At 41.5% G+C, this 540,829-nt stretch overlaps 2 protein-coding genes across 6 annotated transcripts; one reads left to right on the top strand and one right to left on the bottom strand.

The window, feature by feature from the left end:
* The first annotated feature begins 83,373 nt into the window (after nucleotides 1-83,373).
* Nucleotides 83,374-98,251, top strand: ssr3 (signal sequence receptor, gamma). Its single transcript, XM_072255369.1, has 5 exons — nucleotides 83,374-83,553; nucleotides 87,909-88,035; nucleotides 88,117-88,215; nucleotides 94,201-94,332; nucleotides 97,981-98,251. Exons 1-5 carry the CDS (start codon nucleotides 83,421-83,423, stop codon nucleotides 98,045-98,047), a joined length of 558 nt encoding a protein of 185 aa, XP_072111470.1. The 5' UTR covers nucleotides 83,374-83,420; the 3' UTR covers nucleotides 98,048-98,251.
* A 6,381-nt stretch (nucleotides 98,252-104,632) lies between these two features.
* On the bottom strand, nucleotides 104,633-531,249 carry kcnab1a (potassium voltage-gated channel subfamily A regulatory beta subunit 1a). 5 transcript variants are annotated; one of them, XM_072255366.1, is made up of 15 exons: nucleotides 531,138-531,249; nucleotides 518,520-518,624; nucleotides 218,746-218,789; nucleotides 199,712-199,749; nucleotides 169,746-169,825; nucleotides 159,348-159,392; nucleotides 143,615-143,659; nucleotides 134,354-134,397; nucleotides 133,186-133,272; nucleotides 118,815-118,900; nucleotides 117,818-117,938; nucleotides 113,295-113,389; nucleotides 110,163-110,283; nucleotides 108,081-108,169; nucleotides 104,633-106,676 (listed from the first exon to the last, which is right to left on the bottom strand). In XM_072255366.1, the coding sequence occupies exons 2-15, from the start codon at nucleotides 518,594-518,596 to the stop codon at nucleotides 106,587-106,589; spliced, it is 1,062 nt and encodes a 353-aa protein (XP_072111467.1). In that variant the 5' UTR covers nucleotides 518,597-518,624; nucleotides 531,138-531,249; the 3' UTR covers nucleotides 104,633-106,586. The 5 variants fall into 5 exon arrangements, with proteins under 5 accessions (XP_072111467.1, XP_072111468.1, XP_072111469.1 ...); XM_072255367.1 differs by lacking the exons at nucleotides 518,520-518,624; nucleotides 531,138-531,249 and adding exons at nucleotides 311,041-311,143; nucleotides 371,268-371,324; XM_072255368.1 differs by lacking the exon at nucleotides 518,520-518,624.
* Nucleotides 531,250-540,829: the final 9,580 nt, after the last annotated feature.

The raw sequence follows: 540,829 nt of genomic DNA, 5'->3' as shown, positions 1-540,829 counted from the left end.
AAAGGCATCACCTGTGAAGGACTAGTCTATATTCTTTTCTGTTCCTGGATATTGATGCATCCACTTAGGATGCTCTCCAAGGTGTGTGTAAAGAGTTTACCAAAGTTTTTGGTGATGCGCTGAATCTACACAAACTTCTATGAAAGTAGAGGCACTTTCATACCTTCTTTGTGATAACACTATGTGCTGGTCCCAGGACAAATCCTCTGATATGTTGATGCCAAGGATGCTGTGACTATAAGACATTGGTCTGACCTCATTAAGACTATTGTGAGCAGTTTTGGGCTCCATATCTAACAAAAAATGTATTGTCATTGGAGAAGGTCCAGAGATGGTTCACAAGAATGATCCTGGCAATGGAAAGGTTAACACATGAGAAGTTTTTGATGACTCTGGGTATGTACTCACTGGAGTTTTGAAGAATAAGTGGGGAGCTCTTCGATACCTACTGAATATTGTGAGGCCTAGGTAGAATGGACATGGAAGGGATGTTTCCAATATTAGAAGAGTCTAGGATTAAAGGACAAGCCTCAGAATAGAAGGACATACCTTTAGAACAGAGATGAAGATGAATTTCTTTAGCCAGTGGCTGGTGAATTGGTGGAATTCTTCACCATAGATGGCTGTGGAGGCCAAGTCACTGGGTATATTTAAAGTGGATGTTGATAGGTTCCTAATTAGTAAGGATTAGTAAATTATGGGGAGGAGACAGCTAAATGGGGTTGAGAGGGAAAGCAAATCAGCCATTATCAAATGGCAGTGTAGAATCAATGGGCTGAATGGCCTAATTCTGCTCCAATGAATTATGGTCTTATGGAATTTAATGCTACTCACCCTGCCCACCTCTGTTCCCCTAATGAGGTTTCTTTTTCCTGCAGCTGATAATCAGCTCCTTGGTTTTGCTGATGTTGAGTGAGAAGTTTTAGTATTCAACCTGATTTTCTTTTTTTTACTATTTAAATTTTATTGAATTCTTTTACAAGTTTTTCCCCGAACCCTTGAGTCAATGTTGAAATTATATAAATCATAGCTTATAAAACATAAAATTATCCATAAAATAAAAAACAAACATGACAGAAATAAATATCAATATAATAACCATGTGTCTATTTAGGCCTCTAATAACATAAAAGACTGACATTCGGCAATATGCTTCACCATACATTCACCACTACTCCCCCCCCCCCCAGGAAACCTAAATATTTGCCCCATTTTTGTGTATAGATGTCCAATCTATCAAACTGTTTGTAAGACATGTGCTCAAAAGCTGCCACTTTGGCTATTTCTGTGGCCCACTCCTGAAATGATGGTTCCTTCCCCCCCCCAAGTTCCTCCAACCTCTAAGTATAATTTGTCTTCCTACCACTATACTTGTCTGGGTCCAATTTTGAGAGTGTTTATCCCCAAGTAACCCAAGTGTATCTCCCGAGACAAAAAGTCTGGTTCCGAAAGGGAATTGAATACCTGAAACTTCACCAATATACTTAAGTATCATAATCCAAAATTCTTGAATTCTGGGACAGGACTAAAGCGTGCGTACTGAGTCCCCTTTATCTGTCTCATAGCGCCAGATTTCAGGGGTGTTTTTCAACCCTAATCTATGTGTGGGCACATGGCCAAGTGGTTAAGGCATTCAAGTAGCGACTTGAAGGTTGTGAGTTGGAGCCCCAGCTGAGGCTGCGTGTTGTATCCTTGAGCAAGGTACTTAATCACACAGTGCTCTGCGACAATACTGGTGCCAAGCTGTCGGCCCTTGCCCTTCTCTTGGACAATATCGGTGTCGTGGAGAGGGCAGACTTGCAGCATGGGCAACTACAGGTCTTTCATACTTTCCAGGTGCAGATCCATGGTCTTGCAGGACTAACGGATGCCTAAAAAATATATATATGTAACCTTGCTCGAGTCCAATGCAAATGGTGTAGAATCTTAAACTGAATGAGGCACACCTTTCACATTTGCATAACGTCACAGGTCTCTTGACATTGTTTTGACATTTTTGTCATTTTGTTCCACTCCTTTGTCTCATAAGTCAAACTCAGGTCTTTTTCCCATGCTCTTTTAAGACCCAACAGAATTTTGTCCCCGGAGATTTGTGTTAAAGCTGAATAATAAGTTGAGGCTTTGTGACCTTTAGCATATGCAGCCAGTATAGTAGACAGTATGGTAGCAACTTGTGGGGGTTGCTGTGTAGAACCAAAATCTGTATGTAGCAAATGATGCAGTTGAAGATATCTCCAAAATTGTGACCTAGAGATATCGTACTGTTGGGTTAATTGATTAAAAGATTTTAAACTGTCACCATTATAAAGGTCTCCCAATTTAATTATACCTTTCCCTTGCCATTCCCTCCAGAAGAAAGGGGACTTATCAATACACAACTTTGGATTCATCCTGATACTCGAGGCTTCATTCATTTATGGATTAAATTTAAATAATCTGGCTAGTTTATTCCAAAACAAATGCATATGCGATATAATTGGGTGAGACCTTGCCTCAGGAGGTAACTTGATAGACAAACATTGTAATGGACGGATGGGAGGAAGAGCAGAACAACTCTAGTGAGGCAGAAATTGATAGCTTTCTGAGGCCATTGGGGTTACCTAAATTGACGAAAGAACAACAACAATACCTTGATTCCGCTGTAACGTTGGAAGAAATTATATCAGTGATTAAGACCTTACCTACTGGGAAAGCTCCTGGCCCAGATGGATTTACAGCGGAATTTTTTAAATGCTATGCAGAGGTGCTAGCTCCTCTACTGCTGAATATGTACAATGAGTCTATAGAGCGGGATAATTTACCCCCTACTTTATCACAAGTGCTAATTACATTGATTCTGAAAGAGGGTAAACACCCATGTGAATGTAGGAATGATAGACCAATTTCCCTAATCCCAATAAATATGAAAATGTTATCAAAGATGGTTGCAAACCGTTTAGACACAGTAATAACATGGTTGATACATAGTGATCAGGTGGGATTTATCAGGGGCCGTAGCTCATCCGATAACATAAGGCGTCTTGTGAATATTATGTGGTCGGTGGCTGATAATCAGTCACCTATAGCAGCTATCTCACTCGATGCTGAAAAAGCATTTGATTAGGTGGAATGGGGCTATCTGTTTAAGATTCTTCAATTTTTTCGATTTGGACCCATCTTTTTAAAATGGATTATACTGTTATATAATAATCCTGAAGCAGCGGTTCAAACTGGTGGTTACATTTCACCTTACTTCTCTCTCAGAAGGGGTACCCAACAGGGTTCCCCACTTTCTCCAATGTTCTGTCTAGCTTTGGAGCCCCTGGCAGCAGCTATCAGAGAGAATGAGAACTTTATAGGGATATCTATGGCAGGACAGGTTCATAAACTGATGCTTTATCTGGATGATATTTTATTATTTGTGTCAGACCCTAGTCGATCGGTGCCATGTCTTTTTCACATTATAAAGTCTTACTCTAGATTCTCAGGTTATAAGGGGTTAATTGAACAAAATCGGAAGCACCACCGTTGACGGCATATTGCCCTGCGTCTGCTTTTTACCCAGGCCAACTTCGCTGGCTAAAGAAGGGTATATGATATTTAGGTATTAATTTTCCCCCTCAACTGAAGGATTTAGTAAAGGTAAATTTTGATCCATTATTGCGGAGAATTTTATGTGATGTGGACAGATGGTCATCATTTTATTTTTCAATGTCGGGAAAAGTAAATGCCTTGAAGATGAATAGCATTCCAAAGGTTAATTATCTGTTCTAATCGTTCAAATAATCAAACTAGTGGTTACATTTCACCTTACTTCTCTCTCAGAAGGGGTACCCAACAGGGTTCCCCACTAATTCATATAATCAGTTCAAATCCCATTAACATATTTTAAGCAATTTGATAAAATAATTAAGGCTTTTATTTGGAATGGTAAACGCCCATGCTTAAACTTTAACAAATTACAATTGCCATTTGAAAGCTGGGGCTTAGGTTTGCCAAAGTTAATATACTATTACCATGCCTTTACTCTTAATCATTTAGCACATTGGTCTGTCCCTCCGGAGAGAGCACCTCCTTGGTATCGTATTGAGTGTTCAACCTGATTTTCAATCTCCCTCCTAAGTGCCGATTCGTCACTACCTTTCATTCAGTCAACAACAGTGATGTCGTCAGCATTGGATCTATACTTAGCCACACAATCATAAATATAATGTGAATAGAGCAGGGGACGAAGCCCACATCCCTGTGGTACACCTGTGCTGATGGTGAGTGTGAAGGAATGTTATTGCCTATCTGTACTCCCTGTGGTCTGCTGGAGAGGAAATTGAGTATCCAGTTGTAGAGGGAGATACTGAAGCCAGGCTTAGTGATGTGTTTCCAGGGGATGATAGTGTTACGTGCTGAGCCGTAATCAATAAAGAGCATCCTGACATATGCATTTTCATTGTCCAGGTGTTCCAGAGCTGAGTGAAGAGAAAATGAAAAGCCATCTGCTGTTAACCTGTTGTAGCAGTAGACAAATTGGAGTGAATCCAGGTCACTTCTCAGGCAGGGGTTGGTAGGCTTCATCACCAGCCTCTCAAACACTTCATCACTGTGGATGCAAGTGCTACTGGACTGTAGTCATTGAGGCAGGTTACCACGTTCTTCTTACACACCAGTATTAATGAAGTCTTCTTGAAGCATTTGGGCACCTCAGACTACTGAAGCAAAGGGTTAAAGGTCTCAGTGAACACTCCAGCCAATTGATCAACACAAATCTTTAGTACTTGGCTAGGTAGCCTGCCTGGGCCAGATGCTTTTCATGGGCTCACCCTCCCGAAGTCTAGCTGCACATCAGCACCAGAGACTGAAATCACAGGATCACTGGGGGCTGTGGGAGTCTGTGATGGTTCCTCCATGTTTTGATGGCCAAAGCGAAAATAGAAGACATTGAGCTCACCTGGAAGTGAGGCCCTGTTGTTGTCTATGTCGCTTGATTTTATTTTATGAGAGGTGATAGCATTCAAGCCCTGCCACAACTGTTGAGATTCCTTCTTTGATTCAGCTTTAATCTGGAGTTGTCACTTTGCCTGTGAGATTGCTGTCTGGAGGGATGTCATTCCCTCATGTAAGGTATTAACTTTTAATTGTCCCTGCAAAGGACATTTTCAGATTTAGATGGATAATTGATGAGTTTAGTTTTATGCAGTTTCTATCTAAATTAGTAGTTTGGGAAAAAAAATCCACTGTGGACTTCCTCTGTTCTGTCCAGATGTTTAATAGAATGTGCAATCCATTAGTGCATCCTACATTGTTCAGTTGGAACTAATTGAGGAGTCTCCTTGGCAGAAAGTGCATCCTTCCGCTCAGATGGAATGGTGCACTCGGATACAATGGCCTCTCTGGGGCCAATAAAAGCTACTCTGTGTCTTTTCACAATTGCAAGACTCTGCTGGTGATTAAGAACTTCGAATACTGCAGGTCCACTCCATCAGAGAGATGCTTGTTTTACGGAGGAGCTGGTTTTGGTGCACGCTGTGTTGCCGCCCAACTGAATGGCCTTGGAGTCAATGTGCAAAGGCATTATGCAGTCTGCCAACGAGTGATTGTCTTGGACATTTTTCTTGTGATTGCAAGATCCTGTTGGATATTGGTAACGTAGAATACTGCGAGTCTGGTTCAGTGGTTTCTTGGTGAGACGGACGGTGAGAGGACTGCGTAGCCACTGTTGTAGCACGGACTAAGCCTCGTGCCGCAGCGTTGCCTGATGCTGGAGGTGGTGTGGTATAGTGTCTGTGGTGAATGGGGGGGCAGTCTCCTCCAGTGCTGCTCTCCTATATTCATTCGGTGGGAGACTTGCTGGATTGTATTCATCTGCAGACTGCCAACAACATCCATGCACCATCTACCTACAGGACATTCACTCAGGAACTTGGACTATATTATTTTTTTGTATGGCTGTATATTTACTGTTAACTTATATGTGCTTTATGTGCCTTGTTCTGTGTATGACTGTTGGTGCAGTGTTTTGCACCATGGCCTGGGAGGAACACTGTTTCGTTTGGCTGTATTCATGGGTATTCATGTATGGTTGAATGGAAATGAACTTGAAATAATTTGCCTGGACCTCTAGAACACAGTGGTGTCTGACATTTGCTCCAGGCCATTTAGAAACAAAGCAGAAATCTCACAATCAACACCCTGCTTCTGTACCCAAACGTGAGAAAATCTGCAGATGCTAGAAATCCGAGCAACATCCACAAAATGCTGGAGGAACTCAGCAGGCCAGGCAGCACCCTTTTCCCTTTTCCCTCTCTCATCTTATCTCCTTGCACGCCTCTCGGCTCTGTCCGGTGCTCTTCCCCACTTTTCTTTCTTCCACGGCCTTCTGTCTCTTTTACCAGTCAACCTCCCAGCTCTTTACTTCATCCTTCTCCCTCCCGGTTTCACCTATCACCTTGTGTTTCTCTCTCCACTCCCCCACCTTTAAAATCTACTCCTCAGCTTTTTTCTCCTCCAGTCCTGCCAAAGGGTTTCAGCCCGAAATGTCGACAGTACCCTTTTCCTAGATGTTGCCTGGCCTGCTGAGTTCCTCCAGCATTTCGTGTATGTTGCTGCTTCTGTTCCACCTGCTTTCCCTATTCTTCCACCTACTTGGTACAGAGTAGCGTGCATTTTCCAGCTCCCTGTAGAACAGACTGCAGAGAAGTTACAAACACTGCTTGTCATATTGGTGCTTGTCATATCCGCCCATGCCATTCACAGAGAACATAACCTATAAATTACTATTCTGGATGCCAAAATGCACATCACAACATGTCATCCCCAGGTTGCGGCAGGGTTCCGTTCCTGTGAACTATTCATAAGGCAAACAATTTGTACGTAAGATATGAAGCCACAGACTGAGTCCCCGGAAGCAGAATATGCCTGCAGCTCTGAAACGGCCAGCAAATGCATACTGCTGGGCTCCCAAACACTTATGCCTGTGTGTGGGTTGTATACATCAGGTACAGTATTTGTAAGCTCAGGAGTGCCTGTGTGACCAATATAAGTCCAATTAAGTGTACTAAACCCTAGCACTGTAAGAATCTTGCACCATTATCTTTAAACAAGAAGATCTTCAAGAGACATTTATTTGACCTGGCCTTTTTAAGATTCTTGCTGTCTTTAATGTGGGGACTTCCTCTCAAAATGTTCACAGCAGTCAACACAGAACTTGTAACAACATATGAAATCTGCTTTCTCTGTGATAATGAGGTGAAACTGAAAATCAATAAGCTGAGAAATTTCTGTGAGAACAATCACTTCAGGTGCCCTACAGTTGAACTTTACCAAACATCATCCTATCAGGAACTTGAACCCTACTAAATTATGAAACAGATTTTTTTAATGCAAGAATATTTAATCCAGAATGTTATAATATGCTCATTATTAGTTAGACAATTTAATTTCTATGTTTGTCAATGAAATCTATAGAAGCTGCAGCACAAAATTGGACACTAGGGGTCATTTCTAAGACATTGGTTTACCAAAATACCTTAAGTGGGCAGTCTTATTCTAAGACTCAGCTGTGCATGTTGTAATTGGTCAGTTGCCCACCTGACTGTAAAGGGTTGAAGGCAGTAGGTGGCCAACAGGAAGGATCAGAAGTCAAGGCAGAAGTGGGACTTGTCATTGGCTAATAGATAAAGATGACTCACCGTCAAGCATATGAGAGACAACAAAGGGTTGTCTAGACACAAAGTAAAGATTCTCATTTAACCTGGAAGGTTTTCTTGCCCTCTACATAGCAGCTGACTTGTGGTCACCTCATGGAAAAGCTGCAGTGGCTTTCCCTTTCAGGCCAAGGTTAGAGATCAATTAGGAGCCCAGTGATGTAATAAACTTCTAATATTCATAAACTTATGAGGTGCCCAATTTCTTAAGACCAATATTTAAGTTATCAAAATGTTATAAGTAGTTATAACAACGTTCAGAGCGAGAACCAAGCAGTAAGGCAGAACACTTTATTCAAACCTCTTGCGAGATGGAGTGGGTTTTATTGTGGAACGTTTTCCTTACTGAACAAGCACTGCATGCATTATTTTCCAACATTGGAAGTTTTTTTATAAGCATACCATATGATTGTTGTTTGTCACACAAAAAGAAAGCATAAGTAGAAATGTAGCTGTTTCTGCTGCTGCAATTGATGATTGAAACTCTAAACAGCAAGAAAAAGAACTTCTGTTATTTCCTTTATATGAGCAGGTCCGTTGTTGCTCCATGAAAGGGCCATATCATATTCTTGGTTTTTACAGATTAAGACTGTAAATACTGGAAATAGCCTCTCTAGTCCCAGTCACAGTGTCCTTGATGGATGTGAACATTATTATATACCTGTCTCCCACTATCAGATGTGGTCATGAAAATGTGTGTTCCACTCCAACTGCACCACATTCTCTCACTGCTGCTGCAAAAAAAGTGTTTGACAATTGACAACAGCACCAGTACTGTCACAAAGTAAATCCCTATATGCTGCCACTACATAATTAGTACAATGACAATTTCTTCATATTTTCATTTGAACACCTTCCTTTACTTAAAATATTCTTTAAAATAAAAGGATATTTTGTGTTTACAAAAATAGATTAATAGTTAGTGACATTAAATTTTCCAAAAGATCTTGCAAGCAAAGTGGAGCAGGAAATATGACCTGAGGCCAAGCTCAACTAGGATACTGAGCAGTGGAGCCCGCTGAATTTGCCATATGGTTAACTGTATTTTATACACTTTTATGACTTATGGTATAACTTGAGCAAACATCCTGTGAAATCATCAGGAAAAAGGCAGGAATTCAGCGATGTCTCCTGGATTTCTTCAGTTTTGCAGAGACAAAATTTGTAATAGTATTGTCAGAGGGTGGAACTAGAGAGTGCATCATCTGGCTAGACATTATCCATTTCCCACATCATATTAATGCAGGTTCCTGTGCAAGTTCTGGACATTGGCTCAAGGATGACCTATGGTTCCCTGCCACTGACCACACAACATTCCAAGCAGGGCAAGAGTACAAAAGCTCAGAGTTCAAAGTATGTAAACATTATACAACCTTGAGATTTGTCTCCTTACAGGCAGCCACAAAACACAGAAACCCGAAAGGACCCATAAGAAATAGACTGACAAACCCAATGTATAGAGAGAGAAAAAAATTGTGCAAGCCATAAAAGTAAGCAACTAGCATTTGGAACAAAGGTCAGAATTCAGACCTGAAGCCCAGAGCAGGCCATCGCCTCAGCCTCAGTGCAGCAGAGAGCAGAGTAAACAGCAGGAAGCAGCAAGCAGAATCAACCCGACCCTTGCCTTTGGTCCCGACACCCTGCCTTTTCAATCCATCTGGCCTGGCATTTAAATTGTCCACATGTCGGGTTGTTTCTCACTTCAGGGCCCGGGCCCTGACACATTAACATGCTCTGGGCCTGGACCTTGTCGCCATGTTTTGGCCTGTGACCGACTTTTCCAAATCGGCTAGGTGCTTAGATTGATCAAACCTCGCTCTCTGCTTAGGTGGAGAGGCCTCAAATCTGCCTCTTCACTGATCTGACTTTGCTCCGTTCCGCTCGTCCTGACTTTGTCTCGAATGTACCTTGACAGTGCCCCGACTTCGCCTTGAACATGCCTCGACCTTGCCCCGACTTTGCTTCGCATCCATACACTTCAATACTCGACTCAGCCTCGCCATCACTTGCCTGTTCATTTTTGTAGTGATAGTTTGTCATAATTTTTTTTTCCAAAAAAACTACTTTTAATACAGTATTTAGTTGTATTTCTTGTTTTGGTACCGCCAAGATTTTGTTGCTCGCCTTCAGCAGCCATTATCCGTTATCCATTATAATTGTGAATATTCATAAGACCATAACATATAGGAGCAGAATGAGGTCATTTGGCTCATCGAGTCTGCTCCACCATTTCATCATGGCTAATCCAATTTTCCTCTCAGCCCCAGTCTCCTGCCTTCTCGCGGTATCCCTTCATGCCATGACCAAGCAAGAATCTATCTACCTCTGCCTTAAATATACATAAGGACATAGCCTCCACAGCTGCCTATGAATTCCACAGATTCACCACCCTCTGTCTAAAGAAATTCCTCCTCATCTCAATTCTGAAAGGACACCACTCTATTCTGAGGCAGTGTCCTTTGGTCTTAGACACGTCCACCATAGGAAACATCCTCTCCACATCCACTCTATCAAGTCCTTTCACCATTTGATAGGTTTCAATAAGGTCACCCCTCATTCTTCAGAATTCCAGTAAAAACAGGCCCAGAGCCATCAAACGATCTTCATATGACAAGCCATTTAATCCTGGAATAATTTTCATGTACCTCCTTTGAACCCTCTCCAGTTTCAGCACGTCCTTTCTGTGATAAAAGGTCCACAACTGCCTCACCAGTGCCTTATAAAGCCTCAACATTAAATCCTTGCTTTTATATTCTATTCCTCTTGAAATGAATGTTAACATTACATTTGCCTTCCTCACCACAGGCTCAATCTGCAAATTAACATTTGGGGAATCATGCACAAGAACTCCCAAATCCCTTTGCACTTCAGATTGTTGTACTTTTTCTCCATGAAGAAAATAGTCTACCCTTTAATTTCTTCTACCAAAGTGCATGACCATACACTTCCTGACACTGTATTCCTTCTGCCATTACTTTGCCCATTCTTCTAATCTATCTGTCCTTTTGTAGCCTCTCTATTTCCTCAGAACTACCTGCCCTTCCACTTATTTTCATATTGTTTGCAAATTTTGCAACAAAGCCATCAATTCCTTCACTTAAATCATTGACATATTATGTGAAAAGCATCGTTGGCAACACAAACCCCTGAGGAACACCACTAGTCACTAGCAACCAACCAGAAAAGTTTCCCTTTATTCCCATTCTTTGCCTCTTGCCTATCAGCACTGCTTTATTTATGTGAGAATCTTTCCTGTAATACCATGGACTTGTAGCTTGTTAAGCAGCCTCATGTGTGGCACCTTGTCAAAGGACTTCTGAAAATCCAAGTACACATCAACCCAACCTCCCTTTTCTAACCTGCTTGTTATTTCTTCAAAGACTTCCAACAGATTTGTCAGGCAAGATTTTCCCTTGAGGAAACCAGACTGACTACAGCCTATTTTATCATGTGCCTCCAAGTACCCTGAAACCACAACCTAAACAATAAAACAATCTTTCCAACCACTGACGTCAGACTAACTGGCCTATAGTTTTCTTTCTTCTGCCTCTCTCCCTTCTTGAAGAGTGAAGTGACATTTGCAATTTTCCAGTCTTCTGGAACCACTCTAGAATCTAGTGGTTCTTGAAAGATCATTACTGATGCCTCCACAATCTCTTCAGCCATCTCTTTCAGAGCCCTGAGATTTACACCATCTGGTGGCTTATCTACCTTCAGACCTTTCAGTTTCTCAAGAATCTTCTCCCTAATATTAGTAACTTCACATGCTTCATGACCTCTGACACCTGGAAAATCCACCATACTGCTTGTGTCTTCCACAGTGAAGACTGATGCAAAATACTTATTCAGTTCATCGACCATTTCCTTGTCCCCCATTACTACCTCTCCAGCATCATTTTCTAGTTGGTCAATATCCACTCTCACCTCTCTTTTATACCTTACGTTTCTGAAGAAACTTTTGGTATCTTCTTTAATATTATTGGCTAGCTTACTTTCATATTCCATCTTTATCTTCTTTTGTGACTTTCTTGATGCCTTCTATTAGTATTTAAAAGCTTCCCAATCTTCTAACTTCCCACAAATTTTTGCTCTATTATATGCCCTCTCTTTAGCTTTTATTTTGGCTCTGACTTCCCTTGTTAGCCACGGTTGTGTCACCTTGACTTTAGAATAATTCTTCCTCTTTGGGATGTATATATCCTATGCCTTTGGATTTGCTGCTGGATATTGCGATCGTTGCTGCTCTTTTTGAGGAGGCTGAAGAGAGCTGGACTTTGCACACCTATACTTACATTATTCCGTAGATGCACAGTAGAATGAAAAGCTACATCACTGCTTGGTATGGAAACTGCGCTACAGTGGACAGGAAGGCTCTACAGTGGGTAATCAAAATGGCCCAACACATCTACCTGCCATCAAAGACATATATACAGAAAGGTGCCAGAAAAGGACTGGTAACATCAAGAAGGATTCAACTCATCCTGCTCATATACTGTCTATTCCACTCCCATCAGGGAGAAAGCTACATAGAGTCCATGCCAGGACCACCAGACTCAACGACAGTTACTTTCCCCGAGCAGTAAGGCTAACTAACGCCTCCACCATTACTTCATTATTTTCTGTCAGTCACCTTATATACTGCATAGCATCACTTTATGGACATACAATCAATATATTTATATAAGCTATCTTATATATTTATATTTATTGTGTATTTTTATTATTGTTGTGTTCTTTATCTTTTGTGCATTTTTTTTTGTGCTGCATCAGATCCAGAGTAACAATTACTTTGTTCTTTTTGTACTTGTGTACAGGAAATGACATTAAACAATCTTAAATCTTGAATTGAAAAATATTGGCTGAGGACATAAATTTCAGACGGACGCATGTATTGTTATTGTCCAGGTGGACCAAGGTCCAGTGGAGAACTAGTGAGATTGCATCTGCTGCTAACCTATTGTGGTGATAGACAAATTGCAGTGGGTCCAGAGTTGTTTCAGGCCATGATCAACCTTTCAAAGCACTTCATCATAGTAGACATGAGAGTAAAGGCCAGTTCATTGGCTATATTTAAGAGGGAGTTAGATATGGCCCTTGTGGCTATGGGGGTCAGGGGGTATGGAGGGAAGGCTGGGGCGGGGTTCTGAGTTGGATGATCAGCCATGATCATAATAAATGGTGGTGCAGGCTCGAAGGGCCGAATGGCCTACTCCTGCACCTATTTTCTATGTTTCTATGTTTAAGTGAGTAATAGTCACCCTGCTCTTCTCAGGCACTGGTATGATTGTTGCCCTTTTGAAGCAGGTAGGAACCTCTGGCTACAGAAGTGAGACATTGAAGATGTCCTTAACATTCCCACCAGTTACTGGCACACGTTTTGAGTGCCCTACCAGGTACACCATCAGGGCTGAAGCCTTGCGAGGGTTCACCCTCTTGAAAGATCTCTGAGACAGAGATCACAGGGTCACCAGATACTGCAGAGATTCACACAGGTATGGTTTTATTCTCTCTTTCAAAGTGTGCATAAAAAGTGTTGAGTTCACCTGGGAGTGAAGCATCACAGCCATTCATGTTGGTAGTTTTGCTTTGTAGGAAGTAATTGCCTGCAAACCCTGCCAGAGCTGAGTGACTTGCATCTGATTCTGTCTCTAATTTCAATCAGACTTATCTTTTCTCTTAAAACAGTCTTCCATAGGACTTCTTGTATTGTTCTGGATCATCAGTCTCGAGTACCACAAAGTTAGCCCTTAGCAGACCGCAATTCTCCTAGTTCATTCATGGCTTTTGGTTTGGGCACGTCCAGTATGTTCTTGAAGGAACGCCTTCATCCACACAGGTCTTGATGAAGTCAGTGACAACTGTGGCATATTCATTCAGATTCAAAGATAAATCCCTGAATGTTGTCCAGTCCACCGATTCAAAGCAGACTTGTAAGTGCTCCTCCGCTTCCCATGACCATACCTTTGTGGCCCTCACCATTGATACTGCAGTCTTCACTCTCTGCCTGTGCACCGGAAGTAGAAGTACTGCCAGGTATTGGACTTTCTAAAGTGTGGGTGTGGGATGGCACGACAAGCATTCCAGATGGTGGTATAACAGTGGTCAAGCGTGTTAGCTCCTCTGGTTCCACAGGTGACAGGTTGGTGTAGTTCTTCAGAGATTTCCTCAAACTGGCCTCATTGAAATCCACTGCAATAATAGGGAAGGCATCAGATGTACTGCTTTGTGACTACTGATCATGGCACTCAGCTCCTCCAGTGTCTGTCTGAAGTTGGTCAGGGTTGGAACATACACTGCTACCAAGGATGACGGTGAAGAACTTCCTCAGCAGATAAAATGGAAGACACTGGGCTGCTAGATATTCCAGGTCAGGTGAGCAGAACTGAGACAACTGCCATGTCAATGAACCATGATGAATTAATCCTGTACCATACTCCACCTCCTCTACCTTTATAAGACTCAGCCATTATGCATTTGCGGTGGATGGTGAAATCCTTGGGTTGCAGTGCTGCTCTGAAAGGTTGAAGATTAGCCATGTTTCCGTGAAGCAAATTACATAACAATCCCTGACGTCCCTCTGACCACTTGCTCTGAGGTCTTCAACTTTATTTTCCAGAGACTGTACATTCGCCAGCAGAATAATAGGGAGTGGGTGCCGGGGCTCTGCACTTCAATCTTACCTGCAGACCAGCACCCTTTCTGCTCTTCGTGTTTCTTAAGGGAAACTGCACTCATGGCCCAAGTCTGCAGTCTTGTTTGATAGATATTTTAAACGTCTTGAAACAATGTTGCTTACTGAAGTACCCATGGCTGTAGATTTCAGCTGTTGAGGTCCTAAATGGGAATACTTAAATGATTCCCTTTCGAGCTGCATGCAAAACATCGACACTTTCTGGCACCAACTTGTCTTGTCAAATCTCTTAGCAATGAATTTATTGGCATAATCCATACTGTTAGCATTTCAATATGAAAATATCACTTTGATTTTTACTTATATAATATGCTTAGAATACAATTGAAGGTAATGGCATGTAACTCACTGACAGCCAGCCATTATCTCTTAGAAGTATGTGAACACACACGATTTTCTTCCTATGCTTTTTAATGGCACATCAATAATGATTTAACTAATTTCATTTCCCCCCTAGGCTGGTGACAGCAGTAATATTCTGCATAATGTTATCTATTTTTCAAGTTTCAGTCATAGCTCTGAATGACAGTGGTAATGAGTGTTGAAGAGTATGTAATAAATTTCTTTTCCTTTCCTTTTATTTTCATCTTCTTACAGCATGGAATGAAACGGTTTGATCCATTAAACATATGCCGACCTCAGAGCAATCACATCACCCTCATTGCCCCATCACAGATCCCCACCAACTGCACCAACCCACATGGGGGGCAAATTCCAGTCTCCACTTAACTGACCAAGCAGCATGTTTTTGAAAGTGGGGCATTTTGGAGAAACCCACATGTTTACAGGAAGAACATGCATGCTCCCTCCACACACAGATAACAGCCAAAATCAGGTAATGCCCCCCACCCACCTCCTTTACCATTTCCCATCCCCTTTTCCCTCTTTCACCTTATCTCCTTGCCAGCCCATTGCCTCCCCCACTGGTGCTCTTTCCCCCTCCCCTTTTCTTTCTTCCATGACCTTCTGTCTCCTTTACCAATTTACTTCCCAGCTCTTTACTTCATCCCCTCCCCTTTCAGGTATCACCTATCACAAGGGTGGCCAACCTTTTACATTCCATGCGTCAATTTTTTCACGCACGAATTCACATGCACCATGCAACTCTTGTACCCCCATTCAATTCTTGTAAAAATATGTTAATATAGACATATTTAGCATTTTTACATGATATATTGATTTAATATGAAAACAAGATAAACATTACTTACCTTAATGAGAATTTTAACAAATATATTTTGTCTCTTTTTGATGCCTTCTTTTTTCTTAATCATATATTCTTTCCGTGACTAGACCCAAGCACTAGCTTCAGTTTTCCTTCTTGTTTCAGTCTGATGTTGTGTTTTATAGTGTCTATTAAGATTATGTTTTCTATTATGTGAGAAAGTGTGTTCACGAACAATGCACAACAGTTTTCCTGACAGACCCGCTCTGAGTAAGAACTAATTTTCCCACTGTTCATTGAATTCACGCTTACTATCATTTTCTGCTTTTCTTTTGCTCATTTCCTTTTGCACTGTGATGGGTAACTGAATGTAAAAACAGGGCTTAATTTTCGAAAAAGTACAAAATTACAAATGTTCACAAAGGACGATTAAAGCACAACTCTGTAGCACACGAGTATCAGTTGTAAACTGACTGGCAAAAACCTGTGACACACCGCTGGTGCAGATGCCTGGCACCTCAGGATCAAACAAGTATCAAACGTGTATTGAACAGTTATGGAACGACTGCAGAACAAAAGTCCTTCTTTCCTAGTTTGACTCATTGAACATCTTCTTTTAATTGAAAACAGATTAATGTGAAAGGAGATAACATTTGCCAAAAGATGTGCATGAAATAATAAAATCGCTAAAATAATTGGTAAGTTTTAGATTTATTCTCAGTAAAATCCATTTCTAGCTCTCAGCTACTTGAATTCCTGTTATAGATTTTTTTTCTACAAATAGGTATTTGGTTAATACTTTTTGCATGAGTAGGCTTACTTTTTTATTATTATCACTGGGGTGCAATGCGCCACTTCTAATCATCCAATGCACCACTTGTGGCACGTGCGCCATAGGTTGGCCATCCCTGACCTATCACCTTTTGTTTCTCTCTCCCCTCCCCCCCCCCCCCCCCCCACCTTTTAACTCTGCTCCTCAGTATTTTTCTCCAGTCCTGCCAAAGGGTTTTGGCCCGAAATGTTGACTGTACTCTTTTCCATAGATGCTGCCTGGGTTTACTGAGTTCCTCCAGCTTTTTGTGTTTGTTGCTTAGATTTCCAGCATTTGCAGATTTCCTCTTGAAAATCAGGATCAAGCCTATTTTGCTAGAGATAGCTGAACTACCTGCTGTATTAGGTGGCCCCAACCTGTTCACCTTCCCCCTTTGTGTTTATGGGACAATGAGCTGCTAAGACCACTGAAGCAGTAAGCAGCAAGAACTTTCACACTAGATGCTTTGTGGTTTGGTTAAACAGTGTTGCAATAGTACTGCCAAGTTAAATCATTACTGAACTGGGAGAGTATCTATGCTGACTTGCTGAATAAGTGTGTGCTGGACTAGTGGTTCATGCAGTGCATTTGTACTGAAGCAGAACAGGGAGAACTTAATGAGAAACTGCTTGAACAGAACTAAATCAGTCTCATGAAAGAACAAAAAGGGAGACAGACACAGAACAAAGAGATATAGAACAAAGGAACTGGAATTATAATTTTGAAGACACTACTTTAATAAGATCAAGTAGAAAGACATATGAGAAGAGTGAAAAGAATATATGTCGTGGTATAAACCTATTTTAAATGTAGAGATTGATTCCATAGATTTTAAATAGTTCCTTATATGTTGATATATTTTGTTTGACTTGATGCCAGAGTTGAAGCCCACTTGTGCTTAGTGACTCCTATACATTACACACAATGCCAATATCTGAGATGGTGTGTCAAGTTGAGTGATGGCTCTATTTTCTCTGTCTCTTGAAGCTCTCAGCAAGGTTTAACCAGGTGGAAGTTTTTGGCTATTTGAAAGAAGGAAGCCACAAAGATAAGACCATAATGGAGGGAGAGAAAGTAAGGAGAGCACATTTACACCATCTGCAGATCTAGAATCGAAAGATAGAATGCGGGGTAAATGAGATGTCAGATTGGATATAGAAATACCATTCTTATCTTCAATGGCATTTTACCATTGCTGTACTTATTTATCCATTAATTTATTTATTCATCTTTTTATTTATTGAGATACAGTTCAGAATAGGCCTTTCTGGCTCTTTGAGCTGCGCTGCCAAGCAACTCTCAATTTAACCCTAACCTAATCACGGGACAATTTACAATGACCAATTAGTGTACCAAGTGGGGATGGAGGGAGGCAAGGAAGGAGAGGGAGAGAGGTTGAGAGAGAAAGGGAGTGAGAAAGAGAGGAGGAGAGAGGGGGAGAGAGAAAGAGAAATGGGGAGAGAGAGAGAGAGAAGGAGAGTGAGAGAGAGGGAGGGGAGGGAGAGAAGTGAGAGAGAGAGAGAAAGAGAGAGAGTGAGGAGAAAGGGAGAGAGAGGGGGAGAGGGAGAGGGAGAGGAAAAGAGAGAGTGAGAGAAAGAAAATTAGTGACTTACAATGAATCTGAGTGTTGTGGCTGCACTGTTTGAAAACCTGGAAATATAATAATCTGTGAGCTGTAGGGATAAGATTTGGAGTAATAACAAGATTCTGGGGTGGCATATGAATGCTAACTGTGAGATGTTTTAAGTGTCCTGATTTTTGCATATTGATTGCTGTGTTGAGGCCAGTGATGCAGTTTTCTGGAGAAGGGATTTGTTGATATGTTTGCTATTCTTGATGACGAGAATCATTGCAGTGTTTTCTCCATGCCCAAGTTGCTTCATTCCTAGCTCTGATTTCAAGTTCAATTTCTTTCTATTGTTGTCCATCATTAAGTTGGATAGCTTCCTAGGCACCTGCATGTAAAGGAGCTCTTTCATCCAATAGCAAGGCATTCAAAGCCATAGTCTGCCCCCCATCCTGTTTCACCGTTGCTGCCAACATACTTCTGAAATTACTTCAGCAGTGGTTTTACTTCATCTGGTGCTAGATACTTACACAATTGGATCCAGTTGTAAATTGCCAAGAAGAAAAACAAAGTGTGTAGCACCAGCTGGGTGCCATATTATATCATGAACTGAAAGTATGATCATTGTAAGCAACCTGCACCAGGTCACAAAGGCAAGGTATGGTTTGTATTGTGCTTCAAATTCATGCTTTCAGAACCATAAAGAATGTCTCCATTATATGTTTCAACAATCCATTAACTACCATCCACTATGATTATTGACCTGAAGTCATTTCTGATTCAAGGTTGATTTAACTAGATGGAGGCAGATTAGCTGCTTGAAAGCATTCCCACCCAATTTTTTTAGCCTTGACTGGATACTTTGACTACGCAGCCAAAAGGAGCCCCATTAATAGACATCGCTCATGATTGGAAAGTGCTCAATAATGTTTTAATCTCTAACCGAGTACGTGCATAAACTAAAGTGATCTTCTTAGTCCTAATTAAAGCCCTTAGATTATTCTGTGTCACAAAAGAGTTTAACATTTATGCTTCTTAGGCTTTCAGGATTGAGTATGACTTGCATCTAATCTGGTTTTGATGTGGCTGACAAGGCCATGTGTGAACAACAGACTCCTCCGTAGATGGAGCATATCGTTGTTGATAGGACAGGCAGGGGGAAATTTGTGATACAGAGCTTTTCTACACACTTAAGCAGGGGCTTTTGAAAGCTCCTCACACATGTTCTTGAGATTCTTAATACCATTTAAAATTTTCCCTCTCTGTTCTGAGCGATCAAGGGATAAAGACTCTCAGGGTCAATGAACATGCTGCATTTTCTGAAGGAAGCATGTTATTGAATATTTTCCTCTGTCCATCTGGTAATCTCTTCCCACCACAGAACCTCTTGCTCAATGTCAGCAAGAGCAAAGAACTGATAATTGACTTCAGGTGAAAGAAACCAGAGGTCATTGGAGCATCAGAGGTGGAGAAGGTCAGCAACTTTAAATTCCTCCGTGTTATTATTGTGGAGGACCTTTCCTGGGTGCAAAACATAAATGCAATTATGAAGAAAGCACGGCAGCATCTCTACTTCCTTGGGAGTTTGCAGAGATTTGGCATGACATCTAAAACTTTGACAAACTTCTATAGATGTGTGGTGGAGAGTATATTGACTGGCTGCATCACAGCCTGGTATGGAAGCACCAATGTCCTTGAATGGAAAATCCTACAAAATGTAGTGGATATGGCCCAGTCCATCACGGGTAAAGCCCTCCCCAACATTCCCAACATTGAGCGCATTTACATGAAATACTGTCACAGGAAAGCCGCATCCATCATCAAGGACCCCCTCCCCCACCACCATCCAGGAAGAAGGTACAGAAGGTACAGTTCTCACACCACCAGGTTCAGGAACAGTTACTACCCCTCAACCATCAGATTTTTGAACCAGAGGAGATAACTTCACTCAACTTCGCTTGTGTCATTATTGAAACCAATGGACTCACTTTGAAGCCCTCTTCATCTCATGTTCTCGATATTTCTTTCTTTTTGTATTTGCACAGTTTGTTGTCTTTTGCACGTTGGTTGAATGCCCCAGTTGGTGCAGTCCTTTATTGATTCTGTTATGGTTATTTTTCTACAGATTTATTGTGTTTGCCCATAAGAAAATTAATCTCAGGATTGTATATATGTACTTTGATAATAAATTTACTTTGAACTTTGAACTTAGAACAGTCTGAGTTTCTTGAAGGTTTTTGTCAGAATGCTTGTATTTCCAGACATCTGAGGATCTCTGTTTGAAGAAAAACAACTCATTCTTTAATTTTCCTTTGTCTTCCTACATGCCTTCAGATCTGAAATTTGAACCAGAGCTGTTTCATGCTGTATGTATGGCCAGCTCTTTGACAGGTTTTCAGAATATTGAGGTAGCCACCTAACCACAGTATGCAACAGGGCTGAATATCCCTCCTTGACATTTTTCATCCCGTGCAGTTCCTACTCCTTCAAAGTACTGAAACTTCCCCTCACCACCAACTCAGGGGGTCAAGGCATTGGCATCACACAGAAAGGAATGCAATGACTTCTTCTTTTCCTCTACTTTCAATCTGGAGAACAATTATGAATATTCTGCAGGCGTGCAATATTTAGATGACATTGCTTAGTTGTATGAAAGTTGTTTCAATAGAAATTCCTTATAAATATTCTGACTAAGAGTCTTCAACCTGTAACATTTCTCTTTGCACAGCCGCCACCTGACCACTTGAATATTTTCAGGATTTTCTGTTTCTATCACTTAAAGAAGTTAAAGTATGTTAATTATAGGTTTGAAACATTGATAAACAATCAGTAAAGTAACTATTGGGTTACATGAGTAAAACAAACACATGCTGTTATTTTTCAATTCTCTTAAACTAAGTAAAAATTAGCAACAATGGAATATATACTTAGAATTAAAGGAATTTTTTTCTATAATGGCAGAGAGTATGATCTTTCAGTAACTGTGACTCTCATAAACGATTATTTTCCAGTTCGTGTCCCTGACAAGTGCACACAGGTCTGGAGTACTTGTTGTGCTGTTTAAAAAGTACAGGACTCAGAATGTCATTTAGTTCTGTACCAATCCATGTTCTTATGCAAAGGTGTTCTTTCTTGTCAGAATTGAACATTACCACCTTGGGTTGTTAAAACAGGACACAAACTAGAACATTACATGCATGCAAATGCCTTTCCTAATACTTTTTGAATTATCTTTAGAGTTGCACTTACAGTGACTTTTGGAGAAAGAACATCATTACATTAAAATCCACTGGGTTAAGGAACGAGTGATTTAAATTCAATGACCCTGGCAGAAGTTGCAGTGTTCACAATCATCACAGTTAACCCATGTTTGCTGATTTCAATATGGGTAGTATCCCAGTTTTGATGCCTGCTGATTTCAATAATCTCAGCATGCATCTGGCGCTAACCTTACTTTTGATTGAAAATCAATGGCTATTTTCATGATGCTAGCTCCAATGAAAGAAAACGTCACAATATTGGCCACTGTTTTCCCTAAAGAAAAGTTGCATTATGACTGAACCAAGTGCTGGGAGTTGATCAGGAGTGAGAATCTACCTGGGAATATTTGAAGAAAGACAAAAACCTGAGAGAGAGTAATAGGAAAATGATATGTACCTGCAGGTTAGGTGTGAGTGATTTGGGTGGTGAGGAGCAGGGAGAGTGACCTCCAATCTATGGTCAGAATGTTATAGGTGCAAACAATTATACATGTCATTGCAGGAGTCCAGCTCTGAAGACCTGGCTGCAGTGATACTGGAATTTCAATTACTTCACACAGTTGGTTGGTCAGGAATTTCATCTTTAACAAGGCATAGCTCATCAAACATTCAACCAGCTTCAGATACTGTACAAGCTCAGCTACCATCAATGTCTTTCAACCAGTACTTCAAATCTAACAGTGGCTAGCTTCACCTCATCCTCACAAACACAGGTGATTTGCAAACCTCTTTCCCAGAGCTTCAGAATTAGAATCAGAATCAGGTTTATTATCACCAACGTGTGACATGAAATTTGTTAACTCAGCAGCAGCAGCAGTTCAATGCAATACATAATCTAGCAGAGAGAGAGAGAGAGAGAGAGAGAAAAAGAGAAATAAATAAATAAATAAATAAATAAATAAATAAATTACGTATATTGAATAGACTTTTTTAAATGTGCAAAAACAGAAATACTGTATATTAAAAAAAGTGAGGTAGTGTCCAAAGCTTTAATGTCCATTTAGGAATCAGATGGCAGAGGGGAAGAAGCTGTTCCTGAATCGCTGAGTGTGTGTCTTCAGGTTTCTGTATCTCCTGCCTGATGGTAACAGTGAGAAAAGGGCATGCCCTGGGTGCTGGAGGTCCTTAATAGTGGAAGCTGCCTTTCTGAGACACTGCTCCCTAAAGATGTCCTGGGTACTTTGTAGGCTAGTGCCCAAGATGGAGCTGACTATATTTACAACCTTCTACAGCTTCTTTCGGTCCTGTGCAGTAGCCCCTCCATGCCAGACAGTGATGCAGCCTGTCAGAATGCTCTCCATGGTACAACTACGGAAGCTCTTCAATCACTGCAGTTATACAAACATGACAGCCTTATCTCAGAGATCGAATTATACTGTTTGATAATATGTTTGTTCCCAAAGGTCAAGGTGGTACACATGCAATTTCATCAAAAATCACCCATAGGCACCAGGGAGGAGATTGCGAAGCCCTTATTGGGATTATCATTGTTGAGAACAGGCTTGACCCTATCAAAGCATGTGTGCCTTCACACTTAATGATTATTCACCCTTCATCTTCTCCTTAGCCCCACTTGTTTCTGATTTACAAACTGCAGATGACGTGCAGATTTTCCTGTTACTTTTCACTTTCCCTGCATTAACAAATTTACCCCTATCCCTTTTGTGGTTTAGAAACCCGTGCACGTCAATCAGGTCTGACTGGAAGAAGATGATTCTGATCAAGACAGACTGTCACTCTGATAATGATGCTGCATGCAATGAAGAGGATAACATAGATGTAGGATCTGCATATGGTGAGGCATGAGTAACTTGCAAGATGACAGAAGGCAAGGATTTCATGAGTGCCAGCTTGCTGGTGGACAAGGTCAGAAAAAGTCAAGTGATTTCTTTTATGAGCCTTGCTAATGGATGTGTACAATTAAATGTTCAGTATACTATGAAGCTGTCAGAAAACATATGTTTTGTGTTAAGAAGCATTTAGAAGTACAGTGATAGCTTGATACAGAGCTCTGCAGAAACCTTGGAGCTCATCCTTTTCACTGTGGCTTCCAAGATCTTACAGCAGTTTAACAATCTGTCAACCAGTAAATTACAAGAATCGTTGATGCATTCCCTAGTGCTAGTCCCCCTGGCTGGCTGGAGCTGGAATTTTCTGTCCTCTCCAAGGAAAGGATTGATTTTCCTTCCAGACAAATATCTCTTGCAATGTCTTAGTGTTGTCTGTTAACCACCCAAGCAGGTTGTGCACATGCACAGAGGGTGTAGTCCATAGTTGGATTGGCTTGAGATCATCTTCCGAGAGACCCTTCAACTCTGGTAGTCAGCAACCAGACTACCTGCTGCGGAGTAACTCTGCATAGAAGCTCAGAGCGAGCTTAATCTAAACAGAAAACAGGCGCTCAGGGTGCAAGGGTGACTAACTGAGTTTTGTATCCAATTTTCCATAATATTGGTTAGTAACTTGGTTTGGGATGCTTATTTCATGGTGGTTTTTAACTCTCTCTCCTGGTTCAAAGTTCAAAGTTCAAAGTAAATTTATAATCAAAGTACAGACTGTTTATGTCACCATATACAACCCTGAGATTTGTTTTCTTGTGAGCATACTCAGGAAATCCAATAACAATAATAGGATCAATGAAAGACTGTACCCAACAAGGTAGACAGCCAGTGTGCAAAAGACAACAAACTGTGGAAATACAAAACAAAATTGAAAAAATTGATAATAATAATAATAATAATAAATAAACAATAAATATGAAGGACTTGAGATGAAGAATTGTTGAAAGTGAGTCCATTGGTTGTGGGAACATTTCAATGATGGGCAAGTGAAGTTGAGTGAAGTTCTCCCCTTTGATTCAAGGGCCTGATGGTTGAGGGGTGATAACTGTTCCTGAGCCTGCTGGTGTGACTCCTGATGCTCCTTCTTAATGGCAGCACCGAGAAGAGCATGACCTGGGTGGTAGTGGGGGGGGGGGGGGTCCCTATTGATGGATTCTGCTTTCCTGTGACAACACTCTGTGCAGATGTGATCAATAGTGGGGAGGGCTTTACCCGTGATAGACTGTGTTGTATCCACTACTTTTTAAAGAATTTTTTGTTTGGAGGAATTGGTGTTTCCATACCATGAGTTGATGCAGCCAGTCAATATACTCTCCACTAGAAGTTTGTCAGAACTTTAGATGTCATGCCAAATCACCGAAGGAAGTAGTAGTGCTGTCGTGCTTTCTTTCTAATCGCACTTACGTGCTGGACCCAGGACAGGTCCTCTGAAATGATAATACTGAGGAATTTAAAGATATCATTTCAGAGGACCTGTCATGGTCCCAAGAATGGTGTGGTAGCCAGTGAATGTAAGGTATGGAAGTCTTGGTGTATGTGAAATTGGTGTTGTGGTTATTTGCCTGAATTTCTCATAAACAGTGAGGGCATAAGGAGAAACTGTCCTTCTTTGTCCCTTGCACTTCGTCTCCTCATCAAAGTCCTGTTTCTCTGCTGCAGGCTCTACACCTGCTGGGGTTGCAGCTCCATGCTGACGAGTTTGAGGAATATATAAAAGACTATTAAGAATCCTAATAACATTTTTCCCAGCACTTTCCCAAAGTGATCCAGGAGCACTCTACTGCTTCAATCTGCTACCTCAGACTGATGTAGTTAAAAGGCTTCAATCCTATCCCTGGCATACGTATGAGCACAGATTGTACAATGATAAACAGTCAGCTAAAATGTCAATGTATAACTTCTGCTACCCAAAGCCACCCTTCGTTTTATTATGGAAACAGAGGGCAGAAGGACTTCCAGAAAATGAAGACGTCGGCCTGCCTCCTGAACACCAGGCCATGCCCAACCACATTGGACCTTGAGAGTTCAGAATCTCTTCTTGTTTTGATGTTAGACAGAATTGACACACAGTATCCATAAACAAAATGTTTGCTGTAAATGGCACCTTTTACCATGAGGAATGCTATTATCCATGTAAACCCAAATACTTCTTTCAGCTCAAACAACAGGAATTCTGCAGATGCTGGAATTGAAGCAACACACATCAAAGTTGCTGGTGAATGCAGCAACTTCCTTCAGCTCTTGCCTTATGAATACTGATACTTAAACAACAACAGAGAATTGGAAATTGTGATATTATACAGATAACGCCAGATCCAACCTGCAGAGAGCCAGGCCCATAGAAGCATAATGGCAGCATGATGTATCTGTATATAATTACATGAATGATTCATAAGGTCATAGGATACCAGCAGATATTATTCTAAGGAAGACTACCAACGCTGTCTGGTGTCCACCTCAGAATACATTATAATTGGTGACAAGGATTGGCAAGTTATAAATGATCAGAACAAAGTCAGGAGAAACATTAATTTGATGTATTTAACAGTACCATTGTTACCTTGTGGACTGTGAGAACTCTGTAGCTGCAAGCAAATGGTAGCATAGAGGTTAGCGTTATGCTATTACAGCTTTTCTGGATGGCTGCCAGTGACTAGTGGTGTTCCTCAGGGGTCTGTGTTTGGACCACTTCTTTTTATGTTATAAGTCAATCATTTTTGGATGATGGAATTAATGGCTCTGTGGCCAGGTTTGTGGGGGGGTCAGGTATTGTTGAGGAAGTACAGAGGCTGCAGAAGAAAATAGACATATTAGGAGAATGGACAAAGAAGTGGCACTTGGAATACAGTGTTGGGAAGTGTAATTTCATGCACCTTGGTAGAAGAAATAAAAATGCAGACTATTTTCTAAATCAGGAGCTCCCAGCCTGGGTTCTACAGACCACTCAGTTAATGGTAGGGGTCCATGGCAGAAAAAAGGTTGGAAACTCCTGTTCAAATTGGAGGGAAAACTCAAAAATCTGAGGTGCAAATGGACTTGGGAGTCGTCGTGCAGGATTCCCTAATGGTTAGTATTGAGGTTGAGTCAGTGGTAAGGAAGGTAAACGCAATGTAAGCATTCATTTCAAGAGGACTAGGATATAAATGCAAGGACGTACTGTTGAGGCTTAATAGGGCGCTGTTGAAGCCTCACTTGGAGTATTGTGAGCAGTTTTGGGCCCCTTATCTCAGAATGAGTGTTCAGAGATTGGAGAAGTTTCAAAAGAGGTTCATGAAAATGATTCCAGGATTGAAAGGCTTATCATAGAGGAGTGTTGGATAGTTATGGGCCTGTCATCATCATCACCAGGTGCCGTGCCCAGTCTGAGCTTTGACTGCCATGGCCCACACACTCCTGTTTCGGATCAAGTGGATCAATTCATCGGTATTCATTTCCAGTTCTCTGGCTGTTGTCTCCATCATCATTTGTCTTTGTCTTCCTCTTGCTTTCTCCCCTTTAATCTTTCCCATAATTACCATGCATTCTAACTCCTCTTTCCTAATCACATGTCCAATGAAGTTACGTTGCCTTTTCATGACCTCCTTGTCATGCCTAGTTTAGTATTGGTCAGTATACTCTTCATTCTCGTAAAGGTGTCTTTTGCCATCCCTATTCTTCTTTTGATGTCCATGTCGCACCTGCCATCTGATGTCACCCAACTTCCTAAGTAGCAAAAGTTTTGTACTTGTTTTATGTCTTCCCCGTTTATTCTCAGCCTGCAGATATGATTCTCCTTCTTTTTGGATATTACCATACATTCTGTCTTTTTGCAATTGATAGATAGACCCATTTTTGCACTTTCTTCAACAACAATCAATTAGGTTTTGTAGTTCTTCCTCCGTACTTGCAATTAACACAGTGTCATCTGTATATCTGAAATTATTGATGTTTTCACTGCCAACTTGATTCCCAAGATGTCTCTTATTTTTTGTAATATTGTTTCACTGTACACATTAAACAAATTGGGGGAGAAAACACACCCTTGTCTAATGCCTCTATTGATTTTCATAAACTTACTCACTTCTCCATCTATTCTTACAGCAGCAGTTTGTTCCCTGTACAGATTTCTGATTAGGTGGAGGTCTTTTGAATCTAGATCTAGAGTTTCCTATAATATTTCAAATAATTTATTGTGTTTCACTTTATAAAATGCTTTTGTGTAGTCGATAAAACAAACAGATCTTTTTGCACCTGAATAGCTCATTCTGATAGTATCCTTAACATCAATATTGCGTTTCTTATACCTTTGTCTTTCATAGAACCACATTGTTCTTTACCTATTTCAGCTTGTATCTTACTTTAAGCTCTTGTCATTAGAATTCTTAGAAGTATCTTGGTGATATGACTCATTAAACTTATAGTCCCATGTAATTCATATTCTATTGCTCCAGGTTTCTTAGGAAGAGTGATAAATACCGATTTTTTTCATCTCTTCTGGTATTATTCCAGTCTCATAAATGTCATTGATTAAATCAGTAAGTTTTTCAATTCCATGATCTTCAAGGGCGATAATTTGTTCTATTACTAATCCATCAGGACCTGCTTTCCTTTCTTCATCTCTTAAGTTCGCCCGGTGGAAGGCAAAAGCAAACCACCATTGCTAGATACCAGGTTTCCTAGAATCTATTTGCTAAGAAAACCATGGTCAAACTCACAAAATGTATCACACAACAACAGCGTCAAGAGGATCTTCAGGACAATTCAGAAGATGCTTCACTCGGTAGGGTTGATTCTGGGCAACGGGATCCCCGACCGTCATCAAGCTATTGCTCATAAAATTCAAGTAACACAAAAGAAAATTATGGGCCTGTACTCAATGGAATTCAAAAGAATGTGGAGGGGGCACTCATTGAAACCTATTAAATGTTGAAAGATCTCGGTAGAGTTGATGTGGAGAGGATGTTTCCTGTGGTTGAGGAGTCTAGGACCTGAAGGCATAAGTCTCAGCACAGAGGAAGATCCACTTAGAATGGAGGTGAGGAGGAATCTCTTTAATCAGACAGTGGGGAGTTTGTGGAATTCATTGCCACAGGCAGCTGTGGAGGTCAAGTCGTTGGTTCATTTAAGGTAGAGGTTGATAGATTTTTGATTAGTCAGGGAATGGAAGGTTATGGGGAGAAGGCAGGATATTGGGGCTGAGAGGGAAATAAATCAGCCATGATGAAATGGTGGGGCAGACTCGATGGGCCAAATGACCTCAGTCTGCTCCTTTATCTTATGGTCTTATGAGTTTGGAGTTCAGTTCCGGCACCATCTATAAGAAGTTTGTATATCATTCTCGTGAGCACACGGGTTTCCCCTGGGTGCTCTGCTTTTCTCCCGCATTCCAAAGTTGTATTGGTTAGTAGGTTAATTGCTCATGAATTTTCCTATGATTGGGCTAGAGTTAAATAGGTTGGTTGCAGGGTGGTGCAGCTTGTTTGGCTGGAGGAGCCTGTTCCATGCTGTCTCTCTAAATGAAAAATGAATAAAACATAAAGGTAGCAAAAATGAGAGAAAATGCTTCTCATCTTTAATTTCCTAAGAAGAAGTTCTGTAAAACCAGTTCTCCAGGTTAAGATCAAAAAGAGAAAGAAGTGAAGGACCTGGGGTGAGGATAAGAGTACGGGAGGTGGAGTACCGGTGGAAATTGAAGGTGGAGTTGTTTGCTAGCTCATTCTTTAAAGCTGCACCTACCAATATTAAAATTAACACATGGAAGGAAGAATAATGCATCACACCGTAGAAGCATCTCAGGATTAAAGTTACAAATGGCTTGAATACTGCGCCAAAATAAAATAGCAGCTCCAGCAGAATCAGGATTTGTAGGGAGCCTGTAGGTGTAAAACAAAATATGTAAATTGTTCACATTCTGCATGGGAGAGGACAAAAGTAGTAGTCATGCTCAATCAGTTTCTTGAAAAGCATAATGCTGACAGACTGAATGCTCTAGTAAGGGAATGTTAGAAAACAATATTACATGTGCTCCCTGGGTTAAGAACACATGACTTGCAGATGCCCATATATATGAAGGACCAGTTGGAAGACCAGTGGGGGTGGGGTTACTGGCTGCTGTTGGTCTGCAAGAGCCTTCTGTTGGGTAGGACAGTGTGCCTCCTCTCTCCATGGCACACAACCCCCTCCCTTGCACTATGACAGTCAGGGCTGGATTGCGTGGAGCAGAGCTGGGGACACTGAGCGGACTCACTCACTGAATCAATAAAGACAGCTGGCTGCCATTCTCTCCACGACTTCTCGGTCTCCTATCATAGCTGTTTTGTAAACCGCTCCCCCACACTGCTTTTGTTAAGATCTGACTTCCGAACATTTGGGGTTACTAACCGTTCTCAGAAATACAGCTTTATCGACCTGCTTGTACTTATCCAATCTTCTCTGAAGTGGTGGTTTTATGATCATAAGACCATTAGTGTATTGCATATTCACAACATGGTGGCTCCACAGGAAGATACAGGTTACAGATACAAGATACACTTTCTGAGGTAATTTGAAGGTTGAAAGAATACAACCTACAACTGTCCAAAGCAGGAGATAAAATCAAAAGCCACACAAATATGTGATTAATTATATTATTAGACTCATAGATCCATCAAGGTGACAAGGCAAAAAATGCTGGAAATCTGAAATAGGAACAGAAAATGCTGGAAATGTTAATTAGGTCAAACAGCATCTGTGGAGAGTGAAACAGAGTCAAATGATATCTGACCCACTGATTGTTTTGAACATTGTCTGCATTCCTATCAAAAGTTATTACTTTGGAGATTCTTTTGGATTGTGCACTGAAAGACAGGTTCCAGTGTGGTCCAACAGATGAAAGGATACTGTTGGACGCTGTGGTCTAAGAGATGAAAGGAACAAAGTTGCTTACATTTGGTTTGGCATTTACAATTGTGACTTCCATTGATATGGCAGCCAATAATAGTAGGGAGTTTTTCCTGTGCCAGTCACAAATGGAACAGCAAACTAAAGTCAAAGCCTACTTCGAAGCAAGAACTGTATCATGTGACCAGAATTGACATTAGACTCTTATGTCAATAAGCAGAAGAGTCATTCCTCAGAGTTCCTTCCTTGAAGTGTCCAACCCTGTCAGAACAAGGGACAGAGAATAGTTGTTTATAGAACAAAGCACAAGTGAAAGGAACATAGTCACCAGTGTAACATCAGCACGGAGTTTATTTCTCATTACAAATGGAGTTTGAGCAATATCATAATCATTGCAGATGGCACAGAATTTACTTTGTATTGCCTCTAAATTGCAAGCAACTGTACTGCAAGACAACAGGATTTTTAAGTCACAGTCCTAACTGATGGAAATTTAATGATGGTGCAGATCACCACTGTTATAGATTGTTTTGCGTTATGGGATAATACATATGAAAGGCAGTTGAGTCTCTCTGAATAAGCAACTAGGTCAATCATAAACCAAAAGCAAAGTACTGCAGATGTTAGAAATCAGAAATTAAAACAAAATATTTTGTAACTACCCAACAGATTAAGCAGCAACTACAGAGCGAGTTAATGTTTCAGGTCAATGAAATTTCAGACAATCGAGCATCCTAATATAGCCGCTCAAATTTCGAGCATTCAGTATGTTTTCTCTGCCTCTTTTGACATTTCAAATTGTATTCATTTCTATCTATTTACATATGCTCCAGGTCTACCTTTTGTTATTCCCTCCCCTTTATCACCCTCCAGCTCCACTTGTGTCACACAATCTCTCACGGTCTCCACCCTTTCACAGGCATTCCACTTTGTTCTAGCCCAACCTCTTTCTCAGGAGCTTTAAACTTCTTTCATTTATAATTTTTCTGAGTTCCTATAACAGGTAATTTACTTAAAAATGTAATAGGTGCAGGAGTAAGCCATTTGGTCACCCAAACCTCTACCATTCGACAAGGGTATGACTGGCCTTCTACCTTAAATGTTACTTTCCGACCCTATCCTTATAACCCTTGATTCCTCTAATAGCCAGCATGGTAACAATGGGAGGTTTTAAATGTGTATAAAGATATGGCAGAAACAAGTAGAAGTATCCAATAATTAACTTTTGCAAAATTGTTTGTACCTTTAAATTTTCAGCTGGTTAGTACGTTTCTGCATAAGTATGCTGGTTCTGCCAGACAAGGTTAAGAGAGGACGTTTGCTGAAATCTGAACTCTAGAATGTCAGCAGTTCAAATTTCAAAGTAAATTTATTGTTGAAGTACATATATGTCACCATATACAACCCTAAGATTCATTTTCTTGCAGGCATACTCAGTAAATCCATAAAGGAATAATAACCATAATAAAATCAATATAAGACTGCACCAACTTAAGCATTCAACCAGTGTGCAAAAGACAACAATCTGTACAAATACAGATAGAAACAAATAGTAGTAATAAATAAATAAGCAATAAATATCGAGAACATGAAATGAAGAAGCCTTGAAAGTGAGTCCATTGGTTGTGGGTACATGTCAATGATGGGGCAAGTGAAGTTGGATTGAAGTTATCCCATTTGGTTCAAGAGCCTGATGATTGAGGGGTAATAACTGTTTCTGAACCTGGTGGTGTGAGTCCAGAGGCTCATGTACCTTCTTCTGGATGGCAGGAGCAAGAAGAGAGCATGACCTGGGTGATGGGCGTCCCTGGTGATAGATGTTCCTTTCCTGTGACAAATCTTCATGTAGATAAGCTTAATGGTGGAGAGGGCTTTACCCATGATAGACTGGACCGTATGTACTACTTTTTGTAAGATTTTCCATTCAACAGCATTGGTGTTTCCATACCAGACCGTGATGCATCCGGCTGGTATACTCTCCACTACACATCTATAGATGTTTGTCAAAGTTTCAGATGTCATACTGAATCTTTGCAAACTCCTAAGGAAGTAGAGATGCTGCCAGGCTTCCTTCATAATTGCACTTAGATGCTGGGCCCAGGACAATTTATCCGGAGGATGATAGTATTGAATGCTGAGCTGTAGTCGATAAAGAGCATCCTGTTGTACACATCTTTGCTGTCCAGATGTTTCAGTGTTGAGTGAAGAGCCAATAAAATGCCATCTGCTGTGACCTTCTGGTTCCAGTAGGAAAACTGGAGCGGATCCAAGTCGTTTCTCAGGCAGGAGTTCATATGTTTCATCACCAACCTCTCAAAGCACTTCATCACTGTGGATATAAGTGCTACTGGACGATAGTCATTGAGGCAGCTTACAATGTTCTTTTTGGGCACCGGTATGAATGAAGCCTGCTTGAAGCAGGCGTGAACCACAGACTGCTGAAACAAGAACTTAAAGATCTCAGTGATTGCTCTAGCCAGTTGATTATAGGGTTACAGGATCATGTCAGCCTCAGAGACTGGAATCACAGAATCATCGGGGGCTATGGGAGTTTGTGATGATTCCTCTATGTTTTGATGGTGAAAATGAGTATAGAAGGCATTGAGCTCATCAGGAAATGAAGCCCTGTTGTCTCCTATGCTGTTTGATTTTACTAACATTATTTAAGCCCTGTCACAACTATCGAACATCCTTTATTGATTCAAGTTTAGTCTGGACTTGGCACTTCACCTGTGAGAGGCCTTTCAGGAGATCATAACTGGACCACTTGTACCTGTCTTGGTCACCAGACTTGAATGCCTCTGATTTGGCCTTCAGAAGATTATGGATCTCAGGTCTTCTGGTTGGGGAAGACTATGAGTGATTTTGTGGGGACACACTCATTTACAACTATTTTAATAACGTCCATGACAACCATTGTGTATTCATTCAGATCCACAAATGAATCGTTGAACATGATCCAGTCCACCAACTCAAAGCAATCCTGTAGCCACTCCTTTGCCTCGCTTGACCACCTCTTTGGTATCCTAATCCCTAGAGTTTTGCTTTTTAACCTCTGCTTGTATGCAGGTAGGAGAAAGACAGCTAAATAATCTGATTTACCGAAGTATGGTCTGGGCATGGAATTGTAGGCATTTCTTATTTTAGTATAGTAGAGGTTTACTGTGTTGGAACCTCTGATGCTGCAGGTTATATGCTGGGGAAGTCCCTGACTATGATTTGAAATGCATCAGGATGGACTGTTTCTTGTTTGGAGATGACATCAGGCAGAATCTCAAGCACTTGATTATTGTCAGCTGCTGGTGGTATGTAAACTGCGGTCAGGATTATGGAGGAGAACTCCCTAGGTTGATAAAACAGATGGCATTTGATCATTAGGTGTTCAAGGTTGGGGGGAACGCAAATTTGTCAAAGCTGCCACATCGGAGCACCACTGTGAGTTTACCAAGAAAGACACATCCTCCACCTTTTGCCTTTTCAGAACCAGCAGTTCAGTCCATCCTGTGAATCTAGAAGCCTTCAGGTCTGATTGCCGTATCTGGTGTGCTGGGAGTAAGCTATGTCTTGGTCAAACATGGAATATAATGATGTTCAAGGTAAAATTTATTATCAGAGTACATACATGTCACCACATACAAACCTGAGATTCTTTCTCTGCAGGGCTACCTAGCAAATCTATAGAAGAGTAACTAAACTGTAAACATCAGGAACTGTTAACTGTGAATAAACTGTACAAATGCTGATATAAATAAATGGTAATAAATAATACACATGAAGTAGCAACATAAGAGAGTCCTGAAATGAGTGCAGCCATCCCCTTTTGTTCAAGAGCCTGGTGGTTGAGGGGTAGTAACTGTTCTTGAACCTAGTGGTGTGAGTCCTGGGGCTCTTGTACCTTCTACCTGATGGCAGCAGTGAGAAGAGCATGGACTGCGTGGTGAGGATATTTGATGATGGATGCTGCTTTTCTATGGCAACGTTTCATGTAGTTGTGCTCAATGGTTGGAAGGGCTTTACCCATGATGTACTGAGCCAAATCCATTACCGCTTGTAGGATGTTCCACTCAAAGGCATTGGTGTTCCCACACCAGGCTGTAATGTAGCCGGTCAGCACACTTTCCACCACACATCTGTAGTAGATTGCCAAGGTTTTCGATGACATGCCAAACCTCCAAAACTCCTGAGGAAGTAGAGGTGCTGTCGTGCTTTCTTTGCAATTATATTTATATGATGGGTCCAGGACAGGTCCTCTGAGATTTTGACAAACTCTTTTTTCCCTCCAATACGGCAATCTTGCCCTCAGCTCCTCAATTTTGTTCTCCAGCAACTGCACATTTGCCAACAAGATTTGCTGGGTAGAGGAGGTCTCATTCCTCTGTGTTTCAGCCTAGCTTGGAATCTCCCTCTCTCCCCTCCCCCCCCCCCAGCTTAAACGTGCCATACCTGCTTGCTTGAGAATCCGCCAAGTCTTTCTTAAAATTGTAGATGATCATGAAAACAGTGATATTTGTCCAGGAAAAAATAAGTATATTATCAGAATGTGAGACACTGAAGAGCTATGAGATGCCAAGAAATCTGGGTGTCCTCATGAAAGGTTTGCAAAGTGCTAGTATTCTATATTGCAAATAGCTAGGAAAGCTAACAGAATATTACAGATTATTTTTAAGGGGCAAGATACTAAATAAAGGAGTTTATGCTTCAATTATATTGGGCAATTGGTGAAACATCATCTGGAGAAATCTTGTGCAGTACTGGCTTCCGTATTTAAAGAAAGATGTCTTTGCATTGGAAGTACTTCAGAGAATATACACTCAAAAAATACCTGGAAGGATGGCTTGTCCTGTGAGGCTTGGCCAGGCTAGGATTGTGTCCATAAGTTTATAAGTGTGAGAGGTTCTGACAAATCTTAAAGAGGCAGATGCGGATAGATGTTATTTCTAATGGGATAATTGAGAACTAGGGATTGCTGTTTTAAAATAGAGACCCAGCCATTAACGACAGAGATGAGGTGACTCTTTGTTCTCAAATAGTGCTGATTTCTTGGTCCTTTCTTCCTCAACTGGTGGAAGAAAAATCTTTGATTTTTCAGAAGCAGATGGATTCTTGATAAGCAAGAGAGTGAAGGGTTACTTCAGCAAAGTTGAAATCACAATCGTGTCAGTAACAATAAAAGCGTAAAACAGCATTGAGGGACTGAGCAATCCACCTCTGTTCCGAATTCCTATTCTCATATATATGCTCACGCTGGAGAAGCAGAAATAATTGAATGGAAACTGAGCAAACTAACTGTGTAAGGACTTCAATTTGTAATGAGGAGGATTTAAGCTGATGGAATGAGGACATCTTCTTTAAATCCTTTAATGGATTTACTGAGTATGCTTGCAAGAAAATGAGTCTCAGGTTTGTATGTGGTGACACTGCATGTACTTTGATAATAAATTTACTTTGAACTTTGAGCTTTTGGTCATCGGGTTTTTCTGGGAGAGACTATAGTTAAGAAAGCACAGCTAACATGGATAGAAGCAGTGTCCCAGTGAAGGCTGAGCTTTGCTGGAAACGGTGCTTTTGTTAAGTGTTTTCATTGTATAGATTAGAGGAACTTAATAAACCTCAGCGTCACGTAAAAAAGAATCTGTACCAATACAGTCTAAGTCAATAGCGTTCACAGCCTGTAATAACTTCCTCCCCATGTGGCATGCAATTGGATACACTTCACTAATGTGTATATGAGCCTTTGGAGTTACTTAAAAGTTTTCAGGGTACAGGTGGTATTCTTTTCCAATTTTTCATTGTGAGTGTCATCTTCAGTTTTTAGTGCTTTATTTAAAATGTAGCTTTTATTTCAAAAATAAACTTTATTCATAAAAATATTTGCAAGAAATACAAAAATACATGGCTTATATTCATCCTTTAATAATGTTGTCTGGTTTACATATCTGTTGTGCTATTACGTTAGTCAATCTACATACAAAGCTCATGTGACCTGCTTAAACAATATGCCTTTCAGGTATTTACACAGGACCCAGCCTCTTAGTGTCCAGTGGCAGCAGGACCTTGGGTTGAAGTTCTTCCCCACAAAGCCTCTGTGTTGCCTGCATCAAGTTTTAGCATACACTCCTGCAACCTGTGATGTGTCAGGCAGTAGCACTCCCTTATGGACATCACGTTTTACTGAAAGGCCAACAAACTTCAGGCGCCAAAATGTGTCTTACCAGATCGAATGATCCTCCAGCAGCACTTGACGCTTGTCTCACTATGCATCCCTGAGGACAGCCTGTAGATCAGAGAGTCGTGTTTTATGCAGTATTTTGGGGTGAGCCTCAACAAGGAACCTTGCATCCCTTCCAAGCCTTCTTTGGCAATGCACAGTCTGCAGAGGTGGGTGATCGACTCAGCATCTCAAGGGGAAGATGCACTGGGAATGAGACTCCAAATGTGCAGGAAAGAGCAGATGTGGAAGCTCCCTCTCACTGCTAGCCAAGAGCTTGAGGCTTGTTGCTGAGCTCCAACAATGAGGCATTCAATAATGATAATGATGAGGCATTCTGCCAAATAGTTTTGACAGTCTGCTTGGGGAACAATCCCACAGGATCCATCATGTCCTTCTCCCACAGTGCCTGCAGGGCATTCCATGCTGACTACTGGTTAATGGACGTGTAGTCAAAAGTGTTTCTTCCAGACAAACTTTTCTGCCAAGGACAGGCAATGCAGCAACTTTAACTGAATATGATCTTATGCTGCACCAAGGTTAGGCCCAACCTTCACAGATTGACATCAGCGTGCAGTGGCACCTGGTGCCTGCATACCTCTGTTCAATGTACAGTTTGATGCAGGCACACACAGAATCTTAAAACCATTAAAGAATTACTGAACAACACACATAAAAGTTGCTGGTGAACGCAGCAGGCCAGGCAGCATCTCTAGGAAGAGGTACAGTCGAAGGGTCCTGACGAAGGGTCTCGGCCCGAAATGTCGACCGTACCTCTTCCTAGAGATGCTGCCTGGCCTGCTGCGTTCACCAGCAACTTTGATGTGTGTTGCTTGAAATTCCAGCATCTGCAGATTTCCTCGTGTTAAAGAATTACTGAAGTAATCTTTAGTTGCTATATTTTTGTAAACTATAGGAATTAATGTTTCGGGCAGTGTAATAAATTTGTTCTGATTGCAGCTTGAGTTATCCAGTACTTGAGGGCTTGATTTTTGAGGAGAGTCTGGATAAACTGGGACTGTTTTCCTTAGAGTGAAGGAGGCTGAAGGGTGAACTTGTAGAAGTTTATAAAAACATGAGGAGTGTAGTTAAGGTGGATGGTCACAGTTTTTTTCCCCCAGGGTAGGAGAGTCTACAACTGGAAGATAAAAGTTTAAGGTGGAGAAGAAATATTCAAAGGGGACCTGAAAGGCAAAATTGCCACATAGATGATGGTGGGCATATATAATGAGCTGCCAGACGAAGTGGTAAGAGTGGATAAAAGACACTTGGACAGGTTCATGAATAGGAAAGGTGTAGAGGGATATGGGCCAAGTGCAGGCAAATGGGACTAGCTCAGAAAGGCACCTTGGTCAGCATGGATCAGTTGGGACAAAGGGCCTCTTTGCAAGCTGTATAATTCTATAACAACATGAAAAGTTTTGTTTCAATTATATCATTTGGTCATCATTTTTTTAATCATACAAAGCTGTGAATGATTAGTTCTCTCACCTTTCAAATATTTTCAACAGCGGTCATTAGTATACATTGAGCTACGCCCAATTTGCATAGCGATATCACATGATGCATTTGTGACTTGTTCCAGACATGCAGCATAATTAACTACCCATTACAAACTGACCACAAATGTAGTTGCCAGTACACAGTGTAGGGTGGGGCAGAAGATATTACTAATCTGTGAAAGATTTTCCAGCGGTGTGAACACTGCAGCAGAAAAACTTGCCAAGCATTTCCCATGCTTTTCAACACCATTCGTCATCTCAATTACGCAATTGTGAATGTTGGCTTTCCATCAGTTCCTGCAACACAGTTCAGTCTTTGCAACAAAGAGGATTACCTGTGGCAAAAATATCGTGATCGTTTCAACAAATTTCTGCCAACAGTTGATGAGCATTATGAACCTCTGAGTACAGTAATGATTTGAGCATAATATTTATGCTATCAACGTATCTGCAGGAGATTCAATGTTTGTTGTTTTGAAATAGTCCTAGAACTATGTGTGTCTTCAGTTTCAATGTACGGTCAAGTGAAAAGATCATTTAGTACCAGAGAAAACAAAAGATGTTTAATTTAGTGAAGTAATTCAAAAGTTGTAGGACCATTTTTACCTGAATCATCAGAACTTGTGAAGAACAACAAATTTGGAACTGCAAATTTGGCATCTTTTGAGACAGCATGTTATGTGCCAAGTTTCTACAAATTTAGCTGAAGTTATCAAGCATACTGAATCTTACATTTGATTTTGCAGTGAACATTGCAGCATCTCCAGAGTGATGTTGAAGAATGTGGTCCAGTGCAAGGTACAAATAAAGTGGCAATTTATATTCACAGAGCAGTAGCAAAGACCAAAGTCCCAAAGCAGAATCCGAGCCATATCGATGAGATATGTATCAACTGATGTGAATGATGCTATAGAAGGTAGTGTGTATCAATTCAATATACCAAAATATTTTAACTGCCGGAAAACTAGGCAGATATCCCCCAGAAAGCAAGTTAAAATCTAGGGAGTGAATCAAAACTACTTTAGTGGAGTCATTTTTTTCCTGAGCAGAAGATGCTGCAGCTTAGGGAAATTGTGGTTTGGGAAATTGTCAGTGAGGTGTGTTTGTGCAACAACAGTCCATAAAGACTAAACCACATCTGTAATCTCCCCGATTATCATAGGATAGATATTATCTAAACAGATGTTGAATGGCAGATAAGGTTTATATTACAAGTTTAATGTTCCTTGACCTCCTTGCTACACTGGACACAGTTGAACGTATCATCCTTAACTCCCCCAGTCTGCTCCAAACTGTCCAAATGCAACTGGCTTGTTATGAAGTTTTCTTTTCTTTTCTTTTTTTATCAATGAAGGCGAACCCCCCCCCCAAAAAAAAATCATGGCTCCATCCTTTCCATTAAGGATAGGTCGCCTAGCTGTGACATCATCTGTTGACCTGCAGTAAACATGCAGACTGCTGACATCTGGATTTACTTGCTATTCTTCTTGAGACTGCACCCATTGGTGCAGATTCACTGAGGGACCTCATATTTAACATGCAACCTTCTGCCTATGGGAAGACTCAAACAGGTCAGTTCTGCTTACACTACTCCCTCAGTCTGATTCCATATCGTTTCCAGGAATCTCGTTTAGTCCAAAATCAACAGATTGGAATCGGAATCAGGTTTATTATCACCGACCGGCATGTGATGTGAAATTTGTTAACTTAGCAGCAGCAGTTCAATGCAATACATAACCTAGCAGAGAAAAAATAATAAATAAAATAAACAATAATAATAATAATAAACAAGTAAATCAATTACGTATATTGAATAAATTTTAAAAACCTGCAAAAACAGAAATACTGTATATTTTTTAAAAAGTGAGGTAGTGTCCAAAGATTCAATGTCCATTTAGGAATTGGATGGCAGATGGGAAGAAGTTGTTCCTGAATTGCCGAGTGTGTGCCTTCAGGCTTCTGTATCTCCTACCTGATGGTAACAGTTGAAAAGGGCATGCCCTAGGTGCTATAGGTCCTTAATAATGGACACTGCCTTTCTGAGACACCGCTCCCTAAAGATGTCCTGGGTACTTTGTAGGCTAGTACCCAAGATGGAGCTGACTAGATTTACAACCTTCCGCAGCTTCTTTTGGTCCTGTGCAGTAGCCCTTCCATACCAGACAGTGATGCAGCCTGTCAGCATGACCTTAAAGCTCTATTCAACCTTGTTCCTCAAGTATCTGTGCAGGAAATCAGATTAACAAGAATCCTGATGGGTACCTGGATATAGAGTGAAAGGTAAATTGTTTGTTTAATTTTAACCTTTTCATTTTGGTTCACATTTGAAGAACTGGCATTTGGATAAATTATAAGTAGTTGGCTGAACAGACGCAACTGACCTCAGCAAGTATATTTGAGATGAGAAACAAAGGTGGGAAATTTGTTATAATTTATATTAAACTTATTAAATAAGTCACAAACTTGTCATTAGGCTTGGAAGTTTGCGCGCGTCAATGACCTTGAGAGCTATGTTGGCTGGAGTCAGGGCTTTATGCTTTGGCTCTTAGTAGGGTCACCCATGCCAGCTCAAAGGCTAGAGGCCAGACTAAGAGTGGTGCAATGGTCCTCCAGGTTCAGGGGTTTAACTCAGGGTGAACAACTTTGATTGTTAAAACAACATTGTTACGGAAACAGCAATGACGAATCCTTTTACATCAGAGTGCTAGAGTATTCCTGAGTCTACATCTGGGACTTGTGTGACTGACAGTAGTGAAAAACAAGAGGAAGCTGATTGACACAATAAAGGAAGCCCAGAGCGCTATCAGAGTAGAGGACCTTCATTGATACCCTAAACACAGTTTTTTTTAAAAAAACGCGTAATACCAGTAAGTAAGTTATTAAATAAATGGCGCAGCAAAATGCACAAAATGCTGGAGGAACTCTAAAGGCCAGACAGTATCTATGGAAAAGAGTAAACAGTCAACATTTTGGGCTGTGACCCTTCATTGGGACTGGAGAAAAGAGCTGAGAAGTTAGACTATGAAAATGGGGTGAGGAAAGGAAGAAGTACAAGGTAGTAGGTGAAACCAGGAGAGAAGGAGGGGTGAAGAAAAGAGCTGGGAAGTTGGTTGGTGAAAGAGGTAAAGGTCTGGAGAAGGGGGAGTCTGTAGGAGAGGACAGAAGGCCATGGAAGAAAGGGAAGGGGGAGAAGCACCAGAAGTGATGGGCAAGTAAGGAGATAAGGTGAGAGAGGGAAGTGGGAATGGAGAATGGTGAAGTTGTGGGGGGGATGCAATCACCAGAAGATTGAGAAATCAAAGTTCACGCCAGCAGGTTGGAAGCTACCCAGAGGGAATATATGGTGTTGATCCTCCGATCTGACCATGGCCGCATTGCGGTTGTAGAGAAGGCCATGGACTGACATGTCAGAATAGGAATGGAAAATGGAATTGGCATGGGTGGCCACTGGGCGATGCCGCTTTTTCTGGCGGAGCTTAGGTGCTTGGCTGCCACCAACATCATAGTTCCCTCATCCACTGCCACTATGAGAGTTCCCCAGAGTTAATAAGGTGAAGCCATGGGCACTCACATAGGTCCCAGCTGTGCCTGTCTTTTTGTAGACTACATAGAACAGTCTATATTCCAAGCCTACACCAACATCACTCCCCAACTTTTCCTACGCTACACTGATGACTGCATTGGTCCTGCTTCCTGCACTCCTGCTGAGCACATCGACTTCATCAACTTTGCCTCCAACTTCCACCCTGCCCTCAAATTTACCTGGTCCATTCCAACAACTCCCTCCCCTCTCAATCTCTCTGACTCTGTCTCTGGAGACAGTTTATTCACTGATACCTTTTATAAACCCTCTGATTCTTATAGCTACCTGGACTATACCTCTTCCCACCCTGTTACTTATAAAACTGCCATCCCCTTCTCTCAATTCCTCTGTCTCCACTGCATCTGCTCTCAGAATGCGGCTTTTCATTCCAGAGTTACTGAGATGTTCTCCTTCTTCTAAGAAAGGGGCTTTCCTTCCTCCACCACCAACACTGCCCTCACCAGCATCTCTTCCATTTCACACATGTCTGCACTCACACCATCCACCCAATTAGGAATTGGGTTCCTCTTGTCCTCATCTACCACGCCACCACCCTCCGCGCCTAGCACATAACTCTCCATAACTTCCACAATCTCCAATGGAATCCCACCACCAAACACATCATTCTCTCTCCTCCAGCTTTCACAGGGATCACTCCCTATATTGTCCATTCATCCCTCCCCACTGAGCTCCCTCCTGATATTCATCCTTGCAAGTGGAACAAATGCCATACCTGCTCCTATACCTCCTCCCCCGCTACCATTCAGGGCCCCAAACAGTCCTTCCAGGTGAGGCAACACTTCACCTGTGTGTCTATTGGGGTTATCTACTGTAGTGACGCTCTGGGTATGGCCTCCTGTATATCGGTGAGACCCAATGTAAATTGGGAGACTGTTTCACTCAGCACCTATCTGCCAAAAAAGCGAGAAATCCTGGTGGCAACCCATTTCAATTCTACTTCCCATTCCCATTCCGACACGTCAGTCCATGGCCTCCCCTACTGCCACCATGAGGCCATACTCAGTTTGGAGGATCAACACCTTATATTCCATCTGGGTAGCCTCCAACCGGATGGCATGAACATCAATTTCTTGAACTTCCAGTAATTGCCCCTCTGCTTCACCATTCCCATTTCTCTCACCATCACATGCTTCATGCTCCTTCCCCTTCCCTTTCTTCCATGGCCTTCTGTCCTCTTCTAGCAGACTCCCCCTTCTCCAGCCCTTTATCTCTTTCACAAATTGACTTGCTGCTGTTTCTTTCACCCCTACCCCTCTCCCAGTTTCACCAATCACCTACCACCTTGTATTTCTTCTTCTCCTCTCCCCACCACCTTACTCCAACATCTCATCTCTTTTTCCAGTCCTGATGAAGGGCCTTGGCCCAAAATGTCTACTGTTTACTCTTTTCCATAGATGCTGCCTAGCCTGCTGAGTTCCTCCAGCATTTTGTGTGTGTTGCTTTGACTTCCAGCATCTGCAGATTTTCTCTTGTTTGGAAATAAAAGGCACAGTTGGTTCATTACCTTTGGAATATTACTACAGATCTCAAACACAATACCTATTTGTTCTCATTACATGAATTCATGTCAAAGTCCCTTGTATGAAATGGGAATGATGTATTCTTGCTACTGGGAACCCTAAAAAAGAAACTCAGTTAAATGCTTTTATTGTGAACATCACAAGTGAACAGAGTTAACTTTCACAGTAATGTACCTATCAACCAAAAGGTTTCTACATTTTGATTACAGCTTCAGAATGGCTAATAGCTAAAGAAGTTCTGTAAAAGATGCCTTGTCACTTCACAGTTGGGTTGTATTATCTGAATCTGTTCAATTATTTGATACTGTTATTTAGGCTCACAATCAGAACAAACCCAGGTTCTGCCCCATATGGCTTCTAGGGATCACTGTATATTTATCTGAGTCCAATTCAGAAAAATTCTGTTATAAAATATAGTCTTTAGTACAGGGTCAGGATAGAGAGTAACACAACCACTGTTTATGTTATTTAATGCTAGAGTAAGCAGGTGAGCTTCAGAATTCATATCAGCAAAGAACTGATAGCACACCGAATCTGGCATGCAGTTCCTTTCTTTCCAAAAGCTTAGTGGACCTTTTTTTAAAAAAAAAGTTGTATGAAAGTTATTTTATTGATTACCTTCTGTTACAAAGTTTGGAGTTAGATGTCAAGGGCAAGAAGCCAGTGGTCGGAGTCCAAGTTGGAGTGCTCAGCAATTGAAGGCCAATTGAATGGATACCCTTGAGGATGAAGACCAGCAATCCCTATTGTTACTGGCCAAGGTTGGTGGGCCCATGGATGAGGGATGATGATCCTCCCCCTTGGTTGGTGAGTCCTCCCAGGTCAGTAAGTCCTGGGATTGGAGGTCCATGCAATCAGGAGGCATGAGGACTGGTGACCTTCACCACCCATCCCCAGGATCAGCGAGTCCTGCGATCCATGCATGTCAGAATCCTGAAGTTGAATCCTAGGATCCTAGGATCAAAACCCAGAGATTAGCCAGGTCTGGAGTTCAAAGTCCAGGGATTGGCTAGTCTGGAGGTTGAATCTTGAAGGTCAAAGACAGAAGTCAGAGAGTCTCGAGGTCGAGGCTTGAAGGTTGAAGCAGAGGTCTCTGTGTCCAGGCCTTGGATTGGAGATGGAGGCCCAATATTTATAAGTCTGGAGTCCGGAGCCAAGGACTGGTGGCCTGGAAGCAGCCTTTCCCGTGTGAGTGGGAGGGTGGGAGGGAGTTTTGGGAAAGGGGGTATTTTTGCTGTTGTTTTGTTTAGTTGTTTTTTTGCTGTTATGTTGTTGCTGTTGTTACTTGTGTTGTTCTGCTGAAGGTTGTGGGCATGTGATGTTGGTGCTGGAAGGTGTGGTGATGCTTGTGAGTTGTCCCAACACATCCTTCATTTTTTTTTGGTTACTAACACAAATAATTAATTTCTTTCTGAGGTACATGTGATAAATAAATGAATCAGATCTGGATCAGTTCTATTCAATCCAGTGAGGAGTGTATTAAGAGCCATATAGCAAGTTTCTTATTTTTACATGGCATGAACTCAGATCTGGATGTAAATCACATTAAAAACATTTTCATGCATTGCTGACTTTAAGAAAGACATTGAAAGTTTGAAGTGAAATAACCTGTCAAAGGAAAAATATTTTAAAGGAGGTTTGATTATATGCAAAATACCATCTGATTTTAGATCATAAGGCGTAGGAGCAGAATTAGGCCATCCAGCCCATCAAATCTGCTCCACCATTCCATCATGGCTGATCCCACTTCACACTTAACCCCATACACCTATCTTCTCGCCATATCCTTTGATGGCCCTATCAATCAGGAAATGATCAACTTCTGCCTTAAGTATACCCATGGACTTGGCCTTCACTGTAGTCTGTGGTAGAGCATTCCGCATATTGACCGCTCTCTGGCTACAAAGTTCCTCCTTACCTCTGTTCTAAAAGGTTGCCCCTCAGTTTTGAGGCTGTGCTCTCTAGTTCTGCATACCCCCACCATAGGAAACGTCCTCTCTACATCCACCCTATCTAGTCCTTTCAACATTCAGTAGGTTTCAATGAAATCCCCCCACAATCTTCTAAAATACAGTGAATACAGGCCCAAAGCTGCCAAATGCTCCTCATACGTTAGCCCCTTCATTCCCAGAATCATCCTCGTGAACCTCCTTCAGACTCTCTCCAATGACAACACGTCCATTCTGAGATACGGGGTCCAAAAGAATAATAGAGGGCTATGGGTAACCCTAGGTAATTTCTAAAGTAAGTACATGTTCGGCAAAGCATTGTGGGCTGAAGGGCTTGTATTGTGCTGTAGGTTTTCTATGTTTCTAAAACTGTTGACAATACTCCAAGTGCAGCCTGACCAGAGTCTTACTAAGGGTCAGCATTATCTCCTTGCTTTTATAGAAACATAGAAAACTTATGGCATAATACAGGCCCTTCGGCCCACAAAGCTATGCCAAACATGTCCTTACCTAAGAAGCTACCTAAGGTTACTCATAGCCCTCCATTTTTCTGACCACCATGTACCTGTGCAGGAGTCTCATAAAAGACCCTATCGTATCCACCTCCACCACCATCACTGGCAGCCCATTCCATGCACTCACCACTCTCTGTGTAAAAAACTTATCTCTGACATCTCATCTGTACCTACTTCCAAGCACCTTAAAACTGTGCCTTCTCATGCTGTCCATTTCAGCCCTGAGAAAAAGCCTCTGACTATCCACATGATCAATGCCTCTCATCATCTTATATACCTCTATCAGGTCACCTCTCATCCTCCGTCGCTCCAAGGGAAAAAGGTGGAGTTCACTCAACATATTCTCCTAAGGCATGCTCCCAAATCCAGGCAACATCCTTGTAAATCTTCTCTGCACCCTTTATATGGTTTCCACATCCTTCCTATAGTGAGGTGACCAGAACTGAGCACTGTACTCCAAGTGGGGTCTGACCAGGGTGCTATATAGCTGCAACATTACCTCTCGGCTCCTAAACTCAATCCCACGATTGATTAAGGCCAATGCACTGTATGCTTTCTTAGGAGGGTTTAAACTAATTTGCAAGGGGGATGGGACCCAGAGCGATAGAGCAGTGAAAGAAGTGCATGGAGTAAAGCCAGATCTAACATATAGAGAGGCTTTGAGGAAAGAGAAGCAGAATGAACAGTGTAAAGACAGTAAGGTAGAAGGGCTGAAATGTGTGTACCTCAATGCAAGAAGCATCAGGAACAAAGGTGATGAACTGAGGGCTTGGATACATACATGGAATTATGATGTAGTGGCCATTACAGAGACTTGGCTGGCACCAGGGCAGGAATGGATTCTCAATATTCCTGGATTTCAGTGCTTTAAAAGAGATAGAGAGGGCGGAAGAAGGGGAGGAGGGGTGGCATTACTGGTCAGGGATACTATTACAGCTACAGAAAGGATGGGTAATGTAGCAGGGTCCTCTTTTGAGTCAGTATGGGTGGAAGTCAGGAACAGGAAGGGAGCAGTTTCTCTATTGGGGGTATTCTATAGGCCCCCTGGTAGCAGCAGAGATACAGAGGAGCAGAATGGGAGGCAGATTTTGGAAAGGTGCAAAAATAACAGTGTTGTTATCATGGGTGACTTTAACTTCCCTAATATTGATTGGTTAGTACTGATTAGTTCCAAGGGTTTAGATGGGGCAGAGTTTGTTAAGTGTGTCCAGGACGGATTCCTGTCACAGTATGTGGACAGGCCGACCAGGGGGAATACCATACTAGATCTAGTACTAGGTAATGAACCGGGTCAGGTCACAGATCTCTCAGTGGGTGAGCATCTGGGGGACAGTGACCACCGCTCCCTGGCCTTTAGCATTATCATGGAAAAGGATAGAATCAGAGAGGACAGGAAAATTTTTAATTAGGGAAGGGCAAATTATGAGGCTATAAGGCTAGAACTTGCAGGTGTGAATTGGGATGATGTTTTTGCAGGGAAATGTACTATGGACATGTGGTCGATGTTTAGAGATCTTTTGCAGGATGTTAGGAATAAATTTGTCCCGGTGAGGAAGATAAAGAATGGTAGGGTGAAGGAACCATGGGTGACAAGTGAGGTGGAGAATTTAGTCAGGTGGAAGAAGGCAGCATACATGAGGTTTAGGAAGCAAGGATCAGATGGGTCTATTGAGAAATATAGGCAAGAAAGGAGCTTAAGAAGGGGCTGAGAAGAGCAAGAAGGGGGCATGAGAAGGCGTTGGCAAGTAGGGTAAAGGAAAATCCCAAGGCATTCTTCAATTATACGAAGAAAAAAAGGATGACAGGAGTGAAGGTAGGACCGATTAGAGATAAAGGTGGGAAGATGTGCCTGGAGGTTATGGAAGTGAGCAATGTCCTCAATGAATACTTCTGTTCGGTATTCACCAATGAGAGGGAACTTGTTGATGGTGAGGACAATATGAGTGAGGTTGATGTTCTGGAGCATGTTGATATTAAAGGAGAGGAGGTGTTGGAGTTGTTAAAATACATTAGGGCGGGTAAGTTCCCGGGGCCTGACGGAATATTCCCCAGGCTGCTCCACGAGGCGAGAGAAGAGATTGCTGAGCCTCTGGCTAGGATCTTTATGTCCTCATTGTCCACGGGAATGGTACCGGAGGATTGGAGGGAGGCGAATGTTGTTCCCTTGTTCAAAAAAGGTAGTAAGGATAGTCCAGGTAATTATAGACCAGTGAGCCTTCCGTCTGTGGTGGGAAAGCTGTTGGAAAAGATTCTTAGAGATAGGATCTCTGGGCATTTAGAGAATCATGGTCTGATCAGGGACAGTCAGCATGGCTTTGTGAAGGGCAGATCATGTCTAACAAGCCTGATAGAGTTCTTTGAGGAGGTGACCAGGCATATAGATGAGGGTAGTGCAGTGGATGTGATCTATATGGATTTTAGTAAGGCATTTGACAAGGTTCCACACGGTAGGCTTACACAGAAAGTCAGAAGGCATGGGATCCAGGGAAGTTTGGCCAGGTGGATTCAGAATTGGCTTGCCTGCAGAAGGCAGAGGGTCATGGTCGAGGCAGTACATTCAGACTGGAGGATTGTGATTAGTGGTGTCCCACAAGGATCTGTTCTGGCACCTCTACTTTTCGTGATTTTTATTAACGACCTGGATGTTGGGGTAGAAGGGTGGGTTGGCAAGTTTGCAGACGACACAAAGGTTGGTGGTGTTGTAGATAGTGTAGAGGATTTTCAAAGATTGCAGAGGGACATTGATAGGATGCAGAAGTGGGCTGAGAAGTGGCAGATGGAGTTCAACCTGGAGAAGTGTGAGGTGGTACACTTTGGAAGGACAAACTCCAAGGCAGAGTACAAAGTAAATGGCAGGATACTTGGTAGTGTGGAGGAGCAGAGGGATCTGGGGTACATGTCCACAGATCCCTGAAAGTTGCCTCACAGGTAAATAGGGTAGTTAAGAAAGCTTATGCGGTGTTAGCTTTCATAAGTCGAGGGATAGGGTTTAAGAGTCGCGATGTAATGATGCAGCTCTATAAAACTCTGGTTAGGCCACACTTGGAGTACTGTGACCAGTTCTGGTCGCCTCACTATAGGACGGATGTGGAAGCATTGGAAAGGGTACCGAGGAGATTTACCAGGATGCTGCCTGGTTTAGAGAGTATGCATTATGATCAGAGATTAAGGGAGCTAGGGCTTTACTCTTTGGAGAGAAGGAGGATGAGAGGAGACATGATAGAGGTGTACAAGATAATAAGAGGAATAGATAGAGTGGATAGCCAGCGCCTCTTCCCCAGGGCACCACTGCTAAATACAAGAGGACATGGCTTTAAGGTAAGGGGTGGGAAGTTCAAGGGGGATATTAGAGGAAGGTTTTTTACTCAGAGAGTAGTTGGTGTGTTGAATGCACTGCCTGAGTCAGTGGTGGAGGCAGATACACTAGTGAAGTTTAAGAGACTACTAGACAGGTATATGGATGAATTTAAGATGGGGGCTTATATGGGAGGCAGGGTTTGAGGGTTGACACAACATTATGTGCCGAAGGGCCTGTACTGTGCTGTACTATTCTATATTCTATGTTCTATGTTCTATGTAACCACAGAGTCAACCTGCGCAGCAGCTTTGAGTGTCTTATGGACTCGGACCCTAAGACTCCTCTGATCCTCCACACTGCCAAGAGTCTTACCATTAATACTATATTCTGTCATCATATTTGACCTACCAAAATGAACCACCTCACACTTATCTGGGTTGAACTCCATCTGCCTCTTCTCAGCCCAGTTTTGCATCCTATCAATGCCCGCTGTAACCCCTGACAGCCCTCCACACTATCCACAGCACCTCCAACCTTTGTGTCATCAGCAAATTTACTAACCCATCCCTCCACTTCCTCATCCAGGTCATTTATAAAAATCATGAAGAGTAAGGGTCCCAGAACAGATCCCTGAGGCATACCACTGGTGACCGACCTCCATTCAGAATATGACATGCCTACAACCACTCTTTGCCTTCTGTGGGCAAACCAGTTCTGGATCCATAAAGCAATATCTCCTTGGATCCCATGCCTCCTTACTTTCTCAATAAGCCTGGCATGGGGCACCTTATCAAATGCTTTGCTGAAATCCATATACACTACACCTACTGCTCTACCTTCATCAATGTGTTTAGTCACATCCTCAAAAAATTCAATCAGGCTCATAAGGCACGACCAGCCCTTGACAAAGCCATGCTGACTATTCCTAATCGTATTATATCTCTCCAATTGTTCATCAATCCTGCTTCTCAGGATCTTCTCCATCAATGTACCAACCACTGAGGTAAGACTCACTGGTCTATAATTTCCTGGGCTATCTCTACTCCCTTTCTTGAATAAAGGAACAACATCCACAACCCTCCAATCCTCTGAAACCTTTCCTGTCCCCATTGATGATGCAAAGATCATCACCAGAGGCTCAGCAATCTCCCCCCTCGCCTCGCACAGTGGCCTGGGGGACATACCGTCCGGTCCCGGTTACTTATCAAACTTGATGCTTTCCAAAAGCTCCAGCATATCCTCTTTCTTAATATCTACATGTGCAAGCTTTTCAGTCCACTGTAAGTCATCCCTACAATCACCAAGGTCCTTTTCCGTATTGAATACTGATGCAAAGTACTCATTAAGTACCTCTGCTATCTCCTCCGGTTCCATACACACTTTTCTATTCTCCTTGAAATAAATGCCAACATTGCTTTTGCCTTCTTTACCACAGACTCAACCTGTAAATTAACCTTCTGGGAGTCTTGCACAAGGACTCCTAAGTCCCTCTGCACCTCTGATGTTTGAACCTTCTCCATATTTAAATAATAATCTACACTATTGTTCCTTTTACCAAAATGCATTATCATACATTTCCTAACACTGTATTCCATCTGCCTCTTTTTAATCCTTTCTTCCAATTTGTCCAAGTCCTGCTGCAATCGCATTGCTTCCTCAGCACTACCTTCCCCTTCACTTATCTCCGTATCATCCGCAAGCTTTGTTACAAAGCTATCAATTCCATTATACAAATCATTGACAAGGAATGTGAAAAGTAGCGGTCCCAGAATTGACCCCTGAGAAACACCATTAGTCACTGGCAGTGACTTTTATTTCCACTCGCTGGCTTCTGCCTGTCAGCCATTCCTCTAACTATTTTGAATCAAAACTGGTTATTGATTGTACTTTTCAGGCATTGACAAATTCTTTGGTGATTTCCATGCAAGTCAAAGACCCTCACAGTTGTGTTTTGCATTTTACTTAGGGAGCAGTTAAGACCAGAAATAGCTGCACTGAAAAATGTTTTAATAACACTAATATTAAACTATGCAGGTTAAAGTACAATGTTATATAAAGTTCATGCACATTAAATCATCTGAAACAGCCTGGAGTCCACATAGAAGCAGCTCCATGTTGGATTCTTTGTTTTACATGATTAACTGCAGAATTGAATCATTTAAAAAAAGGGAATGTGGTTAAACCATCCTTACATATTATTAGATAAGGATAAAGTGTTCCGTTCAACCATCTGAGACCAATCTGACATGTTGTTAGATCATTAGAACAACAGCTTGTTATACATGCAAAGTGTCTTTAATGTAGCAAAATGTTCCTTTACAGAATTCGACACTGAGGAAAGAATAATGGCAGATGTGCAAACACATCCAAGTTGCAGATATACCACTGCTGTTGGTAAAATCTCAGATGACAATCAGGAGGCATACAGGAGTGAGATGAATTGCCTGGTTGAGAGTATTGCCACTACAGCCTCAAACTCAATATCAGCAAGACAAAGGATTTGATTGCAAACTTCAGGAAGGGGAAGTGGGGAGAATACACTCCAGGTGTGATTGAGTGCACAGGGTGAGAGCTTTAGTTTCAGGATGTAATCATCCCAGAGCATCTGTCCTGGCCCGGCATACCGATCTGATCACAACAAAGGCATGCCAGTGCCTCTTCTTTATTCGGAATTTGAAGAGATTTGCTATGTCTGCATATTTATCTGGGCTTCCCAGTTGCTTTTCCATATTTATCTGAACTCCCCTGTTATCCATTGCCTTAATAAATGCAGTTATAAAGCAAGTATGATCAATAACATTGTAACTTCCTCCCTTTCAGACAATGTTCATATCAATGACTTGTAGATTCAAGAATATGGAGCTGATAATCTTACAGTAATAGAGTACTAACTTTATAATATACTCACTGAATCACATTCTTACCGTGAAATGAATTTTAAATAACTCATAAAATAATATTGAGTCTCGACAATACATTTCTTTTCAATGTACTGACCATATCTGAGTTAAAGGCTGTTTCAGCAAATAAAGCATACACAAAATTGCCAAGAGTGAGCCTCACCTACTCTAAATATGGCTTCAGAAAATAATTAATGGCATTTCTACATGCTTACAATTGTTGATTGCTATTTCAGTAAACTTTACAAATTAATTGTAATATTCATCTGTATATAATACAGTAAATTGAAAATCACAATGGCATGAAATATACTGTGGATTGAGGACTTCAATGTCAACTAACTGTATAACTGGCCAATCTGCCAAATCCTGGGTCTACAACAGGTTGTGTTAAAACCAGAATGAAGAATAAGGCTGAAGCATTTGCAGTTACCGTCAATGGATAATCCATCTCAAATTTTTCTTGAGTTTCTCAGCATAATTTGGTATAAATAATATAAAGAAACAGGCGAAAGTGCTTGGTACAGTCAAACGCATGGAACCAAACAACTTCCCAAATATAGTTTTTAAGATGCCTGCTGCAGACTAGTAGTGCATCAAACTAAACTATAATCCTGGCACACCCGAGACAATGTGAAAACCTGTTCAAAATTTGTCCTGTGTTCAACAACCAGAACAGATCCAATCTAGCTCATTAGCACCCTGGTATTCTATACAATCATCAGCAAAATGATGGTAGAAGTCATTGACAGTGAAGGCCAGCTTCAACCAAGCCAGTATCATTACCTTGAAGCCTCTCAATCTTACTCACTGCAGTGTTGCACCACACTCCTCTTTTAGGAGTGGAAGTATTCTTCAGAATTAATGGAGAAACTTTTCGAAATATGGCAATTATACTTAAGAACCAAGGTCACCTAAATTGTGGTTGTCAGACTGGTGTATACAGCTCAGTTTGCATTCATGCATGCTCAGAGGCCTTACCTGGGCAACAGAAGAAACACACCAATTACAGACGACCCACTTTTCTGCTCTATCAGCCTCCTGTCCCATCTGTAGTTCTGACATTGTCTTCATTAGCCATCTCAAAACCCATGAAATCAAAATGAAACAAGTCAAGTTCAAGCTCAAGGGACTGCAGAAGAAGAGAAAGTCCAACTGTAGACAAAACAGCTCCACTCCTTGAGTGGGATGGAAATGAAAGGCCATAATGTAAAAAAGAAACAGCACAAATACTTTCCCACTAACTGCATTGGCACCTTAGGCCTTTGTTCCTCAGAGTACTGTTCCAGTATCAATCATCTTCTGCTCTTTTATCAATGACTTTTCTTTCATTATAGCTTCTGTGGTTTGCATCCACTGTACAATGTTCATATCCACTTACGATTCCTCAGAATGTAGCAAGGTCTAGACAGCATTCAGCCATGAACTAATGAGCAGGCAAGAACTTACTGGCACAAATGTTGGGCAATAGTCACCTTTGACAAGGAAGAGTTAAACTACCTTGAATTTACAATCACCAAATCCCCTTGCTTTAGCATCCTTTTCTGTAAGTCAAATGGGCAAGCCACAGAAATGGTGTGGTTACAAAAGCACATAGAAGATAAGTATCCGAAAGTGAATGTCTTATCTGCTCACTTCTCAAAGTCTCTCTACCATCAAGATTACACATCAGAGTGTAAAGAAATTCTTGACACTTGATTAGATTAGTACAACTCCAATAATGCACAAGGAGCTTTTCATCATCCAGAAGAAAGTAGCCCACTTGATTTTACTCTATCTGTATGAGTTCATAATAAACACAAAAACATACATATTCAGTTGTGCATTGAAGGCTTTAGATCAGATGAAATTCTTGGTGAGTTATATAGCCAGCAAAAAGAGCGTCATTTGTTTTCACTTTTTTTTTTACTAATCTCATGCACAAAACATTGGTGCAATGAGACAATAGTTAAGGTACTGGACTGCAAAAAATCTACTCCAATTACACACAGTAATAGCTGTGGCTCCTAAATTCAATTAATAATCTGTGTAAAAATTAGTTCAAGTTCAAGTTAATTGTAATTCAAACACACACACACACACACACACACACACACACACACACACACACACACACACACACACACACACACACGTACAGTTAAATGAAACATTGTTCCTCTGGGACCAAGATGCAAAACTCAGTACATATAGTTAACAATCCAGCACATACAGTCACAGAACAGTAGTACATGTCCCCAAGTAGCACGGTCTGAAGATTGACAGGTTGACATAATGTGTGAGGTACAGTACATTTTTATGTAAGACAGTATAATATTATTGGCACTATTACAATAAAAGCAGTCAGATAAGTATGTGAAACAGTAGCAATAAAAGATTAGAAGTGCCCAGTGCAGGATGAGCATTGGGGAATGGGGGTGGTTGGGGTGGGGGGGCAGAAGGGCATACTACAGGGTGTACATGTTTGCACATTGCACCAGGGTGTTATAAAGTCTAACAGCTTAGGGAAGAAGCTGTTGCCCAGCCTGACAGTTCCGATTCTTATCCTGCAGTACCTTCTACCTGCCAGCAGGGGATTAAAGAGATTGTGAGAAGCATTGAAGGGGTCTTTGACAACACTGGAGGTACTGCGTGTGCAACACCTGATATATGTCCATAATAGGCCATGGGGGTGGGGGGGAGGAATGGAGACACTCTCATGATGTTTTTTTTTATAAACAGGAATAATGGACCACAAAACTATCAGATTATCATAAAAGACATCTGTTTCTTCAGGGGAGGAAATTTGGCACCCTAATCCATTCAGCCAGAAACTCAAGATTCTCCAGCAATATTCCCTCTAATTTGAAATGACCAATCTGTGCAAAAATCTTGTGCTATGCAATTTTTTGCCCAATAACAACAACATGTGCGCACTGAATTTTATATATAGGTATTCATTTTAATAGCTAGCAGAACACTCAATAACAAGTTTAATCTCCTCTGGGTTTGATAGTTTTTGTTCTTGTTTACCTGCACTCTCACAAAACATACATCGTAGGACTGTAGCAGGTAATGAAGGATTTTCTCACCAGAGCACTTGCACACCATCCATATGTGATTTGCTTGCTAAATGATGCTTTGAAAAGTCAAGTTTCCAAATATTACTCCACTTCTTCCCACTTGCAAAGTCTCCAGCAACTTTTGCATTGTGACAATACACATAAGTAACACCAGTTTCAGTAATGTACTTAAATATTTCTTGTAGCTGCATGTTCCTGACCTCATGAGCTTTCAGTGTAGTAGTTTCTACTGTTTCATTAAGCCTTTCCGCTTTAAGTGCATTAGCAGTTCTTTTGTACTTTACACCTTTGCTTCTTTGGAAGTCAACACAGTGAATCAATAATTTCTTAAATAAAAATGGTATAAATAAGCCAGTTCTAAAATCTACAGACAAACCTACATGTTGTCAATGCCGGTCACATCAGAAACTGGAAAACGAAAGTGATTGTGTATGATTGTGAAATATACTCAACACGCCAATGTAGAGGGTGACAGCCTTTTGTGTGCTAGTAGCAAAAGGTGTGTGCACGCGCGCATGTGCACACCTCAGAAGGAACATTACTCTCCAGCAACGTTATTGACACTGAAATGGACTAGAAAGTCCCACTGTTTAAGAGTAATTAGGATTGAGCAAAAAAATTGCTGGCCTTGCCAATGATCCAGATCCTCAAAAGTGAAAGATAAAACAAGGAGGGAGGAGAAGATGGCGGCTGAACGCAGCGCGTGCAGCTGTTCCAAATTGATATCAATATGTGTTAACTACAGGGCCGTGCATGATCTGGATTTGATGGAGACAGCCGTGAGAAGCACGGAGGAACATCTGGAGAAACTTCTGAAATGCCTGCTTTGCTGCCACTGCTACTGTGCGATTGAGAACCTCCGGAGAGGAAGGCTCCAAGTCCTCGGCTTTGCCTATTGCCTGTGGCCGGGGCCGGGGTCGAAGCGTTTGGCAGAGATGGTGCTCGGTGCTCGGTATCGGAGAGCTGGTCGGAGGCTCGGAGTTTTCTGATGGACTCGGAGTCGGACTGTGGTCGGATGCTTCCAGGATGCTGCATTGGCAAGTTGGCGGCGCTGGAGGTTCACCGTCTGCGTGAGATGATAGGACTTTTGAGAGACCTTGAGACTTTTACCGTGCCATGGTCTGTTCTTATCAAATTATGGTATTGCTTTTCACTATTGCAACTATATGTTATAATTATGTGGTTTTCGTTAGTTTTTAAGTCGGTTTGTCATGTGTTTCTGTGATATCATTCTGGAAAAACATTGTATTATTTCTTAATGCATGCATTACTAAATGGCAATAAAAGAGGACTGCATGTCCTCAAACTAATCTAATCTAATCTAAATAATAAATAGATGAAAAAGGATCTATACGCTTTCCCAGCGTATACGATGAATAAGTTCTTCTTGGGCTTCCAACCAGGAGAAGATATCGATTTTAACCAACATTTTGATGACAAACTGCCACCTTCATCAGGAATGATGCCTGGTCATATGAAGTACGGTGGTGTTTATATCCCTGTCATCCATCCTTCCTGATTGGTTAGTACTCAATTTGATTGTAAACAAGGTGAGATGATGGAAACCTCATTGGATGAGGACTAACTAATCAGGAAGAACAGACATTGGGAATATAAATACCACCAACTAGATGTGCGCAGGCATCACCCCTGATGAAAATGGCAGAGATGTTGGAAAAATCAATATCTGTACCCAGCTGGAAGCCCAAGAAGAGTTTATTTGTAATAAATAGATGGCACAGAGAACTGAAACTAGATTGAATGATGTATTTATTGTTTCAGGGATATTGTAGGGATAGTGTGATAAATACTCCATTGAGTTGAATGTGAACCAGAGGAGTCAATGATATTTGACAATTAATCCATACAAGTGCTTGTATTTACACAAAAGACAGATTTATGATATGAAATCAGGGAATTTCTTTGAAGATATATTTCATGAACAAGATATGGTATAAAGAGATATCCCTTGAAAATAGGAAATCAAATTAGAAGTGTACATGCAAAGCACTTAATTCCTGTCAAAGATATGCATAAAAATATTGAAGAATTATATGATTATTCCAGAGGTTGATCCTATGGAGATTGTGAAAGAAAGGACACCAGATTTTACTGAATAGAGTGAGGAAATGGCATATTCCTGAGTCAAGAAATAACTACATTGTCGATGATCCAACACCCTTTTACAATATCAAAGAGATTCAGGAAATCTATGACTAAGTTCAAACTGTAACTAATGTGTATGGATGAAATCATTCTTTATTTTTGGAAGACAGAAGTAGCCTAACGTGTCATACGTGACACATACATGACGTGTAAAAACGTGCCACTGCTTAGTCAGAGAGTTGAATAAATAAGCTGCACATATGTTACTAGTTCTCCATATCTCTTAGTGATTCATTATATTCCTGGCAGTTCATGCAATTAGAATAGAAAACCACCCATATATTACAGTTGGCACTTAAAATTAGCAGCAAGCTCCTCTGCATATCCTTTTTCTGTTAGCTACTCAGTTGAATTAAATAGGCATGACATCTGAATAAATTTATGAGGAAATGGGTTTTGGGTACTTGCACAATCAATTCTACAGCTCACAATAGTCTGCATTTGCCCTGTTCACACCCAGCAAGGACGGTTTGAAATCTTGACCCTTTCTTAACAAAGAAGGAGCACAGGAATGCAAACACGAGGAAATCTGCAGATGTTGGAATTTCAAGCAGCACACATAAAAGTTGCTGGTGAACGCAGCAGGCCAGGCAGCATCTCTAGGAAGAGGTACAGTTTATGTTTCGGGCCAAGACCCTTCGTCAGGAGCACAAGAAGTTTTATTCTATTCAATTTCTTTTTAAGAGAAGTTTATTACAAAGAATTTGTGATTATTTTGGCTGCAAAAATAACGACATATATTTTGTTGATATGACATGAAAAATCAGGACCCCCTGTATAAATCTCAGGACTCTGGTATGTACTTGTTCTGGTAAAGTAGTTGATCTGTACAGCTGTTACATTTTTTTCCACAGTTCCACCCTCTTTTTGAAAGGGCTTGTGAGCGGACTGGTTTATGCCTGTCACTTTCTTGCAATTCACTCTTGAACACAGGGCACGAACTGGCTACAGGAGAGAACATTCTTGTTCCAAGGATCTGCAATCATTTTAAAAGTAATTGTCCATAAACACAAACAGAAACTACCAGTGCTCTCTACTTTGTATTATTCTTCCTTTTTGGGTCAGGCTGGTAAATGGAAACAGTGATTCCAGAAATTTGTTAGAATAGCAGCTTCCCTCAGTTTTTTTTAAGGATTGCATTTAACTACAGATTTTAATCTTTCACACCACCTAGTGGAAATTGGAAACAGATTATTCCTTTTTCAAAGAAGAGCCCATCACCTGGTAAATTTTATTGAACTTCGACTCAATTGGCATTCTGTATTTTCCTTCATGTTCTATTAGGGAATGTACTATATCATGAGGCAGATCATAATGACCTTCTCCCTCTCAGACTCTGCATAATCAGAAGGATATTATAAATGAGACTCCCAGCTTTATGTAGGTTTTGATGATTCGGTTCAGAGTTCACAGCGCTGTCCCCCCCCCCCCATGTATAGCATTGACATCACATTTCTGCAGTTACGTCTCAACATTCTTTACAAGTCAAAAAGTTGGTGCAGATTTCCAGCAGTGAAGTATCACGTATTGACTCTTCTTCTGAAACTCACTCTTATACTCAGTGTGCAGTTAGTTGTTAAATCAGTTTTCAAAACAAATCTTGAAGGATTCAAATCTTGAGTATAGTCTTCCATCATTGAATTGTCATTATCCCCATCTCAGTAATACTGGGGCCAATGTGAAAAATTAATGTTCCTCATTCTCAAAAATAAAATTTTGCTTTTATTTCAGAATTCCAGCATCTTCAATGTTTTAATTTTATATCTTTAATTGAAATTTGCAACTCATGCTTATGTAGACTTATTCAAGCATCACAAAAATTTCTTAAGCAACATAGAAAATACCATACCTGCAAACCCCAAAATAGTAGCTACTGGCATCTAAACCCCTGCCAGCAAAGACTAGACAGTCTTTGGCTTTTCAGCTAAGCATTGCAAAGTCTGCAAGAGGACTGCAAGTAACCTTGGGCAACAAAAGAGGCTACCTCCAGAATAATGTTTATGTTCTCGACTCAGGTGAGAGAAGCAGCAATGTGGCTTTAGTTCCCGATGAAATAGCAGTAGAAGTTTGAGAAGCCCAAGAAATGCTGTAACTGTTTGAGGGAGCATGGCTACTGCCATTCAACTATGCTGAATACTTTCCCTGGGTCCACGGTTATGCCTCGGAGTGAAAGGACATAACCCAGGAAGGAAATCGCTGGGGTGTGGAAGTGCATTTCCCCAATTTGCAGTGCAGTTGGTTTTTGAGAAAATGCTGAAGTTCTGAATGGATGTGACTGGGATCCTGGAGAAAATGAGGATGTCGTCAAGGTAAATAAGCACATATCTGTGTAGCATGTCTCAGATCTCATGAATGAAGGCTTGGAAAAATAGCTGGATTGTTGGAAAAACTGAAAGGCATCAACAAGTATTTGTAGTGGCCAGTGTGTGTTATGAACACCAATATCCACTCATTCCTCTGGCAGATGCAGATCGGGTCATACATGCTCCATTGATCCAGTCTGGTGAGAAGATCTGCAGAGTGTTTCAAATACAGGAGTTACAAGTTAGTTTGAGCTCAATGTAGGACTGCCTTAAGGATGCCAACTCCAGATTCTTCCATGGAGCTTACTCCCGAAGCCTTTCCCATGAGTGGGTAAAGCCACAAGGCAGCAGAGGCTTGAGGTCAGAGTTTTCCTGCTCCTGGATGAGCTGCCAACCACAGCTGACAAGCCCATAATGCCCGAAGCAACTGATTTCCAAAGTGCCAGTAACCCACCCGTCTGTAGAAATGGTTTCACTGGGATTAGTAGCTAAGCCACATGTGAAGGGCAGGAACTGGACTTGGCTGTCAGAGGCTATTTGGGACTCATGCCATTGGGGGCATTTAATAGGTAGTGGGAGCTTATTCCCACTACAGCCCAACTATAACAACCTTAAAGGAAATGGCAAGTGATACCCTTAATAATAAAATATGTAACCCTCAGGTTCTATGCAAGTCTAGGGAAGACAATCTCTGGCCCTGCCAAATGGGTGAGATTGAGATGCGAGTCCACCCCGAAACCCCCCTGTTTGGGTGGATGCTGTGTGATTTGTTACCCCGCTACAAATCAGTAGCACAAAATAACAGATAGTACACCAGATACAATTAAACAATTTAGCTTTATAATTCTTAATTTGACTGCAGGGTTAGTGAAGAGAAGCAAAAAAAAAAGAAAAGGGCCCATTTTAATGAAACAGTCTAGTGTGCACAAATTGGAGCTCACGGTTTCCCCTTTGCTGATCCTCCATCAAATTCCCCAGGCCTCGTCAACTCCTGGCCCCACTCCAAGTCCATCCTATGACCTCTCCTCTCCTGCATCTTCTCTCTCCATTTCCTGCTGAACAAAAGACCCAGATCACCTCAGCTAGTCAGGCACACAGCACAAAAACACACTCCCTTCATTGGACAGCTCACATCCCAAAGCACCCATTATCTCTAAACATAACCCAAACATTGCTTCTACAGAAAGACCATTACATTAGCAGTGAAACCTTTCCCAGGGTGTTACAAGTACAAAATAACAAGCCACAAAGAGCCACCGAACAAGAAATAACAGATACTAAACACTACTAGGCAACAAAGTACCTGAAGGCCATGAACAACTGAGGCTGGCTGGTCCAATGAGTGAACAAGGATCATGGATGAGAACTGGGTTTAAATAGGCTGCAGGTGATCAGTCGGAAACAAATGGCAGGTGATTCTTGTTAGCTGGGGTGGAGACTGGGAGGTTCCTGTCTGTGCAGGCCTAACAGTTATTCTTATGTTAACCTGCCATTTGAACAGCACCTGGAAAACTCGATGACTTAATTTAAAAATAAACCTAGTAGAAACTGCTTGTGAAATTGAAGCTCAAACATTGTTCATTTTAAGGTGTTGCAAACCACACACTCAGATGTCCAACCTGCTGATATCCTCCTGAGATACCAAGAAAAGTTACAGTTGCATGTGCATAGTTCTGGGCAAGAGCTTGCGTCAGATTTGACCAACACTTAGCCATGGCTGCAAATATGGGCAATCTTAAAAACACCTAAATCAACTACTCCAGAAGGGCTAATGGTGCTTGCAAATGCTATATCTTGCCACCATAATAAAATGTAATTCATAGTGAACATCCCAAGTCTGTTCATTTCCCCTATTAAAATAGTGTGCCTGCCAAGTATCTAGACAGTGAAAAGATGCTAGCCCCTTTGGTCCAGTCAGAAAATGCACAGAAATTGCTAGCCTAGTAGGCAAATGAAAGAGAGATTACAAAATAAAACTGATGATGGATTTAGTGATGGACCTGTGAGGTCTCCCTCTCCAGCAGAGTTACCTGTTTTCATCATCGTGAAGACACACCAAGTATGTTGTGCACCCTATGCATAAAATGATAGATGATGGACTGCCCTAAATGTGCATGCAGAGAAGAAGCTCAGACTGTCACTACATTGGGATGTTTGCCCTATCCATTCAAATGCATAGGACTCTGCAAAAGCCTGTAAGCTGTTTTTTAGGTATCAAAACAACACTTGCTACAACCATTTAAAACTAACCATAAGACTTTATGGCTCTTCATATGAACATAAAGTACTCTCAATGTGTTTGTGCAAAATATGATACTGTGATAAAGAAATAATTTGCATTACACACTTCTGTAGAATGCTTCATGCAAAACTTCTATACATAACTAAAATTCTCATTCTGTTTATCTGGTTGTGTCCTCAAATTAGCCCAAACGGTACATTAAAGCGGCAACACACATCAAAGTTGCTGGTGAATGCAGCAGGCCAGGCAGCATCTCTAGGAAGAGGTGCAGTCGACGTTTCAGGCCGAGACCCTTCGTCAGGAAGGATCTCGGCCTGAAACGTCAACTGCACCTCTTCCTAGAGATGCTGCCTGGCCTGCTGCGTTCACCAGCAACTTTGATGTGTGTTGCTTGAATTTCCAGCATCTGCAGAATTCCTGTTGTTTGCATTAAAGCGGCACTTTTTTTGACTAAGTGGACTTAAAATGCCCTAACTTACAGAATGCATGCAAAGGTCAGGGTTATATTTGTTTAAAATTGCTCATATTCGTTTAAAATTGCTCACTCGTCAACAGGCCCCACTTTCCACACCCGATTCCAGCTTTCATGGAAACTGCGATGCGACACCACGACGCATGTGCGCGGCCAGCCTCAGCAGTGCCTCACAATGCTCAGAGCAGCGACACCAACTGCAGAAAAAGGGCAGGGCAGCTCTATTTCGAGTGGTCACATTCTGCTAACCACCATCAGCATGTGCAGGATTGAGACAGATCAAACTGCGAACATCAGTAAGAGATATTTAAATCTTATTGTAATGAAGTACTTCGAAACACCCTATTCACAGATTCTACACTTGGACTAATAAGTAATGGGAAAGAAGAAGTATGGGGAAGAGAGTGGAGGACTGCTCTGGGATTTTTGAAGCAACTGTTCTAGGTTGAGTGTATACTGTTTCTCCAGGAAGTGGTGACCTCTACTATTTGAGATTTCTTCTTCATCACATAAAGCGGCCAGTATTTTTCGAATCATTGAAAACACATGATGGAGATATCCTTCCATCATTCAAAGACGTCTGCAGAGAGAGAGGATTGTTGCAAGCTGACGATCATTGGCAGCAAATATGGAAGAGGCAGAGAGAACACGAATGCCCAGAGCAATGAGAGATTTGCTTGTCATCTTGCTAACAATCACTGAAATCAACAATCCACAGCAATTATGGAACCGGTTCAAGAATGCAATGTCTGAAGATTTCTTACTAATGGAGAGGAGAACTATCAATGGTCCTAATATCATGATCGATGAGACGCATCATGGACAAGCTCTTCTGTATTTCCAAGGGAAACTTGAAAACTTGGCAAAACACTTAAAGAATATAACTTGCCAACACCAAGAAACGGTACAATTACTCAAAATGTTGGCAATCTGGAATTTTTGCGTGAACTGTAATACAACAGAGACATACAGCAGGAATTTATTTCACAGAAGGAGCCTCTATTGAATAATGAGCAAAGAGAAGTATATGAATATGTGTGCAACTGCTTGGAAAGGAATCTCTCTTCAATAATTTTCATTGATGCACCAGGAGGAACGGGCAAGACATTTATCATCAACTTGATCCTCGCTAAAGTTAGGGGAGATGGAGGTGTTGCTATTGCTGTAGCATCATCCGGTATTGCAGCAACATTGATGCCTGGTGGTAGGACAGCACATTCAAGATTCAAGATACCCCTCCAAGTCAATGAAGATGCCCTTTGTAACATTGATAAAAATACCAATACTGCAAATTTACTCCATAATGTGAGGCTTATTGTCTGGGATGAGTGCTCCATGATTAGGAGGGAGAGCTTCGAAGCCGTGGACTGGACTCTTTGTGATGTATGCGGCAAGAGTGAGGCCTTCAGGGGTATTTTAACCATTTGCTGTGGTGATTTCCATCAGCTTCTAGCAGTTGTGAAACGAGGAAATGATGTTGATGTGGAGAATTCATGCATAAAAAAATCCTACTTATGGAGAAGCTTCATCAAGTTTAAATTGAAGAGAACTATGCGATTGAGTGAGGGAGAAGGATGATATTCTGAGTTCTTATTGGATGTTGGAGAAGACAAGACTGAGAAAAATGAAAATGATGAAATCGATTTATTTGAAGATACGATTCTGCCAGCAAAAACTATGGAAGAATGTATTGATTTCATCTACCCAAGATTCGACAATCCTGCAGAACTGTTCTCGAGGAATTCTATCTTGGTTCCTCTCAATGAAATGATGCGAAAAATAAACTTCACATTCATTAGGTGCTTCCCTGGAATCATGAAAGAATACTGTTCCCTCAGTGCCGTAAGTGAAGGAGCTAACGCCACTCATTTTCCAACAGAATTCCTTGATTCGGTTGAGCTCTCTGGATTGCCACCACATAAACTGGAATTGAAGAGGGGACCTCCCATCATTTCAATGAGGAACTTGGATCCACCAAGGCTTTGCAATGGAACGCAAATGATGGTGGAAGAACTGCACGACAATCTCATCGTAGCAAAGATAAACATTGGTACGTTCAAAAATGACATTGTCATGATCCCAAGAATTACTCAGTTTATCAGAAGGGGAAGATGTCCCTCTTCAGCGGAGCCAGTTCCTGATACAGTCACGCTTTGCTATGACTATAGGTAAGGTGCAAGGCCAAACCGTGGAGAATGTGCTGATTTTTCTGGAGAAACCGGTATTCCAGCATGGTCAGATGTATGTGGCTTTAAGCCGGAGAAAAAGAAATGAAAACATTAGAGTATTCTTGAAAGGTGGCAGAATAACCAGAAATGTTGTCATCAAAAGTGTCCTTCATTATACAGGGAGGAGCTATATTTGTCTTGCTATGCGTCTTTCTTCTTTAATAAACTGAGTTTTTCTTCTTTAATTTCCAAAGCAAAGCTATACCAATAGCATTCAGGGAAATTTAATATTCATTCTGGTCACATCAGACTGCACTACCCTTTTCTCAAAGGGTGTCCGAACAGGTCACCCAGTTGTCTAGTATTAATTACAAATTAAACCTCCAGCAATGTATTCTTAGGTAAAACTTAACGACGACTGGATGAGAAGACTCAAACTGGCTCATATTATGAAGTAGAATTAGGCTTACAGAAGGCAGAAATTGCACTGTAATTAAAATGTCTGTGTGAAATGAAACCACTTGGCCACCATGCTAAGACTGCAAGTATAAAGATTCCCTTAAAACTTTTAAATGAAATGAAAGTAAAGTCATTCAGCTGTAGCAAAGCTGTTCAGCTGTGCTATTCAATACTTGGTTATGCATTTTTTTTGTTATATTTACATGGATTTCTTTTATAGGTTTCCAGTTACCATGCATGTTCATGCATGGTGAAGACATGAAAGGACATAAACACTCAGTTGTCTGCCAAGCTCGGGGCATTAGAGTTTGGAGTTCAATTCTGGTGGTCCTTTGTTATCAAGTTTGTACATTCCTTTCTGTTTGAACTTGAGTTTCCTTTAGGTTCTCTGGTTTCTTCCCACAGTCCATAGACCTATTGGTTTGTAGGTTAATTCATCATTGGAAACTGTCCCATGATTAGCTTATGGTGAAATTGGTGGGTTGCTGGGCGGCACAACCCAAAGGGCCTGAAGGGCCTGTTTTGTACTGTATCTCTAAGTAAAATAAAGTGAATAAATAGGTCTAATTAAGTGCCAGTTTTTTATATTTAGAATTCTGGAATAGTGGAGTTATAAATAGTGTTTCAGGTGTACGAAATCCTGGTTAAATCACAACCAGAACATTACTTTGCAACGTTGATAAATTGGAATGATATCAGAATACAAACAAAAAAAACAATTTAACCTGAGTTGGATTAAATAGCATTTATGCAAAATTTGATCAAAGTTTTCAGGATACTAAGATTGGTAGATGTCATCTCTGACAGGATCAAGCTAAAAAATGTGTCAGTCCTGAAGTTAGGAAGTATTTCTCCATGTAATACTTTGTAGAACCTTGGAACTCCTGCAATTTATGAAAGATCAGTTGCAATTTTTAGAACTGGGATAGATTTCAGTTAATCATAGGCAATACAGGAAGGATGTGGATACTATAGAGAGAATGCAGAGGAGATTTACAAGGATGTTGCCTGGATTAAAGGGTGTACCTTATGAGAATAGGTTGAGTGAACTTGGCCTTTTCTCCTTGGAGTGACGGAGGATGAGAGGTGACCCGATAGAGGTGTATAAGATGATGAGGGGCATTGATCATGTGGATAGTCAGAGGCTTTTTCCCAGGGCTGAAATGGCTAACATTGGGGGGGGGGGGGGGTTATAGTTTTAAGATGCTTAAAAATAGGTACCGAGAGGGTGTCAGGGGTAAGTTTTTCACACAGAGTGGTGGGTGTGTGGAATGCACTGCTGGTGGCAGTGATGGAAGCGGATACAATTGGGTCTTTTAAGAGCCTTTTAGATAGGTACATGGAGCTTAGAAAAGTAGAGGCCTATGCGCTAGGGAAATTCTAGGCAGTTTCTAGGGTAGATTACATGGTTGGCACAACATTGTGGGCTGAAGGGCCTGTAATGTCATGTAGGTTTCTATGTTCTATGTTCTATATAATGCATCGTGGCCATCCCTCGAAGTCGAGGATGATGGTCTTCGTGCTGAAAAAGTGGCCCACAGAGTGAAGACACCTGTGCGTGTATTTGTTTAACATGTACTTGATGTTGCACTTCAAGAAGCACACGATACTTCACAAATCAACCAACTGATTCCAATGGCATGGAAACCACGACGATTGGAGCTGATGGGTTTGTTGCAACCTTTATCTGCCTTCACAGCCATTGAGTTCGAAGTAACTTCGTCCGCCTGTTCCACCGTTGAGATCTTGGTTGGATTGTTCTTTGTCAGGGACCTCACCCTTGACCTTACCGCCATGGGTGACCCTACCAGGAGCATAGCTCCAGACAACATTGATCTCGGGATCACAGGACCACACAAGCTTCTCCACCACGACAAGGTGACAATCCACGGAGAAGGTTCTATATAATATGGAATGTGGCACAATAGTGGACTTGACTCATACATCAACCATGGTCCAATTGAATGGCAGAACAGACTTGAGCAAATAAATAATCTACTTCTATTCCCATGTTCCAGATCTTGCTGATTTCATGTATTAGGGTGGATATGCTGCAAACGCTCCATAGCACATTTAGATTTGAACAATATCTACAAAATCTAGCAATGCCAGGAATGCTTTTACAGCCTTGTCAGGATTTTTAATCAAGAAATTTTAAACAAAAGACACTTGCTTTATTTGCAGTTCTTAGAATTTCATTCTCAGGACGTGAAAAGGTGGGAATTTATTGCTTGGCTTGATTAATACTGAGTTCGATACAACTGAGTAAACCACATCAGAGTTAACCACACTGGTGTTAAACTGAAACCACAGAAAGATCAAAATAGTTAAAAGTGACTACCAGTGGAATTTTAAAATAAACCAACTTCTGCTGAAACCAGTATTTTATTTATTATTTCCAGATTTTTCTATGGTAAAATTTTGAACTCATATTCTCTGGCTAACTAGTGTTGTAACATAATCGTCTTACTGCTACAACCCATCATTTATTAACAAGATAGATCAGTTTTCAAATTGCTTATATTCCATCAAATGTGTAATAAAAGTAAGGAATCTCCTTGTTTTTTCTTCTTTTACGTGTTATGAAAGCATTGAAAAGTTAACATCTGGTTAACTATGGTCTGGCCACCATATGTGACAACACTTGAGATCAGGTATTTGTAGATGAACAGTAATAAAAGACATTCCTGGTAGTCCAGACAATACAATGCCGACCAATCTATAAACAGACATCCTCTTTTGTCTTTGCCAAATGCCCTACTGAAATGTTATTAAAATTTGTGATTTGCAGCAGTTTATACACCAAATATTTTAAACCCTATAAATGAGTAATCCTTAAAAAACTGTTACAAGAACATTAGTTAGGCTTCCTTCTTCTCTATGGTATTCTGATAGTACCAACAAGAGAAAATCTGCAGATGCTGGAAATCTGAGCGACACACTCAAAATGCAGGAGGATCTCAGCAGGCCAGGCAGAACCTATGGGAAAAAAGTACAGTCGACGTCTCGGGCGGAAACCCTTCAGCAGGGCTCTGATGGTTAACCTGGATAGCAGTAATACAAATGCAAAAAAAAGCCAACAAATTTCAAAATGGAGGCCTGTCAAACCTTCTTGATTTTGTTGAGAATTGTACAGAGAAGTGGAACCTCTCCCTCTTGATACAATGTATGTCCTCAGCAAATCTTTTTCAATGCAAGATTGTTTAATGTCATTTCCAGTACACAAGTAAAAAGGAGAACGAAATAATTACTCGAGATCTGTTACAGCACACAAAAAAAGACAAAGAACACAATAATAAAAAAAACCACAATAAATATAAATACATGAGATAGCTTATATACTGCACACAGATTGATTATATGTCAATAAAATGACTAAGCAGAGGATTATCTGTACATACCATGTATGACAGTGGTGGTGAAGGTGTGGAGAGGTGAGTTAGTGAGTGGAGTTGTTGATTAATCTTATTGCTTGGGGAAAGTAACTGTTTTTGAGTCTGGAGGTCCTGGCGTAGATGCTTTGTAGCCTCTTTCCTGATGGGAGTGGGACAAACCATTCACGAGTGGGATGATAGGATCTTTCAAAATGTTACTGGCACTTTTCCGGCCCCTTCTGTATGTCCTTGATGGTGCGTAGGCTGGTGCCAGTGATGTGTGAACAGTTTTGACTCCCCTTTGTGGAGCCTTCCTGTACTATGCAGACATGCGGCATGGCAGGATGCTCTCTACTGCGCAGCACGAGAATGATAGGCGTATAGATGTGCACAGTCCAGACCCCCTTAGCCACGTCAGAAAGTAAAGGCATTTGGTAAGCTTTCCTGATAGTGTGGAATGTGTTCTGGAACCACGAGAGGTTGTGTGAGATGTGCCCTCCCAGGAGTTTGAAACTGCTCGCAGTTTTCACTGCTGTGCTGCCGATGTAAAGAGGGGTGTGAGAGGTCTGAGTTCTCCTGAAGTCGATAACAAAATCCTTTGTCTTGTTGGCATTGAAGAAAAGGTTATTTGCCTGGCACCAAGCCTCATTTCCTTCCATCTCCTCTCCGTAGGCCATTTCATCATTTGGTGATGACACTGTTGTGTCATCGGCGAACGTGACAATGTGACTACTCAGGTGTTTGGCCGTGCAGACCTGTGTGAGCAGAGTGTACAGCGGTGGGCTCAGCATGCAGCCATTAAGACTTTGGGCATATTTCAGATATGAGAATCATGAAATAAATATTATTAATGTTAGCCAGCATATATCTAGTTATGTTGCTTACTTTACATTCCTTAGGTTTTCAGTTAACCGCTATAAATTATTAAGTTGGTAATTGGTTTATTATTGTCATGGATACCAAGGTACAGTGAAAAATACTGTTCCTACAGATTAATTCATTACAACAATGCATTGCGGTAGTACAAGGAAAACAATAACAGAGTACAGTTAAAAAGACAATATCATGCAGATAGGCAATAAGGTGCAGGGTCATAACGAGAAAAAACGTGAGGTCAAGGGTTCACCTCATCATACTAGGGAACCTTTCAGTAGATATATAACAGTGGTATAGTGATATATAGAAGCTGCCCTTGAGCCTAGTGATATGTGCTTTTAGTATTTTGCTCTGTTTGCCCGATGGGAGGGAGATGCCTGGGATGAGTGGAGTACTTGATTACGCTGCCTGCCTTACTCAGGCAATGGGAAATGTGGACAGAGCCCACTGAGGAGAGGCTGGTCTCGATGATGTACTGAGCTGTGTCCACAACTCTCTGCGGTTCCTTTCTATTGCTAAAATGCTTTCTAGGTGCATTGATAAAAACTTGTGAGGGTTAAAAGGGACATGCCAAATTTCTTCAGCTTCTTTAGAAAGTAGAGGCTTCGATTATCTACACTCAGTGGCGACTTTATAGGTACGCCGGCTTGTTAATGCAAATATCCAATCAGCCAATCACATGGCAGCAATTCAATATATAAAGCATGCAGACATGATCAAGAGGTTCAGTTGTTGTTCAGACTAAACATCAGAATGGGGGGAAAATGTGATTTAAGTGACTTTGACTGTGAAATGATTGTTGGTGTCAGACAGTGTGGTTTGAGTATCTATCTATTCCTCTAGCCCTCTTTCTAACTATCGTGGAAAAGGCCTTACTGTCACAACATTCCATGGGCCCAGTAACACACCTATTTAATCCTAGCCTAATGACAGGACAATTTACAATGACCAATTAACCTACTAACCAGTACATCTTTCGACTGCTGGAGGAAACCAGAGAACACGGAATAAACACATGCACTCACAAGAAGAATGTACAAACCAGAGTTGAACTCCAAACTCCAACACCCAAGCTGTAATCGCGTCTGACACTACTGTGTATCTCAGAAACTGCTGATCTCCTGTGATTTTCACACACAGCAGTCTCTAGAGTTTACAGAGAATAGTGTGAAAAGCAAAACTCCTCCAGTGAGCAGCAGCAGTTCTGTGGGTGAAAACACCTTGTTAGTGTGAGAGGTCCGAGGATAATGGCCAGTCTGCCTCAAGCTGGCAGGAAGGCGACTGTAACTGAAGTAACTAGGCATTGCAACAGTGGTGTGCAGAAGGGCATCTCAGAATGCACAATAAATCGAACCTTGAAGTGGATAGGCTAGAGAAGCAGCAGACCATGAACGTACACTGAGTGGCCACTTTACTGGGTATAGCAGATACCTAATAAAGTGGCCACTGAGTGTATGTGATTGGACCAGGACAGGCTATTTGTGATGGCTACTCCTTGCAACCATCATGACCTCAGCACCATTGATGTAAACAGGAGCATGTGCACTGTCTCCCTTCCTGAAGTCAATTATCAGCTCTTTTGCTGACATTGAATGAAATGTTGTTGTCACGGCACCACATTGCTAGGCCCTCTATCACCTTCCTATACCCTGATTCATCATTATTTGAGATATGGCCTACTACACTGGTATCATCTGCATATTTTCCACATGGTTGTGAGTGTAAAGGGAATAGAGAAGGGGGATGAGGATGCAGACTTGTGGAGCACCAATGCTGGGGATAATTATGGCCAAGCTGCTGCTGCCTATCCTTACTCTGTTGGTTGGAAGTTAAAGATGTTGTTACTAAGGGAGGTGTTGAGTTCTAGGTTCAGGAGTTTGGAGATGGGTTTGCTTGGAAGTATATTATTGAACACAAAGCTGTAGTGAATAAAGAGTCCAACATGCGGTAGGTGTCTTTACTGCCTAGATGTTCCAGAGTTGAGATTAGGGCTAGGAGGATGGCTGTCAGGATTGGTGGTGATACCCCAATCTCCTTTTGTTCAAAATGTACATAGAATGCATTAAGTTCATTGAGAAGGGAATGCTGTCTGACTTGGTTTCATAACCTACTGTTGCATGTAAGTCCTGCCAGAACTGACAGCTGGTCTGGGACTTGATCTTGGATCGATGTTGTCTCTTGGTATCCCTGATAGCTTTACTGAGGTTGTATCTCGATTTCTTGTACAGGTCAGGGTCACCTTATTTTAATATGGCAGTCCAAGACTTCACTAGGGAGTGGACCTCCTGGTTCATCCATGGGTTCCAATTTGAGAGCATCCAGATCATCCTCTTTGGTACACAGTCCTCAACAGACTTGTTAATCAAGTCCCTGGTGGTGGTGGTGGTGGTGGTGACACACTCATCTAGGCTGGCTGTTCTACATTGGAACCTTGTAAGTTTTTATGGGGAATACTGATGGTAGTGAGTCAAAGGGACAAGAAGGAACTTAGTTTGATTCATGATGTGTTTTCAGATGATCACAATCAGCACAGCAAAGGGAGTGCTAGATTGGCAGCAACATGCCAGACTTGTAGTCAGCCAGGATTGCTGCCTTAGAGTACTGTTAGTGCCTTATTCTGTAATACTTGCATAGCTAGCCAATTTTTTTTTTTCTGAACACAGTTGGGAGTTGACCGAACTGTGATTCCATCACCAGCTAAGCCATCAGCGAGCACTCAAATTTCAGGATCACACGAGAAGGAGTAGCACTTGGTCAAAGTAAGGGAAACTATGTGTAAAAGAATGCCTAAGTGAAAGTTGCACCCTGTGCACTAAGACAGTAAGTATCCTCCACTCTGCTACTGTAAGGATGACATAGCCCGGTGGGAGTCATCACTGTTTACACTTGCAAGCATAAGAATCATGCACTTAACCTTGGGAGTGCATACACCACACACCATGCACCCAATGAGAGTAAGCAATGTGTACCACAGTGGGAATAAGCACTCAGTATCAGTTAACCCTGCAAGTGCAGCATTGTGACCTTAGTGAGTAAAAACACGAGGTAACATAATGAGTGTGTCATATATCTCAAAGGGTGCATGTCAGCACCATGTCTGCCAATGAGCAACACCACTGACTATCCCAGCATCTTTAAGCACCTTGTACTCCATTGAGTACACGGGGTATTATTCATAGAGAGTAAGTCCTACATTCCCCACTGTGGTAGTTCTGTATATACCAAGGAGAATACGCACCATGTAACACAGCAAGCTCTGTGTATCCTAACGAATTAGTGAAAGTAAACACTCTTTGCATCACTCAGAGTGTCATATACAAAGGTAAGCACCATAAATTGCAACAAGCCTAAGCAAGGTTAGTTACCATATACACGGTGAAAAGAAGCACTGGTCCCCTTGCAAGAGTAAATGCCATGTACACAGCAAATGTAAGCTCCATGTTCTCCAGAGAGTATAAACTATACTTACATCTAGTATACCCCATCAAAGGGTCGTTATCACAGCAAGTGTATACCCATGAAAGTCCCATCCTATATATAGCACTTAATATCCCACCAAATGTACAACATCTGCTCTAGCAAGATTAAGCACTGTGCATCACAGACTTAATCACTGCACATCCTGACAATATATAACAAGCACTGTGTGTTATAACAAGATTAAGTCATGCACTGCAGCAAGTCTACAGTATATACTATCATCACCAGCAATAAAAAGCAGTATATACACCAGCTAAAGAAGCAAATGTGTAGCGCTATGTAATAACATGATATTAACAAACCATTATAATACCACACCTCTATATAAAACCACTTACTGTATATTCATTCTCTTTCCCTTAATCCCATCTTTCTTTCCCACTCTTCTTTTTTTCTGCACATAAGACCATAAGGCATAGGAGCAGAATTATTGCCTATTTTGAATTTACTGAATTGGATCCTAAATTTTCTAGTGGGGATTACTTAGGCTATTTGGTTGGAGTGCCATTGTTTTAATGCCCAGTAGAAAGAACTATCTTGGGTCAAAGGCCTCATTAAAGCAAATCTCTCCTCAAAGTTCTGTGAAAAGCTTCTGGGCTGCTGTCAGCAAGACGAATGGTGTAACAATCCGAACTGTGATATAGTTGTTGCTGCATTCTCCCTCCTTTAGAGTCAACTCAAAAGATTATCCAGGAGTTTCTTGGTAAAAAAAATGTATTTTGTCCCAAGGCCTGGGCAAGTGGAGCATCTTAAAGATAGACATGGCAGAGAAACTAGTACTTGGAAACTGTAGGTGAAGTGATTGGACTTGAGAGATCATCTGGCAAAGACTCACAAAATATGAGTCCCCAAACTATTGGTCCAGTACCATCATCAAAGTGTTGAGGATTACGTAACAAAGCAGCCTGCCTGATCAAATAAAATAGAATCATTCCCTGGGACGGACTTTTTATGGGTTTTTCTAATGTAAATATTTTGACACTATGTTCAGGCACTAAACCTTAGACATTTTCTGTTTGTAAGTAGTACTGGATGTGTTTGTCCCAAGTATTTGCAGGATGAGTCAGAATTCTCCCCAAGAAACACTTGCTTGCCATGCCTAAAAATCCTTAGGCATAATTATATTAAATTAGTTGATGTTCCACCATGCAGTTATCTGACATCAGTAAAATTTAGAAGAAATTGTCAACTCTGAGGCAACTTTAAAACTAAATAATGATAAGGCCCTAAATGTAAATTCCTCTAGTGTGCCAATATAATCACTGAAATTACTCTGTATAGGACAAATTCTATTGGTATGACAGCTGCCCTCATAAGATATTATGAAGAGATTAGTTGAACGGAACTTTACAGCACAGAGTTATCGCTGAAATATTCTTTTCTTGTCGGAGTATTTATTCAGCATTGTTTAATCAACTGATTTCTATGAGGCAGGTTGATGCTGTGATACTAGTGGTAGAGTTCAGCTGCATTTTTCTGACAGCTTGTGAGTTGTTTTCCATTTTATTGGTAAATTTGAAAACATGTTACCAATGCAGAAATGTGCTGTATTTAATTAGTCTAAACATGCAACCAACAGATGTGCATCCAGACATACACTGAAGGCTTGAAATACATCTTTTGTGGAAAGCTTATTTCAGAACTCAAAGGTTAAGAAGAATTTTCTGTTCACAAGTGATTTCCCTTCCACAAGAAGTTCCTGTCCCCAAATGATTGTTTCGTAAATGTCCATGGAATATTCCATACCCTCTGCTTGTGTGATTGGGATTAGGCTCATTCACGCTGGTTAGAAATGATCCTTTGCTTTCTCACACATTTAAAAGAAAGTGGAAATATGACGCCAGGTTAATGCCCAGGTGGAAACGTGCAAATTGGTCCCATATATCTTAGCCAGGGAAGGGAATAGTTTACTCCAAGAAGATTCATCATAGGTAGAATAATAAATACTGGGTGAAAGGTTTCTTCTGGTCTCAGTAAATTTAGCATTATCCTTCTGCAAGGTTATAATTCACAAAATACAACCAAGATTTTAAATATTGGAAAAATATTTAAGCCACTTAACCTTCCAGGGCCTGGTTTTTGAAAATTCAGAATGTATATGTACAACTACACTTTGCATATACTGTACTACACGTATTATATAAAACAGTAAATTGTTCCAATTAATGAGATTTTGGACCACTTAACTGTCTGTATTTCCAAGACAGATGCCGATAAATTGGCATCTTGAGCTGATTAATGCTCAAGGTAGAAAATGATAAGCGAAAAATGCTGAACTGGTGAGGAAACATATGTAGATCAGATTGGTCACTGACCTGAAATGCTTAGCCTAATTCCACAGATACTTTCCAGACCTGCTAAGTATTTCCAGCATTTTCTGTTATTTCAGATTTCCAGCATATGCAGTATTTTTCAGACAGATTGCATTTCTTCCTTGCCCTCCACCAAACTGTACTTCTGATTTCAGCTGTTCGTGGTTCTTCGAACAAAATTAATGGAAATATAGAGAAGTGATCCCAGCAAGCTCTCATGCACCACCTGCTGGCTTGTTTCCCAATGCTCATGCAATGCCATTCTGCCTGCTATCTCATTTGAAAACAATACATAAAATCAGCAAGGACAATTGAAGAAGTGTGCCAAATGAAAGAAGAAATAATTTGATTGATTCTCTCCCTAGGAAAGTAGTGAAAGTTTTTATTGTGTGCATATATTTTCTGTAGAGTATTTCATAAAATGGACATAAGCACAATTAAGGACTATAAGGAAATAATTTAGATTGATGGTGAAATAAAGGAAAAGCATGTGTGAATTATTGAAGTAAAATCTGATTGACAATTAGCACCAAATTCCAAAAGTTTTTCAGTGCTGGGATCTATTTAAATGTTTGTTATTAGTACATTCATTATTGGTCAACATAGAATACCAAAAGCATTAGAATTTCTCTTAATAAATGGGTAAGCAGTAGTAAGCATCAGGCTGACATCTTCACCCATCCCCAGACAACCATGTAAAGCAAATATAGAACAGTGAAGAGCAGTAATGGAGTCAGTGGTGGTTAAATGTCTTCATAAGTATAATTTATTTGCTTCCATTACTTTTATTTTCATGCGGCCTGCTATGAGTTACATTACATGAGTTCAGGCTGTACTCTTTTTGGTAGGATCATCAAAAGAATTAACTTGGGTTGTCTTGTTCCCATTCTTGCTCTGTTTCTGATAAAATTTAGATTCTAACCATTACTCTGCCAGCTAAAGGACCTTTCCAAATCAAACATCTGTACACTTCTTACAAACAGTTTCCACTATTTTATTTGCTACCATGTATTTATGTTTTTTTCCCCCAAAAACAAATCACTTCTCGGAAGGGTTGACTGAGAAAGCCATATGCAGATAGATTCACTCTTCAAATTTCCCACCTTCATTGTAGGGTAAACAGCCAGCCTCTGATCATACTTTCCTTAAAGTATCTTGTTTTTGCTTAGGATCTCTAATGCAGACCGGACTGTATACCATTAAACTAGACTTTCATTTTAAATCTCACAGTTAATCTGATGGTGTCAACCTCTGGCTGGAATCAGCAACCAGCTTCCTTGGCTGGTCCAGTTTGGAAGTCCTAGACAAGATTTGCTATAATGTAACAAATCGCCCATATTTCCATATGTGGATTTATGTAATGAAAATGTCTATGAAAGCCTGTTGTTAGTGCAACACTAGTTAATCACACATTGCTTCAGGAAGGTAACATTCACATAAAAATATCCTACAATTAAAATGTTACTGAAATAAGCTTGCTACATTGCTCATTCGTTCATGTTAACAGCACAGCTGCTCTTAACAATGTACTTTTTTACAGTTTGTAAATTGTCAATTATAACAATAGCTGTAATCAATTTGATAAGTTAACAAGAATCATTTATTTTAATTTTAAAGGCTACAAGTAATAAACTTCAATTTATTAGAAAAGCTGATGGTTACCAACAAACTTCAGACCTTGCAGTCTAATGTGTACCAGTGGGCACACCGTGCTTCCTTCCAAGCACAGCTCAGCTAGAATACCACTGTGGAAGAGAGGTACTTTGCTTTTGCATATTCACAGGGTGCCAAAGGCTATTCAATACCCCATAAAAACTCCCAAGTAAGTAACGGATTGCAACTACTAGTTCACTGTCTCTTAATTCCGTGGTTAAAGAAAATAAACAAAGTATATCCTGAAAATCTGATGAAAATGACCAGAAGACCAGATTTAACCACAAATATAAAGCATTCACAGATTGGAAACTCCATTGTTCCTCAAAGGAAATGAGTCACTTAAGCAGCACCCAAAGGTGGAAGTCTAATAGAAAACACATGACCTAAAGAAGAGATGGTGGGTGGAAAGAGTATAGGAAGATCAGCAGTTCTCCAACAGCCACAATACAGAGTATACGTGAATTTGCCAGTGTTCTCAAGACCATCTATGGCCCACTATCCAAGGCCCTGCTCCAATGACAGTCAAGAATGGCAATGAACTTATCAAAGGTTTGAGACAGTCAACAGCCTTTGGAAGGAAACTTCAAAGAACCCTTTATTCACATTCTATGCTAAAATTCAGTGTCATAGAATCCATTTCATACTCTTCTATCTGGCATAGGCCCACAGCCATTCCTGAATTCCATTTGCCAACTGAAATACAAGAAGACCTCATGAACACATGGTATTCTTCTTGAAGTTCCTCAACTTAATTAGGAAAGACAATCTCAGTTCTACAGCTTCTATGTCCACCTCCTATGTAAGAGGATTTGCCAGGTGATCGGAAATGATAATGGTGACTTTCTTCAAAAGAAAAAACAAATTTGACTGTGGTGACAAACAACAGCCTGCCTGGTGTCTGCCAGAGGATCAGGCAGTGCTGGGGGAACTTCTAGCACCTCCTCCTGCAGTCCAAATGAGGGGTCTTGACCATAAACGTTGACTGTCCATTTCCTTCCATAGATGCTGCCTGACTAGCTGAGTTCCTCCAGCTTATCATGTGTATCTCCCGCAATAGTTTAAAGCATCTCCCCATATCATGATGTGGAGTCAGTCAATATAGAGACACAGTGGACATGACCTTAACCACCAAAAGCACCTTGCACAAATCTAGCTGTCCACAGATACTATTTTGCTTTTTACGTTTGTTTCCAGGTGGCATGTAAGCCAGGATCCTAATCAGTAGGCCATCAACAGAATCCAATTTCAGTGCTGACTGGTGCCAAGCAAAGCTGCCTCAAAGCCTTTTTTTTTCAACGCATCACGTCCCCTTGAACAAGCCTTCTATTGAAGTGTAGATAGTCTGTAGGTCAAATCAGAAATTGTTCAATCTTCATTGCCTCTTCTCCAGACCTGAGGTCATTCCCAACCTGAGTAACCAAGCTGTGGCATGCAGATGGTAGTCGTGTATGAGAATATGAAGAGACCAAACTCCAAGTCATCATTGTCTCATTGTATATAATGAGTTGGCCCCTTTTCTCAATCTTCACAAAGCAATGTTCTCTTACAACTTGCCTACATTGTACAACTTTATTTCGAGACATGAAAGGTCCACAATGTGACCTGAGGATCCTGATGAGATCCCCTACTTTCTCCCATAACGTGGAAACAACCTCTCAACAAAAATAGACACAAATGATGAAATTCCCCATTGATTCCGTGCACCAGCACCACCTTTGCTCAGGTGAGGAAAAGGAGTATGAGATTCAAGGCTTCTGGTGTCACTTTTAGGACAAGGGTGACTTAATTTTCAAACCACTGGTGAGATGCCAGCAATGCTGTCTCCACAAAATCCTTTGAATCCATTTGCAGGATAAACAAACCAACATCAGCATCATCTCAAAGGAAAATATCCTAAGCTTCGAGGCACTAATTACAATAATTTGGTGTTATAAAACGGGCTAGATTGTTTGCATGCCTGACACCAGACTCCTGAAAAAGACACTCAATTCCAAGCTCTGTCCTGGGAAGAAATTTCAAGATTGTTCTCAAAGTCCCTTGGAAAAATGTAATGCCCACACTGACTATGATTACAACTGCTCAGCGTGGGAAGAAGTACGCAAAGTGACATTTAGAACACACAGAATTCTAACGTAAGTGATGGATAAAGAATCCCAAACTACCCACCTGCCAATCAAGTCAGCCACCAAACCATCTGAAGTTCCTACACCGGTGACATCAGAACCCACAACATGGAGTTAAAGCAAGTCATCCCCGATCTCAAGCATTACCTAAAGGATGTTAATTTCTATCTTGTGGGAGAGTATTAAATGGAGCAGGGCAAATTAAGAGAGTATTAAACAGAAAATGGAGAGGGTTAATTGGGAATAGCTGTCTTTGGGCAATTCCACATCTGAGATGTGGAGGGTGTTTCAAAGACTTAACTCGTCTTCACTTGCCCCATCACTGAAATGTTCCCACAACCTCTTGGACTCACTTTCAAGAACTCTTCATCTCATCCTCTTAATATACAGCATATTGCTTATTTACTTATTATTACCATTTCTTTCTTTTTGTATTTGCACAGTTTGTCTTTTGTACACTGGATGGTGCGGTCTTTCATTGATCCTATTATGGTTATTATTTTGTTATGGATTTGTTGAGCATGCCCGTAGGAACATTAATCCCGGGGTTGTATATGGTGACATATATGTATTTTGAATATAAATTTGCCTTGAACTTTGAACAAAGTACACATAGAACAGAACAGGTATATACCAGTAAGACGGAAGGACAGGATGACAAGGTAAGGGAAACTTGGATGTTGAGAGAGGTGCTAAGTTTAGTCAGAAAGGGAAAAGTGTATCAGGTTTAGGAAGTTAAAATCAAGTGGAATCCCTGATGATTATATAGAAGCTAGAAAGGAACTCAAGAAGGGAATGAAGTGAGCCAGGAGGGGCCATGAGAAATCCTTGGCAAGTAGGATTAAGGAGAATTCCAAAGCATTCTATACACATATCAAGGGCAAGAGGATAACTCGGGACAAGATAAGATCACTCAAAGACATTGTTGTAATATTCAAGAAAGAAGGGGATAATCATTAGAACTGTAGACCATATGGTAGGAACGGCTTTGCAGAGGGTTTTTTAGGGATAGCATGAGGATTAGGGTTGTCAATGTGGTTTTGTGCAGGGCAAGATCAGTTTTACTAGCTTGATTGAGTTTATTTCATATGTAATGAAGATGATTGATAAAGGTAGAGCTGTGGATGTCATCTACAGAAATTTTAGTAAGGTGTTTGACAAAATCTGCCATGATAGGCTCATCCAGAAGATTAAGAAGGATGGGATCCATGGCTGTTTGGATTTAGAATTGGCTTGGCCATAGAAGACACAGAGCAGTATAAGTGCAGAATAAGTCCCAGGTCAACGGGCTGGAGGTCTGTGACTAGTGGTGTTCCACAGGGATCTGTACCAGGACCCTGTTGTTTGTGATATATAATTGACCTGGATGAAAATGTGGATGTATGGGTTAGTAAGTTTGCAGATGACACAAAAATTGTAGTGGATTGCATAGAATATTGACAAAGGATACAGTGGGACATAGGTCAATTGCAGATACTCTCAGTGGATGCATTATAGAGTGTACACCTGCTCATTAATGCAAAAATCTAATCAGCCAATCATATGGTAGCAACTCAATGCATAAAAGTATGCAGATATGGTCAAGAGGTTTAGTTGTTGTTCAGACCAAACATCAGACTTGGGAAGAAATGTGATATGAGTGACTTTGATTGTGGAATGACTGAGTGTGCCAGATAGGGTAGCTTGAGTATCTCAGAAACTGCTGATCTCCTGGGATTTTCACACACAATAGTGTCCAGAGTTTACAGAGAATGATGCAAAAACAAAAGACATCCAGTGAGTGACTGATCTGTGGGCGAAAATGCCTTTTTAATGAGAGGTCATAGGTTCCAAGGTTGTCAAGCCGAGAAGTGGTAGTGGGGACAAGCTCCCACTACCCAAAAGTGCTCCTCACGTCATGCACCTCAAATACCCTCTGACAACCAAGTCCAACTCCTGGCCTCCTCGTGTAGCTTAGCCTCTAAGCCCGATGGAACTGTTTCTACTGACAGGAGAAGGGGCGAAGGTGGGTCCTGGCACCTTAAAACCAGTGCTTCAGGTAGATGAAGCTCGTCAGCCTGGGAAGGCAGTCCATCTAAGAAAGGAAAAACTCTGATTTCAAACCTCCGCTGCCTTGCGGACATACCCACCGATGGGAAAGGCTTCGGGAGTAAACCCTGAGGACAAATCTGGAGCTGGAGTCCCTAAGGCAGTCTGACGCTGCCTTCAACCTCATTCTGACAACTCCTGCGACGACACTGGTGCCAAGCTGTATCGGTCCTTGCCCTTCCCTTGGACAACATTGGTGTTGTGGAGAGGGGAGACTTGCAGCATGGGCAACTGCCGGTCTTCCATACAACCTTGCCCAGGCTTGTGCCCTGCAAAACTATTTCCAGGTGCAGATCCATGGTCTCGCGAGACTAACGGATGCCACCACCACCACCATAGGAGAATGGTCAAACTGACAGGAAGTTGACATTTATTCAAATAACCATGCGTTACAACAGTAGTGTGCAGAAGAGCATCCCTGAATGCACGTGTTGAACCTTGAAGTGATGGGCTACAGCAGCAGAAGACCAATAACATACACACTGTGGCCACTGAGTGTATGGGTAGAGAAACTGGAGGAGTTTCATGTGACCAAATGTATGGTGTTGCACTTAGGCAGATCAAATGTGAGAACTCAGTACAGTATAGTATTAATGACAAGACCCTCAACAGTGTTAATCTACAGAGGGATCTTGGATTCCTAGTCCATAGCTCCAAGTAGGTGGCTGCACAAGTAGATAGGGTGATAAACAAGGCACATGGCACGCTTGTCTTTATTAGCCAAGGCAGTGACTTCAATGCTGCAACAGTTGGAGGGGTTCAGAGTTCAATTGCAGCATTCTCTGTAAGAAGTTTATACATCTTTCCAGTGAGTGTGTGGGTTTCCTCCGAGTGCTCCAGTTTCCTCCTACGTTCCAAAGACATACTGGTTAGTAGGTTGATTGGTCATTGTAAATTGTCCTGTGCTTAGGCTAGGGTTACATAGGTGGGCTGCTGGACAGTGTGGCTTGTCGGGCTGTGGAGGCTTTTGAGAGGGTGCAGAGGAGGTTTACCAGGATGATTACCAGTCTTGGTTGTGTGTTTTTAAAATGGATTCCATTGTTTTCTTGTTTGTGGCTTCCTGCGAGATGAAATCTCGAAGTTGTATATGGTATACATATATTGATAATGAACTTACTTTGAACTTTGAACAAGATATGTATTAGCTGTTAATGCATGAATATGTAGAAGCTGGAGGGATATGGCCTGTATTGCAGGCAGAAGAGATTAATTTGTTAGGCACTTAATTACTAGTTAATTAGTTTTACACATCATGAGCCGAAGGGCCTGTTCCTGTACTGCTTTACTTTTTACGCACTTCTCTGATTGACAATAGATCTTGAATCCAACGTACTCAACTCAAATCACTAATTCTCATCTCCAAGCCCTTCCATGGCAGGCTGCCTTTTTGATTCTGAAATTCCTTTTATTGCCGTGGGCAAATGACCTTTTTGTTTCTTCTTTTCATTTCATCTGCTGTAAACAACAGCGGTATCAGCTGCCTCTGGCTTGCAATTTGGGATAATTTTCCAATCTTAATCCACCTTAATCTTCTCAAAACCCAAAACCAAATGATTTGAACAGGTTAACAAGTGTCAGACTAACATATACATAATGCTGGAAGAACTCAGCAGGTCAGGTGGCATTTATGGAAAAGAATAAGCCAAGACCCTTTATCAGGACTGAAAAAGAAAGAGAAAGAACCCAGAATAAGGCAACACACATCAAAGTTGCTGGTGAACGCAGCAGGCCAGGCAGCATCTCCAGGAAGAGGTACAGTCGACGTTTCAGGCCGAGACCCTTCGTCAGGACTAACTGAAAGAAGAGCTAGTAAGAGATTTGAAAGTGGGAGGGGGAGGGGGAGGGGGAGATCCAAAATGATAGGAGAAGACAGGAGGGGAGGGATGGAGCCAAGAGCTGGACAGGTGATTGGCAAAAGGGATACGAGAGGATCATGGGACAGGAGGTCCGGGAAGAAAGACAAGGAGGGGGGGTGGGGGGACCCAGAGGGTGGGCAAGGGGTATATTCAGAGGGACAGAGGGAGAAAAAGGAGAGTGAGAGAAAGAATGTGTGTATATAAATAAATAACGGATGGGGTACGAGGGGGAGGTGGGGCATTAGCGGAAGTTAGAGAAGTCAATGTTCATGCCATGAGGTTGGAGGCTACCCAGACGGAATATAAGGTGTTGTTCCTCCAACCTGAGTGTGGCTTCATTTTTACAGTAGAGGAGGCCGCGGATAGACATATCAGAATGGGAATGGGATGTGGATTTAAAATGTGTGGCCACTGGGAGATCCTGCTTTCTCTGGCGGACAGAGTGTAGGTGTTCAGTAAAGCGATCTCCCAGTCTGCGTCGGGTCTCGCCAAAACTCTTTACAGTAGAGGAGGCTGTGGATAGACATATCAGAATGGGAATGTTCTTTACAGTAGAGGAGGCCAGAATAAGACAGATGGAGTGGGGGGTTGGTGAACCAGATAGATGGGGAATGGGGGAAATGAAGTGAGAAGCTGGGAGGTGATAGGTGGGAAATGTAAGTGGTTGAAGAAGATGATGAGCAGCAAATCATAAACACAAGACACTCTGAAGATGCTGGAAATCCAGAGCACCACACACAAAATGCAGGAGGAATCCAGTCTTGAAACGTCGACTATTTAATCATTTCCATAAATGCTACCTGACCTGCTAAGCTTCTCCAGCATTATGTGCGTATTGCGTTGGTGAGGAGGGGGCCAAAGGAGGGAGGAGCGACACCAGCAGAGGTAGGGGGATCTAAGCAGGTGAGGAGAAGGGTTAAGGGGGAAGACAGAGCAGGGAATAGGGGGATAATTTACCGGAAGTTAAATTAATCGACGTTACATGTTGCTGTTGAATCGATGTTATTGGCGCACAACCTAACTTGTACCAGGTTTTAAGAGAGCTTTTTTTGCTTCAAAAATCTCATTTTTAAACCCACCCTCCGCCACCTCCAGTTTAAATTCCATGCGGAATATTTGGAGGATCAAGAACCAAGGAACCAGGTTGCGCCAATATCAAAGATGGCACCGATCCCGTAAGCTTCTCTGGCAGCCGTATCGAAAGCCGGAAACCGTGTGGTGCGTGTACATTTTTATATTTTATACATTGTTTGATGCTGATGCTCCTGTTTGTGTTTTATTAATATTCTCTCACATTGTTCTCCGGCAGGTATGACAGGCCTGAGGCCTGACGGGTGAGGGGTCACGGTGCTGTGGATTGTGGGACGGCTCTGAGCGCTGACTGGCCTTTGGAGGACTCCGCCCAAAGACGTGGAGCGATGGCGCCGAAAGGGAGCAACAAGCAGCAGTCGGAGGAGGATTTACTGCTGCAGGATTTCAGCAGAAATGTCTCGGCCAAATCATCGGCGCTGTTCTATGGGAATGCATTTATTGTGTCGGCCATTCCCATCTGTGAGTAGCCGGAGAGGAGGGGAGAGCGCTGGCTGGGTGAAGTCTCGGTGCCTGCACCGGCGGGGGACGCCTCACCTCCCTGGGGTGGTGATGTGGCAGCTGGGGCTCGTTATCGTGTCTAGTGGACATGGGAACGGGAGTAGACTCCCAACCCTCCTGCTGCCCCTGGCATTCGATATGACCATGTCTTTCTCAGGCCTCCTCCCTCCTGGTGCCAATTCCACATACTGTAATCCCCGATGTTACAAATTACCTCTTCCCCGTACCACGCTTGGCAAAGAGAATTCCAATGATTTATTCTGCACATGAGTAACATCCCTAGATTCTACCTGACCTCGTGAATTCCTCCAGCATATTTTGTTTTTCTTTAAATTCCAACACTTGCAATTTCTTGTCTCTTGTACCACAGAATTCCAGTGATCTATCTTCCACAATCCTCTGGCATAGATAATTCCGCTTAATTGAGACACATCGGAACCATTACGTTTTGGCCCAATTAAGCAGTTGTTCCAGTTAGCTGAAGTTTCATGGAAATGGTTAGAAAGGTATCAAAAAGGCAAACGAATGTTTAACTGAGTTACAAATCATGTATTTAAATTAAAAAAAAAAGCAAGTTAGAAAACTACCAATACTAGTACAGTACTATAAAACTATTAGTTCTTAAAAGTTATCGAAGGAGGAATTCATTCATATCATGCAGCTGTGTTCTTTTGATTGACTGCAAATAACAAAATCAGTGCAGGTATCTAGTATAGGTAATGAACTGCTTTGAGCAATTACATCCTCAATCTTCATTTTCATTGTTATATTCAAGATGATTGTTGATGCCTTCAAATTTTTTTGTAGTTCCTTGTTGAAGTAATGAAATCATTTCATTTTCATTCCAGGCATTTCTGGCATTTCCAGGCCTGAATGCTGGAAACTGCAGTGTTCTGAATTGTCTTACTGCTTATTTCTTGCAAACTTTTGGTGACAAAAATTTCACAAATGTCGACAATACTCTTTTCCATAGATACTGCCTGGCCTACTGAGTTCCTCCAGCATTTTGTGTGTGTTGCTTGGACTTCCAGCATTTGCTGATTTTCTCTTGTTTGTGACAAAAATTGCTGAGTTTTGAACGCAAACATGTGCAGCTGACACTATTTAAAGACTTCACTCTAAGCATGTTGTGCCTAACAACCACGGAAATGCACGCAATGGACACTAAGTAGAAATTGTTCACCCACAGCCTCCTGCCCCTATTAAGCGGCATAGTGTCCCAAATAAACAAAGGAGTCCAGGATATTTTCTCCATTAATGTTTGGTCTTTAAGAGTTGTCCCAAATATGTGGCTGCCCTGATTAACCAATGGCCCAGTGAACTGGAGTGCACTGTATATAGTGTACTGAGAATTCTAGTGATATACTTTGCACACCCTAAGGCACAGAGAATTCCTGTCATTTTCCCCTCTGCGTGAGGTTCCTTTGCACCTCAGATTTTAAATGACTACTTCTTAATGTTGTAAAGGTGTCCTCATCAAATTTACTATCCTATAGGGTCTTATCTTTTAAAAAGATCTCCCCTTCTCTGAACTCAAAGGATGTAGGTCTAATTTCCTAGGCCATTCATGACAGGACAATGATTTCATCTCAGGAATTGGCCTACTAAATCTTTTTCCAATGCTACCACATCCTTTCATATATAAAGGAGTTAGCACTGTTACCTACTCAGGTGTGGCCTTGCAAATGTAAAAATACTAATCTACTTCTAAACTCAAAACCTCTTGCAATAAAGGCCAACATCCTATTTACATGTCCAGCCACATGGTACATTTGCCTGCTTTTTTGAGTTTATCTGCACTTAAATCCCTCTGTTTACTCTTAATCTTTCTCCATTTCGATAAATCTACTTTTAGATTTGTTGAAGTGCATCTATCTTATCCTGTCCCACATTAAATTCTATTTGGCAAGTCCTTACTCATTCACTGAACCTTCAGTCACATAACATTTTTAATATCGTCCCACTTGATAGTGATATTTTTACAAGTTATCCCTCACTGGAATTAATCCTAACAGGTATCTTTAGGATGTTGTCAATGTGACTTGTGGGTAAAATATTGGACAATATGGATAAATAATAATGGGTGCGTGATGGAAGCAAATAAATGGTCTTGGAATATACATGGGCATGGAAGAAGATACTGTTAAAATATTCTTTCTGGTGGGGTAGAGTCGCAAGACTGCTGTTGAGATAGAACTGAAGTGTGAGTACAGTTGCAAAAACTTACAGAGGATAAGAGATCAGTTCTGTAATATGAATAACATCAGAACTGTGGCATTTTTATTTCTTTTTTAACCTCTACAAAACAAATACTTTATATTTGCTAATACTGGTTCTTTGTTTCCAATGTACTATCAGGAAACGTACCAATCCAGTTCTTTTTTTAGAAGCAAGGTGCTATGCTTTACAGTAATTGTACTCAAGTTTTATAGTTTTAAATCATTTTGGTTATAAATATTCTCATATTTCTTAAGATGCCACTTAAGGTTTTGCTAAGGTTACTTTTCTATAAGTGTCAAATTTTGGAGAGAATAAGACATAGGAGCAGAATTAGGCCATTTGAGCCATCGAATGTTTTACCATTCCATCATTGCTGATTTATTATCCCTCTCAAGCCCATTCTCCTGCCTCCTTGTAACTTTTGACACCATGACTAATCGAGAACCTTTCAACCTTTGCTTTAAATATACCAATAACTTGGCCTCTACGGCTGTCTGTGGCAATGAATTCTACAGATTCAACACCATCTGACTAAAGAAATTCCTCCAAATAGAAGTTGGTATCTCAAGATATACTATTGATCAAAGTTTGGAATTCATAATGGAGTATTTTGCTTTCAGATTCATATGAAACAATAACTTCTATTTGTGCATCTGATTAACTAAACTTAATAGCTAATGTATAGCTGAAATTCCCATGGTCAACATCTGGATAGACCATAAAGCCATATATTTCACTTCTTTTATGGCTTTTACGTTTGTTTTTCATCTTGAATGTGATCCTGGAACCGTTGGAGCCTGTGATTTGCAGTTTAGAGATTGATTAGGTGTTTCAGCGCTCTGCAGTCTCTGAGAGGATTCCGGAAGACAGGTGATGTGTCCTTGTGGGGAGAAGACTGCGGGATGGGGCATGAGCCGATGTTCGACTGCATTTCACCAATTGAAGCTTCCATTGTCCGCTGATTAAAGCGACAAGGGAGATTCAAACACTGAGGCCAATGCAGAAGGTGAACACCAGCTGCCTGCCCTTTGATAGCTGGTGGGATTGCGCTGCTGCCAGGGAAGGGAGACTGCCTTTTGTTCACTAGTGGGATCGCTTTGCTGCTGGAAGGGAGACTGCCTTTTGTTCACCAGTGGGATTGCTCTGCTGCTGGAAAGGGGAGACTGCGTTTGATTGCCAATGGGATCACTCTGCTGCAAGAGAGGCTGCCACTGTGCCTGGAGAATGTTACCAGGCTTTCTGCATTTTGGATATGGACTTGGACTATGGACTTTCTTTTGTAGTCTTATAATCTTTTATATTCTATATTTTTCGCAAGATCTAACTTGTTTTTTGTGTAAGGGGGATTTGTGGGTTGATGATTGTGCTGCCATTCTTTCTTAGTTTTGGCTATCTGGAGAAGAATTCCAGAGTTGTATACTTTGATAATAAATTAACCTTTGAAGAATAATGTTAAGAATAGTTCTCCTGCTCGGAGGAATATGAAATGGGGAAAATTTCTTTGCTCCAGCATCATCAAATTGCGAATAGAATTAAGTTATAATGCTTTTAGATTGCCAGCGCACAAAAAAAAGTTAACTTCCCTTTTCATTGTATCTTCAAAAGTCAAAGGATTTTGTTATTCATAGAAATATAGTAGAATTTGCAACACTTTCACCATACAATTAATTGTGCTTTTTCTGGTTTTCGTAGTTCTTGTGTGTGAATGAAGATCAGTAAAGCTTGTTTTTTTGAATAAAGCCTTAATAGGAAAATTTTAATGTCAAAATCATCATTTTTATTAATTTTTCACTTACACAATGGAGCAAAGTGGTTAAGCTAAAGTTGTCAGCTTTCCCAGCCTTAGTGCCAAAGGAATTGTGAATATTTTTTTCCCATCTCAGGTGGAATTAACAATGTTCATATTTTTTTGAAGCTTTCTACATGAAAATAGACTTCTGTGGCAAATTGTTTAAAAAATCTATTTTAAAGATAAAATTTAATTTACTGCAAGTAGAATTGAAAATTTAAATCTACATTACTGCTGTATATCAATTCTTGCTGCTAATTTGTGTTCTGGATTATGAAAGTAATTATTTGCAATTTTATTCTTGCAGGGCTCTATTGGAGGATCTGGCACATGGACCTTGTCCAATCTGCAGTTCTGTACTGTGTTATGACCCTTATTAGCACCTACCTTGTGGCATTTGCCTACAAAAATGTAAAGTTTGTCCTGAAACACAAGTAAGTATTTTCTGGATAGCCTTTATTTGTAGTTTTACCTCGGAAGTGCTGCATATTATTAACAGAAGTCTGTGTGTCTAGGGTGGCGCAGAAGAGAGAAGATGCAGTTTCCAAGGAGGTCACCCGGAAACTGTCAGAGGCTGACAACAGGAAGATGTCTCGCAAAGAGAAAGATGAAAGGTATTTTAAATTTTGTGGTTTTAGTATAGTAGATAATATTTTGAAAGTTGAGTGTTACTAAAGTTCCATGCTAAAGTTGATGCTGTAAGTTGAATGTAAAATAGAACTGGACTAAGTTAAGTTTTACATTATAATATTGTAAATTGCTTTTTGACGCAGAGTAACCCACTACCAATTGGACTCTAAAGAGGACTTATCAAACCACCATTTTAATGTATACTTCTGTAGTTAGCCAACAATCTGAAGACGTTCAAGGACACAGTCTTTCTTCAGTTGTTCATGATAATGCATTATAGCTCTTGCTATTGCATAGAAAGTACAGATTTATAATATTTTGATTAGTTTTAATTACCTATTCAGTGGTATGTTGGATTGTTTCTTTACCTTTTCTAAGGGTTGGTTTTGAATCTAGTTGGTTATGTAGATTTAATGTCACATGAATTTGATATTCTTAGCTTAGTTTCTAAAGTATATTTTGCTCCTAAAAGTGCCACCAAGTCACCTGGTTATGTATAAAAATGGTTAGTTGGAGAAGTGGCAAATACTGACTCCTTTAGTAGATGGAACTTCAGTTATAAGCAACAGCCGAATACACACAATCCTTGGGCAACTAATAATCTGCTGGAGTTTTTATATACTGTATTAAAAAAACTACTGAACATGGATCTAGGTGCTGCAGGAAGTAATACAGCACTACTGGTAGCTGATGCTAGCCACTGCTATTGTACTCCTCATTCCTCTACTCTCCATTAAGGATTTTAAGAAGTAACTCAATACTTAATGAAAACAAACTTACTGGAAGAGCTCAGTGGGTCAAGCAGCATTTGTGGGTGGAGAGAAATGGGTAACAGTTTGGCTTGAGACTCTGCATCAGAAAGGAGGGTGGAGATAGGTAGTTTAAAGAAGAAAAGGGGAAGAGATGCACTGAGCTTGGGTAAAGGATGATGGGCATAAGTAACCAGGTGGGGGGGAGAGAGGGATGGAGTTGGGGGACGGAGACAGGTGGGTGTTTGGCAGAAGCAAATGTGGGGGGTGGGTGGGAATAAAGGGAATGGAGCTGGTGGGGGATGGGAAGGGTAAAGGTGGAGCCAGGACACCAAGGTTACAACTGTTGGGATCTGGTAAATAAGGCAAGTGATTATGGCAACTGTTAGGGAAAAGTGCTGGGTGGATGGTATGAGAGAGGGGATACAGGGATGGAGGATACTGGTCACTGCATCTATCATTCTTTGTCACTTCTGCCAGCTGCGATGGATCCCACTACTACCCATGTTGACCCTTCCAACCCCCTTTATGTCTTCCATAGTACTGTTCTCTCCACTACTGCCTGGTCTGCTTATCCTTCCCTCATCCCTGGCAATTTCCCCTGCAACTATGGGTGGTGCAAGACTTTAGTCCTCCTATTCCTTCCTCACCACTATCCAAACTCCTGAACACCCCTCCCAGGTGAGACAAAGACTCGTGAGCACCTCCAACTTCTACTGCATTCAGTGCCCCAAATCTCTTAGTCGGCGAGGTTACATTTCGTAACTTCAGCACATGAATGTCTATCCTGGTAAGTGAGATCACTTTGTTTAGCATGTGAGACTTGTGGCTGTGAAAACATCCTCAGGTTCTGAGACCTCCTCTGTGATGGTTGTAGGAATTGATTCTGAGACTGCAGGAAGTGGTTCTGACACCTCTGGACACCTTCCTTTTCTCTCTCTGGATCTGCTTCAATCCCTTTCTTTTTCTTTCACGCTCCTCCTCTCCATCTCTTCCCTCCTTTTTCTTCAGGTTTGTGCATCTTGATGTTGGGAAGGTGCATTTAGTTCACTGGAGTATTCTCTTGTTAATCCGTCTATTGCTTCTATTCATTCTGGTCTGTGCTCTGATCTCTCCTCTTGGTTTTGTCATTTACAACGTCATCTAATTAATCCTCTGTTTTTGTATCTCCATTGACTCATTTCTTTTTGGCTTTCCATTCATCCAGCTGGACCTACACCTACTTTTATAAGCAGACTTTGGTCTCCCACTTGAAGTTCATGCAATAAATTTAATGCATGTAGAGTCAATTCTGGTTCTTTATACTCACACAAGCCAAATACTTACAAATTTCCTAAAGCTTGTTGAATTCTCCAGCTTAAAACCAAACCACATTTTGCAAGTAACTGCCTGATTAAAACATCAGAAGCTTTCTCAGATATGTTACCTACAAAAATTTGTGGTTGGACCACTGCTTTCGTCACTTTCACACTCCTGTGAGCTGCATGGCCCTACTTTGGTCCAATATACTTTCCAACCAGAGGCAGAGAGATTGGCACCAACACCTGTTTGTCTTTTGCTGGGCAATGGTTCACAGTGTTTGGCATGGAGAGAATTATGGCATCATCCAGCACCTTGTTTAATTCACTTTCAGTTGGCTCCATTGCGGGGAACGTGGCATGCAAATAGTGGATGGGCCTTTAATCAAATCATAGTTGCCTCAGCCACTCGTGTCCCCACAATGCTAGTCCTCTTGTTTTTACCATATACAAGATCAATGTGACCTTTTTAAAAACGCAAACAACAGGAATTCTGCAGATGCTGGAAATTCAAGCAACTGTATTTCGCAGTTATGAATATCCTTTCCATAGGAGTTACCTTTTTTCCAGTACAAGTTCTTCGTTGGAAATCTGCCAGCTTCTGTTTAGTATCTTTGAAATGCCCCTCAAGCTCATTTTGTGGAGTGACTGAACCAGTGTCCAATTCTGTTTTAATTAATTCGCGATTCACTTCTGCTGCAAGCCATATTGCTTGGCTATTGTTAATTTTCACACTTAAGATTCCACAAATGATCTAGTGCATCTTTAATCTCATGACCGAATTGACAATGCTCAGATAATCTCTTCAATTCAGCTATGTACACTAAAATGGACTTGCCATCTTTTTAATTCTACTTATGAAACCTAGAGTTTTCTGCAATTAACAATAGCTTTGGTTCTAAAGTTCCTGCATCACTTTTACAACAGTAGCAAAGCTGATTTCTGATGGTTTGTTTGGGACAGTCAAACTTTGAAGCAAACTGTATGCCTTTAACCTTAATGCATTTAGCAAAACTAGCATTCACTTCTCATTGGCTATTTCATTTGCTTCAAAATACTGTTCCAATAGCTCAGTATACCTGAGACAATTACCCATTGTGGAATCAAACTTATCAATCCTTCCAGTGTAACTGACCATTTTTGATTTTTACCTGATACTGAGTTTATGAACCCTGAATTTTTAGATTTACTGTGTTTTTTTAAAAAAAACTCAATTATGTCTTTCCTTCTGAAGAACATACAGTGCCTATAAAAATTATTCTCCCCCCCCCCTCCCCCGGGATGTTTCATGTATTATTGTTTTACAATCTTGAATCATAGTGGATTTAATTTGGCTTTTTGACACTAATCAATAGAAAAAGCTCTTTCATGTCAAAGTAAAAACAGATCTCTACAAAGTGATCTAAATTTATCACAAATATAAAACACAAAATTGATTGCATAAGTAGTCACCCCCCCCCTTAATATGACAGCAAATGATCATTGGAACAGCCAATTGGTTTTAAAAATCACGTGATTAGTTAAATTGAGATCTGTTTTTGGAGACCTGTGTGCAGTCAAGGTGTTTCAATTGATTGTAGTAAAAATACACCTGAATCTGGAAGATCCAACAGCTGGTGAGTCAGTATCCTGGAAGAAAAAAACTATGCTTGAAGACAAAAAAAACACTCCAAGCACCCCACAAAAATGTATTGAAAAGCACAAATTAGGAGATGGATACAAGGAAACTTCCAAGTCACTGAATATCCCTTAGAGTACAGTTAAGTCAATCATCAAGAAATAGATGGAATATGGCACAGCTGTAAATCTGCTTGGAGCAGGCTGTCGTCAAGAACTGAGTGACCGTGCTGCAAGAAGTGAGGGAGGCCACCAAGAGATATATGACAGCTCCGGAGGAGTTACAAGCTTCAGTAGCTGAGATGGATGAGACTGTGCCTACAACAACTGTTGCCTGGGTGCTTCACCAGTTGCAGCTTTATGGGAGAGTGGCAAAGAGAAAGCCACTATCTGGTGGGAAAAAAAAACTCACATGAAATCTCGGCTAGAGAAAGCGTGTGGGAGACTCTGAAATCAGCTGGAAAGCGGTTCTGGGGTCTGCTGAGATCAAAATTGAGCTTTTTGGCCATCAGATTAAATGTTACATTTGGCGTGCCAAGCACCACACAAATCAAAAACACCGCCCCTTCTGTGAAGCATGGTGGTGGCTGCATCATGCTGTGGGGATGCTTCACTGCAACAGGCCCTGGAAGGCTTGTTAAGGTAGAGGCTAAAATGAATGTAGCAAAATACAGGGAAATCCTAGAGGAAAACCTGATGCAGTCTGCAAGTGAACTGCAACTTGGGAGAAGATTTCTTTTCCAGCAAGACAACGACCCCAAGCATAAAGCCAAAGCTACGCAGAAAAGGCTTAAAAACAGCAAAGTTAATGTTCTGGAGTGGCCAAGTCAGAGTCTAGACCTCAATCCATTTGAGAATTTGTGGTTAGGGTTGAAAAGGGTGTTCACTCACGATCCCCATGCAATCTGACAGAGCTTGAACAGTAAAGAACGGGCCAATTTTATTTTAAACTCGACTGTCTCTTCACGTGCCTTTTTTGGCTTGCTAATGCTCCCGCTGCACGTTTTGAATATCTCGGTGCGTTTTAACAGGTCGGTAGCTGTCTTGGGCTTGTTTTAAAATATCTCGTTGCCAGTGTAAGGTTTTGTAACTTCAAAACATTAAACTAATTAAATGAAGACGTGGAGCCCAGGAATACGGTCTAGTTTGAGTTTACTTTAACGGAGGTGTGCCCGTATCACATGGTAACGTGATGACGTATGCAGTTAATGTATTTTTACACATAATCTGTAATTATTTAAACAACCAAGAATGCTTAAACAATATATAACTTTGTTACACATATTATTGAAATACTAAATACACAACAAGTGAGACTGAGTGTGGGTGAGACAGCTGGTTTGTGGAGCACCTGTACTTTGCCTGCAGTGGCCATCCTGAGCTCCCAGTTACATGCTATTTTAACTCCTTTTCTCTTTTCCACTCAACTTGTCCATCCCCTACTTGTTCCATTGTCAGATGTTTGCTAGTTCAACCCACTGGTATGAATGTTGAATTTTCCACTTTCAAAGAACCTTTACCACCTGTTTAAATGTTCTCGCTCTCCTTTCAATCTATCTCCTGTCCTGTTTTTGTTCCCTTTCCCATGTCCTGCAAATGTTGTTGCCCCCACCCCTGTGGTTCCTTCATTTATTACCCACATATTGCAACTGCCATATCCTTGCCCCCACCTGTCTTTTGATCCTCCCTTAATGTTTCCTGTTATCAACTTCCTTCTTTATCAGATTACGGCATTTGTAGCCTTTTTGATCATTGTCCATCACGCCTCTTTCACCTTCATGTCCTCATCACTTGGTAGCATCTGCTTTCTTTCCCATTGTCTGCTTTCACCTATCACTTGCTTGTCTCTGTAGCACAACTCCAAACTACCATTTTCCCCATCTGCCTCTTCCTGCCTATCGGTCTTTGCCGCTCATTGCTCCTGATAATACTGATTACCTTCTCTCTCCACTCTGTAGAATTCTGTTAGTCTCAACCTGAGATGTCGACTGTTCTTCTGTCCGTATAGATGCTGATGTGACCCATTGCGGTAGTTTTTTTTTCAGTCCAGATTCTAGCATCCATGAGTCTCTTGCAGCTTGGTCTTACTTTTCAATCTGGCTGAGAATGCCTTTAAATTGTATACAGTTTACAAATTCAGCTTTAATGGAACTTGAAATCCAAAACTCGGTGTGTAGTGGGTCTACTTAGTAATATGTTAAGATTCTTTTTAAAATCTTGGAAATCTATTTTCAAATGCAAAGAAACTTTTCTTCTCAATGTAAATATAAAACTAAAGTTTCTAAATTTCCTTTCCAAACAATAGAATTCTGTGGAAAAAGAACGAAGTGGCTGATTATGAAGCAACAACCTTTTCAATCTTCTACAACAATACCTTGTTTCTGGTTATGGTGATCATTGCTTCATTCTTCATACTGAAGAATTTCAATCCAACTGTGTATCCTTTTTAATGCTGGTTTTACGATAGATAATTTTGCATTTTCATGATAGTATCATGAACAAAACAGATGAGCTGAGAGTGTGGATCAGTACTTGGAGCTATGATGTTGTGGCCATTACAGAGACTTGGATGGCTCAGAGGCAGGAATGGCTACTTAGAGTGCCAGGCTTTAGATGTTTTAGAAAGGATTGGGAGGGAGGCAAAAGAGGTGGGGCAGTGGCACTGCTGATCAGAGATAGTGTCATAGCTGGAGAAAAGGAGTAAGTCATGGAGGGATTGTCTACTGAGTCTATGTGGGTGGAAGTTAGAAAGAGGAAGGGGTCAATAACTCTAATTGGTGTTTTTTATAGACCACCCAATAGTAACAGGGACATCAAGGAGCAGGTAGAGAGACAGATTATGGAACGGTGCAAATTTCCCCAGTATTGATTGACATCTCCCTAGAGCAAGGGGTTTACATGAGGTGGAGTTTGTTAGGTGTGTTCAGGAAGGTTTCCTGACACAGTATGTCAATACGCCTACAAGAGGAGAGGCTGTACTTGATGTATTTGGAAATGAACCTGGTCAGGTGTCAGGTCTCACAGTGGGAGAGCATTTTGGAGATGGTGATCACAATTCTATCTCCTTTACCATAGCATTGGAGAGGGATAGGATCAGACAAGTTTAATTGGAGTAAGGGCAAATATGAAGCTATCAGGCAGGAACTTGAAAGCATAAATTGGGAAGAGGTGTTCTCAGGGAAATATACAGCAGAAATGTGGCAAATGTTCAGGGGATATTTCCATGGCGTTCTGCATAGGTAAGTTCCCATGAGACAGGGAAGGGATGATAGGATACAGGAACCATCGTGTACAAAGCTGTTGAAAATCTAGTCAAGAAGAAGAGAAAAGCTTATGAAAGGTTCAAAAAAACTAGGTAATGATAGCGATCTAGAAAATTAGAAGGCTAGCAGGAAGGAGCTTAAGAATGAAATCAGGAGAGTCAGAAGAGGCCATGAGAAGACTTTGGCAAGCAGGATTAAGGAAAACCTCAAGGCATTCTACAAGTATGTGAAGAGGAAGAGGATAAGACGTGAAAGAATACGACCAATCAAGTGTGACAGTGGAAGAGTGTGTATGGAATTGGAGGAAATAGCGGAGGCAATTAATGAATACTTTGCTTCAGTATTCACGACAGAAGAGAACCTTGGCCATTACAGGGATGACTTACAGCAGACTGAAAAGCTTGAGCATATAGACATTAAGAAAGAGGGTGTGCTGGAGCTTTTGGAAAGCACCGTTGGATAAGTCACTGGGATCGGACGAGATGTACCCCAGGATACAGTGAGAGGCGAGGGAGGAGATTGCTGAGCCTCTGGCAATAATCGTTGCATCATCTCAAAGGGGACAGGAGCGGTTCTGGAGGATTGGAAGGTTGCAGATGTTGTTCCCTTACTCAAGAAAGGGAGTAGAGATAGCCCAGGAAATTATAGACCAGTGAGTCTTACGTCAGTGGTTGGTAAGTTGATGGAGGAGATCCTGAGAGGCAGGATTTATGAACATTTGAAGAGGCGTAATATGATTAGGAATAGTCAGCATGGCTTTGCAAAGGCAGGTTGTGCCTTATGAGCATGATTGAATTTTTTTGAGGATATGACTAAACACATTGAAGGTAGAGCAGTAGGTGTAGTGTATATGGATTTCAGCAAGGCATTTGATAAGGTACCCCATGCAAGGTTTATTGAGAAAGTAAGGAGGCATGGGATCCAAGGGGACCGTACTTTGTGAATCCAGAATTGACTTGCTCACAGAAGGCAAAGGGTGGTTGTAGATGGGTCATGTTCTGCATGGAGGTCGGTGACTAGTGGTGTGCCTCAGGGATCTGTTCTGGGACCCCCTCCTCTTCGTGATTATTATAAGTGACCTGGATGAAGAAGTGGAGGAATGGGTTAGTAAATTTGCTGATGACACAAAGGTTGGAGGTGCTGTGGATAGTGTGGAAGGCTACCAGAGGTTACAGCAGGACATTAATAGGATGCAAAATCTAGGCTGAGAAGTGGCAGATGATGTTCAACCCAGATAAGTGTGAGGTGGTTCATTCTGGTAGGTCAAATATGATGGCAGAATATAGTATTAATAGTAAGACTCTTGGCAGTGTGGAGGATCAAAGCTGCTGTTCAGGTTGACTGTGTGGTTAAGAAGGCATATGGTGCATTGGCCATTATCGACTGTGGGATTGAGTTCGAGAGCCGAGAGGTAATGTTACAGCTATATAGGACCCTGGTCAGACCCCACCACTTGGAATACTGTGCTCAGTTCTGGTCATCTCAGTGCAGGAAGGATGTGGAAACTAGAAAGGGTGCAGATGAGATTTACAAGGATGTTGCCTGGATTGGGGAGCATCCCTTATGAGAATAGGTTGAGTGAACTTGGCCTTTTCTCCTTGGAGTGATGGAGCATGAGAGGTGACCTGATAGAGATGTATAAGATGATGAGAGAGATTAATTGTGTGGATAGGCAGAGGCTTTTTCTCAGGGCTGAAATGGCTAACACAAGAGGGCACAGTTTTAAGGTGCCTAGAAGTAGGTACAGAGGAGATGTCAGGGGTAAGATTTTTACGCAGAGTGGTGAGTGCTTGGAATGGGCTGCTGGTGACGGTGGTGGAGGCGGGTACAATAGGGTCTTTTAAGAGACTACTGAATATAGGTACATGGAGTTTATGTACATGTTCGGCACAGCATTGTGGGCTGAAGGGCCTGTATTATGCTGTAGGTTTTTTGTTTCTATTTTCAGAAAAGAAACAGGCAGAGTCTAAGAAGTAATATCGAAATAAATGGTATTATTGTAATGCTGTCCAGTTGTGGCTAATTTACAAAAACATCAAATGAATAGGTGGAAGATGACAATTTCAGTAATTTGGCAACAAATTTATGAATAAGACCTTTAAGGAATGCTCTAGCTTGCCTGCTTAATGCTGACACCCAATTTATCCATGAACACTTTGTTGGCTCCCTCAGTTGTCTAAAATGCTGACCACCAAATTTCCCTTTTTATCTTCACTGATCTTGGATGCTACTACCTTATTTTCAAGTTTTCCATCATTAATCATTGACTCCTACCATCTTTTTGTAACCTATCACCCCCTCTCCTGTTGCCTCCTAAACACTTCCCAAAATTCTATTTATGAATTCTCCAATCACAGTAGCATCCTTGCTGCATTAACAAAGCAGCTGTAATGCCCATAAACCTTGTATGCATCTGTAGCACTGATTCTTCTCCAAAGTACCTCTTCCAGTTACTGGATTTTATAAAATTACGGGATGTAGAAGCAGAATTAACCCGAATAAGCAGAATTAATCAGCAGGGGTCAGAAGCCTTTGGAAACGAGACATGCTGTCTATAGTGCCCAACAACCCTCGTGGCTGCTATCTTCACTGATGTTGGTGGCAGTCTCCTGAGTGCTGTGAGCCTTTCCTTCAAGTGTGGCTTATTGATTTCATCACCTTCTGTTTGCTTAATCCATGCCACTGGGGCAGAAGATGTGAAGAGCCAGTAATTTGGTCTTTCTCTTCCACAGCAAGTCATTCAGGCATGGAAGCAATCAAGCATGCAAAATCTGAATCATTGTTGTTTTTATAAAATTTATTTTTCTTAATCATAATCACAGAAACTACATCCTGTCCATCTGTGCTTCATCGGGAATGATTGCATTACTTTCCACAGGCTCGAAGTGATTAACATTGGCATAGTTAGCTGATGTTAAGATTTGAATGATCTTACATTCTTGAGGATCAGGTCATTTAGATTTTCAGTCTGTAAAAATTGGCATCCATGATGACAGAATTGGCCACTTAACGACGGTTCTGTGAACTGCAATGTATTTTCACTTCATATGACCAGCTGTGGATGTTCTGTAATAAAACTGCATCTTGCAACTAGTTTTTATTTGCAAGCCTATTACTGTGAGTTTTCTCGTAAGCATTTAACCGTTATTTGGATTTGCATGCTAGGCGTCTGACATCATGTTGAAGCACTGGATTGGACCCTAGGCATACTTTTAACATTACAGATTATGGAACATGTTTATCATACACATTTCATTTCTTCATAAGTGCTAAGTATGGAATCCTATTCCAAAAATTTGTTTGTGATACTAGTTTTGTAAAACAGTTATGTCCCATTGATCGATTTGTAGTTTATAATCAGGTATAAAGAACTTCATGGGGCCATATTGTTATATGATTTTATGAATGAATATTGTACCTCAGTGCAATATTGGATTCTTCAGTGTTTTACATTTCTATATTTTTACAAGCAGCACGATAGAGGTAAAGGAAAATAGTGGCAAAATAGATGCTTGAGGAGGTCCAGCAAAAACTTCACAAAATATTGACAAGAATTACAGATTACCTTTATGGGTTTATAATTATGACAGGGATTTGTAAGCAGGTCGGGGAGAGAACTATGAGGAAGCAGTTGTATTGTTAAATGTAAAAAGCTTGAAATACTGGGATTAAAAATAACCATCCCTTAATTTACTGTATAGAATTAAGATTTAAGATCAAAACAGGAGGAACGTTAATCACATGACTGAATTGTACCACAACAGTTAATAAAACTTAATTGAAGAAAAGGTATACATGCCTGGAATAGATGTACAAGATTAGGACTATTGCACATTAAGAGAATGTACACCAATATAAGTACATTGACATAAATTATTTTTGCTAAATGCCATTTATTGTTGTCTGAATGAGTTTTCAGAATCAGTTTTATTATCACTGGCATGTGACATGAAATTTGTTAGCAGCAGCAGTTCAATGCAACACTATCTAGCAGAGAGAGAAAAAACATAATAAACAGGTAAATCAATTGTGTATATTGAATAGATTAAAACTGTGCAAAAACAAAGACTGTATTAAAAAAAAAATGTGAGGTAGTATCCAAAGCTTCAAAGTCCATTTAGAAATTGGATGGCAGAGGGGAAGAAGCTGTTCCTGAATTGCTGAGTGTGTGCCTTCAGACTGCTGTACCTCCTATCTGATAGTAACAGTGAGAAAAGGGCATGCCCTGGGTGTTGGAGGTCTTTACTAATGGATGCTGCCTTTCTGAGACACTGCTCCCTAAAAATGTCCTGGGTACTTTGTAAGCTAGTGCCCAAGATGGAGCTGACTAGATTTACAACCTTTTGCAGCTTCTTTTGGTCCTGTGCAGTAGCCCCTCCACCACGGGATAACTATAGAAGTTTTTGAGTGTATTTGTTGACATGCCAAATCTCTTCAAACTCCTAGTAAAGTATAGCTTCTGTCTTGCCTTCTTTATGTCTACATCAATATGTTGGGACTAGGTTAGATCCGCGGAGATCTTGACACCCAGGAACTTGAAGCTGCTCACTGTCTCCTTTTCTGATTCTTCTATGAGGATTAGTATGTGTTCCTTCATCTTGCCCTTCCTGAAGTCCACAATCAGCTCCTTTGTCTTACTGATGTGGAGTGCCAGGTTGCTGTGGCACCACTCCACTAGTTGGCATATCTCACTCCTGTACGGCCTTGTCACGGCCTGAGATTCTACCAACAATGGTTGTGTCGTCAGCAAGTTTGTAGAAGGTATTTGAGCTATGCCTAGCCACACAGTCATGTGCATACAGAGAGTAGAATGGTGGGCTAAGCACACACCCCCGAGGTGCACCAGTGTTGATTGTCAATGAGGAGGAGATGTTATCACCAATCCGCACAGACTGTGGCTTTCAGGTTAGGAAGCCGAGGATTCAATTGCATGCGGAGGTATAGAGGCCCAAGTTCTGCAACTTCTCAATCAGGATTGTGAGAATGATATTAAATGGTGAGCTGTAGTTGAACAACATCCTGACATAGGTGTTTGTGTGGTCTAGGTAGTCTAAAACCATGTGGAGAGCCATTGAGATTGTGTCTGCCGTTGACCTACTGTGGCGATAGGCAAATTGCAATGGGTCCAGGCCCTTGCTGAAGCAGGAATTCAGTATAGTCATAACCAACCCCTCAAAGCATTTCATCAGTGTATTTCGACAGAAGCAACTAATTAAAAGCATCTGTCTAGAAATTCAATTACGTGCAAGTTATTCTCCTCTCCCCGCTCCCCCAGACTATAGCACAGGTTGCATTGTATCAGTTGGAAAATTTAATTGGTCATATCTGGTTAAGGGTCATTCTGATGACCTTGATTTAATATCATTCCATATGCAATGTCTTTTTTGGTGCACATCAAGGAAATGCTGACCTCATTATATTGAGTGTGACCATCATTAGGCACTCCTAGAACATTCTTCCCTTGTTTTCAGTTCCTGATCCGATTTGCTGACACAAACACGAGCACGCTGCTCAACTGTACTTGGATTTCTGCCCCATCAGTTAACAGTTTTAAAGATTAGGTTACTTAATGGTCCAGAACATTCACTGGAAATGGTGAGTAACAATCGCTGGAAATGTTTGGCTTGTTAAGGAAACAACATGCCTTGGTAATTTTGTTCCTGTGCAGAGGGATAGTTTGTGCTTGATTTAATTCACTGTCTACACCCGGTGCCTGTGCAGTTGCAATAACTTGTTGTGGCAGCATGTGAAGGGTTACCTTGGCAACCTCAACTGTGGGATTTCTATGGGGCCGAACAGGCCACAGGTAGCAACTCGGGTCAGAGACCACCACCGCTGATTTTTGAAAACATTGAAAAATACTTTAAATGGATTAAAATAAATCCATTGCTTAATCTGCTTAAATGTTGATGGATCTGAAAGCTGTGTACAGAAATCAACCATTAAGTGCTGCTGTGCAGAGAGATCATGGGGACCAAGTTCATAGCATGGAAGTGGCTACACAGGTCGATAGGGTGGTAAAGAAGGCTTATGGAATGCTTGCTTTTTATTAGTTAAGGCATTAAGTTCAAAAGTCAAGAGGTTATGTTGCAACTTTCTAGAACTCTGGTTAGGCACATCTGGAGTATTGCATACAGTTTTGGTCACCCCACTATAGGAAGGATGTCGAGGCTATGGAGAGGATGCAGAAGAGCTTTACTAGGAGGGCCTGCTGGGTTCCTCCAGTATTTTGTGTGTGTTACCATGATGCTGCCTGGTTTAGAGGGCATGTGCGATCATGAGAGGCTGGGCAAACTTGGGTTGCTTGCTCTGGAATGGCGGAGGCTGAAGGAAGATCTGATAATAGATTTATAAAATTATGAGAGGCATAGATAGAGTAGACGGAGTATATTTTTCCAGGGTAGAAATGTTTAATACCAGAGGGCGTGTATTGAAGGTGAGAGGGGGTATGTTCAAAGGGGATGTGAGGGGTAAGTTTTTTTTACTCAGTGGTGGATGCCTGGAATGCACTGCCCAGTAAGTTGGTAGCGGCAAATACGTTAAATGCTTCTAAGAGACGTTTAGGGAGTGACATAAAGTTGGAGCGTTATGGACATTGTGTAAGTAAGAGGGACTAGTTTTTGGGGGATTTTTGACCTGCTTTTTGGATTGTTCAGCACAACATTGTGGGCCAAAGGGCCTGTTCCTGTGCTGTACTGTTCTATGTTCTGATTGTCTTCTGGGAAATAGTGGCATGTTGGTCATTTATTTAGCAGTCTGATGAACATGTATGATACCTGGTGACAGTAACCAACATAATTCATCAGTAGAAAAACATGCCAGGACTTAGGTTTGCATGCCATATTTCCTGCAGGAGTGTTCTGCAGTTGGAATGTGAGGAAATGGTAAGTGTAGTCTGTGGCTCAAGAAAGATATTGACATGTTCATTGATGAGACAGAGAAATGGCAGATAGAATTTAATCCTGAAGACTGAGAAATGGTGCATCTGAGAGAACTAAAGGCTGGGATATAGACAATGAATGATACTACCATAGGAATATATACTATGTTCTACATGAAAAGGAAATTGGCTTTTAAACTCACGGGGGCAAAGGCCATCAACTTTTTGCTGTTGATATTTCTGTAGCAGGCAATTTCTTCTTTGAGGTCGAGTTGCTAGCTTGACGCTCAACCCAGCACGGATGGAAAGTGTGCCATGGGAGCCGGCTGGGTTCGAACTCAGGAGCACTCGCTCCGAAGTCCGGCGCCGATGCCACTACGCCACCAGCCGGCATGTTGTATGTGTCTTAAGGAATAAAAAGGGGAAAACACTGGTAAGGTCATTAAGAAGTTGCCTTCTGAACTTTGGTAATGTTAGCAGCAGCTGCGTGTACAAGTCTACTCCAGTATTTCTCTCCAGCTACTTGCCTCATGTCATAGCGATATAATCAGTGTGACTTCTCTCCAAGGGTGCAATTAAACGTTAATCAAGCAGTTTCGTTTGGCCATTAAAAAATTGTTCCTCAAACCAGGTACTTGTGCTGCCACACACAAAATGCTAGAGGAACTTAGCAGGCCAGACAGCATCTATGCAAAAGAGTAAACTGAGACTTTTAATTAGGACTGTCCAGCCTGCACCAACAACACTTTCTCCCATCTTTAACCCTCCTCTTCCTGGACACCCTGCTCAAGCCTTCTGCTTGCTCTGGATCTTTTCTTTACTAAATGCCGACAAGATATCAACAGTCTCGACTTCACTGCTCCTCTCTCCAAGTCTAACCTCACTCCTCCCAAACGAATGTCTCCATAACACCATAAGACAAAGGAGCAGAAGTCAGCCATTCAGCCCATTGAGTCTGCTCCATTCTCTCATTTAGTCCCACTCCCCCGCCTTCTCACCATAACCTTTGATGCCCTGGCTACTCAGATACTTATCAATCTCTGCCTTAAATACACCCAATGACTTGGCCTCCACTGCTGCCCGTGGCAACAAATTCCATAGATTCACCACCCTCTGGCTAAAAAATTTTCTTCACATTTCTGTTCTGAATGGGCACCCTTCAATCTTTAAGTCATGCCCTCTCGTACTAGACTCCCCCATCATGGGAAACAACTTTGCCACATCCACTCTGTCCATGCCTTTTAACATTCGAAATGTTTCTATGAGGTCTCCCCTCATTCTTCGAAACTCCAAGGAATACAGTCCAAGAGCGGACAAACGTTCCTCATATATTAACCCTCTCATTCCCAGAATCATTCTAGTGAATCTTCTCTGTACCCTCTCCAACATCAGCACATCCTTTCTTAAATAAGGAGACCAAAACTGCCCACAGTACCCCAAGTGAGGTCTCACCAGCGCCTTATAGAGCCTCAATATCACATCCCTGTGCCTATACTCTATTCCTCTAGAAATGAATGCCAACATTGCATTTGCCTTCTTCACCACCAACTCAACCTGGAGGTTAACCTTAAGGGTATGCTGTACGAGGACTCCTAAGTCCCGTTGCATCTCAGAACTTTGAGCTCTTTCCCTATTTAAATGATAGTCTGCCCAGTTATTTTTTCTGCCAAAGTGCATAATCATACACTTTCCAAATTGCATTTCATTTGCCACTTTTTTTGCCCATTCTTCCAATCTATCCAAGTCTCTCTGCAGACTCTCTGTTTCCTCAGCACTACCGGCCCCTCCACCTATCTTTGCATCATCTGCAAACTTAGCCACAAAGCCATCTATTCCATAATCCATATCGTTGATGTACAATGTAAAAAGAAGTGGCCCCAACACGGTCCCATGTGGAACACCACTGGTAACCGGCAGCCAACCAGAATAGGATCCCTTTATTCCCATTCTCTGTTTCCTGCCAATCAGCCAATGCTCTATCCACGTATGTAACTTCCCCGTAATTCCATGGGCTCTTATCTTGTTAAGTAGCCTCATCTGTGGCACCTTGTCAAAGGCCTTCTGAAAATCCAAATATACAACATCCACTGCATCTCCCTTATCTAGCCTACTTGTAATTTCCTCAAAAAATTGTAATAGGTTTGTCAGGCAGGATTTTCCTTTAAGAGAGTCTCCACTCTCTCCACACTAATCCTAACCTCACCACCAAACCCACACATAAAAGGGGGTGCTGTAGTCTGGTGGACTGACCTCTACCCTGCTGAGGCCAGGCAACAACTCTCCTACACCTCCTCTTACTTACCCCTTGAACAGGAGCCCACTAAGGAGCTACAGGCCATTGTCACCTGGGGATTTCCCATCCACTGCCAGCAACCTCATAGTTCCCTTACCTCACACCTCTCGTTTCTACCTCCTACCTTTACCACGGATGTTGCCTGGCCTACAGAGTTCCTCCAGCATTTTGTGTGTTACTTGGATTTCCAGCATCTTCAGATTTTCTCTTGTTTGTGATTACAATGCTGGCATTTGTATTGCACTAAATCCCAAATCAGTGACTAAAAATAAGTTCAATATTTTTATTTATTTGGACCAGATTTTGTCATGCACAAATAATAATACATTCCATTAAAATTCACTTCTACATTGTCTGAAAACCATTGAACAAAAAAAAGCATTTATTCCTGAGATGTTGCACCCTAAAAGAACACAGGCATTAGCTACAGTTGTATAGTATAACCCAAATCAAAGTCCAAAGATATGCAATATCATCTAATAACTCCTGGCAATTCAATTAGATTGCTATTATAAATCTATTGGATTTATCAATTGTAATGCAACAAATCAACAAAAGAAACAAAGGCATTGTATGATGGAACCAATTATCCGATAGTACACCTGTATCTAATTAAGCTTTTTTGTATATACTGTACAAGTTTTAATCTACTGCAAGTCATTTTGTAAGCAAAGTAAAGATACATGAACATCAAATAAAATCTGTTAATCAATCTGAGTGCATAGTACTCTGGTATGTATTGTGTTGTTTCAAAACAATTAAGGATGAGCACACTAACAAACTACCTTAAACTACTTTATTTCACAGATTTTAATTGATTTGTATTAGATTTTTAAAATCTGTTAACAGGGGAGGGGGTTTTATTTTGCCTAATGATCTTGTCCTACCATTCAGTTTTATCATGGCTGATTTCCACCTCTGGATTTGCATGGCAAGTTACCTCGGCCAGACACTTTTGAATTGATTTTAAAGAAACATTGACTTTAAGTATCCACAGCCTTTAAGGGGACAAAAATCAATACTGGTGGCTTAAGCTTTAAAAAAAAATGATGTAAAAAGGATCTTTGCCAGCAAAGAAAATAGCATTGTACCTGCTCAGGGCCAAATCTACTTCCTGAGGTGCCTTGCCAAAACTGAACATAACAATCTGTTTTACGTTATGTACAACTGAAGTGTTGCTTCACCCTTTTCTACTTTACCCCTTCTCACTACAAAGGCCTTTCAAGTACATTTTCTACCTAATTTGAGTGTTTTTTTAAAAAAAATATAGTGTACTTATATCATTAATTAGTCTGCCTTGATTCCATTGTGTGTAACTTGGCTCTTTCAACTGGCCCACTCACCTTATCCATGTTGCTAACTTTCTGCCTCAAATACGTGATGTCTCTCAACAGTACCTTTTACAAATGTGGTAATACATAGCTCTCTTTGTTAAAATCCAACAGGCATGGTAAAGCTTAAGGTCCCAGTTCAACATTTCTGGGGTCACTAGGGTCACAGTCAGTCCATATATATATATATATTTATTTCCTTCTCACACTCCCCATTTCAATGAAAGGATTAAAAACTAGACATTTATACAACATAAGCTTTGTGGAGCTTTCTTAAATAAACTTCCATTCTGAACAAGGTATCCAACAGTTCCGGTGAGAAGTTCATACAGTATACTTCAAATGAATGCAATATAGTTACAATGCAGGTTAACCTTTGATTATTACAGATAGTACCCAATCAAGAACAAGTTAAAACAAGCATTGACTTTCAGCATATTTTACAATGCAAAATAAAGTGTGCAACGTCCATCACTGGATGTCAATTCATTGATGTAAGCACACTTAGCCTCCTGTTCTAAGAAAGTCACAAAAGTTCCAGCTCAGTGCAAGCAAGGAAATGTATATGACTGATCCTAACGCAGGATGAGGTTCAGAAGGGAGGAAAAAGAATACTTGTTTAAGCTTTACCGGAATTAATAAGTTCAGCGATACACAAGCTATGAACTTGCATGATCTAATTTTTTTCATAATGCAAAGAGACAAAAGTAGAGCTCAGTTTTGCTGAGTAATAAACTTCAGGAACCACCTTAATAACCCAGGAATGTGCTTCTCAGTAAGGGCACACTCTCTTGTGGCATCGGCATGCACCTGTGGGAATTCAGCAGGGAACAGCTTTAAATTCACATTAACCAGACAGTGGTTCAGCAAGTAAAGAGTACCACTTTCATCATGCATTCCCAGTCAATGTCATGCTTCTTTAAGTTAGGACCTGTAGTCCTTCTTGCTGTATGGTTTGTTGCCCAATATATTGTCAATCTCAGTCACAGTCTGTGTTGTCAACTTTGAGAGTACCTAGAAAAAAATTTCAAAACAGGTCAATTAAATACTGAGGATAGAATGCTTGAAAAGTGGTTAACATTTACTTTGAAATGGACTACAGTTAGGAAAGAATTGAATCCTCTTACAGCTTCTCACAGTACAAAAACAGTCCAGAGTACATAAATATTATTGCATTGCTGTGTGCAAATTAGCTTCCTAGTTTGCAAAGTCCCTAAATAATCTGTGATACAGAGGAAGTATTTTTATCATTGATTAAATCTCAGCCAGGACTCTAACAATATTGTTTACATCCACTTTACTGGACTGATAGGGCTTTGTTTAATGTCTCAATTCAGTGACAGATTGGTGTGACTGATTCAAGGTCCTGGACAAGGTATGTACTGATGAATGCAAATGGGTGCAGGAAGAATAATCAATGAAAAGTTTTTACACAAAATAACTCAGTATGAATCTAACTGCCATAACATGAATTTCACATAATATTTGTATTGATGTTCCGTATTCAGTACTGGGCATGCATCAGTTTAGCATAGACTGAACTGAAGCAGTTGGTTATGTAATTGACTCTACATTTGTTTTTTAAAATTCATATTAAATCATTTATACCCCTTTCCATTAAAGCAGGAACAGTGGTGAATTTTGATTTGGGCAAACAATAAATTGCAAGATGTGGCTTCCCTTTTACCTGCCAATATAGATAGTGAAATTGTGTGACTGGGACTCATTAGAGATGAGTTATTGTAGTAGGGTGGTAATCTCATGGCACCTGTGACAGTATGTTCAGAGGGGTAAAGCAGGAGTACTGGAAGTGAAAAGGAGGAATGGCTTACAGTAGGGAAAATACTGTGTGTTCAGAATCACAGCATGCTTGAATTGTAGAATAGTTACAGTGCAGGATGTGGCCAGTTCACCACTGTATTGACTCCTGATTTCTAGGGACTTCTTTAAAACTCACGCACAGACAATTTTTAAAAAAGAAATTTACAGCTTGCAATAGATTTATAGCAATTACAATATCTACCTCTCAATTGCTGCAGGCTCTATTTGCATACAGGTTGATAAATAGATAGTAGTTAAAAGTGGCACAGGGAATTTAGAGTGTCAAGTTACTCCAATTTGAATAATTTCTAATTAATAAAAATAACAATTGCAGCTTTACTGAACTAATCTTCAGCATGAGGTGGCAAAATGTAACAGAAGAGCATGCTATTTTATATAAGATTTTTAATAGAACAACTCATTCCCCTGTGGCCCGTGCAGAAACCTGTATTATTAATTGTAAGTTAGTATTTCTAGAGGGTGTATTGATGTGATTATCTTTCCTCCTGCAGTTTATTGTGAATATGATAAATTCCATTGATAGAAACATGATATCAGCAATGAATCAATTAGTTGATGTCTTTAATAATTACTTGCCTGTATGGCACCTAGGTTTTCAGTAAGCTGTTGTGCATTGGAGGCTCCTAAGAGGACTGAACTGACACCCTCTGTACGTAGACACCAAGCTGAAAGTAGAAGAGAAGTGCTAAATTAAGAATAGAATACAATTTTTCTGTGAACTTATGACAAAAATCCTGCAATGTGAAACGCTGATTCAAAATATCTGTGTATTCCTCAATGGAAAGCCTGATATTTGAATTTTCTGTTTCTCTTTATGCACTATTTCCTGACCAGTGGAATGTTTCTAGCACCTTGTTTTTTCCTATTGCTGACACTATATGTTTTAATTAAGGAATACAGTGCATTCTGGTTAACTGGGACACATCAGGACCAGTACATTTTGGCCCAATTGAGCAACTGCATCAATTAGTTGAAGTTTCATGGAAATAGTTAAAGGTATATAAAAAAAAGGCAAACTACCATTTAACTGAAATTTAAATTCTGTATTTAAATTAAATACAGAACAAATTAGAAATTACCAGTACCTCTGCAGTACTATAAAATTGTGCATTAGTTCCTAATATTTATTAACAGCAATTAATCCTTGTGTCTGCTGCTGTGTTTTGATTGACCGTAAATGAACAAAATCAGCGTAGACACCTAGTGCAGAAAATAGATTGCCTTCATGCAATGCATCCTATAAATCTTTGTTTTCATTGTAACATTCGAGATGAATGTCGATACCTTCAAACTCTTTGTAGTTCCTAACTTGTTGAAATATTGAAATCGTTTAATTTTCACTCCCAGCTATTTCTGGCACCTACAGGCCTGAATGCTTGAAACTGCAGTGAAAAAGAGTTCTGAACTGTCTTCCTGCTTATCTCTTGCCAACCATCAGTGTCAAAAATCACTGCTCTTTGAACATAAATACATGTAATTGTTGCTACTTAAAAATTGTTACGGTAATTTTATTTCCCTCCCCCTTCCCTCTCTTGTGTCTCCTACTTTGGCCTCTTACCTCTTCTCCTTACCCGTCCATCACCTCCCCTGGTGCCCCTACTTCCCTTTTACCCACAATCCATTCTCCTTTCCTATCAGATTTCTTCTTCAGCCTTTAACCTTTCCCATCCACCTGGCTTCATCTATTGCCTTCTAGTTAGTCCTCCTTCCCATCACCTGTTTTTTATTCTGGCATCTACTCCCTTCCTTTCCATTCTTAAAGAAGTGTCTTGGCATGAAACATCAACTGTTTATTCATTTCCATAGACGCTGCTTGACATGGTGAGTTCCTCCAGAATTTTGAGTGTGTTGCTTGAGATTTCCAGCATCTGAAGAATCTTTTGTGTTCATGACATTTGAATTTTTCCACATTCACTGTATACCACTTAGAATCAAGACTGCCTACACGTTTAGAGAGATGTTTTCCTGTAACCCTTGCACTTCTAATGCCCAACAATTAATTTCCAGGCCAATTTGGTATAAACTTCCTTCTCAATGCTAGTGAACTGGTCTCTTACCTAAAGGGCTTTTCTATTTCTGCCCAAATATTTGGCTTCATTCTTTTCTCACTCTTCCCATCCATTTTGCATCTATATTGTTATCCAATGCAATTCACTGCAATAAATTTGTTCCCTCTTCATTGTGAACTTTTACTCGAGACCAGCTGCTGGCTAATCAGGTACCACACCAGGGTAGCAATTCTGTTTGCTGCATGTGAACTCTTATGTGCCAGCCTTCACAAAGTACAGAGTCGATTCAATCCCATTCCTAGTTTCAGCACTAAATTTGAAGGGAGCTATTCAAACTGTTAGATTGGTAGCTAGGTTTGTTTGAAAGAGGCTTTAGGAGAAGAGAAATAATCTGTACCAATTTCTAATTAAAACTCCGACACAATCCCCAAAATGGTCAGAGTTTACTAATTAGACAGGCAGAAGGTCCACGCCAATGTGATCAATTAATAATGGCTACAACAAGACAGTTTTTCAAGTCAAATAAGTTAGTAGAGATTTACTTAAAGTAGGCTAGTTTAAATTTACTCTTTAAAAAAAATTAAAGTTGTATCGAAGAAATAAAATTTCAGAAGCACATTACTTCTGGATCTCTTAAAACTGTTCTCACCTATTGCTAACTGAGGCAGAGTGCAGCTCAGTCGTTCCACAATCGGAGTGAGATCCTTCAGCTTAGCCTGTTGTCTCCTTCCTTCCTCGCTGATAATTTTGTCCTTCAACCACTGGTAACACTAAAATCAGGAAAAACTGTTATAACTTGTTACATTCAGCATTCTTAAATACAGGTGTCCCCTGCTTTTCGAACGTTCACTTTATGAAACCTCACTGTTACGAAAGACCTACATTAGTACCCTGTTTTCACTTTCAGAAGGTGTTTTCACTGTTACTGAAAAAAATTCAGCACGTGATAAAAGGCAGCGCGCCCCGAGCAGCTGTTCTCCCCTGGATTCGGAACTGCTTTGCTTTAACATGTGCCTGTGAGCAGCCGTTTGCAAGATGAGTTCTATGGTATCGGAAAAGCCTGAAAGAGTTCGTAAGGGGGTTACACTTACAGTAAAACTAGACATAATTAAGCATTTTGATTGTGGTGAACGAAGTAAGGACAATGTGAGTTTGGCTTGTGGAAGCTGACGAACATGATGTTGAAGAGGTTTTGGCATCCCATCACCAAGAACAGACAGATGAAGAGCTGATGCAATTGGAAGAAAAAAGGATAACAATCGAAACCGAATGAGTAATGATAAAGTACAACTTTAATTTTGAAAGGGTACGTCGGTTTAGGGGATATTTGCAGGATGGTTTGAGTCCTTATTAAAGAACTGTGTGATAGAAAAATGCGCGAGGCTCAGCACTCAAGCAAGTCTTCCACATCAGCCACAGCAGACGGCGAACCTCGACCTTCGACATCGAGGCGGGCAGAGATAGAAGAAGATGAGCTGCCTGCTCTAATGGAAACAGGCGACAAGATGACACCCCAGTGTCCCACCACCCCAACCCCCAGGCCACGGACGGATACCGATTTGCGGAGAATGCAAAGGTAGCCGGGAGGCACACAGCACATCTTTAAGAAAAAAGCCGGAATAAACATGCTAATTAATTAGGTGCCGCCGACACATAATTGTCGGCCCAGATCAGAGACGACGCAATTCGAAATCGGCACTGATCTGGGCCGACAATTACGGGTGGCACCTAATTAATTAGCATGTTTGTTTCGGCTTTTTTCTTAAAGATGTGCTGTGTACCTCCTGGCTCCCGCTGGACCCCTGCGTTCTTCGCGGCAATGTATCGCTCAGCGGCCTGGAGAGTGGGGGCCACTGCACCACCCAACCTGCAACGACTCAGTCTAACACACCATCATCAGTGTGCTCGCTGTCTTCCCGATTCCCGTGATACTACACTGTACATACATTATTCCTACTTTATATAGGCTGTGTATTTTTACGTGTTATTTGGTATGATTTGGCGGCTTCATAGCTTAAAGGTTACTGGACAGAGTGTTTCTGCCAATAGCGCTTACATGAGATTTTTGCTACGGAGAACAGTTCAGTAATGATTGTGGAAAAGTATTTCTACTTTATATAGGCTGTGTATTTATCATATCATTCCTGCTTTTACTATATGTTACTGTTATTTTAGGTTTTATGTGTTATTTGGCATGATTTGGTAGGTTATTTTTGGGTCTGCGAACACTCACAAAATTTTCCCATATAAGTAAATTGTAATTGCTTCTTCGCTTTATGACATTTCGGCTTACGAACCGTTTCATAGGAATGCTCTACCTTCGGATGGTAGGGGAAACCTGTAGTTTATAATTTACTTCAACGCAAAAGTGGCTGCACTTGGGATAATCCATTGATTGTGAGTCACTTCTGTACTTCCTCAGAATGTGACAGAACAAATTGAAAGTACAGTAAATACCTTTTAAGTATCTACAAGGGGTGATTGATAAGTTTGTGGCCTAAGGTAGAAGGAGTCAGTTTTAGAAAACCTAGCTCATTTATTTTTCAACATAGTCCGCTCCTACATTTACACACTTAGTCCAGCAGTCATGGAGCATATGGATCTTGGACCTCCAGAAAGTGCCCACAGCAGGGGTGATTGATAAGTTTGTGGCCTAAGGTCGAAGGAGATAAGTTATAAACTTCAAACTTTCTGCATAATCACTCAAAGAGTTGAACTGCACATGCATGTAACAAGAGCTGTATAACTCATCTCCTTCTACCTTAGGCCACAAACTTAACAATCACCCCTGCTGTGGACACTTTCTGGAGGTCCAAGATCCGTATGCTCTACAACCGCTGAACTAAGTGTGTAAATGTAGGAGGGGACTATGTTGAAAAATAAATGTGCTAGGTTTTCTAAAATTAACTCCTTCTACCTTAGGCCACAAACTTATCAGTCACCCTTGTATACTTAATTGTATTTTGTTTTCTGTGAGATATCTTTGGATTGCAATGTCCTATGGAATTGATACTTAACAAAGAAAATAGTATTTTTAAGCTTTTGTAGATTCTTATAAAATACTGATTTTAAACTCTCACCTAATACTGAGCAATGCAATTTATACAGTCTATCATTTTCTCACTTCCAAGCAACAAGATTTCAATCTTGTTTAATTATGTCCTATTAGTGTATTTAGTATATCATGTCAACCTGGTATACGACATATACTGTACATCATGTATCATAGTGTAGAGTTTGTCATGGTGCACATTGTATACAGCAGTGGTTTTCAAAATGACCTCTGATTTTACAGTTCTACAGAAGCATATCTGATGTTTGCAGGAGTCTGTGTTTTTGGTCTCTAATTGCCCTCCAGCTTGGATTACATCATCGCTTTCTCAGGTGGTATAATATTGTTACCTAAGTATATAAATTTATGAAGTGGCAACAAAGCGTTGAAATGGAGTTAAAAAATAAGTCCATCAAAGGATTACTGCATCTGATTTTAGGAACCACACTTTAAGAAAAGTGTAATGATTTTTCAGAGAAGAAAGAATCAAAAAGAAAATCGGTGTGGAATGCACTTCCAGAAAGGGTATTAGAGGCAGATTCAATCATATGCTAAAGGAAACTGGAAATGGAAATGTTGCAGGGCTATGGGGACCAGATGGATTGCTCTTGCAGAGCTTGTACTGACTGTCTCAATAAGTATGTCATAACCTCATTTCTAGCAAAGCAAGACAAAGCCATAACATTCTGTTTCTCTAAAAAAAATACAAAAATTCATTATCTGTTTTACCTTTAAAGAAGCACGTGAACTATCGGGTACTCCAATATCATACTTCCCACTAATGATTCCACAGGCGAGTGGAGACCACGTCATTGCCCCAATTCCTACAGAAAGATAACAAGTGGAAATGAATAGATGCTGAGGTGATGGAATGAGTGCACTGAGACTGGTGAGTGTTATGGAGGAACCAAAATATTAATTAAAACTGGAATGATTCTTATGTGTACAGGAATTGTCAAAGCTCAAAGCCAATATCCACTAATAGTTTGTTCAGAATGAGAATTCCGATATTCCATTCTTAAAAAGTGCAAGGATTATTTTTAAATAAGATTAACAAATCTTGTACTATTCAAACTGCTAATATTGCATTTGGAATTAAGTACTTTGTAGCACCAGAGCAACCAGGGTACTGAATCCCTGTACTCATTTTTTTTAAAATGTTATTCTGTAGGTAGATGACTAGAACTGCACACAATACTCCAACTTCAGCATAACACACCCACTCCTGTACTCAATACTTTGATTTAGTGTAGTGGTTAGCACAACACTTTACAGTACAGGTGCCCTGGGTTCAATTCCCCAGTGCCTGTAAGGAGTGTGTACATTCTCTCCGTGACAGCGTGGGTTTCCTCCCACATTCCAAAGACGAACTGAGTGGTAGATTAGTTAGTGTAAAGCTGAGCCTACTGGGCCCGAACACCTCCCTCTGCAACTGGATCCGGGACTTCCTGACTAGGAGATGTCAGTCAGTCCGGATCAGAAGCAGCATCTCCAACACCATCACACTGAGCACGGGGGCCCCCCAGGGCTGTGTGCTCAGTCCACTGCTGACCTACGACTGTGCTGCAACACACAGCTCGAACCATTTCATCAAGTTCACCAATGACACAACTGTGGTGGGTCTCATCAGCAAGAACGATGAGTCAGCACACAGAGAGGAGGTGCAGCGGCTAACGGACTGGTGCAGAGCCAACAACCTGTCTCTGAATGTGAACAAAACAAAAAAGATGGTTGTTGACTTCAGGAGGACACAGAGCAACCACTCTCCACTGAACATCAACGACTCCTCTGTAGAGATCATTAAGAGCACCAGATTTCTTGGTGTTCACCTGGTCCCTCAACACCAGCTCCATAGCAAAGAAATCCCAGCAGCGTCTCTACTTTCTGCGGAAGCTGAGAAAAGTCCATCTCCCACCCCCCATCCTCACCACATTCTACATTGGTTGTATTGAGAGCATCCTGAGCAGCTGCATCACTGCCTGGTTCGGAAATTGCACCATTTCGGATCACAAGACCTTGCAGCGGATAGTGAGGTCAGCTGAGAAGATCATCGGGGTCCCTCTTCCTGCCATTAGAGACATTTACACCACACGCTGCATCCGTAAAGCAAACAGCATTATGAAGGACCCCACGCACCCCTCATACAAACTCTTCTCCCTCCTGCCATCTGGCAAAAGTCACCGAAGTATTCAGGCTCTCATGGCCAGACTATGTAACAGTTTCTTCCCCCAAGTCATCAGACTCTTCAATACCCAGAGCCTGGACTGACACCAACCTACTGCCCTCTACTGTGCCTATTGTCGTGTTTATTATTTATTGTAATGCCTGCACTGTTTTGTGCACTTTATGCAGTCCTGGGTAGGTCTGTAGCCTAGTGTAGTTTTTGTGTTGATTTACGTAGTTCAGTATAGTTTTTGTATTGTTTCATGTAGCACAATGGTCCTGAAAAACATTGTCTCGTTTTTACTGTGTACTGTTCCAGCAGTTATGGTCGAAATGACAATAAAAAGTGACTTGACTAAATTGTCCTGTGATTAGGCTAGGATTAAATCTGGGGATTGCTGAGCGGGAAGGGCCTATTCTGCACTGTATCTCAGTAAATAAATAAGTAAAGCATAGCCTCTGGATCAAGTCATAGTTCCAAGTTCATATCAAACTTCTAAGTGCCGCTAATTGTGAGCATAAAACTAATTATCAGCAATTCATTGGGTGACAACAGTATATTCCCTCCGTTGTGAACTTTGTTTAGTGCCTCAGTCAATGAACTATATCCTAATGAAAGTTCAATAGGTTATTCCAAATTGGACAAAAATAATCATTAACTCCTAGTTTTAGGCTATGTGCCATATTTCATTTCTTTAATGCTTCAATAGAATTAATTCTTTATGTCCTTAATAAATACTTTTGAAAATGTTTCATCCAAACCATTTATGCTCCAGTGATCTGCTTCCCTTCAATTTTAATATCATTTTTGTACTTTTCATCACAATGACTGAATTTAAAAAATGAAAATATAGGGTAGATAATCAGAATCTTCTTTCCAGAGTGGTAATGCCTGCTGTGCCTTGCATAGGCACATGAGATATTTATCAACCTCTGAAAGGCAGCAGAGATGTGGCCCTCATCCCCCTCAATCTGCTCACAGCTGTCAGTCTTTATCCGCACAACTGGGAGCATATTCAAGAGTTCCAAGTGAAGTCAGAAGAACTAAACTTCCAGTCAGCTAATTTCCACTGACTTGATAACTGCACTCTGCCTTTGAGTTACTTATGGAGTCCCTAAGGAGACATAACATATCTGCAAATTTCCCAATACTTAGGCTGGCGAATCTGCCAACTGAACCTCCCCAAATGCTCCACGAAGTACCATGGAGAAAATCAGATAGTGGAAGAAGGCAAATTCGAGGTAAGTCGCTACTTAATAAAATCATCAACTTTCTTTAAACGTATTTCAACATTTTCTGGTATTTTTGCCAATCTTTGATAAAAATGTTGTAATATTTGCAACAAAAAAAGAGCACTGAAACAACTCAGCATCTAAAGAGTCAAAAGGGTTTGCTGACATTTCAAGTGGACTGAACGTAGAACAGTACAGCAAACCTCTTAAATGTCAGTATTGTGTCTGCCTCCAGCAGTCCTCCCGGCAACTTGTTCCAAGCACTCTCAACTTTTCATGTAAGATAAATAAATAAATAGAAATTCCCCTCTCACATCCTCTTTAAACATCCCCTAATCACCTTATATTTGACACTTCCACCTTGCGGAAGAAGGTTCTATGCCTGTCTATGCCCCTTGATTTAAAATACTTCGATCTAGTTGGAAGGATGAAGATAGGGCAGATGGAACATGGTAGGGGATGGAAGGGGAGGGGAAAGGTGTACCAAGGGAGAAAGCCCTATGTGGACTGGTGAGTGAGTTTGGGGGAGAGCACTGGTGGGGGGGGGGGGGTCTGACATATATGAAAATGGAAAATTCAATGTTCATACAATTTGGTTTGTAAGTTATCCAAGCAGAATGCGACATATTGTTATGTGGCTTTATTATTTTGCATATGGCCCCAACATAGAAATGGAAATGGTAAAAACCGGACTGGGGAGTGGGGTGGGAAGGGGGGAAGGTGAAACTGAAACTGATGACAGGATCACATTGGCGAATCCCTGCAGAGCAGTGACATAAAGAGGGGAAGATGTGCCTGTTCAGGACCATGTTGGAGTTCCAGGTTTCAGAATCTACAACCTCTTTTGTTTTAATAGTACTTGGAAAGTTAATGCAAATCAGGGATACTTGATTGCCCGAGGGCAGGCTTAACCAGCTGGCAAGGGAATTCTGTGGCTGGGAGAATTAGTTCTGATCTTCAGAAAACACAGAATCGCACTCCTGACGTTTCAAAGGCAGGTAACTGGAGAGTTCGGGCAGCTTGAGGATTATTAGATTATTCAGGTCATTTACCATAAATTACTCTGTTTTATAATTTTTAAAATGAATCCCACAAGACCAGAATAGGTAATCTCTAAAATATTAGACCTGTGACTCAATATTCCTGAACTGAGCTTTGAACAAACACAGTTTAATTTTTTTTACCCTTCTGGCCTATTTGTTTGGGGGAAAAGACTCAGTCAAATGGATTGACTGTGCAAAATGCATTGCATGGCAGTACAACTTATATTAATCAAGTTTGGATGAGTTAATATCTTGTTTCTATAGAAAATGTGCAATGTGACTGACACTGATTTAACTAAAGATATAAATGAACTACCATTTCAGAATATTGGATTAGGTGAAAACGAATGGGAAATTAGTGCTCTCATGATCAGTTTAACAAGTTGGATAATGTGCCAGCTTGTCGTCTTTGGTGATTTGCCTGAGATTGGAGGTTGTTGATTCAAATGCTGTTGCAGAGTTTGAATATTTGACAGTGGTGAATGCTCCAGTGAAGCGGAGAGCATATAAGTTGCTGTGTCATTTTGAAGTTCATAAAAGATATTTTAGCACTGCTCAGGTCTATTCTAGCATTTCAGCTGATGTTAAAGATTGCAGTGTGCTAACTAGCATCATTAAAAACAGATGAAATTATCAATAATCCCACTGCTGTTAGTAGAATTTTACTTCTCATAGTGACAATGCAGTTCAATGGATCATGAATATTCTGATGTGCATTACAATATAATGTAAATATATCTTTATTTCAACCATTAAGGTACATCCTGGAACTGAGTGTTGGCTAGACCACTGCACTAACTTCAATGTACTCACCAATTTTGTGATAAAGCTCAGGGAGCTGGACTTCAATCTTTTCTCTTTGAAATATATGATATTCTGCTTGCTCACAGACTGGAGGGATCAAATTAAATTGCCTTGCCACCGAATAGGCCTCCTGGAGAATGGACAAAAATCAGTAAGAAACACTTTTTGAGGTGGGCTCTAACAATACCTGATGAAATGGATGAAGAGCTAGCCTTGTTAGTGCCCAACTTTCAAAAGCAGCAGTACAAGAGCTGGGAGGAAGAATGAAATACTAGAATCTTTATTTAACTTGCAAATATTTGCTTGAAATTATTTATTTATAAACTCATTTACTGGACTATATTTAATGAGCAAAACATATTGGAAATAAATCCATAGTCAGTCACCAATGAAAATAATAAGCCATCATTAAAGACACAATGGCAGGTCATAACAAAGTTGCCAAATCTATGTCTTACTTTCCCGGCATACTTTTGTTCTGCAGTTCAGGATCTCAATTAGAGTTTTATTCTAGAGATTATTGTTAATCAGGAAAGATCATTTGACAGACACCTACTTTTTGATTTTATTATATCAAATCCAAGTGAAGTGACAGAATATTAGCAACTTTTGGATGCTTTTTGATGCCTAATAATAAGCAATAGAGCTCATTTAAGTAGTTAATTATGGCAGACAGACTTTTGTCTGATGAAAAGACCAAGGCTTTGAAATAACATTGGTATGAACAGAAAATAAGTATTAACATGCTGTCTAAAATTCCTTTGGGTATTGGGAGAATTTCTGTCAAAAACTGCTCAGATCACAATATTCCAAAATACTGTAGTTTTCACACACTGTAAAAATTACAGAACTAAAAGTATACACTGTAATTTTGTTTCTAGGCTGAGCACTACTTATGCAGACTTGATTAAATGCAATTTTTCTGAAATTTCAAGTGATTATTTGCATCACCAGAAGTGTGTATTGTGTACTTGATTTCCATCTCCAAGCATTTAAAGATGCATACCATAATCTCCATGGCACTCCAACGGGATGTACCCCAGTACATGGCCATTCCCTGGTTTATCACATACGTCATCGCCCGGACAATTTCTAAGTATAGGGGAAGGCATAGGAAGCAAACAAACAGGTATTTTAAAAAGGCAAATGAAAGTACAGATATAATGAGGATAGGACTTGCATAAAAAATTGCATTTAGCAGAGTGCCACTGCAGTGCTATTGTCTAAATTTCTTCTAAGATTTCAATTCAAATAATGCAAAACCCAAAATAATCTGCAGAAATGTAATGCTTTTTTTAGATCATGCTCATCCTTTGCTCGAGGTATTTTAAGTACAGTAGATGTGACAGGATGCCCTGTTGCCCCACAGTTGATTTTGGAAGTTGATGAAGTTTCTCACATCACTGCTGTTCATGGCTTAATACTATCAAAAGGTACAAGCATAGTCACAGCAGTTTGGTATATTATATAATACAATGCATCAGTTCAGACCCCAGAGTAAATGAATTTCCTAGTAACTTGACATTAAAATAAATGCTTCACAGTTAAATGAGGCGTGACTAGAGTAGAATATAGAAATTACCTAACAGTTTCTGATTGTTCGGCTTAGACAGGGGAACCTTATCCTTATTTGAGTAATTAGTTTATTTTTGTCACATATACTGAGGAACTTTGAAAAATGTAGTTTTGCATGCTCTTCATACAGATCATTTCACAACATCAATATTTCAAGGTAGTACAACGGACTAGAAAATAATATTACAATTACAGAGAAATAAAACCACAGCTCTGGTTAAAGAACACATGAAGAAATGACATTAGTCCAGATCTTATCACTGAAATTAACAGAGTTTTTCAATTTTGTTACTTGATGGAAGACACCACCAAAGAAAAGCACATTAAATTCAGCAGGCAGACTTCACACATTCTTAAATTCTACTGATATGAACATATCTGGATGATACTCATCTCTACTTCAGACAAATCAATAATTTATGCATGTTGAATTAAGTAGTGATTTTTGCCATCCTTTGGAAAAGGGTGATGGAGCCTAAATTTAATATTCAAAGTTCTATGAGGTCATTAAATGTCTCAAAACACTCGTTAAGGAGCAGCAAATTCCTTCACTGTATTTGACAATATTCCTCCATCCAAATACAATAACCAGCATTAAATAAAACCTCAACATTGCACACAATAGACTAAGAAACTAGATTTCAAAATAACTAATTATAAAATACTTTGAACTAAGCCTGTTATTTCTAGAATATTGAATAATAAGTGAAAATCTCAATAAAACTTAAAAATTATTTTACAGGGCTCAACAGGATGGATGTGGGAAGGGAGTTTCCCCCAGCTGAGCAAGTGGGACGATCCACTATCTCAGAATAACAGCTTAGCCATTTAGGTGCAAGAGGAAGTTTCTTCAATAGGCAGCAAAGTTTTGAAATTCTCTGTCTTAGTGGACCGTTTGGGCTAAGTCACTGAGTATATTCACAACAGAGATTGATAAATAGAAGAGCAGGCTCAAAAGGACCAAGTTTAAAAGCATTGCATTAGAATTAGAAAAATACTACTCTAAAGCTCCTGATTTCAATTTGTTGCGTGAATTGTTTTAGGATATATGCTCTACAAAACTGAATGCCTGCTGAGTTCCTCCAGCATTTTGTGTGTGTTGCATTCATCGGTTAGAATTGGTTTTGACAGATCCTGCTTGATCACTACAGCCACTAGGAGGTGCTGTTCATCTATAAAAGAGACCTGACCCTGCATGGAGTAAGCTCACACATCCAAACCAAGATATGTTACTAGTCTAATACAGCTGTAACATGAAGAAATTTTATACTCCAGCAATGTAGCAGAAGGTAGATATGACAGCAGTTCAGTCAGCTGCAATCTACAGTGGGCTGCTTTATATTTGCATCCCACCACCACAGAACTTGTACATTAGTCAGCATCTGGGGAAGAAATGAAATAGTGGCAAGGTTTCAGGTTGAAGACCTTTTGTCAGTTTTGACCCATCAGCTTTTCTGTCCAAATCAAATGCTTCAAAACTATCGTGTTCAGCTTTTTACAGCTTAATTAAATATGATAATGATGTCTTTAGAAGGCATCTGTAAATTGTAGTGTTTTTATTGCAGTTTGTTATCTTCAATTGCTTCTGCAGAATTTTGATTCTCTCTGGACTGCTGTTGAGAGGCACTGCATCCTCAGTAGAAATCAGGGGTCTATTAATGACTGCTGTGGAATAGGAATTCAGGTTGAGGGAAAACAGCTTGGTGAATATATTGCAATCCAATTTTGCAACTTCTAGGACCCAAGCATTCAAACTTGGGAATGGCTTGAGAGACCTGCCTTCACAGCCTAATTACAAATGCGAGTAATTAAGGAAAAATAAAAGTGCAAACACTTTCAGAATGAATTTGCAACTGTTTAACTCACTTCACTTTTGCCTCCTCAATGTTAATTTAAGATCAGTTGCTTTATTAAGTAGATCAGTTACATTTGCTGTCTAATCTCTTTGATTTCCACAATTAACTATCTTTCCATTTTGGATTTTCCACTCTGCCACTGAGCCATTCTGGGAGGTCATGGTGTTAGAAGAAGTGAGACGTGGTAACGTACAAACTTAAGTCCACACTTCTATTTTGTGCGTGAATAAATCTCACACCAACAACAAAATCCATCCTGTTTTATCAATTTTGCCATTTCATTTAATCTCTACAATTTAGGCACTGCATCTATACCGTCCTTAGGGCCATTTGTACTTTTGATATGGAGCCTCCAATCCCATCACCAAGGTCATTGTAGATGTGATCAATAACTGTGATCCAGTACAGGATCACCACTATCAATGCAAGAACCTGTCTGATTACATCGCTACTCCTTGCTGTTCAACCAATTTCCCCTCAAATTCTTGGACGTGAAATTCTGAAGATTCTTTTGAGGGATTTCATAGAATGCTTCCTGGAATTTTATCTGAGTAACAAATATGCGTACTCCAAAGTTAGACAGTCACAGATAGAATGTAACAAAGAAGCAAAAATAAACTAAACATCTGGGGCTACCAATACAGCGAGCAGTACTTAATGTGAACACTAACTGAGGCTGTCATTTATTAATGCAACGAACGTACTCCCCACCCCTCACGTTATCAAGTAGAATGCTCAGGTGTTGATTATGCAAGGCTCTGAAAGACACACATGGGTGCTGGCCTCACCTGTCTAAGCCATTGGGAAGTTAGGGAAATGAATTAAGAGGAAAAAAGGGATAGTGGAAATAGATACCTCATTTTAAATTTCTGTATGGTCTTAAGGGCTGGGGTATGTACAATAAACCCCACAACTCAGGCATCCTTGTGGTCCTAAAATCCACTACTCTTGTTTTTTTTTATATAGGCATCCATTAGTCTTGTGAGACCATGGATTTGCGCCTTGGAAGGTTTCCAGGGTGCAGGCCTGGGCACGGTTGTGTGGAAGACCGGCAGTTGCCCATACTGCAAGTCTCCCCTCTCCACACCACCGATGTTGTCCAAGGGAAGGGCATTAGGACCCATACAGCTTGACACCGGTGTCATCGCAGAGCAATGTGTGGTTAAGTGCCTTGCTCAAGGACACAACACACTGCCTCAGCCAGGGCTCGAACTAGCAACCTTCAGATAACTAGTCGAATGCCTTAATCACTTGGCCATGTGCCAACACACTCTTTGTTTACTTGGCTGAAATAAAATGAACCAGCAATCAGTGTTTTGCTAGAGATGAAATCTACGAAATGCAAAATAAGTTCATTCAAAGATTAAATCAAAATCATGCAAGCATTGTTAAATTATAAATGTAATTGAACGTTTACTGAGCCCTCTTCTAATAGTCAGAATTTATTGTACAGCTATTTTGTTTATTTAGATTGGAGGGGTGGTCCCAGCTCTTCGGTTTTTGGTGAGAAACTACCAGTATGGTGATTGTTCCCTTGAGTGCTGTCCAGTGGTGGCCAGTGCGATCATGTTTGCTGTTGTGTGCTGGGGCAGCAGGCTGAGGGTGGCAGACACCAACGGAATCAACAAACTCATTCATAAGGCCAGTGATGTTGTGGGGATGGAACTGGACTCTCTCATGGTCATGTCTGAAAAGAAGATGCTGTCCAAGTTGCATGCCATCTTGGTCAATGTCTCCCATCCACTACATAATGTACTGGGTGGGCACAGGAGTACATTCAGCCAGAGACTCATTCCTCTGATATGCAACACTGAGCATCATAGGAAGTCATTCCTGCCTGTGGCCATCAAACTTTACAACTCCTCCCTTGGAGGGTCAGACATCCTGAGCCAATAGGCTGGTCCTGGATTTATTTCATAATTTACTGGCATAATTTACATATTACTATTTAACTATTTATGGTTCTACTACTAGTTATTATTTATGGAGCAACTGTAACCAAGACCAATTTCCCCTGGGATTAATAAAGTATGACTATGACTATGACTAAACTGGAAGGTTAGAAGGAATGAGGGAATGTGCACTACGAGGCTGGGAAGTTTGCAACCAAACTACTCTCTGAATTCCACTGGTTTCACGGATTTTGCAAAGTCCGTTTTCTTTAATTGTTGTCAAAGTATAAGATGCTGTTTGAAAATGGGCTTTACGGAGGGAAATAATGGAGCGACAAAATTAGGGGAACACAAAGCAATCCAAGTTTACGAAACACTGAGATCTGAGGAACGTAGGAATGGAGGATGCGAGCTATGCCAATGGAGATACTTAAGTACAGGAATGAGGTTTTTAAAGTTATATCATAGAGATCATATTCCATTGGAAAATATCCAGTGTTTGACTATTGTCACAAATCCCACAGCTGGGACTGAGATTCAATCTTCAAAACAAAAAGTAACAACTGCTTTTTCATGATTTAAGAACAGATATATACAGTATGTTGGGCAGAAAATTACATCCACTAAGCTAAGAGAAGTCCCAAGAAATTGTTTATAGGTAATTACTTTTTAATGTTTACTTAATTAAAAAGCATCTATATAGTAACTGGTGTTCAATGAATTTGTGAATCCTTAAAAAGATACATATATACTTTCCTGAGCTTACTTCCAGTTTTTCTGCCTGGTTAATTAATTGTGTGTACAATTAGCCAGTATTATATCATGTTTAGTTTTCTGATGTTATATTTGGTTCAGCAAATTATTTAGATGCTCTAGATATTCCAGTCATTTTCACTGATTGCCCTCCCCCTCCTGACTTTCATTTTTCCAAGTGTAATGAAGAAAGACTTCTAAGGATAACTCAGCAAGAGATACAGAATTAATATTGGTGAGAAGGGAACAGCAAAATCATGAAAAAACATGTGTTTGAAGAGTTTTTGCCCATGCCCTTGGAGACAGTAAAGCATAGCACATGCACATGATATTTCAGTACATTACTTGAAATTTAAAATGTTAGCTCAAGCATGCTCGTTTTACTAGGAAAACTGCATGATTACTGTTGTGGCAAGCAAGGTGATAATGTTTTTGTTTAACTGTATGGATACCCTGCTTGATCTTAAATGGCTCCCAACCGCTGTTTCTCAAACTAAGCCTCGGGGGATTTGCTTGCTTGATGATTTATGATAATTGCACTCTCTGGGGCCTGATAAACCTGTCTATTATCTCAGTTGAGCTGCTACTAAGCAGTTAAACATAAATGTTAAACCCTGGAAGCTGCTAATCATAGATATAGATAGTTATCAAATCATGGATACAGCAAAATACTTGTAAGTTAATCAGCCCTGCCTCTGTTTTATGAATAAAACTGCATTTCCTCCTCCTGTACCATACTTCAGGTTATTTATTCAAGGGAATTAATTACAGAGTATATGCACTCATGAAAAGTAACTAATAGATGTCCAAGGTCATTGTGCTAAGCTACTGAACATGAGTAATTCTAACCTGAATACAATAGAGTAATTAAGGAAGATGCTCATAAAAGGCTTTACACTATAGCCTCACAAATCATTTTGTGAGAGAATAGAGTTACCACCGATCATTTGGACTAAATTATTCAAAGGCCTATACTCAATGTCCACGATCAATTATGAAAAATGATGTGATTATGTTGAAGAGAGAAAGGACTCACATTGACATGACACCCCCAAGAACTTCAAGATAACACAAAGCCAATGGTGCACTGGAATGTAGCAAAAACGAGAACCATGGTAGCCAATGTATATAAGAACTATATGATAAGTCATGTTTATTTTGCTGTTAATTGAGGCAAGGCATGAATATTGTCCAAGTCAAGGAATAACTCTCCAGTCTTTCTTCAGTATCACATTATGGGATCTTTGACATTCACCTTTGAGAACAGATGAAGTGCCAATTTAATTGTTCATCCAAAACCATTCCACCTTTTTGTATTGTCTGGACAGCAAAGGTCCAGGAAGATTTTTTTTGCTCATCTGAAAAGAACGCTGATGTTCTATTTACAGTCACAGCTTTGCACTTCACTGGCAGAGAAAAAATTGTTTCTCCCCACACCCAGTTTAGTTGTGTTACCATCGTCCTCTGCTGCTGTATTTACTGATTAAGGTTTGGTAGAAGAGTTTCAAATCTTAGGCTTTGAAATGTAATTTCCAGAATGCAGAAAGGCAAATGGTCTCTCAGATGAAGCGGGAGATGGGGGGTGGGGGGGTGGCTTTTGACCTAGCTCAACTTACTAATAGCAGCAAAGCAGTATTTGTTATGCATTGTCTTGTATGTTCACTAAATGTCTGGGAATATTTAACTCATCCCCCTTAATATTTAAGTTTGTGAAGTAGGGGTATTTCGATGTTCTGTACCTCTGTGAAGTGCTGGCGTTTGCTTCTCAGCTTCCTGCTACTCTGATCATATTAAGAGATTTAGTCTTTGCTCTGTACGAGATTATAGATTAACTGACTCTTTAATCTCTCTCCTCAGTAGATCCATAGTTAACTTGTCTTTATGTTACTTGTTTCTTTATCATCTACTAATATACTGTTATTAGATACAAAGTACCTGCATCATAAGCCGGAGTGTTAGATCAGCAAAAGCGGAACCAATGATTTAAGTTGCAGAATTTCCCAGACAAAATTAGTTCCAAACTTAAAGACGCTTTTGCTTCTGAGTATGTTTTCCTGCTTGGTAATATTAAGGGAAAACAGAGTACAAAATTGCTGAAAATGTAATAGCAAGCTTTGTCTCCCTTTCCCCAATCAAAAATATGAATAAAGTATTTCTGGAATTTAGAAATTTAAAAAACCTGAAAAAAAATCGGAGAATGAGCAAGAAACCTAAAACAAATTTAAAAAAAAATTATCTCAAAAATTTAGAATTGTGAAATTTTATCGTAACTCCTTAAATTCCATCGAAATGAGTGGATTTCTGAGAAGTAGTGCTGGTTATTTATTGCAACCTTTCATTCCCCTCACTGGACTCCTAGTAAGCCCTGCAATGGAACAAGCCCATAAAAGTGCTCAGAAAGGAAAAAAATCTGAGTAAATTGAGTATTTTTGCATTCATACATGGAAATCTGCAACCTCCAGCAAACGTGAAATGTCCACATGAGGAGACGTTGAGAAGTAACTGATCAGGTGAGCCAATAACTTGTAGCTTCTTTATAACTCAGTAATTCAAAACAAGCGATAACAATTGTTCTAATTATTAGGAGTTTATGCCTATTTGTTAATCCCTGAGTTACTCCAGATATGTCTTCAACACAATGATAACGGAAATAAAGGTCAACTCCGCATTCTCAGATTTGTTTAGTTCTGGCTATTCAGTATTATTTCTACCAAGTGATATTCGAGAGTTATTTTTTCGAAAAGAGCCTGAATAAGCATGAGTAAAAGATATAAATGGAAATTCTAAATATGTGGGTATTTGAATAGCCTTCAAAAACCCTGCTGGAAATTTAAAGCTAAAACAGATGTTGGAATTATTCACACTGTTGATTAAATATTAGTTCTGTTTCACTTCTCACAGATGCATGCCGACTGGCTGAATATTTACAACATCTTCTGTTTTTATTTTAAAGTTGAAAAATAACTTGGCTATAAATGGGTCTGAAATATCACCTGTTTATTCCCCTCCACAGATACTGCCTGACTTGCTGAGTTCCTCCGACACTTTGTGTGTGTTGTTGCAGTAAATGGGTTTGCTATAATATGCTTACAAACATCAGGTGCAGAGAATTCCCTGGATGTATGTGTTTGAACCACAAGTGATATATCACTATATTTATTTTTGTGTAACACTTTAAAATCTACACAGAAACAGGAATATTTTGATGAATCTTTTTAGTTATTTTTCATATAATAAATCCAGACCATTTAATATACTTTGACAACAATGAAATATACAGCCAATTTTATTAAAGGTTTACATAGAACATAACAACACTGTACAGGCCCTTTGGACCACAATGTTGGTCTGACCCTTTAACCTACTCCATGATTAATCTAACCCTTGCCTCCCACACAGCCCTCTATTCTGCTTTCAGCCATCTGCTGAAGAGTGCCTTAAATGTCCCTAATGTATCTGCCTTTACCATCACCCCTGGCAGGGCGTTCCACACACCTACTACTCTCCGAATAAAAACCACGCCTTTGACATCCCCTCCTATATTTTATCCAGACAACTTAAAGATGAGACTGCTTGTATTAGCCATTTCCGCCCTGGGAAAAAGTCTTTGCCTGTCCACTCTATCATTTTGTACACCTCGCACAATTCGCCTCTCATCCTCCCTCTCTCCAAAGAGAAAGGCCATTAGCTTATCCTCTGAAGACATGCCTTCTAACCCGAGAGCATCCTGGTAAATCTGCTGTACGCATCCTTCCTATAATGAGGCAACCAGAACTGAAAATAATACTCCAGAGTTAGCCAGAGCTTTATAGAGCTGCAGCATTACCATGGATCTTGAATTCAACCCTCTAACTAATGAAGGCCAATCGAGCAAAGTCCATAATCAAAGTTCAAAAGTTATCAAAGTGCATAGATGTCACTATATACAACCCTGAGATTCATTTTCTTGTGAGAATACACAGTAAATACAAATAAACAAAATATAGTCAGTGGAAAACCACAAAGATGAACAAACAACCAATGTGAAAAAAGACTAAAAGAGAAAGAAAAACAGAATAATAATGATAAATAAGTAGGCAATAAATATTGAGAACAAGAACTGTACAGTCCTTGAAAGTGAGTCCATAGGTTGTGGAACCATCTCAGAGTTGGGTTGAGTGAAGTTACCCCTCTAGTTCAAAAGCTTGATGGTTGAAGGGAAATAACTGTTCCTAAACTTTAAACTTTGACTTTGAACTTTGCTCTGTTGGCCCTCACTGTTCCTAGTGGTGTGGGACCTGCAGCTCTTGTACCCCTTTCCCGATGGCAGCAACGAGAAAAGAGCATGGCCTGGGCGGTGGGGTCCTGATGGATGTTGCTGTCCTGCCACAAAGCTTCATGTTGATGTGCTCAATGATGGAGAGGGCTTCATCTGTGATGAACTGGGCCATATCCACCACTTTTTGCAGGCTTTTCCATTCAAGGGTGTTGGTGTTTCTACACTAGACCATGATACAACCACTCAGAATACTGTCCACCACGCATCTGTAGAAGTTCATCAAAGTTCTAGTTGACAAGCCAAATTTTCACAAACTTCTAAGAAAGTAGAGGCACTGACATGCCTTCTTGTACTGGCAGCTGTGTGTAGGACCCAGGACAAATTGTCAGAAGTTATAATGTTGAGGAATTTAAAGTTACTAACACTCTTCCCCCTCTGATGAGGACTGCCTCATGGACTCCAGTTTCCTCCTCAAAACACTTTGGTTTTGATGACTTTGAGTGAGAGGCAAAACCAGATTTTCAATCGCCCTGCTATATGCTGATTTGTTAAACCTTTGATCAGGCCAACGACAATGGTGCCATCAGCAAACTTAAATATAGCATTGGAGCTGTGTTAACTTCACACTCTTAAGTATAAAGCGAGTAGACCAGGGGTCTAAGCCCACAGCCTTGTGGTGCACCTATGCTGATGGAGATGTTGTTGCCGGTCTGAACTGACCAGTGTCTGCAAGTGAGGAAATTGAGGATCCAATGTACAAGGAAGTATTGAGACCTAGGTCTTGGAGCTAATGATTAGTTTGAGGGAATGATAGTATTGAATGCAGAGCTGTAGTCAACAAAGAGCACCTTAATGTATGTATCTTCACTGTCCAGATGTTCCAGGGTTGAGTGACAAGCCAATGAAACAGTTTCTGCTGTAGATCTGTTGTGTGGATAAGCAAACTGGAGCAGCCCCAAGTCACTCCACAGGCAAGAGTTGATATGTTTCATCACCAACCTCTCAAAGCTCTTTGTCACAGGAGATGTAAGTGCTACTGGACGATAGTCATTGAGGCAGGTTACCACGTTCTTCTTGGGCACTGGTATAACTGAAGCCTGCTTGAAGCAGATGGGTACCTCAGACTACAGATGTGAGAGTTCAAAAAGATCAGTGAACACACCAACCAGTTGATTAGCACAGGTCTTCAGTACTCCCTTTCTTAATCACTCTATCAACTTGTGCGGCTACTTTGAGTGATCTACAGACGTGAACTCCAAGATCCCTCTGTTTGTCCACACTGCTAAGAATCCTCCCATTAACCCGGCATTCTGCCTTCAGGTTTGACCTTCCAAAGTGAATCACTTCACACTTTTCCAATTGAACTCCACCTACCACTTACCTGTCCAGCTCTGCATCCTACCAATGTCCTGTTGCAACCTATGACAAACTTCCAAACTATCCACAACAGCACCAACCTTCGTATCGTCTGCTGTTTAGATCGACATTGCTCAGTGTACCTGATATTGGCAGCTCTTCTGCTACACTCTTATTTTGCCTCAGGATTTTTGCTACAGCATTACTTCAGTGCCCAGAATTACAAAATCCACTACTTTTTCATAGTCCTGATGGTATCGCAGATTATAGGTTATTACAACAAAGATGGTGCTCAAGGCAGCTGGATTACAAAACGGTGTCTATAGCAAAAGAATCCTACTTCTAGTGAGAGTCATTGCACAGTCAGACGATATATTGGAAAGGCTGCCAGAATCTATGGTCAACATTAAAATGTGGCAGGTCACATATCCCACAGCACTAAAGCATTTTAAGGCTTCTAGCGGAGTGTTTATGGCTTTCTGCAGTTAAATACTGTATATGGAAAGGCTTTGTGTGAATATCTGATAGGATTTTCAAAACATTACATGTATTCTCAAACTGACTGAGTGACAAACTTAAAGAGGCAAGTGAATCATTTAGCTGCTCAGAAAATAAGTATTAAATGGAGTAGAAACTGACCAGGAAAAAAGTGGCCGAACAGAAGAAATAACTAGAGCAAATCAGCACGAATCAGCTCCACTACAAACTTAACAACCGTTTCCTATGCAGCAACATTAGATTTTATCTCTTAGTCATGTTGTACAATCTGACTAACCCCCTCAGCTTCCTTGATGTTGTTGAGCTCTATATGTCTCACATCAGGGCTTCACACAGGCATGGATTTCATGATTCTGAAAGGTATGTTTTTTTAAGATACATCTCTCTTATTGGATTATTAATCAATACATTTTTGAAGAGTACCAATGAAAGAATCCCAAAACTCTTCTCCTCACTACATCGTGTGCTGAAGGGATTTTTTCCTGTGCCGCACTGTTCGATATTCCATGTTCTTCGTCTATTTAACACAATATGCATGCCTTTTCTGGGATAACACACCAATGATGTGATATTTCTATAACATCTACAGGTCGTTTTCAGTTCAAGTGCAGATGGGAAACTGGCAAATATTCTGTTTTCCTGCCCTTTATACACAACACAAGGACTACCAGGCTAATTGCAGAGCAGGTGGTTATTTCCATAAACCCTGAAACTACACTCATCACAGTCAAAAGTTGCTTCCAATTCTCCCGAGACTGGGCACCAACCACAGAATAAAAAGACAAGGTAAGCAGGGTTAAGGATAGAGAGTGAAGACCGGGTTATTTATTTATTTTTGAGATTTATTGAGATACAGTGTGGAATAGGCCATTCCAGCTCTTTCAGCCACACCGCCCAGCAATCCCTGATTTAACCTTAGCCTGGTCATGGGACAATTTACAATGCTCAGTTAACCTACTAACCGGTACTTCTTCGGATTGTGAGCACTCTCGTGCATTCCACAGGGAGGACGTACAGATTCCTTACAGACGATGTCGGGGATGAACTCCGACACTCCAACCTGTAATAGTGTTGCACTAACCACTACGCTATCTTGTCGACTGTACCTCTTCCTAGAGATGCTGCCTGGCCTGCTGCGTTCACCGGCAACTTTGATGTGTGTTGCTACGCTATCTTGGTGCCTCTTTTTGATGAGGAACATTACAGGAAGCTTTACAAACTGCAACAAAAGTAAGAGGCAGATTATTTTATGGAAGGTGCCCCAGAAGATTAATTGAACAATTGTAGAACTCTGACTAAAGATTCACAAGCATTCAACACACCTTACACATCAATGGGCAGTCCTTCCCCTCCCTGTACAGGCATCTCATATGCAAACATCAAGTGGAATGCTAAATCTGATCATTTTGCTGCAAAGACTGAAGTAACTTCCTTATTATTATAGTTTTGATTGTTCAACAATCTAATAGCATATGACAATAATAATTAATACTTTATTTGTATAACATAGCTGGGTAAAAAAAGCCAATTTATTCAGACATATTTTCAAATACAGTAGTTAACAGCCAGTGATCATAGAAACATAGAAAATAGGTGCAGGGGTAGGCTATTCGGCCCTTTGAGCCTGCACCGCCATTTATTATGATCATGGCTGATCATCCAACTCAGAACACCGCCCCAGCCTTCCCTCCATACCCCCTGATCCCCGTAGCCACAAGGGCCATATCTAACTCCCTCTTAAATATAGCCAATGAACTGGCCTCAACTGTTTCCTGTGGCAGAGAATTCCACAGATTCGCCACTCTCTGTGTGAAGAAGTTTTTCCTAATCTCGGTCCTAAAAGGCTTCCCCTCTATCCTCAAACTGTGACCCCTCGTTCTGGACTTCCCCAACATTGGGAACAATCTTCCTGCATCTAGCCTGTCCAATCCCTTTAGGATCTTATACGTTTCAATCAGATCCCCCTTCAATCTTCTAAATTCCAACGAGTACAAGCCCAGTTCATCCAGTCTTTCTTCATATGAAAGTCCTGCCATCCCAGGAATCAATCTGGTGAACCTTCTTTGTACTCCCTCTATGGCAAGGATGTCTTTCCTCAGATTAGGGGACTAAAACTGCACACAATACTCCAGGTGTGGTCTCACCAAGGCCTTGTACAACTGCAGTAGTACCTCCCTGCTCCTGTACTTGAATCCTCTCGCTATAAATGCCAGCATACCATTCGCCTTTTTCACCGCCTGCTGTACCTGCATGCCCACTTTCAATGACTGGTGTATAATGACACCCAGGTCTCATTGTACCTCCCCTTTTCCTAATCGGCCACCATTCAGATAATAATCTGTTTTCCTATTTTTGCCACCAAAGTGGATAACTTCACATTTATCCACATTAAATTGCATCTGCCATGAATTTGCCCACTCACCCAACCTATCCAAGTCACCCTGCATCCTCTTAGCATCCTCCTCACAGCTAACACTGCCACCCAGCTTTGTGTCATCCGCAAACTTGGAGATGCTGCATTTAATTCCCTCATCCAAGTCATTAATATATATTGTAAACAACTGGGGTCCCAGCACTGAGCCTTGCGGTACCCCACTAGTCATTGCCTGCCATTCTGAAAAGGTCCCGTTTATTCCCACTCTTTGCTTCCTGTCTACTAACCAATTCTCCACCCACACCAATACCTTACCCCCAATACCGTGTGCTTTAAGTTTGCACACTAATCTCCTGTGTGGGACCTTGTCAAAAGCCTTTTGAAAATCCAAATATACCACATCCACTGGTTCTCCCCTATCCACTCTACTAGTTACATCCTCAAAAAATTCTATGAGATTCGTCAGATATGATTTTTCTTTCACAAATCCATGCTGACTTTGTCCGATCATTTCACCGCTTTCCAAATGTGCTGTTATCACATCCTTGATAACTGACTCCAGCAGTTTCCCCACCACCGACGTTAGGCTAACCGGTCTATAATTCCCCGGTTTCTCTCTCCCTCCTTTTTTAAAAAGTGGAGTTACATTAGCCACCCTCCAATCGTGTGATACAATTTTTTAAAATGCAGGAATTGGCTATGTGGAACAATTTGCTTTTGGTCAAGACACCTATTTTGTAGGTTTATTTTTGCCATCCTTATTAAGAACTTGTACAACAAAAACACATTGAGCTTTAAAATAAAGCATAACTGACCTTCCATTGGAGTGTTGGTGTCTGGTCGATTAGCAAATACAACATCAACATACTCGAGTTGCATTCTCTGCAGAGAAGCCTTTAAACCTGAAAGTAGAGCAAAAATCTGGCAGTAGGAATGATCATTCAGCCAATAAATGCAGACTACTCTTTGTGATAATCTGCTCAGTCAATGGCAGGAGCCTGCCATTGTCAATATTCAACATGTTCCACCATCTTCAACACAATCCCCACCAAATGAGGAATAACATTAAGCATTTTGCTTGAATTTTTGTATTTCAAATGCCCCCAAAACACCTTATGAAATGAATTAACAGATTGCACATGATGCTATTAAGTTAGATTTGCGATGTAGAGGTTAAAAATATAATAAATCATCTGGAAGACACAAAGGAGGAGTTTACAACCAAGGTTGAATGCAGCTCTATTCATCTGCCTCCCAGGTTTCCCTGTAGCTATTAAACTGGCTCCTTCACATGGAGTAGGTTGAAATTAGCATCACCAATTCTTTCAATTAATACCTGGACTAATCATAGGGATCGCATCATAGGTATGTTGCCACTACAAGCCTGTAACTTGGCTTCGCAGCTACTAAATTAACTCTGTTTGTAGACAGATTCCTGAAAATACAGTAGTCAACCATCTCATTATGGTGGATGCTCCTTTTTAGAGGGGAAGAGAAAATGGGACGATTGCCTTATCCTGTTGCACATGTTATGTGTTCCCTGCATCCAAATTACAAAGCATCACTAATGAACATTCAGGCTGAAATAAGTTGCCTAGTAGAAGGAAATTAAAAATCTAAACATGTATGCTTCTGTATTAATACTTCTTTCTATGTATTGTGCAAAAGTCTGCACGTACAGTATCAACCAACAAAATCAGAAAGGAACTGTCACAACCACGCTTCGTCTAGCAGTACATGAGTGGGAGGATCAGTGATACAGATTCAAGACCATCACATAGCCAAGATTGATCATTATTCCTCAAAACTCCCTGTTACAATATTTATACCTACCCCTTCAATAAGCAGTATAATTCCAATCTGACAGTTAAGTAGAATTCCTGGCATTTGTATATAATACTTCACATTAACAGATTTACAGAATCAGAGTAAAATTGTCAAAGACGGCAAAGTTTGTAAATTATGCTCTATCAGACACTGTACCTTCAATAATATGTTTTCGAGAAAGACCTCTTTCAGTCTCAGCCCTGTGGATGAGATTTAAGACATGTTAATAGTCTTCATGTAATAAATAATAATTCCAACACTTCCAGTGGCTGAACAAGTAAATCAAGTTTTTCTCATTCATCAATTTTTTATGTCCAAAGATACATTCTTACAGCTTTTCAAACTATAAGTGCTATAGATATTTGTTAAACATAAGAAATACTGCAGATGCTGGATATCCAAAGCAACACACAAAAAAATCCTGGAGGAACTCAGCAGGTTAGGCAGCATCCAAGGAAATGAACAAAGAGTTGATGTTTCGGGCCAAGACCCTTCTTCAGCACTGGAAAGGAAGGGGAAAGATGCCCGAATAAAAAGGTGGTACTAGGGGAAGGAGGCTAGCTAGAAGGTGATAGGTGAAGCCAGGTAGGTGGGAAAGGTAAAGGGCTGGAGATGAAGGAATCTGAGAGAAGAAGGTGGACCATAGGAGAAAAGGAAGGAGGAAGTGCACCAGGGGGAGGTGATAGGCAGGTGAGAATAGATAGATAGATATACTTTATTAATCCCGAGGGAAATTTGGTTTCATTACAGCTGCACCAACCAAGAATAGAGCATAAATATAGCAATACAAAAACCCCCAACAATCAAACAACAAAATGCAAACTATGCCAGATGGAAAATAAGTCCAGGACCAGTCAATTGGCTCAGGGTGTCTGACCCTCCACGGGAGAGGGGAAAGGGAGGGATTTTTTTTTTACCAGAAGGAGAAATTGATATGCATGCTATCAAGCTGGAGGCTACTAGATGGAACATGAAGTGTTGCTCCTCCATCCTGGGAATAGAAATTAAAATGTTGGGCCACTGATGCAGCAGAGGTGCTCGATGAAGTGGTTCCCCCATTTACAACGGGTCTCACCAGTGTACAAGGGGCTGTGTGGGGAGCACTCGATATCTCCAGCCCTTAACCTTTCCCCCCCACCTGGCTTCACCTATCAGCTTCTAGCTATCCTCCTTCTCTCCGCCACCTCTTTATTCTGACACTTTTCTCCTTCCTTTCTGGTCCTGAAGAGGGGTCTTGGCCCTAAACATGGACATATTTTGATGGATACTGCCTGACCTGCTGAGTTCCTAAAGGTATTTGTTTTTGGCTGATTCTGAATACGGATCCACTGAATGTAAACATGTGCCCATGGAAGATGGGATGTATATTGCTGTTGTTAGTCAATAAAATACCATAGCATTATTTAATATTCAGTTTCTTCTTCACTTAAGATCAAATGAATACAAACCAAACATGCATATCAATACATATTAGCAAATCCTGAACTTAGAAACCAAAGCAGTTCAATACCTGATTCCTACACACAAAGTTAGAAATACAGTAAGTGCCTATTGTTAGAGCTACAGTAAGCCAGACCTGCAATATTCTACATTGATCAATGTCCAACAGGGACTTGTGATCACTAGAAAAGTGACCAAGGCCATCGGTTTTGCCGTTTGTTGGGCTGCGCCCCTCCCTCCACGCACTGCCTCTGAAGCCTTCCCGTAGCAGGCTGCATCAAGGTCTGCAACAAATCCAGCTCCATTGTTATCGAGCAACTTGCCAGTGGAGTAGACCTACAGGACTTGACGTTCTTCATATCCACCAGTGTCTTGTGTTTATAAAAACAGCTGAAGGACAGACATTTGCACCTTTGTTCGGACCGAGATAGGCAGCTATGACCAAGCGCGATGCCATCTTACTGGAAGCACCCTCACTCAACTCCTGCAGAGTTGAGTGAAGTTGAGGTAAACTCCTAGCCAAGAGAAGCTTATTTCACTAACCATGGAACCCATTGTGTTTATTTTTAAAGTCAATCAAGAATTTTAAACATGGAGGAATATGGACTGCTAAACTGTACTTAAAAAAAAATCCCCAGCACATAGACTTGCCTTTCCTTCTTAGTGGAACGTGTAATTTCCTGGCCTGTGATTGAACATGGAACATAGAACAGGACCTTCGGCCCACCATATGTGCTGATATAGATTAATTTATTAGATGTCTCTGCCTCTACATGGATCATATCCCTTCATTCTCTCCAGATTCACGTGTCTCTCCAATAGCCTCATTAACTCCTCTATTTCCCTCTACCACCAACCCCCTCATAGTGCATTCCAGGCACACACACACACACACTGCGTACCAAAAAAATGTTCTTCATACCAGAGGCTCTCTGGCAACCAATGACTAAGGATCCTTGGAAGATGTATTGTGTAGTGACTAATAGTCACGAGGGTTTAAATGGGTCAGTACAGAGACAACACGTGGCTACTGTTATCTGAGTACTTGGTCTCTTCTGAGAAATTCATATCTTTCAGATCCAAGTTTCCATTATTTCTCCAAATCACTTTGTGTTAGAAAGTCCCTTGGTGCCTCAGTGATTAGAAGGAAACACTACTTCTGGGGAGGCACGGTAGCACAGTGGTCAGTGTGGCGCTATTACAGTACCACTGACCCGGGTTCAATTCCCGCCACTGTTGGTAAGGAATTTATATGTTCTCCCCGTGACCGTGTTGGTTTCCACCGGGTACTCCAGTTTCCTCCCACAGTCCAAAGACCTACCAGTTGGTAGTTCAATTGGTCATTGTAAATTGTCCTGTGATTAGGCTAAGGTTAAATCGGGGGTTTCTGGGTGGTGCAGCTCAAAGGGCCATTCCGTGCTGCTTCACAACAAATAAATAAATAGAAAAATACAGTAGAATTTTTTACAAATCTTTAAGAAGATTACAGAAGTAAGGGTGATTCAGCTTGCGCATTTTTGACAATATCTCTGTATCTGTTCTAATACAGGCACCAACTCACTGTATCCCAGTACTGACAGCCATTACCCCTCCAATTCCAATCACTCCAATTTCATACAATCTGAAGATCAGTCAAAATTGCTGAATGGATGTTCCATCTCTATTTCAACCGTTACAGAAACAGCGCTTCTGCCAGTGACAAAGAAATGGCAGCAGCAATGAATACAGCAAAAGCAATATCCCAGTTGAAGAATTATCATTGGTTTATGCCCCTGAATTAGCTGTGCCTCTGGCCAAGTTTCTACAATGCAGAGACAACACTGGCATTACCTGACAAACCACCCCCAAAATCAGAGCAATACTTGCCATCCGCTCTCAACTATCAACAAAGTGATAGATGGCATTTTGAAAAGGGTTATTAAGTAAAACTTAACCTTTAATAAACTGTGCACCCATGCCCAGTTTGCATTGTCAAAAGCAGTGGTCCCCAACTACTGGGCCGCGGACCGGTACTGGGCCGCAAAGCATGCGCTACCGGGCTGCGAGGAAACGATATGATTTGGCGATAGGAGTCAGCTGCACCTTTCCTCATTCCCTGTCACTCCCACTGTTGAGCTTGAACGCACGCGAGGTCATTACACACGCGTCATCCATGTCAGCGCGGGAGGGAGATCAACTCCTCGAGCTTGTAAATGACGGTGGGCTGAAAAGCATGTTTGACATAACATCTCTGCCGGCAGTCTGGATCAAAGTCAAGGCTAAATATCCTGAGACAGCCACGAGAGCACTGAAAACGTTGCTTCCATTTCCAACATATCTCTACAATGAATGCAACGAAAACTAAATTGCGGAATAGACTGGACATAAGGAACCCCCTTCGAGTATCGCTGTCTCCCATCACCCCTCGATAGGACTGTCTTGTTGCAGGAAAACAAGCCCAGGGCTCCCACTGATTCAGCGATATTGGTATGTTGCAATGATTTTATATGTTCATACGGGGAAAATATGTGCTGTGTGTTCAATATCCAAACATTACTTAAAATGTTATGATGCTATTGACTTATATAACCATATAACAATTACAGCACAGAACAGGCGACCTCTGCCCTTCTAGTCCGTGCCAAATGCTATTCTCATCTAGTCCCACCGACCTGCACTCAGCCCATAACCCTCCATTCCTTTCCTGTCCATATACCTATCCAATTTTTCTTTAAATGATAATATTGAACCTGCCTCTACCACTTCTACTGGAAGTTCGTTCAACACTTACTTCAAGCTCCCCTGATAATTGACTTATCGCTATATTCATGCGAGGAAAATATGCGCTGTGTGTTTAATATTAAATTCGTTAGATAAACACTTTTAGAAACAAAATTGAGTGTATTAGCCACTTGTCACCTATATTGCGTTTGTGATTAGCATCCCCACCCCTGAAAGAATCGCCAAAACCGATTTGTAGAAAAAAATCGGCATGTACACACATGCGCAAATCACGCATGCATAGTGGTGCCCGCGCAAGGCTTCATGGTCAATGTAGTCTTTCTCGGGGTAAACCCAATGCATTTGACTGCTACTCTTGTCCGTTGGCAACCCTACCACCGCCCACCCCCCACCCCCGGTCGGCCGGTTCGCAAGATTATTGTCAATATGAAACCGGTCTGCAGTGCGAAAAAGGTTGGGGACCCCTGGTCAAAAGCACCTGGCTCCTGTCATGAAAATGGATTAAATTTCTGAATTCCTTGGTCGAGATGAGACGAACTGTCCACAACATCAAGGCAATGCTTGGCTGAATGCAACACTGGGAAGCCCTTTTAAAACTAATATCATGGGCATTAGTGGGCAAACATATATACTTTGCACTTTGCTCTTGTAGACAATGTGATTATTGGAGGTCAAACACCTTGCCCCACAATATCACTACTGGCATCCCTCAGGTGTAATATTTTACCATGGGCTACCTTGTTTTGTACAGTCTTGTATAACTTATGTATAATTACTTAGAGCAAGGAGATGGGAACACAGTCCCACAGAACAAATTAGAATAATATTGCAATAAAGATAGTGATGAGCTCAGGAGGACCAGCCAACCCAAGATGAATACATGACATGAAGGTCTGGCTTAACATCAGAAACATAGAAAATCTACAGTGCAATACAAGCTCTTCGGCCCACAATGCCGTGCCAAGCATGTCCTTACCTTAGAAATTAAAGAGATCGATGCTCTATAGAAGGATTCAGGAAGTTTACCAAGTTTTAATGAGGCCTCCAGAACCTTGAATAGCCAAGGGATTAGTGAAGATGCAAAACATTTATAAAATTCCACGGTAAACCCATCAGGTCCAGGAGCTTTCCCCGGGCTCATAGAGAAAATAACATTCTTAATCTCATCAGTAGTAAAGGAAGTGTCTAGCATAGAAGATATATCATGTGAAATCTTAGGGAAATCTAGGTTATCTGAAAAAGTCATACATATATCTAGAGTCTCGTGGAAACTCTGATTGATATAAGGCGGAATAAAAATCAAAAAAGGATTGATTAATCTCAGCTTGATCAAATATCAGTTGATCTTTTTGATTATAAATCTGATTAATTTGAAATTTAGAATAGTTAGTCTTCAACTGATTAGCCAACAGTTTACCAACTTTGTCACTATGTATATAAAATTCGCTTCTTGTTTTCATTAATTGATTTCCAATCGAGGACGAAAGTAACAAACTGTGTTCCATTTGAAGTTCAGTTCTTTGTTTATACAACTTCTCAGAGGGAGCTGTAGCATATATCTTATCAATTTCCTTAATCTTGTCTACAATAACCAGCTCCTCGTCCTTCAACCTCTTCCTCAAAGCAGCAGAGTACGAGATGATCTGACCACGAATATAAGCTTTAAAAGTGTCCCAAAGGATGTTCATAGAAATATCTTCTGTATAGTTGATTGTAAAAAAGAGATCAATCTGTTCATTCATAAAGTTAACAAAATCCAAGTCCTGAAGCAACAGCGAATTAAAATGCCATTGTCTATTATTTTGTGTGTTGGCCAGTATTTTAATAGAAAGTTTAATTGGAGCATGATCCGAAATGGTTATAGAGTCATATTCACATTTAACCACTGAAGAAATAAGACGAGAGTCAATAAAAAAAAAATCAATTCTTGAATAGGAACGATGAACATGTGAAAAAAAAGAAAAATCTTTTTCCTGGGGATGCAAAAAACGCCAAATGTCCGTCGACCCGGAATCTGAAAGGAATGAGTTAATCAAGGTTGCAGATTTATTGGGTAAGGTCCGTAAAGGAGCCGAACGATCCAAAGATGGAGATAAACAAGTATTAAAATGCCCGCCCCAAATTAGTGAAAACTCATTCAAATTCGGGAACAAATTAAATAATGATTTGTAAAATTCCGGACAGTCCATGTTAGGAGCATAAGCGTTAACCAAAGCTACTTTTTTATTAAAGAGTAGGCCACTAACCAATAGAAATCTGCCATTCGGATCAGAAATAATATCGTGTTGTACAAAAGTGATTGAGGGATCTATAAAAATAGAAACTCCTCGAATCTTAGCATTGGAATTCGAATGAAAGTGTTGATCCTTCCAGAATTTGAAAAAACGTAATCTGTCCCCCCTCTGCACGTGGGTCTCTTGTAAAAATAGAACATGTGCTTTAAGTCTCCGGAATACTTTAAAAACTTTTTTCCTTTTTATTGGATGATTAAGACCATTAGTATTCCAAGAGACAAAATTAATAGTAGACTCCATAAACCCTAAAGTCAACCTGCAAAAAAAGGAGGATTGACAATAGGTTCGACCCACGCACCCGGAAAGGGAACAGAACAAACGAAAGATAATGGGAAGGAGAACGCGACCAATACTTCGGTAATGTAAGTAGCCCAAGAAAAAAAAACTAAGAAGTGAAGCCCCTCCCACCACCCCCCCGAACCCCCAAAGCTAAATCTAAGATAGACCAGCCAGAAAGAAGCAAGCACTAGAACTACCCCCATGACTTCCGATAGACGCTCACTAAAAAAAAGTGTATCTATAAGAGGATCAGCTAAAGTTATAAAACAGTAGAGAAATTTTAAAAAAGTACACCGATTAAAGCAAACACGATATAATACAAAGAAAAAACAGGTAAATATAAAGAAAACCATTAACCAACAACAGACTGTATAGTTAAACAAGAAAATGAGACCATTAGCATAAACTAACAAGGAAAACTACAAAAAGTACGTTTGAAAACAACAAAGTTTAAGGCCTCAAAGGAAATACGTAAAATGATGCAGAGGAAATAACCACCCAGAAACCCAAGGGAAAAAGAAAGGAATGACGCAGTTAGAAAAAAATTGGCAACCATATTAATTAAACCAAAAAAAAACTTTTCTGCCCTCATATAAAGTGAAAAAAAATTTAAAAAAATTAAACCAAACAGATTGACTGCCTCCCAACAAACAGAGATGATTTAATAATTGCAATTAAGATGTTGAAGGCGAAAATTGATCCAGGTAACTCTGGGCTTCCGATGGAGAGTCGAAAAAACGGGAAGACCCATCAGGCGATCGAATCTTCAAACGTGCGGGATAAAGCAACACTGGTTTTAAATCCATCTTGTAAAGTTCCGACATCACAGATCTGTAACGGGCACGTTGATCCCGAACCTGCTTACTAAAATCTTCGACCAGGCAGAACTGAAGCTGCGAGTAATCAATGTAACCTTTAGGTTGAGCAAATCGAAGCAATTTCTCCTTTTCTTGAAAATAATGAAATCGTAAAATAACATGCCGAGGTTTATTTGACTTAGACGAATATAATGGGATTCTGTGAGCCCGATCCAATAGTGGTGGTTGGTCAGGAAATAAGGTAGGAAATGCATCCTTTAAAAGTTGAGAAAAAAACTTTATAGGGTCATCAGATTCAGCAGCTTCACGAATACCAATAATTCGAATATTCTGTCGTCGCATTCTGCATTCTAAGTCAGAGTTTTTAAAAGTCAGAAAGTCAAGTTTTTTCTTCATTACAGGAATTGTTTCTTCAATTTTCCCCATCTTGAGTTCATTTTGTTGCGTGGATTTTTGAAGATTAGATATAGCAGTCTGATGTTCCGTGATAGATGTTTCCATTTTATCGATTACATCAATAATTTTCTGCAGTTTAGTTGAAATTTCCGTTTGAATCAGATCCGATATAGCTTTCAAAGTTACCACTGGTTCAATCGGAGGAGGATCGGTAACTTACGGTCTAACCGGAGGTTTGCCGTCTTTCCCGTTCTTAGACATAACAGATCTTAAAAGCATCCAAATATCAAAAAACACAATTTGTTGCAAGGTATTATAAAAATTGGTGCCTTAATGGTTAGCTTAAATGTAGCTGATCATAGGAAAAAACTCAGAGGTAATGGAGCGAGTCAAGAACACGACTTCACTCCATGAGCTCTACCGGAAGTCTTCCTTAGAAATTACCTAGGGTTACCCATAGCCCTCTATTTTTCTAAGCTCCTTGTACCTATCCAGGAGTCTCTTAAAAGACCCTATCGTATCCACCGCCACCACTGTTGCTGGCAGCCCATTCCACGCCCTCACCACCCTTTGCATAAAAAGCTTGCCCCTGACATCTCCTCTGTATCTACTTCCAAGCACCGTAAACCCGTGCCCTCTTGTGTCAGCCATTTCAGCCTCTGACTATCCACACGATCAATGCCTCTCATCATCTTACACACCTCTTTCAGGTCACCTCTCATCCTCCATCACTCCAACGGAAAAAGCCAAGTTCACTCAACCTATCCTCCCCAATCCAGGCAACAGAATTTTATCGACTTTCAAGGTGACTGGGTTACTTGCATGTTCTCACATTGACAAAGATACAGAACATCCACATCAGAACAAGGGCACAAGGACTGTGACTCTTAATGTCTATCAGGAGTGAAAAGGGCTACTTATGTGATGTCCTCACATTCGAAGGCGATTCAGATCTGGACAGAGCTCCCTTTGATTTAGCATAAGGAAGTTGATCATAAGGCAGTTTGATGGTCAAGAGTGACCATATCTCAATGGCTCAGGGGAAAGGGCCCAAACTGTCCGCTTCACAACATTATACCAGCTCTGGAGCCATTCATACGGGGAAGAGAAAGGGAGGTGAAAGTGAATGTGAGGTCACAAGAGTTCAGGATAGATGCAATGTAAGATCCCATTGTTGATCAAATACAGGAGGTTGTTAGCTTCATTTAAAAATATCATAAAAAGCTAAAGTTTGTCAGTTATAAATAGAAAATTCCATGCAAATCATGGACTGAATGAGAAACCACATTTGTTCAGCATAGTTTCCTCAGACATTAAATATGCTTATTGAGCTAATAAGGGAATCCATTAGTTGGATAGCTAATAACTGCTGAATGCTTAGGTACAAATAATTAGCAGAACTAAATAAATTGCATTTAACTTACAAAGGGAAAAATAATGAGAGAATGGCAATGTTTATGAGCACTCACTTTCCTCCCCAGTAGAGCTTCGTTGTTATCACCAAGCTTGATCGTCTGAAAGAGAAACATGGTAGAACAATCATTAGGGCAACACATGGGGCCAGAAAATCTAGTTGGCATTTTTCAGCTTACTTGCATTGATTACCAATAAGTTTGCTATAATATGTGCCTGTCATCAATACTGTATCAGATTCAATGGCGCCTGAGGGATTGGCAGGGAAGGGATGGTGGATTGAGATGGATGGCTGATGATCAGGATTATGATGTCAGGGAAAGAACTTTTGACTCCACTGATGATATATTATTTTAATAAAGCTAAACTTCAGTTAGTGCCCAGAGAACCTTGAATGAGCAAGCCCTAGTCCTAAGCTAATAAATTTGGTCTCAATGCAGTGCTAGGTGGCAGTCCAACATGCCTAAATAACAGGTCTCATGAATGTAACAGTGTGGTCAGTACTTCAGTTGATCAGCCACGAAGTGTCTCTGTGCTAAATGGAATTTTTGCCTATTTTACATCTTTAAAACAAGGACAACAATTGGCTATTTTGTAACCATTGTGCAGTTAAAATTGATTTCTTCTGGGAAAACAAGGCCAAACAAAAAACAAAAGTATAAAGGTGTTAAGCAAACAATTTTCTTCATGCAGGTCATTTCTGGGAGTTTTGTTTTTGCTATGAAAACAGACTATTTTACAGCCAACACACACTAAAATGCGGGTGAACGCAGCAGGCCAGGCAGCATCTATAGGAAGAGGAACAGTTGTCGTTTCTGGCTAGGACCCTTCGTCAGGACCAACGTCGACTGTACCTCTTCCTATAGATGCTGCCTGGCCTGCTGCGTTCACTAGCATTTTTTGTGTGTGTTGCTTGAATTTCTAGCTTCTGCTGATTTCCTCGTGTCTGTGTTATTTTACAGCCTTTGATTTCCTTCTGTAATTAAAAAAGTTGTTGCTAATAAATGACAGGTCCCTGAAAGCCAAGAGAGATACGACTTATGAATAATCAATACCATAAACTGTGTTGCTGCTGCTTTGATAAAATAACATTAAAACACACGTAAATTTAATTAATGTTATTCTGGGATGCAAAACATTTTATAAAATCTGGTAAAAGCACAGAAATAAACACAGTTCCAGGGACAAATGCTGATTCAATTCCTTGTACACAATAGCATTCTCCTCACTTTTAAAAAGGATTCAGTTTCTAAGGTGTTTCTGTCAGCAATGCATAACCATGATCTGTTTAATTAACAGCTGCATCCATGTGCTGATACAATAGCCACACCCTTGAGTATGTGAATGTTTCAGCAAGAGAAGCCTAAATGACAAAACATAAATTAACCTGGGGCATACATTTCTGAAATTCAAGACAGGGAGGTGACCCTCAAAACTAAGGTGAGGAGGCTCTTGGGCCTAAACTGATGCCCAAAGCGTGCCTGATGAAATTTATGAGTATGAAGTTATGCAAATAGTCTTATGTGGTTGTAGTTTGAAAGCTTCAATAGTATGTAGAGTGGGGGTCTCCACTAATTTGCACCAGGTAAAGTTCAGAAAAAAAGTTCTGCGGAGCTGTTGTGCACTACTGTAAAGCACCCCTTTGCAGGCAAGTGGGAAAGATAATTGAAGGAGATGTGGTGGGCATGTGAGAGAGAATATTCATCAAAGCTACAGGGGAAAGAAGGAGAAAGGAATGGAACTGATAGGATCACTCTCCTGGGAGCAGGAACTGATTCAGTTAGCTTAATGACCTCCTGAAAGATCACTAACAGTAAAACAGGTGGACAAAATGTGGCTTTCCACAGCTCAGTCTGTACTTTTCCAGTCTGTTCATTTGACATTAATTATACTTTAGATTATCCATTTATTATCTTTCTACTGAATCTTAACATTCTGATTTTAATGTTTCTGAAAACCTGTGCATAACTGTGCTTTCTCATGGGAATACTGGTAAATGAAAGAATCTTATGCAAAAAGGTTATGAGCAGGAATCCAACCTTTTCATGATGTTGTGCACTAGAACACTGAGTGCTGTACTATCTACTTTGTTTACTGTGAATTATTTTTATTTGCAAAGACTTGCACATTTACACCTTATAAACTATGAATGAACCTCCATTACACAAGACTTATGAAAAAGTAATTGCAGTTAACATTCTGTTTCAAAGCTTGAGCTCTATTGTATCAAGAAACAAAACATGGCCCTAACACGACAAGCTACCATGTAGATGATAAGGTTGGTTTCAACTCCCCATGGGTTTTCAGTGGAAAAGGAGTCAATTACTTTCCTGTCCATATGTAGCAGAAAGATGCCTCAGCAATTTTATTGGCTGACACAAGAGACTGTATGAACTGGAAAATGGAGCAACAAACAATCTGCTGGAGGAAATCAGTGGGTGGGGAGATAACTGAGGGGTGGGAGGTTGGAATTGTCGATATTTTGGGTCGAAACCCTGCCCCGGACTGTCTTGATTCACACGCCTCAGGAAAACTCTTCATTAGAATGGGTGAGAAGAGTCATCTATCCCCAGCCACAACAAATGCGCAGGTCTTATTTGGGTATGTCCAGACACTGGGGTTTTGGCAGTATTTTGAGTCAGGGAAGGGTGATTCTGTTGTGGAAAATCGGGGGAGGGAGCTGACCTTTGTGAAGTCCAGTGATATTCTTTCCACAAAGTAATAGATTTAATTTAAGTAATTTCTAGTGTTTCCCATGTACTGCCACCTTTAACCTCAGCTGGCAAACTTCAACTGCTTCCCAGTTCAGTTTGTAACTGTAGTCAGTTCCGTAAGGCATCGTTCGATTGTGATCTGTATACTTAAAGAAGGATCCTGCTATTGCTGAACAGTCTTGTCACTGTGTTTGTAGAAATAGTAACAAGAATTAGTAATCCACACTGACTCACTTGCTGAGTTCCACATTATTTACTTCTCAATGATTCAGTTCCCTGGCCCTGGCCACTTTATTTTCACTATGGATGTCCAGACTCTATACATTTCTATCCCCCAACAGCGAGGCCTTAAAGCTTTCCTCTTCTTGCTCAACATCACTCCCCCTCCGTCATCATGCTCCTCCGTCTGGCAGAACTGGTCCTCATCCTCAACAATTTCTCTTTTGGCTCTTCTCTCTTTCTCCAAACTCAAGGGGTAGCCATGAGCACTCGCATAGGCCCAAACTATGCCTGCCTCTTTTTTGACTATGTGAAACAGTCCATGTTCCAAACCTTCCCTGGTATTGCTCCCCATCTCTTCCTGCACTACACTGATGACTGAATTGGTGCAACTTCATGCACCCATGCTGAGCTCCTCAATTTTATCAACTTTGCTTCCAACTTCCACCCTGCCCTTAAGTTCATTTGGTCCATTTCTGCCACCTCTCACCCCTTTCTTTATCCCAGTCTCCATCTCTGGAGACAAAATGTCTACCAACATCTTTTATAAACTTTATGATTCCAACGGCTATCTTGACTATACCACTTCTCCTGTAAAAATGTTATTCCCTTTTCTACATTCCTTCATCTCTGCCACACCTATTCCAAGGATGAGGTTTTCTTTTCCAGGATATCAGAGATGTCCTCCTTCTTCAAAGAACAGGGTTTCTATTCTTCCACCATTGAGCTACCCTCACCTGCATCTCCTCCAGTTCTCGGACATCTGCGCTCACCCCATCTTCCTGACACCTTAACAGGGATTGAGTTCCTTGTCCTCACCTACCACCTCATGAACCTCCACATCCAACACATCTGCAACTTCCACCATCTTCAACAAGATCCTACCACCAAACACATCTTTATTTACTCCCATTCTCCACTTTCTGCAGGGATCGCTCCCTAAGTGATTCCCTTGTTTATTCTTCCCTCTCCACTAATCTCCCTCCTGGCACATATCCCTGCAAACGAGAGAATGCTACACATGCCCATTCACTCCCTCTCTCTCCTCCGTTTAGGGCCCCAAATGGTCCCTCCAGGTGAGGCAACACTTCACCTGTGAATCCTTTGGGTTTGTCTGTTGTAACCAGTGCTCCCAATGTGGCCTCCTCTACGTTGGTAAGACCTGACATTCACCAATAACGGAATTTCCCAGTGGCCAATCACTTTAATTCCTATCCTGATTCTCCTTCTGACATGTTGGTCCATGACCTCCTCTTCTCCCAAGAAGAGACCGCCCTCAAAGTGGTGGAGCAACATCTCATATTCCGTCTAGGTAGCCGCCAACCTGCTGGCATAAACATCGATTTCTCATTCCAGTAATTTTTTTTTTCCATTTCTTTCTTTTCCTCTCCCCTTCCCTTCTCTTTCATTCCCCACTTGGCCTCTTACCTCTTCTCACCTTGGTGCCCCTCCTTATTCCCTTTCTCCCAAGGTCCACTCTCCTCTCCTATCAGATTTCTTCTTCTCCAGCCCTTTACCTTTCCTGGCCATCTGGCTTCACCTATCACCTTCAATTTGTCCTCCTTCCCCTCCCCCCCACAACTTTATTCTGGCATCTTCCCTCCTTCCTTTCCAGTCCTGATGAAGGGTCTTGGCCTGAAACGTCTACTGCTTACTCATTTCTATCGATGCTGCCTGACCTGCTGAGTTCCTCCAGAATTTTATGTGTGTTGCTCTGCATTTCCACCAATAAAGAATCTCTTGTGTTTATTACTTACCTGGTTTCTGACTGGTTTATATTTCCTATTCTTTTCCGATTTTTAAATTTATATAGTATTAGGTCAAATTTTTGATGTTTCTCATTCTCTATATTTAGTTGGATTAATAACTTAAATGTTAACTTTATGTCATATTTCAACAAAATGCTGTAAATTCCAGAAAAAAAGAAAAATAGTGCCCAGATTTTGCCTTTTACAATAATCAGGTCATTGATTATGACAATGAGTTGTTGCAAGTACATTGTAACACCTCCTTAAGAATTTGGACAGTGAGCATGCACTGCAGGCACTGGACAGCATTCACATAGGTATACTGGTTATAAACTTATGTCTTGGTATGAAAACAGAGGTACTTGATATTGCTTCTAAAGAAAAGAGGAAGATTATTGGAAAAGAGGGTGCCCTTTGAGAGATGATTGGGGGAAAAGGTTGTAGTATTTCTAGAATGGCTGTGAGATAGCTTTTTAGAGCAGCTCATGGTTGAGCCCACAAGGGGATCAGCTATTCTGGATTGGGTGTTGTGCAATGAAGCAGAATTGATTAGCGAGCTTAAGGTAAAAGAACCCTTAGGGGCAAGTGATAATAATATGGTCAAATTCACCCTGAAATTTGAGAAGGAGGAGCTAAAGTCAGATGTATCAGTATTACAGTGGAGTAAAGGGAATTACAGAGGCATGAAAGGGGAGTTGGCCAGAAATGACTGGAAAGAACACTGGCAGCAATGAATGGAATTTCTGGAAGCAATCTGGAAGACTCAGGATATATACATCCCAGAGAGGAAGTAGTATTCTACAGGCAAGATGACACAACTATGGCAAACAAGGAAAGTCAAAGACCAATATAAAAGCCAAAGAGAGGGCAAGTAATAGAGCAAAAATTGGTGGTAAGTTAGAGGATTGGAAAGCTTTTAAGCACCAACAGAAGGCAACCAGAAAAGATATTATGAGGGTAAAATGGAATATGAAAGTAAACTAGCCAATAATATTAGAGAGGATACCAAAAGTGTCTTCAGATACGGCACATAAAGTCTAAAAGAGTGGAGTGAATATTGACCACTGAAAAACAATGCTGGAGAGGTAGTAATGGAGGACAAGGAAATGGCAGATGAACTGAATAAGTATTTTGCATCAGTCTTCACTGTAGAAGACACTAGTAGCATGGTGGAAATTTCATGGGTTATTAAGTGTGTCAGGTTCCCATTACTAGAGAGAAAGCTCTTGGGAAACTGAAACGTCTGAAGATAGATAAATCACCAGGACCAGATGGTGTTCACTGAGGGTTCTGAAAGAGGTGGCTGAAGAGATCGTGGAGACATTAGTAATGATTTTTTAAGAATCACTAGATTCTGGAATAGTTCAGGAAGACTGGAAAATTGCAAATGTCACTCCACTCTTCAAGCAGGGAAAAAGCAGACAAAAGGAAACTATAGGCCAGTTAGTCTGACCTGAGTGCAGGAGGAGATTATTAAGGATGAGGTCTCAGGGTACTTGGAGGCACATGATGAAGTAGGTTGTAGTTAGCATGGTCTCCTCAAGGGAAAATATTGCCTGAAAAATCTGCTGGAATTCTTTGAAGAAATAACAAGCAGGATAGAAAAAGGAGATTCAGCTGATGTTGTGTACTCGGATTTTCAGAAGGCCTTTGACAAGATGCCACACATGAGGATGCTTAACAAGCTACAAGCCCCTAGTATTACAGGAAAGATTTCAGCATGGATAAAGCAGTGGCTAATTGGCAGGAGGCAAAGAGAGTGAATAAAGGAGGCCTTTTCTGGTTGGCTGCTTGTGATTATTGGTGTTACACAGGGGCCTGCGATGGGACCAATGCTTTTTACGTTATATGTCAATGATTTGGATGATGGAAAGTTTACAGACAATATGAAGATAGGTGGAGGGGTAGGTAGTTTTGAGGAAGTAGAGAGGCTACAGAAGGACTTACAGATTAGTAGAAAAGGCAAAGAAGTGGCAGATGGAATACAGTGTCAGGAAGTGTATGGTCATGAACTTTGCTATAATTGAAAGGGTTGAATATTTTCTAAGTGGAGAGAAAATACAAAAAAAACTGAGGTGCAACGGGACTTGGGAGGCCTTGTGCATGATTCCCTAAAGGTTAATTTGTAGGTCAAGTTTGTGGTGAGGAAGGCAAGTACAATGTTAACATTCATGTCAAGAGGACTGGAACATAAAAGCAAGGATGTAATTTTGAGACTTCAAAAAGTACTGGTGAAGCCTCACTTGGAGTACTGTGACCAGTTTGGGGCACCTTATCTTAGAAAGGATGTCCTGAAACTGGAGAGGGCTCAAAGGAGTTTCATGAAAATGATTCCAGGATTTAATGGCTTGTCATATGAAGAGTGTTTGATGGCTCTGGGCCTGTATTCCCTGGAATTCAGAAGAATGAGGGGTGACCTAATTGAAACCTATGGAATGATGAAAAGCCTTGATAGAGTGGATGTGAAGAGGATGTTTCTGATGGTGACAGAGTCTAAGTCCAGAAGACACAGCCTCAGAATAGAGGGGCATCTTCTTAGAACAGAGATGAAGAGGAATTTCTTTAGCCAGAGAGTGGTGAAACTGTGGAATTCTTTATCACAGGCAGCTGTAGACACCAAGTCTTTATTTATATTTAAGGCAGAGGTTGATAGATTCTTGATTGGTCAGGGCATGAAGGGATACAAAGAGAAGGCAAGATATTGAGGCTGAGAGGAAAATTGGATCAGTCATGATGAAAATGGTGGAGCAAACTTGATGGGCCAGATGGCCTAATTCTGTTCCTATATTTTATAGTCTTATGGTGCTTGAGAAAAGCTTGACACATGGGAATGAATGCAACTTAGTCGGGGAAGGGAGATGGCTTTAGCAAACACTAATGGTCATGAGTGTACTGGAGTGAAGATTCAGGAACAGGGAGGAACGCAGTGGCTAGGAACAGGTGACAAGGTTAGTGGACATTACAAGGAGGGTAAGTGGAAGATATTGGGTGAGTCAGAGAAATACATAGATTAGTGAGGGGTTAGACAAAAATTTGTCTGTAGAGGGCATTGCGAGTGGAGACTGACAGTTAAGTAGGGGAAAGTTAAGTGGGTTGAGGTGAATTCTATGCCTAAAGAAAAAAATACGAGTGATGGGAAATGATGCTCTAAATTTATCATTGGATGCCTGACACGGGTGAACCTTTTACCCAACAGGAGCAAGGCTCGAATCTCCTGTTAAAATTGCTTTGGTCAAGCCCACGTGTTCATTCACAGCACAGAATCTATTTTAAAAATTAGTCACAAAAGCATCTGATATCATGTAGCAATGCAACTAGAATCACAGTGCTCTCCCACTTTTTTATTAGAGAGTGAATGAGGAATTTAGTAATTTCTTAATTGAGGGGTGTGGGATAGTGACAATAGAAGATTTAAATGGATAAAATATTTTCTGCAGGCAGCATTCTTCTGAACCAGTTGGCATTAGACAGACAAAATACAATCGGTAACTGAATCACCACAGTGCAAATCAAAGCCTAAGAATTACACAGTCCATCTCTGCCACACAGCTCATTGTGTTGCTATTGAATTTGCATTTATCTATATGATGCCATTATAAACTAATATAAGACAATTTCATTAAGCAATATCTTGTTCCTATACATCCTTAATTTTATTGCAATCAGTCAGCAAATTAGCCATAAGATATTAGCCTCCTCAATCTTTGTCATAAAAATTATTGGCAACAAAAGAGGCAATGAACACACTGTGGACAGCAAAGAGAACTCTGGAGGAGAAATGTGGTTTCTATTCGAAAGATAGCTCAAAATGACATTAGAAAGGCAGGCTTATTTGATGCATATATTAAAACATTATAACACCTCAGCATTATATTAGAGTGAATGTGCTTCAAAAAATACCAGATAAATTGAACAATGTAAATTCAAATCATCATCCCACATATTCCAGAATTTAAACGTACAACATAACTGTCTCTGCACACACCTGCAAAGAGCTCCCCAAAACCTCTCCACTCTTTCCACTGAAGTGCTCTTTAAAACCTACCTCTGACCAGGTTTCCAACGCTTTGCCCTACTCATTTTGCAGCTTTTTGACCAAATTTGTTTGATAAAACTCCTATGAAATGCCTTAAAATATCTTACAAATTGAAGTTCAAAGTAAATGTATTATCAATGTATGTAAATGTCACCATATACAACCCTGAGATTCATTTCCTTGTGGGCATTGACAGTAAATCCAAGAAACATAATAGCACCAATGACAGATCGGTTCAAGGGCCTGATGGTTGAGGTGTAATAATGGTTCCTGAACCTGGTGTTGTGGGTCCTGAGGCTCCTGTACCTTCTCCTGGATGGCAGCAGAGAGACGAGAGTATGACCTGGGTGGTGAGGTCCTTGATGATGGATGCTGCATTCCCGCGACAGCGCTCCATGCAGATGTGCTCAATGTTGGTGAGGGCTTTACCTGTGATGGACTAGGGCACATCTTCTACTTTTTGTAGGATTTTCTGTTCAAGGGTATTGGTGTTTCCATTCCAGGCTGTGATGCAACCATTCGGTATATCCTCCAACACACATTTATAGAAGTTTGTCAAAGTTTTAGATGACATGCTGAATCTTCACAAGCTTCTAAGGAAGTAGAGGCGGTACTGTGCTGTCTCCTTGCTGGGGCCAGGACAGATCCTCTGAAGTGATAACACCAAGGAATTTAAAGTTGCTGACTCTCTCCACCTCTGATCCCCCGATGAGGACTGGCTCATGGACCTCTGGTTTCCTCATCCTGAAGCCAATAATTATCTCCTTGGTCTTGCTGACATTGAGCGATAGGTTGTTAATTTTTAAGGCAATAGGTACATCGTTGTTCATCGTTAGGAAAGTATCTAGATCTGTGCTGATCAATTTAGTGCTAAAAACTGTCCGAATCAGCAGTGTAGAGATTAAAGAAGCAGTGATAAAATGCTAAGACCTTGAGGATAACAGCTTGCTTCTTTTAATAGTTAATACTCATGATAAACCCAGCTCCTATTAAAGATAAATGGCAAATTCATCACCTAGAGTAAACAATCCATGGAAATAATTCAATTTCTTCAAATTCATATATTCATGCTGGATTCCCAGTTACTTTGGAGGTTCCATGACCAAAGGTGTTTAGTGGAGAAATCAGAAAGTCCAGTGTGCAAAACGCTCCAAAATTCTGAACAATTACAGTGTTCGCAGCAAAAATGCAACTGGTTCACAACCTATTATTGCATTGTTATTGAAATCTATTAACAGAATGCAAAGAATGACACATTGATCCCCATCGTAACGTACAGCTGGCACCAGTGTATGTTAAGTAGAAGCACTGCCAGATTTAACAGCAGCATGTGATTAGCAGAACGACTTTGGTTCCTGGATGGAGTTAGCAAAATGGTTGAATAATCCATGAATTCCACTGAGCTCAGGCACTGGGAGAAAGAAAGGTATTGACTTTAGCAAATTAGTACACTATGAACCAGAAGGCATAGATGGGTAAGGAGTGGGTTAGTGGAGAAGTACATGGGAGTGGTGGGTAAGGGGGTCAGTCTTTGATGACTGTGATCGGGAGGGAGGATTGGACAGGGATATGAAAGGAGCCCTCCTAGTTTACTTCATTCTCATATGTAAATAATAATTGTTACTTCAATATATTTCTCAGGGAGTTTTAAAGTGTCTACATTTTAAGAATGGACCCACTTTGCCTTTCTGTCACCCATCATCGACCAGCCTGCACTAAATTTAAAAAAAGAGATTGATGGGTTGGAGGCAAGTTAGCCGTCATTTCACTTTTAGCTTCTACTTGGCCAGGGTTGGTGGGGTAGGGAAGCGAAGGAGTTGACCAGAATCCCATCATTTCCTGTTTTACTTCCACCAAGTAATTATACAAACGAGCACACAGAAACACAGAAACATAGAAAAATAGGTGCAGGAGTAGGCCATTCGGCCCTTCAAGCCTGCACCGCCATTCAGTATGATCATGGCTGATCATCCAACTCAGAACCCTGTACCTGCCTTCTCTCCATACCCCCTGATCCCTTTAGCTACAAAGGCCATATCTAACTCCCTCTTAAATATAGCCAATGAACTGGCCTCGACTGTTTCCTGTGGCACAGAATTCCACAGATTCACCATTCTCTGTGTGAAGAAGTTTTTCCTAATCTCGATCCTAAAAGGCTTCCCCTTTATCCTCAAACTGTGACCCCTCATTCTGGACTTCCCCAACATCAGGAACAATTTTCCTGCATCCAGCCTGTCCAATCCCTTTAGAATTTTATATGTTTCAATAAGATACCCCCTCAATCTTCTAAATTCCAGTGAATATAAGCTTAGTCGATCCAGTCTTTCATGATATGAAAGTCCTGCCATCCCAGGAATCAATCTGGTGAACCTTCTTTGTACTCCCTCTATGGCAAGAATGTCTTTCCTCAGATTAGGGAACCAAAACTGCACACAATACTCCAGGTGTGGTCTCACCAAGACCTTGTACAACTGCAGTAGTACCTCCCTGCTCCTGTAACTCGAATCCCCTTGCTATGAATGCCAGCATACCATTCGCCTTTTTCACCGCCTGCTGTACCTGCATGCCCACTTTCAATGACGGGTGTACAATGACACCCAGGTTTCGTTGCACCTCTTCTTTTCCTAATCGGTCACGATTCAGATAATAATCTGTTTTCCTGTTCTTGCCACCAAAGTGGATAACTTCAGCTGTGTACATACATCTATTGGTGCTTCTGGACACATCTTCAGTGATGTTCCTGGAATCATCGGGTGTTTCGGGTCTTTCAACATCATACAACCTCCTCCAGGTGACCCAGCCGGGGCTGATCAGACCCCAGTTTGTGTCCAGATGGCTAGCTACTTATGACTCCATGGCTCCCCTCTTTTGAGCCACAGCCATTTTGAGGCCCTCTCTGCCGCATCGGTGGTACTGCGGATGGCTCTCCTCTTCCTCTGTCCCTCGATGCCCAAAATGCTGAAGGCTCTATCTAAATAACGGGCTATGAATCCCCTACAACCAACCTCCACTGGGAGACACCTCGCTCTCCATCCAGCCTGCTGACAGTTGCTGACCAGTCCTGCGTACTTGGAGAGCTTCCTTTCAAAGGCCTCTTCCAAGCTATCTTCCCATGGGACTGTCAGCTCCAGCATCACCATTTGCTTAGTGGACTCAGACACTAGGACAGTGTCTGGTCGCAGGGTGGTGGCTGCGATATGGTTGGGGAACTTTAGATGCCCTTCGAGGTCCACCAACAGCTGCCAGTCCCTTGCAGAGGTCAGAATGCCTGCAGATGTTCTTTTGGCAGGTATTGGCTGCTCCCCAGCTCTGACAAAGGCAATGGTCTGCTTGGAGGGTCGGGACCGCTTCGCCCACTCAACTCCTGCACTGACGGCTTCAGCGATGGTCTTCAGGACCTGATCATGCCTTCACCTGTACCGTCCCTCACCAAGTGCCCTTGCACAGCCACTGAGGATGTGCTCCAGGGTTCCTCGCTTGGAGCACAGTGGGCACGCAGATGACTCTGCCTTGCCCCATGTGTGCAGGTTTGATGGGCTTGGAAGCACATCGTACACCGCCTGGATGAGAAATTGGATGCGGTGTGGTTCGGCTTTCCAAAGATCAGCCCAGGTCACTTTCCTCTCAACTGCATTCTCCCATCTTGTCCAAGCTCCCTGTTGCTTCATTCCCACCACCTTGCAGGCTCTCGTCTCCTCCACTACTGCTCTCACCTCCTCCTGAACTAGACAACACCTTTCCTTCCCTCTGGTGTCCATTTGGGGAGTTGGAAAGGATCCTAGCCCAGCTCGGCCTTGTGTGACCACTCCCACCAGCCTCCTGTGACACAGCCTCGCCTCTGCCTCCTGAACAGCTTCCTCTGCCCTCCACTTCCTGCCAGCACTTACTTGGATCCCTGCTCTAGCCACCTTTGGGTCACTTGAGTCCCTATACTGTAGCACTTCTCTGGCTCTTGTTACCTCGAATTCTTCCTCCAAGGATTTGAAGGGCAGTTGCAGGTTGTTGTGGTGTCCATAGAGTGTGATGCTGCTCAGGCTCTTTGGCAGCCCCAGCCATCTCCTGAGGTGGTTGCTAACCCTCCTCTCTAAGGTTTCGACTGTCGAGATCGGAACTGCATAGGAGGAGGAGGGGCCAAGGATTCTGGGAAGAATGCCATGCTGATACACCCAGGCTTTAAACTTCCCAGGTAGGCCAGATTTGTCCACAGATTTCAGCCAGCCATCCAACTCAGTGCAGGATGCCTGAATGGATGTTGTGTCCCTTAAAGAGCTGTCAAAAACTTTGCCTAAGCTCTTGACCGGCTTTTCTGTGATGGTTGGGATGGCTGTGCCTGCGATGCTGAACCGGAACTTGTTCTCTACCTTCCCTTTCCTCAGCACCATCGATCTTGATTTTGCAGGTTTGAAACACATCCGGGCCCAATCCACCAGCCTTGCAGAATCCTCCGGCAGCCTGGGACTGATTCTGTGGTGACTGTGAGGTCATCCATGAATGCCCTGATAGGTGGTTGCCGTTGAGCGGAATTCATTCTGGGCCCTCTGCACTCTGGTTCAGCAGACCTAGTGAGCATGTTCATGGCTAGGGAGAACAGTGTCACTGAGATAGTGCACCCTGTGATGATGCCGATCTCTGCCTTGTGCCAGGTTGATGTAATTGCTTCTGAAGAGACCCTCATCCTGAAGTTGCTGTAATAATCAGCGATAAGGTCTCTGATTCTGCTGGGGACGTGATATTTGGTCAGTGTGAGTTGCACCAGCTTGTGTGGAATGGAGCCATATGCATTTGCCAGGTCGAGCCGCAACACTGACAGGTTGCCCTTGTTCTCTCTGGCCTCCCTGATGAGCTGTGTCACCACACCGATGTGCTCCAGACAGCCCGGCATCCCTGAAATGCCACCCTTCTGGACTGATGTATCAATATAGATGTTCTTTGCTAGGTAGGTGCACAGCCAGTTAGAAATTGCACTGAAGAAGATCTTTGCCTCGACACACAGCAGGGAGATGATGCGAAACTGATCTATCTGGGTGGCATTTTCCTCCTTCGGGATCCACACCCCTTCAGCCACTCTCCACTGTTCTGGGATCTTCCCCCTTCTCCAGAAGATTCTCAGGATCTTCCACAGACGCAGCAGGAGTTTGGGGCAGTTCTTGCACACTTTGTACGAGGTGTTGCTTGGTCCTGGAGCCAAGCTTGCCCTTGCTTTGTGGACGACCTCTCTGACTTCCTTTAGTTGCAGCTCTGACATGTCGAACTGCACATCCGGCTCAGGTGGGTCTATTAGGATGTCGCACTCTCCCAACTCCTGCTGTCTTTCAGGATCATTATATATCTTCTTCAGATGTTGGTCTATGTCTTCCTGCAAACAGGCCAGTTTTCCACTGCGCTTCTCCCCCAGCAACTCCTTGGTGAACTTGAAGGGGTTGGCGATAAAGGCAGCACGTTTTTGAGCCCTTTCACGACGCTGCCTCTGCTGCCACTCTGCCCTGCGGTGGACCCTAATCTTCTTTCGTAGTATGCACATCAGCTGGGCCAAGCCAATGCACTCCTCTTCTCCTGCCTCCTTGTATTGGACTTCAGCACTTTCATCTCCTGCCTGATGTTGTGGATCCTCAATGCTCTTCGGTTCTTCGAGTAAGATGTTTTGGAGCCTTCCTTCTCCTCTTCTCCGAACCATTCAGCTGCGATACTGACAATAATTGTTGTCATGGCTTGCAGCTTCCTATCGACCCCTCACTTCGCCGTTGCCTCCAGAATTTGGTTAACATCTTCATCAAACTGCTTCCACAGTGAAGTCATGTTAGCTGCAGGCCATTTGATCTGCCTCCTGTTAGACTTCATGTTCGAGGGATTAGTTTGCAACACTTGGAGGTTCCGGGCACTATGGGGTGACTTCGGGCCTGGCCCCTCCTTCGTCCCACCAGGTTGGACATCTGCGCGTTGTGCTGCTCCTGCTCCCGCGAAACACTTCATCCTCGCTTGGTGGATCTTCAAGCCGCGATCGTTCTTGAAGATTTTGCCACATGCACACTGCTTCCTCATCGTCGTTTGTTCATTCACATTTATCCACATTAAATTGCATCTGCCATGAATTTTCCCACTCACCTAACCTATCCAAGTCACCCTGCATCCTCTTAGCATCCTCCTCACAGCTAACACTGCCGTCCAGCTTCATATCATCCGCAAACTTGGAGATGTTGCATTTAATTCCCTCGTCTAAGTCATTAATATATATTGTAAACAACTGGGGTCCCAGCACTGAGCCTTGCGGTACCCCACTAGTCACCGCCTGCCATTCTGAGAAGGTCTCATTTATTCCCACTCTTTGCTTCCTGTCTGCCAACCAATTCTCTATCCACATCAATACCGTGTGCTTTAAGTTTGCACACTAATCTCCTGTGTGGGATCTTGTCAAAAGCCTTTTGAAAATCCAAATATACCACATCCACTGATTCTCCCCTATCCACTCTACTAGTTACATCCTCAAAAAATTTTATGAGATTCGTCAGACATGATTTTCCTTTCACAAATCCATGCTGACTTGTGTCTGTGAAGTAACTGTAGAAGGAAGGCACCATGGCTGTTAATATGACCTCAGCAAAATGATGGAATAGTGGTAAGTAAAAAAAAACTGCAGTTCATTGCCCATACTGTTGACTTGCATAGATTTTTAAAGTTCAAATATCAATTTTCAAATCCTTTAAAATTAATTCTAACTATAGACCAAATTATTCCAAATGTTAAGCCTTAGTGGCAATTGTGTATATCTACTGATGAATGATTTGTTTCATCAGTTTTGAAATTGGAGTGCAGCAAATACTCAATCACAAACTTAATTGATTGTACTTATCTCCAAATGTTTTCTTATTTCTTTTGAAAAAAGAAACAAGTTCACATTTAGCCGAATTCAAGTTCTGGGCACTGTTTCACATTTGTCTCAAATTTTGGTGAAGACAGAATTTATGAATTTGGAATAGTTTTCCAAAGAAGATATCTGTAGACAAAACAGGAGTATTGGGAAAACAGGAACATTCAAACTCTGCAAGAGTCTCAAATTCAACAACAAAAATATTACCTCCAGCCTTTTTTCTTGATGATGTTTCCAAGTATGATCTCTGCCCTGAAATAATATTGAATTGATTAATGTTGCAAGTTCTAGCATCTAACTATACTACGTGCATATGGACAAAAAGTAAATTTGACTTATTTGAATGTATTATACAACATTACAGATACTTCACTTTAACAGATCTTCAATTAGAAAATAAATCTAATGCATTCAGATGTGATCTTGGTGGGTAGGTTTCAACCATTTGCAGCACAGATGGTAATAATACCATCCCTAGTGTGGGTTGCAGTCATACAGTATCCAACATGCTGTAAATGAGCTACTTAAGTGAGCGAGTAAAGCAATTTCACAGTAAATTACCCCAGCCACCTGAAGGATTAGAAACTATGAAAGACTCTCTAAAGAAGAAATTGGCCAGGTAACCTTAGTCTTTTAATGTTACTCACATGTATAAAACCATTTACTGTATATAGCAGAATAGCATACACAACAAATGGATTTTGAAGCTACAATTCTCATCAATATTTTAAGCAGTTACCCAATCTTTATTTGACGGTGGCCATGCTGCATAAAAATAATAAGCACTGGGTACTGCCAACACTGTTGATTTACTTCAGTTGACTAGAAATTGCGATGAAGTGTCTCAACACAGCAACTGGACACAGTACACGTTGCCTTACTGGCAGTGAGGTCATTGCAGTTCTTTTTGTGTTGTTTTCCTGTAGTGAAGCAACACAGGAAAACTTCTGGAAACACACTCTTTTCACTGTTCAATATTCTCCAGAGAATAGTATTGCTGTTTCAAAGTACAATATTTCAGTTCAGTCAATCAAGTTTTATACACTTCAATTAAACAGAAATCTAGATGCCACCATGACACCGAGGAGAAAAAAAATCCTCTAATTATCCTCATCTTCAATGCTTCAAGCACTGCACAGTGACAGATACGTTTCATTTTAACGAAGACCACGCTACCTGTTTGGATTCTAACCTTTTCACACCAATTATTTCTGTTCATATCACTTAAAGAGGAACATCACTTTTGGGAATGAACTTTCAATGTTAAGATATCCTCTCTCTAAATATAATCCTATTAGGCAAGACAGTCTTATTAAAACAATCACTCTGAGGAAATATGCATCCCAGGCAAGGTTGACATTTACTACTGAATTTCTCACAAAGTGAAATTGAATGCACATTAAATAGAACCATAGAACACTACAGTACAGAAAACAGGCCATTCGCCCTTCTAGTCTGTGCCAAAACTTTATTCCGCTAGTCCCATTGACCTCCACCCAGTTCATAATCCTCCACACCTCTCTCATCCATGTATCTATCCAATTTGTTCTTAAAACTTAAGAGTGAGCCCGCATTTACCACGTCAGATGGCAGCTCGTTCCACATTCCCACCACTCTCTGAGTGAAGAAGTTCCCCCTAATGTTCCCCCTAAACCTTTCCCCTTTCACCCTAAAGCCATGTCCTCTCGTGTTTATCTCTCCTAATCTAAGTGGAAAGAGGCTACTTGTATTTACTCTGTCTATACCCCTCATTATTTTGTAAACCTCTATCAAATCTCTCCTCATTCTTCTATGCTCCAAGGAATAAAGTCCTAACCTGTTCAATCTTTCCCTGTATTCAACTCCTGAAGACCCGGCAACATCTTAGTAAATCTTCTCTGCACACTTTCAATCTTACTGATATCCTTCCTATAGTTAGGTGACCAGAACTGCACACAATATTCCAAATTTGGCCTCACCAATGTCTTATACAACCTCCCCATAACATCCCAACTCTTATACTCAATACTTTGATTAATGAATGCCAGGATGCCAAAAGCCTTCTTTATCACCCTGTCCACCTGTGACGCCACTTTCAGGGTTCACTTTCCTTTGTTCCTCCGCACTCCTCAGTGCCCTACCATTTACTGTGTATGTCCTACCTTGATTTGTCCTTCCAAAATGCAACACCTCACACTTGTCTACATTAAATTCCATCTGCCATTTTCTAGCCCATTTTTCCAGCTGGTCCGGATCCCTCTGCAAGCTTTGAAAGCCTTCCTCGCTGTCCACAACACCTCCAATCTTAGTGTCATCAGCAAACTTGCTGATCCAATTTTCCACATTTTCATCTAGATTATTGATATAGACAACAAACAACAATGGTCCCAGCACAGATCCCTGAGGCACACCACTAGTCACAGGCCTCCAGTCTGAGAAGCAATCATCCACTACCACTCTGTCTTCTCCCACACAGCCAATTTCGAAACCAGTTTACAACCTCTCCATGGATACCTAGTGTCTGAACCTTCTGAACTAACCTCCCATGTGGGACCTTGTCAAGGGCCTTACTAAAGTCCATGTAGGCAACATCCACAGCCTTTCCTTCATCTACTCTCTTTGTAACCTCCTCAAAAAACTCTACAAGGTTCGTTAAACACGATCTACCACACACAAAACCATGCTGACTATCCTTAATCAGCCCTTGGCTGTCCAAATACTTGTATATCTGATCTCTCAGAACACCTCCCAATAATTTACCTACTATTGATGTTAGGCTCATTGGTCTGTAATTGCCTGGTTTACTTTTAGAGCCTTTTTTAAACAATGGAACAACATGAGCCACCCTCCAGTCCTCTGGCATTGCACTGGTGGCTAAGGACATTTTAAATATTTCTGCCAGGGCCCCTGCAATTTCTACACTAGTCTCTCTCAATGTCCGAGGAAATATCCTGTAAGGCCCAGGGGATTTATCTACCTTTATTCGCTATAAGGCAGCAAGCACCTCCTCCTCTTTAATCTCTATTTGTTCCATGACACTACTGCTTGTTTCCCTTCCTTCCATATATACTCTGTCAATTTCTTGAGTAAATACTGATGAAAAAAAACTGTTTAAGATCTCCCCCATCTCCTGAGGCTCCACACATAGATGACCACTCTGATCTTCTAGGGGACCAATTTTGTCCCTTACTATCCTTTTACTCTTAACATACTTGTAGAAACCCTTCAGGTTTACCTTCACATTATCTGCCAAAGCAACCTCATGTCTTCTTTTTGCCTTCCTGATTTCCTCCTTTAGTATTTTCTTACATTTTCTATACTCTTCAAGTACCTCATTTGTTCCTAGTTGCCTATACCTGCTATAGATCTCTCTTTTTTACTTAACCAGATCACCAATATCCCTTGAAAACCAACATTCCCCATGCCTGTTAACTTTGCCTTTAATCCTGGCAGGAACATGCAAACTCTGCACTCTCAAAATTTTGCCTTTGGAGGCCTTCCACTTACTGAACACATCCTTGCCAGAAAACAACTTATCCTGATCCAGTCTTCCTAGATCCTTTCTCATCTCCACGAAATTGGCCTTTCTCCAATTTAGAACCTCAACTCGAGGACCAGATCTATCTTTATCCATAATTAACTTGAAACTTGAGAGAATATCGAGTATTAAGACCATGGCCAAGTAATGCAAACAGCTGTGGTCACCACATTACAGGAAGGATGTGACTGATTTTGGAGAGAGTTCTGCAGATATTGCCCAGACTGGAAAATGTTCTGAGGAAAGATTGATAGCCAGTTGTTTTTCATTTCAGAGACCAAGGGAGGATTAAATCGAGGTGTATGAAATTATGAGGAGTCTAAGCAGAAAAAATTGGAAGGACCCCATTTCTGTTTGTAGAGATGGCAAATGAAAAGGTACAAAGATTTATGGCAATTGGCAGAGGGAAGATCAGGGAACATAATTATCACTGAAAGGATGGCAGTGGTCTTTGCCTAAAAGAGCGGTAAAGGTAGAAACTCTAGTCACATTTAAACAATGCAGTGGATTCCGGTTAATTGGGACACATCGTGACCAGTACATTTTGGCTGAATTAAGCAGCTGCCCCAATTAGCCAAAGTTTCATGGAAATAGCTAAAAAGGTATAAACAAGACAAACTACAGTTTAACTGAGTAACAAATTACATATTTAAATGAAATACAGAACAAATTAGAACACTAAAAATACTACTAAAGTACTATAAAACTGGCATTATTTCCTAATAGTTATCAACAGAGGAATTCATCTGGTGTTTGCTGCCGTGTGTGGGGTGTCCAGGGAGGGTTAGCACCTCTGGTGAAGAGGCTTGTTGAGTCCATTCTGGGGCAGCTCTCTCACGTGTGGTCCCCACTAGACACTCAGCTCTCACCTGTGGTTCCAAATAACTGTTAGCATAAGACAGCAGCCATACCCTGGTACACCGCTTTGACAGGCAGGCTGGGCTCAACTAGGTGAGGGTAGCCAGCGGGCCTCATACCCCGGTGAGATAGGGACATGCCTGTCCTAGCATGTGAAGCCAGCTCTGACAGACTGGGTGGATGAAATCAACAATGAGATCCAATGGCCAAGAAGGTGGTTCAGGGAAACTCTGTGGAGAGCTAATGGCTTGATAAGGCACAGAAGTAGTCACGGTTATCCACTGCACCTAAGGAAGACTCGCCCAGTCTGTGGTGACTACTTGTACCACTGGACCTGGACCTCCAAGGTCAAGGGAGTGAACTGTCCTAGTCCACTATAAAAACACCCACACACAGGTTTCACTGTCAGCATTGGATACGATGGACAAACAACAAATTGTGTGTTCTCTTGATTGACTGCAAATGAAAAAAGTCAGCACAGACACCTGCTGCAGATAATGGACTGCCTTCATACAATGCTTTCAATGACTGTATCCTGCAAATCTTCATTTTCATTGTAGCATTCAAGTTGATTGTTGATGTCTTAAAAATTCTTTGTATTCCTACCTTATAGTAGTAAACTTGTTTCATTTTCACTCCTGGCTGTTTCTGGCATCTCCAAGCCTGTATGCTTGAAACCACAGTGAGCAAAACGGTTCTGAATTGTCTTACTGCTTACTACTCGCCAACTATCAGTGACAAAGATCATTGCTTTTTGAACACAAACACAAGCAACTGATGCTATTTCAAAAGTGTTTGCTCTAAGCATGGTGTAATGTCTAATGGCCATGCACATTCACTAGTTAAAGACTGTTTGGCAACAGTCTCCTGTCCCAATTAAGTTGCATAGTGTCACAAATAAGCAAAGGGAATCCAGCTATTTTCTCAATTAGTTTTTGTTCTTTTAGAGATGTTTCAAGTAAGTGGCTACCCCGATTAACCAATGTTCCAATTAACTGGAATCCACTGGGTACATGCATTAAGTGCTGTAACTGTAGGGCTAGAAGGGGGATTTACATTGGGAAAGAGACTTTGATAAACTAGGTATGGCACAGAAGTCACTCATAAGCCAGACTGGATAAGTCAGCAAATATCATTTTTCAAAAGACATTAAAGGATTTTATGATCATCTGAACCTATCAGGGCTGAAGGGAATGAAACTACCACCACAGTTCAAGATTTTGAAGAACAACTGATTTGTTAAACTGCTACAGGAGTTCTGGAAGGGAGTGGTAACAGAATTTGACTTTGGGATTAGTAAACTCATTCTCCAGATTACTCCAGTAAAATTATGATTATATTATACAGCGCTCTACACGTAATCACTCAATATTAACTGATCTCCCTGAATGTAAAATTGCTTTCTAGGAGTTAAGTTCCGATATCAAACACAGTATAATAAAAAGATTCCCTTTGGTGCCCACAGCTGTTTCTGCTCTAACATAGCAAAAGAAATTTCCCAGGATAAGTGCTCCATCCACCGGACATAAACTGGATGTAACCTAGCCCTCTGCATCACAGCTGCTGCTACATGCTCACAGAACTGACAATGGCCAAAGAAGATGACTTTAGCCCATGTCACACTATGGAAACTAGGTTTGCAGTCTCCAAATTACCCTTTTGAGGAAATCATTACCTGAAAAGATACCCACCAGAGCAAACAGCAAGGGCAAACCTTAGTGAGAAGCATCCCTCCCTACTAATCTCCCTCTTGGCACTTATCCCTACAAGCAGCCTAAGTGCTACACCTGTCCATTCACCTCCTCCCTTACCTCCATTCCAAGTGGGGCAACACTTCACCTGTGAATCTGCTGGGGTCGTCTGTTAATGTCCAATGCCGCCTCCTCTACATTGGTGAGACCTGCTGTAAACTGGGAGACCACTTCATCGAGCACCTCAGCTCCATATGCCAAAAGTGGAACTTCCCAGTGGCCAATCATTTTAATACCCATTCCCATTCTGGCAAGTCAGTCTATGGCCTCCTCGTATGACAAGATGAGGCTACCCTCCGGGTGGAGGAGCAACACCTTGTATTCTGCCTGGGTAGCCTCCAATCTGATGGCATGAATATTGTGCTGGTTAAAAAAACATTCCTGCCACCTCTCCACTTCTTCAGTTCCCCTCTATGGCCTTTCACCTCTTCTCACCTGTCCATCACTTCACACTGGGTCCACTCCTCCCTCCCTTTCTCCTATGGCCCACTCTCCTCTACTACTAGATTCCTTCTCCTCCAGCCTTTACTTTTCCCACCTCCCTGGCTTCACTATCACTTTCTAGCTAGCCTCCTTCACCTCCTCCCCACCACCTTTTTATTCTGGCATCTTCCCCCTTCCTTTTCAATACTGAAAAAGGGTCTTGGCCTGAAACGTTGACTGTTTATTCATTTCTATACATACTGCCTGACCTGCTAAGTTCCTCCAGCATTTTGTGCGTGCTGATTTACATTTGCATGTTCAGCTTGCACTGATGTCATCAAGACCCAAATACATTTTCAAGTCAGGACTGCACAAGAGAGCTGCTGTAGAGTCCCTACTAGGCCAAGCATCAGGACAGCAGGATCTGGTCACCACATTATAGGAACGATGTACCTTCTTTGAGACTGTGCTATCACAAAGAAGACACAACAGCATCTCTACTTTCGTAGGGGTTCACACAGATTCAGCATGCCATCAAACACTTTGTCAGACTTCTCTAGACGCACAGTGGAGATACGCTAACTGGTTGCATAAAGGTCTGGTGTGGAAACATCAGTGACTAGGAACGGAAAAGACTACAGAAAGCGGCGGATACAGCGCTGTCCGTCACAGGCAAAGCCCTCTCCAGTGAGTACATTTACATGGAACGCTGCCATAAGAATGCGCCAGCCATCATCAAGGAACCCTCACCATCCAGGCTATGCTCTCTTCTCACTACCAACGGACAAGAGGCATAGGAGTGCAACCCAACAGGTTCTGAAGCAGTTAGTACCTTACAGCCACCAGGCTCCTAAACTACAGTCACCACAACTCTGAACTGATTCCACATCCTGTAGACTCACTTTCAAGGACTCTTTACAACTCATGTGTTCAGTATTATTTTACTTACACAATTTGTCTTCTTTTGCACATTTGCTATTTGTCAGTCTTTGTTTATGTATAGTTCTTTTGTAAATCCTATTGTATTTCTTTACTGTAAATACCTGCAATAACATGAATCTCAAGGTGATTTATGATAACAGATATATACTTTGATTATAAATGTCAAAGTTCAAAGTGAATTTATTATCAAATTACATGTGTGTTACCATATACAACCCTGAGATTCAATTTTTGCAGGCATTCACAGTAATGCAATAGAATCAATGAAAAACTACACCCAAAGACTGACAAGCGACCAATGTTCAAAAGACAAACTGTGCAAATACAAAATAATCAAGTAAATAAATAAATAAATCTGAGAACATGAATTGTTGAGTCCTTGAAAGTGAGTCCATAGGGTGATTTGTTCAGAATTGAAGTGAGTGAAGTTATCCACGCTGGTTCAGGGGCCTGAAGGTTGAGGGGTAATACTGTTCCTGAGTGTAGTGGTGTGGGATCTAAGGCCCCTGTATCCCCTTCCTGATGGCAACAGTGAGAAGAGAACATGACCTGGATGGTGGGCTTCCTTGATGTTGAATGCTGCTTTCTTGGGGCAGTGCTCCGTCTAGATGTGCTCAATGGTGGGGAGGGCATTTCCTGTGATGGACTGGGCTGTATCCACCATCATGTGTAGGCTCTTCCATTCTTTGGCATTGGAGTTTCCATACCAGACAGTGCTGCAACCAGTCACGATAATCACTGTGCATCTAGAGAAGTTTGTCACAGTTTAAGTTGTCATGCCGAATCTGCACAAACTTCTAAGAAAGTAGAGGCGCTGCCGATTCATCATCACCCTTGATTTGGCCAACAACAGTCATGTTGTCAGCCCTCTTAAATATGGTGTTAGAGTGTTACTTAGCCTCACAGTCATAAGTGTGAAGCGAATAGAGCAGGGGACTAAGCATATAGCATTATGGTGCTCCTGTGCTGATGGAGATTGTGGCGGAGATGTTGTTGCCAATCCGAACTGACTGGTGTCTGCAAGTGAGGAAATCGAAGATCCAATTGCATAAGGAGGTATCCAGATCTAGGTCTTGGAGATTATCGATTAGTTTCGAGGGGAAGTTAATGTTGAATATAGAGTTGCAGTCAATGAAAAGCATCCTGATGTATGCATCTTCACTGTGCAGATGTTCTAGAGATGAATGAAGAGCCAATGAAAAAGCACCTGTTGTTGACCTGTTGTGGGAGTAGGGAAATTGGAGCAGATCCAAGTCACTTCTCAGGAAGGAGTTGTATGCTTCATGATCAATGTCTCAAACCTCCTCATCACTGTGAATGCAAGTGCTACTGGACAATAGTTATTGAGGGAGGTTACCACATTCTTCTTGGACACCGGCATGACTGAAGCCTGTTTGAAGCAGGTGGGTACCTCAAATTGTTGGGGGTTTGTGAAGGTGCCTCCATGTTTTGCTGGACAAAGTGAGCATAAAAGGTCATCTGGGAGTGAAACTTTGTTGCCACCCATATTACTTGGTTTTGCTCTGGTGGATGTGATAAAAACACCTGCTGGATATCCTTCTGTGTTTCATGTTTGCTCCACAATTGCAACCTGGCTTGTGAGATGGCTTTCCGGAGATTGTACTTCGACCTCTTGCACTTTCCTTGGTTGCCAGATCTAGATGTCAGCAATCTAACCCTCAGCAGACTGCAGATCTCTTGGTTTATCCAGGGCTTCTGGTTGGTGAAGACACAGAATAATTTTGTGGGGACACATTCATAAAGCCTGTGACAACTGTAGTATATTCATTCAAGTCCTCTGATGGGTCCTTGAACATGCTCCAGTCCACTTTCAACTTTGACTTGGATTGTGACTTAAATCTGGAAAGAGTTCAGAAGATATTGCCTAAGATGGGAAGTGTTAGCTTTGAGGAAAAATAGCTAAAAATAAATTTCCTTTATTTGACCAATAATACTCATTTGACAATGCCAGATTAGGCTCCTCCTACTCAGACTCCTCACCCCACTCCACACATTTAGCCTGCTTTGTGGACACACAATTTTATATTGCACTTGGCGGGAAGGTTTTAGCACGGCCTTGGCAATTCTGCTGTGAGCAACCGGGAAATTTACTTCCAATCTAACTTTTTTTTATGAAAACTCACTGACATAAAAATTTAGCAAACAGGCAAATATTGTTAATATATGTATATTAACATAATCATGTCCAAAGGCAGTATGACCTTTGAAAGGTGGAACAGCCTGGAAGGGTTGTAAGGCCTTCTCAAACACCTCCTAATCACAAGAATTTACAGAGTGAATGCACAAAGAAATGCCTGCAAAATAGATCTTGGGTATAGAGACAAACACTACATAGAGTGCTGCTCCATAAACTTGCAAATGCACAGGACTTTGCCAGATCTGGTCTCACCCAAGCTCCATATACACACAGTACCACTTCAGATGTGGTCTTACCAATGCTTCACTTTCACACAGTACCCGTCCCAGGTGTGGTCTCATCAAAGCTCCACATAATTTGTGAAACATTTCTTGGGTCTGTTATTCCGTTTCTCTTGCAAGAAAGACTATTGTACCAACAAGCCTCTATAATTCCTTCTGTACTTATACATTAGCTTTCTACATTTCTTGTATCAGTGTTTCCAAGCTTTTCTGTACTAAAACATACACTCACTGGAAAAATTCGGGTTTTCTATACTCCCTACCACAGCAAATAACCTTACAAATTCTCACATTGTATTCCACCTGCTAACTTCATTGTCCACTCATTCTCCGCTACATCCCTTTACAGACTCTTCTTTCCCTTACAACTTACTTTTACAGCTAGCTAGGTACTTTCAACGAACTTAGATTGCTGTGTATTTTGCAGTATACTTTATCTTTTGGAAATAATTATTCATAGACTATTTTAAAATATTAATGTATGTACATACAATAAGCATAAACTTCTGCATGAAAAAGGTTTTGTACAATAATGCAGTTTTAGAAATTACATACCAAATGTTAAGTTTCTATTTGATAATATAATCTCAAATACAAAATGGTGGTGTTATCTAAATACCTTGACTCCATTTCTTTTCCTTTAAGCACACTCAAAGAATAAATAAATTCACTTACTTGCCAGCTGCATACACCTCTGCTGTATCAAACAAATTTACTCCATGCTCATAAGCAATTGTCATAAGTTCCTCAGCCACCTATAAATACAGAATATTAAAAAAAAGTGAAGTTGAGCAGAATAAGTTGTCTGATTCCATGCCCAAGGGCTATTTTCCTCCTCCTACATTCAATAGTTATCATGAGTATTCAGTTCTATTGGGCCTAGGACAATATGCATTGGACAAAAAGAAAGCTCATCTTAGTCATAGAGTCATACAGCTCAGGAACTGGCCATTTGAGCTAATTGGTTCATGCCAACCAGGATTCCTATCTAAGCCTGTCCCATTTGTGTGTGTTTGCTCCATATCTGTGTCAACCTTTCCTATCATAAAGTCTGGATCATTGTCTCTTTAAAAAGCAAGAATTATTTTGCTTTTCCCAGTTCTCTAAAATCACATTTGACACTACATGTGCAAATATTTACAATACTTGGACTTCAGGTCAAACACTGCATGCTGTTCTGGACCCCACATTACAGGAAAGATGTTATTGCATGAAAGAAGGCCTATAAAGGTTCAGCGATGGGGACTGGTTGGGTATGCTAGGATTGTTTTCTTTGGATGAAAGGTCACTGAGAGAAGATACATGAAAACCGATAAAATTATGAGGGGACTATTTTACTAAACGGAGCAAAGACCAGTGTGAACTTATTTAAAGTTGAAGGGCAGAAAGATTACAGGGATAAGTGGCAGAGGGATTATAGAGATGAGAGTTAGAGGATAGCTAGGATGAGGAAAAATATTTTTAACCAGAAGGCAGATGGCATCTGGAATTCACTACTTGAAAGGGTTGGAAAGACAGGAACCCTCTTCAGATTTAATGTAAATGTTAAATAATTTGATTAGAAGCCGAGTTCTGAACTATTGATTCAGTATTGATTCAGGAACATCAATTCAAATCCTGGCATGGATCCTAGGGAACTGAGATGTATGACGCTTAAAAGCTATAATTCATTTTAAAAAGTCGGCAGTAACAGAAAACATAGACATAGAAAGCCAGAGCAAGTAACAATCTTTTGGAGAAACTCAACGGGTCAAGTATCATCTATGGGGTGGGGGGGGGGGGGAAATGAATTGTTGACTTTTTGTCAAAACTCTGCATAAGGTCAGAGAGTGGAGAGGGAAGGTACAGGAATAAGGAAGAGAGGGTGCTGTTGAGACAAGAGCCAAGAGGTGATTGGTGGATTGACGATAGGTGAGGGATGATAGGTAGATGGAACCAGGTAGCAGAGGGGGAGAGGTGGAGTTGGGAGAGAGGGACAGGTGTATTATAGATGGAGGCAGGCAGAAAAAAGGCATTTGGAGCCAGGCAGGGGGAGCAGAGAAATACAGGCTACTAATACTGAAATCATTAGGAAGGAAGGTGAACTGAAAACCATTCAGGGAGAAGGAGGCAGAGGAGAGGATCTGTGGGTAAAATGTAAGGGTAGAACCTGGACTGGAGGGAATATGTGAAAGGAGACATAAGCGTGAGGATTCGAGGTGGATCAAAATATTCTTTTCCTGCCTTCACCTATCATGCATCTGTCTACATCTCCCAGCTCCACAACCCCTTATCTCTCTTCATTTGCCCCTCATCCTCACCCATCCTCAGGCTACCAATCACCAATGCCTTTGTCTTACCGCGTCCCCTCTCCTCCTTGTACTACCTATCTTCCTTCTCCACACTCAGTTCTGATACACGATTTGACCCGAAGTACACATACTTCCTTTCCCACCAGTGATGCTGCCTGACCCACTGATGGATTGTTGCTCCAGTTCCAGCATCTGCACCCTTTTGTGTCTCCAGTCATAGAAATCTATCTGGTTCACTCACGCTCTGGAAGGAAATCTACTCTCTTTACCCGAGTTTGGCTTGGATGGAATACACTTCATGGCTGACAACTACCTCTTCAGTCCAGGATCAACTGGGAATAGACAATATATTTCAGCATTACAAGCAATGTCTGCATCCAGTGAACGAACACAGAGGATAAAATGCTTGAGCATGTATCTGAAGACGAAGTGCTGGGAGGTGGATCTACGCCTGGTGATTTTATTGACAAGCAAAGACACAATAGCCTGAACAGCATCCTGCAATATTATAAATGTTCTACAAATCATGCAGGTTACCTTAGATAATATAAGTGGCTAATTGGTTAGGCAAATGAATTTCATTCTTCAAATAACTTGTTCTATTCACAAAACAAGAAATTACGAACAGTAATTATTGAGTCATTTGGCAATAACCATGAATGGTCTTTGAAACTATTTTTCTGAAGAATTTTAATATCAATGCAGATACATTTACTCAAACAATGTACTTTATTCCAAAGATCCACCTTGCCAACTATTTGTTCAGAGTATTGTATTGACATCTGCAAATAATCCGATTCACTTGACTCAGTAAACAGAGTAACGTTGTCCATCTGCAGGTTTCTTCAAAGGCTTCCCACTCCCAGCTTTGTCTTTGATCTACAAAGTTCGGAAAATGTTTTTCATATTTCCTTCCAGCATCAGAGAAGCTCCACCATAGCAAGATACAATCCCAATCTCGAAGAGTAGGAATCCAAGTGTTGGGACAATGTTGTATATTTGCTTAATAATCTATGTGACACTGCTCTGTTCAGGTTTGCTGGACAAATCTGAGAGCAAGATTGATCCAAACATCAATCAGCAGTCCATTTTGCACTTTTGAACTGAGAATGGTTTCAGGAATGAGGGATTTCAGCTATAGCATTTGACTGGAGAACTAAAGCTTCTCTCCTTAGAGTAGAGGTTGAAAGGGGATTTGATGGACGTGTACTTATTGGGTCTGTTCTGCAATTCAATCGCGAATTGATTTATTTTCCCTCTTAACCCCAGTCCCCTGCCTTCTCCTGTAAGCTTTGATACCCTTGCTACCTTTCGGGAATCCTGCACGTGGATTCCCAGGTCCCTTTGCACATCTGATTTCTGAATTTGCTCCCCATTTAGAGAATAATCTATGCCTTTATACCTTCCACTAAAGTGCATGACCATTTAATTCCCTACACTGTTGTAAACCTGCCACTTCTTCGTCCATTCTCCTAATCTGTCCAAGTCCTTCTGCAGACTCCCTGCTTCCACAGGGCCTCCACCTATCTTTGCATCATTGGCAAATGTGGTCACAAAGCCATCAGTTCTGTCATCCAGATAATTGATACGTGATATGAAAAGAAGTGCTCCCAACACACACCCTGCGGAACATCAATAGTGACTGGCAAGGCTCCATTTATTCCCATTATTTGCCTTCTATTAGTAAGCCAATCTTCTATCCTTGCTCGTATCTTTCCTATAATACCATGGACTCTTTATCTTCTTAAGCAGTCTCACGTGTGGCACCTTGTCAAAGGCCTTCGGAAAATCCAAGTAAGCAACATACATTGTCTCTCCTTTGTCAATCCTGCTTATTATATCCTCAACGTATTCAAACAGATTTGTCAGGTAAGATTTCCCCTTAAGGAAGCCATGCTGACTTTGACCAATTTTATTTGTGTGCCTCCAAGTAACCTGAAGCCTCTTCCTTAATAATGGACTCCAACATCTTTCCAACCACTGAAGTCAGGCTAACTGGCCTTCAGTTTCCTTTCTTCTACTTCTCTCCCATCTTGAAGAGTGGAGTGACACTTGCAATTTTCCAGTCCTCCAGAAACATTCCAGAATCTTGTCATTCTTGAAAGATCATTACTAATGTACCTCTTTCAGAACCCTGGGGTGCAGTCATCTGGTCCAGGTGACTTATCAATCTTCAGACCTTCCAGCTTCCTAAGCACCTTCTCCATAGTAACAGTAACTACACTCACTCAGTGCCCCCTGAAACACTCAAATTTCTGGCATACTGCTAGTGTCTCCCTCAGTGAAGACTGATACAAAATACTTTTGAGTTCATCCACCATTTCTCTGTACCCCATTATTAACTCTCCAGTATAATTTTTCAGCAATCCGATATCCACCCTCGCCTACCTTTTACTCTTTATACCTGTATTTCTGAAAAAACATTTAATATATTTGGCATCCTCTTTTATATTATTGGCTAGCTTACATTTATATTTCATCTTTTCTCTCCTTATAGCTTTTTTAGTTGCCTTCCACAAGTTTTTAAAAGCTTCCCAAACCTCTATCTTCTCATTAATTATGCCCTCTCTTTTGCTTTTACGCTGTCTAGAATCCCAAGCAGAGTTATCTCTAAACCCTTAAACCTAGGACTCAACAACTTCCTTTGCAACTGGATCCTTGACTTCCTGACCAACAGACCACAAATAGTAAAGACAGGCAGCAACATCTCCACGATGATTACTCCCAGCGCTGGTGTAACACCTGTGTAGTGCTTACTTTATCTCATATGACTGGTTGCTGCACTCCTTATGAGAAAATCTAATGACTTAGTACCACACTAGGTGCTAGTGGGCCATCAGAAGCTCTAGGTATCGGAAGGGCGCAGTGAATAGGAAATACACACTTCTGGAGGTAACTTCATAAAAATAGCAATATATACAACATATTTACATGACTAGGAACAATTTGAAATTCCAACATCCTGCTTAGTTTCCAAATCTGAAACATCAAACAAAAACCAAATTCTTGTTTAGTTAGAATCAGTGAGATTGTTTAGAATAACCTTTATTAGTTTAATTTCTTTAAATAAGTAGATGTAGTGTTATTCTCTATTTAAAGGTTTACAGACTAACCTTTCATTTGTTATTTATCACTAGTAAGTTAGGAAACTAACTGAATTCTTTTCTTAATTATTATGGTTAACTTCAGTTTCAGTTCAAGTCAATACTTTTAAACAAAGTAAATCTCATTCAGTAACTTATCAAAGTCTTTGCAAATATAACTAGTTCTTCCAGAAATTCAAATCCCGATCCTTTGAATGAGAAATAAACTTAAACATCCAACAGTATTAGATCCCCTACGTGCTGGTTCTTCGATCTTGGGTGGCTTGCCATCTTGTTTCTTGGATTGCTGGATGAAATAGAGGGTCATCCATGGAAAGTCAATTTGCAAAACTTGATATAAAAAAAACTGACCAAATCTTGAACACACATCTCTGCTGATACAGTCTCGCTTAAGTTGCTGCTTGTTATAGCCATAGCTTCAAAAAACATAGAAACATAGAAAACATACAGCACAATACAGGCCCTTCGGCCCACAAAGCTGTGCCGAACATGTCCCTACCTTAGAACTACCTAGGCTTTACCCAGAGCCCTCTATTTTTCTAAGCTCCATGTAGCCATCCAGGAGTCTCTTAAAAGACCCCATCGTTTCCACATCCACCACCACTGCCGGCAGCCCATTCCACGCACTCACCACTCTCTGCGTAAAAAACTTACTCCTGACATCTCCTCTGTACCTACTTCCAAGCACCTTAAAACTACGCCCTCTCGTGCTAGCCATTTCAGTCCTGGGGAAAAGCCTCTGACTATCCACACAATCAATGTCTCTTATTATCTTATGTACCTCTATCAGGTCACTTCTCATCCAAGGAGAAAAGGCCGAGTTCACTCAACCTGCTCTCATAAGGCATGCTCCCCAATCCAGGCAACATCCTTGTAAATCTCCTCTGCACTCTTTCTATAGTTTCCACATCTTTCCTGTAGTGAGGCATCCAGAATTGAGCACAGTACTCCAAGCGGGGTCTGACCAGGGTCCTATATAGCTGCAACATTACCTCTTGGCTCTTAAACTCAATCCCACGATTGATGAAGGCCAATGCACCATATGCCTTCTTAACCATAGAGTCAACCTGTGTAGCAGCTTTGAGTGTCCTATGGACTCGGACTCCAAGATCCCTCTGATCCTCCACACTGCCAAGAGTCTTACCATTAATGCTATATTCTGCCATCATATTTGACCTACCAAAATGAACCACCTCACACTTATCTGGGTTGAACTCCATCTGCCACTTCTCAGCCCAGTTTTGCAACATATCATTGTCCCGTTGTAACCTCTGACAACCCTCTACACTATCCACAACACCCCCAACCTTTGTGTCATCAGCTAATTTACTAACCCATCGCTCCATTTCCTTATCCAAGTCATTTATAAAAATCACAAACAATACAGGTCCCAGAACAGATCCCTGAGGCACACCTGGTCACCGGCCTCCATGCAGAATATGACCCATCTACAACCACTCTTTGCCTTCTGTGGGCAAGCCAGTTCTGGATCCACAAAGCAATGTCCCCTTGGATCCCATGCCTCCTTACTTTCTCAATAAGCCTTGCATGGGGCACCTTATCAAATGCCTTGCTGAAATCCATATACACTACACCTACGGCTCTACCTTCATCAATGTGTTTAGTCACATCCTCAAAAAATTCAATCAGGCTCGTAAGGTACCACCTGCCTTTGAGAAAGGCATGCAGACTATTCCTAATCATATCATGCCTTTCCAAATGTTCATAAATCCTGCCTCTCAGGATCTTCTCCATCAACTTACCAACCACTGAAGTAAGACTCACTGGCCTATAATTTCCTGGGCTATCCCTACTCTCTTTCTTGAATAAGGGAACAACATCCACAACCCTCCAATCCTCCGAAACCTCTCCCATCCTCATTGATGATGCAAAGATCATTGCCACAGGCTCAGCAATCTCTTCCCTCGCTTCCCACAGTAGCCTGGAGTATATCCTGTCTGGTCCCAGTGACTTATCCGACTTGATGCTTTCCAAAAGCTCCAGCACATCCTCTTCCTTACTAGCTACATGCTCAAGCTTTTCAGTCTGCTGCAAGTCATCCCTACAATCGCAAAGATCCTTTTCCGTAGTGAATACTAAGCAAAGTATTCAAGTAAGTACCTCTGCTATTTCCTCTGGTTCCATACACACTTTTCCACTGTCACACTTGATTGGCCCTATTTTTTCACGTCTTATCCTCTTGCTCTTCACATACTTGTAGAATGCCTTGGGGTTTCCCTTAATCCTGTCCACCAAGGCCTTCTCATGGCCCCTTCTGGCTCTCCTAATTTTATTCTTAAGTTCCCTCCTGCTAGCCATATAATCTTTCAGATTCCTATCATTAGCTAGTTTTTTGAACCTTTCATAAGCTCTTCTTTTCTTCCTGACTGGATTTTCAACAGCCTTTGTACACCATGGAACTTGTATCCTACCATCCTTTCCATGTCTCATTGGAACATACCTACTCAGAGCCCCACGCAAATTTCCCCTGAACATTTGCCACGTTTTTTCCCTATGTTTCCCTGAGAACATCTGTTTCCAATTTATGCTTCCAAGTTCATGCCTGATGGCCTCATATTTCCCATTACTTCAATTAAATATTTCCCTAACTTGTCTGTTCCTATTCCTCTCCAATGTTATAGTAAAGGAGATACAATTGTGATCATCATCTCCAAAATGCTCTCCCACTGGGAGACCTGACACCTGACCAGGTTCATTTCCCAATACCAGATCAAGTACAGCCTCTCCTCTTGTAGGCTTATTTACATATTATGTTAAGAAACCTTCCTGAACACACATAACAAACTCTACCCCATCTAAACCCCTCACTCTAGGGAGATGCCAATCAATATTTGGGAAATTAAAATGTCCCACCACAACAACCCTGTTATTATTACTCCGTTCCAGAACCTCTCTTCCTATCTGCTCCTCGATGTCCCTGTTACTATTGGGTGGTCTATAAAAAACATCCAGTGAGTTATTGACCCCTTCCAATTCCTAACTTCCACCCACAGACACTCGGTAGACAACTCCTCCGTGACTTCCTCTTTTTCTGCATCCGTGACACTACCTCTGATCAACAGTGTCACGCCCCCACCTCTTTTGCCTCCCTCCCTATCCTTTGAAACATCTGAAACCTGGCACTTGAAGTAGCCATTCCTGCCCCTGCACCATCCAAGTCTCTGTAACGGCCACAACATCATAGCTCCAAGTGCTGATCCACGCTCTAAGCTCATCCGCTTTATTCATGATACTCCTTGCATTAAAATAGACACATCTCAAACCATCAGACTGAGCACGTCCCTTCTCTATCATCTGCCTATCCTCCATTTCACACTGTCTCCAAGCTTTCTCTATTTGTGAGCTAACCTCCCTTTCCTCCATCACTTCAGTTCGGTTCCCACCCCCCAGCAATTCTAGTTTAAACTCTCCCCAATAGCCCTAGCAAACCTTCCTGCCAGGATATTGTTCTCCCTCGGATTCAAGTGCAAACCGTCCTTTTTGTACAGGTCACACCTGCCCCAGAAACCCTTTATCAATATCGTCTCTCCTCTAGGGATTTCACTCTGAGGTTTTTAAGTAAGTAGGGCAGAGATACTCACTACGAATTCCACTTATAACAATTTATATATTTGGTTTCTAATAGTTTGCTGTGTTTCTCTCGCTTGTCCACGCCTGTGTCAGCCATGCCTCGTTCTTGCATAGCTTCTTTTCACCCAAGTTCTCTTTTAAAAAAACAAAATCGGTAAATCTCATTTTCATCCCTCCACAGGTGGAGCTTTCTAAAATTACATCTTTGGCTTTAATTAATCTAGGTTACACTGGCATCCCACAAGATTGCATCCTCTATCCCTTATTCTACTTCCTATATATTCATGACTGTGTAGCCAAATTCTGCTCTAACTCCATCAACAAGTTTGCAGGTGATGCCCACTACAGTGATATCTCAAATAGTGATGAGTTGGAATACAGGAAGGAGGGGGTGTGATCTTTCATTATGCAGGATGCTTTACCAAGTCAGTGAGAGTTGTAGGCAGAGTTCATGGAGAAGGTTTGCTGTGTCGACAGCTCTCTACAGTTTCCTCGTGACATGTATCATGACTCCAAACTTTCTCTCAGGAAGGGTCGGAGGCAGTGTACATGGTCTTTCTTACATCAATGCTGCTGAGGTCAAAAAGGTTGCGTTTCAGATTCCTAGGAGTGAACACCACCAATAGCCTATCGTAGTCCATGACCAAGAAAGCTCAAAGTTCCCTTTATGTCTTCAGGAAGCAAAAGAAGTTTGGCATATCCCCTTTGACCCTCATTGACTTTTATCATTGCGTCACCTATCGGGATGCATCACAGCCTTGTATAGCCAGCTGCTCTGCTCGGGACCACAAAAAACTGCAGGGAGCTCAGCACATCACGGAAGCCAGACCCATGGACTCCAAGAACACTTCTTGTTGACTCAGTAAGACAGCCAGCATAATCAAAGACCCCACCCACCACAGACATTCGCTCTTCTCCCCATTCACAAGATCACGAGAAAGGAGCAGAAGTAGGCCATTCAGCCCATCGAGTCTGCTCCGCCACTCAACCATGAGTTAAGCTATTCTCCCACCTAGTTCCAATTTCCGGCTTTTTCCCCATATCCCTTGATACCCTGACTAATTAGATACCTGTCAATCTCCTCTTTAACACCCTCAATGATCGGGCCTCCACAGCTGTATGTGGCAACGAATTCCATAAATCCACAACCCTCTGGCTAAAAAAATTTCTCCTCATCTCTGTTTTAAATGGGTATTCTCTAATTCTAAGACTGTGGCCTCTTGTCCTGGACTCACCCATCAAGGGAAATAACCTTTCCACATCTACTCTGTCCAACCCTTTCAACGTTCAAAATGTTTCTATGAGATCCCCTCTCATTCTTCTATACTCTAATGAATACAGTCCAAGAGCTGATAAATGCTCCTCATATCTTAGCCCTTACATTCCAGGAATCATCCTCACAAATCTTCTCTGAACTCTTTCTAACATCAGTACATCCCTTCTAAGACAGGGGGCCCAAAACTACACATAGTATTCCAGATGAGGTCTCACCAGTGCCCCCAGAGAGCCTCATCAACACCTCCTTACTCTTATACACTATTCCTCTTGAAATGAATGCCAACATAGCATTCGCTTTCCTTACTGCCAATCCAACCTGGTAGTTAACCTTTAGGGTATCCTACACGAGGACTCTCAAGTCCTTTTGCACTTCCGATTTTTGAATTTTCTCCCCATCTAAATAATAATCTGCCCGATTATTTCTTCTTCCAAAATGTACAACCGTACATTTGTCAACGTCGTATCTCATCTGCCATTTCTTTGCCCACTCTCCTAAACTGACCAAGTCTCTCTGCAACCTTTCCGTTTCTTCAACACTTCCTGCTCCTCCACCTATCTTGGTGCCATCCACAAACTTAGCCACATAATCTAAATCATCAATATAAGCTGTAAAAAGAAGCAGCCCCAACACCGACCCCTGAGGAACACCACTAGTAACCGGCAACCAATCAGAATAGGATCCCTTTATTCCCACCCTTTGCTTTCTGCCTATCAGTCATTCCAATATCTTTCCTGTAATTCCATGGGCTCTCAACTTATTAAGCAGCCTCTAATGCGGCACCCTATCGAAGGCCTTTTGAAAATCCAAATACAGAACATCCACAGCCTCTCCCTTGTCAATCTTATTTGAGATTACCTCAAAAAATTCCAATAGGTTAGTGAGGCAGGATCTTCCCTTCATGAAACCATGCTGGTTTGGGCCTATCTTGTCATACACCTCGAGGTATTTCAAAACCTCGTCCTTGAGGATCGACTCCAATAACTTTCCAACTACCGATGTCAGACTAATAGGTCTGTAATTTTCTTTTTGCTGCCTCCCTCCTTTCCTAAACAGGGCAACTACATTTGTCACCTTCCAGTCCTCTGGAACCATGCCAGAGTCTATTAATTCCTGGAAGATCATTTCCAATGCCTCCACAATCTCTAAAGCCACCTCCTTCAGAACCCGTGGGTGCACCTCATCCGGACCGGGAGACTTATCTATTCTTAGTCCATTTAGCTTCCCAAGCACTTACTCTCTAGTAATCTTGACTGTACCTAATTCTATTCCCTGAGACCTCTGGCTATCAGGTATGTTGCTAATGTCTTCCACTGTGAAGACTGATGCAAAATACTCATTTAGTTCCTCTGCCATCTCTTTGTTACCCATTATAATTTCTCCAGCATCATTTTCAATCTGTCCTATATCTACCTGTGTCACTCTTTTACTCTTCATATATTTAAAAAAACTCTTAGTATCCTTTTTTTTATATTAATTACCAACTTCCTTTTGTAATTCATCTTTTCTTTCCTAATGACTTTCTTGGTTTCCTTCTGTACGTTTTTAAAAGTCGTCCAGTCCTCAGTTTTCCCACTAATTTTTGCTTCCTTGTACGTTGTCTCTTTTGCTTTTATTTTAGCCCTAATGTCTCTCTTTGGCCATATTTGTGCCATTTTTCCATTCATGGTTTTCTTTTTTCTTGGAATATATTTTTCCTGCACTTTCCTTATTTCTTGTAGGAGTTTCATCCAATTCTGCTCTACCGTCCCTCCATCTAGCTTACTTTTCCAATCAACTAGGGCCAATTCCTCTCTCATACCACTGTAATTTCCTTTGTTCCACTGAAATGTCGATACACCTGATACCAGGTTCTCCTTTTCAAATTTGAAACTGAAATCAATCATATTATGATCACTACTTCCAAGGGGTTCCATTACCTCCAGCTCTCCAACCGCCTCAGGTTCATTACACAGCACCCAATCCAAAAACAGTCGGTCCCCTGGTGGGCTTCTGGACAAGCTGGTCCAAAAAGCCATCCCGTAGGCATTCTACAAACTCCCTCTCCTGAGATCCATTACCTTCCTGACTTTCCCGATCCACTTTCATATTAAAATCCCGCACAATTATCTTGACATTTTCCTTCTGACACGCTTTTTCTATTTCCAGCTGTAACTTGTAGTCCACATCCCGGCTGCTGTTTGAAAGCCTGTATATAACTGCTATTAGTGTCTTTTTACCCTTGCCATTTCTTAATTCTACCCATAAGGATTCTACCTCTTCTGATCCTATGTCCCTTCTTTCTAGTGATTTGATATTGTTACTTACCATCAGGACCACGCCATGCCCTTTACCTACCTTCCTATCTTTCCTATACACTGTGTATCCTGGGATATTCAGCTCCCAATCGCATCCATCATTTAGCCATGACTCGGTGATGGCCACAATGTCATATCTTTTAACCTCTACCTGTACAACAAGGTCATCCACTTTATTTCTAATGCTGCGTGCATTTAAGTACAGTACATTTAGATTAGTATCTGTTACCGATTTTGCTTTATTGGGCATTATCACACTGTTATAAGACTATTGAATGATTCCTAGCATGGTAAGATGGACTCTTGACCTACTTTGTTATAACCTTTTACCTTACTGTTTACCTGCACTGCACTTGCACTATATGGTAATACTTCATTCTGTACTCTAGTTATTTCTGTACCCTGTTCTACATCAAAGCACTGTCATAATGAATTGATCCGTATAGATGATATGCAAGACAAGCCTTTCACGACCTTCATATATGTGACAATAATAAACTAATTTGCCAATTTTTAATTTACAAAAAGAATGTAAACACAGAGCATTTTTGATTCTTAACTCAAGTAGGTTCTGCATTTATTTGCAGTGCAATTCTATTTCAGGCTGTTATAGCCAGGGGTAGTAGAGGGGACAAGCTCCTACTATCTAATAAACGATCCCAATGGCATGCACCTTAAATAGCCTCTGATAACCAAGACCAGCTCCCGGCCTTCAATTGTGGCTGAGCTACCAAGCCCGGCGGAACCGTTTCTACCGACAAGAGAAAGGACTAAGGCAGGTTACTTCGGGCAGATGGAGTTTGTCAGCCATAGTTGGCAGCTCATCTAGAAGGAGGAAAAGGCTTTGGGAGTAAACCCCGAAGAAAAATCTGAAGCTGAAGTCCCTAAGGCAGATCTACATTGAGCTGAACACTGACTGGCAACTCCTGTGACGCTGCTGGTGCCAAACTGTATCGGTTTCTGCCAATGGATTTATCAGCTCTGTGGAGAGGGGGAACCTGCTACACGGCAAGAGCTTGCTCTCCATCTCAGATTGCCCTGGCTTACATATCATGCAGACAGCTGCGACACACTATCTACGGTCGACCTTGACCAACAGGGGGGTCTCCTCTCTGAATCCTATTTCAGTTCTCTAAATAATAAATAAAACAAAATAAATTCAAGACAATCAAAGAAAATTACCATATTTGCTTTACTGTATTTGGTGGTGACAATTTTTTGGGTTTAATTTTGTTGGCACCATCAGCAATAGTCAAATAAAAATGGGTAGCATTTAGCTTCTTAAACACCACTATAGCCCACAGATACACAATTGAACGTAGATGTCTGGGACATGCTGAGAGAATCAGGTCGAATATTCAGTTTGCTCTGCTAAAGGACTCAACATGGAGTCTAACTTTGTTAGGATTGTCACGAATTTCACTGAGGTATCACCAATCAGATCCTTGCCTGGTCAGACTTTGACAAAATACAAAGCAGATGTGCATGTCAAGGGTTCAGAACAGCCAAGATCTACCCCAGCATAGTTTGCCACTCTTTCAGTGTGAAGTCCCATTTGAGCAGTAATACACATTTCAGAAATGCAGACAAATTGACTTCTTAGTAAATCAATGTTATGGTTCTCCAGCAAATTGACACAACCTATTTCAGGAAGCACCTGTACATTAAATTACCTTCAAAATCCATATGAATTTTGAATAAAGCTGAAGCCATTAGATTGAAGTATCCAAGACGTTGCAATGGTTTATTTTGTGGAAGGGGACATTGCAAATGGAATTGTTGCAGAATGAATAAAATCAATCAGGCCCTCAGGCCCTCTGTACAGAGAACTGGTATGTCATTTGTGACAAGAATACACACAGATAAGATGTTAGCTGTCCTGTGTGATCAGCAGTTGGTCTGCCACCTGTCTTCAAGAGAGAGATAAGGAACACAATGAAACAGCATCTGGAGATGTGTAATGAAGGGACGGGAGAGAGAGAGCTGTCTGGAGCGGCTCCCCCTTTGAACCCGGAACTGTTTGAAGTGATGGACAGGCGATACCCCAGCAGGGGGATAAAAAGGGACAGGTTCGCTAAGGCAGGACACGACACCCGAGGTAACAAGACCCTGGAAACGGTGCGCCTCTCACGAGTCGGTGGGAAGTACCGGACCATAAACGCACAGGGTGGAAAGATACGATCAGCGGGAACCCGGTGTGTGTCCACCCTCGCTTGGGTGCCGGGTTCACTGCAGAGGATCGACCGCATCTGGAGGAGGGGTGACAGTCGGTGACTGCAGGTGACATCACAAAGGACCCGCCCGAAAAGATGCTTTGTGAGCAATATCGCCGGTCTGTGAGTGGAAGCTGTTTCTGAATGATCAGTCGTTCTCTCTCTCTCCCCCCCCCCACGTTGTCCATCGCCATGGCAACGATTACTGCGAACTGAACTACTAAATTGGACTGAACTTTGTGTCACTTTGAAATTGGTCATTTATCCCTAGACAACGATAGAGCTTGATTGATGCTGTTATCTTAATTCTGTGCACGTGTGTTTATCATTGCTGAACTGTTGCATTTATTATCCTGTCAATTACTGTGTTGCTTGTTTCTTTAATAAAACTTTCTTAATTCTAGTAATCCAGACTCCAACTGAGTGATCCATTTTTGCTGGTTTGGCAACCCAGTTACGGGGTACATAACACATTTCATGTCTCGATTGTCAGGTTTTCGGAACTAATTCTAAAGCAGCTCCTCAATTTCACTTAAGCCACAAAATTGCAGTTGTACCATTTCATGCTGCCCTTTATAAATTTCAGTGGATGCCAGTGGAATGCTGCAATTCTACATTAATGAAACCCATCAATTCTATAAAGCAGGGGTCCCCAACCTTTTTCGCACTGCGAACCGGTTTCATATTGACAATATTCTTGCGGACCGGCCGACCCGGGGGTGGGGGGGGGAGACTACAATGACCATGAAGCCTTGCGCGGGCACCAGTGCGCATGCATGATTTGCACATGCGTGTACGTGCCGACTTTTTTCTACAAATCGTTTTTGGCGATTCTGTTTCGAGGGGGTATTCATCACGAACGCAATATAGATGATGTGGCTAATAAACTTAATTTCGTTTCTAAAAGGGTTTATCTAATGAATTTAATATTAAACACACAGCGCATATTTTCCTCGCATGAATATGGCGATAAGTCAATTATCAGGGGAGCTTGAAGTAAGTGTTGAACGAACTTCCAGTAGAAGTGGTAGAGGCAGGTTCAATACTATCATTTAAAGAAAAATTGGACAGCTATATGGGCAGGAAAGGAATGGAGGGTTATGGGCTGACTGCAGGTCGGTGGGACTAGGTGAGAGTAGCGTTCAGCACGGACTAGAAGGGCAGAGATCGCCTGTTTCTGTGCTGTAATTGTTATATGGTTATATGGCTGTAATTGTTATATGGTTATATGGCTATATAAGTCAATAGCATCATAACATTCTAAGTAACGTTTGGATATTAAACACACAGCACATATTTTCCCCATATGAACATATAAAATCATTGCAACACACCAATATCGCTGAATCAGTGGGAGCCCTGGGCTTGTTTCCCTGCAACAACACAGTCCTATCGAGGGGTGACGGGAGAGACAGCGATACTCGAAGGGGGTTCCTTATGTCCAGTCTATTCCGCAATTTAGTTTTCGTTGCATTCATTGCAGAGATATGTTGGAAATGGAAGCAACGTTTTCAGTGCTTTCGTGGCTATCTCAGGATATTTAGCCTTGACTTTGATCCAGAATGCCGGCAGAGATGTTATGTCAAACATACTTTTCAGCCCGCCGTCATTTTCAAGCTCGAGGAGTTGATCTCCTTCCTGCGCTGACATGGATGACGCGTGCGTAATGACCTCGCGTGTGTTCAAGTTCAACAGTGGGTGTGACAGGGATTGAGGAAAGGTGCAGCTGACTCCTATCGCTAAATCATATCGTTTCCTCGTGGCCCGGTAGCACATGCTTTGCGGCCCGGTACGCGGCCCGGTGGTTGGGGACCGCTGCTATAAAGCATGGTGATTCACCTGCCGTGCCTCTGGGACCTTACGGAAAACTATTAACAGAGCAGTGCACAGTTATATAAGTACAGTGGATTCCAGTTAATTGGGGCAGCCATTTATTTGGGAAACGTCTTAAAGTACAAAAACTAATTGAGAAAATAGCCAGGATTCCCTCCATTTATTTGGGACACCATGCCACTTAATTGACACAGGAGACTGTTACTGAACAGTTTCTACCAGGCATCAGTTGTGTGTACTTGTGTGGTTGTTTAGAGTGAATGCTCATAGCAAATAGTTTTTAAATAGCACAGTTGTGTGTATTTGTGTTAAAAAAAAGAGAGATTTTTGTCAGTGATAGTTGGCGAGAAATAAGCAGAAAGACGATTCAAAACTGTTTTGGTAACTGCAATTTAAAATATTCAGGCTTAGAGATGCTAAAAATGGCCGTAAGTGAAAATGAAATGATTTCACTACTTCAACAGGTTAGGAAGTACGAAGAATTTGAAGGTATCAATAATCACCTTGAAAGTTACAATAAAAATGAAGTTTTAGAAGAGACACTCATTAAAAACATTGTATGAAGGCAGTCCATTATCTGCACTAGATCTGCGCCGATTTTGTTCATTTACAGTCAATAAAAAGAACATGGCAGCGTGCAGTGGATGAATTCCTCCACTGATAACTATTAGGAACTAATACAGTTTTACAGTACTGTAGTAGTATTGGTAGTGTTCTAATTTGTTCTGTATTTCATTTAAATACATAATTTATTCCAAAGTCTTTTTTTAATGCCTTTTCAGCTATTTCCATGAAACTTTGGCTAATTGGGATAGCCGCTTAATTGGGCCAAAATGTACTGGTTCCGATGTGTCCCAATGAACTGGAACCCCCTGTAGTTGAATGTGTTGTATACAATTATTGTTCCAACTAAGTTTCTAGGATAGAATTAAGTCATTTCATCCATTCCATATATTTGCACCACCCTGTAACAGGTGACAGTTCATATTATCTGACAAGTATGAAGTAATTCCTACATAGAACTATGCTCCCAAAAATATAAGTATTCATTGATGAAACTCCATTGCAAAATCATTCTTCCCCTCATACAAGGAGAATGCTGAGAGAACAGAAGTAACCTAGCTCACTAAGGGTAAGCACACCTGCCTCCCCTCCCATTTATCTCAAAGGTACAGACAGCAGTTTCACTTCCATCCTGGGCTACTTACAAGTTGAAGTTAACAGCTAGTAAAAAATACTAGTTTACATTTATGAAAGACATAAAAAAAAGATACTTAAAGGAGTCACAGGTAAGTTCAGCAAGGGAGGAGACTACTTAGCCAGATGGTCTGTGCCAACACTCTGAAGAACAAACCAGCTAGTCCTCCTCCCCAAACCTCACACCCTGCATCTCCACACACTCTTTTAATTTTTCCCCATTTCAGTAATTTTCCAGCCCCATGATTGAATCTGCCTCCACTGCCTATTCTGACAATGCCCATTCTACTTACACAGTTACACAAAAGAAAAATAATTCTCATGTTGCTTTTAGTTCTTTTATCAATTACCTTCATTTTTATGCCCTCAAATCCTAGACACACCTGTCAAAAAGATTAGTTTTCCATGTATCAAACTTTCATGACTTTAAATACCTCTTTCAGATCTCCTAGCAACATCCTTTGTTAAAGAGACAAAGCACAACTTCTCCCATCTATCTATAGAACCAAAGTTGCTGGAATCATTCCAGTATATCTTTTTAACTTCTCTAAAAGCCTTCACGTTTCTCAGAATTGAAGGTAATGCCTAAGTTGTGGATGAATCAATGTTTTACAAACTTTCAATCTGACTCCCCTGATCTTGTGCTCCCTGTCTGTATTTATAAACCCCACAACTCTGCCCACTACTTTTAAATCACTTTCCCAGCCCACCCTGCCATGTTCAATGATTGATTTCCAGATCCATTTTGACTTGCTTACATGGGGTGATTGATAAGTTCATGGCCTAAGGTAGAAGGAGATGAGTTATTAACTTCAAACTTTCTGCATTATCACTCAAAGAGTTGAACTGCATGTGCATGTAATGAGAGCACCTTAGACCTCCAGTGGTCCACAGCAGGGGTGATTGATAATTCCGCGGCATTGGGTAGAAGGAGATGAGTTATACAGCTCTTGTTACATGCACATGCAGTTCAACTCTGAGCGAAAATGCAGAAAGTTTGAAGTTAATAACTCATCTCCGTCTACATTAGGCTACGAACTTATCAATCACCCCTGCTGTGGACTGCTTTCTGGAGGTCCAAGACGCCGACTTCTACGAGGAAGGGATCCGTATGCTCCACGACTGCTGGACTAAGTGTGTAAATGTAGGAAAAATAAATGTGCTAGGTTTTGTGAAATTGACTCCTTCTGCTTTAGGCCATGAACTTATCAATCACCCCTCATTTATTGACTCTCTTCCTACATCCAATACATTGTAATTTTCTGCATACAATTGCATGCATCTTACTATTTCACTGGAAGTGTATAACTATACTCCTTCTATAAGGCTGCTAACTAGTGGGAAGGATATAGAAAAGCAAGTCAGAGAGCATTTGTAAAGATATATCAATGTACCAATAATGGAGGGGGGGGGGAATTGTGCTATCTTAATATTGACAAAGAAAATACTAAGAGATGGTAGTTTGCCTCCCTGGTGCCAGGGTCCGGGATATTTCTGATCGTGTCCAAGATATCCTGAAGTGGGAGGGTGAGGAGCCAGAGGTCATGGTACATATAGGTACCAATGACATAGATAGGAAAAGGGATGAGGTCCTGAGAGGAGAATATAAGGAGCTAGGAAGGGAGTTGAGAAAAAGGACCGCAAAGGTAGTAATCTCGGGATTACTGCCTGTGCCACGCAACAGTGAGAGTAGGAATGCGATGAGGTGGAGGATAAATGCGTGGCTGAGGGATTGGAGCAGGGGGCAGGGATTCAAGTTTTTGGATCATTGGGACCTCTTTTGGCGCAGGCGTGACCTGTACAAAAAGGACGGGTTGCACTTGAATCCTAGGGGGACCAATATCCTGGCAGGGAGATTAGCGGGGGCTACTGAGGTGACTTTAAACTAGAATGGTTGGGGGGTGGGAATCAAATTAAAGAGCCTAGGCGTGAGGAGGTTAGTTCACTACAGGGGGATGGGAACCAGTGCAGAGAGGCAGAGGGGTGTAAAGTGAGGGTAGAAACAAAAAGTACTATGGAGAAAAGTAAAAGTGGCAGGCCGACAAATCCAGGGCAAGCATTAAAAAGGGCCACTTTTCAGCATAATTGTATAAGGGCTAAGAGAGTTGTAAAAGAGCGCCTGAAGGCTTTGTGTGTCAATGCAAGGAGCATTCATAATAAGGTGGATGAATTGAAAGTGCAGATTGTTATTAATGATTATGATATAGTTGGGATCACAGAGACATGGCTCCAGGGTGACCAGGGATGGGAGCTCAACGTTCAGGGATATTCAATATTCAGGAGGGATAGACATGAAGGAAGGGGAGGTGGGGTGGCGTTGCTAGTCAAAGAAGAGATTAACACAATAGAAAGGAAGGACATAAGCCGGGAAGATGTGGAATCGATATGGGTAGAGTTGCGTAACACTAAGGGGCAGAAGACGCTGGTGGGAGTTGTGTACAGGCCACCTAACAGTAGTAGTGAGGTCGGAGATGGTATTAAACAGGAAATTAGAAATGTGTGCAATAAGGGAACAGCAGTTATAATGGGTGACTTCAATCTACATGTAGATTGGGTGAACCAAATTGGTAAAGGTGCTGAGGAAGAGGATTTCTTGGAATGTATGCGGGATGGTTTTTTGAACCAACATGTCGAGGAATCGGCTAGAGAGCAGGCTATTCTGGACTGGGTTTTGAGCAATGAGGAAGGGTTAATTAGCAATCTTGTCGTGAGAGGCCCCTTGGGTAAGAGTGACCATAATATGGTGGAATTCTTCATTAAGATGGAGAGTGACATAGTTAATTCAGAAACAAAGGTTCTGAACTTAAAGAGGGGTAACTTTGAAGGTATGAGACGTGAATTAGCTAAGATAGACTGGCAAATGACACTTAAAGGATTGACGGTGGATATGCAATGGCAAGCATTTAAAGGTTGCATGGATGAACTGCAACAAATGTTCATCCCAGTTTGGCAAAAGAATAAATCAAGGAAGGTAGTGCACCCGTGGCTGACAAGAGAAATTAGGGATAGTATCAATTCCAAAGAAGAAGCATACAAATTAGCCAGAGAAAGTGGCTCACCTGAGGACTGGGAGAAATTCAGAGTTCAGCAGAGGAGGACAAAGGGCTTAATTAGGAAGGGGAAAAAAGATTATGAGAGAAAACTGGCAGGCAACATAAAAATGGACTGTAAAAGCTTTTATAGATATGTAAAAAGGAAAAGACTGGTAAAAACAAATGTAGGTCCCCTGCAGACAGAAACAGGTGAATTGATTATGGGGAGCAAGGACATGGCAGACCAATTGAATAATTACTTTGGTTCTGTCTTCACTAAGGAGGACATAAATAATCTTCCAGAAATCGTAGGGGACAGAGGGGCCAGTGAGATGGAGGAACTGAGCGAAATACATGTTAGTAGGGAAGTGGTGTTAGGTAAATTGAAGGGATTGAAGGCAGATAAATCCCCAGGGCCAGATGGTCTGCATCCCAGGGTGCTTAAGGAAGTAGCCCAAGAAATAGTGGATGCATTAGTGATAATTTTTCAAAACTCGTTAGATTCTGGACTAGTTCCTGAGGATTGGAGGGTGGCTAATGTAACTCCACTTTTTAAAAAAGGAGGGAGAGAGAAACCGGGGAATTATAGACCGGTTAGCCTAACGTCGGTGGTGGGGAAACTGCTGGAGTCAGTTATCAAGGATGTGATAACAGCACATTTGGAAAGCGGTGAAATGATCGGACAAAGTCAGCATGGATTTGTGAAAGGAAAATCATGTCTGACGAATCTCATAGAATTTTTTGAGGATGTAACTAGTAGAGTGGATAGGGGAGAACCAGTGGATGTGGTATATTTGGATTTTCAGAAGGCTTTTGACAAGGTCCCACACAGGAGATTAGTGTGCAAACTTAAAGCACACGGTATTGGGGGTAAGGTATTGGTGTGGGTGGAGAGTTGGTTAGCAGACAGGAAGCAAAGAGTGGGAATAAATGGGACCTTTTCAGAATGGCAGGCGGTGACTAGTGGGGTACCGCAAGGCTCAGTGCTGGGACCCCAGTTGTTTACAATATATATTAATGACTTGGATGAGGGAATTAAATGCAGCATCTCCAAGTTTGCAGATGACACGAAGCTGGGTGGCAGTGTTAGCTGTGAGGAGGATGCTAAGAGGATGCAGGGTGACTTGGATAGGTTGGGTGAGTGGGCAAATTCATGGCAGATGCAATTTAATGTGGATAAATGTGAAGTTATCCACTTTGGTGGCAAAAATAGGAAAACAGATTATTATCTGAATGGTGGCCGATTAGGAAAAGGGGAGGTGCAACGAGACCTGGGTGTCATTATACACCAGTCATTGAAAGTGGGCATGCAGGTACAGCAGGCGGTGAAAAAGGCGAATGGTATGCTGGCATTTATAGCGAGAGGATTTGAGTACAGGAGCAGGGAGGTACTACTGCAGTTGTACAAGGCCTTGGTGAGACCACACCTGGAGTATTGTGTGCAGTTTTGGTCCCCTAATCTGAGGAAAGACATCCTTGCCATAGAGGGAGTACAGAGAAGGTTCACCAGATTGATTCCTGGGATGGCAGGACTTTCATATGAAGAAAAACTGGATGAACTGGGCTTGTACTCGTTGGAATTTAGAAGATTGAGGGGGGATCTGATTGAAACGTATAAGATCCTAAAGAGATTGGACAGGCTAGATGCAGGAAGATTGTTCCCGATGTTGGGGAAGTCCAGAACGAGGGGTCACAGTTTGAGGATAGAGGGGAAGCCTTTTAGGACCGAGATTAGGAGAAACTTCTTCACACAGAGAGTGGTGAATCTGTGGAATTCTCTGCCACAGGAAACAGTTGAGGCCAGTTCATTGGCTATATTTAAGAGGGAGTTAGATATGGCCCTTGTGGCTACAGGGGTTAGGGGGTATGGAGGGAAGGCTGGGGCGGGGTTCTGAGTTGGATGATCAGCCATGATCATAATAAATGGCGGTGCAGGCTCGAAGGGCCGAATGGCCTACTCCTGCACCTATTTTCTATGTTTCTATGAAATAGTTCATTGAAGTTCATTCAGGAGAATTTTTATGACCAATCCATTTCATGGCCAATGAGAAGGAAAGCTTTATTGGGCAGAGTTCTGAGAATAATGTGATGAAACGCTTTGAGAGGTTGGTCATGGCCAGGATCAACTCCTGCCTAAGCAAAGACCTGGACCCACTGCAATTTGCCTATCACCACAACAGGTCTACAGCAGATGCAATCTCACTGGCTCTCAACTAGGTGTTGAATCACCTGGATAACAGCAACACCTAAATCATTTATTGATTACAGCTCTGCATTCAACACCATCATACCTTCAGTACTAACCAAAAGACTCCAAAGCTACAAGGCTGCATGCTTAGCCCACTGCTCTACTCTCTCTACACTCACAACTGTGCGGCTAGGCACAGCTCAAGCGCCATCTAAAAATTTGCTGATGACAACTATTGCTGGCAGAATTTCAGATGGTGACGAGGAGGCATACAGTAGGGAGATAGATCAGCTGATTGAGTGATGCTGCAATGATAACCTTGTACTCATCATCAGTAAGACCAAGGAATGGATGGAAGAGGAAGTCAAGGGAACACGCAGTAACCTCATCAAGGGATCAGCAGTAGAATGACTGAGCAGTTTCAAGTTCCTGGGTGTCAACATCTCTGAAAATCGATCCTGGGCCCAACATATTGATGCAATTACAAAAAAGGCACAACAGTGACTATATTTTATTAAGAGCTTGAGGAGATTTGGTATGTCATCAAAGACTCTCGCAAATTTTTACAGATGTATGTGGAGGGCTTTCTGACTGGTTACCATCACCATCTGGTATGGAGGGGCCACTGCACAGGATCAGAAAAAAGCTGCAGAAAGTTGCTAACTCAGCCAGCTCCATCATGGGCACTAGCCGCTCCATCATCCAAGACATCTTAAAAACATCTTAAAAACGTGACACCTTAAAAAAGGTATCATCCATCACTAAGGACCCCCATCACCCAGAACATGCCATCTTCTCTTTGCTACCATCAAGGAGTTGGGACAGGACACTGAAGACACACACTCAACATTTTAGGAACAACTTCTTTCCCACCGCAATTGTATTTCTGAATTTCTGACTGGACAATGAACCTGTGAACATTACCTCACTTTTTTTGGTCTCTTTATGCACGACTTATTTAATTATATATACACATTACTTATTGTAATTTATAGCTTTTCTTTAACATGTATTGCAACATATCGGTGCTGAGAAACAAGATTTCACGACATATGCCATTGATATTAGACCTGATTCTGATTCTGAATGACAGAAGTCAGGTGGACCAAGTGTCTGCTGGAGAAATTTGAGGTAATAATGCAAGTTTAAAAAAAACATGAGGAAAAAAAAACATGACCATCTTAAGGTAAAAACAAAACTGTCATACAGAAGAGGGCCAATTTCAACATCATGAAAACAAGTTTCATATACAAAACTCTTTTTAATGGAAAGCCTTTGATGTGCAGCAGATCAGGTCCAGAGTCCTGTGGAAGGGTCTCGATACTAAACAACTCATCCATTTCAATGCTCCAGTTTTCCAGCATCAGCCTTTGTTGAAGATATGGTTCAAGTGCATTCCCACAAGGGAGAGAGTTAGACCATTAAAGCCAGAGCTCTCCGGATGACTAAAGATAGTAAAATAAAGCAGGAAGAAAGGACACATAATATGTTAGGTTGATAATACACTGGAGAACCAGCCTCATTACTGAAAGCTGAGAGGGGAGACAAATAAACAAAATAAGATGATCAAAAATAGTAGTACATTGAAAACCGGTGGCAAACATATCCAGAATTTTTTTGTAGGCATGTAAACAGTAAATGGTTAATGAGGGAAAAAATATCAAAAGATAATAGAGCTTTCTTGGTGAGGTGTTCATAGCTTTTCAAAAGGCCTTTGATAAGCTGGAGCATAATAATGATGTCATCAAAACTGAATGCAAAGGAATGAAATGGGCAGCAGCAACATGAATAGAAAACAGGCTACATGGCAAGAAATAAATTTGTGAAAAGAGACACAAGAGAGATTGCAGATGCTGGAAATCTGGAGCAACACACAAAATGCTGGATGAAATCAGCAGGTTAGGCTGTGTCTATGGAGGGAAATGGACTGTCAATGTTTTGGGCCATGTCTCTTCATTGGGACAGGAAGGAAAGAAGGCAGAAGCCAGAATTAAACGGTGGGTCACAGGGAAAGAGCATGAGCTGGTGGGTGATAGATGAATCTAGGTAAGAAGGGAAGATAGGCAAGTGGGGAGGGGGCAGGAGGAAGTCCGAAAGAAAAGAGAAGCTGCGAGGTAATAGGTGGAAGAGGCAAAGGGCTGAAGAAGATGGAATTTGATTGAAGAGGACAATGAGTCATAGGAAGGAGATGGAGAACTACAAGGAGAAAGATGGATTGGATGTGATTGGTGGGTCATGAGAGCAGAGGAAGGGGAGAGAAGATGTAATGTGGACTAGAGGATAAGGGAAATCAAAGGGAGTGACCAGAGGGGAGTAATAACCATAAGTTCAAAGTTCAAAGTACATATATATCACCATATACAACGCTGAGATTCATTTTCTTGCAGGCACTCACAGTAACTACAAGAAATGCAATAGAATCAATGAAAGGCTCCACCCAACAGGACAGACAACACCAACGTGCATAAAAAAAATAAAAACCACAAAATGTGCAGATACTAAAAGAAAGTGAAAAAAGAATAAATAAACAAACAAACACACAAACAAACAAGCAAGCAAGCAAGCAGTTACTATGGAGAATGTAAGATGAAAAGTCCTTGCAACTGAATTCAGTTCAGTGAAGGGGAGACTGAAGTTACCCCCTCTGGTTCAAGTTCCTGATGGTTGAGGGGTAATAACTGTCCCTGAATCTGTGGTGCTGGTCCTGAGGCTCCTGTACCTTCCTGATGGCAGTAGCAAGAAGAGAGCATGGCCTGGATTGTGGGGGCTCCTTAATAATGGATTCTGCTTTTCTGTGACAGCACTCTGTGTAAATGTACTCAATGTTAGGGAGGGCTCTACCCATATGAACTGGGCTGTATCCACTACTTTTTGTAGACTTTTCCATACAAGGACATTGGTGCTTCCATATCAGGCCATGATGCAACCAGTCAATATACCCTCCACCACATACCTATAGGAGACTGTCAAAGTTTTAGATGGCATGCTGAATCTTCGCAAACTTCTCCAGGAAGTAGAAGCACTGTCTTACTTTCTTTGTAATGGCACTTGCATACTGCACCCAGGACAGCTCCTCTGAAGTAGTAACCGAGAAATTTTAAATTACTGACCATCTCTGATCCTGGATGAGGACCGGCTCATGGACCTCTGGTTTCCTTCCTCTGAAGTCAATAGTCAGCACCTTGGTCTTGCTCATGCTGACTGTCAGGTTGTTCTGGCACCACTCTGCTATATTTTCGATCTCCTTCTATATGCTAAGGAGACTGTGAAGGAAATGTTGTCGCCAATCCAAACGGACTGAGGGCCACAAGTGAGGAAATCCAGGATCCAGTTGCACAATGTGGTATTGATGCCTAGGTATTAGAACTTATTGACAAGTTTTGAGGGGATGATGGTATTCAATGTCAAGCTGTGGTCAATGAAGAGCATCCTAATATATGCACCTTTGCTGTCCAGATGTTCCAGGGTTGAGTGAAGAGCCAATGAAATGACATTTGCTGTTGGCCTATTGTGACAGTAGGTAAGTTGCAGTGGATCCAATTTGCTTCTCAGACAGGTGTTGACATTTTTCATCACTAACCTCTCAAAGCACTTAATCACTGTGGATGAAAATGCTACTAGACAATAGTCATTGATGTAGGTTACCACGTTCTTCTTAGGCATCTGTATAAATGAAAACAGCTTGAAGCAGGTGGGTACCACAGACGACTGAAACAAGAAGTTAAAGATCTCAGTGATTGCTCCAGCCAGTTGATTACAGGATTACAGGATCATGTCAGCCTCAGGGACTGGAATCACGTAAATGAACGAAGCCTGCTTGAAGCAGGTGGGTACCTCAGACTGCCGAAGTGAGAGGTTAAAGGTATCAGTGAACACATCAGACAGTTGATCAGCACATGTCTTTTAGTATTCGGCCAGGTACTCCGTCTGGGCTGGATGCTTTCTGTGGGTTCACCTTTTTGAAGGATACTCGTACGTTGGCCTCAGAGACTAAAATCAGAGGGTCATCAGGAATGTGGGAATTTGTGAAGATGCCACAATATTTTTGATGGTCAAAGCGAGCATAAACGGCATCGAGCTCATCTGGGAGCAAAGCCTTGTTGTCACCTATGTAGCTTGGTTTCACTTTGTAGGAAGTGATAGCACAGCTGTCGATCATCCTTTAATGATTCAAGAACTGCCACTTCACACAGGAGATGGATTTCCAGAGATCGTACCTGGATCTCTTGTATTCAACTCGATCTCCAGACTGTAAGTCCACTGATCTGCCCTTCAGCAGATTGCGGATCTCATGGTTCATACAGGGCTTCTGGTTAGGGAAGATTCTGAATGATGTTATGGGGATATACTCAACTATAACTGTTTTATAAAGTCCTTGACAACCTTGGTGTATTCGTTCAGATCCTCTGATGAGTCCTTGAACATAGCCCAGTCTACCAACTCGAAGCAACCCTGTAGCTACTGTTCAGCCTCCCATGACCACCTCTTTGCTGTCCTTTCCTCTGGAGCCTTGCTCTTTAGCCTCTGCCTGTATGCAGGCAGGAGGAGGACTGCTATGGGATCAGATTTCTCAAAATGCCGTCTACATTGCTAATCGCAGTTTAAAAGTGGTCCAGTATGCTGGGGCCCCTGGTGCTGCGGGGGATTTGTTGATGATAATTGCACAGAGGTTTCTTCAATCAAGCCCGATTGAAGTCCCTGACAATGATTTGATAGGTGCCAGTGTAGGCTGTTGCTTGTTTGCTAATCATGGAATTCCATTGTTTAACGTTTGCTTTTGGCGGTATGTAAACTGCAATCAGGATCACAGAAAAGAACTCTCTTGGCAAGTAGAATGGTTGGCACTTAATCATCGGATGTTCCAGGCTGGGGGAACAAGAATGTGACAAGGGCGTTGTGTCCAAGCACCACAAAGAGTTTATCATGAAACACAAACCTCCACCTTTGGCCTTCTCCAAATCAGCAGTCCTGTCCATTTGGTGTATCGAGAAACCCTCAGGTCTTACTGATGTATTTGGCAAATCCAGAGTGAGCCACATCTCCATGAAATAGAGAATACAGCAGTTCCTCATTTCCTACCTATACAGCAATCTTGCCCTTAGGTCCTTAATCTTGCTCTCCAGTGACTGTACATTTGCTAACAAGATGCTGGATAGAGGGAATCTCATTCCTCGGCATTTTTGTGGCTTGGAGTCCTCCCCCCTCCCTCTTTTCTTGCCATAGTGATGTAATTTCATCCCCGTAAAAGCACTGTAAACTGCAGGCTTGAGAGTTAAATCTGCCAAATTCTTCAGAAGGTCATGAAATCACAAGTTCATTAAAGCAGTTCAAAAGTACATTGCTTAAAGGGAAATTACTGGTTACAGATTGCAGTGAGAGTAATTCAGAAGATATTTTGTAGGCAGCCCCCAAAACACATTGCCGTGATTCACCAGCACCATCTTGGCGTAAGGGAAAGTAGAGAAATTGATGTTAATGTCATAAGTTAGAGTCTATCAAGACAGAATATGAGGTGGTGTTCCCCTAATCTGTGTCTAGCTCCAACTTGGCAGTAGCTGCAGCTGTGAACAAACTTGACTGGTTGCTTTTGGACTGGAGAAGTGTACCATGTCTCTAGTATACAGTCGTCTTCCCCAAAGGAACACTATTAAGAATATCTCTTTTTTTTTTATGACTTAGACCTCATTGTACAGGGCACAATTTCCACACATGCAAATGCAGAACTTGGCAGCTTAATATTTACAAGATGCAGCCATTTGAAAAATGTAATGAAACCATCCTTCTATTTACAAATTAATTATTCTGTAAGGAGTTAAATTAATGTTGTATTTTTCTTTTGAAAATTTTAAATGTTTTGCAATGGTTAAAGAATGAAAATAATGACTACAGACTGCAGAAACGTGCTGGATAATTGATCATATTGGAACGGAGCTGAGGGACCATGTTTTGCGGGTAGAGATATCACATCAAGAGAGGTTTCCAAACTTTTGACTATTTTTCACTCTATTCATTATACTATCCAGCTACATGTAAGGAGGTCATACAGTCTGTCAAGTTTATACAGTCCCTCAGTGTATTCCCATCAGACCCATTCCTTCACTCATTGTTCTACCATTCACCTGCACTAGGGGCAATGTACAGTTACTAATTAATCTTTTCACATTCTTTGAGATGTGCGGGAAAAATAATCAAAGCACCAGAGGAAGCCCTTGTTCAGTCACAAGGAGAATGTGTAATCTCCACACAGAAGTAGCAGCAAGAGCATTAACTGCTCCTCCACAGTGACACAAACTACAGGAGAAAGATATGTACAAAGATATTTATTATCATAAACTACAAACCCCATTCCCAGAAAAGTTAGGATATTTTCCAAAATGCAATAAAAACAAAAGCTGTGATATGTTAATTCACGTGAACCTTTATTTAACTGACAAAAGTACAAAGAAAATATTTTCAATAGTTTTACTGACCAACTTAATTGTATTTTGTAAACATACACAAATTTAGAATTTGATGGCTGCAACACACTCAACAAAAGTTGGGACAGAGGCACGTTTACCATTGTGTTACATCATCTTTCCTTTTAATAACATTTTTTAATCGTTTTGGAACTGAGGATACTAATTGTAGTAGATTTGCAATTGGAAATTTTGTCCATTCTTGCTTGATATAAGACTTCAGCTGCTCAACAGTCTGTGGTCTCCGTTGTCTGATTCTTCCCTTCATGATGCACCATACATTTTCAATAGGAGATAGATCTGGACTGGCAGCAGGCCAGTCAAGCACACGCACTCTGTGTCTACAAAGTCATGCTGTTGTAGCCAGTGCAGAATGTGATCTGGCATTGTCCTGCTGAAATAAGCATGGACATCCCGGGAAGAGACGTCGCCTTGATGGCAACATATGTCTCTCTAAAATCCTAATATACGCCTCAGAGTCAATGGTACCTTCACATACATGCAACTCACCCATGCTGTGGGCACTGATGCTTTTACTGCATTTTGGAAAATATCCCAACTTTTCTGGAAATGGGGTTTGTACATTACTAACGAGGTTTGAAAAAAAAACACACCTCTAGTATTTTGTAGGCCTAATTCTAATAGTTCGTTTTGCTGTAAGAAACAACAGCTCTTTACCCTCACTTGAAATCAGTTGCTGGTTGAAGCAAATGGAAGAGAGATGTTTGAAGCATGTAGTTTGGTGCTTGGGAATATGGCTGGAATTCAGCCAATTATAGCTTCATTAGGTCCTGTGGAAGCCGTGCCCAGTTAGAGCAGGTGTGCAGAATGCTCTTAACTATTTTAAATTTAGATTTCCTGGCAATCCTCTGAAGCCTGCTCTCTGTTAACATTTGTACAGCCTGTGTATTCTGTGCCACAGCCTCTGACAGGAAGTAGCTTGTCATTAGGTGAGGAGAAAATGTACTAGATTTGTGAGAGCACTTCAGTTTGGAGTTGTTCTAAAATATAATATTTAGAAATAATATTTTCCTTTTTATTGTATTTGTCTCATTGTATGTGCCAAATTCAATAAAAATATTGTTTCTAAATACATATAATTTCTTCATTCTTTAGAAAATGAAACAATTACTTAACTTAAATATATAAAGTAGTTCTTACCTCATCAGATATCTGACCTCCAAATGTTACCCAGGTTCCTAGAAAGAAATATACAGAAATAGAGTCAATTGAGGTGTTATTGCAGATGAATCTGCTGTTTGCTTACACTTTAAAAAAAATTAAAACCGCCTTTAACAAATGCCACATAGGATACATACAGAACTCAAAAGGCAATGTCTTATTTTAGTTATCGGTAGGCATATTGTTTTGTAACATAGAATCAGTATAAGGTTATTTAACCCCTTGAAACTGTACCATCATTCTCTTGAGCAGAGCCGAAGTGACTTAATTATACTTTCTCCCATGTCTCCTAATTAAAATTAACTGTACCAACATCAATTTCCACTTACAGAAGTTTGTCCCAAAATTCTACTTTTTCCCATGTTGAAGTGTTTTCCAACATCACACCTAAAATGCTCGGGTTTAGTTTTTTTAAAACCAGACTCTTCAGTTTTAGAATCTCCTAATAATGAAGGAGTTTCTTTATGTTTATTTCAATTCCCTCTTTGAAAATTCCAAACATTACCCCTTTTAATCTAAATTTTATAGACAGCATCCCTAGTTTGAATAATCTTGCCTCATAATTTAACTTTTGGATTTCTGGTATATCTACAGTGCATTCCCTCCAGAATCAATACATTCACATTCTGGGGGGGCGGGGGGGTTGGAGATCAGTCGGAGACTTGGTACATTTTGGCACCAATGACACGGATAGGAAAAGTGAAGTGGTCGTGAAGAGAGAATTTAGGGAGCTAGGTAAAAAGTTGAAAAGCAGGACCTCCAGGGTAACAACCTTTGGACTGCTGTCTGTGCCACGTGCCGGTGAGGGTAAGAATAGAATGATTTGGCAGATGAATACATGGCTGAGAAACTGGTGTAGGGTTTCAGATTTTTGGATCATTGGGAACTCTCCTGGGGAAGGTATGACCTGTACAAAAGGCACAGGTTACACCCGAATCCAAGGAGGACCAATATTCTTGTGGGCAGGTTTGCTAGAGCTGTTGGTGAAGGTATAAATGAATTTGGCAAGGGGATGGGAACCAGACTGATAGGGCTGAGGATAGGGCTGTTAGTTTACAAGCAGAGGCAATGTGTGGTGAGACTGTTAGGAAGGACAGCCGGTGATAGGGCAAAGTTGCACTCAGTGGAATGAGTTGCAGTGTAAAAGGGGAATAAATCAAAACGAATGATGGATATGGGACTGAAGGAGTTATCTTTGAATGCACGCAGTATACGGAGCAAGATAAATGATTTTCTAGCCCCATATTGAGATTGGCAGGTATGACATTGTGGGCATCACTGAGTCATGGCTGAAAGAAGATTACAGTTGGGAGCTTAACATCCAAGGATGCACATTGTATCAAAAGGACAGGCAGGTAGGCAGAGGGGGTGGCATGGCTCTGTTGGTAAAAAATGAAATCAAATCATTAGAAAAAGGTGACATAGGATCAGAAAATATAGAATCTTTGTGGGTACAGTCAAGAAACTGCTAGGGTAAATGGACTCTGATGGGAGTTATATACAGGCCTCCAAACAGAAACCAGGATGTGGGCTACAAATCACAACAGGAGATAGAAAAGGCATATCAAAAGGACAATGTTATGATAGTCATGGGAAAATTAGATTGGTGCCAGATCCCAAGAAAGAGAACTTGTAGTATGCCTATGATGTGGCTTTTTAGAGAAGCTTGTTGTTGAACCCACCAGATGTTGTGCAATGAACCTGTTGCAAGGACGAGGCTGAGGACGAACCCAAGTGCAGGATACAGGTGCGGAGGCAGAGTTGTGAGGTGTAGCACCGCCGCGAACGGGGAACTGGTATCCAGGAGAGTCTTTACACAGAGACAAGGTTTACATAGAGTATCCAGGAAATGATGCGGAGCTTAGAACTGACAGTCCCAAGGAATCAGGAAACAAGATTTACTCACACTAGAGTCGACCAACGAACTGGCAAAGCATGGCTGTGCCATCTGAGTTTTATCCTATGTTCGCTAATGGGAACCAAGTGTGCTGTAATTAGTGGAACTGGGAATGATTGGAAATCAGACGAGGGGATTAAGGCCCAATTAAGGATGTAATAGCAAGATGGGGAATTGCCAGATGGGACAATGACAGAACCAGAATTGATTAGAGAGCTTAAGGTAAAGGAAACCTTAGGGGAGAGTGATCATAATATGATAGAATTCACCCTACAATTTAAGAGGGAGAAGCTAGTCAGATGTATCAGTATTATAGTGTAGCAAAGGGAATTACAGAGGCATGTGAAAGGAACTACCCAAAGTTGATTGGAAGGAAATACTAGCAGGGATGACAGCAGAATAACAATGGCTGGAGTTTCTGGGAGCAATTTGGAAGGTGCAGGATTGATACATCCCAAAGAAGAAGTAGTATTCTAAAGGCAGGATAAGACAACTGTGACTGACAAGTGAAGTCAAAGCCAACATAAAAGCAAACGTGAGGGCATATAATGGGGCAAAAATTAGTGGGAAGTTAGAGGATTGGGAAACTTTTAAAAGCCAAAAGAAGGCAACTAAAAATTCATGGGGAGGAGTGAAATATAAAGTTAAGCTAGACAATAATATCAAAGAGATACCAAAAGAATAAGAGATGCAAGGTTAGACTTTGGACTATCGGACAATGACACTTGAGAGTTAGTAATGGGGGACAAGGAAATGATGGATGAATTGAAAAGGTGTTTTCCATCAGGCTTCTCTGTGGAATACACTAGCAGTGTGCCAGAAGTGAGATACTAGCAAGGGGTAGAAGTGAGTGTAGTTGCTACTACGAGGGAGAAGGTGCTTGTGAGACTGAAACATCTGAAGGTACCTAAGTCACTTGGTTCAGATGGACTACACCCAGGGTTCTGAAAGATGCAGCTGAAGAGATTGTGGAAGCATTAGTACAGTAATAATCTTTCAAGAATCACTAGATTCTGGCATGGTTCCGGAGGACTGGAAATATGCAAATATCATTCCACTATTTAAGAAGGGTGGGAGGCAGAGGCAGAAGAAAGGAACTTGCAGGTCAGTTAGCCCAACTTCAGGGGTTGGGAAGATGTTGGAGTTGACTGTTAAGTTTGTGATTTTGGGTACTTGGAGGTAAATGATAAAATAGGCCAAAGTCAGCGTGGTTTCCTTTGGGTAATATCTTGCTTGATAAATCTGCTGGAATTCTTTGTGGAAATAACAAGCAGGATAAACAAAGGAAAATTGGTGTATGTTGTGTATTTGGATACTCAGAAGGCATTTGACAAGGTGCTGCACATAAGGCTGCTTAATAAGATCAGAGCCTGTGGTATTACAGAAAAGATACTAGCATGGATAAAGCATTGGCTGACACAAGGAATGGAAATAAAGGGAGCCTTTTATGATCAATGACCAGTGGTATTCCCCAGGGGCCAGTGTTGGGACTGCTTCTTTTTATGTTGTATGTCAATGATTTGGATGATGGAACTGATAGCTTTGTGACCTAGTTTGTGGACAATACAAAGATAGGTGGAGGGGCGCAGGGAGACTGCGGAAGAACTTAGACAGATTAGAAGAATGGGAAAAGTGTCAGGAATTGTATAGTCATGCACTTTGGTAGAAGGAATAAAAGCATAGACTATTTTCTAAACGGGGAGAAAATTCCAAAATCCAAGATGCAGAGAGACTTGGGAGTCCTTGTATAGGATTTCTGAAAGGTTAATTTGCAGTTTGAGTCAGTGGTGAGGAAGGCAAATGCAATATTAGCACTCATTTCAAGAAAGCACAGGTGTAACGTTGATTACATGCTCACAGTTTGATCTTGAGTCACTGGGATGATGTAATGGTCTTGTGAGTGAGCATTATATCATTATCTTGTGATGGGCATGATGTAATTGTCTCATGATCATGGGGTAATGTGATGTCACCTGATGGCATGATATAAAAGAAAGGGCCTGCCACGGTGACGCGGTTCTCATTTTTATTTTGAGTGTAACATTGTTGCCGGCAGTTTCGCCAATCGCTGCCAATTTTTGTTTGTTGCACATTTGTTTTACTTTTACAGTCTAGTACTGGAGAGTGAATGTATTACCAGAGTTATCCACGCAAAGGATTGGGTAAAGTTAATGTCGTTCAGCTTCTTGGGAATGATCGACCTTTTTAATCTTCGTTCTGGAATTGTGGCATGCACATTTGAGTAAAACCCCTGCAAGGTCGAGAAGGTTTGTGCAGTGAGCACCCTCTAGTCAAAAGGTCAGTTCCTGTATTTCTTTGTGATTCCTTTGGACAAGGCTTCTCTCGGCTGTGATCGGCAGATTCACCATTACTTTGAAGGGATCGTTTTGGGGAAGTCTCTCCTTAATGACTGTATAAATCACATGGACTTTTGAATTTACCGCTTTAAGTCTGTGCTTGGATGAGAACTCGTTAAGAACAATTTATAAGTTTGACTGTTTGTTTGATATAGTCGCCTAACTGTTAACTTCCAGCTAAGTTAGTCGTTCGTTTACTTTTCGATGTTTTGAGCAGAGGTTAATAAATGTCGTTGTTTCTTTATATAACCTGACTCAATTTCATATCCATTGTTGCTGGACATGTGACACGTTGAGGCTTTATCAAGCACTGTTGAGGCTTCACTTGGAGAATGTGGGTAGTTTTGGGCCCTTATCTAAGAAAAAATTGCTTACATTGGAAAGGGTTTAGAAAAGGTTCACGAGAATGATTCTGGGAATGAAAGGCTTATCATATGAGGAGTGATTGATGGCTCTGGTCTTTACTCACTGGAAGTTAGAAGGAGGAGGGGGAATCTCATTCAAATCTATTGAATGTTGAAAGGCCAAGATAGAGTGGATGTGGAGAGGATGTTTCCTATGGTGCAGCAGTCTAAGACCAGAGAGCACAACTTCAGAATAGAAGGATTTCCATTGAGTACAAAGATGAGAAGGAATTTCTTTAGCCAGAGGGCGGTGAATTTCTGGAATCCGTTGCCACAGAAGACTGCGGAGGCCAGGTCATTGGGTATATTTTGAAGGCAAAGGTTGATAGGTTCTTCATTAGTCAATGCATGATAGGTTACAGGGAGAAGGCAGGAGAATGTGGTTGAAAAGAAAATGAATCCGCCATGATACATTGGTACAGCAAACTTGAAGGGCTGAATGACTGGATCCTGCTCCTTTGTTTTATCGTCTTATGGTACCGCACACAGAAATATTCTCTCTAGTCCAGCTACGATATAATCAAAACTTCTTGTATTAGTCTTTCACAATTCCAAATGCAAAGGCCCGGCATTGCTTTAGCCTTTTCAGTACCAGACCAAACTATTCTGTGGATCTCCATTTCACCTTTTAATAATTAATCTATTTTACTGATTTAATGTCCAAAATGGATCTCCCATTTTCCGTTTGAAAATGCATTTTCTCCATCCTTTTCTTTATGCGTATACCTCTGTACGGTAACGTAATTGGGAGAAATGTACATAATTCACAGCCACTGAGTTGTGGTTTTACATTGAGAGGCTGGTCTAATGTGACATCGTTATTACGTAAAGATTTTTAGCTTTTGTGTTTTCAGCTTTGGAATTCAGTAAGATGTGTTACGGGTTTCATAGAAATATAAAAACATAGAAAATCTACAGCACAATACAGGCCCTTCGGCCCACAAAGCTGTGCCCAACATGTCCCTACCTTAGAAATTACCTAGTTACCCATAGCTCTCTATTTTACTAAGCTCCAGGTACCTATCCAAGAGTCTGTTAAAAGACCCTATCACTTCCGCCTCCACCACCATTCCACGCACTCACCACTCTCTGCATAAAAAAACTTACCCCTGACATCTCTTCTTCCAAGCACCTTAAAACTATGCCCTCTCGTGATATCTATTTCAGCCCTGGGAAAAAGTCTCTGACTATCCACACAATCAATGCCTCTCATCATCTTACACACCTCTATCAGGTCACCTCTCGTTCTCCGTCGCTCCAAGGAGAAAAGGCCAAGTTCACTCAACCTATTCTCATAAGGCGTACTCCCCAATCCCAGCAACATCCTTGTAAATCTTCTCTGCACCCTTTCTATAGTTTCCACATCCTTCCTGTAGTGAGGTGACCAGAACTGGACACAGTACTCCAAGTGGGGTCTGACCAGGGTCCTTTCATTAAACATAAAATGCCTCTCTTCATTTTATTTATGAAAAACTACACCTGTACCTCTTTATAATATGGAGTTTTCTTCCACATTGCTTACTACTCTGTCTTTCTCTGTTGGCTGGCCACACTCGAATATGTGCCTTGCTTTCCCAATATCTTAGTCATTTATTGATATGGTGGATATTGCAGCTATTTACGTTACTGCGCAGCCCTGGACTGGTGATCAGCGAATATTTCAAACTCCACCACAGTTGCTGGGGAAATTGTATTCAATGAATGAAACATATTTGAAACAAGAAGCTTGTACCGTAGTGGTGATCATGAAACTATCAGATTTATCATTATAATAATAACACTTGGCCACTGCCTTTAGGAAAAGAAATTGATGTTACTTAATCAGGCCTAAATGCAACTCCGGATTGCAGATTTTAATCATGTCTCCATGGAAATTCCAAGCACACAGCAGGGTCACCAGTTAGCTTTTAAATTCGTTGCTGCAACAGTTAATTGTGCAATGCACTTCAGAAACCCCTTGGGCCTCAAACATAGGAGGAGGTCATAATAGAAGAAATCAGTTAAAGGCGAGGGGCCCATCATTATCTGAGCCCTTACTGGTGAATCCAGCACATAAAGCCTGCATGGATTCCTCACTCATCATGTGCTGCCTCTCATGTCACCAGATAAAGTCTTATTCATGGTAAGAGCAAGGTCAACCCACTCCACTTGTTGCCACGGCAACCTGTTCCCTACTGCACTATATCCTATGAAGCATTGGGGAAAAAACCTATCTCTATTCTGCCACTCAAAGATAAATTTGCCCAAATTGGTTCACCGCTTGAAGCAGACGTAGAAGCATGGCTTTGGGAGTGGTGCATAGATATCGTGCACAGTTGTACTGAATGCCCACAGTTTACATTTATTGTGACCTCAACAACCTGTTATTGTTATACATAAACAATATCATTACCCTTGGTTCCAGAGTAAATTACCACATATTCCCCAGTGCAGTTGATTTAGATTGCTTTTGAACATACAAGAGTTTTTATACTGTTTATCTTTAATTATCCTTTGAAAGGGCTAACATTTTTCACTTGTCTGAAACAACCTCAACAAAGTACAAGAATAATAAATTAGTTTGAAAATTATATTCAAAAGATCATCCATTTCAGACTTGGCTATCAGAATTCCCAAATGTGTCCTGTCCACCAGAGAACTACAAGGAGTATAATCAGGAAAAGGAACTCAAAATTAAATAAGGACCACATGGATTCTTACGTCTTCACAGTGGCAAAATATTTCACTGCTTCTTCCAAATGCAGTTCAAAACGGAAGAACACCAATTCATCAGCCAAGGAATTAGTATATTTCCTTGCCCATGTTTAATCTGATGTTTTGTGTAGAAGGAGTTCTAAGCAAATGCAGAGGACTCCCAGCCAACTTCTCATGCTCCATCCTCTGGTAATCTGTCATGCTGGTGAAATGAGACCTAGCCAATTTGCATTCACAATAAATTTCAACTTGGAGGGACATGTGAATGGTCCATTATAGCTCTACTGAGATCTTCATCGATACCAAAAACCAACCGGGTTTATTTGATGTGATATCAAGAGAGAAGGCTGAAATCACCAAATGCGGAAAAAACTACCAGCCGCTACAAGATCTCAGCAGTACTCAATGCTTGACCTTTTGCCCTGCTGCTAAACAGGGGCATTCAGGTTCTCTCCACTAAAGCAGGGCAACGCTAATTAAATCCATTGATCCATCAGTCTTCTCTCAAGGTGCTGAGAAATGTTACAGCAAGAAAACACAATGAAGAATCACATTAAAAGGTTCCAACCACTACCATTGAATGGTCATTAGTCTGGGCCACATATTACATCAATATTATCAGTTTTATCATTATAAAATCACTAACTGTCAACTGAAATATTGCTATCTTAATTTCAATTATGAATATGCCTTTCAAATATACTTTGTTTTATTTGAAGCCTCCAGAAGGTACACTCCAAGTTACTGGAGTGTTAGTTTCCTGAGCATTGCCCAAGTACAATGCCATAGAATGTTCTTGCATCACGAGAAATTTTGTAGATTTATTGTAAGACTTTCCAAAATACTTTAGAGAGACAGCCCATGTAAAATGACTGTTAAAAAACGATTGAAAGCCTGTGATTGTGCAACTGCAGTATTGTATTCAAAACACAATTGTCGTTTAGTACACAAAACCATCAGTGATCCCATTCACCATCTTCCTACACATGGAGAGATTACTTTTAACCAAAGTACTTTATTTGGTGGGGAGTACATTGTTTTTTTTGCATTTTATTGAGTTGACAAAGCCAGACATCCCACCTCTCCTGGAAGTTCCGGGAGTCTCCCGCATATTAACAGTGGCTCCCTGATCCCGCAATTATATACAATGTCCCGGGAATTGATTTTTTTGAGAGTGAGCACGAGAAAGAGCGAGAGAGTGAGCGCAAGAGCAAGCAAGCAAGCTCGAGTGAGAGCGACCACAAGAGAGAGCGCGTACGCGATAGAAAGAGAGCAAGAGCAAGAGTGAGAGAATTCCAAAAAAAGTCAGAGTGACAGTGTTCCAAAAAATGAAAATATAAAACGTACGTCACCCCAGACTACACTAAAGTGTACCCCTGCCTAATAGGGGTCAAAAATAATGACAGTGTTGGTCGCTGCACTGTTTGCAACAGTGACTTTTCTATTGCCCATGGTGGGTTAAGACTGTAAAAGACATGTTGAGGTGAGTTTAACAGGTGTCATTCGTTCAATAGCATAGCTAACATTACTTAAACTAGCTGGCTAGCTGCTAAGGAGTTACTCTATTGCAGACATCCCACCTCTCCCGGAAGTTCCAGGATTCTCCCGCAAATTGATGGTGCTACCTCCCTGAAATGAGTTTTTGCAGGGTGGGATGTCTGCAAAGCACCTTCCTGCACATTTGTGATAGGGATTGAAACTTATGGGAAGCCACTCTCCATATTTCATTAGCAACTGAAAATTAAGGGGATGTGTTTAAGGTGAGAGGAGAAAGGTTTAAAGGGGACCCAAGGGGCACAGAGGATGGTGGGTGTGTGGAAAGAGTTGCCAGAGGAAGTTGTAGAGACTTGTTCAATCAGTGCTTAAAAGATATTTGGAAAGGTACATGGATAGGAAAGGTTCATTAATTTATTCAGTGATACAGTGTGGAGAAGGCCGTTCAGGCCATTCAAGCCATGCCACCCCAGCAACCCCCAGCAACTCCGATTAACCGTAACCTAATGACAGGTTTGAGCTGGATCCTGTGACACAGTCATGCATCAGCAGTGGGACGAGCACACAGCCTTGGGGAGCGCCAATATTCAGCGTAATGGGACCAGAGATGTTGTTGCCTGCACGGACTGACTGTGGCCTTTCTGTTAAGAAGTCCAGTGTTGAGACCCAGCGAGGACAGTTTCTGGGTATGATGGTGTTGACCACCGAACTGAAGTCTATTAACAGCAGTCTGGCATATGAAAGGAAAGGAAATGTACGTTGCATCCGGAGTTTCTCCTGTTAGCAGATGATTTCCCTCCACACCTCTCTGACGTAGTGGGGAACCGCGTACGAGGCAAGTTACAGCAGTGATTTGCCATTGCCTTCTGCTGGGTGAGTTTCCAAAGAGATCACCAGCTCGTAACCCAGCACGGATGGAAAGCGTGCAGAGGAGCCGGCTGGATTCGAACTCGGGACCTTTGTCCCGAAGTCCGACACTGATGCCACTACACCATCAGCCAGGACCCCATTTTTCAGGTGGGACAGGACAGACTGGAAGGCAGAGGCTGTTGCATCATCAGTAGATCAATTTCAGTGATAAGCAAATTGGACAGCTTCCAATGTAGTCGGGAGAAAGGCTTTAAGGTGCTCCATAAGTAGCAGCTCAAAGCATTTCATAATGGTTGATGTTAATGCCACCGGCATAGAGGAACATTCTTCAGTTTCAGCTCATAACACCTTGGACTAGTCTCTCACCCGGGATTTCCAGTGGGAACAGCTTTCTGGTGCCTCGGGAGCTGCAGCTTGGGGGGGCATGGTAGTGGTGGGTGCTCTGTCACAGTCTCAGACTCTGTCTTGGAGTCTAGGTGCCTTCTGAGGCGAGTAGCTGAAAGGAGTCGGCGATCACATGCATGAGAATGCACATTCCAGCCAATTAGGGTTTCTTTGTGTTTGTATCTAATTCCCTTTCTTTCATTTATATCTTGTCAAGTCTTGATTGAAACACAGCAATGACAACACTCGTTCCAGGAAAGAAGCCTAGTGCTTTGGACAGATGCTGTTAAAGGAGAGGTATCAAGATTACTGATTTTGAGCTGTAGTGATGGCGTGAGCCTTCAGCTAGTTTGCAAGTTTTTGGTTAATTGCCGTGTCGGCCTAGGGTTTATTATTTTCCTTTGTACTGTACGGTTCTAAATAAAACAGAATGAACTGTTCGTTGTGAGTCCGTACCTCTCCCTCTGCACTTGGGACATCACCGAACCCCTGTCAACCAGAACTCAATGTCCAGAAGAAATAAACAACAAACTTAAATCATTGATTATTTCTCATGTGTGGGAGTAGCTAAATATTGTGGAACTAAACAGGAAAATTAGTAAGTGACTGGGGGTAGGCATAGGGCAGTTTAACCAACGAGAGAAACATCAATTTAAACCTTGCTTCCTCTGGAAGAAACAAATATTAGGTTCTTAAGATACAGGCATGGGATGTACAAGAAGATCTGTTTTTACAGTGGCCAATTTATTAAAGTGCTTTCCCTGACATAGCCAAAAGCCTTCAAAGCATTACTCACTTTTTAAATTCTCTGCAGGGCAAGTGCTGGAACTGTACTGATTGTGCAGGTCTTGATCACTCAAACAAATCATCTCAGGAAAAAAATACTTACTCTTGCACAAATCAACTTCACAGCTCTTTACGTCCTCCCTCCCCCCTCCAGGTTTCACCTATCACCTTGCGATTCTCTCTCCCCTCCCCCACCTTTTAAATCTACTCTTCATCTTTTTTTCTCCAGTCCCGCTGAAGAGTCTCGGCCTGAAATGTTGACTGCACTTTTTTCCATAGATGCTGCCAGTCCTGCTGAGTTCCTCCAGCATTTTGTGTGTGTTTCTTGGATTTCCAGCGTCTGTAGATTTTCTCATTTGTGATTTGTTTACCCAATCTCGAATGTTATAACACCAAAGAAGCCTTTCTCAGCTTGTTGATCTCCAAGCCTTTCCTATAAATAAAGTTATTTTCTATTTACCTACTACCATTTAAAACATGAGAACTGAGTAAGCCTCCATTCCTCTGTTTTCTCCATATCCTAACTAAAGTAAATTGAGGAACTTTTTCCTCATGTTATTTTTGGTCTTTTGCCAATCACCTTCACTCTATTTCCTCTCTTTGATCATCCTGCTCTATGCTGTCAGAAGTTAAAAGAGAAGGCAGGAGAATGGGATTGAGAGGGATAATAAATCAGCCATGATGAAATGGCGGAGCAGACTCGATGGGCTGAATGACCAAATTCTGCTCCTTTGTCCTATGGTCTTATCCTATTCTGTCCAGATCCTTCATGATTTTAAATACCTTTATCAAAAACCCTCTCTATCTCCTCTAATCCTAAAATCATATCAGCAGCTCCTCCATTAAATCCACATGACTACAATTCCTCTGTTCTGCTATCATTCTAATATATCGTCTCTGCACCTTTCCCAGGCTTTTCCAAACTGCATTGTATAAGTTTGCCCTTCACATCTTTCCTCAGAACAGCACTGATGCATCTAACCCCCGTTTTACAATGATTCATTGTAACCTCCTTACTTTTGCGCTCGAGGCCTCGATTTATAAAACATAGGGTCTCTTAAGTTTTAAGCATTTTCCCAACTTGCCAGTTTGATAACTGTGCCCTCTGGTTTATATTCCCTCTCCTCGGATTTGCTGCCAAAGCATAACATCAGATTTTTTTTTCTGGATTGAATTGCACCTGTTATGTGAAGAAAAAGCCAAAACAACAAACTACAGATACAGGAAATCTAAAACAAAAACAGGAAGTGTAGGAAATACTCCGCAGATGAGGCATTACTGTGGTTCGAGAAACAGAGTTAATTTGAAATGTCCCATGGATGTTGCCTGACTTGCTGAGTACTTCCAGGACTTCCTGCTTTTATTCATCTGTTATCTTTGCTCATTCCACTATTATGTCACATCTCCTGTCTGTCACAATCCATTTTACAGTTATTAACCATGTGTGTGTGAGATCATAAGTAGTTCAGAAATGGTAATTAGAAGGAAGCTGAAGATATTTCCAGAACAAGGAACACAGATTTAAAAATTTGGGCAGCAGATGTTAGAAGAAGGTGAAGAAAAAGTTTTTACTCCAAAGATCTAGAATTCACTACTTCTCACAGTAGTGAAAGCAGAATGTATCAGTGCCTTCAGAAGGCAACTGGGTAAGCACTTGTATAATTTGCAGGACAATTGGGGAAGAGTAAGGAAATGGAACTGATGGGATTGCTCTCCTAAGAGCCCACATATACTTGTTGGACCAAAATGATCTGCTCCTATATGAAAAATTTCCAAGAAGTTATTCATCTGTATTTTCAGTTTCTGTTTAAAAAGGGATTTTTTCCCCCAGAGTTTGCCCCTAGTATTAGAAACTGTTGAAAATTGAGCTAAAAGTCGAATCTGTCATGGCCCAGTCCGTGAAGTCCATATTCCAGTTCACAGTCCGGTCCATCGATCCTTGCTCCAGGTTTTTCTGTCTACCCTGTTTCTGTTCTTGTTGAGCTCTAATTGAGTCAGCTGATGCTCATTGGGGTTGGCTGCATAAATACCTTCAGAGACCAGGGCATGGCTGCTGGATTGTTCTTGTCCTTACTCCTTGTATCCCTTCCTCTGCCTTCTGTTTCCTCACCTGAAGCCCTGCTTTGTCTTGCCGGTAACTCTCGCCTCACCTGAAGTTCTCGTCTCACCTTGCATTGCCTGAAGCCTTGCCTTGTCTTGCTGGTAACTCTCGCCTCATCTCGCCTGCAGTCTTGTCCTGGAGCCACCCTGTACCTAGCTCCCTTCCTGTCCCTTGCCTCGGCCCAGGTAAGCCAGGCCGACTTGCCGTTACCTGCGGTTGGTTCTGTCCCTTCCTGTCCCTTGCCTCCGTCGGGTAAGCCAGGCCATCTTGCCGTTACCTGCGGTTGGCTCTGTCCCTTCCTGTTCCATGCCTCCATCGGGTGGTGATCCGCGCCCTGCCCAGGAGGAGCCTGCCTAGCCTCAAGCCTGAAGACTCCAGCCTCCTGCCTAGCCTCAAGCCTGAAGACTCCAGCCTCCTGCCTAGCCTCAAGCCTGAAGACTCCAGCCTCCTGCCAAGCCTCGCCTCAAGTCTCTAGCCTCAAGCCTGAAGACTCCAACCTCCTGCCAAGCCTCGCCTCTAGCCTGAAGGCTCCAGCCTCGTTCTGCCTGCCTGCCAAGCCTCGTCCTTGCCTAATTCTGGGGTCCGAGCCAGAGGCAAGACCCAAGTACTGGGTCTTTGTCCAGTCTCTGGCTCGGAGTCCAAGCCCAGGCTCCTACCTCTCTTGTCCAGTCCTGTTCCGGGTTCCCGGTTTTCGTGTCCATGCCCTACTCCTGTCCCTAGTACTTCAGTGTCCGTGTCTTGCACTTGGGTCCGTTCCCAGCCACCTCCTTATGACAGAATCAACATCATTTAAAAAGGCCTGAAATACTACATCTAGCAATAAAATGCTAAACCCCATTTTAAGCCTAATTTCGGTGACATTAAAAATATATACTAGAATCCATTGTTGTATGGGCTCTGTAACTTTGCTGATGACAATACTGTTGTTGGTAGAAACTCTGATGTGGATGAGGAGCTATACAGGAGTCAAGATAGATCGGCTGGTTGAGTGGTGTTGCAAGAACAACCTTGCATTCGATGTCAACAAGACCAAGGAATCAATTGATTGTGGATTTCAGAAAGGGGAATTCAAGAGAACATATCATTAGGCCCCACTGTGGGGCAGGTGGCGGAAAGGGTGAGCAACTTCACATCAGGATATCGATCCTGGACCTAACACATTGACGCAATCATGGAGAAAGCACACCAAAGGCTACACTTCACTAGGAAGTTGAGGAGATCTGGTATGTCACCAAGGTTTCTAGCAAGTTTTTTTTAACTGATGTACAGTGGAGAGTATTCTAACTGGCTGCATACCTTCTGGTATGGAGGCTCTAATGTCAAGATCAAAAGAGGCTGCAAAGGGTTTTAGCTCCATCATAGTCACAACCCCCACCATCGAGGGCATCTTCCAAAAGTGGTGCCACTAGAAAGCAACGCCCATCACAAGGACCCTCACCACCTGCAACATGACTACCATCGGGGAAGGGATATATCTTAGGAACAGCTGGGGGCAGTCTGCCATTGTCACCATGCTTCCAGTACCATTTGTCTTGTACTGTACTGCTTCCACAAAATATCAAATTTCATGACAAATGTCAGTGATAATTTACCTCATTCTAAATTCATAGATTACCTTTTATTGCATAACATAGGAATGCTTTATTGACTTCCAATTTATACCAACATGAAATTCTGAAGTATTTTATTATTCCTTTTATACCCCTTACTATTCAGCAGCCAGAGAATAGCTTTTAAAGCTGCTTAAATCAATCTAGTGTTCTAAATATGCCTTTATATTATTTTCAACTGAATTCATCATAAACTTTGCTACTTTTCAAAGACATTAAAATCAAAAATTTAATATATTCTGGTTAAATATTTGTGTATGCGAATGCATGTGTGGGCAGAACAAGCTGTGTGATGGGGAGAAGGCACATGTGGGACAGAGAAAAAGAGAGAATGCAAAATCCTGAATTTGCTGAGTGCTGTTTGTTGATAATTTTTTATTTTTTTTTAAATTGGGGCAAGAGAGTATTTGTCTGTTACTGGTATGACCGAAATTTATTGACCATTCCTAAGCGCAAAAAGGAAATGGATGGTGGGGGGGAACACCTTCTTGGATTGCTGTAAATCCTCTTTCAGTAAGAGTAGTCCTTGGTTCCTTAAGGTTGTTAGAGTCAGGGGTGGTAGTGGGGATAAGCTCCTATTAAATGCTCTCAATGGCGTGCACCTCAAATAACCTCTGACAACCAAGTCCAGCTCCAGACCTTCAAGTGTGGCTTAGCTACTAAGCCCTGTGGAACCGTTTCTGCTGACAGGAGATGGGGTAAGGACGGGTTACTGGCACATTTATAACAGTCACTTTGGGCAGATGGGGCTTGTCAGCCGTGGTTGGCAGCTCATCTAGGAGCAGGAAGACTCTGATCTCAAACCTCCGCTGCCCTGCGGCTATATCCACTCATGGGGAAGGCTTTGGGAGTAAACACCGAGGAAGAATCAGGAACTGGAATCCTTAAGGCAGTCCAACGTTGAGTTCACCGCTGTCTGGTAACTTCTGCAATCCTGCTGGTACCGAACTGAATCAGCCTCTGCCACGCCTTTGGATTCATCAGCTGCATGGAGAAGGGAAGCCTGCTATATGGGCAACAGCTTGCTCTCCATAGCGACCTTCCCTGGCTTGTGCATCATGTAGACAGCTGGGATGCAACATCCATGGCCGACCCTGACCAATAGAGGCCCTCAAAAAAAAAAGTAGACTCCCACAGTCCTGTTGGGCAGAACATTCCAGCATTTAGACCTGGTGACGATGAGAATCAACCACTATATTTCCAAGTCATGATCATGTAGATCTGGAAGGGAGCCTGCACATGGTGGTACACCCCATACATCTGCTGCCCTGGATGGTGTTGGTTTCTTGAGCATTTTTGGTGCTACACCTATCCAGGCAAATGAAGAATATTCCCTCATCCCCGAGATATCAGGAGATGATCACATTCTGTCGGCTTTTGTAGCCACACAGTTTACATGGCAAGATCAGATGAATTTCTAGTCAGTGGTAACCACAAGGATACAGATGGTGAGGTATTTGTCTGTAGTAAAGCCAAGAAGGTTAAGAGTACACAGTTAAGATTCTTGCCAGAGATGGTCATTGCACGGCACACCTGTGACATGAATGTCACTTACCACTTACAAAGCTGTACTTGAATACTACTGAGGTCTTGCTACATGCAGACATGGGCTGCTTCATTTGCCAAAGTGTTCAGAATAGAATTGAATATCGTGCAGTCGTCAACAATTCTGCCTTCTCACCTCATTGTGGAAGGAATGTCATTGAGGAAGCTGTCAAAGATAGGTGCGCCTCTTGCAGTGAGGTCCAGGGGTGAGAAGATTGATGATTTACAACCACAACTATTTTACTTTGTGTGAGGTATGACTACAAGCAGTGGATTGTATTCTGTTTGATGTCTATTGTATCAGTTTAACCAAGACACAATCAGCCTCACCTCTGGCATTCAGCTCTTTGATACAACCTTGGACCAGTGCAGTGATGAGATCTGGCCCAGAGTGGTTCTGGCAAAACCCAAACTGGCCATTTCCAAAGATACAAGATCCTAAAGATGTGGTCGTTTCATGAAAAAAGGATGAGAAGCATCTGCAATTTCTTCATCATAAAGTACATTCCAAACCTCTTATGTCAAACATCATTTTAAATCATAGTTTGATCATAAGAATTTGATCATTCATTGCATCATCATCACCTGTTGAAAATAATGGTTAGTTCCCATACACCTCCACCTACAGCCTGGGTAGAGTGCACATAGAGGGGATGTTTCCATGTTTCCAGGACAGTCTGGAATATGAAGGCACAGCCTCAGAAATGAGAGTCATCCCTTGAAAACTGAGATGCAAAGGAATTTCTTCAGCCAGAGGGTGGCGAATCTGTAGAATTTGATGCCACAGAGGGTAGCGAATGCTATGCCATTCGGTGTATTGATAGGCTTTTGAATGAGAAGGAGGTCAAGGGTTATGGGGAGAAGGCAAGAGGATGGGGTTGGGAAAAAACAGCTATGATTGAACTGCAAAACAGACTCAATAGGCTGAATGGCCTAATTATGCTCCTATATCTAATGGAATTCAACTATTATAATTACTTACATATAAAAAGTAAAGAAATAGTTGAGGTACAAGTGATATGAGTGGAGTACTCTTCACCATAGAAACAATCAAGCAGAAGTGCTTTATCCTCTCCAAGCATGTTTCTGATAAAATGCTAGAGTTTGCCTAAATGGAAAGTTACTGTAAGTGAAATCCGTTTCACACAAAAAAGTCAATAAATGCCTAGGAAATAAAATTGAATAATGTGACAAGTAGGTATAAAACCAGTAAAAAGTAAATGCTATTAAAAAAGCCCAAGGCAATTTAAAAATGAAACTCAGTAAAATCTAAAATGAAGAAAAATAGTTACAAAAAGGATGTTTGAGATCTAACAACCACAAAAGCCTGAATTATGGTCATCTCAATTGCTATAGATCTCAGCATTGACACAGAAATATTGGTGGCATTTCACAAATTTTAGGCCTAGCAATCTCATTATCATCATGTGCCATGTTATATGATGTGGGCAATCACTGTCTTGATCAAGATTGCTTTTGGTGATTTTTTTCTACCGAAGTGGTTTGCCATTGCCTTCTTCTGGGCAGTGTCTTTACAAGACGAGCGACCCCAGCCATTATCAATACTCTTCAGAGACTGTCTGCCTTGTGCAGTAGATTGTGCTTCTAGCAAAATGTAAAGAAGTACAAGAGCAGAATTAAAATTAAAACTTCAAGGGAGGCAGGTTTTAGACTTAAAATTGTACTTGGATTCCTGATTATGCCCAAAGGTGAAATTCTACTCCCACTACATAGCCTGAAGACTCACAGATGCTGCTTTAATCCTGGTACGCAATACTAATCCTTTCATCCTTCATTCAAAGGTCTCATCCAGTCAATTGGCCAATACCCAAGATACTAATTTATTATTTTGCTAACTGATTGAGCTGCTGGCTTGCCTTGCTGTCATTTCATAATTGTGGAAATATCTTCAATCACAATCAAGCTTCAAAATAAATAGAAATCTAGTAATTTTGATCTTACTGCTATATCAGCAAACAAAAAGAATAAAGATGCAAAAGCTATGCACGCGGATCGCACATTCACAATATTAACCCCGTGGCACATAAACTGGGGTCCAGAGATTTTCAGCCATCTAAACAAACTAAATGTATTTCACTGTGCAGAACAAACGCAACCTCACCACCAACAACCCACACCCTCAAGCTGTTACACAAAGGGAAAATAGACACAGCACATATGCAAACTAACCTCGACCATACCAAAAATCAATGCCTTCTTGAAAGAATTATTAAGACTGTTTTCCCGAAGAGATTGTTGTTTTTTTGGTGTGGTTTTGCAACTCAAAGGGTGATTTCTGAAGACTAACCCATTTGAAAAGGAACATGTCCTTCAAAAAAGTTTGAACAGCCAAATTATTCCACTTATTTACTGATGAAAAATGAGCCAGCAATTAACATTTCCAAATAAATGTACCCAGCTTGCAGCTGGAATTGGGCTGCATGGATTTACCTTAGCTGGTTTACATTCAAAATAGAGAACAAATTCACACTGTGGTATCCAATGTTCTGAGCTATTAACCTTAAATCTGATTTTCCAGTTAAAATAACTTAATGTCAATGGCAATTGAAAATCACACTGCATAATTTCAAGATGATGGCTTTTCTGGAACAAAATATACATTGCTATACTTCAGAATTACATTACAATGCCACAATGATCGAAGAGGCAATTCTGCAGGACTCCTTTCTTGGTGCTGTTTTCAAGACAGGAGGACGATTTGAAAATAAACCAGCTCCAACCACTGATTCTTTTACTCGTACTCCTTTATTCCTAACAAGGCTCTGTGCCACATGTGGAGCCCCACAAAATTCCCCTAGGATGTTCCATATTTTAACCCAAAATCATACCACGCTAAAATCTGTTACTTACCAAGTCCCAGACAAGATACTCGAAGTCCTGATTTTCCCAGATTCCTTTAAATTAAAACAGTAAATTTTTTTATGAATGAAAAGAAAATGACATATCTTGTTATCTTCTATACATTTTAAAAATAAAGAATTATTAAATTCAATCTTAAAGGAAAAATGTCAACTTTTAGTAGTGTCGGGAGAAGATCATATTAGTGATTTTATTATTAAATAAATACAATATTCTGGCTATTGTTCAAAGTTCAAAGTAGTTCAAAGTACAATTTATTACCAGAGTACATACATATCACCACATAAGTACACTGAGATTCTTTTTCCTGTGGGCATAATTAGTAAATCTATAGAATAGTAACTGTAAACAGGATCAATGAACAACAAACTGTGCAAATAAATAAATAGCAATAAATAATGAGAATGAAATAACATGAAATGAAAGAGCACGAAATAACAAAATAAAGAGTCCTTAAAATGAGATCATTGGTTTCGGGAACACCAGAAATAGAATGAGTATAGCTATCCCCTTTTGTTCAAGAGCCTGATGGTTGAGGGCTAGTAACTGTTCTTGAACCTGGCAGTGTGAGTCCTGAGGCTCTTGTACCTTCTACCTGATGGCAGCAATGAGAAACGAGCATGGCCTGGGTGGTGAAGAACTTTGATGATGGATGCTGCTTTTCTTTGGCAACGTTTCATGTAGATGTACTCAGTGGTTGGGAGGACTTTACCCATGATCTACTGGGCTGAATCCCACTCAATTTTCCACTCAAAAGCATTGGTATTCCCATGCCAGGCTGTAATGCAGGCAGTCAGCAGATTTTCCACCACACATCTATAGAAGTTTGCCAAGGTTTTTGATGGCATGCCAAATCGCTGCAGACTCCTGGGGAAGTAGAGGCACTGTCATGCTTTCTTCACAATAATATTTATATGATGGGTCCACAACAGATCCTCTGAGATAGTGACGCACAGGAATTTAAAGTTACTGACCCTCTCCACCTCTGATCCTCCAATGAGTACTGGCTCATGAACTTCTCGTTTCCCTCTCCTGAAGTCTACAATCAGTTCCTTGGTCTTATTGACATTGAGTGGGCAGTTGTTATTACATCACTCAGCCAAATTTTCAATCTCCCTCCTGTATGCTGATTCATCACCACCTTTGATACAGCCCACAGAAGTGGTGTTATCAGCAAACTTGTATATAGTGTTGGAGCTATACTTAGCCACACAGTCAATAGATAATAGACAATAGGTGCAGGAGTAGGCCATTCAGCCCTTCGAGCCAGCATCACCATTCACTGTGATCATGGCTGATCATCCACAATCAGTACCCTTTTCCTGCCTTCTCCCCATATCCCTTCACTCCGCTATCTTTAAGAGCTCTATCTCACTCTTTCTTGAAAGAATCCAGAGAATTGGCCTCCACTGCCTTCTGAGGCAGAGCATTCCACAGAACCACAACCCTCTGTGTGAAAAAGTTTTTCCTCAACTCAGTTCGAAATTGTCTACCCCTTATTCTTAAACTGTGGCCACTGGTTCTGAACTCCCCCAACATCGGGAACATGTTTCTTGCCTCTAGCCTGTCCAATCTCTTAATAATCTTATATGTTTCAATCAGATCCCCTCTCATCCTTCTAAATTCCAGTGTATACAACCCCAGTTGCTCCAATCTTTCAACATATGACAATCCCGCCATCCCGGGAATTAACCTCGTGAACCTACACTGTACTCCCTCAATAGCTAGAATGTCCTTCCTCAAATTTGGAGACCAAAACTGTACACAATACTCCAGGTGTGGTCACATCAGGGTCCTGTACAACTGCAGAAGGACCTCTTTGCTCCTATACTCAACTCCCCTTGTTATGAAGGCCAACATGCCATTAGCTTTCTTCACTGCCTGCTGTACCTGCATGCTTACTTGCAGTGACTGATGAACAAGGACACCTAGATCTCATTGTACTTCCCCTTTTCCTAACTTGACACCATTCAGATAGTACTCTGCCTTCCTGTTCTTGCCACCAAAGTGGATAACCTCACATCTATCCACATTAAACTGCATCTGTCCAAGTCACCCTGCATTCTCATAACATCCTCCTCACATTTCACACTGCCACCCAGCTTTGTGTCATCTGCAAATTTGCTAATGTTACTTTTAATCCCTTCATCTAAATCATTAATGTATATTGTAAATAGCTGTGGTCCCAGCACTGAGCCTTGCGGTACCTCACTAGTCACTGCCTGCCATTCTGAAAAGGACCCATTAATCCCTACTCTTTGTTTCTTGTCTGCCAACCAATTTTCTATCCATGTCAGAATCCTACCCCCAATACCATTTGCTCTAATTTTGCACATTAACCTCCTATGAGGGACCTTATTAAAGGCTTTCTGAAAGTCCAGGTACACTACATCCACTGGCTTTCCCATGTCCATTTTCATAGTTACATTCTCAAAAAATTCCAGAAGATTAATCAAGCATGATTTTCCCTTGGTATATCTATGCTGACTCGGACCTATCCTGCTACTGCTATCCAAATATGCTGCTATTTCATCTTTTATAATTGATTCCAGCATCTTCCCCACCACTGATGTCAGACTAACTGATCTATAATTGCCTGTTTTCTCTCTCCCTCCTTTCTTAAAAAGTGGGATAACATTAGCTACCCTCCAACCCACAGGACCTGATCCTGAATCTATAGAACAGTGGAAAATGATTACCAATGCCTCCACGATTTCTAAAGCCATCTCTATAAGTATGCTGGGATGCAGACCATCAGGCCCTGGGGATTTATCTGCCTTCAGTCCCATCAGTTTACCCAACACCATTTTCTGCCTGATGCGAATTTCCTTCAGTTCCTCCGTTACCCTAGGTCCTTTGGCCACTATTACGTCTGGGAGATTGTTTGTGTCTTCCCTAGTGAAGACAGATCCAAAGTACCTGTTCAGCTCGTCTGCCATTTCCTTGTTCCCAATAATAATTTCACCTGTTTCTGTCTTCAAGGGCCCAGCTTTGGTCTTAACTAATTTTTTCCTCTTCACATACCTAAAGAAGCTTTTACTATCCTCCTTTATATTCGTGGCTAGCTTACCTTCGTACCTCATCCTTTCCCCCTGTATTACCTTTTTAGTTATCTTCTGTTGCTCCTTAAAAGTCTCCCAATCCTCTGGCTTCCCACTCATCCTTGCTATGTTATACTTCTTCTCTTTTATTTTTATACTGTCCTTGACTTCCCTTGTCAGCCACGGTCGCCCCTTATTCCCCTTAGAATCCTTCTTCTTCTTTGGAATGAACTGATCCTGCACCTTCTGTATTATTCCCAGAAATACCTGCCTTTGTTGTTCCACTGTCATCCCTGCTAGGGTATCTTTCCAGTCAACTTTGGCCAGCTCCTCCCTCATGGCTCCATAATCCCCTTTGTTCAACCGTAATACTGACACTCCCGATCTTCCCTTCTCCCTCTCAAATTGTAGATTAAAACTTACCATATTATGGTCACTACCTCCTAATGGCTCCTTTACCTTGAGTTCCCTTATCAAATCTGGCTCATTACACAACACTAAATCCAGAATTGCCTTCTCCCTGGTAGGCTCTAATACAAGCTGCTCTAAGAACCCATCTCTGAGGCACTCCACAAACTCCCTTTCTTGGGGTCCAGTACCAAACTGATTTTCCCAGTCTACCTGCATGTTAAAATCCCCCATAACAACCACAGAATTACGTTTGCAACATGCCAACTTTAACTCTTGATTTAACTTACACCCTATATCCAGGCTACTGTTTGGGGGCCTGTAGATAACTCCCATCAGGGTCTTTTTGCCCTTACAGTTTCTCAGTTCTATCTATACTGACTCTACATCTCCTGATTCTATGTCCCCACTCGCAAGTGACTGAATTTCATTCCTCACCGACAAAGCCACCCCACCCCCTCTGCCAACCTGTCTGTCCTTTCGATAGGATGTATATCCCTGAATATTCACTTCCCAGCCCTGGTCCTCTTGCAGCCATGTCTCTGTTATTCCCACAACATCATACTTGCCAATTTCCAACTGAGCCTCAAGCTCATCCACTTTATTTCTTATACTCCGTGCATTCATATATAATACTTTTAATCCTTTTAAAGTAATTCTTTTACTCCCCTCACCTTTCACATCGATTCCTACTGCACTTGGCCATACTCTCAGATCCCTTCTTGAGCTTTCTGCCCCTTTAATTCTGTTGTCTTTCTTAACTTTTCTTATTCTCTCTTTCCCTTTAACTCCATTCTTATATTTCCAATTTATCCCCTCCCCCTCGCCACAGTCATAGGTGTAAAGCGAGTACAGCAGGTAACTAAGCACACATCCCTGTGGTGCTCCTGTGCTGATGGGGACTGTGGAGTTGCTTTTGCCAATCTGAACTGACTGGAGTCTGCAAGTGAGGAAATCCCAGATCCAATTGCACAAGGGGCTCGTAAGACACAGTCTTGGAGTTTACTGATTAGTTTTGAGGGGACGATTGTATTAAATCCTGAGCTGTAATTGATAAAGAGCATCCTGGTATATGCTTCTTTGCTGTCTAGATGTTCCAGGGTTGTGTGAAGAGTCAATGAGATGGGACCTGCTGTAGACCTGTTGCTTCAGTAGGCAAATTGGAGCGGATCCAAGTCGCCACTCAAGACAGGAGCTGATATGCTTCAATACCTACCTCTCAAAACACTTCATCACTCTGGGTTTAAGTGCCACTGGGCGATAGCCAGTGAGGTGGCTAACCACACTCTTGGGCACACTCATCCAGAGCTGACTTGGTAAAGTCTGCTATGGCCCTGGCTTAGTCATTCAGGGCCTCAGATGAGTTGTTGAACATGGCCCAGTCCACTGACTCAAGGCAATCCTATAACTGTTCCTCTGCGTCCTATGACCACCTTTCAGTTGTCTTGATCTCTGAAGCCTTGCTCTTTAAGGCTCTGTCTGTATGCAGGTGGCAGGTATACAGCCAAATGATCTGACTTGCCAAAATGCAGTCTCGGAAAAGAACGATAAGCATACCTTGTAGTAGTGATTTAGCGTGATGGGACATCTAGTGCAACAGGTTACGTGCTGGTGATAATTGGACAGGCTTTTCTTCAAAGGCCTGGTTAAAGTCACCTGGTTATAGTCAAAGATGCACAAGTTTGGCTTCAACTTGTTATGTTCGGTATAAAAATAAAATAAAGTATAAAAATAATAAACTCAGCAACGAAGGAGCCTACAGAAATGTAGCCACATACATGTATGGTCAAATAAGAACAAAGAATTCAAACTAAAGGCAATGCCATGGAAAATCGGAGCTCATTTTATGAAGGAAAGATGTATGTATGCTGGAGCTGGGTCCAAGACAAAGACTTAAATTCCACTGCCTGTCACAACATTCTTGCATGATATGTAATCTATCTTGTTAAACACACTGTGTATTAACAAGTCCCTGATTTCCTTCCAGATTCTCCCTAAGCTTGATCTACTCTGGCATGGATGCACCTAGAAAATCAGAAGGATATACAATGGCATGCAACACACATTTGAATACCACTTCTGCACAAATGGGCAGATTGAGCCACTCTTGCATAGAAGCCTACGTAACAAATACAAGACCTGTCTCAATAAGATGTAGAGTTGAGCGTGTCCATTAGCACGTCGCTTAGCTCAGAGTCAGCTCTGGAAAACAACCGCAAAGGGAGCTTCTCTTCGTTAAGAACTTCACCTCTTGCTGCATTTCCCTCACCCTCAGATCTGATTCACAATCCTCAACAACAAATGCATCTCATTCATCCCCCTCTGAAACCAGTCCCAACTCTTAACTTCTTGGCATTCAAGATCAGTGATCCAACATTACCAGGTTCAGATCAGTGGGACTAGGCAGAAAAATGGTTCGGCACAGCCAAGAAGGGCCAAAGGGCCTGTTTCTGTGCTGTAATGTTCTATGGCTCTATGATCTATGGAAGGATATTTTAAGAGCGAAAAAACAATTCTGACAGAAGTTAGAGAAGGAATCTGATGCACATCAGATCTGACAGGGTTTACAAGCCATTACTTCCTACAAGGCAAAATCTAACATCATGAATGGCTGTGATGCTTTACTCCCATGTGAGCTAAATGTCTTTTATGTGTACTTTGAAAGGGCGAATAAAACTATACCTGTGTGAATCCCTGCAGCATCTGGCTACCCTGTAATATCTATCCCGGAGGTTGATGTCAGAACAACTTTCATTATGTTGAACCCTCGAGAGGCATCAGGCCCTAATGGTGTCCCTGGTAGGAAACTGAAAACCTATGTCAACCAACTGGCAGGAGCGTTCAAGGACACCTTCAATCTCTCACTGCTGCAGTCGGAGGTTCCCACCTGCTTCAAAATACTGACAATCATACCAGTGCCCAAGAAGAACAAGGTGAGCTGCATCTATGACTATCGCTTAGTTGCACTCACAACTACTGTGATGAGGTGCTTCAACAGGTCTGACATGGCCAGAATCAACTTCTGCCAAAGCAAGAATCTGGACACATTGCAAATTGCTTTTCACCACAATTGGCCTTGCATCACCTGAACAATAGCAATACCTTTGTCAGGCTGCTGTTTATTTATCACAGCTCAGTGTTGACTACAATTGTATCCTCAGTCCTAATCAGGAAGTTTCAAAATCTGGACCTCTGAAACTGGATTCTTGGTTTCCACTTTGGGAGACCACAGTCAGTGCAGATCAGAACCAGAAATCTTTTCCTTGCTGACAATCAACACTGGCGCACCTCAGGGATACATGTTTAGCCCACTGCTCTATCCTGCCTACACCTATGACTGTGTGGGCAGGCACAGCTCAAACGATATCTAGAAATCTGCAGATGCCACAACTATTGTTGGCAGAATTTCAGATGGTGATGAGGAGGCATACAGGTGTGAAGTAGATGAGCTGGATGAATGGTGTTGAAACAATAACCTTGCACTCAATATCAGCAAGACCAAGGAACTGATTGTGAACTTCTGGATGGGGAAATTGAGGGAACTCACACCAGTCCTGACCAAGAGGAAAGGATGAGTGAGCTGTTTCAAGTTCTAGGATGCCAACATCTCTAAGGACCTATCCTGGGCTCAACATATGGATGCAATTATAAAAAAAGTCACCACAGTTGTTATATTTTATTAGGAGTTTGAGACGACTTGGTATGTCACCACTGAATCTTGCAAATTCCTACAGATGTACTGTGGAGAGCATTCTAACTGGTTATAGAAGACATCGAAGCCTGAAAGCACACATTGCGTTTTAGGGACAGGTTCTTCCAAAAGGCCATCAGTTTTCTGGATGGACAATGACCAGCACATTTTTCCTTCTTTTTTGTTCTCTTATTTTATTTATATATATATTTCTTATAGTATTTTATATTTTATTAGGTATTGCAATGTACTGTTGCTGCAAAACAACTTACTTCACTGTATTCCAGTGATATTAAATCTGATTCTGATTTCTCACAGAATGAAAGAAGAGTTTCTTGTAAACAAATTCTAAAGCAGAATTAATTCATTTGATAGGAAGCTTTGTAACTTTTAAGATACTCAGTACAAGAAGCATATCATGATGATCAGTAACATACTTCGATAGAGCTAAATTTTACACTGATTAGTTACATACCGTATATTACTGATGAACTCTTTTTGTCAGAACTAAAATATTAATGCAACATGTGAAGAATATGTTTAACATCAACCATAATTCACTCTGATCCTAAAAGAGATGGTTACAGCCAGGGTTAGATCATAACTTTAGTTTAGATGCATGTAAATAAAGAATTATCAAAGTTAATATCTAAAACTCCCAGTCTATTTATCCAGTGAGGGACCAATTTTAAAGTGTCCATGCTGAATGTAAATGCAGCAATGTTGTCCTGTGAACATTAGTTTATTTATCTTTGCTTACAGTGACTACTATCACTTTGACTATTGAAATGAATTATATGACCAAGCATTAGCCCATTCAGTTGGAAACATGCGGAAGACCATGAATGAAATTTTCTGGAAGGCTGGATTGCGCATCTGTACTGGCATTTTTTGTGAAATTAACCAGTGACCAATAAAAGGCTTCCCAGAATGTGTTAAAATCAGCTAGATTCCAACTTTAACTGATGTGAACCCCCAAGTAAGCTCAGGCCTGCTGGTGGCCATTTGAAACAGCCCTGGGATCTGCCTGTATTTCAGGCTCCAAAATATGTGCAGGATAGTGCAGATCAATCTCAAGCTTTCCCCATCAGCAAATCTCAGGGACACTGGTTTACTTCCTGCAGCTCACTGACGGCATTAGACTGAGCTCAGGGTCTATCGTAATGGCTAAGGTTTCTCAATACATAGTAGCATGGTGGCTTAATTCTCCCTGCCACTTACCGTAAACCTAAAGTAATATCAGATTCTGCATACTTAACCATGGAAGATTCACACTCTTTCTCTGGAGTGTACGCAAAAGATTTCCAAATAATTGTATACAAAATAAATTTAGTGTTCAGTCATTGAATCTCCTTAAACCTTGCACTAATTAACAAAATTAGCTGGGTAATTTTCATAGATCCTTACTTCCGGTCAAGGTGGTGTTGAGTTGTGATGAGAGTTGAGGCTGTGGCTCAGATTTCATCGTTTTTTTAGGTTCTTTGGGATGGCTTTGGGGAATGTGTGAGGTGTTAGGGGGTCAGTTTAGGGTTTACAGAGAGGGATGAGAGAGAGTTAGAGGCCCTGGGCAGTAAATGAAGGGTCAGTGGCAGGAGCCATTGGTCAGAGTTCAGGTCGGCAGGCACTGATAATGGAGACCAGCAGTCCCCAGGTGGGCGAGTCCCAGGGTCAGAGGTCCTTGTGGGTAGGAGACTTGAGGACCGGTGACCACACCCCCCACCCCAGGCAAGCGAGTCCCTCCATCGAAGGTGCGTATGGGGTCTGGAGTTTGAGACCCAAAGGTCAAAGTCCCATGAGTAGTTAGTCCTGGGGTTGATACCCAGAGATCAGCAAAGCCTAGAGGTCAAAGCTGATGTTTGAAGTCCAGAGGTCAGTGTCTCTGGAGGTTGAAGCCTGAAGGTCAAGTACAGAATTTGGCGAGTCTAGAGGTCAAGGCCTGAAGGTCCAAACCCCTGGGTCAGCTTGTCTCAAGATTAGAGACTTAATGTCTCTGAGAGTCTGAGAATCTCGGGCCAAGAACTGGAGGCTTGGAAGAAGGCTGTCCTGGGGTTGGAGGCCTGTTTATGTGTGTGAGTGGGTGGGTGGAGGAGAGGGTGGGAAGGGTCTTATTTTGCTGGGGGGTGTTATTTTGTTCTCTTATTGTTGCTGCTTGTGTTGTTTCACTGAATGTTTTGGGCATGCGATGTTGGTACCAGAATGCGTGGCGACAGTTGTGGGCTGCCCCCAGCACATCCTTAGGCGCGTTGGTTGTTAATGCAAACGATGCACTTCACTGTTTCTTCCAACGTATGTACAATAAACAAATCTGAATCTGAACTCAACAAGTAAACCATTAAAACAAATTTCATGCTAGAAACCAACTGAAATCAATAGATTGAAAATAATTCAAATTTTATGTGGGATAATGAACAATCTGTTCTACAGTTCATCAGCCAAGCAGTGAAGCCCATTTTCAAATTGTGATGAAGTGCAAAAGAGGTGCATAATATTTGAAGATAAAAGATCAATTAGGAAAATATAGAGCCATTGTGAAACTTTAAATTATGCATTTGAACCTTTGGGATTACTGTTTTCCATACTGGGGACAGCATGGTAGCATAGTAGTTAGCACAGCGCTTTACAATAGAGGCGGTCAGGGTTCAATTCCCACTGCTGCCTGTAAGGAGTTTGTACACTCTCCCCATAACCACGTGGGATTCCTCTGGGTGCTCTGGTTTCCTCCCACAGTCCAAAGACATGCCAGTTGGTAGGTTAATTAGTTATTGTAAATTGTTGCATGATTAGGCTAGGATTAAATTGTGGGATTGTTGGGCGGCATGGCTCGAGGGGGCAGACGGCGCTATTCCGTGCTGTATCGCAGTAAATAAACAAACAAATTAAATAAATAGCAAATAATGCATTAACATGCTCTCCTTTTTAATTCTTCAGTGTATTAATGGGAATAGTACTCTGTTTACAGCCTGTAAAACCCAAGGTCAAAGAAGAAATTGGCTATAAATGTAGGGGCAGCTTCTATGCTAGAACTGGAGAAGTTATAAATTAGGTAGACTAGACATATACTGATAGTAAAAGAAACAAACTGTACAAATGTTATATAAGTCTGGAATAAAAAGCCAGTATGATCAAAAATTTCCAGATTATTTCAATAATCTGTCCGGTTCCCCCAAGGTCCTGAGGAAAAGAAATTTTCCATTCAATGGAATATGGTAAATGGATAAGGTATTGATTATACATTTGCTGTATTCCAGGGGTTCCCAACCTTTTTTATGCCATGAACAATATCATTAAACAAGGGATCCATGGACTCCAAGTTAGGAACCCCTGCTGTATTCCTTTGAAGAAGTACCAGGGCTGTCATACACAAAAGTTCTATGAGATATCTTAGAACATTCAACTGATCATATACTAGAAATATAAATCAAAGGCTAAAGAGTACATTTAACTAAAGAGGAAAAACACAAGAATTTCATAAACATATTAAACCAGTAATAAGAGTCAAGAAGAAACAAATAAATCCAAAGAAATCAAACACGTTGAGAAGAAACCTTTTCAGTACTAAAACAATTTTCAAACAGCATTGAGTTATCATAGGGCTGCAAGCAACATGAATACTGATCAAACTAAATCAGAATTATGATTACTTTGTGAAGTTATTCACGAGCAGATCCAAAATACAAATAAAATCTTTATGATCGCCACTAGAAATGAGTAAGAGACAGCTTTAGAAAAAATACTAACAGCTGAAACTGCCTTTTCATGGAATAACTTAAATCTCAGCAGATTTCTGATGGTTTTGGCAGCTTCAGCTTGCAATAATTATCAGAAGACCACAATTTCTCATTTGGAAGCTTGTTTATTTCAAACATTCTCCAGTTTTCGACAGACATTCAGTTATTTGAGCATCAGGAATGATGTAGCATATAAACAAAATTCAAAGCAATTTTGCTGACATGTTTATATGAATATTATTCTCCTGTTTATTTCAGGCACGGCAATTATCCCTTTGCAGAGTGTTCCCAACATTGCATTACATGTTCTTGTATATTCTGCCTTTACTAGAGAAATTCAAGACCAGGAGACCAGGAGTCATAGGAACAGAATTAGGCCATTCAATCTATTGAATGTGCTCCACCACTCCATTCTGGCTGATTTATTATCCCTGTCAACCTCATCCTCCTGCCTTCTCCTCATAATCTTTGACACCCTTACAAATCAACTTCCACTTTATTACAACCAATGACTTGGTCTCCACAGCCAGCTGTGGCAATGAATTACACAGATTCACCATCCCCTGGCTAAAGAAATTCTCATCTCTGTTCTAAAAAGACGTCCTTCTAGGCTGTGCCCTCTGGTCCTAGACTCCCCCACTATAGGAAACACTCTCTCCACATTCACTCTACCTAGGCCTTTTGATATTTGATAGGTTTCATTGAGATCCCCCCTCATTATTCTAAATTCCAGAGAGTATAGACCCTGAGCCATCAAACCCTTTTATTCCTGGAATCATTCTTGTGAACCTCCTCTGGACCGTCTCCAATGACAGCACTTCCCTTCTTAGACAAGGGGCTCAAAACTACTCACAATACTCCAAGTGTGGTCCGACCAATGCCTTATAAAGCCGCAACATTACATCCTTGCTTTTCTATTCCAGTCCTCTCAAAATAGATGCTAAGATTGCACTTGCCTTCCTTACCACCGACTCAACCTACAAGTTAATCTTTAAGGAATCCAGCACGAGGAACTCTCAAGTCCTTCTGTACATCTGATTTTTGAATTTTCTCACCATTTACAAAATAGTCTACGCCTTTATTCCTTCCCTACACTATATTCAACCTGACACTTCTAATCTGTCCAAGTGCTGCTTCCTCAACATCACCTAACTCTCCACCTATCTTTATATTGTTTGCAAATTTGGCCACAAAGCTATCAATTCCATCATCCAAATTATTGACACATAACGTGAAAAGAAGCGGTCCCAAAACTGAACCCTGCGGGATTGCCCCTATTCACCGGCAGCCAACCAGAAAAGGCATCCTTTATTCCCAGTCTTTGCCTTCTGACAGTCAGCCAATCTTCTATCCATGCTAGTATCTTTCCTGTAATACCCTGGGCTCTTGTTTTGTTTAGCAGCCTTATGAGCGGCACCTTGTCTTCTGAAAATCCAAGTAAACAACATCCACAGACTCTCCTTTGTTCATCCTGCCTGTTATTTCCTCAAAGAATTCCAACAGATTTGTCAGTCAACATTTCCTCTTAAGGAAACCATGCTGACTTTGGCCTATTTTATCATGTGCCTCCAAGTACCCTGAAACCTCATGCTTAATAATGGACTCCAACATCTTCCCAACCACTATAGGTCAGTTAGCCGGACTTCAATTTCCTTTTTTTTTGTCTCCCTCCCTTCTAAAAGAGTGGCATGACATTTGCAATTTTTTCAGCCCTCCAGAACCATGCCAGAATCTAGTGAGCCTGGAAAGATCACTACTAATGCCTCCACAATCTGTTCAACTACTACTTTCAGATCCCTGGGGTGTAGTCCGTCTAATCCTGGTGACTTATCTACTTTCAGCTTCCCAAGCAACTTCTCCTTATAATAATGACTACACTTTTGCCCTCTGACACTGTTGAATTTCTGGCACACTGTTGGTGTCTTCCACAGTGAAGACTGATGCAAAATATTTAAAGTTTGTCTGCCATCTCTCTGTTCCCGCATTACTATCTCTCCAGCATCATTTTCCAGTGGTCAGATATCCACTCTCACTTCTCTCTTAACTTTTATATCTGTGAAAAATCTTTCATATTATTGGCTAGCTTACCTTCATATTTCATCCTTTCTCTCCTTTTTGCTTTTTCTTTAAGTTGTCTTCTGTTGGTTTTTCAAAAGCTTCCAAATCCTTAGATTCTAATAATTTTTGCTATATTGTCAGCACTCTTTTGCTTCAAATCAGTTCTAACCATTCTATTTTTTTCCAGACTTTATTTGTTCATTCCCAGGATGTGAATAATGATGGAAGTATTGTTATTTGCCCAAATCCCAAAGCTTTAACCAGCACAATTCAGCTTTGCATGTGTAAAAATGCAAACAGATGGTGTTCAAGTGATAACATTTTGGGAAGCTCATTCTAGAACCTTAAAGTCTGACATGATCCTCAAATTGCTTGCAGCAGCGTTCAACGGTAATATTATGTTTATTCATGTGAAGTTAGTGTCTAAGGCTTACTGCGCATCTCTCAACAATTTCAGTGAAGTAGTATCAGAGACAATTTGCCCGCTTTACAATTCTAAAGTGCTGACAAAAGGTAAACATTAAATAGCTTGTAAACAGGCCAGCAGCTGTAATAGCTGATTTTTTTCTCTTCTTTACTCCCAATGCTCTTTTTGCAATGTAACTCTCCTCACACATAACAGAAAGTGGATCTAAGTAAGAAAGAATGGCAAAAGATCAAAGTTTCTTGTTCTTTAATTGACAGCATGCAGAACGTGCAGCATGATACGAAGAGCAACATGCAAGCCTAATCTCACAGCCATTATAGAGATGTGATTATGGGATAAACTGGACTGGGTCTTCAATATTCCAGATTACACAATGCACCAAAAGTAAAGGCAAAAAGAGAACAGAGGCAGGATAGCATTATTAATAAAGCAAGGTATCAATATAGAGCAGAATCATGATAAGGAATCTATGTTGAACATTAAGGCAAAGAATACATGGGTGGGAGCAACGTTTACTATCTCCAAAGTGTGGCCTCTTGATATGACAAAGTACAAACGGGGAAATATCAAAGGCACTTTCAGCTTTATTTGTCACTTGTACATCGAGACACACGGTGAAATGTGCCATTTGCATCAAGGATGTGCTGCAGGCAACCTACAGGTGCGGCCTTGCTTTCTGTACCCAGCAGAACTTAATCTGCAAATTGTCTGGATAAAGCACACTAACATGGGTATCATGGAAAAAGAAGAAGAATTTGTAGGCTGCATCAGGGATTGCTTCTGAAGAGTAGTATATTACAGATCTTACCAAGGAACATGATATTGCAAGTTTGATAATGTGCAACAGAGAAACATTAATAAGCGATTTTGTGGTTACTAATACCCTAGAGAGTAGAATTTCAGAGACAGCCGAAGGGTGAACATTCCAGGTCCAAAACCAGTGGCTTCAGCTTCAATAAGGCCAATTACAATTGGTGAGTAGATGGGAAGTGGCAGATATTTAAACAGTAATTCATAATAGTCAGCCAAAGTATATTCCAGCTAGAAAGGGGAACCACCCATGACTAACAAAGAATGTCAGTAGTAGTGGCATCCATTAGCCTCCTGAGACCATGGATCTGCGCCTGGAAAGTCTTGCTTCAGTCTGTGTTAGGGCAGCGTCTGTTGTGGCTGTAGGGACCCACGCGGGAGTGACAGTCTCGGCTGCAGCGACTGCACTTGAAGGCGCTGTCCTCCAGTGTTGTCTTGGTGCTGTTTTTCTGACTAGTGTGCTTTTCTTCAGCAGCAAGCCTCAGCTTCTCTTCTCCTCTTTTTAGACCTCTGCATAGTTCCAGCCTCCAGTGAGAGCGATCGCTTGCGATATCCTCCCACCTTTCGACGTTCATTTTCAGTGACTTCATGTCTCTCTTGCAAACGTCTTTGAAACGAAAATGGGGTCACCCTTGTGCTCTCTTGCCGGAGGCCAGTTCCCCGTACAGCAGATCTTTCGGGATCCTCCTGTCTGACATGCAGTGTACCTGGCCCAGCCAGCGGAGATGGCGTTGTTGGAGCAGGGTGAAGAGGCTGGGTATCTGGGCGCGGGCCAGGACCTCATTGTTGGTGACTCGGTCAATCCACGTGATGTCCAAGATGCGTCTCAGACTGCGAAAGTGGAAGGCGTTGAGACACCACTCTTGTCTGTAGTAGAGGCTCCAGGTCTCACTGCCGTAAGGCAGTGTGCTGAGGACACAGGCCCTGTAGGCTGCAACTTTGGTGTGCGTCATCAGTCTTCTGTTCTCCCAGACTCTCTTTGTCAGCCTGGCGAATGTTGAGGCTGCTCGTCCGATCCATGTGTTGATCTCGGGGTCTAGGGAGAGACTGTCTGTGATGGTGGAGCCAAGGTATGTAAACTCGTGGACTATCTCTAGCTCGTAGTTGTTGTTGGTAATGGCAGGGGGGTGTTCATCGCCTTGGCCCAACACGTTGGTCGTCTTCAGGCTGATGGTCAAGCTGAAGTCCTGGCAGGCTCTTGAGAAGTTGTCCATGAGGCCTTGCAGTTGCTCTTCAGAGTGTGTTGCCAGTGCCGCATCGTCTGCAAACAACATGTCCCTGATGAGTACTTCACGAACCTTGGTTTTTGCCCTCAGCCGGGACAGACTGAACAGCCTCCCATCCGATCTGGTGTGGAGGTAGACACCATCAGTTGATGTTCCAAAGGTGTGCTTCAGCATGACTGCGAAGAAGATGCCAAACAGGGTGGGGGCAAGCACACAGTCCTGTTTCACACCGCTGCGGATGTTGAAGGCCTCCGAAGAAGAGCCGTCAAACTGAACGACACCCTTCATGAATGTGTGGAATGACTGAACTATCCTGAGGAGCCTCGGGGGACAACCAATCCTGGCGAGGATTTTAAACAGGCCGTCTCTGCTCACAAGGTCGAAGGCCTTCGTGAGGTCAATGAAAGCGACGTAGAGTGGTTGTCTTTGCTCTCTGCATTTCTCTTGTAGCTGTCAAAGGGAGAAGATCATGTTGTTTGTGGAGCGTTCTGACCTGAAGCCGCACTGAGACTCGGGATATACCCTTTTGCCTATTTTCTGCAGTCTGTTCAGGTTAAAGAATGTCAAGAATTATGTTAAATCATAAAATAGGGCATACAAGGTAACAGGGGCCGAATGACTGGGAAGTTCTCAGGAATTAGCAACAAAATATTAAAACAAGACTGATTTTGAGAGAGAACTTGCATGACACATCAAAACAAACAGTAAAAGTTTCTATGAATACATAAAAAGGAGTGTGACTAAAGTTAATGTGGAACCTCTAGCGCATGAGACTGGGGAACTAACTTCAGGAAGATGAAACAGACACTGTCAATATTGTAAGGAAACAGAAGGGCTAGTTTCAAAGAGCATGGAGAGTTTATCCCTCATGACTGGCATTACCAAAACTCACAAGAGTTGAGGCACACAAACTGGTGCACCCAAGGAAATGGTTTCCAAGATAGTTACCTATTCATTCCAAGGATCCAGAAGTCTGGGAAAATAGCATGTTTGGCTCTCTTGATCAAGAAAAGAGGAAGACAAAAGGCAGGAAACTAAAAGCAGAGTTATCTTAACATCTATTTTTAGCAAGGTGCTAGAGTTAATGATCAGAAGAAGGAACAGCAAATCATTTCAGAAAACTGAATATAATCAAACCGGCTCAACGCCATTTCATAAAACTCAGATCATGTTAGATAAACCTGCTTGTGTTAAGAACCTAACAAGTAAATTTGATCGAGGGGAATCAGCAGATGCACTGCATTTGGAGTTCCAAAAGGCACTTGAAAAGATGCCACATTGGAGGCTGGTGCAAAAGTTAAGAGCTCATGATGCTGGAGGAAGTGCATTAACATGGATAGAAAACTGTCTATCACAGAAATCAACAGTTGGAACAAATGAGTGCTTTTATTTAAACTTGGAAGGATGTTGCTATTTGAATACCCCATGAATCTAATCTTAGTCCTTAGTTATATAGTGTTTATAGTGCCCGTTCAAACTGTTATTTCTTCAGCAGTTTGAACGGGACATGACTGCGCAAGGGCATGGAGGTCGGCCAGTGAGAACAGTGGGAAGAGTTTAAAAAGAAGACAGATTTACAGAGTAGGCATCTGAGGAGCGGGCGACAGAGTAGTGGGAGATAGAGTACGAAGGCTTTGGCTCTATGGGGCTTTGGCAATAAAGGGTCGAGGCGAGGTAGGTTTAGAATGCAGACAGAAAGAATGTGTGTGAGGCCAGTTTTCTGTGCTCGGTGTCAGATGTGGGAGGTCCTGGAGACTCCCAGCCTCCCAGGCGGCCACATCTGCATAAGGTGCATTGAGCTGCAGCTCCTTAGCTCATGAGGAAACTGGAGATGCAGTTCGATGACCTTCATTTGGTCAGGGAGAGTGAGGAGGTGATAGAGAGGACCTATAGGCAGGTAGTCACTCCAGGGCCTGGGGAGACAGATAAATGGGTAACAGTCAGGAGAGGGAAGGGCAAGAAGCAGGTGCTAGAGAGCACCGCAGTGGCTGTCCCCCTTAACAATAAGTGCTCCTGTTTGAGTACTGCTGGGGGAGATGGCCTACCTGGGGGAAGCAGCAGTAGTCACACCTCTGGCACAGAGTCTGGCCCTGTGGCTCAGAAGGGCAGGGAAAGGAAGGGGATGGCAGCAGTGATAGGGGACTCTATAGTTAGGGGGTCAGACAGGTGATTCTGTGGACGCAGGAAAGAAACGCGGATGGTAGTTTGCCTCCCAGGTGCCAGGGTCCGAGATGTTTCTGATTGCGTCCACGATATCTTGAAGTGGGAAGAACAGACAGAGGTTGTGGTACACATTGGTACCAACGACATAGATAGGACAAGGGAGGAGGTCCTGAAAGCAGACTACAGGGAGTGAGGAAGGAAGTTGAGAAGCAGGACCTCAAAGGTAGTAATCCCAGGATTACTGCTTGTGCCACATTACAGTGAGTACAGGAATAGAATGAGGTGGAGAATAAATGCATGCCTGAGGGATTGGAGCACAGGGCAGTGATTCAGATTTCTGGATCACTGGGACCTCTTCTGGGGCAGGTGTAACCTGTACAAAAAGGACCATTTGCACTTGAATCCGAGGGGGACCAATATCCAGGGCTGAAATAGCTAGCATGAGAGGGCATAGTTTTACGGTGCTTGGAAGTAGGTACAGAGGAGATGTCAGGGGTAAGTTTCTTTTTTACGCAGAGAGTGGTGAGTGCGTGGACTGGGCTGCCAGCAGCGGTGGTGGAGGGAGAGACAATAGGGTCTTTTAAGAGACTCCTGGATGGATACATGGAGGTTAGAAAAATAGAGGGCTATAGATAAGCCTAGGTAGTTCTAAAGTAAGGACACATTCGGTACAGCTTTGTGGGCCGAAGGGCCTGTATTGTGCTGTAGGTTTTCTATGTTTCTATGACCTGGAGGAAGGGGAAGAATGGAAGGAATCCAAGTTTATTAGTGACAGACACTAGGTGAAAGGGCTTGTTGCAATGATGATTTCATAACTGCAATGGGATAGACAGATCAAATAAGTCGGTGAAAATTTAGGAAATCAAGTTTAACCTGGGAAGGTGCAGAATCATGCACTTAGTAAGAGGAATTAAATGGCAAATTATTAAAAAGAAAAGACTGTGAATGAGTGAAATACAGCTGACAGATAGGTGTTATTGTGAATAAATCACCAAAAGTTAATAGGTAGGTGCTGCAAGCAGTTAAGGGGTTAAACATATGGGTCTTCATTGTAAAGGGTGTGAGGACACCACACATGGAGTCCAGCATAGTTTTATTCCCTTATGTGAGAAAAGGTATTTTAGCCTTGCAGACAGTCCATAGAAAATTGACTAGGTTAATTCCTGGGATGAGAGAACTGCCCTCTCATGAGGGGCAAAACTGGCTGTGCCTGTATTCTTTGGAGTTTAGAATAAGTGTATATTAAAGAAAATTCTAAATGAACTTGACAAGATAGATGTCAATATGTTTTCATTGCTGGGTAAATGTCACAGGAGAAAACAGTCTCAAAATATGGAGACGGTCATTTAAAACTGAGGGAGGAGAAGCTGTTCAAATTTTCCACATCTCAGATATGCGGAGGTTAAATTAGAAGTATTCAAATTGGATATAGCTAAATTTCTGAAAGATCAGGGAATTGAGGACTATTGAGACCTGGCACAGAGGGGGAGTTCAAAGTTTAAAATTCAAAGTGCATTTATTATCAAAGATTGTATAAATTATACAACCTTGAGGTTTGTTTGCCCTCTAGGATGCCACAAAGCAAGAAACTTGAAAGAACCCAATTTAAAAAAATAAGACCAATCCCACAGTGCCCGTACAGAAAGAGGAAAAATAAAACAAATTATATAAACAGTAGGAACGAGCATCAGCAGCAGCATTCCAAACCAAACTGAAGCTTAGCTAGATTTGCCATGAACATACTGAATGACGTGGAAGGCATGCGTGGCCAGATGGCCTACTCCTGCTTTTATTTTCTTGTCCTCTTGTTTGTTACGATTGTCTTGACATTAATTTTATAGGATTTATGAAAACTTTTGCACTGAGTAGGTAATACTGAAACACCATTTAAAATTCCTAGGTAATTCCCAGCTAATTTGAAATAAAGTTGGGTCTCCAATTCAATTAAAAGTGAGTGCACATTTGCAGAACTGATTTACTCATTTTGCACATAATTTGTAATATATTTGCACCACATTTAGAGAAATCACAGAATGTCTAGATGGACAATATAATGGTACAACCGAGAACTGGGATTAAAATGCAGAATGATCTTTATTAACCATTCAGTACTTGGTTCAGGAAAGATTGTTAGACATTGGGGACAATTGCAAGATTGTCGTAGGGTAACCCAATCTCAAAGACTTTATGCTGTGGACTCAAAGTACTGGTGTCCATAAAATTAATGTGTTTAATTAATATTACACCATTACTTCATATTCTGGAACTGCAAATATACTTGGAAAGATGTGAAGCCTCATTCAGGTTCAATTAAATATTACCCTGATGTAAAATTAGCTGTAAATTGCACAATCCTATCAGGTCTAGTAGGTAAAAAAAGGTGTTCAAAGTTATTCGGCATGACATTTTATAAGATAAATACAGTATTTCCATAGCTCAGCTGTTGAAATAATGATAACCAGTGCGGAACGTATGTTTTTCTCAATCCACCATACAGTCATAAATCATTGTTGAGTAAATAAAGTCTCAGAAATATTAACACAAATATTTCAGTTATTTTACACTGAACCCCAGAAAACACACATAATTAATTTGGGTGAGAAAATCTCCGCATTTTATTAGTTTTGCAGTGCCCCATAATATTTTCATTGATTCTCTTTGATCAACAGCATTAAAATGATCCTAGACCTCAGTTATAGGAAAATTCAATATAATGTCTGCATGTTTTATCCCAGAAGGAAATTTCAGAAGCTAACAATCAACTACTTTTGTTTTGCACAGACTTAAAAGGTTGAAAAGTGGTAAATTACTACCATAAATCAATGGTAGTTAACTTAACTTGAGTGAAGCCATTGTTATTCTAAACAATCTTTGAGGAATTTTAGAAGTTCTAGCACTGCACTTTATATGTTAGATGCCTTGTGCTGAATGAGCACTAAATCAGGGCCAGAGTCTGAAGCTGAAACAGGATTAGACAGTTTCTTTCCACACCTGGTAACTGCAGCAGTAGCTAACAACAAATGTTGAAAATTCTCAGCGGATCTGTGGAAAGGAAAATAGAGTGAACATTTCAAATTAAAGATACTTTATCAAAAAGGTCGATGGTCATTGTCTTTTGTGCTGACAGCAGTTGATTCTCATGGTAAAACAATTTGTGGTTTAAAAATAAAATGAAGAGTTCTATTCCTTTTGTAGCTAAAAAGCATTCCTTAGTGAGCAAGACATACTGTGAATTTATACAGAACTGACAATGGTTAAACAGGCCACAAATCCTGCTGTCACTTCATACAAGTCCAGAAATACTTCTAAACTTTTAATGAAAAGCAAAGTAGATAGCCTATAAAACAAAACTAAGTAAAATTCATCACTTTTAAAATATGACCAATACGGGAAAAAAAAGCAGAGGAAAAGGAAAGATGAGAAGTGCCACGACTTCAGTGAAGAAAATATCCTGCTTCAGTGACACAGTGGTAAGGAGACACCAGCTTCTCTGGTACAAGTGTTGTGTGCCATGACTTCGAATTGAATTGAATTGACTTTGATTGACATACATGAGGAGTAAAAATCTTTACGTTACATCTCCGTCTAAATGTGCAATGTGCAATCATAGTAACTTATAATAATTTATAATAAATAGAACAGTCAATGTAACTTAGAAATACACTCAAATCAGCGTGAGTTAACAGTCTGATGATTAATACACCATGAAAAGTTAACCCGTCAGCAAAGCAGATGGCTGAGTTTTGTAGAACTGGCTGCACCCAAGTTGAATGACATTTAAAATATTAAGGTTAAGATTACTTAAAATTTTACTGATCCTCATTTATGAACAGGATGACTAGTGTTCTTTAAAATTCAAATATCAGAATAAACCTTAAAACTACAGGAATCTTAAGAGATCCTCTTTCCCTCTTGCAGACAGGCTACTTAGTAGGAGCACATAACAAGATTGGTTTCCAAAATTCCTTGGTGCAGAGTCGGGGCAGTGACCAAAATTAATTTATACTCTCTCTTATCTACAGTATATTTATTAGAATTAGGGTGTCAGATTGCATTTAGTAAATTATATGCCAATGCAATGCTCCAAACCAGCCTCTCTCTTACCAACAATCATATCTGGGTTATGATGCTCACAGACAGTTCACAGGCAAGTGGCGGTGTGGCCTATTTAATGACCAGCAAGGATGGAGGAGGAGGACTGGTTACAAACACGATGGAATGCTCTTAACAAAATTGATGTCCCTCATATGTCATGAAATGCAAAAGGGCACATCAGAGGCTGGCCATCATATACTGACCTACTCACCAGTCATCTAAAAAAAATCAACTCAGCAGCATCTGGTACCCAACCATTACTGTTCTATTCACTCATGTAGGTTATGGATATGATTTAAATGCAAGATGGAGCACATCATCAGCTGAGGAGTTATGAATGGAACTTAATATTGCATAACAATGTTGAACATCACTACCTCTGATCTCACAGAGGGAGAATGGTCACTGATGAAAGAACTGAAGTTGGTGGGATACACAAAATTGTCTCTTAGACACTCCAGCGCTATTAACCTGAGGCTGGAATGATTTAGTTCCAAAAAGCACAACGACTTTCCTTTGTACTATTGGAGTTCTCCTGGTTGCCCATTGACACAGCAGCACAAATGGCAGAGTTAATAGAGCTGCTGCCTCACACACCAGAGACCCAGGTTCAGCCCTGGCCTCAAAAGTTGCTTCTACAGGGTTTGCATGCTTTCCCTGTGACCACCTGGGTTTTCTCTGGGTGCTTCAGGCTCTTCCTGTATCCCAAAGATGTGCAACTTGGTAGATTAATTGCCATTGTAAATTGGACCCTGGTGTGCAGGTGGACGCTAGAACTTGGGAAATTGATAAGAATGAGGGAAGATCAGAAATAGTGAGGTTAATTTAGGATAAATGTTCAAAGGGTGAAGGATGGTCGGCATGGACCCAGTTGAATATAGGGTCTGCTTCCGTGTACTCTCTCTTTCTCTCTATGGCTCCATGTCATTTTAATATCTTGATGTTAAATTCAGGCTTGATATCAATCACTGTCAATCTCACCACAGGTCTGGAATCAGCTCTTTAGTTCTTGTTTGGGCCAAGGCTGTGATGTGGTTGAGAGCAGAGTGATCCTGGCAAAACCCAAGCTGAGCGGATTGGTGCTGAGAATGTACTGCTAGACAGCATTGTTCGAAATGCCTTCCATAAGTTTGCTGCTTGACTAAACAGTAATGAGTGACTTGTTTTTTTTTCATATTGTTAGGTAGAAGCCAATTTTATGAAACAGCTTGGCTAGGTGGCCAAAACAAAACTTCAGCATCTTTGTCCAGTCCTAAACCATTCGCTGTATCCAGTACTTTCAGAAGTTTCTTAATGTTATATGGACTGAAGCAAATTGATGAATTACCTTAAAGAGCTGCAGAGAAAATAGGCCCTGGTGCCCAACTGGTCCATGCCAACCAAGATGCCTCATTCAAGGTAGTTCCATTTACCGGCATTTCACCTCTAACCTTCTAAACATTTCCACTGACCTGTCTTTTAAGGTAAGTTCTTGATTAGTAAGGGTGTCAAAGGTTATGGGGAGAAGGCAGGAGAATGGGGTTGAGGAGGATAATAAATCAGCCATGATGGATTGGCAGAGCCGATTTAATGGGCCAAATGGCCTAATTTCTGCTTCTCTGACTTATGGTCTTAACTTGGTTTTTTCTTCTGCAGATGCTGTCTGACCTCTAGACAGCCTTTATCTCACTCAGTTGCTTGGTGGATAAATTGCTGACTCTTTAGAACAGCTCATTTATTTTAGTGGCCATTCCTCAATTCTAAATTGTATGTAATTTGATAAAACCTTCATTTGCAAAAATATTACTCTGTTAAAGATCTGAGACGACTCTACAAATTCTGCAACCATATGGTATTTTAAATTAAAATCAGCACAATTTTCAGAAGTAGCACATAATATGAATTTGAAGAACAAATTACTTCTAGCAGGATAGCTTTAGCCAGTTGCAAAGTGCCAAAAATTATTATTTTTACTAAGTTTTATTCACCCTCATTTTAAACTCTGTAACAAACCAATGCAACTGGCAGTGTTTCAAGATATAATTTGTTTACATAAGTACTTTGCTTTAAAAGATACTCATTGAAATATTTAACCATGAAAACCTGTTCCAACTGAATTAAAAACAAAAATGGACAATCAGAAATATAAGCATTTTCATTAGAGTTGAGTTAAGCATCAATTGATTTTAAATTACCCCGAAGTTGCTTCTGAACATCATACAGTTCCACTTACAAGGTTCAGGGGTCAGTTTCTTAGTAAATCTTAAAAATATGCTTTCCAGAAGTTTTTAAAATCCGTCATTTTGTGTTTTGCTCAAGGATGCAAAATAGCTTCTAAACCATTTTCGAAGTCTCACAAACAAATGCTACTTGCAGAAACTTGCATCTAATGATTTATTGGATTTTAGGTCATGGCAGGTTTTGCGCTGTGCCAGATCGAGCGGCATCTTTTATTAAACCAGGACAAAGGATTACAGCAGCACTTATCACTAAGTTCTTCATCTCTATCTGTACACTGACTGAATCTTTAAATTACTCATTAAAAAGTTACTGTGTCATTCAGGGTTAAAAACAGTCTGTATTTTGTTTCAGGCATGTCTTACAAAAAGAGTGCGAATGCCTACTCTACATTTGAGAACTTCTGATGCATCCTTTAAACTAATTTTAAAAATTAAAATTTAATATGAACCCTCCTAGTTAATCAGTTATTTTCTAATAAAATCAGACCTTGTTACACCAAGCAAAATAACACTGCATATAATAATGCTAACATTAATGTGATTTCTTATGACTAGTTTAAAGATTGCATTGCAAAGGAAAATCATGGAATATTTCATTGCTGTATTGCATCGGAGACGTGTTTTAATGAGCTATGAAGCCCTAAAAAAATACATTTCTGGCTCTACTAATGGTAAGTTCCTTCAGGTTTCACACTCAAACACTCTGGGTGATAACAAAGTCTGGGAGGCTGTTTTACTGCCAAGGCAAACATTGCGAGAGACTTTGCTGCCGTTTGCTGTCAGAAAATACAAGTGAAACTGCAGTGATATTTCATACTCCCAACATACAGAAAGATCCAGACTGGACATCAGCTGCATAGATCAATTCCAATTGTTTGGGGGCCTCCACTGGAACTGCAGTGTCTCCCCACCCTCTCATTGATCATCTTCCCCTTCTGACATTTAGAGTGGCATTTGCAATTCATAGATTACCTTGGAAAATTATGATTGAGCATTGAGGCAACTTGAAAAAAAAACACTTGTTAAATTCAGATATTTATTGCCTTGCCTCTAGCTCACTGAAGATGCCCAGAAGTATTGTGTTCATGAATTAATCCATTTTCCATTAAAAAAATAATAATCTTTGAGTACAATTTAAATGGTGTACATAGAAATATTACATTCCAGTTGTGGATTAAGTACAGTATTTAACTGATTCAATTCATCAAATGAGACAGGCCCCGACGGTGAATCTGGTAGGGCACTGAAAACCTGTGTCAACCAACTGGCTGGAGTATTCAAGGATATCTTCATCTCTCACTGCTGCAGACAGCTCCCACTTACCTTTTAAGGGCATCAGCCATACTTGTGCCTCAATATCCATCATGGTTAGAATTAACATCTGCCAAAGCAAAGGTCTGGACCTGCTGCAATTTGCCTACCATCACAATAGGTCTACAGTGGATGCAACCTCACTGGCTCTCCACTTGGCCTCCGATCACCTGGACAATAGCAATGCCTACCTCAGACTGCTATTTATCGATTACAGCTCAGTGTGTAACACCACCGTACACTCAACAAGCTCCAAAACCTGGGCCCCTGTCCCTCTCTCTGCAACTGGATCCATGACTTCCTCATCGTGAAACCAGTCAGTCCGGATCGTTAAGGATCAACACAGGAGCACCTCAAGGATGCGTGCATAGCCACTACCCGACTCTCTCTACTTTCAGGACTGTGTGACTAGGCACAGCCCGAACAGCATCTACAAACTAATGGCACAACTGTTGTTGGCAGAATCAGAGATGGTGAAGAGGAGGCGTACAGGAGTGAGACTGAGTGGCTGGCAACAACCTTGCACTCGACATCAGTAAGTACAACGAGATTACTCTGGACTTCAGGAAAGGAAGTTGAGGAACACACACCAGTCCTCATCGAGGATCTGCAGCGGGAAGGGTGAGCAGCTTTAAGCTCCTGGGTGTCAACATCTCTGAAGACCTATCCTGCATTCAACACGTTGATGTGATGACAAAGAAGGCATGCCAGTGGCTACATTTCATTAGGAGTTTGAAGAGATTTGGTATGTCACCAAATTGCTCTAGATGTACCTTGGAGAGCTTTCTGACAGGCTGTAGCAACATCTGGCATGGACGGACCACTGCACGGGATCGGAGGAAGTGAAATCAGCTCCGCCAAGGGCACTGGCCTCCCCAGCATCGTAGACATCTTCAATAAGTGATGCCTCAAGAAGGTGGAATTTATCATTAAGGATCCTCCCTATCCGGGACATAACCGCTTCTCATTGCTACCATCAGGGAGGAGGAACAGAGCCTGGAGGAGACAAACTCATATTTCAGAGACAGCACCTTCCCCTCAATCATCAGATTTTTGAAAGGACCATGAACACTACCTTTCTATTCCTACTATTTATTTAATTAATTAGAGGTACACGGGCCCGTCGAGCCACGCCACCCCAACAGCCTCCATTAACCCTAACCTAACCACGGGACAATTTACAATGACCAATTAAGCTACCCGGTGCGACTCAGGACATTGGCAGGAAACCGGAGCACCCTGGGAAAAACTGACCCATTCCACGAGGAGGACGTACAGAGACGAAATCCAAACTCTGGAACACTCTGAGCTGTAATAGCGTCATGCTAACTGCCACACTTCTGTGGTGCCCTTTTATGTATTTATTATAGTAAGCTATAGTAATTTTTTTTGTATTGCACTGTATGACTGATGGAAAACAACTTACTTCACAACATGTGTCAGTGATAGTAAATTTGATTCTAATGGGTCGCCTTAAAGGACAAATGCTAGGTAGGTTTTACACAGTATCTGACATTAGGTAACATAAGTAGAGCTTATTTTATGTATTTTTTCAGCAGGAGTCTATTCTTTGAAAGGTGTCATGAATAATTAAAAGCACAGAACTTGTAGAGGCTCAGGTGCAAGCTGCTTAGCTGATACAACCATGTCTTCTTTCACACTTTCTTAGACTGAGGTCATGAACAAGATGGGATTTTTTTTAAATGCGTCAATAAATTTTGGCTTCAACTTTGTCCTTCTCTGTTGCCTTCATTATAAATTTACGAGCTGTTCACTTTTGACTGTCACAACTTTCACTGAAACATAGGCATTCTGACATTATGACAGAAGGGATGGCAAGAGGTAATACAAGCTTAAAGACAGTCCTACCCTACAGAATGTATGGGAACATGGGCTTCATATGCCTTGATGTCTGAAAGTGATATAGCGATTGTAGATGTTGGGATGTTCAGCTGTAGAAGTGGCTAAAGGAGCAGATAGCATTCTGGACAAGAGAGTACAAGAAAAACAAATTTACCACGAATATTTAGAAAATACTGGTGCACCCACTGCTGGAAACCATTCTCTAGCTGTGGCTCAACACAAATTCCTGACTTGCTTCTCAATATAAGACCATAAGAAACAGGAGCAGAGTAGGCCATTTGGCCCATCGAGGCTGCTCCACCATTTTATCATTGCTGATCCATTTCCTTCTCGGCCCAATCTCCCGCTTTCTCCCCAAATCCTTTCATGCCCTGACTAATCAAGAATTGATCAACCTCTGTCTTAAATATAATGGCTTGGCCTCAACAGCTGCCTGTGGCAATGAATTTCACAGATTCACCACTCTCTGGCTGAAGAAATATCCCCTCATCTCCATTCTAAATAGACATCCCTCTATTCTGAAGCTGTGTCCTCTGGTCTTAGACTCTCCCAACATAGAAACACCCTCTCTATATCCAGTCTAAAATCATTTTCAATATTTGAAAGATTTCAATGAGATCCCACCCTCCTTCTGAATTCCAGTGAGTACAGTCCCAGAAAACTCCTCAAATGATAAGCTTTGCAATCCCGGAATCATTTTCATGAACCTCCTCTGAACCTCTTCAATGTCAGCATATCCTTCCTTAGATAAGGGGCCCCCAATCTGGTCACAATACTCCAAGTCAGGCCTCACCAGTGCCTTAATAAACCCTCAACATTACATCCTTGCTTTTATATTCCTGTCCTCTCAAAATGAATGCCAACACTGCATTTGCCTTCCTTACCACTGACTCAACCTGCAAAGTAGCTTTTAAGAAATCTTGCAAGTGGACTCCCAAGTCCGTTGCACCTCCGATTTTTGAATTTGTCAGGATTTTTGATATGTCTGTGTTTGTAATAACAAGATCCTACTCAGTTAAGATGGACGAAGGAAAGTTAATTGTAGAAGTAGGGAACACAGATTTAAAAATTAGGGCAAGAGCTATGGGACATGTAGAAGAAAATTTCAAAAATACAGCAGGGGTCTAGAACAGGTCTAAAGAGAGCCAGCGTGGACTTGACCGGCTATGCGACCAGCTTCTGTACTGCAGCTTCTGTTTAATCTAGGAACTGCCAGCATAGAGGTGGGAAACTAGATCAGGAAAGAGCTAGATTTGACAATCAGGTTTCGCAAGTTTGGTAAATAACTGGCTTAAAAATCTACATTACCAAGTCCTGCAAACAGTGATATAAAACCCTACCATCAGATGAAAAGACAATGTTAGCAGGGCATTTGCAGAAAGGATCTCTCAGCTGTACAGAAATGGTCACTTGTTTACAATTCTGAATTGACAATTGAAACAATATATCTCCAACAGTGAAGTGAGTAATGGTTGAGAGCATGGTATAAAAGAGCAATGTGGTACATTGTGCCTGTTCTTTCCACACAACAAGCTCAACAATGCTTCCATAAAACCCACTCCATCTCATAGGGAATAGCCCTGCCAAGCTTCTTCCCACCTTCCGCCCCAAAAAGTAAATCAACAAAGCTGCCAGATGTCATCGTAACCTTGAAACACAATACACATCTTTGACGACTTGGTTTCTTTCTTTGACATGGTATTGCTAAATTCCTCAGGGAACACTCAGCATTAAATCAACTCCCCTCGATTTTATCTGCACAGGTCTTCAATTCATTTTCCATTGAATATGAATCCGATTCCATTTAACATGTCTGGTACATCTACAGGTTTGATCCCAGACCTTATAACTAGCATTATTTTTGCCAATAGAAGCTCAGGGGGTACAGTTAATTTTGCATTAAACTCCAGACTGACTGGGCCCCCAGAAGCTACAGTATGTACAAAGAATGCCAGGAAATAAAATAGAATATGCATACAAATTTAAACGCTAAAGGGACTGTTTTGAAATGGTTTCTCTTTGTCACTAGGCAACAGATGATCTCAAACTGGAGTCTATTTATTTCCATGTATTATTGTGTTCCACTGTATAAGTCTGACTGCGACCCAAATTACTCATATATTTGTTTAAAGAAAACTAATTGTACCTTATGAACAGAATAAAATCAGCTTTACCAAATAGATATATAGGTAACGGATATCGCTGACAGGTCTATGAAGCAAAGTGGAATGTGATGCCCTTCCTCACTGGGCTTCTTCTTCCCTCTCAATTCTCAGGCTAGGGCTTCTCAATGCCATCCTGAATGCTCTTTCTCCATGGGCCAGGGACTTCAAAGAGTGGACGGGAATACTACATATTTTCGAGGAGGATTTGAGAACCATTTTGAATCTTTTCCTCCATTTACCTTGTAATCTTCAGCAATGACAGAATTTCCAATAAAGGAAGTGGCACGGTGTCCAGGTTGGAGTTGGTGCTGCCCCCTTGTGTTCACTTTGTTTGTGGAACACACATAAATGTTGCTGGTGAACGCAGCAGGCCAGGCAGCATCTCTAGGAAGAGGTACAGTCAACGTTTCGGGCCGAGACCCTTCGTCAGGACTAACTGAAAGAAGAGCTAGCAGAATTAGTCCTTACTCTTAATAATTTCTCCTTTGGCTCCTCCCACTTCCTCCAAACTAAAGATGTAGCTATGGGCACCCGTATGGGTCCTAGCTATGCCTGTCTTTTTGTTGGCTTTGTGGAACAATCTATGTTCCAAACCTATTCTGGTATCTGTCCCCCACTTTTCCTTCGCTACATCGACGACTGCATTGGCGCTGCTTCCTGCACGTATACTGAGCTTGTTGACTTCATTAACTTTGCCTCCAACTTTCACCCTGCCCTCAAGTTTACCTGGTCCATTTCCGACACCTCCCTCCCCTTTCTAGATCTTTCTGTCTCTATCTCTGGAGACAGCTTATCCACTGATGTCTACTATAAGCCTACTGACTCTCACAGCTATCTGGACTATTCCTCTTCTCACCCTGTCTCTTGCAAAAATGCCATCCCCTTCTTGCAATTCCTCCGTCTCCACCGCATCTGCTCTCAGGATGAGGCTTTTCATTCTAGGATGAGGGAGATGTCTTCCTTTTTTAAAGAAAGGGGCTTCCCTTCCTCCACTATCAACTCTGCTCTTAAACACATCTCCCCCATTTCACGTACATCTGCTCTCACTCCATCCTCCCGCCACCCCACTAGGAATAGGGTTCGTACACTTCCTCCCTTACCACCATTCAGGGCCCCAAACAGTCCTTCCAGGTGAGGCGACATTCACCTGTGAGTCGGCTGGGGTGATATACTGTGTCCGGTGCTCCCAATGTGGCCTTCTATATATTGGCAAGACCTGACACAGACTGGGAGACTGTTTCGCTGAACACCTACGTTCTGCCTGCCAGAGGAAGCAGGATCTTCCAGTGGCCACACATTTTAATTCCACGTCCCATTCCCATTCTGATATGTCTATCCATGGCCTCCTCTACTATAAAGATGAAGCCACACTCAGGTTGGAGGAACAACATCTTATATTCCGTCTGGGTAACCTCCAACCCAATGGCATGAACATTGACTTCTCATACTTCCGCTAATGCCCCACCTTCCCCTCGTACCCCATCCGTTATTTATTTATATACACACATTCTTCTTCTCTCTCTCCTTTTTCTGTCCCTCTCACTATACCCCTTGCCCATCCTGTTTTCCCCCCTCCCCCTTTTCTTTCTCCCTAGGCCTCCTGTCCCATGATCCTCTCATATCCCTTTTGCCAATCAACTGTCCAGCTCTTGGCTCCATCCCTCCCCCTCCTGTCTTCTCCTATCATTTTGGATCTCCCTCTCCCCCTCCCACTTTCAAATCTCTTACTAGCCCTTCTTTCAGTTAGTCCTGACGAAGGGTCTTGGCCCGAAACGTCAACTGTACCTCTTCCTAGAGATGCTGCCTGGCCTGCTGCATTCACCAGCAACTTTTATGTGTGTGTTTGAAATTCCGGCATCTACAGATTTTGTCGTGTTTGCGTTTTTAAGCTCTGTTTGTGGTTGACTGCAGTTTGCAGCGGCCATTCAAATAGGCTCAGGACCTCGTGCTGTGTTATCACCTGGAGAGAGGAGACGGAGCCAAGGTGCTTCACCAAGGGCAGTGTGGCTGACTGGAGTCGGTGCTGTGCCTGCCATCCCCATGTTTGCTCGGCAGAAGACAGTGGTCGACCGAAGATTTCAACGGACTGAAGGGTCTACACTAGATATTTTTCAATGGTTATATTTTACTAATATTCTAAACGTGCTTGTTATCTTGCATATATCAGGACTAAGCTTCAAGTCATGGTATCGTCAGTCTGCAGCCGCCAGGGAAGGGCATTGGAGTCGGTGCGCTCTGCTGGGGGCATTGTCGAGGCTAGGGTTGGTGCTGCCCCCCAGTGTTCACTTGGCAGAAGACAAGCTCTATTGTGGCTGACTGTAGATTGATGGCTCGAGTTTGGGCTCGTGCATTGTGCGAGTGTGATACCAAAATCTGCTTGCTTTCTTGTACATGCTGTGTGTGGCTGCTGGTATGGTGCCCTGTACCTTGGCCTCAGAGTAATAGTCTCATTTGGGTGTTTTCATAAGTATTCATGTATGGTTGAAATAAATTGAATTGAATATTCATAACAGATATGCAAGCAATGTGGCTGTTTTTCACAGCTAATGAATATGGGGCCATTGGCAACAATGAAGGAATGGAGACATGTTTCAAAGTCAGGCTGGTGTACAACACAGATGGAAAATCCATAGGTGGTCATGTTCCTATGTTCCTCTTGGTGGTAGATGCTGCAGCTTCACAAGGTTGGCAAGCTCATGCCTTGAACAAGTGCTGATCCCCAAGCCAGTAAAGTAAGGAATACAAAACAAAACAAAAAAGAGAAAATTGTGGAAAAACTCATCAAGTAAGGCAGCATGTGAGGAAAGAGAAACAACAAACATTTTGGGTCTGCAATCTTTTGTCAGAACTGACAGGGTCACAACTCTGAAATGCCTACTGTTGCTGTTTCCGCAGACAACACTTAACTTTCAGAGATTTTCCCCGCATTTTCTTCTATAATTTTAGTATCTACAGTGTTTTTAAATTTCAAGTGCAGAGTATGTCAGGTCAGGTTATAAGTTAACAAATTTCACGTCACATGCCGGTGATAATAAACCTGATTCTGAAATTGTGATGGTATGTAGTTGTGCAGTTGCTGATGGTCTATGGCACCTCATGGATGTCCAGTTTTGAATCATCTCATCTCTTCTGGAATATGATCCACAGTTTGCAGGTCTTGTCATAGACCTTACCTCCAGAGGAAAGCGTTGTAAATGGCAGAAGGTTGGTTAGAGGACCTTACTCTACAAACAAAACAACAAATGCACACATACAATAAAAAAATTAAAATAGTTCTTTTACGCACGACACAGAACGGATGAAAACCAAATGTACTTTGTCTGAACAGGAAAAAGCTTCAGCTGCAGTGTTTCATTATACTAAGCCTCTATTCAACATCAAGATGGCAATTAGGCACACTTAACAATTCTAAAAAAAAATTGTATTTGCAGTATTAACACAAAATTACTCGAACTGAAGAGCCCATCAAATTATGCAAAATCTAACATCTTTCCTCTTAGCAGTAACTATAATTGATTATTCTCTTATCACAGAAAAGGACTGGAATTATGGAAAACCTTCACTTGGAACAAAAGAACATTGATGTCATCTGTCCAAGTTTTCCATCCATCTCTGAAAATAATAGTTTCATTTTGGGCTAAGGTACAGTGGCATGGAATAAAGACAGCGAGCTTAAGTATCAATGCTTAAATGAGAGGCAGAACATGCACAAGGGAATTTAGCTCCAATCCAGATATTATATTATCATCTTTCTTCCCATCTGGTCAAAACAACAGAAACTGCTGAATTGGCCAGAGGCTGCACCATGTGCAATTCCACTGATATGATATTGGAATTGGTTAATCACTTCAGCCTGGGTTTCAAACATAACATTGACTGGTGTCAGATTCCTCCTTGGTCCTGGACACTAAACATAGGCCTTTCATCAGCAGGCTTCTCAGGGGACAAAATGTTTCGCTGGGAATCTTAATCTATTTTCTGTAGCCTGTTCCATTGTATTTTTCATCTCTGTCCTCTCCAGCCAGATGACGCAAGTTCTATTTTGTTCTTCTTCACTCCAGCCTTAAACTCTGTCATTCATTTTAATATTTGGTCCTCTCAGTTTCCACAGCAACAGCGTTTTTTTCCATCAACACTCTTTAACATTTTGTCATCATGCATAATCAGATTCCACTCTGGGCAGCAGAAAGTTAAGAGACAAGGGGTCCTGCTGTGGTGAGAAAAGCAGGAACACAAGAAATGTACACCATTTGCAAAACAGAGCATTATACAAGGAGGAGATATGGCAAGGAGATTATTATCTATTGATTCACTACCTCCCAGTCACATGGCCAGAAAAGATAACACTGGTACATCTCTCCTGTACAGGATTTGGAAAATGCAGGGCCACTTTTCCCCTCTGGTTATTTTGAAGCTTTGCATTTTATGCCTTCTCCAGCTGTGAGCACAAGGGTAGATATGACTGGATAAGTGTGGTCTGGATGATAAGATGGCAATGTGAAAGGACTTTCAATTATGTAAAGCACTTGAGAGAGAAGTATGAACATTTGGGCAATTCCTCATTGATAAGAGACCAAAAGTAGATTTGTTGGAGTAAAATGAGCAGTGGCGGAGACTAGTACTGTGGTTGGTGCGAAATGAAATTTTAAGTAAAATGCAAACCTGGAGAACTAGTGTAAGGTCATTAGCTCTACATCCACATTGCTGAGGCTAACATCTCAGAAAAGAGAGATAGAAACATAGAAAACCTACAGCACAATACAGGCCCTTTGGCCCACAAATTTGTGCCAAACATGTCCCTACCTTAGAAATTACTAGAGCTACTCATAGCCCTCTATTTTTCTAAGCTCCATATACCTATCCAAAAGTCTCTTAAAAGACACTATTGTAACTGCCTCCACCACCATCGCCGGCAGCCCATTCCATATACTCACCACACTCTGCGTAAAAAACTTACCCCGACATCTCCTCTGTACCTACTCCCCAGCACCTTAAACCTGTGCCCTCTTGTGGCAGCCATTTTAGCCCAGGGAAAAAACCTCTGACTATCCACAAGATCAATGCCCCTCGTCATCTTATACACCTCTATCAGGTCACCTCTCATCCTCTGTTGCTCCAAGGAGAAAAGGCCGAGTTCACTAAAGCTGTTTTCATAAGGCATGATCCCCAATCCAAGAAACATCCTTGTAATTCTCCTCTGCACCCTTTCTATGGTTTACACATCCTTCCTGTAGTGAGGCTACCAGGACTGAGCACAGTACTCCAAGTGGGGTCTGATTAGGGTCCTATATAGCTGCAACACTACGTCTCGGCTCCTAAATTCAATTCCATGATTGATACATCGTATGCCTTCTTAACCACAGAGTCAACTTGCACAGCTCCCAAGATCCCTCTTATCCTCTACAATGCAAAGAGTCTTGCCATTAATACTATATTCTGCCATCATATTTGACTTAACAAAATGAACCACCTCACACTTATCTGGGTTGAACTCCATCTGCCACTTCTCAGCCCAGTTTTGTATCCTATCAATGTCCCACTGTAACCTCTGACAGCCCTTCACACTATCCACAACATCCCCAACCTTTGTGTCATCAGTAAACTTACTAACCCATCCCTCCACTTCCTCATCCAGGTCATTTATAAAAATCACAAAGAGTAAGGGTCCCAGAGCAATTCCCTGAGGCACACCACTGGTCACTGACCTCCATGCAGAATATGATCAGTCTACAACCACTCTTTGCCTTCTGTGGGCAAGCCAGTTCTGGATCCACAAAGCAATGTCCCCTTGGATCCCATGCCTCCTTACTTTCTCAATAAGCCTTGCATGGGGTACCTTATCAAATGCCTTGCTGAAATCCATATACACTATGTCTACAGCTCTACTTTCATCAATGTGTTTAGTCACATCCTCAAAAAATTCAATCAGGCTCGTAAAGCACAACCTGCCTTTGACAAAGCCACACTGACTATTCCTAATCATACTATGCCTCTCCAAATGTTCATAAATCCGACCTCTCAGGATCTCCTCCATCAATTTACCAACCACTGAAGTAAGACTCACTGGCCTATAATTTCCTGGGCTATCTCTACTCCGTTTCTTGAATAGGGGAACAACATCTGCAACCCTCCAATCCTCCGGAACCTGATGATGCAAAGATCATTGCCAGAGGCTCAGCAATCTCCTCCCTCGCCTTCCACAGTACCCTGGGGTACATCTTATCCGATCCTGGTGACTTATCCAACTCGATGCTTTCCAAAAGATCCAGTACATCCTCTTCCTTAATATCTACATGCTCAAGCTTTTCAGTCCACTGCAGGTCATCACTACAATCACCAAGATCCTTTTCCATAGTGAATACTGTAGTAAAGTATTCATTAAGTACCTCTGCAATTTCCTTCGGTTCCCTACACACTTTTCCACTGTCACACTTGATAGGTCCTATTTTTTCACGTCTTATCCTCTTCCTCTTCACATTCTTGTAGAATGCCTTGAGGTTTTCCTTAATCCTGCCCTCCAAGGCCTTCTCATGGCCCCTTCTGGCTCTCCTAATTTCCTTCTTAAGTTCCTTCCTGTTAGCTTTATAATCTTCTAGATCTCTAACATTACCTAGCTCTCTGAACCTTTCGTAAGCTTTTCATTCCTTCCTGACTAGATTTACTACAGTCTTTGTACACCACTGTTCCCGTACCCTACCATAACTTCCGTCTCATCGGACCGTACCTACGCAGAACTCCGCACAAATATCCCCTGAACATTTGCCACATTTCTTCCGTACCTTTCCCTGAGAACATCTGTGCCCAATTTAAGTTTCCAAGTTCCTCCCTGATAGCCTCATAGTTCCCCTTACTCCAATTAAACGCTTTTCTAACTTGTCTATTCCTATCTCTCTCCAATGCTATTGCTAAGGAGATAGACTTATGATCACTATCTCCAAAATGCTCTCCCACTGAGAGATCTGACACCTGACCTGGTTCATTTCCCAATACCAAATCAAGTAGTCTCTCCTCTTGTAGGCTTATCTATATATTGTGTCAAGAAACCTTCCTGAACACACCTAACAAACTCCACCCCATCTAAACCCCTCGCTCTACAGATACAGTATGTAGTCCTTTGTCTTTTTTATCACGAATTTGCAGAACCCCTTCTGCAGCAGTTACAAAACCTCTTGCTTCCATTTGAGCACCACCTCTGGCACATTGGTTTCCACGGTAAGCCTTTATTGATTGTTATACAAAACGGAGCCCAATTATTTCCAGCCACCTATTACACTTTTCTCTTTTAAAAGATGTAGGCAAGAATTATGTTCCATCTAATAAGAACATTTGCCCCCTACTGATAGCAGCACATCAGAATCTATCATAATGATCATCTTGTACTATGTGTAGAGAATACATGGGGTGCACATAGTTAATTCACCATCTGAAAGCACAATTATCTTTTGTGGGTTCAGGGATAAGACTCCTGCTATAAATGAATATTTATAATTATACAGTTTATGTGAAATTTGTTTCAGTTTCTTTACTTAACTAACCATAAACTTTCATTCATGCCAAAGATTAAATGCCCTATTCTTCCTCACACAGAAAAACACCAAAATATTTAAAATATACTGAAAAAACAGGTTACCTTTATATTGTTCTAATAATATTTCAGTGATAATAACAATTTTGGTATAAATGAAGCATGGTAAAATAACAAAAATCTTTGACTCAAAGAATTTCCTTCCATTATTCTGAAAATATAGTTCTTTTTACTAATTGAGGCTGTGTAAACACGCAAAGAAAATCCACTGTTCCATTCTTATTTTTTGTTGCTATCTCATAACACAAAACAAATTCCTCAATTGTTGCTGAGGTATTTGGAGAATTTGAATTCATGCTATCAATTAAAAAACCCTCTGTCGTGGTGATCATGGAACTGCAAGAATGAAGTAAAATTCCATCTGGTCCATGAATAGCCCTCAGGGAAAAGATCTGTCTTCATTACCTACTGGCTCCAGACAATTGCTTTGGGATTCCTCTCAAGTGTTCTCTGAATGACCAAGCCAGACACTCATAGCAGGGTAATGAATTCATCAAATGACTCATCCCATTAAGGAACAAAATATATATAGGAATTAGTATCAGGATTCATTAGAAACAATGATATTCTGTTAACGAAAACACATTTTGCAGTACATTTCCTCCCAGTAAAATTAGTTATCTGTCTGATTTCATAGATGGCATAGGTTTTATCATCTCTTGTCATGTCAACTTCTTCATAACCAGTCTAACAATGCAGTAAATATTAAACAAGTGAGCAATAAAGGGAAGACAGATTATGAAAATAAAGTAGCACAAAATATAAAAGCGGATAGTAAAAGTTTTTATAATTATATAAAGTGGAAAAGGGTGGCTGAAGTGAATGTAGGTCCCTTGGAGGACAAGAAGGGGATTTGATATTGGGTAATGAAGAAATGGCAGAGGCTTTGAATGACTATTTTGTGTTGGTCCTCATGGTGGAGGACAGATCTAACATGCCAAAGAGAGATGTTATGGATGTGATGGGAGGTGAGGACCTCGATACAATAGTTATCACTAAAGAGGTAGTGCTGAGCAAACTTGTGGGCCTAAAGATAGACAAGTCCCCTGGTCCTGATGGAATGTATCCCGGGCTATTGAAAGAAATGGCAGAAGTTATAGTAGAAGCTTTGGTGATAATTAACCAAAATTCTCTGGACTGCTGGGCTGCTCCTGGCAGTTTGGAAGATGGCAAATGTTGTGCCACTATTCAAAAAGGATGCAGGCAAAAGACAGATAGCTATAGGCCAATTAATTTAACATCTGTACTTGGGAAAATGCTTGAACCTATCAACAAAGAAAAAAATAGCGGGGCATCTGGAAAGAAATGGATCCATCAGGCAGATGCAGCATGGACTCAACAAAGGCAGGTTCTATTTGACAAACTTGCTGAAGTTCTTTGAGGATATAGCAAGGCAGTGGATAGAGAAGAACAGATGGACATTATTTACTTGGATTTCCAGAAGATGCTCGATAAGGTGCTGCATAAAAGACATCCATAAGATAAAAATACATAGAGTTAGGGGTGCTGTATTAGCATGGATAAATGGATTGGTTAATTAATAGAAAGCAGAGAGTTGGGATATACAGGTCTTACTCTGGTTGGCAACTAGTGGGGAGCTGTGTGCCGCAGGGTTCGATGCTGGGCCCGCAACTGTTCACGATATATATTAACAATCTGGAAGAGGGGACCGAGTGCAGTGTATCAAAGTCTGATGACATTGAATTGAGTGGAGAAGCAAATTGTGCAGAGGATATGGAGAGTCTGCAGAGAGATATAGATAGGTTAAGTGAGCGGGCACGGGTCTGGCAAGTGGAGTATAATGTTGGTAAATGTGAGATCAACAACTTTGGAAGGAAAAATGGAAGAGTAAATTATTATTTAAATGGCAAAAAAATTGCAGCATGCTGCTGTGCAGAGGGACTTGGGAGAACCTGTGCATGGATCACAAAAGGTTGGTTTGCAGGTGTAGCAGACTATCAAGACGACAAATGGGATGTTGGTCTTCATTGCTAGAGAGGTTGAATTTAAGAGCAGGGGGGTTATGCTCCAACTGTACGGGGGGTACTGTTGAGGCTACACCTGGAGCACTGCGTGCAGTTCTGGTTTCCAAACTTGAGGAAGAATATACTGACTTTGGAGGCGGTGCAGAAGAGATTCACCAGGTTGATTCCAGAGATGAGAGGGTTAGACTATGAGGAGAGAATTAGTTAGATTTAGATTATGAAGACACGCAGTCCTCTTTTATTGTCATTTAGTAATGCATGCATTAAGAAATGATACAATATTTCCTCCAGTGTGATATCACAAAACACAGGACAGACCATGACTGAAAAAAAACTAACAAAACCACATAATTATAACATACAGTTACAACAGTGCAACAATATCATAACTTGACGAAGAAGTCCATGAGCACAGTAAAAGTTCAAAGTCTCTCAAACGTCCCACACCTCATGCAGACGGGAGAAGGAAGAAAAACTCTCTCTGCTATGCCGAACCACAGACCGAATGAGTCATCCGAAAACTTCGAGCCTCCGATCAGCTCTCCGACACCGAGTACTGAGCACCATCTCCGTCCAAATGATTCGACCTCAATCTCGGTCGCCAACAGCAGGCAAAGCCGGGGATTTTGAGGCCTTCCCTCCGGAAGATTCCTGACCGCGCAGTAACAACAGCAATTTCAGAACAGCGTTTCAGAAATTTCTCCAGATGTTCCTCTGTGCTTTCACGTCTATCTCCATCAAATCAGAATTGCCCACAGCCTCTATTTAACGGATATGATATTTTTCACCGGAGGGCTGCGCACACGCGGCGCTCTCTCTCCTCCCACTTTACTTGGACTGTACTTTCTGGAATTCAGAAGAATGAGAGGAGATCATATAGAAATACATAAAATTATGAAAGGGATAGATAAGATAAAGGCAAGAAAACTGTTTTCACTGACAGGTGAGACTAGAACTGGGGGACACATAGCAGCATGCAAAAGTTTGGGCACCCCTGGTCAAAATTTCTGTTACTGTGAATAGTTAAATGAGTAGAAGATGAACTGATCTCCAAAAGTCATAAAGTTAAAGATGAAACATTCTTTTCAACATTTTAAGCAAGATTTGTGTACTATGTTTGTTCTGTACAATTTTAGAGTGAAAAAAAGGAAAGGAGCACCATGCAAAAGTCTGGGCACCCCAAGAGATTTGAGTTCTCAGATAACTCTTACCAAGGTCTCAGACCTTAATTAGCTTGTTAGGGCTATAGCTTGTTCACAATCATCATTAGGACCGGCCAGGTTATGCAAATTTCAAATTTCAAAGCTTTATAAATACCCGACTCCTCAAACCTTGTCCCAACAATTAGCAGCCATGGGCTCCTCTAAACAGCTGCCTAGCACTCTGAAAATTAAAATAATTGATGCCCACAAAGCATGAGAAGGCTACAAGAAGGCGGATACAAAGCATTTTCAGGTAGCCGTTTCCTCAGTTTGTAATGTAATTAAGAAATGGCAGTTAACAGGAACGGTGGAGGTCAAATTGAGGACTGGAAGACCAAGAAAACTTTCTGAGAGAACTGCTCGTAGGATTGCTAGAAAGGCAAATCAAAACTCCCGTTTGACTGCAAAAGACCTTCAGGAAGATTTAGCAGACTCTGGAGCGGTGGTGCACTGTTCTACTGTGCAGCGACATCTGCACAAATATGACCTTCATGGAAGAGTCATCAGAAGAAAACCTTTCCTGCATCCTCACCACAAAATTCAGCATCAGAAGTTTGCAAAGGAACATCTAAACAAGCCTGATGCATTTTGAAACAAGACCTGGGGACTGATGAAGTTAAAATAGAACTCTTTGGTCACAATCAGCAAAGGTTATGTTTGGAGAAAGGAGGGTGCAGAATCTCATGAAAAGAACACCTCTCCAACTGTAAAGCTTGGGGGTGGACCGTTCATGCTTTGGGCTTGTGTTGCAGCCAGTGGCATGAGGAACATTTCACTGGTCGAGGGAAGAATGAATTCAATCAAATACCAGCAAATTCTGGAAGCAAACATCACACCATCTGTAAAAAAGCTGAAGATGAAAAGAGGATGGCTTCTATAACAGGATGATGATCCTAAACACACCTCAAAATCCACAATGGACTACCTCAAGAGGCGCAAGCTGAAGGTTTTGCTATGGTCCTCACAGTCCCCCAAAAATCATCGAGAATCTGTGGATGGACCTCAAAATAGGAGTGCATGTGAGATGGGCCAAGAATCTCATAGAACTAGAAGCCTTCTGCAGGGAAGAGTGGGCAAAAATCCCCCAAACAAGAATCGAAAGACTTAGCTGGCTACAAAAAGCGTTTATGAGCTATGATACTTGCCAAAGGGGGTGTTACTAAGTACTGACCATGCAGGTTGCCCAAACTTTTGCATGCCACTGTAGCCTCAAGATTCAGGGGAGTAGATTTAGGATGGAGATGAGGAGGAACTGCTTTTCCTAGAGGATGGTGAACCTGTGGAATTCTCTGCCCAATGAAGCAGTGGAGGCTACCTCAGTAAGTATATTTAAGACAAGGTTGGATAGATTTTTGCACAGTAGGGGAACTAAAGGTTATGGAAAAAAGGCAGGTAGGTGAAGATGAGTCCATGACCAGATCAGTCAATCTTACTGAATGGTGGAGCAGGCGTGACAGGCAGGATGGCCTATTCCTGCTCCTTCTTCTTATGCTCTTATGAGTTTCATTACAAATACGTCATTTCAATCTCTGCTGCATGTAAAGGAAGAAAACTATCTATGATTTCTTCATTATAAGGGGTTTAACTTGTCTCATTTTACCATGCTGCATTATCACTGAGTGTTGGCCAGCTGGTGGCAGAATGGCATCAGCGCTGGACTCTGGAGCGAAGGCTCCCAAGTTTGAATCCAAGTCGGGCCACCCCCTGAGCACACTTTCCATCCGTGTTGGGTTGAATGTTGAGCTAGCCACCCGGCCTCGTAAAAAAATAAAGGGTCAAGTCAGGAATGTTCATATCGTGACCCGGTTAATCCGAGAGGAGACCAATGCTGACAACCACGCACCAGCCAAAATTGGCTGACTGTCTGGTGCGACACGCTAAAAAACTGAGTGTTAATACGCCATGGAATTGTTTCCAGATTTAACATATCATGATTAGTATAGACCTTGGATTGTAGTCTGTTGCAATATGATACAATTCTCTCTGTGACCCCCAACAACATCAGGTATCCTACCCTGCAAAAACTCATTTCAGAGAGGTAGCACCACCATTTCAAGGAGGTAGCACCCCCACCTCCTGCAACCCCATATCGCCCCCCCCCTCCCCGTCGACTTCCAAGGGTGTATGTAATACTTTGTTTACTGATTTTGTCTAATCTGTAAACCAAGTTGGGTATATGCAGCAAATGTGACATTAAAATATGTACTTATATTATATTATCATGTTTATTCTATTATAACTTTAAGCAAGTCCACAGGGAGTTTGGCCTCATCACGTAGGACATCAATAGCGTAGCTCCTTGGCAGCTCGCCAGCTAGTTTAAATCAGGGGTCCCCAACCTTTTTTTGCACTGTGGACCGGTTTAATATTGACAATATTCTTGCGGACCAGCCGACCCCGGGGCGGGCGGGGGTGTTAAACGGCACCGGAATATAGGTGAAAAGTCAACTATAAGTCACTTGTAAGTGGCTAATACACTCCGTGTCATTTCTAAAGGGGATTATCTAATGAATTTAATATTAAACACACAGCACATATCTTCCTCGCATGAATGTAGTGATAAGTCAATTATAACAGTGGTCCCAAACCTCTGGGCCTCTGGTACAGCGGTAGCCAGAACGCACCCAGCACATCTTTAAGAAAAAAACTGAAATAAACAAACTAATTGATTAGGTGTCGCCCAGCACGTAAATGTCGGCCCAGATCAGAGACAACGCAATCGGCAACCGCCTCTGATCTGGGCTGACATTTACGTGCCAGGCGGCACCTAATTAATTAGCTTGTTTATTTTGGCTTTTTTCTTAAAGATGTGCTGGGTGCGTTCCGGCCACCGCTGTATTCTTCGCGGCCTGGACGTTGGGGACCACTGAATTATAGGTCACTTATAAGTCAATAGCATCATAATATTTTAAGTAACGTTTGGATATTAAACACACAGCGCATATATAAGACCATAAGACAAAGGAGCAGAAGTAGGCCATTCGGCCCATCAAGTCTGCTCCGCCATTTTATCATGAGCTGATCCATTCTCCTATTTAGTCCCACTCCCCCGCCTTCTCACCATAACCTTTGATGCCCTGGCTACTCAGATACCTATCAATCTCTGCCTTAAATACACCCAATGACTTGGCCTCCACTGCTGCCCGTAGCAACAAATTCCATAGATTCACCACCCTCTGACTAAAAAAATTTCTTCGCATTTCTGTTCTGAATGGGCGCCCTTCAATCCTTAAGTCATGCCCTCTCGTACTAGACTCCCCCATCATGGGAAACAACTTTGCCACATCCACTCTGTCCATGCCTTTTAACATTCAAAATGTTTCTATGAGGTCTCCCCTCATTCTTCTAAACTCCAAGGAATACAGTCCAAGAGCAGACAAACTTTCCTCATATGTTAACCCTCTCATTCCCGGAATCATTCTAGTGAATCTTCTCTGTACCCACTCCAACGTCAGCACATCCTTTCTTAACTAAGGAGACCAAAACTGCCCACAGTACTCCAAATGAGGTCTCACCAGTGCCTTATAGAGCCTCAACATCACATCCCTGCTCCTATACTCTATTCCTCTAGAAATGAATGCCAACATTGCATTCGCTTTCTTCACTACTGACTCAACCTGGAGGTTAACTTTAAGGGTATCCTGTGTGAGGACTCCCAAGTCCCGTTGCATCTCAGAACTTTGAATTCTTTCCCCATTTAAACAATAGTCTGCCCGTTTATTTTTTCTGCCAAAGTGCATAACCATACATTTTCCAACATTGTACTTCATTTGCCACTTCTCTGCCCAATCTTCCAATCTATCCAAGTCTCTCTGCAGACTCTCCGTTTCCTCAGCACTACCAGCCCCTCCACTTATCTTCATATCGCCAGCAAACTTAGCCACAAAGCCATCTATTCCATAATCCAAATCGTTGATGTACAATGTAAAAAGAAGCGGCCCCAACACTGATCCCTGTGGAACACCACTGGTAACCAGCAGCCAACCAGAATAGGATTCCTTAATTCCCACTCTCTGTTTCCTGCCAATCAGCCAACGCTCTATCCACGTATGTAACTTTCCCGTAATCCCATGGGCTCTTATCTTGTTAAGTAGCTTCATGTGTGGCACCTTGTCAAAGGCCTTCTGAAAATTCAAATATACAACATCCACTACATCTCCCTTGTCTAGCCTACTGGTAATTTCCACAAAAAATTATAATAGGTTTGTCAGGCAGGATTTTCCTTTAAGGAATCCATGCTGAGTTCTGCCTATCTTGTCATATGCCTCCAGGTACTCTGTAACCTCATCCTTGACAATCGACTCCAACAACTTCCCAACCACCCACCGATGTCAAGCTAACAGGTCTATAATTTCCTTTTTGCTTCCTTGCCCCTTTCTTAAATAGCGGAGTGACATTTGCAATCTTCCAGTCTTCCGGAACCATGCCAGAATCTATCAACTTTTGAAAGATCATCGCTAATGCCTCCGCAATCTCCACAGCTACTTCCTTCAGAACACAAGGGTGCATTCCATCTGGTTCAGGAGATTTATCTACCTTTAGCCTATTCAGCTTCCTGAGTATTTTCTCTGTCGTAATTGTGACTGCACACACTTCTCTTCCCTGCCACCCTTGAGTGTCCGGTATACTGCTGATGTCTTCCTCAGTGAAGACTGATGCAAAATACTCGTTCAGTTCCTCTGCCATCTCCTTATCTCCCATTACAATTTCTCCAGCATCATTTTCTATCGGTCCTATATCTACTTTCACCTGTCTTTTACTCTTTATATACTTGAAAAAGCTTTTAGTATCCTCTTTGTTATTATTTGCTAGCTTCCTTTCATAGTTAATCTTTTCTCTCTTGATGACCTTCTTGGTTTCCTTCTGTAAGGTTTTAAAAACTTACCAATCCTCTGTCTTCCCACTAATTTTTGCTTCCCTGTATGCCCTCTCCTTTGCTTTAACCTTGGCTTTGACTTCTCTTGTCAACCACGGTTGCATCCTTTTTCCACTCGAAACTTTCTTGTTTTTTGGAATATACCTGTCTTGCACATTCCTCATTTCTCGCATAAACTCCAGCCACTGCTGCTCTGCTGTCTTTCTCCCCAGTGTCCCTTTCCAGTCAACTTTGGCCAGTTCCTCTCTCATGCCACTGTAATTTCATTTACTCCACTGAAATACTGACACATCAGATTTCGGCTTCTCTTTTTCTAATTTCACAGTGAACTCAATCATGTTATGATCACTGCCTCCTAAGGGTTCCTTCACCTCAATCTCTCTAATCACCTCCGGTTCATTACACAATCCCCAATCTAGTACAGCCGATCCCCTAGTGGGCTCAACGACAAGCTGTTCTAAAAAGCCGTCTCGCAGATATTCTACAAATTCTCTCTCTTGAGATCCAGTGCTGACCTGATTTTTCCAATCTACTCACATGTTAAAATCCCCCACAATTATCATAACACTGCCCTTCTGACAAGCCTTTTCTATTTCCAGTTGTAATTTGTAGTCCACATCCCTGCAGCTGTTTGGAGGCCTATAAATAACTGCCATCAGGGTCTTTTTACCCCTGCTATTCCTTAGCTCAACCCATAAAGATTCGGCACCTTCCGATCCTATATCACCTCTTTCTAATGATTTAATATCATTTCTTACCAATAAAGCCACGCCTCCCCCTCTGCCTACCTTCCTATCCTTCCGATACACCGTGTATCCTTGGACGTTCAGCTCCCAGAGACATGCATCCTTTAGCCAGGTCTCAGTGATGGCCACAATATCATACCTGCCAATCTGTAGCTATACAACAAGATCATCCACTTTATTCCTTATGCTGCGTGCATTTAAGTACAACACCTTAAGACCAGTATTTTGATACTTTTTGCTTTGATTTCACTGCAACTTTATTGCACTGCAACTCATCCCAATGGCTACAAATTTGCCCCATCACCTGCCTGTCTTTCCTTTCATCTTTACTCCTCACTATCCTAGATTTATTTCTGTGTTCCCCTTCCTCCGCTCTATCATTCCGGTTCCCATCCCCTCCTCGTATTCCCCGTATGAACATATAAAATCATTGCAACACACCAGTATCGCTGAATCAGTGGGAGCCCTGGGCTTGTTTCCCTGCAACAACACGGTCCCATCGAGGGGTGATGGGAGACAGTGATACTCGAAGGGGGTTCCTTATGTCCAGTCTATTCCGCAATTTAGTTTTCGTTGCATTCATTGCAGAAAACTCCGCTTCGCAGCGATATGCTGTTGGAAATAGAAGCAACGTTTTCAGTGCTTTCATGGCTACCTCAGGATATTCAGCCTTGACTTTGATCCAGAATGCCGGCAGAGATGTTATGTCAAACATACCTTTCAGCCCACCGTCATTTGCAAGCCCGAGGAGTTGACCTTTTTCCCGCGCTGACATGGATGATTCACCAGGGACATTCACAAATGGGTCACAGACCCATTTCTTTGCACGTCTTGGGTCACTGATGACCTCGCGTGTGTTAAAATTCAACAGTGCGTGACAGGGAATGAGGAAAGGTGCAGCTGACTCATATCGTTTCATATCGCCAAATCATATTGTTTCCTCGCAGCCCGGTGGTTGGGCACCACTCTTAGCACGAAGAGAGACCAATCAGGTTGCTCGCTCTCCCTCTCCCTCTCTAAAGAATCTATTTCCAGGATATTGTATATAATTTCCGGGCATCAGGGAGCCACTATCAATATGCAGGGGACTCCTGGAACTTCCGGGAGAGGTGGGATGTCTGCAACATCATTGTGCACAAAGGGAACATATAACAAATGTTGTTTAACAAATATGTCCTTATCTACAATTTAAAAATCTATTCACTCACAGATAGAATATTCTTCCCTTAGAAAAACCTATTTTCAGCTGTACTAACAATAAAATGTGCTTGATTATCACTCTTGAATTCACTATTTAAAGATCTAAAGAAAACAATGATTACCACTGTTAAATTGAACAAGTGCACTTGTTCATGAAAATTATGTGTTTGCAGTTAAACAATAGAGTTTTACTGAAACCTGAAGTATCAATTCACCTCAAAAACAACACCTTTCAAGCCACGTTTGTATATGGTTTCCCAAATGCACCAAGTCAACTGCAACTTTTGGCTATGGTTCTAACTAAATGCAGTTTATAAATGAAAATGGCACACAGCATTATTTGTTCAATTCAGGCAAGTCTGGAGAATTGTAATTAAAAATTCAGTCAACTTAAAATCACCTGAAAAGAAAGTGAACAATTTCAAATGTAAGGCAATTATAACAGCACAAAAGCCAATCAACATACCGTTTGAAGGGCGCTCAATTCTGAAATAGCAGATTTATCTATTTATTTTGGCATAACATTTTTCATGATGCAACATATAGATACCACCTTAGCAAATAGTTTACTCCAAACATATTACTTTGATAAAATAAAAAGTCCTGCTTCAGGCTCACTAAGATTAATCACCTGATTGAAAATTTATTCAATAAGCACTGGGGCCTTGGAGCAGGATGGATGTTCGTGTGGTGTCCAGTCCAGCCAATAATTTAATCAGATAGCTAGGCAATGGAGATATTCTATCCCAGGTCAACTGCAGTGGATGTACAGACAGACACTGATTATGTGAAGTGAGACTCACCTTTGCACTCCGTGCTTGTCTTCCTTTGCCCAAGAATGACTAGATTTACATAGATCCAAATGGCCTGTGTCACTAATAGACATTGAGTAATCTAATTAAATGACATAGGTTGGCTAGGGAAAACAACATCTATTAAACTCAGAAGCTTTTGACAGATGGCAAACACACACCACCAGTTTTGACTGTCAAGCAGTTCCAAAGTCTCCAAATCAAGAAAGAAATAGCTTTTAACTTAATATCTACAGCATTTAATTTAAAATAATTAAATGTAAAACAAATAACTAACTATACTCTTTTCTTTCCCTCTTACAACATAATCGTGTGATGCGCTGTGCCATCAGTTTTAACACACCAGTGATGATTCTGAGTAACACTGAAGCAGAGGGTCAGACAGTCCCAATGCCTAAGCACCCACACCCTCCCTCCCAGCTCCCTACCATCCTCCCAGCTAATGTACAGTCTCTGAAATATTTATAATTCAAAATATTTTACATAGAACATAGAATAGTATAGCACAGTACAGGCCCTTCAGCCCACAATGTTGTGCCGACCCTCAAACCCTGCCTCCCATATAACCCCCCCACCTTAAATTCCTCCATATAACTGTCCAGTAATCTCTTAAACTTCACTAGTGTATCTGCCTCCACCACTGACTCAGGCAGTGCATTCCACGCACCAACCACTCCCTAAGTAAAAAACCTTCCTCTACTATCCCCCTTCAACTTCCCACCCCTTACCTTAAAGCCATGTCCTCTTGTATTGAGCAGTGGTGCCCTGGGGAAGAGGCACTGGCTATCCACTCTATCTATTCCTCTTATTATCTTGTACACCCTCTATCATGTCTCCTCTCATCCTCCTTCTCTCCAAAGAGTAAAGCCCTAGCTCCCTTAATCTCTGATCATAATGCATACTCTCTAAACCAGGCAGCATCCTGGTAAATCTCCTCTGTACCCTTTCCAATGCTTCCACATCCTTCCTATAGTGAGGCGACCAGAACTGGACACAGTACTCCAAGTGTGGCCTAACCAGAGTTTTATAGAGCTGCATCATTACATCGTGACTCTTAAACTCTATCCCTCGACTTATGAAAGCTAACACCCCATAAGCTTTCTTAACTACCCTATCCACCAGTGAGGCGACTTTCAGGGATCTGTGGACATGCACCCCCAGATCCCTCTGCTCCTCCACATTACCAAGTATCCTGCCATTTACTTTGTACTCTGCCTTGGAGTTTGTCCTTCCAAAGTGTACCACCTCATACTTCTCCGGGTTGAACTCCATCTGCCACTTCTCAGCCCACTTCTGCTTCCTATCAATGTCTCTCTGCAATCTTTGACAATCCTCTACACTACCTACAACACCACCAACCTTTGTGTTGTCTGCAAACTTGCTAACCCACCCTTCTACCCCCACATCCAGGTTGTTAATAAAAATCACGAAAAGTAGAGGTCCCAGGACAGGTCTTTGTGGGACACCACCAGTCACAATCCTCCAATCTGAATGTACTCCCTCCACCACGACCCTCTGCCTTCTGCAGGCAAGCCGATCCTGAATCCACCTGGCCAAACTTCCCTGGATCCCATGCTTTCTGACTTTCTGAATAAGCCTACCGTGTGGAACCTTGTCAAATGCCTTACTAAAATCCATATAGATCACATCCACTGCACTACCCTCATCTATATGCCTGGTCACCTCCTCAAAGAACTCTATCAGGCTTGTTAGACACAATCTGCCCTTCACAAAGCCATGCTGACTGTCCCTGATCAGACCATGATTCTCTAAATGTCCATAGATCCTATCTCTAAGAATCTTTTCCAACAGCTTTCCCACCACAGACGCAAGGCTCACTGGTCTATAATTACCTGGACTATCCCTACTACCTTTTTTGAACAAGGGAACAACGTTCGCCTCCCCCCAATCCTCCGGTACCATTCCCGTGGACAATGAGGACATAAAGGTCCTAGCCAGAGGCTCAGCAATCTCTTCCCTCGCCTCGTGGAACAGCCTGGGGAATATTCTGTCAGGCCCCAAGGACTTATCCATCCTAATGTATTTTAACAACTCCAACACCTCCTCTCCCTTAATATCAACATGCTCCAGAACATCAACCTCACTCATATTGTCCTTTCCATCATCATGTTCCCTCTCATTGGTGAATACCGAAGAGAAGTATTCATTGAGGACCTCACTCACTTCCACAGCCTCCAGGCACATCTTCCCACTTTTATCTCTAACTGGTCCTACCTTCACTCCTATCATCCTTTTTTTCTTCATATAATTGAACAATGTCTTGGGGTTTTCCTTTACCCTACTCGCCAAAGCCTTCTCATGCCCCCTTCTTGCTCTTCTCAGCCCCTTCTTAAGCTCCTTTCTTGCTTCCCTACATTCCTCAATAGACCCATCTGATCCTTGCTTCCTAAATCTCATGTATGCTGCCTTCTTCCACCTGACTAGATTTTCCACCTCACTTGTCACCCATGGTTTCTTCACCCTACCATTCTTTATCTTCCTCACCAGGACAAATTTATCCCTAACATCCTGCAAGAGATCTCTAAACATCGACCACATGTCCATAATACATTTCCCTGCAAAAACATCATCCCAATTCACACCCGCAAGTTCTAGCCTTATAGCCTCATAATTTGCCCTTCCCCAATTAAAAATTTTCCTGTCCTCTCTGATTCTATCCTTTTCCATGATAATGCTAAAGGCCAGGTAGCGGTGGTCACTGTCCCCCAGATGCTCACCCGCTGCGAGATCAGTGACCTGACCCGGTTCATTACCTAGTACTAGATCTAGTATGGCATTCCCCCTGGTCGGCCTGTCCACATACTGTGACAGTAATCCGTCCTGGACACTCTTAACAAACTCTGCCCCATCTAAACCCTTGGAACTAATCAGGTGCCAATCAATATTAGGGAAGTTAAAGTCACCCATGATAACAACCCTGTTATTTTTGCACCTTTCCAAAATCTGCCTCCCAATCTGCTCCTTTGTATCTCTGCTACTATCAGGGGGCCTATTGAATACCCCCAATAGAGTAACTGCTCCCTTCCTGTTCCTGACTTCCACCCATACTGACTCAAAAGAGGACCCTGCTACATTACCCACCCTTTCTGTAGCTGTAATAGTATCCCTGACCAGTAATTATTTAGAGATATAGCACTGAACAGGCCCTTCTGGCTCAATGAGCCATACTGCCCAGCAACCTTCCTACTTAGCCTAATCACAGGACAACTTCCAATAACAGATTAACTTACCAACCAGTACGTCTTTGGACTGCGGGAGGAAACCAGAGCACCCAGAGGAAACCCACACGGTCACAGGAAGGACATACAAATTTCTTACAGTTGAAATCTGATGCCGTGAGCTGGAATAGTGTTGTGCTGCTATGCTACTGTGGTTCCTATATAATTAAAAATGTTATATTAAAATATAAAATCTAATTCTAAAAATTAAAAATATTATATAAAATTGAGGACCTCAGAGCAAGGACTGCAGGACTAGAGGAACATCAGAGACATCAAGGACTGTTGTGTACTTGGCTTCTTAGATACAGGGCTCACCCCCAGCGCTCTAGGCTGAGGGCTTCACCACCGACCACGTGAACCAGATGGCAGCATCAGGTAAAGGCAGAGGTGGTTGTGTTGGCTTCGTGATTATTAACTGATCACAACGCACTGACGTGGCAGCCCTATCTCAATCCTGCTTCCCCAGTATGGAATATCTAGTGGTGATGTATTATCGGTTCCATATACTGAAAGAATTCTCTGTCATTTTTTCTCGTAGCTGTGTACATTCCATCTCTGCCAAACATTAAGCTGGTACTGGGAGAGCAGAATCCTGTCATGAGACAGTGCAGTCTGATGCCTTCACCAGCACTGCATGGGACTTCAACCAGGCCAGCTTGAAGAGATCTTTGACAAACTACCTCCAACATGTCACCTGCAGAACTAGAGCAGCCAACATACTTAGTCACCATCAAGAATGCTTACTGTGCCATCCCAGACCCACAAATTGGCTAGTTCAACCACCTGGATCTTCTTCCACACCCAAATAGGCTGAGACTGAAGACAACAGCACCAGTGGTGAGGATCGCAAAGCTCAAGGAGCACTTACAGGATTGCTTTGAACTGGTGGACTGGACTATATTCAGGGAACCATCTTTGGATCTAAATGAGTATGTCATGGTCGACACCAACCTTATCAAGACCTGTGTGGATGACTGTGCATCTTCAAGAACATACCAAGCTTATCTAAACTAGAAGCATTGTCTGAACCAGGAGATTTGCAGCCTGCTGAAGGCTAGACCTGTGGCATTCGAGAAGTAAGAGACACTACTGTGTGCATGACACCTGGGCTAGTGTTTGCATGACATTACTTCCAACAAGGCAAAACCTTACAGTGTAAATGGAAGTTCATCCCTGATGAACTTAACATCTTTCAAACTTGCTTTGAATGGGACAACAAAACTATACCTGTGCTATCCGTACAGCATCCAGCCACCATGTGATCGCTATCTCAAAGACCAACATCAGAAAGTCCTTCAAGATAGTGAGTCCTCACAAAGCATAAGGACTTGGTGTATCTGAGAGGTCACTGAAAATCTGTACTAACCAACTGGCTGGAGCGTTCAAAGACATCAAATTCTCACTGCTTCAGTCTGAAGTTCCCGTCTGCTTCAAAAGAGCAGCAACCATGCCAGTGCCCCAAGAAGAACAGGGTGAACTGCCAGAGGTGACTGTCATACATTTACCATAATGAGTGCTTTTGAGTGGCTGGTTATGGTTAGAATTAATTTCTGCCTGAGCCATCAGATTGCTAAATGGTCTATGAATCCATGAACACTACTTTATGATTCCTTTTCTTGCACTGTTTATTTTATAATAATTCTATATCTTTGTACTGCCCTGTAGCTAGAAAAGTACAACTTTCACCTCATATCAGACGGTGATTATAAACCTCATTCTGATTCTGAAGAACTGAAAGCAGATTCCCCAACATGGGTTCTGGGGAAGCTCACAAAAGCTTCCACATCACCGCTTGAATCGGCGCAGTCCAGAGTTTGCCAATAGAGTGTATTAATGGATTTACAAACTCACTAATATCTGCAGTTAATTCTAGTAGGTTTTTTTTGCAGATCAGTTGTAAAGAGACTGTGAAATACAGACGAAGATTTTCAATGTAATTCTTGTAATACAATTTGCAGCAATTATTTGCAAGTTTCTTCTCCTTCAGCCAAAAATCAACTCCTGCATAAATGTTATGACCAGTCAAGGAGACAATTATCTAAAAACGTTAGTAACCGTTAACATTGCTGCAAATACCTAAAAACGGTCACTTTACACATGATATAGTGAGTGTAATCCAGTCTATCCGGTCTGTAGGAACCATTCTGAAAGGAGTATAGCAATGTTCTTTCATTCTCTTTCTAATTCTATATTTCCCCCACTGACCATCATCTCAATCTTTCTTTACTTAGCTTGCTCTTTATTTACTCAAATTATTCTTATCTTCCAATTCTGTTAAATAACTTTAAGACAATTAACTGTTGATAGTTTTCATTCAATTGTATAGCAGCGATATGTTAAAGATAATTCACTTCGACTTCTCCTTACATATCCTGCTAAAAGCAAATCCTTTGCATTCTGAACCTTTCCAGAATTTAGATGTGAATATTCCTGCATTCATGAGTGTAAACAGATGACACTGTGTTGGAAGTGTGATCTTCATAACGTACTAAATAACCAGGTTGAAGATATCATTGCCCATCTTCTAACATTAGTCTACGATAGCTGGCATCAATCAATCGCAAAACCTTTGAAGTGATTTGGCACCAAATGGCTACAAGGACAATTTTATAAGGACAAAAACTAAAGCCTTGAACATTAAGAGTGGAGGATTGATTAAACACAGCATCTGTTTCATGGTTTAAAACATAAGAACTCAAATCATGGTAAAAAAACAAATCTTCCCTAAAATATTAACTTGAAAAGCTAAAGAGAATGATTGGATATTTTGAGCAGTGCAACAATCTACAACAATCCCTCCGTAAAACAAAAATGTTTTCAATCAAAACATTCAATTTTAATGATGAATTTCCAAACCAGATACTGGAGATTATTTTTTCTAATTTTCCAGATCTTTTTATTCACTTCAATTGACCATGATTAAAACATCTCTGCTAATACAATGTTCACAATTGTGCAAATCGAATATTTCTAACCTGGTCTAAGCAGGTTTTATATACTGTACTGTAAAGTTGATAGTCATGCTTCTATTCTCTACCCTGTAATATTTATAATTTCACAGACACCCATATGTTTTTCATAGATTCATAATTTTAACCACCTTAATTAACTAGTTCCTTAATCTCCTCTGTACAAAAAAAAAACGTTTTAAAATCTTTCAATTGCCTTCTATGTCTGGGCAAGATGAGCATCCCCTCAATACATTTTGTAAAGTGCTGACACCAGAAAGCATTGTGCATTACTGAGGTTTTGTGCAGATTCATCCTTATATTCCACCTTTTAAACAATTCATCACGAATTCCTGCAGTACATTCCTTTAAATCACCTTTTCCTCTTGGTAATGCTTTGAGTGTTTTTTGAATCCGTATCCAAGAAACATGCCTGGTACTTCTCTGTAGCATTTTACTAATAGCCCATGGTTGTAACCCTAACCATTATCAGTTCTGTGACCAGCTAGCTGGAGACTGTCATTTTAAATTGTAAACCGTAGCCAGAATGCTGATTTTACTTGCTCTTTACCATGTAATTAAAATTGAAATATTTTGCATGCAATATCATACACAGTATATTAGAATTACTTTAAAATATTAACCTTGTTGAATCTAAGCTGAGCCTCATGGGCTCAAAACCCCAAGGCATATTTCTAATACTAAAATTTATTTCCTTTAGTAAAAGGACATACTTGTTGACACAACGGTACATAAATCATGTTACAGTCTGCTCTCAAGCTTTGAAGTTTCATCTTTCCCTAAGGTTATTCAGCCTCCTGCGCTAACACATCCCACTCCTCCACTTATGCCCTTGTATCTTACTTTCTCACATATGCTCAACAACCCCATCAGTTTATATTAGGATTTGAGATAATCTGATTTTAAACACGTTATATTTGAAGACCCATCAACTCTCTAACCTTGAACTTCATTCATTACCAAGAAATAGTTGTGTTGCTAAATCTCTTTAGGACACAGCACCCTGCTGTACAAGAAGTCTCATGTGAATAATTCCTAGATATAACGTTTGGAATTCTTCATTTTAATTTTTTTCTCAGTCCTTAATTCATGCTAAAACTGAATCTGGTCTTGAATGCATTCAATGCACAGGTGTCGCCAGAGGGACACAGACATCTGTGACAGTGCTCAGGATCTGAAGCCGAGTGCATGTGAGCGAAAGGAGCTTCATCAGGCACAAGAATATTAATATTTGGTAAAATTAGGAAGAAGGCATATCCTTTAATTGGTGGGCAGCAAATTACTATGTCTCATAATTTAATGCTCAAAGATGATTTTTTTTTTCAGTATTGCAAAGATTGTATTTATAAAAATAAAACTACAGCAAATCACACATGAAAAGCAGCCCAGCCAGCATATGTGCAAAGAGGTCCAGGCCCCTTCATTACAACTGGGACAGAGAAAAAAACTACCAATATATCGTAATAAATAGATGGGAATCTCTCTGATATCATGTGGCCAAGTTACCTAATGGTGCAGTTAAGGAGCAGTTAAGGTTAGATTAAGCTTCTTGTAGCTAATGGCAAGACTGTGAGACATGCCCAAACATGGCAGACTTGACAAAAGGAAAGGAAATGGAAATACAATTAAGATACAGTAGGTATCCAGGAACAAATCTGTCCCAAAACAAAAATAAGACCAATTGCTATTACTAGTAAGACAGTATATCAGACAAACACACTAGGGTGCTCAAGAACAATTTTTAAAAACATTACTGAACTCCTTGCAGGAAGTTCACCATGTTTTCCAACACCGATATTTTTCACTCAAGGCTAGGTAGGGGATAGGTAAGTTTCAGTAAAAGGAATTTTATGATAAAACTTGCCTTTATTTCTACTGTTTCCACTACTGTTGCCAATCGTTACACCTTAGAATTCACTGCTTTACATTTTAACTCTAACAATTTGAAATACTACATTTAGAGATGATGTACTTTGAAAAAAGCTATCACAAACTCCAGTATACATCACTTTTCGGAAAAGTTACCAGTTCTGGGAGAGTTTTTCCTTTCATTCAAAGAGGACAAATGGAGTAGTCCTATTATTGGAACCAAAATCTATTCTACAAGGCCCATCATGAAGCTGTTACGTGGTCATCTTTCTTTTCACTTTGTGAGCTGTTCCTTTGTGCAACTGAGCTGTGTTTCTTTCAGTAGATGGCTATATAAATCTAATGAAAGCTGACCATCCCACAGAAGATTGAGAAACATCTCTGCATGGACATCCAAATAGAAAAATAGCTTTTTCCCCGGGGCTATCGTGCAACTGAACTTTAGAGCTGTTTGCTTATAATTCAGTTGAAACTTAGATGTCACTCTAAATAACTCAGACGTTATTTTAAATTCAGTCATTGTGTTTTTAGTAATCAAATTGCCAGTACGCTATTTTGCACTAGAGTAGCACTGCAATCTGGTTGTCCTCAGCAATAACAAATGAGCTCTAATTAAGTAACTAACTGACACAAAAGCCACTGAAACCACACTCACTGTTTTATTAAAAATTAAAAGTAATTCTCCTTCTACCATCATGAGCAAGAATAAGATTTTCCTTCTATTTCCTTCCAAAATCTGCCCAGCCTCCACATTCAATGGAGTCTTGTATGTAGTCTCTACCTTCTTCAAAAAGATAAGCTTTCCTTCCCTCTCGTTCAGCATTTAGAAGATACTACCTCCACTCTGGTTCACTCCTTCACCTCCAACAATATGTATTCTCATCCTCATGGCCTTTACCTCATGCAACTTTCTTCCTCTTTCCTTCCTATATCCAGGTATTCAAACACTCTTTTCAAACCTGAACTTCTTAGGCATCTTCTAATCCTAGCTTATCATGCAGCTTCCTCTACACAAGAGAAACCAAATATATTTTTAAGGCCACTTAAAAGAACACTCCTGGTCAGTGCAAAAGGGTGACCCTGAGCTTCCAGTTCAATTCTCCATCCCATTCCTACTGCCCAACTGCAGTTCCAACTCAGCTCAAGGAACAGCATCTCTTGTTCTCCCTTACCATGCAACAGATCACAAAACCACAAACCATATTCAACACTCTCAGGTGAGAGTGAAAACCCACTGGTTCCAGTTCAGAAGCAGGGAACGGCATGTTGTGTAGAAGGTTGACCAGCAGGTGAGAGGTCAGTGACCTGATGCAATACCTGCTTCCCACTCTGTAGATCTTGCCCGACTTAATTGTTTCAAACTTTTAGCTTCAGAGTTCCAGGATCTGTATTTTTTTTTTACATTTTAATTCTTGGCCAGTTCCAATATAACTCAGTTCTCCTCTCTGCACAGACGTTGCCTGACCTGCTGTGCTTTCCTAACCTCCTCCTCTATTTCACATTTCTAACAGTTACCATGCTGTGCATCTCAAAGCTTCAGTACAAAGATAGTTTTCCATTTCATTCTCCTCTGTTCTCAAACTCAGAAATTCAAGAGGGATGCAAACTGAGTAAATCACTTCCATCTCCCTTTTTCCAGCAGTAACTCAGAGGAGGGAAGAAAAAGGGGTTTGATCACAATGTCTATAATTGCTTCCTGACACCAGTGAGAAGGAAGAAACTTGAAAACAGCCAGCACGGCTAATTCTACAAATAAATCTGGATTTAGAAATCACTACAACCACCAGTATAGTCATGATTATCACTACTGGTACTGAATTATTAACATTGCCTGCAATTGTGCATGCAAGCATGTGACAGGGAGGGGAGATAAACAGCTTTACTTGACAAAAGATTTCTAAGTATTTCAGGAAACTATCAGATATCTTTGACAATAACCACAAGCAGTCAGAGCTTAGAGTGCATGGGCAATGTAGATGTGTGTAACAACTTGGGGTCTTGAAATGAGGTACAAATCAACTGGGGAAAGTTGCAATATTTTCATACATGTGCACATTAAGACAATAAGACACATTAAGACACTCACATTAACAGTGATGAAATGCTTTGAGAGGTTGGTTATGACTAGACTGAACTCCTGCCTCAGCAAGAACCTGGACCCATTGCAATTTGCCTATCACCACAATAGGTCAACAGCAGATGCAATCTCAATGGCTCTCCACATGGCTTTAGACCACCTGGACAACACAAACACCTATGTCAGGATGCTGTTCCTCGACTATAGCTCAGCATTTAATACCATCATTCCCACATTCCTGATTGAGAAGTTTCAGAACCTGGGCCTCTGTACCTCCCTCTGCAATTGGATCCTCGACTTCCTAACTGGAAGACCACAATCTGTGTGGATTGGTGATAACATATCCTCCTCATTGACAATCAACACTGGTACACCTCAGGGGTGTGTGCTTAGTCCACTGCTCTACTCTCTATATACACATGACTGTGTGGCTAGGCATAGCTCAAATACTATCTATAAATTTGCTGATGATACAACCTTTGTTGGTAGAATCTCAGGTGGTGATGAGAGGGCGTACAGGAGTGAGATATGCCAACTAGTGGAGTGGTGCCGCAGCAACATCCTGGCACTCAACTTTAGTAAGACAAAAGAGCTGATTGTGGACTTCAGGAAGGGTAAGATGAAGGAACACATACCAATTCTCGGAGGGATCAGAAGTGGAGAGAGAGTGAGCAGTTTCAAGTTCCTGGGTGTCAAGATCTCTGAGGATCTAACTTGGTCCCAACATATTGATGTAGTTATAAAGAAGGCAAGACAGCAGCTTTACTTCATTAGGAATTTGAAGAGATCTGGTAGGTCAACAAATACACTCAAAAACTTCTATAGTTGTACCATGGAGAGCATTCTGACAGACTGCATCACTGTCTGGTATGGAGGGGCTACTGCACAGGACTGAAAGAAGCTGCAGAGGGCTGCAAATCTAGTCAGCTCTATCTTGGTTACTAGCCTACAATGTACCCAGGATATCTTCAGGGAACGGTGTCTCAGAAAGGCAGCGTCCATTATTAATGACCTCCAGCACCCAGGGCATGCCCTTTTCTCACTGTTACCATCAGGTAGGAGGTACAGAAGCCTGAAGGCACACACTCGGCGATTCAGGAACAGCTTCTTCCCCTCTGCCATCCGATTCCTAAATGGACATTGAACCCTTGGACACTACCTCACTTTTTTTTTTAAATACACAGTATTTCTGTTTTTTTGCACTTCTTAAATCTAGTCAACATACATATACTGTAATTGATTTACTTGTTTGTTTATTATTATTTTTATTTTATTTTTTATTTTTTTCTCTTCTAGATTATGTATTGCATCATACGGCTGCTGCTAAGCTAATAATTTTCATGTCACTTGCCGGTGATAACAAACCTGATACTGATTCTGATATTCAGGTATGGTTAGAAATGGAAGGTACCATTGCAACGAATATCCTGTGTGTGCCTGAGTAAGTGCAACTTCAGTACTTAAGCTTGATACCATTTGCTTGTTCCACCAGACATTCTACCATTACATTACATACAAACAGTGCTCCACTCTCGCATAGATTTCTACTGTGTTGGGAGGCTGGCCTCACCCATCAGTGCTGCTCTCCAGTATTCGCTCGATGGAAGGGAAACTGGATTGTATTCATCTGTGACTGCACTTGTGCGAGATGAGAACTGCTGCGGGCTTGTTCTTATAGAACCATGGCTCCAAGTCAACTTCCATGCACCACCAATCTACAGGCCACAACACTCAGGGCTATATTATTTTATTTTTGTAACAGTATGTTTTATGCTATTGTAATTGCTATATATACTGTGTATGACTGTCGGGACTGTGTTTTGCACCTTGGCCCCAGATGAACACTGTTTCATTTGGCTGTATTCATGTGTAGGGTTCAATGACAATTAAACTTGAACTTTCTTGAACACTTACTCATGTGGGCTATTCCCTCAGCACTTCCCAAACCTGCAGCCTTTACCACCAGAGACATGCAAATTCCCCTTCAAGCCACACTTGTAAATACTGTTGTGCCTTCATTGCGACATCAAGACACTGGAAATTCCTACTCAACACCACGATGGAAATTGTCACCACCGGCCTCTCAGGAGCAATTTAGAGATAGGCTTGTCAGTGTTGCCAACATCCCCTAAATTAATGTGAAAATAAAATCTCAGTTGCTAGCTAAATTTTCCAGATAGCAAGTGATCAAGAAATGACGGCACATCTTTATTCATTACATAGCAGTTAGACTGCCCAGTTTTCTTTCATTTCATTTACAACACATAAACGCTGCTGGCAAGGCTGTTCTCAACCAGGCACCTGTGTAGTGTCCCATCACAAACTTGGCCGCCTTGCAATCATTAGAGTCAGAAGACACAAAGCACAGGATGGCCATTCCGCAGCCTGCCTTTGACGCCATCGTGTTCATTTGGCTGGCCCAATTAACGGTCTGGAAACCTCTAAACTACTGATGCAGGGGGACTCAGTAACAATGACACAACAGAATTCCAGGGGAAATGATTACAGCTCTTTTGTTATAGTTGATTACTGCAAGGCCCAAGTTTTACTCTGTTGTCGACCCATGGCTGAATGGCAGCCTAGTCTTTCTGAGGAGTTACAAGTGCAATTTTTGCAAACAACATATACTTCTATTATTCATCTTATAATGAAAGTCAATACATAGAACATATCACGGAACTAGAACAGGCTCGGTAGCTCACCTGGCGTCAAGATGCCAATCTAAACTAATCCCATACGCCTGCTCGTGCTTCATATTCCTCTAGAGCAGGGGTTCCCAACCTGGGGTCCACAGACCTCTTGCTTAATGGGATTGGTTCATGGCATAAAAAAGGTTGGGAACTCCTGCTCTAGAGAGTCAGTACCTGTGTCAGTTTAAATACCTCTTAAATATGACTCTCACATACACTTCTACCAGTTCCCCAGTAATGCATTCCAGGCACCTACTATTCTTTGGGCAAAAAAAAAAAATCCTGTCTTGCAAATCTCCTTTCAATTTTCCCCCTCTAACCTTAAACTTATTCATTCGTGTATTTGATATCTCCAACGTTGGAAAAAGGCTGACTATTTCCTTATCTATGCCTCTCAATTTTATATACCTCCGTCAGATTCTCCCTCATCCTCCAACACTCCAGAGAAAACAATACTAGTTGTCCAACTTTTCCTTATAGCTAACGCACACCAATCCGAGCAACATCCTGGCAAACATTTTCTGCACGCATTTCAAAGCCTCCACATTCTTCATAGAATATAGTAACCAGAATTGCACACATTGTTCCAAATATGGCCTAACGGAAGCTGCAATGATGATGTTTCGACATAAAACAGAGGCCAGTGGAACTCCTACTTTGATGTCACATAATGAAGCCATGGAAGAAATCATCACCCTGACACAGTGGTGTCAAGAAAACAACTTCTCCCTCAATGTCGCAAAAGCAAAGGAGCTGGTTGTGGATTACAGAAGGAATGTAGACAGGTTAACCCCTATTGACATCAATGGATCTGGGGTTGAGAGGGTGAACAGCTTCAAGCTCCTCAGCATCTACATCACTGAGGACCTCACATGGTCTGTACACACTAGCCGTGTGGTGAAAATGGCACAACAGCACCCCTTTCACCTCAGACGGTTGAGGAAGTTTGGTATGGGCCCCCAAATCCTAAGAACCTTCTACAGGGGCACAATTGAGAGCATCCTGACTGGCTGCATCACTGCCTGGTATGGGAACTGTACTTCCCTCAATCGCAGGACACTGTAGAGAGTGGTGTGGACAGCCCAGCGCATCTGTAGTTGTGAACTTCCCATGATTCAGGACATTTACAAAGACAGGTGTGTAAAAAGGGCCCGTAGGATCATTGGAGACCCGAGTCACCCCAACCACAAACTGTTCCAGCTGCTACCATCCGGGAAACAGTACCATAGCATAAAACCCAGGACTAACAGGCTCCGGGACAGCTCCTTCCACCGGGCCATCAGATTGATGAACTCATGCTGATTTGAGTATACTTGATATTATATTGACTGTTCTGTTTATTATAAACTATTACAAATTACTATGATTACACATGGCACATTTAAATGGAGATGTAACAAAGAACCTTACTCCTCATGTATGTGAAGGATGTAAGAAATAAAGTCAATTCAATTCAATTGCCTTCCCATAACCACAGCCATCTTTCTTCCATTCATGGAGGTGCTTTCCTCCTGTGTCTCATTGACTTCAATTTGACCCTGGCTTCTTCATGCAGCACTCATTCAAGGATTTTCTGAATATCAAGAGAATATCTCCTGGATTTAGTTGTTTTTTTTTTCTGTCTATGGAATAGAGTAGAATTTGGTATTACCAAAACTGAGAAGCAGTGAGAAGGTTAATTTAAGTAAATGCCCTAGAGACACTGGCAATGTCACTTTCTGTCACTCTGCTGATGACTGAGAGTATGTCTAACAAGCTAGTTATTGGCTGGAATGGTTCTGCTTTTTTTAAATGAACTGGAAATTTCTGAACAATTTTCCTCTGATGCTAGGCTGGATGCCTGTTTCATCTATGCTGGAACAGCTTGGTGACCTCTGGAGCACTGCCATCAGCTTTATCCAGTGCTCTCAACTATGCAGTGATCAAACAGCCTTCCTGGGATGTTTATAACAATAGAAAATAAAGTTAGAAACATGCTCGCTGGGTTTTGTTGTGGTAAGTGATAAGTTAAAAACTGAAGTTCAAATTTTGACCTTGTAATTGACAATGTTGACATAAAAGCATAACCCTAAAGCTACATTAACTGAATGGAAGAACATTGGTCATGATACATTCACTCAACACAAAGCTCTTCCATTTGATTACTGACTTGTATCTGATATCTTACATATGATGATTATACTCCAAATCAACACCTTCATACTCCCAAAGGTTGATACAAGATTGGGTGCACATTAACATCATCCCTATGATTCTGGTCATCCTGACTTTTCATATCTTGTTATTTATTCTGAAATATATTTTCATTGCACGTCTCAAATAAATATTTCCTGGCAGTGCAGTGGACTCACTGACTGTTTGTCCTTCACCATGTCATTTCAAGAATACTTTGCCTTGAAATATGTTGGAACTGAGAAAGGGAATGTTTAATGCCCCTTGCAATCTGAGTGAACTGAACAAGTTCTTGCTCTTAATTTTAGAATTGTCCATTTGATAAGTCAACAACATAAAAAGACTGAAAGATACTCTAGATAGATTGAATAAACTCAATGTAAAATAAGCATAAAAGAAAATAGAAAGGAAGCCAAAGAGAAATGGGAAACAGTTTTAATTTTAATGCAAAAAGATAAACACTTGAAACAGTGAGATGTGACACTTGGAAATGGGCAATTTCCAGTGTGGCTCTGAGCGTTAGCAGTAATTAATGCTCATTACAGATTACATAGACTTGAAGGGATAAGGTGCAACTTTCTCCAGCTAATTTATTTCATATCTGTAATGTGAGTCAGGAATCTCACACTATTCAATAAGGAGTCAGATAGCAAAAGCGTGTTATTGCATCCTCAATGCCAACTTCTTGATTTCACGTTTAATCACATGTATGCACTTACCAAATATGAGGAAGCATTTGTAATAATGGAAATTACTACATGCTATTACTTTGATAGCAGTTTTTGAACCAAACATACAGATTCATTAACAAGAGAAAATCTACAAATGCTGTAAATCCCAGCAACACAGACAAAATGCTGGAGGAACTCAGCAGGCCAGGCAGCAAATATGGAAAAGAGTAAACAGTTGACATTTCGGGCCAAGACCCTTCATCAGGACTGGAAGGAAAATTTGAGAAGTCAGGGTAAGAAGGTGGGGTATGGGGGGGGGGGGGGGTGCGGGGAAAGAATAAGTCCAAGATGGTAGGTGGTAACTGGAACTGTAAGAGGGCGAGGGATGAAGTAAGGAGCTGGGAAGCTGATTGAGGAAGGAGATAAAGGGCTGGAGAAGGGGGAATCTGATAGCAGAGGGTAGAAAACCATGGAAGAAAGGGTAGAGGGAAATCGGACAAGTCCAATGCAGGTGCCAGAAAGAGAATCCCTCTTCCCTTTCTTCCATGGTAATTTTTGATAACTTTGATCATGATTTACTATATCAGGTTTTGATATGCTATTTTAAGTATTTTTTTTTACATCTGTGAATTTGATTTTCTATTAATAAAAATATCATATTCTCCCAGAATTGGGTGGTGATAACACAACATAATGCTGCAGATATAGTAAAATTATCTTATCCAATAATTTGATGCTGTAATATTTGTATTGAACAGAATATTTGTATTGTATGTTATGGTCACACACATACACACACAGGGGATCCATCTGTCTGTATGGAATTTCTAGAAGTACTTCCAAGCTTTCATCTTCCTTATATTTACAGATAATTATCTGACCTTTATTAAGTTAGTTGGATTTTCAATCTGTATTATTCTATTGTTTACTGAGAAATTTCTTTCTACTATTTCGCAAAGCTGTCAGCTGCGATGATCCTTGAAGTCTCAATGGTGCCTGAAACTATCGAAGCTTTTTAAAGTTAGTCAGAACAGAGCAAGAACTGACTGAACTACTTTGAATTGATGATATGCTTAATGCATTTTAAGTGACACATCAATAACTAACTCCCAAGGCAAATGATTAGTGCCACTGTTCCAATATAGGCAGGTGTACATGAAAAACCTGCATGATACACATAGTGTTGAAAGTTGTGCTTGGTCTATCAAGTCATTTACCAGTAACCATGGAAACATAGTGACACTTAACTTGGGGGTAAGTTAACTCCTGGAAGTTGCCCTGATAACTGATATTGTTATTAGTTAAACTGTTTTGGGGGAGGGGAGGAATAAGTGTCTCAGGAAAGAGAAAAAAGATAGAAATCTTGGGATGAGTTGAGCAGTGAAATTAGAATGTTATCATTTCACACCTCAGAGCTGAATTTTAACACTGTCTGTATAAAACTTCCTTCTGCTAAAGGATGAACTCCATATTTGGACAACGTCAAGATGATGGCTTGTTGGTTCTGCACTGTAATGACGTTATCCCCTAACTTGGCAATCTTCCTTCGTACTGAAGCAAACGATATTAGTCATAAGTGGATTCCTAAAGAAATAAAAGAAACCTCTTTTTATCCAGGGTATCAACTAGATTTTAACAAACAGTGCATGCCTTGTCAATCACCAAAGAAATCTCATTAGAACTTCTGACAGATTCTTATAGTCCCCTTCCAATAGTGCCTCAATTTATTTTACAAGGCAGTCAGCAGGTGCCATAATTCATCAAAAGTTCTACTGATGTATATTGCACGGCAGCACTGTATATTCTGATGTATGGAACGTATGTTAACTATAATTTTAACCCCAAAACTTATAAAATTTAAAAATCAATCATATTTATGCCTTGATTTATTCTCTCAATGTCTTAATTTAAAAATATGTTTTAATGTTATTTGAGTCTGTTAAATCGTGCAGTAGTTTTAAATACTGCAAATGTTTAAAATCTGTGCATTAATTATATTTGTTACCTATTTTTGATTACCCAACGTCTGCATTTTACTCATGGGAAGCAAGTTCAAGATAATAAGAACTTAATTACTTTTTCAGTCTTGTACCCCATTGTCTGATCTCAGTTTGCCTCTAGTAAATATTCTCCAAGGTGGCAATAAAATGATATCTGAAAGGAACCTATCCACATTTCATCAGAAATATCACTCTGATGGTTTGTGAATGATTAAGCATTTGGCATTATTATCACCCTTAACAATTTCTCTTTAGGCTCTTCCCACTCTTTCCAGACCAAAAGGAATAGCCATGGTTACTTTCTTGGGCCCCAGCTATGCCTGCCTTTTTGTTGGCTACAGTGAACAATCCATGTGACAAACCTACACCAGTAACCCCAACTCTTTCTCCACGACATTGATAACTGCATGCAGAGCTTATCAATTGCACCAACTGCTCATAAATTCACTTGCTCCATCTCTGACAGCTTCCTCCCCTTTCTTGATCTCTTTGTCTCCATCTCTGGAGACAGTTTATCTAATGACATCATTTACAAACCCAGTGACTCCCACAGTTACCTCTCTCCACCCTGTCATTTGTAAGAATGTTATTCCCTATTGTCAGTTGCTCCATCTTTGCTGTATATGTTCCATATTGAGATTTTCCATTCTAGGACATCCAAGGTGTCTTTTTTTTCCCCCAGAAAATGGACACCCCCTCCATTGCTATCAATGCTGCCCTCACCCATATGTCCTCCATTTCCTCACCACATTCTAATCCCCTCAACATAACAGGGATGGGGTTTCCCTTGTCCTCACCTACCACCCCGCAAAGCCTCCATATCCAACATATCATGCTCTGCAACTTCCACCATTTCCAATGGGATCCCATCACTGGGCATACAAGATCATGAGACCATAAGATATAGGAGCAGAATTACGCCACTCAGCCCATCAAGTCTGCTCCACCATTCCATCATGGCTGATCCTGGATCCCACTCAACCCCATACACCTGCCTTCTTGCCATATCCTTTGATGCCCTGACCAATCAAAAAATGATCAACTTCCGCCTTAAATATATGCACGGACTTGGGCCTCCACCACAGTCTGTGGCAGAGCATTCCACTGATTTACTACTATATCTTTCCCTCCCTTCTCAGCTATCCACAATCTCTTCACAATTTCCCTTGTCTGCTCATCCCTCCCCACCAAAACCCCTCCTGGCAATTAACTCTACAACCATGTTAAGAGTTACACCTACACCTCCTCCCTCACCACCATTCAGGGCCTCAAGCACTCCTTCCAGCTAAGACAGTATATCACACGTGAATCCGTCAGCGTCTCATTGTATCTGGTGCCCTCAGGGTGGCCTGCTCGACATTGGTGAACCTGACAGAGATCCGGAGACCACTTCATCGAGCACCTACGCTCCTTTTGCCAGAACATCAAGGATCTCCTGGTGGCCAGCCACTTTAATTCCACTTCCCATTCCCACAGTGACATGCCTGTACACAATCTCCATGCTGAGGCCAGAGGCAGGTTGGAGGAGTAACACCTCATATTCCATCTTGGTAGTCTCCAACTTGATGGCATCAACAATGACTTATCTAACTTCTGGTAACCACTTCACTCTGTTCACCCCTCCTTTTTTTCACCTTACCCCTTTGCACCTTTTACTTTCTTCTTCCCCCACTCTCACAGCCTGCCCAACACCTATATTTTCCTCTCTCTAGTTTCCCACTCCTTTCCCTTATTCCATGACCTACTGTCCTCCAATAGTGACTCATCCTTCTTTAGCTCTTTGCCTCTTCTACCAATTACCTCGCAGCTTCTCACACCATCTCCAGTTTCCTACACTGCCCTCTCACCTGGATTCACCTATCACATGCCAGTCCATGCTCTTTCTCTCCCACAACCCATTTATTCTGGCTTTTGCCTCCTGTCTCTCCAGTCCCAAACAGAGTCTCGTTTCCCTCATTGAAACAGCGACATTCATTTTGCCTCCACAGGTGCTGCCCGACTTGCTGAGTTCCTCCAGCATCAGTGTGGCAGCTTTGGGTACAATGTGCAAATTTATTTTTTGAAGTTTACCCACAGATGTATTAGATTCCCACAAATTTATTTTTTGAAGTTTACCCACAGATGTATTAGATTCTTTTTCCCAGACCTACTGTGATACTCATTCCCAGCCTGCACAATCTCACCCAATCACTTCATTAAGCTCATTCCACACCGCTGTTGTCAGCTCTGAGCTGGCTGAATAAACAGTGGATTTAAAAAAATGGTGTGCTGTATGGTTTTTCTTCCCAGGATAAATTTCTGTATTTGTGAAGTTTCATCTTTAGCGTAATAGAATAATACAGTAATAGAGTCATAGAAAAGTACAGACGAGAAACAGGCCCTTCAGCCCATTTAGTCCGTGCTGAGCCATTTAAAAACTGCCTAGTCCCCTCGCCATGCACTGGGATTAAATCCCTACCATTTGTGTGCACAAAATTCTCTTAAATGTTGAAATCAAGCTTGCATGCACCACATGTGCTGGCAGCTTGTTTACTGCCAGCTGTTTTCAACATGGAAACAACATAGATAAATAAACTTGAAAATGTCATGTTTGTTTTAATCATTTTCCAATTTGTGTGAGAAATTTTAAATACATTTTGGTCTAGGTGGAATATTTAAATAGATTAGATGCAAGTTTTCTGTTGACTAGGAGATACAGCCACATTGAGAACTTAAATCAGGCTCTGTTCCCATTACCCTCAATACCCATTGTGAGTCACAACATCATCCCTGTGGGGGAAAAAGTGGAGAAGCTACAATTCTAATAACAGCTTTTATCAATCCACATTTCTCCCATTTTATTCCAAAGTTGAGGCTCCTTTACAGCTGCTATAAAAGAGAAAGGCAGAGCCAGCTGTGGTCATTTGTCTCTCTCTTCTGACACCAACGGTAAAATATAACGCTAGAAAAACGAAGTAATGTAGACTCTGGAGATCTAAATAAAGGCTGCATGACCTGCTGAGTAGTTCCAGCATCTTCTGCTGTCAGTTTGGCAAAATTTATTGCTGTGCTTCGAGAACAGAACTGGTTTGTTTTAGCAAAGCAAATCTCATGCAATACCTACTCATCCAAAATATTTCATTAAATAAATTTATCTTTTTTTGTGTGAATCAGAACGACCCTAGCCCACTATATCTAGCAGGCAGAATACTTTTATGTGAAAATGTCCTTTAAGAAAACAGATGCTAGTAGATTTTAAAGCTAAGCTGTTCATATTTTCTTGAAACACATCATTAGTTGGATATATATTCCTCGAGTTGACTGGCAGTTCCATCTCACTTTCTGAAGGAAAATGAAAACAAGAAATATACATAACTAAATCCTATGGAAATTTTTGCCTTAACTTGGGAGTTCAAATACATTTTCAAATCGAACTAAGGATTAACAAATGTCTCTCATTTTAATGCATTACTACCTGCTGAATCTTTCTCACAAACTCTTGAAGGCCTGGTTAAATTGAGAGAGCCGTCTCACAGACAAGGCAAGTAACAGTTTACACACACTTTCTCACAGACTCGTATTTCAACCAGTATTTCAGACTCTTCTGGCATCACCATCATCATCCCTGCAAAGACTGCAGATGCCATAATACGGAGCAAAAATTAAACAAACTGCTGGAGGAATGGAGTGGGTCGAAGGGATAGGAATAGTTGGGGGGAGGGCTAAAGGATTGTCGACATTTTGGGTGAGATCCTGCAGCTATAGTGGCCATCTTGCCTCTACACTCTCAATCCTGATCCGGAGTCGATCAGCCAGCCATAGGACATCCACCATGCTCCTAAAGCCAGTAAGTTTTTCAAAAGCCCAATGCAAGAGAAACCAGAGAAGACTAGCAGACAAAAATGACCAGATCTTTCAAGTGAAACAGTGATACATATGCGCTGCTTCCAATCTTGGGTACTGCCTTCCATGCAACAATGTGGCCACCTCTATACTGGAGAAGCCAGTTGTAAATTAGTTGACTGCTTTATGGAGCAACTGTTTTCAGTACAAAGGGGTGATCCTGAATCCCAACATCCCCTCCCATTGCCTGCTACTTTAATTCACCTCTCCACTTCCATTCTGAATGCACTAACACGCTCTTTCTTTCTTTCTGTTTGTATGAGAAATGGGTTCAGTGGTCAGAAGCAAAGGGGCAACGTGGGTGGTGTTGAGATCCCTGCCTTTCGTGATTTATATAAATGATTTTCTGGCAAATGCACAAGGCTTGATTAGTAACATAAGGGATTCTGCAGATGCTGGAAATCCAAAGTGACGCACAAAATGCTGGAAGAACTCAGTAAGTCAGGCAGCATCTATGGAGGGGAATAAACAGTCAACGTTTCGGGCCGAGACCCTTCATCAGGATGGCATTTTGTGTGTGCTGCTTGATCAGTGAATTTGTGGATGACACAAAATTAGGAGGTGCTGCTAATAGTGAAGAAGGTTATCATAGGTTACAGGGGGATCTTGATCAGGTAGGGATGTGGAAAACAGATTTTAATTCAGATAAGTGTGAGGGAATAGATTTTGGAAAGTTAAGCTAGTTTGGGTCATACTATGAATGGTAGGGTACTAGGGAGTGTAATAGGACAGGGGGACCATTACAAATAGTAAAAATGCATAGTTTATTGAAAGCAGCATGTAGTTAGACAGGAGAGTGACAAAAAGCATTTAGTATGCTGGCTTTCATTAGTCAGCACATGTAGTACAAGAGCTTGGACATTGCTGTGGATGTACAAAACATTGGTGAGGCTATACTTGGAATACTCTGTGCAGTTAGGTCACCCTGTTATAGGAAAGGCATTGCTAAACTGATAGAGTGTAGAGGAGATTTATGAGGGTGTTGCCACGACTAAAGGGACAGAGTTGACTAAAGGGTAAAGGTTGGCCAGCTTAGGTCTTTATTCCTTGGACAATGAGGGGTGACTTTATAGGAATGTTAAAGATTATGAAGAGCAGAGATAAGGTGAATGGTGACAGTCTTCCCACACGCCCACCCCACCCCCCACCACCCCAGGGTAAAGAGTCCAAAACTAAAGGTAAAAGGTTTAGTTGAGAAGGGAAAGGTTTAAAAGGAACATGAAGGGCAACTTTTTTTTTTAAGTGTAGTGAGTATATGGAATAAGCTGCCGGGGAAGTATTTGAGGCAGGTTCAATAGTTTCATTTAAGAAACATTTGGGAAGGTGCATGGAGATACAAGGCTTGGAGGGATATGTGCTGAAAGCAGGATATTGGGACTAGCTGGGTGGGCACCACGACCAGCATGAGCTGGTTAGGCTGAAGGGCTCATGAGTCGCGGAGAACAGGAGATTTGCTAGCATTTTTTTTGCATATTCAGACTATACAAACAGCAACATATCATACAAAGAAGCCTTACATCAACCACTCTATTATTTCAATTTATCATCCTTTGTTCTACCCATCAACCTCTCCACCTTCTTGGTTGCCTCTCATTCAGTTCTGAAGAAGTGCCCTGGATCTGAAACATCAACAGTTTCTCTTTCCACAGATGCTGCCTTAACTGCCGAGATTTTTCATCACTTTCTGTTTTTTTCCCCCAGATTTCTAGAAAAAAAATTATTTTGATAGACACAGAAGACTGCTGAATGGACAATCAAACGAATCAAAAGATTTGGCCACTTCGGAACCAATGCTTGCTCTACTGATGATGGAAATGAGCTAATAGCATTAGAAATGGGCAGAGGAACTGCCCTGATGCCACAGGGCTAAAGCAAGTAAGCAGATATCTTAAAGGGTATGGCATACTCCACTCACGTCAAACACAGACTATTGAAACAGCTTGAGAGGTTCCCAACATTATCCCGAGAGCAGATGTGTGATGGGTTACAAATCATTTGAAGTCATGCAATATAGAATCTCCACTCATCCACAACCATTGGTTTTACAGCTTGGAGACACAAGATATGATACACAGATTCTCTATGATGTAGACCTTACTTCCAGGATGACGGACAGTTGCACGTACCTTTCAGCGGCAAAGACAAACCACAACCCACAGAATTGATGCAGGATTACGCTGGTGGAGTCATCAGTGCCAAAACTATCGAAAGAGATGCAGCAGCAAAACATATCACTAGATACCTTACTGCAAGTGCCTGCAGATACTGTGAGGGAAGTGCCACAGAGCCACCAGAGACACATTTATAATCAGCTCTTTGCTTGACTTTCAGAGGTGAAGAATGGGACTAAAAACCTTGAGTGAAATTCTGGAGAGGCTCATCCCTTCTATGGAATAGCTGTTTGATGACAGTCTGGAATTATTCTATACAGGTCAGGAAGAAGCGCAGATTGGGAAGATTTCAACCAAAAATGATGTGCACAGATCTTTAAAGGCAAAGCGACAATACTTGAACCTGAGGTAGCAGATTGATCTCAGGCAAAAACTGAAAATTCTTAATGGGCAAAGCTAAAATCTATCTGGTGCGACATGGCAGCGCAGTGGCTAACATAACACTATCACAATGCCAGCCATCTGTGATCAGGGTTCATTTCCTACCCCTGTCTCTAGGAGTTTGCATATTTCCCCTGTGACTATGTGGGTTTTCTCCGGATGCTACAATCACTTCCCATATTCTAAAGTAGTATAGTGAGGGTTAGTGAGCAGTGGGAATACTATGTTGGTGCCAGAAGCATGGTGTCCAGCACAATCCCTATCGATTTAGCTTGATGCAAACCATGCATTGGATTAGCCAGATGCATATGTTTTGCTGTACATGTGACAAATAAAGCTAATCCCGTCAAATCCCTTTTAAATCTTTATCTGAAAATCTATTGGGTTATCGCTATGTTTCCAACTTCCAAGTAATAAGCTACTTCATTTTAAGCAGACTTCCCTCCATCTTTCACTAGCTGAAGGCTGGGCTGCTAGATATAATACTCCAGGAGATACACTGTCTGCTGTCACAAATAGTGATCACAATTTGACGCAGAAGAGCTTGCAAAGTCTATATAGCTACATGGAATTTACTGTTACATTATCACATTATCCAGAATCTGATGTAAAGACGAATATTGCTGTATAATTCAAGTTGCTTCCGAATACTGTGATCACTTGCCATAAATGTGTTCCAATTTTCAGGGCCCAGAAACCATTGAATCACTAAGGAATAATATTACCAACAACTGCAGGTTAAAATAAGCAGATGAAGGAGAGAGAGGAGAGCAAGCTTCATATTACAATGGCCCACCTATGAGATAAACTTCAACCCAGGTGAAGCAGCAAGAAGTCAACCCTAATACCAACAAGAAAAAACACACTTTTTGCACATTACATACAATGAGACGTGAAACAATTAAATATCACAGTGAACAGAATCCCTCAGCGAAATACTGCAAATGATGTCCTGGATAGTCAAGCCAGAAATGAAGTAACAGACACTCTAATTCCTGTTTTTGGAAGAAAAATGCACCAACTAAAATCAGCGGCACTCATATATGGAAGGACTGTTTGCCAACTAAAACAGTGCAAATTTCTGTGCAGGTACAGATAGGGAAAAGTGTATTGGGTTAGCAGGATGAATAGAAATTTTATGGTTTTTCATGCTAAGTTGTGTTTCATGAATATCGTTTTGGTTTATTAGAAAAGTAGAAATAACGGTTTTCCATTACATACACTTTTAAAGAAAGGCAAAATAAATTACATAAATGATGAAGCAGCATTTCATGGTAACAACTGTTCCAAACGATAAGCATTGGAGGTCAGAGAGTGTTACAAGATGGAGAACGATTTTGTGCAAAACAACTGACAGTTAATCTTAAACATGTCCAATAAAGAATCCTATGTCACATTTTGTGGGTTCTCAATTTATAAATTTAATTGTTACTTGAGACAGTAAGGTTTAATACCAATGCCATGAAGACATGTAGTCATTGTAAAAACTGACAATTTTTAGTGAAATCTCTTTAAAAAAAGGAAGACAACTATTCTCCAGGACCAATAGCTCAACAGATATTACTGTAAGGGGTTTTTAAGACAGTGCCCTAAGCTTATCCAACCTCAATCTGCAGTATCAATGACACTGTGGACATTACCAAAAGTAGAAATTGTTGCTGAATGCTTTTTCAGATTTCAGTTTTCAACCTGCAAACCAGTCTCTGCTTGCACACTCCAAGACCTAGACAATGTTCAGGCTTGGGATAGGTGATGGAAAGCTTTGTCTCAAATTTCTTTAAGCTAAACCATATATTGCCCATATTCTGCAACTCAGACAATTTTAAAAATAAAAACCAGATTCCCTTTTCTGTGATCCTGATTATTAGAATGACACATTCATCAACAGATGGCAGCAAGTTGATTTTCCTGTCTCCAAAGAATAATTTGATCTTCCATGGAGAAATATGAAGATCTAAATTTAAACATCCTTGGATTCTAGCAGCACAGCATTAACCAAGTGTTGAAGACCCTCAAAGCTGAAAGTTCACCAGGCAGCAATGATCCCTGCCCTCCTGAATGTTTCACAAAACTCTCTCTGGACTCAGTCTGCCCTTCACAAGGATTCCAGGAGGACTCCCGCAGGACTCGTTGCATAGAGGTCTCGAGCAAAGACAAAGATTGACATTTTCCTCTGTACCCAAGGGATCTTGATGCCATTGCAGAGCTTACACTACCACGAAGGAAAATATCAATTTATGTCAGATACTACACAGTTACAGTAGTCCCACCATGACTGGGGTTTTGCAATGAATCCATGACCCCCCCACCACCCCTATACAATGCAAATGGTACACCAAGTCATAAGTCTGAACTATTATTCCTACAAGTTACTGTACGGAACACAGTCCTAAAAATTTTATTGGATAGTGCTGATTATACCAACTATTTCTGGATTACTTTGCATCAGTTCAGAAATTCAGCACCTCCATGAGAGTCATGCTTGGGTGTCTGACAGAAATGCCATCTCAGATGTTTATCAAGTTACATCATACCATGCAGGTTTCCTTTGCTGGGGAATTCAATCCACACATTGTTGGTTATTGGCCACTCCAAGAATAACCTACTAGTGCAAAAGTGGCCTGGGACATTAGTAAATAAGTCTATTTTTTTTAGCACCTTTCATAACCCTTCCCTCAGTACCAATACCACCAACCTTGTGAGCCAATGTTAGTAAGTCTGCAGGTGTAGCCAAAATTAATGGTAGAATGGACAGTGGAAAAGGGTATCTAAGCACATTGATCAAGTAGGAAAATGGGCAGGGATGAAGATGGCAAAGATTGTCATCGAAACATCGGTTAAAATTGATACCTGTACCCGGGTGGAAGTCTGAGAAGAACTTATTCTCAATGAATAGAGGGCTTCGGTTGGTAAGAATAAACTGGATAGGTTGGGACTGTTTACCCTGCAACAAGGGAGGTTGAGGGGTGACTTTACGCAAGTTTATTACTAGAGGCATAGATGGGGTAGTTTTCACAACAATATCTAGTGAATAAAAATGAATTGATTTGTAGTGGAAGAAACCTTCCTTTTGGTTATATAGAAGTTTAAATATGTGGATATTCATATAACTGCTCGTAAGTTTATGAAAAACATTTTCCTTTATACCGTGGATACTAGTCCATTTCCTTCCACAGATGCTGCCTGACCCATCGAGTTCCTCCAGCATTTTGCTCGTTGCCCCAGATTCCTGCATCTCCAGTCACATGTCCCTATTGTGCTGCTGCAAAGCCCCAGTTTTAACATTGGCAGTAAACTGTACAGCCCAACAGAAATTCAGCAACATCAGTATAGATTCAGGAGGCTAGCTCAGAAACAGGCTCCACTCAAGCAGCCCAAACCTTTAAAAACTCACAATTTTTAAGATCTTCTTCCCTCTGCAGCCTTTAGTTTCAGGCTGCCCAGTTAAAACTGCAGTTCACTCCCATCACATCACTAGCATCCAAAATGTCCCTGTTAACTACTTGAACGATTTTAGGAAGCTAGCCATTTCCATGCTGCAAGGGTACAGGCAGACAGGGTTAAAATTTTCACCTTATTACCCAAAGATTATACAGTCGATGTGAAACGCTGGAGAATGCACAGGTTTCTCTCATATTCTGGCTCCAGCCAGGCTTTTTCCTCTCCTTTAATGTGCACCATTACTCATCATCGAGGAGATAGCCTGTTGCTTGGTGACTGCTCATGATCACGCCTGTCGATAACCTGTCACCAGCAGGTCATCTCACATTGGGGGCCATTGTGCACATGTTATCTCCAAAGTAGGGTTAATTACCGCAAAAATAATTAAATCCTATCAGTCCTCACTAACCTGGAGAAAAAATGTACTTTCTTCAACCTCTGTTATTTTCAGCCTCCTGAGATCTATGATATCTTTGTCAGCAGAGCCAATTAAAAGCAAAATTGAAAAAAAAATTCTTCCCTGACTCTTCTCGTATCACAATAGCTCTATCTCAACTTGGCACAATTCTTCTGTTAATCTGTTTTGTCATGCACTATATCCAGAAAACTACTGGCTCACAGTTCTTTCGCTATATAATGATAAAAAGGCTCATATATTTTGGACCTTCACCTGAAGAGTTGGTTTAATATTTTAGAGAAACTGGCAAGTGCAATTAAAGCTCTTCAATAAGAATAAAAATCCTATCTCTTGAGATCATCAAAAAGAAGTGTTCAGCACCATCTGTCTGGGTTTGACTGGTCTCCCTCTCTTCTCACTGCTACCTTGGTCAGGAGGTGCAGGAGTCGCGAGTCCATACCACCAGGTTCGGAAGCAGTTCTTTCCCTGCAGCCACTGGGCATGTGGACGGGCTTCACTTGCCTCAGCACTGTGGACCCACTTTCGGGGACACTGCACTACCCACGTGCTTTCGTTGACTTTTTTAAAAAAACTATTTGTACGATTTGATCAAGGTGTCAAGGCCGGAGGCGAAGGACGAACCATTGTTCAGCTCACTACTCCGTGAAGTTTATTCACTTCAGCTCTGAACTGACCCTACAGTCATCAGGTTTTTGGACTGGCTTCACTCACCTCAGCACTGAACTGTCTCCGTGTCCGCGGACTCACTTTCGGGGGCTCTGCAGTTTATGTTCTGTGTGTTGCTTGTTTACTTTTTTATTGTTTGCACAATTTGTTCTTTTTTTTCGCACATTGGGTGTTTGATGGTCTTTGTTGCATGGAGATTTTTATAGGGTTCTATTGTGTTTCTTTGTTTTGTGGCTGCCTGCAAGAAGATGAATCTCAAGGCTGTATACAGTATACATACTTTAATAATAAATATGCCTTGAACTTCGAACCTTTGAAGTCATTTCAGTCTGCAAGTAAAGATCTCTACAGCTCCCCCTGTGGACGAGCAGTTCATTTCCAATTAATTGAAGATGTTCCATTTATCATACGACCCAAGACGATAAGACATAGGAGCAGAATTAAGCCATTCAATCCATCTAGTCTGCTCCATTATTCAGTCATAGCTGATTTATTTTCCCTCTCAGCCCTGTTCACCTTCCTGCTCTAAATAATCTGTGATGCCCTTACTAATCAAGAATGTATTAACTTCTGCTTTAAATAAACCACAAGTAACTTGATCTCCACAGTCACCTGTGCCAATGAATTTCACAGATTCACCACCCTCTGGCTAAAGAAATTCCTCCTCACCTCTGTTCTAAAGGAACATCCTTCTATTCTGTGTGTGTGCCCTCTGATTTTAGACTCTTCACCACTGGAAACACATTCTCTCTACATCCACTCAGTATTCAGTAGGTTTCATTCTTCCAAACCAGAGTTTTCAATTTTTTTTATGCCATGGTCCCCTGACATTAACTGAGGGGGTTTGTGGACTCCCAGTTGAGAACCCTCATCCTGAACTCCAGTGAGTATGGGGTAGAGTCAACCACACCATGTGCATCAACCCTTTCGATCCTAGGGTTATTCCCTCCTCTGGATCTCTCCAATGCTGGCACATCTTTCCTAAGAAAATGGAACCCCAAAACTGCTCAGTACTCAAAATGTGGTCTGACCAATTGCTTATAAAGCCTGAGAATTACATCCTCTATTTCATATTCCAGTCATCTCAAAATGAGTGCTAACATTTCCATTTGGTCTTCCTTAACACCGATTTCTGCAAGTTAACCTTTAGGAAATCCTGCACTGGGAGTATCAATATCCTTTGCACCTCCCTTTTCAGAATTCACTCCCCATTTGTAAAATAGTCTACACCTTCATTCATTCTACCAAAGCGCATGACGACACCCTTCACTACACTGTAATCCATCTCCCACTTTTTCTGCCCATTCCCCTAATCTGTCCAAGTCCTTGTGCAGACTCCCTGCTTCCTCAACATTACTTGCCCCTCCACCCATCTTTGTATTCTCAACCTGCTTCCTTGAGATGAACTACTGGAAATGAGGGCTTACCAACTGGGGGAGTTCTATTCAGCCCCGTGGGCCCAGGCCTGATGAAAGTGTACAACACTATGCATCGAGCTGGCAGTATGCCTGAATCCAGGAGGAAAGGCACCATCACCTTCATTTACAATACAGGCAGAAGGAGGAGGATATTCGGGATTGACAAACTTTACTGTTGAAAGTGGTTTACAGGATCCTTACTATTCAGATCAAGTCTGTTCTGGGACAGGTAATCCATCCAGATCAAATCAGCATGGAAATCACTAGCAGTCTTACACCATTTAGCCATAGGCCCAGGGGAGTGAGGTAAAGGTGAAACATTTGCCTGGTCAGCTTGGTTCAGGAGAAAGTTTTTAACAGGGTATTGAATGCATACATGGTAGAGGTGCTCTTCAAAATAGGATGATTGTGGCAGGCACTGGGGGCACTCAGTTCAAAGCTTCCCTGTATAGGGAAAATGTCACCATCTTCCTGTCAGATCCATAGATAGTAGGCATATTGATAGGAACTGAACATTCCGATATGGCCTCAGAGATCAAAGATCACTAGAACTGGGGGGCATAGCCTCAAAGCCTCAAGATTTGTGTGAGTAGATTTAGGACGGAGATGAGGAGGAACTGCTTTTCCTACAGAGTGGTGAATCCGTGGAATTCTCTGCCCAATGAAGCAGTGGAGGCTACCTCAGTAAATATATTTATTCAAGGTTGGATAGATTTTTGCATACTAGAGGTTATGTGGAAAAGGCAGGTAGGTGGAGACGAGTTCATGGCCAGATCAGCCATGATCTTAAATGGTGGAGCAGACTCGACAGGCCAGGTGGCCTACTCCTGCTCCTATTTCTTATGTTTAAAGTCAACCATAGTGACCACAGGCCTGACTGATTCCCCAATCTCCTAACCTTCAGGTCTGAGTATCTGAAGGTGCTGAGAGTCTAGCTCAGAAGAGCCAGGGTGTGCGGCAAGCATTGGCTAGAGTAGATAGGCAAGGTCAAATAACAGCTATGTAAGTGGGAGCAGTAGTCTCTCAGTAACAGGCAAGAACCTGGTCATCAGGTGTGAAATACTTTCAGTAGTTGCTGTACATTTGCACAGGTATGGTCCATTTCCAGACATTATTGAAGCCGGCTTCTATTTCATCTGGAGAGCGGAATGGTGGGTCAGCCATGTTGCCCAAGTCTTCAGAGAACTAGGAAAAATACATATCCAATATTGCCGTTGTCCTAATGCTGACCTTTGTGTGCAGCTCTGTGTGTAGGACCAAGGTGTACAAGTACAAAGTGAGAATGTTACTGAGAACCAAATGTTACAAAAATGGAGCTGGTCTCATTGCTACATAACCTTCCATTCAGATGAACTTCACCACACTACCAGTTATTTGGTTAAAAAAAATTGTGCAGAGAAAAAGCCTTTGTCCACAAGTTCATCAGACCAGCACAGAACATCATACAGGCTCCACTGGATACGCACACAACGCATCCTGCAGGATGGTTTCAGAAGCAGATTGTCAAAACCATTTGGCAGAATACCCCATCATTCGAACTCACCCACTAGCACCATGACCTTGCTTACCTGCCAAGTAGAAAGATCTTCCTCACCTGATCCTTCCTGCACTACCAGAACCTTATTCCTAAAGCATGCTAGCCTCAAGATAGCCCCGATGAGGATGAGGTCATTGCTTATCTTCTCGTGGCCAGTGCACTTGCAAACATCTGAAAAAGGATGAAATCATCATTGTGCTCCCAAGCAGCTACGTAATGGACCACAGTGTGTTCTCAAGGATGCATCATTAAGACAAAAATCATATGCAGCTGGAAGATCAAGTTAGTGAAAGATGCACTTTGGTTAATATTCTAGTGCAACAAGGTGTCTGTATGTGAAAGCTGCCAACTGGCACGATCAAAGGCTGCAAGAATTCACGCTAAGCAACGCACTGAAATTTACTGCAGTCAACAGTAGGCTTTATGGAGGATAGCAACCTGTGGTCCTAGCACCACTGGATACTGACAGTCTGGGTTCTCAACAACAAGAACGACAATGGTACCTTATGCATTAACTTAATGACACAATGAATACAAAGAATGGCATCTGATCATTCTGTACTTCTTGTAATTTTTATGAATGAAACTAAGAATATTTTTGAAATAAAAATCATCTAGGAGCCAGCATTTAATTACCTATCTCTAGTTGCCTTTGGGGTGCCTTCGGCGAGATGCGGTCTTGAATTGCTGCCATCTTTGAGGTATGGATACACCTACAGTGTTGTTATGGAAGGAGTTGCTAGATATTGACCCAGCAATATAGAAGAATACAGTGATATATTTCCAGATCAGGATAAATGTTCTCTTGAGCCACGCTGAAAGGTTACCACAGATAGAGGAATGCAGAGTTGAGGTTACAATTAGATGGAGATGATCAAATGTTCAGATGTGCCAACAGCCCCCGTTGGTCAGATGACATAGGCAAATGGCCTTCTGCTCCTAATTTGTTTGTTCATATGCAAGTATAAAGCATTTATGTTCAGAAAATTCCTCAGAATTCTACCTGAAACATTGACTGTACTTTTTTCCATTGATGCTGCCTGGCCTGCTGAGTTCCTCCAGCATTTTGTTTGAGTTGCTTCAATGCAAAGTTTACTAGCTAATAATTTCTAGAAATGAGCAATCATTGTACTTAAACAAAATGTTCATTTTCAATAGGACCATTGGGTTTGCTGACTACAAAGTTCTAAACTCAAAAAACACCTAAATCCTTATCGGATATAAACAGCCACGAGTGGTGGGACACCTCTCCCTCTCAATGAGAAAATACTCCCAGCTAACAAAGTAGTTCCAGACAGTTCATGCATTAAGAGTGATACATGTTTAAATCCAAACAATACTCTTAAAACATACTTAAAACTCTGAGGATTCTTAAGCATTTCCAATTACAAACCATTTCTAAAACACAAACCTCAATATAACACATTCCTTAAACATAAAGGATTTCCAAAACACAGGTACAATTTCTATAAACTAAAAAGACATACCACAATGCAGACGAGCAAGCCATCTGCCGCAGAAACTAAAGCAGGAGGAATGGATGGATTCTTGTACACCCCATGTCTCTTTCAGGTCTCTTCCTGAGGTTCCTTTATCCATTGCCAATAAGGTTAAATTGCTTTCCATATTCAAACTCTTTTTCTGCACTTGGGTGACTTCACACACATATGATTTTTCCTCAGATATCCTTTTAAAACAATTGGTCTAAAAGCTTTTTTTGGACATAGGCCTCAGCTTAATGTTCACAGTTCACAACTTCTTTGAGCACATAAACCTCCTAACTCTCTGTCTGCCAGAGAAGGCAGGATCTCCCAGTGGCCACACATTTTAATTCCACGTCCCATTCCCATTCTGATATGTCTATCCATGGCCTCCTCTACTGTAAAGATGAAGCCACACTCAGGTTGGAGGAACAACACCTTATATTCCGTCTGGGTAGCCTCCAACCTGAAGGCATGAACATTGACTTCTCAAACTTCTGCTAATGCCCAACCTTCCCCTCGTACCCCATCCGTTATTTATTTATATACACACATTCTTTCTCTCTCTCTCTCCTTTTTCTCCCTCTGTCCCTCTCATTATACCCCTTGCCCATCCTCTGGGTTTTCCCCCCCTCCCCCTTTTCTTTCTCCCTGGGCCTCCTGTCCCATGATCCTCTCATATCCCTTTTGCCAATCACCTGTCCAGCTCTTGGCTCCATCCCTCCCCCTCCTGTCTTCGCCTATCATTTTGGATCTCCCCCTCCCCCTCTCAAATCTCTTACTAGCTCTTCTTTCAGTTAGTCCTGACGAAGGGTCTCGGCCCGAAGCGTCGACTGTACCTCTTCCTAGAGATGCTGCCTGGCCTGCTGCGTTCACCAGCAACTTTGATGTGTGTTGCTTGAATTTCCAGCATCTGCAGAATTCCTCGTGTTTGCGGTTTTAAAATAACCAGAAACACATTAGTTATTGATATGCTAAATGATATTATCCATCTGTGCTGCCAGCTTCTGTGAACTAACCAACTTAAGAGTCAGCTTGTCTGTTTGAAACAGCCAAAATTAAACAACCCATTGTCTTATACTACACCTCAGGCAATAATAAAGCAGGTGTAGTGAGCTAGCATATTCTTTCACATCAGAGGGTTTTCAAAATACAGAATTATTTTTAAAGCCGTTCTGTAGAGCAGTGGTCCCCAACCTTTTTTGCACCGTGGAACAGTTTAATATTGACGATATTCTTGCAGACCAGCCGACCGGTGGGGGGGGGGGGGTGTTCAAGTAGGGTTAAACTCGCCTCAACATGTCTTTTACAGTTAGGGTTGCCAACTTTCTCACTCCCAAATAAAGGACAAAAGTAGCGGTCAAAGCCCGGGACACTTGTGTTTAACCCAAGGAAGACTACCATGACCATGAATCCTTGCGCGGGCACCTGTACGCGCATGCATGACGTGCGCATATGTGATGTGCGCATGCGCGTACATGCCGATTTTTTTCTACAAATTGGGTTTGGCTTAATCTTTCTGACTATACTGTACATACAATATTCTACTTTATATAGGCTGTGTACTTATCATACCATTCCTGCTTTTTTATGTTAGTGTTATTTTAGGTTTTATGTGTTATTTGGAATGATTTGGTAGGTTATTTTTTGGGTCTGGGAACGCTCGAAAATTTTTCCCATATAAATTAATGGTCATTGCTTCTTCGCCTTACGCCATTTCAGCACAAAAGGTTTCACAGGAACGCTCTACCTTAGTGGGGGAAATACAGGACAACGGTGGTCCTGTATGGGACAAACCAATTTAGCCCAGTATATGGGTTGTCCTGGCAAATAAGGGACAGTTGGCAACCCTATCATCAAGTTCAACAGTGCGTGACAGAGAACGAGGAAAAGGTGCAGCTGACTCATATCGTTTCCTCGCGGCCCGGTAGCACATGCTTTGCAGCCCGGTACCGGTCTGCGGCCCAGTGGTTGGGGACCACTGCTTTAGAGAGTGCTTGTTTTAACTTCAAACTGATTACTGTTTTCCATTTACATTTTAAGATCTGAAGACTGACCTTTATTTATGGCCAGAAAATAAACAGAACTATGTTGTTAAAAGTTTACTTTTTGTGATCTTTCAAATGGCAGCTGCTGTTGTTTAGACAACAAGCTTTGCAAACCTGAGACAAGAAGCAAATATCCATCACACCTCATGCCCACCATTCTAAACTGGTAAGTTTATAAAATAGCTAGGTCTAACTAGAAGACATCCAAAACCACAGGACTATTGCACAAGAAGCAAGGGAAGCTCATTCCAGAGAAAATACTGCCTGCTTTTTAGATTCATGACATTACGGGGAGCCATACGCTTTTGGGGAGTTGAACAGGTCAAAGTGATCCTGCTTACACAAGAGCCAGTGATTCTGTTAAACCCAAAACAAACATCTTCCAGTATCATCTACTCCTTTTTCTGCTATTATTCATGCTATCATATTTTGCCTGTTGGAACAAGTACTAGACACAGGGAGTAACCTTAGGAAGATATATTAGTTCCATCATGCCAGCATCTACAAGGCTCACATGAATGAACAATTACACACAAGACAACAAGTAATACAAGGTCAAATAATTATCCAATCACAACGAGTGCTGTGAGCCTTGTTTTTTTTTATTAGAAAATATGGCCCACTTTGTTTATAGAACTTAATATATTGATGTTTATAATCAAGCATTGGTTTAAGGTGGATTTTGACAAGCATTTTTGAAAAAGTTGAGTAAACAATCATTTTACTTCCCACCATTTAAAGCATCACTTCTCAGAATGCTTAATATTCATTTTACAATTGAAAGAATGAAACTTTAATATTCAAGGTACTATCAAAATTCATGCTTATTTGATCTTGATAATGACAATGCAGAACTCAAATTCAATCATTTACAATCATGCTATGGAATTTGCTTTTTTTAAAATCTTGCAGGTACATTACAGAGGGACGAAATACACACCAAAGTAAACCTTGTTTAAAAACATCCTTAAACTTCATAATTCCAGAGTTATATTTTCATTCCTCAACTTCTCTTAAGCCCAGTAATATTCTCATGACGTTATAATCTGAAAAACGATATATTAAAAAGTGCCTTACATGTGTGAATTTATATTTCTTTGGCTCATAACCAATGACTAGTGATGTACCCCATATATAGAGGAGAAGGATTAACTTTTTCAAGAAAATAGGAGCATATAATCCGTCAACAACCTTAATGTATCATGCTGCCACATAAACTCTGTAGTTTCAGTTTTAATGGATTAAATGGATTAACGGTGCTAAATTTGGATTACTGCTCCACTGGTTTACTGTAGTTTTGTTGTCTAATTTTAAGGATTTGGGCAAATGTCATTAAAATGTACCAAATCTAGGCATCCATTTTAACCCCATTATTTAATCTGGCACTTGCCCACGTGATATGCAGTCGTCTTTTTTTTTGCAAATTGAACCACAATTGTTTCAACATTTACATTTGTGTGTGTTCTGGTTCACTCTGAATGTGCACAAAGAATTTTTGTAGTTTTATTTGTGTGCATTAGAATTGACAAAGCATGTAATATGGAACATTTAATGAGTGCAGCTAATCATGTTCATCCCATGTGTTTCCATTAATAATCAACAGTGACACAAAAAATATATACAACTTTGTAAGATGTAACATTAAGGACTTTATAACTAAAGGAATTTGGCATCCAATGCAATAAGGACATCGTTAATTCATTATCAGTTATGAAACAATACCCAGTCACCAAAACAGTAACAATTAGAAGAGCTCTGGTAAATTACCACATATGGTTGAAGAAGATACTTAGAAAGATATTCAGAGGAAGACTCTTTGCAAGATGAAGCAACATAGAATTACAGCAGAATAATTTCCATTGCACAATACCCACCACATCGTGCAGAATTTATCAACGACACATACTCGAAGAAAACAGATGACGCAAAACTATGAATGCATAGCAGTGATCATTTTTGTTATCCCTGCAAGGTGTTTATAATTTATAATTTATTTTCCATTTCTGACGCTTTTGAAAGTGCTTTGAGTTTTTTCAATTTTTTTTCACTGAGGTATCTTCAAAGTAAGGATCGTTGTGAAAAAGAACATTTTGGAATTTCCCATTATTAAAAACTAGTGTCAATGAAGTGGTTACAAATCTATTAAAGACATTAATTAATGCCAAAAAAGCCACCTTCAGCAGATCTTGGTTTACTTACAACACTTACATAAAATGTGAATTTTATGGACTCTTAAGTCTTTACCTGGACTTTCAAAAACACGCTCATTCACCAGAACACTTGCACCTCTATCATCACTCTCGCCCTTTCTCCTCAGCACGGGCACTTGCCAGTATAAAATGTCAGAGCATCATTCATTGTCTCACCACCTTCAATTTTCAGATTGGCTTATTTACTCAGCAATGCTTTCTAAAAAATCATTTTTATAAACATCACATTCTATTTGCACAAGAGATTCTGCAGATGCTAGAAATCCTGACGAAGGGTCTCAGCACAAAACATTGACTGTTAATTCTCCACTGATGCTGCCTGACTTGCTGAGTTCTCCAGCATTTTGTGTGTTGGGTACATTCCATTCGAAACTGCTATTCAAATGAAAATACATTCAGCTCATGTCACAATATAGAGACCTATGTTCAAGGACAATTGCTGTTTCTTCTCATTGAGCAAAGCATTTTTATCATGGAAATGTGCAAAACTCCACAGCACAAAATGTCCAGGCAGTCTGACTAACAGAGATGTATTAAAGCATGAATCATTGGATATGATTTTCAACTTTGATGAGAACAAAGCTAGCTGTATCAGATTGGTCAGCAATAACGCACTGGCAGTGCCCCCACCTGATCCCAATGAGTCTGCCATATTTATAATTGGAAACTCTGCAAATGTGAACAATTGGTAAGGAAATTCTATACATCAGATATGCAATGTACTATAATGCAAAAATGAAGTCAGCTCAATTAGACATGAACTATATAGAGTTAATGTATTATATTGCTGGGGCATAAAGCTGCTTTCAGCAGACTGGCTAGGATTAAACGTGCCCAACTTCCTGATCTTAACAACCAGAGTGGAAAATGTGACAATTTTCTTGCCAGTGTCTACATCCATGTAATTCAATGAGATAAAACCATTTCTGATTGCTATTAAATGAAATGGGATAAACATTATCAAATCAAAATAACTTGGATACATTAAAGAAACTATTATTATGTCACACTCATCCAATATCCCAATATTAATTAGGCTTCATAGTTTATACAAAATCTCAAAATAGCATTGGTAAATCTGATTGTAATAAGTAGTGCATGAAATGGGCATCTCCAGGGTGAATTTGTGCTGCCTGTTTTCAACACAGCCTCTTTCTATAAATAACAAGTGAACTGATGAATTATACTTGTGTACACTATTGTCAAAGAAGCCTCTCTGACAAACTGAACTTTTACATTTTACTTCCGTACTTATTTACCAGATTTGGTATGTTGTACAATAGCTGAGAACCTTTGAAAGCTTTTCGCTAGCAAACAGCCCGAGGTTCAAATATGACTGCAGTCATTAGTGCATATTGTGTAATGGATTCATTGTTTGATGGAGCTACATTAAGTGGAGTTACAAGGCTGACTGAAAGTAAGGTTCATTTTGAACATTTTACCTTTCAATCCTTCCTTGGTTATTACAGTCCATTATTTATACAGTGCATTAATTTTTTTTCTAAATGAGACAGAATGAAAATTATTTTTAATACATCTGTCAGTTTGCAGCATAATATTTGCATAACAAGATTTTACTAATTAGGCAACAACTTTTGAATAGAGGTCACAGCTTGGAAATTTCCTCTGCCCAGTCTTAATTAGTGAAGGATTACCAAAGGATTCATTGTTCAAAAAACATCCTCAATATCTTGAGAATGACACTATTTTAAGTTTTCACTCTAATGGCAAGGGCAGTTTAGCTAATGAAGAATGACATTTCAATCCTTATAATCATAGTTAGCTTGAGGAACAGAAACAATACAAACCAGAAATGCACATCAAATGCCCTTCTGTTATCAAGAATACAAACTAAAATTCCAAGGCAGCAAAGACGAAGTACAGATATACAGGGTACAGTGACAATTGGTTGAACAACTCCCTTATGATCAGCTTTCTTAAAATTGCCTTCAGTAAGTGCATATATTTTATTCTTGCTTAATATATTTGGAAGAAAAAGTGAACATTGTTTTAGAACACTCAATGTGCCAGAATGCCCTAAGGTTAATTGAGGAAAAGGATATTGGAAGACTTGGATCTTAGACCTAGCACGAAACACAAGGTCTATTGAGCAATACACACAATGTGCTGGAGGAGCTCAGCAGGTCAAGCAGCATCTATGGATTGGAATAAACAGTCATCCGTCCTGATGAAGGGTCTCAGCTCAAAAGTGTCAACCATTTATTCCCATCCATAGATGCTGCCTGACCTGTTGAGCTCCTCCAGCACATTGTGCACATTGCTCTAGATTTCCAGCATCTGCAGTACCTCTTGTATCTAAGGCCTGTCGAGCAGCAATGATTTGTGTCCTGCTATATGTTTCTGAAATCTGAACAACCTGCAGGTATTTGAAAGACACCACCAGTGTTACCTCTGCACATTGCTCTAGATTTCCAGCATCTGCAGTACCTCTTGTATCTAAGACCTGTCGAGCAGCAATGATTTGTGTCCTGCTATACGTTTCTGAAATCTGAACAACCTGCAGGTATTTGAAAGACACCACCAGTGTTATCTCTGCACATTGCTCTAGATTTCCAGCATCTGCAGTACCTCTTGTATCTAAGACCTGTCGAGCAGCAATGATTTGTGTCCTGCTATACGTTTCTGAAATCTGAACAACCTGCAGGTATTTGAAAGACACCACCAGTATTACCTCTGCACAAACTCCAGATTCACTGTGGAATAAGTGAAACAAGGTCAAGTCCCTCTTTTAGGCCAATATATCCAGCACTGAGGGCATAATTACATTCCATTGTCTCTATCCAACACTGGACACCCTGAAACAGATGTTCAATTTTGAACTCTATCACAGGAAGTGATATCAGGTGGAGAATGAAAAATATTTCTCGTTGTGCTCAAAATCTTCTTAAAATATGCAATATCTAAAATGACATTTGCTAATCCCTGGCCCAAAACCTTCAAAGTGGAAGAGTTTTAAGGGTGGTGATGAGAAACTCAGTTCTGTACATTAGAAGCATACAGATGCACTGCATACACAGTGAGAGTGCCACCTCACAAAATATTTACCTTTATGCTCCACCAAGAACATTCCAATGCATCTCTGGAAAATTGCATTTTCCACAATGACCTCAGTCAGCTCAGAGCCCAAATGACTGGAAATAAAAGCATTGCCCTCAATCCAAATAGATTGTCTTACACACAAAAAAAAGATATAATTTTGTAGTTTACCTGCCAACTGAATAAACTTTTCAAAAGTCAGCAACCATTATTCAGTTGTCCTTAATGAAGATGATGATAATAGATTTGCAAAGAGAATATTATCTACTAAAGAGTGAATTTAAATATTTCAGTCATTAACAAGAGGGGGGAAATCTTGTTTTTGTTATTTGTGAAGACACAAGGCTGCAGGAAAGTAGTACTTCAGGTCTCTAAGAAAAGCATTTGTTTTAGAACTAAAGGTATGATTTTATTTACACAGATGCATGGCAAACAACCACAGTATACAGATTTCCCATCCATTCTTGCAAGACTGAGTGCTGTGCCTTGAGGCACAAGTCTCATTTTCTTGAGAAGAATGTTACGCATTTTCTCTACAGGTCCTTAGTCATAACACTCCAATTTGCATGTTACATGTGGCCTCCCACCTTACTTAGTCAGCTGATCTCAACACCCTTTTAATGTTGGAATTGGATAAAATGAACACAAGTGACAAAACATAAATAAAATGCAGGAATAAGTTATCAATGCACAACATGAATAATACTTAGAACAATGAAACCAGAGGGCTTTATTATTCAACAACACGAGGATATTCACTAGTTTCTTTAAAAAGGAGTAAATTCTGATGCAAAATTAGACAACTGAATGAGATTTTTAATATGGAAATTGAGAAACCTGTACAAGCACACAGAACAAAATTTCAAATTGTGCTGCACAATTTTTAAACAAATGTTATAATGCAGGCACATTGATTTTCATTCACAATACTACAGATGACCAACTTCAGTGAAACTGACTGCTGATTCACCTCCCACTCCACTCCTTTTGACTGAGTGACGTTTGAGCTGGAGAAAATCTCCAATTTCCAAATTTCCGTAAGACCACGAGACACAGAAGAAGAATTAGGCCACTCAACCCAACAGGTTTGCTCCACCATTCCATCACACTGATTTATTATCCCTCTCAACCCCATTCTCCTGCCATCTCTCCGTAACCTCTGACACCGACTGATCAAGAACCTATCAATCTCTGCTTTAAATATACCAAATGAATTGCCTTCCACAGCCACCATTGGTAATTAATTCCACAGATTCACCACACTTCAGCTAAAGAAATTCCTCCTCATATCTTTTCTAAAGAGACACCTCTCAATTCTGAGGCTGTGCCCTCTGGTCCTTGACTCCCTGACTACAAGAGACATCCTCACCACATCGACTCTATCTAGGCCTTTCGATATTCAATAGGTTTCAATGAGCTTCCCCCCTCATTCTTTGAAACTCCAGCAAATACAGGCCCATAGCTATCAAACACTCCTCATACATTAACCCCTTAATTCCTGGGATTATTCTCATGATCCTCCTCTAGACAACACACCTTTTCTTAGATAAGGGGCCCAAAACTGCCCACAATACTCAGAGTGTGGTCTGAACAATGCCTTATAAAACCTCACCATTATATCCTTGCTTTTATATTCTAGTCCTCTCTAAATGAATCTAACATTACATTTGTCCTTCACACCACCGAATCAACTTGCAAGTTATTCTTTAGGAAATCTTGCACTAGGATTCTCAAGTCCCTTTGCTTCTCTGATTCCTGAATTTCTCCCCATCTAGAAAATAGTCTATGCCTTTATTCCTTCTACTAAAGTGTATGACAAAACACTTCCCAACACTATATTCCATCTACTAATTTTTTGACCATTCTCCAAATCAATCTACATCTTTCTGCAAGATCCTTGCTTCCTCAACACTACCTGATCCTTCATCTATCTTTATATTATCCACAAACTTGGCTAGAGAGCCATAAATTCATCACTCAAGTCATTGATATATAAGGTGAAAAGAAGCGGTCCCAACCCCAACCCCTGGGGAACACCATTAGTCACTGGCAGCCAACCAGAAAAGGCTCCTTTTATTCCCACTCTTTGCTTCCTGCTAGTCAGCCAATCTTTTATCCATGCTAGTATCATTCCTGTAATACCACAGGGTCTTGTTTAGCAGCCTCATGTGGACACCTTGTTAAAGGCCTTCTGAAAATCCAAGTACACAACATCCATTGACTCTCTTTTGTCAAACCTGCCTGTAATTTCCTCTAAGAATTCCAACAGATTTGTCAATCAAGACTTCCCCATAAGGAACCATGCTGACTGGCCTATTTTATCAAGCGCCTCCAAGTACCCTGAAACCTCATCCTTAGTAATGGACTCGAACTTCTTCCCAACCATTGAAGTCTGGCTAACTGGCCTATAATTTCTTTTATTTTGCCTCTTTCCCTTCTTAAAGTGTGGAGTGGCATTTGCAATTTTCCATTCCTCAAGGACCATAAGCCGAGGAAGACCTCGGCTTATGTACATCAAAAGCCTAGCCAGGTGGCTACACAGAGGAAATGGAAGTCATCCAAAGAACGAGGGATAGATCTATATGGAAAACCATGGTCACCAACGTCCTCATCGGATATGGTACCTAGACAGACAGACAGGGAACATTCCAGAATCTAGTGATTCTTGTAAGATCACTACTAACGACTCCACAATCTCTTCAGCCACTTCTTTCAGAATCCTGGGAGTAGTCAAGAAAAATGGTTCAAGATTTGGTAAATAGTCTGGAGCACTTTTTGGATTCGCCAGGGCAAAACAGTGGCAAAGCTAGAAGAAATGCTGCCTTGCATCTCCAGTGACACAGATTTAATCCTGACTTTAAAGCACCAGTGACTGGGTGAAATTAGCACATAGCATATTGTCTCTGTCCAATTTCCTCTGTAAGCATGGAGGTTTTTAGGTAACTGGTCCGAATCTTCAGGTGAGCAGTGAGATCAGGTGGGGTATAAAGAGAGGTTCATCAAAATGCAAAGAGAATATAGTAACAGGGAAAATTAGAGGGAACGGGATTGCTCTGTGAACTCAAAGGGCTAAGTGGCCTCTTTCTATATCATAAGGAAATACTGTATAGTACAGAAATTTATTCTCGAACCGCTTGTTTAAATTAAAATGTTTGCATCATTCAGTTGAGATGATGGAATGTGCCACAAGAAGAAGTGACCAAAAACAGCGGTGTTCCATTAACCAGGAAAGCAAACCTTGGCAAAGAGTGAGAGGCATGCTCTCACACATTCCCTGAAGTTATCGACCTTATCTGCACTTCTGTCAGGGAATCCTCAACAGAAGAGAAAGGAGGATTGATCCTCTAATTCCATACTGCTTTGCGGAAGGTTCTCTCCGGGGATGAAAAGGGACAACACAACTTTTCCTCTCCTCAGGTATTCATCACCACCACACTGCCTAATTGAGCAGAGAAGAGCAGCCATTCCTCTGTCCTCCTGGACACCCTAAGTGGAAGGTAACCCGAATGTTCTCACTTCTTTCAGCAGCAGCTTGTTGAGAACAACTGTTTCAGATGAACTACCATGGGAATGTTTATGCTTTACATAGTATATGCATGTTAGTAATCACCCCTCAAGTCTTCTTCACTGTCATTTTAATCAGCTCGAGTCAACAGCCTATACAAAGTGAGCTCAGCAGAGTGCTGGATATAGGTATGAAGGAGACCAGAACCAATGAAGAAATGCATTGAAATATAATAAAACCTACACAGTTGTGAAATTTCACATAGTTTATGTTCACAACACTGGCAAAGCCTCATGTGAACATGTCTCTGATGTAACGCATAGATAAAAACCTCAATCCTTTGGCTTCAGAAGACATGATTTTCCTACCATCATTTTGGCATTCATGTTTATGCACAGTTCAGTTTTTAGGGCATTAATATCAAGGCTGCAATATCTTTTGTTTGTCTGCAATGTGTTTCTATGCCTAATAATTGAATTTTCCAGCAGGTAAGACCACTTAGTGGTACTCACAGTGAAAGAAAAATCTAGCAGAGATAAGATTACATTTTGCTGCTCTTGCTGAACCTACCACCCAGTTAATTAATCAATTTAGAAACAACGAATGATATGAATTTAACTCTGAAGAGATGGAAAATACATCAAATTAAGTGCAGCAATTAATTTCTACGAGTGGTGATTGATAAGTTCATGGCCTAAGGTAGAAGGAGTCAATTTTAGAAAACCGAGCACATTTATTTTTCAACATAATCCCCTCCTACATTTACACACTTAGTCCAGTGGCCGTGGAACATACTGATTCCTTCTTTGTAGAAGTCGGCGTCTTGGACCTCCAGAGGTAGTCCACAGCAGGGGTGATTAATAAGTTCGTGACCTAAGGTAGAAGGAGATGAGTTATTAACTTCAAACTTTCTGCATAATCACTCAAAGAGTTGAACTGCATGTGCATGTAACGAGAGCTGTATAACTCATCTCCTTCTACCTTAGGCCACTGACTTATCAATCACCCCTGCTGTGGGCACTTTCTTGAGATCTAAGATCCTTATGCTCCACGACCGCTGGACTAAGTGTGTAAATATAGGAGGGGACTATATTGAAAAATAAATGTGCTAGGTTTTCTAAAATTGACCTCTTCTACCTTAAGCCACGAACTTATCAATCACCCTTCGTATATCTCCAGCAATTCCATTTTTAATATAACTTTAAGATTCAATGCTTGTATTGATATAATCAACCCCAGGGTAGCAGCAAGTGAACTACAAGTCCGGGTTTAAAATCGGTCCTAATCATGAGCTTGTGTAGGTTGCATTGTGTCATATTTCAATGCACATTTTCATCAATGCAGGTTTCCTTTATATTCACATCCAGTACATTGCCAAGATCACCATTCACTTCAGTACATAATCTTGACCTGAGCATGTTTCAATTGAATAAAAAATAGTGAGGACTATAGTGGTGGGTGCTTGCTCTATATTAAAGCCTATACTCTATTGTCTTATTCTGCTCATGTGCATTATGAGCTAGCTAATTTAACAACTGCAGCAAAATCAATTGGAGCATATATTTTATCTAAGTTTTTAATTGTTCCATTTCAAAATTAATTCCTGCTGACTGGGTGACCTAATTCTTAACAAGAATCATTTTAAGATACTCCAAATACTGGGGCCCAACTGCCAATGAGTAGCAGACTAGTAATATCTTTCAGTAAAACATAAACAAGCATTTTTCCAAACTTTCTGCAACTTTCACAACTACCTTTTGGAATGAGTAACAAAGAAAAACATAATGAAGAAAGTGTGCATGTGTTTTGTGGAGGTGGGGTGGCAGATTGCAGGAAGAAGTGGGTGGCAACAGGTAACAGGAAACAAAATTCACTGAATTGTTCCCACAACCTAGGGACTCACTTTCAACAATTTGTCATCTCCTGTTCTCAATATTTATTGCTTATTTGTTATTAAGTATTATTTATTTATTTTGTATTTGCAGTTTATCATCTTTTGCACATTGGTTATTTGTCCAGCTGGGGGCAGTCTTTCATTGATTCTATTGTGTTTCTTAGCTTTATTGTGTATGCCTGCATAGGGTTGTATATGGCAATGGGAGAACTTTGATAATTTTTTTTTGAATTTTGAACTTTTTAAGGTCCTCCATGTGCTTAATAGGGAAGGAAAAGCCTACAAGTTGCACTCACACAAGCTTAGCCTTTGCACACCATTCCTGTAGAAACAGGCGTGAGGCCCACTCCTTAATGACATAAAGGAACTCACCTGAGCAGATCCTAATCCAGTACTGTGAACTATTCACCTACCTGAAGCTAATTGGACACACAGAACTATCCCACCACAGGCAATCCTCAAGACCACATCCAGTCTGTGAGCATAGCCATGCACAAATTCCCACACCGTCAATTTCCTGACTTTCTGTGAAACTTGCCCATCAACATTGAACTCACCCTTGTTCTAACCAACATATTGCCAATGCCCACCTCCAAGCCGGGCGACCTACTGATTGTCTCCACAACCTTTCCAATCCCCAACATGGGTCCCTCTCCTTCTGATCCCAAAGACTCTTTGCAAGTTCAACAAATGGCAAAGGAATGGCCTTTGATCATGCAGGGTCATACACATCAGATGTGACAAAGGTGTCCAACCTTTAAAAAAAAACAATGTTGGACCTGCTACATTTCTCACCATCTTCTAGCTGTATAATTTACAAATATTAATTATTAATGCAACCTATTCTTGACACTGGATATCCACACCCATTTACAGCTCTGCAATTTACCATAAACTTTCAACACATTTTAATCCTAGAAGGATTTCACAGAAACAAATCCTAACAAAACTTTTCTATGCCTATGTGGACACACAAGAAATGAAGCAAGTTGTTTATGTATAGGACCCCTTGTATTTCAAGCAGCCACTTATCCAATTCCGGTCAAGATGACGTGAGTGTCCAAAGCTCCCTCGGTGGACATCTTGCAGATACTGCAGCTAACGTAAATGTCTTTTTTACTTCTCTTACATCTGTTTTCCACCTTAAGGTTTTTCACCTTGCCTGAGAAGGAATCTGTGAGTGGCCTATCACTATGTGGCTCACTGCGGCAGGCGGGTAGACTCTCTGCCTCCTGTGATGTCCCTTTCTTTCGATGAACGTCAGTGATTTCGTCGGATGGTATCGTGATCCTGCATCTATGTATTGGACTATTGCATTTCTGGACTCTGGATTTTTTCAGGTTTTTATATTCCGTGTTTTTTATAGTCTGTTCTTTTCCATTTTGTTGAACAAGGGGAGGGTGTTTGAGGTTTGGGTTGATATCGATACATGCTTTGATAATAAATGAGCCTTTCAACAAGCAGGAAACAAGATGGCCTCTTGACAAGAAGACCTTCAATCCCCAAAAGGAAACGATTTTGATTATCCTTGGAGACTACAGAGCACCAAATATACCAAAGGCTTTTACCAAGCTGAAGAATAGTCCCATATCTTTTACTTCATTCCTCTTTGCACACTTACCAAGCAGAAACATTACTCCATAGCTACTGTCTAAGTGCAATGTTGGGAAGAGCTTCCAGCTGTCTATTTTCTATCATAAGTTTGTCTACGGCTCATTAGAGACTTCAGTTTTGTTCAGTAAACAGTCTATTCATAGCATGCAAAGCAACCACAACAGCAAATTGTAAAGGAAGCATTTCTATGAATCTACTTTAAATGTCACATTTAAAAGAACAGTTGAAATCACTGTATCAATGGAAACAGCAGCCAGAAATGCAATGAGTTGCAATCAGAAATGAAAGTGAGTGTGGAAAAAAATTGCAATGTCTATACAGAAACCTGCCTGGTTGAAAAAACTGTGCTACCACCATGGCAGGGGCTCGCAAACACCAACCAATGCAGGTTTAAAGGCAAAACTTGCAGAAAATGCAACGAAGTAGAACACTTACAAAAAGCATGTTTGGCAGAAAAAAATAATTGGACTGCAAAGGAAGAGAAAATGATACAAAGTCAAGTTGTGGTTCAAAAAGAGCACCAATCTGCAAGCTGATGATGCAAAATCTGATAATGATGAGAATGGCACAGGACTGGGTAGCCAAACTGCTTCAAGCAGGCTTCAATTATACCGATGACTAAGAAAACATGGTAATCTGCCTCAATGACTATTGTTCAGTAGCAATTATATCTACAGTGACGCAGTGTTTTGAGAGGATAGTGATGAAACATATCAACTGCTGCCCGAGAAATGACTTGGATCCACCCCAATTTGCCTACCAGAGCAACAGGCCCACAGCAGATGCCACCTCATTGGCTCCTCACTCAACCCTGGAACACCTGGATACCAAAAATGCATACACCAGGTTGCTGTTTATTGACCACAGCTTACCAGTCAATACCATCATCCCCTCAAAACTGATCGATAAGTTCCAAGACCTTGTCCTCAATACCTCACTGTGTAATTGGATACTTGATACACATGTAGAACTCCATCAGTTTGAATTGGCAACAAAATCTCCTCCAGGTCTCCATCAGCACAGGTGCACCACAAAACTGCATGCTTAGCCCTCTGCTCTACTCACTTTATACTTACAATTGTGTGGCTAAGCACAGCTCCAACGCCATATTCAAGTTTGCTGCGACACCACTATTGTAGGCCGAATCAAAGGTGGTGACAAATCAGTACACAGGAGGGAGATTGAAAACCTAGCTAAGTGGTGGCATAACAGCAACCTCTTATTTAATGTCAGCAAAACCAAGGAGCTGGATAGTAACTTCAGGAGGAGGAAGCCAGAGGTTCATGAGTGAGTCCTCATGGGAGGATCAGAAGTGGAGGGGTTCTGCAACTCTAAATTCCTTGGTATTATTATTTTGGAGAACCTGTCTTGGGCCCAGTACGTAAATACAATTACCAAGAAAATATGGGAGCACCTCTACTTCCTTTGAAGTCTGCGAAGATTCACTGTGACATCTAGAATTCTGACAAATTTCTACAGATGTGGAGAGGAGAATACATTGACTGGTTGCATCACAGCCTGTTATGGAAGCACCAGTGCCTTGAATGGAAAAGCCTACAAAGAGTAGTGGGTATAGTGCAGCCCATTACAGGTAAAATCCTCCCCGCCATGGCGCAGATCTACATGAAGCATTGTTGCAGGAAAGCAGCATCCGTCATCAGGGACACCTATCACCCGGGCATGCTTTCTTCTCACTGCTGCCATCAGGAAGAAGGTAACAGCTGCCTCAGGAACAGTTACTACACCTTAACCGTCAAGCTCTCAAACCAAAGAAGATAACTTCACTCAGCTTCACTTACACTTACCCCATCAATGAAGTGTTCCCACAACCTACAGACACTTTCAGGGACTTTCTGTTGTGATTTTAAGGTTACCATCAACCCAGTACAGATAAATATGTCATGTTCTCGATATTTACTTATTATTATTATTTCTTTCTTTTTGTATTTGCACAGTTCATTGTCCTTTGCACAATGGTTGAATTCTCAGTTGGTGTGGCCTTTCATTGATTTTATTAAGGTTATTATTCTATTATAGATTTATTGAGTATGTCCGCAAGAAAATTAATCTTAGAGTTGTATATGTTGATATACGTACTTTGATTATAAATTTACTTTGAGCTTTGAACTTTTGAGATTTACAATGTGAAAACTAACAATAGACAAGCAATATGCTTACACCAGAAGTGTACAGCAAATTAATTAAAATGGGATTGGACACTGGCTCAACTGTTTCAGTCATTCCACAAAATCAGTCAATGATACTGAACTGAAACCTGCAGAAATCCAACTTACACTGAAGAAAAGATCATTCTTGTGGGAATAACATTCATCACAGAGAAATAGAACAACCAAAAAGCCACATTAGGCTTTTTTGTCGTAAAAACAGGAGGGCCAGAATTGTGGGGCCATGATGGGGCCATGATTGGCTATGACAACTTCAATTTGATTGCAGATCCATCCACCATTTACACGCCACATCCCCTACAGCAGAGTCAACTGAAAGCAAATTAAGAAATTCAACAGCAGTGTTCAAGGATGGCATTAGAGTGAAATAGTGCTAAATGAAAATGCCATGCCCAAGTTTTACAAACACTGTCCAGTTCTGTACACCATCTGTGATAAAGTAGACAGTGAGCTAGATCACAAGGAGACTGAAGCAATTCTCTCCAAGTTTGAGTGGAGCCCATCCGCAATGGCAGTCATCTTGGTAGCCTAGAAGAATGGGTGTATTAGAATGTGTTGTGATTTTAAGGTCACCAGCACTCAGTAGAGATTAATATCCTGGACCCATCATATACATATAATTGCAAAGAAACCATGACAGTGCCTCTACTTCCTCAGGAGTCTGCAGAGATTCCTCATGTCATTGAAAACTTTGGCAAACTTCTATAGACGTGTGCTGGAAAGTCTGCTGACTGGCTGCATTATGGCCTGCTATGCGAGCACCAAAAGGTAGTGCTTTTGGCCCAATACATCACGGGTAAAGCCTTCCCACCACTGAGCACATGAACATGAAACATTGCCAAAGAAAAGCAGCATCCATTCTCGAATATCCTCACCACTCAGGCATTGCTTTTTTCTTGCTTCTGCCATCAGGTGCCTCAGGACTCACACCACCAGGTTCAAGAACAGTTACTACCCCTCAACCATCAGGCTCTTGAACAAAAGGGGATAGCTACACTCATTCTATTTCTGGCGTTCCCACAACTGATGATCTCACATTAAGGACTCTTTATCTTATTATTTCAAGCTCTCATTATTTATTTATATTTGCCCAGTTTGTTGTTCATTGATCCTGTTTACAGTTACTGTTCTCTAGATTTGCTAAGTATGCCCACAGCAAAAATAATCTCAGGGTTGTATGTGGTGACATGTTTGTACTCTGATAATAAATTTTATTTTCAACCCTCTGCCCAGAATAGAGGATATCTTTGAAAACTTTTCTGGAGGGAAACACTTCAGCAAAGTGGACTTAGTTGAGGCCTACCTATGGATGGAGATGGAAGAAGAGTCCACAGTGTTTCTCACCATAAACAGTCAGAAAAGTATTTATCACTATTACAGACTTATTTTTGGAGTGGCATCTGCACCTGCACTCTGGCAGAAAGCCATGGACCAGGTACGGCAAGGCTGCCCAGACACTCAGTGTTACCATCATTGTTACCAGTAAGAATGACAAGAAACATTGCCAAAATCTCAAGACAGTGTTAAAAGATTAGAAGATTACAGACTCACAGCACAATGCGACAAGTGTGAATTCTTCAAACCAAGCATCACTTACTGCGGTTACACCATCGATGCACAAAGATCCCACTAGTGTGCTGAGAAAATTCAAGCAGTGATGGATTCCTCAAGGCCAAAGGGTGTGTCACAGTGCAGTCCTTTTTAGGATTTGTCAATTACTATAACAGGCTCCTGCCAAATCTAGCTACTGTGCTTCATCCCTTAGACTCATTACTATAGATCGGAAAGAAATAGCAACGGACAACGGAGTGTAAGGTGGCTTTCCAAACGACAAAGGAAATGGTGACGTCGGATTCACAGCATCCAGTGAAGCTCGCCTTATGGCATAGGTATGGTCATGTCATATGTTATGAGTAATGGAAGTCTTACGTCACAGCTGCAGAGAAAAATTAGGCATAGATTGGCAAAGAGCCCTTGGGCCTTGTTTGGGGTACAAAACGTTTCAACCAGTACCCCTATGGGAGAGAGTATACCCTCATTACTGATCAAGCACTGGTGGCCATTATCCACCCACAGAAGGGTGTTCCACTAACAGCAGCAGCACGGATGAAGAGATGGGCTCTGCTTCTTGGAGGACAAATACAGATTAAATTCAAGAGGCCAACTAATCATAGAAATACAGATGAATTGTCCCATTTAGAAATATAGAAAACCTACAGCACAATACAGGCCCTTCAGCCCACAAAGCTGTGCTGAACATGTCCTTACCTTGGAAAGAAAATACTTGAAAAGTTTACAAAAGGAGACAGTACTGTTGATGCATTCTTCCTAATGCAAATCAAAAATCTCCCCATTACAGCAGAGATGTTCCAAAGGAAAGTTAGTAAAGACCCACACTGCCTCAGGTCTACATGACAACCCAAAATAGCTGGAATGCACAGCAGAAATTCCACTGTCTCCATTTTTACCAGTGCTGGGATGAACTTGCCCTTAATAGGTTTTCCTGACCAGGGGATTAAGAGTTGTTGTACCATCCAAATTGAGATGATCCAAAGGAAAGTTTGGATCACTGGAGTGTTGGAGGAGCTGTATGCTGGTTATCTAGGCATAGTCAAAATGAAAGCATTGATTCGAGGCTTTGTCTAGTGGCCTGGGATAGATCAGCAGATCAAGCAGTTTGCCATGCACTGTTCCGGCTGCCAACAAGTCCAAAATATGCCAAGAGCAGTGCCTCTCCATCCCCCAGGGAATGGCCTATATTGCCCTGGCAGAGGACTCATGTGGATCTTGCCAGACCATTGATGGACACAAATCTCTTAGTAGTAATGGAAGCAGCTACAAAGTGGCCAGAATAGACCTAAATCTATGTCCCTATTTTTGGACTCCCATACTGTCTTCCTTATATATGCCTCTAATAATTTTAAACATTCTATAACAATCCCCTTTACGAAAGTGCAATGGTATCAGAAGCTCTGTTCATGCCTGAGCAGAACACTTAAATATAATGAAAGAGGCGATCTTAGATGGATTTTTTTTTTGCGTCTGTATTTATTCAGGAGACAGACACAGAGACTACAGAAGTGTGGCAAAGCAGCAGTAAGGTCATGGACTGTATACAGATCACAGAGGAAGAGGTGTTTGCTGTCTTGAGGCAAATTAAGGTGGATAAATCCCCAGGAGCCTGATAAATTGTTCCCTTATACCCTTTGGGAGGCCAGTGCAGAAATCAAAGAGGCCCAGCAAAAATATTTTAAACATCCTTAGCCATGAGTGAGGTGTCGGAGGATAACTAATTTTGTTCTGTTGTTTAAGAAAGACTTTAAGAATAAGCCAGGGAAATTATAGGCTGGTGAGCCTGACATCAGAAGTGCACAAGTTATTGGAAGGTATTCTCAGGAACTGTATGTTTTCTGGTAGTACTTGGATAGACAGGGACTGATTAGGGATATTCAGTGTGGTTTTGTGTGTGGTAGGTCATGCCTAACCAATCTTATAGAGTTTTCTGAGGGAGTTACCATGAAAGTTGATGAAGGCAAGGCAGTGGATATTGTCTACAAGGACTTTAGCAGGGCCTCTGACAAGGTCCCACATGGAAGGCCGGTCAAGAAGGTTCAGTCGCTTGGCATTCAAGATGAGGTAGTAAATTGGATTAGACTAGCTTCACAGGAGAAGCCAGAGAGTGATAGTAGATGGTTGCCTCTCTGATCGAAGGCCTGTGACTTGTGGTGTGCCACAGAGATCAGTGCTGGGTCCTTTGTTGTTTGTCATCTATATCATTGATCTGGCTGATAATGTGGTTAAATGGATCAGCAATTTTGCATATGACACCAAGATTGGGGATGTAGTGGACAGTGAAGACGACTATCAGAGTTTGCAGCGGGATCTGGACCAGCTGGAAAAATGGCCGACGTAATGTAATGCAGGCAATTGTAAGGTGTTGCACTTTGGTAGGATCAGCCAGGGTAGGTCTTACACAGTGAGACCTCCACCTCCAACGGGATCCCACCACTAAGCACATCTTTCCCTACCCCCCTCTCTCTGCATTCCGCAGGGATCACTCCCTACACAACTCCCTTGTCCATTCATCCCCCCCATCCCTCCCCACTGATCTCCCTCCTGGCACTTAACCGTGTAAGCGGAACAAGTGCTACACATGCCCTTACACTTCCTCCCTTACCATCATTCAGGGCCCCAAACAGTCCTTCCAGGTGAGGCAACACTTCACCTGTGAGTCGACTGGGGTGATATACTGCATCCGGTGCTCCCGATGTGGCCTTTTATATATTGGCGGGACCCGACGCAGACTGGGAGACCGCTTTGCTGAACATCTACACTCTGTCCGCCAGAGAAAGCAGGATCTCCCAGTGGCCACACATTTTAATTCCACATCCCATTCCCATTCTGACATGTCTATCCACGGCCTCCTCTACTGTAAAGATGAAGCCACACTCAGGTTGGAGGAACAACACCTTATATTCCGTCTGGGTAGCCTCCAACCTGATGGCATGAACATCGACTTCTTTAACTTGCGCTAGGCCCCACCTCCCCCTCATACCCCATCTGTTACTTATTTTTATGCACACATTCTTTATCTCACTCTCCTTTTTCTCCCTCTGTCCCTCTGAATATACCTCTTGCCCATCCTCTGGTTCCCTCCCCCCCCCTTGTCTTTCTTCCCGAACCTCCTGTCCCATGATCCTCTCGTATCTCCTTTTGCCAGTCACCTGTCCAGCTCTTGGCTCCATCCCTCCCCCTCCTGTCTTCTCTTATCATTTTGGATCTCCCCCTCCCCCTCCAACTTTCAAATCCCTTACTCACTCTTCCTTCAGTTAGTCCTGACGAAGGGTCTCGGCCTGAAACGTCGACTACACCTCTTCCTAGAGATGCTGCCTGGCCTGCTGCGTTCACCAGCAACTTTGATGTATGTTGCTTGAATTTCCAGCATCTGCAGAATTCCTGTTGCTTACACAGTGAGAGCTAGGGCACTAAAGAGTGCAAAGGGATCTGGGAATACAAGTCCATAATTCATTGTAAGTGGCATCACAGGTAGTGTGTTGTTCTTTTCCACCCCTTGTGTCACATCGGGTGGCAACCATGCTCTTTCTTTAGCATTTTTTTTAAACAAACCCAAGGTGTTAGCTCGACACTCAACCCGGCGTGGATGGAAAGTGTGCAAAGAGCCGGCCGGATTTGAACCTCAGACACTCGTCTCAAAGTCTGGTGCGGATGCCACTACACCACCAGCTGGCTATCACAGGTAGACAGTGTCATAAAGAAAGCTTCTGGCACACTGGCTTTCATAAATCAAATACTGAGTAGTGTACAGGAGTTGGGATGTTATGTTGAATTTGTATATTGGTGTGGCTTAATTTGGAGTATTGTGTGCAGTTTTGGTCACCTACCTACAGGAAAGATGTAAATAAGATTGAAAGAGTGCATAGAAAATTTACAAGGATGTTGCCAGGTTTTGAAGGCCTGAGTTATAGGGAAAGGTTGAATAGATTAGGACTTTATTCTCTAGAGCGTATGAGAATGAGAAGAGATTTGATAGAGGTATACAAAGCTACAAGGGGTATAGATAAGGTAAATGCAAGCAGGCTTTTTCACTGTGGTTGGGTAACACCTGAACTAAAGGTTATGGGTTCAGGGTGAAAGGTGGAATGTTTAACAGGAACTTCTTCACTCATAGGGTGGTGAGAGTGCAGAATGAGCTGCCACAGAAAGTGATGGATGCCGGTTTGATTTAAACATTTAAGTGAAATTTGAATAGGTACATGGATGGGAAGAGTATGGAGGGCTCTGGTCCAAGTGCAGGGAAATGGGAAAAGGCAGATTAAAGGTTTGGCACAGACTAGCTGGGCTGAAGGTTCTGTTTCTATGCTATAGTGCTCCATGACTTTATAAGCCAGTGTAAGAAGCTCACTGTCTTCATCACAATGCCCACCTATCTGTGTATCCCTTTTCTAATGAACATTGACCACTCACCTTCCTATCCTGGTTGCCCTGACAACTCATGGTTTAAAGAATTCTGTCTCCGTGGGTACATCCCATTGTTAAAATTGTTGGTGTTATAATACCTTTTTTTAGTTAAGAAAGGTTTCTCAGTTTTCCATTTCAATACAGTTCACCTCTTCTCCACCTTTCCCTTCTCAGGCGCAGAGCCAGACTCAGTGCCAGAGACCTGACGCTGTGGCTTTCCTTTGCTAAGTCATCTCTCCCCCAACAGTATCCAAAACCTGCTGCTGGAGAGAACGGCCACAGGGATATTCTGCACTGTCTGCCTATCCTCTCTTACCCTCTTGACAGTCACCCAGTTAGTTATCTGTGACTTGCACCTTGGGTGTAACCTGAGTCTGGCCCTGTGGCTCGGAAGGGAAAGGAGGGGAAGAGGCAAGCTGTGGTGATAGGAGATTCATTGGTTAGGGGAACAGAAAGGAGGTTCTGTGGATGAGAGCGAGATTCCCAGATGGTTTGTTACCTCCCAGGTGCCAGGATCAGCAACATCTCAGATCAAGTATGTCCTGTCTTTCAACCCCTCAGACTCCTGAATGATCCGGAGTTCATCCAATTCCAGATCCAACTCCTTAACTTGGTCCATTAGAGGCTGCAGCTGGATGTGCTTCTTGCAGGTGTAGTTGTCAGGGACACCGGAGGTCATCCTGCCTGCCCACGTCCCGCAAGAAAAGCGTTCCACTTTCCTGCCTGGCATCCCCACTGCTCTAAAGGTGCAAAATGAAAAAGAATAATGAATAAATCTACCTACATCCTAAGTCTCTCCTTGCCAATATCTCCTTGGGAACTGTGGTGCACAAAACTGCCTCCACTTGCTTCTTTTAAACTCTCTCTCCCTCTGTGCATTCTAACTATTCCCCGAAGCTATGCCATGCAAAATGTTTCTGAAGGGAGGGTTAAGATGAGAGTTTAAGATGACGGTAAAATGAAAAGGAGACTTTTCCCTCCAGGTTGGTTTCAATGCAGCTAACCTTACGCGCATTAGCATGTACTGTAGTCTATCAGAGCCGGTCATGAAAGTCTAAAGCAGTTGTACATCACGTACCATCACTTTCACTGCCATGCACGTGAAAAAATGAAGGACACAGTGTAAATGATTTGTTGATCAGTATCAATAAGGTGCTGAGAGAGTGGATGAAGAGATCAACGTCTTCAAAATTATTATTAAAAAATGGCATGACATTTGGGAATTGGAAAATGCTGTCATAAGTGATCTAGGAGAATGTTTCTTCCAGGGTAACATGTATTGGAAAATGTAAATGCACACATTGTATTTTCAAAATGTAAATGCACATATTGTATTTTCTACAGTATTTACTATGTAACCACTGTTAGCTCGTTAGAAGGTATTCACTATGCAGCCATGACTTTTGACCTGTTCACTATTAATTCATGAGAGGACTAGAATGAAATCAAGTAGAAAGATAACGGTGGCGGGTAAGATGATGAAATATGTGGCAGTATGTTGATGCAAGATTAATTAAGAAATAACTGTGGTTAGGGATGAGAGGATATGTGGTCTAAAATGTAAACTAGGACATAATTAAGTTGGGGAGTAAAACAACAGTGGATAGTCAAGAGCGGATATATTGATGATATGTAATCACAGGCCGACTGTATATGATAATGTATCTAAGATAGGAGAATTGCTATAAAAAAAAGCAATGTACAAGGATTGGCGGGCAATCAGCGACTAGCTCACTGACTGTCTCAGCTTTGATTTGCAAATTAAAGTTTAAAACTTCTTGAAGAATTTTCTGCGTCTCCTTGTTGTTTGTGAGAAACGAGAAACCACAACAAAATTGGCGTCATGAACAGGATCGGATAGAGACCTGTGAGGAAAGGGAACAGCAGATTGGGACGCTTCCCAGTCCCTTGAGGACCCTCACGGGGGTAACAGAATTAAGGGTGCACCCAGAAAAAGGTAAGCGCTTTTTGCGATAATTCGGACTGATAATTCTGTTGGTTTTGGGGGGTTTCGGGGACTCAGAAGTGTGAAGCAACAGCCGAAGGGTCTCTCCGATCCAAAAAATCGGGCAGAATTGGGGATAAAAGGAGGCTCAGAGGATTAATCAAGAGCACGGCAGTGGGGGATAAGTACGAATAAAGTAATAAGAAGTTAAGTAAGGAAAAATTCCACGTGGTGTGGGTAAGTCCCAGTGGATACCGCTTCGCACGAAACAAAGGTCTAAATGGGCAGGGAAAGAAAGAAAGGAAGAGAAAATCCTCGTGAATACTGCCTTAAGAAGTGTAAGGGTCTGAACAGGTGAGGTACAAAAGCAAAAGTTCTGTGGATACCGCCCTAGGTAGGGGTCTGCACGGGCAGAACGTAATAGGAGATAAAGATAGTTTAATAGATAATTCAGACGCTGGTAAGATAAACCATAAGGCTAGGCATAGAAATAGAATTAGGGAAATAGTATTATTAAATAGGTAAGTTGTGAGATCATAGAATACCATAATAGAAAAAGGAAAAAGAGGACAACATGACAGAGAAAGGAACAGCAGTTGAAATACTGAGCAGAAAATTCCCAGTAAGTCAGGATGAGATCACAGAAACGTCAGAGAAATGGGGAAAAAAAAGAACCAAAAATCTGGTCACGAAATGGCCAAGAGAAGGAACGTTTGATGCAAGCTTATATGAGGAAATGGAAGTGCTAATTAAAAATCACAAACCCAAAGATAAATCCAAGAAAAGAGAGAAAAAAAGAAAACAAGAAATGGAAGTGTTAAAACTCATTAGGCTGGAGGGAGAAAGGTTAAGAAAGACGGGAAGTATATTAATAGTAAGTAAAAAAGACACTGAGAAACGACAAGAGCAGTCTGATAAAGAAAAGGAAAAGCATAACAGGGAGCCGGCTTCAGCTCTATACTCAGACCTGAAAGACGGAGAAAAACCTCCTCCCTATTACGAGAAGGAAACCCTTAAGCAGTGTCCAATGATAACATGAAAAGTGGATCTAAATGGAGAAATTAAAGTCTGGGATACCAAGGAGGAAAGAAGGAATCACGAAAAGGAGCAGGAGGCACTACGGAAGGTAATAGAAGACAGGGCAAGAATAGAACAGGACAAAAGGAAACTAGAAGAGGTCAAAAGGTTACAGGAATTAAGAACGAGAAGGGATGAAGAGGAATATATGTTATATGGGCACAGAACTGAACAGGCCAGAGCAGAAGGTGACTTGTCCGGAGAGCAAGAGTTAAGTAGCAAGGGAGAAGATGCAAGGGACTGGGGGAAGAGGATAGGAGACAGGAGCTTTGAGGAGGAGGAAGAAAGACTGAAAATATTAGAAGTGGAAGAGGACCTTAGGAAATTTCAGGGAGGGAACTACCAACGGATGTATGTGGAATTCGTAAAGGATCGAGCAAATATTGAACCGAGTCAGAAAGGAAGAAATTCACGTGGGGATCAAGAGAAAGTAGAAAAACAAAGGAGAAAAAAGGCCCCAGGAAGAATCACGTGGCACAGTAAAAACGTGCTCAGAAACAGATGGGGAGTCAGGCGAGGAGGAGAGTCGGGATATGTGGGAAAGGAAAGGAAGAATAATGCCGTTGTTGGTAAAAGGATCGGGACAAGTACAGTATATTCCTTGGGGATCCCAGGACCTGGAAGGGCTGAAAAACACCCTGACCAGCCTACATGAGGGTGCAGGGAAGTGGATTAGGACCTTTGAGGAAGAAACCACGGGACGAATGTTGGCTATGGGAGATTTGAAGATGCTGCTGATGGGAACCTCCAAGCTACAAGAGCTGATGGAAGTGGCTAGTTTACAGAATGCAAACAACCCACTGATTGACGGGGCCAGATTTGACACAGTGAGGCAGAGGGTATGGCGGGCCTTCAGGGAGCTTTATCCACCCAAAGTGGACCCCAAAGCCCTGAAAGGGGATCCACTGGGATACACTGAGAATCCAGCAGCCTATGTAGAAGCAACACACATAAAAGTTGCTGGTGAACGCAGCAGGCCAGGCAGCATCTCTAGGAAGAGGTGCAGTCGACGTTTCAGGCCGAGACCCTTCGTCAGGACTAACTGAAGGAAGAGTGAGTAAGGGATTTGAAAGTTGGAGGGGGAGGGGGAGATCCAAAATGATAGGAGAAGACAGGAGGGGGAGGGATGGAGCCAAGAGCTGGACAGGTGATAGGCAAAAGGGATACGAGAGGATCATGGGACAGGAGGTCCGGGAAGAAAGACAAGGAGGGAGGGGAAAATACCCAGAGGATGGGCAAGGGGTATATTCAGAGGGACAGAGGGAGAAAAAGGAGAGTGAGAGAAAGAATGTGTGTACATAAATAAATAACGGATGGGGTACGAGGGGGAGGTGGGGCATTAGCAGAAGTTAGAGAAGTTGATGTTCATGCCATCAGGTTGGAGGCTACCCAGACGGAATATACGGTGTTGTTCCTCCAACCTGAATGCCCAACTAGAATTAAAATTAGAATGTACCAGAAGTGGGTTGAGTGTGGAAAGAGTAAATGCTCAATTACTAGTGCGGGAAATCAAGAAAGCTAATGTCTTTTGGATAGGAGACATAGAAGATCAGATCTGGGAAACCTGGGAAAAATGGAAAAGGGCGTGCAGGCCATATTGCCCCAGGCTGTAGCACCCAAATCCGATTACATTGCACAATGATTTTTGACGAAACTCAGAACAAGGAGTTAGAGGAGAGATGGCACAAGGAGGCATGTACCCAGCAGCACCTAAGAGGAGAAGCTATAATTATTGGGAGACAAGGGGCAGCCCTGAAAGTCAGGTGGAATTTCTTCTTGGAGAAATTGTTCAGGATACTGGAAGCTGAGCCCCACATAACGCTGCTGGTAAATGAGGGACATCAGTCTAAAGACCTAGGACCCTTAGTAAAGCACGCTGGAACCATAGCGGTGTGGAGGAAAATTATGCCACAGGTGTGGGTATTGGGAGACAACTATTACTTTAAAATAGAGGTAGATAAAGATATGGTGGGAACAACAAAGGAGATCGAAGTAACTCCTCAACCACACATGACGTTATTGGGAAAGGAGGAAGGCCAGCAGAGAGATAACAGGCTGGATAGGTTACCATCTATTCTGTGGTCACAACATGACACGGATGTAGAGGAATAAGAACAGCCAGTCCGGTGGAAATAAAGCTGAAAAAGGGAGCAGTTCCACCCAGGAGACCACAATATCCCCTAAAACTCGAGGCAGAAGCGGGAATAGCACCAACAATACAGGGGCTGCTGGAGGCAGGAGTACTCAAAAGGACAGACAGCCCATGTAATACCCCATTGTCACCTGTCATAAAAGCGGATAAATCTAAATGGAGACTGGTGCATGACTTGCGAGCGGTGAATGAGGTAGTGGAGGACTGGCCAGTGGTAGTTCCCAACCCACACACGCTTTTGACTAATGTTCCATTGGAAGCAGGCTATTTTTCAGTGATTGATTTGTGTTCGGCTTTTTTCAGCATTCCCCTGGCCAATCAGTGTCAGTACCTATTTGCGTTTACATACAGAGGCAACCAGTATACCTATACTAGAATGCCGCAAGAATTTAAACATTCACCACACATTTTTAATCAAGTGTTATAGGCGGACCTAGAGGGCATACCGTTGGAAAGTACTTTGATACAGTATGTGGATGATTTGTTGATTTGCTCTGAAAGTGAGGGACAGTGTGAACAGGATACAATAACCCTTTTAGAGAGACTGGCGCATGGAGGGTATAAGGTATCTAGAGAGAAGCTGCAATTTTGCAAGCAACAGGTAGAATACCTAGGTAGAGTGATATCCAAGGGAGCGAAGGCGATAGCGCCGGATCAAATTGAAGCTATAACTAAAGCTCCCAAGCCCCAGACAGTGAGACAGATGATGACGTTTCTGGGACTGACAGGATATAGCTCAGATTGGATTGGGGAATATGCTGAAATTGTAACGCCACTAAGGAAAATAATAAAGGAAGCAGGACATACAAGCTTGGGGAGTAATCTACAGTGGAATGAGGAGGCGGAAGTGGCTTTCAATACTATAAAGTAGAAATTGCAGTCAGCCCCAGCATTAGCTTTGCCTGACTACGAGAAGGCCTTTCATCTGTACGTATCCATCCGACAGGAAGGTTATGCTGCTGCAGTTCTAACGCAGGAGACTGGCACAGGTAAAGCAAAGCAACCGATAGCATACTACAGCACGAAACTGGATGAGGTGTCTCAGGGGTACCCAACTTGTTATCAGGGATTGGCAGCACTGTACTATGCATATGAAAAGACATCATCCGTAACAATGGGCTATCCTGTGATTCTGTACACGCACCACAAGGTAGCAGAATTACTGGAAAGAGGGAAATTCGTGTTGACACCAGCCAGGATAGCAGCATATCAGATGCTACTGACATTTCCGGATATAACTATACAGAGAAGCACCACCAGTAACATAGCTGATTATGTCCCTTTAGGGTATGAAGGAGAACCCCATGATTGTGTAGGGAAAACAATGGCATTCACTAAATTGAGAGCAGATTTACGATCAGAACCATCAGAGGACGAAGGTAAAAAGGTCCTGTTCATAGATGGCTCTTGTTACAGGGATCACGATGGGAATCACGCAGGGTTCTCAGTAGTGCAACAGGATCAGGCAGACTTCAAGATCATCAGAATAGAGGCATGTCCCCAACCGTGCTCCGCCCAGCTAGCGGAAATCAGAGCTTTGACAGCAGCGTGTGAAATGATGGAAGGAGAGAAAGTAGATATCTATACAGATTCAGCATATGCTCATTGAGTGTGTCATTTGTTTGGAGCAGTGTGGAAACAGAGAGGTTTTAAAAAGAGCAGTGGAGATCCCATACAGCACTGTCAGCAAATTTTAGATCTAATAAAAGCACTGATGAAACCTAAAGCACTGGCTATAGTAAAATGCCAGGCACATAAAAAAGGAAATGATGTAGTAACAAAGGGAAATCAAGCTGCAGACGAAGCAGCCAGGAAAGCGTCTGGGTGTACATCCACTGTTATTGCACCCCAGGTAAGTCTAGAGCCGGAACCTATGGTAGAGGACCTAATTGAAATACAGGGAAAGGCAACTTTGGCAGAACGAATGTGGAGACGAAGGGGTCCAAGCAGAACTCAGAAAGCCTATGGACCACGGAAGATGGCCTACTGGTAGCTCCCACCCCTGACTATCCTGATCTCAGAAGCACATGGGGTGGATCATTGTGCAAGGGGGGGGGGGGGAAGTAATAAGGAAAATAAAAAAGGACGAATTTTCGTCGCCTTATTTACAGGCTTCAGTAGACCACGTATTGTCACAGTGCGAGGTATGCGCGCAGAATAATGTTCGGAAAGGAATTACAACCCCAACAGGTCATATATCCATACCTGAAGGGCCATTTAAACACCTAGTGATTGACTACGTAGACATGATAAAAACAGTAAGAGGGAAAAGATACATGTTGATGGTAATCGACAGATTCAGCAGATGGGTAGAGGCAGTACCCTCGAAAGATCAAGGGGCAGGAACAGTGGTAAAATTCCTGACAAATGAAGTGATCCCAAGATTTGGGATACTGACAGAAATTAGCTCAGACAATGGTTCAGCTTTCATTCAAAAAGTGGTCAAGTTAATACTGCAAGCACTGAGAATAAAGCAGAGATTTGGATGTGTGTATCACCCTCAGTTGCAGGGTATAGTGGAAAGAATTAACGGGACCTTAAAAACCAAACTAAACAAAATCTGTGCAGATACTAAACTCAACTGGGTCGATGCACTACCGTTAGCGTTAATGAGTTACCGCATTCAGACTAATCGGATGACGTGTCTAACACCGCATGAAATGCTAACCGGAAGGCCCATGCCAGTGCCCCAGTGGACAGGACCATATAAAGGGCCTAGTTTGGAACAATTGGAGTTGGAATTAAAACAATACACGTGGCAATTAACTATGATACATAAGTCTATTTATGCACAGGAAAAACAGAAAGAGCCAGAGATCGATCAAGGGGAAGGACCAATCAAGCCAGGCGATCAGGTCTATGTGCGAGCGTTTTGAAGAAAGAGGAACGAACCAAGAAGGGAAGGGCCCTTTACAGTAACCAAAGCATCACCCACCGCAGTTCAAGTGGAAAGACGCTCCATCTGGTATCATCTCAATCACTGCACTACAGCAATCCCGCAGGTACAGTCAGGTGGGCCACCCGAGGTAAGTGGTGAAGAGGAACAAACAGTAGGGGACAGACAAGAGGAACAAACAGTAGGGGACAGACAAGAGGAACAAACAGTAGGGGACAGACAAGAGGAACAAGAAGCTGATACTGAACTGCAGGAGCTTAACCAAGTAATAAGGGAAATTTTTGGTCCTGAGGACAGGCCCGAAGACCCTAAGGATGGGGTTATGGATGGTAGTACCCTTTCAGATAATGGGGACGACCAGTCTCCCCCCCCCCCCCCCCCCCGGGATGATACACTCAGATACTCTTGTGCAGACTTGGAGACCATTAATTTGGCAGATGTGGCATGGGACTGTTAGGATCCCACAAAACCTGAGAGAAAGGAGTAAGAGGAGCACAACAGTTACCTCCGTACCATGGTACCAGAACACGTGGTACCAATGGGCAAATTATACAGCAGGGATGATGAAGAGGCAGAATTGTTATCTGTGCTCAAGGGCAAGCTCCACGCAGCATGTAGTCCCCATGCCCTACAACTCCTCCACTTGTGCGCAATGGCGAGGGGAGCAAAGGATGTGGTGTGAACGGTAGTGTCCGAGTGCAACCAAAGCTTGTTTCATGAGGGTTTGCATTAAGGTAATTCCCTGTTATCAGAAGCGTGTGGCCAACACACCAACGTGCCCTTATTGGTGTATGTTATACCAGGCTTCCTCGCAGTTTGATCAAAACAAGCTTTCCTCTAACTGTAATTACAGCAGACCGTGGGCTATAAATAAAAGAAGCCAGGCACCCACATTGGGAAAGCTTAAAATGCAGGAGCATTTGAGTTATGACTGCTTCACGCGGACAGGTGGTCTCTCGGTTGGGCATTTCAGCAGCAACTGTGTTAAGACTTGGGATGTAACCCCAGGCCGAAGATACCAGACAGGTACCCCTCTGCTCGAGGGTGCACTGAACTCCCAGAACATCCCATTAGCAGATACCTGGTGGCTGTGTGGACAGGAGGGGGGTCTGAGATCCACGCTTCCCCTTAATTGGGAGAGTACATGTACGCGTGTTATGCTGATTCAAGAAGTTTTAGTATCCCCTGAAATACAGTTTGACACCTTGAGGCAACAGACACTAAAACGGAGGAAGAGAAAATATGAGCCCGACCTGACGATTTGGATCGACAATATAGGACAGCCGAGGGGTATACCTAACGAGTTTAAGGCAAGAAATGAGATTGCTGCAGGCTGGGAAGCACTTATACCTGTAATAGGGGTTAGCAAAAATGTTGAGTGGATAAATTATGTATATTATAATCAACAGAGATTCATTAACTACACCGATGATGCACTGGAGGCTTTGGGACAGCAGCTAGATGCAACCAGTAGAGTGGCGTGGCAAAACAGACAGGTACTAGACTGGCTATCGGTGGAGAAAGGAGGGGTTTGTGTAATGTTTGGGGAACAGTGCTGTACTTTTATACCGAATAACACTAGTCCGGAGGGATCGTTTACCAGAGCAATGAATAAACTGAAAAATCTAAGAAAGGAAGTTAAACAAAATGCAGGGTTTGGACACCAGTTCTTTGACTGGTTAAATAGTAAACTAGGAGGATGGGGAGCATGGCTGACCAAGATTGCAGTAACCATCGGTATTGTATTGCTAAGCTGTGCGGTCATTCTGTGCTGTTTTCTTCCATGCCTCAAGTCGCTTGTAGTGCGTGCTGCAATGAAACGGTTTCTGATGCTCCTGGAAATTAGTGGGTCGAGCCCTACAGAGAAAGAAGCACCGATGATGTATTCGTACAGTCTACGAGACATGCAAGACGAACAGGAGAGCGATGATAGTGTGGGGAGTAGACTGTGAAGACTCCTGAGTCTTTTTCCTCATCTCAGATATGAAGGGACGGGTTTTTGGCCCAGCGGCCTAGGGAGGTAGGGAGAGAACACTGAGTCCTAAGCACAGGAAATTGTAGTTTAACCCAAATTTGGGAATAAATGCTGGGTTTTATTTGAGCTTTTGTGCATAGACTCTCAGTCCTCTCTCTCTGTAGGAGACCCTATGGATCTCAAAGGGAGATTATATCGGAAAATGTAAATGCACACATTGTATTTTCAAAATGTAAATGCACATATTGTATTTTCTACAGTATTTACTATGTAACCACTGTTAGCTCGTCAGAAGGTATTCACTATGCAGCCATGATTTTCGACCTGTTCACTATTAATTCATGAAGAGAACTAGAATGAAACCAAGTAGAAAGATAACGGTGGCGAGTAAGGTAATGAAATATGTGGCAGTATGTCAACACAAGACTAATTAAGAAATAACTGTGGTTAGGGATGAGAAGACATATGGTCTAAAATGTAAACTAGGACATAATTAAGTTGGGGAGTAAAACAATAGTGGAAAGTCAAGAGCGGATATATTGATGATATGTAATCACAGGCCGATTGGATATGATAATGTAGCTAAGATAGGAGAATTGCTATAAAAAATGTGATGTACAAGGATTGGCGGGCAATCAGCGACTAGCTCACTGACTGTCTCAGCTTTGATTTGCAAATTAAAGTTTAAAACTTTTTGAAGAATTTTCTGCGTCTCCTTGTCGTTTGTGAGAGACGAGAAACCACGACACATGTAGATGCAAGTAAGGTTAGTAGCTAAAGGAAAATATCCTGCACGTCTTTTTAACTTGTTTGTATTATTTGTGGAAATACACCCAATTTATTTAGTCCTTCATACTAATTGGTATCCTGGAATTTACTATGTAGCCCCCGGCCTTTGCATAGCTCCAAGGTTGTTTTTAAATTACGTTAATTGTACCTGTGAAATATGAAAGAAAAGGTTTCAAGGGCAGCCCATGAGAGATGAAGGCTCAGTCAACAGGCTTGACTGATGGTTAAAAATAGTCATCAACTAAGGCTGCAGATTTAGCCTTCATCTCCAATGAGCTGTCCTTGAAGCTTTCCCCTTTTTTGAAAAAGCAGCAAATGGTATTAAATAAATGAATTGTCAAAATGATCACAGCAAGGAAAATACAATAAATGCCAAGATATTGGTTGCTAAGCAGGAACAATCAAATTTTGTGTCTTTTTACAGAGATCTTTAAAGATAGTAAGTCAAGTCAATAAGCAGTAAAGAAATATGCAACTTTTTTCTTTATTTATGTTGGTCAAGACACAGAGCAAAAAAAAAGCAGAAATGCTATACTAGAACTACTATTTAGACCACAGCTTACTTCTATTGTGTGCATGTTTATTTTTGCACATTGGGTGTCTGACAGACTTCTTTTTTGAAAATGGGTTGTATTGGGTTTCTTTGTTTTGAAGCTGCCTGGAAGAAGACAAATCTCAATGTTGTATAATGTTTATGTACTTTGATAATAAATGTACCTTGAACTTTGAATAGCTTGAATCACCAATGTGGCAGAGAGGGCTTCAAGATGGCTGTGGTTCAAAAGAGGGGAGCCATGGAGTCATAAGTAGCTAGCCACCTGGACACAAGCTGGGGTCTGATCAGCCCCGGCTGGGTCACCTGGAGGAGGTTGTATGATGTTGAAAGACCCGAAACACCCGATGATTCCAGGAACATCACTGAAGATGTGTCCAGAAGCATCAGTAGATGTATGTACGCAGTAATAACGTATGCAGTTCTGGTCGCTACATTGCAGGACAGAGACAATTGTACAGGACAGAATACAGTGGTGATATACAGGATGTTGGTGGGACTGGAAAATTGCAGCTTTGAGGACAAGTTGCTCATTAATTTCTTTGGAACACAGGTGAATGGGAACAGAGAAAAGTGATAGCGGAGTTAGATTTATCTGAATGTAGAACAGAGTAAATAGTCTATTTCTCTTAGCAGAAGGGTCATGAACATATTTAAAGAAACTAGTAGCAGGTTTAGGAGATGAGAAATAAAAACATCCAGTGGCTGATAGGGGGTTGGAGTATCTTGTCCGAAAAACAGAAACCCACAACATAGTGAAACAGTACTCAGAAGTGTGCTTGTAGGGTTATAATAAGCAGGGCTACAGATGTAGGATTAGGCCAGTTACTTCTTTATCAACAGATGTATTGGTGTGAATGACCTCTTTCTGTGCCATTAAATCATGGAACACTTAACACAGAAACAGGCCATTCAGCCCATCCAGTCCATGATGACCTGGTCTTCTGTGTAGTCCCATTCACCGGCACCTGGACATCATCCTCCATGCCCTTTTTAGCCATGTACCTGTACAAGCTTTTCTTGTTGTTACAATTGAACCCATATCTACTACTTCTGCTGGCAGCTCGCTCCATAGTTGCACCACCCTGAGTGAAATTCCCCTCAAGAGTCCGCTCAAATATTTCGCCTTTCACCCTAAACCTATGACCTCTAGTTCTTGTCTGAAGGCCTGAGAGGAAAAAGCTTGTGCTGTAACCTTTCTATCATTCTAACTGTACTTATCACATGTCAGGTAACCATTCATTACGTAGTTTTAGGATCTTGGTTTATTACAATCTGAGCAAAGAAATAGAAGGTTTGCAGTTCATGAATGCTATTATATTATGTCCAGTTGAGAGAAATGTTGATGTCATTTCCATGTTAATTGATGGGTTAATTGGGGATAATGGTTTCTTGTGAAAGGAGGGCTTAAATACTCAAGGGAAACAGTCCATACTGATCTTCTTATAGTCTTCAAGGTGAAAACATTGCTTAAAAAGTTATTTACAAAAGCTTAAACTTAGATCTTAGAAATGTGTATATCATTATTTGTCTACTGACTGAGTTAGTGAGAAAGATGCCTATGCAAACACAACATTAAATAAAGGACTTAGTCAACTAATTGTTCACTTACTGCAAAATAAAATTTGCTTGCTACTCTAGAGCACATTGCAATGCTGTACGTCCTTTGAAGAATGAAGCGAAATTACAGAGGCATTATTCTTAAACTAAAAACAATTAGCAGACTCAACTGCTGTTCATTTGTATGGGCTTATTATCAAAAGCAAATCTAGGTTTAAGGGAAAACATAAACACTTGGGAAAAACTCATCACATTTGTGATTCACAACACAAGAATCAAAATAATCTGTGATAAGGTTAAAAGTCTTCAAAACCATAATAGGACATATTATGCAGACAATAAACACTTAATAATATTTAACACATAAGATTTTCATAGAGGGCTAATGAAAACTAAATAACTTTTGTCACAATACTTCAGATAATCAAGCTTAAAGACTGTACACTTCATAACAGAAAACTCTCTTGCTCAAATTATGAATATCCATGAAAGTCCTAATTACCACAACTCATGCCATTGCAAACATTTTAACCATTAATTACATGCACTTAATATTTATACTTAGCATTTTAAAGTACTAATTCACAATATTATGAAAAAATTGATTCAGATTAAATGGACTTCTATCCACAAGCACAACTAAAACATTATCATTAGATAACATTTGGAGCAATAAGTAGATCACATTACCAAGATCCTCATTTTTATTGCCAATTTCAAGTTTTCATTCACATGAAAAACATTATTAAAGATAAATCCATAAAAGTTTCAGCTGTATACCAAAGAGTTTTAAAATCAAAGTTAATCAACCCCATTGTTATTTGACATAGTCAGCATCACATCACATAAGCAATTTCAGACTGATCCCATCAATACAGTACTTAGCATCAGTTTGCTGTTGAAATCTACTACTGCAGCAGCAGCAAGCCATCATTGCTGGGCGATAATCTGCTGTGACAAGTCATCTAAAGGTTTATGTTGTTGCTCTCACCCATATACAGTAGATGCTTATATGTTTTGCATGACAAGACATCGAGAGTGCAAGCACAGGAGGGAACACGGCATTCATGATAGAGCAAGTTTATGCCTATTTTTTTCACCAGATTATGCTAGTTATTTTAAAAAGCTAAGACTTAAGATGATAAATAAGAGAGAGTGAATTAATATCAACTGCAGATATAATGAAATAAAGACTGATTGGATTGAGAGAAATAAAATGCAAAAGGAATAAATTCCTAATAATTTTTTTCTTATAAATAACAAAAATCAGAACCCAAAATAATGAAAATTAACATTTGTAACTCAATTTATAAATTAGAAAAAGTTGATTGGAAGCAATTAACTCATTAGATTAGAGTGAGGAAGTTCAAGGGGGATATTAGAGAAAGGATTTTTACTCAGAGAGTGGTTGCTGCATGGAATACACTGCCTGAGTCAGTGGTGGAAGCAGATACACTAGTGAAATTTAAGGACTATTAGTCAGGTATATGGAGGAATTTAAGGTGGGGGTTATATGGGAGGCAGGGTTTGAGGGTCGGCACAACAATGTGGGCCGAAGGGCCTGTACTGTGCTGTACTATGTTCTCTATAACGAAAGGAATTCTCACATGGGAGCTTCCTTAGGATTTATTAGACATCTTCAGCAATTTCATACTATTTAATACATTTCAGTGTTGAACAATACAGTAAGATACTCTTTCCACAGAGTCAAATATGGAACTTGGAAAAGCAACCTACCGTCATCTATCCAAAGTTACTCTATTGCATGTTGATAACAAACGTTGATGTCTGAGAGTCTCTGCTTTACTTTGACAAGATTTGTGGTCCGTTATATCACCATATTTCTGGCACTTGTCATTCCTCCTTCCTACTATCATTCTTAAATATATTTTAGCCCAGTGCTGATCTTCCGACCTAATTACAAGAGGAGATAATTTCTTAAAACACAAATTTAGCTATCTAGTTAAGAAACAGGTGAGGTATACAGATAATATAGGTTTGTCCTGTGCTGGGAAATTAAACTGTGGCAAACGAGACTTGGAAGAGCAAATCTGCAGAGAGATAGCAGGCAACTGCAGGAAACAAAGTTATGGTGGTAGGGATTTTAATTTTCCATACATTGACTGGGACTCCCATACTGTTAGGGGTCTAGATGGTTTAGAGTTTGTAAAATGTGTTCAGAAAAGTTTTCTAAATCAATATATAGAGGGACCAACTAGAGGGGATGCAATATTGGATCTCCTGTTAGGAAACGAGTTAGGACAAGTGACGGAAGTCTGTGTAGGGGAGCACTTTGGTTCCAGTGATCATAACACCATTAGTTTCAATTTGATCATGGACAAGGATAGATCTGGTCCTAGGGTTGAGGTTCTGAACTGAAAGAAGGCCAAATTTGAAGAAATGAGAAAGGATCTAAAAAGCATGGATTGGGACAGGTTGTTCTCTGGCAAAGATGTGATTGGTAGGTGGGAAGCCTTCAAAGGGGAAATATTGAGAGTGCAGAGTTTATATGTTCCTGTCAGGATTAAAAGCAAATTGAATAGGAATAAGGAACCTTGGTTCTCAAGGGATATTGCAACTCTGATAAAGAAGAAGAGGGAGTTGTATGAAATGTATAGGAAACAGGGAGTAAATTAGGTGCTTGAGGAGTATAAGAAGTGCAAGAAAATACTCAAGAAAGTAATCAGGAGGGCTAAAAGAAGACATGAGATTGCCTTGGCAGTCAAAGTGAAGGATAATCCAAAGAGCTTTTACAGGTATATTAAGAGCAAAAGGATTGTAAGGGATAAAATTGGTCCTCTTGAAGATCAGAGTGGTCGGCTATGTGCGGAACCAAAGGAAATGGGAGAGATCTTAAATAGGTTTTTTGCGTCTGTATTTACTAAGGAAACTGGCATGAAGTCTATGGAATTGAGAGGATCAAGCAGTGAGATCATGGAAACTGTACAGATTGAAAAGGAGGAGGTCCTTGCTGTCTTGAGGAAAATTAAAGTGGATAAATCCCCGGGACCTGACAGAGTGTTCCCTCGGACCTTGAAGGAAACTAGTGTTGAAACTGCGGGGGCCCTGGCAGAAATATTTAAAATGTCGCTGTCTACGGTTGAAGTGCCTGAGGATTGGAGAGTGGCTCATATTGTTCCGTTGTTTAAAAAAGGATCGAAAAGTAATCCGGGAAATTATAGGCCGGTGAGTTTAACGTCGGTAGTGGGTAAGTTATTGGAGGGAGTACTAAGAGACAGAATCTACAAGCATTTGGATAGACAGGGACTTATTAGGGAGAGTCAACATGACTTTGTGCGTGGTAGGTCATGTTTGACCAATCTGTTGGAGTTTTTCGAGGAGGTTACCAGGAAAGTGGATGAAGGGAAGGCAGTGGATATTGTCTACATGGACTTCAGTAAGGCCTTTGACAAGGTCCCGCATGGGAGGTTAGTTAGGAAAATTCAGTCGCTAGGTATACATGGAGAGGTGGTAAATTGGATTAGACATTGGCTCAATGGAAGAAGCCAAAGAGTGGTGGTAGAGAATTGCTTCTCTGAGTGGAGGCCTGTGACTAGTGGTGTGCCACAGGGATCAGTGCTAGGCCCATTGTTATTTGTCATCTATATCAATGATCTGGATGATAATGTGGTAAACTGGATCAGCAAATTTGCTGATGATACAAAGATTGGAGGTGTAGTAGACAATGAGGAAGGTTTTCAGAGCCTGCAGAGGGACTTGGACCAGCTGGAAAAATGGGCTGAAAAATGGCAGATGGAGTTTAATACAGACAAGTGTGAGGTATTGCACGTTGGAAGGACAAACCAAGGTAGAACATACAGGGTTAATGGTAAGGCACTGAGGAATGCAGTAGAACAGAGGGATCTGGGAATACAGATGCAAAATTCCCTAAAAGTGGCGTCACAAGTAGATAGGGTCGTAAGGAGAGCTTTTGGTACATTGGCCTTTATTAATCAAAGTATTGAGTATAAGAGCTGGAATGTTATGATGAGGTTGTATAAGGCATTGGTGAGGCCGAATCTGGAGTATTGTGTTCAGTTTTGGTCACCAAATTACAGGAAGGATATAAATAAGGTTGAAAGAGTGCAGAGAAGGTTTACAAGGATGTTACCGGGACTTGAGAAACTCAGTTACAGAGAAAGGTTGAATAGGTTAGGACTTTATTCTCTGGAGCGTAGAAGAATGAGGGGAGATTTGATAGAGGTATATAAAATTATGATGGGTATAGATAGAATGAATGCAAGCAGGCTTTTTCCACTGAGGCAAGGGGAGAAAAAAACCAGAGGACATGGGTTAAGGGTGAGGGGGGAAAAGTTTAAAGGGAACATTACAGGGGGCTTCTTCACACAGAGAGTGGTGGGAGTATGGAATGAGCTGCCAGATGAGGTGGTAAATGCGGGTTCTTTTTTAACATTTAAGAATAAATTGGACAGATACATGGATGGGAGGTGTATGGAGGGATATGGTCCGTGTGTGCAGGTCAGTGGGACTAGGCAGAAAATGGTTCGGCACAGCCAAGAAGGGCCAAAAGGCCTGTTTCTGTGCTGTAGTTTCTATGGTTAAATGTAGTCTTTGTATAAACTGAAGCGTCTATATAGACAGCAGTTATACATGTCAAATACACTTTAGAGCAAAGAACAACATGATTTGCGACCAACGGGAAAACAGACTCACTGAGCTTAAAGAGATCAAAACATACTCGGTAATTCATTAACTTCCTGCAGTCAAGCGATACCACAGATTTCAACAAAAACCAATTGCTTTTTGATGACCAAATCCCTTCTTAACTCTAGCACTAAACAGCAATATGTGATTTTTTTCCCATATGTACATAGTTGCCAGCTTCCCTGCAGTGAGACCTTCAACCCGTAAACTGAATCAGTGCCTTAATTGGTGGAAGATGAAACAAATTCAGATTTTTAAATCTATTATTTATCCTATCATTTTCAGAGAAATTAAAACACATACCAAAATGGGGTCTGTTGAGATGCTGCTGATACAAATTCATTATGACAAGAATTGACTGCTTAATTCAGTCATAGTAGGCTCAGATGCCAGAGAAGAATAGGCTGAGGAAATGATCGGAGACAGTCGACATGTGTTAATTTCTTCATGCTATTCATTTTAATGTGCTGTCATTATTCCCAGCAAAGTTAATACATTAATCTTTATTTTACATTTGCCAATGCACAGATTCATGATGGTTTTTTTCACAGGAACTGGAGATATTCTCAAGCATGGACTGCCAAGACAAATCAATGAATTTTGAATATACCCCACATTGTACCTTATCAACAGCACTGCAAAATTAGAAAAATAAGGTAAGGAGAGTCAGGTTCTACTGGTCATATTCTAGCTACTCGCTCCATCTACAAATTCTAGTCCACTTCAGAGCTGGTAGATCAAGTTCAGCACTGGACTGGATCTTCCTGCAGTGCTATCAGCAGTCACGTGCAGCATGCACCAACCTGTTAATGACGCACCTACCAGTACTAATTCGATCAGCAGGGGATGTTGTAGAATGGCTACAAGATGGCTTTTTACAGCAGCTTGTGGTTGAGCTTGTGGATCAGTTATTCTGGATTGGGTGTTGTGTAATGAACTGGACTTGATTAGGAAGCTTATGGTAAAGGAACCCTTAGGAGGAAGTGATCAGATTATGTTAAAATTCAACCTGCAATTTAAGGGGAAGAACCTAAAGTCAGATGTATCAATGTTACAGTGGTATAAAGGGAATTACAAAAGCAAGAGAGAGGAGTTGGCCAAAGTTGATTGGAAGGGATGACAGCAGGGCAGCAATGGCTGGAGTTTCTGAGAGCAATCTGGAAGACACAAAATAGATACACTACTATTCTAAAAGCAAAATAATGCAACTGTGGCTGACAAGTGAAGTCAAAGCCAAAATAAAAGCAAAAGATAGCAAAACTTAGTGGGAAGTTAGAGGATTGGAAACTTAAAAACAAACAGAAGTTCAATTAAAAAAGCCATGGCAGGGGGGAGATGAAATATGAAGGTAAACTGGACAATATCAAATAGGATATCAAAAGTTTTTTCAGATATATAAAGAGTAAAAGTGAGGCGAGGATAGATATTGAGACTGCTGGAAAATGACACAAAAGAGGTAGCGATAGGGGAATAAGGAAATAGCGGACAAACTGAAAGAGTACTTCGCATCAGTCTTCACTGCAGAAGACACTAACAATATGCCAGAAGTTCGATAGTGTCAGGGGGCAGAAGCGAGTGTAGTTGTTATTACTAGGGAGAGAAAGGTCTGAAGGTAGATAAGTCGCCTGGACTAGATGGACTACACCCCAGTGTTCTGAAAGAGGTGGCAGAAGAGATTGTGGAGGCATTAGTAATGATCTTTCAAGAATCACTAGATTCTGGAATGGTTCCGGAAGACTAGAAAACTGCAGATGTCACTACACCCTTCAAGACGAGATGGAGGCAGAAGAAAGGAAATTATGGGGCACTTAGCCTGACCTCAGTGGTTGGGAAAATGTTGGGAGTCAATTGTTAAGAATGTGGTTTTGGAGTACTTGGAGGCACATAGTAAAATAGGCAAAGTCAACATGACTTCTTCAAAGGAAAATCTCACCTGACAAATATACTAGAATCCCTTGAGGAAATAACAAGCAGGGCAGACAAAGGAAAATTGGTGGATGTTGTGCTTTTGAGTTTTCAGAGGCCCTTTGACAAAGTGCCACAAATGAGGCTACTTAACAAGATAACAGCCCAATGGTATTACAGGAAAGGTACTAACATGGATGGAGATTAGCTGGTTGGCAGGAGGCAAAGAGAGTGAATAAAAGGAGCCTTTTCTGATTGGCTGCCTGTGATTAGTGGTGTTCCACATGGGTCGGTGCCGAGACCACTTCTTTTCATGTTGAGTGCCCAATGATTTGAATGATGGAACTGATGGCTTTGTGGCCAAGTTTGTGGATGATATAAAGATAGGTGGAGGTGCAGGTAGTGCTGAGGAAGCAGAGAGGCTGCAGAAGGACTTGAACAGATTAGGAGAATGGGCAAAGAAGTGGCAAATGCAAGACAGTTCTGGGAAGTGTATGCTCATGCACTTTGGTAAAAGGAATAAGAGAACAAGGGTATTTTTCTAAATAGACAGAAAATTCAAAAATCCATGCACTTGAAGTCCTGGTGCAGAACTCCCTAAAGGTTAATTTGCAGGTTGAGTCAGTGGTGAGGAAGGCAAATGCAGTGTTATATAAATGCAAGGATGTAATGCTCTTTACTAGGCCTAACATACATGTAACTAACAAGCTACCCACATAGCCTGTTAAAGGCAAGATGCATTTCTCACTGGAAGAAGACAGCAATGTTTCTGGAAAGCAGAAAACACAGGCTAACTTTGGTAACAGAGCAAGTATATATCAGGACAAGGACCAGGTGCAGTGTAGGAAAAACAGTACCTACTATAACCAAGGTGTAGTTTCCTCTTTCACTTTCTTATAATCAAATCACAAAAGCTCTTTCTGCATTTAAATGTTATAACCTTTACTTGGATTCACAATCTCATCACAGTTCACAGGATGCTAATGCAAGTTCACAATTTCAAAGCCCTTCAGCAGAACACATGCCACCTCTACCTGTTGCAGGAAGCACTGATGCAGCAGAGAGGCCAGGACATTTGGTGTTAACAGGACCCAACATTCCCAGCTGAGTCAGCTGTAGGGAGGTTTGCTGCCTGTCAGCTCCAGTGTCCTGGCTCTGATCCTGACCACTAGCACCACCTGGGAAATGATTACACATTCTCTGCATAAATGCATATGCTCCAGTTTCCTCCTACATCTCAACACATGCTGCACCATGCTGCACAATACCTCTTCCTAGAGATGCTGCCTGGCCTGCTGCATTCACCAGCAACTTTGATGTGTGTTGTTGTTGTTGTTTGTTGTCTGCACAATGATTGACAGTTTAACTGGGTTCTGTAAATTGGCCCTTCCTTGGAAGGTGGGCATGCAAGATAGACTTCATTACACTGAAAAACTGGGAGAATGGAACTGTTCTGAGAACCAAAAGGCCTCTTTCTATGCCGCAAATACCCCAAAATATGAGACAGCTGAAGATACAAGTAATGCTGCTGAAATGTGAGCACAGCAACTTCACTCGTCTCTGAACTGTTCCACAACCTACGGATTCACTTACAAGGACTCTTCATGTCATAGTCTCAATATTGATTTCTTATTTATTTATTATTAGTATTTCTTTTTTTGTTTCTTTTTGTATCTGCACAGTGGGTTGTCTTTTGCACACTGATTGCTTGTCCATCCTGCTGGGGGCTGTCTTTCATTGATTCCATTGTGTTTCTTGCATTTACTGTGCATGCCCTCAAGACAGTGAATCTCGGGGTTGTATATGGTGACATAAACTCTATGTATTTTTATAATAAATTTACTTTAGATGTTGCCTCACAGCTTCAGTGTCCAAGATTCAGTCCTGATCTCCAGCGCTGTCTATACAGTCTGTGTGCTTCTCCCTCGACCTCATGGATATTCTCAGGTGCCTTGCCTTCTTCCCACATTGCAAAAGTACGTAAGCTGGTAGATTCACTGGCCACTGTAAATTGCCCCTGGGGTGTAGGTAAGTGGTGCAAATTGGGAGAAGGGACTGGGCAGCTGATAGGAATACAGTGAGAATCAGTTTGTGTAGGACTGGTGTAAAAATAGGTGCTTGATGGTCACCACAGGCCGGTGGTTTGAAGGGTCCGGTTCCATGAAATCTCTCTCCGTGACTTAATGGCAGTGCTCATGCTGGTTCTCCAGTGTGACACTGAGTGAACACTTCAGATGATATGGTCAAGCACTCAGTTGAATAAACTCCTGTGTCCTTGCCAATATTAATCCTTAACCAATATCACTAAAACAGAGATCACTCATTATCATACTGTAATGGTGGTGGTAGGAGATGGAACTGTTGCATTAAGGCATGGTCACTCTTCCAAAGTACTTTAAAATTCCGAGCCCTCTCAAGGACAAAAGATGTGTTCTAAAATTCCCCTATCAAGTCCATCCTTTCCTTCTCCATTTAATTTCTACCCACTATACTTCTTCCCTTTGATTCTTTTCTCTAGTCCCCACCCCCGTCCTTCTCAATATCAATCTGGTTATCTATAAGCTTTTCCCGGTTCTGATAAATGGCAACTAAACTCAAACATCAGGCTTCCTTCTCCAGAGATAATACCTGACCTGATGAGTTTTTCTAGCATCTTCTGTTTCATTTCAAAATTCCAACACTGGCTGTTTTTCTTCTATTTTTGAGCAACAGACTGGGATACCTGCACTTTCATTTTTCCAACTTTCATCTTTCAACCTTCTGAAAAGTGCACACAGTTTAGGATATGCTGATGTCATTACACATTAAATTTCATTTTCTAAAAATACATCTGAGAGTAATGGTACTAAACTTTTAGCTTACTGTACTATTGCACAGTACTGACTACGTATTCCATTTCTGAATTCTGTTCCATTGGAGTCAACGGAATTTCAGTTCAAAGTGAGTTTTACTGAATTGAATATGTGCAGGAATCTGCTCCAAACATATTCAATATTCTATACAAAAGAATTGATATTTAAACAGCATTTCTAGGACTGTGTGCACTTTTCAGAAAGTTTTAAGATGAAAGTTGGGAATGAGATCACAGACCTTAAGAAATTAATTTTTATTGCTAGTACAGCTTGTCAGTGCAATAACAGCTCTGCTGTTCGCAGACAATGCTGTGACCATGTTTCAGTTAATCCCTTTTCCTTGCACGATTGTAGGTCTTTCTATGGTCTGATAGGCAAAAAGAGGAGGAGGAGGAGGAGGAGGAAAGTGCTCAAAAGACAAAATGACAGAAGGCAAGAGCAAAGTTTATCCTGTCATTCTTCAGGGAATAAAGGTCCTTTGATCACTTCCAAGGCCAGCAATTTCTGCAGAGACTCTTTGAGGTGATGATAGAGATGTAACACATGCTCATGCAAATCTATAGCAGCTGGATTGTCCTAAATCAACATGGAGGGTCTCTCCAACATGGAGGTACACTGAGGCATGTAGAAAGTCAGGACGTCTACACCTGTTTGTGTACTCTCATGGCTTTCGCCAACCTTCCCAGAACTGTGAAATGAGTTGAAGAGGTGCAACATGGCTTCTTTCGACAACTAAAAGCTTCAAAGAGTGCCATCTGTTTCTGAAATCAGACTCAATGGAAATGCACTTGCTGTGTATTTAATATTTCAGAAATATTTGAGTAATATTATAAATATATTGTTTGATTAAGCATTGTTTGTTTAAATACAGAAAATCATTAGGGGTTACAATATGTAAACATACATTAATTCCATACACTACCACGTCATGTATATGTGTCTCATTAAAAGTAAGCTAGTTATCTTCCACCTCTCTTGTTTTCCTTTCAATTAGTTTTTGTGTCTTGAAGTTACAAAACATTACAGCACTGAGACATCAAAGAAGATAGTTATTGCTGGATGGATGATGCATCATGATAATGAGATAGGAACAGGATTTTAGTTTGTACCTTGTATCTGTAGAAAAAGAAGCAAATTATTCACACCTGCATTTTCCCCTCTTTTGACCCACTTATTTCAACAGCTCTCTCTCCAAGGAAGAGCGTTTAGTTTGGATGGCAATTGTTTCTTCTACCAAAGCAGAAACATCCAGAATATTAATTTAAGAGAAGTACACAAAAATATCAAGTGGGCTTTCCATTAGTGGGAAAAACACAAATTAAATGTTAATGAAAACAGGGAGTCAAAATCCCCAGCCTGAAACTTAGGCAGCAAATGCATTTCACAATTGCTCTACAATCTGTTTAGAGCTAAAACTCACCACAAGAAATGTAACAAATGGTAATTGCTATGACCAATTGCAGAGTGTATTGAGTGTCCTTTTTTTGTACTGCATGGCTAAATTCTAACCCCAAAGTAAAATTAAACAAATTTAAGATTTCAACTTTGACTTTCAACTTTGATTAAACAAGCAAAATGTACAATTATTGCATTGCCCGACATCTTTATACTTGGTCTCTTGAAATCTCCATTCAAACATAATCACTCAAGAGGGTTTGGTTAATCCCATTACAACATTAATCAAAATGGTGTTATGTGGTGCCTGCTGAAATTTCAGAAGCCAGGGCTTTATCCAATACCCAAGTTCCAAATATGATAAATTGAAAATGTAGATTTTCTGTAAATGTAACTTCAGCCATAAAAAAAAAGACTCAGGGGCTTATTATAGAGTTTTACTAATTCCAACCCATGGCATTACCAAGTAGCATGGAGGCCTGGACAGGGTTTGCTTTTGGGGTTACACAGCCAATTGCTCTCCTATTCACCATAGCATGAACAAACACAGGAAAATTCATTAAAGAAGGGAGGGATAAACTATTAACAGAAACCAAGGATATACTTCACACATGCAGAAAAGGAATCATTGTGAGTAGTACTGAACCTGATCCCGCAGTACAAAGACAGACACTGCCTCTGCACTGAAGCTCAGTTAGTCCCTGAGCTGCATTTCAAAAGTGTAAAAAAAACTGTAGACATTGACATTAAAATAGTACTGGTACAGCAGATTGGCTGCATCTGTGGCGTGAGAAAAAGTTGATGTTTCAGCCTGAGGACCTATCCAATAAAAGATTCTCAACCTGGAAATGTTAATTCTCTTCCCTTCTCCACAGATGCTACCTGATCTGCTGAGTATTTCCAGCATTTCCTGTTTTTATCTCAAGCTGTGTGTTGTGTGAATCTGTTGAAAATATACCTCAAAGGCCTCTGAATAAATTTAATTTGTTGCACTTCAAAGGACAGTCTCCCATATGTTGCCCTCAGTTTGGATCAAGAATACAATTTCACAGACTCAAAGTTTGATGACTAAATAGCAGTAATGAATAGTAACAAAGGGATCCGCTTCTTGCAGCCCTGTGGATAAGTTATGAAGAACACAATATGTAAATATTTAAAATGCCTGCAGTTAAGATCTAGAATAGCCCTTTGCAATAGTTGTACAGCACAGAAACAGGCTCTTCAGCCCAGAGTAGTACATACAAAATGCTGTAGGATGCAGCAGGTCAGACATTATCAATGCAAATGAATAAATGGGTGATATTTCGGGCCTTCATCAGCAAAAGAAAGAAAGGGGAAGAAGCCAGAATAAGATGGTTGGGGTAGGGTAAGGAATATAAGCTTGAAGGTGACAGATGAAGCCAGAGGCTGCCCTTACACCCATATCTCCTCCATTTCCCATACATCCACGATCAAGTGACAGAGTTCCTCTTGTCCTTACCTACCACCCCACCAGCCTCCACATCCAACACCTTATCCTCCACAACTTCCACCATCCCCTAAGGAATCCTACCACTAAACATATCTTCACCCCACTTTCCACCTGGATCACTCACTCCATGATTCCCTTGTCCATTCATCCCTCCTCACAAATCTCCCTCCAGGCAGTTATCCTTGCAAGCAGCTTAAGTGCTACACCTACCCATACATCTCCTCTCTCACCTCCACAGGGCCCCAAACTGTCCTTCCAGGTAAGGCAACACTTCACCTGCAAATCTGGTAGGGCTGTCTACTGCATCTGGTGTGACTCTGGTGAGACCCATCGTAAACCGGGGGACCGCAGCATCAAACACCACCGCACCATCTGCCACAGGCAGGACTTCCGGATGGCCGAACATTTTAATTCCCATTCCCATTCTGATGTGTCGGTCCATAGCCTCCTATTGTGCCAGGATGAGGCCACCCTCAGGGTGGAGGAGCAACACCTTTTATTCCATCTGGGTAATCTCCAACCTGACGGCATGAACACTAATTTCTTCTTCTGGTGAACAAATTTCCCCAACCCCTCCTCTATTCCTCACTCTGACCTTTCACTTCTTCTCACCTGCCTACTACCTCCCCTGGAGCCCCCTCCTCTTTTCCTTTGTCCTCTCCACGCTCCTCTATCAGATTCCTTCTTCTCCAGCCCTTGACCTTTCCCACCCACCTGGTTTCACCTATCACCTTCCAGCTACCCTCTTTCCCCTCCCCCCACTGTTTCACTCTGGCATCTGCATCCTTCCCTCTTAGTCCTGAAGATGGGTCTTGGCCCAAAAGGTCAACTGTTTATTCACTTCCATCGATGCTGGCTAACCTGCTGAGTTTCTCTAGCATTTTGTGTGTGTTGTTCTGGATTTCCAGACTCTACAGCCTTTCTTGTGTTTCCTATCTATACTAATCCCATTTCCCAGCACCTGGCCCATACCCAAAAATGTCTCAGCAATTCAAGAGCTTGTCAAAAGTGAGGATTGTTTAATGTCATTTCTAGTACACAAATCCAGATCTGATGCAGCACAAATAAAACACAAGATAAAGCATTCAATAATAAAAAAAATACAATAAATACAAGGGCACAGCTTAGATACAGAGATTGACTGTATGTCTATAAAGTGACACTAGGCACAGGAGTGTCTGCACATAAGCTGACTGACAGGAAATGATAACGTAGTGGTAAGGGTATGGAGGGGTGAGTAAGTGGGTGGAGGTGTTGTTCAGTTTTACAGTTTTTGAATCTGGTGAGAAGAGTCCTGATAATTTCAGGCAGGTCATTTAATAAGTCCATCTGCTCCATTTCCACCAGAAGAAAAAGAAAATCCCACCATCTTCCCTGATATTCGATGGTTCTTATTCATGAATGGAAAAGTGACTGAAAATGTCACTGAATGAGCAATTCCTGTGAGAGTAAAGCTCAAGAAAAACTTTTTTACACAAACAAATGTTTTGTTGGCTTCTGTGAGAAACCCAGCAATTGCAACAATAATATTTGCTGACAACACACACAAAATGCTGGAGGAACTCAGCAAGTCAAGCAGCATCTGTGGAAAAGATTAAACAGTTGACGTTTTGGGCTGAGACCCTTCTTCAGGACTTGCTATGCTGCTGTTAATTGCTAGATTTGTCATCAGTCATTTATGACACTAATCTCTCTGAAAGCCACTTTCCTCTCAGAGTAGTATCAACCTTCCTCTGTTCTCCACAATGCACAGAGTAGTATCAATCTTCCTCTGCTCTCCACAATGCAGAGATTTGAAAGTAACTGGTAAACCCCCCAAACTTCCCAGCCAATGCTGTTTCTTCCCATGTACCACTGGGCACATTCTTCTACAAAGACGTCATCCTTGCAGTTGATCAATGAAATCCTTCACCGTACAGGCCACTGCAAGAAATACCCAAATGTATTTTGACAAATAAAAATAATTCTACTGGATGACATTTTTCTTTTGAATTAAAAAAAAATGCTTTGGTTAGGGAAATATTTCCTTTAGCATCGAAATTAAGAAAAAAAAGAAATAATGATATATGAAAAGGCTATTGTTTTTATTGGGACAAAGATGGTCCATCACTATACAACATCCCCACCCAATATAAAAATGTGGATTCTTAAGAGAGTCTAACCTTATGCTTTTAAAACTAAGGAATTACAATCTCAAGACTTCAAGCCTAAGGGCTGAACGTCATTGGAAGTTACCCAAAAAACTAAGGATGCCAAAACATGACATTATTGAAGACTGATATAAAATAGATCACTGAGCTACAAGGAAAGGGTTATAGAAACCAGGCAGCAAAGTGGGGTTGTCGCCAAGATCAGATCAGGCATGATCTTATTGAATCAAGGAACAGACTTGACTTGCCATATGCCCTACACCTGCTTCTATTTTTAACGTTTTAAGAGAAGTGCAGTTTGCAATTTTGCCTTACAATATTCATTGTGATAAGCTATGAAAGAGAATCTCTTCTGCAAGGCAAACCATAAAAATTTAGTACAAAAAGCAGAAAATTGTTTGGAAATTCATCTTTGCTCAGTGATGCTAAAATGCAATATACAGTATGTGTGGCTGCAGATTTGACGTCAATGGAATGAATTACAAAACTACAATGCTGCAATCTTCTAGTGCAAGCATCCCCGGTAGATTTTCCTTGAATATTATCTTGTACTAGTTACATTGTATAATACAATTAATAATCTGGAAGTTGTGGTCATTAAAATTGTAGGACACAGAATAGTTTCAGTCAAAAACCTCTTGGAAAAATCATCTTTCATGTTTCTTTTGTGACATATATATGTATAGTTATCAAAATGATGAGTAAGCACTCCTTCCAATATTCAGCTGCAGTGCAGCTTGGATCAATCAACAATACACAAGGATTATAACCACACTGGGACACAAATCTGAAACATTATTGTTGTCCTTTTGCCTTCATTTAGCACTAGCACTTAACTTACTCCATCTTCCCTTCATCCTGTGCATAGGCAGACAATTCAGTTACGTCACTGTGTACAACATGAGAACCTAGCTGATTGTTATCTCCTAATTTAAGAGTTTCAGAAGATTTTTACTTCTATTGAAATCAATTAATTCCTAAAGGACAATATCTGGTACTTTAATTTTGATTGAAGAGACTCTGCAAGGCAGAATACCAAAGTAGTACAAACACATTTCAATTGAAGTTTTTGTGTGGAGGATCAATTCAGTTGTTTCCCACGGAGCAGTTGCAACATACCACGCGAGAAGTTGCAAACTAAGTATGTTTTGATTAGCTATTCTGCTCTATCTGCTGCTTCACAAAGTGTAAGCAACGATTTCAACCAGTGTTATAAAATTGGAACACAATGCTACAAAGATTTGAAAGGATAATTATTGAGCAGGATATGAAGGAGAGATGGCCAAGCAATGCTGTTCATGAAGGCACCATGATCCAATATATTCTGTCAAAGTATTACAAAACAAATACTCTGCAAAAAAAGTTGACAAATGAAAAGCAAAACTAACATTAGTTATGAAACCAATGGACCTCGTGGGAGGCGAGGGCAGAAATTGCAAGCGCCCTGGCAGAGATATTAAATAAGAAGATTAGCATTATTTGTCATATGCTCGTTGAAACATACAGTAAAGTGCTGACCCTAACTGCACATTTTGAAATGTGGGGTGCAACTGAAGCACCCAGAGGAAACCTAAGCAGCCACAGGGAGAATGTACAGACTCCTTACAGGTAGTGGTGGGAATTGAACCCCAATCGCTGACAGCTGGCACTGTAAAAGTGTCCCGCTAATTGCAATACTACTGTGCTGCCCTTAAAATGTCCTTACCCACGAGTGAGGTGGTGGAGTACTGGAGGATAGCTTCACTTGTTCCATTGTTCCCGCCGCTGCCGTAAGGAGTTTGTACGTTCTCCCCATGACCCTGTGGGTTTCCTCCGGGTGCTCTGGTTTCCTCCCACAGGCCAAGGTCATACCAGTTGGTAGGTAAATTGGTCGCTATATATTGTGCCATGATTAGGCTCAGATTAAATTGGGGGACTGCTGGGCAGCATGGCTCAAAGGGCTGGAAGGGCCTATTCACAAATTCACAAAATAAACAAATAAAAGGCTCTAAGAATAAGCTAGGAAATTAAAGGCCAGTGATCTTGATGTAATTAATGGGTAACTTATTGGAAGGTATTCTAAGGGACAGGATATGAGTATTTCGATAGACTGGGTCTGATTAAGGATAGTCAACTGGTTGTGTCTGTGGTAGATAAGTCTAACAAATCTTATAGAGCTTTTTGAAAACGTTACCCTGAAGGCTAATGAAAGAAAGATGGTGAACGTTGTCTACATGCACTTTAGCAAGGTCACTGACAAAGTCCTGTATGGGATTGTGGTCAAGAAGGTCAAGTCAGAGAGTAGTAGTAGATGCTTGTCTTTCTGACTGAAGGTCTGTGACTAATGGTTTGCTGCTGAGTCTGTTGTGCTTTATCATTTATATTAATGGCTCAGATGATAATGCTAAACTGGATCAGCACATTTGCAGATGATAGCAAGGACGGCCATCAAAGCATGCAGCGTGATACTGACCAGCTAGGACAATGGGCTGAACATTGGCAGATGGAATTTAATGCAGACAATTGTGATGTGTTGCACTTTGGGAGAACAAACCAGGGTACGAGAGTTGCTGAAATGGTAGGTCTGTGGTAGAACAAAGAGACTGGGGAACATGGGTCCAGAATTCCTTGGAAATAGCATCACTGCCTGATGGGGATATAAAGAGAGCTTTTGACAACAGGCCTGCATAAATCAGAACGCTGAGTACAGGAGTTGGGACACTATGTTGATGATGTCCGAGGCCAAACTTTGAGTATTATGTGCCGTCTTGGCCACCTACCTACAGGAGAGATATCAGCAAGATTGAAAGAGTGCAGAGAAAACTTACAAGGATGATGTAAGGATCTGAGGAGCTGAGTTCTAGGGAAAAGTCAAATAGGTTAGGACTTTATTCCCTGGAGTGCAGGAGAATGAGCAGAGATTTTACAGAGTTAGCCACAATTATGAGTGGTATTGAAAGGGTGAAACTAAAACAAGAAGTCACAGGTTTAGGGTGAAAGGGAAAATAGTTAAAGGGAATCTTCTGGGAACCTCTTCGCTCAGAGGGTGGCGTGAGCATGGAACGAGCTGCCAGAGGAAGTGGTGGATGCGGGTTCAACTGTAAAATTTAAGAGAAGTTTGGATAGGCACATAGATGGGATGGGTTTGAAGGATTATGGCCTGGGTGCAGGTGGATGGGGCTATAGGCAGAAGATCAGGTCTACATGGACCAGTTGACCAAAGGGTCTGTTTCTGTGATGTAGTACTCTATGATGCTACATTTTATTGGGTGCAATGCAGACTCTTAATTAAATCAAGTGCAAATGAATGTTATTCCCTTTCCTGCTTCAGTAGATACACAACAGCAAAAAATAAACTGGTGGAAAATCTCAGCAGATCGAGCAGCATCCGTACAGCAGAGCAATGTTTGAAGTTATGGATCACAATGCCGCATCAGGATTGATTCCAGCATCTGCAGACCTTAGTGCCTGCAATGCACAACAGCATGCAAGTAGCTGAATATTATACTATATAATACAATCAGATAACAAGCCTCTTTGCCACAGCTTCCTCCAATAACAAAATATATGGCTGCACTGTTCACTAGCAGATATCCCATAGCAAATTATCAAAGATTTATTCTTATCATTTTCCAAACCTGGAAGTGACAATGCTTAAACACAAAGGCACTGATACACAGGGGCACCAACACCTTCAAATCATACACAGAACTAACTCAAAAATATATTTCTTTGCCTTCATTGCTGTTGTCAAAATTCTGCAATACTTTACATAATAGTTGTGGCACAAAATTTCAAAGAGAAAGCTGAAACTACAGATATGCAATAAGCCAGCCCTACCGATATTATAATGACTTGGAATAATTCCTAACAAATTCAAAGCAAAATTAAAACATAAACAGTGCAAATAAAACTCTGGGTATTTATTTAATTGTTAATTTAATTTTTAGCGCCCAATTCGTTTGTCTCAAATAACTTCATACCAGTTACTGAAGAAAGGCTGTTGACCAATTTAACTTTCTGTTAAATATTTCTTCATGGAATTAAATTTGCATCACAAGAAATTCCTCCACATTACACTTCACACATACACTCAGTGGCCACTTTATTAGGTACCTCCTGTACCTGATAAAGTAGCCACCGAGTGGATGTTCATGGTCTTCTGCTGCTGTGGCCTATCCACGTCAAGACTTAATGCACTGTGTGTTCAGAGATGCTCCTCTACACACCACTGTTGTAACACGTGATTATTTGAGTTGCTGTCACCTTATTGTAAAGCCTGGCCATTCTCTTCTGACCTCCCTCATTAACAATGCGTTTTCACCCACAGAAATGCTGCTCACTGGATGGTTTTTGTTTATCGCACCATTCTCTGTAAACTCAGCCCAGGGGCTCCCAGCCTTTTAATGCCATGGACCCCTACCATCAACCAAGGGGGTGCACGGACCCCAGGTTGGGGAACCGCTGCCCTATAGATTGGTGTGCGTGAAAATCGCAGGAGATCAGTAGTTTCTGAGAAACTCAAACCACCCGTCTGGCACCAAAACTTATTTCATTTGGATCACATTTCTTCCTCATTCTAATGCTTGGTCGGAACACAAGTGGAACCTCTTGACCATGAATGCATGCTTTTATGTAGTGAATTGCTGGCATATGATTGGCTGATTAGGTATCTATATTAACTGGTATACAGGTATATCTAATAAAATAGGCACTGAGTGTACTGTACACCCAGTTAGAGAAAACAACTCACCTTACAGAAAAACAATGCATAAAAGAATTTAAGTCATAATTATAGAGGTCACAGCTTTGAGCGTTAGCTTGACTTTGGTTATGTCACTTGGCAATTTTTGAGGTCATATTGAGGTCATGTGGAAGCACTGAAAAGGGTACACAGGAGATTTACCAGGATGCTGCCTGGTTTAGAGAGTATGCATTATGATCAGAGATTAAGGGAGCTCTCTGGAGAGAAGGAAGATGAGAGGAGACATGATAGAGGTATACAAGATATTAAGAGGAATAGATAGAGTGGATAGCCAGTGCCTCTTCCCCAGGGCACCACTGCTCAATATAAGAGGACATGGCTTTAAGGTAAGGGGTGGGAAGTTCAAGGGGGATATTAGAGAAAGGTTTTTTACTCAGAGAATGCACTGCCTGAGTCAGTGGTGGAGGCAGATACACTAGTGAAGTTTAAGAGACTACTAGACAGGTATATGAAGGAATTTAAGGTGGGGGGTTATATGGGAGGCAGGGTTTGAGGGTCAGCACAACATTGTGGGCCGAAGGGCCTGTACTGTGCTGTATGTTCTATGTTCTATATTTCTTAATGAACCATTCCATTGTGATAGAGGGTATGCTGTCTCATCAGATGTAAAGAAAAGCCCAATATGAAGACTAAATAAAAATAAGACAAGAAGCAGAGACAGGAACATGGTCTCTCAGGCTGTTTCACCATCATGGCTGATCCTGCACTTCAATTTCACTGTCCTCCCCACCCCCATTTAGCTTGATTTAACTTATCTTTACAGACCTATTGATCTCAGCGATAAGCAGTCTGCAGGAAGAACTCAGCAGGTCAAACACCATCTGTGAAAGGAATGGAATTGCCAATGTTTACATTTGCCCACTTTACACTCAGTGGCCACTTTATTAGGTACACCTGTATATCTGATCATTAGTGCAAGCATCTAATCAAGCCAAGCATGTGGCAGCAACTCAACGCATAAAAGCACGCAGACATTGTCAAGAGCTTCAGTTATTGTTCTGACCAAACATCAGAATGGGGAAGATACATGATCTAAATGACTTTGACCGTGGAATAATTGTTGATGCGAGACAGAGCGGATTGAATATTTTCAGAAACTGACCTCGTGACATTTTCATGCACAAGTGTCTAAAGTTTACAGAGAATGTGCAAAGAACAAAAAACATCTGGCGAGCAACTGTTCTGTGGGTGAAAAATGTCTTATTGATGAGAGAGGTCAGAGGAGAATGGCCAGACTGGTTCAAGCTGACAGGAACTCAGATAGTCACACGTTGCAAGGGGCATCTCTGACCGCACAACACGTTGAACTTTGGAATGGATGGGCTACGGCAGTAGAAAACCACACCGGCTTCTACTCCAATACCTAATGAAGGGCCACTGAGCGTATATCCTTTTGTAAAACCTTTGCTCCCCACAGCTCAATTTTCAACCTACATCAGGAGCAAATGTGCAGGCACGACAGCCTGTGATTGAATAATAGATGTTAAGTGTTCAGGGATCAGTACTCATTCCGTAATATCCACAAAAACCAATCAGAAAGTAAATCATGGCGTGAAGTGTTAGGAGGTACCTTGGTATTTCCATCAGTAATTGATATGTAGATATATTGACAAATAATACGTTGCAACTATTAACAAAAAAGTCAGAGCTTGCTGTAAATTGTCAGTTTGGAAACAGTTTGTGTTATTTTCTGCATCATCTGCAACCGACACATTGAAAATCGATGTCCCATATCTTGAATTTATAGGAGAAAAATGGTGTTAATGCAGGAATACTGAAAAGCACATTGGTTAAAAACATGGGAAAAAGACACCAATCCATTGTTTAAGGAAGCAATAAAAATTAATTCTGCAATAATCATTAATTCCCTCCTCCCCACAAAAGCAGAAACTGCATTTCACAGGTGCTCCTGAGCTGAGTGGCATTGGCTTTATGATTTCTGCATTATATCCCCACCCAATTATACATCAAAATTAAATGTCTGGCTGCCTGGAAATCATTTCAAAATCAAATTGAATACACACTTATCCAATCTCGGCCTGCGTGGAGAACGTAAAGCTCTGTTTTACTTACAGTAACGTGACATTGAAGTAAATCATGAGTTGACACTAGAATGGAAAATATGCCTATCAAATAATAGGCATCCGTTAGTCTTGTGAGACCATGGATTTGCGCCTTGGAAGATTTCCAGGGCGCAGGCCTGGGAAAGGTTGTATGGAAGACCAGCAGTTGACAATGCTGCAAGTCTCCCCTCTCCATGCCACCGATATTGTCCAAGGGAAGGGCATTAGGACCCATACAGCTTGGCACCAGTGTCGTCACAGCAATGTGTGGTTAAGTGCCTTGCCCAAGGACACAATACGCTGCCTCAGCCAAGGCTTGAGCTAGCGACCTTCAGATCACTAGACGAACGCCTTAACCACTTGGCCATGCGCCAACACAAGCCCACCAAACCAAAATGAAATGTGCATTTTTCTGTGACAGACAGATCTTCTCTATCATATCTGAAAACAAGGGATACAACACTTAAATGGTCACAGATGCATTTCAGAAATGAATCTAATCCCCGATCTATTCAAGGGGCCAGGACTAGGTTAGAACAGTGTTTGACAATGATGTGCTGCGGACAAGGAAGGGAAATAATACACCAGCTGCATTAGGATAAAACTTTCTGCAAGGCACTTTTTGGAGCCTCTTCACTCGGCCACAGCATTAAAACATTTCCTCATTTCCCAATTAATCAGTCTGAGCTGCCACGACAATAAGCTTATCGGGTGTTAGCTTTCATAAGTCGAGGGATAGAGTTTAAGAGTTGTGGGGTAAAATTCTGGTTAGGCTACACTTGGAGTACTGTGTCCACTTCTGGTCGCCTCACTATAGGAAGGATGTGGAAGCATTGGAAAAGGTACAGAGGAGATTTACCAGGATGCTGCCTGGTTTAGAGAGTACGGAGTATGATCAGAGATTAAGGGAGCTAGGGCTTTACTCTCTGGAGAGGAGGAGGATGAGAGGAGACATGATAGAGGTATACAAGATATTAAATGGAATAGATAGAGTGGATAGCCAGCACCTCTTCCCCAGGGCACCACTGCTCAGTACAAGAGGACATGGCTTTAAGGTAAAGGGTGGGAATTTCAAGGGGGATATTAGAGGAAGGTTTTTTTTTACTTAGAGTGGTTGGTGTGTGGAATGCACTGCCTGAGTCAGTGGTGGAGGCAGATATACTAGTGAAATTTGAGAGACTACTAGACAGGTATATAGGGGAATTTAAGGTGGGAGGTTATATGGGAAGCAGGATTTGAGGGTCGGCACAACATTGTGGGCCAAAGGGCCTGTACTGTGCTGTACTATTCTATGTCTATTTCTAATGTGCACAGCTCAAATTCAGCCTCATTATTGAAAAATGCAATTCAGACATGAATTCTGATAGACCATCTAGTTTACTTAATTTTTATTCAGAAATACAGGCCTTTCCGGCCCATCAAGCTGCACTGCCCAGCAACCCACCTATTTAACCCTAGCCTACACGCAGGAAAATTTACAATGACCAATTGACCTAATAACCAGTACATCTTTGGAATGTGGGAGGAAACCGGAGCACTTGGAGGAAGCCTATGTGTTTGCGGGAAGAATGTACAAACTCCTTACAGAAGGCACTGGAATTGAACTCTGAACTCCAACACTCTGAGCTGTAATGGCATCTCACTAACTGCTATGCGATGTTGGCTATGGTGACATTGCATGAAGTTAACGGTAGAATAAAGGGTGAGGAGAACATGGACTGCTCCTGCAACAAGGCTACCCATCACCAAGGCTCTCACTGGGGTCCCGGTAAACCTGCTAGTAAGATCAAGAATACTGCTGAGGAGAGTAGCATGAGCATGGTCTAGTATTCAGTGCTGCAAGTATTTGTGTAAACTTATCAGATTGGGGAGGACTCCAAGCCAGATTAAAATGCCAGGGAATGAAATTTCCTTCACCCAGCATCCTGATAGCAAATGTACAGTCGCTGAAGAACAAGACTGAGGCCCTAAGGGCAAGATTGAACTAAGAAGCTTCTGCACAGACAGCACACATAAAAGTTGCTGGTGAACACAGCAGGCCAGGCAGCATCTCTAGGAAGAGGTGTAGTCGACGTTTCAGGCCGAGACCCTTCGTCAGGACTAACTGAAGGAAGAGTGAGTAAGGGACTTGAAAGTTGGAGGGGGAGGGATGGAGCCAAGAGCTGGACAGGTGATTGGCAAATGGAATACGAGAGGATCATGGGACAGGAGGTCCGGGAAGAAAGACGGGGGGGGCGGGGGGACCCAGAGGATGGGCAAGGGGTATATTCAGAGGGACAGAGGGAGAAAAAGGAGAGTGAGAGAAAGAATGTGTGTATAAAAATAAGTAACAGATGGGGTACGAGGGGGAGGTGGGGCATTAGCGGAAGTTAGAGAAGTCGATGTTCATGCCATCAGGTTGGAGGCTACCCAGACGGAATATAAGGTGTTGTTCCTCCAACCTGAGTGTGGCTTCATCTTTACAGTAGAGGAGGCCGTGGATAGACATGTCAGAATGGGAATGGGATGTAGAATTAAAATGTGTGGCCACTGGGAGATCCTGCTTTCTCTGGCGGACAGAGCGTAGGTGTTCAGCAAAGCGGTCTCCCAGTCTGCGTCGGGTCTCGCCAATATATAAAAGGCCACATCGGGAGCACCAGACGCAGTATATCACCCCAGCCGACTCACAGGTGAAGTGTTGCCTCACCTGGAAGGACTGTTTGGGGCCCTGAATGGTGGTAAGGGAGGCAGTGTAAGGGCATGTGTAGCACTTGTTCCGCTTACATGGATAAGTGCCAGGAGGGAGATCAGTGGGGAGGGATGGGGGGGACGAATGGACAAGGGAGTCGCGTAGGGATCAATCCCTGCGGAATGCAGGGGGGGGGGAGGGAAAGATGTGCTTAGTGGTGGGATCCCGTTGGAGGTGGTGGATGTGGTGGAAGTTACGGAGAATAATATGTTGGACCCGGAGGCTGGTGGGGTGGTAGGTGAGGACCAGGGGAATCCTATTCCTGGTGGGGTGGCGGAAGGATGGAGTGAGAGCAGATGTATGTGAAATGGGGGAGATGCGTTTAAGAGCAGAGTTGATAGTGGAGGAAGGGAAGCCCCTTTCTTTAAAAAAGGAAGACATCTCCCTCGTCCTAGAATGAAAAGCCTCATCCTGACAGCAGATGCGGCGGAGACGGAGGAATTGCGAGAAGAGGATGGCGTTTTTGCAAGAGACAGTGTGAGAAGAGGAATAGTCCAGATAGCTGTGAGAGTCAGTAGGCTTATAGTAGACATCAGTGGATAAGCTGTCTCCAGAGACAGAAAGGTCTAGAAAGGGGAGGGAGGTGTCGGAAATGGACCAGGTAAAACGCATCTCCCCCATTTCACGTACATCTGCTCTCACGCCATCCTCCCACCACCCCACTAGGAATAGGGTTCCCCTGGTCCTCACCTACCGCCCCACCAGCCTCCAGGTCCAACATATTATTCTCTGTAACTTCCACCACCTTCAACAGGATCCCACCACTAAACACATCTTTCCCGCCATCCCCCCTCGTACCCCATCTTCTCTAACTTCCGCTAATGCCCCACCTCCCCCTCGTACCCCATCTGTTACTTATTTTTATACACACATTCTTTCTCTCACTCTCCTTTTTCTCCCTCTGTCCCTCTGAATATACCCCTTGCCCATCCTCTGGGTCCCCCCCCCCCCACCGCCCTCCTTGTCTTTCTTCCCGGACCTCCTGTCCCATGATCCTCTCGTATCCCTTTTGCCTATCACCTGTCCAGCTCTTGGCTCCATCCCTCCCCCTCCTGTCTTCTCCTATCATTTTGGATCTCCCCCTCCCCCTCCAACTTTCAAATCCCTTACTCACTCTTCCTTCAGTTAGTCCTGACGAAGGGTCTCGGCCTGAAACGTTGACTGCACCTCTTCCTAGAGATGCTGCCTGGCCTGCTGCGTTCACCAGCAACTTTTATGTGTGTTGCTTGAATTTCCAGCATCTGCAGAATTCCTGTTGTCTGCACAGACACACTGGATACATTGGTAAGGCACATGGACTTCTTGATACAACACATGGACTGGACTGCTGATCTGGAAAAGCAAATGTGGAGGTATATGTTTTGTGTTTCCCTCAGACATTGCAACTACAACACTCCGCCCAGACATGGTCCTGTGGTCCACAACAGCCAAGCTGGCAAATGTTGTGGAATTGATAGTACCATGGGAAGATGGTGTCAAAGAAGCTTATGAGAGGAAAAAGACCAAGTACTCTGAACTGGCAACTGAAACTGCCCAGAATGGCTGGAAGACCAAGATTTTCCCTGTAGAAGTGGGATGCAGGGGATTTGTTGCTACATCTACGACCAGTCAATTGAAGAAGATGGAGATGAGGGGTCACTCCCTACAACAAGCAATCAAGTCCTTGTCAAATGCAGCAGAAGAAAGCAGCAATTGGATTTGGATTAAAAGGAAAGACAGCAACTGGACTGCAAGATGAAGACAGGAGGGTATGGAACTGAGGGAGGTGTATCTGGGACACCAGGTAGCACCGTTGAGTCCTCTGGAGACGTCATGGGCTTATCAACGAAACATCAAAGAAGGAGGGTGCTCACCTGATGACCCCGATGACGTACCTACCCTCCCTCCTTGTCACCACTCCAAACCCACTGCCAACATCGAGAGTGCCAACTTACCATAGGGATTGAAATATCAAGCCCTAGTAGCTCTACTGTGGTGCATAGACACAGCATTCTTGTCACATTCTTGTTCCCCCAACCTGGGACATCTAATGATGAAGTGTCAACCGTTCTACCGACCAAGAGCATTCTTCTCTGTGATCCTGACCGCATTTTACAGTACATATCGCCAAAGGCCAATGTTAAGCAGGCACTCGAGGTACTGAGTGTCACCATCAGCAAACGAGGAACAGCCTACCCTGACTTCTTCCAAATTGTTGTCAGGGAATTCAACTAGGGTTGTTTGAAGAAACCTCTGCCCAATTATCATCAACATATCACCTGCAGCACCAAGGGCCCCAATGCACTCGACCAGTGCTATACTACTATACTATGATTAGGAATGCCTACCGTCTCACACATCTTGGAAAATTTGATCACTTGGATGTCCTCCTCCTACCCGTATAGAGGCAGAGGCTAAAGAGCAAGGCTCCAGAGATAAGGACTACAAAGAGATGGTTGCAGGAGGCAGAGGAGTGGCTATGTGATTGCTTCGAGTTGGTGCTCTGGGATTTATCAGAGGATCTGAACGAATACACCACAGTTGACATGACTGTATAAAAACAGTCGTAGATGAGTTTGCCCCCCTCAAAATCATTCAGTCTTCCCCAACCAAAAGCCCTGGATGAACCATGAGATCCAGAATCTGTTGAGGGCCAGATCAATGGCAAGCCAGTGAAATATAAGAGGTCTCGGTACGACCTCCGGAAAGTATACTCACATGTAAAGTGGCAATTCGAGACCAAACTTGAATCACTGAAGAATGCTCAACAGCTGTGACAGGGTTTGAATGCTATCACCTCCTACGAAGTGAAGCCAAGCTACACAGGTGACAACAAGGCTTCGCTCCCAGATAAGCTCAGTACCTCTTATGCTCACTTCAACTGACAAAACATGGAGACACCTTCATGAACTCCCACAGCCCATGATCACCCTGTGACTGCAGTCTCTGAGGCCGATGTGAGAGTATCCTTCAGGGGGGTGATCCCATGGAAAGCATCCAGCCCAAATGGGTTACCTAACTAAGTGCTAAAGACCTATGCCAATCAACTGGCTGGAGTGTTCACTGAGATCTTTCACCTCTCACTTTGGCAGTCTGAGATACTCTCCTGCTTCAAGCAGGCTTCAATTATACAGGTGCCCAAGAAGAAAGTGATGAACTGCATCAAGGACTTTCATATTGTAGCACTTACATCCGCTGTGAACATATCAACTCTTACTTGAGAAGCAACTTGGATCTGCTCCAAATTGAGTACCGTCACAACAGGTCGACCGCAGATGCCATTTCATTCACTCAACCCTGGAACATCTGGACAGTGAAGATGCATACATCAGGATGCTCTTCATTGACTACAGCTCAACATTCAATACTATTACCTCCTCAAAACTAATCAATAAGCTTCAATACTTCGGCCTCAATACCTCCTTGTGCAACGGGATCCTTGATTTCCTCTCTTGTTGACCTTGGTCAGTTCAGATTGGCAACAACATCTCCTCCACAATATCCATCAGCACAGGTGCACCACAAAGCTGTGTGCTTAGCCCCCTTCTCTACTCACTTTGCACTTATGGTTGTGACGCTAAGCACAGCTCCAATGCCATATATAAGTCTGCTGATGACACCACCGTTGTTGAACAAATCAGTATACAGGAGGGAGGTTGAAAATCTGTTGGAGTTGTGCCACAACACAACCTCTCACTTAATGTCAGCAAGCCCGAGGAACCCATTATTGACTTCAGGAGTAGGAAACCGGAGGTCCATGAGTCAGTCCTCATCAGGAGATCGGAGGTGGAGAGAGTCAGCAACTTTAAATTCCTTGGTTTTGTCATTTCAGAGGATCTGTCTTGGGTAGAGCACGTTAAGTGACATTACAAAGAAAAAAAGGCGGTGTCTGTACTTCCTTGGGAGTTTTTGAAGGTTCAGCACATCATCTAAAACTTTGACAAGGTTCCACAGATATGTGGTGGCCAGTATATTGACTGAATGCATCAAAGCCTGATATGGAAACACCAATGTCATTGAATGGAAAAGTCTTTCAGAAGTAGTGGATATGGATCAGTCCATCACGGGTGAAGCTCTCTCAACCATTGATCACATCAACATGGGGCACTGACACATGAAAGCAACATCCATCAGAGACCCCCAGCACCCAGGCCACGCTCTCTTCTCACTGCTGCCATCAGGAAGAAGCCTCAGAACCCACACCAGCAGGACCAGGAACAGTTACTACCCTGCAGTCATCGGGCTCCTGAACTAGAGAGGCCACAGCCAGCAATATACTCTCCATCACACACCTATAGAAGTTTGTTAATGTGTTAACTGTCGTGCCAAATCTTCGCGAACCTCTAAGGAAGTAGTGGCGCTCAGTGCTTTCTTTGTAATTACACTAAAGTGCTGGGTCCAGGACAGATCCTTTGAAATGATAACACCGAGGCGTTTAAGTTGCTGACCCTTTCCACCTCTGATTCCCCAATGGGGACTGACTCATGGACGTTTGGCTTCCTCCTCCTGAAGTCAATAATCAGCTCCTTGATCTTGCTGACACTGAGGTTGTTGTTGTGGCATCACTCAGCCAGATTATCAATCTCTCTCCTATGTGCTGACTTGTCACCTTTGGTTCGGCCAATGGCAGTGGTGTTATCAGCAAACTTTCAAGGTGCACTTAAAGAAATAAAGACCTGGGGTCAGTTGAAGTTGAATCATGCCTGCAAAAAATTAAGATTAAGAATGCTAGAGTGGAGGACTGTTGACATTTTGTGGAACTATATGAACTTAATAAATACAGAGAAGCAAGGTTTTGAAGATGAAGACAACTCTTCTATTTTAGGATTGTTTCAAGCTGCAGAATTTTGAATAATGTAGGAGGGTAGGCAAGAGTATATTGAAGTAGTCAAGTAAAGTCAACAGTGGATGAGAGTTTCAACTGTAGATAATTAAAACAGAAAGCACTAAAGAAATATGAATACGTGATCATAGTGATGGTGCAGAAATATGATTGGATGACTTTCACTGTATCGAACATGATCTGAAATTGCAAATGGCTCAAGATTTCCTACAACGGCAGAACCACTCATGTTTAAGCTCCAATTATTGTCAGAAGACAGATGGAGTGGATGGGTGGGAAATGGAGTTTTTGATAGGACCGAGGATGACTACTTTGGTCTTCTCAATTATTTATTCTCCATAGTTTGTATTTCCTTATGTCAGAGGAGGAGGCCATTTGTCCATCTAGTCCTTGCCAGCATACAGAGCAATCGTACTCCCTAATATCTATTTAGAGATAGTCATGATGGTAGGGGAGAAGAACTGAGTTTCATCAGCATATATGAATAATAACCAAGTTACACATTTTAGTTGCAATTTTTGCTGGTGTAATGGGGTTGTATTCTGTTGATTGCACTCGCTCATCATTCGGCTACTTATTTATAGTCAGTGAATCATCCCTTGCTGACCATCAAGTACCAATTTAAATTAACACCTTTTGACAGAACTTGGTCCATAGCCTTCTATGTGTTGGCGTTTCAAGTGCTCCTCTAGATACTACTTAAATGCAGTAAAAGTATCCGCATCCACCACCCCCTCAGGAAATACATACCAGATTCAATTCACCTTCTCAGTGAGGAAATAAATTCCTCCTCCTATTCCCCCTAAACCTCCTTCCCTTTACTTTAATTCCCCATACTCTAGTATGAAGTTTGCACTGTCACTGGTACAGGTGAAGTTTCCTGTTATTTCTCCACTCTGTGGTAGTTTTATCAGGAAGATTAATATGGAAGGAATCAGCTTGGTAGTTTGGATTTAGAATTCCTAAGTCTGACCTGCCATTCACTATGATCATGGCTGATCTATGCTGGTCTCAACTCTCTTTCATGCCAGTCCCCTGCAACCTTAATTCTTGATTCTTTCAAAGTATTTATCTATTTCCACTTATCGTTTGTAAGTATATTTAGACCATAAGACATAGGAGCAGAATTAGGTCATTCAGCCCAGTGAGTCTGTTCCACCATTGCATCATGGCTGATCCCAGATCCCACTCAACCCCATACACCTGCCTTCTCGCCATATCCTTTGATGGCCTGTCTGATCAGGAAACAATTAACTTCCACTTCAAATATCCCCACAAATATGGCCTCCACTGCAGTCTGTGGCAGAGCATTCCACACAGACTCACTACACGTTAGCTAAAAAATTCCTCTTTACCTCTGTTTTGGGAAGTCGTCCTCAATTTTGAGGCTGTGCCCTCTCGTTCTGGATACCCCCGTTATAGGAAACATCCCCTCCACATTCACCTTATCTAATCCTTTCAACATTCGGTATCAATGAGATACCCCCCCCCCCGCCGCATTCTTCTAAATTCCATTGGGTACAGACCCAAAGCTGCCAAATGCTCCTCATATGTCAACCCCTCCATTCCCAGAATCATCCTCGTGAACCTCCTCTGTACCCTCTCCAATGACAACAAATCCTTTCTGAGATATGGGGCCCAAAAATGTTGACATTACTCCAAGCGTGACCTGACTAGTGTCTTATAAAGCATCAGCATTATCTCCTTGCTTTTATATTCTATTCCCCTTGAAATAAATGCTAACATTGCATTTGCCTTCTTTACCACAGACTCAACCTGTAAATTAACCTTCTGAGAGTCTTGCACAAGGACTCCTAAGTTCCTCTGCACCTCTGATGTTTGAACCTTCTCCCCATTTAGATAATAGTCTGCACTATTGTTCCTTTTACCAACATGCATTATCATGTATTTCCCAACACTGCCTTCCATCTGCCATTCTTCCAATTTGTCTAATTCCTCCTGCAATTGCATTGCTTCTCAGCGCTACCTACCCCTCCGCCTATCTTCGTATCATCCACAAACTTTGCTACTAAACCATCAATTCCAATATTTAAGTCACTGACAAACAATGTGAAAAGTAGCAGTCCCAATATTGACCCCTGAGGAACACCACTAGCAACAAGCAGCCAACGAGAAAAGGCCACCTTTATTCCCACTTGCTAACTCCTGTCAGAAAAATCATGACCAATGCATCTGTTATCTCTTCAGTGACCTCTCTCAGGCCTCTGGGATATAGTCCATTTGGTTCAGGTGACTTATTCACCTTCAGACCTTTGAGTTTACCAGCACTTTTTCCTTTGTAATAGCAATGGCACTCACTCCTGCTCCCGGGCTCTCACGGACATCTGGCGTACTGCTCATGTCTTCCACAGTGAAGACTCGTGCAAGGAACTCATTTTCATCTGCCATTTCTTTGTCCCCCATTACCACCTCATCAGCATCGATTTCCAGTGGTCCGATATCAACTCTCAACTCCCTTTTACTCTCTATATAACTGAAAAAACTTTATCCTGCTTTATATTATTAGCTAGTTTGCCCTCATATTTCATTTTTTCCCTTCTTATAGCTTTTTTAGCTGTCTTTTGTTAGATTTTAAAAGCTTCCAAATCATCCAACTTCCCACTCACTCTTGCTACCTTATGTGCCCTTTCCTTGGCTTTTATCCAGTCCTTAATTTCCCTTGTCAGTCACGGTTGCCTACCCTGCCATTTGAGAACTTCTTCTGTGGGACATATCTATCCTTCACCTTGTGAACTATTCCAGAAACTTCAGCCGCCTCTGATTTCTGATGATCTGACTGCCAATTTCCTCGCATAAGTCTGGAGCTTAGGATGATGGCATTTAATGGTGACTCCTTTGCTTACATCTTGGGAAACAACTCTATTTCTATCTTTAGTATCCTTTTTTTTCTTTTCAGGGTTCTTTTGAAGACCCTGGCCTGGAGTTACACGCTGACTTCGGTTCTTTTTGAAAATGGGACCTGCTCTCGGGGCCTCACAACCGGCCACTTTTCAATATGCCAAGGACGCGGCCTGGAAGACTAGTGCACCTTCATGGTACCAGATTTTTATGGCTCTGGAGGCAGGCAGATTCGAGATCAGTGCCTCTGCCTGATGTGTCATGGGAGTACATGGAAGATCGAAAGCAGCAAGCTGGCTGCTGGCTGTGTGCCCAGAGACCTGAGTTCTTTGGGCACAGAGCTCGGAAAAAGCGATGCAACAGACTTTTAACACCATAAATCGGCGAGTTATTTTGTTATATCTCCCCTCTTGCTATGAAACGGGTCACCTCTTTATCCCTTATTAGGGAGAGAGAGAGCCTGTGGTATGTTGAATTACTGAGTGAATGAGTAGTTTTTGGAGTACTGCAAGTCCGTGTCTTTAGTGATGCTTTGCTGCACGCTTGAGTGCCCAGTGGAGGGTGCAGATGATTTTTAGCAGGTGGGGGAGGGGAGCTGAGTGGGGGCTTTGGGGTTCTAACATTTAACTGTCATTCATTCTTTGGGGCATTCCTGTTTTCATGGATGCTCATGAAGAAAAAGAATTTCAGGATGTACATTGTATACATTTCTCTGACATTAAATGTACCTATTAAAGAGAATTCCAAAGATTCACTACTCTCTCGAGAGAAAATTTTACACAACTCAGTTTCAAGTGATTGGCCACTTATTTTCTCACTGTGTTCCCTAGTTTGTGACCCTCCCACTATTGAAAATATCTCAACATCTGTTCCATCAAGTTCTTGCATATCTGAATAAGGTCACTCCTCATTTTCCTAAACTTCAAGGAATTCCAATCCAAAATGTCTGGCTTCCCATCCCAGGAATTCGTTAGCCCTGTAAATCTCCTTTGGATTGCATCTAGTATTACTAAATTCTTTTCTAGACAAGTGGACTAAACCGTGCACAGTATTCCTGGTGTGATGTCATCAACACCAGTGTAACCATAACAAAGCCTTTTTAAGAAATGCCAAGATATTTGCTGCCTTAACTACTTGTTGGTTCTGCTTGCTATATTTGTGAATCATATACTGGAAAAATTAGTATGAAGTTCACTTTCTGCCAATTTGGATGATAATCTGCCGTTGTTCCTATCTACACAGATCCCATTTGTTTGCATTAGATCTGGAGACTTACATGCCTTGGGTTGTCAAGTGCCTGTCTAGATGTCTCTTAAATGTGATTGTATTTATCTCCACCACCTTCTCTGGTAGTACATTCCTGATATCAACTATTACAAAAACTTGTGGGGTACAATAAATTTCCAGGTGCCTGTATGAATGCAATGTTGTTTTTGCAACATGCTTAGAAAGCCACATTTGCTGCTTCTTGTGCTCATCCTTAGAAGTCGCTGATCCTTTCATTGACAGATGAAGTAGAGTTTAGTGGATGGTGGTAATGGTGCCAATGATCTGGAGGACTTTCTGGTTTGTGATGTGGATGCTCCTCCTGTGCTCCCAAAGGTGTTAAGTCTATCATTTATAATTGCTTCTCTCCATGATAGCCTAGCAATTACATACATATTTAGATCATATTCTGTGACTTCATCTAGTTTTTGGAATCTCATTAAGAATATTGTGTGCAGTTTTGGTCCCCTAATCTGAGGAAAGACATCCTTGCCATAGAGGGAGTACAGAGAAGGTTCACCAGATTGATTCCTGGGATGGCAGGACTTTCATATGAAGAAAGATTGGATGAACTGGGCTTGTACTCCTTGGAATTTAGAAGATTGAGGGGGGATCTGATTGAAACGTATAAGATCCTAAAGGGATTGGACAGGCTAGATGCAGGAAGATTGTTCCCGATGTTGGGGAAGTCCAGAACGAGGGGTCACAGTTTGAGGATAGAGGGGAAGCCTTTTAGGACCGAGATTAGGAAAAACTTCTTCACACAGAGAGTGGTGAATCTGTGGAATTCTCTGCCACAGGAAACAGTTGAGGCCAGTTCATTGGTTATATTTAAGAGGGAGTTAGATATGGCCCTTGTGGCTAAGGGGGTCAGGGGGTATGGAGGGAAGGCTGGGGCGGTGTTCTGAGTTGGATGATCAGCCATGATCATAATAAATGGCGGTGCAGGCTCGAAGGGCCGAATGGCCTACTCCTGCACCTATTTTCTATGTTTCTAATATTCTTAAAACTCTGCTGCAGGTGCCTCTCAATATATTATATCCAACTTAGCCCTAATAAGTCTAACCTGTTGCACGTAATGATGGTATGTGGAGCTATGCAAGGAAAGAAATTTTGATTGTGGCAGCAAACTCCCAAAACTCATTAAGCACCAAATGCTGAGACTTCTTAATTCTGTACATGTTTCTCACTATAAATGCAGAGTAAACAAGCCTTGCATATAAAAGTATACATCTGCTTCAGCTGAGGAACCACATTTTCGTCTTAACTGCCACATTCTTTAATTAATTATTTTGACATTTAAAATAAATAGATATTATTGACGAGGCAGTTACTATCTTACACTAATTGTACCCTACTCTTCTAACTACTGCCATTTTTAATTTGAATTTGGTATATTTTACCTGCTTGGATATATGCTGAAACTAGAAGTGGAAGTAGTTAGAAGAGTAGGGTGGCACTGTCGCATAGCAGTTAACATAACACTTACAGCACCAGTGACTGGAAGATTGGTGTTCAATTCCCACTGCTATTCAAAAGGAGTTTACAGGTCCTCTCCATGACCATGTGGGTTTCCTCTGCTGCTCCAGTTTCTTCCCACATTCCAAAGATGTACAGATTAGATTTACTAAGTTGTGGGCATGCTATGTTAGTGCCAGAAGCACAGCAACATTCGTGGGCTGCCCCCAACACACCCCCGGACTTTATTGGTTGTTGACACAAGCAAGATATTTGAGGAAACCATGAGCCAGTCCTCATCGTGAGATCAGAGGTGGAGAGTGACAGCGACCCTCTCATGTCCTCGATATCTATTGCTTATTTATTTATTATTATTCCTTTTCTTATTTTTTATTTGCACAATTTGTTGTCTTTTGCACGCTGGTTGTTATTCCGTCCTGTTAGGCGCAGTCTTTCATTGATTCTATTATGTTTCTTGGATTTACTGAGTATATCCACAAGAAAACACATCTCAGGGCTGTATATAGTGACATACATGTATTTTGCTAATAAATTTACTTTGTACTTCATAAAGGTCCCTTTGGCAACTTGTCTCCTTCTCTCCCAGTGTGGCTCAGTTTCACATTTTGTTTAATAACTCTCCGTTGAAGTGACTGGAGACGATTTATGGAATTAAAAGCTCAATACAAATAAAATATTGTTGTCATTCAGCTCATTGAAGTCTATGGCTGAATAATGAAGATGAAGATGTCTGAACAGGAGTCCAGGATTTAAAGAACAATGATGATAGAGCTCATAAAGAAATGATATAAATTTATCCTGCTGGAACTCTCCAGACAGACAGCAGTTGCTGCAATACCTTCTGGTGATGTGTACTTGTCCCATTTTTTTTGATAACCTGCTTTTGAATCTATTTTGTCTGAGAGGGTGCGTTTCATACACGTAGTCCTTTCCCAAGAGGACAGCACCCTTGCCCTCAGACACTTTAATAGGATAATTGTGTAAAGATAAGATTCCAATCACCCAGCTACATTAACTTTTCACAGGACTTGTATTCATTCTGTTAAACAATTTAGACTGAAGAGCCAAGTATGCTTCTAATGTGTTTTTCTCTCTTCATGAGATGCATCAATTCAGGTTTCCTCCTCTGGGTACTTGCTGCTAACACTGGATCTAAAAAAACTGAAACACCTTCTCATGTCACTTTCAATAAAATATCGATTATATTTATACCAAAGCAAAACAAATGAAATGTTGGCTTTAAAGATTCATTGTATAACCAAAATTATGTTTGGAGTTAAAGACCTCGGGGAACATAAAAACGAGGTGTAATTTTCGCATGTACACTTCAACACTATAGTGAAATAGATTATTAGAACAATTAAAACAGGAAAAAAAACATTTGAGCTGGCATTTAATCCCTACGGGATGCAGATCCCAGCTTGGGTGGTGCATGATAGCAAATCTCTTAGTAAGCACATTAAACTTCTAACATTATTGTTTTCACTGAACATTACTATTTGTTAATATACTTTAGTACCAAGTAAGGGTGTTTATTATTTTAATGAGAAAGACAAGTAATTCAATTTGACATTTAATGACAAAGAATATTTCATACAAAAGCAAATTGCAGCTGCTGCTGAGAATACTTCGCACGAAGTCTACAAGCAGCCATCTCCTTTTTGTGGCACGTACAGCCATAATTAATTAATTCTCCAAAGTTCTCAATCTGTTTAACATTACATTAAAACACAATCATTACTGTATTATAATTAACCTCTTCCCTTCTCTAAAAAACTTGGAAGCTTATAACTAATTTACTACAAACTCACGCCTTACTGTCTTTGAGCCATTATAATTCCACTTGAATGCTATGCTGAGAATATTGTTACTTCTCAGCTTGAATTATCATCATTTCTACTCAGGTTTGAAATCGTTTTGCTGAAGCAATGGAATAAATCGCTAAACTACGAATAAAACGCGAACACATTTCACATACCTGTATTTCATCCCCGTCTGCTTTGCTGTGGATTCTTTCAAAGACATGTGGTTTTGGGGTATGAAGTGTCCCAGACTTCGGGCAATGATAGCAACCGTCCGGAATTTCGCACGGGCCCCATTGCCTAATTTCGGACTACTGGAGTTCTGCTTGTGCCTCTCCTCATTATTCCGTGCCTTCAAATTGTGATCGGTGCACGCAATAGAGACTTGCATTGTTTGGTTAATGGAGCGTGAGTCAAAAAGCTAACCTCAAATGCACAAACCAGCCGCCCTGCAACACTTGAAAACAGGGCTACTGTAGGTTTAATCCGGAGAGGTGTCAGCGGAACATTGCATCACAGGTACTTCGATGCTCTTCGGGTCCGAGGAATGATGCAAGTCAATAACTAACCACGGAAAACACTCAGCTAAACTCCCCCAATTACAGTCTCGTCTTTTTCGTCAAACCTGCAGTGATTTAATACTTTGGTGAAGGAAAACTCGCCACTTTGATGGTCTGCAGTATAGATCTCCCAGCGACCTGCCTGTATTGCCAGCAGTTTTACATCGTGTTAGTGAGCCCCTCCTACAGTTACGCCAACAACCCCCACCCCCGTGTCTAGTTCACATTTTCTCGCCGCACCAGTAGGTTGCACGAGTTCTCGCCGTACTCCTAACTCAGCGTTAATGCTGAGCTGACACGTTTCGCGGCACTCAAAAATTCGCAACCCGCTTACTCGAAGGAAGATACAACAGCAGCCGTTTGGGCATATCGGAATTTGCAGGCATGTTGATCTGCCTTCTATTAAATGGGGCCTTGGGCACTGTCAAACTATCATTTTATAGCTGTTGTACAGCAAGATGTCTTGACCGAGCGCATTATTGTCGCAAACTGAATAAAAGGGCAGGGGTTGCCTTGGACGCATTGTGCCCTTGTTGGTACTTAACGCACTGCCCTGTGCATTTTCAGCGGAGGCGCAGCCCTCGCTGCGGCGGCTGTGGGGAATCTCCGTGCAGGGAGAGGTTAAAAAATCTCAGTACCGGGCCGTTCAGCGATCTCTACTGGAAGCGGCTGATCCGTCTCACAGCCTTCTATTTTTGTTTTGTCCTTCCTATATTGAATCTACTTCTGAAAGTTGCACTTGAATCTGCCGCACTACCCTTTTAGGCAGTGCATTCAGGACGTCGGCACGCTATTAATAAAACAAAAGTTTGGTCATTTCATCAGTCACCTTTAATCCGTGCCTCTGCTATCCACCATTAGCGAGTGCCTCCGCATTTACACTGAGAATCTGTTCATCATTTTGAACATTCCTGTTAAATCTCCCAACCTTTCCTTCTCGACTGAAGAAGTTGTGGTTCTCCAGTCTATTTAACTGAAATCTATGTTCTGCCTCTTCAGCTAGCCAAGGTTCCTCGTGATTTGTTTTTCTTCTCTCAACGTGTTTTTACATCTTCAAGGATTGATGCACACGCACACCTAGGCTTCTGCGTCTGCAACAAACACTCCTGCACCCTATTCCCTCACATTCTCCACCCAAGGTGTGCTGTGTGTAACATTCATCAGTCGTGTCTTTCCTCTTTTCACTATCATCCTATGCATATTCTCCTGAAGTCTATTAATATTCTCCTCATTGCTTACTGCAATGAGTTTTGTTCCCTCAGCAAGTTTAAAAAAATGAATTGCGTACAATCATTAACATATATGGATAAAGCAACATTATAATAAGTATCCCTGGAGAGGGGACATCACTGTATTTCCTTCTAATTTGAAAAGTAATTATTTCCTACCACTTTCTGCTTTCTGACCATTAGCCAAAATCTAAGTCACACCAGTGCCTTGATGCCTTTAAGATTAGATAAAACTTTATCTAGAAGGAAATTATTGTTGCAAGGCTGTTACAGCCAAAAATATATACTTTAAAATACAAAATGTACAATAAAAAGTGATAGTGCAAAACACAGATGTGAAATGAAACCATATACTTATATACTAAGGAGGAGTAGCTGCAGGGAGAAAGGATCTCCTGTGGTGTTCTGTGGTGCACCTTGGTAGAATCAGTTTGTCACTGTTTGTCCAGTATGTCATCAAGGAGGTGAGAGGGATTGTCCATAATGCTTCATAGCTTCTGCAGCATCCTCCTCAGACACACCCACCAGGGAATCCAGTTCATCCCCATAAGAGAACCAGCGCTCCTGACGAGCTTATCGATCTTCACCCTGCTCTCACCCTGCCACCCCAGCAGACCACAGCGTAGAATGGAATGCTGGCCACCACTGAGCCAGAGGACATCTGCAGCCTAGTACTGAAGATGTTGGATGACCAGAGTCTCCTCAGGAGGTACAGTCTGCTCTGTCCCTTCTACTGTATTTTCCGTCCAGTCCAGTTCATTGTCCAGGTGAGTTCCCAAGTATTTGTGGTCCCAGACAACCTCCACATCCATTTCCTTGATAGAGCTGGGAATGCAGGGTGTTTTCAGCTTCCTGAAGTCCACCACCAACTCCTTTGTCTTAGTGATGTTGAGTTGCAGATGATTCAGCCCACACCACTCAGCCTCTTCAATACTCAGCCTCTTGACCCCGGCTGATACAGCCCACAACTGCTGAATTGTGCAAAGACTTGTGCAGGTGACAGGATTCCAAGTTGAATCTGAAGTCCAAGGTGTAGGCGATGAACAGGACAGTCCCCTGAGGTGCCCCTGTGCTGCTGACCGCAGTATCTGATACACAGCTCTGGACAGGTAGTCTGTAATCCAGGACACTAGCAGAGCATCCACCTGCATCTCCATGAGCTTACTCCCTAGTAAAGCAGGTCATATGGTGTTAAAAGCACTGGAGAAATCAGAAAGATGATTCTCACAGTGCTATCTGGCTCATCCAGATAGGTGTAAGCCTGTGAAGGAGGAAGATAATTACATCCTCAACTCCAATATGTGGTTGGTAAGCAAACTGCAGGGCATCCAGTGATGGATTTATGATAGTCCGGAGGTGTGTCAGGACCAGTCTTTCTAATGTTTCATAACATGTGAGGTCAGTGCCACTGGTCTGTAGTTACTGGGCATGGTGGGACGTGTCTTCCTGGGTACTGGAAATAGGCAGGATACTTCCCCAGCTTAGAGATCCTCTCCAGGCTCAGATCGAAGATATATTGAAAAACTGCACCCAGCTGAGTAGCACACACCTTGAGTACCCTTGGGTAGATGCTGTCCGGGCCCACAGCCTTGCCTGGGTGAAGTCTGCTGAGCCTTCCCCTTATTTGCCCAGCTGAGACAGTCTGTGTGTCTGTGGCTGTTGGCTCTCCGGTGTACTTGGAGAGAGACAGAGAGCAAGGGGTGAGAGGGGAGGAGCTGGGGTGGATGGGTTGTAGAGGAGTAAACAGAAGCCTCCTCATCAAACCTGTTGAAAAAACAGTTTAACTTATTGGCCCTGTCCTAGTCCCCTTCAATCACCTGGTCTCTTAAATTTAGTGCTACAAGATTCATTGTCAGCATTATTCTTTGCGATAAATACAGAAATGCTGGTGTATTGGTTTGGTTACGCCATAGTCCTGCTCTTCTGTAAACAGGAATAAAATTTAAAACTATTTTATTTGCTTATGGAATCGTAGATCAGTGTTAAACATCCCACTTTGCCGTGTTCAGTCTCAGCAAAATAAGAAATGCACTGCTAACTGGACAATGACAAGTGACAAATGGACCCCTGCTTCAGTACCCTGAAGCCCTGTGTCAGGAATAATGTGGCTATATCTCAAAAGTATTTGATTATAATCCACCTAATAGACTCAAAGGTGAGAGGATTCAGGATAAGACTTGCATGCGTACCAGAATTTGGTGAAGATTAATTCATGACAGATATTTAAATATAGTGTTAGTTTCAGGGTGCAGAAGGCAGCTTTAGGAACACTACTATTTCTAATTAACCTGAAAAGAGGCGATGCAGAATTGAACGAGTGAACTGGGCTTAATTTGTAAGTGGGAAGGTTTCCTTTTGGACAGAAGCGGAAACAGTTTGGGCTGAAATAACCCCGTTGAGTTATGTAAAATAGTAAATGGTATTATCTTAGTCAATAAGTTATAATATAAAATTATAGCAAGGGAAGGGGCAAAGGTACAAAGTACGTCTATTAGCAGAGGTTTCTTCTTCAGAGTGATCAGAGGTTAGATTGAACCACAATAATGAATGCAAAACCCCAGTAATCATTTAAGATGCAGTCACATGGAATGTGAGAAGTGAATGGTTGTTCTAAAAGTATTAGGATACTGGCATGGACCAAATAGCTTTCTGCACCACTCCATTCTTTTTGTAATTTCAGTACTTCACCTATCTTAAATTGATTCACCACAATAACGAAAGCAGCCGTTTCTGACTACATAAGATTTGACTTGCATTGAAACATCTAAAATAATAAATTTTATGGGAATCTGTTTTCTAAATTTCTTGCGGTTTTCACCTTCATGATTACAATCATATCAAAGTCTCTTGCTAGTATGCACAACTCAGAGTAGTAACCATTCAGACATCAGGCTGGATTAAATACCGGAATGTAAGTGCTCTGAGGTAGACTACAATAGACCTCTGTGTATATGCTTCAGTGAGCGTGTAAGTTCATTCAGTAGTAAAGCAAAAGGAGTAAAGCAGCATTCTTTCACTAATAGTACTGTTAGAAACCCCATACATATTTTGGGAGATTCTAGGAGTGTAAACAGACTCCCTGTGACACCTTGTGCTGGGGGTGATGGAATCGTACCGTATCCGGTACATAATCAGTGAGATACAAGTTAGCCTGGTGATGTAGAGACATTCTGTTTGGCTTTAGAGCAAGTACGAGTTATATGAGGATTGCTTCTCAAATGGAATATCACTTTTCCTTTTGTTGCACATGATGTTGATTTGGCAGTATAACTGCAGCAGGAACAGAACTTGCATTGAAATTAGAGACATAGGATAGAGTTCTTACCACTTGCATCAAATACACAAAAGCATTTGCTACGTGGATGATTCCGACATTCCCCATTCATTATGATCAGACAGAGCACCAGTATTTTTCTGGAATGTTTTAACATAGGTTGTTTTGGCCGCAGATTAATTCACACCACTGTGAAGCGGAGCATCATTAGTAAAAACAATTCAGAACCCCTTGACAACCAAGGATCACCAGTAGACTTTTGATCAGTCCCTGGCACTCCTGGCGCACACCCACATTGTGGGGCCTAGCAAGGCAGGAGTATTTATTGAAACCCACAGGTAAAGTCCCAATTCTCCCATTCTCTCAGCCAGCAACCCAGTAATACTCTTTGGTCCATCCTAATCGTGCTTTACTGCTAGTAACTTTCTTAACCTGGTGGTTGCCTGTGAATGGTTTAATTTCAATCCTTCACAGCTGCCAGCTGAACTACCCTGCCAGAAAGATCACAAAGCATTTCCATCTTTCATCAGCACTTCCAACATCACATCATTTCTCCATGCATGGTTATTCCAACTAATTAACTATTTTTTTCTGTTGTCAATCAAAAGACATCTAGTATTAGCTTCCTTGCTAATTAACTTTATTTTCTCATATGTCTCCAACTTTACTAGATCATGTTCAACCACTTGGAATTTAACACAGAACCAGGACTCCTATGGACTTCCTTGCATTAACACTAAGTGTCACACTCCAAAACATTCTTTGCATTAACCCTTTTTGGTATTGGTTTATTATTGTCATGTGTACCAAGATACAGTGCAAAGTGTGTTGTGCATACTGTCTATACATATCCAGTCATAACAGTTCATTGTGCTAGAATAAAGTAAATCAATAACAATGCAGAATGAAGTGTAAAAATGCAATGCTTTAACCTATAAAGTATAGAACTATAATGAAGTAGATTGTGAGACCAAGATTCCATCTTATGATACAAAAGATCCATTCAAAGTCTGAAATCAGTGTGCTAGAAGCTGTCCTTGACTCTGGTTTCAGGCTTTTTTTTTTATCTTCTGCCCGAGGAGAGAGGGGAGAAGAGAAAATGTCCATGGTGGGTGGGGTTTTTGATTATGCTAGCTGCTTTACTAAAGCAGTGAGAAGTATAGACTAAGTCTATAGAGGGGAAGCTGGTTTCCACCATGTGCTGAAGTGTGTCCACAGCTCTCTACAGTTCCTCATGTTCACGTGCAGACAAATGCCATACCAAGCTGTTATGTCATAAGGGTCGACAGGAACATGTCACATCTCTTCAGACTCCTGAGGAAGTAGAGGCCACTGATGAACCTTCTTGGTCATGACATTAATATGGTTGTACAGGCTATTGCTAATGTTTTCTCCTCGGAACATAAAACTCTCAACTCTCTCAACCTCAAACCAGTGATGTAGACAGAAGCCTGTGCATTCCCCCCACACTCGCTGCCTTTCTGAAATCAGTTTGGAGTCACAGAGTATCAGAGCACTACAGCACAGAAATGGCCCTTCGGCCCATCTAGGACATGTCAGTATGGCCTTATCACAGCCCTCCATACCTCTCTAATCCATGTATCTATCCAAACTTATCTTATTTATCATAACTGAACCCACATCTGTTACTGTTTCGTTGTCCTTCTTCTGTTAAATGCAGCTTTTCACTTCATATACCTACCTCTAGCTTTCCACCCACAGCTGCCATTTTTAATCAGTGTGCTCCTTTGTTTCAGTAAATCCAACTGTTCCTCATTAATTAACAGCTGACACTTTCATCTGCACTTTTGGAAACCAACTTAACTTTATTCTCATCAACAATTACTGCTTTCAATCTATCGACCACAACTACACTCCATTTGTGATTTTTCTTAACAAGGAATTGCCAATCAAATATGGGTATATACAATGAGCATAAAACATTCAAAGCTTCAGAGCAGCAAAAATGCAAACAAGAAAATAGCTTACATTGTTCCTGGCATTTTAGATTAATCATTTATATTAACAAAATATATCTGGTATCATTTTAGTTATTTCTAAATTCTAATTTTAATTTGAACAGTTTCCTGTGTGTAACATCATGATTGTTGGTGGTTACGATGGTAACAAGGCTTCAGAAAAATTCTGCCATTGGTCTATTCTTGCTCTCATGGTGTCAATGTAAAGCCCAATGCACATTTTCACTGAAATTAACTACAATTGTCAGTTGAAGTGGGAACATTAAGGCAAAAGTTCATTTCTTATAAATATGTATGCCAGATGGAATAAATATGGAAAGCTTTGTTCTATGTGTTCATGATCAGTAAGGTTAGAAAATTATTTTGATATTTTTATTTTATCACGAATTCATTGTAGAATACATCAATCAATACAAATCTCTTTTTAGTTGCCTTCGGTTATTAGTCTGCAGAAAACTATGCAAGTTGATAAACCAACAGATCAAATGAAGAGGATAACTGAAAGTAGGTACAAAGATGAAGATCAAAAATGAAAACAAATTTGCACATTGGGAGATTATAATTTTTACCGAGACTGGTAAAAGTAGAACCGATCAATTATTAATGCAGTGAATTTCCAGAATACGTTTGAGGCAATTTTCTAAAGAAAAAACAAGTCTTGGAATTGACCAGTCACACTGAACTTGTGATAAATAAGGAACCTGAATCTAATGGGGAAAAAGGGACCATAGCATAATATGGATTTCAACCATTAAAAAAGAGACTAGAAAACTAGATTTAAAGAATTAAATATGACAATTTTTGAAGGGATGAGGAATAAATTGGCCATATTGAATTTGACTACAGGACTAATAGGTAAACAAGACGAACAGGAGATTGTGTTGTTGGAAGTAAAGTAAATGAAAACTTCCATTGTCAACACACGAGGACAATATTAAGATAGAAGGGAAGCCTTCCATCATGCAATGAAAAATGACAATACAGCAGACTAGAAAACTATAAAAAGTAACATAAGAAATCAAAGAAAAGGTAGAAAAAAAAGATTGTGGAAAAAGCTTTAAGGATATAAAGAGAAAGAATGTGGAATAAAGGAAATATAAGCAATTAAAAAAGAGGAAGACTGGTGAATAGTAAGAAATCAGCCCTGTTAAGCATCAATGGAGGAACTGGATAAGGAGGGTCATTTAAGGAAATTATTTGAAACTGGTACAGGAATTCTTCAAAATCTTCTAGACATGGGAATTGAAATGCTGCAGACTTGCACTATTTTTTTAAGAGTGGAAGAGGCTAAGTAATTAGGTAACTAACATTATCTGTTAGATATTCTGGGATAAGTACTGTAAATTTCTTTTATACTGGCATCATACAATGAGAAGTTCCATGCATTTCTGAAAGTGAGAAAGGCCGCAAGATTTATCCCAATGATGCCTCGCTTTCTGGAGTCATTGATGATCCCAAAAAACAGAATAGTAGGAAACATCTAGCCTCAAAGATGAGTATTGATGTCCAGCAGCTGGCCACTTCCTTTCCCACAGAAGAAAAAGGTTCTCAGAATTACAAAATATACACCCTGAATCTTAACTTGGACAAAGCACACTAAACATGTATGATAAGCACTAATGTACAATAAACTGGTTTAACTGAACTTGGAATGTGCCCTAATACTAGTTGCTGCTTTCTCTGCTCCCTTCTTCCATGTTCTAAGATAAAATAGATTCCAAGGAGACCTTGGTAATGGTCGATTATGGCACTTTCAACTTCTCTAGCTTTTCGTTCACAGCTGAGAATGTTAATGGTGTACTTAGAAGAATATTGTATGTCATCTGGGATTTTGAATTGTCTGAGTTACAAAATGCTTCACTTGTCCTTGGACCTATGATGACTAACAGCTTTAAAATGAGGAAACCATAGATGATGTCAGAGTGATAGGCTGTCGGTTTGGTACTCTTTGCAGTTCATTATTCAAAGATTACTGAAGGTAAAGGCACATTTTGCCAAGTAGATCCATATGGCTATGCACATACCACTGCGGAGCCCAGGCACCTGGTTAAACAATTCCTGCTGCTGGCACATTTGTAAATGGCTTTGATGAGCAATATAAGACCATAAAACATAGAAGGAGAATTTGGCCATTTGGCCTATCAAGTCTGTTCCACTAATCAATCATGAATGATTTATTATATTCTGCCCTCTTCCTGTAACCTTTGATGCCCTTGGTTTCACAGGACCAAGGATGGAGACCTCCCTGAACAGTCAACAGTTCTGCATTGTGATCTGAGACTGCTGATGTCTGGATTTAACCCAAAGACATCAAGCAGCAACTCCAGTGCCTCCACTGGACAGTGTTATTAACTGTGTTATTAATTTCAATTAATAACATTAAATGTGACTTCAAGTCAGTTTGGAGACTTCACCTGGAAGGATCCTGACTTCCCCAAAGTCATCAGTACACCTCGCTGTTTGTAAGTGAGTTTATGCATGCTGACAGGTACCTACATGCATTTATCTTAATGCCCCTGCAGCAGCACCCTGATCTTCAGTCAGAGTCTGTCTCGACTTGAAGCCTGCATTTTGGGATTATTCCAGCATCCTATTCAAGACATCTGTTGCATTACTCAATCAGGTACACACAAAGCTATCAGGCAACAATAGAGGTCCTGTTTATGAGAAGTTTCATTTGCAGCAGCTCCACTATGGATGGTGCCATTCAGAGTGAGAAAGATCGGATTGATCATTGGTAGGCAACGTCCACCCATGGAAAATCCGGTGTATAATTACAGGGAACAATCAATTAACAGAGCATCGGAACACCACCAAAGAAGCCACTGTAGGTGTTAAAGAGCAAGATTTCAGAATGTTGAAAATACACTTAGATGCCCTGACTGCTTTACAAAGAACTCCCGTATTGATCTGAAAAGTGGGCAAGAAAGAGAGTAGCTTGTTTCAGCACCTCACAATGTAATATGCAGTAGCTTTGGACGTACATATGGAGGAGCAGGCAAATCACACGGAGCTGGAAGAGAAAGGAGCTGCCGATTGTATACAGGACACTTTGGGTACACTTTGAGAGCTGTGGGGTTTAGTTAGACAGCATCACTTGTCAACGACCTGCTCCCTTTCACTACTAGAAAGTGTCCCACAACCATATATAATAACTTGCCCAACCACTATTGCTCACAATGTTTTTCAATTTCACAAAACTTAGCCAAAAATCAATGCTACATGCCAGAATAGGGTGTCAGATTATCCATTTTGTGTTGTTATACAATAGAAACTCAAAACTTGTTTATAGTTTTCTACCAATGCAATTCGTTGGTTTTGGAGGTATGAGTGCAGCCACCCACCCAGACACCACACTGCAGCTCGCTCCACACATACCCTCAATGGCCACTTTATTGGGTACACCTGTACAACTGCTCATTAATGCAAATATCTAATCAGCAAATCACGTGGCAGCAACTCAATGCATGCACAAGATCTGCCGACATGGTCAAGGGGTTCAGTTGTTGTTCAGATCAAACATCAGAATGGGGAAGAAATGTGACCTAAGGACTTTGATGCCATACGGAGTTTTTGGTGCCATACGGGGTGGTTTGAGTATCTCAGAAACTTGCTGATCTCTTGGGAATGGTGCAAAAATCAAAAGGCATCCAGTGAACATTATTCTGCAGGCAAAAATGCCTTGTTAATGAGAGGAGTCAGAGGAGAATGGCCAGACTAGTTCAAGCTGACAGGAAGGTGACAGTAACTCAAGTAGCTCATGCGTTTCGTTAGTGGTGTGCAGAGCAGCATCTCTGAACACACATGTCGAACCTTGAAATGACTGGGCCACAGCAACAGAAGACCACGGACATACACTCAATGGCCACTTTATTATGTAGAGGAGGTACCTAATAAAGTGGCCACTGGGCATCGCTGTGCAGTCAGACAAAACCACTTGGACACTGGGTAGGATGTAATTTCTAACTGAGGCAAAGGATTTCAAGGGAAAATTACTTTCACCAAAGCCCCCACTTCCATGGACCAGGTCTTCTCTTAGTTCTATTTCTTACCAACAGTGGTACCAATGGATATGAATGTAAGGACGCAAGGGCAGTTGTTGCTGTTACTCTCACACACTTTTAGTATGATGTCTCAGAATGTCATAAGGATGTGCCAACCTAATCAGTGTGTCTTGAAGAGTAAGTAATTAAATGAACTGAGCTATGCCTTTACAGAGCCTATTTAATATGGACAATTTCTTTATTGCGTGCTGAATTTCAGGGGTAATTTTTGCATTTGTATGAATGCAGGCTCTCAGTCAGCCTAATGCTTTCTTCAATTACTTGAGTCACTTTCATGTTGTATTATACCGCACTGAGTTTGCCGCATGATCCAGAGGCATTGCTAATTGCAGGGAGCAATTTAAAATAAGCTGATCTGGCTTAAAATCTTTTGATCTGCCTTGATGCCTCTTCCAAATATAAGTGTGCATTAAAGCTGCTACTTCAACCATGTTGCAATTCAAAGAGTATTGTAGAAGTTATTCTGCGTGATTAAAATGCGGTCGAGAATTCTGGCTCTTCAGAATATTTCCAGTTCATCAGCCACACAAAAGAGCAATCATGAAGATACAACCAAAGTTACAAGAAATCCTAGATACTGCAATGTTACCAATTTGTTTGAACTATCTACAGCTGTCCTCCCAAATGCTTTTTTCAGATTTGCAGGGAGAGCCCTACTTGAGTTGAAATCTTTTTATACATATTAGGACCTGGGCTTTGCTGACAGTGCCAGCATTTATTATACATCCCAAGATGCCCATGAAAGCCTGATGATGAATGGCCTTCATGACCACTGCAATCTTTCTGTTGAAGATATTGGTAGATTGCTTTTGGGAAAGAACTTTGAACACTCACGCACAGTGACAATGGATAACCGGCTAGACATTTCCAAGTCAGAATGGTTTCTACTTTTGTGGGGAACCTGCATGTGGTGGTTCTTTTCCAATTACTCTATTTAATTACTAATAACATTTGTTTGTATTTATTTTTTCATTCATTTTAAAGGTCAGTTTAGGAGGGACTCAGTCCTCTAACTTCCAGACTTCAGAGTACAAGTCCAAAATAAAGTACCTGTCTTCTTCCAGTTTCCAGTTTCACGCTCAAGGGTTCAAGTTCATTATCACATGCTACATGTGCAGACATCCCACCCTGCAAAAACTCATTTCAGGGAGGTAGCACCCCTGGGCCCCCGCAACCCAATATCTCCCCCCACCCTCGGCCGTCGACCTCCAAGGGTGTATGTAATACTTTGTTTACTGATTTTGTCTAATCTGTAAACCAAGTTGGGTATATGCAGCAAATGTGACATTAAAATATGTACTTATATTATCATGTTTATTCTATTATAACTTTAAGCAAGTCTACAGGGAGTTTGGCCTCATCACGTAGGACATCAATAGCGTAGCTCCTTGGCAGCTAGCCAGCTAGTTTAAATCAGGGGTCCCCAACCTTTTTTGCACCGTGGACCGGTTTAATATTGACAATATTCTTACAGACCGGGGCGGGGCGGTGTTACACGGCATCGGAATATAGGTGAAAAGTCAACTATAAGTCACTTGTAAGTGGCTAATACGCTCAATTTCGTTTCTAAAGGGGTTTATCTAATGAATTTAATATTAAACACACAGCACATATCTTCCTCGCATGAATGTAGTAATAAGTCAATTATAACAGTGGTCCCAAACCTCCAGGTTGCAAAGAATACAGCGGTACAGCGGTAGTCAGAACACATCCAGCTCATCTTTAAGAGAAAACCGAAATAAACAAACTAATTGATTAGGTACCGCCCGGCACGTAAATGTTGGCCCAGATCAGAGACAACGCAATCGGCAATCACCTCTGATCTGGGCCGACATTTACGTGCTGGGTGGCACCTAATTAATTAGCTTGTTTATTTTGGCTTTTTTCTTAAAGATGTGCTGGGTACGTTCTGGCCACTGCTGCATTCTTCGCGGCCCAGAGGTTGGGGACCACTGAATTATAAGTCACTTATAAGACAATAGCATCATAATATTTTAAGTAACGTTTGGATATTAAACACACAGCGCATATATTCCTCATATGAACATATAAAATCATTGTAACACACCAATATCACTGAATCAGTGGGAGCCCTGGGCTTGTTTTCCTGCAACACAGTCCCATCGAGGGGTGACGGGAGACAGCGATACTCGAAGGGGGTTCCTTCTGTCCAGTCTATTCCGCAATTTAGTTTTCGTTGCATTCATTGCAGAAAACTCCGCTTCGCAGAAAAATGTTGGTAATGGAAGCAACGTTTTCAGTGCTTTCATGGCTATCTCAGGATATTCAGCCTTGACTTTGATCCAGAATGCCGGCAGAGATATTATGTCAAACATACCTTTCAGCCCACCGTCATTTGCAAGCCCAAGAAGTTGACCTTTTTCCCGCACTGACATGGATGATTCACCAGGGACATTCACAAATGGGTCACGGACCCATTCCTTTGCACATCTTGGGTCACTGATGACCTCGCGTGCGTTAAAATTCAACAGTGCGTGACAGGGAATGAGGAAAGGTGCAGCTGACTCATATCGTTTCATATCGCCAAATCATATTGTTTCCTCGCAGCCCGGTGGTTGGGAACCACCCTTAGCACGAAGAGAGACCAACCAGGATGCTCGCTCTCCCTCTCCCTCTCAAAAGAATCTATTTCCGGGATATTGTATATAATTTCCGGGCGTCAGGGAGTCACTATCGATATGCGGGAGACTCCTGAAACTTCTGGGAGAGGTGGGATGTCTGCATGTGCTTTGCCTGAAGTCTCTCAGTCAAGAGTGGGAATAAAGAAGGCCTTTGCTGGTTGGATGCTGGAGACAAGTGCTGTGCCCCAGGGGAAAGTGTTGTGTGTGCTACTTTTCATGTTAACGATCTGGAAAACAGAAATGATGGCTTTGTGGCCAAGTTTGCAGAAGATACAAAGATAGGTGGAGAGGCAGGAGAGTTTGAGCAAGTAGGAAGTCTGCAAAAGGCCTTGGATGGGTAGAAGGAATAAAGTCATAGACCATTTTCTAAATGGGGAGATAATTCAAAAATCAGAAGTGCAAAGGGGCTCCGGAATCCTCATGCAGGATTCCCTAAAGTTTAACTTTCAGGTTGAGTCAGTCAGAAGGGCAAATGCAATGTTAGCATTCATTTTGGGAGAACCAGTACATAAAAGCAAAGATATAATGCTGAGGCTTTATAAGGCATTAGTCAGAATGCACAGAGTATTATGAGCAGTTTTGGATCCCTGATCTAATTAAGGATTCGTCTGCAATGGAGAGGGTACAGAGCAGGTTCACGAAAATGATCCCAGGAATGAAAAGGTTAATGTATGAGGAGCATTTGATGGTTCTGGGCCAGTACTTGCTTAGAAGAATGATAAGGGATGGTCATTGAAACCGATTGAAAGGCCCAGATAGAGTGGATGTGGAGAGGATGTTTCCTTGATTAGTAAGGGTGTCAAAAGTTACAGGGAGAAGGCGGGAGAATGGGGTTGAGAGGGATAATAAATCAGCCAAGATTTATTTATTTATTGAGATACACCACTGAACAGGCCCTTCAGACCCTTGAACTACGCCACACAGCAACCCCTGATTTAACCCTAGCCTTTTCAGGGGACAATTTATAATGAGCAATTTACCTCCTAACCAGTACGTCTTTGGTCTGTGGGAGAAAAACAGTGTATCAGAGAAGTCCCACGCATTCCATGGAGAGGATGTAAGACTCCTTACAGATGACGTTGGAACTGAACTGCGAACTCTGATGCCCCGAGGTGTGTAGTGTCGTGCTAACCATTTTGCTTCCATGGCAGAACAGATTCCATGGGCCAAATAGCCTAATTCTGCTCCCATGTCTTGTGGTCTGATGGTTTGAGAGGCTAGCAAAGAAGTGGCAGTAGGAATGGAGCATATGGAAGTGGATGGTCATGCATTTTGGTTGAAGGATTAAAGGTGTAGACCATTTCCTAAATGGGGAGAGAATACAGAGATGGGAGGTGCTACGGGGTAGTGCAAGATTGCCTAAAGGTTAACTTGAAGTTTGAGTCAGTAGTAAAGAAGGAAATGCATTGTCAGCATTCATTTTAGGAGGACTAGAATATAAAAGCAAGGGCGTAACACTTTATAAAGTGTTAATCAATCAACCACACACAAAATGGTGGAGGAATTCAGATGGTCAACAGCATCTGTGGAGGAAAATGAACAGTTGACTTTTGGGCTGAGACTTCCTCCAGCATTTTGTGTGTGCTGATCCAGATTTCCAGCATCTGCAGTCTCTCTTGAGTCTCTGTATTGATTAGACCACATCTGGAGCAGTGTTGGGCTTCATATAGAACATAGAACATAGAATAGTACAGCACAGTACAGGCCCTTCGGCCCACAATGTTGTGCTGACCCTCAAACCCTGCCTCCCATATAAGCCCCCACCTTAAATTCCTCCATATACCTGTCTAGTAGTCTCTTAAACTTCACTAGTGTATCTGCCTCCACCACTGACTCAGGCAGTGCATTCCACGCACCAACCACTCTCTGAGTAAAAAACCTTCCTCTAATATCCCCCTTGAACTTCCCACCCCTTACCATAAAGCCATGTCCTCTTGTATTGAGCAGTGGTGCCCTGGGGAAGAGGCGCTGGCTATCCACTCTATCTATTCCTCTTACTATCTTGTACACCTCTATCATGTCTCCTCTCATCCTCCTTCTCTCCAAAGAGTAAAGCCCTAGCTCCCTTAATCTCTGATCATAATGCATACTTTCTAAACCAGGCAGCATCCTGGTAAGTCTCCTCTGTACTCTTTCCAATGCTTCCACATCCTTCCTATAGTGAGGTGACCAGAACTGGACACAGTACTCCAAGTGTGGCCTAACCAGATTTTTATAGAGCTGCATCATTACATCGCGACTCTTAAACTCTGTCCCTCGACTTATGAAAGCTAACACCCCATAAGCTTTCTTAACTACCCTATCCACCTGTGAGGCAACTTTCAGGGATCTGTGGACATGTACCCTGAGATCCCTCTGCTCCTCCACACTACCAAGTATCCTGCCATTTACTTTGTACTCTGCCTTGAAGTTTGTCCTTCCAAAGTGTACCGCCTCACACTTCTCCGGGTTGAAATCCATCTGCCACTTCTCAGCCCACTTCTGCATCCTATCAATGTCTCTCTGCAATCTTTGACAATCCTCTACACTATCCACAACACCACCAACCTTTGTGTTGTCTGCAAACTTGCTAACCCACCCTTCTACCCCCACATCCAGGTCATTAATAAAAATCACAAAAAGTAGAGGTCCCAGAACAGATCCTTGTGGGACACCACTAGTCACAACCCTCCAATCCGAATGTACTCCCTCCACCACCACCCTCTGCCTTCTGCAGGCAAGCCAATTCTGAATCCACCCGGCCAAACTTCCCTGGATCCCATGCCTTCTGACTTTCTGAATAAGCCTACCGTGTGGAACCTTGTCAAATGCCTTACTAAAATCCATATAGATCACATCCACTGCACTACCCTCATCTATATGCCTGGTCACCTCCTCAAAGAACTCTATCAGGCTTGTTTGACACGATCTGCCCTTCACAAAGCCATGCTGACTGTCCTTGATCAGACCATGATTCTCTAAATGTCCACAGATCCTATCTCTAAGAATCTTTTCCGACAGCTTTCCCACCACAGACGTAAGGCTCACTGGTCTATAATTACCCGGACTATCCCTACTACCTTTTTTGAACAAGGGGACAACATTCGCCTCCCTCCTATCCTCCGGTACCATTCCCGTGGACAACGAGGACATAAAGATCCTAGCCAGAGGCTCAGCAATCTCTTCTCTCGCCTTGTGGAGCAGCCTGGGGAATATTCTGTCAGGCCCCGGGGACTTATCTGTCCTAATGTATTTTAACAACTCCAACACCTCCTCTCCCATAATATCAACATGCTCCAGAACATCAACCTCACTCATATTGTCCTCACCATCATCAAGTTCCCTCTCATTGGTGAATACCGAAGAGAAGTATTCATTGAGGACCTCGCTCACTTCCACAGCCTCCAGACATATCTTCCCCTTTATCTCTAATCGGTCCTACCTTCATTCCTGTCATTCTTTTTTCTTCACATAATTGAAGAATGCCTTGGGGTTTTCCTTTACCCTACTCACCAAGGCCTTCTCATGCCCCCTTCTTGCTCTTCTCAGCCCCTCCTTAAGCTCCTTTCTTGCTTCCCTATATTCCTCAATAGACCCAGCTGATCCTTGCTTCCTAAACCTCATGTATGCTGCCTTCTTCCACCTGACTAGATTTTCCACCTCACTTGTCACCCATGGTTCCTTCACCATACCATTCTTTATCTTCCTCACCTGGACAAATTTATCCGTAACATTCCGCAAGAGATCTCTAAACATCGACCACATGTCCATAGTACATTTCCCTGCAAAAACATCATCCCAATTCACATCCACAAGTTCTAGCCTTATAGCCTCATAATTTGCCTTTCCCCAATTAAAAATTTTCCTGTCCTCTCTGCTTATATCCTTTTCCATGATAATGCTAAAGGCCAGGGAGCGGTGGTCACTGTCCCCCAGATGCTCACCCACTGAGAGTTCATTACCTAGTACTAGATCTAGTATGGCATTCTCCCTGGTCGACCTGTCTAAGGAAGGATGTGCTAGTGTTGGAAAGTATCTGGGGGAGGTTAACTTGATTGATCCCAGGTTAACGTATGAGAAGCATTTGATGGCTCTCATCCCGTACTCACTGGAGTTTAAAAGGAGGAGGGGGGAATAATAGCAAAACGTTGGATAAAGTGGACTTGGAAAGAATATTTCAGTACTGGGAAAGTCTAAGACCAGAGGACACAGCATCAGAATTTATGGACATCCCTTTAAAACAGAGATGAAGAGAATTATTTTAGTCAAGGGGTGGTGTATCAGTGGAATTCATTGCCACTGGCTGCTATGGTACAAATATTCCCAAGTCATTGGATTTACACCAGAAGTTGGCATGTTCTTGATTTATAAGGGCATCGGAGGAAGGCAGGGAATAAGGCTGAGGGGAAATAACAACTCAGCCATGATCAAACGGCGAAGTAGATTCAATGGAGCTAATTCTGCTCCTATGCCTTGTCGTCTCTCTCATGGACCAATATATAGTCTGAACTGAGTGCCTACCTGGTATAAGAAGAGGAACACAGTTACCTTAAAGTAGCTCAGTTCAGCCCTCCCTTCCATCCCATCCCATCATGCAGTATATCATAGGTTGCTGAGCCTGATATCACAGCTCCACGTTCTGTTGCTCTTTACTTTGCACCCAGGAACAGACAGAAAACAAAGAAAAATCTTCACTGTAAACAAATTTAATGATTTACCATAAAATTTGAACAATATAGCACAAATTTATGTACCACTATCAAATTTAGATAGTTACTGTAAATTATACACATTACATTAGTGAAATGAAAATCTTAACTAATGTCAAAGGTGCAAAATGCTTCTGTATTAAATTGTTTGTAATTATGCCAGTTTATATATAAATTATTGCTAAATAAAAACAATGATATACTAGAACAATGTTCTGTTATAAAGTGAAAAGAAAAAGAATGATGGAAATGACAATTGAAGTTTCAGGGGAATGGATTTAGGACGGGGATGGGGAGTAGCAGCTTTTCCCAGAGGACAGTGAATCTGTGGAGTTCTCTGCTCAGGGAAGCTGCAGAAGCTACCTTATTAAATTATTTAATACACAGTTAGATAGGTTTTTGCATAGTAGGGGAATTAGGGATTATAAACAGGTAGGTAGTGCTGAGTCTATGTAAAAATCAGCCATGATCTTTCTGGAGGGCAGAGCCGGTTTGATGGGTTAGAGACCTTACTTCTATTCCTATTTCTTATGTTCCTAAATACAAGACATGTAGGCAGTTTTGTAATAAATATGTTATTTCAGGCCAATGACCATTCAGCAAAACCAAGAGAAGTTAGGAATCAATTACATTTCGAGTTGCAGAGAAGGGGAAGGGGTGGAGAGAAGAAAGGGAATGTCAGTAACCGGGTGGAGACCAAGAGAGTGAACAGCACAAGGGGTGACATTGCTATAGCTGAGAAAGGATAGTGAAAACTTGATAGTTGCTGCTGATCCACCTGGAGGTACTGTAAGTAGATGCTAGATAGAGGTGTAGTATGTCCTCGATTTTAGTGAATGGCTAACTGAAACTGTCTCCGATTTGTTTCATAAGTTGGCTTGTTTTAAACACCTCATACACCTAATAAAAATAGCTTTTTTTGAAAACTTTCCACATATTGATTGGGACTCCCATACTGTAAAAGAAATAGCTCAGATAGAGTTTGTCAAATGTGTTCCAGAAAAGTTTCTTTAATCAGTATGTAGATGTCCCAATAAGAGATTGCGCGATACTTGATCTGCTATTAGGTAATGAGACAGGGCAGGTGACAGAAGTTTGTGTAGGGCAACACTTCGTATCTAGTGATCACCTTGCCATTAGCTTCAAAGTAAATGTGCAAAAAGATAGGTCTGTTCGGTGGGTTGAGTTTGGAGAAAGGCCAATTTCGATGGTTTCAGAAAGGATCTGGCAAGAATGGATTGGGAGAGGCTGTTTCTGGCATAGGTGTACTTGGTAAGTGGAAGGTGTTCAAAAGTGAAATTTTGAGTGTACAAAGCTTTTGTGTGCCTGTCAGAATAAAAGGTAAAGATAACAATTGCAGGGAACCTTGGTTTTCAAGAGATATAGAGGCCCTGGTTAAGAAAAGAAGTAGCTGTATAGCAGGTATATGCAGGTAAGAACAAATAAGGTGTTTATGGAATATAAGTAAACACTTAAGAAAGGAATCAGGAGGGCTAAAAGAAGGCATGAAGTTGCCCTAGCAGTCAGGGTGAAGGAGAATCCAAAGGGATTCTACAGGTATGTTAAGAACAAAAGGATTGTAAAGGACACAATTGGTCCTCTGAAAGATCAGAATAGTAATCCATGTGTAGAGCCAAAAGAGATGGGGAGATCTCTAAGAAATATTTTGCATCTGTATCAACTCAGGAGATGGGCCCAGAGTCTATCGATGTGAGGCAAAGTGGCATCAACTTCATGGACCCTAGACAGATTACAGAGGAGGAGGTGTTTGCTGTCCTGAGGAAAATCAGAGTGGATAAGTCCCCAGGGCTGACAATATGTTCCCTTGGACAGGAAAGCCAAATGCAAAAATTGCTGGGGCCTTAGCAGAGATATTTAAATCATCCTTAGCGACAGAAGAGGTACACGAGGATTGGAGAACAGCCAATGTTGTTCCGCTGCTTAAGAAAGGCTCTAAAATAACCAGGAAATTATAGGTTTGATATCAGTTGTCTGAAAGTTATTGGATGGTATTCTAAGGGTTTGGATATGCAAGATTTGGTTAGACATGGACTGATTAAGAATAGTCAGCATGGCTTTGTGCATGGTAAGTCATGTCTAACCAATCTTACGGAGTTTTTCGAGGAAATTACCAGGAAAATGGATGAAGGCAAGGCAGTGGATGTTGTCTACATGGATGTTAGTAAGGCATGGGAGGTTCATCAAGGACGTTCAGTCACTCAGCATTCAAGCTGAGGTAGTAAATTGGATTAGACATTGGCTTTGTGGGAGAAGCCAGAGAGTGGTAGTGGATGGTTGCCTCTCTGACCAGAGGTCTGTGACTAGTGGTGTGCCATAGGGATCAGTGCTGGGTCCATTGTTGTTTGTCATCTTTATCAATGATCTGAATGATAAGGTGGTGAACTGGATTAACAAATTTGCGGATGACACCAAGATTGGGGGTGTAGTAGACAGTGAGGAAGGCTATCATGGCTTGCAACGGGATCTGGACCAGCTGGAAAAATGGCAGATGGAATTTAATGCAGATAATCATGAGGTTTTGCTCTTTGATAGGACCAACCAGGGTAGGTCATACACAGTGAACGGTAGGGCACTGAGGAGTGCAGTAGAACAAAGGGATCTGGGAATAAAGGTCCATAATTCATTCAAAATGGCATCACAGATAGATAGGATCATAAAGATAGATAGATAGGATTACATCAACGACTGCATTGGCGCTGCTTCCTGCACGCATGCTGAGCTCATCGACGACTGCATTGGCGCTGCTTCCTGCATGCATGCTGAGCTCACCGACGACTGCATTGACGCTGCTTCCTGCACGCATGCTGAGCTCGACTTCATTAACTTTGCCTCCAACTTTTACCCTACCCTCAAGTTTCCCTGGTCCATTTCTGACACCTCCCTCCCCTTTCTAGATCTTTCTGTCTCTATCTCTGGAGACAGCTTATCTACTGAGGTCTACTATAAGCCTACTAACTCTCACAGCTATCTGCACTATTCCTCTTCTCACCCTGTCTCCTGCAAAAATGCCATTCCCTTCTCGCAATTCCTCCGTCTCCGCCGCATCTGCTCTCAGGATGAGATTTTTCATTCCAGGACGAGGGAGATGTCCTCCTTTTTTAAAGAAAGGGGCTTCCCTCCCTCCACCATCAACTCTGCTCTCAAATGCATCTCCCCCATTTCATGCACATCTGCTCTCACTCCATCCTCCCGCCACCCCACTAGGAATAGGGTTCCCCTGGTCCTCACCTACCACCCCACCAGCCTCCGAGTCCAACATATTATTCTCTGTAACTTCCGCCACCTCCATCGGGATCCCACCACTAATCACATCTTTCCCTGCCACCCCTGCTTTTCGCAGGGATCACTCTCTAGGCGACTCCCTTGTCCATTCGGCCCCCCCATCCTTCCCCACTGATCTCCCTCCTGGCACTTATCCTTGTAAGCGGAACAAGTGCTACACATGCCCTTACACTTCCTCCCTTACCACCATTCAGGGACCCAGACAGTCCTTCCAGGTGAGGCAACACTTCACCTGTGAGTCAGCTGGGGTGATATACTGTGTCCAGTGCTCCTGATGTGGCCTTCTATATATTGGCGAGACCCGACGCAGACTGGGAGATCGCTTTGCTAAACTATGCTCTGTCTGCCAGAGAAAGCAGGGTCTCCCAGTGGCCACACATTTTAATTCCACATCCCATTCTGATATGTCTATCCACAGCCTCCTCTACTGTAAGGATGAAGCCACACTCAGGTTGGAGGAACAACACCTTATATTCCGTCTGGGTAGCCTCCAACCTGATGGCATGAACATTGACTTATCTAACTTCCACTAATGCCCCAACTCCCCCTCGTACCCCATCTGTTATTTATTTATATACACACATTCTTTCTCTCTGTCTCCTTTTTCTACCTCTGTCCCTCTCACTATACCCCTTGCCCATCCTCTGGGTTCTCCCCCCCCTTTTCCTTCTCCCTGGGCCTCCTGTCCCATGATCCTCTCGTATCCCTTTTGCCAATCACCTGTCCAGCTCTTGGCTCCATCCCTCCCCCTCCTGTCTTCTCCTATCATTTTGGATCTCCCCCTCCCCCTCTCAAATCTCTTACTAACTCTTCCTTCAGTCAGTCCTGACGAAGGGTCTCAGCCCGAAACGTCGACTGTACCTCTTCCTAGAGATGCTGCCTGGCCTGCTGCATTCACCAGCAACTTTGATGTGTGTTGCTAGGATCATAAAGAAAGCTTTTGGCTCATTGGTCTTCATCAGTGAAAGTATTGAGTACAGGAGATGGAATGTTAAGTTGAAGTTGTATAAGACTTTGGTGAGGCCTAATATGGAGCATTGTGTGCAGTTTTGGTCACCTACCTAAGGCAGACATCCCACCTCTCCCGGAAGTTCCGGGAGTCTCCCGCATATGAATAGTGGCTCTTGATGCCTGCAAATTATATACAATACAATATCACAGAAATCAATTTATTTGAGCGAGCAAGTGAGAGAAAGCGAGAGTGAGAGAGCGCGCGAGCGAGCGAGAGAGAGTGCGAGAGCAAGCAAGCGAGAGAGCGAGAGAGCAAGCAAGCGAGAGAGCAAGCAAGCGAGGGAGCGAGAGAGCAAGCAAGCGAGGGAGTGCGAGAGCAAGCAAGAGAGCGAGAAAGCAAGCAAGAGAGAGAAAGCAAGCGAAAGAGAGTGCGCGAGAACAAGCAAGCGAGAGAGAGAGAGAGAGAAAGCAAGCGAGAGAGCAAGAGAGAAAGCAAGTGAGAGCGACCACGAGAGAGAGAGAGCGAGAGCGCACCGTGGCAGAGTGTTCCAGAAAAAAAATATAAAACGTACATCACCCCAGACTACACTAAAATGTACCCCTGCCTAATAGGGGTCAAAAATAATGACAGTGTTGGTCGCTGCACTGTTTGCAACAGTGACTTTTCTATTGCCCATGGTGGGTTAAGACTGTAAAAGACATGTTGAGGTCAGTTTAACAGGTGTCATTCGTTCATTAGCATAGCTAACTTTTTTTAAACTAGCTGGCTGGCTGCTAAGGAGCTACTCTATTGCAGACATCCCACCTCTCCCGGAAGTCTCCCGCAAATTGATGATGCTACCTCCCTGAAATGAGTTTTTGCAGGGTGGGATGTCTGCTAAAGGAAAGATGTAAATAAGGTTGAAAGAGTACAAAGAAAATTTACAAGGATGTTGCTGGGACAGGAAGACCTGAGTTATAAGGAAAGATTGACTAAGTTAGGATTTTATTCTGTAGAATGTAGAAGATTGAGAGGAGATTTGATAGAGTTACACAAAATTATAAGGTGTATAGATTGGGTAAATACAATCAGGCTTTTTCTGCTGAGGTTGGGTGGGACTACAACTGAAAGTCATCAGGGAAACTTTTTCACTCAGAGGGTTGTGAGAGTGTGGAATGAGCTGCCAGCACAAGTGGTGCAATCAAGCTTAATTTCAATGTTTAAGTGAAGTTTGGGGTTACAGGGATGGTAGGGGTATGGAGAGCTATTGTCCCGGTGCGGGTCAATAGGCATCGGAACAGCCAAAATGCCTGTTTCTGTGTTGTACTTTTCTATTACACAATGACTCCAAAATCCTGCTTTTAATATTCATACAAATGCAATTCTGAGAAATCTTCTAATTTGCTTTTTCTGAGTTCATAGCAAATAAAGCATAACACTGTTATCTACTTAACACAAAAAAATACTTGTATGTTGTGTACCAAACAAATAATACTTTCACAGGTTCCTTTAGTTGAACAGAGTGGACAGGCCAATCTTCCTTTCAAAGCGTGTACTATATAGTGTAAGAAAAAAACAACATACAATCTAAACTGAGTATTGCAAAAGCTGTTGGTGTAGCTCAAACAAAATTTGTATGTCTCAAACAGAATTTATGTCTCCAACAAACAATGATCAAAATAAACCACTTCTATCTTTTAACTATTTAGTATCATCTGAATGATATTAAATGAAATAATGCATCCAACCTTTGAAAGAAATACAAAATTTTTGAATGTGCAATGCTAGTCGTGTCACTTGAAGATGACATCTGTCATTAAAGACCCTGATCATCCAGGACATGCCCATTTCTCGTTACCACCATCAGGAATGAGGCACAGGAGCCTGAAGTCTCCCACTCAGCATTTTGGAACAGCTTCTTCCCCTCCACCATCAAATTCCTGAATGGTCCACGAACCCATGAACACAACTTCGTTATTCCTCTTTTAAACTATTTATTTATTTTTGTAGCTTTAAGTAAGTTTTATATCTTGCACTATACAACATCCGCAAAACAACAAATGTTACGACACATCACTGATAGCCAACCTGAGTCTGACTCTGATTTACTTAAAATAATTTGGAGGTAAAAGAAAGATTTCATTATAATATTGTAAACAAACCTCAGATTAATAGCATCCCATAAATTATTGAAAACCTGGTTTTGTTAAGATCTTGGTAAGGAGAACAAAAAGTAATTGTTTAGTTCCTGGACAAATAGACAACAAAAAGAAATATATTGCATCAGTCATTTCTGATGTGCTGAATTTTGCTGTAAAAACAACCTTGGGATGATTAACATTCATTATTATTACTCAGAAAATTCAGGCAGAAATTGCTACTGCATAATCAAATGCAGGTATAACCGTGTTTGTTAGTGGTAGACCTTATCCCTTCATTCAGTAGCAAACTCATCCTCTGCATGACTTTGACATACTTATTCCACAGTTCAGGATTAAAAATGTCTGAAGAGTTAGGGTTATTACTTATGTGTGTGTTTTAATAGAATAAAACATGGTAATTATTGCTGAATCATCTCTTGATATCTGGTTTTAAATTCAGTTTGTTTCATGTCTTTGCTTCTGGTTCAGATTTTGCAAACCCCAGTGAGGGTTCTTCAGTTTGAAAGCCTTGAAACTGAAGTTGAGATCTTTTTGATGTTTGATCTATTCACAGGTGCTTTATAGAGGACTCTTTATTGGAACAGACAACAGTTGAATGCACATTGCCACAGACAAGTCTGGATCATCAACAGTGATCTCTGCAGGAAATGATTGGCACACACTACAGGGTGTGAAATCCAAGATATTGTCACTCATCAAAACTACTTTTCAGAAGTGCCAAAACTCAGTCGAACATGCTAAGAATGTTATAGCATTCTGTAATAAAAATAATCTGACAGGACATAAACCTAAGCAACTCATACAAAATGCCTGAGGAACTCAGCAGGCTAGGCAGCATCTATGGAAAAGAGTACTTTTTTCCATAGATGCTGCCTGGCCTGCTGAGTTCCTCCAGTATTTTGTGTGTGTGCTTGGATTTCCAGCATCTGCAGATTTTCTCTTATTTTTGTTAGGACATAAATCTGTTTGACATTGTGAATATTTAATAAATTAACTAAATCATTTACTGTTCATTTATAAATTAATACTTGGATATTCAAAAAGATTTAAACTGTTCAGTTTAAAGATCTAAACTTCAGGAATTTTATCTCTTTATTCTGTTCCTTATGGCTAAACAGAGCCTTTTTTGAATACATAAATATTACATGTTTAACAATGCAATCCTAGAAAACATCTGTATTAAGAAACAGTCTGCATGTTTTCTCTTGACAATGAAACCAGGTTTTCAGGCATTGGTTTTGCTGACAAATTATCACCATACACAGAGTTTTCTACAGTGTAATTGTCTTCAGGTAGCTTAAGGAGTATCATGACAGATGAAGTCTGTATTGGTACCACTAATGATGATTTCTTCCAATTCTTCACATCAATTTTATTTATCTGTTTTTTTTTAAGCACTTCCTGTTAGTTGGATCTTTTGTCCTTGCTAGGGTGAACTGAAACAAGCAACAACTATTGGTTGTCTGACAACCAATGCCTTTCTTTGACTTTCATTGATCCCATCAACATCTTGAATCTTCTCGGGTAAATCATTTGAATAGTTGTGCTTGGAATGTACAGTTGAGTTTTGAGATTTGTATTTGCATTGTGTTATTGAATAGAATATAGAATATAGAATAGTACAGCACAGTATAGGCCCTTCGGCCCACAATGTTGTGCCGACCCTCAAACCCTGCCTCCCATATAAGCCCCCACCTTAAATTCCTCCATATACCTGTCTAGTAGTCTCTTAAACTTTACGAGTGTATCTGCCTCCACCACTGACTCAGGCAGTGCATTCCACGCACCAACCACTCTCTCAGTAAAAACCTTCCTCTAATATCCCCCTTGAACTTCCCACCCCTTACCTTAAAGCCATGTCCTCTTGTGTTGAGCAGTGGTGCCCTGGGGAAGAGGCACTGGCTATCCACTCTATCTATTCCTCTTATTATCCTGTACACCTCTATCATGTCTCCTCTCATCCTCCTTCTCTCCAAAGAGTAAAGCCCTAGCTCCCTTAATCTCTGATCATAGTGCATACTCTCTAAACCAGGCAGCATCCTGGTAAATCTCCTCTGTACCCTTTCCAATGCTTCCACATCCTTCCTATAGTGAGGCGACCAGAACTGGACACAGTACTCCAAGTGTGGCCTAACCAGAGTTTTATAGAGCTGTGTCATTACATCGTGACTCTTAAACTCTATCCCTCAACTTATGAAAGCTAACACCCCATAAGCTTTCTTAACTACCCTATCCACCTGTGAGGCAACTTTCAGGGATCTGTGGACATGTACCCCGAGATCCCTCTGCTCCTCCACACTACCAAGTATCCTGCCATTTACTTTGTACTCTGCCTTGAAGTTTGTCCTTCCAAAGTGTACCACCTCACACTTCTCCGGGTTGAACTCCATCTGCCACTTCTCAGCCCACTTTGCATCTTATCAATGTCTCTCTGCAATCTTTGACAATCCTCTACACTATCTACAACACCACCAACCTTTGTGTCGTCTGCAAACTTGCCAACCCACCCTTCTACCCCCACATCCAGGTCGTTAATAAAAATCACGAAAAGTAGAGGTCCCAGAACAGATCCTTGTGGGACACCACTAGTCACAATCCTCCTATCTGAATGTACTTCCTCCACCATGACCCTCTGCCTTCTGCAGGCAAGCCAATTCTGAATCCACCTGGCCAAACTTCCCTGGATCCCATGCCTTCTAACTTTCTGAATAAACCTACCGTGTGGAACCTTGTCAAATGCCTTACTAAAATCCTTATAGATCACATCCACTGCACTACCCTCATCTATATGCCTGGTCACCTCCTCAAAGAACTCTATCAGGCTTGTTTGACACGATCTGCCCTTCACAAAGCCATGCTGACTGTCCCTGATCAGACCATGATTCTCTAAATGCCCAGAGATCCTATCTCTAAGAATAAAGGGGCATTTTGAGTTCTGGCTTTGTCCTATATCCTGGCTTTGGATCTCATCAGTAGTTATAAGCACACAAACACAACAAATTGGCAATAAGTTGCTTTATTATATTGACATGGCAATTTCAGAAGACCCGCTCAATTCTACAACAGCAACAAGCTCAACTTGAGGCAGCCCAGCTGAAGTTAACTGGAACCATCACCAGCAGGTAATCAGTGAGTCCAACAACATCGGTGTCAACCACTGAGCAGAACTCATGTAAATCATATACTGATGTCTTCAATTGTGAAGGTGAAAAGTTCAAACTGTGTAACACCTCTGAATCACAGTTCATTTATCTGATCTTTATTTGCTGACTTCAGGCACCTGGTGATGCATCATTTGCAAATGGCTCCTGGCCAGACCGGAGCAAGACCCTGATGTAATTTTATAAGCTGTCACTCAAGCATGCCAGCACTTGATCAACCAGAAACACGATCCCAACCTGGTCAAACAGAACTATGTCAATGCAGTTTCCAATGACCTAGACATCAACAGACAGCAGGTCTGCAAGTGACAAGCACAGCTTGTTGGATCTATGGAGTGTGACATTACACAAGAAACTGCCAATATAAGAAATGCATTTGCAGCAAACATCAACACCGTGAAGACTTTTGCTGTCCTTCATGGTCTTCTAGGCCAGTGAAACACAAGGATGAGAAGTTTTAAAAGCATCAAATTCTGTAAGGAACTTAATGGTTACATTCAAAGTTGACTTAGCCCCCAGGAGAAGGTACATCAACATATTTATCAATCAGTTGGTCAAGCTACTAACTCGATACAGCATCAGATATCACTATTACCTCCAAACACATTTGCTTCCCCGTCAGTCATTCTGCCTGAGGTGCATCGGGTGGAACACTCCAGCTGATTGTTGAGCTGAGCGCATGGTGAAGCTGAACAACAAGCCAATCACTGGTGTGTGTTACCTAACAAAACAGCCAGATAAGAATGCCCTTGGCATTGACTGGATAGACAAGCTTGATCTGGGGAGTATCCCTCTGGATTAGGCATGTACGAAAGTATTGGTTATTCAAGTCAGTCGATGCGATATCACCAACAGTACGTGAGACCAAACAACAACCGCTGCAACAGCACTATGCAGCAGTGTTCCCCAAAGGTTTAGATTGCTGAACCAAAATGCAAGCAGAACTTTATTTCCAACCAGACACAAAGTGTTCTGTTCCAAAAGACTGGTACCATATGCTGCCTTACATGGAGTAAGTGCCAGATTGCTTGCAACAAGCTAGTGTGATCAAAGCTTCAACTACTGACTTTGGGCAGCTCCAATAGTCATTATTAAGAAAGCCAATGAAACAGAGAGGTTAGACTATAAGACCATAAGATATAGGAGCAGAATTAGATCATTTGGTCCATTAAGTCTCCTCTGCCATTTCATCATGGCTGAACCAATTTTCCCCTGGGCCCCAATCTCCTGTCTTCCCCCCATATCCCTTCATGCCATGACCAATCAAGAGTGTATCAACCTCTGTCTTAAGTATACATAAAAACTTGGCTTCCATAGGTGCCTGTGGCAAAGAATTCCATAGATTCATCACTCTCTGGTTAAATAAATTCCTCCCCGTTTCTATTCTAAAAAGATGCTCCTCTATTCTGAACCTGTGTCATCTGGTCTTAGACTCTCCCGCCACAGAAAGACATGTGCAGACTTCTCAACTGGTCTCAATGTAGCACTGGAGACACACCAGTACCCTTAACGGTACTGGCAGATCTCTTCAAAATTGAATGGTGGTCACTACTTTGTAAAGTTGGACTTAGGTGAAGAATTAGCTAAAAATTCACAGGAGCTTCTCATCATTTCAACGTATAAGGGGTTGCTTTCTTTCCTCTGTCTGCCTTTCAGGGTAAAGGCAGCTCCTTCTATTTTTCATCGTCTTATGGACACCATGCTGAGTGGTATTGATGGTGTTACTACTTGCCTGAACAACATCATTGTGATGGGCACAGATCAGACAGAACTATGCCAATTCCTGGACTATGTTTCGAACAAACTACAGGCCTTCAGATTGTGACTTCGGGCAGAAAAATGCAGCCTCCTGATGTCTTCAATCATGATGAGCACAGTCATCACCCAGATCCTGAAGACATCACTGCTATCTTAGAGATGTCTCCACAATCAGATCTCAGCATTCTGCAATCAGTTTTGGGCATGATCAGTAATTGTTCTGCAAAGGCCGAGAGAGTCACTCAAAGCCCTACTCAACAAGAGCGCTACATGGAAGTGGTCCAAACCATGTTGAGGCTTTTGATCAAGTGAATAATATACTTCATCCGATCTTCCCTTGATGCATTTTAACCCAGAGCTACCAATTGTCACCCAACTCTGTATGGACATATGCAAGCAGTGAACTTAATGCTCTATGGCAACAAAGAATCCATGTGTATATATATTGACTTTGCTGGCTCAATCAATGGGTGTACCTTTCTTGTCCTGGTGGACACCAATTCCAAATAGCCAGAAGTATTTTGTATAAAGTCAACAACAAAATAAGCTGCTGCAGATCTTAAGCCACTTTGGGATGCCAGAACCACTTGTTTCTAACCACAGCACTCAATTCAGTTCTTATTTGTTTGGTGCATTCTGCCAGAGCAGAGGAATTATCCATAAACAGTCACCCCCCCCCCCCCCCAATATTATTCACAGTCCAAAGGCCAAGCAAAAATGTTTGTGGATACTTCTGAAATCAAGATGGGAAGGAGCATCGGCCGAGGTCCTCAAAACATTTCTGTTGATATATTGAATTGCACTGCTTCCAAGCCTCAAAGGTAATTTACCAGTGCTTTTGGGAAGAAAAGTGCACACAGGGCTGGATGCAATGCTGCTACTGTGTCCAACGTCCAAGAAAGCACATAGTCCGGCACACAAAGGCAGCCACACAGACCTTGGTCGACAGGTGAAGTCATTCAAGCCCAGAGATGCAGTGTGGGTCAGACAGTATCACAATGGGCAAGACCCCTGGGTACCAGGTCGGATTGGCAAATGAATGGGGAAAGAGCTCTACAAGGTTATCATAGATAGACATTGCTGGCTCACCACAACAATCAGTTATGGCCACATGTTTCCAAAGGCACAAGTTCGGGCAGACCATCAAATACAATGCTGAACCTTCATCTCCTCCCGGAAGGGTTTGATTTACCCCGACGAAACCCACCACCAGCACAGCAACATCACAACAGGAAAGTGACAGCCTGCAACCACCAAGAAGGACTGAACACCAGCATAAGCTGGTTGTTCTAATCCACATCAACCCTTGGCTCAAATCCTAGAAGTAATCACCTTCAAGAGGGAACTACTATGGCAAGCCAAAACAGCCACTGCCTATTGGTCAGCTGACAACCAATCCCAGACTGATTTTCACTAATTGGCTATTGTTCCTATCAATGTCTTGAATGTTCTTGGGTAAACCATTTAAATAGTCATGCTTTGGGATATACAGTTGAGCTTTGAGATTTGTAGCTGTGTCATTTTTCTGAATAAAAGAGTATTTTGCGTTCCGGCTTTGTCCCATCTCCTAGCTTTGGGATTCATCAGTAGTCATAGGTGAGCAAGTACGGATATTGTCTTATGGAAACTTATGGAAAAGCAAACACATCACTCCTAAACTTGATTGGAGAAAGGAAATTTTGTCATCAATGAATTAAACCATTGCCAATCCCTTTGCTTCTGGGAATTAACTGGATATGTAGCTTCAACTAATCAAAATGAAAAGTTTTCTTTACCATTCATTATATTTCAATGATCCCATAATTTTGTTTCTTAATCATACACAAAGAGCTTTTCACCCCAATCTATGTTAAAAGGATTTTAATTTTAAAATTAATGGTCATGATGTGGGTAGAATTGTAGTGAGATTTTTTAATCTGAACTCAACCAACTCAGTCTCCTTTCCAGAACTGCTACCTTATAAAATCCTGCCTTATTCTACCATGAGATTCATGTACTTGAATTAAACAAATTAAATGGCTTTGAAGATGTTTTATCTGCAGCATTCCTTTAAATGTAGATTTAAGAATTATCTAGAAAAGTAAGATATTGCAGAAGCTGGAAATCTGCAATATAATCATACCCCGATATTGTCTCCTACAAGTTGGAGAGATTTAATCCAGGTTAGGTCAATGCTTCACAGAATGTCTCAATTCAGACCACAACTGAGGCACTGAATTTATGTTATTTAATGCCTACATATTAAATACCTGTCATTTTAATATCTTCAGCAGATTCTACCATCATCTCTCCATCCTTAGTCTCCTACACTTTATCAGTGAAATTCAAAGTGACCCAAGGAACAGCTCCTCATCTATCGACTGGGGTATTATAGCTTTTTGGACTCAAAATCAAGTCCAACAGTCTCACATAACATTTAGTCATTCCCATTTGCTCTGGATCCAAACCACTTGTTTGCTCTTTTACTTGGGAAAGACATCACCTCTTTCTATTGGGAATTAGTAATAGGAATTATTAACACAAGAGCTTCTGCAGATGCTGGAAGAATTTAGGAAGTCAGGCAGCATCTATGGAAATGAATTATTTAAGGATGATTCTTTTCCTGACAACCCTGAACCGTTTTACTGTCTACAAGTCAGGAGCATGGTAGGGTGCTCTTGTTTTGCCAGGATTAATACAGTTTAAATAACTCTAAGAAACCTCATCAACATTTGGGACAAAGTAGCTAATTGATTAGCTCTCCTAGCATGACCCTTAACATTTATGCCTTCCAGGACAGTGCAGAGTGGTGTTGGAGGACACTATCTACAAACCGAATTGTAGTTACTTCCCCAGTCTACTCCAGAAAGATGTCCCAATCATGCAAACCCTACCATCAAGGAGAACAGGGATATCAAGTGCATGGGAACTCTACTATCCTCTCAAAGTTACACGCCATCTTAACTCGAAAACATGTTGTGGGACATTCAATTATCAATGGGTCCAAATCCTGGAACTTTCTACCCCACAAGACTGTGTAAGTAACAGGTGCAAAAAGATGTCTTACCTCTATCCTCTCAGGAGCGACTGAAGATGTGTAATAAATGTCAGCAAGTATCGGTGGCACTTTGCAATTGCCTTCCACATTCCAAAAAATGAATAAATTGAAAAAACTAATTCAGTATATGAATAGTACTAAGTACAGATATTTTCCAATCAGTAGGTCTGACAAATTGGTAGGTGAATCTAAAATTGTAATTGAGAAGTGAAGGGAACAATTCTATTGCGTAACCGTGAGTCACCAGGTCTCACAGGTCACTTGGGCCCTGCAGTCAAAAGCTGAACACTTCTGTTCAGAGGAGTCTAGTTCCAATTTCTAGTGGGTGTAGGTATCTTGCAAGGCAGGCAAAGCACTCTGCTGTCAGTAGATATTTGAAAAATGCTCACCTACATTCTAACTATAGCTTAACTAATGATTCATATTGGATCCGAATTGCTTCGTTAGTTTTATATTCCACTGCACTATTTATGAAATCTGACTTGTTTTTGCAGCTTCAGCTGTGGCAATATTCTAAGGCTTTGTGTTCCAGTCCAGCTGTAATGTTGTCTGACTGAACCTAATTTTAAACCCCATATGTGTCATCAGAAAAACTTAAAAGTGATTCATCATTAACATTTATCACAGGTACTTTTCCTTTATGCTGCTATTCTGTCACTCCCAGCTGACAAAAAGAGAAGAGAACCGCTTGTCAAACTGTCGCTTGAAGGGTGCTTTCAGTCTGTCTCACATCACAACATGTCATGTGTGCACATTGATGAAGTCAAGCGTACATCAGTGTGTGAGTGACTGAGCAGGAGACCGGGGGAAAGACCAAGCTGTTACCCATGCCCAGCCTGGAAAACCTCCAACCATCTTTCTTAACTCTCTTAAAAATCATTTGCCCGATGATATGCAAGCTAATCTCCCCAAAGAGAGCCTGTGATTATAGAATCTCTTCTTCCTCCAGACCTGGCCTGTTTCCCTCAGATTTGTTCAATCTGGCTCAGGATGATGATAAGTAGTCTGAGGGATTTTGCTAGTTTAGATTCCTCAGAAGCAGCCTATCTGGTTACTTGCTAAACGTAAATACAGTTATCTAGTCTGTAGGTACTTAGCAACAAATCATTGCTTGCTATCAGCTTAAGCAAGGCCTGTTTCTCTTGTCATTTCATGGTCAATGAGCAAAGTATTTACTGCAGTTTGTTGGAAGTATGCTACATGCATTATTGGCTTGAAATGTACCTTCCTGTGATTGTTGGTTCCATGGAGAACTAGCAGAAAGGCACTTTTAGTTGATCATCTGCACATTGCAGCTTGAAAGTTAGAAAGCAGATGGAGGTCAGGCGCCACCCCGTGTGACTTCCTCCTTCGGCACTGGGCTCCGCACTGCTAAGCCGAGCTGAGAGGCTCAGTGCACTTCATAATGGGACCCCGATGTTCATGCTAATGCCAGCGTTTGTGGTGGGGTCTCCACTTATTTGATTAGGGTCACTAAAACTTTGACTGAAAAGTTGTTAATGATTTTCAGCCTTTTCTTTCGTAATATTTTAGTTTAGATCACTTAGCTGACTAAGGAAAGCAAGTTTGTTATTTTAGTTTAAACTTGCCCTTTTTAAAATTCGAACTTTCTGAAGTCACCAGCACCAGAGCCTCAGGACCTAATACCAGGGTCCTAGTTATTGTCTGTGGCGTGGTCCACGATATGAGGCAGCCTCGGTGAGTAACAGCTTCGCCTTGTTCTTCTGCTTCTCTGCTCTGTCACTCACACACCGGTGCACACGTGACTTCAACAACATGCACACATGACACATTGTGATGAGAGGCAAGCTGAAAGCACCCTTCAAGCATTTAGTTTTGATGAGTGACAAATACCTGTGACAAATCAATAGATCTTATAGCTGCAAAAAGTGTGGCTGCTGAAATAGCTTGGACAATGATGGGAGAGAGAATGAATCAAGTGTTGTTCGACAGTTGAGCTGTTTAGATCCATTTCTTTCAAAGCACAACTCTGCAAGTTAAATGCAAGATCAAATGATTTATAGATGAAATGGACATATTTTATGGAATTTTATCCTTGACTGATACTTTGGTACTTTAGCTTCACCCCAGCTGCATTTCACAGCAAAGCTATTTATTCTTCATATCTCCAGGTGTGCCAGGTTCAGAGTTGCATCCTCTTCATATGTCACTGCTTCTATGCCTTTCTTCATTTCTCCACCTAGATTGTCTTTTACTGAAGTGAAACCAACATCTAGAAGTTCACAATATTTTTTCTAATGTATGAGCCTCAAAATCTCAAGTGATGAATGGCACCCGATCAATACTGCGGAGATTTAACATGAGTTTCCATTGGGAGTCTGCAACAGTGAATTTTTTGTGTCAACTCATTTGCCTACTCTGCAGCAGTACCCTGGAACCAAACAAACTTTAATAGGCCTGTTTCATGGATTGATCTAGCTGTGAAACCAGGAAGATTCGGTGAGCAAAGACAGCAATGGCAACAGACCAGCCATTTATAGCATGAATGAGTGTTCCCTTTAGGTGGAACACTGATCTGCATGTGAACAAGTACACAGCAACCATGCAAAGTATGATTGAATTCAACAATCCTATCTGTTGCACAAAGAACGAAGGATGAAAACACTCACCTTAATGAACTACAATAATCGATTCAATGAACTACAGATTTCACGATCTTCAAAATTACTCAGCAGACTTAATTCTCAAGCCAGCAGATCCAGCACCGTTAAGCAGATGAAGGTTCATCACCATGGCCCGAGTGGGAGGAGGTCTCCAAGCCAGCTGGAAATGCAATGGAATGAGGCCCCTCTACCCAGCATCTTGTTAGCAAATATGCAGTTAGTGGAGAACAACACTGAGGACCTGAGGGCAAGATTGGTATATCAAAGGGAAATGAGAAATTGTTGTGCTCTGTGTTTTACTGAGACGTGGTTTACTCAGAGTACGCCAGGTATAGCGATCAGACCCAAAGGCTTCTTGATAAACAGGATGGACTGAACTGCTGATTGGAAAAAGGCAAAAGATGGAGGCGTGAGTTTCATGTTAAACCCTCTGTGGTGCTCCAATGTGGTAGTTTTGTCAAAATCATGTTCACCTGAACTTGAACACCTAATGATCAAATGCCTTCTATTCTATTTACCAAGGGAGTTCTCCTCTGTGATCCTGACCACAGTTTACTTAGCACCAGTGGCTAACTATAATCAAATGTTTGAGATACTGCATGATGCCCTCCCCAAACAAGAAACAGTCCATCCCAATACTTATCATATCATAGTCAGGTATTTTAACCAGGCTTGTTTGAAGAAATCCTTGCCCAATTACCATCAATGTATAACCTGTAGCATCAGAGGACCCAACATACTAAACCACTGTTATACTAAGATAAGGGATGCCTACCATTCCATTCCTAGACCACACTTTGTGAAATCTTATCTCTTGGCTGTCCTTCTACCCACGTTCAGGCAGAGGCTAAAGAGCAAGGCTCTAGAGATTAGGACAACAGAGAGGTAGTGGCAGGAGGCAGAGGGGTGGCTACAGGATTGCTTTGAATTTGTGGACTAGGTTGTGTTCAAGGACTCATCTGTGGATCTGAATGAGTACACCATGGTTGTCAAGGAGGTTATAAACAGTTGCAGACAAAACTATTTGGAGTCTTCCCAAACCTGAAGCCCTGGATGAACCAAAAGATCTGCAACCTGCTGCGGGCCAGATCAGAGGCATTCAAGTCTGGTGACCCAGGTACAATCTCTGGAAAGCCACCTCATGGGTGAAGTGGCAATTCTGGACTAAACGAAGGACGCTTAACAGTTGTGGCAGGGCTTGAATAATATCACCTCTTATAAAGTTAAACCAAGTGACATGGGCAAGAACATAACTTTGCTTCCAGATGAGTTCAATGCCTTCTATGCTCGTTTTGACTGTCGAAACATGGAGGAATCATCACAAATTCCCACAGCCAACTATGATCCTGTGCTTTCAGTCTCTGAGACCAATGTATGAGCATCGATCAAGCGGGTGAACCCACAGAAAGCATCAGGTGCAGATGGGGTACCTGGCCAAGTACTGATCAACTGACTGGAGTGTCCATTGATATCTTCAACCTCTTGCTTTTGCAGTCTGAGGTACCCACCTACTTTGAGCAAATTTCTTTTTTTTTTCTTCGTGTGCCTGCATGCGTGTCTGTGCGTGTGAGTCTGTGCGTGTGCGTGCATGTGTGTCTGTGCATGTGCATGCATGTGTCCATGATGATGTCTTTTTCATGCCGCAGAGTGAGAGAGAGACTGTGTGGCGCAGCACTCCTCACACAGACATTTTCGCAGTATTTTTCCCTTTATTTTTATGAGGTCGACACTCAACCTGGCACAGATGGAAAGCGTACTCGGGAGCAGACCTGACTGGTTTTGAACCTGGAAACCTCCGCTCCCGGGTCCGGCGCCAATGTCATTGCGCCACCAGCCGGCCCTTCAAGGAAATTTCAATTATATCAGTGTCTAAGAAGGACATGACCACCTGCCTCAGTAACTATCATCCAGTAGCACTGACATCCACAGTGCTAAAGTGTTTTGAGAAATTGGTGATGAAACACATCAACTCCTACCTGAGAAGTGACTTGAATCCATTCCAATTTGCCTACCAGAGCAACAGGTCAACAGAAAATGGTATTTCATTGGGTCTTTGCTCAATCCTGGAACATCTGGGCAGTGAGGATGCATAATCAGGGTGCTCTTTATCAACCACAGCTCAGCGTTCAATACCATCTTCCCCTCAAAACTAATCATTAAGCTTCAAGACCTAGGCCTCAATACCTCCTTGTGCAATTGGATCCTCAACTTCCTCACTTGCAAACCCCAATTAGCTTGGATTGGCTACAACATCTCCTCCACGATCTCCATCAGCACAGGTGTACCACAAGGCTGTGTGCTTAGCCCCCTGCTCTACTCACTTTACACTTATGACTATGTGACTAAGCACAGCTCCAATGCCATATTCAAGTTTGTTGATAACACAGCTGTTGTAGTTCAAATCAAAGGTGGTGATGTATCAGCATATAGTAGGGAGATCGAAAATCTGGCTGAATGGTGTCACAACAACCTTTTACTCAATGTCTGTAAGACCAAGGAGCTGAATATTTACTTCTGGAGGAGGAAACCAGAGGTCTATGAGCCAGTCCTCATCTGAGGATCAGAGGTGGGGCAGATCAGCAACATTAAATTTCTTGGTGTTGTCATTTCAGGAGACCTGCCCTGGGCCAAAGATATAAATGCAAATACGAACAAAGCACGGCTGCTTTGGGTTTCTTAGGAATTTGCAGAGATTTGGCATCTAAAAATTTGGTAAACTTCTATGAATGTGTGGTAAAGAGTATATTGACAGGCGGTATCACAGCCTGGTATGGAAACATCAATCCCCTTAATTGGAAAATTCTACAAAAAGTTGTAGATAAGGCCCAATCCATCACAGGTAAAGCCCTCCCCATCACTGAGCACATCTACACAGAGCATTGTCTCAGGAAAGCTACATCCATCATCAGGGATCCCCACCCCCAGGTCATGCTCTCTTCTCGCTGCTGCCATCAGAAAGAAGGTACAGGAGCCTCAGGATTCACTCCACGAGGTTCAGGAATAGTTATTACCCCTCAGCCATTAGGCTCTTGAACCAAAAGGGATAAGTTCACTCAATTTCACTTGTCCTATCACTAAAATGTTCCCACAATTTATGGACGCACTTTCAAGGATTCTTAATCTCATGTTCTTGATATTTATTGCTTATTTATTTATTATTATTCTTTCTTTTTCTTGTACTTGCACAATTTGTTGTCTTTTGCACATTGGTTTTCCGCCCAGTTGGTGCAGTAATTCATTGATTTTATCATGTTTATTGGATTTTTTGAGTATGCCCTCAAGAAAATGAATTTCAGGATTGTATATGGTGACATATATGTACTTTGATAATAAATTTACTTTGAACTTGGTTTAGATTAAAGCAGAGATGTGACAAGATAAACAATGAAGGCTGCCCATTGTTTATAGCACTGGATGTAGTAGAAGGGGATGTAGGGAAAAATGTTTTCACTGAGAGAGTAGTTGGGGTCAAGAACTCGCTGTCTGACAGAGTGGTAGAGACAGAAATCCTTTTTACAACCTACAGTGCTAGGAGACAGGCTCAGTTTTTCTATCTCTTTTTTACTGCTGCAGACACATTGAGTAAAATGCTTTCTTTGTGCATCATAAATTTTCCAAGATTTCTTCTGCAGAAGCAAGGTCCACATTTAACAAGGAACAGATGTAATAAATTTGTAAATGGAACTGGAAAGCTAGAGGGAAAATTAGTTTAGAGCAAACTGAAGGTAAACAGCTGGCAATGCATCCTCCAGGATCCTCACCATCAAGCAGAGCATTCAGCTTGAAAGACTAATGGAGGGAGTGATCAATATGCCTCAGGACACCCCTAGTTCTTGGCTATCAAGCTTAGTGAATGTGGATAAGCTGTACAAGTTGAGGATAAGTTTGGGCACTCAAGATTTGAAAAGACACTGAAGCAGAATCATTACCTGATTAAAACAAGGTAGAGTAACCTGCCATAGGTAAGCAAAGCAAAGATCACCAGTGTCCTAGCAATCATGTAAAGCTCAAGAAAAGGACTCCTCTCCTAATGAACTCTGCACACATCTTGGGTGATCCTGGTCGAGGATGCATTTTATGAACAGCTTAGCTGGGAGTTTTGATTCCAGACTTTGGGGATTGTCGTAATAAGGGCAAAAGCTACCCATATCTAAATCTCATAACATTGAGATGTCGCTGGCTCCACCAAACCAGAAAAAATAACCTACCAACATTTGCAAGATTGTTGAAGCCTATAATTCCAATTAGAGTAATCAGACACAGGATGAGAGAGAAGAAAGCATTATTGAGGATCCCTACCGCCCATCCCACAATTTCTTTGACCAACTATCATCAGGAAGGAGGTATAGAAGCATTAGGATTAGGACTGCCAGGCTGGGTAACAGCTTTTTCCCCCGGGCTGTGAGACTAATGAATATCTGCGGCCTTTGAGGTCTTGTCACTAAGACAGCGAGCTGTTCACTGTTTACCTGTGCTGCATTTTACTGTATGCATTTTGAATTATATTTTATTAACTTATTTATAGTATAATGTTTTGGTTTATGTGCTGTGGGGTCCGGAGGAACGTTGTTTAGTTTGGCTGTAAATATGTACAGTGTGTGACAATGAAGTTGAACTTGAAGCTTCCCGTGAGGACAGAATTGCTAGGGAAATGTCACCCTTGGTAAAGGTGATATAGTAAAAAGTCACCCAGTACACTAATAGAAAATATTATAGAAAGCTACAACCTGCAAGGAATTGTCATGATTAGTTTCTAGGAAGGTATTGTACCTACCACAGAAATAGTCATTATCTGAAGAGGACTCTGGGGAGATTTGGAAGATTGAACCAGTTGGAGAATAAGAACATTCCTACACAAACAAGCTGAAATGAAAAGCAACAAGTTCAAAGTACCTATATGTTACACAGATTTGTGAAATTTATTTTCTTGCAGACAGCTACAGGAAAAAAATACAATAGAAATTGGTGAAAAATTACGCATAAGGAAAGACTGGCAAACATCAATGTTGAAAGGAAACAAACTGTGCAATAAAAATAATACTGAGAACATGAGTTCTGAAGAGTCTGTAGATCATAGAATTGGTTCAGAGTTCAAAGGTCTAATCAAAGTATCAACTCTGGAAGTCTTCTTCTCCAAATAGCCACAAAACCAAGAAAGAAAAGAAATGGCAGCACAATCATCGACCCCCAAATCCCTCCTCCTTGCACAAAAAACAAACAAAAAACCAGAACGGGCACATTGACCCTCAAAGCCCCCTCTCCCACACAGAACAAAACAAGAAAGCTCAGGAGAAAAACACAGAAAATAAAACACTATAAGAATGAAAAAAAGGTCTATAGTCCAAGTCAATACACAAAATGCAAAGAACCTTGGTAACATTCTCCGGGCATAGTGGCAGGGCATTCTCCCTCTGCCAGTGACTGATCCCACTAGTGATCAAAAGGCAGTCTCCCCTCTCTGACAGCAGAGTGATCCCACCAGCGATCAAAAGGCAGTCTCCCCTCTCCGGCAGTGACTGATCCCACCAGTGATCAAAGGGCAGTCTCCCCTCTCCAGCAGCAGAGTGATCCCACCAGCAAACAAAAGGCAGGCAGCTGGTGCTCACCTTCTGCATTCGCCTCCATGTTTCAAACTCCCTCGGCGCTTTAATCGGTGAAATGATGTCGAACGTCAGCTCACAGCCTTCTCGCCACGAGGTTCGCTCATGCTGCCTCTGCCTCTTGGAACCCTCCTGGAGACTACAGAGTGCTGAAACGCCTGAATGACTTCCAAACTGAAAATCTCCAACAGTTCCAGAATCACATTCAAGATGAAAAACAAATGTGAAGGATATTAGCAGTTTTCTGTAAAAGCATTGTGCCATGCTGGAAGATGTGTTTGACAGTCTTTTTTTTTATAGGTTATGTTATTCTTTCGTTATGGACATGAAGTGTTTTTTTTTATTCTCTGCACATTGGGTGTTAGACCGTCTTTTTTCATCTATATGGGGTTTTGTTGTTTCGTGGCTGCCTGTTAGCACACAAATCTCAAGGTTGTATTATGTATACATACTCTGACAATAAATGTACTTTGAACCATTGAACCTTTTGGCTTCAGCTAAGATAAGGAGCTACTCTATGTCGTCAAACTTAGGAATGTGTGTCAGCCAATTGGGATTGTGGGATGTGAGAGAAGGTTCTAGAGAGCTGTGGGGAAGAGGTTTCTGAAGGACAGCGGTCTGGTTTGGATTCTTTTGGTGGAAGCTGCGGAGCGGGACAGAAGGGAAGGTACTTCAGAATGGAGTAGGAAGGAGAGTTCCCATTGCAAGAAATGCTTTGTGCAGATGAATGGCTCCAAGGAGGTGGGCCCTTTTACTTTTTTTTTCTTTTTCTGTAACTGTTTGATAAAGTTGAAAATTTGGTAAAAATACTTTCTTTATAATTTTATGCTGGTGTATGATATGTCATTTCTCGGCTACCAATAACTGCATGGGCAGCATTTACACTGCATTTGCTCAAATTGAGGTCCTTTAATCAGAACCTCATGATGTTACTGTTTGGTTGAACGCCAAATCATACCAAGCCTAGACACATATTGTTTATGAAAGGAGGCCTTCTCACCATTGAATCACCTAGCTGTTGGTAGAGTTAGATAACAAGCCGAGCTTGTATAAGAGCCCTGATGCGAGGGTTACATATAGTATGTTGGATAATTGGAAACTTTTGTTGAAATTTTATGCTGAATGCACAACAATTTAAATTATATGGACTGTAATGCTTATTTTCAGGTCTAGATTCTCGATGGTGTTTAATGTTGAAATCATAACAACCATAAGTAAGTGTGAAACAAACAATATCAGTGTTGTGGCACCTTATCATCAGAATTCAATTGAGAGTATCAAATACTTTGAAGACACAGACATTGCCAAGGTGAGGGATGGCCAGATTAAAGGCATGCAAGTAACACAAATGCATCATGTCATGTGTTACCAAGAACCCACAGAATGTAGGACCATGAGACATAGAGGAGCAGAATTAGGTCATTCTGTCCATTGAGTTTGCTCTGCCATTTGATATTGAGTTATTAGTGAGAACAATTTCTACTATGATGTTCTGTTCCAACTAAAATCAGGGGTCTCAAAGTAAAGGATCAGCCATTCAAGAAGAAATGAGAAAGAAGCACCTTCACACAGAAAACAGTGAGTATTTTGAATCCTTATCGAAAAGGGCAGTGGAGAGTCAAGACAGAGATCAATAATTTTTTAAGTACTAAGGGAATGAAGGAATATGGAGTTAATTCAGGAAAGGACAGAGAAATAAAAGATTAGCTATGAACCACTTTGAATGGCAGAGCAGGTTTGAGACAAAGTACCCCGTTCTTGGTTCTATTTCTTACTTTTAAATTTTACTTAAAATTTCACACAGTGTGCTCAATTTCAGGTGAATTTTCTGATATAAGTGCTATGCAAATACAAGTCACATATAACCACAAATATTCAGAGTCATGAATAAGTTAAGCAGTGTTAAACTGAGGCTCAACAGCAATACTGCGCATTGAAGCACGAAAGTTTAGGAGAATTCTGAGCTAGCTCAAAAATGGAACTTGCAATACTGCAAGTGAGATTAGTTATCATTATGCACACATGGAAGTAGCATACTGTCCTTTGATGTTCAACTGAAATGCATCTTGACACTTATTCTTCCAGTCCCCACAAGCATGCACACATAACTATGTATTTTCTCCAGAATTTTTCTTGATCCATTGCAAACCATTCCTTCATCCTGTGTTCTATGACGACAATGTCTTACCTGCCACAGAATACCTTCCTCACCTGACTCTGCCCCTCGCGCAAACTCACAGCAAACTTTAAACGTTTCGGAAAAGTTTCAGACATTCATTAAAACTACCTCTATTCTTCTTTAATACATTCCATTTAACCTATTGCTTTAACCATGCCCAAGATCATTTGCCCCAATAGCTCCGTATTTTACTGAGAATACTGATATGTCCCCTGGGATAGTTTGCTAATCAAAGCCTAATGTAAACTGATGTTATCGCTGTTACATAGATATCACAGGCTTGCGGGTGTAATACTAGGGAATGCCCAAGCCTGTGGAGAAGACTGATATTTTGTTCTGATCCAACATAATTGCTTCTCTTGCTCATGACAATCATTCTAAATTTTATTAACTTAATTTTAGTGTTTAAGATTTACGGTGAAGTGCTTGATGTCACTTCATCATAAAGTTCAGCAAAGCTTATGTGCTTGATATGGTGTCATTTTTATATCTATAAAAAACAAAAGGATTGAAAAAAGATGGTATTTTTAAAGTCCCAGATCCCAAGTCAGCACTAGACATTATAGCAGATGCTAACCTACAGCTCAAAATTTCAACAATTTTTGTAAGTATGTACGTGAATGCGAAGTCATCATAGCCAAAATAGAAATAAAGAGAGATGGGGACTGACTGTATAACCATGGACACCACAGACACGAGGAAATCTGGAGGTGCTGGAAATTCAAGCAACACACACAAAAAATACTGGTGAACACAGCAGGCCAGGCAGCATCTATAGGAAGAGGTACAGTCGACATTTCGGGCCGAGCCCCTGTCCTGACGAAGGGTCTCGGCCCAAAATATCGACTGTACCTCTTCCTATAGATGCTGCGTGGCCTGCTACATTCACCAGCGTTTTTCATGGATGCCACAGTGCTGCTTTCTGATTCCAATTTAATGGAAATTTTATTTAGCATGAAATGGCTCATGTGGCCCTCATGTTCTGGCAAAACAAAGTGGTATTTTTGCCAATCAGTTCTGCTAAGCCATGGAACTATAGTTTTCTATCATATCCCAGATGGAGTTTAAGAAAGTCACAGATCTTCACAGTATCATTCATTGTTGATGATAACAGGGTACTGGAATCCAAAGTACATGGTGCAATTGAAGATGCTCTTGACACATTATTATTATCGTAGGAATAATCTCAAGAAAGAGATTCAGGATCCTTGCAGAACTGCACTGATTCCCTCTCAATGACATCATTGGTCATTTTTTTTGTGTTGGATCCCACAACTCTAAAACATTGTCAGAAGCATGTGATCAAGCAAGTGAATTTCTAATCAATGTTAGCCCTTTGCCTGTTACCTCTTCAGTCTTTGCTGGGCAACAGCAACGTCTATTGAGAACAATGGCAAGACATTAATGTTTCTTTTAATTTCAGGGAATTAATGTGCAAACAAAATTATCAAGTAAATTTCTTTAACCTATTAAATACTTAACCAAACTACTTGCAAAAACCTCTTCAAGCCAAGATGATACTTGAATATGTACAGAAATTTTAAAACATGAGTAATTTTAAATATAAATGGTCATCACCTTTTTAATGGCCAATGGCATGCAACCTGAAACACATAAAAGATCATTCTCCCTGCTCCATCCAGAGTCTTTGATGAGATTTATTTCTACTCTAAACTCTTTGACATCACAGCATTGTTATTCTTTTTACTCAGTTCCAATGAAGTATCTTCGACCTGGAACATTGACTCTCTTGTTCTTCCCATAAATATAGCCTGACCCGCTGAATATTTTCAGTAGTTTGTATTTCTTTTTAGATTTCCAGTATTGGTAATATATTTGATTTCCGTTATTTTCTGCCCAGTTCCCATATGATTTCAATTGAAAAACAGAAACAGCATAATTTATAGTTAGCATTAATGTAGTCTATTTTTGAATAGAATGCTATATTTTTGTTAGAAATAACAGCAACTCAAAAAGAGTCACAAGACCTTTCTTTGCTAACAGTGAAATGCCTCCTAAATATAAAACTGCAGTGTGACCCATTTCTGTAACCAAATAGATTCTGCTTTATCTACAATCTGTAGACACAATGAGCAATACTTAATTTTCAGGTTAGTTTCCTTGACATATTCTACGTTAATAATGTACGAAAGCAGTTTATTTTACAAACTAAAATTATAAGAATACTGGGTGTAAGATGGGAGTTTAAAGTAAAGAATACTTTGTTATTTTCTATTGAGCAAATCTAACATACAGTCATAGTCATATAATAAAAAACTAATTTGAAATCTGCCAGTGTTCTTATCAAAGAAAAACAGAGCTGGTGCAGGGCATTAAAGAGGATTTCTGTTAAAGAGGAAAAATGACATAAAAATGCTTCATACTTGCTTTTTTTAGTACTTTCACACATGATACTCTTCAAAATCTCAGCGTCTAATAAATCAAAGCCAAGGATTTTGATTTTCTCTGAAAACAATCTCCAGGGGTGGAAGAACTGCACACACTCACAGCCCATCACACAGCACGACAGAGGCCCATCATTCCATAAACCCATGTTAATTCTTTCAAAGTATCTCATTTCTCTGCTTTTTTTTACTTTAGTCCCTCAGTCCTATCCCCTCTCCTATTGTATACAATTTGATATTGGCAGTTATGGCTGAATCCGCCTCCATTATCCTTTCAAATCATACTCACGCACCGACAGACCAGTGTGCATAAGTATTTCTCCTCCTCTCTGGTTTTTCATGCCTTAGTATTTCATTATCAATTACTTTATACTTTTATTTACTTACATACATCTGCCACTAGAAACATGATTTTCCTATTCACATTCAAATTCTGTCATAATTTTGAATATTTCTATTAATTCCTTGTTGAACTGCATCTACAAATCTGTCCACCTTTGACTTCTTGCCTGAAATGTGATGCCTGCTATTAGGCACAAGATTCCAGCTCAGTGGCATTTATAATGCCCTGATTCCCCTCTTTAACAGTATCATTGTGAATCCGACAAACACCTGATACCATCCATACGGCTTATTGACTCCACATTCCTTTGCTGGAAGACTGAAATCCATCTGCAAGACAGTCAGCATCTGCTTCCCATAGTCTCTTGTTTTATAAAGTATAGCTTACTGTGCTACTCTTTCCTTTCTGGTGTCAACATCATCAACATCACTGTGCAGAGAAAAAAATAACTTCAGGGAAATAAAATGTTAAATGTTAAGGGTCAGGGTGATTCTGACATCCGAGAATGTAGCTGACCATATATTGCTTTTGAGGCAGTATTAACAAATAGCCTTCTTGACTGACCGCCTAAACTATTCCTTTTCATAGATGCTACTTGACCTGCTGAGTTCCTCCGGCATTTTGTATATTACTGCCTAAAACGTTGCTTCATGGTAAAAAAGTAAGGAACAGCAGTTGCCCTTTGGGTAGGACTCTGATGCAGGGTCATCCACCCCCCCCCCGGTCAGTCACAGCTTCATGTTCTACACCTGATCTCTCAAACTTTAAATGGAGTCCTACCTGACAGCCGTGACTCCAATTAAAATGTCTTTAAGGGAGCCGAGGTTGGTAGGAGAAATCAGAAATCAGCTGTAGAAAATGGGCAAAATAAACACTCAGAATTAAGCAGATGACTAATAGCAAGGATTTGCACTACAGCTATTATTGCAGCAATATCATCCAAAATAATAATCTAAATAAATATAAAAATAGACACACACACTGTTCAAAAACCTGAACATTTAAGCTACTTCTCAATCATTTCTTAGAGCTGAATGTTTTTGGGTTATGTAGCTTCATGATTATTATTAATATTGTTCCAGCCATTTATATTCTGCAGAGGGGCTGCCAGTTCCTAGTCCTAAAACAGTGAGTTTCTAAGGAAAGAAATGTTATATTCATTGGTTTAAGGCAATCAATAATAAACACATTAAAGGATTTGAGGAGAAGTGTCTTTATCCAGGAGGTTATTAAAATGCGGAACATCTTAACATTCAGAATGATTTAAGCAAATGGAAAATACAAACTGCCAGTAAGCTAATGAAATACATGAGGAGAACAGGTAAAACAAGATGTTGGTAGAGTTTCGCTAGAAGGAGATGTTTATGAAGCAATTAATCAGTTGGCCTGGCAGCTTCACTTTTTTTTTGTAAATATAACATAATTGGTGTCCCTCAATGGAATATTAGTTTAACTAATGCTGGAAGATATGAACTGGCCATTGGGCAGATATAAATTATGCTCAATCATATACAAGATCTAATTGGATTTCAGTTTAACAGAAAATTCAGATCAAATGTGAGAGAAAACTTAACTGCCTGCAAATAATAAGACCATAAGATATAGGAGCAGAAGTAGGCCATTTGGCCCATCAAGTCTGCTCTGCCATTCAGTCATGGGTTGATCCAATTCTCCCAGTTATCCCCACTCCCCTGCTTTCTCCCCATACCCTCTGCTGCCCTGGCTAATCAAGGACCTATCCATCTCTGCCTTAAATACACCCAATGACTTGGCCTCCACAGTCGCTCTTGGCAAAAAATTCCACAGATTTACCACATTCTGACTAAAATAATTTCTCGGCGTCTCTGTTCTAAATGGACATCCTTCAATCCTGAAGTTGTGCCCTCTTGTCCTAGACTCCCCTACCATGGGAAATAACTTTGCCATATCTAATCTGTTCAGGCCTTTCAACATTCGGAATGTTTCTATGAGATCCCCCCTCATTCTCATGAACTCCAGGGAATACAGCCCAAGAGCTACCAGACATTCCTCATACGGTAACCCTGTCATTCCTGGAATCATTCTTGTGAATCTTCTCTGAACCCTCTCCAATGTCAGTATATTCTTTCTAAATAAGGAGCCCAAAACTGCACACAATACTGCAAGTGTGGTCTCACAAGTGCCTTATAGAGCCTCAACATCACATCCCTGCTCTTATATTCTATACCTCTAGAAATGAATGCCAATATTGCATTTGCCTTCTTCACCACCAACTCAACCTGGAGGTTAACCTTTAGGGTATCCTGCAGAAGGACTCCCAAGTCCCTTTGCATCTCTGCATTTTGAATTCTCTCCCCATTTAAATAATAGTCCGCCCATTTATAGCTTCTACCAAAGTGCATGACCTTACACTTTCCAACATTGTATTTCATTTGCCACTTCTTTACCCATTGCCCAAAACTATCCAAGTCTCTCTTCAGGCTCTCTGTTTCCTCAACACTACCCGCTCCTCCACCTAACTTTGTAACATCGGCAAATTTGGCCACAAATCCATTAATACCATAGTTCAAATCATTGACATACATCGTAAAAAGCAGCAGTCCCAACACCAACCCCTGTGGAACTTCACTGGTAACTGGCAGCCAGCCAGAATAGGATCCCTTTATTCCCACTCTCTGTTTTCTTCCGATCAGCCAATGCTCCACTCATGCTAGTAACTCCCCTGTAATTCCATGGACTCTTATCTTGTGAAGCAGCCTCATGTGCAGCACCTTGTCAAAGGCCTTCTGAAAATCAAGTGCACCATGTCTACTACATATCCTTTGTCTACCCTGCTTGTAATTTCCTCAAAGACTTGCAGCAGGTTTGTCAGGCAAGATTTTCCTTTTAGGAAACTATGCTGGCTTTGGCTTATTTTGTCATGTGCCTCCAGGTACTCTGTAATCTCATGTTTGAAAGTAAACTCCTGAAGCGAGAAGAAACCGGTGTTCACTGGTTTTAAAGAATAAAGGAAAACATTGGAATCATTTAGGATTCAACTATATGTAAATATGTTTTTACAGGGACACAAGTGACTGGAAATGCTGTAGGGTGGAGGAAAAACACACACTGCTGGAGGAACTCAGCAAGTCAGGCAGAAGGGTGGCCAACGTTTTGTGCCGGGGCCCTGCATCAGGATGGGTACTGTCCTGATGCAGAACCTTGACCTGAGGCATTCAGTATCGTGCCGCCTTACTGATGATACAGCAGATTTTTTTATTATATGTTTTTGTACTCCTAATTTTGGAATAATCCCAACGCATTGGAAAATAGCAAATGTAATGCCATCAAGGAGTGAGGAAGTCATGTGATTTTATTTTTGACGAACTAGCTATCAGGAGCTCTATAGGGAACTATAGATACAATATACCTGGATTTTGGTATTTGATTAACACCAACAAAATTTTTCTGACTACACTGGTCCAATGAAATAATGGCCATGCATCATACAGATGTCCTTGAAGGTTTATTTTTATCTCTCTCTCTCTTTCTTCAAAAGACACCGTGAAAACTACAAGAAAATAAAGGACGTAAAAAGTTTGAAGCATACATCTCAGTCTTTTAAACTCTCTCAAGCTAGTGTCCACCGATAAACAGGCCCAAAACACGTTAGCACAACAGAAGCATGCTGAAATCAAATAAAATCACTGAAAACATATCACACTGTCCATATAAAGGCAGATCAACAATATTATACACAATATAAACAAATGAAAACAATTACCATGTGCGCCTCTTGGACCACATGCAGAATAAGGTTATCTTAGGGCCATGTGTCTTTCTCTGCTTCCATGTTGGTTCTGACCCATAATGCCACAGTCATGCTCTTATTAAACTCTGTCATGTGACCCATTACACTCTACATTAAATAAACCTTACATAAAGAGCACAAAATTCTTAATCAAACACTATTTTAAGGTGAAATGTTTTAAACAAATTTTTTTATCAATGTTATCTCTTTAACATCTTATTTATTACATTTTTGATCTTTTTTTACGGCCATATGAACTCAAATAATCATGAATTTATGGCAGAGACATATAAAATGAACATCTCAATGAAACATGTCTCTGAGACAGTTACAGTTTTGTTGTGCAATATATTGGCTAGAGGAACATAACAGGGAATAGGAATATATCACAAACAAGAGAAAATCTGCAGATGCTGGAAATCCAAGCAACACACACAAAATGCTGGAGGAACTCAGCAGGCCAGGCAGCATCAATGGAAAAGAGAACAGTTGATGTTTCAGGCTGAGACCCTTCAGCAGGACACAGTCGACATTTTGGGCCGAGACCCTTCAGCAGGACTGCCGAAACATTGACTGTACTCTTTTCCATAGATGCTGTCTGGCCCGCTGAGTTCCTCCAAAATTTGTGTGTGTTAGTAGGAATACATGTTCATGTTCAGGTTAACAAACTGCTATTAGAAGGATACCACAAGAATCAGGACTGGGCTTTTTGTTATTTACATTCAGTACTAATTTCCTCAACAGAAGGCCTTACTGTGTGTAAATTGGATGTTCATTGGCAATATAAATCTAGGTGTAAAACCGAGCTATGAAAACAACAAGGAGTCCACAAGGGGATATAAATGACTATCAATTTTGGCGTCCCTTGAAATTGATGCTATTGTCCTTTCAATAATAGAGTTTGCATGTTTGTCAGGTACTGTTTAAGAAGCTTTGCTCTGCTGCTGCTGCTGCTGCTGTGAATTTTATAGATGAGATATCTTGCAAACACTGGTTGCTGGTGGTGAAGACATCAAATGTACCAGAGGGAGGACAGAATACCAGTGAGTCAGGCTACTCTGCCTTGATTGGATTGAGCTTCTTAAAGTGCTGCTGGGGCTGCATCCAGTCATCACACTCCTGATGTGGGGCTTGTAAAGATTTGAAAGTGTATTGCAGAGCCAGATGTTGTCCTTTCCCCATAGAAAACGCAGCATCTAGTGTGTTTGCACCAGGACGCAGATGGTGAGAGATTTTATCGTTGTATCTCAATGCCAATGTGTGAGGCAGTAGGATAATCATTGCCTGGAACAAATTTTACTTACCACTTTTTAGCAATTGTTAAATGATTTCCATCTGAATTTGTTAGGCTGCTCAGTTCATCAACGGTAGGTTTACATAAAGAATCAGACCTGTGTACTCTTTCAGATACTGACTACACACATACGATCATGTTATACCAACAGTTGGAATCACACTCGTATTCATGATTTACAACTCAAAGCTGCAAGGAAAACTCAAAACATCAGAACTTCTGCAAATTCTGGAAATCCAGAGCAACACACACAAAATACTGGAGGAACTCAGTAGGCCAGGCAACATCTATGGAAATGAATAAACAGTCGACATTTCGGGCTGAGACTCTTCTTCGGGACGGGAAAGGAATGGGTAAGAGCCAGAATAAAAGGTGAGGGGAGGGGAAAGAGTATAGCTAGAAGTTGATAGGTAAAGCCAGGAGAGTAGGAAAGGTAAAGGGCTGGAGAAGAAGGAATCTGATAGGACAGGAGAGTGGACCAAAGGAGAAAGAGGAGGAGGAGGGGACCCTGGGGAGGTGATAGGCAGGTGAGAAGAGACAAGATGCCAGAATGGGGAATAGAAGAAGAGGGGAGGTGAAGGAGAAATCGATATTCATCTCTTCAGGTTGGAGGCTGTCCAGACGGAATATAAGGTGTTGCTCCTCTACCCTGAAAGTGGCTTCAGCATGGCACAAGAGGAGGCCATGGACCAGCATGCCAGAACGGGAATAGGAAATTAGTCATGTTGAAAGAGCTGACTGGCCCAATATTACAGTCAACTTGCTCTCGTGAATTTGTTTGGGTGATAATTATTTGCCCAGGATATGGGAAAACTGACATGTTCTTCTTTGAAGAAGTGACCGACTATATTACCTGTGACTGAAGGAAGACACTGCTGACTGTGCAGCATTTCTTCAGAATCATTAAGAGATATGTAGATAAGTGTTCAGGAAGGTTTCCTGACACAATATGTAGATAAGCCTACAAGAGGAGAGATTGTACTTGATCTGGTATTGGGAAATAAACCTGGTCATGTGTCAGGTCTCTCAGTGGGAGACCATTTTGGAGATAGTGATCACAATTCTATCTCCTTTACAATAACATTGGAGAGAGATAGGAACAGACAAGTTAGAAAAACGTTTAATTGGAGTAAGGGGAATTATGAGTCTATCAGGCAGGAACTTGGAAGCATAAATTGGGCACAGATGTTCTCAGGGAAAGGTACAGAAGAAATGTGGCAAATGTTCAGGGGATATTTGTGTGGAGTTCTGCATAGGTACGTTCCAATGAGACAGGGAAGTTATGGTAGGGTACAGGAACCATGGTGTACAAAGGCTGTTGTAAATCTAGTCAAGAAGAAAAGAAAAGCTTACGAAAGGTTCAGAGATCCAGGTATTGTTAGAGATCTAGAAGATTATAAGGCTAACAGGAAGGAGCTTAAAAAGGAAATTAGGAGAGCCAGAAGGGGCCATGAGAAGGCCTTGGTGGGCAGGATTAAGGAAAACCCCAAGGGATTCTACAACTATGTTAAGAGCAAGAGGATAAGACGTGAAAGAATAGGATCTATCAAGTGTGACAGTGGGAAAGTGTGTATGGATCTGGAGGAAATAGCAGAGGTACTTAATAAATACTTTACGTCAGTATTCACTATGGAAAAGGATCTTGGTGATTGTAGTGATGACTTGCAGCAGACTGAAAAGCTTGAGCATGTAGATATTAAGAAAGAGGATGTGCTGGAGCTTTTGGAAAGTATCAAGTTGGATAAGATGTACCCCAGGCTACTATGGGAGGCGAGGGAGGAGATTGCTGAACCTCTGGTGATGATTTTTCCATCATCAATGAGAGGTTCCGGAGGATTGGACAGTTGTGGATGTTGTTCCCTTATTGGAGAAAAGGAGTAGAGATAACCCAGGAAATTATAGGCCAGTGAGTCTTACTTCAGTGGTTGGTAAGTTGATGGAGAAGACGCTGAGAGGCAGGATTTATGAACATTTGGAGAGGTATAATATGATTAGGAATAGTCAGCATGGCTTTGTCAAGAGCAGTTCGTGCCTTACCAGCCTGATTGAATTTTTTGAGGATGTGACTAAACACATTGATGAAGGAAGAGCAATAGATATAGTGTATAGGATTTTCAGCAAGGTATTTGATAAGGTACCCCATCCGAAGTATTAGAGTGAATTTTTTTTGGGTAGATGATTTGTTTACACTTTAATGACTTTGGCCACCAGACTTCTATTTTAACTGTTTGACAAAGGACTGTGGATTGAGTCCACCACAATGGGCTTCCTAAAATTTGTAAATACCAGATGCTTCTGGCACCTGATGCTGTAGTTTCAAAGACAGTATTAACTATACATTATAAATATTAATTGTCTTCTATATTAGCACGTAAAATGCCAAATAAATGTGTTATGGATTGAACTAAAGGCTGTGGATACCAACCCAGACATGTTGGCGTCGGAAGGAAAGGATGAAATCCGAAGCTGTGATGTTTGTATGTCGCTTCAAAGGGAAGCATTGTCTAAGCATTGTCTATAACTTTTTAAGTAGTGATTGCCTTTGTGTTTAGCATATAAATATCGAGCCCACATTGAGCTAACGGACCTTTCTGCGGAAAGCGTCTCTGTCCGTAAGATGCCTGCTGTTCCTTGTTGTGTCGAGTAAAGAAGCTGCTTTGTATCTACCAGTGACTCTGTCTCTCCGGTAATTTCATCCACACTACAACACAAGGCTTATTGAGAAAGTAAGGAGGCATGGGATCCAAGGGGACATTGCTTTGTGGATGCAGAACTGGCTTGCCCACAGAAGGCAAAGACTGGTTGTAGACGGGTCATATCCTGCATGGAGGTCGGTGACCAGTGGTGTGCCTCAGGGGATCTGTCCTGGGACCCTTACTCTTTGTGATTTTTATAAATGACCCTGGATGAGGAAGTGGAGGGATGGGTTAGTAAGTTTGCTGATGACACAAAGGTTGGGGGTGTTGTGGATAGTGTGGAAAGCTGTCAGAGGTTACAGAGGGACATTGATAGGGTGCAAAACTGGGCTGAGAAGTGACAGATGGAGTTCAACCCAGATAAGTGTAAAGTGGTTCATTTTGGTAGGTCAAATATGATGGCAGAATATACGTAGAATTAATGGTAAGACTCTTGGCAGTGTGGAGGATCAGAGGGATCTTGGGGTCCGAGTCCATAAGACGCTCAAAGCAGCTGCGCAGGTTGACTGTGTGGTTAAGAAGGCATACGGTGTATTGGCCTTCATCAACTGTGGAATTGAATCTAGTTGCTGAGAGATAATGTGCAGCTATATAGGACCCTGGTCAGACCCCATAGGACGGGTGCAAAGGAGATATACAAGGATGTTGCCTGGATTGGGAAGCATGCCTTGTGAAAACAGGTCGATTGAACTCGGCCTTTTCTCCTTGGAGCGATGGAAGATGAGAGGTGACCTGATAGAGGTGTACAGTATAAGATAATGAGAGGCATTCATTGTGTGGACAGTCAGAGGCTTTTTCCCCGGGCTGAAATGGTTGCCATGAGAGGGCACAGGTTTAAGGTGCTGGCGAGTAGGTACAGAGGAGATGTCAGGGGTAAGTTTTTTACGCAGAGAATGGTGAGTGCATGGAATGGGCTGCTGGCAACGGTGATGGAGGCAGATACAGTAGTGCCTTTTAAGAGACTTTTGGATAGGTACATGAAGCTTAGAAAAAGAAAGGGCTATGGGTAACCCTAGTAATTTCTAAGGTAGGGACATGTTGGGCACAACTAAGTGGGCCAAAGGGCCTGTATTGTGCTGTAGGTTTTCTATGTTTCTATGATATCAGGTTGCTGGAGAGTAGCTTGAATTCATAAGCTTTGAACTCAGTCCTGATGAAGGGTCTTGGCTTGAAACATGGATTCTTTATTCATTTCCATAGATGCTGCCTAAGCTGCTGATTTCCTCCAGCATTTTGTGTGCGTTGCTTCCAATTCAAAGATAAGAATGCTAATTGCTTTCATTGAGCCAAAGTAGGTAACTTGAGGGCAAAGATTTTCAACTTCTCGCTCACATTTCCGCCAGAAAATTGTACCTCTATTTGTGAAGAAATGACTGCACAATGATAGGTATCTGATTGCAGCAGCCAATGTGAGTTCAAAGTTCAAAGTACATGATAATATATTTACTTTGAACTTTGAATACACATTGGCTGTAGCATTCTGTTTAGGTCTTAATTCATGTGATCCAAGTAACCTTCCACCAATTGTTCTGATCTATTAGAAGCTTCTACTGTAAAGCCCTTTCATGTCTTCTTTTCCCTCCTCTTCAATTAATCATTTACTTCAAATCTTCCCCTACATGCCCTGGTAGCGCACTAGAACTGAGGATCCTTTGCTTCATCATTTTACTTGAAGCACTACGGAACTAAAAGATTTCATCCCCTTGTGAAGTTAATCTTCTTGGTCCAGTACAGGAAACTATAACACAGCCAAAGGGACTATTACCCTTTCAGACTTATTTACTGAAAACTGCATTAATTTCCTCAGGAACTGAATGCTTAAGCAAAGATTCAGAAATACACAAAGGGAAAGATACTTAAAATGCTTGGTAGATTAACAATCTGCCAAAATATATATGCCAATACAGACTGAAAAATGGAAATCTTGCAGTTATCAGTTTAAAACATAGCAGGCTGAAAGTGCTACTGAAAGTCTACTTCAGAGGATGAGGAGTACACAATGAACACATTGGCAATTACATAATGAAGTACATTTCTGCCCCCACCACAATCGCCAGCAGCCAATTCCATGCACTCACCACTCTCTGTGTAAAAAACTTACCCCTGACATCTCCTCTGTACCTACCTCCAAGCACCTTAAAACTATGCCCTCTCGTGCTAGCCATTTCAGCCCCGGGGAAAAGCCTCTGACTATCCACATGATCAATGCCTCTCATTATCTTGTACACCTCTATCAAGTCACCTCTCATCCTCCGTCGCTCCAAGGAGAAAGGGCTGAGTTCACTCAACCTATTCTCATAAGGCATGCTCCCCAATCCAGGCAACATCCTTGTAAATTTCCTCTGCACCCTTTCTATGGTTTCCATGTCCTTCCTGTAGTGAGGGGACCAGAATTGAGCACAGTTCTCCAAATGGGGTCTGACCAGGGTCCTATATAGCTGCAACAATACCTCTCGGCTCTTAAACTCAATCCCACGGTTGATGAAGGCCAATGCACCGTATGCCTTCTTAACCACAGAGTCAACCTGCCTGTGCAGCAGCTTGATTCCACAGGGATCAGTTCTGGGACCCCTCCTCTCTGTGATTTTTGTAAGTGACCTGGATGAAGAAGTAGAAGGATGGGTTAGTAAGTTTGCCGATGACACTAAAGTTGGGGGTGTTGTGGATAGTCTAGGGAGTTGTCAAAGGTTACAATGGGACATCCATAGGATGCAGAACTGGGCTGAGAAGTGGCAGATGGAGTTCAATCCAGATAAGTGCGAAGTGGTTCATTTTGGTGGGTCAAATTTGGAGACAGAATATAATATTAATATAAGACTCTTGGCAGTGTGGATGATCAACGAGATCTTGGGGTCCATGTCCGTTGGACACTCAAAGCTGCTGCGCAGGTTGACAATGTTGTTAAGGTGGCATATGGTGTGTTGTCTTTCATGAATGGTGGGATTGAGTTCAAGAGCCATGAGGTAATGTTACAGCTATATAAGAATTTAATTAGACCCCACTTGGAGTACTACGTTCAGCTCTGCACACCTCACTACAGGAAGGATGTGAATACTATAGAAAGAGTGCAGAGGAGATTTACAAGGATGTTGCCTGGATTGGAGAGCATGCCTTATGAGAATAGGTTGAGTAAACTCAGCCTTTTCTCCTTTGTGCACTGGAGGATAAGAGGTGACCTGATAGAGGTGTACAGGTGTCCCCTGCTTTTTGAATGTTCGCTTTACGAAACCTCACTGTTACGAAAGACCTACATTAGTTCCCTGTTTTCGCTTTCAGAAGGTGTTTTCACTGTTACGAAAAAAAAAGCAGCGCACAATAAAAGGCAATGCGCGCCCCGAGCAGCCACTCTCCCCCGGATTCAGAACTGCATTCTAGCCGGCATTGCTTAAACATGTGCCTGTGAGCAGCCGTTTGCAAGATGAGTTCTATGATATCGGGAAAGCCTAAAAGGGCTCATAAGGGTGTTACACTTAGTGTAAAACTAGACATAACTAAGCGTTTCAATCGTGGTGAACGAAGCAAGGACAAAGTAAGTTTGGCTTGTGGAAGCTGACGAACATGATGTTGAAGAGGTTTTGGCATTCCATGACCAAGAACTGATAGATGAAGAGCTGATGCAATTGGAAGAAGAAAGAATAACAATCGAAACCGAATGCAGTAGCGAACTGAACGTGAAGCAACTGCGTGAGATTTTCGCTGCAATGATAAAGTACGACTTTAATTTTGAAAGGGTACGTCGGTTTAGGGGATATTTGCAGGATGTGCTTACAAAGAACTGTATGATAGAAAAATGCGCGAGGCTCACCAGTTAAGCAAGCCTTCCACATCAGCCACAGCAGACGACGAACCTCGACTTTTGACATCGAGGCGGGCAGTCATAGGAGAAGATGAGCTGCCTGCCCTAAAGGAAACAGACGACAAAGAGATGACACCCCAGTGTCCCACCTCCCCAACCCCCAGGCCGTGGACAGATACTGGTTCACGGAGAATGCAGTGGTAGCTGGGAGGCACACCGCACAGCTTTAAGAAAAAAGCCGAAATAAACATGCTAATTAATTAGGTGCCGCCTGACGCGTAATTGTCGGCCCAGATCAGAGATGACACAATCGGAAATCGGCACTGATCTGGGCCGACAATTATGAGCCGGGCGGCACCTAATTTATTAGCATGGTTATTTCAGCTTTTTGCTTAAAGATGTGCTGCGTGTCTCCCGGCTACCGCTGCACCCCTGCATGCTTTGCAGCAATGTATCGGTCGGTGGCCTGGAGGGCGGGGGCCACTGCACCACCCAACCTGCGACGACTCAGTCTAACACACCACCATCAGTTTGCTCTGCGCTGAACCAATTCCCGTAAGTGATACTGCACTGTACATACATTATTTCTACTTTATATAGGCTGTGTATTTTTACGTGTTATTTGGTATGATTTGGCAGCTTCATAGTTTAAAGGTTACTGGAGAGAGTTTTGCCAACGGCGCTTGCGTGAGATTTTCTGCCGACAGCGCTTGCGTGAGATTTTCGCTATCGAGAACAGTTCAGGCAGTGATTGTGGAAAAGTATTTCTACTTTATATAGGCTGTGTATTTATCATATCATTCCTGCTTTTACTATATGTTACTGTTATTTTAGGTTTTATGTGTTATTTGGCATGATTTGGTAGGTTATTTTTGGGTCTGCGAACGCTCACAAAATTTTCCCGTATAAATAAATGGTAATTGCTTCTTCGCTTTACGACATTTCGGCTTATGAATTGTTTCATAGGAACGCTCTACCTTCAGATGGCGAGGGAAACCTGTATAAGATGATGAGAGGCATTGATCATGTGGATAGACAGAAGCTTTTTTCCAGGGCCGAAATGGCTAACATGAGGGGGCATAGCTTTAAGGTGCTGGAAAATAGGTACAAGAGGAATGTCAAAGGTAAGTATTTCACCTAGAGAGTGGTGGGTGTGTGGAATGCACTGCCAGTAATGGTAGTAAAGACAGATATAGTAGGGTCTTTTAAGAGACTCTTCGAGTGGTACACGGAGCTTGGAAAAATTGAGAGATACGCGGTAGGGAAATTCTTGGCAGCTTCTGGAGTAGGTTACATGGTTGGCACAACATTGTGGGCCAAAGTGCCTGTAATGTGCTGTGGATTTTTAAAAAAATGTTCCATGACCTAAACTGAAGCTAGAGGAATAATACCTCATATTCCACCTGGGTAGTCTATAACCCAATAACATGAACACTGAATTCTCCAGTTTCAGGTTACCTGCTGTTCCTCTGTCCCTTCTCTCTCCTCCTGGTCCACCCAATTTCTCTTACACACATCGAAATCCTTCAACCCACAATCGCCCTGTTTCTTCCCCCCAATCACGTCCTCCACCTGTTCATCAGCCACATATTCCTGCCACTGTTCTCATCTGCTCACCCCACCTCTCTTATTTAGTTCCACAGCAAACCCCTCAATCCTTAGATTCCATTGTCTGCATCCTTTTGTTCAGAATCGGAATCAGCAGAATCAGGTTTATCATCACTGTGGTTGAGTTGAGTTGTTCTCCAATCTTGGCAATTTACTTGCAAGTGCTTTTTCACCATGTGAAGAGACATCATCAGCGTGCTGTTGATTGTGGTGTGTCCTCCGCATGCATAGTCTTTATATACTTTCCATTCAGCTCATTGGACATCTTTTCAGAAACTCAGTTGTGATGTAGGGAGGAAATCTTGTTACTGATATGCTGTGCATTGAACTTCATGCATTGTGGTCTGAAATTTTGCCCACATCGCTCATAAATAGGATTGAGGTCTATGTGTGTGTTTACAGAAGTGTTCATGGAAAACCACGCTTCTAGGAATTCCCTTGCATGCCACGTTCACTTGTGCCATGACCTTAGCTGATGCCCAGTCAAATTTGTGCCCCTCTCAATCTTCATGGGTAGAGATGAGCAAGTTAGTCATGTTGCTTTAAGGCTAGTTGATGTTCAAGGATCCTTGTTGACGGTTTTCTCCCAGCTTGGCCGAGGTATTATTTGCTGTGATACACACATTGGATTTTGTAGACCACATTGGTCTTGTCTAATAGCTTGGTTCGTTCTTTTGGTCTGCAAAGTACTCTCTTCAATGTCGCTATTGGCCTGAGTGTAAACGAAATTGAGGAACACCTGTGATGATTGTCAGTGAGGAGGAGATGTCATCACCGATCCAGACTGACTGGATCACTGGTCTTCCAATGAGGAAGTCAAAGATCCAGTTCCAGAGGAAGGTACAGTGGCCCGGATTTAGAAGCTTGGTGATTAATATTAGGAGATGATAGTATTAAACACCAAACTGTGATCAATAAACAGCATCTTAACTGTAGTGTATTTAATATTTCAGTAATATGTGAATAATATTGTAAATATATTGATTGATTAAGCATTCTTTGTTTGTTTATATAATTTATTATGGGTTATATGTAAGAAGTATGTGAATGGCACATGTTATTATGCTACTACTACGTCGACTCAGGCCTAGGGGGCCCGGCAGCGGGCACGATGACGGACTCTCTGCTTCTCCCTCTCCCTCATCAGTGTGTTCAGTTCATCTACATTAGCCGTGCCGCTGTCTTCTAGGAGCGTGTTGACCATAGTCTTGGGAGGGCGCCCAGGGTTCATCCTCCCATGCTTGGGCTCCCCATATGATGACTAGGCTGGCAGGTAGCTCAGGGTGGCATAGACAGTGCCCTGCTAGATGCTGTCTTCTCACCTCGATTTTGGTGGTAAGCATTGGTAGGTCATCATAGAGCTTGATATTTGTCATGTGCTGTTGCCAACTCACGTCAAAAGCCATCCGGAGCATTTGTGTATAGCAACCATCTAGAGACTTTCGCATAGTCTTGGTGAGTGCCCACGTTTTGCATCCATACGTAAGAATGGACTCTGTGACTACTATGAAGATTCTCTCTTTAAGCCGTCTGGTCAGGTTCGACTTCCAGATTTCCTTCATGCCGTTCATAGCCCTCCACGCCAGCGCCTTCCATATCTTTATGTCCTTCTCCAAACTCATCATTCTTGACCTGAGGTACTTGTAGTCAAAGGCTTTCTTAATGGTATCATTCTTTACAGTCTTGAGAGTACCTTTGTCGCAGTTAAACGCCATGTACTCTGTCTTTTTAGCCTTTAGGTGAAGTTCAACTTTATTGCACTCAATTTCCACTTTTGTCAGTAGCTGCTGTGCTTCCTCCATCTGGTCAGAGAGCAGGACTATGTCATCTGTAAAATCAAGATCTGTGAGCGTAACTGGTCTGACCCTTTTTGTTCGTCCTGGCCCACCTCACTAAAATAAAACAAATTCAACCAAATATATCCTGGTTCCTGAACTTTTCTTTCAATCAGTTTCTCCAGTTACAAAATATAACAGTGGCAATGAGTAAGTTTTAAAATGAACCTGAGATGATCATTTACCCGTTGAAGTACAGCATTGTTTTTTTTCTTTGCAAGGGGAGAGAGACACTTAAAAAAAAGTACAGCACATATTTCTTCACTAGGGACCAGGGACATCGAGTTTAAACAAAAGGCAGAAAACAAAAGAAATTTATGGCTTCAGAAACAATGAGTACTGGGCAATAGTAATCATAAATAATAAATAAAGCAGAAATGGCTGACTGCATTGGAAAGACAGGCATGTTTGGTTGTACAACAGATAACTGGCTGATTTATACTGAACAAATGGAGCAGTATTTTGAAGCAAATGGCATAGTCAAAGAAAAACAAGTGCCTGTTTTGCTGAGTTCAGTAGATAGAAAATCATACAGTTTGCTTAGAAGTTTAACTGCTCCAACCAAACCAGTCAAAATGAGCCTTGCTGATATCGTGAACATAATGCAAGAACCTTTAGAACCAAAACCATTGTTGATTGAAGAACGCTTTAGGTTTCATAAGTGGAATCAAAAAGAGGAACTTCAGTCTACAAGACTGAATTGAAGAAATTGTCTGAGCCTTGCCAATTCAGTAATGGGCTTGATCATTCACTGAGAGATTCTTTGGTTTGCAGAACCTTGTAAGAATGCATTCAAAATTGGCTCCTAACTGAAGCAGAACTCACATTTAAAAGAACATTTGAAGCGGCAGCCAGAGTCACAATTGAGTTACAGTCAGGAATGAAAGTGAGTCTGAACAGAATTGCAAAGTCTAAACAGAAACATGCCTGACCAAAGAAATAATGTTACCTTTGTTGCAGGGGTTCACATACACCAGACTAATGCACATTTAAAGACGAAACTTGCAGAAAGTGCAACAAAGTTGGAAAGAAAAAGTACAAAGAGCATGTCGGGCAGACAAAAATCAATGGGCTGCACTGGGAAGGGACAATGATAAAAAGTCAAGTTGCAGTTTCAGAAAAAAAGCACTAATCTGCAAACAACAGGAATTCTGCAGATGCTGGAAATTCAAGCTACACACATCAAAGTTGCTGGTGAACGCAACAGGCCAGGCAGCATCTCTAGGAAAAGGTACAGTCGACGTTTCAGGCCGAGACCCTTCGTCAGGACTAACTGAAGGAAGAGTGGGTAAGGGATTTGAAATCTGCATACTGTTGATGAAAAATCTGATAATGATGGGAGTCACAGGACAGAGCAGCCTTGAGATTTCCATCGTGAAATCTAACAAGAGACAAGCAATATGGCTTACACCAGAAGTGAACGGTAAATTAATTAAAATGGATTGGACACTAGCTTGGCGGTTTCAGTCATTCCACAAAATGAGTTTGAAAGGCATTTCAAACATCCTGAGTGAAGCCTGCAGATATCTAACGAATGACTTATATTGGAGAAAAGATAACTCCTGGGGGAATGACATTTGGAATGGTGAAATACAACAACCAACAAGCCACATTAGGTATGCATGTGGTAAAGACATGATGACCGGCATTGTAGGACCATGATTGGCTGAGACAATCACAAGTTGATTAAAGATCCATCGACCATTTGCATGCCACGTTCCCAGTAGCAGAGTTAAACAAAAGTGATTTAAGAAAGGTACTGGATGACTCCACATCAGTGTTCAAGGATAGCATTGGAAAACTCAGACATATCAAGAGTAAAATGGTGTTAAATGAAAATGCCACACCTAAGTTTTACAGAGACAGTCTGGTTCCTTATACCATCTGTGATAAGGTAGCCAGTGAGTTAGATCACAGGGAGGCAGAAAAATTGTTTCCTAGGTTGAGTGGAGCCCTTGAGCAATGCCAGTGGCCCCAGTAGCCAAGAAAGATGGGCCTGTCAGGATCTGTGGTGATTTTAGGGTCACTTTTAATGCCAGTACTGAAAGTAGATCAATGATCTCTGCCCAGGATAGAGGATATTTTTGCAAACCTTTCTGAAGGGGAACACTTCAGCAAAGTGGACTTAATTGAGGCCTAACTACATTTGGAAATGGAAGAGTCCAAGATGTTTTTCACTATAAACACTTACAAAGGTCTTCATCACTATAATAGACTTATTTTTGGTGTAGTATCTACACCTGCACTCTGGCAGAAAGCTATGGACCAGGTACTACAAGGCTATGCAACCTCTCACAGGTGGATGACATCATTAGATGATTATGGATCAGAGCACAATGTGATAAGTGGGAATTCTTTAAACCAGGCATCACTTACTGTGGTCACGCCACTGATGCACAAGAATTACATGTGTGCTGAGAAAATTCAAGCAGTGTTGGATGCTCTAAGGTCAAAGGACGTGTCATAGTTATGGTCCTTTTTAGGATTTATCAATTACTGTGTTCCACCCCTTGAGTACATTACTACAGATTGGGAAGAAAAAGTAATAGACATAGGATGTGTGAGGTGACTTTCCAAAAGTCAAAGGAAATGGTGACATCAGAGAGTACTCACATGTTATTATCTGCATTGTCCAGTGAAGCTTGCCTGTGATGCCTCACCTTACACTACGGGTGTAGTCATATCACGTGTTATGAGTGATGGAAGTGAATACCCCATAGCCTTTCCATCATGTTCCTTTACCGCTGCAGAGAAAACTTACACACAGATTAACAGAGAGGCCTTGAGTCTGGTTTGAGGTATAAGATGTTTCAACCAGTACTTGTATGGAAGTGAGTTTACCCTCATTACTGATGATCAACCACTGGTGTCCATTTTCAACCCACAGAAGGGTGTTCCAGTAACAGCAGCAGCACAAATGCAGAGGCGGGCTCCGTTTCTTGGAGGACTCAATCACAAAATCCAATTCAGGAAGACGACTGATTGTAGAAATGTTGATGGGTTGTCCTGTTTACTCTTGTTTTCACTGTCTCAGGTCTACTTGGCAACCCAAGTTAGCTGGAATGTGCACCAGAAAGACCAGCTCCCCCATTTTTACCAGCACCAGGATGATTTTGCTCTTCACAAGGGGATTGTCACATGTGGGCAATGAGAATTGTTGTAACATCCACACTGAGAGCTAAGGTGTTGGAGGAGCAACATGCCAGTGATCTAGGTATGGGCAAAATGAATGTGTCTCCGGGATCAATAAAGTACGTCTATGACTATGACTATGACTATTTACCAGACCATTCAAAGATTCAAAGGTTTATTAAATATAATACCAAATTTCCCTCAGGATCAATAAAGTATGACTATGACTATGACTATGACGAAATATCTGAGAATGTATACAGGATACAAACAGAAATATGTCCTCTTCACAGACATCCACAAAACAATAAACCCCATAGAACGTACAATGGAAACTTCGAAGCCCTGAAGCCAACCCCTGCCTTCACACAAGTAGTAGTAAAAGCATCGATTCCTCCTCCCTCCCCACTCGTGTCTGCAGAAACACTGACACCCTCAACACTGCCCCTCACCACACAAGCAACAGCAGAAGTGTCCCAAAGAGACTTTGATCCAGAGTCCATCAAAACTATAGTCCAAAACCCAACACTTTGTTATTTCAGACAGGCTCTCTCTCTCCATCAAGGGAGAGAGAGGTCACTCCTGCAACAAGAGTAGAGGCCAGCAGCTCACTGTTCCGATATAAGAATCTTCTGCGTTGCTTCACCAAGCGCCCAACCACACCAACCCACCCCCCCATCTCAAGGACCAACAGGCTCCCATTCTCCATCAAAATAGAGAGAGAAGGTTTGCTCACATGCAGGGGCCTTCCTTCAATGGCAGCCGGTGATTAGCAAACACAAGCTTGCTATCTCTGTGTTCCAGTCTTGATGTTTCATTCTTACGTGCTGCTTCAGTCAGCACAAGGAACCAAGCCATCCACAGGGCTGCTCCCCAACTTTCAACCTCCCAGCTCCCAGGGCGCATATCTTCTAGGCCATTCCTGGAGATAGCAAAGCACTAGGTTGCACAGTTGGTCCAAAAACCCAGCGCTTGCAAAGAACTGGAGTTTGAACTATAGATCAGAGACTCTGACAGAACCACAAAGTTTGTGGTGGTAGAAAATGCAGCAGCAAACTGGCCTGAACTGTTTCCACAAACAACAGAAAATCTGCAGATGCTGGAAATCCAAGGAACATGCACAAAATGCTGGAGGAACTCAGCAGGCCAGGCAGCATCTATAGAAAAGAACATATAGTTGATGTTTTGGGCTGAGACCCATCATCAAAACTGGAGAAAAAAGGCAAGAAGTCAGAGTAAGAAGGTGGGGGGAGGGAAGAAAGAAATACAAGGTTATAGGTGATAGGTGAAACTGGGAGGGGGAGGTGAAGTAAAGAGCTGGGAAATCAACTGGTGAAAGAGATAAAGGGCTGGAGAAGGGGGAATCTAATAGGAGAGGTTAGAAGGTCATGGAAGAAAGGGAAGGGGAAGGAGCACCAGTGGGAAGGAGACAAGGTGAGAGAGGGAAGTAGGAACATAGAACATAGAACATAGAACATAGAATAGTACAGCACAGTACAGGCCCTTCGGCCCACAATGTTGTGCCGACCCTCAAACCCTGCCTCCCATATAAGCCCCCACCTTAGATTCCTCCATATACCTGTCTAGTGGTCTCTTAAACTTCACTAGTGTATCTGCCTCCACCACTGACTCAGGCAGTGCATTCCACGCACCAACCACTCTCTGAGTAAAAAACCTTCCTCTAATATCCCCCTTGAACTTCCCACCCCTTACCTTAAAGCCATGTCCTCTTGTATTGAGCAGTGGTGCCCTGGGGAAGAGGCGCTGGCTATCCACTCTATCTATTCCTCTTATTATCTTGTACACCTCTATCATGTCTCCTCTCATCCTCCTTCTCTCCAAACAGTAAAGCCCTAGCTCCCTTAATCTCTGATTATAATGCATACTTTCTAAACCAGGCAGCATCCTGGTAAATCTCCTCTGTACCCTTTCCAATGCTTCCACATCTTTCCTATAGTGAGGTGACCAGAACTGGACACAATACTCCAAGTGTGGCCTAACCAGAGTTTTATAGAGCTGCATCATTACATCGCGACTCTTAAACTCTATCCCTCGACTTATGAAAGCTAACACCCCATAAACTTTCTTAACTACCCTATCCACCTGTGAGGCAACTTTCAGGGATCTGTGGACATGTACCCCGAGATCCCTCTGCTCCTCCACACTATCAAGTATCCTGCCATTTACTTTGTACTCTGCCTTGGAGTTTGTCCTTCCAAAGTGTACCACCTCACACTTCTCCGGGTTGAACTCCATCTGCCACTTCTCAGCCCACTTTGCATCTTATCAATGTCTCTCTGCAATCTTTGACAATCCTCTACACTATCTACAACACCACCAACCTTTGTGTAGTCTGCAAACTTGCCAACCCATCCTTCTACCCCCACATCCAGGTCGTTAATAAAAATCACGAAAAGTAGAGGTCCCAGAACAGAGCCTTGTGGGACACCACTAGTCACAATCCTCCAATCTGAATGTACTCCCTCCACCACCACCCTCTGCCTTCTGCAGGCAAGCCAATTCTGAATCCACCTGGCCAAACTTCCCTGGATCCCATGCCTTCTGACTTTCTGAATAAGCCTACCGTGTGGAACCTTGTCAAATGCCTTACTAAAATCCATATAGATCACATCCACTGCACTACCCTCATCTATATGCCTGGTCACCTCCTCAAAGAACTCTATCAGGCTTGTTAGGCACGATCTGTCCCTGATCAGACCATGATTCTCTAAATGCCTATAGATCCTATCTCTAAGAATCTTTTCCAACAGCTTTCCCACCACAGACATAAGGCTCACTGGTCTATAATTATCCGGACTATCCCTACTACCTTTTTTGAACAAGGGAACAACACTCGCCTCCCTCCAATCCTCTGGTACCATTCCCGTGGACAACGAGGACATAAAGATTCTAGCCAGAGGCTCAGCAATCTCTCCTCTCGCCTCGTGGAGCAGCCTGGGGAATATTCTGTCAGGCCCCGGGGACTTAACTGTCCTAATGTATTTTAACAACTCCAACACCTCCTCTCCCTTAATATCAACATGCTCCAGAATATCAACCTCACTCATATTGTCCTCACCATCATCAAGTTCCCTCTCATCGGTGAATACTGAAGAGAAGTATTCATTGAGGACCTCGGTCACTTCCACAGCCTCCAGGCACATCTTCCCACCTTTATCTCTAATCGGTCCTACCTTCACTCCTGTCATCCTTTTTTTCTTCACATAATTGAAGAATGCCTTGGGGTTTTCCTTTACCCTACTCGCCAAGGCCTTCTCATGCCCCCTTCTTGCTCTTCTCAGCCCCTTCTTAAGCTCCTTTCTTGCTTCCCTATATTCCTCAATAGACCCATCTGATCCTTGCTTCCTAAACCTCATGTACGCTGCCTTCTTCCTCCTGACTAGATTTTCCACCTCACTTGTCACCCATGGTTCCTTCACCCTACCATTCTTTATCTTCCTCACCAGGACAAATTTATCCCTTACATCCTGCAAGAGATCTCTAAACATCGACCACATGTCCATAGTACATTTCCCTGCAAAAACATCATCCCAATTCACACCCGCAAGTTCTAGCCTAATAGCCTCATAATTTGCCTTTCCCCAATTAAAAATTTTCCTGTCCTCTTTGATTCTATCCTTTACCATGATAATTATAAAGGCCAGGGAGCGGTGGTCACTGTCCCCCAGATGCTCACCCACTGAGAGATCTGTGACCTGACCCGGTTCATTACCTAGTACTAGATCTAGTATGGCATTCCCCCTGGTCGGCCTGTCCACATACTGTGACTGGAATCCATCCTGGACACACTTAACAAATTCTGCCCCATCTAAACCCTTGGAACTAATCAGGTGCCAATCAATATTAGGGAAGTTAAAGTCACCCATGATAACAACACTGTTATTTTTGCACCCTTCCAAAATCTGCCTCCCAATCTGCTCCTCTGTATCTCTGCTGCTACCAGGGGGCCTATAGAATACCCCCAGTAGAGTAACTGCTCCCTTCCTGTTCCTGACTTCCACCCATATTGACTCAAAAGAGGATCCTGCTACATTACCCACCCTTTCTGTAGCTGTAGTAGTATCCCTGACCAGTACTGTCACCCCTCCTCCCCTTTTTCCACCCTCTCTATCCCTTTTAAAGCACTGAAATCCAGGAATATTGAGAATCCATTCCTGCCCTGGTGCCAGCCAAGTCTCTGTAATGGCCACTACATCATAATTCCATGTATGTATCCAAGCTCTCAGTTCATCACCTTTGTTCCTGATGCTTCTTGCATTGAGGTACACACATTTCAGCCCTTCTACCTTACTGTCTTTACACCGTTTATTCTGCTTCTCTTTCCTCAAAGCCTCTCTGTATGTTAGATCTGGCTTTACTCCATGCACTTCTTTCACTGCTCTATCGCTTTGGGTCCCATCCCCCTCGCAAATTAGTCTAAACCCTCCCGAACCATGCTAGCAAACCTACCTGCAAGGATATTGCTCCCCCTCGAGTTCAGGTGCAACCCAACCAATCTGTACAGGTCCCACCTTCCCCAGAAGAGATCCCAATGATCTAAAAATCTAAAACCCTGCTCCCTGCACCAACTCCTCAACCATGCATTCAATTGCCATCTCCTCCAATTCTTACCATCTCTGTCACATAGCACTGGCAGCAATCCTGAGAACGTCACCCTTGAGGTCCTGTTCTTCAGCCTTCTGCCTAATTCCCGAAACTCACACTTCAGGACCTCATCCCTCTTCCTGCCTATGTCGTTGGTCCCAACATGTATCAGGACTTCTGGTTGCTTTCCCTATCGTACCAGGATGTCGTGCACCCAGTCAGAGACATCCCGGACCCTGGCACCCGGGAGGCAACAAACCATGCGGGTGTCCTTCTCACGTCCACAAAATCTCCTGTCTGCTCCCTTGACTATAGAGTCTCCAATGATGACAGCTCTCCTCTTCTCCATCCCACCCTTCTGCACCACAGGGTCAGCCTCAGTGCCGGAGGCCCTGCCACCATGGCTCACACCTGGTCGGTCGTCCCCGTCAACAGTATCCAGGACGGTAAACTTATTATTCAGGGGAATGGCTACAGGGGTGCTCTGCACTACCTGTCTGCTCACCCTCGATTTCTCCCCTCTGACTGTCACCCAACGACCTGCTTCTGACAGCCTAGGCGTGACTACCTCCTTGTAGCTCTCATACAAAGGAATGGGGAATGGTGAAGGAGAGTGGGGGCAATTACCAGAAGTTCAAGCAATCAATGTTCATGCCATAAGGTTGGAGACTACCCAGAGGGAATATAAGGTGATTGTGGACTCTTCGTAGCAGTAGAGGAGGCCATGGACTGACACATTGGAATGAGAATGGGAAGTAGAAGTGAAATGGGTGGCCATTGTGAGATCTCACTTTTTCTGGCAGATGAAGCGCTGGTGCTCGGTGAATCAGTCTCACAATCTACGTCGGGTCTCACTGATATACAGGAGGCTACACTGGGACAGCCGGATATAGTATATGACCCTACAGACTCACGGGTGAAGTGTTGCCTCACCTGGAAGGAGTGTTTGGGGCCTTGACTGGTAGTGAGGGAAGAGGTGTAGCACGTATTCCACTTGCAAGAATAAGTGTACTCAGCCCCCTGCTGTACTCACTGTACACCCATGATTGTGTAGCTAAGTTTCCATCGAACTCAACGTATAAGTTTTCTGATGACACAACAATTGTAGGCCGTATCTCGGGTAATGATGAGTTTGAGTACAGAGAGGAAATTAAGAACCTGGTGGCATGGTGCGAAGACAGTAACCTATCCCTCAACATCAGCAAGACGAAGGAATTGGTTGTTGACTTCAGAAGGAGTAACGGACTGCACGACCCAATTTACATCGGTGGTGCGCAAGTGGAACAGGTCAAAAGCTTTAAGTTCCTCGGGGTCAATATCACAAATGACCTGACTTGGTCCAACCAAGCAGAGTCCACTGCCAAGAAGGCCCACCAGCGCCTTTACTTCCTGAGAAAACTAAAGAAATTTGGCCTGTGCCCTAAAATCCTCACTAATTTTTATAGATGCACCGTAGAAAGCATTCTTCTAGGGTGCATCACAAGCTGGTATGGAAGGTGTCCTGTCCAAGACCAGAAGAAGCTGCAGAAGATCGTGAACACGGCGCAGCACATCACACAAACCAACCTACCGCCCTTGGACTAACTTTACACTGCACGCTGTCGGAGCAGTGCTGCCAGTATAATCAAGGACACGACCCACCCAGCCAACACACTTTTCGTCCCTCTTCCCTCCGGGAGAAGGCTCAGGAGCTTGAAGACTCAAACAGCCAGATTCGGGAACAGCTTCTTTCCAACTGTGATAAGACTGCTGAATGGATCCTGACCCGGATCTGGGCCGTACCCTCCAAATATATCTGGACCTGCATCTCATTTTTTTTTTTTTTTGCACTACCTTACTTTCCATTTTTCTATTATCTATTTATGATTTATAATTTAATTTTTTAATATTCACTATTGATTTGTAATCCAGGGAACGGGAAGCACAGAATCAAATATCGCTGTGATGATTGTACGTTCTAGTATCAATTGTTTGGCGACAATGAAGTAAAGTAAAGTGCCAGAAGAGAGATCAATGGGGAGGGACAAATGGACAAGGGAGTTGCATAGAGAGAGATCCCTGTGGAAAGCAGAAAGTTGGCGGAGGAGGGAAAGATGAGCTTGGTGGTGGGATCACTTTGGAGATGGTGGAAGTTACGGGGAATTATGTGCTGGACATGGAGGCTGTTGGGTGGTAGGTGAGGACAAGAGGAACCCTATCTCTGGTGGAGTGGCAGGAGGATAGAGTGAGGGCAAACGTGCGCAAAATGGAAAAGGTACAGTTGAGGGTAGCATTGATGGTGGAGGAAGGGAGGCCCCTTAAATGAATACGAGGACACCTCCTTAGGTCTGGAATGAAAAGTCTCACCCTGCGGTGGAGACAGAGGGATTGAGAGAAGGAGATGGCATTTCTACAAGTGATAAGGTAGGAAGAGGTGTAGTCCAGGTAGCTGTGAGAATCAGTGAGTTTATAAAAGGTATCAGTATATTAGCTGTCTCCAGAGACAGAGAGGGAGAGAGAGATTGAGAAAGGGGAGGAAGGTGTTGGAAATGTTCCCAATAGCCTCCGGTACAGCGCTGCACACTGTTGATATGTTGAGAAACCTCTTCTCAAGGATTTGTGTTTCAGAACACTTGGGGACAATGGATCACAGTTTGATGTGGAACAGTTGCAGTCATTCCTGAAATTGAGTGGAATAAGACATATTACATCTGCACCAGACCACCCAGCTACAAGTGAATTGGTGGAAAGGTTTGTCCTGAGGCTAAAGAATGCACAGTCAGCAATGTCAGCAAAACATATTACACTGACACTGAATCAGAATCTAGCCAATTTCCTCCTTACATATCACACCCCACAACCTACAACTCACCAGCTATGCTGTTCCTGGATGTCCCTTGTGCTCACGCTTGGATCTCCTCAAGCTCAATCTCAGAATGAGTATGTAGGACAAACAGCTGAGACAAACTGAGGGCTCCTCAGTCATGTACAAGCAGTGCTGGTGAGGGACTACAGAGCTGATCAAAAGCAGGTACTCATTGAAAAGATTAAGGACAGAACTGGACCACTCTCCTACACTGTGGAAATTGCGTCTGATGTCATCTGGAGATCAGTTGAGGAGAGCAGAGTCCATTGTTAGAGAAGAAAGGTGGCCAGAGCTGTCAGAACCACTTCTGTAGCTCCAGAGTCAACTCCTACAAGCACCATGAAGGAGGCCCCAGAAAAGAACCTGAGGTTGTTTCACAGCCACAAGTCTCACCTGCCAAGCAGAGTGACACCTCTGGTCAGGAAGGACATTATCCCCTAAGAGTAAGAAATCTTCCACAGCAGTTAAATCTTTAGGCCTGAATGGGACAATTTAAAATATACTATGCTGTGGATGCCTATATAGTAGTTATATAGTGTACTGTATATATAAGATGACTAGAGAACAATACGTTACTTATTTGAATGAGATGCAGTCTATATTGAGTTGGAGCTTATAGCCAGAAAGGGGAGGGGGTGTAGTGTATCTAATATTTCAGTAATATTGTAAATGTACTGTTTGATTAAGCATTCTTTGTTTATTTCAATAACTCATATGGGTTATATACAAGGGGTGATTGATAAGTTCGTGGCTTAAGGTAGACGGGGATGAGTTATACAGCTCTCATTACATGCACATGCAGTTCAACTCTTTGAGCGATTATGCAGAAAGTTTGAAGTTAATAACTCATCAGTTAATAACTCATCAGGGGTGATTGATAAGTTTGTGGCCTAAGGTAGAAGAAGATGAGTTATGAACTTCAAACTTTCTGCATAATCACTGAAAGAGTTAAACCACATGTGCATGTGAAGAGAGCTGTATAGCTCATCTCCTTCTACCTTAGGCCACAAACATATCAATCACCCCTGCCGTGGACACTTTCTGGAGGTCCAAGATCTATATGCTCCACGACCACTGGTCTGAGTGTGTAAATGTAGGAGGGGACTATGTTGTAAAATAAATGTGCTAGGTTTTCTAAAATTGACTCCTTCTACCTTAGGCTACAATCTTATCATTCACCCCTCGTATAGGAAGTTCGTGAATGGCAGACTTCATTACGCCCCCCCACGTCATATATGAGCACCTCACTAAAGTAAAATGAAATAGACAAAATGTGTCCTGGCTCCCGTGTTTTTTTTTTGTTACCCTCTGGGGTTACAAAGCATAGCACTAACAAATGTTTTGTTGTTAGCTAGTTGGAGAGACAGTGAGCTTGTGTCCACTGTTGCTATGGTAAGGGAATTGCCGTGGTTGCGGTTCCTTGCCCATGCAGAATTAATCTGATATAACCAACGTCTTGAAGCACTTCGCTATGGTGGATGTGAGTGCTACCAGTCTATAGTTACCTCCACTTATCACATTCCAGCCTCTGTCACTGCTTCCAATCTTTCATAAACAAGAGAAAATCTGCAGACGCTGGAAATCCAAGCAACACACACAAAATGCTGAAGGATTTCAGCAGGCCAGGCATCATCTACGGAAAAGTGTACAGTCGATGTTTCAGGCTGAGACCCTTCCTCAGCTGTACTCTTTTTCATAGGTGCTGCCTGGCCTGCTGAGTTCCTCCAACAGCTTGTGTGTGATGCTCCAATCCTTCACGTTCTGTTTGTCAGTCACGCCTCACCTTGATCTACCTATTGCCTAGAGCTCTCGCCCCACCTCATCCCTTTATATCGGCTATCTCCCCTCTAAAACTTCTGTCCAGATGAAGCCTCTTGACCCAAAACTTGGACTGCCCATTTCACTCCAAAATGGATCCTGAACCATTGAGTTCCTTCAGCAGTTTGTGCTCCTGATCCTGCATCTGCAGTATCTTGCATCTCCAGAGATTCAGTATTCTCTGAGTACACTGCACCAATGGTTATGTAGCTTGTGTCAGTGAATTATTGGGGAATTCATAGATTATGTACATCAGATACAAAATGTTAACATGTTTCACTGGATTCTGTGGTAATCTTTTCCTTTATAGATGGTGTATTGTTGGTAAATCGCTCCTCCTGCAGATTTCCTCTAGTAGTTCCTGGATCTCTCTCTCGGTGTTAATGTTAAATTAAAAACAGTTTGAGCAAGTCACTAGAAATTATTTATGATGAAGAAGAAGATGTAACAGAATATTGTATTTTCCCAATAAACATAAAGAATTTGAGAATACTGGAGTAGGAACATTTATTATTTTGGGAATATTAATATGTGCTAATTATTCCACTAGATCAAAGAAAATCAGAAAAGCAATTCTAAAGTGGGAGTGAAAATCATTGTTTAAATTTTGTTTAAATACTTAGAAGTATTCAAAAATGTAACATTTGAGTTCAAATAAATATGAGTCATTGTCAGTCTCACTGTCTGTTTCAACAGATGCAGAAACACATATTGTGACACATGGGAGAATTAAAAGGAATTAATATCGTGCACTCTTTACCAATTAGTTTCAAGGGTACCAGGTATATGGCAACTGCCACCTGCAAGTTTCCTCCAAGTTATACACCTTCCTGACTTGGAAATATATCATCAATCCTTCACCATTATCTGTGTCTAAGTTCTAGAACTCCCTAACAATAGCACTGTTCAAATACAATCACCAGAAGGTCTGCAGATATCCAAGAGGACAGCTCAACACCACATACACAAGGGTAAATTGGAGAAGCATTGTTCTCCAATTCTGAAATTCCATTCCATTGAAATTGTGTTCCTTTCTCCATAAATGCTGCCATACCTGCAGAGTATTTCCTGTAGATTTTATTTTATTTATAACATTCTCATCATTTCTTCCTGCAGGTCCTTTCCCACCAGTGCTGGAAGTTTTTTCAAAGAAAGAAAGAATTTGTGATGCAATTGCCCAAAAGGTTTAAATCCATTTTCTCAAATGAAAATTCCTCTAATCCCATGGCAGCAGATTTTTCTGGAAATTATTTCCTTTGTGCGGTCAGTAATGTGTCAACAATGTCTGATAGAAAATAAGTCTGTCAATATTTTTCTAATTTACTAATTTATACTATGCATTATATTAATCTATGTATCTAGCAATTATTCTATGTGGGTTTGTTGACTTGTGTGCATCAAACCACAGCATGGCAGGGCTGGGGGATGGAGATGGACCCTGGCACTCTTATTACATGATTGTGTTCTTATGTGTGCTTACTATTTGTGACTATTGGTAATGTGTCTTTGCACCTTGACCCCATAGTAACGCATATCGTTTGCCTGTATTCATGAGTATTCCTACATGGTTAAATGACAATTAAATTTGAATTGTATTGGAATATTAGTGACTGCTTAAAAATACTGAAGCCTACCTGTTGTATCAATGAGTCCAAAGATATCACGATCTCTGGGCATTCGTATGTAACAAAATACCTTTGGCAGCTTTGTGACTGAATACTTTTGAAAAAGGGGATCCATACAGCGGCTCAAATGTACCTTAAATGTGCAATGTGCTTTCAAAGTGAGACAATTACTATTGGAAGTATTTTGGTGAATTTTCCATTTAATTATTGGTTAATTGTTAATTTTCTATTCATTTCGAGATATGCAATTTCTGTTAATAGAGTCTAGAAATGTATGTATTTTATCATCTCTGGGAAGGAAAATGCTGATATGCAGTATAGTGGGAGTCCTGACACATGCAAAGTATGCAGACTTATTATATCATATTGTGCTTTATGAAGTGAATCAAATTAATTATGAATCTTATAAATACAATTTCGTGAGTATAGAATCGCCTTTCTCTGACATAGAGAACAAGAGCAGATTGTCAACATGAACGGAATCTCCTTCACGATAAAGCAACACCAACTCTGATAACTAGGCCACGTCTTTTCAATCGTAGCTCATCTCCGGGGACAGATCCTTTACTGCCAGTTGAAGGAAGGTCAGTGAGCCCCTGGTGGGCAAAGGAAACACTTTAAAGAGAAGATCAAAATCAGCCTGAGGAAATTCAACATCACACCTAAAACTGGAAAGACATTGCACTCAATAGATACCCCTGGCAGAAAGCAGTGCCACAGAGGACAAGCAGCAGCTACGAAAGGAGAGACTGAGGATAAGACCCAACCACTAACCACAGTCACCATTTACCCGTGCCTGCACTGCATCAGAATACGTGGATACTGGATTGGCCTCTACAAACACCTGGAGACCTACCAATAGACAAAGCCAGCTTGAGTGATTGCAAAGTTACTAAAAGAGTAGAGCCAGAAAAGCTTCAGATTCAGGATGTATGGCGCATTATTTTAAACAGGTGTGATATGATGACTATGACGTTAAAATTCGTTATTGGGAGATTGACACTTAGGCAATATATTTTCTAGTGAGTATCTGTGGTAGGTGCATTATATGAGGTTATTTACCTCTGTTCCTATTGTCCTTTACACACCTCTATGGTTTTCATTTCTATATAAATCACCATTAGGAGTGATGCTGCATTATTTAAATAGACAGATAGATAGATAGATAGATAGATAGATAGACTTTATTAATCCCGAGGGAAATTTGGTTTTGTTACAGCTGCACCAACCAAGAATAGAGCGTAAATATAGCAATACAAAAACCACCAACAATCAAACAACAAAATGCAAACCATGCCAGATGGAAAATAAGTCCAGGACCAGTCTATTGGCTCAGGGTGTCTGACCCTCCACGGGAGGAACTGCACATTTGATGGCCACAGGCAGGAATGACCTCCCGTGTCGCCAAGTGTTGTATCACGGTGGAATATGGCCGAAGTCCAACAGTAAAAAGTTCAATATCCAGTCTGCAAACACGTTCCTCGATCGTAATATGCCCCGGATTGCACTACCTGTTGTTAACCAGATCAGTAAGCACTCAACTCCTTTATACTTACCGCTCTCAGTGCACTTCCGGTCAGCCAGAACGGTATTACGGTATGGTATATGAGTGTTTTCAACCAACTACCTTGAGGTAACAACCCTGGGTTACTGTTTTTAAGGCACAAATGTTGATTTGGAGGAAGCAGTACCCACTTCCTTCCACAATACAGAGAATAAACAAGAGAGTGCAGATACTGGAATCTGGAGCAACAAACAATCTACTAGGGATCTCTTAGGGTCAATCACCATCTGTAGGATGAAAGGAATTATCAATAAACCAGTGATGGATTGCCTTCGCTTTGTTGTACAGGAAAGAATAGGAAGGGCTAATAACCAGTTAAACAGGGACGTTGATTGTGCTAAAGTGGTAACAGGGAACCACAGACAAAGCCTAGAGATGAAGGCATGGAATGCAGCTGTGATAACATCCAAGGTTCAGGAGTTTCATTAATTAAGTTACAATGTGCATCCTTTGCTGTAATGGAATATTAAAATTTCTCTTAGAACCGTGGTTAATCATTTTGCTCTGTATCAGAACCTAGTCTGCTTCTTAATTAAGTCTTCCCGTAGCCATGATTCCATTGTCAAAAAGTAGTTTTACTGGCGAATTCATCAACCGAGAATGCAAAAGCTGTACACAGTTCATGGTCCAGTAGATCAACCTTAACTGGTCACCTGATGCACAACAGTTTTCAACAAATTGCCCATTTTTTTGAACACCAGCTCCAGGTGGCCTTTCAGTTCGATCCTATAGCTTACATCATGGAAAACAACTCGATCTGGTACAGGGTTCAACCCAAAATGTTCACATCCTTCCTTTTCACAGGTGCTGATCGCCTCACTGAATACTTCCAATATTATCGCTCCACCATAAACAATATCTGTTTGAAATAATTGAATGTGAACACATGAAAGAATAACAATTTAATATTTTATGGATTTTGTTTCAAAACTTATTCACAAGCAATGTAATGTTTCTCTACAAACGTAACACTCCAGTGGAGCAATCGTTAACTGTTTAAAGTGATATTTTTTCAAGTTATTCTTCTTTACAAGTTCAAAAATGTGAACTTATCAACATTCCAAGTAATAACACAAAAATCTTTTTAAAACTGCAATAAGAAATATTTCAAAATGTGTTAAAACATAAGTAGCAATTCATAATAAATACAGTAGTCCAAATTCAGGGCTAAATAGATTGATGAATTTCACAGCAACCTGATTTTTATTTTTATATTTTTTTAACTTTTGTTCTTTAAGCCAGTCTTATTTCATTATGACACTGATCATAAACCAGAACTACAGTTTACACTTCCAGTGCCAGCATTCCCACTGGCACAAAAAGTTGTATACAGTATATGATGTATAAACATGTGTCACATTTAACTCTACCACAGGTCGAGCTTCTGATCTGTCAATTGTTAAGTTTCCCCTAGAGCTTTAAATGTAATATATTGGAAAATTTTGAGCACTAAGTCAATACTGAACTGTATTGCCTTATATGATGGCAAACAACACTCCCACAAACCCGAAGGTTGTAATTCAATGTCAGCATTTGTATAATGTTTACAAGTTTCTCAACCTCTTCATTATATTCAACACACATAAAAGTTGCTGGTGAACGCAGCAGGCCAGGCAGAATCTATAGGAAGAAGTACAGTCGACGTTTCGGGCCGAGACCCTTCGACAGGACTAACTGAAAGAAGAACTAGTAAGAGATTTGAAGGTGGGAGGGGGAGGGGGAGATCCAAAATGATAGGAGAAGACAGGAGGGGGAGGGATGGAGCCAAGAGCTGGACAGGTGATTGACAAAAGGGATATGAGAGGATCATGGGACAGGAGGTCCAGGGAGAAAGAAAAGGGGGAGGGGGAAGCCCAGAGGATGGGCAAGGGGTATAGTGAGAGGGACAGAGGGAGAAAAAGGAGAGAGAAAAAAAGAACGTGTGTATATAAGTAAATAAATAACCGATGGGGTACGAGGGGGAGGTGGGGCATTAGCAGAAGTCTGAGAAGTCAGTGTTCATGCCATCAGGTTGGAGGCTACCCAGACGGAATATAAGGTGTTGTTCCTCCAACCTGAGTGTGGCTTCATCTTTACAGTAGAGGAGGCCGTGGATAGACATATCAGAATGGGAATGGAATGTGGAATTAAAATGTGTGGCCACTGGGAGATCCTGCTTTCTCTGGTGGACAGAGCGTAGGTGTTCAGCGAAATGGTCTCCCAGTCTGCATCGGGTCTCGCCAATATATAGAAAGCCACATCGGGAGCACCGGACACAGTATATCACCCCAGCCTACTCACAGGTGAAGTGTTGCCTCACCTGGAAGGACTGTCTGGGGCCCTGAATGGTAGTAAGGGAGGAAGTGTAAGGGCATGCGTAGCACTTGTTCCGCCTACGAGGATAAGTGCCGGGAGGGAGATCGGTGGGGAGGGATGGGGGGACGAATGGACAAGGGAGTGGCGTAGGGAGTGATCCCTGTGGAATGCAGGGGGTGGGGGAGGGAAAGATGTGCTTAGTGGTGGGATCCCGTTGGAGGTGGCGGAAGTTACGGAGAATAATATGTTGGACCCGGAGGCTGGTGGGGTGGTAGGTGAGGACAAGGGGAACCCTATTCCTAGTGGGGTGGCAGGAGGATGAGGTGAGAGCAGATGTGCGTGAAATGGGAGAGATGCGTTTGAGAGCAGAGTTGATAGTGGAGGAAGGGAAGCCCCTTTCTTTAAAAAGGGAGGACATCTCCTTCATCCTGGAATGAAAAGCCTCATCCTAAGAGCAGATGTGGCGGAGACGGAGGAATTGTGAGAAGGGGATGGCATTTTTGCAAGAGACAGGGTGAGAAGAGGAATAGTCCAGATAGCTGTCAGAGTCTGTAGGCTTATAGTAGACATCAGTAGATAAGCTGTCTCCAGAGAAAGAGACAGAAAGATCTAGAAAGGGGAGGGAGGTATCGGAAATCGACCAGGTAAACCTGAGGGCAGGGTGAAAGTTGGAGGCAAAGCTAATGAAGTCAATGAGCTCAGCATGCGTGCAGGAAGCAGCGCCAATGCAGTCGTCGATGTAGCAAAGGAAAAGTGGGGACAGATACCAGTATAGGTTTGGAACATGGATTGTTCCACAAAGCCAACAAAAAGGCAGGCATAGCTGGGACCCATACGGGTGCCCATAGCTACATCTTTAGTTTGGAGGAAGTGGGGGGAGCCAAAGGAGAAGTTATTAAGAGTAAGGACTAATTCCGCTAGAAGGAGCAGAGTGGTGGTAGAGGGGAACTGATTAGGTCTGGAATCCAAAAAGAAGCAGAGAGCTTTGAGACATTTCTGATGGGGGATGGAAGTATATAGGGACTGGACATCCATGGTGAAAATAAAGCGGTGGGGGCCAGGGAACTTAAAATCATCGAAAAATTTCAAAGCGTGAGAAGTGTCACGAACATAGGCAGGAAGGGATTGAACAAGGGGGGATAAATCAGTGTCGAGGTATGCAGAAATGAGTTCGGTGGGGCAGGAGCAAGCTGAGCAGGCTCAGGATGAGGCTTTTCATTCCAGGACGAGGGAGATGTCCTCCTTTTTTAAAGAAAGTGGCTTCCTTTCCTCCACCATCAACTCTGCTCTCAAATGCATCTCTCCCATTTCATGCACATCTGTTCTCACTCCATCCTCCCACCACCCCACTAGGAATAGGGTTCCCCTTGCCCTTACCTACCACCCCACCAGCCTCCGGGTCCAACATATTATTCTCCTTAACTTCCGCCACCTCCAACGGGATCCCACCACTAAGCACATCTTTCCCTCCCCTCCCCCTGCTTTCCACAGGGATCGCTCCCTACGCAACTCCCTTATCCATCCGTCCCCCCCATCCCTCCCCACTGATCTCCCTCCCAGCACTTATCCTTGTAAGCGGAACAAGTGCTACACATGCCCTTACACTTCCTCCCTCACTACCATTCAGGGCCCCAGACAGTCCTTGCAGGTGAGGCGACACTTCATCTGTGAGCTGGCTCGGGTGATATACTGCGTCCGGTGCTCCTGGTGTGGCCTTCTATATATTGGTGAGACCCAACGCAGACTGGGAGACTGTTTTGCTGAACACCTACGCTCTGTCCGCCAGAGAAAGCAGGATCTCCCAGTGGCCACACATTTTAATTCCACGTCCCATTCCCATTCTGATATGTCTATCTACAGCCTCCTCTACTGTAAAGATAAAGCCACACTCAGGTTGGAGGAACAACACCTTATATTCCATCTGGGTAGCCTCCAACCTGATGGCATGAACATTAACTTCCCTAACTTCCGTTAATGCCCCACCTCCCCCTCATATCCCATTTGTTATTGCCCATCCTCTGGGCTTCTCTCCTCCACCTTTCTTTCTCCCTAGGCCTCCCGTCCCATGATCCTCTCCTATCCCTTTTGCCAATCAACTGTCCAGCTCTTGGCTCCATCCCTCCCCCTCCTGTCTTCTCCTATCATTTTGGATCTCCCCCTCCCTCTCCCACCTTCAAATCTCTTACTAGCTCTTCTTTTAGTTAGTCCTGACGAAGGGTCTTGGCCCGAAACGTCGACTGTACCTCTTCCTAGAGATGCTGCCTGGCCTGCTGTGTTCACCAGCAACTTTTATGTGTGTTGCTTGAAATTCCAGCATCTGCAGATTTCCTCATGTCTTCATTATATTATAGCCTTGTACCTCATTGGCTAATATCTAATATCCTATGTACTATAAACTTATATAATTAGAAACATTCATGGAAGTTGCAGCAAGGCAAGGGTTAATGTGATTATCCAGGCAAGGATAGGATACTGACTGATAAGAGTGCAGACAGCCCAGGCAAGAAAGGTCTCTTAAGAACATAGCTTCCCTTTATAGGGCAGATTCCCAGAAGATGTGTCCAGAAGCATCAATAGATGCCTGTCAACAGCTAGAGCCATTTTCACTTCCTGGAGATGAGATAAGAATACAACAGAACAATGCAAATCACACACACCAACTAAGGGACAATTGCTAAACTAAATTCAAAGTGTCAGTGGTTGTTAGCTTGCAGTCTGTATTGACTTTTAACACTCTATTGCAGGCAATTGTCCTTGCAAGTAAGGAATTCAAACATACACGGTTTACCAAATAGTCAATATCCATAACTGCTCATCAAGCCAGGTTTATTATCGTTTAACTATATACATGCATACCGTCAAATGAGGCAACATTTCTCAGGACCAGGGTGTAAAGCACAGTGGTACATATAACATACATATAACACGCAAGGACTTAGGAAAGTAAGGATAAAATCTACATGAATTACGCGTAAATAAACAAAGTAAAGTGCATGAATTAAATATTCGCTGTTTCTGGCCAAGACCCTTCATCAAGACTGAAAAATAAATTGACAAGTTGATAAGTTGGCAAGAAGGTGGAGGGAGGGGAGGAAGAAGCACAAGGAGGTAGGTGATAGGTGAAAGTAAAGAGCTGAGAAGTTGCTTGGTGAAAGAGATAAAGGGCTGGAGAAGGGGGAATCAGATAGGCAAGGGGAGAAGACCATGGAAGAAAGGGAAGGGGGAGGAGCATCAGAGGGAGGTGATGGGCAGGTAAGGAGATAAAGTGAGAGAGGGAAACGGGAATGGTGGAATGGTAAAGGAGAGGGGCAATTAACGGAAGTTTGAAAAATCGATGCTCAGGCCATCAGGTTGGAGGCTATCCAGACGGAGTATAAGGTGTTGGTTGCCCTCCAACCTCATCACAGCAGTAGAGGAAGCCATGAACTGTCATATCGGAATGGGAATGAGAAGTAGAATTGAAATGGTTGGCCACCAGGAGATCCCACTTTTTCTGGTGGGTGGAGCCTAGGTGTTCGGTGAAGCAGTCCTCCCAGTCTACGTCAGGTCTCACCGATGTACAGGAGGCCACACAGGGAGCATGGGGTACAGTACAGTGTCATCTCACCTGGAAGGATCGTTTGGGGCACTGAATGGTAGTGAGAGAAGAGGTGTAGGGGCAGCTGTGGCACCTGTCCCGCTTGTAAGGGTAAGTGCCAGGAGGGAGGGATGAATGGACGCTACAGATCACTACAGAAGGTGGAAAGTGGGTGGGAGGAGAAAGAAGTGCTTGGTAGTGGGATCTTATTGGAGATGGAATCCGGCACATAATTCTTCAAAACTTTCCCTACTTTTCCTTCATATTCTTCTACCCTCTTCTGTCAGATTTCCCATCCTCCAGCCCTTTATCTCTTTCACCAATCAACTTCCAAGCTCTTTAATTCACCCCTCCCCCTCGCCTGCTTTCACCTATCACCTACCTCCTTGTACATTTTCCTCCCCTCCCTCCACCTTCTTGCTCTGACTTCTCACTGTTTTCCAGTCCTGATAAAGGATCTTGGATCAAAAAGTCGACTGTTTACTCTTTTCCATAGATGCTGCCTGGCCTGTTGAGTTCCTCCAGCATTTTGTTGTGTGTAGCTTGGATTTCCAGTATCAGTAGATTTTCTCATGTTTAAATTAAATATTGTGAGGTACAGAACAGATTAACCAGCAACACGTTAAATCAGTGGCGTATCTAAGGTATGGCAGGTATGGCACGTGCCCTGGGTGCCACTTGAAGAGGGGGGCGCCACTGAGCAGTTTCTATTAAAGTCAGACAAGCCACCCTCGGATAGTGAAAAAAGAATTTTCTTCAGATGTATGATCTGTCTTTGATTATCATGGGTGAGAAGCACTAGGATGGCCTTATTTCAGAGCATTGTGTAAGAAGACCATGAAACGTTTCTTCACGAAGAAGAAGGGAAGTAGAGCTGAAGGACAGAAGAGACGAAAGTTGGAGGCGGAGGAAGCCAAGAAGTCGAGCAAGTTCTTCATGCCCTTCTTTGAAAAGCCCGGAACAAGTAGTTCGACACATTCCATGGATTCACCTGCACCTGCTACAAATTTGTTAGAATCCGAAGATGGATCAAGTACAAATGCGTCACAAGCCGAGAAGGAAGTCAAGTCAGATAAATCCGAGTATGACCAGATTAAGAGTGAGGCTGTCACAGAGAACATGGACATGACAGGAGGGGAAGTTGACGGTGGTGGTGGTGATGTTGAGTTTATTGATGAGATTTTACCTGACGAGATTGAACCTGATGACACTGAACCTAGTGAACTGGATGGTGTAGAAGAGCCTCGAACTGTCATACCAGAAGTGATTGAACAGCATGACATTGGACTTCCGAAGTTCGACAAGGATACTGGAAAAGCAATTCTGCCTGACACGTTGAGAACAGAAATAATGAAGCTGGGTTTGAAGTATTTCCAGAACAGTGAGGCGCCTTTCCTATCAACAAATAACCACTCAGTGAACAAAACTCGGTTCAAGAGGAAATTGGGAAATGGTCGTGGTCAGGAAGTGGCTCGCTCATGGCTGGTCTATTTCCCTTCTAAAAAGTTGCATTTTGTATCTGTTGTCTTCTCTATTCCCGGTCTGACCATCGATTCTCATTGGAGCAGGAAAGTGGATTCAACCAGTGGGAGGCACCTGAAAGGATTAGTGTTCATGAAAATGCCAAGAATCATCGGGAAAGCTTCCCACAATGGAAAGAAATGGAAAGAAATTTAGCCGGAAACAGAGGAGTTATTGACGCGGTATTTCAGTCACAGATTGAGAAGGAAAAGCATAAGTGGTGTGATATCTTGACGAGAATCCTTCACTGCATAAAATTCCTTGTGGCTCAGAACCTGGCTTTGCGAGGACACAGGGAGTCACTTCAGCTAGATGATGACTCCAATGTGGGAAATTTCCTTGGCTTACTGAAACTACTGGCCACCTTTGACCCTGTCATAAAAGAATACCTCACTCATTTGGAAAGTCATCCTGGATCCACGTCTTACACCTGGATCCAGGTGTCCAGAACGAATTCATCCATATGATGGCATCCACTGTTTGCCAGAGTTTACTGAGAAGCATCCGTAAAGCCAAGTACTATGGTCTCATATTCGACTCGACTCCTGATCAGGCAGACCATGAGCAGATGTCAGAAGTGGTGAGGTATGTGGAAGTTGATTTTGAGAGGAAAACAATTCGTGTTAGAGAGTTCTTCCTTGATTTTATCCGGATAAGCCAGAAGGATGCTGAAAGCTTGGTTGAAGACATCTTGAAACAACTAAAGAAGGACGAAATGGAGCTACAAGATTGTCAGTCACACTGCTATGACAACGCTGCTGTGATGGCTGGACACAGAAGTGGTGTTCATCAAAGAATAAGTGATAAAAACAACCTGGCAGTGTTTGTGAATTGCGGCAATCACTCACTCAACTTGGTGGGTGTACATGCAGCCAAGCAGGATACAATAATGGTCACGTTTTTTGGAACCATCAAAGCTCTCTACATGTTTTTCTCTTGTTCAACACAGCGCTGGGGAAAAACTCAAAAATGCTGTGCCTGTGTTTGTTAAGTTCGAGTCTGAAACCAGGTGGAGCACAAGGACAGAAGCAGTGAAGCCCGTCAACAAGTACCTTGAGGAGATACTTCAAGTTCTCCAGGACATGATAGACAATGAAAACAAGACCAGTGAAACAAGAAGTGACGCAAGGCAGCTGTACAACCGCATGTTGAGTTACAATTTTCTGATTTTGCTAGTATTTTGGAACAAAGTACTCATTCGCATTGACCGTATTCAAAAGAGGCTGCAGGATCCTAGCATGAACTTCCACGATGTTGTCCTGGATTTGAAAGCCCTCCGAGATCATTTTTATGATGAAAGAGAAGTGTTGGACAGTGAGTCACTCGAAGAAGGAGTTGGTCTCTGTCAAGAATGGAATATTGAAGTTGAAAGACGTCAGAGATGAAAGAAACAAATGGCTGATGAGAACTCGAGAGACGCTGGGTTAACAGCTAAGGAGGAAATGGAAAGAGTCATGAAGGGAACACTCGACCGTCTTCACAGAGAAATGGATGGAAGGTTCGCACGTTTGCACGACAGTGACACCAAGTTTGGGTTCCTTCTGGATGTCGCGGGACTGTGTTATGGCGCCGACAGTAATAACCTGAAGAAGAAGTGCAAAAATTTGGGTGAATTGTATGGCTCTGATGATGATGGACAGCAGCTATAAGAAGAAATTTTGGATTGCAGAATGTTGCTATCAAGGCAGGTCAACATGAAAATATCAAGACCTGAAGAGCTCCTCGAATTTATTGTGCAGTATGAAGATGAGAGTGTCTTCCCCAATCTTCGCATTGCTATTCAGATAATGCTAACCATTGCAGTTTCCATCGCCAGCTGAGAGGGATCATTCAGCATGTTAAAACTAATACTTTCGTATTTGAGAACCTCCATGGGTCAAGACAGACTCTGTGATCTTGCTCTACTGAGTGTAGAAAGAGAAGAAACTGAAAAAACTGACTTTGATCACATCATAGACCAATTTGCATCAATGAAAGCAAGGAAGGTGCAGTTGTAATTTTCATATAGTGCCATAATTTGTTAATTAAAAGATTAACAAGCTTGACTTGTATTTTTGAGCTGATATTATGGTAAAGTTATCTAAAAGATGGGTGTCAGATGTTGGACAGGGGCGCAATTTCAGTGCTTGCCATAGGCGCTATTTTCCGTAGATACACCCCTGCCTTAAACGCAATGTGAAAGGGAGTTCAGAATCCTAATGACCTGAGGGAAGAAACTGTTTCTCATCCTGGCCATTCTTGTTTCTATGCATCAGAATCTTCTGCCTGATGGTAGAAAGTCAAAGAGGATGCTGGATGGGTGGCTGGGATCCTTAATCCTAAGGGCCCTGCATACGCAGCGCTCCTGATAAATATCCCTGATGGATATTAGGGAGACCCCTATGATCCTCTCAGCCATTCTTTGTAGGGGCTTCCAGTCCGATGCTCCACTGCTCCCATACCAGATGGAGATGCAGCTTGTCAGGAGGTTCTCAATGGTGCTCCTGTAAAATGGATTTAAGACAGGGTGGGAGCCTTGCTTGCCTCAACTCCTTAGGAAGTGGAGGCATTGCTGTGCCTTCTTATTCTGGGAGGTGATATTAAGGGACCAGGTGAGGTCACCTGTGATGTGAACTCCCAGGAACTTGATGCACTTAACTCTCTCTATGGAGGAGCCATGAATTCACAGAGGGGAATGGTTCATCTGCACCTTTCTGAAGTTCACAATGATTTCCTTAGTCTTCTCCATGCTCAGACTTGGGTTGTTCTTCTCACACCAGACCACAGCTGCTCCACTTCCTCTCCATACTCTGTCTCATCATTGTTCTTGATAAGGCCAACCACTGCTGTGTCATCCGCAAACTTGATGACAGCTCAATCATGTGTCAGCAGTATGAACAGCAGTGGCTGGGCTCACAGCCCTGGGAAGCACCATAGCTCAGCGTAATGGGACTAGAGACATTGCTGCCCACACGGACTGACTGTAGCCTTTCTGTTAGGATTATGTATAAAAAATTACATTTCTTTATTCAGATTTCAGAACAGTGTGTGTCACAGTGTGGTACTTGCCTCCCTGTGTACAAGTGAAAAAAAATATGATTGAGGAACGAATGTGAGTTTTCAGAGACCAGTTATTTTGGCAATGGCATATTATAATAATTCTTACTAAAATAGTTTTTATTTTTCACAGCATATTGTTCAAGCCCGAAAACACAAAGAAAGAAGAGAAATTTCTTGTTAAATCAAATCCTTCAATCATCAAAATCTTTTAACTTTATACAATTAATGTAAGGCAGTGTCAGGGAAATGAATGCTACTAAAATGCATGAAGTACGTTCCAGAATAGCAGGATTCATTAATTCAGTAATCGACTAGACCCAAATACTTTTAGGGTGAGAGCAAATTAGGTTCACAAAGCCAACTGGCTTTGACCATCAGATGGAAGGTGGGCTAGGGCAGCAGACAGAGGAGTGAAAGTGCTTGGTAATCATTGCCTCTCACGGAGCTTGTGGCCTTCCTGGTGCAAACTTCAGGCAAGTCTGCAACAGAGAAATGGAATGGCCACCTGATTCAAATGGCATGTTCCTAAACTTGCAAGTTCCGTGAGGGTGATAGAACCCAATTTTCAAAACTCAAGTTTTCTCAGTTAGTGAAGGGATTTGAAGGGGACCATTCATTGTGAAATTCGCATTGTGAGCCACATACAAGTATTGCGATGTGTTTTGCATTCAATCTGCTGCATGAGTCAAACATACAAATACAGAAAATTCGGAATTTGCAACTGAATGAGCCTTTCAGAGGTATTACAAGGATCTCACATAAAATTAATTTAAAAATATTATTATTATCCTGACCAACACTCCACAGCAATCCTTAATACATGTAAATGTATATGGCGAATAAAATTGATCCTTGATAAATGGACTTCCTAGTCTATAATCATAATTTGTAATAATACAAAATGTTAGCAAAATATTCACTGATAGTATTATACGTCCAAACAAAAGTAGATATATTTATAAATTGAGCAATAAAAGAGATGATTCAACCCACATGCGATCTTTTTTTCTCACCAACATATGCTAATACTTCCAAACACATCCTATTTCTAACAAATTCTCACTCTGATCTGGATGAGATTAAAAGGTTAACGAACTACCAAACTACCTACAGGTCTGCGGCATTCCTGCTCAGCAATAGCAACATTACCTAATGTAGCTAATTTAGGATTAAGTACCATTTATACTGAGCTGAGATATAAATGGTATATCTCAGCTGAATAACATTCATTTGATGCCTTCCTCATTTCTAATTATATTTCGAACAAAAGTAAGGCTTTTAGATCTTTCCTTTATTAGGTTGTGCAAAAAGTTCAATGAGGTAAAGATACTGTGAAAGATAGATGGTATTATTGCAACTCATTACAAATATATTAATAAATGGATAAAATAATATATGCTAGTCAATTTTAAGTTGAACATTTAAAAAAATAACTCTTTGCCAAGTGAAACACCTTGTGTTGAAACCGAGACTATAACAAGGGTATCATATAAACAGATTAATTACCTCATTATGCATGACAATTTATGAGTATTTAATGAACTAGTCTGCTTTTCTTTGTGAAAATTTAATTTGGTTTCCACACTGAATTAATAAAAAGCTGTAAACACTGATCTTGCTTTATAGCAGTAGTTAATTTTAGATAAGTACACTGAACGCTCTTTGTCAATGTATTTTCTGGTTTCTGTTTTTGCACTATTCTAGATTTACTATAAAACCATGTATATTGGAATAAACATTGTAAAAATATAAATATTATTACAAATATAAATAACTGCCTCAATTTAAAGCAATTGCACATCAACTATTTTTTAAAGTTATATTCACTGCTTTTAATAACTCTACAAATAAAAAAACATTATTACCTAGAAGTTCAATTGGTTGATTTTTGGAGCATTAGATAATAGCAATGGGGTGTCCACATACAGATTTCAAATAACAACAACATTAGAGTAAGTGCCTTTTATTTGAGCAATGATCCAGTCATATGAGGCAGCAGTGGTCACAATGTTTGCTTCTTGAATCAAAGCAGTTGCTGGCAGTTACTTGTATATCAATTAAAGCAGGACTTCACCCCTTAAAGGGGCATTCCTCATCAGCAGCAGGAAACTTAATGATTAGCCAAAAAAAAAGAGACAGCCATGAGAAGGAAAGAAGTATGCACAGTCACAGATAATGACCTTAAAATACTGTACATGCCATGAGAGGGGTGCAATCAGCTTAGGGCCACCAAGGGATACCATCAAGTAAGGATGGCACCAGGACCTGAGCAACATGGAGAAATGGAGAAAAAAACGTGATCTCACTATGTTAAAAGTGAGAGCTTGGCTACTTGCACAACTTCATCAAGTATACCATCTCCAGATGCATCTCGGAGGCAATTGCCCTGATTTAGGTTTTGCCTTGGTGCATTACTGCATTGACTGCAATAAATTGTTTTCCTCTTTTGTCTTTCCAGCAAAAGTTACAAGTAACGATTGAGAGGGCAGCCATAGGGGGCTTTATTATATACTTAATGATCCCTGGGACTTAAGGAGAGGATGCTCCCTCTGAATAGCACAGAGTCAACTGAGGGAAATGTCCAATACAATGCATTAGAGGCTGTGAAACGTGATGGTGAGCAGATTTTGTCTGTCCCTCTTCACTGACCATTCCATTATGAAGCTTCTGATCCATATTCATTCATTTTTTTCTGTGCTGCTCTGTTCCACAGGACGCAGCAGGCATATAGTTTATTTGTATCCTTCTACTGTTATTTAGCATTGCAGGTACCATATCCCAATCTTAGCTGTCAGTACGGGAGGAGGAGGAATAGGAATTTATGATCAAGTCAAGTCAAGTCAAGTCACTTTTTATTGTCGTTCCGACCATAAACTGCTGGTACAGTACACAGTAAAAACGAAACAACGTTCCTGCAGGACCCTGGTGCTACAAGAAACAACACAAAACTACACTAGACTAAGTGAGACAACACAAGGCTACACTAGACTATGTAAGACAACACAAAAACTACACTAGACTACAGACCTACGCAAGACTACATAAAGTGCAAAAGACAGTGCAGGGCAGTACAATAAATAATAAACAAGACAATAGGCACAGTAGAGGACAAATTACAATACAATAATAAATGATGTAGATGTCAGTCTAGTCTCTGGGTATTAAGGAGTCTGATGGCTTGGGGGATGATGCAAGAAAAGCTACCTGTATTGTAAATGTTGCTTAAAGGGCTTTGCATAGTGATGTGTTACAGTCAAGTAGGGGACCAAGCAGTGCCTTTGTGGTGATTGCATAAAGGAGAAGATCAAATATTGATGATGCACAGGGGACGCAGAAAAGGATCATAATTGGAAGGTGATCATAGGATAACTGATACAGATTCACAGTGAGATATCCTTGGCTCCAATAGATTTGTCAAATGTGATTTTCCTTACATATAGGCATCCATTAGTCTTGTGAGACCATGGATTTGCGCCTTGGAAGGTTTCCAGGGTGCAGACCTGGGCAAGGTTGTATGGAAGACCAGCAGTTTCCTATGCTGCAAGTCTCCCCTCTCCATGCCATCGATGTTGTCCAAGGGAAGGGCATTAGGACCCAAACAGTTTGGCACCAGTGTCGTCGCAGAGCACTCTGTGGTTAAGTGCCTTGCTCAAGGACACAACACGCTGCCTCAGCCAACTAGCGACCTAGCGACCTTCAGATCACTAGACGAATGCCTTAACCACTTGGCGACATGCCAACACTTTTCCTTACATAAATCTGCCTAATTCTTGTATTATTTTCCAATTTCATAATGATAACTTCAGCATGTTTCCTACCACTTCCTTGCAGCACATCCATTATCAAGAACCCCCTCCATCCAAGACTTGGTCTTTTCTCACTGCTGCCGTTGGGAATGAGGTACAGAAGCCTAAGGTCCCACAGCTCCAGGTTCAGGAACTGTTGTTACCATACAACCGTCAGGCTCCTGAACCAATATGTATAACGTCACTCACCTCAACTCTGAACTGATTCTGCAACCACGGACTCACTTTCAAGGACTCTGTAACTCCTATTCTCAGCGTTATTTTACTTATATATCGTATTTGTGCAGATTGTCTTCTTCTGGACATTGACTGTTTGTTAGCCTTTGTGTGTAACTTTTCATCGATTCTATTGTATTTCTTTTTACTACTGTAAATGCCACAAGAAAATTAATCTCAAGGTAATATATTGTGAAATAAATTTACTTTGACTTTGATTGTAACTCTAATGTCAAATTAATTAGTTGATAGTGTCCTGTTTCATCTCCACTCCTTTCTTAAAAAGTAATTAAATATGTTAGTCTTTGAAAATCATTCTGGAATCTATAGAATCTTGGAAGATGGCGGACAGTGAATCTAGAGTCTCCACCGACATTTTCATCAAACCTTAGAAGGAGATGGCTGTCCTGAAGATTTATTGATGTTCATTCCCAGTAATTTCTCCAGTACTAGCTTTTAATACCAATACTAATTTCTTTGAGCTCCTCATTTACTCTAAACTTTTGGTTCAGCACCATCCCCATGATTTTCTTCATGCCTTCTTCCATGAAAACAGGCACAGAATAGGTATTTGCTTTCACACCATTTCCTTTCTCCACAGAAGTATTTCTCCTATCTCCTATCTACAAATGTTTGTATATTCATGCTTTGTGTAGACTCAGGTCATCACAATTAGAGCTCTACTTCCAGTAACTCAGGCACAGTCTGGTGTTCTCCATGAGCAGAGGAGATGTATAAGCTCATTGTTTTACTGTGAGAACAAAGAGGATCCACCATTGAATTCCACAGTGTTATTCAGGAACAATGAAATAAATGCACCCTGGGTTTAGACTAGGTTCTTTTCAGAACCCTTTGGTAGTTGCTGACACTCAGGGGAATACTGAAAATTTCAGGCAGTAGACAAATAAGTTGCAGGTCATATTTTTCAAGTTGATTCTGTGGGCCATGAGGATGAAATGTAGTCTACTGCCAGTCTGTTAACCAGCCATTCCCAGAGAGTTCCATGGGAATGTGAAATATTAAATGAAGGATGGGGGAAAGTATATTCTATCCAATGGCAGACTATACCTTATACTCTCTCCCTTCTCCTACTTCCCCTCTCCATATCTCCTCATCAGCCTCAGTCTAATTAGGAAATGTCTCTTATGAATCCTCATCTGCCTTTAGGTCCATATCCTCCTCTATCTGCCTGTGATGTCAGCCTCCAGTCTTCCACATAAAGTTCAGTCAGTGGGAGCAGAACAGAAACACTCTTAATAAGCAGTTTTCAAGTGTCTGTCAGTTGAGACAGCTTGGAGTATCCATTAGCCTGTGAAAACATCCTCCAGAGAATTCTACTGCAGCCCCAGAATGCTGCTGTTTCAGTTTGAATGGCATTGTTATAGTGCAAGGTCTCTGAAGACTAATTTGGCTTGGAACTGTCAAGTGACCAGGGTCATCTAATTGTTACAAAGAGCACTTGAAAAATGTCTTATCATAGTGATGGCCCTCATCAGAGTGTGTGTGTGAGCCGCTAGTACAAATGTCTGGTGCACAAGAGGAAAACCCAATACAGTTACACAACTAAATAGCAGAGTGTCACACTGTGATGCAGAAATAATCACAGTCACCGTCCACTATTGATTAATCCTATCTGAATTGCATATTACTGTTAATACTAATTTCTAGGTGTGTAGTTAGTTAGTAAAAATTGATCTCCAGTGAGTTCAAATGAATCATATTAATTCACATCATGCCAGTAAAATTATATGCCTTGCATTCCAATTGCAACCCGTTGAAAGTGCGCTATATTGGACAGATTTTTGAAGAGTGATGGAAGGTAAATATGCATGGATTTCTTCTACGGTTGTGATGGGAATTGAACTATCCAGTGAAGTGGAGCCGTTATATGGTTCAGCATGTACCTGAGTTTTTTAAAAATCACAGCATCAGTTTTAACAATGTCATTTCTCATATCAACCACAAAATCAAAATAGTTCTAGTTTAAACATTTTTGACAGTTTTGAGCATTATTTCTAGGGTACAGGAATTTTGATATTCTGGCAAAACAAAGTTGGAAACTAACATGTCAGAGAGAAACTAGGGGTCTAGAAGACATTTTAAAATTAGTTGGAGACTAACCTGGTAAAGTAAGTTGCTCACCTGTCCCTGTGCAGTCCCAATTGTCATTCTGACTACAATGTCAATGTCAAAGTGAAATTTATTATCAAAGTAATATATATATTGTGACGAAAAAACCAAGTTATCAGAAGATTGATGCTGATGAGAGAGATAAGAGAGACAAAGGGAGAAGCGTTCAAAATGTTAATGAGAGACGAGTGAGATTAACGAAAAGAGACACAGTTCCGAGTATTGACAGACCGGTTGCTTTGAACCTGAACTGTTTGAAGTCTGATGGACAGGCGATACCCCAGCAGGGGGTTAAAAGGAAGAGGTTCGCTAAGGCACAACACACACCACGAGATCACGAGATAATGAGACCCTGGAAGTGCAGTGTGCCCCCACAAGTTGGTGTGAGTTTGGAGGTCTGGTCGCGGGACCGACCATAGACGCACAGGGTGAATAGGTACGATCAGCGGGAACCTGGTGTGTGTGTCCGCCCTTGCCTGGGTGTCGGGTTCACCGCAGAAGAACGATCGTATCCGGAACGGAGGGGTCACAGTCGGTGACCTCAGAAGACATTAAAAGGGCTCGCGCGAAAGCTAACTGCGAGGAATATCAAAGGTCTGTTTGAATTGAAAATTTGCATATTTGCTCTCTCTCTCTCTCCAACGGCACAACAGCGATTGCTGCAAACTGTACTCAGCTGAACTGAACTCTGCGTCACTTGAGACTGATCCTTTTACCCCTAGACTGCGATAGAGCTTGATTGATTCCTACTATCCTAGTTCTGTGTACATGTGTGTTTATCATTGCTAACCTGTTGCATTTATATCCTTATGATTAGAGCACTGTGTTACTTATTTCTTTAATAAAACTTTCTTAGTTCCAGTAATCCAGACTCCAACTAAGTGGTCCACTTCTGCTGGTTTGGCAACCCGGTTACGGGGTACGTAAGGGGTACGTAACTCTATATATATATACACAGGTGTTACATATACTACCTTGGGATTCATTGTACTACAAGCATTCACAGGAAAAATAAAGAAATGAAATAGAAATGATAAGAAACCATACAATACAGAGACAAAATACTGACAAACAACCAATGTGCAAAAGAAAAACTGCAATTAAAAAAATACCATAAGGCTATAAGACAAGGAGTAGAATTAGGCCACTCATTCCATCAAGTCTGCTCCGCCATTTCATCATGGCTGATTTATTATCCCCCTCAGTCCCATTATCCTGCCTTCTCCCCATATCTTTGACACCCTGACTAATCAAGAACCTATCAACTTCCACTTTAAATACAGCCAATTACATGGCCTCTCCAGCCATCTGTGGCAATGAATTTCACATATTCACCATGATCTGGCTAAAAAAAATTCTTAAAATTCTTAAATTCTTAAAATTTTTAAATGGATGCTCCTTGCCCCTCTATTCTGAGGCTGTGGCCTCTGGTCCTAGATAAGAAACATCCTGTCAACATCCACTGTATCTGGGCCTTTCAATATACTGAGGATATGAGTTGTAAATGATTCCTTGTTAGTGAGCCCGTAGGTCACAGAATCAGCTTGGAGTCGTGGTCAATTAAGTTGTCCAGGCTGGTTCAGGAGTCCAAGCTGGAATCTGAATCAACTGGAGGGCTAAGAATGCAGACTGTGCATGAGTGGGAGGGAGGAACAGAGTTTGTTTTGCTGCTGTGCTCTGTTTTGATGTACTCTGTGTTGTTCAGCCAAGCACTGTGGGCATGCTACAGTATGTTGGCTTCAGAATGTGGGACAATGCTTGTAGGCTGCCATCTGCACACACTCGGGTGTTCAAGGTCAACTTCAAGTTTATTGTTCTTCATCTGTATATGTGTACATACCCAAATGGAACAACGTCCTTCCAAACCAAGGTGCACAGCTCATAACAAATAACTCACACACATAACACATATAATAATACCACCACAAATAATAAGCTGCATTTTTTGACACAAATTAAAAAGTGAACAGTATAATGCAACTGGCACTTCACGTGTGATGAGATCTGGGTGGTGACAGGGAATTCAGTAGCCTTACAGCCTGGGGGAAGAAGCTGTTGCCCATCCTAACAGCTCTTGTCCGAATGCCACAGTACCTTCAGCCTGTTGGTAGCGGGGGAACAAAGAGATTGTTGGATGGATGGGAGGGATCACTGACAATGCTAAGGGCCCTGCATACGCTGCACCCCTGATAAATATCTTTGATGGATGGAAGACAGACCCCAATAATCCTCTCAGTGGTCCTCACAATCCTTTGTAGGACTTGTGGTCAGATGCTTTACGATTCCCATACCAGGCAGTGATGTAACTGATCATGACACTCTCAGTGGTGCTTCTGTAAAAATTGGTTAAAATAGTGGGGCGAGACTCACTCACTTCAATCTCCTCAGGAAGTGGAGACACTGCAGAGCTTTGTTGACCAAAGAGACGGTGTTGAGGGACCAGGTGAGATCATCTGTTATATGCAGAAACTTGGTGCTCTTAACTCTATCCGTGGAGCAGCCGTGTTTGTGCACTGAGTGGTCAGCCTGCACCTTCCTCAAGTCCGCAATCAACTCCGTTACGTTGTTCACATTGAGACAAGTGTTGTGATTGTACCATTCCACCAGCCACTCCACCTCTGCTCTATACGCCATCTCGTCATTGTAGATGATGAGGCCAGCCACTGTTGTGTCATCAGTGAGCTTGATGATTCAATTTGAACTGGATCCAGTGAAGGGCAGCAGGCCGAGCACACAGAGTTCCTGGGGCCGTCGGTGCTCAGTGTGACGGAGCTAGAGATGTTTCTGCCAACGTGCACTGACTGTGGCCTACCTGTTAAGAAGTCCAGGATCCAGTCACCTAACAAGGACAGTTTATCCGCTAGCTTCTGAGGTACAATCGTATTAAGCACTGAACTGGAGTCAATAAACAGCATCCTGGCATATGAGGCACCATATTCCAGGTGAGACAGGATGGAGTGGAGTGCAGAGGCTGTGGCATCATCAAGGGACTGACTCCAGTGATGAGCGAACTGGAAAGGTGGGTTGGTTGTTAATGGAAATGACACATTTCACTATATGTTTCGATGTACACATGATTAAAAAAAGTTGAATCTTCATGGTCCTTGGGTAGTAACTGTTCTGGAACCTGGTGTTGTGAGATTTAAGTCTTCTACACTTCCTGCCCAACGGTGGTTGTGAGTAGAGAGCATGGCCTGGGTGGTATCTTTGATGATGGATGCTGCTTTCTTGTGGCAGCACTCCATGTAAATGTACTCAGTGATGGAGAGGGCTTTGTCTGTGAGGGACTTGGCTGAATGCACCACTTTCTGTCGTCTTTTATGTTCCTGGCCATTGGTGTTTCCATATCAGGCCATGATGCAACCAGTTAGGATACTCTCCACTTCGCAAGTATTGAAGTTTGTCAAAGCTTTTGATGACATGCCAAATCTGCACAGACTTCTTATGAAGTAGGTATGCAGGCCTGCCTTCTTGTGATGGCATTTAACTTCTAGTCCCAGGACAGATCCTTTGATATGTTAACAACAAGAAATTTAAAGATACTGACTCCCTCCACCTCCAATCCTCTAAAGAGGACTAGTTCATTGACTTCTTTCTTCTTCCTCCTGTAGTTGATAATCAGCTCTTTGGTTTTGCTTATGTTCAATGAGAACCAAGACTATGAAACAGCTGAAGGAAATGAAGGGCCTGGACCGTCTATCCCTCCTTGAGTTACCAACCATTTCTCCTATCCTCTTTTTAACTCCAAAAAGTAGATGCAAGTCCCTTTTTAAAAATCTTTGTTACATTCATAAAAAATATTTCAGATGTTCTTTAAGAAAGAACAAGACAAAGAAGGTATGAATATTTCTATTCTTTGTGCCTCTTATATGGGGCAACAAATTGTACTCAGTGAGACCCTATGGCCAAGATTGTGAATACAAAGAAATAGAGAGCCCTCACAGCACAGGCACTGACCATTTGGAACAACTAATCCATAAGATATGGTTTCTCTTACATTGAAGAAACAATCCTCATCACAGTTACCTCTCTGTTTCTCTATTACTTTTCTTTCAAGTCGCAAGTTAATCCAGTCACAACAACATATTTTCTGCCTTGACTTACAAAATGAACTCCATAGGTGCACAACTGTGATGAGAAGTTTCTCCTCTTCCTCATTCTAAACCTCTTGAGTTTAATCTGTCCCATACTGGTAGTCACTCTGGCCCCTTGGCAGTATCGAACCATTGCCAGGCTGGACCTCAAATAATACAGTGGAGATCCAGCTGAATCAGGTTGCATCATTTTACTTGCAAAACACAGTTACAAACAGAATACTCTATTCCCAAGTGTAGAGTCATTTTTTTCTATTATACAAAAATAAATGTTAAAACTGACAAATGTCCCATTGAGGAGTTGGCTTGGGTTTAGATCTGACATTTGCCTTCATGGTTTTGATTTGATTGCCCCTATGCAGGTGTCTTCAGAGATCTGGGTTGTAATGGTAATGTATTTGCATTTGGTTTCTGAGTGAAACTCTGAAATCCAAATATCCTCACTGTCGGAACTAGATCCCAAACTTTAATAATAGGTAGCAATAATTCCATCTTGAACTCAGATTGATCTGTTGGTGTCCCCGCAACAGAATATTAATTTCTTAGCAAGTTTGTGACTGAAATAGTGCCAATTTAGTTATGTTTGACTGTTTTTTGTGCGCCAAAGGCAGCTACTGATTTTTCTCTCTCTCTGAGCACTGTACAATCAGGACTCAGAATTTTTCTTTTGTCTAATGAAAGTGGAGCACAGCCAAGTTCAGAGACCTTGACCATCATTTTAAATCACTCTAGTCTAATTCTCCTGTAAATTCAAGCAAAATGGAATGAAAGAAACATACTGTGAAATTTTTCATGTCTAACTATTTAATGGCTAAAAAGTCAACTTGTTCTACGTCTTGCCTGAAATATGATTTTACTTGCCATATGTCTTTTGTGTATGCAATCAATACAGTAAACAATAAATTTCCAGGGGCAGTGAAGGTATATGTCAGCAGGAAGGGGTTTTCTGTGCATTTAGAACATGGAAAAATTATTTTATTTAAGAATATTCAATTTATGGTTTGTTTGTTATAACATTATTTATTCTTTGGGCATTTATCTACAATATACAACCCCATTTTTTGCTGTAATGAAATAACATGCCACTCTCCGTATCTGTGAGCAAGAGTAAGCTGACCAGAAAAAATCCCTGCTGCACTTCAGTCAGACTCTCTTTCTATTCCAACACAAACCTGCTTCTACAACCTATGGACTCACTTCAAGGACTCTTCATCTCATGTTCTCAATATTTTTGCTTATTCATTATTTTATTATCTATTATTATTATTTCTATATTTTTCTTTTGTATTTACACAGTCTGCTGTCTTTTGCACATCGGTTGATTGTGTGTCCTGTTAGGTGCAATCTTTCATTGATTCAATTGTGTTGCCTGGATTTACTGCTGCCTGTAAGAAAATGAATCTCAGGGTTGTATATGGTGACATATATGTACTTTAATAAATTTATTTTGAACTTTTGAACTTTGAAATTTTAATTCTGCTGAGCATATTATTTTCCATGAACATCAGTCTTCTGTATATTTGGTTGTGGTTGTACATTGAAGAACATATCAACAGTTGCCATTGTGTTCCATGTTCTTAGCTAGATAATAGCGAACTTACATTTGAATATTTCACAACTATGTCATCTGCCCAACCATATCCAGTTATATCAAATCTCAATAATTTCCTTCAGTTCTTCATTACCTGCTCCCCAATGTCAAATACTGCAGTTACTGGAAATCTGAATTATAAAGGATGCTAACAATAGCCAGCATATGAGGCAAATGGTAAATGATCAACCCAGCATTTTCAGTATCATTTGTGTTTGTCCCCCCAACTCACATTTCTTCTGCTTGAATGTGCATCATGTCTTCTCATCACTGCAACATTACCTGCCATGTTTACAGCTCATAGCCTGGAAATCCCTTCCCAAACCTCTCTTCAACTATCAGCTTCTTTCATTTCACCGCTACCTTTTTGTTCTACCTTCGTGTGGAGCCTCTGTGTGTCTTATTTCGTCAAATGAAACAGGCATATGCAAATTGCTATTCTAGTTAAGCTAGACCATTAAAACAATCTTAATCAGTGCATTATTGTCTTTCTAGAAATAACAAGGTTCAAAGTTCCAGTGCTTAAAACTCTAAATGAAGAATACTGGTCTACACTGATCCTGCTTTGTTTCGGCAAGTGAAGTTATCCATATTCAAATGAATTGTACAACTAAGATTTCAGTATCAAAGGAAGTCATGTTCAACTCTGTGGTGCTCAGGATTATGTTTACTTAGAGATACAGAACAGTAACAGGCCTTTCCAGTCCGACGACCCCTCGCAACTCAACTACACCCATGTCACCAATTAACCTATTAACCTGTACATCGTATAAAACGGGAGGAAACCAGATCACCCAGAGGAAACCCACGCAGTGACAGGGGCAACATACAATGGGACACAATGGTGGTAATTGGACCCGGGTCGCTGGTTCTGTAATAACATCACACTACCCACTGCGCTACTGTGCCGCCCCAAGAAGTAGTGTTTCCTTCTAATCGCTGAGGCGCCAAGAGACATTCTAACACACTGAAAGTGATTTGGAGAAATAGTGGAAACTTGAATCTGAAAGATACGAATTTCTCAGAAGAGACCAAGCACTCAGATAGCAGTAGCCATGAGTAGTATTCTATCTCCGAACTTATTTTTAACGGAACTGAATTTCACAGGGAGAGCAAGTGACTGAGGATTCTGGCTCTGAATGTCTCCGGTCTAACTGACCAATAAACTTAAAAGCAATGTTAAATACACCACTTTAATAAAATGTAAATTTCGAGTGTATCTATTTATTAGCATTGTAACAGCAGATGTTCTCATCTTTGAAGTGAATGTTTATATAATATACTTGGATTAAAAGTGTCATTGTGTACATTTTCCAGTCCCGGGGATCTGATACTGTTGGTATTCTTCGGAATCTGATTACTAAATGTTCAATGGACTTGAGAAATAATCTTCTGATCTGTGATGAAACAATATTTCACTGGGAATATTTAGTCAGTTTCTAATGTTACACTTTATAAAAAGAATAAAGAACATTTTATGAAGCTGCTCCATATTTGATCTTCAAAGGAGTAATCATCTAGAAACCAATTTCTCACAAGCATAAGGCTTCTAGGAATATGAGTTTATTTTAATTTTACAAATCAAAGGCATTTCATTAGATCACTCTAAAAAAGAGGTATGACTTAGGGTGAGCTATCTCAAGAGAAAAACAACTTCTGATTGAGGTTAGGGGTGAAATTGGAAGCACGTCAACTCTGGCAGGGTTTGCAGACCATGACTTCCTACGAAGTGAAACCTAACATTTGACTAGCAGTGATGCTTCACTCCCAGATGAGCTCAATGCCTTTTATGCTCGCTTTGAAAGGGAGAATAAAAGTACAGCTATGAGGATCCCTGAAACATCTGGTGATCCTGAGATCTCTGTCTTGGAGGCCAACGTCAGAGCATCTTTCAAGAGGGTGACCCTTTGCGAGGTGACGGGCCCCGATGGTGTACCTGGTAGGGCCCTGAAAACCTGTGCCGAACAAGTGGCAGGTGTGTTCAAAGCCATTTTCAATCTTCATTGTTACAATTGGAAGTTCCTATCTGCTTCAAAGAGGCAACAATCATAGCTGTGCCCAAGGAGAGGAGGGTGAGTTCTGTTAACGACTATCAATGAGTAGCAATCAAATCTAGGTAATGAAGTGCTTTTAAAGGTTGGTTATGGCTAGAATGAACTCCTGCCTAAGCAAGGATGTGGACCAACTGCAGTTTGCCTATCACCACAATAGTCTATAGTGGATGCAGTCTCATTGACACTTCACGCAGCCTTGGAGCACCTGGACATACTAATGCCTACATCAGGCTGCTGTTCTTTGACAACAGCTCAGCGTTAAGCACAATCATGCCTACAGTTCTGATCAAGAAGCTCCAAAGCCTGGGCCTCTATACCTCCTTCTGCAACTAGATCGTTGGCTTCCTCACCAGAGAATCAGAAATAACATTCTCACCTCACTGACAATCAACACTGGCGCATCTCAAGGATGTGTGCTTAGCCCACTGTTCTACTCTCTCTACACCCATGACTGTGTGGCTAGGGACAGCTCAAATGCCATCTATAAATTTGCTGACAACAAAACTCTTTTTGGCAGAATTTTAGGTGGTGATGAGAAGTGTACAGGGGCAAGATAGACCAGCTAGTTGACTGGTGTTGCAAAATCAGACTTGCGCTCAGTGTCAATAGGACCAAAGAATTGATTGTGGACTTCAGAAAGGGTAAGTCAAGGGCAAGTACGCCAGTCCTCATCAGGGGATTGATAGTAGAAAGGGTGAGCAGTTTTAAGTCCCTGGATGTCAACATTGCTGAGATGTATCCTGGACCCAGCATATCAATGCAGTTACAGAGAACGCAGAGCAGTGTCTATACTTCTTTAGAAGCTTGAGGAGATTTGGTATGTCACCAAAGGCACTTGTAAGTTTCAAATGATGTACAATGGAGAGCATTCTAACTGGCTGCATCAGTGTCTGGTAGTCACTGCACAGGATCGAAATAAGCTGCAGAAAGCTGTGAACTCGGTCAGCTCCATCATGGGCACTAGCCTCCGTGATGGAACTGACGAGGACATCTTCAAGTGATGCCATCATTCTAAAGGTGGCATCCATCATGAAAGATGCCATTACCCAAGATGTGCCCTCTTCTCATTAAGAATGTATGGGAGCCTGAAGGCACACACTCAACAACTCAGGAATAGCTTTTTCTTCTCTGCCATCAGATTTCTGAATGGACATTGAATCCATGAACACGACCTCACTACTTTTTTTTCTTTTTTCCTCTTTTTGCATTACTTACTTAATTTAACTTAAAAATAATATATATATGCTGTAAATTACAGTTTCTATTATTATGTATTGCAATGTACAGCTGCTTCATAACAACAAATATCACGACATATGCCAGTGATAGTAAGCCTGATTTGGACATTTCACAAAAAATTATGCACTGATAAAATTGTGGCAGGGAACAGTTCACACGTGCTCTCTCCCACTGATTGCCTGGGCAGGTCATACAGAAGTAGCCTTCACAGCAAACATGAGATCTGCTTTGGTGACCCCTAAAGGAGATCTGCCTGAAAAAGGCAACTTTGTGGATCCCAGTGCTTGGGATCAACTGCTGGTAGTGCCACCGCCTTTGTGTTTTCTCTCAGCTATCTGGTCAGGATACCTCCGGTGCTCTTTTACCTTTCAGTCACCTGAGCAAGGTTGCGATGAGTGGAGGAGGAAATGTCAGTATGGGTATGGTTTGGAGGGAAAACGGGAAGGAGGATGAGGTACAAGCACAGTCCCATCTTGAGTGGACTGCTTTAGCAATGATCCCAAAAGTAGCTGGCAGAATTTCCATCTTGAAAGTTTGAGCTTGTAGGCTGTCTCTCCTCTTCGCAGAGTTCCCATTTACCTTATCTGTGCACCATTTTCTCCAGTAAGGGTGAGGGAGATGTGTCTGTAGACACTGGGCAATCTGTTTGACTGATGAGTTCCTCTGCTTGAACAGCTGGCAGTGTGTGAAAGCCTTGGGATGTAGGTGTGAGACATGAAACAATATGTGTGATCACGAGATGGGGCTTATGCATATTTGGATGAGTCTGGATTGACAGAAATTGTGAGTGATATAATTAAAGTGATATGAGCAGTTGCTAAGGCAGTTGGTATATTGTGTGATGTATTCACCAACTCTGAGCTCTCATGTGAGATGATTAATCTATTAGCAACACCGCATCCAGCAGTGTTGCACTTCTGACATAGGCAACATCGCCCCCGGTTATCTGGGTGAGTTCCTGGTCCCCTGTGGACACAGAAAATGTCTCTGTTTTGCCACCAAGACCCCAAGTCCACCAACAGAAAAGCTGCTTTCAACCTCTCACCAATTTTCCCTCCTTACCAATTCACATAAAGCTTACAAAAGACTGCCAACACCAGCTCCAGTCAAAGCACGCCTTCCAATTAGGTAGTGTGTACTAGTTTTAGCCACTCCTGGCTGGCTGTGAAAGATGCCGGAGCAAATTGGTTTTGTGCACACGCCTTCTTCCACTGCTGATGTGGGCAGCCAGTCAACAGACAGTTAATGATAGGTGTGCCTAGTGAACCGTACAGTAGGCAAGCAACACAAAGACACGGCACTGCCTGCATTACACCAAAGGACAGAGAGGTGATTGCGCAGTAATTCTCTGGTGTCTCAGTACAAGAGATTGTTCGCTTTGATTCAAAGTAAACAATTGCAATTAAATATGTCAACTTAATATCGCTAACTTCTCTGCAAGAGCTTTTACACACACAAACACACATCATACTTTTCCTCCCCAACACACACACACACACTTTCTTCTCATTATGTTCAAATTCATTATCAAGGGCATACATTTAAATTTCAAACTTCAAACAAAACATTTTGGTGTCAGCAATTGTCTAATTAATGAAAAGGCTTCTCACCTGTATTGCATCCTAGTTTGATAGGCTACAGTATCTTGGCATGATATGTCATATTCTCTCATGTATAGGTTAAATTCCAACTCATGTACAATTGCTGATCATTGAACTCTCTGCAGCATTTGAACTGTTACAGAATTTTTAATGTCCTGAGAAAATTTCCACTTCTCATTATTCAAAGAATTACTGGAATATTTTCTTAACTTTGAAACTTCATCAAGTTTGTTTCTTGAAGATCCACTTCCTGCTGCCAACGTCTCGAATGAGCTGGAGGAGAGCGCACCTAGAATGATGCTAGGGTCACTTTAAAAATGACAATCCTTCCTATTCAGTGTCCACTGATGTAATGTGATATATGGATAGTCATGGATTCAAGATGGGAGGAGCCATTCTCAGACGTACTTTTAACAACACCTTAATAGCAAATGAAATGTAGCATGAGATAAGTCACCAAATACATAGTATTTTTTGTACATTTAGGTTATTAAAAGTGCTAAATGATATTAGCTGAAATAATATTTTGAGCACCTAATCTAAATAGTGATTTTTTTTAGATATTTGTCAATCACAACAATGTTTACATGTCTACAATTAAAAACAACAATTTGAGTTTATGCAATGTTGTTGGAACACTTACAAACAAGATTAGACACCAAGCTAAAGAAAGAGATGTTCAAACATTTGGCAGAATCCTTGATTTGGTAGACAAGATCATATGACCATAAGGCATACTGTAAGAACAGAATTAGGCCCTTTAGCTCATTGAGTCTTCTCCACCATTCCATCATGGCTGATTTATTTCCCTACTCAACCACATTCTCCTGCCTTCTCTCCATAACCTTTGATGTCCTTACCAATCAAGAACCTATCAACCTCCAAAGAAATATACCCAATTACTTGGCTTCCAGAGCTAAATGTGGCAATGACTTCCATAGATTCGCCATCCTCTGGCTAAAGATATCTTTTTCTCCTCACTTCTGTTCTAAAGGGACGTACCTCTATTCTGACACTGTGCCCTCTGGTCCTAGAATTTCCAACTGTTGGAAGCAATCCTCTTCACATCCACTCTATCGAGGCCTTGCAATATCCAGTAGGTTTCAATGAGATCCACCTTCATTCTTCTAACCTCCAGCAAGTACAGGCCCACCGCCATCAAACGCTCCTAATTTGTTAATCTTTTCAATCCCATGATAATTTTCATAACCCTCTCCAATGCCAGGTCATCTTTTCTTGGATATGGGGCCCAAAACTACTCACATTTAGGTTTGGGCTCAGGGAATGACCAGAGAGATCTTGAACCCAACAATTAGGGAGCCATCGTTGCGGTGGAAACAAAGATGTACTTAACAGAAATACTTTCTGCTCATCTAAGATTGGGTATTGGGTAAACAGTGATGTAAATTAAAAGCAATAAGGAGATTGGGAGTGGCGGTAGTGAGATGGAATAGTTTGTTGGTCAGGCTGTATTTTTTCATATTGTGTGAGAACCCCGAACAATGTAGTCATATCTAGCCATATATTCTAAGAAAGTGCAGAGAAAGATCAATGAAGTTAAGCTACAGGTCCTCCCCAGGCTGCAGCAGAGTTCTGCTCCTGAGACTGTTGCAAGTCAACAATGCAATAGATGCCAGCAGCAGCAGGCTGTCCCATTGGACAAGCAGTTTTCTTATTTACCAATTCTTAATGATAATAATAATTTTAACTTGAATCCATCTTGGCCAACAACGATATTCTTTGAAAAGATTTTACTGCTCAGGATGTTGTAAATGTTATTAACAGTTTTGAAAAGAAGTATGCTGCTGGCCCAGAAGGTGTGTCTCTAGATAAGATTTGCCAAGTGAACATCAATATGTTAACCAGAATGCATTCTTCTTGGATCCGATGTGGCAAAATTCCAGCCAATATCAATAACAGTCAGCTGCAACCCTAGAGCAGCAGCTAAATCCATTCCACCGGGCCCAAATGCTCCTCCTTTTGTATGCATTTTACATAAATTGAGCATCCATAAGCTGGAAAGGATCTGGAATCTTTAGGTTTGCCAATAAAGTAGTGGTGAGGAATTAATGGAGCTAATTTTTCGACTTGCAAGCCAAGCGTTAAACTATCAATGCAGTTGAATGCCATCCAGGTTTTCATTTCCTCTGAATGCAGATCCTTAATCTCAGGTAGGTGGACTAGTTATAACTTTGCCAACTATTGCTCACTTATTAAAGATAGAAATTTGCCTTATAATCTATTTATCTTCAGGTGGGTTATGTTCATTTAATAATTAATGGCAAAATAATTCCAGTACATGTTGGAATATGGCTAGTTTTAATTTTTGGCAATGAGCAAAATCAAACAGTCTGCCGTAATATCCAGGTGAATTTTTGTTTCCATTGTCTTTTGGGTAAGTATATATCAGATAATTAAGAGAAAGTGGCTACTTTATATCTTCAATGAAAGTTAGAACTGCCTCGAATATCTTTAATGGGATTTTTTTGCACATATTACATGAGTGGAAATGGGGCCTTCAATAATGCAAAGTGCTGGTAGAAGACCAGTTATCGTTGTGGGGTTTGGAATTAATTAAGCAAATTAATTTTGCTGTCATGAGATTTATCCAATTGTCTACACAGACATATTATATTAAGGCCTTCTGTTTGCAATAACTTTTACTAGTAAAGTGATTTAAAAAGGAGGGTTTTTTAAAGGTAATATTATGCCCCATTTTTCTCAGTCCTTTTCACTAAAATGCTTTATGTCTCTTTTAAAAACCTTCCCACTGTCATAGCATTAATCTGCAGGACAAGTACAAACTACCTCTCCTCCATTCCAGTATGATGGTCACCTCAAATTTAGCTATTGAGCTGAAGTTCACAGAGGAGATTTCTGTAGGTGCACACTTAGCAGTTTAGCTTCATCTCATCAACAGCTCATTTAACGAAGTATCTAAGAAAGTTGCCACACACTTAATATTACGAAACAGTGATCCTTTATCAACATGTCACTGCTGTACAAGACAACTCCTTGACAAGTACTGTATCCTGGAAAATGTGAAGTCATCTCTCAACAAACATAGACATCAATGTTGAAATCCACCATTAGCCTCTGAGGGCAACAGTATAATCTTTATTTGTTTGAAGGAAAGAGTGAGTTTTAAGGTCCCGTACATGGCAAATTGCACTGGGCAGCAATGATCTCTGCTCTTCTGAATGCTTCTGCAACATGGACATCCTACAGCAGACAATAGGAAAGGGTACCTCTAATGCTGTCTCCAGAATATCGTCTATATCCACTGGCAGATTAAGCAATCCAATGTCAGCCTCCTCTCCTGATCCACACCAATATGACCCTCAGCATTGATTCACATATCAGTCCACATTGGCCTCAGAATTGGACCCCATATTATTCAACCTCAGTACCCGTAGAAATAGAGTAAAAAGAAGACATCCTCAATCCCAAGACACTGACCAAGGAGACAGAAAGATTGTCTACAATGCTGACTGTCAGGACTAACAGAATACCATACTATAACTTGTGTTTGTATCTTCAGATTTATTGATTTCCTTTCTCAGGAGCACAGAATTTGCTACAGTTCTAGAGGCAATCTTATAACATTAAAAAGGTATTACGTGCAAAGCCAATAAAGCTTTAAAATGAGGTAAACATATACAGTGTAAGGATCGGTCCTGAAATTTTATCAGCAATCTGATATTGTGATTTAAGTAACAAGTGAGAAGATTGCATATATGAGTAAACAGTGAACACTATCTATCAGCTCTTAACCGTTCATCCTATTGCACAAAATGCAGTACTTCAAATTTGAGATTTCAGTAATTTAAGACAAAAAACTGAATATTTTTGTTAAAAATAATAATTCAATTAATCAACCATAAAATCAAATTGACTGTAATTTAAATTTAATAAAATGAACAACCAGAATGTAAGTTGGAATGAAGAGTTTTTGGATAGGCAGACTTCTAAACAGTCTTAAATAAAATCTTTTAGCAAGTGTTGACAGTTGGAAATGCACGTATATCACACAGTACATAATTCCTGAGTCCATGTTCATCAGATAGTCATAATGTGACAATATACGGACACTAATTCTGCTAAGTAATACAGTAAAAAACCACACCATCATACAGCATCTGGCTCAGCAGCTGCTGATTCCTGCACTGTTCTCAGTATTATTTATCTTTTATTTGCACAGTCTGTCTTCTTTTGCACATTACTTGTTTGTCAGTCTTTGTTTATGCATAGTCTTTCATAAATTCTTCTGCATTTATTTATTTTCCTGTAAACGTCTGCAAGAAAATGAGTCTCAATGTAGTACATATTTGGTAACATACAATACAGGTACTTCGATAAACTTTACTTTGACTGACCTTGAAGACCCCAGTTCCCACGCCTAGTCTCACACACAAAGGCACTGTTCCTTTTTAAAGTTCAAAGTTCAAATTTATTATCAGAGTATGTATTCACTCAGTGACTAGTTTATTAGGTACCTCCTGTACATAATAATGTAGCCTCTGAGTGTACATTTGTGGTCTTCTGCTGCTGTAGACCATCCACTTGAATTTTCGACATGTGTGTTCAGAGATGCTCTTCTGCACACTGCTTTTGTAATATGTGGTTATTTGAGTTACTGTCACCTTCCTATCAGATTGAATCATTCTCCTCTAATCTCTCTCATTAACAAGTCCTTTTTAAGCCCACAGAACTGCCACTCAATGGATGTTTTTTTTCATTTTTCACACCATTCTCTATAAACTCCAGAAACTGTTATGCTTGAAAATCCCAGGAAATCAGCTGTTTCTGAGATACTCAAACCACTCCTTCGGGCATCAACAATCATTCATCCCACAGTCAAAGTCACTTAGATAACATTTCTTCCCCATTCTGATGTTTGGTCTGAACAACAACTGAACCTCTTGACCATATCTGCATGCTTTTAATTTGCTGCCACATCATTGGATGATGAGATATTTGTGTTAACGAACAGGCATACAGGAGTACCTAATAAAGTGGCCACTGAGTGAAAGTCACCTTGTACTACTTTGGGATTCATTATTTGTGGGCATTCACAGTAGAACAGAGAAATACAATAGAATCAATGAAAGACTGACAAACAACCAATGTGCAAAAGAAGATGAACTGTATAAATTTTTAAAAATACTGTACATAAATAAATAATACCGAGAACATGAGCCGTGTGTCCTTGAAAGTGAGTCCACAGGTTGTGGAATCATTTCAAAGTTGTGATGAGTCAAGATGTGCATGCTGGTTCAGGAGCCTGATGGTTGAAAGGTAATAACTGTTCCTGTACCTGGTTATTACCCTTCAACCATCAGGCTCCTGAACACCAGGACCGCTGTTCCCACACTCCTTTTCACATACCAGGGACACAGTGTCCCTGAAACACATATGGTTCTAGTTCCCACACTCCCTTAAACTCATCTGCTTCTGTTTTTCACACTCCTTTGAAACTTACTGGACCATTATTTCCTGCACTCCTATTAAACTCAGTGGGTTCACTCAAATAGTATTATTGTTCCGTGTGATATCTCAAATAAAAGTTAAATAAAAATGTGTTAGAGTATTAATAGGAATAATAGCCAATAGTCTAGAAAATCTGCAAGCCTACCACCTCCAAGGACCTGAGAATAGCTGATTAACAACCCAGACCTCTGGCCATCAGGCCTAAGATTCCAGACTTTCAATGAATGTTCGGGCTTCGATCTTCAGTATCGACATAGGTCTCACCAATGACAACGAATGAGGATTCTGGACAACGATGTCAAACTCCAGGCTTTGAACGCTAGACTCTCTGATGATCAGAACCTGGAACACTAGGCATCACAATCCAGTCTTCACCAAATCCCATAGCTGGGGGTAGTCACTGTTGCTCATGCCTCTTGCACACGAGGAACTACAATACTGGAACCCACCGACAACTCGTTGACCTGGGAAGCCACCAGCCCTTGTACTCAATGGTTTGCTAGCCTGACATCTAACCATGGATGTCTTTCATCCTGTATCCACATCGCTGGCCTTTGAATGTGGAACAAAGGCCTTGGACTCCAGCTTGACCTCTAACCTCCCCACAATCCTGTCCCTAATCCCAACCTTACCCTTAATTCCGTTCTCTATCCCCAGAACTACCCATCTGAACCTTAAAAGAAAACAACTCAGTCTAAGCATTTAGATAGGTACATGGCGAGAAAGGGCTTGGTGGGTTATGAACTGAACGCAGGAACTGGGACTAGCAAGGAAGATGCTGTGGTCAGCATGGACCAGTTGGGCCGAAAAGCCTGTTTTCTTGCTAAATGACTCAATGATGTGACAATAATAGTAAACAATAGTTTTAACCATACATTAATGTACATTTAACTAATGTGCTTTGACCGATGAAGCTACCAAGCAAGGAGTGGTAATAGGCTGAACTGCATTCAACTTATCAATGTGATACAAAGACAAAAGTACTCTTGCTGTACTATGAATGCCTATGTTTCTGTGAAGTAAAGATTATAATGCAGGATCTCATATTCTTGTAGCTCAATAGAGAATAGAGATTTGACTTGTTCTTCATTTTTCTGCGTCTTGGCTGTGGTTATACAACCTAGTGCAATCTTAAAATTACAAATAATCGCATTTTACATGCTAAAAACTAACCAGTTTAGAAAGGCTTCATTATTAGACTTTACGCTTCACATGCTCCCTGTTGAACATGGACATCAGAACTCAAAATGGCAAGTATCCCAAGCATAATGAAATGTGATTAGTCAAACTTGTAAAGATGTTTGGCTCTTTTAAGTAGACAGTCCTCAGCACAGGAAAGCAAACAGAATGCGCTTTTCATGAATGTGTTTGATAAGCATTTCTTTGGTTTGAAAGCAACTGCATGAATTATGGATCATGAATTATAGAACATAGAAACTAAACTAATTAATCTCTTCTGCCTACCAATGTCTATATCCTTCCATTTTCCCCACATTCATGTGCCATTCTAAACACCTCTTGAAAGGTCTCTAATGTTTCTGCCTCTACCACCTTCTGAGGCATTGCATTCCAGGCATCCGCCACCCTCTGTGTAAAAAAAACTTGCCCCTCACATCTCCTTTGAAATTACCCCTTCTCACCTTCAAAATTCAAAGTTCAAAGTAAATTTATTATCAAAGTACATATATGTCACTATTGCCAACCCGAGATTCATTTTCTTGCAGGCATACTCAGATAGTTAATTAGCCAGGGCATCAAAGGGTATGGAGGTTCTTGATTAGCCAGGGCAGAAGGCAGGGGAGTGGCGATGACCGGAAGAATTGGATCAGCCCACGATTGAATGGTGGAGCAGACTCGATGGGCTGAATGGCCTACCTCTTCTCCTATATCTTATGGTCTTATGATCTTATAAATCCATAAAAGAATAATAACCGTAATAAAATCAATGAAAGACTGCACTAACTTGGACATTCAATCAGTGTGCAAAACACAAAAAACTGTGGAAATACAAAAAAAAAGAAATAATAATAATTATAAATATATAAACAATAAATATCAAGAACTTGAGATGAAGAGCCCTTGAACGTTCCCTAGGTTGTGGGAACGTTTCAATGATGGGCAAGTGAGGTTGAGTGAACTTATCCTTATGCACTGTTATAAAGCTGCAACATGACTTCCTGACATTTGAACTCAATGCCTCAACTAATAAAGGCAAGCATGGTGTGTGCCTTTTTAACCACCCTGTCAACCTGTGTAGCCTCTTTCAGGGAGCTGTGAATTTGGACACTAAGATCCCTCTGCTCATCAACACTGTTAAAGATCTTGCCCTTAACAGTGTACTGTCTCTTTGCATTTGACCTACCAAGATGCAACACTTCACATTTAGCTGAGTTAAACTCCACCTGCCATTTTTCTGCCCATATCTGCAACTGATCTATGTCCTGTTGCATTCTTTGCCAGTCTTCTATGCTATCTTCAACATCACCGATCTTTGTATCATCTGCAAATTACTAACCCACCCATTAACACTTTCATCCAGTTCATTTATAAACATCACAAAAAGCAGAGGCCCCAGTGCAGATCCCTGCAGAATACTACGAATGACAGGCCTCCAGCTAGAATATGTCTCTTTGACCTCTACACTCTGTCTTCCATGTACAAGCCAGTTCGGAATACCAACAGCCAATTCACCATGCATCCTAATCTTCTAAATCAGCCTCCCATCAGGGGCCTTGTCAAACGCCTTACCAAAATCTATATAGACAACACCCACAGCTCTACCTTCATCAACCACCCTCGCCACCTCATCAAAACACTCAATCAAGTTAGTAAGACACAATTTGCCCGAAACAAAGCCATGCTGGCTCTCTCTAATTAGCCCATGATTTTCTAAATTCTCATGAATCCAGTCACACCTCGCTATCAGGTGTGGGTAAGCGTATCAGAACAAGGGTCACCAGTTGAAAAAGAACAGATGGCAAACTGCAACAGCACGTTAGTGCAGGGGGTTTTATTTAGTGCCACGTGAAAAAAATGCAAAAGTGGCCCGGAAGTTGTGAAGAAAAATAGTATTTCCAAATAGACAAATGAAGACAAACATATGTAAAAAAAGTGACAAAGAGACAGGCATTCTCCACGACACACTTTGTCCTTCACTTTCCAATATAACTTCACCAACTGTTGAATCCAACCCCCACACCTCTCTAGCAAATCCAGACTGAGCATTTAAGTCTGCCTCCGCCTAGCCTAAATGGAAATTCTACTGCTGGTTTGATGGAGTGGGGTGGGGTGGATGAGATAATCACGTGACCAGACCATAATTATTTCCAATGCAGAATTGGAACATTTTTAACAGGGATTCTAACATTCTACAGTTTTATCCCAACACTTATGCCTTAGTTAAACCTATAGATCAGTGTCCGCATGCTCAAATGAATATAAAAGAATAACGTCTGCCCCCCCCCCCCCGGTGGTGTTGCTTGCGTAGGGTTTAGTTCACCTGCTCCCACTAACCGAGGCATTATTTTAGGATGACCCAAACTGTCCTTTGGGTCTTTTGGAGCCATTCTGCTGTCTATAAACCAATGTAACTGCATGAGTGAAAATATTTGAAACTGTTTGGAATGGTTGTGTCTAGAATCCTTATTTTTATGAGTTATATCCAGAGTAGAGCATGTTAACTGAAGACATTGTTTTGATTAGCCAAGCTAGCAATTGTTTTACTGTTGGGGTGTGTAAATAGTATACTCCCAAGAAATGCAGAACAGGAGGGCAAAGTGTGTGAACTACTGGGAAAACTAGACCAGGGACCAAACAAGGAGGAGTGACTAACCAGGCAAAGGGGCCAGGTTAGCGGGAGAACTAGCTTTGCCAACCTGTTCTGTCACAAATCCTATCCCTCAGAATTCTCTCCAGTAACCTCCCCACCATTGACTGAGACTCACCAGTCTATAGTTTCCAGGATTATCCCTTGTTCCCTTCCTGAATAATGGAACAACATTAGCTGCTGACTAGTTCTCCGGGACCTTGCCTGTGGCTAGAGAACATGACAGTATAGGTCAAGGCCCCAGCAATCTCTCCTCTTGCTTCTCTCATTAACCTGGGGTATATCCCATCAGGCCTTGGGGGTTTATCCACATTAATGCTCTTTAAGAGACCCAACACCACCTCCTCCTTTACTTTGAAATACCCTAACATATCAATACGCTGATCTTCTTATTCTCTTCATGCTTCTCCTTGGTAAATACTGAGGTAAAGTACTCACTAAGGACATACCCTAGTCATCTAAGCAAATGTTTGCCCATTGACCCTTGAGTAGTCCTACCCTCTCCTTAGTTATCACCTTGCTCTTGATGTATGTATAGAATGCCTTGGGATTCTCTTTAATCCTACTTGCCAAGGAATTTTCATGGACCCTCTTGGCTTTCCTATTTCCCTTCTTGAGTTCTTTTCTGGCTACTTTATCATCCTCAAGGGCTCAGTTTGATTCCAGCATCCTACATACTAAAGCCTTACATATTTTTCCTCTTTTCTCTTGACTAGATACATCATCCAAGGTTCTCTTACCTTGCCCTTCCTTTTGACTGGAACATAACTGTCCTGTACTCTGTGCAGTTGGTCTATCTCACTATCTCAGAGGACTTGTCCTGGACCCAACATATAAATATAATTGCAAAGAAAGCATGACTTCCTCAGAAGTCTATCAAGATTTGGCATGTCATCAAAAGCCTTGGCAAACATCAATAGACGTGTGGTGGAAAGTATTCAGATTAGCTGCATTATGGTCTGGTATGGGAATATCAATGCCTTTGAGCTGAACATCCTACAAAAGGTAGTGGATTCAGGCCATTACATCACGGGTAAAGCATCTACATGAAACGTTGCCGTAGAAAAGCAGCATCCATCATCAAAGACCCTCACCACCCAGGCCATGCTCTTTTCTTGCTGCTGCCATCAGGTAGAAGGTACAATTGCCTCAGGACTCACACCACCACATTCAAAAACAGTTACTATCCCTCAACCATCAGGTTCTGGAACAAAAGGGAATAGCTTCACTCATTCTATTTCTGGTGTTCCCACAACCAATGGTCTCAATTTAAGTTCTATTTATCTTCTAATTTCATGCTCTCATTACTTATTGCTATTTATTTATACTTGCATCTGCACAGTTTGTTGTTCATTGATCCTGTTTACAGTTACTGTTCTATAGATTTGCTAAGTATGCCCACAGGAAAAAGGACCTCAGGGTTGTATGTGGTGACATGTTTGTACTCTGATAATAAATTTTACTTTGAACTTTGAACTTTTAAACATCCTCAACATGTCAGATGTGGACTTGCCTAAATATAGCTGTTCACAACTAACTCTCCCTCATTCCTACCTAACGCTCTCATAATTTTCCCTGCTCCAATTCAATACTTTGCTCAAGGTCCATACATCCTTATTGATATCTATCTTAAAACTTATGGAGTTGTGGTCATTTTTCTTAACTTTCACCCACTGAAAGATCAGTCAGCTGACACCAGGTCCAGTGCAGCCCCTCCTTTGTGGGACAGTCTACATATTGATTTAAGAAACCTTCCTGGATGCACCTAACAAATTCTGCCCCATCTAAACCTCTTGCACTCAGAAGGTCCCAGTTTATATTAGGGAAGTTGAAGCCCCCCATGACAACAACCCTATTGTTTTTACATATTTTCTTAATCTGCCTGCATATCTATTCCTCAAAGTCTCAGGGGCTATTGAGGGGATTTTTAGTACAATCCCATCAGAGTGAGTGCACCCTTCCTAGTTTTGCGTTCTACCCATATAGCGGATGAGTCTCCCATTATGTTCCCTCTGAATGCAGCTGTGATATCGTCCTGGTTAGTAGTGCAATTCCTCCAGCTCTTTTACCTCCCTCTCTGTCTTTTCTAAAACATCGAAACCTTGGGACATCAAGTATCCGTTCCTATCCCTCTCTCAACAAGGTCTCTGTGATGGCCATAAAATCACAATACTGATCCATACTCAGAGTTCATCACCTTTACCCATAATACCCCTAGCATTAAGGTACACACACTTCAAACTACCCATCCCATAGTACCTGTTACTTTGCTCCTGCCCCTTTTTCCTGGCCCTGACATCTACATTCCTCTCCACACATCCATTTTCTAACCTGGTCCTCCAGTTCCCATATCCCTGCCAAACTGGTTTAATTACATTAAAGAGTAATTTTGTGCTGTGATTCCATTCTGAAGATCTTCTTTAAGTCCTTCTCACTAATGAAACAAAGACCATCTTCTTATCCAGTATTTCGTGTAATCAATGTGTTATAAATGTAGGCATATGTTACAAAGGTAGATGGAACCTGGAGCAACAAACAGTCTATTGGAAGAACTCTGCAGGTTGAACAGCTTCCTGAGGGTGGGGCAGGGGAGGAAATGTCAACATTTCAGGTCCAAACTCTGCATCAGGTCGAAGACTAGAAAGGGAAGTTAATCAGTACAAAGAGGAGAGAGGAAGTTGTGAGATGGGGACGGTAGGTAATTGGTGGACTGAGGAGGGGATGAAGGGTGATGGGCAGCTTGGTCTAGGTAGGAGAGGGGTGGAGTTGGGAGAAGTGGCAGGAGGATAATAAGTGGAGGTAGACAAGGGAAAGGCAGATGGGGACAGATGGAGGGAGGTGAGGGTGACGGAAGATATAGCTAGGAGAGTGAGCATCACCAACACAAAAGCTACCAGTGCTAAACTCTGTTCAATGGGAACCATAAAGAGAAACCTAAAGGGCAGATGGAACTAGATGGGGGAAGAGAGATCAAAGGGTAAAATACGTGGATAGTAGGTAGATGGAACCAAGAGGTGGACAGCGCGTCACAACCACAGACTCTGCTGCGGGGTCTAAACGCCCGCACGGGTGGGTTACACAACAGATTTGACAATTCCACTTGTGAGGATGCACATTTCAGCTAATTAGTGTTCCATTATGGTGGCAATAATTTTCATTCTAGTCTTGTTGAGACTTGACCAAAACCATAGTGATTTTTATTCTCCCTGCTCACCCTCGTCCTTGTCCAGGAACGAGGACTACCATTTCGACAGACAATTTAAAGGAGCAGTATTCATTTAGTACTTAGTCATTGCTTCTAGCCACAAGTGTTGGCATTTAACTTTCAGTTTGGGAGTTTTAGTTAATGGCTTTGGTGGTCTGGCAAATATTGTTTTTCTTTTCCTTTAAGTTCTGCAACAGTTCACATAAAAGTCAGTGAACTGTTGGCCCGCTTTTGTGTGTGTCTCTCCGCACTTGGGCCATATCCAGACAGGGCGATGAAATGAATGAATTGGGGCTGGAAGAGAGGTTTGAAAACGGGAGGATCAGAGTCTGATCACAAGAAGCGAGCGGGCTAGAAACAGAAGGTAGGGTCAACCGGTAGCCAGAAAATTCCATGTTGCAAATTTCCAGGCAGAATATGACAAAGAGGTTGCTGTCAATGGACTTATAGTCAATGTCAGTGGATAGTTTGTCCCCAGAGATAGAAACAGAGAAGTAGTCCAGGTGAGTTTGTGGGTGGGGTGACAGTTAATCGCAAAGATGATAAAATTAAGTTCTGCATGATTGCAGGAAGCAGCATTAATGCAGTCATCAATGTAATGGAGAAATTCTGGAAGTGGTACCAGAGAAGATTTGGAACAAGAACGGGTCCACATAGGCATTGAGCAAAGGGATGCAGGATGGAGTCGAGGAATGAGGAGATAAGTTCACTGGGGCAAGAGTGACAGATGTACACTGTCCCAACCAATTATAACCAACTAAATCAAAACAGTTACGTCAGATGCTCATGGGTATTTTTCAGAAAGGTTTGTTAGCTACTTTGAATATCCACCGCTAAAATATATATTCAGTCATGAACGTAAACATGAGGAATTCTGCAGATGCTGGAAATTCAAGCAACACACATCAAAGTTGCTGGTGAACGCAGCAGGCCAGGCAGCATCTCTAGGAAGAGGTACAGTCGACGTTTCGGGCCAAGACCCTTCGTCAGGCAGTGCACGCCCCATGCAGCCGAGCTCCTCCCCCCGGAACTGCATTCTAGCCGGAATTGCTTAAACACGTGCCTGTGAACATCTGTGCTTTATATTGAGTTATTTTGAGCATCCGTTAGCAAGATGAGTTCTAAGGTATCGGAAAAGCCTAAGAGAGCTCATAAGGGTGTTACACTTAGCGTAAGATTAGACATAATTAAGCGTTTCAATCGTGGTGAACGAAGTAAGGACAAAGTGAGTTTGGCTTGTGGAAGCTGACAAATATGATGTTGAAGAGGTTTTGGCATCCCATGACCAAGAACTGATAGATGAAGAGCTGATGCAATTGGAAGAGGAAAGGATAACAATCAAAACCGAATGCAGTAGTGAACGGACTGAAAGTGAAGTCGTCCAGGAACTGAACATGAAGCAACTGCATGAGATTTTCACTGCAATTGACAACAATGATTGCAGAAAAGTACGATTTTAATTTTGAAAGGGTACGTAGGTTTAGGGCATATTTGCAGGATGGTTTGAGTGCTTACAAAGAACTGTATGATAGAAAAATGTGCGAGGCTAGCAGTCAAGCATACTGTTGTTTTTCAAGCTTTCCACATCAGCCACAGCAGATGACGAACCTCGACCTTTGACATCAAGGCAGGCAGATATAGAAGAAGATGACCTGCCTGCCCTAATGGAAACAGATGACGATGAGATGACACCTCAGTGTCCCACCACCCGAACCTCCGACGACTCAGCCTAACACACCATCATCAGTGTGTTCGCTGTCTTCCCAATTCCGGTAAGTGATACTACACTGTACATACATTATTTCTATTTTATATAGGCTGTGTATTTTTATGTGTTATTTGGTATGATTTGGCAGCTTCATAGTTTAAAGGTTACTAGAGAGAGTGTTTCTGCCGAGAGTGCTTGCGTGAGATTTTCACTACGGTGCACAGTGCAATGATTGCAGAAAAGAATTTCTACTTTATACAGGCTGTGTATTTATCATATCATTCCTGCTTTTACTATATGTTACTGTTATTTTAGGTTTTATGTGTTACTTGGCATGATTTGGTAGGTTTTTTTTGGGTCTGTGAACGCTCACAAATTTTTCCCATATAAATAAATGGTAATTGCTTCTTCACTTTACGACATTCCAGCTTACGAACCATTTCAAAGGAACACTCTACCTTCAGGTGGTGGGGGAAACCTGTACTTTCTCTGAACAGCAGGATAGAGCTGCGAGATTCTTTCAAGCAATATGTTCTCCTAATACTACGTAGCACAAGCAATTACATGCATGTGGCAACTTAATCTTCAAAGGTAACAACTGAAACTTTCTACTGAATCTCCCCAGTGCAAATGCACAATTAATCTGTGATCATACTGAACATTCCCCCCCCCCATTAATTTAGAGTGTTCTGTGACACCCCAGTTATTTACAAGCAAACAGAAGTACGAGGTTAAATCCTTCCAAAACATTGATGGGATCTGCAGTGCTCTCTCCTGACCCTTTGGGTTCCTAAGGTCTGAAATAACAAAATCAATGCTCCCACCATCAGATAGACATTCCTAATGCTGTGACAGTGACGTCAATATCATTTGAAGTCAGTGCTCTCTAATGCAACCCTGCCAGAGGTTGTAAGATGCTAAACCATGCAACAAAATATTCATAATATTTCTCCCATAATGAATTATTTTAGGGAATCTCCACTTGGCAGCATATGGAGTAAGACGTTTTTTGTCATAGCTCCATTTTTCACAATTTACTTTCCACTGCTAGATCCGTTTCAAGTTTGAAGATTTATTATATTTGCTGAAGGATTTATAATTTAATTATGACGGCTGGAACCGAATTAAGAAGTGGCAAAACTCTTCCTGAATCTCAACAAACAGAGGAATCAGAGGAAGTTTCTACTTCAGAAAGAATGCTCTCTTTAATAGGAGCTATTAATGTGAAGACTGGTACGGTGGATACCAAAATAGATAAATTGACAAAAGCTAATGAATTGCTTGAAAAAAACATCCTCGCTGTTCAGGAATCTTTGAAGAATCTGGAAGATCTATATCAGACACTTAAGCAGAGTACTCATAGAACTGAAAGGATTTTGAGTTAATGAATCAAACTACTAAAGAGCAAGATTTGAAGATGTCTTTTATGGAAAAGAAAATTAATGAGATTACTTCAGAATTATCAAGAATTAAGAAGAAAATGATTGATTTCGAAAGCAGAAATCGCAGGATGAATCTACGTATACTGGGTTTGCCTGAAAATACGGAAACTGGTGAGCCATTAAAGTTTTTTTCGAACACATTATATTCACTTTTTAGTGACATTCTCGAAGCCAACATTGGACAGAGCCCACCGAATTCGATATCCTAAGCCATCAGCCGAAACTAAACCACGTCCTGTAATTCTGTGTTAGTATTAGTTCACCTATTGGATGGTTTCTGGGTTTCCGGGGGATGAGTGGGTCTATTAGGTTAGTTTTTTTTTGACCGGGCAGTCCTGAGGGGTTTTTCTTTGTCAATCATTTTCCTTCTTTGTCTGATCAAGTCATGCTTCGCTCTTTCTTCCAATTTAGAATGTGCCTGCGCATTAGATTGCTTTATAAAATTTTAAAATTAAACTTTAAATATGGATCTTAATAAAATTAATATAATATCTTGGAATTTAAACGGTATGAACCAACCTATTAAGCGCAGAAAGATTCTTAAGAAATTAAAAACACCATGCAGATATTATTTTTGTGCAGGAGACTCATATTCGTAGGCAGGATGAAAATCGCTTTTTTAAATTTTGGAAGGGACCCTTATTTCATTCTTTATCAGTAAATAAAATAAGAGAGGTATCTATTTTTATTAATTCTAAAATCCCCTTTGTTCATTTTAATACTGTTACTGATTTAATTGGAAGATATTTAATTGTCACTGGCTTGTTATGTGGTCAAAAGGTGGCTTTGGTGTGTGTATATGCACCTAATATAGATAGCCCTGAATTTTTTAAGAAGCTATTTTCTGTATTGCTGAATTTAAATGAATATAAGTTGATTATGGGCGGTGACTTTAACTGCTGTCTCAATCTGTTGATTGACAGATCGTCCACCAATCCATCGCTTCCTAATAAAGCTGCGACTTGTATAAATTCTTCTTTATTAGAATATGGTCTGGTCGACATTTGGGGATTTAAATATCCTAAAGAAAAAGATTTTTCTTTTTTTTCATAGGTATACCATAAATATTCAAGAATTGATTATTTTTTGTTGGATACATGATTGGTGCCATCTGTTGTTGAGTGTGCATATGATGTGATTGTGTTGTCAGATCGTGCACCTCTGAAACTAACTTTGGAGCTCTCTGATAATATTCAGATACCTCAGTGGAGATTTAATGTTTCATTGTTACAAGATTCAACTTTTGCAAATTTTATTAAAGAGCAAATTTCTCTATTTTTTGAATTAGATAAAACTGAGTGAATGTCAAATTTGGTTATTTGGGATGCAATGAAATCTTTTCTTAGAGGACAGATAATTTCATATTCGGTAGGTTCAAGAAGGAAAACTAAGGCAGAACTTTTAGTGATCATAATAGGATTAAAGAAATAGATAGACTTTATTCAGTAATGCCTAGTGAAGATCTCTTTAAGGAAAGGGTGGAACTCCAAACACAGCAGGATTTACTTTTGACTCTTCCCATTGAACAGTTACTTCTTAAATCCAAAAGCCAATTTTATATACATGGAGACAAGTCAGGCAAATTATTAGCTGGTCAGTTAAAAGCACATATGGCTAGAAGACAGATCCTGAAAATACAAAGACTTGATAGAACTGCAACAGTAGATCCTTATGAAACTTAAAAGGTATTTATGGATTTCTACTCTAATCTTTATGAGTCTGGATTTTCAGATAATATTACCCTTATGAATAGTTTTTTTGCGAAAAATTGAATACACCTAAAATCTCTATTCAAGATATGAATACATTAGATGCACCCATTAAACAAGAGGAAATATCAAGGGCTATATCCTCTGTCCAATCAGCTGAGGCTCTGGGACCGGATGGATATACAGTGGAATTTTATAAGACTTTTACTGATATACTTATACCTCATTTATGTTAAATTTTCACTGATTCTATATCCTCTGGGACTCTCCCGAAAACTTTCTATGAAGCTTCAATCTCCTTAATTCCTATAAAAGATAAAGATCTATCTGAATGCGCCTCTTATAAACCAATTTCTCTACTGAATGTGGATTTTAAAATTCTCTCTAAGATCTTGGCTAATAGATTTGAGAATATTTTACCTGCTGTTATTTCCAATGACCAAACTGGATTTATTAAAGTTAGATATTCACATTTTAACATTCGAAGATTATCAAATATTATTCACTCTTCTCCATCTAAAGAAACTGAATGTGTTGTTTCTCTTGATGCAGAGAAAGCCTTTGATAGGGTGAAGTGGTCTTACTTATTTGAGGTTTTGGAAATATTTAATCTTGGCCCGGGATTTATTTCCTGGATTAAATTGATCTATCATGCTCCTATGGCTGCTGTTATAACTAATAATCAAAAATCTCCCTATTTTAGATTATATAGGGGTACTCGACAGAGATGCCCTCTTAGCCCTTTATTATTTAACTTGGCCTTAGAACCCCTTGTTAGTGCTCTTAGAGATTCTAAACTGTTCAGGGTATTAAGAGAGGGGACAAAATACACAAGGTTTCGTTATATGCAGATGACCTGTTAGTCTACATTTCAGATCCTAGGAAATCTATTCCTTCTATATTATCTATATTTTCTGAATTCAGTAGTTTTTCTGGGTATAAATTAAATTTACATAAAAGTGAGTTATTTCCTATTAATAATTACTCAGATCCAAATCATCAAGTACCTTTTAGTATTACTAAAAATTACTTAACCTATCTTGGTATTAAAATCACTAAAAAATTTAAGGAACTCTATACAGTACATATAATTCTTTTCCATTAATTGGCTACACCAAACAAATGCTTTCTAAATGGTCGCCTATGACATTATCATTAATAGGTCGAACTAATGCTATTAAAATGATAGTTTTACTTTTCAGGCAGTTCCTTCCTTTTTTCCTAAGAACTTCTTTGACAGAATAGATTCTATAATCTTATCTTATATTTGGAACAATATAAATCCTAGATTGAGTAAACCCTTATTGCAGAAATTAAAAAAGGATGGTGGTATGGCTTTGCCTAACTTTATAATGTACTATTGGGCAATTAATATTTGATATATTACTTTTTGGATTCACTAATCAGATATACATGAATGTCCTTCATGGTTGGATTTGGAAGAAAACTCAGTGAAGGGGTTCCCTTTGGCCTCTTTACTGGGAGCTCCTCTTCCCTTTTTTAAACATACATTAAGAATTTGGTTTCAGTTTCATAGATTTTTTGAGTTAAGTAATTTTATTCTTTATAGTAATATCCATTTTTTTTAAACCATCAATTTTGGATAAGGCCTTTTTAATTTGGAAAACCAAGGGAACAAACTTTTTCAGATTTGTTTTTATGGGACTGTTTAATGTCTTTTTCTCAGTTAGTGGATAAATATGATTTATCTAATGTACACTTTTTTAGATATTTACAAATTAGGAATTTTTTAATGTGGTTTGTTGCCAAGTTACCCTTCTGCTTATCCACCTAATATGACAGACGCTCTCTTTCAGTTTAAACCATTTCAAAAAGGGTCGATAGCTATAATCTATAAACGATTATTGAACTCACGAATAATATCTAATGATAAAATTAAACACACTTGGGAGTTGGAGTTTCAAGAGTCATTTTCAGATAATCAATGGAGTAAAATTTTTCACTTGGTTAACAACTCATCTATTTGTGCCCGTCATTCCTTGATACAGTTCAAGGTAGTGCATCGGGCCCATATGTCAAAGGATAAACTAGCACATATTTTCTCCAATTTGTGACAGATGTAATACTGAGCTGGCCACTTTAACTCCTATGTATTGGTCTTGTATAAAGCTAGATAACTTTTGGAGAGATGTTTTAAAAATACTATCAAAAGTCTTGGATCTGGATCTACAATCTAATTTGCTTACAGCAATTTTTGGTATTATCCCATCGGAAGCAGGAAATATTCCTGTTTCCGCTCAACGTATGATAACCTTTTCGACCTTACTGGCTAGGGGAGCCATTTTATTGAAGAAGAAGGATTCTAATCCACCTACAGTCTTTTATTGGCCTGTGTAAGTTTAGAAAAAATAAGAAGTCGGACATTTGATACATCATTTAAATTTGAGTAAATCTGGCAACCTTTTATCCAATATTTTCATTTAATTTGATTTATTACTCTTTCAATCTTTTTTTTCGAAGTTTTAGATTTGATCAGAAAGTCTTTCTTTCTTTTTTTTTTGGTTGTATCCTCAAAATGGACTGCGTAGTCCCTTTTTTTTGGTTTCTTTTTTTATATATGATGTAGCGGGGTTTTTTTTTCTCTCCATTTAAAATTCAATGTTTTTTCTTTCCTCTTCATGAACTGATAAGAGGAGAATTGCTGTTTTCATTTTTTTTATTATATATTTTATACTAGCTTAACAATGTCTATGATTTTGACAATGTCCATCTTATTCTTGGTTTGTATTGTTACTGATATATATATATATATATTTGAGATAATCTCCTCTTGATTGTATTTATGCTCCTTTTAAATCAATAAAAAGTTAATAAAAAAAGAAAGAATTATTTTAAAGTTCAAAGACAATTGGTATGTACTCAAACCAAGGTCTGACCAGATCACCATGAATTTTCAGCATTACATCCTTAGATTAGTATTCTATTGACTTAACAATTTTGCTTGATATTATTCTTCAAATGAATTAAGAAGCCTTCAATGGTAGATCACAAAGTATTGTTATCAGATTAATGTCAGGTCTCCGCTGTCACTTTTGTAGCACAGCAGCAACAACAAAACAAATTTTGTTTTATTTGAAATATTAATGATATTAATGCAACAGAATGTAATAAGTTCCTACTAGTGCAGTTAAAAGAATGCTGTGCTTAATTGTGCCAGACGACTAATGCAAAGCTTGAAAATTTGTGAATATAAATTCTACTGATTCAGTGCAGCAGGAACGAAGGACTAGCATGGGAAATGTTAATTGTTGTAGTTGTTAAAATAAAATCTAATTCACTAATAAGTGATGAAATCTGCTGCATTTGTTCCAGTCTACATTTGTCTTCTGACACACGCAACGCAACTTATTAACTGTATTTCCCTAGCAAGTCACATTATTGTATCAAGAACAAAACAGAATAAACCACTTAGCATCAAACCACGCAATGGATTCAAACACGATCGAGACATATCCTTCACAATCAGTCCAACAAAGTCTCTTTCTAAACTATATGAAGGTGTCGCAATTATAAAGGTAGTCGAGCTCAGACTAGCTAGTCAGCAGCTGGGTGTAGCTTTATTCACAAAATCAATCACAACCCTTCATTGGGAATGTATGGGAATTTCCAACCTACAGCGCTGTAGGGGGAATCAACAAAAGCATTACACAGGTTCAAGACAGCAGCTCATCTCAACTTCCTCAAGGAAAATTAGACTTTGAGTGCTTGATCTAAATGGTCCCTCAGTAAAATGTTCAGATCATGGTGTTGGTCTGTTTAGCATCTCAGAAACAGAATCAGAATCAGGTTTATTATCACCGGCATGCAATACATAATCTAGCAGAGAGAAAAATAAATAAATAATCATGATAATAAACAAGTAAATCAATTACAGTATACATATATTAAATAGATTTTTTAAATGTGCAAAAACAGAAATACTGTATATTGAAAAAGTGAGGTAGTGTCCAAAGATTCAATGTCCATTTAGGAACTGGATAGCAGAGGGGAAGAAGTTGTTCCTGAACTGCTGAGTGTGTGTCTTCAGGCTTCTGTATCTCCTACCTGATGGTTACAGTGAGAAAAGGGCAGGCCCTGGGTGCTGGAGGTCCTTAATAATGGACGCTGCCCTTCTGAGACACCGCTCCTTGAAGATATCCTGGGTACTTTGTAGGTTAATACCCAAGATGCAGCTGACTAGATTTACAATGTTCTGCAGCTTCTTTCAGTCCTGTGCAGTAGCCCCTCCATACCAGACAGTGATGCAACTTGTCAGAATGCTCTCCACAGTACAACTATAGAAGTTTTTGAGTGTAATTGTTGACATGCCAAATCTCTTCAAACTCATAATGAAGTATTGCCACTGTCTTGCCTTCCTTATAACTACATCGATTGTTGGAACCAGGTTAGATCCTCGGAGATCTTGACACCCAGGAACTTGAAACTGCTCACTCTCTCCACTTCTGATCCCTCTATGAGGACTGGTATGTGTTCCTTCATCTTACCCTTCCTGAAGTCCACAATGAGCTCTTTTGTCTTACTGACTTTGAGTACCAGGTTGTGCTGCAGCACCACTCCACTAGTTACATAGAAACATAGAAAACCTACAGCACAATACAGGCCTTTTGGCCCACAATGCTGTGCCGAGCAACTACGTACTTTAGGAGTTTCCGAGGATTACCCATAGCCCTCTATTTTTCAAAGCTCCATGTACCTATCCAAGACCCTATCATATCCGCCTCCACCACCATTGCCGGCAGCCCATTCCACACATTCACCACTCTCTGCATAAAAAACTTACCCCTGACAACTCTGTACCTACTTCCAAGCACCTTAAAACTGTGCACTCTCGTGTTAGCCATTTCAGCCCTGGGAAAAAGCCTCTGACTATCCACACGATCAATGTCTCTCATCATCTTATACTCCTCAATCAGGTCACCTCTTATCCTCCACCACTTCAAGAAGAAAAGGCTGAGTTCACTCAATCTATTCTCATAAGGCATGCTCCCCAATCTAAGCAACATCCTCGTAAATCTCCTCTGCACCCTTTCTATAGTTTCCACATCCTTCCTGCAGTGAGGTGACCAGAACTGAGCACAGTACTCCAAGTGGGGTCTGACCAGGGTCCTATGTAGCTGTAACATTACCTCTTGGTTCTTAAACTCAATCCCGCAGTTGATGAAGGCCAATGCACAGTGTGCCTTCTTAACCACAGAGTCAACTTGTGCAGCAGCTTTGAGAGTCCCATGGACTCGGACCCCAAGATCCCTGTGATCCTCCACACTGCCAAGAGCCTTAGCATTAGCATTATATTCTGACATCATATTTGACCTATCAAAATGAACCACCTCACACATATCTGGGTTGAACTCCATCTGCCACCTCTCAGCCCAGTTTTGCATCCTATCGATGTCCCGCTGTAAACTCTGACAACCCCCCAGAGTATCCACAACACCCTCAACTTTTGTGTCATCAGCAACTTTTCTAACCCATCCCTCCACTTCCTCGTCCAGGTCACTTAAAAAATCACAAAGAGAAGGGGTCCCAGAACAGATCCCTGAGGCCCACCACTGTTCACCAATCTCCATGCAGAATATGACCTGTCTATCTTTTCCTTCTGTGAGCAAGTCAATTCTGGAGCCACAAAGCAATGTTCCCTTGGATCTCATGCCTCCTTAATTTCTCAATAAGCCTTGCATGGGGTAGCGTATCAAATGCCTTGCTGATATAGTTGGCATTTTGTTCGTCCATTGTTGTCGTCGATGAAGACCTCGACACCATTATGATGGCGTCGAGACCAGCACTTGATCTGGATTTAAGTGGGGGAGAGTTGCGCAGCGTCAGCCTCACTCTCTCTTCCCAATTCCCATCTGGATCCAGTGGCAAGACAGAGTCTAGACGGCTGGAGATGGGACTAGGCGCAGTGGATGACCAGGACGTCTTCTGTGTCTTGTTCTGCTCTACACGTTCCACGACGCTTGCAGAGACCGCCTTCTTGACCGTTGAACCTTCCATTGGTCTCGTCTGCTCAGTCCGTCGGAGTCTGTCTTCACATGCTGGGATAGACAACTCCCTATCTCACTGAGGGTTTGAGACCCGTCAGCTACCCTCAGCTGATTTAGCCGGCTTGTCGAAGCCGTTGCCCAGGGTGTGGCCGCTGTCGCATGTAAACAGCTACGGGGAGCCACAGGTGAGAGCTGAGTGCCAGGTGGGGACCAAAGGTGGACTAGCCACCCTGAAAAGGACGCGACATGCTCCCCCTAGTTGGCATATCTCACTCCTGTACGCCCTCTCATCACCACCTGAGATTCTACCAACAATGGTTGTATCATCAGCAAATTTATAGATGGTATTTGAGCTATGCCTAGCCACACAGTCATGTGTATATAGAGAGTAGAGCAGTGGGCTAAGCACGCACCCCTGAGGTGCGCCAGTGTTGATCGTCACCGAGGAGGATATGTTATCACCAATCCGCACAGACTGTGGTCTTCCAGTTAGGAAGTCGAGCGTCCAATTGCAGAGGGAGGTACAGAGGCCCAGGTTCTTCAACTTTTCCATCAGGATTGTGGGGTAGATGGTATTAAAGACTGAGCTATAGTCGATGAACAGTATTCTGACGTAGGTGTTTGTGTTGCCCATGTGGTCTAACGCCATTTGAGAGCCATTGAGATTGCGTTTGCCATTGACCTATTGTGGCGATAGGCAAATTGCAATAGGTCCAGGTCCTTGCTGAGGCAGGAGCTCGGTCTAGTCTTGACCAACCTCTCAAAGCATTTCATCTCTGTTAACGTGAGTGCTACTGGGCGATAGTCATTATGGCAGCCCACATTATTCTTCTTAGGCATTGGTATAATTGTTGTCTTTTTGAAGCAAATGGAAACTTCCGCCCGTAGCAATGAGAGGTTGAAAATATCCTTGAATACTCCCGCCAGTTGGTTGGCACAGGTTTTCAGAGTCTAACCAGGTACTCCATTGGGACCTTCTGCCTTGCAAGGGTTCACTCTCTTTAAAGGCAGCCTAACATCAGCCTCAGAGACAGAGATCACAGGGTCATCAGGTGCAGCAGGGATCTTCACAGCTGTAGTTGGTTGTATTCTCCCTTTCGAAGCGGGCATAGGAGGCATTGAGTTCATCTGGTAGTGAAGCATCGCTGCCATTCATGCTATTGGGTTTCGCTTTGCAGGAAGTAATGTCTTGCAGACCCTGCCAGAGTTGTTGTACATCCGATGTCGCCTCCAACCTCATTCGAAATTGTCTCTTTTCCCTTGAAATAGCCCTCTGCAAATCATAATTGGTTTTCTGGTGCAGGCCTGGGTCGCCAGACTTGAATGCCACAGATCTAGCCTTCAGCAGACAACGTACCTCCTGGTTCATCCAATAATGTGTAAAGCTGAGTTCCCCAATAATGTGTAAAAAACTTGCATGTCAGGTACTGAGAGAGAAGAACAGTTCAGATTCTAGAATGGCATAAAAAATTGTTCATTGATATGATCAAAGTTTTAATGCAAATTTTCTGTCCCTAGTAGTGTATTGACTGCACAAAACTACTCATTCACACTTTGTATTGAGAGAATGTACCGTATCTTTATCGTTACAGCAGTGTGATCATTAATTCTTCATAATATTTCTGCTTTACTGAAGCATATCTACTTCACCTTGTAAATTATCCAATGTTGATCCATGTCTTAATGACATCTCCCACTGATGCACTCTCACTAAGTTAAACCTATCTTTTGCAGAAAGACAAATATCGCCAGTCCTTACTGATACCTTTCAGTTGCTAATAGCTTTGCTTCCTTCAAATGCTCTCCCACATTCTCTTCATCTCATCTTGCCAAAGCATTGTCTCCTTCACATACTTTCCATTGCCTCTTTCTAGTGTGCCCATGAAAGACTCTTTGCTCAGACCTTTCAAAGACTAAGACAATTCAGAATCTTTTATTGCAGTTCTTGCAAACAGACACCCTGCAACAAAGTGCCTTGATGAATTTCATACCTGAAGATTTCAGGTAGTAGTGATTCATGATTGCCTTCTCTTTCAAAGTCTCACAAAGGTTGCAAAGATGCACAGTTACTACAAATTAGTAAAATAGATAGTGTAAAAAGAAAGATATTACAAGGTAGCGTTCGTGGTTTTCACGAACCATTCAGAAATGAATGACAGAGGGAAAGAAGCTGTTCCACAATCATTGATGTGGCCCAGGCTCATGTACCTCCTCCCTGTTGGTAGTAATGAGAAGTCATGTTCCAATGGTGACAATCTACCTTCTTAATTACATACTCAGTGGCAGGGTGAGTTGCGTCTGTGATAGAGCTGACCCTGTCTGTGACCCTCTGCATTGGAACCTCTTTACCAGGCCGTGACTGTGATGCAACCAATCCGAATGCTCACCGACATACATCTTCCAAGGTTGCTGAGAGAAGCAGAGATGGAAATTGCTGAAGGCAGATGCCAAAAGATTGTAAGTGGCAAGTAGGTTCTAAAGAGAGTAAAGGGTAAATGCTGCAAATATATGCTGTCCAGTTTAAGATCAGTAGTGGGAATGCTTCGGAGATGACTACCACGGGAAACATTAATAGCCACTTAATGACATTTGAGTTAATAAAGGTCAGCAGAACCAATTTGTTAGAGGGAAATCATGATTAAGCTTTCTTTTGCCAAGGTAGCAGGTTGGAGGCAGCCATGGGAAAGATGTCACTTTACAGAAAGCGTCAATAAAGTCCGACATTAAATGCTGATTATCAAAACCTATACCAAGGGATTAAAGTAGTCAGTGGCAGCACGAATAAGAAATTAGTTTAGCAACAGAAAGCAAAAGTCTTTAAATGTCTGTTTTTTAGTCTGGAGAGTGGTAAATAGTGATGTTTCACATGGATAATTGCTGTCAATGTGGCTTTCTTTTCTGATTTGTATTAATAGACTGGATTTTTCTCTCAGTTCAGATCAGTCAGTGGAAATGCCAGCAAGTTCAGGACCAGTACACAATGTACAAGACCTAAAATGACAAACAAGTTCTGACAGTAATTTCCTGGTACAGTCTGATGGTGGAACAGAATTTTTTAAAATTTCATAGCCCTTACACTGGGAACTTGTTTATCCCTCATGCAAGATTGCAACCCATTCACTTCGATAGAGACTATAGCAGCAATTGAAGAATTATAAGAACAAAGTAAGTATTTAAATATTGGTGTTTGTAGTTTTTAAAAAATTATTTAAATGTAGTTTTAATATTTTTCTTTTTCTAAATTTGGTTTCAATGACTACAAATATTCAGATTATATTTTTTAGCCTTTTATGGATACTTCTGAATAGATCATAAGACCATAAGATATAGTAACAGAATAAGGCCAATCAGTACATTGAGCTTGCTACACATTCACTTATGCTTGCGTTATTTTTCAATCCCCTTCTCCTGTCTATTCCCTGTGACCCTTAATCCCCTACCAGTGAAGAACCTAAGAAAGCCAAAGATATTCAGAAGTATAAAAATGCTTTACAGCTTTGAAAGTGGGGAAACGTCAGTGGATTCAGCTTTGCCAATTGTCAAAGTTCCTTCGAGGATGGGGCTCCCTCTGGCCCACCCCCTTGAACTGTTGGGCTCTAAGTCAGTCTCAGACAAGTTAGGTGCCAGGAGTATGGCAGGAATTTTAATGAGATCAAGTGTAAAAGTGCCACATATTGGCATGAAAAGAGAAATGATGAACTGATACAATTTAGAAGTGAGTGTAGGAACAGAGAGGCCTGAGTGTACGTGTGCAAGTTGGGGAAATGGTTGATAAAGTGTATGTGATCCTCTGCTTCATAAACAGTGGCAAAGAAGGCAATAAAGAAGTTACTTTAAGCCATTAACCTCATTATGAGACGAATGTTCAAATCTGTTCTCTGCACTTCAGTAGGGACACATGGGTCCAACAGAGGATTTAGGAGAAGTTTCATGATGATTCCAGGAAAAATAGTTGCAGTTACAAGGACAGATGAGAAGGTCTAGGAGATGTTCTCCTTGGAGCAGGGGAAACTGAGAGGAAATTTATTTATGCAGATTAATACTCAATAGATTATGTAAGGTAAATATAGAGAAATTGTCCCCAATGACAGAGTTAACCAAAAGCCAGAGGACACAGCTTTAAATTGACTGACTGCCTTTTCTTAACACTTCAGTTATTACCTAGAATGTGCTGACTGAAAATGAGAGGGGTGCCAATTCATTTGTGCCATTCTAAGGGAAATGAGAAGCATCTAAAGGTTTAAAAGATGGGCAAAGCGCACAAAATGCTGGAGAAACTTAGCAGGCCAGGCAGCATCTATGGAAAAAAGTACAGTCGATGTTTCAGGCCAAAACTCTTTGGCAGGGCTGGAGAAAAAAAGCTAAGGAGTAGATTTGAGAGGCGGGGGGAGGGGAGAAAGAAATGCCAGCTGATAGGTGAAACTTGGAGGGGGAGGGATGAAGCAAAGAGCTAGGAAGTTGATTGGTGAATGTCTCTTTCACCAATCAACTTCCTAGCTCTTTGCTTCATCCCTCCCCCCATGGAGGCCATGGAAAAAAGGAAGAAAGAAAAAAAGGGGGGATGGAGGAGCACCAGAGGGAGTCGGGATAAGGCCATACTTAGGTTGGAGGAACAACACCTTGTATTCCAACCAGATGGCATGAACATCGATTTCTCAAACTTCCAGTAATGCCTCCCCATACTTCACCATTTCCCATCCTCTTGTCCCTCCCTCATGTTATCTTCTTGCCCGCCCATCACCTGCCTATGGTGCTCCTCCACCCCCCTTTTTTCATTCTTCCATGGACTTCTGTCTCTTTCACCAATCATCTTACTAGCTCTTTACTTCATCCCTCCCCCTCCAAGTTTCACCTATCACCTGGTGTTTCCTCTCCCCTCCCCCCACCTTTCAAATCTACTCCTGCTTTTTTTCTCCAATCCTGCCAAGTTTTGACCCGAAACATTGACTGTACTTTTTTTTTCCATAGATGCTGCCTGGCCTGCTGAGTTCCTCCAGCATTTTGTGTGTGTTGCTCGGATTTCCAGCATCTGCATCTTCTTCATTTGTTAAGAAGATGGGGGTGGGATTATACAACACAAAAAGAACCACGATTAGCTGAATCATCTCCTTCAATGCTGTGATAATGTATCAATTCTTTAATGGTGCAGTAAATGTAAAACTGGTGTCAAAATTAATGTACTAAAGCTGTCATTTGTGCCTTCATACTCTGTCATAGACACTGTCAATAAAGAAATGCCATCCTGAAACAGCAACCAGGATCAGTTATTCCCTTCCATCTGCACACTCAGGGGCTACTCCAATCAATGTAGCAAAAAATATCCATGAAAACACATGGTTAGCATTACTAAATTAAAAGATAGTTATATTTAACTGATTTATTGGAAGATTATGAATGCATCACTGGTAAAGCAAAAACCAGGCCTCAAGAACAAAAGGGAAATTGTAAACTGATGGTTGATGCATTATTGGAACCATATATTGCAGTACTTCAGTAATTCCACAAGGTGGCACATGCTAATTAACTGATCCACAGAACTGAATCCTTGTCAACTAAGTCACATGACCAAAACATTCTGTTTCTTACAATCGAGCTATTGTTAAAGTTAGCTGCTGTTATATACAATGATCATGAAGTGCCATAATTCAACAGTTTGTGATTAGTTTAAACTTCATGTATGTATTTGTGGAACAAATTTTCATCAACATGTGAATTAGAATAAATTTTCAGTGTGAAACATGGTAACAGGAATTTATTTTCATACCCTAACCCCCATCCTCGCTCTCCCCTCCCGTACGACCACCCTTCCTTCCTTCCAAACCCAGCTTTGGTCCTGACTGACACATACATTTTTCACCATTCTGTTCACAGTTATGATAAACAAAAAACCTGTTAGGACTGAGATAGACCAGAAGACGTAGTTGTAAATACAAATTAAATAAAATTTTACACCATTTCTGAGTATAATTGTAGAATTCAGTTAGAAAGCAATGCTAATGTTCTGAATAATGCTTAATGACACTTTTAATATACACTTTGCTAAGTATAGGACAAAGTTTATCAGAACAAAATATTTATTAAGAATCACTACTTGAGACCTAGTTTATTTTTGTAGACTATTCCACAGCACAGGGCAGCTGTTGCAGAAACTCTTGAGCTCAACTGGACTTACAAGGCTATGAAAAGTTAGTGCTGCCATTGCGATTGTATAGAGCTTGGGGGGAAGTGGAGGAACAGGTGACGGGATCAGCTGTGTTGAGCAACGTCCAGCTCAGTAAGCTGCCCTGGACAGAACAAAAAACAAATAGAAAGGTTCATGGATTGTTTGTATTTATCATCCAGTACACAAGAAGATAAGAAAGTGGAAGTTGTGCTACAAATGTAGAGAGTCAAAAATCAGCCTTACCTGGAGACAATGCCAAGCTAGAGACTTTCATTGCTAGTGGGATTGAATTTAAGAACAGGGAGGTTATGCTGCAACTGTACAGGGTACTTGTGAGGCTGCACCTGGAGTACTGCATGCAGCTCTAGTCTCCTTACTTGAAGAATGATATACTTGGTTTGGAGGTGGTTCACCTGGTTGATTCTAGAGATGAGGGGTTTAGACTATGAGGAGAGATTGAGTCACCTGGGACTGTACTCGCTGGAATTCAGAAGAATGAGAGGAGATCTTATAGAAACATATGAAAGGGATAGATAAGATAGAGGCAGGAAAGTTGTTTCCACTGGTATGTGAGGCAAGAACTAGGGGACATTGCCTCAAGAGACGAGGGAGTAGATTTAGGACGGTGATGAGGAGGAACTGCTTTTCCCAAAGAGTGGTGAATCTGTGGAATTTTCTGCCCAATAAAGCAGTGGAGGCTACCTCAGTAAATATATTTAAGGGAATGTTGGACAGATTTTTAGATTGTAGGGGAATTAAGGGTTATGGGGGGGGAAAGGGGTAGGTGGAGATGAGACTGTGGTCAGATAAGTCGTGATCTTATTGAATGATGGAGCAGGCCAGACAGGCCAGATGCCCTATTCCTGCTCCTATTTCTTATGTTCTTATGCCATGTTAAAATGTGGGTCTCTACATTTTAGGGAGAGTTTATTGGATTTGGAGGGAGAGTAGCAGAGATTTATGAAATTTAAACCTAGAATTCAAGAGTCAAATTACTGGCTACAGAAAGCGTTTACAAGCTGTGATACTTGCCAAAGGGGGTGTTACTAATTACTGACCATGCTGGGTGCCCAAACTTTTGCTTCGGGCCCTTTTCCTTATTTGTTATTTTGAAACTGTAAAAGATGGAAATAAAAAAGTAATCTTGCTTAAAATATTAAAAAAATGTTTCATCTTTAACTTTATGACTTTTGGAGATCAGTTCATCTTCTACTCACTTAACTATTCACAGTAACAGAAATTTTGACCAGGGTGCCCAAACTTTTGCATGCCACTGTACATGGCATGTTTTAACACCAGGATTGCTTTCCCTGATGTTTTAAAGGGAGAGTGAATTGAAGTTTTAAGATGTTGAAGAAACTGATGACCTGATGATGTGAACAGAATTTCCATCTGCTGGGAAATTTGGGACTATGGTGGAGATAAGGAGGGTGGGGGATTGGGGTAAAGATGGGGATATGGGGTGGCAATGGTGTAATTTTATCAAAAACCTGTGCCAGGCCTATCTGATATTACAAAATGATTCTATGTGCAAAAGTTTGGAGTACCCAGCTACAAATGCCAAATTATTTTATTTCACTTGTTAGTTTTAAATCTGAGACTGTATGACTTTTGTTTAATAAAAGATCATAGGGGGCATGAGAGAGAATTGGGCATAATCACAGAAAAGTCATACAAAATGCTGGAGGAACTTGACAGGTTCGAGAGTATCTATGGAGAGGAATAAGCAGTCAGGGACGAACAAGCAGGAATATAGTAGCCAGGATGTGGGATATAAATTACAATAGGAGACAGGAGGCATATAAAAAGGACAATGTTACGAAAGTCATGGGGGATTTCAACATGCAAGTAGATTGGGAAAATCAGGTTGGTGCTGGATCTCAAGAGAGGGAATTTGTAGCATGCCTACAAGATGACTTTCTAGAGCCCACTAGGGGAAATGCATTTCTGGATGGGGTGTTGTGTAATGAACTAGATTTGATTAGGATACTTTAGGTAAAGGAATCCTTGGAGCAACTGAACCTAATATGACAGAATTCATATTGCTGCTCTGACATCATACACTAGCAAGGATGATGGCAGAACAGCAAAAGCTGGCATTTCTGGAGGCAATTCGAAAGACAGAGACGAAAAAATATTCAAATGAGGCAACCATGGTTGACAAGAGAAGTCAAAGGCAGAATAAAGAGCAAGGGGATAAGACATGGAGAGAACAGGACCAATCAAGTGTGACAGTGGAAAAGTGTGTATGGAACCGGAGGAGATAGCAGAGGTACTTAATGAATACTTTGCTTCAGTATTCACTACGGAAAAGGATCTTGGTGACTGTAGGGATGACTTACAGTGGACTGAAAAGCTTGCACATATAGATATTAAGAAAGAGGATGTGCTGGAGCTTTTGGAAAGCATCAAGTTCGATAAGTCACCAGGACTGGACGAGATGTACCCCAAGCTACTGTGGGAGGAGAGGGAGGAGATTGCTGAGCCTCTGGCAATGATCTTTGTATCATCAATGGGGGTGAGAGAGACTCCAGAGGATTGGAGGGTTGCAGATGTTGTTCCCTTATTCAAGAAAGGGAGTAGAGATAGCCAGGAAATTATAGACCAGTGAGTCTTACTTTAGTGGTTGGTAAGTTGATGGAAAAGATCCTGAGAGGCAGGATTTATGAACACTTGGAGAGGCATAATAGTCAGCATGGCTCTGTCAAAGGCAGGTCATGCCTAACAAGCCTGATTGATTTTTTTGAGGATGTGACTAAACACATTAAAGGTAGAGCAATAGATGTAGTATATATGGATTTCAGCAAGGCATTTGAAAAGGTACTCCATGCAAGGCTTATTGTGAAATTAAGGAGGCGTGGGATCCAAGGGAACATTGCTTTGTGGATCCAGAATTGACTTGCTCACAGAAGGCAAAGGGTGGTTGTAGACAGCTCATATTCTGCATGGAGATCGGTGACCAGTGGTGTGCCTCAGGGATCTGTTCTGGGACCCCTTCTCTTCATGATTTTTATAAATGACCTAGATGAGGAAGTGGAGGGATGGGTTAGTAAATTTGTTGATGACACAAAGGTTGGGGGTGTTGTGGATAGTGTGGAGAGCTGTCAGAAGCTACAGCAGGACATTGATAGGACATCGTTCCTACGTGCTTCAAGGCCACCACCATCATCTCCATGCTGAAGAAGTCTTCAGTGTCCTGCCTCAACGACTACCATCCCGTTGCACTCACATCCATTAACATGAAGTGTTAAGAGGGGGCTCGTCATGAGGCACATCAAGACCCTGCTGCCCCCCTCACTGGACGCCCTGCAGTTCGTGTATCGTCTCAACCGCTCAACAGATGACGTCATAGCGATCACTCTCCACCAGGACAAAAAAGACTCGTACGTTCGAATGCTGCTCATTGACTTCAGTTCAGCATTCAACACAATCTTTCCTCAGAAACTGATTGGAAAGCTGAGCCTACTGGGCCTGAACCCCTCCCTCTGCAACTGGATCCTAGACTTCCTGACTGGGAGACCTCAGTCAGTCCAGATCGGAAGCAGCATCTCCAACACCATCACACTGAGCACGGGGCCCCCCAGGACTGTGTGCTCAGTCCACTGCTGTTCACTCTGCTGACCCAGACTGTGCTGCAACACACAGCTCGAACCACATCATCAAGTTCGCCGATGACACGACCGTGGTGGGTCTCATCAGCAAGAACGATGAGTCAGCATACAGAGAGGAGGTACAGCAGCTAACGGACTGGTGCAGAGCCAACAGCCTGTCTCTGAATGTGACCAAAACAAAAGAGATGGTTGTTGACTTCAGGAGGACACAGAGCAACCACTCTCCGCTGAACATCGACGACTCCTTCATACAGATCGTTAAGAGCACTAAATTTCTTGGTGTTCACCTGGTCCCTCAACACCAGCTCCATAGCAAAGAAAGCCCAGCAGCATCCCTACTTTCTGTGAAGGCTGAGAAAAGTCCATCTCCCACCCTCCATCCTCACCACATTCTGCAGAGGTTGTATTGAGAGCATCCTGAGCAGCTGCATCACTGCCTGGTTCAGAAATTGCACCATCTCGGACCGCAAGACCCTGCAGCGGATAGTGACGTCAGATGAGAAGATCATCGGGGTCTCTCTTCCTGCCATTACAGACATTTACACCACATGCTGCATCCATAAAGCAAACAGCATTGTGAAAGACCCCACACACCCCTCCTACAAACTCTTCTCCTTCCTGCCATCTGGCAAAAGGCACCGAAGCATTCGGGCTTTCACAACCAGACTATGTAACAGTTTCTTCCCCCGAGCCATCAGAATCTTCAATACCCAGTGCCTGGACTGACACCAACCTACAGCCCTCTACTGTGCATATTGTCTTATGTATTATTTTTGTAATTCCTGGTCAGACCTCACTTGGAGTACTGTGCTGAATTCTGGTCGCCTCATTACAGGAAGGATGTGGAAACGAACTGAATGCAACTAAATAAGTTGGAAGGAGAGAAAAGATGAAAAATGAAAGCTAGCCAATAATATAATATGGATTCCAAATGGTTTCTCAGATATATAAAGAGTAAAAGAGAGGTGAGAGTAGATATCAGACCTCAGGAAAATGACATTGGAGAAGTAGTAATGGGGGGCAAAGTAATGGCAGATGAACTGAATAAGTATTTTGTATTAATACTCATGTGGAAGACACTAGCAATATGCCAGAAATTCAAGTGTCAGGAATCTGAAGGAAGTGCAGTTGCTATTACTAAGGATAATGTGCTTGGGAGACTGAAAGGTCTGAAGGTGGAAAAGTCACCTGGACTAGATGGACTACAACTCATGGTTCTGAATAGATTTCTGAAGAGATTGTGGAGGCAGTAGTAGTGATCTTTCAAGAATCATAAAATTCTGGAATGGTTCTGGAGGAATGGAAAATTGCAAATATCACTCCACTCTTTAAGAAGGGAAGAAGGCAGAAGAAATGAAATTTTATGCCAGTTAGCCTGACTTCAGTGGTTGGAAAGATGTTAGATTCTATTATTATGGATAAGGTTTCAGGGTACTTGGAGGCACATGATAATATAGGAGGAAGTCAGCATGGTTTCCTTATGGCAAAATCTTGCCTGTCAAATCTACTGGAGTTCTTTGAAGAAATAACAGACAGGATAAACAAAGGAGAGTCAGAGGATGTTCTTTACCCCAATAAGAAGCTCTGGATGAACAAAGAAATCTGGAATTTGCTGAGAGCCAGATCAGAGGGACTCAAGTCTGGAGATCCAGAATGCCACAGGAGATGCAGGTATAATCTCCAGAAATCCATGTCACAGGCGATGTGGAGATTTCGAACTAGACTGGAATCAATGAGGGATGCTTGACAACTGTGGCAGGGTTTTGAATGGAATAACCTCCTACAAAGTTAAATCTTGCAACATATAAGACAGCAGAGCTTCACTTCCAGATGAACTCAATGCCTTCTATGCTCACTTTGACCACCAGAACAGGGAGGAACCATTGTGCACCCCCATGTCTCCTGATGATGATTTGGTCTCAGCATTAGGTCCAGACTATCACCCAGTGGCACTTACACCCAGAGTGATGAAGTGTTGAGAGAGGCTGGTGCTGAAGCATATCAGCTCCTGTCTGAGTGGCAACTTGGATCTGCTTCAATTCACCTACCAAAAGAACAGGTCTACAGCAGATGGACAGCAAAGATGCATACATCAGGATGATCTCAATTGATTACAGATTGCTATTTAATACCATCATCCTCTCAAACTAATCTGTAAACTCCAAGACCTGGACCTCAATACCCCATTGTGCAATTAGATCCTGGATTTCCTCACTTGTTGAACCCAGCCATTTCAGATTGGCAAAAACATCTTCACATTCTCCATCAGCACAGGTGCACCACAGGGATGTGTGCTTACTGTCATGGTCCAGTCCGTGAAGTCCAGATTCTGGTTCACAGTCTGATCCATTGTTCCTTATTCCAGGTTTTCTAGTTTTCCCTTTTTCTGTTGGGTGCTCTAATTAAGGCAGCTGATTCACATTTTGGGCAGGCTATATAAATAGCTCCTTGGTTCAGCTTCAGTTGCTGGCTGGAGTTGGCTTGACTGGAAGCTGGCTGTGTTTTGCTTGATGTGTGAGTGTGTTTTGGAACCTGTTGAGGGAAAGAAAGTGGGGAAGGAATGGAAATTGCTGGGAGGGGGTTGTGTGGGTCTGGTAATGGTAGACAAGATAAGAGGTGGGATTGAGGGAAAGAAAGTGGAGAAGGAGAGGGACAGAGACTTGGGACCAGAGGTAGGCAGCTGGGGAGAGGTGGATTATTGTGAAGGGAAAAATAAAGGGAATGAGGAGGTAGTGAGGGGTTGGATGAATAAAAACCAAGACAAAGGGAATAAAAGAATAAGAAATGATAGTGGAGAAAGCTCTGAAAGTGAGGAAGATGAACAAGCTCAGAGAGGAGGTGTTGTCATAATTAGGTTTAATGAGAAGGCTCAGGGACATATGAAGAAAATTAACCTGTTTGTGCTAACAACAACTCTGACAAATAAGATAGGGAAAATAGTATTTGCAAAAGTCCTTAATGATGGCAACTTATTGGTAAGATGTGTGAATGAGGAACAACTTGAGAAAGCACTCAAGCTAAAAGAGATAGGAAAATGCAAGGTGGAATACACTGGGAGGGTGGGAGCACAAAACAGTGGTTGTAAAGGAGTGATCACAGGGATACCAATGAATATAAATATGGAGGAGATAAAGAGGAATATCAAAGGAGGGAAAGTAATGAATGTTCAAAGACTGAAAACAACAAAGGAGGGAGTGAAAAAGGAAAGTGAATCAGTATTGATTGAATTTGAAGAAGAAAGAGTGCCAAGGTAGGTGTTCCTGGGTTTCATGAGTTACCCAGTAAGGGTGTATGTGCCAAAGCCACTGAGGTGCTATAATTGTCAAAGGTTTGGACACGTGGCTAAAAACTGTAAAAGGCAGAGGAGATGTGCTAGATGTGGGGGTGATCATGAATATGGAAAGTGTGGAACAGGAGTTCAACCGAAATGCTGCAATTGTGGAGGAGCTCATAATGTTGCATATAGTGGGTGTGAGGTTGTGAGACGGGAGACTAAAATTCAAGAAATAAGAGTGAAAAGAAAGATCACTTATGCAGAAACTAAGAATGTCAAGAGAACAGAATAATGTTCCTAATGAACAGGGAGCAATAGGGATACGAGAGATGCAACAAAGAACAAATGACAGGATTTATGTAGACAAAAAGGCTCTAGTAACATTCATTGCAGGAGTGATTAATAGTACTGCTGAGGTAAAGTCAAAAAGTGACAAAATTCAGCTGGTGGTAAAAGTAGCAGTAAACCATTTAGGGTTAGTAGGACTGATGTGGGAGGAAGTGAGGGAGAACCTCAGTAATCAGTCAAGCCAGGAAGTGTCATGTGTTGGTTAATACTAATTATGGTGATTCTTTTACAATGGAATGCAAGGAGCTTACTGGCCAATAGCCAGGAATTCAAGCACTTTATTAAAGAAATGGTTGTAAAACCAGATGTAGTGTGTATTCAGGAAACTTGGTTGAAACCAACTTTAGACTTTGTGGTATATGGGTATACAATGATAAGGAAAGATAGAAATCTAGGGGGAGGAGGGGGTTGTGCTATGTTAATCAAGCAAGGTATACCATATAGGGTACTGGAAAAAGGAGATGATCAGGAATACATAGTGGTGGAAGTGTGGGAGAGAGGGGAGGGAGTGGTTATAATTGACTACTACAATCCATGTAAAAGGTTGGATTTGGACAGCCTATTAAAGATACAAGGACAAAACAGACATAAGGTAGTGTGGTGTGCAGATTTCAATGCTCATAGCATAATATGGGGGGTATCAGATTACAGATCCAAATGGAAAGGTAATTGAAGATTTGATGGAAGAAAGGGATTTGGTGTGTATGAAGGTAGCGGCACAAGGATAGATATAACAACAGGAACTGAGTCAGTGTTAGATATTACGTTAGTGTCTAATACCTTGGCTGGCATTAGTAACTGGGGAGTTTGGACTGCTTCAACAGTAGGCAGTGATCACTACCCAGTTTTGTGTTCAGTGGGTGAAAGAGTTGAAGTAAGACTAGGTGGCGGAACCCCAAAGTGGGTGTTTGAAAAAGCTGATTGGGGTAAGCTCCAGAAGTTGAGTGAAGAAGGGTTGACAAAGATTGATATTTCTGGAAATGTAGATGAATTAAACAGTCAGGTGACTTCAGCAATTATCATGGCAGCAGAAGGATCTATACCTAGGAGTAAAAATAGGATGAATAGAAAACTGGTACCATGGTGGACAGGGGAATGTTGTCAGGCTGTAAAAAAAACAGAAATAGAGCATTCAGGCTAGTTAAAAGAACCCATAATATGCAGCATTTGGTTCAATATAAGAAAGCACAGGCAGTGGTGAGAAGAACTATACGTCAAGCTAAAAGGGCAAGTTGGAGGAGTTTTTGCGACAAGGTAGGAAGAACAACACCTGTGGGAGAGATATGGGGAATGATTAAGAGGATGGGTGGAGATAGAAGGGAATGGGAATATCCAGTAATGATATCTGAGGAGGAAACTGCAGTCTCCAGTAGGGATAAGGCTGAGGTCATGGCCAAGTCATTTGTACTGATACACAGTTCAGAAAATTTGTCTGAAGAAGGGAGAAGGGAAAGAATAATGAGCCAACACCCAGGTGTGTTAAGCAGGAGGGAAGGAACAGATGATATAATTGATGATCCATTTACATTAGCAGAAATGGTGAGAGCAATAAGAGATCGAGACCAACCTCCCCAGGGAAAGATCTGATATGCTCTGTGATGCTTAAAAAATCTAGGAGAAGGAGTGCTCTTGAAGTTGCTGCATTTTTATAACAGTGTGGGAGGAGGGAAGATTACCAAGTGCATGGAAAGAAGCAGTAGTAATTCCAATAAGGAAGCCTGGCAAGGATCTGTCAAAACCCACTAGCTACAGACCAATTGCATTAACATCAAGTATATGTAAGATAATGGAAAAGATGATAACAGAAAGGTTATCATATGAGCTTGAGAAAAGAGGAATGCTGGCAAGTTATCAGAGTGGTTTTAGAAAGGGAAGGAATTCCATGGACTCAGTAATTATGTTAGAGACTGAAATAAGGAAGGCCCAGGCAAATAGAGAGTCAGTAGTGGCAGTGTTCTTTGACATTGAAAAAGCCTATGATATGATGTGGAAGGAAGGATTATTAATTAAACTGCACAAGATGGGGGTTGGTGGGAGTTTTTAATTGGATTAAAGATTTTTTGTTTGGTAGAAAAATTCAAGTTTGGATTGGATCAGAATTATCAAAACAGTACATAGTGGAAAATGGCACACCTCAAGGTAGTGTGATTAGCCCATTACTTTTCATGATTATGATCAATGATGTCTTCACAAAGGTACCAGTGGATATAGGTAGGTCACTGTTTGCAGATGATGGGGCCTTGTGGAAAAGAGGCAGGAACATGGACCATATAATCAGGAAACTACAAGATGCAATTGATGAAGTGGTGGAGTGGGGTTATGATTGGGGATGTAGATTTTCAGTAGACAAAACTCAATCTGTATTTTTTACCAGGAAAAGGGTTGAGGTAGGGAAGAAGTTAAGGATGTATGGGGTTGAATTAGAAAGGGTTGCATCGTTTAAATTTCTGGGAGTTATATTTGATTCATGATTAACATGGGCAGACCATATCAGGAAAGTTGAGGAGAAATGTAAAAAAGTAATAAATGTGATGAGATGTTTGACTGGTAGGGAATGGGGAGCAAGTTGTTCAGCTTTGAAGAGAATGTATGTGGCTTTAGTAAGATCTGTATTGGATTATGGAAATATAGTATATGGATCAGCAGCTAGGTCTCTTATAAGGAAACTGGATGTGATTCAGGCTCAGGCCTTGAGAGTGTGCAGTGGGGCTTTTAAAACGTCACCAGTGTCAGCCCTACAGGTAGAAATGGGAATAATGCCTTTGGAACTAAGAAGGATGCAACTGATGGCCAACTACTGGGCTAACTTGTAGGGGCACAATGATTCTCACCCTACTAAAGGAGTGTTGCAGGAGTGCTGGGAAAATGGGAGGTTTCAGAGGGATACCTTTAGTCGGGTAGGGAATGATATCGTGAAAGAATGTGGAGTATTTGATCTGAGGATAAGTCCTTCAGTAGTTTATCTGGTTGTAGCTCCATGGAAGCTTGTATGGCCTGACATAGACTGGCATTTGTTAGAGGTAAAAAAGGAAAGAAAGATATAAAACAGATTTGGTAAATGCATTTAACTGTCATGTGATGGAAAAGTATAGCGATTATACTCATTTATACAGATGGTGCGAAGGAACCTGCAACAGGAGTGACAGGGTTTGGGGTGGTCATACCAACAAAAGAAATTGGAATCAGCAGAAGAACATCTAATAAGTTAGGAGTGTTTACAGTGGAGATGCTGGTGGTGTTGGTTGCGTTGCAATGGGTGCAGAAAGCCAGACAAGCCAAAGCATTGATATGTTCAGATTCATCCTCAGTTCTAGCAAGTTTAAGGTCTTTTCACACAAACAGTTGGCAAAATGTACTTTATGAAGTCCTTCAGTTAGTTACAAGAATTGCAAATCAGGGAGGTCAGGTAAAATTTCTATGGGTTCCAGCACATGTAGGGGTGAAGGGGAATGAGAGGGTGGATGAGTTGGCAAAGAGGGTGTTAAAGAAAATGTGGAAATGCACATTAGTATCAGTAAAGCAGAGGTTAAGTGTGTAATCTGGGGAAGAAGTCAACTGAATGTGGCAACAAAGATGGGACAGGGAGGGGAAAGGGAGGCATTTATATCAAATACAAAAGAGTGTTGCAGTTACTAGGGTAGGAAATGGAAACAGGAGAGAGGAAATTGTGTGGACTAGGTTAAGGCTGGGGCATTGTGCATTAAACAAAACATTGAAAATGATAGGGAAACACCAGACAGGATTGTGTGAGGAATGTCAGGAAGAGGAGTCAGTAGAACATGTAGTTTTGTGTTGCAGGAAGTATGGGATACAGAGATGATGAGAAATAAATTAAGGGAGTTGGGGATGCAGGAATTCACATTAAAAGGGTTACTGGGCATGGGTGAGAGAGCACAAGTCCGGGTATTTTTAGCGTTTTTAAGGGGTACGGGGGTTTTTTTTTAATAGAATATGACGAATAAACAGGAATAGGATACTAGGATGGTCAAAGATGGGAGGGTGAAGTGTGTGTGTGTGTCCATTAAGCTGGATGCCAACCGCTGTAAAACAAGATACAGACAGACAGCTTCAGTTGCTGGGGTACAGGTTTTTTATATAGAATATAATGAATAAACAGGAATAGGATACTAGGATGGTCAAAGATGGGAGGGTGAAGTGTAGGTTTGTTTGTGTGTGCGCGTGCGTGATTGGATGAAGATTTAGAATGTATGTCTAGTGCATATTCTGGAGCAGAGGGTGGTGGTAATGCATCATTAAGCTGGATGCCAACCACTGTAAAACAAGAGAAAGACAGGCAGCTTCAGTTGCTGGATTGTTCCTGTCTGAATCCATTCTCTGCCCCTTCCTCCTGAAGCCTTGCCCTGCAACCAGTGTCTGAAGCCTTGCCTTGCCTTGCCTCACCTTGCCTATAACCCTTGCCTGCACTGCTGTCAAGTTCAGCTGCCAGAGCAGGATAAGGAAATTTGTTGTTGTTTTGAACCATCTGTGTCCATGCCTTTGCTAGGTAAGTCTGGCTGCTTCTTGCTACCTAGTGTTGAGAACTGTCTCTGTGTCCATACCTTCGCTAGGTAGGTCTGGCTGTTTGCTGCTACCTTGAGTGAAGATCTGTCTCAGTGTTCTGTGTATGTCCCAGCCCTACACCCTGCTCCCTAGGAGGGGTCCTAACTCTGTGTAGAGCCCTGGCCCCAAGTCCTGTTCCCAAGGAGGGGTCCTGGCTTTGTGTTCCATGTCTCTGCATTTCTGTCCTCAAGTCCAAGTCAAGGTTTTGTGTGCCTCGTCCTGTGCTGGAGTTCCCTCATCTTGCCCAGGAGTCTCTTATTCTGTACTGTAGCCTCGCCTAGTCCTGTCTCCCAAGACCTCATCTTGTCTTTGCCTAGTTCCCGAGCCTGAGTCAAGACCCAGGATCTGGGTCCTCATCATGTCCTCGCCTCGAGGAGCCCAAGCCTTGTCATGTCCTTGCCTCATTCCAGGGTCCGAGCCCGAGTCAAGACCCAGGTTCTGGGTCCTTGTCCAGTCTCTGGCTCGGAGTCCAAGCCCAGGCTCCTAGTTCCCAGTTCCTAGTCCTGGTCCTGCTTGCCTAGCCAATGTCCCAGCCCAAGTCTGTGTTCGCGTCCCAGCTCTCTAGTCAAGTCCTGTTCCTAGTACTTCGGTGTCTGTGTCTTGCATTTGGGTCTGCTCCGAGTGCCCCACTTTATGACACTTGCCCCCCTGCTACTCACTTTATACCTGTGACTGTGTGGCTAAGTACAGTTCCAACAGCATATTCAAGTTTGTTGATGACACCACTTTTGTGGGCTGTATCAAAGATGGTGATGAATCAGCATACAGGAGGGAGATTGAAAATTTGAATGGTGTAATAACAACCTCCCACTCAATGTCCATAAGACCAAAGAACGATTGTAGACTTTGGGAGAAGGAAACCAAAGGTCCATGAGCCAGTAATCATCAGAGGTGGAGAGGGTCAGTAACTTTAAATTCCAGGGTGTCACTATCTCAGAGGACCTATCCATCATATAAATATAATTGCAAATCAAGCACTATAGTGCCTCTACTTTCTCAGGGGACTGGAGATTTGGCATGTCAGCATAAACCTTGGCAAACTTCTATAGATATGTGGTGGAAAGTGTGCAGTCAAACTGCATTACAGCTTGGTATGGGAACACCAATGCCTTTGAATGGAAAATCCCACAAAAGTGAATTTAGCCCAGTACATCATGGGTAAAACACTCCCAATCATTGAGCACATCTACAGAAAAGCAGCACACATCATCATAGATCCTTACCACCCAGGTTATGCTCTTTTCTTGTTGTGGAAGGTACAATTGCCTCAGGACTTTCACCACCATGTTCAAGAACAGTTACTACTCCACAACCATCAGGCTCTTGAACAAAAGGGGATAACTTCACTCGTTCTACTTCTGGTGTTCCCACAACTGATGGTCTCACTTTAAGGACTCTTCACCTTGTTATTTCATGTTTGATATTTATCGCTATTTATTTATTTTGCATTTGCACAGTTGTTGTCCATTCATCCTGTTTACGGTTATGGTTCTATAGATTTGCTAAGTATGCTGCAGAAAAAGAATCTCAGGGTTATATGTGGTGACCATGTATGTACTCTGATAATAACTTTTACTTTGAACTTGGATTTTTGGGAGGCCTTTGACAAAGTGTCACACATGAGACTGCTTAACAAGAGCCTGTGTTATTACAGAAAAGATACAAACATGAATATAAAATTGGCTGACTGGCAAGAGGCAAAGGGTGGGAATAAAGGGAGCCTCATTTGGTTGACTGCCAGTGACTAGTTGTGTTCCTAAGGGGATGGTTATGGGACCATTACTTTCAAGTTGATATATCAAGATTTGAGTAACTGAATTGATGGCTTTGTGGCCAAATTTGCAGATGATATTAAAAGAAGTGGAAGGGAAGTTAGTGTTGAAGAAGCAGTGAGTTTGCAGAAGGACTTAGAGATGTTAGGAGAATGGGAAAAGAAGTGGTAGATAGTTGATAGATTCTTGATTGGGTGGGTCATCAAAGGTCAGGGGAAGAAGGCAGGCAAATGAGGTTGAAAGGGATATAAAAAGATTAACCATGATGGATTGGTGGAGCAGACTTGATGGGCCAAATGGCCTAACTCTTCTATATCTTGTCTTCTGGATGTTTTGGGCCAAGACCTTTTACCAGGACTGCTTCACGGTCTTATGGAAACAATGACTACTTGTTCATTCCCATAGATGCTGCCTGACCTACTGAGTTCTTCCAATATTTTGTGTATGTTGCTTAGAATTTCCAGCATTTGCAGAATCTCTTGCATCACAGGAAAATCTTGATCTCTAAATGACAAAACATGTTTGGGGAACAACTGTTCCACGTTTCCTAGATTGCAATAAACAGTGAAAGATGCCATGATGGAAGCATTCCTTAATTATGAAATACTGACAGTAATGGACTGTACCTGTAGAGCATCGCAATACCACGCTGCTTCTTCTGTGGAAGATTCTCAGGTGAGTCGGTCAATGAATCAGAAAACATTTCTCCAAATAAAGAATCATATCATCCTCTAATGAAGAAAATCAGAACAAAATAACGCAACTGACTAGCAGCTATCTCACACAAAATTATCATCTACGATATTGTGATAACTTCTTAGAAATGACACAACACAACAAAGAAATAGCACAACATACTAAATCTCAGAACTGTTTATAAAATTTTCAAGTTTATTTCCAACAAATAGCACAAATATGAATGTTCATTTAAATAAGATCAAATAGCTATTTGCTCCTGCTGTATTCCTCCAATGCTAATCAGGGCCATCTTACTGAAGGAACAGATGTGAACTATCCCACAGGTATTCCTCAGCTCTGTGTAATTACAAAAGTCAAAATTAAACAAGGCAGTAAACCAGGTGCCCTCCTTTATCTTAATCCTGTGGCTTCCCCTTTGAATGAGATCATTTTTGTCAAAAATTCATTCACTTGCCTCTCACCTTGCTGTTCTCGAGAATTTATTACTTCCCATAATTATTAAACTTCCACCAAATCCATTTGGTTGTGCAAACTAAATAAATGATATATATATATATGCAATCTCAAGTTGAAACTATCTTATTCAGAACACCAGACTAGAATTACTTCTATAAATTGCAACTGGTATTAAAATGGATTGCTTTAATTAAATAGTAATGAATCTTTTGACAATATATCAGTTGGTGAGTGCATTAATAACACTAAGAACTTAATTCAAAGTTAGCAGACCACTTTCTCCAAATAGCTTCATCCTGAAGTTCTGTGATGTAATGAACTAATTGATACAATTATTTTTCTAACAAATCTGGATAAACCATTCTCAGTTGCAGAGATTTTTGCAAACCAAAAGCCATGTGGTTGAACAGGTGAAACTTAACATCTGGATCCCATGGGGGTGATGAGTAATTAAATGAATTAAAAATATTGATCTGTGTCTATACATTGGTATTTTGTTCATGTACCTGCATGCCCCTGTGCTTTATAAGTGCTCTCTGATGTGTATGATGTTATCCCTCGATAGAGAAATATTTTTCCGTTTACAGCACAAAGTATTCCCACCTCAGGGTTGATGTTGGTGAGCAGTGCTGTAAACCTTCTAAAGAAACAAAATCTGTAATTCACTACTACCTCATCACTATCTTTACCTGCATCCATTCTCCTGCAATACTCATTAACCCACAATTACTTCCTGGGCGCTGCAGAGGGATATTTCAATTTTGTTTGAGCTGGCTTCTTGAAATCCTTTAAGAAAGCTTCTCATATAAGGATCTAGTATATGATGAATAAACTCTTCTTGGGCTTCCAGCCAGTTAGAGGCATCAATTCTAGCTGACGTTTTGATGACAAATTCTGCCATCTTCATTAGGGATGATGCCTGGGCATGTTAAGTCTGGTGGTAGTCATACCCCTGTCATCCTTCCCTCCTGATTGGTTAGTACTCACCCAATCAGGTTTCCGCTGTCCTACCTTGTTTACAATCAAATTCCAGTTCTTAGTGAGACTTGTCATTGTTAAAACTCTTTCCCTCTAGTTTTATTTCAATGGCTTCCTTCAGGTGGTCCCAAAAGCCATCGGAGTGGCACAGGAGTTTTGTGCTGTCAAAGTCAATCCTATGGCCATCACAAATTCATTGTTCTGAAACCACTTATTTCTCTGGGTAACCCAAAAATTCATTGTTCTGCTACCACTTATTTCTCCAGGTAACCCAAAAAAGATGTACCTTCTGTGCTCCTTGATGCAGGTTTCCACCATGCATCCTATCTGGCCAATATACGCTGCTCTACATTCACAGTGAACCCTGTAAATGCTGCTGTCCTGAGTCCCAGGTCATCTTTGACCTGCATAAGCTGTGATTTGAACTTCCTTACGGGCTTGTGGATGGTATTAATCCGGTATTTCTTCAGCATTCTGATGATCCTTCCAGAAACTATGGAATTATAGGGAAGGAAGGCAGTAACAACAAATTCCTCCTCGTTGCTAGGTTTCCTGGTTTTCCTGTCAGCATTTTTAAGGGCCTGATTTATTTCCTTCACTTTGTAGCCATTCTGTAGGAACGCCGTGCGTAATCATCTCATTTTCTCATGAAGACTCTCAGGGTCCAAAATAGTTTTTGCACGGTTAATCAAAGTAGAAAGAACCGCTGTACATTGGGAGGAATGATGGTGGCTGTAAGTAAGAACGAGAATTCGATTGTAAGCAAGGTGGGACAGTGGAAACCTGGTTGTATGAGGACTAACCAATCAGGAGGGACAGATGACAGGGATAAAAATACCACCGAACTACGCATGCCCAGGAATTATTCCTGATGAAAATGGAAGAGTTTGTCATCGAAATGTCGGTTAAAGTACACAGCTGGACATCTGAAAAGAGTTCATTCGTTTCTCCTAAAAGTCTGTTACAACTGGTCAAAATTGTTAATTTCAAAATTAATACTCCACGGGGATGACTAATTTTGCTGAAACAGAGGAATGTACCTCAATTACAGAGCTAAGGAGGGGGGCACATTCAAAAAAAATCTCCAGAGATGGATGTTGGGACCCTACTCTATCCCATGGGTTCAGAAACTCAATCCAAATTGCAAAAGGCAATAAACTGGAAAGGATGTGAGTGCAGCCAAACTTCTCACAGCTTTGTTTTGAGGCCTCATATGTGGTGCCATGTCAAAGGCCTTCTGAAAATCCAAGCAAACAACATCCACTGACTCTCCTTTGTCTATCCTGGTTGTTATTTCCTCAAGGAGTACCAATAATTTGTCAGGCAAGATTTTCCTTTAAGGAAACCATGCAGACTCTGCCCCATTTTATTATGTGCTTCCGAGTACCCCAAAACCTTAGCCTTAATAATCGATTCTAAATTCTTACTAACCACTGAAGGCAGGCTATCAGGCAGGTTTACTAAAGCTGTTGGGAGTGGTTTAAACTAATATGGCAGGGAGATGGGTACCAGTATGACACAGCTGAGGATGAGCCAGCAGGTTTACACGTAGATGATGGGTGTAACATGACGTAAGGAAGGACAAGCCAATAACTGGGTACAAATGCAGACAGAGCAGAGTTAAATTGTACCACAGAGACAAAATTCAGAGGTGAAGAATGCAGGACTGAAGGTGTTTTATTTAAATGCACGTAGCATTAGGAATAAGGTGGACGAACTTGTGGCGTAATTACAGATTGGTCAGTATGACATTTGGGCCACACTGAGTTGTGGCTGAAAGAAGGCCATAGTTGGGAACTTAACATCAAAGAATATACTTTGTATCGAAAGGACAGGCAGGAAGGCATAGTCAGTGGTGTGCCTCTAAGTAAGAGATGGAATTACATCTTTAGAAAGAGGTGACAAAGGGTCAGAGAATGTTGAATCTTTGTGGGAGGAGTTAAGAAACTACAAGGGTGAAAAAACATTGTGTGAATCATATATAGGCCTTCAAATATTAGCCAAGATCTGAGGTTGAGATTGCAAATGGAGGTGGAAAAGGCATGTAGTAAGGGTAATGACACAATTGTAATGGGGGACTTCAATATGCAGGGGGATTTGGAAAATCAGGTTGGTATTGTATCGCAAGAGAGGGAATTTGTTGAATGCCTATGAGCATTTGGCAGCTTTGGGCCTGTACTTACTGGAATTTAGAAGAATGTGGGGGAGGGGGGGGGGGCGGGGATGTCTCAATTAAAGCTTACCAAATATTGAAAGCACTAGGTAAGGTGGATGTGAAGAGGTGGGGGAGTCCGGAACTAAAGGGCAGAGCCTCAAAGAGGTAAGGAGAAATTTTTTCTAGCCAGAGAGCAGTGAATCTGTGGAATACTCTGCCGTAGACAGATTTGGAGGCCAAGTCTGTGGGTGTATTTAAAGCGGAAGTTAGTTTCCTGATCAGTCAGGGCATCAAAGGATATGGCGAGAAGGCAGGTGTACGGGGTTGAGTGGGATCCAAGATCAGTAATGATGAAATGGTGGAGCAGACTTGATGGGCTGAAAGGCCTAATTCTGCTCCTATGTCTTATGTTCTATGGTCTTATAATTTCCTGTCCTTTGGTTTAGAGTGGACTGTCTCTTTAAGATCACTAAGATTCTTGAAAGATCACTACTAATGCCTCCACAATCTTTTCAGCTATATCTTTTATAACTCTGCGGTGCAGTCCATCTGGTCCTGACTTACCCACCTTCAGGCTTTTCAGCTTCCAAAGCACCTTCTCTTTAGTAATAGTGCCTACGCTCACTGCTGCCTCCTAACACTCAGAATTCTGGCATGTCACTGGTTTCTTCCACAATGAGTACTGACACCAATTACTTGTTAGGGGCATCCACCATTTCTTTGTTTTCCATTACAGTATTACTTTTTCAGCATCATTTTCCTGCAGTCTGAGGTCTAGTCTTGCATCTCTTTTATTCTTTATATGTCTGAAAAATCTTTTGGAATCTTTTATATTAATGCCCACCTTACCTACCTTCTGGTGGCTTTTAAAAGGTTCCCAATCCTCTAGCTTCCCACCAATTTTTGCCCTATCGTATGCTTTTTTTTGGTTTTTAAATCTGATTTTGACTTCACTTGTCAGCCATGGTTGCCTCATCCTGCTTTTAGAAAACTTCTTTGAAGTGAAATGATCCTGCACCTTCCAAATTGCTCCCTGAAACTCCACTCATTGGTGTTCTATCATCTTCCCTGCTAGGGTCCCCTTCCAATTAACGTTGGCCAGCTCGTCTCTCGAACACCGTTGCAGGAAATTAAAATTTTTAAAAAATGCAGATACCACAAACCTAAAATAGAGATTCATTCAATTGTAATACCAATACATCCAATTTTAACTTCTCCCTCTCAAACTGCAGGGTAAATTCTATCATATGATCACTGCTGTAATTGTGAAACCTAAGGTTTGCTTTACCTTATGCCCACAGATCAAATCTAGTTCATTACACAGCACCAGATCGAGAATTGCCCTTTTCTCCAATGGGTTCAACTGCAACCTGCTCTTAAAAAAAATCTCATACACATTCTACAAATTCCTTTTCTTGAGGTCCAGTGAAATTTTGATTTTCCCATTCTACCTGCATATTAAAATCCCCCATGACCACTGTAATCTTGTCTTTCTAGCATGCTTTTACTTTTTTTCCTAAAAGAAGTTCTCTAAATTTTTAATTTTTTAAAAAATTATTTCCATTTTATAAAAAATCACTTTTTATTGATTTAAAAGGAGCATAAATACAATCGAGGAGAATTATTTCAAATATATATATCAGTAACAATATAAACCGAGATTAAGATGGGCATTGTTAAAATCATAGATATTATTAAACTAGTATAAAATATATAATTATAAAATGAAAATAACAATTCTCATCAGTTTATGAAGAGGAAAGAAAACTAACTCATGTTGTAATTTGTATCCCTCATCCTGACCACTGTTCAAAAGCCTGTAGATACAGTAACTCCCATCAGGGCTTTTTTTTTCCCCACACTTGCAGTTTATTATCTCCACCCACAAGGATTCTACATCTTTATAAAGAGGAATCAGCAGACACAACAACTATATGGTACAGTCAATGTAGATTAGTTATCATTCATGCCATGTGATGTAGAATGTGGGCACTTTGGTTAACAATGCACAAGGGCAACATTAATTTCAGAGAATGTAATTACAGCAAGATTCATAATCCAAAATGGCTTTCAATGTAGGTTAATTATAAAGCCTTATTTCAAAACACATTGAAGATATTGTGTGTACTTTGTGATTCAAGTGTAATAATCACTATAACCTCTTTTTATCAGAGGGGCCTGAGCTTCAGAACAAATACGCTTGCACCAAATCATGAAGATTTGTCCCAAATATCTGACTCAGAAAAATAAGATCATATGTAGTACATACCTAGTTTATTTCTCAAGATCAGCCAATCATCTACACCAGGCTCCACAAATATCTTCTGCTACACACTGGCTAGCACCTTCCTGAAGTACATCCAGCAACATCTTGCTAAGCAGCTGTTACCAAGGAATCCACATCTCAGATTACTGACCATAGGCTAATACATTCTGATACTGAAGGCGCTGGTGGGCCTCCTAATAGCATCATTGCCTGCATCTTTTGAGTTTATTTATATGAACAATCTGTGTCACTTTTCTCACTTTAAATTGATGCAATACACACTTTTCTGACATACCAGGCTCTTAGTCCATCAAATCTACACTAACCATTGAGTGCCTATTTACACTAATCCCACATAAATCCCAAATTATTCTTCTCACTTTCTCCTCAACTCTCCCCACCTTCTACCACTCATCTACACACCAGGGGAAAATTACAATGGACAGTTAATCCAGATCATCAATAAAACTTCCCAGAGCCAAAACGCTGGAATGTTCAGCAAAACAGGTAGCATCTGTGTAGGGAGAAATACACGTATGATTTCTTATCTCACACAATTTCTTATTTTTTAATTGCTTTCTTATTTTTTTCCCAGCAGTACTGAGAAAAATAGGAGATCAACCATATTTTAGGTTCTAAATTGAAATGATCTTATACTTAGCCTGGTGTACAAAATTTCTCTAGGCAGATATTTTCAGTCAGGGTCCAGGAATTGTTCTTGAATTCCATTATTCAATATTGATTTCATTTCACGATAATAATACTCTGATAATAAAGCATCAGGTCATTTCAAATTCCTGATGATTTGGCATCTGACTATGATTAGTCTGGATGGTCTGTTGGAGTCCAAAGTACAAGTCAGCACACAGCCAGAGCTGGACTGAGAAGTGTAGCTAGAGCCAAGCTCCGGACTGTGAGCTGGAACTCCAGAGTTGAGGAACTTGCATAGATTTGCAGCTAAAACCAAAGTTTGGGATGCTTGTATGTTTCCCAATATCTTGTTTGATGCTTGTTGGTGCCTGAATACGAGTTACATCCATTAGCCGAGAAAATGTACTGGTCTCACCCCTGTCAAGTCCCTAGGGTGCTGGATTAATGTCATTTTACTGTAACTGTTTTATGGTACACGTTATCTCTCATTTTAAAAGCTTTAAAGTTTTTTTTTACACACAGAGTGTGGTGGGTGCTTGGAACATCCTGCCATGGGTGTAGTAGAGGCAGGTACATTGGGGCACTTAAGAAACTCTTAGATAGGCAAGTGGATGATAGAAAAATGGAGAGCGGTGTCGGAGAGAAGGTTAGATTGGCTGTAGAGTAGGTTAAAAGATCAGCACAAATTGCTGTAATTTTGTATGTTCTGTAGGATAATTGGTAGATAACATAATTCTACTAACAGGTGTCTCCTGTATCTGCCAGCTCAAGGTTTCAGAAGGTAACCACCCAGAGCATCTTTTTTCCCATTTTGCTATCATAAGATCTCAGATCTCTCAGCCACGCAGGATCTTTGACCTCGTTTGGCCTCCCTAAGGATCTCTGACCTCCCCTTTTACCACAATTAATAGTAAAATAGTATTAATTTTCTTCAATTTCCCCAGGATTTTCCACAACAGATCTGCAAGTATTTTAAATTAATCCTTCATTTTAGGTAAGGCATGTGATGGCTCGCCCACGCAGCAAGCGAACTGGCTCCAGCAGTCACGGGCGAGTCCACAGCCAGCGGCAACCGAGAGGGTTCTGAGTGCAGGGCAGACCTCGGCCCGGAAGCCGATGTCACTTCTGCTCTGCAAAGAGCGGGCGATGCTGGGAGCGGGACTGAAGCACACGTGGATTTTAAAGCAGTGAACAGTTCAACCAGACCCTGCTCGACTCAGTGTGTTGCTTTCACTCGTCGTGTATCAGAGTGACTACATTGGTGACCCTGACGGTTCAACGGTATTTGGATCCAGCATGAACAACTCAGCTCTGCAGAATGCAGTTTCCCTTAAACTGCCAACCTTCTGGACCACTCAACCCCTGGTCTGGTTCAAGCAAGCAGAGGCCCAGTTCCAGATCAGGCAAATTGTCTCAGACGTCACCAGGTATTACTATGTGGTGGGTGCCCTCGACCAGGAGACAGTGGGCCGCGTTATCGACTTTCTGCATCAGCCCCCGGCAACAGACCGGTACGAGGTACTCAAGGCCCTGTTAATCCGCACATTTAGTCTCTCCCACCGCGAACAGACTGCGCGATTACTGCATATGGATGGCCTGGGTGACTGCGTGCCATCAGCCCTGATGAGTGACATGCTAGCACTGGCAGACGGCCATAAGCCTTGCCTGCTTTTTGAACAGATCTTCTTGGAGAAAATGCCAGAAGACATCTGCCTCCTGCTAGCAGATGAAGACTTCAGAGACCCGCGCAGGGTGGCTGCCTGCGCGGACTTGCTTTGGTGTGCCAAACAAAATGGTGGACCCACCATCGAAATTAATGCTGCGGCACGGCTGAAAGTCAAGCCCTCCCACACCCCAGCAGTGGAGCACGTAACACCCACACCAAGGGACGGCACCACTTCTGAGTCTTGGTGTTTTTATCATCAAAGGTGGGGTTCTGGGGCCCACTGCTGCCAACGCCATGCTCATTCCAGGGAAACGCCAGGACCAGCCGTCGCTGATGGCTATGGCCGCTGGTCACCGTGATAGCCTCCTCTATGTTTCGGACAAGCACTCCGGGCGTAGATTCCTGGTGGACATGGGGGCGGAAATCAGTGTCCTACCCACCTCGGGCCATGATACCCGAACTACAAACGTTTGTAGAAGAACAGGACCAGAACTTATGGCAGCCAACAGCAGCACCATCCGCACCTACGGCACAAGAACCATCCTCTTGCAGTTTGGTTCCATCTGCTTTACATGGACACTTACGCTGGCGGCAGTATCACAGCCACTGCTGGATGCGGACTTCCTCTGTGCGCACTGCCTGCTTGTGGATTTGAAGGGACGACGACTGGTTGATGTGAAGATATTCCAGTCTTTCTCCCTCGGTGAGGGCAGGTTACCGGCCCTGCACCTGGACTCCGTCACTTATTCTGACAAGTTCGCCAGAGTGTTATTGGAGTTCCCACCTATCATCACACCGCAGTTTTCCTCAACAGACCACAAGCACGTCGTGATGCACCACATCCCCACACAGGGACCTCCCCTTCATGCTCGGGCCTGCAGGCTACCGCCTGACAAGCTTCACCTCGCGAAAGAGGAACTCAAGAAGATGGAGGAGATGGGGATTGTGCGGTGTTCCAACAGCCCATGGTCCTCCCCATTCCATATGGTGCCCAAGCCTGTGGGAGGGTGGAGACTGTGCGGCGACTATAGGACACTGAATGACGCCACCACGTCCGATCGTTATCCGGTACCACACATCCAGGACTTTACGGCCAACCTGCACGGGGCGCGCATCTTTTCGAAGATTGACCTGGTCCGAGAGTATCCTCAGATCCCAGTCCATCAGGATGATATACCCGAGACGGCCCTCATTACCCCCTTTGGCCTGTTCGAGTTCCTCAGGATGCCGCTCGAGCTCAAAAACGTGGCGCAGACGCTCCAGCGCCTGATGGACGCAGTAGGGCGAGATCTGGACTTTCTGTTCATCTTCCTGGATGACATACTTATCGCGAGCTGCTCCCGCCAGGAACATCTAGAACATTTACGCTTGCTCTGCCACCGCTTAAGCGACTATGGCCTGGCTATCAACTTCACCAAGTACCAGTTCGGCCTACCCGCCATCAACTTCCTGGGACACAGGATCGACCGCCATGGAGCTGCACCCCTGCCGGCAAAAGTTGAAGCCATCCGCCAATTCGCCAGACCCAGCACTATTAAAAATCTGCAGGAATTTATTGGGATGGTTAACTTTCATCACCGTTTCCTGCCCTCAGTGGCTCGGATCATGCGGCCCCTTTTCGGCTTGATGTTGAAAGAGGTCACCTGGACAGAGGAGGCGACAGCAGCTTTTGAACAAACCAAGAACATGCTAGCAAACGCCACGCTCCTGGTCCACCCCCCAGTCGACGTCCCCACTGCCATCACTGTGGATGCCTCTGACGCGGCAGCTGGCGGCGTGCTCCAGCAGCTCATCAAAGGCCAATGGAAGCTGCTCGCTTTTTTCAGCCGGCACCTACGACCCCTGGAATTTAAGTACAGCGCTTTCGACAGGGAGCTGCTGGCCCTGTCCCTTGCCATCCAGCACTTCAGGTATTTCCTGGAAGGGAGGGATCACGGTCTTCACAGACCACAAGCCCCTCACTTTTGCGTTTGCCAAAGTGTCGGACCCGTGGTCGGGCCGCCAGCAACGCCACCTGTCATACATCTCGGAGTTTACCACCACGATCAAGCACATCTCCGGGAAGAACAATGTGGTAGCCGACACGCTGTCACGCACCTCCGTCCAATCAGTGCACTGTCTCCGGGGGTGGATTATGCGGCATTAGCGAAGGTGCTACGGCTGGACAGCAAGATGCCGGCGTACCGAACCGCAGTCTCAGGACTCCGCCTCAAAGACATACCCACTGGGCCCGAAGGTAATGAGCTCCTTTGCAATGTGTCCACCGGGCAACCTCGGCCCATTGTCCTGACCGCTTGGAGGCGCCATGTTTTCAAAGCCTTGCACGGTTTAGCACATCCTTCCATCCAGGCGACCATCCGGCTGATCACAGACAGGTTTGTGTGGCACAGCCTACGCAAGCAGGTCGGGCACTGGGCCAGGACATGCATGCACTGCCAAACCTCCAAAATCCAGAGGCACGTGAGGGCCCCACTGCAATCCTTCCAGCCGACACATAGGAGGTTTGAACATGTCTACGTGGACATCGTCGGCCCACTGCCGGTTTTGAGAGGAGCGAGATACCTGTTCACCATGGTGGACAGGTTCACGAGGTGGCCGGAAGCTGTCCCACTCGCTGACACGGCCACGGAGACATGTGCCAGAGCCCTGATTACCACCTAGGTGGCACGGTTCGGACTCCCAGCCCACGTCACTTCAGAGAGGGGTGTGTAGTTCACATCGGCTTTGTGGTCTGCACTGACACAACTCCTCGGAACCCAGCTCCACCGAATGACTGCTTACCACCCGCAGTCCAACAGCCTGGTGGAACGTTTCCACAGGCACTTGAAATCAGCCCTGATGGCATGCCTCCAAGGGCCAGACTGGGCTGATGAACTCCCCTGGGTGCTGCTTGGCATCCGCACGGTACTCAAGGAGGACCTGGCCGCATCATCAGCCAAACTTCTTTACAGTGCCCCACTCCCAGTTCCCGGTGAGTTTGTGCCAGCACCCCGTGGCCAGGAGGACACACCTACAGCGGTCCTAACTAAACTCCGGGAACGGCTTGGAACGCATACCCCAGTCCCGACGTCCCATCACGGAACAACACCGTCTTTCATGCCCAAGGACCTACAACAGAGCAAGTATGTTTTCGTTCGCCAAGGCGTGCACAGACCACCCCTGCAGCAACCATATGAAGGACCCTACAAGGTGGTGCACAATAATGGGACGATCTGTGTTCTCGACATTGGCGATCATGAAGAGACTTTTACCATTGACCATCTCAAACCGGCGCATCTAGACCTTGAACGTCCGGTTGCGGTGCCACCCCCACGACGACGAGGCCAGCCACCTATAAGAACTGACAGTGTGCAGGCTGTGGACTCTGCACCTCCTAGCACCGGTTCTGGGGCGGGGGGGGGGGTCATGTGGTGGCTCGCCCACGCGGCAAGCGAACCAGCTCTGGCAGTCGCGGGCAAGTCCACAGCCAGCGGCAACTGAGAGGGCTCCGAGTGCAGGGCAGACTTCAGCCCGGATTCGTCGTCACTTCCGCCCCACAAAGAGCGGGGGATGCTGGGAGCGGGCATTTAAGCACGCGTGGATTTAAAACAGTAAACAGTTCAAACAGACCCTGCTCGACTCAATGTGTTGCTTTCACTCATCGCGTATCGGTGCAGCTACAGGCCTTATTTATTTATACACTTCCGTGCTCCCAAGTTTTCCTGAAAATATTTGAGATAATAACTTTTGCCACATTGCCTGGATGAGAAGCAGAGGACAAAGGAAGCAGTCACGTGCTTCCTTTTAAAATTTTTAGCCTCAAGTTATGGGAATTAATCACTTATTTGAAAATTATTCCTAAAATTCCAGGACAACACCACATAGACTGCCCTGTTGTGACCTACTACGTCAATGAGCTCAGTGAATTTGACCAATACAAGATTTAAAGGTTATGGAATGTTCTGGAATGGCAGAATTATTTGCAATGCAACTGAAGTTTTAATACCAAAAGTCTTTTAAAAGAAATATTGCATTAATTTTCTTATTATTCCCGATATTGTAGAGGCACAAACGTTAGAGTTGAATGACATTGATAACATCAATAGTTACGATAAGCCAGAAGGGATTAATGAGACTCAAGGTGATTAAATAGGAGTTTTTCTGTAACTGCTGCAAAATTTGAATCTTACCCCTGAAACATGAATACATATACAATAAGACCCTCATAAAAATGTTATAAAAGATTCTGCCTCTTGCCAAACAAAGAACAGCTCATAATTTATTCCTGACTCAGTATCACATTCTGAACAGGAGCTCGCAGTAGCAAAGTTTCAATCTGTATGATGCCTTACATTCTCGAATTGAAGTTGATTTTCATGAAAGCTCTGACTCACCTCTCTTCTGCACAGTCCCTTGAGATTTCGGAAGAAAATTCTGGCCCTGATGTTCTCTAGTTTGCAGATTTTCTGCCTTAGAATTATTACCACCACTGTTTCTGCTTGTTCATTCACACAACTTTCAGAGACACATTAACAATGATGAAACCAGACATTCTGTTCCATTAATAGCACAACCCTACTCAATTGGGAGTCCTGCCAACATTCACTTGGTCAGCCTATTAAAAGCCAATGATAAAAGTCTCAAGAGACCAGTTAAACACAGCCTCTACTTGCTTATTATTAACCTGTTGAGATCTCCATGAAAGACAGTAATCACCATACTTAAAAATTCAGTAAGTATACAACCCATTAAATAATATGTATCTGGCATTTAGAATTCCTTAGAATGAGACCAATGACCGGTAAAGCCATTGCTTCAGTATTGTTAAGCACACTACACACTGGGCTTGTGCATTATCTTCATCCAAAATATATTTTTACGGAGGAGCTGAAAAGGGTTAACACTATAAAGAGGACATACATGAAATGAGTTCCCAGCAATGGACGCCAGGGCCAATTCAGACTGGCTCCCCTAAGCCAATGAAGAACTAGGTGCAATATGTGCTGTAAAGAGCTGATGTTCTTCTGGACATCATTGCACATGTCTGACATGATAGTTAATGTGTCAGACAATGAACAAAGTCTAAAAAGAAAATCATGGCTTGTAGCAAATACATCACTTTCTTGAACAATTGTTTAATCATTAAAATGTTATCTCCTACTGCAAAGTCTATTATTCTTAATGCAGAATTTTTAGACTAAAAACTTAGAAATTAACAAAAGAACTTGGATAAATCTAAAACATTTCTAAATGCTTCAAAAGATATAAAATGTTACTGTATTAGGGATTGATGGAAAATAAGATTGGCAGTGAGAGAGCATGAGAAAAAAACCTGGCAACAAACATAAAGAGGCCAAAATACTCCAGAGGAATGTGAACAGGGAAAGGATTGTAAGGAGTGGTGGGGTTGGGCAGAGACCAAAAAGGAAATCTGGTCACTGAGAGGGAGCACATGGCTGAGGTACTAAACAAGTACTTTACGTCAGTCTTCAGAAGATGAGTTGTATTTCTGGGTGAGCTAAAAATTGATAATGAAAACCTATGCATATCTAAAAGTGGATAAATCACTTGATCCAGACGGGTTATATCCCTAGAGGGCATGGAGAATTAGAGGAAATTGCAAAGGTCCTGGTCATAATCCTTCAAACATTGGTGAATTCAGGAATGGTGTCTGAAGACTAGAGTATCAGAAATCTTACACATTTGTCCGATAATGGGTGATGGGATAAAGTCATACAGCAGAGAAACAGGTTCTTCAGCTGACTGTGTCTGTGCCAGCCGTAATGTCCATCGCTACTAATCCCACTGCCTCTATTAATTCCATATCCCTCTATACCCTGCTCATTAAAGCATTGCCAGGATTCCTCTCAAATCTTGTTACTGTTCCTGCCTCCATCACCTCCTGTGACAAACAGGTTATTGCAGATGCCAACTACTCTTTGTGTGAAAACATTGATTCCCCATGAAACCTTCTCCCACTTGATTCCCCATGAAACCTTCTCCCACTTACACTAATACCATTTAGTTTTAAACACTCCTTCCACTGGAACCAGACACTGGTAATCTAACCTATCTATGTCTTTCATAATTTTATACACCTCTATCATGTCATCTCTCAGCCTTCTTCATTCCAAGGTAGGCAGACCTCTCCTACTAATACAAGCAACACACACAAAATGCTGGAGGAACTCAGCAGGCCAGGCAGCATCTATGGAAAAAAGTACAGTCAACGTTTTGGGCTGAGATCCTTCGGCAGGACTATTAATACGAGCCCTCCAATCCACCTAATATCATTGTGAGTCTTTTCTGCAACCACTGTAATCACATCCTTCCTACAATATGGCAATGAAAATTGCATACAATACCAGCAGTGCAGCCTAAACAGTGTTTTGTACACTGTAAGAAGATGTCCCGACTCTAATTCTCAATGCGTCGGATGATATACACCAGTGTTCCTAGTGTTTTCCTTGCCACCCTGTTCTCGTGTTGTCTCCATTTTAAGGGAACCACGTAATCATACCTGAGGTCTCTCTCGTTCAACAATCCTCTCCAGAGACCTGCCATTCATTATGTTTGTCCTGCCCTGGTTTAATTTACCAAAATGCAACTTTTCATACTTGTCCAATTTAAACTTCATCAGCAATTCCTTTGTCCAGTTGATCTATATCCTTTGTTAAGTTCCATCAGTCTTTCCCATTCCCAGTTGACCTAGATCCTTTGTAAACCTAGACAACCTTCTTCACTGTACACCACATCACCAGTATTGGTGTCATCTGCAAACATACTAACAATTTACATTCTCATCAATTGACGTGATAGACTTCCAAAGACATTTGATAAAGTGAATCCCATCCATCATAGACAACAGAGTGTCCACAATGCATGTCTTTTTTTAAATTTGGTGTGGTAACTTTACTAAGCTTATTAATTGCACTGTTCCCACCACTCAAGTGAGCTTCGATGAGCTCCATCTTGAACTGCTGCTGTCCATGTAAACAAGGTGCTCCCATAATGCTGCTGGAATTTGGGTCAATGAGTAAAAAAGGAACAGCGTACAGTCAATTCAGAATGACCTGTAACCTTGGACCATAATTAGGAGTTGTGATATTCCATCAATGCCAGCAGCTATGTTCCATAGGAACCCAAGTGATGATATATCCCTGCCAGTGACTGGCAGTGGGTATTACAACCACATAGAGATGATGAAGTTCAATTTCAAAGTGCTCTTGGATATGATCCCTGCAATAATGACATAGTCTAAAGAACTTCAACATGAATAAGTTCATCAAAGCTAAATTTCTTCCAATTCTGCAGAGGAAAAGAGCCATATTGTTTTCTCAGGGCTTTCTTGAAATGTTGGTGAACTCCTGTAAGCAAAGAAATAACTTTTAACAGTAACCATAAAATGCACCGGGCAATTTAGTATCATGTGAATAATTATTTTATGAAATGGATGATGATGACTATGAACTGTCACAGGACATAGAACAGTAGAGCACAGGAGGGGCCCTTCAGCCCATAGCGTTGTGCTGAACCAATTAAATTAGTGATCGACTGATGTCACACAAATGATTGAGAAACTTGAGCAGAATAAAATTAAAGGAACAAGCATTGTGAAATACACTGTAGCATGTGCTCAGTGGTTGTTGTTTGGCAGTGACTCTGGATGATGAAGAGTGCTTTTATCTGGGTAGGTGCCAGACCCCTAGATCAAATGGCTGTAGGTGGTCACAACTTTTGTTTCACGAGTGTGGTTTGAAGCCAGTTGGCCGGGAAGCAATTTGCTGAACTTGTTCATCAGCCAAAAACCCATGAACAGTCAGAAGATTACTCAGGACTATGAAGTGTTACAGTAAGCATTCAAGTAAGCTAGTCTGCTAGTAAGCTAGTCTGGTTGGGACCCTCACTACAGATGGGAAGTTCATGTGATATCGTTTATTTTGACATGGCTTGTACTCAGCATTTCCCAGTCTTTTGACAACAATTAACATCCACCTGCCTTACTTTATCCAGAACATGCTCACTAAATTATCTGTCTTCAAATTTGTAACTAACATCAGCAGGGATTATCATATCATTGTACTATATATCAGAGATGCTGATAATTAACTCAAGGGAAAGTTATTATATATCTTCCAGTGTTCCTCTGCTGACTTACCTATCCATTTGTAAATCTAACCTCATGTCAAGTAATAGTTCGATTCACTTAGTAATGCTCTTTCTGCTAACTATTTTTTTGTTTGAATGCACCTTGTCATTATGCAGTGACCAATAGCCTGATAGAGTTGGTTGAAGAGATCATTGAATAAATTGCAACCTATATTTTCTCCAGTGTTATGCCTTCAGATATCAAAATCACCTTATTCACAGTTGAAGTCTTCCACACTGCATTTTAGCTTCTACATAATCGTGGCTTACTTTCATTGTAAGCCTTTTTATCAAAAGTTAAAACTAGTTCACACAGATTGCCAGATAGTATTGCCATTTAGTGCAAAGTAAAACATGTATTTCAAACTTGTGTAACATTTGGCCATTGAATTGTGATACAGGTTTCATTCCCTGCCCCAAAGGGTCTTGATGTCGTCATCTCTATGGAGAAGAAATGTTGAGTGGGAATCAGTTCCTCCTTCACAAGGAACTGCAGGGAATTAACCAATAGGAGAACACATTACTACCAGGGGTGATTGATAAGTTTGTAGCCTAAGGTAGAAGGAGTCAATTTTAGAAAACCTAGCACATTTATTTTTCAACATAGTCCCCTCCTACATTTACACACTTAGTCCAGTGGTCGTGAAGCATACGAATCCCTTTGTAGAAGTTGGCGTCTTGGACCTCCAGTAGTGGTCCACAGCAGGGGTGATTGATAAGTTCATGGCCTAAGGTAGAAGGAGATGAGTTATTAACTTCAAACTTTCTGCATAATCTCTCAAAGAGTTGAACTGCACGTGCATGTAACGAGAGCTGTATAACTCACAAACACAAGGAAATTAGCAGATGCTGGAATTTCAAGCAACACACATCAAAGTTGCTGGTGAATGCTGCAGGCCAGGCAGCATCTCTAGGAAGAGGTACAGTTAACGTTTCAGGCTGAGACCCTTCATCAGGACTAACTGAAAAAAGACCTAGTAAGAGATTTGAAAGTGAAAGGGAGGGGGAGATCTGAAATGATAGGAGAAGACAGGAGGGGGAGGGATGGAGCCAAGAGCTGGACAGGTGATTGGCAAAAGGGATATGAGAGGATCATGGGACAGGAGGCCTAGGGAGAAAGAAAGGGGGAGGGGTAAGCCCAGAGGATGGGTAAGGGGTATAGTGAGGGACAGAGGGAGAAAAAGGACAGAGGGAAAAAGAATGTGTGTATATAAATAAATAAATAACGGATGGGGTTCGAGGGGGAGGTGGGGTATCAGTGGAAGTTTGAAAAGTCAATGTTCACACCATCAGGTTGGAGGCTACCCAGGCGGAATATAAGGTGCTGTTCCTCCAACCTGAGTGTGGCTTCATCTTTACAGTAGAGGAGGCCGTGCATACACATATCAGAATGGGAATGGGACGTGGAATTAAAATGTGTGGCCACTGGGAGATCCTGCTTTCTCTGGCGGACAGAGCGTAGGTGTTCCGCAAAACGATCTCCCAGTCTGCGTCGGGTCTCGCCAATATATAGAAGGCCGCATTGGGAGCACCGGACGCAGTATATCACCCCAGCCAACTCACAGGTGAAGTGTTGCCTCACCTGGAAGGACTCTCTGGGGCCCTGAATGGGTCTATCCACAGCCTCCTCTACTGTATAACTCATCTCCTTCTACCTTAGGCCATGAACTTATCAATCACCCCTGCTGTGGACCACTTTCTGGAGGTCCAAGACACTGACCTCTACAAAGAAGGGATCCGTATGCTCCACGACCGCTAGACAAAGTGTGTAAGTGTAGGAGGGGACTATGTTGAAAAATAAATGTGCTAGATTTTCTAAAACGGACCCCTTCTACCTTCGGCTATGAATTTATCAATCACCCCTCGTACCAACAAAATGGCTTTGTCTGAGACTTCAAAATATTCCAGAAGAAGGTGGCACCAGCAAACAATGCGACCAAGAGAGACATCCTCCAGATGGTTCACAAAACTACATCTTCTTTTACTTTCAAATGTGATTCTGTTACTGTGGGAGCCTGTGATCTTCAGTTTGCTGGTGTGTTTTCAGGCTGATTGAGCAAACTGGCACTTTGCTCTCTCTGAGGGGCTTCCATGAGGCATGTGGTCTCGAGGCCAAGAAGGCTGGAGATGAGATGTGAGCCCATGATCAACTTCATTTCTCACCAATTAATGCATTGAGGGCAATATTGAAATCATCGAGATGAGTGCATAGGGCAGGTGCTTGCTCAGTGCCTTATCCCTGTGTTCAAATGGTCTCTCTCCCTCAATGTAGCGGAGGATGGTACCGGAGTCCTGGGCCTTGGGCAAAGTTTAATTGACATTGTTTGTGGAATGGACTCTGCAGTTCACATTATAATATGTTTATGGTTTCTGGTCGGTCCTTTTTTTGTTGTTTTGGGTGACTTAAATTGGATAACAAACACCGAGCTGAACTGAGTCTGTCTGGATTCTTGATTTTGTGTGTTTTATGCTGCGTTTTTCGCTCCTGTTTTTTGTTGCCATTTGCACAATTTGTTCTTTTTACGCACGTGGTAGAGTTTGGTGATTTTCTTTCTACTGGTTTTGTTTGTTTAGTGCCTGTCTGTGGAGAACACGAATCTCAAGGTTCTACACTGACTACATTGATAATAAATGTACTTTGAATCTTTCAACCTTTGATACATGGATAGTAAATATTGGAAAGCAGAGGCATTTTTCATTAAGTACAATTGTCAATTCACTTAAAGCTGGTGGTTGATTTTAAATAAAAAAGGGAATAAAAATTGGTAAATCAATTATTGATTATAAATAGTTGTCTGCATTAGTGGTTCAATGTGAGAGTAAGTTGCGCATTATGAAATACAAATCTTTGGCAAATATTTATTTATTTATTGACATATAATACGGAGTAGGCAGTTCCTCCAATTTATTCGTCGCCTAATCATGAGACAATTTACAATGACCAATTACCCTACCAACTAGTACATCTTTGGAATGTAGGAGGGAACTGGAGCACTCAGAGGAAACTCACATGGTCACGGGGAGAATGTACAAACTCCTTACAGGTAGAAGTTAGAATTGAACCCAGGTCGCTGGTACTGTAAAGCATTGTGCTAACCACTACGCTGCCATACCGTGAAAGGCAATGTCACATCATATTCCAGACTGATATTTTGCGAGTTCATTGCTCTCTAAATACAAACAAGAAATAATTTTTATTAAAATAGAAAACTCAGTCCAAAAGACCAGTAGACATTATAGCAGATGAAAATCTGCTCAGAAATGAAAACATGAAGATTTCACCCAGTAGTAGTGCAAATAATATACAGTACTTAAGCTCATTAAGCAGTGAAACCATAGCACAATTACAGCAACTTTCAAAGATCACTAATAGGGAGAACATGTAGTCTGATTTGATTCAGCTCAAGGTATGCTCATTACATCAGATCCTTTGATATACAGTGTTGTTGCATTTAGACCATAAGACAAAGGAGCAGAAGTTGGCCATCCGGCCCATCGAGTCTGCTCCGCCATTTTATCATGAGCGGATCCATTCTCCCATTTAGTCCCACTCACCCGCCTTCTCACCATAACCTTTGATGCCCTGGCTACTCAAGGCATTTGGTCCTATGCATGTCTGCAGCACTTATTTTTTAAACTTTTAAATAGTACATGTTTGCAAGGTGGATGGAAGTCAGTTCCTTATGCCTTACTTTGGTTTTTGTCTCATTAAGCAACCTTTTAAATCAAACACTTTAAGATAAACAGTTATCTTGATATTAGGCCCATAGGAGTAGGCCATCTGGCCCGTCGAGCCTGCTCCACCATTCAATAAGATCATGGCTGATCTGGCCATGGACTCATCTCCACCCATCTGCTTTTCCCCATAACCCTTAATTCCCCTTCTATGCAAAAATCTATCCAACCTTGTCTTAAATATATTTACTGAGGTAGCCTCCACTTCTTCATTGGGCAGAGAATTCCACAGATTCACCATTCTCTAGGAAAAGCAGTTCCTCTTCATCTCCATCCTAAATCTACTCCCCCGAATCTTGAGGCTATGTCCCCTCATTCTAGTCTCATCTGTCAGTGGAAATAATTTTCCTGCTTCTATTTTATTTATCCCTTTCATAATTTTATGTTTCTATAAGATCTCCTCTCATTCTTCTGAATTCCACCGAATACAATCCCAGGTGACTCAATCTCTCCTCATAATCTAAACTCCTCATCTCTGGAATCAACCGAGTAAACCTCCCATGAAGCCTCCAAGGCCAATATATCTTTCCTCAAGTCAGGGGACCAAAACTGCACACAGTACTCCAGATGCAGCCTCACCAGTACCCTGTACAGTTGCAGCATAACCTCTCTGCTCTTAAATTCAACCCCTCTAGCAATCCCATTTGCCTTCTTGATAGCCTGGTGCATCTGCAAACCAACCTTTTGTGATTCGTACACAAGCACACTCAAGTCCCACAGCAATTTTTACCATTTAAAAAATAATCTGCTCTTCCATTTTTCCTTCTAAAGCTGATGACCTCGCATTTACCAACATCGTATTTCATCTGCCAGACCCTTGCCCACTCACTTAACCTATCTATATCTCTCTGCAGACTCTCTGTATCTACTGCACAATTTGCTTTTCCATTCAATTTAGCATCATCAGCAAACTTAGATAAGCTACATTCAGTTCCCTCTTCCAGATCGTTAATGTATATCGTGAACAGTTGCAGGCCCAGCACCAACCCCTGTGGCACACTGCTCACCACTGATTACCAGCTAGAGTAACACCCATGTATTCCAACTCTCTGCTTTCTATTAGTTAACCAATCCTCTATCCATGCTAATAAATCAGCCCCAACTCTATGCCTCCTTATCTTATAGATCAGTCTTTTATACGGCACCTTATCAACTCTCTTCTGGAAATCCAAGTAAATAACGTTCATCTGTTTCCCTCTATCCACTGCACTCATTATATCCTCAAAGAACTCCAGTGAGTTTGTCAAACTGGACCTGCCTTTGCTGAATCCATGCTGCATCTGCCTGATGGCTCCATTTCTTTCCAGATGTCTCGCTATTTCTTCTTTAATGATAGCTTCATGCATTTTCCCAACCTCAGATGTTAAACTAACTGCCTATAGTTACCTGCCTTTTGCCTACGTCATTTTTTGAACAGTGGCATGAACTTCACCTTCTTCCAATCCGCTGGGACCAGCCCAGCGTCCAGAGGATTTTGATAAATTATCACCAAAGCCTCTACTATAACTTCTGCCATTTCTTTCAATACCCTGGGATGCATTCCATTGGGACTAGAGGACTTATCTATCTTTGGGCCCATAAGTTTGCTCAGCACTACCTCTTTAGTGATAGCTATTGTATCGAGGTCCTCATCTCCCATCACATCCATAGCATCTCTCTTTGGCATGTTAGATGTGTCCTCCATTGTGAAGACTGACACAAGATAATCATTCAAAGCCTCGGCCATTTCCTCATTACCCAGTATCAATTTCCCCTTCTTGTCCTCCAAGGGACCTACACTCACTTTGGCCACCCCTTTCCACTTAATACAATTATAAAATCTTTTACTATCTCTTTTTTTATTTTATGCTAGTTTATTTCCACAATCTATCTTCCCTTTCTTTATTGTTTAGTGATTCTTTGTTGCTTTTTAAAGTTTCCCCAAACTTCCAGCTGCCCACTACTCTTTGCGACTTTGTACGCACGAGCTTTTAGTTTGATGCCTTCTTTTATTTCCTCAATTATCCAAAGGCTGGCTCTCCCCACCCTTACTGCTGTTGCTTTTAACTGGAATATACTTTTGTTGAGCACAGTGAAAAATCTCTTTGAAACTCTCCACTGTTCCTCAGCTGTCCCACCGTATAGCCTGTGTTCCCAGTCTACACTAGATAAATCCACTCTCATCCCATTGTAGTCGCCATAGTTTAGGCATAATACACTGGTT

The sequence above is a fragment of the Mobula birostris genome, chromosome 4, assembly GCF_030028105.1.
Source record: "Mobula birostris isolate sMobBir1 chromosome 4, sMobBir1.hap1, whole genome shotgun sequence".
Classification (NCBI taxonomy): domain Eukaryota; kingdom Metazoa; phylum Chordata; class Chondrichthyes; order Myliobatiformes; family Myliobatidae; genus Mobula; species Mobula birostris.
This window is presented reverse-complemented; position numbering and strand designations above follow the sequence as displayed.

Excerpts from the sequence above, each read along its gene's own strand:
- kcnab1a (XM_072255364.1), bottom strand. The coding sequence starts at position 371,482 with ATGCAAGTCTCTATTGCGTGCACCGATCACAATTTGAAGGCACGGAAT. Across the intron at positions 199,750-218,745 it reads AGTATCTTGTCTGGGACTTG|GAACCTGGGTAACATTTGGA; the intron begins GTAAGTAACAGA and ends ATTTCTTTCTAG. Across the intron at positions 117,939-118,814 it reads GGAGTGCCATGGAGATTATG|GAGGCCTATTCGGTGGCAAG; the intron begins GTATGCATCTTT and ends TCCATTCTCCAG.
- ssr3 (XM_072255369.1), top strand. The coding sequence starts at position 83,421 with ATGGCGCCGAAAGGGAGCAACAAGCAGCAGTCGGAGGAGGATTTACTG. Across the intron at positions 88,036-88,116 it reads AAGTTTGTCCTGAAACACAA|GGTGGCGCAGAAGAGAGAAG; the intron begins GTAAGTATTTTC and ends CTGTGTGTCTAG. Across the intron at positions 94,333-97,980 it reads AAGAATTTCAATCCAACTGT|AAACTACATCCTGTCCATCT; the intron begins GTATCCTTTTTA and ends TCATAATCACAG.